Here is a 576,716-nt window from a genome sequence, read left to right on the forward strand (position 1 = left end):
GTAAAGATCTTTTTGTTTGTCCCATTTTATTTTCTTCTTCTCCATTTTGGATCCAGTATTTTGTATACTTTTATTTTTTTTTTCACATATTCAACAAGGACTCCTTTGATTGTTGAATTCTGCAGTTTGCAGAATTTCTCCTTTGGAATGCATACAAAACTCTATTTAAAGAGACACTGAAGCGAAAAAAAAAAGATGATATTATGATTTGTATGTGTAGTACAGCTAAGAAATAAAACATTAAGATCAGCTACATCAGTCTAATTGTTTCCAGTACAGGAAGAGTTAAGAAATTCCAGTTGTTATCTCTATGCAAACAAGCCATTAACTCTCCGACTAAGGCCTCGATTCATAAAGCATTCCCGCATTCGGAAATGCAAAAAAACGCTCACTTTACCGACCACACACCAAAATATGCATTCATAAAGGCTTTTTCCGCATGAAAAGCCGACATTTGCGAGCAGAGTGATCAATCACCGCCTTGCGCGGTGATTATCACAGCAACAGTAACAAATGTCAATTCATAAAGATTAGAGGTAGCGGTATGCGGACGGGTATTACCGCTACCTCTGATGTGGCGAGAAGCGTGCGGAATCCGTTGCAGTGAATGGGACAGACCTCCCAAGCAGCTGCAGAGAGAACACCGCACGGAGGGATTCCGCCTGCTTCCCCTGTTTCCGCACGTCTCCCGACAGCCTAACGCCTGCCTACAGCGGAGTATCTCCGCACGTATATCACAAGTAGCTAAATTTTTATGAATTACCACCCTGAAGGCGGAAATACCGACAGCGGTGTTTCCCCGCTCGACTTTCCCCGCTCGCAGGCAGTTTTATGAATCGAGGCCTAAGTCTTAGTCGTGGAGAGGGCTGTTATCTGACTTTTATTATCTCAACTGTAAGTGAACTGTTTACTTTTTCTCTGCCAGAGGAGAGGTCATTACTTTGCAGACTGCTCTGAAAGACTCATTTTGAATGCTGAGTGTTGTGTAATCTGCACATATTATAGAATGATGCAATGTTAGAAAAAACACTATATACCTGAAAATAAAAAAAAATGAGAATATTTTCTTTGCTGCTAATCTTCTAGTAATTATTCATAGTACACAACCAATTCACTATATCATATTTTTTTTTCGCTTCAGTGTCTCTTTAACCGCGTCAAACCTAGGCCTTAATACACCTTATGGACTAGAACAGTTTTGCTATTTTAGATGTGCCTCTATTTTATCAGCATAATTGTAGTACTACTTGTGAGTGACACTTTTGTGATTATATACATTCTTTTTTTTTTTTTTTTTTGGACACACTAGACTTTCTTTGGGTGCTTTTTTGCCAGGAATTATTTTATTTATTATAAGAAAATACACAGTTTCTCAGTTTTCAGCAGCTGCTTTAGATAATAACACTACCATAATTAAATTTGGGTATTTAGACCATTTATAATATAACTTACATTGTGTTGCTGGTACAATGTATTGTATATTGAAGATATTTAATTTCTATATATTTTGTTCTCCTAGTACTGCAATCATAAAAACATTTCTAAAGGTACATTTTGGAAATAAAAGGTTTATAATAAGTGTAATTAGTTGGTTTATTATGCATGGGATGTGGTTTTAAATGTGGGTGGGATTATATGAGGTGGCAAAACAGTATTTACATAGTAATTGCCCTTCCTTTTTTGTTATAGTTTGTCACAGCTTGCCCTGGTGATATTATTTATAGCTTTCTCTGTGGCCTAGTGTACCTTTTCCTAAGTGATCCCCTTCCCCTTCATATATTTTTTGGGGTAGTCTAGGGTCCCCCGTTCCACTAAAGACATTCCGTGGTTACTAATGCCCCCCCCCCCCCTTCCCATTAAAAGTCATTCCCTGGTAATCTAGGGTCCAAATTTTCCCCATAGCTCTTCCTGATAGTCTAGTGCCTCCCCTTCACTCCAGTAGCTTTCCAAGGTAGTCCAATGGTCCTCCCTCCTTCCCCTTTAAGGCATTCCCTGGAGGTCTAATGGACCTCCCTACTTCCCAATTACCCATTCCCTGGTAGTCTAGCAGTACCCTACACATTCCTTGGTGGTCTGGTATAATTATCCATTAAGCATCCCCTACCCTTTTAAGGGTCCTTCTTGTAGTCTAAATGTAACTCTCTACTTTCCCTTTAATTCCCTAGTAGTTTAATGGTACCTCTGTACATGGCAGTTTCACGGATAAATTGCTCCCAGGGCAAAGGTGAAAAATGTAATCCCCTGTAGGCCCGAGAACATTATTTGCGATGTGGTATTTAGCCCCCCCCCTATAGGTAGCTAGGTGTTCCATTAGTATAAGCCCCCCTAATAGTGGTGGCCAGTTGTACTCCCAGTATAGTAGGAAGCCAGATATAAATGCCCCAGTATAGGTAGCCAGGTATAGGTGCCCCAAGTATAGTTAGCCAGGTATAAGTGCCCCCAGTATAGGTAGCCAGGTAGAAGTGACCCCAGTATAGGTAGCCAGGTATAGGTACCCCTAGTATCCAGATATAGGTGCCACAGGTTTAGGTAGCCAGGTATAGGTGCCGCTAGCCCTCCCCTCCTTCCTGAAGAGCTTTGGCAGCTGGATTACAGTCAGAAGGATGGTCTTGTCTGTCTTCATTGGCTCTCAATCTACTTTTGCTAATCAGGAAGTAGAGTAAGCGCCGCTGGTGACAGAGAAGCTTCTTCAAGCCAAGACCTGGTACATGCCATCACAAGAACCCAGAAATATTACAAGGGGAGATAGACGACCCCTGCAGGAACCAGGAGAGGTGAGAAATACTTCTTTTTCAGCTACTGATCTCTGCTGGGGAGGAGACACCAGGGTGATACATCCTGGCTAGTGCTCCACTTGTTGCCTTTTTGGCACTGCTGACTAACAATTGCGTCCTTCTGCTACAACTGGTGCCAGAAAGCACACGATTGTACTGTAGTGTGAGCACAAGTGGTTAAACTGAAATTCCATCAAATGTATCCATTCATATTTATATATTGCTAAGCATAATTATAAGATTTCTTACCTTGTTTTATGAGAAGAGATAAAAACATACCCCTGACTGCCTTGCTGACAGCAGAATGTTTAGTGGGTGAGTTAATATCTGATAACTGCAGGTGTTCAATCTGAAGCTTATCGGGATTGGAAAAAAAGGCAATTAGAAATTCAAAGTCATATGGAAATATATTATTGAGCATCATTAAATTCCAAAATGAGGAACATAACACATGATATGTCAATGCAAGCTTTTAAATGAAAGTAGATGACTAATTTACCTCTGGAATTCTCATTAAGCAAAAGGTTATATGCAGCTGTCTTGACTTTAAGGAAGTATCTCAATATGTATACTATTTATGCCTAGTATGCATACTACGTTGATAAGTGAGCAATACATGGAAAAGAGTTTAAATGGAGTTTGCTAATCAAAAACATTGCTGGAAAGCCCTGGGTGACTATGATGAAGTAGTAAACTACGAGTGGCAGAGATCTGGGGGAGTGTTATAGCTTGACATCTTCCTTCTGAAGCAAGAGCAGTTTATATTATGGTGGCAGAACTATTTAAGTGGACATATATATGTATGTAGTCTACAAATGCATTTGTAAACTCTGCACCTGATTGTTGTGTTTCCTTCTTTTTTACTTGAACATGTACCTTCTACATCTATCACCACATTTATATAAAATAAAACTAAAAATGATTTATACTGAAGAGAAAGCTAGTAAAAGGCATACTAAAGGGTAAAGAATTAGTTAAAAAATAAATCACACTGCTGTTTACACATTCATGGCAGCCTGCATGTGAGGGGGTCTTACTGACGGTGACGGGTTATGGGAGGATGTACTGCGGGCTGCTAGCTGTCCAACGGCATTACAGCTAATAGTAAAACTTTCTTCTGATTTTAGCCACTTTACTAAAGGAAGAGAGGCATCAGCTGTTCTGCTATGTGCAGACAGAGGCTGTCCTGTGCTGTGCCTGTGAAGATGGAGGAAAGGGTCCTTAGTCTACAAAGTATCTACCTGCCTAAAATCAGGGACAGTTTTCTTATTGCTGTTGTTGTTATTGCATTTTATTTAGAAACCTCTGACATATAATGCAGCATTAAAATATATATTAAAAGGTTCAGTTTCTAAACTTACATGCATAAAACGATCAAATTGTGACACAGGAGAAGTGGACCTGGCCAATTACCATATACCAAAAATACAGCTTACAATAGTACAAGTACAGTTTCAATTTTACTGCTAGGACCTCATTATTGTATGTCTCTTGTGTATAGTGAAAGTTAATGTCATTAACTACTCATGACATTGAAAACAAAGTTCAATTGATTTTAGAAATAAAAATATTTTTTATTATATTTTTATTTTGCCCAAATTCCCCATTAAAGAATATATTAATATAAATGTCTTGTTGTCATTATTAAATGTGGGTAGTATAGAGACTCATATTTGGTGTAGGTTCCAACCCTTGTTTTCTTACTTAACACTCTGAAATGAAAAGCATCTGTAGCATAAGTCAAACAGCCTGACATGACCTTCCATTTAAAGTTAGAATCTAGAGAAGGTTAAACCCATCATATATGGCAACTTAAATTATCTTCTGGGTGGGGTGCAGAATGTATTTGAAGTTGAGGTTAAACCTACTTTCACATCCAAAATTCACTTTTGCCTTTGGAATGGAAAAGTTGATCCTTCAAATTTTCTTGTCTGGAATGGAATGTAAAGACTAATATTTATGTGCAGCTGAACTCACCTGTAATATTAAAACAAATACGTATAGTATGTTCTCTAAAATGTGAGCTATTTAATAACAAATGTTATACACATAACAGCTGCAGATGGTCTTCATAAAAGTCACACAATATTTAGCCTTATGCATCTTCTTCTCCAGCTAATATTATGATTTACTTACAATTCATGCTTTAGCTGTGACTGAAGCAATTGTTAATGCATACTGTCAGCAATACCTGTTGGTGTTAAAATAACATTCACAGATTTCATTTAAGAACCTGTGAGACATACCAAGCACAAAAAATAATTAAATAAAGTGATCTCATAAACCAGTTATGAAGCCCACTTTATTGTACAGTAAAAAATAACTTGTGTAGAATTTATTTCAGAAAAAAGTTGAAAGACATTGAGCCTGATTCACAAAGCGGTGCAAAGTGTTTGCACGCCAGTGAAAAGCCCTTTACCATGCCTAAACTCAGTTTAGGCATGATAAGAAGAAACTCGCGTGAATTTTCCACACGCAAAGTTTTGCGCGCGCATTCGCGCGGCGCACGGTGCAGCACGCGAGATGCGCCCATTAAACCCTGTGGGCGCTGCGCGCGCAAAACTTTGCTCACGGGACTTTGCGCGCGATAAAGAGCACAAATCGGTGCTAACTCAGCGGTGCAAAGCTTATCATGCCTAAAGTCTTTTAGGCGTGATAACTGAGTTATCACCGCTTTGTGAATCAGGCCCATTGATTTTGAAATGAGTATAATAGATGATCGTAATCAATCTCACAGACGTTATTAACTATTGCACTATTTAATGTGATCTTTAAAGTGGACCTGAACTCTTGTACAGGGCAAAAGGAAATCATAGAGAAAATGCACTCGCCAAGTATTTAGAGCAGAGAGGAAGTTCTGAGTTCAGGTCCACTTTAAGTTTATTTAACATTAATTTGTAAAGACTCTTTAGGGTCTTTCTCCTTTTCAAAAAAAAGGTTCATATCTATCTACCTATTTAAATGATCTATCTATCTTTCTATCTGTGGTTGCTTGTGTGACTAGTATTACAGGGTACCTTTCAGAAAGTTTTCCAATTAATTGCAGGAGATTTTAGAAGAAAGACATATGTGATGGGCTCTTACCACCTCAAGCATCTAATCGTATATAAATATATATACACACATGTGAAATATATTTATTTATTATTTATTCTTGTGTGTATATAAATATACCGGTATATACACACAAGAAAAATCCCCCAGGTGCTTGATCATATGAAGTGACATATCATTTTAATTTTATATTAAAAGAATATATAGGCCTGACCAGATGCACATATGCCTTTTTTTCTTACAAACTTTTCAATAAACTTATAATTCTGAATACTTTACTTTATTTACACTTTTTTTTTTTTTTTTTTTTATATATTTCTTCACTCAAGTTTTCTAAAACTTTTTTTATGTTGACACCGCATATTTCTTTTCACTTAATGAAATTAGAAATGTAGCGCTACGTATCAAAAACAATACCCGCTTAAAAATAATTAGACTGTTTTATTTAAAAGTTAGTCCTGATGTTTCTATACAAAGCAGATTGTGCATTCATGCACTTGACCAACAGCAAAGTTCCCCTGGGAGTTTTGCTCATGTCAAGTCTCAGAGGGTCAGCACAATGAGAGACAATGTTGTAGCCATCTGACATTACAAATGCTTGCTGCAATTAAAGGGTTACTGCTTACTGCCCTTTTTAGAGAATTGAGGATGAGGAAGTGTTTTTCTTCTCTCTCAGGAAATTTGTGTTAGCAAAATATTGGAGTCGGTAGTAGATATCCACAGGAAGATATAAACAACAGCATTTTTTTCTAGGTCTGGTCAGCTTCACCTCTCTAGTTGTTAGAGGTCTGATATTTTTTTTCAAGCAGAAAGATTGACTGGCTTCAGGCTATTGAAGTGTAGTGGCAGTCAGAATGTGATTGAATGACCTGCCACCACTGAAACAAAAATGTAATGGAGTTACTACTACTGAGAATAAAGAGAATGGAAAAAGACATCTCAAAAGCCTGGCCCTAAAACACACTTCTACCATAACAAGAATTCAATTATCCAGAAACATAAAGTGTAAAACAAACAAAACACCTGGAACTTGATAGACCAAGACCAAGCCAAAAAGCATAAAGAGGCAGTAAAAGGTTATCTGCAAACAAATCACTGTTTGATGTCTGGAATAGCACATTTCCAATATCTAAGTGATTTCTGTCCACTTACACTGTAGTGAGACCTATCCCCTACATTGTAATCCTATATAAAGGTAAGATGAGACTGAATTCTTAATAATAAATATAAAGTTGCAAAAACTGTGATGCACTAAATTTAATGAAGACTAAAATAGCAATTGTTCTTGTATGCCAGAATACCATTGAGATGAATTATCCATTAAATGTTGTAGGAATTAAAGGACCACTATCGCGAAAATTGAAAAAATGTGTAATACCTGTAAATACATACAAATAAGAAGTATGTTTCTTCCAGAGTAAAATGAGCCATAAATTACTTTTCTCCTATGTTGCTGTCACTTACGGTAGATAATAGAAATCTGACAGAACTGACAGGTTTTGGACTAGCCCATCTCCTCATAAGGTATTCTCGTGGTTTTGTTTATCTTCAAAAGCTCTTAGTGAATGGTACTTGCTCTGTTGAACTGCCAAAAAAGTGCACAGCAAGCATGGAGACTGGCCAGCATCATTGTATAAATCCTTTTCAGGGAATGTCTTTATAAAAAATAAAAGCCTTGCTGAGAATCCCCATGAAGAGAAGGACTAGTCCAAAACCTGTCAGTAATGTCAGATTTCTACTACCTACGGTAAGTGACAGCAACATAGAATAGAAGTAATTTACGGCTCATTTTACTCTGGAAGAAATGTGCTTCTTATTTGTATGTGTTTACATGTATTTTAAATTTTACAATTCTCGCGATAGTGGTCCTTTAAAGAATAAATAGTAACTTGACTGTGCAGGTCATTCCTGAGGCCTAAACTAATTTAGCAAATATGCTATGTGCATGCATGAAAATGTTTGTTTTTTTATTTAACTGTACCACTAAATGTAATTTCTACTGACACAAAATGCAAAGACAGATACTTCTGGCCACTCTTTTAGATTTCCTATTGGTGTGGAATTGGTGTTGATCCTCTAGCCTCACCACAAACATACACTAAAAATATGCAGATGAAGTACTCTGACTTCGGTCTGGCAGATCTGGCATTACTTGTTTCTTATTCTTCACTTATGGCCCATACTCATGGGCTACAATTGTCGCCGCAACACGCGGCGCACGCGTGTTGCGGCGACAGGTCACCTGTGAGTATGAGGCGCAACACGGGCACGCACCCCGAACCGTCGCTCATCGCTGCTGTCGCCAGGCGATTTGCGCGGTCAATCGCCCGGCGACAGTCGCAACTGTCGCTAGTCCGCGTGAGTATGCGGACTAGCGACAGCAACATAATAGAAAATCCACGGCGCTTCCGGCGAGGGGGAGGAACGTTGGCGACAGCTTCCGTCGCTTCAGTAATCCCTCATCCGCGTGTGTACGCAGAGGGACCTGGCGACGAGCTGTCGCCGAAACTGTCGCGCACACGCTCCCGTGTGCTAGCGACAGCCCAAAAAAGTTGCCCGTGAGTATGGGCCATAAGGCTAGTGAGAGCATGTTATTGCATAATAAAACCCATTAACTGCAAATTGTGGGAATGTCCACTTGGTGCTAGGATGTATGATAGGTGTTTATCAACATCACAATGATTTGGCTTTATTTTTTTTATAATGGCTCAAGGCTACTTCACAAGCGTGATGCGTCCTATGCCTTTGCAGTGTGGCCACACTGGTCCATAGATGGGAGTGTGGTTCCAAACTTCCAGAGGGTCCTGGCATCCAGAAATGGTCAGAAAGAGGACTTGGGGAAGCTCTGGAAGATTAAGAGGCCTTCACCTGCTGAGTTAAGTATCTAAATATCTCTCCTGTTAAAGCCAAAGGTTTTCTTTAAAATGCAATACATGAGATTGATTGCCTGGATTGTATAGCTGACTGTATACATTAACTCTAATGCTAACCATATACTTAGTTTCTGAAGTAATTGTGAAACCAGTCTTAGGTTTACTAATGACAGTCTAGTGGTGTAGGAGTGCATTGCAACTAAAAAGTAGACCCAATTTGAAGGTTCAATTACACAGAGCTTTAAGCTAGGTACACATCAGAAGATGCATCTGGGAACCTACGGCAACGCGACAATTGAGCATTCCCTGATCCATCTTCTACAGTGGGAACATACAATGGTACATGATGGGTGCAAACTTTATTGCAAATGATTGTGGTACTTTGTGCAGGAGTCATTGGGGATTTAAACGATCTGGTTCTCTGTGATGGTTGTGAACGCCACACATCGCGAAACACAATCGTCTAATTGTGCAAACGTACCCACAGACATGAAATCACGGAAACAATCGCTTCAAAAATCATGTGGGTACGGACCTATAGTAATGCTAGAAATTGAAACAGATTTGCAGTTTTTATTTTGCTTTAATATTATTTAGTTATAACATGTTGATATGTTTTACATGGTTGTACATTAACCTCTTGGGGACTGTGGTCTTAAACCCCCTAGTGACCCGGCCATTTTTTACAGAACAGGCCACTGCAGCTTTAAGGGCTTGCTGCAGGGCCATATAACTCAGCACACAGGTAATCCCCCCCCCCTTTTCTGCCCACCAACAGAGATTTCTTTTGGTGGGCTTTGATCAATCCCAGGATGTTTGGTTTTTTTTTACAAATATTTGTTTCCATTTGTTATTAATAAATGTTACTATTTTTTTTCAATCTCGGCCCTCCCTCCCCCCGCCAGCCAATCAGCGCAATCGGCTGTCATGACAGCGGATCGCTTCCCTCCCTCCAGAGGGGACAGCCATGTCACACCGCTGTCTCCAGTAGAGCGCTGCCGTAGATCGCAGCGCTGTATACAGTAAATAGATGGCAATTTTGCCGTCTAACCAGGGGCATAGCTAGAAATGACTGGGCCCCATAGCAAAAAATGTTTATGGCCACCCCCCCCACACGACCTTCCAACCCCATGGACCTCCCACCCAAACATTCCTTCAGGGCCCTCCACCCTAACATTCCCACACCCCTCTAAGTACAGTATAAGTGGCCAGGTCTATAGGTGACCCCAGAATAGGTGGCCAGGGGTATAGATGTCCCCAGAACAGGTAGCCAGGGGTAGAGATGTCCCCAGAACAGGTAGCCAGGGGTAGAGATGTCCCCAGAACAGGTAGCCAGGGGTAGAGATGTCCCCAGAACAGGTAGCCAGGGGTGTATGTGCCCAGTATATGTAGGCAGGGGTACAGGGCCGGTTCTAGACTAGCACATATGAGGGGGCAGTCAAAAATGGGAGGAACATGTTCGAGGAATTAAAAAAAATTGGGCGTTGCCATTAAGTCATGTGGGTGAGGCTAACTGTAATGTAGTTATACTAGCTAATGTAGTTACATTAAAAAAATATGAAGTAAATGCACATAATGACAGACAGCGTTTCCCCAGTAAATGCATGTAATGAGAGACAGCGTTTCCCCACTAAATGCACATAAGAGACAGCATTCACCAGTAAATGCATGTAATGAGAGACAGCGTTTACCCAGTAAATGCACACAATAAGAGACAGCTTTTCACCAGTAAATGCACATAAGAGACAGCTTTTCACCAGTAAATGCACATAATAAGAGACAACTTTTCACCAGTAAATGCACATAATAAGAGACAGCTTTTCACCAGTAAATGCACATAATTAGAGACAGCTTTTCACCAGTAAATGCACATAAGAGACAGCTTTTCACCAGTAAATGCACATAATGATGAACAACCAGTGTCCTTAGTATATGTAGCCAGGGATATATGTGCCCAGTATATGTAGCCAGAGGTATGTCCCCAGTATATGTAGGCAGGGGTATATGTGCCCAGTATATGTAGTCAGGGGTATATGTGCCCAGTATATGTAGCCGGGGGTATATGTCCCCAGTATATGTAGTCGGGGGTATATGTGCCCAGTAAATGTAGGCAGGGGTATATGTCCCCAGTATATGTATTCAGGGGTATATGTGCCCATTATATGTAGCCAGAGGTATATGTCGCCAGTATATGTAGCCAGAGGTATATGTCCCCAGTATATGTAGTCAGGGGTATATGTGCCCTGTATATGTAGCCAGGGGTATATGTGCTCAGTATATGTAGTCAGGGGTATATGTGCCCAGTATATGTAGCCGGGGGTATATGTGCCCAGAATATGTAGTCGGGGGTATATGTGCCCAGTATATGTAGCTGGGGGTATATGTGCCCAGTATATGTAGTCAGAGGTATATGTGCCCACTATATGTAGTCAGGGGTATATGTGCCCTGTATATGTAGCCAGGGGTATATGTGCCCAGTATATGTAGTCAGGGTTATATGTGCCCAGTATATGTAGCCAAGGGTATATGTGCCCAGTATATGTAGCCAGGGGTATATGTGCCCAGTATATGTAGTTGGGGGTATATGTGCTCAGTATATGTAGCCAGGGGTATATGTGCCCAGTATATGTAGTCAGAGGTATATGTGCCCTGTATATGTAGCCAGGGTTATATTTGCCCAGTATATGTAGTCGGGGGGTATATGTGCCCAGTATATGTAGCCAGGGGAATATGTGCCCAGTATATGTAGTCAGGGGTATATGTGCCCTGTATATGTAGCCAGGGGTATATGTGCCCAGTATATGTAGTCAGGGTTATATGTGCCCAGTATATGTAGCCAAGGGTATATGTGCCCAGTATATGTAGCCAGGGGTATATGTGCCCAGTATATGTAGTTGGGGGTATATGTGCTCAGTATATGTAGCCAGGGGTATATGTGCCCAGTATATGTAGTCAGAGGTATATGTGCCCTGTATATGTAGCCAGGGTTATATTTGCCCAGTATATGTAGTCGGGGGGTATATGTGCCCTGTATATGTAGCCAGGGGTATATGTGCCCAGTATATGTAGTCAGGGGTATATGTGCCCTGTATATGTAGCCAGGGGTATATGTGCCCAGTATATGTAGTCAGGGTTATATGTGCCCAGTATATGTAGCCAAGGGTATATGTGCCCAGTATATGTAGCCAGGGGTATATGTGCCCAGTATATGTAGTTGGGGGTATATGTGCTCAGTATATGTAGCCAGGGGTATATGTGCCCAGTATATGTAGTCAGAGGTATATGTGCCCTGTATATGTAGCCAGGGTTATATTTGCCCAGTATATGTAGTCGGGGGGTATATGTGCCCAGTATATGTAGCCAGGGGAATATGTGCCCAGTATATGTAGCCACTCAGCAGCACCAGCCACGCACATACTTACAGGCAGCTTGCGTGGGGTCGGGTCGCTCATCTCGAGTGATGCACACAGGGCAGCTCCTCTCCGGCCTCCGGCTCGGCTCCCCTCCAGTCCAGACAGTCGCACTCGCACTGTCGCGCAGCCAGGATAGGCACTGTCTGCAGCCAGTCGCGTTACTCCTCCCTGGCTGGCCGGGCCTGGAAGCCAGAACTATGGATTAAATTTCGGGTCCCGGCCGCCAGGGAGTATCAATGCACCGCCCGCCACATAGTCCCCCTCCTCACCAGCCACCTTATCAGAGGAGGGGGGCCGGGGGGGCCTGGGGGGGCCACTGTTCGAAAATTATTGGGGGGGGGGCCCGGACCAGCATCAAATAAAAAAAAAATAATAAAAAAATAAAAAGTCCTCTTCTGATGTGCGGGCCCCCTGTGGTGTAGGGGCCCCATAGCAACCGCTATGGTTGCTATACTTATTGCTACGCCCCTGCGTTTAACAGTCTCCTAGCGGTGATCGCCACTGTGAGACTAGAGTTGTCGTGAACCGCGGATTTTAGTTCGCGAACCCCAAACTCGAACACGCGGAAAAAAATTGCGAACCTGCGAACTTTCGAACCGCCATAGACTTCAATGGGCAGGCAAACCTTCAAAACTACAAACATTAATTGTGGCCAGTGGCCACTAAAGTGATGGAAATGATGTTTCAAGGGGTCTAACACCTGTAGGAGGGCATGGCAGAGTGGGATAAATGCCAAAAGTCCTGGGGAAAATCCGGATTTTACGCACAGCAAGGTTTAAGGGCAGAAATCACATGTTATTGCTAAATTGGAGGCCTAAAGTGCTTTAAAACATCTTACATGTGTATACATCAACCAGGTAGTGTAATTAGTGTACTACTTCACACTGACAGACTAAACTCACTGCGTAACACACCACAAGCAGGCAAAAGGAGAAGGGAAGGAAAATTAGTTGGCACTGCAGCTTAGGGGCAGCTGCTGCTGTAAGAACATCGGCAGGATGCACACCCACTCTCTTCTCCTGCTATGGTGCAGGCTGCGTGCTCAGATATATGAAGAGCAGATGTTTGAAGGAAATGGAGAGACAGGAGGTCAATCGGCACTGCAGGTGCTTTATTCCAAAAGCAGGCACAGGTACAGTACAAAAAATCGTAAAGATAAAATTGATTCACATACTATAGGATGGAGTGAGGTGATGCGGTGGGTGCTGGGGAGAGGTGCCTGACGGCCGTTTCACGCTACAATGCGCTTCAACGGAGGCAATCAGGTAGTGTAATTAGTGTACTGCTTCACACTGACAGACCAAACTCACCATGTAACCTACTGCACACAGCTGTTTGTGTAGTGACGGCCGTGCTGGACTGGTGCGCACCATGGTGAGAGTGCAGGCCATGGCGGGTTTCAAGCCCATATGGTCGGGCTGAGGTAGCTGAGTGACAGAACAACAGTGACTGACTTAACAAAAAACCTCAGAGATCAATGACTGATCTCTGAGGTTTGGTTGTGTGAAGCACAAGGTAGTAGGTTATATTTGAACAGTGACTGACTGTCCAGCTGATTGAATTTGGTCTGTCCCCAATGAAGCAATTACCTTATTATCTATCTTCTTGGGTCAGGTGTGCCCCCCAATCCCAACATACTCATTTAGCCGGTCATTGCTTCCTTGTGATACGCAAGCCCCTTCACCGCGGCAAGGTAACGATCACGAAGGGGAATTGACACATGTACATGCCTTTTGTTTTGTTGTTGCAGCCGCAGTGCAGAAAGAAAAATTAGGCAGGCATGTACACGCACCAGAAAAATTATTATAGCGGCCTCTGCTAGCAGTGGTCTTAAAAATTCAGGAATCTGCCTGGAGTCCTGGACCCTGTTGGTGGTGGCGGAGAAGGCAGTTAACGGCCTGAAGGCAGAGATGCTGTGTGGGGAGCTACTTAGTCTTGGGTCAGGCAGTCACACGGCGTGCAGGCAGAGATGCTGTGTGTGGGAACAGTCTTCGGGCAGGCCTGACCGTGCTTTGCAGACCAGGCATCTGTGGTCAGATGAACCCTTGACTCAACACTGTGTGCCAGAGATGACACCACTTGCCTTTCAACATCACGGTACAGTTTGGGTATCGCCTTTTTTGAGAAATAATTGCGGCCTGGTATCTTACACTGCGGTGTGTGGCTTTGCTTTTGTGTGCTGCTTTTCCTCAAGTGATCATCCCATTGCAGTATGTGCTTTATGATCATGTGCCTTCGTAAGGTAGTTGTCCCTATGCAGGTCGTGATCTTTTCACGGCTCAATTTTCGGTGGCAGAGAGTACAGTTGGCATTGCTCTCATCTGAGGCAGACACACAAAAAAATGTCCACACCGCTGAGCCCTGGGATGATGGCACTTTGGTGATGGCTGCCGATAGAGTGTTAAGTGGGGTGCCAGAATCAGAGCAGGAGGAGGAAGATATGTCACGCTTCCGTGCGGAAGCTGAGTAAGATGAGGTGTTCTGTGTTAAATAGTCAACTACGTCCTGACAATATTGGGGGTTGATGGCACGAGCCTTCTTTTGAACACTGTACTTTGGTCGAGGGCCGCACAAAATCATGACAGCATGACCTCGAACAGACCTGCCTGGTGGCCTGTCCCTGGCTCTGCCTTTTGTTTGGACCATATTGACTAATACGATGTGAGGTTACACAGGTGCAGTGAAAAGGTTGCAGTGACTGCTGGTACAACAATGTGCGGTTACACAGGTGCAGTGAACAGGTATGCAGGTATTACAAATGTCCAGCTGTCACACACACAAGTGCAATGAACAGGTATGCAGTGACTGGTATATAATATAACACTGCGTGCTGTCACGCAGGTGCACTGAACAGGTATGCAGTGACTGGTATCAATACAATGTGCGGTTGTCACACACACAGGTACCATGAACAGGTATGTAGTGACTAGTATTACAAATGTGCAGCTGTCACACACACAGGTACCGTGAACAGGTATGCAGTGACTATTATTACAAATGTGCGGCTGTCACACACACAGGTTCTGAGAACAGGTATGCAGTGACTGGTATATAATATAACACTGTGTGCTGTCATGCAGGTGCATTGATCAGGTGTGCAGTGACTGGTATCAATGCAATGTGCGGCTGTTACACACACAGGTACCATGAACAGGTATGCACGGTCGGACTGGTATTACAAATGTGTAGCTGTCACACACGTGCAGTGAAAAGATAGGCACTGAATGTGCTGGGCCTGGCAGTGGCACAGTAGGAATTACCAAGGCCCCGCTGCGACTGACTGACAGGGCTGTATATGCAAGTGTCAGTGGGCCACACACACACAAAAAAAAAAAAAAACAGATCACAAGAACAACATTAGCTCTCTAAAGAGCTGTTGTAGGGTGCTTCTTAGCAATAAGTATCAGTAAGGAGCAAGCTAACAAGCCTAACAAGAGCCTAACTAAGCTTTCCCTATGTTTCCCTAATGATGTAGTATAGGGGCGGGTCGAACTCGCCATAAAGTTCGCGTTTCGACGCAAACGCCCTATGTTCGTGCGAATAAGTTCACAGACAAAATGTTCGCGACAACTTTATGCGAGACTTATGATGGAGCGGAGCTCCGTCATTCGAGTGGGTATGTGTGCGCATCGGCCATAGATCATAGTGCTGTACACAGTAAATAGACGGCGATTTCGCCTTCTAACAGTCTCCTAGCGGTGATCGCCGCTGGGAGACTGATGACAGAATGAAGCTCTGTCATTCAAGCGGAGATGCGCGCGCATCGGCGCGCATGATCCCCTGCAATTTCAGCTCCTAGGATTTCACAACAATTGGGGTGGAGTGGTCCTGGGGCTGCCGCTCCTTAGGCAGTTAAGCTATGAGGATAAATTACAAATTTGGATAAATAATCACAAATGCATGACAGAGGAATAAAGGAATACCCTGCCGAGAAGAGCCTGCAATCTGTTCTCTCCATGGAAAGGAGAATGTTTCAAAGCAATACATACAGTAAATGCATATTGTGAAAACTAAGATTAGGCTGTGTAAATACAACCTTGTCGGAAGCAAAAATTAAATACCGCTTCCTCAACCATGGTGTTTTTAGTATCCAGTGGTAGCTGTCAGCTGAAAGTCAATCTCAGCCTCATTAAAAGGATCCTTGTGTTCATTGCTGGACAATAGTGATGTTCCATAAAGGCTGTCACCTGAGGCTTGACTCACCTAGATACAAATGACAGTTTTCAGTCTTTCATCAGAATTGTAAAAGCCATTTATATGAGCATCACACTGTGCTTAAAGTCCAGGTTCAGACACAAAACTAAATATTGTATACCATGTACTAGTTAGTAAGAGGAATGCCTAAATATTTCCCTTTTTTGTTCCAAATGGGGATTCTGCAGCCAATAACAGCTAAAAAATGTTATGGGAAGGACCTTTTCGCTTTAACTCACATCTTTAAATTGGTCCTAGACTATGATGAACATATGACTATTGAAGGGATAGGATTGTGAGCCCCTCTGAAGAACAGTTAGTGACAATACTACATATACTCTGTAAAGCCCTGCAGAAGATGTTAGCACTACTGTATATGAATACGAATTAATAATAATCTTTATGCTGTTGGGATTGTAAAGGGGCAAGGCTCAAATAGCTGTCTGGGAGCATCACAGCATACAGCTCTAGATGCCTGCACTTCTGGACACAGTTGGGGAAAGAGACTACTGAGTAAACATCTTAAAGTTATTAACGTGACATATAATTAATCCTATGCAAGGTTTAAAGCGGACCTGAACTCAGAACGTTTACTCTGCTCTGAAAGATAAGCAACAGCATAAAACCTTTAAAGAAAAACATTTATTTGTTACAGCTGATACAAAGCCTGCAATAAATCTGCATTGTGGCTACTTCCTGCTTTTGTGGAAGCAGACAAAGCGTTAACATCCTGTGTTTACATATTAGCTTTATCTGCAGGCCTAGGACTGCAGAATTTCTGTGCTGAAATGGCTGAGAGATCAATTTACACTTGTGATTAGTCATAGATAAGGGAATTAGACAGGACCTTCTCTCTAGAAACACACAGGGTGCATTTCTGTCTGTTTTCCTTGTGTCCTGTGCAAGAGTTTAGGTCCACTTTAAAAGAAAAAACTGAACCTGAGTATCTGCTCTGGTCTAGTGACCTTTTATTTCATAGAATCACTCTCAGGTTGACTATAGCTTAATTGCAGTTACAGTTACTTAGTTATCTAGTTTGAAAAAAGGTATGCGCCCATCAAGTTCAGTCTTTTAAACCTCTCTGTATCATAGTCCAGTGGAAAGAGTAAATATTACCATCCTCAACCTGGTAATTATAGCTGTAGATGCCTGAAAAAGTATGGGAAACATCCAATCCCCTTTGAAAAAAATTGTCATATTTGCTTCCTGTAGTAAGATATCTTACAACTCTTTCTACTTTTTGTGTATTTATGCATGCTAACTAGATCAACTGTCACACTCACCTTTCAGGTTCCCTCGCGGTTCAACCGCGCTAGCCAGATGTGGTTACTCATTGCGTGCAGGCAAGCGTAATTCCGTACGCGTGCGCACATGGAAAACTGTCTGTGCATGCGTATACAGATGCGTCTGTCTGCAATTGCGCATGTGCAACGCGGGTTTGGCCCCCATTTTCAAATGGTGGAGCTATTTAAGACCACCTCGCCCCACTGGCTGTGCTGTTTGTTCTGACAGCTTGTTGGGCGGGTCCACAACCCGCGTCGAAATCTGGAGCGCTCCACAGCCTGGCTAGCCGGCAAGAGACTTCAAGTTTAGCGTGCACGCCAAGATCCTCTGTATCCGGGGAACCTCTCCAGTCTGTGGATTGAGGCCTGGTGAAGATTCATGGGGGAGAATCAGCGTCATTCAGCAGCTACATAAAGGGCGGTAAGACCGTCAAATGGTAAGTCCTGCACTTGCAGGTGAAGATAGCCATATCTGTTTACCGCTGACAGTCTCTTATATGCTTGGTCTCTGTAACAATAAGGATTAACAAACCAGGTTAATACTGGACACCTAGAACATTCCTCTGTATCCTCCCCTAACATATTGGGAAGCCTAGTCACCTATGGTACCAGTACCTATGTATAGTTGGTTGTTGGGAGTGAGTGTTACAGTGTGCCTGTGCCTTGGAGCGCTCCATCTTTTAAAGAGACACTGAAGCGAAAAAAAAATGATGATATTATGATTTGTATGTGTAGCACAGCTAAGAAATAAAACATTAATATCAGATACATCAGTGTAATTGTTTCCAGTACAGGAAGAGTTGAGAAACTCCAGTTGTTATCTCTATGCAAACAAGCCATTAAGCTCTCCGACTAAGTTAGTCGTGGAGAGGGCTGTTATCTGACTTTTAGTATCTCAACTGTTCCTGGACTATTTACTTTTCCTCTGCTAGAGGAGAGGTCATTACTTCACAGACTGCTCTGAAAGACTCATTTTGAATGCTGAGTGTTGTGTAATCTGCACATATTATAGAATGATGCAATGTTAGAAAAAACACTATATACCTGAAAATAAAAGTATGAGAATATTTTCTTTGCTGCTAATCTTCTAGTAATTATTCATAGTACACAACCAATTCACTATATCATATTTTTTTTTCGCTTCAGTGTCTCTTTAAGTGTTTTTATCTTGGTAATTTTCTAGTGTTTTGTTTACTAATAAAGATTGACATTTATACATTAACCCTGTGGAGTGAAGGCACCTTAATTTGTACTTGAATGATATATCCTTCAGTGACGTCATTCCTGCTTGTGCAGTTTACAGGGTACACGATGTGGTTGAGGACGTGCATTAATAATTTTGTATATTGTTTTGACAGCTTGGGCTAAGCCAGTGAGGTGAATCCTGTACCTTTTGTTCCTGCTATTGTTGTTTCCGGTATTGATCCTTGGCTAGTGACCTCGGCCTCTCTGTTTGCCACCTGTCCTGACCTTTGGCTATTGTTCCTTGACTTCGCTTGTTTGCTGCCTGCCCCAACCTCGGCTCTGTTCCTCGACTATGACTACCTCTTCAGCTCTTGAACGATTCCACATCGGGCCTCTCCCGTCTCCGGTGAGGCAATCCCAGGGGTTGTGACCTGGTGGCCACCAGGCAGCAAAGCAGTCTCCTGCCCACTAGGGGTAGGGGCCATCATCCCTTGCAGGGGGCTCTGGTGAAGACCCGTGGCCACTTAGACTCCACACCCTGGGAGAGCCCACACCTGCCACCTGTGACTGGGTCAAAATGGTCTGTCGGCCTCAGCTCATAACATCAACTCTTTTCAAGTGTTGAGTTTCATACACACACACACAAGGCATGCTGCCCAGTGGGGATCGAACCCTTGGGCAACATTGCAGGACCGAGGCTGTACAGACACGTTTCTAGCCTGCAGGCTAGATATGTGTTCTGTTGCTATGAGGGGGAGGTGCCGCCGCCAACAAAGTGGCACATAAGTGACATCATCATATGGCGTGAGTGAGGGGAACAGAACTCTCGACCAGTGATCGCCAAATAGATCTGCCAGGCTGGTTGCAGACTGATGCATTGGGTAGAATCATAAACTGCTGTACACATGGCAGATTTATGGTAGAAGTGGTCATTATAGGCAGTCTTGGCTGAGTTTTATCAAGCGTGTGTAGGAGGTCTCAAACCATCCATCGATTCGATCCAATAGTGAATAGTGAAAGTGCCCTGCTTACAGGGAGGTAGGAGAGTGAACAGCTTCATGTGGGATTTAAACACTGACTTCCCCTGTCTAATTAAGCACACTGAGTGTTGACAGGTCAGTGAGTGACCAGGTCACATCATGCCCCCATATGCCATGTGCATATGACAAGCTTGCTGCTACAGCACATAAATAGAACTAGAAAAAGAAGATTCTCTAGCAGTTCTATTTATGGATTTCACCAATCACTTCACTGACAGGCCACACATTTAGTCATTTACATTTATTGAACGGATTATGCTAAAAATGCCAAATTGGAAACTGATAGGTGATTATACTGCAGTCCACCTAATGTAACTGCTCAAACTTCTTTTGATAATTTTAAAACTATTACTGAGATATGTCAAACTATTAGAGATACTGGGTATAAATCCTAATCTTGTGCTTGCCTCATACCTTAAAGGAAAAATAAAGCAAGAAGGATATGGAGGTTGCCATAATTATTTCCTATTAAGCAATAGTAGTTACCTGGCTGCCCTGTTGATCCTCTGCCTCTAATACTTTTAGCCATAGACCCTAAACAAGCATGGTGATCAGATGCTCTGACTGAAGTTTGACTGGATTAGCCATATGCTTGTTTCTGGTGTGATTCTGACATTACTGCAGCCAAATAGATCAGCAGCACTGCCAGGCAACTGGTATTGTTTAAAAGGAAATAATATGGCAGCTTCCATACTGTTCTCACTTCAGTTGTCCTTTAAATTAGCACAATAGTTTGTTGGGAAGTTTAAAGCAGCTCATAGCTAGGAATGCAAATTGTATTACATTATTTATTACTAGTAAAAAGGCCCACCCGTTAAAAAACGGGCGCTAGGTAACAGCCGCTACCCCCCACAATGCGCGCACATACGCGTCCCGCTTGCTTGTTCCCCACCACTGGGTGAAGTATATGCACATAGGGAGCTGCTTGCAAGCTGTTATTTCTAAAGATGGCCCGAACCTCCGATTTTCTGTTTGAGAACTTCCGCGAAAGTTCGGTTTGCACGAACTTTCGCGAACCGCAATAGACTTCAATGGGGAGGCGAACTTTGAAAACTAGAAAAATTTACGCTGGCCACAAAAGTGATGGAAAATATTTTTCAAGGGGTCTAACACCTGGAGGGGGGCATGGATGAGTGGGATACATGCCAAAAGTCCCGGTGAAAAATCTGGATTGGACGCAAAGCAGCGTTTTAAGGGCAGAAATCACATTGAATGCTAAATTGCAGGCCTAAAGTGCTTTAAAACATCTTGCATGTGTATACATCAATCAGGGAGTGTAATTAGAGTACTGCTTCACACTGACACACCAAACTCACTGTGTAACGCACCGCAAACAGCTGTTTGTGTAGTGACGGCCATGCTGGACTGGTGCGCACCATGGCCAGAGTGCAGGCCGTGGCGGTTTTCAAGCCCATATGGTCGCCGGGCTGAGGTAGCTGAATGACAGAACAGTGACTGTCCAGCTGATCAATTTTCGTCTGTCCACAATGAAGCAACGACCTTATTATTTTTGGTGTGCCACCCCCCTGAGACACTCATATAGCCGGCGGTCATTGCTTCATTGTGATTTGCAAGCCCCTTCACCGCGGCAAGGTAATGATCACGAAGGGGAATTGGCACATGTACATGCCTTGTTTTGTTGTTGCAACTGCACTGCAGCCAGAAAAATTAGGCAGGCATGTACACACACCAGAAAAATTATTATAGTGGCCGCTGCTAGCAGTGGCCTTAAAAATTCAGGAATCCACCTGGAGTCCTGGACCCTGTTGGTGGTGGCGGAGAAGGCAGTCAAGCGGCCTGCAGACAGAGATGCTGTGTAGGGAGCGACTTAGTCTTGGGGCAAGCAGCCGGTCAAACGGCGTGCAGGCAGAAATGCTGTGTGTGGGGATTGACTTAGTCTTCGGGCGGGCAGTAGCCCTCCGGGATCCATGCCTCATTCATTTTGATAAAGGTGAGGTACTGAACACTTTTGTGACTTAGGCGACTTCTCTTCTCAGTGACAATGCCTCCAGCTGCACTGAAGGTCATTTCTGACAGGACGCTTGAGGCAGGGCAAGACAGAAGTTGGATGGCAAATTGGGACAGCTCTGGCCACAGGTCAAGCCTGCGCACCCTGTAGTCCAAGGGTTCATTGCTGCTCAGTGTCTACATCCACACCTAAGGCCAGGTAGTCGGCTACCTGCCGGTCCAGGCATTGGTGGAGGGTGGATCCAGAAGCGCTAAGTTGAGGCATTGGACTAAAGAATGTCCGCATGTTCGACATCACCATGAGATCGCTGGAGTGTCCTGTCCTTGCCTGCGTGGACATGGGAGAAGGATTACTGGCAGTGGTACATTTATTGCGTTGTGCTGTGGCATCACCCTTAAATGCATTGTAAAGCATAGTTGTCAGCTTTTTATGCATGTGCTGCATCATTTCTGCCTTCTGGTAAGTTGGTAACATGTCCGCCACTTTACTTTGTGCCTATACCGAGGGTTTAGTAGCGTGGCCACCCAGTAATTGTCATTCCCTTGAGTTTTTTTATACGGGGGTCCCTCAACAGGCTGGACAGCATGAAAGACGTCATCTGCACAAAGTTGTATCCAGAAGTACTATCCATCTCCTCTTGCTCTTCCTCAGTGACGTCAGGTAAGTCCTCCTCCTCCCCCCAGCCATGAACAATACCATGGGAATGTCGAGCAGCCCAAGCCCCCTGTGACGCCTGCTGCGGTTGTTCTTCTGCCGCCGCCTCCTAAAAAAAAACCTTCCTCATCATCCGAGTCTGACTCCTCTTCCTCACACGGCTCTTCCTCCTCCTCCCCCTCTGTGCTGCCGCAGGTGTTGAGGAAACATCTGATTCTGATGAAAATTGCTCCCACAATTGTTCCTCCCATAACTGTTCCTGTTCACGCTCCTCCACAGCTTGATCCACCACTGTACGCATGGCACGCTCCAGGAAGTAAGCGTACGGGATCAAGTCGCTGATGGTGCCTTCACTGTGACTCACCAGGTTGGTCACCTCCTCAAACGGCCGCATGAGCCTGCATGCATTTCGCATCAGTGTCCAGTTGTTGGCCCAGAACATCCCCATCTCCCCAGATTGTGTCCTTTTACTGTAATTGTACAGGTACTGGGTGACGGCTTTCTCCTGTTCTAGCAGGGGAGAGAACATGACCAGGGTCGAATTCCAGTGAGTTGGGCTATCACATATCAAGCATCTCACCGGCAAGTCGTTTCTCCACTGAATGTCCGCAAAGCGTGCCATGGCCGTGTAAGACCACCTGAAATGCCCACACAACTTCCTGGCCTGCTTCAGGACGTCCTCTAAGCCTGGATACTTTGACACAAATCTTTGAATGACTAGATTGAGCACATGTGCCATGCAGGGTACATGTGTCAGCTTTCCCAAATTCAATGTGGAAAGGAGATTGCTGCCGTTGTCACACACCACATTGCTGATCTCCAGCTGGTGCGGGGTCAGCCACTGATCCACCTGTTTGTTAAGAGTAGCCAGGAGAGCTGGTCCAGTGTGACTCTCCGCTTTGAGGCAAGACATGTCTAAGATGGCGTGACACCCTCGCACATGGCATGCAGCATAGGCCCTGGGGAGATGGGGCTGTGTAGCTGGAGAGGAGATCGCAGCACCAGTAGAGTTGAACTGCCACTCATTGCAAAGGGAGAAACAGAGGTGTGTGCCCGGGAGCGCCGCAACTGCCCCCCACAGGGGCAGTTGCACCACACGCATATGCACCACAGGTAAGCAATATTCGTAAGGTTAGGGCATCTATCCTTTGGGGGGCAGCGTGGATGGTTCGCCCTGGGCGTAGGCCGCGTCTGGGGAGTATGCCGTTCATGCGTTCTCGCCCCCCCCCCCCTGTGGGGGGCAGTTGCGGCGCTCCCGGGCAGTGGATGCTTTGTGGGGGCGTTTGCGCTGCCCTTCATTTCCTGGGGGTACAAGGAGGCCTACACGAGGCGCCCCTGTTGAGATGCAAGTATTTGCGTGGGCCAACTCCTGCAGGAATGTCAGGGAGTTAGCCTTAGATCCTGCACTACTGGTAAGCGATTGCAGTTTGCAACGCTCTGCCATTTTAATTAGACGAGAGTCAGTTAAATTTCAAATTTGAATGAGTCAATAGACTTGAGGCAGCCAGTGTATAAGTCAGGTGAAACTGGTTAGATGCACACACCTCTGTTTCTCCCTTTGCAATGCAGTATGTTTCTTTTTTCTTGGGGGTGTTGGTGGGGGGGGGGGCGGCGGATAGGTCCCCCGGCAGTAGTGTTGCACCGGGGGTGTGTCTGTGTGTCCCCCCCCTCGCCCCTTTTTGGTGTGTTTGCTCCCAGGATGCGTATATGCACCACAGGTAAGCAATATTCGTAAGGTTAGGGCATCTATCCTTTGGGGGGCAGCGTGGATGGTTCGCCCTGGGCGTAGGCCGCGTCTGGGGAGTATGCCGTTCATGCGTTCTCGCCCCCCCCCCCCTGTGGGGGGCAGTTGCGGCGCTCCCGGGCAGTGGATGCTTTGTGGGGGCGTTTGCGCTGCCCTTCATTTCCTGGGGGTACAAGGAGGCCTACACGAGGCGCCCCTGTTGAGATGCAAGTATTTGCGTGGGCCAACTCCTGCAGGAATGTCAGGGAGTTAGCCTTAGATCCTGCACTACTGGTAGGCGATTGCAGTTTGCAACGCTCTGCCATTTTAATTAGACGAGAGTCAGTTAAATTTCAAATTTGAATGAGTCAATAGACTTGAGGCAGCCAGTGTATAAGTCAGGTGAAACTGGTTAGATGCACACACCTCTGTTTCTCCCTTTGCAATAAAATTGAACTGCCACTCAGCCAAAGAGGAGGAGGAGGACGACAGTGAAGAGGATGTAGCAGGAGGAGAGGAGGTGGCTGGAGGCCTGCCTGCAAGCTGTGCAGGTGTCACAAGTTGGTCCGCTGCACAGCCACGTACTCCCTGCTTGCCATCGGTCACCAGGTTGACCCAATGGGCTGTATAAGTTATGTACCTGCCCTGACCGTGCTTGGCAGACCAGGCATCCGTGTTCAGGTGGACCCTTGACCCAGCGCTGTGTGCCAGAGATGACACCACTTGCCTCTCAACTTCACGGTACAGTTTGGGTATCGCCTTTTTAGAAAAATAATTGCGGCTTGGAATCTTCCACTGCGGTGTCCAAATGGCCACAAATTTACGGAAGGCCTCAGAGTTCACCAGCTTGTATGGTAACAGCTGGGGAGCTAACAGTTCCACCACGCCAGATGTCAGACGCCGGGCAAGGGGGTGACTGGCAGAAATTGTCTTCTTCCGCTCAAAGATTTCCTTCATGGACACCTGCCCGCTGTGGGCAGTGGAGTAGGAACCGCTCAAGGGCAGAGGCAGAGTGGAGGAGGGTGGCTGTAAAGGTGCATGGGAGAAAGCGGCTGAAGATGCTGCACCTGAAGGAGGAAGAGGAGAAGGAGGGTGGCTTTTCTTTTGTGTGCTGCTTTTGCTCAGGTGCTCTTCCCATTGCAGTTTGTGCCTTTTCTCCATGTGCCTTTGTAAGGCACTTGTCCCTACATGAGTGTTGGCCTTTCCATGGCTCAATTTTTGGAGGCAGAGAGAACATATGGCATTGCTCCGATCTGAGGCAGACACATTAAAAAATTTCCAAACCGCCAAGCCCCCCTGGGGTGATGGCACTATGGTGGCATCAGCAGCTGACGTTGAAGGGCATGTTGGCTGGCTGTACATAGGTGGCAATACATGGCACCGGACACTGCCACCAGCTGTTTCTGATGATGAGCTTCCCCTGCTTCTTTCAGGAACTCGTCTCCTCCTACTCCTCTCTGACTCCCCTTCTGAACTGTCCCTGTGGTCATCTTGTCTCTTAGGAACCCATGTGGGATCCGTATCATCATAATCATCATAATCATCCTGCCCAGCTTCGATTGCCTCAGACACCTCCAAAAATGCACCAACAGCAGGTACTTCATCATCCTTCTCCTCATACGTTACGTCCATAGTGTCACCGCCTAACTCAGACATATGAGGTGGTGTAACTTGCTTAGCGCCTTCATCCGGTTGTAACAATAATGGCTGTGTATCAGTTAATTCCCCACCAATTAACTCCTGTGAAATGTCAAATGCAGCGGATGTGGTGCTTGGAATAGTGCTGGTGGCTGCGGAAGATGAGGTGTTCTGTGTTAAATAGTCAACCACATCCTGACAATCTTGGGAGTTGATGGGAGGTGCCTTCTTCTGAGCACTGTACTTTGGGCCAGGGCCGCTTGAAATCACATCAGCATGACCTCGCACAGACCTGCCGGGTGGCCTTCCTCTGGGTCTGCCTCTATCTCTGCCTCTACCTGTTTTGTCCGTTGTGTCCATATCGGGGGGATGAAGTGAAAGGTATGCACTGACTTGACTAATACAATGTGCAGTCACACAGGTGCAGTTAATAGGTATGCACGGAGTGTTATATCACACTGCATGCACTCACGTAGGTAGATGGGTGCACTGAACACAACAGGTAGGTATATGCAGTGATGGGTATTACAATGTGCACCTGTCACACACAAACAGGTACCGGATAGGCACAGTGACACTGCGTGCGCCCAAATCACGTAAGTAGGTGGGTGCACTGTGAACAACAGGTAGGTATACGCAGTAATGGGTATTACAATATGCACCTGTCACACACAGACAGGTAGCGGACAGGCACAGTGACACTGCGTGTGCTCACGTAGGTAGGTGGGTGCACTGAAGTGAACAACAGGTAGGTATATGCAGTGATGGGTACAATGTGCACCGGTCACACACAGACAGGTAGCGGACAGGCACAGTGACACTGCATGCACTCAGCTCCTGTAGGTAGGTGGGTGCACTGTGAACAACAGGTAGGTATATGCAGTGAGGGGTATCACAATGTGCACCTGTCAAACACAGACAGGTAGCGGACAGGCAAAGTGACACTGCGTGCGCTCAACTCACGTAGGTAGGTGGGTGCACTGTGAACAACAGGTAGGTAGGTATATGCAGTGATGGGTATTACAATGTGCACCTGTCACACACAGACAGGTAGCGGACAGGCACAGTCACACAGCATGCGCTCAACTCACGTAGGTAGGTGGGTGCACTGTGAACAACAGGTAGGTAGGTATATGCAGTAATGGGTATTACAATGTGCACCTGTCACACACAGACAGGTAGCGGACAGGCACAGTGACACTGCATGCGCTCAACTCACGTAGGTAGGTGGGTGCACTGTGAACAACAGGTAGGTAGGTATATGCAGTGATGGGTATTACAATGTGCACCTGTCACACACAGACAGGTAGCGGACAGGCACAGTCACACAGCGTGCGCTCAACTCACGTAGGTAGGTGGGTGCACTGTGAACAACAGGTAGGTAGGTATATGCAGTAATGGGTATTACAATGTGCACCTGTCACACACAGACAGGTAGCGGACAGGCACAGTGACACTGCATGCGCTCAACTCACGTAGGTAGGTGGGTACACTGTGAACAACAGGTAGGTAGGTATATGCAGTGATGGGTATTACAATGTGCACCTGTCACACACAAACAGGTAGCGGACAGGCACAGTGACACTGCGTGCGCTCACGTAGGTAGGTGGGTGCACTGTGAACAAGAGGTATATGGTATATGCAGTGATGGTTATTACATAGTAGTTACATAGTTATTTTGGTTGAAAAAAGACATACGTCCATCGAGTTCAACCAGTATAAAGTACAACACCAGCCTGCTCCCTCACATATCCCTGTTGATCCAGAGGAAGGCGAAAAAACCCTTACAAGGCATGGTCCAATTAGCCCCTAAAGGGAAAAATTCCTTCCCGACTCCAGATGGCAATCAGATAAAATCCCTGGATCAACATCATTAGGCATTACCTAGTAATTGTAGCCATGGATGTCTTTCAACGCAAGGAAAGCATCTAAGCCCCCTTTAAATGTAGGTATAGAGTTTGCCATAACGACTTCCTGTGGCAATGCATTCCACATCTTAATCACTCTTACTGTAAAGAACCCATTCCTAAATAAATGGCTAAAACGTTTTTCCTCCATGCGCAGATCAGGTAGCGGACAGGTACAGTGACACTGCGTGCACTCAACTCACGTAGGTAGGTGGGTGCACTGTGAACAGGTAGTTAGGTATATGCAGTACTGGGTATTACAATGTGCACCTGTCACACACACAGGTAGTCACTGAATGTGCTGGGCCTGGCAGTGAGACACACACACACAGTATGAATTATCAAGGCTGTCTATGCAACACAAGTGTCAGTGGGACACACAGAAAAAAAAATAGATCACAAGAACAAGATTAGCTCTCAAAAGAGCTGTTGTGGGGTGCTATTTTAGCAATAAGAATCAGCAAGGAACAAGCTAAGAAGCCTACAAGAGCCTAACTAATCTTTCCCTATGAGAGTATGCAGCAGCAGCAGCAGCTGTCCCTTCTCTATTTATTGCAGGCACACGAGTGAATAAAATGGCTGGCGATGCCTGCCTTTTATAAGGGGGGAGTGGCTCCAGGAGGGAGTATAGCCTGACTGGATACAATGTGCCTGCTGACTGTGATGTAGAGGGTCAAAGTTGACCCTAATGGTGCATTATGGGGGCGAACCGAACTTCCGGTAAAGTTTGCTGTTCTCCGTGATCGCGAACCCCCGGAAGTTCGCTGGGAACCGTTTGGCGGTGAACCATTTGGGCCATCTCTAGTTATTTTCCACAATACAATGAGAACCTCTGTGAACCACACACAGCAAACTGTCAGGTCCGGCCCTGTGTCCTAACTGCCCTGGCTGCGCACATGCTTAGTACAAAAAAGCCAGGGACACACAACCATTCAGCTGATGATGCAGTGACACTTGCATTTTATTGTATAGGATGCTGGATTCATTTTTAACCAAATAATAAACACACCATATACATATACAAAAAAAACCCTATAAAACCAATTGTACAACCATCTACGGTGTTTGGGCTAATTAGGTCCCATGAAGGAGTGCACACCTATTTCCAGAAACCAGTTAATTACTTTTAATCTTCAGGCCCAAATAATATGTGGTGTATAGCACAAAGAACAGTCTATAGGATCCTGCCGTAAATATTGCATGTTAAACCCCCTTATGTGCTTTGATGACACTTGCCTCTGTTACAGCAATTGTTGCCTGCACTTATTACAAGCACAAACATCTATTCCTAACCTTCTCACTAAATGCCACATGAGCAGGTGAGCACTCACATGTATTGGGGAAGCTGCTAAGCTGTGTCCATGAACATTGCTGCCTGTAATCCTGTTTCTATGCTGCCTCCCCCTGGTGTATGGCACTTGTTGTCACGGGGGCGTCTCCGGTACGGTAGCAAGACTGGCCCTATCATAAAGGCAAAGTATTTGGCAGAGTAGCATCTCACCTGTGCTGTTGGGGGCACTCCTCTTTCAGTCTGCGGCTTTGTGCGATCCTGTCTTCTTCCACCGCTGGCTGCATCTTCTCTGTGACAGATGGCATGTTATCATTTAATAACATGCATTGGGTCACTGAGGAGAGGCGGCCCTGTGAGGATGAAGTCGGGGAGTGCATGGAACTACAGACTGATAGCAGCAAGCTCAGGGGCTCTGGGGGGAAGTTTGGTACTCCTTTGGGTCACAGATAGCGGCAGACATGCAAGTCTCAGAATTGCCACTTCATTTCCGGGATTGTGTGCACCTACGTGGGGTAAGCGTCTCCCATTCTCTAGTGGAGGAGGAGTGCAGCGGCTTGGGGAAGCTGCTCCGGATTCAGTGAGCTTTAGCTTTCAACATGTTTTATCACATTGACTATTACTGGGATATATTTAATATAACATTAAAAAAAGATTAGACTGTATATACAGGCTTTGCATACCCAAAACAAGGCAATAATGTGGAATCAGTGCCTTAAAAATAATTATAGCATGTCACTGAATGAGCACCTATTGGATAATACTGGAAACACCTCTATAAATAAATCCTAGTTTATATGTACATTTTATTCATGTGTTAAGTAATATATACGTGACACCAGGGTTTTATGTCTTTATAAAAACCTGTGAAATAAAGAACCACAAATCTGCCAAATGATGGGTGTTGAGACAGTAAAAATGCTGATCATTTATTTCTTCCTGGTACTATGCATCTGTATTAATCTTGATAATCTGTGTATTGCTGTACGGCTCACAACACATTCTTTTGGAGTGGGTGGCTGGATCCTAGGGAATCAGAGGAGTGAGAGCAGAGCTCAGGTTAGTACGTTATACTCATTTCTTCCAAGAACAGGACAAATTCTAGGCCTGTAGTATATTCTTGGCTTACAATATAAACGTTACTGTGCATTTATGTAATTTAGAGAAGCACACCAGAAAACATCAGTTTTGAATAATTTAAATCCTCTTAAAAGCTATACTGCCTAGTGTTGGGCGAACAGTGTTCGCCACTGTTCGGGTTCTGCAGAACATCACCCTGTTCGGGTGATGTTCGAGTTCGGCCGAACACCTCATGGTGTTCGGCCTTTTAAGTTCGGGTTCGCCCCGAACTTCTGTATGCCCCCGAACAGGGCCGAACAGGGCCCCTGTTCGGGCGAACAGGGCCCTGTTCGGCCGAACAGGCCGCAATACGGCCCCCCTATGGGGTCGCAGGCATAAGGGGGGAGCATGCCCCGATCGCGGGGGGGGGTCGGAAATTCCCCCCACCCCCTCCGCTAGCGCTCCCCCCTCTGCCCGCTTCCCCATTCAAAAGTTTCAAGAAGTACCTGTATAGCGGATGGCCTGGCAGTGGGCGGCACTGTGGAGTGAGGAGGAGGAGGAGTCCGGAGAGTGACGAGTTGAGGGAGGCCGGGCAGCGGGCGTGAGGTCAGAGAAAGGGCGGAAGTTCCGCCCTTTCGCTGACCTCACGCCCGCTGCCCGGCCTCCCTCAACTCGTCACTCTCCGGACTCCTCCTCCTCCTCACTCCACAGTGCCGCCCACTGCCAGGCCATCCGCTATACAGGTACTTCTTGAAACTTTTGAATGGGGAAGCGGGCAGAGGGGGGAGCGCTAGCGGAGGGGGTGGGGGGAATTTCCGACCCCCCCCGCGATCGGGGCATGCTCCCCCCTTATGCCTGCGACCCCATAGGGCCCCCAAAATAGGGATGTTCGGGAAGTTCGGGGTTCGGCCCGAACATGCCGAACATCTCGGCCATGTTCGGCGAACTTTCCCGAACCCGAACATCCAGGTGTTCGCCCATCACTAATACTGCCTTATTCAATCGATTTATAAAGAGTGAGTTTTGATTTTGGCAACTTTAGCATTCATCAATGAAAGTTCACCCAATTTATACAACATATTCACTCATTCCCCGCCCCAAAAAAAGATTCCCCAGCATTTAGATCATCTCTTCTTTCCATGCTAGGCTGCAGTAGTGTTGGGCGAACACTTAGATGTTCGGGTTCGCGAACGTTCGCCGAACATCGCCGCGATGTTCGGGTGTTCGCGCCGAACTCCGAACATAATGGAAGTCAATGGGGACCCGAACTTTCGTGCTTTGTAAAGCTTCCTTACATGCTACATACCCCAAATTAGCAGGGTATGTGCACCTTGGGAGTGGGTACAAGAGGGAAAAAAAATATTTGAAAAAAAGCTTATAGTTTTTGAGAAAATTGATTGTAAAGTTTCAAAGGAAAAACTGTCTTTTAAATGTGGAAAATGTCATGTTTCTTTGCACAGGTAACATACTTTTTTTCGCCATGCAGTCATAAATGTAATACAGAGAAGAGGTTCCAGGAAAAGGGACCGGTAACGCTAACCCAGCAGCAGCAGACGTGATGGAACAGGAGGAGGCGCAGGAGGAGAAGGCCACGCTTTGTGAGACACAACAACCCAGGCCTTGCATGAGGACAAGAAGCGTGCGGATAGCATGCTTTGTACCGCCATGCAGTCATAAATGTAATAAAGATAAGTGGTTCAATAAATAGGGACCACGCGGCAACGCTAACCCAGCAGCAGCAGACGTGATGGAACAGGAGGAGGCGCAGGAGGAGAAGGCCACGCTTTGTGAGACACAACAACCCAGGCCTTGCATGAGGACAAGAAGCGTGCGGATAGCATGCTTTGTACCGCCATGCAGTCATAAATGTAATAAAGATAAGTGGTTCAATAAACAGGGACCACGCGGCAACGCTAACCCAGCAGCAGCAGACGTGATGGAACAGGAGGAGGCGCAGGAGGAGAAGGCCATGCTTTTTGAGACACAACAACCCAGGCCTTGCATGAGGACAAAAAGCGTGCGGATATAGCAGCAATGCTTTTTGCCGCCATGCAGTCATAAATGTAATACAGATGAGAGGTTCAATAAACAGGGACCGGAAATGCTACACCATCCCAGATGTTCATTGGTCATGTTACTTGGTTGGGGTCCTGGAGTGTTGCGTAGTCATTTCCAATCCAGGATTGATTCATTTTAATTTGAGTCAGACGGTCTGCATTTTCTGTGGAGAGGCGGATACGCCGATCTGTGACGATGCCTCCGGCAGCACTGAAACAGCGTTCCGACATAACGCTGGCTGCCGGGCAAGCCAGCACCTCTATTGCGTACATTGCCAGTTCGTGCCAGGTGTCTAGCTTCGATACCCAATAGTTGAAGGGTGCAGATGGATAGTTCGACACAGCTACGTCATCTGACATGTAGTCCTTGACCATCTTCTCCAGGCGATCGGTGTTGGAGGTGGATCTGCACGCTTGCTGTTCAGTGGGCTGCTGCTGCATGGGTGTCAGAAAATGTTCCCACTCCAAGGACACTGCCGATACCATTCCCTTTTGGGCACTAGCTGCGGCTTGTGTTGTTTGCTGCCCTCCTGGTCGTCCTGGGTTTGCGGAAGTCAGTCTGTCGGCGTACAACTGGCTAGAGGAGGGGGAGGATGTCAATCTCCTCTCTAAAGTCTCCACAAGGGCCTGCTGGTATTCTTCCATTTTGACCTGTCTGACTCTTTCTTCAAGCAGTTTTGGAACATTGTGTTTGTACCGTGGATCCAGAAGGGTATAAACCCAGTAATTGGTGTTGTCCAGAATTTGCACAATGCGTGGGTCACGTTCAATGCAGTCTAGCATGAATTGAGCCATGTGTGCCAGAGTCCTACCAGAATCCTCATCATCCTCTTGTGAGCGTTGTGATAGTTGTTGTGATGCATCATAGTCATCGCAGTTTCTAGGCTAAAATGCACCCAGTGCGAGAGTGTAAAAATTGCGCCCCCCCGTGCCGGAGCCAGGAATAGGTGCCTGCAGTATAGGTTAGCTAGGTCTAGTTGCACTCAGTATAGGTAGTGGGCTATAGGTCCCCCCAATATAGGTAGCCAGGCATAGGTGCCCCAGTATAATTGCCCCGAGTATAGATTAGCCAGGTAGGTGCCTCCAGTATAGGTATCCAGTATAGTTCAGGGGCGGACTGGCCAGGGGGGCAGGGGAGAAATCTCCCCCCAGGCCACCTTTCATTCAGTGATTTAGGGTAGGTTTGGTGTATGGTGTATTGGGGTTTGTTGTAAGGCAATGCTAGCTGATAAAAGTGCAATCAGAGGACAGGCAAGCTGGTAAATATATACAGCATGATGCAGAGCTTGCCTGGAGGGTCCGTGTGCAAACATCTGTCTGGTCTCTCCCCATTGTTATTATGACTGCATGTGTGGATAAGGTGTTATACAAGTTAAAGTTTTTGACAGTCCCTAGAATCCAGGAGGGCTACTTTCTGACTTGTGTGAGAGACTGGCAGGGACAGGAGTCCTATTACAGGCAAGTAGCCTCTGTGTGATGTGCAATACAGATAAGCTCTCTGCTCCATCTCAGGCTATTCTCAATTTCTCTCCACTCCTCCTCTCTCTGGGCTAGTGCACGCCAAAATCGCAATAGCAATCGCTAGCAATTTGTGAGTGTGATTTTGTGAAACGATTTTCAGAGCGTTTTTTTTAATGAATTGCTCCAAAAAATGCTACATGCAGTGTGTAGCATTTTTTGGAGCAATTCATTAAAAATAGCTCTGAAAATCGCTTCACAAAATCACACTCACAAATTGCTAGCGATTGCTATTGCGATTTTTGCGTGCACTAGCCCAGAGGAGTGGAGAGAAATTGAGAGTAGCCTGAGATGGAGCAGAGAGCTTATCTGTATTGCACATCACACAGAGACTACTTGCCTATCATAGGACTCCTGTCCCTGACAGTCCCTCACACAAGTCAGAAAGCAGCCCTCCTGGAGTCTAGGGACTGTCAAAAACTTTTCAACTTGTATAACACCTTACCCACACATGCAGTCATAATAACAATGGGGAGAGACCAGACAGATGTTTGCCCACAGACCCTTCAGGCAAGCTCTGCATCATTCATGCTGTGTATATTTGCCAGCTTGCCTGTCTTCTGATTGCACTTTTATCAGCTAGCCTCAAGTTTCACATTGCCTTACAACAAACCCAAATACACCAGACACCAGACCTGCCCTAAATCACTGAATGAAAGGTGGCCTGGGGGGAGATTGCCCCCCTTCCCCCCTGGCCAGTCAGTGTAGCTGTATACAGTGCTTCCCTGAACTAATTACTTTGCAGTCCCCTGGTGAGAGGGAGGGAGAGTTCACAGCGCCCTTTGGCTGTCTGCGCTCAGGGCTGCCGCACGGCTGCACGGCCCCTAGAAACGGGTCTGATCATAGTCGTCACCTTCCTCCTGGTCTGCTTCTGCTGACCATTCGCGCTGAATTGTGGAAGTCCAACGTGCACCGCTCTGGCCCTCGTCAGTGGTGGCATGAAATTCCTGCTCCAACTCCAGCTGTTCCTCCTCCTCTTCTTCGTCATAGCTGCTGGGGCCAGCGTTCCCTGAGGCGGATGGCCTGATGTTGGTACCATCATGCTGATCGTTTTCTCCTTCAGATTCCCCCAGTTGCATCATGACAGCTGTTTCCTTGATTTTCAACATTGACCTCTTCAGTAAACACAGCAGTGGTATGGTAATGCTGACTGAAGAGTTGTCACTGCTCACAAGCAACGTGGATTGCTCAAAATTTTGGAGGACTTGGCAAAGGTCCAACATGTTGGCCCAATCGGATCCACAGAAGCTTGGCAGCTGTCCGGATGCGCCTCGGTACTGCGCCGTCATGTACTGGACCACTGCACTCTTCTGCTCACAAAAGCGGGCTAGCATGTGCAGCGTAGAATTCCAGCGCGTAGGGACATCACACAGCAAGCGATGGTGGGGGTGATTGAAGCGCTCCTGCATCTTGGCGAGTGCCCCCGAAGCAGTACTGGAATTTCTACAATGTTTGGCCACTCGACACACCTTCAACAGAAGATCGGCCACGCCTGGGTATGTCCTCAGGAACCGCTGAACTACTAGGTTCATCACGTGCGCCAGGCAAGGGATGTGTGTCAGCTTAGCCAACCTTAAAGCGCGAATGAGATTACTCCCATTATCACACACAACCATGCCCGGTTTCAGGTCCAGCGGTGCCAGCCACAAATCCGTCTGTTCCTTTATTCCCCTCCAAATTTCCTCCCCTGTGTGCTGCTTATCCCCAAGGCAGATCAGCTTCAGCAACGCTTGCTGACGCATGCCAACAGTTGTGCTGCACTGCTTCCACGATTCTACTGCTGCTGGGTTAGCGTTTCCGGATGAGGTACAGCTTTGAGATGCGTTGGAGGAGAAGGAGTCAGAGAGGTAGGTGCTGCTGTTGTTATCCAGTGGGAGGGACGGCGGTGCAGCTGTTTGCGGCGTGGGCAACACCCGCGCCGTAGCAGGTGAGGAATCGCTGCCAGGCTCCACAAGGTTCACCCAGTGCGCGGTAAGGGAGATGTATCGACCCTGGCCGAACGCACTAAAAAGGTGTCAGTGGTGAGGTGAACCTTGCAGGCAACGGCATTCTTCAAGCTTCGGGTTATTTTGCTGACCACGTGCTCATGCAACTCAGGCACTGCAGAGCGCGCAAAGTGTTAGCGGCTGGGAACCACGTAACGTGGGATGGCCACTGACATCATGCCCTTGAAGCTGTTTGTCTCCACCACTCGATATGGCAGCATTTCGCAGGCCAGAAGCTTGGCTATGCTGGCTGTTACTGCCACGGCCCGGGGGTCATTTGCTGGCAATTTCCTCTTGCGCTCAAACATCTCCGACACAGACAACTGAACCGTAGCGCTGCACACGGAAGGGCTGTTGGTTGTTGTGTTTGATGAACACTGGGAGACCTCAAGAGCACTACTCCGGAAAGTGACAGTGTCAGCGTCGTCTGATGTTTGTGAATGTTGTGAACCACGCAATGGCTGGGCTACTGCTGCTGCTGAGGCGGGTCTGGTGGTGAGTCTGGTGAACCCAAGGGAGGCAGTGTTGCTGGTACCCTGTCCTGCCGCGTTTGCCCACAGAGTGGGATGTTTGGATAGCATGTGGCGGCTCATGCTGGTGGTGGAGAGGTTGTTAATACTTTTCCCCCTGCTCAGGCGGGTCTTGCACACCTTGCAAATCGCCATGGTAACATCCTCAGTGCAGTCTTCAAAGAAAGTCCAGACTTTGGAGCACCTGCCTTGCTGGCGATTTCTGTTTGCTCCTCTTCTGCCTCTCACTTGAACTTCCACGCTTGTGGTGCCTGAAATTGCGCGCCGCCTACCTTGTGCCACAAGGCGAACTCGTGCAGCAGTGGGTTCTTCAACAGACTCATCTGTGCTGCTGCTACGACGGCGATGTTCTCGTTCACAAACAAAATCTGGGTCTCTGTCCACATTGTCCATACCCTCCTCTTCCATCTCCTCAAACTCGTCATATGTCATTGTGGGGGGCCGCCGCCGTGGAGTAGAGCTCCCCAGAACAACCTCTGCGCAGCTCACTCCAACGTCGTCTTCCAGATCTTGTCGGCCGACCTCCTGCAATTGCAACCCCTCCTGCCCAACTTGCTCTGGGATTTGGGTTTCTGAGTCCTCCTCGGACTCGCCTTGTATTTCAGTGCGCGGTGCATTTCCCACAGTTAATGGTTGTGAATCCGGGCACAACATTTCTGGCTGTTCCTCCATTGACCTTTGAAAGGTGGAAGTTTGTTGGGCTGGGAATAGCTCCTGCGAATACCCCATTGTGTCCTGAGGTAATTCATCGGACTGGTTATCTGGCAGTTGTGTGCGTGGTGTCGCTGCCGGTTGTGTCAGCTTTGTGCCCACTGGCTCCTTGTAACTGGCTGAGGACTCGGACCTCGTGCGTGATGTGCTGGTGCTGCTTAACCCACTGCTGGACGCTTGAGAGGTCATCCAAGTAATTATCTGGTCCTGTTCTTTTGGATTTGTGAGGGTTGTTGTCCTGGACAACATGGGCGGTATTGAGTGAGTTTTCTTGGGTGCTTCCCTGTGGCCTGTACGTGAACCGTCAGGGGAAACACCTCTTCCCTTGCCCCTCCCTCTTTCACCGGATTTCTTCCTCATTTCACTTATCCTTACAGTACAGGCTGACTGGCAGCAGTACAGTGGCAGTACAGAAATGCTATACAGTACCACTATTCCCAGCAGCGACACAGAGCACAATGCTATACAGTGGCGGGTGAGCGGTGTACTACTATTCCCAGCAGACACAGAGTGGCAGTAAACAGAATGCTATATAGTGTGGCTGAGCGAGGTACACAGAGTGGCAGTAAACAGAATGCTATATAGTGTGGTTGAGCGAGCGGAGTACTACTATTCCCAGCAGACACAGAACAGTAAACAGAATGCTATATAGTGTGGCTGAGCGAGGTACACAGAGTGGCAGTAAACAGAATGCTATATAGTGTGGCTGAGCGAGCGGTGTACTACTATTCCCAGCAGACACAGAACAGTAAACAGAATGCTATATAGTGTGGCTGAGCGAGGTACACAGAGTGGCAGTAAACAGAATGCTATATAGTGTGGCTGAGCGAGCGGTGTACTACTATTCCCAGCAGACACAGAACAGTAAACAGAATGCTATATAGTGTGGCTGAGCGAGGTACACAGAGTGGCAGTAAACAGAATGCTATATAGTGTGGCTGAGCGAGCGGTGTACTACTATTCCCAGCAGACACAGAACAGTAAACAGAATGCTATATAGTGTGGCTGAGCGGTGTACCACTATTCCCAGCAGCGACACAGAGCACAATGCTATACAGTGGCGGGTGAGCGGTGGACCACTATTCCCAGCAGCGACACAGAGCACAATGCTATACAGTGGCGGGTGAGCGGTGTACTACTATTCCCAGAAGACACAGAGTGGCAGTAAACAGAATGCTATATAGTGTGGCTGAGCGAGGTACACAGAGTGGCAGTAAACAGAATGCTATATAGTGTGGCTGAGCGAGCGGTGTACTACTATTCCCAGCAGACACAGAACAGTAAACAGAATGCTATATAGTGTGGCTGAGCGGTGTACCACTATTCCCAGCAGCGACACAGAGCACAATGCTATACAGTGGCGGGTGAGCGGTGTACTACTATTCCCAGAAGACACAGAGTGGCAGTAAACAGAATGCTATATAGTGTGGCTGAGCGAGGTACACAAAGTGGCAGTAAACAGAATGCTATATAGTGTGGCTGAGCGAGCGGTGTACTACTATTCCCAGCAGACACAGAACAGTAAACAGAATGCTATATAGTGTGGCTGAGCGAGGTACACAGAGTGGCAGTAAACAGAATGCTATATAGTGTGGCTGAGCGAGCGGTGTACTACTATTCCCAGCAGACACAGAACAGTAAACAGAATGCTATATAGTGTGGCTGAGCGAGGTACACAGAGTGGCAGTAAACAGAATGCTATATAGTGTGGCTGAGCGAGCGGTGTACTACTATTCCCAGCAGACACAGAACAGTAAACAGAATGCTATATAGTGTGGCTGAGCGGTGTACCACTATTCCCAGCAGCGACACACAGCACAATGCTATACAGTGGCAGGTGAGCGAGCGGTGTACTACTATTCCCAGCAGCGACACAATGACTGGGGGGACCCTGGCTAGCGTGGCTGGAGCGCGAACTACCCTGCCTGCCTACCCAAAGCTAAACCCACAGACAAATGGCGGAAATATGACGTGGTTCGGGTATTTATTTACCCGAACCACGTGACAGTTCGGCCAATCAGAGCGCATTCAGGTCCGAACCACGTGACCCGTTCGCCAATCACAGCGCTAGCCGAACGTTCGGGGAACGTTCGGCCATGCGCTCTTAGTTCGGCCATGCGGCCGAACGGTTTGGCCGAACACCATCAGGTGTTCGGCCGAACTCGAACATCACCCGAACAGGGTGATGTTCTGCAGAACCCGAACAGTGGCGAACACTGTTCGCCCAACACTAGGCTGCAGTGATATTGTCTGAGACAAAAGAAAGTTAGGCTAAAAGTGAGGCAGTTGCCAATAACAACTAGTTATTGAATGAGATAAAGATTTAGATCGGATTTTCTGGGATACTGCTTCAATTGTTATATATGATTAGTAATGCTGTATTTTGGTAATATTTAATATCTGGCTAAAATTCCAAAACTATCTGAAATGCATGTTGGACAGATGTGCAATGTTCCTTGGTAACGATAGTTTTGACACCAAGGCTGCCTGCACAGTACACATTGTAGTACAGTGTATTGTCAGCAAAGAGAAGTAGTTTGGCCTCCTCACCAGCTATAAGCACCTCCCACTCTTGAATTAAACTTCCCTTCCCCTTCATCGTGTAAAAAAAAAACCTTCTCACTCATCCATGCAACTCAAACTCCAATAAAACTCAAACTCCCATAAAATATAACCTCCTCTTCACTAATGCAATATATTAACAACAAAACAACTAGTCTTTGTATTGCCGTAGCAATACTTCCCAGCACGTAACTCTAAACTCCAAATGAGTAAAAAAAAACAACTAAATACTCATCTAATAAAGAATTCCAGCGCTTAAAGTCCAGGTGCCAAGAAAACCTAAAGCCAAAACTGGACCAACCTTGTGCCAGAATGAACAGAGCTGAGATTAAAACCACTATTGTCTTATCTCAATTCCCAACACTGGCTTTTTAACTTTAAGTTAGTTTCTGTCAGGGCTGACTTTGCCACAATTACCTCTTAAAGTGGACCTGAACTCTTGCACGGGACAAAAGGAAAACAGAAATGCACCCTATATGCATTTAGAGAGTTTAGCCTGTTTAAGTACCCCTCATTTGTGTCTAATCACCGGTTGTAATTTGATCTCAACCCTGTGTCACATGACTGCCTATGGCAGAGATGGAAGATAAGCCCATCTGAAAGCACAGGCTGTTTACAATATGTCTGCTTCCATGAATCAGGAAGTAGAAACAGTGCAGATTTATTGTAGGTTTTGTATCAGCTGTAACAAAGAAATGTTTTTTTTAAAGGTTATTATACTGTTACGTATTTTTTAGAGAAGAGAGGAGTTCTGAGTTCAGATCCGCTTTAAGGCTAGGTCCACACTAGACACAAATGCAGGACGGACACTGCAGTCCAGATCAGGGGAAGATTAGGGGAAGTACCACCATACTGCAAACTGATGAAAGTGCATCAGTTTTGCATCAGTTTTGCATCAGTTTCCGTTCAGTTTTTCCCTGACAGAAAACTTCTCTATCATTAGAAGGAATGGGAGGATTTTTTTGGGGGGCCAATCATAAAGCTCAGGCTATCCGTTTTCACATCAGTTTTTTGCCTGTGGAGCTGGAGATGCGTTTTCTCATTGCTTTTCACTACCCCTGCGTGTATCCGTGGTCCTGATCCGTTGCGTGAAAATGCAGCAGATCCGGACCTTCCGTTCAGGTTTTGAAAACGGGTTCCTGCAAACGCAGACGGATCCGTTTTTTACTTGGGTGAGGCTGGCTGCTATTTTGAACATTAGTATCCGGGACTCCGTTTTTCATCAGGTTTGAAAAACACAGCCACGGATACGTTTCCGGACCTAGTGTGGGCCAGGCCTAAATGTTAACTCCAGTTTTTTTAGGGAGGCAGGAAAGAGGTTGGGAGAGCAGTGGATCTGCTTGTTTTTTCTCATTATAGCAGCCCCTGTAGGAACTCTTCACATGCTTTTCACATGCAGCTATGGTATGATTGTCAAAGAGTCTAAGCTCAATGGCATCACCATTTTTTCTTCCTGTGCTTTGGACCTTTGTTTCCTGTTACCTTATACACTGACATCTTTTACTTTGCTGTCCTGTTATTCTCCATGTTTGCTGCACTTTAACATTGTTTATCCCCCCCCCCTGCATTCTTGGTTATAACAAAATGTGCATCTTATTTAATTACATGGATAGCTCAGTGGCATACTGGATAGCCTTCTCATCCTGTAGCAATGGATACCCAGTATGAATTTGGGCCGGGACACTATCTGCATTGAACTTTTATGCAATTCTTGTTTGCATGGGTTTACTCCAGGCATTCCAGTTTCCTCCCACAAAATAAAAACGTACAGTTAAGATAATTGGCCTCTCTCAAATTTGGCCCTAGACTATGATAGATCTATGGCTATGGTAGGGATTAGATTGTGAGCCCCTCTGAGGGACAGTTAGTGACATGACTATATGCTCTGTAAAGCACTGCAGCAGATGTCAGCGCTATATAAATGTAAAGAAAATATCAGATTGCTGGAGGGAAACATACCCAAGTAAAAGAGAATACACCTTTTACTCTAATCCTCATAATATGCAATCCCGCATAGACCATTGCTTTATCGGCATGTCCTCACTCCCCAACCTGTCAGCTGCAAGAATCATTCCTGTTCCATGGTCCGATCACAACGCTGTCTCTATTAAGCTTACTTCAATTATCACTAGACAGCCGACATTCAAATGGAAACTCAACCAATCTCTTTTATCTGACCCTGCAGTCGTAACTACCCTGGAAAACCACTTAAAGGAGTACTTCTCCCACAACTCCGGTTCAGGGGAAATATCCGACTACACTGTTTGGGAGGCGCACAAAGCAGTCCTTCGCGGACATCTTATTGGCATAGCCTCGAGTAAAAAGAAAAAGAGAAAGCGAGATCAATTGGCCCTGGAACAGGCATATACCGAAGCGGTGGAACAATATAATAGAGACCCTGCCCCAAAAAATAAACAAGCTCTCTTTAAAGCAGAGGAAGCTCTTAACCTTTTTCTCTCCAGTGCAGCCGAAAAACACCTTAGGTGGAGCAAATATAAATTTTATGTCAATTGCAACAAACCCTCTTCCATGTTTGCCCGCAAATTGCGGCAGCTAGATCCCCACTTTAAGGCTCTTAAACTACAAACAGGCAACAACACTCACACCTGCAACCCTGTGAAAATCACTGAAAGCTTCCAGAAGGGCCTTACAAAAGTATATCAACAACCCCCAACAACCAAGGACATACTTAGGAATAATATACTCAGCTCCCTTCCACTGCCTCTGGTGGGGGAGGAAGTACGCCAAAACCTAGACCGTCCCATAACTGAAGAGGAGGTTCTCTTTTCCATAAAATCACTCAAAATTAATAAGGTACCCGGCCCGGATGGTTTCTCTGCTCTTTATTTTAGGAAGTTCGCCAAGATACTCTCGGTTCCTTTAACCAAAGCCTTTAAGAGCATCCTAGAGGGTAATCTCCCTGGGACCAAATCTTTAATGGCAGGTATAAGCATGATCCCGAAACCTGGCACAGATCCCACTATATGGTCTAACTATAGGCCTATCTCTCTATTAAACGTAGATATTAAATTACTGGCCAAAATTCTGGCAACTAGATTGAATACTGTTATCAATAACCTAGTGGGACTGGACCAGGTGGGTTTTATGCCACGTAGGCAAGCAGGAGACAGCATCAGGAGACTCTTACACCTAATTTCCTCTGCTTCCAGCGGTGGTGCTCCCATGATGCTATTGTCATTGGACATCCAAAAGGCATTTGACACGGTGTCATGGGAGTACCTGTTTGCTCTTCTCCAGACCTGGGGCTTTGGACCTAATATGCTGGCCTGGCTTAAGGCTCTTTATCACTCCCCTACAGCGTTTGTCCAATATAGCGGTTACAGATCTCCTATATTCCATATTCAAAGGGGCACCCGCCAGGGGTGTCCCCTCTCCCCCCTCCTATTCGCTCTAGCCATGGAACCATTGGCGATTATGATTAATCGGCATGGGGGGATTGGAGGGGTGCCACTGGCGGGCCAATCCCATAAATTATGTTTGTACGCTGACGACGTCATCCTTACCATCTCGGACCCCCATGCCTCCATCTCCAATCTAGCTGACATATTACTCGACTTTGAGGATATCTCTGGCCTAAAAATTAACAGTACCAAGTCTAAGGCCCTTAACGTATCTCTCTCACCAGCAGATGTAACTAAACTTAAAGCCTCCTGCGAATTTTCTTGGGAGCCCCTGAAGCTGAAGTACCTGGGTATTTACCTAACTAGCAGTTACAAAGACATGTTTAGCGCAAATTACCCTAAACTCCTCCGAGAGATCACACAATTATTAGAATGTTGGAAGCGCTATGCTATCTCGTGGATGGGACGAATAGTCGCTACCAAAATGATTATTTTACCTAAACTGCTTTATGCCTTCAGAGTTCTCCCAGTACACATTCCCCCTTCCTTCATTAGGAAGGTACAAGCTGTTATGCTTTCTTTTATATGGAAGGGCTCGGGCCCAAGAATAGCTAGAGCAACACTATATAGACTGCAATCAGATGGAGGCCTGGAGGTCCCTAACATAGCGGAATACTATAGAGCCTCCCAGGTATCTCAATTAACAGCATGGTCTATTGAACATAATCCTCCCCTGTGGTGCATGATAGAGAAGGCGTTATGTCACCCGATCGCTCTTCGCAACTTACTGTGGTTGGAAAAGCATCAAGGAAATAAAATAAAAGATCCAATTATTTCGCACTCCTTAAAAATATGGAACCAAACCAAAAAAAGGGGCAATTTAGTGTCACCCCATCTACCCCTCCTCTCTTTTCTGGGTCACCCATCCTTCCCCCCGGGTCTGTATAACCAATCTGCGTATAAGTGGTGGCAGCAAAATAATCTTACAATAATTTACAATTTAGTCACGGATAGTACAATCAGAACATTTGCTTCATTAAAAGAACATAAGCAGATCCCTGACACTGAGCGTTTCAGATACATGCAAATAGCCCATTTTATACACAGTGTAATAAACCATCGGCTATCATTACAGACCAGGACCTACTTTGAACACACCTGTTTCACAGACCCAATATCCCCAGGCCTCATTTCGATGATCTATAAAAGTATACTTTCCCCAACCCCCTTGTCTAAGCCACAATATGTCTTGAAGTGGGAACGGGACCTGGCCACGACCATTGAGGTGGAGGACCTGGGTGACATCTGGAAATTCTCCCCTAGATGCTCCATTAGTGCATCCCTGGTTGAAACACAATATAAAGTCCTCCTTCGGTGGTACCTAACACCGGATCGATTGGCGAAGTTCCAACCGGGAATCACACACCTCTGCTTCAGGGGCTGCCGCCAGCCAGGTACCTATTTACATATTTGGTGGCAATGCCCAAGGGTACGAAAATTTTGGATCAGGATATATCAGGTAATCTACACCATTTTTAAACAACAAGTCCCCAAACTACCACAGGTGGCTCTGCTTGGTGTGAAGCCCCCAGATTTGTCTACCCCTAAATACAAGCTACTTCAACACATACTCCTGGCAGCAAAAAGAGTAATAGCCCGCTCATGGAAAACCTCCTCATTGGCCTTTGATATCTTCAAAGCATACCTGAGCTCCCCGCTGTGCTTTGATAGGATGAAGGCCATCCTAGCTGATGCCCTCTCTAAATTTGAAGCTATCTGGCAACCCTACTTTCTCAACTATTCTCACTGGATCCCGCAATACATCACAGAAGTTTAGCTCCTCACGACATAGATGGCAGGTCAGCCGTGTCCTCTTCTCTCTTCCTTCTCGCCCTTCCTTCTGTCTTTCTTCCCTATCATTTCTAATCTTCATTTCCTCTCCCTTTTCACTACTTAACTCACCTCTACCCCCCACCCGCCTTTCTACCTGCTTTAAATTCTTCCTCTCCCCCTGCCCTTGTTTGTCTTTGCTCATACAACCTGTTGTCCTTTAGCTGCTGATCCGTCACCTCTGCAGACGGTTCCCTGGTGAAATGTGTCTTTTAGCAAAAAGTTTGGACAAAGTAGGATGCTGGTACCTGTTGCCTCGTGCTGCCAGCATCCAATTGATGTTTATGTGCGACTCAGTCGCCTCGGCGACCACTTTAGCTTCCAGGCTGTACCCTTCCCTACGTTACCCCCCAGAAGATTTGGTTTACTCTGTTCTGAATAGTAAGAATATATGTATTAACATGTATTTGGATATGATGAGAATCCTCTGTACTATGCCTTCCTTGTTTTCTTATGGAAAAACAATAAAAACTTTTTGAAAGAAAAAAAAAATGTAAAGAAAATATTTTCACAATACTTATATGTTTTCTGCTTATTGTTGTTTGCAGTGTCACTGTTCCCCTGTATCTATGCACTTAATAAACTCTTCACTGAGTTCTGTGTCTGAATCTCCTCACTGTGTACTGCCAAGCCTGGCCGTGCTTGCTTACAGAGTAAAAAAAACAATACTGTACTATGAAAAGATTTACCTTGAACACCAAAATACCACTCTAATGCTGGGAATACACGGGTCGATTCTGAGCTGATAAGATGGCTCGATAGATAATTTCCGACATGTCCAATCACCGTTCAATCGTTTTGCCACTCAATTTGACATTGAAGTGAATTGAAAAAAGATAAGAAAAACAAGCAAAAGTTTTCTTCTTCTGACAAGCCTTTTTCCATATGCCCCAAACAATCAGAAAGGGGCTTCATCAGAGAATATGACTTTGCCTCAGTCCTCAGCAGTCCATTCACGATACTTTCTGCAGAAGATCAAGCTGTCCCTGATGTTTTTTTTGGGAGAGAAGTGGCTTCTTTGCTGCCCTTTTTGACATCAGGCCATCTTCCAAAAGTCTTTGCCTCACTGTGCGTGCAGATGCTCTCACACATGCCACTATTCATGTGTGGGGTTGCTTCTCATCCAAGGGAGTGGGCTCACTCACAATTTTGCCAACAGCAACTTCTTCCAACAATCCAACAACAGTTTGGTGAAGAACAATGCATTTTCCAGCACGATGGAGCCAGGGCCGGATTTCTACTTTTTACCGCCCAAGGCCCACTGTCACCAGCCGCCCCCTGACCAAGAGTATCTTAACCACTGGTCCAGTGCTGGGACCCTCTGAACATATTCACTGGAGCTTGGGGCCCTCTTTTTCCTCAAGGCTGCACTTCCCTCTGTGTACAAGCCCCATTATATTGGGCAGACTTGAGTATGATCTGTACATGCCCAGAAGCACAAAGCCACTTGCTTCGTGCTACTGGGCATGTACCTGCACATACACAGTACGGTTGTGCTTGTAAACGCGGATCAGAATCAATTTATTTTCGGCAAGTAAATTTGCACCTACAAGGAATTTGTCTTGGCAGTTGCTTAACAAACACAAACAAAAACCATACAAGGGCAGACAGTGTGTATATTACAAGTCAAGGACATTATGCAAGTATAGTAGCAGTAAGCAATGTGCGAATTGTTCATTTACAGTTCTGTGCTGATTACTTTCAAGTCCTAGCAGCTCTAACGTGATTCAGCATTATGGCCCAGTGCACACCGAGCGGTTTTTGGAGCGATCCGCCGGCCGCGTCCGCTTGTAAAAACGCTTGGCTAATGTATTGCAATGGGATGGTGCACACCGGCGGTTTGAAGTTTTTGCCCAGCCGCAAACGCACCTCCTGCTGCACGTTTGCGGTTTGCAGAAGCGTTTCGTCCTCACTGTAAAGTATAGGAAAAACGCAAACCGCTCTGAAAAACGCTACTTCAGAGCGGTTTGCCAGGCGTTTTTGTAACAGAAGCTGTTCAGTAACATCTTTTACTGTAATAATATGTGTAATCTGCTACACCAAAACGCACCCAAAACCGCTAGGTATGTTTAGAAAACCTCTCTAAACATACCTAGAATCACTCTGAAATCAGCTCCCAAAACCGCTAGCGTATTGCGGATCTGCTAGCGGTTTTGGTGTGCACTGGGCCTAAGTATGTCTACTGCTTGAGGAAAAAAGCTGTTCGGCCCAGTGCACACCGAGCGGATCCGCTGGCTGCATCTGCCTGAAAATCCGCTTGGCTAATGTAATTGAATGGGCTGGTGCACACCGGCGGTTTGAGGTTTTTAGCAAACCGCAAACGTGCCTCCTGCTGCACGTTTGCGGTTTGCAAACAACCTCAAACCGCGGGTGTGCACCAGCCCATTCAAATACAATAGCCACGCTGATTAACAGGCGGATGCGGCCAGCGGATTGCATCCAAATCCGCTCGGTGTACACTGCGCCTTTTTCTCGTACTCCGAACCCAAAACCGCTAGCGGTTTGTGGATCTACTAGCGGTTTTGGTGTGCACTGGGCCTTCCTGTGCCTGGAAGTTTTGGTAGCGTAATGGTTAAGGGCTCTGCCTCTAACACAGGAGACCAAGGTTTGAATCTCAGCTCTGCCTGTTCAGTAATCCAGCACCTATTCAGTAAGGAGTTATTTGGGCGAGACTCCCTAACACTGCTACTGCCTACTGAGTGCGCTCTAGTGGCTGCCTCGCAAGCGCTTTGAGTCTGAGAGGAGAAAAGCGCTATACAAAAAAAGGAATTATTATTATTACACACTCCGTATAGGAAATCTAATGACCTTCCCTCCCATGGACTATGGGGAACTGGAAGAAGCCCCAGGTAAGAAAAATGCATAGTTTTAAACACAGCTCAGGCGTACTTTAAAGAGAACCAGAGATTACATATAGTGCTGTATTTTTACTTACTAGGGCTTCCTCCGGCCTCATAAGCATGGCTGTGACCCTTGCCATCCTCCTACGATGTCCCGTTCAGCCGTGGTGAGCAGCGGTAAGCGGCTCAGTGACGTCAGCTGCAGACTTTCTGCGCATGCACGGACCTTCTGCGCTAGAGCCGGGACAATGTCCTTCAGCACCCAAGGCTGAGACACCAAAGTGCGCCCCTCCATCCCTCCACCCCAGCTGTCACTCACTGATTGCTCTTGGACTAAGAGGCACCCCAGGGCCCCCAACACCTTAATCTCTAGTTATCTGGCTTGTAGTCACTTCCATGTATCTCCTTTTCTTATTTCTTTCTGCTTCAAACACAATTAGGATTGACAGCTGAATGAATTGTGCGCCCCCTCCTACACTGCGCCCTGAGGCTGGAGCCTCTCCAGCCTATGCCTCGGCTCAGCCCGGTTCTGCGCAAGCGCAGAAGGCTCCGGCTTACGTCAGTCAGATTGAGTCCGACTGAGAAGCCAAGACGCGAATTAACTGCGGCAGAACGGCGGCACTGAGTAGGATGGCGAGGGACACAGCCATGCTTATGGGGTGGAGGAAGCCCTGGGTAATTAAAAATACAGCACTATATGTGATCTCTGGTTCTCTTTAAAGAATAAAAAAAAACACCACCACACAATTCCAGAAAATTCCAAAAAAACTAAGCAAAAACAAAACAGGAGTTACACATATTTGGGGCTTCTTCCCGCAGCAGGGGTGGGATACTGCTTCTTGCTCCTCAGTTCCTTTAGACTCCTCTCTGTTTGCTATAGCCACACTTAAAAAGTTGCAACTGACATGCAATCTCCTCTATTATGCTTCTAAGTGGCAAGACAACCATGGTCCGGAGCATTCTGCACATGGGTAGTTCGAAATAATCCAAATCGCACAAACCCAGAACCTCACTGGCTGTCCCTGCTGTGCACAGTCACTGGGGAGCATGGTTGAGGAGGTGCTGTGTACATAGAGCTACATACACACGGGGGACAATTGTCCCCCATTGCATGGCGACAAGAGACCAGGGAGCAACAGCTCCCTGGCAGCGACAGCCATCCACACGTCTCGCCCGAAAGGCAGAGACACGGCAGAAGCTGTCTGTGAATGGAGCATCCCTGGCCGGATGCTCCATTCACTCGCGTAGGTCTCCTGTCGCTAGTCCGCCTACAGACGCGAACTAGCGACAGTTGCGGCGACAGCTCTAAGTAGTGACCTGTCGCCGCAACACACACATGCCACGTGGTTGCGGCGACAGCTGTAGCCCGTGTGTCAGAGCCTTAGGACATGCATGTACCACAGATGACTGTTGCAGCTTCTTAAGAGGGGTGACAGCTATATGACAGAGAGGAGTCCTAAAGAACTGAGGTGCAAGAAGGGGGGGGGGCTAGCAGAAACCCCAGAAATGTCCTGTTTGTGCTGTTTTTAGCTTTACATCTTGTTTAAAACACATACAGTACTTCATCTTCATTACCTTACATTGTTCTGGGTCCCCTCCTCCACACTGAATCACAACGTGCTTTCTCACTCGGTGTCACACCAGGACCCGGCAGCTGTACAATTCCTTTGTTATATCTGATCCTGCTTCATCTCTAGTTCAGTCATGTGGAAAACGGGAGGAAATGAGCCCCCTTACACCTTCGTGTCTGCAGACACTTGCATGCTTCAAATTGCCCGGGGACAGTGTGTGCACACAAGCAAGGGGGAGGAAGCGGGGGCGGGGCAGCCTCACCATTTGACTTCTATAGAGAATGACAGCGAGCAGGACTGCAGTGATGCAGCCGCTGCTCCTGTCACACACAAAATAGTAAAGCTGTCCCTGTCTGTAACTGCTGCTGCTGCACACAGAGACATGTTACTGTGTGCAGAGCAAAGCAGAGGGCGGCTGCAGACAAACAAGGCACTCGTAATACTTTACTATGGGAAATAGTGTCGGTAGCTGTGGACCCTGGTTGGCAGGTTGACTGTTTAGTTTTTCAACCCGCCCCTTCCTTGGCTCCGCCCTAGGCACGTGCCTCCCAGGCCTTCCCACAAATCCGGCCCTGGATGGAGCACCGTGTCATGAGGCAAAAAGGATAACTAAGTGGCTCCGGGACCAAAACATTGAAATTTTGGGTCCATGGCCTGGAAACTCCCCAGAGCTTAATCCCATTGAGAACTTGTGGTCATTCCTCAAGAGGCGGGTGGACAAACAAAAACCAACTAATTCTGAGAAACTCAAAGAAGTGATTATGAAAGAATGGGTTGCTATCAGTCAGTTTTGGCCCAGAAGTTGATTGAGAGCATGCCCAGTCGAATTGCAGAGGTCCTGAAAAAGAAGGGCCAACACTGCAAATACTGACTCTTTGCATAAATCTCATGTAATTGTCAATAAAAGCCTTTAAAACGTATTAAGTGCTTATAATTATATTTCAGTACATCACATAAACAGCTGAAACAAATATTTAAAAGCAGTTAAGCAGCAAACTTTGTGAAAACTCATATTTTTGACAGTCTCAAAACTTTTGGCCAGGACTGTATTCTACTTGATCTATTATGGATACTTGCAGGGCCGGATTTAGGCCAAGGCTGCCTAGGCCATGGCCTAGGGCACCACAGCAGCAAGGGCACCAAAGCAGCAGGATAAACTGGTGCAGCATTTGCAAGCTTGCAAATGCTGCAATGTAGGGAGACCAGGTGAGCACCTGACTGTGGTACTCTGCTGCTAGCTGCCTGTGCAGCAGCCACCTTGCTCTCTGTGCACGTTTGCATTGTGGCCAGCGGCTATGGACTTGGGCAGCATTGGAGACGGAAAGGAAGAGAACGCTTCTGCACTGGAAATGAGCGTAGAAATGAGTGACACTGATGGCTGCTACAGTGTGAAGGCGAGCTGGCTACCTATACTATAAGGTGGTGGTGGTGGGTAGGAAAAGGAGGGATTAAGGGAGTCATCAGGCTAGCTATAATAGAAGGAAAGGTGGGAGGAGTCATCTGGCTACATATACTAGAGGGAAGGGGAGGGGATCATCTGGCTAGCTATACTGTAGGGAAAGGGGGAGGAGTCATCTGGCTAGCTCTACTGGAAGGGGGGGGGGTCATTAGGTTACCTATACTAGAGGGAAGGGGTAATCTTGCTACCTATACTGAGGGGCAGAGGCTGATGACAGCGGCTTAGGGCGGTAAAGAGTACAAATCCGGCCCTGGATACTTGTTGATGCAGAACTGTAACTCAGTGCAGTGTTTGTGTCTCTGTCTGTGTTTTACTTTATTTACATTTTCTTATGGCTGACTTTTTCACTATACAATGCTGATTTATAAGTTCTGTCTGAAATTACTAATCCTAATTCTAATCCTAGCTCTGTGTCATCAGATATCTATAAAGTTTTGCCATCTAAGCTCTCATATACACTGCATTTTCTGGTTTGGTGAACCATGGTTGAATAAAGTGGCTTTAAACAGAATGTTTTTATTTATAACAATCATTATGTTTTGATTAAAAAAATATAAGCTGCAACAATGGTAGGTTAAAAAACTAAAGAAACAAACAAAAGCCCCCTCATTTACATTTGTCTATGAAATATGCAGTGAGAGTCCAAAGAATAGACTAAGTATATTTAATTAACCTCCTACCTTCTTAACTTTTGTTATAGGTAAAAATATCTTTAAAAAAATGTATCAACACAAAAAATATACAGTAGATGGGAAAACAATGTTGATTCAATGTCTTAAAAATGGCATTAAATGTTGATTTAATGTCTTAACAATTAGATACAGTATATAGGGCTTGTCATGCATTACCTTACATATCATGTATTATCTCTTTCACACCAACAGATTGGACTAAATGTAACAAATGTTTTTCTTATGCAGTATCAGTTTGTCTCTCTTGTTTGTGTTAGCTAAAAATCTCAAGGGTTATTTACAAAGGTAAGAAATGTTCAGTCTGTTTTATAAGGGTCAGAGTGACACAATGGTGAAGGGTGGAAAATCACTTATTATCATTCTATACTGTATGTCTGCACAAAAAACTGCAGGTGAGGTTGAACAATGGAGGGATGTTACCTTCCTAAACAAGTACAATAATAATAATAATAATAATAATAATAATAATAATAATGCATTTTTTTAAATGATAATTGATTATATGTAATACTTACATATTTTAGAACTTCTCATAAATTGGGAAAATGCATACATAGGTATAATAAGGGAGCAAAAGGGAAATAGATTACATATTGAGACTTGAGCAAATGTCTTACAATGAATATGTGCTATTATTAACATAAGAACCAAATAGCTCCTCCCTAAAATGTGTCAGATTATGTTGCTTCCAGGAGTCAGCAAATATATGGGCACGCAAAAAAGCAGCCCATATATGCCTTTCTGTTATAAGGGGGATTGCACAACATGCATTCGTTTATACTCTAGTATAGACCACACATGTGAGTTTGGTGGGGTGAAATAGGGCAGTGCGACCAGGCTCTTTAGCTATGCTATATAAGTTACTTGCATAGGAGTGCTCATCTGTGATATTTTACTCTCATGTTTGATCTATTGGCACCTTATATTTAGCAGGTAAACACCAATTTGTAAAAGTGCAACCAACAGTACAAAACAATATAAGCTGAAACCTGGGGCCCATTATTCTTAGTTTGTATTTAAAAAGAATCACTTAAAAATACTTTTGTATTTTGTTTTTAAAACTAACTTAATCCTTGGAATTTGAACTGAAATTTTTTCTTTTTTTATGACTGCATACATTTCATCTTCAGGCCCACTTTGTAAATACTTGTAGTCAGACTGTTTCAAAATTCCTCTCCATTCATTGCCGTGAGATGCACCCTCTTTTATGGCAGTGATGATGGTAACAGTGGAATTTTGGCATAAGTTCTCTCGCAAGCATCACTCATTAGATAGATCAATGATGGGCTCATGGTATATCTGCTGTCATGTCAGTCACAGGTTTCTTATCTTCCTCATACATTAAATTCATCCGTGAGTCAAATCATTATGACTCTTCACATAAAATATAGGATAATTTGTATCAATTTGGGCATTCATTTTGAAAAAAGACTTGTGATGAAGTATATTGTGTGACTTTCTCTTGATTTTGTTTCCAGTGACAAGTGTGGAATTTTCAAGCCCGAACAAATAGAGCGAGCCTGTTATCAGCAGGCATCAGATCAAAGATATGAAAATCTAAGTGCCAAGTGAAACCCCTCTTCATCTTGAAGGCAATAGAAAGAGAAAGCTGACACAGTGCCTGCTTTTAAAGTGTTTTCTTTGGAAGTATTTTTACTGTTTTGACTGTCTGTTCAGTTTAGAAAGCCAGGAAGGTACCAAAGCACCAGCTGCCAGAGCAGTTCTCAATCAGACGGATGGTGGCAAGGTCTTACATAACGATTCATGTTGAATAGGGATAAAAGAGCTACCACATTTGTATAGTCACAGAGAAAAGCTTCCTTTGATTACACAACACTGTTGCTATGGATGCTGCATGCAACACAAAATCATGTGAGGCTAGTTTAGTTGAGCGGACTCAACAGGAAACCTCATAGACCAACCGCTAATGGCAAACTGGTTGGACACAGGAGGAAACACTAACGGTAAAACTGCACACCAGAACCCTCACCTCTGGCCCTCAGCCACTGGGCTTCAGGCTCGATGCTCACTTCTCAATTTTACTATACCTAATTCAGTTAGTGGTGTGGGTAGCACTTCCAGCTGTGTCCCCTATTTCAATCAAAACAGTGGTTGCAACCATATTCCTGAGAGCAGAATGCGGCCCTGGATCCCGTTAACTAGACTAAATCACAGTGATGAAGGACAAGAAATATTAGTTGATAGGTGCCCAGGAGGTTTTCTAGAGCACCATGTGCCCCAGAATAGGTTAGCTAGCAATAAGTGCCCCAGTATAGGTTAGCTAGCTATATGTGGCCCAGTATAGGTGTCCCCTCCCTTCAGCAATCCCCTCCTCCTGCAGCAATACCCCTACTCTCTCTCTGCAGTGCCTCTCTCCTGCACTGATTGCACCACCAGCCTGGGTCTTCTCTGTCCACAGTACTGGGACATGGTTTGATGACGTCATCCTGTCATGTCCTGGTACTGTGGACAGAGAAGACCAGAGCTGGTGGTGCATTGGTGCGGGAGAGAGACATGGTGAGTAACAGCGCCGGCAACCCCCTGTTGCTGCAGCGGGGGGGAGGGGGGGATTGCTGCAGGAGGATCCTATACTGGGGCACCTATAGCTAGCTAAACTGTACTGGTCCACCTATAGCTATCTAACCTGTACTAGGGCACCTATAGCTAGCTAACCTGTACTGGTGCACCTATATCTAGCTAACCTATTCTGGGGGTACCGATCTCTGGTTAAACTATACTGAGGGCACCTATACCTGGCTACCTATACTAGGGGCACTTATAGCTGGCTAATCTATACTGGGGTCAAATAGTGCCACAGTGCCAGGGATTACGTTGCCATACAGATATTCCAATCCACCTCCAGAGATCCCTCCTATATCGTGGGTGCTTGTGTAGCAGCTCCGTGCATCCCAGGAAAAGAAAAAGAGGGATTCTCTGATGGCGAGGCCGAAACTTGTCGGGACGAGAGCGGGCTATGTACCAGAGATTGTTACTCCCTCTTTAGTACCACAAGGGTAGGAAGCGAATCAGGCAATAAATGGCATAGGATCCTCGCTATGTGAGTGATTTTTACAAGCCTGTTTTTATGTTTTTTCCTTGAATAAATTTGCCTGAACTTTATCCACTGAGAGAATCCTTCTTTTTCTTTTCCTGGGATGCACGGAGCTGCTACACAAGCACCCACGATATAGGAGGGATCTCTGGAGGTGGATTGGAATATCTGTATGGCAACGTAATCCCTGGAGCTGTGAAACTATTTGACATTTTATCTGTGGATGAAAGAGGGGTCTATCCTTGACACAGCTGCAAAGTTTGTTTGCTTAAAAGAAAGGAAGAGGAGATTGTGTTCCTTTGGGGCGCCTCTAATCATCTTGTTAGCTAATCTATACTGGGGTACCTATAACTGTCCAACCTATACTAAGGCACCTTTACTGGGGGCACTTATACCCGACTACCAATACTGAGGGCACCTATACCAGGCTACCTATGCTGGGGGCACCTATAGCTAGCTAACCTATACTCGGGCACCTATAGCTGGCTAACCTATACTCGGCCACCTATAGCTGGCTAACCTATACTGGTGCAGCTATAGCTGGCTAACCTATACTTGGGCACTTATACCTGGCTACCTACACTGGGGGGAGGGGGTAAATACTGCATCACAAATAATGTTTTTGAGCCCCCAGAGGGTGGCCCAATCTTTACACTCTAAAGGTGGCCATACACTGGTCGATTTGCCATCAGATTCGACCAACAGATAGATCTCTCTCTGATCGAATCTGATCAGAGAGGGATCGTTTGGCAACCTTTACTGCAAACAGATTGTGAACCGATTTCAGCCTGAAACCGTTCACAATCTGTGGTGGTGGTGGTGCTGCCGCCGCTCCCCCCTCCCCCCGCATACATTACCAGCTCCGCCGGCGCGAGTCCCCGCTGTCACTGCTGTCTTCTCTGCTCTGGTCTGGTCTCCGGCATGCTTCACTTCTTCCTGCCCGGCAGGAAGTTTAAACAGTAGAGCGCCCTCTACTGTTTAAACTTCCTCCCGGGCAGGAAGAAGTGAAGCATGCCGGAGACCAGACCAGAGTGGGGAAGACAGCAGTGACAGCGGGGACTCGCGCCGGCCGGAGCAGGTAATGTATTTCCTCTGTATTGCGTCGGTCGTTGGGCATTCAAACGCCGCTAACGACGCACTCCCGACCCGCCGACGACCGAGAAAAATCTTCCACACGGACGGATGGAAATCGATCGTTCTGTCGGGGGTGTGCGCGGCGATTTCTCAGCCGTTTCGATCACTGTGATCAAAACGGCTGTATATCGGGAGGAAAATCGTTAGGTGTATGGGCCCCTTAACCCTGGGAGCAATTTAGCCTAAAAACTGCTCTGATTGGAAGCTGAAGCTTAGCTTCCAATGCGCACTCTGCATCAAGCACATGGGGAAGACATGGTGGGTCTTATATTCAAGTCGGCTTTTACTCACCATTGGCGTGCTGATCCCTCGTCGTGTACTGCCGATAGTGACATGTTCCTCAGCGATCAGTGTTGATGAAGCCAGGGTCACCCAGCCTCATCAACATCTGGTGAATTTTTTGTATTGTATTCAATACAATAACCTGAAAGGGATTCTGAAGATGGATGAGCACCACACAGTGGGTGACACAGGACAGGTAATGTTTAAATGCACACACAGGGGGCACATTTATAATCTAGGGGGGCAGCCATGGCCGGTACACAAGAGATTTACCTGAAAATGCTTGGGACTCAGCCTGTGGTGCATAGGCAGCCAACAGATCTATCTCTAATCAGATTTGATTAGAGAAAGGTCTCTTGGTCAAATCTGCCAATCATCGCTAGATGTATAGCTTTCTTTACATTCGTATTAGTGCAGGTTGAGCAGCTGCAGCTTGGAAGTATAAATAATCAGAAGTTTTTGGGGAGTAAGTTTAACATTTAACTTGTGATTTGATCTTGTGCTTCAAGCTTTTATTATGCTCAAAATGTATACTAGACCCTTGCTTGACACGTTTTGGTAAGTTACAGTAAAAGGGTTATGAAAATGTATTGGATCACTTTTTGCACAGAAATCCAACAGAAACTGAATGCCCGGGAGGTTAAAGGTATTTTTTAAACATTTTTTTTATATTAAAAAAAACACAAATGTAATATTTTGCTTAAATTCAAAAATGTACTAGAAGGATCATTGGTTTACCCACAAAACTGTCCCTAAAAATTATAGTGACGCTAGTGAACTCCACAAAAGAACAATTAAAGTGGTGACTGTTCTGCCCTGCAGAAAATGTACAGTATCTGTGATGTATTTTACAAAACTAAAGCAAAAAAAAATAGCCAAACCAGTTACCTATTTTTAACCATCATGGTTAAACGACACAGCTGGAACATTAACCCACACTAGTGCGTCTAATAAAGTTTTCACTGTGGTCTGAAGAGCCTCATGGCAGTGACATCCCTATAATAAACTGACAGCAAATGCAATTACTTGCTAGGCCTTATCTTGGTCTGAGTCATGCTGTGCAGGGGATTATGGAAGGCTTATACAATTACAGGCTAAAACACATATTTTTCTATTGAATACATTGATGTTTTTCTGATGTCTACCTGGAGTTCAGCTTGAGAGATTTCTGAAGTTCTTATGTGGCATATCTTGGTTGTCCTATCCAATGGTTCACTATGGAGAGCCTTGCCGAACATTTTCAAGTAGAATTTCGATACTCACTGCAGATGCACCTAGTGGACCAGTGGGGAGCACTGGGAGGAGCTATGAAGATGCTTTTGATTGGGTGCTTGTGTAAGAAGAAGCAAAGGAGAGCAGCGGCGGAAATCTCAGCTGTTCAGGTGGGTCAGCGCAGAGTGTCAGGGAACAAGAATGCCAGACAATCCTGGCATGAAGCAGCGGACATCATAAGAGTTGTGCACGCTGCAAGCTTCTTATCACCTCAATTTGCATATGGCTCTATGCTTCTAAGTATGAAATCCACAGATGTATGAAGTGCTATACCAAAGTAGAGTGGCAGTTATAATAAACTCAAGCCCCTGGTTCTCATATTGGCAGATCTAGAGGTTCCAGTTATTGATTCTTATTCCTCCTGAGACTTTTAAATATCACAATCTTTATAACAGTCACTGGAAACTCATTCAACGTGGTGCTGTTTCTTGAAAAAGTGATGAAGTTGAAGTAAATATTTCATGCTCTCTCAAAGTTACAGCAAGTAACCAACATAGCAACCTAACTTAGTGGATCTAATCATATTGACATATCAACAAGCATGTTGCATTATCTGGCCCCTGGGATTGATCAGAAGCAAGCCTTTTCCCTCTAAAGATGGCAAAAAATGGAATATGGAAAATAAAACTACTACATATGGTCCCATATGCAATTAACTTGTTGTCCTGAGGTATCTTCTATGAGTTATTTTTCATCTTCTCTCTTAAATAACTTTTCAGCATTTTAACATTGAAAAAGTAAACAAAAGTTGGGGGGAAATTACCATCAAAATTAGTTTGAATATTTTCTTGTTTGTGTGACGGATTGCGGAGAAACCGCCACGCGTTCTGACAGTGAGGTGGTGGAATCCGCGCACAGAGCGGCGGTTTCCCCGCAGCAACATGCTTCTGGTTTGCCTGGACCTAGTAGTGCACACAGATGGAGAGCTACACGCGCGCGCGCCGCAAGACGGGCTCTTTATGCCAATAGGAGAAGGGTCAGCTGATCGAGGCGGTCAGCTGATCCCAGCTCAGCAGGTGATTGGTTGATGGGAGCTGGGCGGCGCTGTGGAGCGCTTTACTATATATATATCTCTTGCTGTTCAGTGGCTGGTTGTCTGGCATTGCGAATACCTATGTGTTAGCACTCAGACCTTAGTCAGATCCTTCAGTGTGGTTGAACCAGGTGGACCTGGGAATCCACACTTAGCCAGTTTACTGTGTATCATCTGTGTTATTCCTTAGACCAGTTCCAGGGTGTAGAGACCACGGACCTCACACCCCAGAATAGTAATACTGTGTATCATCTGTGTTATTTCTTAGACCAGTTCCAGGGTGTAGAGACCACGGACCTCACACCCCAGACTAGGAATACTGTGTATCATCTGTGTTATTCCTTATACCAGTTCCAGGGTGTAGAGACCACGGACCTCACAACCCAGACTAGGAATACTGTGTATCATCTGTATTATTCCTTAGACCAGTTCCAGGGTGTAGAGACCACGGACCTCAAACCCAGACTAGGGAACCTGTGTTATAATTCTGTTATACATCAGACTAGTTCCAGGGTGTAGAGACCACGGACCTCACACCCAGACTAGGGAACTTGTGTTATCATTCTGTTATACATCAGACTAGTTCCAGGGTGTAGAGACCACGGACCTCACACCCAGACTAGGGAACTTGTGTTATCATTCTGTTATACATCAGACTAGTTCCAGGGTGTAGAGACCACGGACCTCACACCCAGACTAGGCATTGTTTGATATCTGTTATGACTTATTGCTTTCCTGACTTTCCCTCTGCTTTCTGATTCGGTACCTTGCATTTCTGATTACCTGTTGCCATACCCTGCTTGCCTTGGATACCGAATCAGCTTCCTGTCTTTGTACTTTATCTGTCTGTGTGTTGCCGACCCGGCCTGCCCGACCTTTCTGGCTGTCACCCACCCCTTGGGTGCTCAGCCTTCCTGCAGGGGCCCCCTGCTCCTCAGAGGGGGCACTGCTACAAAATCAGTCAGGGTCTCCTTCTCCTTAAGTCCTTGACTGCAGTAGAGTCTGTCTCTACTCATTGGACCACCTGCTACCCCGGTGGTCCAATTACTACTGTTACACCGAACACTTACACGCTTCAGGTGTCCAGAGGTTAGCAATATATCTGTATTATCGGTGATTCTGCAGATCATCAATAATCGGGTATATATCTGTATTCTTGGTGATACTGCAGATCACCAATAATCAGATTCTCTCTGCGTGCTGACACCAATCGTTACAGTTTGTTAGTGGTTCAAATTCAAGGAGCATTTTATTTCAAGGAGTGAAAATATCATTTAGGAGAAAACTCAGGAGAAAATTGAATTGCTTGGGATTATTGCAATTTGCATCCTCTTACTAGGAGCTATCCTCTTACTTCTCCCTTCATCCCTACTTACCTAAAGCCTCATTTTACATTCAGCCACTTCATTTTAACTGCTTTCTTGCCATATTCCCAATATGTTGTTCTTACATTTTACTACTTTTTTCTCTATGTCTGCTGCCTGGAAGTTGCTAAAACACTGTTACTACCAGTTACTTGTAATTTAATTTGTATTTAAAATTCCTTGCTCTGCTCTCAACTGGTCCTCTCTCATGAACTTACGCTTTTTAAAAAATAATTTTTATCCTCCTTCCCCAACTCAACACAGACACAGGCTACATTTAAACCCCTTCTAATTTACCTTCTCGTTCCTTCCTTTATGCTTGCTGGTGGGGATATGTTCCCAAATGGTGGGTCCTACCCATATCTTACACATCCCTTCAATCCATTCCAAAAACACCATGGCCTTTACATTACGTTCTTACATCTCTCAATGCTCACATCACCAGTAATGTTCCTTCATCCCACCTATTCTCATTACTGGAGCTCTATTAAACTCATTTTCTCTATGCAACAAACTTGTACACATCTGCAAACTCCTCTCACTTCTTCCATTGCTCTCTCTAAGTGGTCCTCATCTGAGACACTCTGCCATTACCGCACACTAGTTCCCTATTCAGCTCCTTTAACTCTCCTTTCCCATTCTCTGATTTACTCTCATCTCTCATCTCATTTACTTGTCATATCTTCCTGCTTGTCCTTCAATACTAAGACCCAAGCATACACACAGAAACCTATGCAAACTGGGGCCCTTATTCAATTCACATGTTCTCCTAAGTTTTCTCCTGGGAGATAATATTTCATCTTCTGTTTAAAATAACTTTTCACCACTCTGCAATTGAAAAAAGCATCAAAAATTAGGAGGAAAAGTACTGTCAAAATTATTCTGAGTATTGTATTGTTATCGATGAGGTTTGAAAATATCAGCTAGGAGAAAAAGTGAATTGAATAAGGCCAGGATGTGCAATCACTCTACACAGAACTCACTTTTTTCTAACCTTGAACTAGCTGTAGCTCATTACCATAACACTAGTATCTCTGCCCTTGACATGGTTGCTCCTTCTAAAAAACCACAGGCCTCATTGTGCCAACTGACAACCTTGGCATGCTGGCGAGACTAAATTTGCTGAAACAACAGTCTTGGGTGGCAGAAAGGCACTGGTAAAAGTGCAAGTCATGCAATGATTTCAAAATATTATTTAAAAATATACAAATGTATCCTGCTGTCGCTCAGGATTACTTTGTCAGCAGAAAAAACAATCCTTCTTCTTTTCTCTTATTATGTCACACTCTCTTAGCCCTAAATATTTTATCCTAATAATATTAGAGACATTTGCCTGTGTTTTTCCTCCTTAACTGTAAAATGCTGATTTTGTATACACGGAAAGATGGCCGCTGCAGCCATAAAGTAAATTTGGGCTCACAGCAGCTCTACACCAAAGAATATTATTCATGGAGATGACAAGACCCCACAAATTTAACCTGGGCTCATTAAAAAATGTCTACTATTAGGTTGCCTGGGTTACATGAAAGAATGGCATGGGTCATTTTAGGGTTAATGAATTAGCAAATGTTTTTTAAATCAAGTTCTAAAGAATTACTTATGACTTATGATGGTTTCCAGTGATCCCTAAATCAGGCCCCATGTCTCATACTATGGTTGTTTACAGGTACTGTGCTTCCTGCTGAGGAAAACGTTTAGGAAGAGGTGAAGAGCTTAGAGTGAATGGCACCAGCCAGTTTCTGATGAGCAACTCCTCACATTCTTTAGTTAGTTGCTGCCAGAAATGAGGAACTGCCTGGTGCACAGAATAAAGAATGCATCTGTTATAAACACAGTACAATAAATCAAACGGTTTCTGTTACTATTTGAAGCATGAAGAGACAAATTATACACTATAATCCAGCTAAGATATTAACAACGCCCAGCCTTATCTTTGTACAGCTCAGACGCAGTTAAGACTAAACAGCAAAGAAATAACAATTCCAGTCGCTGGGAGCTTATTGTGTAATTTGGAGAAGCAGAGTGACATACAGTGACTTGGCAAGGTCACATAACACTCCTGCTGGTCTTAAAGCATGATGTTTGGCTTCACAGGAGCGTCTTCACACTGAATGAAAGTGACAATAGAAAGCTGTAATAATATTATGTGTGGCTCTATTAGGTCTGCAGCTTATTTTCCTTGTAGGTTTGAACATAACACTGACTAAAATGTGATAAGAATTATTATAAGCTGATTTTGTTATCATTCAACATACAATATTATGCAAGAAGTGCAAATGATTAAAAGGATTATCACATTGGTAAAAAAGACTAGACTGTGGGTTGAAGGGAATCTATAGTGAAATCAATATGGTGGCTGACATCTTAATTCCCTTTTAATAATGTCCGCAGGGGCAAACCCAGGATTTTCAAGGGGGATCCCTGACAGATCTCTCCCAGCAACGCACAACAGAATTATATGGTAGGACATTAGCGTACGATTATGGTAGGGATTAGATTGTGAGCTCCTCTAAGCACAATTAGTGGCATGACTATAACTATGTAAAGCACTGAGGAAGATGCCAGTGCTGCATAAATACATAATAATAATATGGCACGACATTAGACAGACTATGACCACAGTAGGGTAGATTGTGAGCTCCACTGAGGACAGTCAGTGACATGACTATGTACTCTGTAAAGCGCTGGAGAAGATCCCAGTGCTGTATATATATATATATATATATATATATATATATATATATATATATATATATATATATATATATATATATTTGGGGGGGGGGGGATTGGTGAGACAGAGATAGAAGAAAGAGATGGAAGAGAATGGGGGAAAGGGAGAGAGAGGAAAGTGAAAGACAGTAAGAGGGAAGATACATGAATGAGTGTCAGTGTGTCTGTGGGGAAGAAGACAGTGGGGAAAAGAGAGAGAGGAGAGGGGAAAAGTGAGAGACAGGAATGGAGGGGACAGAGAGAGACACACACAGGACAGACTGGGGGAGGGGGTTCTGGGCACCAGTAATCCACCCTAAACTTGCCTATGGTCAGGTAACATGATGACATACTGTTCTTTTGGCCTCAGTGGTATTGCCTGCAAAAAGCATGTAGACAGTGGATTTAGGCCCAGTATTTACCTAAAACTTTAGTCATCCAAAATGATTGTGATCAGATGACGGATCCCAATCATTTTGGGATCAAAATAAGCATACAGCCTGGCTGTATGACGAGCATCCTGTCCTGTCCTTTGGGGAGGAGAAGGGGGGGGGGGGGGTGACAAGCTGCAGCAAATAATGATAATTGGGAAGAGTTTTCCAGCATGCTTTGTCACTAATGAACAGTCTGCATGTGTCACCTGTATGTTCAGTCACGTCACTATCACTAATGAACAGCCTGCTTTGCATTTGGATAGTCACCTAAAAAGGATCGCGATCAATAGATGTGGATGACTAAAATCTAGGCTGTGCATGGTCCCATAGAGAGCAGTCAGAACATTTGTTATAAATACTCACTATAGAATAATAACAAACGAGTTAGACACATAGACCAGCACAACGGCGAGGAAACTTTTTGAAGTGAGTCAATAAATATGGCAATAATATGAGGAGAGCACATCAAGTAGATATTTTTGGCCACACACATGCCTCCAATAGCAAAAACACTGTCAACGTCTGAAAGTGAGTGAAATGAAACACTTTAACAGAGACTAGTAAATATAAACTCTCTAGATATAGAATTGATGTATGACTGGACTCGTCAGACAGTGATACTTTCAACTATACAGTTAGAAGCAGACAGGTGTGTGCACAGTTAACAGTGAATGTCCAAGTTTCATTCAGCAGTTCAGAGTGTTTTTTAATAATGGTGAGTATTGGGCTTGGTTGCCATCTGCAGTCAGTCCACGTGGGACCAGTGGGAGTGGACAGTGTCGTGTCCACTCCGAAGGTCCACTGTGGTGCGGCTGTAACCAGGGTCAGAAGCATTACCTCCAAAGGCTATATGTGGAATGCATCCACTTGCCTGAGATTATCGCAGTAGGCACAGAAGTGTGGCTTACTTACTGCAATGGACCCATTGGATTCATTGCAGACTGACATGTGTGAACAGCTCCTGTACACAAAATAGGAGCTGTCCAGTGCCACTATTAGTTTTGTGAACACAGCCTAAAGCAGAAGAGCAAATCTCTTTCACTGTGATTACACAGACTGACCAGCTGCCCCTCTCTGTATCAGGGATGACCTTCTTGGCTACTGACTCGATACAGGGATGACCTTCTTGGCTACTGACTCGTCTATGACAGCAGTGCACAGTCTCCAGCCAGCTGTTCTTGTGGGGTGATCTGACAGATAGGATTGACAACCTTACCTTATCTCCACAGGGAAGTTATCAGTCCATATAAGAGAAAAAGAAAATATGGCCTATTACACCCAGTTTTAAATTATCCAAAATCACACAACTGTATTGCACAATACTAAAGACACATATATACTCCTCTCCTGGAGCCAAAAAGTACACAGACAATCTAAAAATCATATTTGCGCAGACATTTAAATCAGGAACTACCCCGCTTCCCACAATTGGCTCATATGCTCCATGCATGCAAGCCTGTGCCCCTCACTAGCTCTCACACACACTAGCCAGGTACACAGCAGCGGCTCCCCTCTAATAGGGTATAGTCTCAGTTAGCATATATTGCTGCAGCTTATGTCGTTGGCCAGCTTGGGTGCCCAGACGCTGTGTATTAGCAGTTCAATTTCCACAGTTGTTTGTAAACTTTATTTTACCATTCAGCTATTCAGCAGATATTGTCAACATTATACTTGCATGCGTGTCCCACTTTCAGACTTCTCCATCACCTCCTTATCCACCGCAATGATGTTTCACTCTCCCCAAACGGCCTATGTGGCTTAAAGTCTCTTTAGGCAGTCCAGCTTTCACTTTAATGCCATATCGCAATTGCGGCAGTTCAATGTCTGCTCACCGCTATTTAGCTCTGCTTGTGTGTAGTCTCCAAGAGATCCAGCCTTAGCCTTGGTGTAATGAGAGGGCGGTGGCGAATCACCTTTTGGTGATGCTTGCGGGACTCCGCGCCTCATAGCGTCGTCATTCGCTTCACATTAAACAAAGTCAGAGGGCATATAGTCGGGCTTAGATGTGGGAAAGGCGTGCATCAATGTACTGCCGCAGGTAACTCCTCCCACCGACGCGTTTCACGTCACAGAACGTTTCTTCAGGTAGTTATCTGTCCATGTCTTCCTCCACCTGCCCTCCCTTTCCACAGTCATAAGTGTGTATTACTGGATGATTCTAGTTTATATGTTTGCCAAGAAGTAAGTGTAGGTGTTGTAATCATTGAAAGTTTTATTATTTTTATTATTATGTATTTATTTAGTGCTCTTCTGCAGTGCTTTATAGAGTATGTAGTCATGCTACTAACTGTCCATCAGCAGAGCTCACAATCAAAACCCTAGCTTAGTCACAGAGTAGCGTCCCTTCACGTGTGTATAGCCTGGCCTAGCGATGTCACCAAAGGGGATTGGGTAACATCAATCAAAGGTGTGTACGCACCTTAAAGCGGTATTAAACCCTGACATAATATTCAATAAAAACATGTTTTCCTACTTTTTATATGCCATACAGTTATCATATTTGCTTTTGTGCATAAGTATTAGTATTCATTTAGAAATTATTAGTTCCCAAAGTACACTTTTTTTGCTCTGAAAGCTGACTTTGCATTTTATTTATAACTGCTTTATTCATGTTCTAACGAGCAGAAATGCTTTCTAAATTTTCTGACTTTGTTCAGGAGACCCGGCAGTGTCAGAGAATTGTTTATTTACATTCCTCACTTGATACAATTAAACAAAAGATAACATTATCTTCACTTCGGATGTGCCCAGCTTTGCTAAGTCCTGTGTGTAACCCTTTGAATGCTGTTCTAGTAAAAAAAAAAAATGCTGGTTGTATATAATATGCTGTAAATAATCTTTTAGAGCAAAGAAGAAACGCTGGGTTTATTCCGCTTTAAGGCTTTCTGCTTTCCAAAAGACAAGTCTGAGAAGATCTTATAAAAAAACTGGAAGGAATTGATGATAGAAGAATATGGCGAACTTCTGAACCTTAGGTAAGTATGCAATATTCATTTGCAGGTACATCATGTGTTTATTTTAAATCATTTTACTTGGTTCATGGTCCCTTTATGTGCAGGATAACAAAGCTAGAGTGTTATCTAGAGCAAAGTGTAGAACTGTAGGGCACTGAAATACTGCAGCTTTGTAGGAACCTATATGTCAAGACTAAAACATGCAACTGCTAGTTGTTTGGTTTCCCCAATACTGAGATACAATTTTCAATCAGAACTTAGTAGATCCATTTATTTATTTTGTGTTCATACACTACTGTAAGTCTTCTAAATATCTTTATTTCAGAAGGAATTATTACTTACACATTTTCATTCTTCTTTCTTTTTTATCTCTTTTTTTTCCATTTTATTCTGTATGTTTCTCATGTGTTGCTTATAATATAGCAGAAACAGTCAAGGTTGAGTGAATCCCTGTGGTGGTAATGCAAGAGGTGTGAAAGGTGAAGAGTTTTCCCCAGGGATTCTATAGTGTGTAAAAATATACAAGACAATATTAACTACCTCATTTCCACAGTGGTTACATCCATTGCATATAAGTTCAATACCGCAATTTCCTTTCCACAGAGCTTGTGAATCTCGGTGGAGGCGCTTTCACGATGCTGGGCTAACTCTCAGTCCACTTGTCCTTCATAATGTTCTCTCTTTCAGGTTACATGTGCAGACTTCAACTGAGGTATTGTTTAATAACCAGAGGGGTTCATATTGCTCTTACTTATTGCATGCGGTTATTTGTAAATACCAGTGTAAAGGAAATGTAGAGTTAATACCCATAGCTACATGTCAAATATTTTGCCTGTTATCATCTCTCGCTCCAAATACTTTACAGACTTTTTATGCTTTTGGCAGATTCTTTTAAACTGCTATTAAGGTGTTTAAATTATGTTTCTGTTTAATATAATTTTTAACTATGATGAGTAAGGCCCCTTTCACACATGTTGCATCACTTCACGTTGTGTTACGCTCCCATGCTGCTCCCCCATCGCAATGGCCAATAGTCTCTATCATCTTGCTTACCCTCCACCTAGAAAGCATGTGTCATTAGAAGGGAGGGAGTGAAGAGCAGAATTGGGACAAGGTTCTCCAGCACCAAAGGCAGAGAATCCAAAATGTGTTCTTTCCCTCCCCTGAATTGTGTCTGCCCCAATAAGTAGCAGATGTGTCTGCAGTGTTAAGTACCCCCCCCCCCCCCCCAGTATAGGCAGCTGGATGTACCTTTATTCGCCAAACATAGGTAGCCAGATGTGCCTCCAGTATTAGGTAGGTTCCAAAGTATAGGTAGTCAAATGTGCCCCCAGTATTAGGTAGTTCCACCCACCCCCCAGTATAGGTAGCCAGATACACCCCTAGTATTAGGTAGCCTCCCACCCCCCAACCAGTATAGATAGATAGATAGATAGATAGATAGATAGATAGATAGATAGATAGATATGCCTCCAGCCCAGTCTAGGTAGCAAGATGTGCCCTCCCCTCCATATAAGGTAGCCCCCCCCCCCCAGCATAGATAGCAAGATGCGGCTCCAATATTAGGTAGCCCCACCCCCCATATGCAGAGTCACAAGCAAATCATGCTGTAGAAGTTACTTGCCTCTTGGTACCGGGATATAGGATGGTGCCTCTTAAAGAGGAACTCCAGTGAAAATAATGTAATAAAAAAGTGCTTCATTTTTACAATGATTATGTATAAATGATTTAGTCAGTGTTTGCTCATTGTAAAATCTTTCCTCTCCCAGATTCACATTCTGACATGTATTACATGGTGACATTGTTACTGGGGGCAGGTTATGTAGCTGTTTCTAGCTGTTCTGGCTGTTACAGACAGCTGTTAACAGCCATTTCCTGTCTGTGAGCCTTGTTACATTGTGGCAGTTTGCCCAGAGTACCGCGGTACTCAGAGCTTCTTGTGGGAGGGGTTTCACCACAATATCACTGAACACTGGACACTGGACACTGAAAGTAAATGGCAAACCTTCAAACAGATTCTTAATGACATGTAGAGAGGAACCAGCTTAGCATCACTCAGGACTAGAGATGGGCCGAACGGTTCGCCGGCGAACGGTTCCAGGTGAACTTTGGGGGTTCGTGTTCGCCTGCTTAACCTCCCTGGCGGTTTATTAAAATCCGCCAGGGGGCAGCAAATACGTTTTTTTTTCTTTTTTTTTTTTCTTTTTCATGTAGCGAGACAATGTCTCGCTACATGATAGCCGCTGCCGAGCGGCATCCCCCCAGCCCCAAATAGATCAGCAGGGCTGCCAGGCAACTGGTATAGCTTAAAAGGAAATCAATATGGCAGCCTCCATATACCTCTCACTACAGTTCTCCTTTAAGCAACCTAATGGTTCTACTGCATTTAGCATAAATGTTAAATTTTAGGCTAGCTTCACTTACTTCTGTAGTGGTACAGTGCTTAGGGTGATGTGCCCACCACACAGTGAGATCTGGGTTTGATTCCCAGCTATGGTATGATCTGGTGTTTGACATTTTTGTAAGATCTGACAAGATTAGCTGCATGCTTGTTTCTGGTGTGATTCACACTACTGCAGCCAAATAGATCAGCAGGGCTGCCAGGCAACTGGTATAGCTTAAAAGGAAATCAATATGGCAGCCTCCATATACCTCTCACTACAGTTCTCCTTTAAGCAACCTAATGGTTCTATTGCATTGAGCATAAATGTTAAATTTTAGGCTAGCTTCACTTACTTCTGTAGTGGTACAGTGCTTAGGGTGATGTGCCCACCACACAGTGAGATCTGGGTTCGATTCCCAGCTATGGTATGATGTATACTCATGTATGTATCCCCAGCTATGGTATGATGTATACTCATGTATGTATTCCCAGCTATGGTATGATGTATACTGGTTTTTAAAATAGTATAATTCCCTGGCAGAAGAGACCCTCCTCCCTCCGGTAGGAGGGAATAGGTAAAAGGGTGGAGGGAGGAGGGAGGAGGCCAATTAAAATCTCCCTAGCAGAGTGTGTAGCAGCTGTCCCATAACTAATTAGTGTAGGCAGGCAAATGGTATAAAGGACCTTGCTTGGAGGAGGGAGGGTGGGTGGGTCCTCCAGCAGTGATGTGTATTTCACTCAATTAGGTGTGGCTCCAGGTATTAGAGCTTTTGAAACATGTTTTCTATCATTTTTCCAGTTGATAGAATTTTTTTAAACTTTCAAAGTTCGCCTCCCCATTGAAGTCTATTGCGGTTCGCGAACTTTTTCGCGAACCGAACCTTTCGCGGAAGTTCGCGAACCCTGAGTTCGGCCCAACTCTACTCAGGACCTTTATTTGCCAAATAAATAAATGCAAAACATTGAAAAGTCCATTAACATAGCCACGGCCACAGGAGCTCTGGCAAGTAACCACTTTTTTCCTCACTTTTCCCAGCCTGGTCCTCTGGTCTAGCCGCCTCCTGGCTCACCCAAGGGAAGCCCGACAAATAGAGATGTCTGGCAACTCCAGCACAAGCCCAGTCCCGACTTACTAAGCGGGGCGACTCCAATTCCAGCAGCGGCCATGAGAGCTCCAGCAGCGGCCATGTGCTCTTCCACCGGTACTCTTCCATCGCTCCTCTGCACTCTGCAGCAGCAGACCCCAGGACATCGGATCAGTGGCGGCTCGAGAGGTGACGCACGACTTCGGCTCCATCGGCGGCTTCTCCGTACCACGTGGGAGAAGCCCCGACCCAATGGCGGCTCTGATCAGGACACGGCCCACCACCGCTACCCCCTCATGGCGCCCTTTTGGAGAGGCCCAGCACATCACATGGGGAGATCACTTCAGGTCATGCCACTCTACCGCCGACCGCCATCCAGGACACTCCGCCGCTCAGCCTCTTGCTGCACAACACTCCTGCTGCCGATGCGGGCCTGTGCTGGGGAGTCGGGGGCTGGGCAACGCCATCATCGGTGGCCTTGTTCTGCCGCTGATGGCGGGAGTCAACCTCACGCTGCCTGGCTTCACCATTGCAGCTGCATAGGCAGCTCTCCAACCGTCCTTGTCGCCCTGCCGGCCAATTCACTGCGGGCCCGCTCATGGAGGTCGCAGAGGCGTTCCCATCGGGCCGGTCCCATGAATTTTTTTTTTTTGCCTGCAAATGCCGCATGCCCGGGCACCCATGCCACCGATTCTGCCCCTGGCTGCTCTGATGGAGAGTGCACCAACTCGGACCTTCTGCCTAGGAATTGGGTATGCAAGACCGGGACAGTTATTACCATCCCCCAGGGGACTCTTGGACTCACTGGCTACCACTTTTATTTTCTTTTTTTCCTTTCCTTATCTTTTTTATTTCTTTGACCTCTCTCTTCTATCTTCTTGTTCAATAGCATACTGCGGGGCGTCCAAATGTGCTGCAGAGCAGTCTAGATTGCATTTATTTTCTTTGTTCAGGGTCCCTTAAAGGCTAATTGGCCCAGACCTTGTAAGGATTTTTTGCCTTCCCATGGATCAACTGGGATATGTGTAGTTCAGGACAGTGTTTTTTTGTGTGTTTGTTTCTTTCTGGTTGAACTTGATGGACAGATGCCTTTTTTAACCAAGCTGTGTTACAATGTTAGAGGTATGTCTCTTGGTTAGTCTGCTAGATGTATGGGCATCTTAAGAAAAAAAAGTCAAGATCAGCCTCTGTATGGAGGGTCTACTGTCCACTGTGCTCAGAACTATTGCAAGAATCTCTACTTCTTGGGTATAATTGAATTATCAGCTTTGCTTTATCACTGAAGTGGCTATTCAGGCCAGGGTACACAATGAGACATAAACAAAAGATGTAAACAAAGGTTATTGATCCCGACTATTGGTCAGCAAGTGTTGTCCTTAGCCATGAAAAGGGCAACCTGTTGTAATTATTGATGACTTTTTTTTGTTTTTGAAGCTGTCATCTGATTTTATGGAGGCACTTATTTTGAAAGAAACACTACAGGTATCCATTCTGGGTCAACATTAATGGAACTGAATAGTTATTTGGCACCTTAAAAAATAATTTTCAATTCTCTTCTAACTTCAATACATTTTAATTTTGATAAAGTGGAAATTTAATGTTCACAAAAACATTTCAATGCTGAGAAAATGGTAAACTAAACTGGGCATTTTACCCTCTCTCTGCTACCCTTTCTCTGCTTTGCACTGGAGGAAGCTAAAGTGATTGTACTCTTCAGGCTATGCCTTATGCTGAATCTCCATTGATTTATTGTTTACTCTTCCCCCAGTGGACCACCTTGCCAGGAATAAAGCCAGCTGGAATACAGTCCAAGGTCAAATGGGTGCTACATACACTTTGATGTGCGTCTGTGACCACTCTCTGTCTGCAGGGTCTATATTTTGTCCTGACTGGATGGATAAGCATGTACTAGTAATCAAAAGTGCTGCAAGGCCAGAAAAAGTAGGCATATAATAGGAAGGGAAGGGATTACAGTGCATTACCTTATCAGACCCCCTGGCCCCGTCTACTACATAATTTTTTTTTTTTATCTAATTTCAAATAAATCAGTCAAAAATTAGGACCTCTGCTGATCAGTTTTTATTAGAAAAAATGGTCATTTTTTATTGATCACCAGTTGGTAAATTGAGGAGGCTCAAGTATTAGAAAACCAGCAGTGACAACAGTTTGAACAATTTCCAAATGGATTTCGGGTGAAATCTGATCTGCCATCAGGTAGTAACCAATCATTTGTCAAATCTTGCTGCCATAGCCAAGTGAATTATTATCATTATTCCCATTAAGACTGCATATCCCCAGGGTTTATGTATGGCAAAGGTTATGTAAGCCAAGACCATGTTTATGGCTATCATTACTAATGCTAATATTATTCATCCTAATAACAGTGTCTGTTTCTTCATGCACAACCTGCTGTCATACCCACTTATGTTATTGCAGGGGTCGTGTCCACAGCAGGGTTAATGGTGACTGTACTTAAAGTTAATAAGAGATAAAATGTAGAGGCATTACTAAAGGCCTCCCTGCATATATTATATAGTGTATTCCCCCCACTCCCCCCCCCACACACACACACACTCATTTCCCCCCCCTCCTGTTATCTTATTAGGTAATGTAGCCTCTCCCCATCCCTCTAAAGCTACATACACACGTGAGATTAAAGTCTTTGTAAAATTAACAATCAATCTGCTGATAATTGTGGTAAACAAAGTTTGCCAATGATAGTGACCACACATATTTGTCTCTCAATCTTTCAAATCCACCCAGTGGATCTAGTCTGCTGACAATCGTTTGTTAAACAGTCTTTATGAGATTGACAGGTATTTCTTAACATTTGTGTGTACAAAAGCAATTTGGGGGTCTTTTGTATCAACTGATCATTTGCATGTGTAGAGCCAGTGGCATAGCCAAGGAGTGCAAGTTTTACATTGCCCCCCCCCCAAGCATTCTATACATAACAATTAATACAGCGCACCAAAACCTGCCAAGCACAACCACCGTGTCAGAGGTGCAAGAAGGGGATGAGGAACAGTTTGATTATGATTTCTACTATTCAAAGCATCTACAGAAGAAATTATTACCAGGACCAATAGAGAGCTAATACAATTGTTGAAGGTGGGCCCTTTGGCTCAAGGGCCCTACGGCAGTCGCTACCACTGCATCCCCTATTGCTACGCCACTGTGTAGAGCATCATTAGAACAATCCCTTTTTTAAACATTCCTGACAAACATATGCAGCAGATTGATTCCTTGTCTTTCAAAGATTTATATCTGACGTGTGTACCCAGCTTTACCACCGCAGCTTTCAGGTTCCAAAATCGCAAGTTCTCCCTGGAGTACCCCTTCCAGAAATGCAAACGCACAAAAAATACATTCTGTGTTTGCAAGATGGTGATAGCCTGAATCTGATCCAGGAAACCACTATATCACAAATGCTTAAAGAGAACCAGAAACAAACCAGATAATAGATTTATACATACCTGGGGCTTCCTCCAGCCCCATCAGCTTGGATCGCTCCCACGCCGCCGTCCTCCGCCGCCTCTATCGCCGGTACCGGGTCCCGTCACTTTGGCCAGTCAACTCAAGCGCAATGCGCTCCTTCCGTACTGCGCAGGCGCAAGTGTAAAGCAAGCGCCGGCGAGACGGAGGGAGTCCTTGTGGATTCGTACAACTGGCCGCGTCCGGCGGAAGTGACGGGACCCGGTTCCGGCCATAGAGGCGGCGGAGGACGGCGGCGTGGGAGCGATCCAAGCTGATGGGGCTGGAGGAAGCCCCAGGTATGTATAAATCTATTATAGTGTTTCGTCCCTGGTTCTCTTTAACAGTAGGTGAGGTTTAACTAGGTAGCATGTTGTACTTTCTATTTGCAATGCTGTGGGTGCAATATATTCAAAGCAGTTTTTTAACTCGGTTCCTCTTTAACAGCATTGACTCTCGACAAGCCAAGTGCCAAAACAATTATGTCAGTCCGCGTTATCTCTCCATTAAAGTCAGTACGTTAGTTGTATACGCTTATAAAACAATGAATCAGTGTTGTATTTCACATTTCTATCTCATCTTGCGGTGGCTGTAACACTTGTGTTTTTAGAAGCGTTTACGTGATCTCAGGAAGAAGCGATGAGAAGCTGTGCCAGCGGAGCAAGTGGCTGACTTGGAGAGTGTCTGCTTTGTGCCTCCCCCCTCCCACCCGGCTGCTGCACGCTAGTACGAAGCTGTAATGGGAGTCACTCGCACACAGGGAGCTGCATGATTTGTTGACAAAGTGGATGAATGAGTGAAAGAAGTCCAGCCAATCTATGACATTAGCCACCACCAGCGGCAGAGGAAGAAGACCTTCAGGGTAGCTCAGCCTTGCGCAGGCTAATGACCAGGCTTCACTTAATGCACCCAAGTGGGACCCTTTCTTTTCCTCCTTCCATCCTGGCGAGCAGTGGAGTGGATTTATTAGGCGTGACAGCTCTCTGTGTAATACCATAGCACACGCTGCTCAGTTTAGTGCGGCTGGTGATCATCTCTTGGAGCAAATCGCCAATCTGAAGAGGCAACTTTTTATTCCCGTGCGATCCAGTTGCGACTCTGTTTATCCTGGGTAAGGTCACTTACTATAGTAAATGCCACTTTATCACAAACTTTATAGCAACTCTCCCTAGATCTATTTCTATATGTGTGATGCACGTGTGACAGATGTTATATGAATGTTTCATGTCATCAGCTGTGCTGGGTTTGACACACCTGCATAAGACGCAGAGTTATTTTAAAATTCAGATCATCTGCTCAGTATAAGACAAATATAATATGACATGTTGTAAGCGAATGATCAGATACATCGGAGGGAATCTGATCTTCACCATACAGGTATGTTGGTGAACTTTAGATGAGTATTTATGACTGCTCAGTTTGGTTTCATAACTGACCTATGATGTATTGCTTAACCTATTCTATAATTAAGCGTAGTTTAAGTTTGTACTAATTACGGCTTATTTTAATGGGGTGATGTCAAATAATGGATGGTGTATGCAGTTCATGTGGCAGCACACAGGGTTGCACTGTACTGCACAGCATGTGCTTAACTTTGCAAGCTATCACATACTGATTGTAAAAGACCTACAGAGTCCTCTAAATATTCAGCATGCCTTATACTTAAACATTGGCAGTTAAAGTCATTTCCTAGTTGGGGAAAGGCTGCCAACTTCTACAGGGAAGTCTAGATGTAGCAGATTGAGACACAGACATTACCGTGACCTACTTCTTTGCCAAAATGTATTTTTCATGGAATTTGGGGGAAGCCTGCAGTTATAACTAAGCTTACACTGAACTGATCTGAGGTGTGATCTTGTGTAATACACAATGACAGCAGAAAACTGAAAAATGTTTGATTTGCTGATATTGAAGTTGCTGAAGTTGCTAAACTCATATATGATGTGACATGTTTAGTGGTGGAGAAAAAATAACATATGGCTTATTTTATCAAGATTCTAGTAGTCATCATGTGTAAAAGACATTTGGGGCTACTGTACAAACTCTTGTTTCTCAAGACAGATGTGATGAAATACTGGGGCTGGTTTATTGAAAACTGGAGCAAAAGTGGTGCAGTTGCCCGGAGCAATTAAACAAGTTTTAGGTGTTAAAGAAGGATTCCACTAAGTGTTACATGACGGTGTGGGTGAAGATGCTTGTAAAAGGGACAGTCACATTCCCATAGTGGAAGGTCTTCACCATATATTTAAGCCTAGGCATACATCGTTTTGGGTTGTGAAGTAATTTTGCACACTCATGCGCTACTCATCATGGCCAAGACAGATGCTTTACTACTCTGTGTTTTGAGAAGCAGCAGCTAAGCAAGCAGTGTAGTGTACATCATGGACTCAAAAAGTTGAAAAATCACAAAAATATAGTTTACACCCCCCCCCCCCCCCCCCAAACTAATCCCACTAACTTCAATGTGCTTTTGAGAAAAAAATCAACAGATGATCACAAATATCTTATAATGTATTTTATATTACATTTTTTGTGAGGGGGAGGGGGGATTGGTTCACCAGTACTATAATGTGCATGATGCTCCCATTAAGAAATACTGAAAATACTGTGAGACCTTTCAGTGGGTTGAGCATGACTGTGGAATACACTTCTACCCACCCCATCATAAGCAATTTGGGGGATATTTGGACTGGTTGCTCTCCAGAACAGCTGCTTTTTTGTATGTGTCAGTGTTATTAAATCAGCTTAACTTTCTTTTTCATCGCTTCAGCAATACTATGAAACATGGGCCTTTGAATAAGGCACATAGAAAAATGTAGTAACCCATAGCAACATCTCAGTGTACATCTTTCAGTATTTTGAGTGATGAAACTTTATTGACTGCTATAGGATACTGTCTGCACACATCATTCCATTGTTTTTCCCTATCAGCCAGGTACTTCCTAACACATTCTTTAATAGTGCGCCAACTGTTTGAAGTTATCTGTAAACACGGCTTGTAGCATGAGCAGGTGGCCTACATATAAACAATAACAACAGTAACACATTATTTTTTCCTACATGTTCCTTGCTGTTATAAAGAGTCAGCCTCAGTCAATCCCAGTGTGACTTCCGTCATATGGTAATACTACTGATAGAGATACCAAGCCCTATAATAATACCAGTGGCAATTACTGTGGGATTGCTGCCTTTCTGACCTAATGTATACTGGAAGTCAGATACTGTCCAAACAGGATATTGCTATTTTAGTATGGGATTCTCCAGATTCTGCTTTGTGTCATCACTGCTGATTTCCATAAGGCTAGGCTGAGTTCTGTAGCTGGATTTATAATACAGAGGGACTGTTCTGCTCTTGAACAGCTGATGGGACTTCTACAGAGGATTATAGTGTGGTAACCTGCATGTTTATTATGTTTACTAAACTGAGATGTTACATACTTGTGAAAGGAAACAGGGACTGTGCCTTGTGGTGTGTAATGAGCAGATCCCCACCAGTTCTGCCGGTTACATTGTTCAGCCCCAGTCATGTTTGTAGCAAGTGACCTCTGCTTTAACTCCCCACTGATAGTCTGACACACAACCTGCCTGGCCCAGCCATCCTCCAGATACATCTCTGCTACTAATCCAGGTAATTAAGGCAGAGCAAAATGCAATGATTTATTCCTTAGTAATGCAGTGGAGACTGCTGTAAAAAGGCTCTGCCTGTGGTTTTTCTTTCTACTTCATCCACTTTTGTGAAAAAATGAAGTTTAACAGAAGTTTCTTTTCCAGCATGTGCTACGCTTGGGTTGTATTTATTAATAATACATACATGGAAGTAACCATAGCAATTGCAGTGTATTCAACTGTCATGGGGCTTTCTGCATTAGCGGCCCAGTATTCAGACCTTATAGGAGCCTCCTGCCTGACTGTAGGAGCAGATCCTTTCCTAATAATAACCAATTAGTATTTCTCTTACTAGCTATTAGGGCAAGTTAAAACATGCAAGGAGAGCACTCCCTGGTTCCTAATGGTAGCAAATATTCTACAGACAGATAAATACCCCAGATAGCTATTTGTGTACCTGAAAATAGTATTCCTGTAGATATGTATTTGAAGATATATGTATATATAATTTCAGCACCTGTCTACCATTACTGTAGTATTTTTTTCTGTCTTTAACTGGAAAAAAGCCTCTAGATGATGGTTGGAGTCAGACAGGCAGCTACTCATTAATTTTCCATGCCCCTTCCATACACAGGTCCCTAAAAGAAATATAGTGTATATGCCAGATAGCTGGTTTTGCTGATAGTGTGTTACTTGCTACCACATGACATATATTTTTCTCCTTTGAAATAGCACTTTTACAACTCCTGCCTCAATAATAGTCCCTTATCTCCTCCCTGCAGCTCTCACAGGGATCTTAACAGACAATTGTTTGGTTGTTGAGAATTTAGCAATAACCTAAGAATCACTCACTAGAGTATTTGTGGTGTGTTTCTTGCCGTCATCTGAAATTCATTCTGCACAAGCTGAACTACTTAAATGGGTGATACAAATTATATTTGGCAGACTGTATGGCGATTACTAGACAGCTACAACCCTAGTGTGGCTATGGAATCTGCTGTGTCCACTTACATGGTTGTTACAACTGATGTGTGTGAAGACCATATGCACTGTTGTCTAGAAGTAGTATAGGCCAGTTACTGAGAGTATTGTATTTCCACAGCTGACCATAAACATTTTTTTAGTAATGGCTGTGTGTCTAAAATAATCATTTTTGCATGTATGAGTGAATGAATAGCTGCAGATTTAACTTGCTGAAAGCTTTAAATGCACAAAATCCACAAAAGAATCATGACGGGAGTAATTTTGTAGGTAAACTTCTCTGTCAGGTGGCACTGTTAAATCCAGTGAGTCCATACCTATGCAGACAGTCTGACATCTGCCCATGGGCAATCCATGTCTGTGCATGGCACAGTTTCTTACAGTGACAGTCAACCCTAAAAGTCAAGGTGGGCTTTGAACCCTTGAAAGACATTTATACGCAGGTCTGGCAGGTAGACGGTGCTGTGGGAACATACTCTCTAGCCTAGTGCACACCAGAGCGGTTCGGCTGAGTTTTGCGATTCGCTTGCGGCTGCGGATACGCTTGGGTAATGTATTTCAATGGGCTGGTGCAGACCAGAGCGGGAGGCGTTTTGCAGAAACGCATACTCCCGGGCTGCTGCAGATTTTGGATTGCGGTGGCGTTTCTGCCTCATTGTTAAGTATAGGAAAAACGCAAACCACTCTGAAAAATGGCACTTCAGAGCGGTTTGCCAGGCGTTTTTTGTTACAGTAGCTGTTCAGTAACAGCTTTACTGTAACAATACATGAAATCTACTACACCAAAAACGCTTCACAAAACCGCAAAATGCTAGCTGAAACGCTACAGAAAAAGAAGAAAAAGCGTTTCAAAATCTGCTAGCATTTTGCGGATCTGCTAGCGGTTTTTGGTGTGCACTAGGCCTCTCAGTGTGCGTTACATGTTGACCTAGCTTCCTCTGCATTGGTTGAAGCCTTCTTACTATTCTTAAAGAGACACTAAAGCAAAAAAAAAAAAATAATTATGATATAATGATTTGAATATGTAGTACAACTAAGAAATAAAACATTAGGAGCAGAGACATACGTCTAATATTGTTTCCGGTACAGGAAGAGTTAAAGCGGAACTGTAGATACGTTTTAAACACACTGTTTCACTTACCTGGGGCCGGTCCTCCACGAGCCTCCGTTCTCCCACCGCCAGCTACTTTCGCTTTCGTGGACGGACCACTGCGCCTGCGTGGCTCTGGCCACGTTTATCCTTTCTTCGCGTTCCCCTCTGCAATAGCGCTATTGCAGAGGGGAACTTGAAGAAAAGATACGCTTGGCAGGGCTGCGCTGGCCTCGACTTACAAGTCGAGGTATGGAACGAAGCGGTGGCGGCAGGAGAACGGAGACTCGTGGAGGACCAGCGCGGGACAGGACGGCTGCTGGGGGCTTGCAGAAGCCCCAGGTAAGTGAAACAGTGTGTTTAAAATGTATCTACAGTTCCGTTTTAAGAAACTCCAGTTGTTATCTATGCAAAAAAGCCACTGAGCTCCACAACTGTCAAAGTCGCAGAGAGCTCTGTCTTCTGAAGCTTGTTATCTCAACTGTCAGACACTGTATTTTCTCTTTCTCTCCAGAGGACAGGTCAATAGTACACAAGATTGCTCTGTAAAAACATTTAGAAAGCTGAGTAATGTGTAAACTGCAAACATTAAAGAAAGATGCAATGTTATAAAAAACACTATATAACTGAAAATAAAAATGAGAATATTTTCTTTGCTACTAATCTTCTAGTAATTATCCGTACTACACAACCGATTCAATATATCATAATTTTTTTTTCGCTTCAGTGTCTTTTTAAATACCTCTCTGTTTACCGCCTTACGCCTATTTCTTATTGCTTAAAGTCTGTCCACCCTGACCATGGCCTGCTAAGTACGTTTACTAATTTCTGCCAGCAAACACCATGGCTTGATAAAGTGTTGCGCCTGAACGTTCCTGGCCTTGTCCTCAGCCTGCCTTCAGCTGACATTGTAGGCAGTACCTCACAGTGACCTCTTCTGTCTCTTGCAGACAGCAGAGGAGCAACTCTGGGGGCTAAATCTTGGGAGCCCTTGCCTTCAAAGATTCTGGTGGTCACCAGGGTACCGTCCTCTCTGGGGTGCTCTGGCAAATCACTCCTAAGATGCTATCTCCCGTGTGAGCCCATGTCACCTACTTCTGCAGCACGGTGGCGTAGTGGTTAGCTCTCTCGCCTTGCAGCGCTGGGTCCCTGGTTCAAATCCCAGCCAGGGCACTATCTGCAAAGAGTTTGTATGTTCTCTCCGTGTCTGCGTGGGTTTCCTCCGGGCACTCCGGTTTCCTCCCACATTCCAAAAACATACAGATAAGTTAATTGGCTCCCCCTGAAAATTGGCCCTAGACTACAGTACTTACACTACATAATATAGACATATGGCAATGGTAGGGATTAGATTGTGAGCTCCTTTGAGGGACAGTTAGTGACAAGACAATATATATATTCACTGTACAGCGCTGCGTAATATGTCGGCGCTATATAAATACTAAATAATAATAATACTTCTGGTCAGATTGTAACAACAGGGCTGGGCCCTCAAACAAGGTTGTGCAAAGTTACATTTATAAACAAGATAGCGGTAGATTCAAGTATGTTTATTCAGAGTATGACATTTTATGTTGTACGTAATTTTACGCTGTTCAGAATTCAGCTTCTTATAGGGTATACTTCAGACACTAAGCCTAGTTGAATGAACATTCTGTATCTTCAAAAAGTCATTAAGTTGAAAAAGATATGACAAGTTGTCTTTTTAGTCAATGACCACCCCAAGGTGTAAATTATATACCCCTGGGGTGATTCACCACACTCCCACATCAGTGGTTTTCACTTTTATTCTTTTTTTAGTTAGTCACCAACTTTAAGCTTAGAGGTTTCACTGGTAACAGTTTAAAGAGGAACTTTAACCTGGATTGAACTTCATGTCAATCAGTTGCCGATACCCTCTTTTCCACAAGGAAGCTTTACCTTTTCTCAAATAGATCATCATGTGTGTGTGTGTGTTAGGGCAGTCTGTGTCCCTTATATTGTGGTGAAACCCCTCTGAAGTTGTGATGTCATGGCCATGGTCATGAAAGTTTACTGTGAACCTTATTGCCTTGTGGGGAATAAAAGCTTTTTCCAACTGCCAAGCAAGCATTATCTCCTTCTGTGCATAAATATACTGTATATTAAAAATGACCTTGTAGCCTATCACACTGTTAGTGGGTGTGTTTATAGACAATAGCAGTTGGTGCTGTTTTTTCTTGTCTAGTGGTAGTAAAGATGATTACCCACAAGCTCACTGTGGATAAAGCAACATGCAGTGACGTATCAATAGGGGGTGCAGAAGTTGTGACCACACCGGGGCCCCTGGACCAGAGGGGCCCTCCTTCAGCCACTGTATTAGTTCTTTATTGGTGTTTTGTTAGTAATTATCACCTCTATATGTGCTTTAAATAGGGGTAATAATTAAAAAACTGTTCTTCTCTGCTGTTTACATGTCTTTAACACTGTGGATTTTCATAGCAGCATTTGGTGCTCAAAATCAATTGTTCTGTATACAGTGCTTTATGGGGTCTCATGCAAAACTCACACTGTGGCCCATAGCTCCTTAGGTACGCCAATGTTTACATATATAACGTAATAAGAACAGAGGCGCCAACAGGATAAAATCAATTCTTACAACTTTTAAAATTGCTTAGGGGGCAGTGGTGGACTTACCCCCCGCAAGCAGACACAAAAACTATGTATTCAAAACGATCAAATTTATTGGTACACTCCAGGGGTTTTTGCAACAAGTTTCGCAGGTATATTCCCGCTTCCTCAAGCAATAAAAAATAGGAATACACACAGTACCGCCTCAAGGTCACGATAGCGCCTCTACACTATATTGGGCTCTTGGTTCTCTTTTTACATATGCCAATGTTAACATGAATGAATTGCATAGCAAGTATCAATCATTTCTTGATCTATCTTTTTTTTTTTACTTCTCACTTTGCAATGTATTGATCTATCTTTTGGTAATGTTCCTCTAAGTTTATGCATAAAGCTAATGGGGCTTGAAGTGGGGAATTTTTGTCAGCAAGACCACACTGCTTGGTTTGAAAGGCTTAATTTTATTCTGTAGACCTTGCATGAAGCAAGGAGAAAAATATGAGCAGTGTAAGCTTTATTTGAACACTGCATCATTTTACTTCGTCTATGACACATGGCATCCACAGGAACTAATATATGTGGCATTACAAAAGATTTCCATTCACATTAACCACAGTTGCTTTGATAATTTCAAAGAATTACTGCGGGGAATATGGTTTCATGTTAGGTTCTTAGTGTCTGTCTAGAAAGTTTAAACACAAAGCCAAGCACTGGCTGGATATTCAGTTTGTATATGCCATGGGCTCCTTCTGTAATCACATTAAAACTGCAGTCAAATATTTTAATGTGATTTCACACTGGTTTAGAAAAGGGTATAGCCTCCTATGGAGTTTTTATAGCTGTTGATATTCTTCCAGGGATAGCTTTCATCACTTCCTGTGTCAGTGACAGGTGGGCACAGAGACACAAGGAACACTATATATTAATCAATGGTATGTAGGTGTGTCCAGAATCATCTCCATTGCTCCAGAATTCCCTCTCACACACGTTACTGATCACTGCTTTCTGCTCACAACATGATTAGGTAAACAAATTCCAGTGGCTTTTCACAGGTATAGGAGATAAGTAATGATTTTTTTTTTTTATATAAAATACAGTATAAGATATAACATTTAGTGTATTACTCTGTGCTCATGTACCATTACAACATCAATCTGAATAGTAGCAGTGTTGAGCTTGAAATTGAAACCAAAATAACTCCCTGCCAATTATTATTGCTCCAAGTTCAATTTGCCCAACATTAACATGGCATTTGAATGCAGGGAGCAATTATTTGCATCTCTGAGGGAAAAAGGTTGATTGTTAGATATGTTTTTGAGTTGGATATGACAGGAACAGGTTAGGGAGTGTACAGTGTATGTAAAGAATAAAAGAGAGAGAGGAGTCAAAAATGACCCCTAAGCACTGTGCTGAGTGAAAGATCATGAAAGAGACTATGGCAGACAAACGGTCAGGGACACATGTGAGGAGGGAATTAAGGTCTGGGGACAAGAGGTACAGTTGTGTATCATCTGCATATAGGTGATATTGAAAACCAAATAAGTTGATTAAGTTGCTATGACAGTGCATGTAGATGGGAAAAAAAGAGGGGGCCAAGGGCAAAGTCTTAAGGTACCCCCACAGACAAAGGATGTGGAGAAGAGATCTGATCCAAGTAAGGCAGGGGACACACTTTCAGTTTTCTGTGTGCATTTTCCTGCGTACATTTTCTGCGCACCTTGGGCTTGATTCACTATACCGTGATAACTCATAGCATGGCCACGCTAGCGTTTTTTGCGCGCAATTGAAAATTTTTGTGCACAAATGCGCACGTAAAATCGTGATTGTGCTCGGAAATTCACGATTGCACGCAAAAATGCGCACATAAACGCTAGCGTGGCCGTGCAATGAGTTACCATGGTTTAGTAAATCAAGCCCCATGTGTGCTTTATGCGGAAAAACACACACTTTTTTTCAGAGCAGCTAATATAATTGATTAAAAAAAAACCTGACAAAATGTGCAGAATTATCTTGCTGTTTTTTTCTGAGCCCAAAAAATGCATTAAGTGTGAACTAGCCCATAAATTCTCAAGTGTGTCCCCTGTCCTCAGTCAAGTGTGTTCCCTGCTTAAGAGACTGTGAAACCCTTCCAGAGGGTTAGGAAGAAAACCACGGGAGAGCAAGACCCTTTATGCCTACAGTCACAAGTAGGAGTAAGATGTGGTCGACACTCAACAGTATCAAATGTTGATTACCGATCAAGAAGGATGAGTATGGAATAATGACCTTTGGATTTAGCTGTTAGAAGATTATTGGCCACTATAGTAAGAGCTGCTTCTGCGGAATGGTTAGAGTGAAAGCCAGACTGGAACTGATCAAGCAAGGTGTAATTATAGGATCAGTAATGGCTTAGGATATGTATATATGTATATGACATTTAAGTAATTTGGATGCGAATGGGAGAAGTGACACAGGACATAGTTGGAAAGTGAGAGACTATTGTTCCCCTTCTCACTACTTTCACTTGTTGTCGCTCCATTATCTCCCTTTCCATAGCAACAGAACGCACCCATGTGACACTTGGCCCTGAACTGCCAGCTGAGGGATTGGGTCCTAATCACTGTGGATGACAATCTTCTTGCATTTGTTTTCACCTTCAGGTCTAATTTCTTTGGCATCACTGATCTGATCTCTATCAAATAATAAGTGTTGTGTGTGTGTTTTTGAGCATGCATTTTGACATTTACATAGATGTTGGTAGTGGTGCAGACTAGAGTACAAACATACTGAGGTGATGACACTTAACCTTCACTTGCGTCCCTTGCAGATGTTAATTTTTTTCTCACTGCATGATGGTTGCTGATAATGCCAAATATCATTGCAGGCCTAGTGCACACCAGAGCGGTTCTGCTGCGGTTTGCGATCCGCTTGCGGGTGCGGATCCGCTAGGGTAATGTATTTCAAAGGGCTGGTGCACACCAGAACAGGATGCGTTTTGCAGAAACGCATACTCCCGGGCTGCTGCAGATTTTGGATTGCAGATGCGTTTCTGCCTCAATGTTAAGTATAGGAAAACCGCAAACCGCTCTGAAAAACGGCACTTCAGAGCGGTTTGCCAGGCATTTTTTGTTACAGTAGCTGTTCAGTAACAGCTTTACTGTAACAATACATGAAATCTACTACACCAAAAACGCTTCACAAAACCGCAAAATGCTAGCTGAAACGCTACAGAAAAAGAAGAAAAAGCGTTTCAAAATCTGCTAGCATTTTGCGGATCTGCTAGCGTTTTTTGGTGTGCATCAGGCCACAGTGGAAGTTCTTCCTCTAGTTACAGTTAGAGAAGAGAGGTGGCTACTCTGAAAAGATACTTAAAAAACTTGTTTCTTGTGAGAACTTGATTAGCATTTTTAATGCATACATGCAAAAAGGGCGATGAGGAAATTAGTTTGCTAAAAAATAGCCGATCGATAAAATTACTGATATTCTACTATTGGGCATTGATAATTACAATAGTCAAATATCTGTAAATATTACTGGTATTTTACTAATGCTAAACCTAACTGTTCACACACGAGTCCTTCTTCTCCTCTTCTTCTACTGATGCGTAAACTCAACCAACCTATCCCTAACCGACCCTGCACCGATGTCTAACCCTCAATGCAAACACGTCACTATCTGCGCTGCCTTCCCTTCTATATATGTAATATAGCGGGCGCCGCTGATGTCTGGGTGCACCATGTTAATTGTGGCTATATAGGAACATTTTCAAGATTCTAGCACCCAATAAAATAGCGGGCTCCAGGGTCGCTCACTATACAATCTGCAGCTACAAATAGTGGGTGTGAACCTTCAGTGTCATTCCCCTTTTCCCATTTTACCAGGGCCGGTTCTCTCATGAGGCAAGGTGAAACATTTGCATCAGGCGGCAAAGATTACAGGGGCAGCATTTTTGTACTGTGCTTACACTAACAGCATGTAGTCGGAGTAGGAAGAGAATAAGACTCACAGACTCACAGCCAGCCAGCCAGTGTGCTATTGTGTTGCACTACAGCATGTCATATGAGAACATTGATTGTAGCAGAGTAAATTGTCACGTGCTGTGTGATCATTTCAAATCGGGGGGGGGGGTCACAACCTCACAGCAGAAATTCTGGATCCGGCCCTGTATTTTACATATTCTGACTGAAGCTTCTGATTCACAAACAGCTACTAGGAGAGAAGCATGAGCATTAGTTTGAGAAAAGTGGTGGGTTAATTTAACACACATACATACAACACACATGCAGTAAAATATCTCCTTTCCTGCCCCTTTTGTCCACATGTTTGATTTACGCTGCAGTATCCAGGGATGGTTGAGATCTCTGCAGCACCAGAATATATTTGAGCTTTTTTAGATGTGTACAGTGTTTATTAATCTTATTTTATAGCATTTCATGAGTGCGGAGAAATGTTCAAGGATCCTCCTACAGGTTTTTGGAATTGCAATCCATAATTATCCTCTCCTCCACAGCGGTCAAGAATATTCCGTTTCTTAACCTTTTCACCAAAGATGAATAAAGTGGCACATTTATGATCTTGACTTAAATAACAATCACTCAGGTAGACGGTATAATAGGAGCAATGCTGGATCCCACTCTGTAATGGTAAACATCTTTTGGAATAACCTTCTTTTAAACTCTCAGTAGCTCTGTAAAATGCCAGTGTTTGCTGTAAGTTTGGCTTTGCTGGCTGTTTATTTTCCTTCTGGGATTTCTCTGTTTTGAAGCAGATCTCTCAGAAGCAATCCTAAAATTGCTGGTTGCCATGATGAGTTTACTTGTGGTGAACCCTGAAGTTCTCCACGGAATGCTTTTTTAACTCACTGCATTTGTGTCAAAAGCCTGCTATGTGGAAAAAAGAGTTGTAGCTTAAGGTTTGATGGAATGTAATGGCTACAAGGTGTCTAGTGACTAGTCAAGAGTGTTTAAAGTAAACACACACACACACACACACACACACACACACACACGCACGCACACACTACTGCCATACTTGTATTTAAATTTGAGAAATTCTAGTTCTGTAATTCGATAGTAGGAACCTTGCCCTTTGGACTTTACTAGGACTGACAGCAGCAGAATGGAAGTGACCGGACGGACACCAAGGTAGCTGATGGACTATAAGGGCCTGAAAGATGCCCCAGGTAAGTATAAATTATCTTGCTGACCTTGTGACAGGTGCACTTTAAAGGTCCCCATGCATACAGCAACTTTCCTTTCTTTTTTGATCCCATTTAATTTTTATAAGATTGAGAATGATTGCATCCCTAGCCTTTTCATTTAACAGACACAAGGCAGTTTCATGGTTCTGCTAATGTAAATTGTATCATAGTTGACCCCTTTATTTTTTAATTAATACTGAAATTGATTGGGACTCAGACTGAGACTTGATCCCTGAGGTGACAGTTTGAGGCTGAGTGTTCTGCAGAGCCTACTGTTGCTACAGAGATGGGAAGAGGGATGACAGTGCTGGATACAATGGAGTGACTTAGAACCTAGATGGTTGGCAGGTTGTTAATGCGTGACAGAAGGCATTGATTGAAGGATGGAGGTAGCTGGAGGTTACAGAGGTATGGTGCGTCAACAGTGTCATTCCAAGTATAGCAACTGATGGAATACCGCCTGCCTCAAGCATCCATGTGGATGACCCTATTAAGTTGCACGAACAACAATGGAGTAATGGTCAGCCAACTGTTCCACACAATGACTGCATGTCACAGTTCAACCTACATGTGATATAGACAAGGCAAAACAAATAACATTTATATTGTGCTTTTCTCGTGGCGGACTCAAAGCACCAGAACTGCACTTGGGCGCACTCAGAAGGCACTAGCAATATTAGGGAGTCTTGTTCAAGGACTCCTTACTGACTCTTGTCAGAAGCAGTGTTCTTAACCATTACACTATCCAGCCACATTCTGTATAGCTCTTATTGTTCAGTGCTTCTCGTTGACTGTAGTTGACTGATATAATCAGGGCTGATAGCCTGCATTTGTTTGTTCACCCAGGTTGGGTGTGTTCAGGTTTTAAACATGTATAAAAGTGGGTAAGGTTCGTACCATCAAATTACAGAACTAGAATTTCTCAAATTTAAATACAAGTATGACAGTAGTGTGTGTGTGTGTGCATATGTGTGTGTGTGTGTGTGTGTGTATATGTGTGTGTGTGTGTGTGTGTGTGTATGTATGTGTGTGTGTGTGTGTGTGTGTGTGTGTGTGTGTGTGTGTGTGTGTGTGTGTGTGTATATGTGTGTGTGTGTGTGTGTGTGTGTGTGCGTGTGTGTGTGTGTGTGTATGCGCACGTGCTAGACTTCCTACAATACAGATGGGCCAGAGGTGTGAATCTGCTGTTTTTGTCCATTGAAAGCACTAATGAGAATGGATGTGGTCCAGTTCTATAGACTTTGATTATGTCCGTCAGCATGCGTTGCACAAGTGGTGTCTGAAAGAGTCGTGCAACGCCAGACTTTGCATTCTACAACTGCAACAGAGACAACAGATATGTTGAAAACAGACACGTCTGAACAGATCCTGTAGATAACATAGAACCAGTTGACATGTCCATTTATCCATTTGGCTCCATGCTGGAAACGGTCCATTTTTATTTCTAGTGAAGAGCTAGACTGTTAAATTTTTCATGAATTGACAGAAGCACCTTCAAGCAGCCCTCTTTATAGTTATCAGTGTTGGACTAGGAGGTGGGGAAGCTGAGGAAATCCACTTGCTGGCCAAGCAGCAGTAATCAGGTGTTGCTGCATGCAGTGAGGACTGGCTACAGGTTTCTATTGGAAGTGATAACACAGGGTTTTTACTGCTTAGACAGCAGGTGGATTTCCTCAGTTTTTCTACCTCCCAGTCCGACACTGATAGTTACATAGTTATTTGGGTTGAAAAAAGACATATGTCCATTGAGTTCAACCAGAAAATAAAGTACACCACTAGCATGCTTCCTCACATATCCCTGTCAATCCAGAGGAAGGCGAAAAATCGCTTACAAGAACCCTCGACCTGAACTCAGTACTTCCACTCTGCTCTAAAAGATAAGCAACAGCATAACATCATTTAAAGAAAAACATTGTTGTTGTAGCTTTCAGAACTCCTGCAATAAATCTGCAGTGTGTCTATTTCCTGCTTTCATGGAAGCAGACAAAGGGTTAACATCCTGCATTTACATATTAGCTGTGTCTGCCAAGGACTGACAAATTTCTGTACTGATACAGCTGAGAGATCAAATGACACTTGTGATTACTTGAAGATGAGGTGAAGACAGACTCTTCTCTCTAAGAATACACAGGTTTTATTTCTCTCAGTTTTCCTTGTGTCCTGTGCAAGAGTTCAGGTCCACTTTAATATAGAAGATGTCCTTAACCTATTTTAGTTCCTGGACGTAGAAACTACGTCCAGGAACCATGCACGCTACCGCGCGCTCCCGCGGCCGATCGCACGCGTGCACGCGCTCTCCCGGCCCGCGGTTCGTTAGCCAGGCAATCAGTGAATCGGACTGTGGTGCCCGATCACTGATTCCTCTCCCCCGCTGAAAAAGCGACAGCTTCTCTCGGAAGCTGCGCCTTTTCTGGCTGTTACCTCCCCCATGCATCTCTCTAAGCGTATGTTACACTTAGAGTGACGTCATGTAAACAAACTCATGGCCGCCATCTTGTGGCCAAAAAGTAATACTACAACTAAAAGTAAAAAAAAATAAAGTTCAACACACATTTACATTATAAACCTATTGTTTACATCCCACCCTCCCAAAACTACCCAAATAAAATGTTTAATATAAAAAAAAAACCAAAAAAAAAACATTACGATAAAAAAAAAAAAAAAAACATGTAAATATTTACCTAAGGTTTTTAAATATCAATGTAAAGATGAATATTTTACATTTTAAACTTGTAAATAGTGATAGATCCAAAACGGAAAAAATGCACCTTTATTTCCAAATAAAATATTGTCGCCATACATTGTGATAGGGACATAATTTTAACGGTGTAATAACCGGGGCATATGGGCAAATACAATACGTGAGTTTTAATTATGGGGCATGTATTATTTTAAAACTATAATGGCTGAAAACTGAGAAATAATGAATTTTTTTCCGTTTTTTTTCTTATTCTTCCTGTTAAAATGCATTTACAGTAAAGTGGTTCTTAGCAAAATGTTCCCCCCAAAGAAAGCCTAATTGGTGGCGGAAAAAACAAGATATAGATCAGTTCATTGTGATAAGTAGTGATAAAGTTATAGGCTAATGAATGAGAGGTAAACATTACTCAAGTGAAAACGACGGAACGCGAATAGGTTAAACTGTGAGTACAAAATTCGGCAGTTTGTAATCCCCTAAAATAAATTCAGAAGGGAACTTTAAGAAGAAGATTGCTGCAGTCTGCTGTTAATCTTTATTTTTATTTTGACTTCTGGTATGTTACCATGGTATCATTTCTCAACATTTCCATACAATTTTCTTTCTCTCTTTTTTTTTTCTTTTCTTTTTGCATTACCACACTTTTTGGCTAAGTAACTTATACTTATTCTCCACATACTTTAGTGCCTTGTTTCTTCTGTCACATCTCATTTGGCGATAAAGCTTTATGAAAGGAGGGGGCAGATAACTGTGTGTAACACTATAATCATGGTGAAAGTAGAATCATATGACGCCAAGGGACAGGCAGCTGCAACTGATTCTCTGCGCATTTAGTTGGAGTGGCTTAGGTGTCTAGTTGCTAAACCCTGTAAACATGTTATTGACCCCTAACTGTCTTTATCGTGCAGACAATATGAGACTCCTTTTTTTAAAAAAAATTAGGCTGGGGAGGTTGATAAAGATTTTTGTTATATATATATTTTTCAAGGCCACACATAATTGTTGTTGCATGCTATAAATTGCTTTGGCCAATCAAATTCTTAGAAAAGGACATGTGGTGATGATAAAGTATTCATTTGACCCAAATCACAACCGTTAAATCACAATAGAAAAAGTTGGAAAACATGCAAAAGTAGCCAGAGGGGGTTCATTCCTTAGCTAGATGAAACAAAGGCAGTGGAGACAGTGAGATGTCCATGAAAGAGATAAGACTTAAATGAGTGGGTACCAGGCTGAAAGAGAATTACTTAATGCTCTTGGCTTCACATGAAGACATGCTGTTTGAAATCTAGATGGGGATGCTATGCTAATTAAGGAAGAGACAGGAGGAGATCTTTCATTATCAGATAATTGAACAACAGTATGAAAATTGCCCAGTGTACTTGTAGTTATTTAATTGGTATTTCCTAAAGAGCACAACATAAAAGAATTCTTCTTAAACTACTATAAGAATTAAGTGTACATGAAGGGTATTTATAGATTAAATTAGAAGGAAAGCAGCAAGCAGCATTTAAAAAATGCTGCTATGGCTTATACAACAGTTATGAAACAGGTCTCCTTTGATTTTTTTCTCATCCTGGTCAGGTGAAGGAGCGGCTGGGTGGTCAAAAAGTGAGTGTACTAAAGTTCTATGATTTCAAGGTCTGTACATTTACACACACGCACGCACGCACGCACGCACGCATGCACGCACGCACACACACACACACACACACACACACACACACACACACACACACGTCTTGTCACTTAACATAGTCATATGTTCATCATAGTCTAGGGCCAATTTTAGGGGAAAAGCTAGTTAACTTATCTGACATCACTGGGCCGGATTGCACACTGCACAGACACAAAGTCAGCTGTGTATCTGACGACGCATTTTATTGCTCTGCAGAAGGAGGGGTTTGACAACAGAGTGGCACGTGCATGATGTCTCATGGTACATGGTGGGCAGGGGGAGTGGCATCTTCAAACCAGTTGGACATTGTTGGGGTGAGTTGTTCCTCTGGGTGGATCTCTTGCCGGTCAGGGGCCAATTTACACATGGCTGAGATAGTTGTTATTGGCCTTCTCAGCCAACTTGAAACAAGTATGTGTACAAGGTTTAAACGAGAGTTAAATAAATAAGATGAGACAATTAAAGAACAAAGACTGGGAATAAGCCATAAAGAAAACCTGAAGCTGAGAAAAGAGGCTTTAAGCCGCATCTACACGCGTAGATGCGGCCGCGATGCTCCTTATCAATCGAGCCGCTGATGCGGCTCGATTGATAAGATCCGGCAGGACGGATCTTCGCACCGCCGATTCCCTGCTCGATCCCCGCGAGGGGACAATGGCAGGGAATCGTGCGGGAGATAAGCGGCGCCGGCGGGGACGAGCGGGCACGAGCGGGGAATCGTATGCGGCGCACGCGCGGCGAGCGGGGACACGGAAGAGGCGATCCGGCGGCTAATCGAGCCGCCGGATCGCTGCAATGTCCCTTCGTGTAGATGGGGCTTTAGATTAAAATAAATACCATGAGATAATTCAAGGACAAAGACTGGGAATATACCAGAAAGAGAACCTGATGATGTGGAAAAAAAGGTTACATACTTACTGTACCTATCTAGAGTGAAGGCTCTGGGTAGCATAGAGATGTAGTGCTCAGTCTGCCCCATTGTTCTATCGCTGTCCCCTTGTGAAGTTATTCAACCTGTTAGGTTGAACACCTTTTTGCCTCTCCTCGGGCAGCCTTTGGAAGTACTTGCATGTAGAGTTGAGCTGAAATTTTCGTAATTTCGCATTACTATAATTACGCAAGCGAAATTTGCGATTACGATGCGAAATTAGCGTAGCGAAATTGCCATTAAAATCGTAATTGAAAATACCGTAAGCGTAATTTTCAACGCGAAATTTCGCGTTTCGTTCATGCCGTAATTTCGCATTAAACGCTACCGTAATTTCGCGTTAAACCGTAACGCTCCGTATAATATAAAAAAGCCGCCGACTTTAAGGGTTAATAGCAAAGCCCCCTTAAATGCTAAGAGCCTCAAATTTGGAGAATATATTAAGGAGATCAGGAGGAATAAGAGGAAAAAAGACCTTATAGTTTTTGAGAAAATTGATGTTAAAGTTTCAAAGTAAAATGTATACATTTAAAAACCCGCCGACTTTAACGGTTAATAGCAAAGCCTGCTTAAAGTGTAGGAACACCAAATTCCTAGGGTATATTAAGGGGATCAGTGGGAATAAGAGGAAATTTTTTTTTTTCAAAAAGACCTTATAGTTTTTGAGAAAATCGATTTTTAAGTTTCAAGGGCAAAAATGTCTTTTAAATGCGGAAAATGTCAGTTTTTTTTGCACAGGTAACAATAGTGTATTATTTTCATAGATTCCCCCAAGTGGGAAGAGTTTTACTTACTTCGTTCTGAGTGTGGGAAATATAAAAAAAAACGACGTGGGGTCCCCCCTCCCAGACCTCTTTAACCCCTTGTCCCCCATGCAGGCTGGGATAGCCAGAATGCGGAGCACCGGCCGCGTGGGGCTCCGCACCCTGACTATACCAGCCCGCATGGTCCATGGATTGGGGGGTCCCGGAAGGGGAGGGGCAGCCAAGCTTTCCCCTCCCCCTCCGAGCCCTTGTCCAATCCAAGGACAAGGGGCTCTTCTCCACCTCCGATGGGCGGTGGAGGTGGAGGCCGCGATTTCCTGGGTGGGGGGTTCATGGTGGAATCTGGGAGTCCACTTTAAAAAGGGGTCCCCCAGATGCCCACCCCCCCTCCCAGGAGAAATGAGTATAGAGGTACTTGTACCCCTTACCCATTTCCTTTAAGAGTTAAAAGTAAATAAACACACAAACACATAGAAAAAGTATTTTATTTGAACAAAAAACATAACCACGAAAAAAGTCCTTTAATATTCTTAATTAACCATTAATACTTACCTGTCCCTTTAAATAAATGATCCCACGCAATATCCTCGGAAATGTTCTATCAGTTACAATGTAACAAAGTTATTACAATGTAACAACTTTGTTACATTGTAACTACGCCGCACCCGACGTCACTCACCGCCGCCGCCACCTCCGCGTCTGTGCTGCAGGACCCGACAGAGCTCTGAGCTATAGCTCAGAGCTTTCGAAAGCATCTTTGTATTTGGGCTCCAAGGAGCCCCATTGGTCCTTAGCAGACCAATGGGGTTTCTTCTGATTTGAAGGAACCCCATTGGTCTGCTAAGGACCAATGGGGCTCCTTGGAGCCCAAATACAAAGATGCTTCTCAGAGCTCTGTCGGGTCCGTGCAGGACGCTAAGTCCCCGCCGACTCCGCTGCCCTCCCCGCCTCTCCCACATGTCACCCACATGTCACCCACATGTGGGTGACATGTGGGTGACAGATGTGAGCGGGGTGGACAGCGGGAGCCGGCGGGGACTTAGCGTCCTGCAAGGACGCGTAAGTGTATTCGGCGGGTGAGCGGCGAGTGACGTCGGGTGCGGCGTAGTTACAATGTAACAAAGTTGTTACATTGTAATAACTTTGTTACATTGTAACTGATAGAACATTTCCGAGGATATTGCGTGGGATCATTTATTTAAAGGGACAGGTAAGTATTAATGGTTAATTAAGAATATTAAAGGACTTTTTTCGTGGTTATGTTTTTTGTTCAATTAAAATACTTTTTCTATGTGTTTGTGTGTTTATTTACTTTTAACTCTTAAAGGAAATGGGTAAGGGGTACAAGTACCTCTATACTCATTTCTCCTGGGAGGGGGGGTGGGCATCTGGGGGACCCCTTTTTAAAGAGGACTCCCAGATTCCACCATGAACCCCCCACCCAGGAAATCGCGGCCTCCACCTCCACCGCCCATCGGAGGTGGAGAAGAGCCCCTTGTCCTTGGATTGGACAAGGGCTCGGAGGGGGAGGGGAAAGCTTGGCTGCCCCTCCCCTTCCGAGACCCCCCAATCCATGGACCATGCGGGCTGGTATAGTCAGGGTGCGGAGCCCCACGCGGCCGGTGCTCCGCATTCTGGCTATCCCAGCCTGCATGGGGGACAAGGGGTTAAAGAGGTCTGGGAGGGGGGACCCCACGTCGTTTTTTTTTTATATTTCCCACACTCAGAACGAAGTAAGTAAAACTCTTCCCACTTGGGGGAATCTATGAAAATAATACACTATTGTTACCTGTGCAAAAAAAACTGACATTTTCCGCATTTAAAAGACATTTTTGCCCTTGAAACTTAAAAATCGATTTTCTCAAAAACTATAAGGTCTTTTTGAAAAAAAAATTTTTCCTCTTATTCCCACTGATCCCCTTAATATACCCTAGGAATTTGGTGTTCCTAAACTTTAAGCAGGCTTTGCTATTAACCGTTAAAGTCGGCGGGTTTTTAAATGTATACATTTTTACTTTGAAACTTTAACATCGATTTTCTCAAAAACTATAAGGTCTTTTTGAAAAAAAAAATGTCCTCTTATTCCTCCTGATCTCCTTAATATATTCTCCAAATTTGAGGCTCTTAGCATTTAAGGGGGCTTTGCTATTAACCCTTAAAGTCGGCGGCTTTTTTATATTATACGGAGCGTTACGGTTTAACGCGAAATTACGGTAGCGTTTAATGCGAAATTACGGCATGAACAAATAACCATTGTAATGCGAAAATTATGCGAAAATTATGCTTACGCGAAATTTCGCGAAATCCTTCTTCATTACGATTATGTACTTATGGCCATAATCGTAATTACACTAATTACGCGAATTTTCGCGAAATCGTAATTAGGTCATTACGCTCATCTCTACTTGCATGCCTGAGTACTTCCGAAGACGAGCGCACCCGTACTGCATATCCGTGAGTCTGAAGTCACACAAGCTCAGTACAAATGTGCCCGTATTTGAAAGCAATCAGGAACATGAGGTGTTCGACCACATAACTTTACTGGGGGGCAGTGCTGGAACGACAGCATGCAGTAAGGATCGGATTTCAGCAAGGCTTGGTGTACAGAGGCGCCAGAGTAGAATAAAAATGTTTAAAAACCGTCTAAAAGAGGGGGATGTTCAGGTGGACTTACCTCCCTCAAAAATATAGAACTCAATTGAGTCACAATATATCAATACAAAAAAACGTTTTATTTAACTCCACTTAGTGCAACGCGTTTCGCAGGTGTGGTCCTGCTTCATCAGGCAAACAGGAGTATAACTCAATGGGTCTAGATGCAGAAGTGAGCGCCTCTGAGGCGCCACACAGAGGCGCTCACTTCTGCATCTAGACCCATTGAGTTATACTCCTGTTTGCCTGATGAAGCAGGACCACACCTGCGAAACGCGTTGCACTAAGTGGAGTTAAATAAAACGTTTTTTTTGTATTGATATATTGTGACTCAATTGAGTTCTATATTTTTGAGGGAGGTAAGTCCACCTGAACATCCCCCTCTTTTAGACGGTTTTTAAACATTTTTATTCTACTCTGGCGCCTCTGTACACCAAGCCTTGCTGAAATCTTGATTCCACCCTCGGTGGAGGGGTGCTACCCCGTTTCCTATCTACAGAGAGCGACATCTTAATAACCTGAGTGGGGTCAGGTTCTAATACTCCCCACCTGCATTTGAAGTGGTTGCCTATGGGTAACCCATGTTTGTGAGTATATCTTAATATTTTGCTTTAAACCACAACCAACTTAACAATACTACACCATATTGGGCTCTCGATTTCTCTTTGTTCTTCCAAGTAAGGATCGGAAGGCTCTATGCTATCCAGCACCTTTCCTATCTAACTTGAAGTGAGTTTGCTTTAAGGTGGTATAATACATAAACAAACTTAGTACATTAAGTCCATTATCAAAGCAGTAAATTTACAGCAACAAGCAAGTGAAAAAGTACTGAAAAGTAATATAAAACTTAAGAACGACATTGTTTTTTCTTGTTTGCTTGCCAACAGCTGAATTGTGTTTTACTGATTGGGTGGGAAAATGCATGAGCATATTTAGTTTAATCAGGGCCAATGAATGACGTGTAATTTACAATATTAACTTGATGTTTTACCCAGGTGCTAAAAAGGTTAATTGAAATCACTTTCTAAAATCTGTTACAGTGTATTTACTAGACGAAAGTAGAGGGTGAGAGAATAATTTGTCTCATAGGCCTGCTGATGAACTAAGTGTAGCCTTTCAGCATACCGCATGTAGGTAACATTCAGTGTATGCAAGTATGTAAACACTTTCCATGAGTGAAAGTGATGATACTATGTGAGGGCGATTAAGACTTCAAAGACCCTTTAAATCAACAAGGGTGTAAGGTTTAAAGTGGTAGTTCTCAATCTTAGTCAGAGAAACCAACAGAACATTGTTTATGTAATTTATTACCCTGATGTATGATCTCTGTCCATATATGGCATCTGCATGGATGTTGTAACTAATGTCAGAATAAGTTTAAATTATGCAGAAAAGAAAATTAAAAATTAAGAGGAAAGGTTGAACACACATCGCGAGATTGCAGAAACGACCACTTGTTGCTCTAAAAATTGCCTGTCGTTGGGACAGTTGTCAGAAAAATTGCAAGCTGGGTATGGGCCTTAAGGGCCCTTTTCCACTTGCAGCATTTGCGATGCTGAATCGCAAAAATCGCAAATTGCTGGTGATTTTTCAATCGCTAGGGTTTCCACTTTAACATAGGAATCACATTAGGTATTTTCCACTACCGCAATTCGATTTTTACAAAAGCGCAATCGCGTTTGGGAGTGTTTTCTATAGCGATTTTGCAAAGCAAGGGCATTGCATATGCAAAATCGCAATCGCGTGTAAAATTAGTGACAAAGTGCAATTGCTAAAGTTTAGCAATTGCGATTGCTAGTAGAAAAGGGCCCTAAGGCTTTGTTCACATCTAAAATCGAAATCGCTGACAGCAGCAATTTTCGATTTTGTGAGCGTTTTTTTCCTCCTCCCGATGCTCGGGTGGGCACTGCAGTTTTTCTAAAGCGCTTTTGCGGAGTGATTTTGCTTTTTCACTTCCAGACGGAAGTCAGGAAGTGAACTCTTTGGCCTGGAAAATAATAAACACAATGTATTTATTCTTAAAAGTGTGAACGCAATAGCCGGATAAAGTGATTTGTGAGCGGTACATGCAGCCCTTTGCTGAGTGGAAAGCAGACGAAACGTGCTGATGAACAGTTCCATAAGGATTCATTGCACTAGCGATTTCAGGGCATTTTTAAAAATCGCCAGCGCTCAAAAAAGAAACACAAAACGCCCTAGGTGTAAATAAGCCTTCGGAGTATCTGTCATGTAAGTGGTAGTGAATGTTACAATAATATCACAATTCAGACATTTACTCTGTTAAAGATTATATGACAAACAATGGAGCTGTGGCCTTATGAAGTGTGCATGCTTCTTCTAGCTCTCTGAAACAGTGATAGCAAGATTGTCCTGCTCAAACACTATTGGAATGAGGAGGGGAAGAGAGGGAAGGGGTCGGCACTACAGTACACTCTGCATGGGGAGGGATCTTGGCAGGATAAACAGCCTCCTTTCACATAGCTGGCGTGCTCTGACTTGATGGGTACAGATTCCGTGAGGAGGAGATAGGAAGATGCAATAGTCGGCACTGCTGGCAATTGTGTTTATTTTCAATGAATGGGACACATAAAACAGTTCATGTGGAACAAAAATTCAACATACCGTGCTGTTGGAGGCTGTGAGCTAATGGTGGGTGCAGGGCACAGGGTAGCATTACGGCTGTTTCGCGCATAGACAGCGCGAAACGGCCGTAAGGCTACCCTGTGCCCTGCACCCACCATTAGCTCACAGCCTCCAACAGCACGGTATGTTGAATTTTTGTTCCATGAACTGTTTTATGTGTACCATTCACTGAAAATAAACACAATTGCCAGCAGTGCCGACTATTGCATCTTCCTATCTCCTCCTGCTCAAACACACCTACATGTTTTAGGAACTTCTCCTTAAAGAGACACTGAAGCGAGAATAAATCTCGCTTCAGTGCTTATATTCAGCAGGGGCATGTGTGCCCCTGCTAAAACGCCGCTATACCGCGGCTAAACGGGGGTCCCTTACCCCCCAAACCCACCCCTGCAAAATCTATGACCAACTTGGTCGTAGATTTTGCTGCTGTTGAGGCAGGGCTAACGGCTGCAGCCCTGCCTCTCAGCGCCGTCTATCAGCGGCGCATCGCCGCCTCTCCCCCGCCCCTCTCAGCGAAGGAAGACTGGTGCGTGTGAGGCAGGGCTGTGGCCATTAGCCATGCCTCAATGCGGAAGTGATCCCCCGCTGCACGGAGGGGATTTGGGAGGTAAGGGACCCCCGTTTAGCCGTAGGATAGTGGCGTTTTAGCAGGGGCACACATGCCCCTGCTGAATATAAGCACTGAAGAAGATTTATTCTCGCTTCAGTGTCTCTTTAAATTTTGCTACTCACTTTATTTCCTGAATGAAATCCTCTTTGTGAGAGTGGAACCTCAAGGCCATGGTACATGTACCTATCTGGGAAGCAATGGGCAGAAATATTGCTCTCAGAATCCACAAGAGAGAGAGAAAAAAATATACTTTTTACAAGTTTCTGGCATCTATAAAACCAAAGTGTAATCCTGGATGTACTGATGGAACCAATTATCAAAGTGTCTGAAGAAACAGCCTGCCATAGCCAGCAATGAGTTTGTAGTTTTCATTTTTAAAGTGGGAGACAGAGCCACAATCCTTGCTCAGTGCCATTATTTATTTTACTAATAAATTTATTGTATTTATAAAGCACCAACATATTACGCAGCATTGACATGCCTCTGTGTCCTCTCTGTGTTGCTCTCTGCACCCCCGCTTCGCACTGCGATCCCCAGAAATGACCAACAAGCAGCTTCTCAGCAATCTAAGAGGGAAAGGAGTGTCCATTGCAGGAGAGGCACATCTGCAAAATGTCCCCTTTCCATCCTTTTGATGGCCCTTTACTGTCTTTATTCCACCCCTTCCCTGCCTTTCCCCCACCCGTTCCCTGTCATTCTGAGCTCTGTGCTCTCAGTATCCCATAGCTTCCCAGCAGGCCTGGGAGTTCCACTTTAAGGTTTAACTTCACTAGTTATGTCTTGATTCTAGCATTTTAGCTGCTCTGGTTTCCAGCTGGATTTACTATTCTGAACAGTGAAGTCCAACTCTGCATTGGCTGAAGTAACGCTGGATCTAAAAATGGTTTGCCTTTTCACAACAGCAAATTAATTCGCAGTGCCAAAGTCAATACCTCTCACATTCTTTTGACCCTACATTTGTGAAATTCATGAAATACTAATTCTCCCAAGTGGATGGATAACCAGATGGAACTTAGCATTTATACGTAATACAGGTGGGACAACCTAATTGTGATAGATTGGTGTTAAAGTGTTTGTTGTTTCTATTGACTTAGCATGAACTGTGTGAGAATTTTTATTTAATAAGAACTTGTCAGGCAAGTGTAGCTTACAATTGGCATCATCAGCTATGGCTTTTGTTTTTACTTCTTGTTGCATAGAAACAGAAAAGGGAAAATACTCTGACATTTGCTCTTTATGTTTCAACTAGGATTCCATATACAGACCTGTTGTTCCATTAAAATCAAATTCTCTTGCCGTCAGAGAAAACATTTCACTCCCTCCTTCAATCCTAAAATAAAGACACACACATCATTTTCTAGCTGTATTCGCAATGCAACTTGTAACAGCTTAGCGAAAGATATCATAGCAAACATTCTGAAAAAAATAAATGTTTAAAAATAAAAAAAAGCATGAATCACTGAGATGAATATGTGCCAGTACTTTGACTACCTTATGCTTTAAATACAGCTTTCTGTTTGCTGGGATACTTCTCTACCAATTTTGCACATCTACACTGTATTGTGTTTGCCAGTATTCTGCAGATTTTGTTATGGGATTTGGTTAGCAATGTAATAATTATTACCCCATGCATGAAATGCAGCACACATATTGACCTCTTGACCACTACAGGTTGTGTTCCCCTTATGGACCACAGCAATTTTCACCTTTCAGTGCTCATCCCATTCATTCACCAATAACCTTATCACTACTTATCACACCGAAATAATCTATATCTTTTTTTTCACAACCAATTAGGCTTTCTTTGGGTGGTACTGTTTGCTAATAATTATTTTATTCTACATGCATCTTAACAGGAATAATACAAAATTAAAAAAAAAACAAAACAAAACATTATTTTTCAGTTTTCAGCCATTGTAGTATGTAAGGAATGTAGGAAGTAATGTGTATGTGTGTTTACTTTCACTTTGTTAATAACTACCGGCGTCTCACGGATGCCAGTGATCATTGATTACAAGTGCTTTGATCACCTTTGGGAACACCTGCTCCCATTCACCAATCAGTAACGGGTGGTGACAAGAGCACGCACACATATGGCAGGCGATTGTGGTGGAGTATGTATAGCTATGATCAATCAAAATGAAGGAGGCACTCCATTGGCTTTTAAACTTGCGTTTTATCAAATCTCAGTAATACACATTGTATTGCTGAGATTTGATAAAACGCAAGTTTAAAAGCCAATGAAGTGCCTCCTTCATATTGATTGAATATATTTGAGTGTGGAGGGGTGACCTGCAGAGGGAATGTGCACCAGCTGCTTAAGCGTGGCCAGGCTTGACCACACAGGGACTCTCTGCAACTGTTCACTTAGGTATAGCTATGCCCCTGAGTTTTAAGGGGCATAGATATACTGTACTCAAACCAGCAACAGGTTAAATGCAGCACATTATCCCATGTATGAAATGCAGCACGCTACCCTTCGTATGAAATGCAGCACACATTACTCCATGTATGAAATGCAGCACATTACCCCACATTAGAAATACAACACATGTAACCTCCCATCGGAAATGCAACGCACATTACCCCATATATCAAATTCAGCACATCTTACCTCACATAACAAATGCAGCACACATTAGCCAACATATGAAATAGAGCACACAGCCCAGATATGAAATATAGCATACATTAGGCCACATACAAAATGCAGCACACATTAATCTACGTATGAAATGCAGCATGCATCTGTCTTCATATGAAATGCAACATACATCACCCCACATATGCTACACACATTACCTCACATATGAAATGCAGCATACATTAGGCCACTTATGAAATGTAGCAAACCTTACCCCATGTTTGAAATGCAGCACAACTTGCCCCACATATGAAATGCAGTACACATTACCTCGTGTATGGAATGCAGCACACATTACTTCAGATATAATATGAATTATTTAGTGTTAAGGCCAGGAAGTTTTGTCTCAAATTACCAGAACATCTTTTTCTGTTTTAGCTTACAGTCTTCAAGTTCCATTTTGCAAAGCTCATTTGATACATAGTGGATCTGCCTCATTCACATTTTTTTCTCCAGCAGTCTTACTCAGTAGCTAAATTCTGATTCCTAATATTGATAATACTTTGTTTTAAACTAGAAAATACTCCCAGTATATACTTGCTGGGGACACATACCGTATGGCTACCTACTACTACTGTCTGTGAGGCTCATATGACTACCTAATATTACTAACTGTACCTAATACAACTATACCCTTTTGTATATGGCAGCCCTTTTGATGTTAGCTTAGGAGCCAAAGAGCAGTCTATTCCTGCCAACCACAGAAGCAAGACAGGTTTCTAAAATCATGTACAGTTCTTACTGTGCCATTTATGCGCGTTATTGAGCTCATGTATCTTCCAATTTGAGAATTGTAGTCAGAGACAGGGGGTCTAAAGTTTTCCATGCACACATGGGGAGTGCAGTGTGTGTGTGTGTGTGTGTGTGTGTGTGTGTGTGTGTGTGTGTGTGTGTGTGTGTGTGTGTGTGTGCGTGTTCGTGTGCGCGTGCGTGTGTTGTGTGTGTGCGTGTGTGCGTGTGCGCGTATGGGTGTGTGTGTATGGGTGTGTGTGTGTGTGTGTGTGTGCGTGTGTGCGTGTGCGCGTATGGGTGTGTGTGTATGGGTGTGTGTGTGTGTGTGTGTGTATGTGCGTGTGCGTGTGTGTATGTATGTGTGTGTGTGTGTGTGTGTGTGTGTGTTGTGTGTGTGTGTGTGTGTGTGTGTGTGTGTGTGTGTGTGTGCGCGCGGGGGGGGGGGGGGGTCAAACTCTGCATTGGGGCCTAGAAGTCTATAGCTATGAATAGTGTTATAGCAATAGTATTGTTATAGTTTGTAATAAAGCCATGTTGGGCACTCTCAGAAAATGATTTTGTGTGTCTTATAGCAAAAGACACACAAAAAATAAAATAAAATTATTGAGATATGAATAATGAACATTTTGCCTTTTGCTTCTCTTTCCATCCTTTGCTTCAGCTCTCCATAATATCTGTATGCAGAGTCTCATAGGAACGTAGGAGTTAGTGAACCTCCTGTAACACTGATCTCACCAGTGAACAGAGAACAGCCCTAATGGGGATTTAGCAGAGTCTTTGAGAGACTAAACAAATGAATTTTCAGTGTCTGGGAGATTAATTTATTCAAGCTTCAACTTTGATACGACTAGCTCAAAGATGCGAAGCTTAATCCTGCATTAGCTGGTGTTCATGGTCATTTCAATTAAACTGGGTTTACAGTTTTTAAACTATATAAGACACATTAAAACTGTTCTTCCACCGATCACCTGCATCCTGTATCAAATAGATGAAAAATTCCTGGACATAATTGCTAAATCAAAACATTCATTCCAAACTTTGTCTGGATCAGCAACTGCATTGTTTTGAAGCACTCTTGCATAAAATTTGACATATATATTAACCGAGTCTTTATTATAGCCCCATAGTGCACATTGCATGATACTGTCTTTTATAGTTTATGGTTCATAGTTGGGTTAATTGAGGCATGTGGAAAAAAGAGAAACCATGTGGAACTTATCTGTCCAGTGAGTGATAAAAATAGTATGAATTGCAAAATTGCTGGTTTTAAACTGTTTCCGCTTAAAAAAGTTACAGTCCAACCCACTGTTGGAGAGAACAATATTAGTCATTTTTGGCCAGTGAAACTATAACTTAATAGTTGGTGTACTCAACAACTGGATCCAATCAGGCATACATGGAAATGGTACAGTTGATGCATACAGAACTTTTATTTATTCCAGCATTCTTGTTTCACTAATCTGGGCCTGATTTATTATAGGGAATGCCCTTCAATTGCTGTTTTCATTTAGCCAGAGTCCATTTGTTTCTCAATGAAAAGTCATATGTTTTTCATTGCGGCACATGTAGTAAAGCATCCCATTGTTCACTATAGTACAGTATGCCTATGCAAAAACAGAATAAATCTGAACGCTGTCCCTGAAATAATGATTAAAATAATACCCTATTGTTATAACAGTGGCATCATATTGACTTACAAAGCCCCGGTCAGGATAATATTTGCAGAGTGTTTGTGTATTCTTCCTATGTTACTATGGTTTAAATTGCCTCTTACATTGCCTGCGCCTAGGCCTCATTGACGCTATACGCATGCAAACAAACTGCCCATACAATTCAATGGCTATATTCACAGATTTGTCACAACTGATTCTGCTACCATAAGGTGTTGTATGCAGTGTTGCAATCAATTGGGATTTTGAAATTATTATCTAATACACACATATAACACACTGTTCATAGTGTGTACTAGGCCTTAGACTGTGCATCCTGTCAAAAAGTGGAGAACACTGATGAACAAGTAATTCTGCAAACAAGTAATGGATTTGATTAAAAAAAAAAAGAAAACGAATCGGTAAGTGTGTCATCTTCATCTTGCCCATATCAGAACACTGAAATGTTGGTAATGTATAATTTGTGCTACTGATGTTGCATACTTGCACTATATAAATACAGGAAACAAACAGGGTTGGTCTTACCATTGAGCCAACTAAACCATTTAATTCAGGTAACAAAATCCAGAGGTCTACGCTGATGACCATCAAAATAGCAGAGCAGTTGCAGCAGAAGCATAATTGCCTAGTCCTCTCCTTGTCTGCATTACAACCTGCAGCAACATTTCTCCATAGGCTTCAAATGTCAAGAAACAGATCTCTCTCTGACCAATCTGATCTGTTGCCTGCCCATATACCATAGGTCAATTCCAGATACATTTTGGCAAGAGATCATTTTGGCAAGAAATCTCTTGGGAATCAGCCTTGTGATGCTGCATTTGCCACCTCACCACCCCCCGCGCTGTCCCACCAGTGTAAAATGTGCCCACCTCAAAATGTGTTCATTGCTCGTTGACGATATTGCAGGTCGTTACTGTGGTGCAACTGATCGAGCATGCCGGCCCTGCATCTTGCAGCATATCTTATTGATAAATATGACTAATTTCATCCTGAAATTGATTGTATCGTCCATCAGGCATGCTTTTTGTACAGATTGTCATCTGATTCTATTATACTATTCCAATTGGATAGTCGATGAGGCGCCAAGTCGCCTGATAGTCTTATCAACTGTAGTCGCAGTAGAGGTCACAATTTTTTAAAATCTGGATTAAGTTCACTCCTGTATGCACTTAACACTCAAAAAATAGCTATGCTACATCTGTTGCCAGTGGTTTTATTTTGCTAAACAAACCCTTACTAATGCACTATTTTTAACATAAAGTGAATTATTCTGTAAATACTTCCATGCCCACCAGAAATACATGGAAATAATTTTTTGAGGTTACATGCATTTTGTGCATTCCTATGTCTGAGGTTAGAAGCTTATAGTCTTATAAGCAGACTTTTAGGCAGGCTTTTTAATCGGTGACTAAGTCTTCCGTTCATATTATTGCAATTACCTATGGATACTTGTCTTGTTAAAGAATGTCTTATTGTATGACAGATGTCATAACAAAACATTCTCACTATGTAACTGTTTTGCAATTTTAATGCAGGATTTGTTTTTACATGAATGTTCTACTTACTTCTCCAAACCAGTTGTTATTAGCTATTAATTTTTGTTGGGTTATCCCTAATGTAGCATTACTGTGATAATGGAAATGCTTTTGTTTGTAAATGCAAAGTCATTCTTGAAGTTCTTTTGCATGTTTTACATCGCTGAAATCTGAAACATCCATCTTCAAACGAGGGCCCTCTGTCTTAATACTACTGACCTGCCTTCTTAGCCTCCCCTCAATGCTACTGATAATAACAGCCCCCACTCCCCAGTGTAGAGATAAGCAATGGTAGCATTAGGATTTCATCTGGCCTACAACTAGAGGCATAACTACAGGGGACCAGCCCCTTTCCCGGTGCAGCCCCAGAGCTGTAAAAGGGGACCCAACTACTACTTCACTCCCGATAAAGGGGTCTATTCTGTAGATCAGAGACTACACTTGTTATGGGTGTGGAGGTTATGATGTCCACACTTTTTTATGACCTTTGCAAGATTGCCCCCAGACAGTGAGGGTCACCAGGGGTAGGCAAGGGAAAGGGTGCAAACATTGAAGGGCCCCTTTAAAGTTTTGCTGGGGGGGGGGGCATGTTTTGTAGTTATGGCCCTGCTACTTACTTTTCCAGGACACTAGTGGCGATGCCTCCAGGCTTCCCTTTATGCCACTTTCCATATGTCCCCATGCATATCACATCCCACAACCTACAGGGAGATATGGGGGCACACATGGGGCAGAACCATGAGGAGCACTACAGTGCTAGCAGCAGATGAAGCAGTGTGTAGTAACAGTCCTAGCAGTCATGGTGTACCTGAAGAGTTAGGTGCCATTTAGCACCTGTAGATATGTTATTTGATTGGCTGATACTAATAAGCCTAAAGCCATCTACACGATACAATCTTTTTGTGCGATTCATTCATTCGATGCGATCAGTAGTGTGATTGTTTTGCAATGACATTCAAACACACTATTGAATCGAATCCCGATCAGACATATCGGATTTAACCACTTAACGACCGCCTAACGCCGATAGACAGCGGCTGGTCGTAAGTGGAATTACATTCCATGTCAGTTCACGGAGGGTGTCTCCGTGAACAGCCTGCGAGCCTCCGATCGCGGCTCACAGGCTAATTGTAAACACGCGGGGAAGAAATTCCCGCTGCTTACATCATACGACGCTGCTGCGCAGCAGCACCGTAAAGGAGATCGGCGATCCCCGGCCTCTGATTCACTGCTGATCTGTGCTGTGGGCTGGAGAGCCTACGCAGCACAGATCAGCAAAAATCAGCCCGGTCCTTAAGTGGTTAATCGATCAGTCTAATTCAATCCGATCGAATTGCACAAAAAATTGTATGGTGGAGATGGGCCTTAACATTTTAATTTATTTCAGGCAGCTAAGCCATAATGCCGGTGTCTATGTATGCCCCTAAATATGCACTGTTGCACTTTAAACTTTATGCACATTAATTTGTTTAATATGTTATGCAGGTAATATGAGTGGTTTTCGGCATGAAATTATGTCCACTAATGTATTGTGTGTATTTCATGTATCCATTCTGTTCGCACATGTCACTCCCACTTTGGCTGCATAGCGCAGCCCAGCACGATGATGTAAGCTGTATGCCTGATTCTCGCCGCAGAGCGGCGAGTCTCCGCCTCTTCACCCCCGACCCTCACTCACACGTAACTCACACCAATGGGACAGCGCTGGGGGCGTGGCTTGAAGACTGTATGTAGGAAGCCGTGCAGCGCTGCCCCGCTTTGGACACACGCACGTGAACAAGCGCCAGACGGCGTGAAACGGCTGTAGTGCCGTCCACCTATCCCCTGGTCACTTCTTCCCCGCTCACCCCGGCACCCCCATCGATCCAGGTTTGACAATTCTGTTTTTCTATGTCATTCATGCTGGCTGTTGGCTGAAGGATGGAATCAAAACATGCAAGAGTAAGGTGAACAGCGTTCTTTCTGTGTGCTATACTTTTAATTTATTTCACCCAGACTGGGTGACTCTCTGCAGCACTAATTGGCTAGAAATAAAGATCAGTTAACACTGGAGTTCTCATTGTGTCACCAGCTTATATTGTGGCAACAGGTACGCAAAAGGGCATCCTTGATCAAACCAAAATGCAAGTGCAAAAGCACTAACGCTATTCATTAACATATCCAAAGCAGGAGCCAGTGTGGGGACAACTCCTGATCCCAGTACAAGAATTTCTAGAGATGTTAAAAACCTCTGAGGATGTTTACCATTTTATAATGGTTTTTGTGGTTTTGTGAAAATATATATTTTTTAGGAAAATAACCTCAAAGGGAAATGTCTTCCCTTTTCTCGTCTCTAATTAGCAGGAAATGTGCCCTTTGTGTCATTAGTAAGTAGAAAAGCAAGTAAATCCTTTGTATTCAAGTCAGAGACCAGACTTATGACTTCACATCAGATGTCCATGCTTTAAATCAGGGATAGTTAATCAATTATAAAATTATCTTAATTTTGCATCATTATCATTAGTTGCTCTTTCAATATAGAATATTATTACAAATGTATGTGACCTTATGATTCAATGTGAATGCGTGCGAACATAAACTGTAGTTAAGGATAATATTATGCTTACGGTATTCATGCAGATTACAATCGATTGTTAGTCTCTGTAGTTAGATGACCATTTCTTAATATACTTTTTGTTTCTAAACACTTTTTTTTTCTAAATTAGAACATGTGTCCATTTTCCCCAGGAGAAAAGAAAGACGAACAATCCTTACCAAATTATCTCTTTCAATTTTAAGTATATTTAGTATTACATATATTAAGTATTTTACACTGGTGTTACCTAGGTAACCACTTTGAAATTCGGCAGATTTCACTAATGTAAGGTATCTTGGGTTGTATCAGCTGTTACTAAGATGGGAGTGATTAACTGTGTGTACACACAACCTCCGTCTTTATGGATATGTGGGATGCTTCCTACTCATGGAATGAATGTATTATAGCAGTGAACTCAGAAAATGTATAGGGATGAAAAGACATGCAAATCATTTTACTTCTTCCTTTTTGCATATTTAGTAACCACTGTGGCATGGATAGCGGAATACCTGGGTACCTTTAATATTTAGCCTTGAAAAGACAGGCAATACATTTTACTTCTTCCATTATGCATACTTAGTAACCACTGTGGCAGGGATAGTGGAATTCTGGGTACCTTTAATACTAAGCCTGATGCTGTTGCCTTGGTTTACAGCAAGTTTTCTAAAAACTGTAGATTGAAGTTGAAAGACAATACTAAAAGCACACCTTAAGTGGGAGGAATATGGAGGTTGACAGCACAATTTGCCTGACTATCCTGCTTGTCATGTGCCTCTACTATGTTTATCAATATACCCTGAAAAAAGCATGCAGATCAAGTGCTCTGACTGAAGTCTGACTAGAATAGCCACATGTTTGTTTCAGAGTTCATACGTGTAATTTAGAGCTTATTACAGCCAAAGAGATCAGCAGGGCAGCCAGGCAACATGTGTGTATTGTTTAAAAGGAAATAAACATGGCATCCACCGTATGCCTCTCTCTTCATGTTCCCTTTAATGGCACTACGGTACAAAATATCTTGAATTGCAGTGCTACATTATCTACATTATATATATATATATATATATATATATATATATATATATATATATATCACTATATTTTTGTATTTTATTTCTACAGGAGACTGTCTGCTTGAAAAAATAGATAGTCTAGGGGGTCTTTAATGACCTTTCCATCTGTAATGTGTATTGTATTGATGCAGGCAATTTGGGTTTCAGAGATTGGCAGTAAAAGGGTTAAATGAACAGCTCTAGTAAAACAAAACAAAAAAATAACTCTTCTTGTGTTCATGGACAGTGCTTCACAATGCCAAACCTGCACTGTAATTCAGCTTTATATTTTATATTTATTTCAATGTCTTCATTATGACAGTGTTCTCATCCTCCCACATACACATAACGAAATACATCCTTACTATTTTTTGTTTTTTTAACGTTCCATATATTTCTGTATCCTTGGAAATGGAAAATGAGCCATTTGTAGGAAAAAATAACCCTCAGTGAGAAAGTGTCTGTTATCCTCATTACTCAGTAAAGCACACGTTACGCCCCTTGAGTTGCATCATCCAAGATGGACCAGAATGCAGTTTTATTTAAACATGTACAATTGGCCTTACTTTAGTGCGAAGGATAAATAGAGCCATGTATCAGCCGGTCTAGAGTTTTATGAGTGATATGGAAGACTTGTGATCCTTAAATGTTTCCTGTTTGAACTTGGAAGTCCTGGCTGTAGGGTTTCTTTAGACTGTACAGTATACAAAACAATACAAATACTAATGATAATTCATGTTATTGCCACTGGCAATATTATACATCAACCTTTGTAAAAGCAACAAAATGAACATTAGGAGATTGTAGAAATAATAATAGTGCAAAATCAATTGGCTATTGCAATGCCAGACTAGCAGCAATTTTATCTGCAAGTTGTCAAGTGAACCTTAGCATGTGAGTGTTTTTGTGGGAAATACACATTTTTTCTTTTATTGTGTGTGTGTTATGCCGGGAATACACTTTTTTTTTCTGTCGTGTGTTTCTGCTCTCGATCGTTTTTGCAGCTCAATTCAGCTCTTGATTCTCTTATCTTCCGATCATATTTCTTATCTTTTTCCATTCACTTCTATCAGAATGAGTGGCCACAGAATCGAAAGTGAGATCGGACATGTGGGAAATTATCGAACCATCTTATCAGCTTAAAAATGAACCGTGTATTCCCAGCATTATAGAACAGTGTTTCTCAACATTTTATTGGTATGTACCCCTTTTTAAACCCTGTACTCACCAATTACCCCCTAGCATAGTAAATATTATCACAAGTACCCCTTGACAAATATATATTTCATCGTAGCACATGATAATTGGTTCTAAACAATGTCCAAGCATTTACTATTGCTTTTAATTAGCTAAAATACTAATTTGGTGTTGTTTTAATAAGATCAATCATTTTCCCAAACTCTAAATTTGTTATTCATGGTTAAGTATATCAAGCCCAAGTACCCCCTGGAACCATCAGAAGTACCCCCTACGCGTACCACACGTTGAGGACCTAGGTTATAGAGTAATCAGTTAAGTCCTGGATGACATAGTCTCTAGGAGTTTATGGAGCGATGAATAGAACCAGAAAGCTTTTTTACTAAAAAAAAGTTGTCCTTTATAACAATTTTCCCCTCTTAAAACAATGCATTTGCTAATATTCAGCTTCACACGAGAAAGGAGTTTCTCATTTAATGCTTCTTTTTTCTCTGCGTGAACTTTGCAAACATAGTGTTGCCTGCTACTTCTGGAGGGTGTAAAACATGGACACAGTTGTCCACATTTTCATACAAATGTCTTACAAAAGACTTCTTCACATCACACTTTTGTAACACATGGCCCTGAAGCCATTTTACTTCGCAGGTTGCTTTAGCTGGTTATGCTGAGATGAATACATACATTTTGCACCTTATCTGTTGGTCACTTCAAGCAACAAGGAAGAATAACTCAAATAAGGTGTTGTTTAGTGAGACTGACTATCCTGTCACAGCATCCTCTGCATGTACTGACAATTTAACAAGTGCACAAGATGGAGGTGAACTGTGAAGGGGCCTAAAGGGCGGACCAGCATGTCAGTAGTTGCTTGCTAAATATGACAAACAGAGGTCATGGTGTTACCCAGAAGACCCCATGAACTTGTATGACATCACAGACTATAGCCAGCAAAGTTAAAGAGAACCCGAGCTGTGTTTAAAGAATGTTATCTGCATACAGAGGCTGGATCTGCCTATACAGCCCAGCCTCTGTTGCTATCCCAAACCCCACTAAGGTCCCCCTGCACTCTGCAATCCCTCATAAATCACAGCCACGCTGTGAGGCTGTGTTTACATCTGTAGTGTCAGTCTCAGCTGCTCCCCTGCCTCCTGCATAGCTCCGGTCCCTGCCCCTGTCCCTTCCCTCTAATCAGCAGGGAGGGAAGGGATGCAGACGGAGACTGGAGTTCTGCAGGAGGCGGGGAGAGCAGCAGACTGACGCTATAGAGATAAACACAACCAGCTCTGACAAGCTGTTTGTCAGCAGTGTGGCTGTGATTTATAAGGGGTTGCAGAGTGCAGGGGGACCTTAGTGGGGTTTGGGATAGCAACAGAGGCTGCGCTGTATACGCAGATCCAACCTCTGTATGTAGATAATAATCTTCAAACCCACCTCGAGTTCTCTTTAAGCATATAGCCACTTCTCTCTCAGTGCTACTTAGTCTAAACTGACTGCCAGTGACTGTGATATGCAAAATGTCACAAAGTCTCTTTGTCTCCTCTATCATGGCAGTGGGGGTTATTCTGTCTATTGCATGATGGTTGTGGTCTCTGACTCTTATGTGAAACAAGAGGTTACTCAACCTACTTTGACATGGCCCTGGTCATTTAGGTTACTTTGACCCAGCAAAAGTAATTTGACCATCACTTGCACAGTAGCCTTTTAGGCACATAAACACTGAGAATCCAAATATGCAAATATCCACTTATACAGGAAGTATAGTATTTGCTAGCAAATGAAAGTCACTGGCTATCAATCAGTTGAAGTTTAGTTAATTAACTAATTGCTGACTGATTGACAAGCAACTTCAACCAGAATATATACTTTCTGTGTCAGTAGAAATCTGAATGTCAAAGAGGAGCTGTCAGCAATACTTTTTCAGAAAAAAACACGTATATACAGTAAGTAGATACATACTTGCTCCTGTATAACCTATGTATTGCACTGTGCACATTTTGATTTTACTGATTTTTCTATAGTAAAAAAAAAAAGACAAAATCCTTCTTAGGATTCTCCTTTTTAACTGTGTCTATCGTGAAGCCAATCCTGATGTCATTTCCTCTCTCACTCTCCTCTGCCTGATTGTGTATGCATTGCCCGTCCTCCTCCCCATCTTCAGGCACGCCCACACAACTCTGCAATAAAAAGTGCATTGTCTCAGCATGATAAATATTTGCCAATCAGAGAGGAACAGGAGAGAAACAGGGGGGGAGGGTGGGGAGAGGCTTCAGCCAATCAAAATGTAAAAAGAGACCTGCGCTGTCCTGGTACTGTGAAGGGTTACAGGTGCTGCTCCTTTAATGCAAAGCAATTCATGAACTGTGCCTCCGATTTTGTAATCTATGTCTTAGAATGCAGTTGCAGAAAATTGTACGTCGGGAGGACAACTAGGCCTTTAAGAAAAAGACTTGGGGAACACAAATGCAACATTATATCCAAGTCCGAGAAACATAGTGTCCCCAGACACTTTGCGAAATACCACCAATCAGATCCGAACAACCTGAGGTTATTTGGCCTTGAGCAAATCCCTGCAACTATACCAAGAGGTCTAAGATACAAGAAACTTTGCGAACAAGAGGTATACTGGATCTTCAAGCTAGACTGTTTATCACCAAAAGGCCTAAATGAAGACCTGGAAGTCCGCAGCTTCCTACAATGAATACACTCTCCTGGTACCTCAACCATCCCTGGGGGTTCCCCACTCCCCAGGGTTTCCGTGTCCCTCCCCACAACCCCCCCCCCCCTTCCTTCCCCATTTACCCCAGTTCTTCCCCAACCCAAAAAAAATTTTTTCTCCTCCCCCTTCCCCCCCCTTCCTGTTTGCCCCCCCCCCCCCCGCGGTTGGGGACATAATATGTAGAACTGCCCATGAACTCTGGAAGTATTGGACTCAAAGGAAGACCCCTTAGCCTGCAGTTTTTAATCTAATCTCTAACTGTATTTCTAATGCTATTTTCATATGCTTTCATGATGCAACTTCCTATTTCCGATCAAGTTTTGTGATTTTGATGCATTTTTCATGTATTTTTTGAGCATTTTTTAGGCATTTTTTAAGCATTTTTTATGCATTTGTTGTGCATTTTTAGAGCATTTTTGTAAATTACAACCGTGTCTGCAGCACATATATCCCTCGAGGCCCCCTCCCCCTAATACCAATGATGGCCATCCCATATACGGACAGTACATCCGCACACCACCAGGCCTTAGGAGAATATAGCTCCACCCCCACTGGACAGGCACGCCCTCAAATTCGGCATTCATGTCGCTTATCGTTACGCTTACCTTGCATTAGTACACCCGTAAACCTCATTCCCCACTAGCGCCAGACACCGATGCGACCTTAACGTTGCATCTGTAGCCTTACATTCATTGCATACCAACCAGATATGCACCCCGCCCGCTGCATTATGAAATTCATTTTAGGGCACATGGGGGCCACTGAACAGCCCATGGAGGCGGTCCGAAATACAGACCCCATGATTAACATGTTGTGGTATAGCACCGTAGGACATGACCTATGTCCGTGGAGCACACTTGTACTATTTACCCCACTTATAAACTAAATTTATTTTCCAAGCCCACCAATACCAACAGCTTGTGGATTAATTATTTTTATCTAAATTTAATTTTATTACTATTTTCAATCCCAGCAAAGGTAATATTTAAGCCCATGGGATCGTTTTTAAACCAATAAAGTTTTTTGTTTTAAATACACCCGCCCATCAATAGGACACGCCAGATAGGCGGAGTCCTACATCTCAACATCTCCAAGCACTCCCACTCTGGGAGGTATAAATATGAGCCATATGGACCGTAGCGTCACCTGACGAAGGCGTGGTTACGCCGAAACGCGTCGTGACGTCATACGGCTCCAGCGCACCAGGCTCCGCCCACCGCGATTCACCCCCGCCGACACCACCGCTCCCGCTGCCCCGGCCAGGCACAGGAGCAGGGAGAGAACTGCCAGCAGGCCTGACAAGCGCTCATTTCTTTTACACATTGTAAGTGTATCTATGTTGCGTGTTTTTTAAGATTAAAAAGTTAATGCACCAAGGAGCGCTCCTTTGTTTCTTCTATCTGCTTCAGCCAATCAGGCTGCATTAGTTCAGTCTGAAAGGAAAGTAAAGAAGCAAAGAAAGACAACCCAGCATGCCCTGCAACTTCCTTTGTGCAGCAATATACCAAATAAGAGTCAGGTAAACTGGGGAATGATCAATTACCAGCAAGAAAAGTAATAGTGATTTTTAACTTTTGGATTGCCTAGCTAGCATCCTTATAACGTGTTTACCAGATAGAAATAAATAATTGATTTTTGAATTTATGCTCGACAGTTACACTTTAACATTTTATACTGACTCGCAGACTGGTAAACTAAGCAGTAAATGCTGTACTCTGAAGTACATTTGCATTAATGAGACACTGAAGCGAGAATAATTCTCGAAGTAGTGATAAAAATCCCGCTGCACCAGATGGTAGGGCAAAATTAGCTAGCTATGATTAAGGAGCCACCTACTGCTCCGATACGCGTGAGCTTTTATCTGTAACATTTTGATATGGAATAACTTAATAAAGACTTTTCTATTTTGCCCTACCATCTGGTGCAGCGGGATTTTTATCACTACTTCTGGACTTTTGGCTTTGCAACTCCCTGCTCCCATTTGGGATACTATGTGAGTGTAGCAGTCTCCCTCCCTTCTGTACTGAGAATAATTCTCGCTTCAGAGCTCATAGTTAGCAGAGGCACGTGTGCCCCCCCTGCTAAAACGCCGCTATCCCGCGGCTAAACGGGGGTCCCTTCACCCCCCCCCCCGCAAAATCAACGACCAAATTGGTCGTAGATTTTGCTGCTCCTAGAGGCAGGGCTAACGGCTGCAGCCCTGCCTCTAGTCACGTCTATCAGCGGCACATCGCCGCCTCTCCCCCGCCCCTCTCAGCGAAGGAAGACTGAGAGGGGCAGGGGAGAGGCGGAGATACGCGCTGACAGATGTGCTGCATGGGGCAGGGCTGCGGCGGTTAGCCCTGCCTCTATCCGGAAGAGATCCCCGGCTGCACGGAGGGGATTTTGGGGGGTAAGGGACCCCCATTTAGCCGCGCGACAGCGGCATTTTAGCAGGGGCACACATGCCCCTTCTAACTATGAGCTCTGAAGCGAGAATTATTCTCGCTTCAGAGTCTCTTTAAAGAGAAACTCCAACCTAGAATTGAACTTTATCCCAATCAGTAGCTGATACCCCCTTTTACATGAGAAATAAAATGCGTTTCACAAACAGACCATCAGGGGGCGCTGTATGACTGATTTTGTGCTGAAACCCCTCCCACAAGAAGCTCTGAGTACCACGGTACTCTGGGCAAACTGCCACAATGTAACAATGTTCACAGACAGGAAATAGCTGTTTACAGCTGTCTGTAACAGCCAAAACAGCTAGGAGCAGCTACATAACCTGCCCACAGTAAAAATGTCACCATGTAATACATGTCAGAATGTAAATCGGGGAGAGGAAAGATTTTACAATGAGCAAACACTGACTAAATCATTTATACATAATTATGGTAAAAATGAAGCACTTTTTTACTACATTATTTTCACTGGAGTTCCTCTTTAAGCTGCCAAATGGAACCCTTCTGAAGGTCATGGTAGGAAATGGGCTTAAGGATGGGCAGATTGATTTACAGAGATTAGTTACATTAGGCACAACTTCCACACAATTCATTCATTAATATTCTCACAATAGTTGTGCACACCTTAGGAAATCCTCATCTTGACTGCACCTTATTGGACAGTAACATGTTTCCTGCAACTGCTCATACAATGTATTGTGTTAATGTGAGATCAAGTGACCTCAAGTCCATCTAACCCTCTCTCTTCCTGTAGCCATTGTCATAACCTGTCCATCACTGTGCGCAATGTCAGCTTGCTGAGGAGAGAAGTCAATTAAAATATGCCTAGGGTCTGAATTTTCATGTAACTAAAAACAAGCATAGAAAGGAAAACTGAGAAATCATATTAGACACAGGCTTCTTTCATACACTGTAGCTACAATTTGAGAGCAGCCACTCTCCTCACGCACGCACTACATATTTCACAGCAAGGGTAATGTGTTGTTCACAAGCCATGTTTTTTTGGTATCCTTACTACTTCAGATTGTGGCTGTGTGGTCCCAGCCTGCTGATTGTTAATTGAAGGAATGTGAATTTAAACTCTCCTTATTTTCTCGACGTGACACTTGTGTAAAATTACTACAGGTCTGTTATATAACAGTGAGTGAATGTTGTCCTTGGGGATTTCCAGAGTGCCAATGGGGATTTTTCCGGATGGTGCTAGAATATTAAACTGTCAGCTTGTGTCTGCAGTTCAGACCTCAGAATTTAATAAATGGAACTACACATAAATGTTCAAAAGACTGAAAATGATCGTAGATTATAGACTTTCTCCTAGACAAATGAACAATGTAGGTGCTTGGAGCAATAGCAACAGGCGTGATAAAGTAAAACTGTACCTTTTTACAGGAAAAATATGGAAGGAATACGTACACCAAAGCAATCAAATGGTTTTGTTAACCACAAGATTTCTTTCAAAAAGCCCTCCTTCCTCTACCATTTTCATTTAAAGCGTCCCTGAAGTGATGTGTCATGATGAGATAAACATAGGCACAATTAGTTCTAGTCCTCATAAGAAATTGTCTGAAATCCCTTTCTGTTTTTTAGTACAGCTAGTGTTAAAAAAAAATCCTATGTAAAGGAGCTTGGTGCAATTAGTTTGGTTTCCTGGAAGTACATAGCAGGCAAAAGGCTATTAACCGTTGGGGGGGTTGATATTTTAGTGCAGGGACGTTCAAAGGGTCATAACTTCTGTTTGTTTTGCAGATGAATGAAGCAGATTTTACATGAGACTGTCATGGCTGCTGCTTAGAATCCTGTAAAATTAAGCCATTAAACTGAAGATGCGTTTTTTCTTTTTCCATCATAACAGTGCATTGTGAAAAGGTTATACTGTTTAAGCATATAGTGTGAAAGAGGCCATAGAGAAACATGGACACTGGACTGCACATCAGTTGCCCTTTCAGTTAAAACTGACAGCAACTGATATCGTGTAAAAGGACCCTTTAGACTTAATTTACAAGCAGATGATAGTGTTTCTTTTGCCTAAATTGTATTATGTGAGCTGTGTTAGCATTCTTTCTTTGAAAGGCAACCTGTACACACTTCAGCACTAAAATGCTAATGCAGGTCTGGAAAACAGTACATAAATCATTTCCGGAATTTACTTAACCCTTATTTTTGGTCCTAAATGCTTAACTGCATATCAGTCAGTGGTTCCTGTGTTGTGTTATGTTAAAGTGTCTTTTAGATGTATCACAATATTGCTCAGGTCAAGGGAGTATGGGTAATGGCATGCAGTAAATAGCAGCACAGTAACCTTTACATGAAATGTGAATGGTGCTATGGTGCAGTGTGCCTGTGGTTATATACATTATCAAAGACCATTTTCTATAGTACTAATGTGCATACATGTTGTTTATTTAATGATGATGATAATGGAGGACAATTATTTAATTAAGTTGAGACAGAATCAGTCAGTTGTCTGTAGGGTATCAAGCTGCTACTTACACTATATGAAATTGTTTGTGATGGTTATACTTTACCATTGCAAGCTCTGAGCCTGAAATCCACTGCAAAAAAAAAAAAAATCAAGACAGGTTTGTAACAGATTTGAGAGAGAATACAGCTGCAAATGTAAAGCGGTCCTGGTAATGTTTTATCTAGTATCACACAATATGACTAACACTGGACCACACACAACTTACATTATGAGAGGTCACTAATTGAATAACTGCACGCGATTCCGATTCAGATTCCGCCTTTTAATCAGTTTTTAGATCCGATTCAGATTCTGATTTGCAGTTTGCTCCTTGCACACTGCAAATCGGAATCTGAATCGGATGTAAAAACTGATTAAAAAGCGAAATCTGAATCGGAATCGCTTGCAGTGTGCAAGAAGCCTAACTTTGCTATCTTCTGCCATAGTTTATCCTGCTGACTCATTTGCTGACTCCACCAACAACCACACCTTTCCCCACAGAGCCTGTACCTGTGTGTATGAAATCACAATCCTATGATACTTGCAAAAAAAAACCTTAGGCCTTTTAACAGCTTTGGGGCATGATGGATCTGGCGCTTTATGGGCTAGAGACGTCCGCCTCCTATTAGTAAACAGATCACTGTGATTGGCTTACAGTGATCATTGGGTCAAGAGCCAATGAATAGGCTTTTGATCGGCAGACAGAGCTCTGATGTCATAATGATGATAATGATCATTATATCATGATAATGATATAATGATAGGGTGTAGATTTCAATCAGTGTGGACAGGAACCAGTTAAAAACTTTAAAACTCATGTAAGAATAAATGTTTACTCGACACACACTAAAAACTGCAATATGGAACACTAAATGCTTCTAACAGGAATTTTACACTAATTTTAATTTTATTTTGTTCTATTTAAAGAGAACCCGAGGTGTGTTTAAAGAATGTTATCTGCATACAGAGGCTGGATCTGCCTATACAGCCCAGCCTCTGTTGCTATCCCAAACCCCACTAAGGTCCCCCTGCACTCTGCAATCCCTCATAAATCACAGCCGTGCTGTGAGGTTGTGTTTACATCTGTAGTGTCAGTCTCAGATGCTCCCCCGCCTCCTGCATAGCTCCGGTCCCTGCCCATGTCCCTTCCCTCCAATCAGCAGGGAGGGAAGGGATGCAGGCGGGGACTGGAGTTCTGCAGGAGGCGGGGAGAGCAGCAGACTGACACTATAGAGATAAACACAGCCAGCTCTGACAAGCTGTTTGTCAGCAGCGTGGCTGTGATTTATGAGGGATTGCAGAGTGCAGGGGGACCTTAGGGGGGTTTGGGATAGCAACAGAGGCTGGGCTGTATAGGCAGATCCAGCCTCTGTATGCAGATAATATTCTTCAAACCCACCTCGGGTTCTCTTTAAGAATAAACATATGCTAAACCTACACTAATCCTATATGTGCATGTATTTGTGTATGTGTGTGTATCTTTGGCATATGCTGAAAAAAAGTGCCACAGTAAATTTGGGCACCGGATGAAGCCACTAATAGAATATCAGTAAAATTACGAATATTCTACTTTTGTGTAATACCCCCCCCCCTCCCCCCCCCCACACACACACTCTATCAACTCCTAACGCTAATCTGACCCCCGATATCTGCACTGCAATCTCCATCATTAAAGTGTCCCTCTGTCGATATCTACACCTTATGTCACCACTAAATTTGGTTTATAAGCGGCACCTAGATAAATAAATCAGGTGATTAACGGGCGTCAAAGCTGGATGCCTGCCACCAACAAGACAAGGAAGAAAAATCCCTGCTCTTCCTTGACCCTCCCTGATTTTTTGACCAGTAGCAAAAAAACAATAGGAGATGCAGAAGTTGCAACCACAACCTGGAATAGAGGTACCCACAAGAGATCCTCCTTCAACCACTACATCTAGCTCCTTACACTGCTAGGAGTTGGGTTCACCATGAGCTTGCTGGGCAATCTGTAACTCTGGCTATCATTAACAAGCTGTTTTCCTCATCTGCTTAAACCTCTCTGACACTACTGATGTCTTTAGATGGTTTTGGTTTTCCATATCGTTTGCAATGTGTGAAGTGTTTGAGGAGGCTCTGAATAGCATGAGCGTTCCAGGGCCTTTTTGTGGGTGCCAGTCACCCACTAAACACACACAGCTGAATAATGGCAGTGTTCACAAAAATGTTCACAATTTCCTTATCACTACTGAAACTGTATTCAAGAAGTATATAATTATTAGAGGTCGAGAAAAATATGTCCAGTAATAAGAAAAATGTGCCGTGATCAGACTCCAAGTAGTAGCATGTTGAGAATGGTGATGATGGTTTTGATGGTGCCCTGAAATCAGATATGAGGAAATATTTTTTCAGAACGCTCGTTGTTGCCAAATATTTTGTTCAAGCTTCTGACTTTGGAAAGCATTAAGCCAAGAAAGTAGTCTGATAGTGTTTCAGCTATTTCTGACTTGCGCCACAAGTACATAATCATTCATACCATGCCCATTCAATAGCGTGACTGTTGAAAAATAATATACCAACCGTAACTGATTTTTGCAATCTAATAACACATTTGTTCTACTCTGGATTTTACAGGCTGTATAAATTTAAAGGGAACCTGAAGCAAGAAGTATAAGGAGACTAGACTAAATATTTCCTTTTAAACAATACCAGTTGCCTGGAAGCCCTGATTAGCTATGTGGCTACACTAGTGTTTGCACTCTGAATGACACCAGAAACAAGCATGCAGCTAATCTTGCCAGGTTTGTCAAAAATGTCAGGAACACCTGATCTGCATATTCTTGTTTAGGGTCTATGGCTAAAAGTATAAGAGGCAGAGGATCAGCATTATAGCCATGCATCTGGTGTTGCTTAAAAGCAGGTTCGTCGTTAAGGCAAGTTATTCAGGGCACTTCCCCAAATCTCCACCCACTGTGCTTCAGTTGTCAGGGTACGGAGTGCCCCTATGCTCACAGTGTTGCGGCTGATGTCCCTGCGGTCACCCATGATGTCGCTATCAACAGGGTTCCAATGCATCCATCCAGTGGCATCTCTTTCTTCAAACAACTGGGGGGGGGGGCACTGCATCATTCTGCAGCCTCACATCTAGGTGCTGCTACCTGTATAGTACAGTGCTGGATATGGAGATGGCAGGGAGGAAAAGGGCACATCGGGATACTAGTAAGTGAGGGCACAAGGTCCTATAGGAAAGGTCTCACCTGGTTTTCGAGGCTGGAGAAACCTGTTTAGGTTTACAAGCTGTCATGCTTTAGTCTCTCTTGTGCCGGGACCTGGCTTGCACGGGTCTTGGATGGTTATCAGTCAGGATTCTACAATGTTTTTTTTGGAACACACTGCAGTGGGCGTGTATATATTTTTGTGCACTTGACCATTATGAGCCTGAATTCCTGGCTGTGAGTGTAGTAGGAGATAGAGAACAGCTAGCAAAGTAAGGCAGTGTTACAAAGTGTTGTGGTTTATTATTGACATGACGTGAAGCAGCCCAGAAGAAAAAATTACAATAAGATGAGTGAATTGGACTCATGTTTGCCTCTCCAGCAGACTTAGGTAGAGAAGACATGTAGAGGTCTGTACTGTAGAAAATGGTGGTGGGTACTGACCATGCACTTTAAAGACTTGTCTGATTGTGTTTGAGCTGTGGCTGAACCACAATGAGTTGTTCTCCAAAAGGAAGGAACATGCTTTTATTATCATCACCATCATTATGTACTGTATTTGTATAGTGCTAACAACTTATGCAGTGTTTTATGGAGAACAATTTCAAGTCATTCTAAGACTGAGACTGAAAAACTGTGAATGTGTCTTTATGCGAATGCCTGTTGAGGTGTTTTCACACTGCAATATGTGTCAGTTAAACAAGGAACTTAAAGCAGACCTGAACTTAGAACTTCCTCACTTCTCTAAAAAATATACAACATCATAATAACCTTTAAAGAAAAACATTTCTTTGTTACAGCTGATACAAATCCTGCAGTAAATCTGCAGTGTGTCTGCTTCCTGCTTTAATGGAACAGACATTATGTTAACATCCTGTGTTTACAAATTAGCAGCTCTGCCATGGCAGAGGCGATTCCTGATCTGACACAGCTGAAGAGATCAAATTACACTGGGGATTAATCACAGATGAGGGGGGATAAGACAGGCTAAACTCTCTAAATACATACAGGGAGCATTTCTCTATGTTTTCCTTCTGTCCTGTGCAAGAGTTCAGGTCCACTTTAAACACAAATGAAACAAGTTCTAACTTTGAGCGATTTGAGTGCCTGCAGAGGGCTAGGGAAATGCTTGTGCTCGGAGTTGCACTTTAAGGAAAAAGAAAGAAGGTAAAACTCTGACTTTAAAAAGGTGCTGGTGATGAGGAGGTTACATATGGTCACGCACAGGAACATAGTTTCCTAAAATCTAGATGATGACGATTTCCCTTTAATTAGAAGTGTATAATTTTATATCGTTTCAAGGGTGTTTATTAGTTGTATAAAGTCACATGAACAAATTATGCATTCAATGCTCATACAGCCCCCTTAGGGGAGAGCAAATGTCTTATACATTGAAGCTTTATGCAAAGTATAGCACAAGTTTAAACAATTAAATGAGCATGAACAATATATAAGATTGCTAGGTAGTGCTTATATAAGTAAACTAAAACAACCTGAGTATTTTTTTAATATTAATCTCATCTCCGGGAAACAAGGAAGATGAGGAGGTGAGAGATAGAAAGGTGTAGAGACATAGAGAAATTAGAGAAAGATGAAAGGCCCAAGGGTGGGGATTCCACATCATGCCATTGGGCACTTCCATGAAGAGAGGAGTTGAGAGTAAGAAAAAGTGAGGAAAGAAAGGAAAGAAAAGTAGAGAGAGCCGGGTAAGCTTAAGTATCTGTCCGACCATCCACCTATTCATCTAGAAAATATTTATAACCAACCATGAACCAAGAGTAGTACAAGTGATCAAGTTAATAAAAACCACCAGAAAAAGTTCCCATTGCCAGAGAGGCCTAAAAGGAGTGCAAGGTGTATGATAGCCCTGCGTTATCCTGCCAGTCGATCCAGGGGCCCCAAGTTTTCATAAACACGTCCAGCGTATCATAGAGTTTAGCTGTTATATGTTCGGACAGCATCACTACATTTAGCTGTTTAAACACTAAATCTTCTGGTATGTTAAGTGATTTCCAGTGAAATGCTAGGTTACGCTTGGCCAAGGCCAAGATGTGATGAAGGAGTTTGTTTTCGCTATTCGAGAAACCAGAAGGTTTATTCCCTAGCAGCGCCACTGTTGGATCGATTTGCGCTGACCTTTGCAGGATTAGGCAGGATTTAGACCAGATATTGGACCAGTAACGGGCAGCTTTAGGGCAAGTCCACCATACGTGGATTAAGTCACCTTTCATTTTACAGCCTCTGTAGCACAAGTCGGACTGGGCCGGATCAAAGGCATGTAGCCTAATAGGGGTGAAATAAGTTCTATGTAAAAGTCTCAACGAGGTTTCGATGGATGTATAATATAAACTACCTTTCAAAAGGGTCGAACAACAGTGAGGCCAACGGTTCTCAGTTATATTAGTCTGCAGGTCCGTCTCCCAGGCTAACATGGAGCTGGTTTTGGGGTCCATTGAGTCCTGTAGTAAGGTATTGTAAATGTCTGAAATCAGACCTTTATCCAAATTTCCATTTTTGCATCTAGTTTCAAAAGGTGTGTATACCAACACCTCCTTTCGAGGGTCAATGGAGTCCAAATATTCAAAAATTTGTGATGCACGATATAGTTCCAAAGGGGGGACCGAGTTTTCAATACAGAAGATTCGCTTGGTCGGGATTTTAAAAGCTGATAGAAATTTCCCTACCGTGTCTACGGCCATGTGCTGAAAACCGTAAAGCAGTCACAAAGCTGGCTTCAGGACAATATCCCGGGGACACGCACAGAATCACAATATATCCTGGTGTTAATAGACTTACATGTAAATTGGAAGATGAGCTAAATTGCGGTGCCCATGAGGATATACATTATAAATTGCACAAGTCAGCATTGTTATTCTTTAATGTACACAACTGACATGCACAGTCGCGTATGCATCACCGGCCTAAAATGAAAGAGGTTCTTTGAGAGCATATGAGAAAACTTTTAATTCTTTTGGGAACGTTAATGAACATGATGATGCAGACTGCTCAGCTCCAGCTCAAGACAGCAGCAGCTGGGAGGGATTGCTGTGGAATTCTAAGTATTAACTTTGCTTTTGCTTCAAAAGATCCCACCTAAGAACTGAAATTCCACGCCATTCACTAACCTGTAATTGTGTTTCTGAGCTGCATTAGATGCCAGCGGATTTCACCAGTCTAATAACAAAGATATTCTCAGGAATGGTGCTTTGTAATTGCATTCTGCTTTATATCTATTTCCAGGAATGACAACGCACTGGAGAATAGAAAAAGTAAACAAATCCAATATGGTATATATTATCCCATTGTTAACAAATAGTTTTACAGCTCTTGAAAAATCTCAGTGTACTGGATCAGTTTACTGACGCTGTAGGCCATTTGTGATGTTTTGCATCTCTCCTATGAGGACACAATGAACAGGGCTTAACGGTGTTTAGTTTTATTTTGTTTGCCAATCATGATTATGCAGCCATTTATTATAGGTAAGCTAGTACTGAAGGCATGCATTTCTTTTCATAGTAGTATGGCATATTGTGTGTGTATTGGGGACGCACATTAACCCAGCAATATCTTTCCCAGGAGGGAAATACATGCAAAAAGGGAAATCCATCAGACACTGTCCCTTGTAGCACAAGAGTTGAAAGGCAAGAGTGCTATCTATTAAAGTTGAGTGCACACATAAGATGTTCGGTACAGACATGTCGTTTTTGGCAGCATTTTGGGATCGCTTTCAATCGCTAGAGATTTCCCGAAACGCTTTGCCAATGGAAATGGATGGAGCAGATCCCACTGGAGCATTTGCGATTAGGGAAATCGCAATCGCAGGACATGCATCATTTTGGGAGCATTTCCATTCTAATGTATAGGAGCAGGAAAATCGCTCCCAAAATTGCTTACAAAGTGCTACCACAAATCTCTAGTGATTGCAATAGTGCTTTGTAGTGGGCCCCAGGCCTAAGACTTTATGTAGGTAATTCTGCTTAACACAGTTTATTGCATACAACCCCATTGTCCTGCAATGATGAATTATGAGATTATTTCTTGCTTAAGTACAGGTGATTTCTTACCTGATGCAGCTACAGGTGTTGCTTCAAGCAAGTAAATGATCACCCTGCAACGCACGCAGTTTAATTCACTTGTCTAATTCATGCTTCCAATGGTTGGGCTATTTGTGTGGTCTCATTGTGCTTGTGTGCGTTTCTGGTGTCCTCACACCTCACAAAAACATACAGATAAGTTAATTGGGTCAACCTTCCCTAAAAAAATGATTGCCTTAGGTCGCATTCACAGTGGGACGTTATGGTCGCACAGTGGGACTTTATAAAGTTTTATAACACAGCTTACCGCACTACAATGCTAATCCTATGGGCCGTTCACAGTATGACGTTAAAGTCGCATTAACCACTTGCCGACCAGTGGATTTCGGTCTGATCTGTGCTGCATAGGCTCTCCAGCCCGCAGCACAGATCAGGTTTTAGCCAGGGCGATCAGACTTCCCCCCTTTTTTCCCCACTAGGGGGATGTCCTGCTGGGGGGGGTCTGATCGCCGCCGGCTCTCTGCGCTTTGTGGGGGGGGGCTCTTCAAAGCCCCCCTCCGCAGTGTTTTCGGTGCTCCGTCCCCCTCCCTCCCTCTCCCTCCCTCTCTGAGCTGCGCAGGATGGATATCCCTCCTGCGCATTGTAGGATAGGCTTCAGCCTATCAAATAACGGCGATCCCCGGCCAATCAGAGGCTGGGGATCGCCGATCTGCCTTATGGCACTGCTGCGCAGCAGCGCCGTATGATGTAAACAGCGGGGATTTCTTCCCCGCGTGTTTACATTTTGCCGGCGAGCCGCGATCGGCGGCTCTCCGGCTGTTCACGGAGACAGCCTCCGTGAACGGATATGGAAAGGCCGCTCGAATGAGCGGCCGTTTCCATGTAAACCCGCAGACGACCAGTTTACGCCAATCGGCGTTAGCTGGTAGTCAAGAGGTTAAAAAATGTTGCGTTGTGGTAACTCACTGCTTGCAGTGTGTTATCTCCTATTGCACACACGTTGCAACTTTAACGTCGCTTTAAAATGCAACGTCCCACTGTGAATACAGCCTTAGACTACAAAAGGAACATAGGGCAATGGTTGATTATGGTAGGAACTAGATTGTGAGCTCCTCTGAGGGACAGTTAGTGACATGACAATATACATTGTGTAAAAGTGCTGTGGAAGAAGTCAACGCTATATAAATACACAATAATAATAATAATAATTGGTGCATGTTTTTTTTTTCATGAAATCATGGCCACACAGGTTTTAGGCCCCCTGCACACTGCACATCCAATTTGCGATTCCGATTTTCCTGGATGCTGTCAGAAGAAAAATGCAGATAAAACATGTTAAAATTGATTAAAAAACACAAATCGGAATCGCATGTAGTGTGCAAGAGGCCTTATTCTGATAAGACAATGTGCAGTTAAAGTGTAATAATACAAATGACAGTGACCCATAACAATCAATTATATTTGACTAAACTTCGTTTCATTTTAAAATGAGTTCTTTGTTCCCATGGACCTATGTACTGTCTTTGTACACAGGCATTGTTACTGAAAAGCCTTTATATTTTTGGTCCTCCAGTTCATTGATTTACAGTATTATAATTTTACCAGAACACAGAAAATAATAACCAGGAATCAGTACTATAAAATGTAAACATTATGGTGTTCATTCTAGCACCAAAAGAAGCACAGGGCATACACATTGCCTTGTCAATGTATGCCATAATGTTCCCTTGTATAAAACTCTAAATCCACTGGATACATTGAAAACCTTTCTGCTTTCCCAGGCCAAAGTCAGATTGCTATCTAATGCAGCAGTTGTTCCTTATACTGGGATGGATGTAAAGTATTCCATATGCTTGTGATTTAGCAATAGAAGCGGGAGGTTCAACGTGAACTTCTAAACAGCTGTGGAGTATTTTGCAAAAGATAGTGAGCTGCTGCCAAACACCACACTAGTGTCTGTTAGGTTATCACAAGGAAAAGATCAATGGGAACACCTGAAACATGACCTAATTCAGTCCCTTAAAACAACAGAGAAGTTTCAAATTTAATTTTTTAAAAATGGTCTGCGTCTTTTTACTTGCCGTTTCTGTTTACACATTGCTAGTGAACCTGTCTCCCTTTTGTCTCAAGTTAAAACAGAGATACATACAGATATCATGTTGGACGGCATAGTGGAGAAGAGATACCATTTTTTGTATGCACACCCAGGGGCCTTGATAATTTCAGCTGTCATTCTAAAGTTAAAAAAGTGGGGGGAAAGGCTGCGCGTCCCTAAACACATGCTGTAATTGAATGGTTAATCGCACAGGCATACACCGCCTCTGTCAGACTGAAAAATGCATGCCCTGCATCCTAGACAAATCTAACATTTATTAAACTGGACTTTTGCAGTCCGACAGAGGCGGTGTATGCCTGTGCGATTAACCATTCAATTGCAACATGTGTTTAGGGACGTGCAGCCTTTCCCCCCACTTTTTTTAACTTTGTAACCATGTAACTGTCAGCTTAGCTGCTCCCAGCCCCTCCTCCTGAGTTTCCTGTTTGCATAATAAGTAGTAGCAGATTTGCTTATGATTTGCATCTGAGATGAATGCAAAGTGTGCAGAAAATCTATTTAGGTGCTTCACACTGAGCTGGTAGTCATTTCAGATGCAGCCTTAGTGGTATGCGCTGGCATTCTCCTCGCTGTCATTCTGAAGTCTTCACAGTTATTCCATGTCTTCTGCAACTGTCAGATCAATGAAAAATTATTGGCTGAATGCTGTGTGCAGTTAAAGGGAACCTAAACTGAGAGGAATATGGATGTTTCCTTTTAAACAACACCAGTTGTCTGGCAATCCTGTTAATCTCTTTGGCTGTAGTGGTTAAATCACACACCTGAAACAAGCTTGCAGCTAATCCAGTCTGACTTCAGTCAGAGCACCTGATCTGCATGCTTTTTCAGGGGCTGTGGCTAAAAATATTAGAGACACAGGATCAGCAGGAGAGTCAGGCAACTGGTATTATTTTAAAAGAAAAAATCCATATCCTTCTCAGTTTAGGTTCCTTTTAACTTGTCAGTGGTTGGGAGCTGCAGCGAACCTCCTATTTGCACCCCCCCCCCCCCCCCTTTATGACAGTACCTGTAGCTTGACTAGGTGCATGAACTTTTTGCAGTGCTTACAGAGTGTTAGCTGAAACAGTTGAAACAATTCCAAATAATCATTTCTGGAGCTGGACACACAACACTGAAAGAATATGCCCAAAATAAATCACACATTTTGAATGCGCAAATTAACAGTGAATATAAAAAAATGTATAATTCAATGGCACATTTGATGATTTAGCTGGTTAATACATCAATGATGCAGGTAAAGAAAATAAAAAAAGGCATCTGAATGATAAATTGTGCACGAAAACTATGACAAAGTTAACCAGTAGGGCTGTACAAGAGAACCAAAATATCACAAATAAATAAAGACTACTAAAACGAGGATGCATAACAATCAGTGCATTTGATAAACTGGATGTTGGCAGGACACCAATAAATTACATGACTATAGACTCTGTATAGCACTGTGAAAGATGCCCATGCTATATAAGTGCATGATGATAATAATAATCATATAAAATGGAGACTGAGGCTAGTTTCACAGTGGTCAGTTGCATAATACATGCCTTATGAGTGAACCGCAATGAAGATGGTCATAGACTTGAATACAAAGCCTGCATGCATTGAGTTACAATAATGGCGTCAATTCACCAGAGAGGATTTACTAAGAGAAAAAAGGTAGGTAGTTTATCTCATGAGGTATTTTAACACTCTGGAGTCAATTCACCAGTGTGAGAGGACAGAGAGAAAAATGTTCGATAGCAGGGGATAATGGAGAGATATGCATGAGGAAAGTGTGAGAAAGCAGAGAGTTAGGTAATTGGTATTAATGATTTACATGGGATACTTTTCCTCTCTGTAAGCTTGAAAGTGAAGCATTGTGGGTAGGAGGCGGAGTTTTACCACTACGTGACCAGAGTATTCCCGCCTTTTACTGCCGGATCATATGATAAATCATATCACGAGTGAGTCTGATCTTCTTCACCACCTCTGTCTCAGTAAAATTATCAAGAACTGTTCTCTCACGAAAAATACGAGGGGCGATTAAACAGACCCTCCTCCTGCACCTTCGTCTCCTCATAATAGAAGCAAGCTCTAAGGCCTAGTGCACACCAGAGCGGTTCGGCTGCGTTTTGCGATCCGCTTGCGGCTGCGGATACGCTTGGGTAATGTATTTCAATGGGCTGGTGCACACCAGAGCGGGAGGCGTTTTGCAGAAACGCATACTCCCAGGCTGCTGCAGATTTTGGATTGCGGAGGCGTTTCTGCCTCACTTCAGAGCGGTTTGCCAGGCGTTTTTTGTTACAGTAGCTGTTCAGTAACAGCTGTACTGTAACAATACATTAAATCTACTACACCAAAAACGCTTCACAAAACCGCAAAATGCTAGCTGAAACGCTACAGAAAAATAAGAAAAAGCGTTTCAAAATCTGCTAGCATTTTGCGGATCTGCTAGCGGTTTTTGGTGTGCACCAGGCCTAACAGAGTAAGCTCAAAAGGCTCAATCTTCCACAGCAGCAGCTGCTGTGTGAAAACCACGATATCTCCAGGTTCATTCAGGGGATAAAGAGATGAAAAAATAACGAATGGCCACACCCCCTTTCTTCCCTGGTGAATTGTGATTTGGAGAAAAACTAACTACTAACGATCACTTATTTATCTCATACTTATCTCACATTTATCTCTTGCATTTCTCTCTGTCGATATTTTCCCCTATACTTCTGGAGAATTGCTATTTGGAGATATCACAGGAGGTAAATTACCTCCCAAGAGATAACTAGATTGGTAACCTCTGGTGAATTGACGCCAATGTGATCAGTTACAACACAGTACTCTGAGCAGCCCAACAGAATTGTATGGGCAGTGCGTTGACTTGTAAAACTATTCTGCAATGCAACTGACCACTATGAACAGGGCCTGAAGAGCTCATAACATAAACTATAAACATGTTCAGTGAGCGTTTATCATGGCTACAGAAGTGCTCTAGAATGTCTTGATGTGCATCTTGCCTAATGTGCATAGATGTGTTTGTCCCACAGCGAATTCATCTGTTGGAAACAATGACTTAGACACAGGTAAATGGCATGAAGATTGGCAGGTTTGGAAACATTGTATGATGGTGTGTATTGGCATCAAAGAAATCAGAGCTTCTGTAGTACTGCACAATTTAGTGAGAGGCAGGGTGCCCTGTTGTATTTAGAAGTGATCAACACAGTAACTGAAGGGAAAGTACTTACTTTAGCTTTATATGTTTTTACAGCAAAACCAAAATGGCAACAATCTGTGTGTGTCTAATACGCAGTCATAGTGAATTATCTTTGCCTTTTAAATATATGGAATCTGACATATTTGTTGCTCAGGAATATAGTGCAGACATTACTGCAGATTTACTGCAGATATGACTTCCTGGCTCGGACTTTGTCATGGTGTTTATCTGTGTTTATAGCTGTGTACATGCCAATAACAAGCACCTTCATTGAGATGTTAGCATGTGTACAGCGGCCCATAATGCCACCTGGTGCCTCAACCAGTGATCAGCCAGGCAAGTCGGCTGGGCAAGAGCATTGTTCTAACCACTTACCTTGCCCGCTGTGTGATGTAACTTGTCTATTGTTCTACTGGCCCTCTTCTCCTTCCCCCACACCCCCCATAGCTACATTACACACTTCTAGCCTGCTGTCTGTACAGCCTCAGGCATGTAAATTATATTTAGTAGCCCTTACATCTGGATTAGCGGCTGCTATCATGGAGGAGCTGAACCAAAGGTGCCCCTGCTGAGGTGGAGCAGCAGCAGCCGATGGATGGTTGGAGCCTGCATCCAGCGATGCCAAAGGTGTCCCAATCAGCACAGTGTCTTGTGACCTCAGTGGAGCCCTGACCTCCTGAGTAGCAGTAGTGAACTCCACATGGCCTGTAGCCGCACAGCAGGGCCAGTTCTGTCAAGGTGAAACACTTGCATCAGGCGCAGAGATTACAGGGGCAGCATGTTTGTACTGTGTGTTTACACACAGCATGCAGTCAGGGTAGGAGGAGAAGCAAGAGGATAGCAAGCTGAAGAGGTCATCATTGGGGAAAAGCAGCTTGTCATGCTGTGTTCAGAGTCTGACAGTGAGTGAGGAGGGGGAGGCAGGAGAGCAGCTATGTTTCATTTGACTTGCACAGCAGAAGGGGTGAAGTGGCACTGCTGTCCTGACTGAGGAGGAATGGAGTGGCTGAGAGTAAGCAGTTTGTTTGTTACAGACTCAAGTTTGCCTCAGACAGCAAAAAGTCTAGAGCCAGCCCTGCTGCACAGACAATGGACTCAGGCAGCAGCAAGGCGGAAAACTCCAAGTTTTGAACTCCCCACAACCCGCACCAATGTACCAGGCTACAGCGGACCATACTGCACACCTTCAGGGGGGAAAACAAAATTAATTAGTAGGGAAAAGGGGAAGAAAAACAAGAAAAGGCCAGATTCCTGTTGCCATGGCTGCCAATTAAGGCGCCATCTTCCTGAACTCCTAGGCATCCCAGCATTTACATGATAAGGCTATCCGACAAGAAACCACTTCATGTCACATCTAAATGTGTCTGTACACTCTAAAGTAACTACATGTGTAAGATGCCTCTCCGCTGCCCATATCAAACACTAGCAAGCACCTGGCCAGTGCATATGTACAGCTGACAGGTGGTGAATGCACTTTCTGCTTCTGGCCATGTAAAATAGGCGTCAGTGCAGAACATTCACATTCACACACATATTTAATCAAGACCTCTGCTTGTTACACATCTCATAAATGCATTAACACACAGTTCTCTCCAGATAAACTAAACTATGTTAACTTCCTGGACCCAAATGCTTTAAAGGCAAGATACAAAAAAAAAAACACTTAACCCTGATTAAATGTTCAGAGTGAAAAAAAGGCCTTTCTAGAGAAAACAAGTTTGATGTTTTTAGGTAAATTACCCCTTAGCTATGATTTGGTCCCTTGATGTGGCTAGAAATGGAAATGTGTGTAAAGATTATCTGACAGAGCATGTTCACAAACAACCACTTCATTGCCAATCCCCCCCATACTCCCAGTGCTGTGTTCTAACCTAATTGTCTGCTGGCCATGCTGCTATTGCACGGCTAATGGGTGAGCTCAGTACAAGAATGATGAAACCAAATAAACAGAGCCCACTAAGGGAAATTCAGTTTTAGTGATAAAATGTGTGTTCTACAAGCAGTCAAATGTGAGTAGTTTATGTAAAGGTTGATGTGAAAGCTTTATTCTAACAAAGATAATCGCATCTTTTTTATCCTGAATCTGACTCCCTGAAATAGGCCTGGTGCACACCAAAAACCACTAGCAGATCCGCAAAAAGCTAGCAGTTTTTGAAACGCTTTTTCTTATTTTTATGTAGCGTTTCACCTAGCGTTTTGCGTTTTTGGGTAGCGTTTTTTGTGTAGTAGATTTCATATATTGTTATAGTAAAGCTGTTACTGAACAGCTTCTGTAACAAAAATGCCTGCAAAACCGCTCTGAACTGGCGTTTTTCAGAGCGGTTTGCGTTTTTCCTATACTTTACATTGGAGGCAGAAACGCCTCCACAATCCAAAAAATGCCTCAGCCCGGGAGTATGCGTTTCAGCAAAACACCTCCCGCTCTGGTGTGAACCACCCCATTGAAATACATTACCCTAACGTTTCCACAGCCGCAAGCGGCTGTAAAAACGCAACAAGACCCGCTCGGTGTGCACCAGCTCATAGAAAGCTTATTTTCAGCTCGTGACTAAAATAACTTGGCAAGTTTTTTTCTCCCTTCACGCTTACCATCAAGCAACCTTGGTAGAAAGGGGTTAAGTGGCTCCATCAGTTTCTGTCAATTTCAGATATATTTAAATGGAAAAAGTGAAGTCTATAAATATATCAAATGAATGGAAAGTATATTTTGTTTGCATAATACGATTTCCCTGATGCCAAGACACAATCTTAGTTAATCATGCTGTATGTTGCAGACTTATGCAGTGTTGAGTTAATACTCCCAGATTATGCTATGTCTGCTTTTCATTTATATTGGCAAGCTGTAGCACTTATCATACAGCAACCTTCTCCTGTTCATTCACCATTACCCTATGAAACAGAGGGACGGAGATCAATACATAGGAGCTGCGCTTCAAACGACAGCTGAGAATAATGGCTTTTTTCTTCTTACAGTCACACAGGCCTCAAGAAGAAGTGGCAGATACAGCACCATGAAAAAGAAGTGTCACAAATGTCCCAGCAGATGGCTTAGACCCCATTTCTCCTCCACCATGCTATCAATGGCCATACTAATGTTTCTGCCAGCAGCCGACAGCTTAAAACTGAATATTCCAAGGCTTAAGCTTTCCTACAAAGGTAAAAGGCTTTTGCAGTGATGTGATATTTTTCATATGCTTATATGGAATGTATAAAGTCTATATTTGTTGCTGTGTCAGAAGTTCTCACACTTGTACAGACATGTGCTGACATTCAATAACCTCCAAAGAGTCCTGCTGCAAAATATTAATTTACTTGGATTTATTATTGTTTAATAATGTGAGAATCCAGCATTGTACTCAACTTATATTAATATCTCACATTTGTCTAAAATAATATTTGGCTTTATATGACTCATTCACGGCTTACATTCAAGTGTCAGTTGACCGAGCCTCAACTAACCATCCTATAGTTTAAAAAACATTTAAATTCACAACATTATCTTTAAAAATAAAATAAAATTAATAGCATTAACTCTTAAAATATCAATTGATAGTATAATTGTTTTCAACAATTTCACAAATTGACAAATATATTTAAAATAAACACGTAATGAAAAAAATTGCCCCTGGGGGTACTTACCTTGGGAGGGGAAAGCCTCTGGATCCTAATGAGGATTCCCCCGTCCTCTTGTACAGCCCTGATCCAGTGCTGGCACCCCCAATCCATCGCTGGCACCCCCTGAAAATGTCGGCGGATGCGTGCTGGTGCAGTAGCGGCTGCAGCATGCACCGATATTTACCTCTGAGCTCCGGCACAGGCGCAGTACCTGCTTCCCCTCTGCATCTAGCAGAAATAACCAAGCCTGATCGGGTCTGCTGTACTGCACAGGTGCGAGACGCCTGCGCTTGTGCAATAGGGCGAATCCGCTTGGGCTCGGCTATGTCCAACGAAGCCCGAGGGGGAAGCTGGGCCTGCGCTGGAGTGCAGAAGTAAATATTGCTGGTTGCTGCTGTTCGAGGGTATCACTTAGACTTCGTAAGCAGCGATAAGCATATTGCTAAATCAATATGGATATGGACATAAGTACAAACTATAGGGCCTCTTTGAAAGGTAGCTGTATGGAGTGGGTGTACGCAGTACAGAGTGGCTGCAGTGAACAGCAAAGTGGACTGACCCAGTGCTGGAGGAGGTAAGGCTCTGGTACACTACACTGCCAGTTAAGGGGAAAGGGTGTGGGAGAGGAAAGAATGCCGTTGCACTACATGAGCCATAGTGATGGCAAGAGTTAGAGTACAGAGCAGAAGGTCTGATCTGCTACAGGAGGTGGTATGTTACTGGAGTCTGTTGTGGGGTGCAATCTGTTACTGAGGTCTGCCATGGGGTGATGGCTATTATGGGGGAAGTCATGCTGTGGCCTAGTCACTGCCTCTTTAAGCCCCCCCCCACACACACACACATACACACACACACACACACACACACACACACACACACACACACACACACACACACACACACACACATATGGAAAACAGTGTCAATGCTTGCTGTAGGCACTATTCCCCCTAAATACACGTTTGTCCCACAAGGCCAGGGTAAGGGATTAAGGATAAAGAATACTCCCAGTGACTTGGTCCAAAGAAGTTTTACAAACAGGTACATAAACTCATATCTCCAGCATTTTGGGATCTGCAGAAAAAGTGATAGGGAATTATTTATGTCTGCAAATGTGGACTGTAGAATTTGTGTGAGCAGTGGGGGAGTACATTTACATTAAATATTAACCACTTCAGGACCACATTGCTAAATCCCCCTTAAGATCAGGCTATGTTTAGTTAAATTGGCCACTGCAGCTTTAAGGCCAAGCTGCAGGGCTGCAAAACATAGCACACCAGTGATTCACCTCCCCCCTTTTCTGCCCACCAACAGAGCTGTCTGTTGGTGGGGTCTGATCGCCCTGCTGTGTTTATTTATTTTTTAATCATTATTTATGTTAACTTTTTTTTTTTAAATAAAAATTACTATTTTTTTTGTAGCTCTGTTCCCTCCCTCCTTCCCCCTCCAACCAATCAGCGTGATCAGCTGTCATAGGCTTCAGCGGCTGATCACTCCCCAGCGTCAGGAGGGGACAGCCGTGTCACACAGCTGTCCCCAGTACAGCGCTGCTGCTGATCGCATCGCTGTACATGTTAATTAGATGGCGGTTTTGCCGTCTATATGTCTCCCGAGCGGCGGTCGCTGCTCAGAGACTGAAGGCGGGGCAGAGCTCTGCCCCGGAGTAGGAGATCTGTACTCGATCTCTTGCAAATTGCAGCCCCAGGACTTGACGCCAATCGGCATTAGGCGGTCCTGTGGCTGCCACCGTGGCCACGCCCATTGGTGTGAGGCGGTCCTGGCGAGGTTAAGACTGGCTATAAACTGTAAAATAAGTGCAGGGTGAGCATTGCTTATGACACTTGTTGTTATATTAACTTGTCCTTAATGACAGCATAGTGTCTTGTATAATCTTAAAAGTGGGATGTGTCCCTCCTGGCAAGCATTTACACAGATTTTGCGAAATATTAAAAAGGGGGGTTATTTAAAAAAAAAATTCCAGACTTAGTATGAGCAGGAACATAGACTTATCCATATTTGGCAGATTGAATAGCAAAAGCTTCTAACCATAATAGATGCAGATGGTGCAAGAACACAACTTATACCAGGAACGCATTACTCTCAGATCCTCAGCAGTCTGTTAGTTCCACAACACATTATGATGATTTAAATCCCTAGGGAGACATATTATTGGACATCTTGATTGCTTCATTGTCTACATGTTGTGACTGCAAATCAGTCTTTCAATAGTATTGTCAGTACAAACAAGATATAGTTTTCCAGCTTTGCCTCACAGTCTAGTTCTGTGCTAAGAGAAGAGTGAAAGCCAAACACATTCTGCATGTAATGCATATGACAATAATTGATTGAAAAGCATTAGAAATGAATTAGGGACAGATACAACCTCTGGATAAATAGAAAATTGTTTCTTAATCAGGCTGTTTGAATGGTTTTCCCCAGACATCAACTGATCAATATCTAGAGAGAACTGGTCAAATTAATTTAAATGCAAACCAAGGCAAACACTACTTATGAATGCATGAAAAGTCCAAGTCGTATATATGAGAGTTTCATAATTAGATGTTTGCTCAGTTACACCTCCTCCTATAAAATCCAGATTCCATAGGTATGGAAATAGCCATAGCAGCTCTAAAAGCTTCTATGGGGCCCAAGTGCAGAGGTACACAGTCTTTACCTAGTTGGTTACCTCTTCATTGGCTTTTTTTTTTTTTTTTATGTTTTAATAGGCTATGCACCTAGCACCCTCACTTAAAGGACTTACGAGGCCTGATTTTTAAAAAATAAACAAAAAAAGTTAGATACCTGTGTGTTTTTGTAAGGCACGGAGGACGCCGTCCGCGCCCTCCGTGCCGTTCCGCCGGGTTCCCGCTGCTGAATATCCCCCCGAACGACCCCCGACCGCACGGCCCGGGTCGGGCTCTCCAGCCTTCACCAAGATGGCCGCCGGAGCTGGCCGCGGCTGCGCAGTCCGCATAGCCGCGAGTGCGGCTGCGCAGCTCTAAGGCCAACCCCCCAATCCACATAACAGTAGCGTGGATCGGGGAGTTGGCCTTAGAGCTGCGCAGCCGCACTCGCGGCTATGCGGACTGCGCAGCCGCGGCCAGCTCCGGCAGCCATCTTGGTGAAGGCTGGAGAGCCCGACCCGGGCCGTGCAGTCGGGGGTCGTTCGGGGGGATATTCAGCAGCGGGGACCCGGCGGAACGGCACGAAGGGCGCGGACGGCGTCCTCCGTGCCTTACAAAAACACACAGGTATCTAACTTTTTTTGTTTATTTTTTAAAAATCAGGCCTCGTAAGTCCTTTAAAGTGAACCAGAGGTGAAAATAAATTGATGAGATAAGCAATAGTATCTATCCTCCTACTAAAAATGACCCTTTTTTACAGATACCCATGTTTTTTTATACTTAAAAAGTAGATTTAATGTTTAATTGCATCTGCTTAATGACACAGTCCTTCCTGTGCCAGAGTTAAAGCATATGAACTATTGGCCTTTTTATCTATCTCCTCCACTCAGAAACTGTTCTCTGCCAAGAAAAAGTTTTATATCTGTAACTCCTTATCAGTTAGGGTTACGCTATAGTCCAACTGGGTCCTGACTTGAGAGAAACTGTCACTTGCATACTTTAATATTAACTCTTAAAGGCAGAAAAAGTAAAAAAGGAACATGGTCTAGTTATTTTTATGCATGGTACTGTACATACACACGTCTACCATATCTCATCATGTCACCACCTCAGTACCCTTTAAACTGAGTGGCAGTAGAGCTATATGTGTGTTATGGTGTGTTTGCATATGTGTGTGTGTGTGTGTGTGTTTTGTGTGTAAGGAGGGGGAAGGATATGAGGAAGGGTATATATATATATATATATATTATTTTGTCCACTTCATATCTATGGAAAAGGGGAGCATCACTGCTAAGGGCCTCCACAGTGTGTAGTAGTTATATATAAATGCAAACAAGATCATACAGTGTGGTAATAGGATTTACGGATTTACTGCTCACTATGCTTATTAGGCATTAGGCTCATACTCATAGGTTCACTCTGGTGACTTTATTTACCCAGTTGCTTCTTAAAATTAACACAGATACTACAGTGTGGTCAGTCATAATCCAGCAGTCATAATCCAGCAACCCTAAGTAACTCAATCAAGATGGTTTGGCTTGGCTGAGTGAGGCTGTTGAGTATATGGAGAGTGAAGGTAATGTGAAAGCAGCACTCAAACAAGAGCAAAAAGTGACCAAAATGAAAAAAAAAGTGTCATGTCTGCTGGATAATAAGTCCAAAGAATTGCACACCGGGTTCACTTGTTTCAGAGGTGCTGGACCAAGTGGCTGAAGTAATCAAAAATAACAAAGAGAGGCCACACAACACACTCTTAAAGTGTAACTGTCAGGCATAAAATAAAAAATAAATTCTTTATTTTTATCTGGTAAACAAGTAATGAGGATTCTAACCAGGCAATCCAAAAGTTAAAAATCACTTTTACTTTTGTTGTTGATAAAAGATCATTCCCCAGTTACCTGGCTCTTATTTGGTACATCTGCCATACAAAGGAAGTTGTAGAGCATGCTGGGTTGTCATTTTTTGCTTCTGTACTTTCCCCTCAGACTTAACTAATGCAGCCTGATTGGCTGAAGCCTCTTTTCCTCCTGTTTTCCCTCCCACACCTCTGTTCCTCTTTGATTGGCCAATATTTCTCATGCTTCTCAAGCTACAAAGTCACACAATGACAATGCACTTTCTATTGCAGAGCTGGGTGGGAGTGTCTGAAAGCTGTCTGTGTTTGCATTGGCTGCCCTCCTTCCAGAGTAAGGGAGGAAATTACATCAGGATTAGCTTCAGATACAGGAATTCCAAAATGGCAAATGCCTGAAACAGTTTTTCTTTATTTACTATATAAAACTCACTGAAATCAAAACGTGGACAGTGCAATACATATGTTATGTACATAGAGCAAGTATTTATCTACTTATATATGTGTTTTTTTGTTTTTGTTTTGTTTTTTGAGATAGTATAGGTGATAGCTCCTCTTTAAGTAACTTGCATTTATTGTTCTACCACCATACACATCCGGCCATATTGCAAAGATCGATAATGATCTGTACTGTTCCTTGACAAAGTCCTCCTTGGTGGCCCTGAAACGATTGTTGGCAATTCGGTCAGATGTGTATGGTGATAGAAATGTAAATGCAAGTTCCTTAAGAGTGTGGTGTGCGAAACTCCCTTGGTTACTTCAAGTCTGGGGGTCTAGTGGTTTAATATTCCCACTATGGTTACTGCCCATGTCCCTAGGAATATTTACTCCTTCTCATCAGAGGAAATCTTGCACTTGCTACTGCAGGCTCTGTGATAGAGAGGCAGTGAAATATACAGCAGCTTTTAAGTGCTATGGCAAGTGGAACTAGGAAATCGGGAGCAAAGGCAGAATTACTATTGGTTGGTGTGATTTAACTGAATGACATCTATATACAAATAAAACTAGGATATTAGATTGGGCTTATTTGCCTTTTAAAAATAACCAAGCCAAGGGTATTTGCAAGTAAAATTAGAGTTTAATATTTGAATCTTGGTAAAGGAATCAAATGCATTTCTAGCATTTCATTCTCACACAGTCTTATTGTTATTTTAATAAGTTTAATACAATGAGCTGTTTTGAACACTCTCTGAAACCAAGCCAAACGTTTATGGCATTCTTTAGAGAAAAAATGTGTAGGTGAGTAATGTGTAGGTGATAATGTTACACCCTTGGAGCTGTGAAGTGACTGCTTAACATTATAGTTCTGAGACCCAAAACAACCTTTCAAGAAAAGCAGCCTTCAAACAGGAAATGGGCTGGCTGCAATGGCTTGTGGAATCCCTTGTGTTTTAAATTTAAACTGTAATATCACACACAACAAAGACAGATGGTTATTATAGTTATACTATCAACTTTTGTCCTCCTGCTTCAAAATCTAAAATAAATATAGTATTATTTTTAACATGTAATAAAAATGTCTAACTTTTATTCGGAACCTGCACACTCATTTCCACAAGTGCCTTTTCATACTGATATTGAGTGTTGCACTATGCATACCATAAAATGATAGCATTTGGTTCATGGCCGGATATGCTGAAGTCACTATAGTTACTGCATTTTGTGCAGAGAGCAGAGACAAATCAGATTCAGGCTTGATGTGACTTAAACAAAGAGGCCATACACAATCTATGTGTATGAAAATATGATGTGCTATAAGTAATATATAATAAAGATTGCAAACCAGAAGATTTGTTTCTGATACAGTTTTGGATAAAGAGGTGGAAGTTGATAACCTGAGTAATGTTTGACGTGGAAGATGGGGAATGTTTGTACAGATATTCACCCTTGGCCTAGACCATGATTGTTGTCTGAAAGAAGTCTAATGTCTGCTTGGCCCATAAGTTTTACCAGGGGTTACATTTCAACAGAGGAATGATGTTAAAGCACACTACAACATTCCATCTAACAGAAGTCTATGAGAGATGGGACTGCTGCAATAGGCCATTTATATTACATAAAGGATTGGTTCATTAAAATTGCATCACTAGGAATCAAACTCACAATCCCTTACATTCAATTTCAGACACTTACCAAGTAACGTATTTCATCTGGTAAAAAGCCAGCTAAATTCAGACACTTACCAAGTAACGTATTTCATCTGGTAAAATGCCAGCCAAAGGGCAGTATAACTGGGGCAAGATTGATGACATTGTATTACCGGGGCTAGAATGATGACATTATAATATGTTGAGTTTTACATCATATGATGAATGCAAATCATTCTGGGCTCTAAAGTCATTTATATTAGAATTCTGTCATTAACACATGGAAAATTAATCTGTATTTGAATTGGAATATCATCTCAGGGAAAAGGAATCCCACATTAATGTGCCAATTGCATTTTTGGGGAAAAATGGGGAAGGGGAGGGGCAAACTCTGATACTTTTATCAGAATTTATTTGTGTGCAATTGTACTTATCCTTTAGCGAAGGCAAAGTAGTATAGCTGTATCCTGTATTAAATCTATTTTTTTTTTACATATAATAAAAGGTCACACAGCACATATAAAATATATAAATAAACATTTTGTAAATTTCTTAACTTAAAAAAAAAAAAAAAACTAACTTAGTAAAAAGAGAGTACTTGTATAATAATAGTTAATATGATGTTTGCATCAGTAAAGGGGAGCAAAATAAAACAGTGTGGGCTAATTACACTTCTAAAACATCAGAGCGATTATTATAGGTCTGAAATGCCCCTTTTTCCTTTATTCTTAAAAGATCATTTCTTCCCCCTCTCCAGAATCAGAGTTGTTCAAAGACGAGATGTTTAATGAAATGTTTTCTTTAAATGAAAAGGGTCAATTACCATTTTGTAAGCATGGAACATTTCCGTTAAACATGTTGTTCTAATTAAAAAACAAACAAACACATGACGTTTTTGTTCTGCATGGCTAGGCGATTACAACTGATTCATGATTGTATATAAATCAGATGAACTAATGTTTTAAGGGGCTGATTTAATTTAAACTGCAATACATTTTAAAGCAGAGCAACCCTACATCATTGTCTTTAAGTTCTTGGTTTCTCGTATCACATAATGAAGGACTATGTTTTATTTTGACTCATTTTGGTGCTTAAGCACCATACATTGCTCAGTTTGAGAGTGTACACTGGAGATCACAATCATAGCTTTCATAAGGTGCAGGAGAAGTTGATCATCTATATGATGGATAAGAAAACACGTAATCCTCAGCTGTTGGGTAGGCTTACAGCAATCTAATATGCATGACTCCACATGAGCGGTTTTCTGCGTGAGGTTCTAATATTTTTATTTTCCTAAACCAGCAGTCTGCATAGTGACAAATGTTTAAGGCCGTAGTGTTAAGAAATACCCATGAAAGAAAACACCCTGCAAGATTTTTAGACTGGAAATGGATTAGGAAAAATTAGGACATTTGCATTACTGCTTCAAAACTGTTGGGGTGATCCAGGGATTATTACCATTATCATCATCAACGCTTTATATATTTCTGTAGTGCTGACACATTTTCTACAGCTCCTCTATATGAAGGTAGAGAAAAAACTAAAAAAAAAAAAAACACCTTTTAATAGCTAACTGATAAAGTTAAATTATGCAAGCTTTCAGGGATCTAGTCCCCTTCTTCAGGCATATTTCCAGATGTTAGCTGAAGTAAAACACTGATGCATAGTAAACACTTAGATGACAGTTGTGCTGGTTACTACTTAGCAATTGTCATCTTCATGTTTACTATTTATCTGTATCAGTGTTTTACTTCAGCTAACATCTGGAAATATGCCTGAAGAAGGGGACTAGATTCCTAATAGCTTACATCATTTAACTTAGCCATTAAAAGGTATTACTTTTACAAAACATTGTTTTTTCTACCTACATAATTTGTTTGGCAAACACGGTACAGAAGCTTGTTTTCTACTATCATAACTCATCTACAATTCACACTTTTAATATTGCCAATACTTGTATGGAAACCTCAGACTTTCAGCCAGACGCTTCTGTGGGGTGCTGGAGAACTGTTAGTAAGACTTTTGTTTCCGCCTGGGAGCCTTATCAGTCCCCGAGCTGTGTGGTGCTGAGATTGTCAGGCATCCCTGATTATTATTTAATCCCTGAGTAGAAAAGATAAGACTGGACGTATGGAAGAGAGTTTCTGGGTGCAGGCTACAAAGATAGAAAGCTGGCAATGTGCTACTTCCAGATCTCACTGGCTATTGTACAAGATGGCAGCATTTAGTAGTAGCTAAATGTGATTTACTAGGTTGGGGACAGTTTTCATACATATGACATTACACTTACCCATAGGCAAGTAGGATAACTAACAACAACAACAAAATGTAAAGTGCTTTTCTCCTGTAGGACTCAAAAGCCCATACACTTGTTTCAGATGTAAAATCAATAAGGAGATTTTAACTGTAAGACAAATTTTAACTGTATGCCATGACAGCCTGTAGTTCTCTTTTAACAGATCCAGGGGCCACTTTTTTATCCTGATGAAGTTGCCATCCTTTATAAATAATATTTGGCAGAACAATGGATACAAGTGAAAAGACATTTGAAAGTTTGTTTCTTTCAGATTGTCATATCTAGGTCCTGTAACTATTGAGTATTTTGTCTGATTTTTTTCCCACAACCTCAAGTCTCTTGCAGATTCAAACATACATTGTATTTGTATAGTGTTACATAAGCATAACCACTTTTTCCTCAATAAGCACGAAAGAAAAACGTGCAACTGGGAATGCAGGAAAGGTAGACACTCCCTCGCCAGCACACTCTATGTTTATATTTGGCATTAGGTGGGTGTGGGATCACCAAAAGGGGATCATTAGTGGGAGTGGAAGGGCACTTAGTGTTGGAGGACACTATCAGTGGTGAGTGGAGGGACTCAGTAGTGTCTATTGTGCACTATGCTTTGAACCCAAATATACATACAAATATTCATAAATACAAATATTCATACAAGAAGATATTTTTGGCAAGAAACTCTTCATTTTTTATTGGAATGTATATAGTGTTTACCAAATAAATGTTGCCACTGCCAGAGCAATCCCACGTCGCTGCTGAGCCACAAGTCCACTGCCTCTGGATCCACTCATGTCGTCTCGAGTCAGCTGTACTCACCACGCTGCCTCTGGATGTGACTTGACAGGACAGGTCCGTTGCAATCCCCTGACCCTCATACACTCAGCTACCCACACTAGGCCGCAAGGCCAGGGACTCTATTTAGAGATGCCCTAGTCAGCCAATACAGTGGCAGGGCATCTCGGCCACCACCAGCTCCGGTCACTCTCAGCCACTGGGCATCACAGCCACCACCAGCTCTGGCCATTCTCAGCTACAGAGCCTCACAGCCACTGCCAGCTCCAGCCACTCTCAGCTGAAGGGCATCATGCCCAGCCCTGGCCACTCAGCCATAAGGCACCGTGGCCACCATCAGCTCCAGATGCTTTCAGTCACAGAACATCGCTGCCACCGCCAGCTCCGGCACCAATCGGGTCCCCCAGCCCCTCTGGCAGCCAGGCCATCATCCATGGCCCTGTCCCAGGGCTGCCAGGCCCACCTCTGTTTGCTTCACGAGGCCCTACGGTTGCCGGTCCCTGCTCCGCTTGTGCTGCCCACACTCCACCAAGCCGGCTGCAGCATGGGACACCTCCTCCACAATTGTTGGCCTCCATTCCTTCATCCCTTAATCTTGCACCTTGGACTTAGCCCCAGCTGGGTACGGCTCCCCCAATCATGGATGAACTCAATCCTGTCCCATGAAGAACTCCTTTACACCTCCGCTATGCTCCTCTGCCCCCCCCCCCCCCCGCCCTGAGGATGGTTTGTGTAGCACCTGTATCGCTGTTTAGCGTTGATGTACACCACTCAATCAGCACTCAATCTACTACTCTGATCCTGCCCCCCCCCCCCCTCCTCTGTCCAAGTTTTCCTGCCACTGTAATGTAATGCAATGCAATGCTGTATATCTATGCTTTGTTAAATGCTTTGTAATGGTTATTTTGTTCCACTATTGACCCTGTGCCAAATCCAATTCCACGTACAACTCCAGTTGTACTAGGTGAAAAAAAATAATTTTAACTCTAAATCTAAAATCCTGAAGTATTGCTAAAGTGGAGTTATAGGATTTTCTTTTTTATGATTGTTTCACTTTTATTAACATAAATGGTCAAGCCTCTCAACAACTTTTTCTGCATGTAAACTGAACAAATGTTTCTTATTTTTGGCTTCAGCCATCCCTCTCTCTCTCTCTCTCTCTCTGAGTATTGTCTCCTGCTAGTCTGTGCATAGCGAAACACACTTGTGTCTTTCCTGTAAAGGTTGGGAGTAATCCTTATTAGCCGCAAGCTTTGGTAAATATTTTTAGGTCTGAGTGGATAGCTTGTATTTTAGCAACTGCGAGGGAAGTATGCAGACTACTCAGTCATCACAGGGTTAAATCACTCTTCTGATCATATAAATAGATCATATAAATAGCCTGCCTGATCTTCTGCACAATGGAAAGGAATTAAACAAATGTATGCCATAAAGTTTCTTTCTATTTTGGGTCAAGCTGAATTTCAGCTAAGAAACTGCTGTCAGTGTTTTTAATCTAAAAGTATTATTCCCCTGCGACAGTCAAATCACGTCTCCCTTATATTTATGAGTAATTAGCAAAGCATTTCTCACATTTGGCATTCCATGGCCACAACCCTAAAACAATATGAGATCATTTGATTCATAGATTCCTTGTAAATTCACTGGAATTCCTTCTTCCAGTCTAACAATTACAAATGGGAAAACATTGTATTTCAGTGCAATGCTGTTATCCTGTCCTGCAGACATGTCTGACCATCAGTTCACAGCAAACATTACTGTTTCAGATTGCATCATCAGAACTACAGATCTGTGCTTACTTTACCACAATAAATACTTCCAGCCCCTAATTTATAGGTTTAAACAGTCATGCTGAGTTCTGTGCAGAATATGTAGCAGAGCCGTCTTCTGTTTATGTTTATTTATGTCACCAGTTCACAGGAAGCCTTGACGTGCACCACCTGCTTGCAAGCACATGTACTGGTTTTAGAACACCACAAACCAGGCCATATTTAAAAGTTAAGATGATTAATGAATATTTCCTTTGATTCTCTCTTTAGGAGCCCCAGCAGAAACTAGAATTCCCCACCTGTCCTTTAGGTTTGGAAAGGCCAAGAACTGTAAACTTTAAAATACTGTATGTATTTTTTCTGGCTGTAATATACTTAGTATATACAGTACACGTTACTGGTATGTTGTTACATATTTATATACTGCTGGCATCTTCCACAGCACTTTACAGAGTACATGGTCATGTTGCTGACTGTCCCTCAGAGGAGCTCACAATCTAATCCCTACCATAGTGGAACATTTGTGCTTCAATACAAAGTATATAGGATCCCTGCAAATCCGCTTTTTAATCACTGTACAAAGCGATTTTGGAGTGCTTTTACTAGGAACCCTATAGAAATCTGAAATTGCTATGGCAATTGCAAATCACATTCGCTGCACAAATCTCTTGCATTAAATTCATAATCATTAAAAAAAATGCAGGAAACACCCGAAAAAGCAGCAAAATTGCTACCAAAGCACTCAGAGATTGTGATAGCAAATCACACTTTCTAGTGGGTCCCAGACAAAATAATTTAATGGCCAAGCCCTAGTCTAAGGCCAAGGTACCCATGGATTTGTAAAATTACGTATGTAGGTTTGTATAAGTAGCAATTGAGGTAAAGGACAACTATAGTGAACATTTCAACATTTGGCTGCTTCTATATTATTTTTCAATATGAATGTAAGAGCTGTAGAATAATATCCTTAATATTCTGTTAGCAAATAAAATTTAAAAAATGACACTCTTCCAAATTTGAATGCTCCTTATAGGTCAGCAAGGATGCTGACTGGGTCGAGGATCTCCCTTTTCACTTTGTTTTGTCCACCTGACTGTTAATTATAAATGCAGTAACTGACAGCTGACAACTGATGCTTGGTCATGTGATTCTCAGTTGCCAAGCTCTCAGATGAAGAACTGTCACTAAATGAAAAGAAACATTTCTTAGTATTATTTTGGCACAAGGGGGGTAGAAAAGTATTGCTATTTCTGTAAAAAAAAAAAAAAAAGGCATTTTGTTTTTAAAATATGAATATCAGTGGCTGTAAATATTACCAATTTTAGGAGGGATAGTAACTTTTTCACCTTTACAACTATAGCCATTATTAATTGATCATCCATTGATTATGGCTATATTTATAAAGGGGGATCAGTCTGATTGCCACCTTATAGATCACCAATTAGTGTTCTCTGAAAATCAATGGGCTGCTGCAGATAATCACTTTTCTTGGCAACTGGTCAATTCAACACTTTGATTTGGAACATTATTAATATGAACAGAGGTTTGAATCACCATTTTAAGGTAATTCCAATAATAAATCAAAGCTCCAACTGTTCTGGAAAAAAAAATCAGATTGTTCCTTTAAGAGATATTTTTCTCTGTTGCTATTATATTAAGGACTATGGGAGTAGCAGAATGCTAAAACTCTAGATATCTTTTATAAACTCTGCAAAAATGAAGTGAAAATCTCACTATTAAAAACACGGCAAAGTATAGTATTACCTTCTTAATAGGAAAGGTAATTGCATGTGACCATTTCACTTATACAAAGCCTAGCACCTATAATGTCTCACAAAAGAAATGGAAGATTATTTTTTTTCTGTTTAATTTTTCTTACAACCATGAACCACCAGTTTAACAGGACAGTTTTGCTGAACTTGGCAGGGCCCTTACTATATATTTGCTGATAACTCTGAATTTACTTTTTTTTTTTTACAATTTTTACAAGTGTGCGAATAAGTAATCTGGATTACAGAAGACCAGAACCGCAAAGTAGGCATTTCTGTATTGTTGTCCTTACACTTTATTTCATTTACTAGATACTGGTGTGGTTTCAGTTTGTAAGAATTTATTGTGTTAGTATTATGCACATGCCACTCTTTTCATTAGTATACTATGAAAGACAGTTAAACAGCCTACGCATAGACTAGATACTACCTGAGTTAGTTTTTCTCTCTGCTTCAGATTATACCCTCGAGCATAGTTTTGAATATTTTGCTGCAGTATAGTATAAGCATAGAGATGATATTTGTGGAGCAGGATGAGAAGTAATATGACACACTCTCTCGTGAGTACAAGCATAACATTAAAGCCCAGAGTGACCATCATGTGAAAGACACATTGACCATGCTGTTATGATAATCCGTGCGTACATTGTGTGGCACACCCTGGAATGGACACTAGCCAACTCTGTCATCAATTAAAATGGTAATTTTTCAAATCTTTTCAAGTGTAGCATAATTGGTTGTAGAGCTACGTTTTCTCAGCTGCACATACCCATTTGCTTATTTTCTGTCTAGGTGGTCTTATTAATAAAAGGAAACCCCCTATTTTTTATTTAAATGGCCCTCCATGTCTATAGCTTGAAGTACAAATATTTTACTTCCATGCAACAAATTTCAACATTTTGTCATCTTAATGTGATTTCCCATTATGCTTCCCATCATAAATGCTTAGGTTTGGTTATGTCTTTTTACATTACACACTAGAACAGCTTCTGGAGAGAGAGTTTTGATCATGCAGTCTAACTCCTCTGCTTTATTTCACACAGGAATATTATATTCTTGGGCAGGTCCATATTTTCCATTCAGATGCTGATCAAGGAAATGTGAATGTCTTCTTAATAGCCTGGCAGGGAAGAGAAGGGGGCATCATTGGCAGATGAGAGGGACACACACACAAAAGTAGCAGCTCTGGCCCGGCCCCCGGATGTGCCCCCCTGGCACAGTAGCACAGCAGGGGACTGTTTATACAGCTTCTTCGTCCACTCTTCACTTCCAGGCTTGTCCCCCTAACATCTGAGAGTCAGACACTAGGAGCTCTAGGGCTTGATTCACAAAGGGTGCTAACTTAGTTAGAACACCTGAAATCCCCTTAGCATGCCTAAAGCCCTTTAGGACGCGCAAAGTTTCACACGTACGAAACATCGCACCGGGTGCGACCAAAACGTTGTACCGAGTGCGCCTCACATCGCATGTTTTGGGTGCACCCGGTGCAACGTTTTAGGTGCACATAGTGCAACATTTTGGTCGCACCCGGTGCGATGTTTCGAGCGGATCTAATGTTGATCTATGGGACCGTACACATCCTTCCGTTCATACGGATACGTTGCGTACATTCCGGTCCCTGGATCGGAAAAATGCCGCAGGCCCTAATTTTCTGGACCATTGCTCCCTGCGGACCAGAAACGGAAGGTTTGGCAGGGCAATAGGAACCAATAGAAAATGGAACTTATCAACACACTGGCTATAAAAACAGACCTTTTGTAGCTGCTTTCTGTGCAGCTCTATGGTACAGTGGCCATCTTGGCTTATTTGTTTGGCACATGGGCCTAGAAGTGCTGCAGGAGTGGGATCCATCCCAGTTTGTGGCTTTCTGGAAGGAGATGGAAGACATCAGGCCATACAGCATCGAGGACACAATTGTCCAAGTGCAGGGGCAACCTTTCAAGGAGTAGAGGGTGCACTCACCATCTCCTGCGAAGAGCAGGCCTCCATCCCACACAGTATTAGGTGAAAATTAAAAACAAGGCTATTCCAAGCCAGAAACTGTAGAAATATACTGGATCCATTGTCCAAACAGCAAGCTCTATCCTCAACAATGACCACAATGGCCTCAATTCACTAAGCTTTATCAAATACTTTACAGAATGTTTGATAATTTACCTCATGGGTAAAATCTAATTTTGAATTCACTAAGGTGTTATATATTTATCAAATGTTTTATCGATAAAACGTTCAATAAATCTATAACACCTTAGTAAATTCAAAATGAAATTTTACCCATGAGGTAAATTATCAAACGTTCGGTAAAGTGTTTGATAAAGCTTAGTGAATTGAGGCCAATGTATTTACAGATCATTCAGAGCTCTGGTGTATATATAGCTTATCTTTAATGCTAATTTTAGAACTTCCCCTTTAAAATGGAAACTGACACAAAATGTATGCAAAACAGATACAAACGGAACTGAAATGGACTGGAAACAGATTTAAACCGGTCCGCAACGGATCCGTTCGAACGGACAACGGATCCATTGGAACTGACAGGTTTGGCACACTAATGTGAACCGGGCCTTACTGTACATTATCCCTTATACTCCCTGATTAATAATTAGTATGCATAAACTGTAGAACATGACTGTCACTAACAATCATGCATTTATTGGTGTTTTGTATTAACCAAATTACATAACATTTGGAGTGAGTCTGTTGGTTGAAATAGTATGCTTTTTTTAATTGCCAGCGCTGCGTAATATGTTGGCGCTTTATAAATACAATAAATAAATAAAACAAATAAATAATTGTTCCCACACCCCATTTCAAAGCTGTAGTGTCAGCCACCCTACTTTCTATTTGCTAGTGTTAAGAATTAGTACAGTGAGGATATCCTCTTTATGAAGCCATAGACAAACCTAACTGTCAGAACAGTCGGCCAAAGCTTAACCTATAGTCAGTGCCAACATCTGTCCCTCTCTTCCCCTAGTCTGATGTCAGTCTGCATTCTCCTCCTCCTTGTGATGTATTCCTGTGACAAAGGAATGGTGAATAGGGACTGTCATCACACTTTGTAATAAGAAGACTTAAGCACTGCATCTAGGTCAAGGTCTTTGTGACTGCCCTGACAATCAGGTGTGCCCAAGATTTTGTAGCGTAGATTACTCCACTATTACTAAAAAGTAAATAGACAATGTCAAAGCTCTGTTGATTATATTACCAGTGGTAAGCACGGGCTCTCCCAGGGTTCAGAGTGGTCACTGGTGTCCATCAATGGATTCCACAAAGATCAATGTGCTGTTACTACTACTTGACAGCAAATTACTTTGTGACAAGTGACAAACAAGTCACCAGATACATTCAAGACCCTAGATTGTAGAGTGGACAAAGACTGTAAGCAGGCTCAGCTCAGTACTGGATGAAGAACTAGCAGGATTGAGACAATTCAAGCTTGAAACAGGCAGCTATCATGCAAGGTTAGGACACAAGTCGAGGTTGAAATCCAAGAAGCAGATTGAGATTAGTAAAACAAGCTGTGGCATAAACAGGAGCAGGGTCTCTAGTGTAGTAATTTGGGATTGGTCAGAAGCTGGAGATCTAGCATTTTCAAGCAAGCCAAGTCATTAATGGAGATCAGGAATAGTCAAACAAGATTAAATCAGAAAATGAGTCCATTCAGGCAAAAGAAATGTTAACTAGAGCTGCTCAGAACTAGCAGAACCGAGTGCCATTATGACTGTAGTCTTTATATTGTCCCATTTGGCTCTTGCACTAACTTCCATGCAGGAATATATAAAGCCTGATACAATTAAAATACAGGTAAGCATGCTGCCAGCAAAGCCATTAGAGCATAAGACTGACCTGCGGCCACTCAGGATTGCCTATGCGTCAGTGAGTATGAAAGAAAAGAAAGTGTAAGTACAGGTATGTTATGGGGCCATATACTCAGTTCAATACTTTTAACTCACCTTAAGGTGCACTCTCCATTATTAGGTAGTACTGTTGCCAAGAACAGATCATCGTTTGCATTATTTTTATAATAACAGTATGGTGATTATACATTGGTATACTGTATGTGTTGAGTAGTAATGGCAATCTATATATGTTTTTTTAATATAACGTCAGAAAGGAAAGGAACTGTAAAGAGCAGGAAATATGAAATTATGAAATGTTTGCTCAGATGATATTTGTATAACCGCCAGCATCATTAGGAAGCACCCCGGGACCTTGGCAGTAATCATCTGCCTAATTTACATTTGAAGAATTTCAAAAGCTGTTATCCATCATGTTGCCTTTTGAAGGGTTCATAAGTCTGAGTCTTTATTGAATGCTGTCTTGTAATTGATGGAAACTGTATGAAATTGAAAGGTTCTACGTTGCAATAGCATTATTTATTTATTTGCTAGTTTAACACTCAAAAGAAATAATGGCTGTTTGTATATAGTCAATTATTTATACTGTAGTACATTTGCAGGCCACTATGTATATTACTAAGCTAAAATATTTAACTAGGAATGCATGCATGCAAATATAACCTATCCCCATTTCCCCTGACCTTGCTGTACCTTGAGAGTTCTTCAGGAATCCTCAGCTGCTACAATGGGACCTCTGTGTTACGACATACAGCGGTTAGAAGCAGTGGAGCAGTAGGTGAAGTTTAATTTTACTCGGAAACCTGAACTGAGAGTAATGACTTGCTAAGACTTGCCACTGCTGGTGTGCATGGAAATCAGACCATCGCTCTATTTGAAATGGACTAATTATCATTTACTATATTTAACAGTAGTAGTCTGTATGGCTTGGTTATTTGATCACTGCTTTAAGCAGACTGTACATACATCTTGGATGATTGAAGGAACTGTTTTTTTTAGTCCTGTTTCCTTCCCACTGACATTTTGCATACTGTCTGTACGCAATACCCTTTTAGCACAGAGATCAATCACTTTGTTTCCATCCTGTTGTCCACATGGTTTTCTGGAAGAAAGTCACATGCAACTCAAGGATCTCTCAGTGATACTTTTTTGTTGATTTATTTTTTCAAGTTGTTACTGCTCATGCATTGATAAAATAAAGAAATCCGTACTGCTCTGTATGTCTTCTCCTATGCAAACAGATCATTTTCACCTAATGTTCAACTTAAGACACAATGGGCCTGATGCTATTCAAGGTGATAAGTAGCTTGCAGATGCGAGCTACTTATCACCTTGCCATCGCACGAGGATTACCGGCAAATCCTATTGCCAGTTTTCACTGTGATGGCCGATCGTTAGGGAGCATTACTCAGGTGAAAGCCTGAGCGATGCTCCCTATTACCAGGCGATGAGGAGCGAGGTTTACCCTGTGGTGCTGTCCATCAGCACCACGGCCTTGCTCCCCACACATGTGCACATCCACCGCCGAACATCCGCCGCCATTTTCCGCCACTGCATCTGGAGGTCTGCTTTAAAAAGGAGACCCCCAGAGCTCCCCGCCAACCGCCGCTCGTCTCCGCAACCACCCATGTAGCTGAAAAGATAATTGTTAGCAATTTCCCTACCGCCGCTTTACACCCGCCGCATCTTGCCGCAAGTCCCCGCTGTGAAATTACAGTGTATGAGTTACTGTAATTACACTCGCTAATAACAGAGTCCTGGCAAAGCATCTTTGAATCAGCCGCCGGGGCTCCTCATTGGTTCACAGGCTGGACCAATGAAAATGGCTCAGCCTGTGAACCAATGGGGAGCCCCGGCGGCTGATGCTTTGCCGGGGCAAGCAGTAAGTCTCTCTCAATACACTAATTTCACACTAGATTATACACTAGACAAAGAACATATTGGGCTGGACTTAGTAGAAAATCTGTATCCCACATCACATATCATGATAGGTATTCTAGCTATTTCAGACCACCACCACACATTAGTTCATGTCAACAATGCCAGGTTAGCAGCCAGCACTAGCCAACAAGGCCAAGTAATTACCAGGAGCCTGCACCTTCCAGGAATACAAGGTCCATACCAGCAGCCAGCAACAGTAATCAATGGTAAACTAGTATGAGGAACCAGTCCTATGCTGCAGTCTCAGCCAGCACAATTAATCAATGCTAGGCCAGCCCAGCACAAGCTAAGCAAGGTCAGTTCCAGCCCATCAATGCCAGTACAGAAAGCAAAACCAGCAAAACCAAGCAAGTCAAGCCAACTAGCAAGACAGTCATCTAATTTTATAGGTCAGCCTTCCCTGCCCAGGCAACTTTCTAACAAGTAAGACATGCTTATTTCCTAAAGAGGCACTGTAGTAAATTATTTATGTAGCCGGTTTTATGGTAATTCTATTGTTGTATATTGGTATGTAGCCCTGCCCTACCAGTGATGTTTGGCCTAGGCTGATTAGCTATGTGGAATTCTCTACTGCAGATAATTCTGGGAGACCAGGTTTATTTTGTACTGCTTTGGAGCTCTCGATAACCAAACATTCCATAGAGATTACCTGCCAGGGCTAAGGATGTCACCTATAAATGAATATTGTTAAAAAAGAGCAATTTTATTAATTACATTATTTACACTACAGTTCATCTTTAATGTTGTGATGATAGTATGTGTTTTTTATCTTTAGTATCATTATATGTGCAATCATGGTGTGTCAGTAAGTGACTAGTTTTGTAGTACAATATGACATATAAAAGATGTGAACCATTGGATTAAAATAATGCATTAGTATAATGTCAAATCTAGTTATTCCATATATTTTATTGAACTGTATGTTGCATTATTTTGACTGACACATTATTAAAGTAACAGGCTGCTTTTGATGCTATTTGTATTGGCGCTCTAGGACTGAATATGCTGCTAAAAGGGTCTTGTAAGACTCCTTAAAGAGACTCTGTAACAAACTTTTCAGCCTTAGTTCTTCTATCCTATAAGTTCCTTTGCCTGTTCTAATGTGCTCTGGCTTACTGCAGCTTTTCCTAATTGCACAGTGGCTGTGTTATCTCTGTTATATGATCTAATCTGTTTTCTTCTGTCGGCACAGTCAGGCTAAAGCTGGAATGTGTGGAATGTGCAGGGCTGCTTGTGATTGGTAGAAGCTATACACACCCCCTCCCGGCCCCCTGCAGGCTCTGTATGACTCACACACTCTGCTTATGTGAGCCTATCAGAAGCTGGTTAGTTTGTTTGTAAACACTGCCTAAAACTGTTAATTACAAGCCAGGTTTGCAGTAGGGAGTGGCAGAAACAGCACAGAGGGGCCCAGGAGAACATAATGAATAGAATGGTATGCTTTTTGCTGTAAAAATTTTAGAGTACAGATTCTCTTTAAGTAGTTAGTCAATTACATTAGAAGTAAAATTGTCAAATATAAAATTTCATTTATTTTCAATATCAATGTCAAATTTGTATCAATTTGAATGCAAAATGAATTGTCGTTATGTAAAAAGTGACAATTTTTTGCTAATAATACACATTTCTATTTTGTCTTTCCCATTTTGCTATGTTTTTAATTTCTTTATGTTTTGCATGTAGTTACAAAGTAGTAACAAGAGCTGTATTCACCCTGATGTTCATGTTTTCTTTGAATCTTTCTATTTATACCTCTAAAAATGAATAAATAAACATTAATTAATGCTATATATGCTTATGAAAGCGAAATTTAAATCTGGAATTAAACTTCAAAGATGTTAAAAGCAGATTCATGTTACATGTCGCTGGAAGTAGCTCTGCTTAATGTATTTCTGTTGTCTAAAATATCTTTGATCATCTTTTAATCTTTGATGGACTCTAACAGATGAAACCCAGATGAAAAAAGGACTTTATAGCCTTTTCCAATCTTTGCATTTTACATAGTCCCTTATTGATTTGGCGTTAATCTCTGCTTCGTTAGCCGTGTCTGAAAATCTTAAGAGCTCGACTTTCTTTTAACCTAATAAATACCTTATGGGCCCATTTTCTCTCTATAATGTGTTATTAGAAATAGGAAAACTTGAGCTATCGCATTCACAATTAAATATTAATTAGCCGTCCAAGGATAATGGATAGTTTCTGACTAATGGGAACTATTGTAATTAGTTTTCTTTGGTACAGATCAGGTATCCATGAACCCTGATAAAAGCACATAACAAATTACTTATAAGTGGAGTGTTTAAATTGAACTTGTTTTTCCTAGCTATGGAATTAAAGTGAAATCCCGGAGATCCATTCCAAAACGCTATGGCCAAACAAAGTCTGTGGGTGAAGCAGGTGTTGCGAAATTTCATAAAATATAATGTGGGCTCAGTAATATGGAAAATATGGAGCTCATAAAAGCATAACCTGGGAACAGTCAATAGAAAAGGGTATTTTATAGTATACACTATTGTTTCCACACTAGGATAGCATTTTAGATCTTAGATATTACAACAGAAAACTGTATTGCATCTAGTTCACTTTATAAATGCTTTCCATTTTTGACTAATTTGTATTGCCAGTGAACATTTTTGGTGTTCTCACGTTTTTAGTTTGTTTCCTTGTGTGATTTTCAGCCATTTCAGTAGTGCTGTGTAGTAAGGTGATACAAAATTTCACCTGCAGTGCTTTTTCAAAAACTGACACTCAAGTCATATGTAGTATGAACCACTGCATTAAAAAAATCTCTGGATATCAAGTTACCCCCCCCCCCCCACCCCCCAGTAGTCCGTGGGCCCATCCCTTCCGCTACTGTCAGCTCCAATAAAGTCTGTGACTGAACAAGTCAGGGAATACCATGTATGCACGGGTTATGCCTTAACTAACAGTGAAAGCACAAAAAGCCCCTGGGGATGGGATTGCAACCAAGGAGGTATGTGGCCAGGGCAGTAGTTCTCGACTATCGGACCTGACAGCGGAAGAACAGATGGGATCGGATTGACAAAAAGGGAGCCCATGTACTACAGGGGGCTGGAATAAATACCACCACTAAATACATGCACCCTAATTCCACAGCTGGTCATTATAGTGCACCAAAAGTAACAGGTGTGAGTGTGCATTATAATTACCTGTCTCAGTTGTGAACTTTGGCCAATCTCAGTCTAACATTTATGCAAAGCTTACACATATTTTTTTTTGTTTCTGTTGCAGCCCAATATCTTTGCACTTAAAGGAATACTATTGAACTTAACCCATTTCTGTCAGTAGTATAAATCAAAATTGCATTAACAGCTAGTGCAAACACAGCATATCTTTTTGCTGTGCAATGTTTCTATTTCTTTTAATTTACCTTTTAAACGGATCCCCTGACAAGCTGACGGCGTCGGCTAATGGGGCAGCTCATTATGTCAGAGGGGATTCCTTTTTACAGTGCCGTAGTGTATTATACTATTTTCACGTTTCCCCATGCTATTCATTATTATTCATTACCATATTCTAGGTTTCCCCAACACTATTCAGCATGCCAGGCATCTGTCACCGTAGCCTGCTATGAGGAGCGAGAGACAAACGCTCTCGCTCCTATTCTGCCCAGCTAATCTCCCCAGAACCAGAAGGAGACTTCCGTGTGTCGGGCTCTGGCTGCCGCCGCATTAGTTGTGTTGTCATCGCTACGCAACGGCAACCATATACGCTGGAGGAGGGCGCATCATTGCTCCTTCCCTTCGGCTCCTGCTTCTGATACGCAGCGATGACAAAACAACTAATGCGGCGGCATTGCCCAGGCCGCCGCATTAGTTGTTTTGTCATCGCTGCGTATCAGAAGCAGGAGCCGAAGGGAAGGAGCAATGATGCGCCCTCCTCCAGCGTATATGGTTGCCGTTGCGTAGCGATGACAACACAACTAATGCGGCGGCAGCCAGAGCCCGACACACGGAAGTCTCCTTCTGGTTCTGGGGAGATTAGCTGGGCAGAATAGGAGCGAGAGCGTTTGTCTCTCGCTCCTCATAGCAGGCTACGGTGACAGATGCCTGGCATGCTGAATAGTGTTGGGGAAACCTAGAATATGGTAATGAATAATAATGAATAGCATGGGGAAACGTGAAAATAGTATAATACACTACGGCACTGTAAAAAGGAATCCCCTCTGACATAATGAGCTGCCCCATTAGCCGACGCCGTCAGCTTGTCAGGGGATCCGTTTAAAAGGTAAATTAAAAGAAATAGAAACATTGCACAGCAAAAAGATATGCTGTGTTTGCACTAGCTGTTAATGCAATTTTGATTTATACTACTGACAGAAATGTGTTAAGTTCAATAGTATTCCTTTAACCTTTTGTTTAACTTTTTGCCACCCAAACACCTAATCTTGTATTTATGCCTATCCCTGACATATATGCATTTCCTTTATCTTTGTCAGTGAATAGGCAATTGCAGTAACTGGATGACTAGAGGCAATGGAGTTCATGAAATTTAATTCCTGATTTGTGCAGACCTTTGAGTGATCCTATAACCAATAACACAGCAAGCTACACACGGTTGCCATGGTTTTCATAAGCTTAGTTTGTATCTTCTATCAGTATTATAAAGTTGCAGCATCTGGACACTTAAACGGAGAGATCACTTTAATAACATTACAAAATGGATTGTGTAGCGATTCATTTTGTAATTTAACGATATTAGCTTAAGTGGTTTCATTATAATATTATTCAGTAATTACCTATTAATGCATAGGACAAAGTGTAATTGTTACATTTCTTTTAGTTAGTTGTCTCATTTCTTACTATGACCTATTAATTGGCTGTCAGTGTGTGTCAAGTTCATGAGATATAAATACTATCGGTGTAAACGCTCCTAAATTTTCTCACTCTGTTTATAAAGGTTGCCCTTTGTAACTAAACACTGATGTTTTACATCCCATCGGTGCAAGGCAGGATCATACACTGCTCCCCTGCATTACAGACCTGCCAAGTCATTTTTAACAGCTATAAATATGTAATTGAATAAGAAATACTGTAATGTAATATTGTATTTGCATTATTCTGTGTCAAAAACTGTAATATTACAAAACTGTCTTTTAAAAGCTACATAAAACGTGTCTTGTGTTGTGTTCCAAGCATTCAGAATCTGCAAGGAAAGTACATTGATGGTACCCAGTTTTTGTATTTAACCTCTTGAGGACTGCCTAATGCCATATGGCGGCAGCAGAGTGGCTCTATTGCTCCTCTGCCATATGGTGTCATCTCGCGAGAGGCAGATTTGACGGAAACTCGCACAAGCATGAGCTCCCGTCAGTAAACACTGCCAGACACAGCGATCAGCCTGCCATTGACTGATCAGAGCTGGCAGGCTGCTTTCTTTCGCAGTTAAAGAGACACTGAAGCGAAAAAAAATTATGATATTATGATTTGTATGTGTAGTACAGCTAAGAAATAAAACATTAAGATCAGATACATCAGTCTAATTGTTTCCAGTACAGGAAGATTTAAGAAACTCCAGTTGTTATCTCTATACAAAAAAAACATTAAGCTCTATGACTTTCAAAGTCGTGGAGAGGGCTGTTTTCTGACTTTTATTATCTCAACTGTTAGTTAATTTTTTACTTTTCCTCTGCCAGAGGAGAGGTCATTAGTTCACAGACTGCTCTGAAAGAATCATTTTGAGTGCTGAGTGTTGTGTAATCTGCACATATTAGAGAATGATGCAATGTTAGAAAAAACACTATATACCTGAAAATAAAAATATGAGAATATTTTCTTTGCTGCTAATCTTCCAGTCATTATTCATAGTACACAACCAATTCATTATATCATATATTTTTTTTCGCTTCAGTGTCTCTTTAACCATTTACCGCCATCCTAACGTATTAAAACGTCATGCTTACCGCTATTAACAGCAACATGACGTTTTAATACGTCGCGCATTCCCGCCGCTGCTACCGCCGTGTGTCCGCCGCTACCGCCGCCATTACCGTCGGGATCCCGTGCTGGGCGATTGGGGAAGAGGACTGAACAGTCCTCTACCCAATCGCAGTGCCTGGAGTGAATGGACGTGACCGCGAACAGCGGCTACGTCCATTCACATAAACAGGAAATGTAACAGTTTAATAAAGTGTGTAAAAAAAAAAAAAAAAAGTGAACACGTCCTATGAGTGTTCACTAGCGCCATCTTGTGGCCAAAAAGTATATTACATCTACAAAATACATACATTTTCAAGTATATACACATCATTAATAAAATTACACTTCCAACCCTCCCCCCCAAAAAAAACACTTGTAAAAAAAAAAAATCAGCTTAAAAAAATAAATAAATAGTTGCCTTAGGGACTCAGCTTTTTTTATTCTATATTTTATGGGGGAAAATTAATTTTAATTTATTACATAGGGGCTTGTAATTATGGCCAGAACAAACAGAAAAATAACCACTTATATTTCAAAATAATATACTGTCGCCATACATTGTGGTAGGGACATAATCTAAACGGTTTAATTATCGGGACCACTGGGCAAATAAAACGTGTTTGTTTTATCCACAGGAGAATGTTTAATTTTAAAACTATAAAGGCTGAACACTGAGAAATAATGATTTTTTTTATTTTTTTCTGTTTTTCTCATTAAAATGCATTTAGAATAAAAAAATTCTTAGCAAAATGTACTATCCACAGAAAGCCTAATTGGTGGCGAAAAAAACGAGGTATAGATCATTTTCTTGTGATAAGTAGTAATAAAGTTATTAGGGAATAAAAGGGAGGAGCGCTGACAACTGAAAATTGCTCTGGTCCGTTAGGATAAAAACCCTTGGGGGTGAACTGGTTAAAGAGAACCAGAGACGAAGCACCCTCATGTACTTTATTACATTTATCTGTGGGAACATGACAGTAAACACCTATCATGCTTTTAGTTTTATTCTTCTCTGCCTAATCTGTCTGTTATCAGCTGTGATAAGAATCCCCGACTGAGTATTCAGTCTAGGAATCATTACAGCTGAGTCAATCTTCTGTGGAGTCTTTTCAAGCCCAAGTCTGCCCCCTTATGGCTCAGCTTTCCTGTGTTGCATACTTAGAGCTCTGATGACATGGGAGGGGCTGCTGCTGCCGAGAAAGATGCTCCGAAACAGACAAGTGTATCTGTGTGCACTGTGCAGTCTGTCATTATCTACTGTATGCAGTTTAATTTCTATGAGAGACACTTCCTACAGGCAGCCACACAGCATGCCAGAATAATAAAGTTAAAAGCACGCAGATGAAAGGCAGCAGCAGCAGTCCTGCTTGTCTATAGTCTCATAGAGGCTAGACAGCACATCCAGAACAGCTTATACTATATACCATATTGGATTTTTCCTGGAGCAATAATGGAAAAAAAAAACACTCAAGAAGGCACACCAGGGTGGCAAAATTATCAGGTAGAGCATTTATTCTTTACAAGCTATCAACTGATATGTTTATTTTGTGTGAATCGTTCATCTCTGGTTCCCTTTAAACTTTAAATTATTATTATTATTTAGTTTTTATATAGCGCCGGCATATTACGCAGCGCTGTACAGTGTATATATATATATTTTGTCACTAACTATCCCTCAAAGGAGCTCACAATCTAATCCCTACCATTGCCATATGTCTATATTATGTAGTGTAAGTACTGTAGTCTAGGGCCAATTTTTAGGGGGAGCCAATTAACTTATCCGTATGTTTTTGGAATGTGGGAGGAAACTGGAGTGGAGACCCACGCAGACACGGAGAGAACATACAAACTCTTTGCAGATAGTGCCCTGGCTAGGATTCGAACCAAGGACTCAGCGCTGCAAGGCGAGAGAGCTAATCACTACGCCACCGTGCTGCCCAAAATGTAAATAAAGCACTGGCATCATATGCAGCACTGCACAGAGGATTCTCTTGTCACTTAACTGTCCCTCTGATGGGCTGACAATCTAATCCCTACCTTAGGCAGATGTCTATGTATGTAGTGTAGTGTATGTATCATAGTGTAGGGCCAATTTAGAGGGGAAGGGAGGGATAAAAAAATTGTTTTTTTTAATTTTTATTAATGAAATATAAACTAAGAATTGCAATAGCAATCAGATACCACCAAAAGAAAGCCCTATTTGTGAGAAGAAAAGGAGGTAAAATTCATGTGGGCGCTAAGTTGTATGACTGAGCAATAAACCGTTAAGGTTGTGAAGTGCAGTGCCCAATTGTAAAAAAATGGCCTGGTCACTGGGGAAGGGGGGGGGGGGGGGGAGTATAAACCTCTGGTCCTCCAGTAATAAATGAGCAGAGTTGTTGTTTCCCCTGACTGAGCACTGCCACAGTAGTCTGATAATTTATACAATTTTGGTATTCCAAAATCTGGCGGTTGTAGCAACTACAGCTGTTCTTAAACTGTTTCTGGATTTGGAGATGAACTGAAATATATTTTTTTAGCATTGAATATTTCATGGAACTTTAAAATCACTAGTGGAGCGGTGTATCTGACACTATATGGCTTTGAAGTTGTAAAAGGATGTGTTGCTAAGCCTTCTTTAAAAAAATGGAACTGGAAGCATTTGCAGACCAAAGCAGGTAATTTGGGGGCTTCCGGCGCTTCAGTAAAATGGGAACCGCTTAGACTGCAATGTTAATTGCAGCTAAGGCAGTTACCCAGTGGGTTATTTGGGCACTGGAGGCACCTGATAAATATTGTAATTAGGCAGCACAGAGATAAGCGGTGTGTGAGTTTAGCGGTGAAGGTGTTGCTGATACTGGCAGAAACTGTGAATGGGGGAGGATGGGTTTGGTGTGAGAATACAGTTATGTTTAGATATAGTAAAATATCAGTCAAAAGTGCCAAGATTCTACTATCATATTAAACACAGCCCAAAAGTAGAATATCTGTACATTTTACCAAAATTCTACTTGCGCCTTACCTTGGCGCTCAAACTTACGTAGTTACCTTTTTAGATGTATGCTTTGCAGCTTGTTTTTATATTAAGAGTATTGTTCCTGAAACCATCTGTGTAAAGGCAAAATATATAAGTTTATCAGTTTTTATATGAAAATGGTAGATAGTAGGAGCATGCCACCCAAATGCCTGCAGCAGCCCCAGCACTCACTCACCTCCTCGGGCTCCAGTGCTGCAATTTTCCCTCTGTTCTCCGGTTGGTGCTGTAACTCTGTAGTGAGATCACTGATGGCGATTTCACCAGAGTGATTCAGAGCCTCTGAGGACAGGAAGGAGAATGGCTACTGACGGCTGGATCCCCCCGGAGGTGAATAAAAATGCCTGCTGCACACTATACTCTGCATTGAGATCCTGGCGGCTTACCGCCAGGGAGGTTAATAGTTGGTTATTAGATGTAGAAGGAGGCACTCCACAGGCAGAAACTTGCATTCATGTTTAATAGCAATGTCAGTACACTACATGTTACGGGCTCCGCCCTTCATCAGGTGATTATATTAAACACAGCCCAAAAGTAGAATATCTGTAATTTTACTAAAATTTTACTACGCCCTACATCAGGTGATGAAGGGCGGAGCTCGTAACATGTAGTGTACTGACATTGCTATTTATCTCCTGAACGGCGTAATGTTTCGCAGCCTCAGAGACCCCCGTATAAATTTAACAGATTGCATGCCTAGGCTAGCTAGTATAGGTGGCCAGCACCCACCGATTGCCTTCAATCCCCCCGATGCAGCCGCTTATACATTACCCAGCCTGGTTCCAGCCATCGGTGCAGCCTCCCCGCAAAGTTCCGGTCTTCTCTATGGGGAGGATCGTACATGACATCATGACATCACCTCCATCCTGGCGTCATGCGCAGTCACAATGTTCCCCATAGAGAAGACCGGAGCTTTGTGGGGAGGCTGCGCCGATCGCTGTACCCCAGGCTGGGTAATGTATAAGCGGCTGAATTGGGGGGATCGAGGGCGATCGGGGAGTGCTGGCCACCTATACTAGCTAGCCTAGTGCTAGCTAAACCTTTTGCAGGCATGCAATCTGTTAAACTTATACTGGGGGACTCCTGAGGCTAGCGAGCGGCATGCCCGACACAGTGTCGGGCATACCGCTCTGGAGGTTAAATGTGAATGCAAGTTCCTACCTGTGGCGTGCCTCCTTCTACATCTAATAATGGCTATTCAATAGTTGGTGCTTGGCTAATGTTGGCTAGCAAGTTGATAATATGCTGTGCTGGTGTTCAGCTGTTATATAGCCAAGCTCCAGATATCAGCACCGGGGCTTGACTATGATATACCAAAACTCTGAAAATATGCATAATTAGCCTAAGGTAGGTTAGTGTGAAAGGATAGGGTAAGTGAAAGAGGAACTGTCGCAAACTCTTAAAATGTAAAACACATACAAATAAGAAGTACATTTCTCCTAGAGTAAAGTGAGCCACAAATTACTTTTCTCCTATATTGCTGACACTTACTGTAAGTAGTAGAAATCTGACATTACCAACATGTTTTGGGCTAGTCCATCTCTCCATAGGGGATTCTCAGCATGGCCTTTATTCTTTATAAAGACATTCCCTGAAAAAGATTTGTACAAAGATGCTGGCCAGCCTCCATGCACGCAGTACACTATTTTGGCAGTTGGACGGAGCAACTGCCATTCACTAATTTAAAAATAAAGAAAACCCTGAGAACTCCCACCATGAGAAGATGGGCTAGTCCAAAATCTGTCGGTAATGTCAGATTTCTACTTCTTACTGTAAGTGACAGCAACATAGGAGAAAAGTAATTTAAGGCCCATTTTACTCTGGGAGAAATGTACTTCTTATTTGTATGTGTTCTAAATTTTAAGATTTTCGCAACAGTTCCTCTTGAAGAACATAGATAACAGGAAAGTTAGGTTAGTGTTAGGTGTAGGTTAGGTTTAGGAAGGATATTATTTTAGGAGGGGGGGGGGGGGGGGTTAGTGATAAGCCTAGAGATAGGGGTATGCTTATGGAGGGTGCGTTACTGTAAGGCATTAGGAAAATATTGGTTTTATCACAGCTGAATAGCTGAATATAAGTAGCATGTCTGTGCAGAGATTGTAAGCTGTCTCCTGGAATGATCAGTAATGCTTATTTCAGGCAAAAGTTATTAAAAGTGTGTACTGCAGCAAGATCTGTTTAGAGTCATAGATTCATAATCATATGTAAGCACTGCATCTTTGCAGCAGTTTTCAAACACTGTTGTTTCATAACTCAACTCTGATTTTGATTACACTGTGGACTGAGTATGCCACGGCACTAGTCCGCCAAGTCTTAGAATTCATAGTATGAGTAATGCATGTTGTCTAAATCCAGTACTTGTTATTTAATGTCAAAATGTCAATTGGATTTATCCTAATGTTTGAAAACGAAGAAACAAAATTCTACACTAAAGTGTAAATGCTTATTTGCAGCAGTGTATGAGATTGTGTGTGTGTGACTTTTCTTTTTTAACTTAGTTTGTTTTTATTTGTTTATCTTTTATTAAGTAATGCTGGCCAGACTTACATGCTCCTCTGTTAGCAGATGACGTTGGAAATATTTGTTGGAAAAGCAGTATAAACAAAGATTGCACAAGAGCTTGTCCTGGAAGGAATATATATCATTGGTGTCATCTTGAGACTAGCATTTTTCTGAGCTCTAAATTCATCTTTAGTATAGCAGTGGGTATCTTCATAATGAACAAATGTCCATTACTGCTAAAAAAAAAAAAATGTCAGAAAACTATGTGTGTGTGCTAGGCAGATCTCATTGTTGCCTGTGAGGTATACTCATTTAAAAAAAGGACTTGTGTCCAGTCCAATGACTACTCCCAACTTAAAAAGACACCTGAAGTGAGAGGGATATGGATGGAGCCTTTCATATTTATTTCCTTTAAAGTGTACCTAAACGAATTGCTGAAAAAGAGATTCACGTACCTGGGGCTTCTCCCAGCCCACTGTAGCTGTCCTGCCCTGTGCCGGTCCTCTATGATCCTCTGTTCCCCTGCCATGGCTAAGTTTCATGGACAGCATTGATTACTTTTCCATGAATAGTTGAACATTTATTCCTGATAAAAAAAAAAAAAAAAATAGTAAGCACATATGTACTGTATCATGCAACAAGTACATTGGAGTAGGGCCTGTGGTTGCAGGGGCCCATGTGTGCCAGCTGCTGTGGATACTTACTCCAGTCCCAAACGCTACGTATAGCGTCGCCATTGCTCCGCGGCTCGCACCACCTCTATTATGACTCAAGCCACTCAGCACCGCCCCCTCTAGTTGGCCCTACTGTAGCAATCTTGGGCTGGCCTTGCTTCTCCCCTCTTTCTCGAGTGCAGAACAGAGTGAGCCTCAGGTTTATCTTGTGTGCAGTGACAGTGCAGTTGAGTCAGTGCATGTGTTGATGTGTCTCTTCTGGCTCTGCATAGCCTCTAGCTTGCTGGTGGCTTAAAAAGGTATTTTCTTGATAAGGTGCAAAATATTACTGAGGGGAAAACTTAGGAGAAAAAGTGAACTGAATAAGAGCCTATATGGTAAAATAGTAGAAATAAACTTATGGAATACACTAGAATGTTATGTAAACTTGATTTTTCTGATTTACAACCTTTATGCTGAGCTGACATTAGAAACAATTAATAAGTAAACAATTTCATTTCAAAGTTTGCATATTTTTTTCCCACAGACCTTCTTCTGTCAAACAGCTGTGTCCCATTGCTGGATTCCACGCCGGATGGTTTGGGCTTTCAGACCCTGCTGCTAGATGAAGAGAGGGGTCGCCTGTTCCTCGGAGCGAAAGATCACATCTATATGCTCAACCTGGTTGATTTAAACAAAAATATGAGAAAGGTCAGTTTGTTTAAAATACCCGCGATATGATAAATGTCTTTTCAAACAGTTTCGTACTGTGTAATTTTTCCTATCACTTTTAGTGGCTGGTGAGCGGGTTAAATGTTCTTTTTGTAGACAGAATGACAGATTATGCTTTTCATTAGATCTTACTTTAGATGTGTTAGTGGTATACATTTTAATCTGAATGACCTGGTATCACTTAAACCAGGTATCTCTGGATTGTGGGGTTATCGTGGTTGTAGTAATAATAATAGTAATGGAAGGAGTACAAATAATGACAATAATAACATTAATAAACATAACCATCGCCATCATCATGTTAACATGCCAGACTATCCTTCACAGTTGTTATGGAGTTGTAAAGGTTCTCAAGTTTCAGCGGGTCCATGCAAAATCTTAACATTTATAGCATGAGGTAAATAAATGTCTATTCTGGTCTGTTGGTGAATAATGCTGCTAGTTTCACATAGATTAATCTTTTAAAAAGGAAATACATTATTTTTAACCCTCTCCAGACTGAGCTAGTTGAAATCTATGTCCTCCTGTTTATGTCAGGGAGTCAATTTTAAATACTCACTGATGCGCAATCACGCCGCTCTAGTCACTCTGGCACTGCTGCAGCCCGCTTGCTTAGCTGTCATACAGATAGCCGAGCTGCATACACCACTCATGAGTTAATTTCATTGGCTCTTTACCCTGTGATCACTGTGAGCCGATCACAGTGTTTATGTAACGATCGGTGTCAGCACATAGAGAGAATCTGATTATTGATGATCTGCAGAATCATCAACAATACAGATGTATACCTGATTATGGATGATCTGCAGAATCACCAATAATACAAGTATGACTAACCTCTGGACATCTAAAGAAGTGTAAGAGTTTGGTGCAACTGAAGGCTATCTCCCGTGGGGCGGGAGACACAGATAACTTCGGCAAAAGACCACCTGAGGGGCAGGTGGCCCTCGGCTGTGCAGGGACTATCTCCTTAAGAGAGGAGATAGAGATAATCTGGCAGCCAGTGATTCCCTGCCTGCAGCCAGGGGACTCCAATGGGATAGAGGCCACTGGCTGCACTGCAGGAAGGACTCTCTGATGAGCAAGAGGTCCTTGCAGCTAACTGACACTTGGTGCTTGGTGGAATAGTGTCACGGGTAGTACAGACAGACTGAACACTCGAGGGATGAGTGACAGCCAGAAGGGAAGACAGAGCAAATGGTCATAACAGATATAAATCACAATCCTAGTCTGGGGTGTGAGGTCCTTGGTCTCGACACCCAGGAACTAGTCTAAAGTATAACACAGCAATGACACAGTAATCCTAAGCTTGGGTGTGAGGTCCTTGGTCTCAACACCCCGGAACTGGTCTAAGGAATAAAACAGTAATGACACAGTAATCCTAAGCTTGGGTGTGAGGTCCTTGGTCTCAACACCCCGGAACTGATCTAAAGTATAACACAGTAATGACACAGTAATCCTAAGCTTGGGTGTGAGGTTCTTGGTCTCAACACCCCGGAACTGGTCTAAAGTATAACACAGTAATGACACAGTAATCCTAAGATTGGGTGTGAGGTCCTTGGTCTCAACACCCCGGAACTGGTCTAAGGAATAACACAGTAATGACACAGTAATCCTAAGCTTGGGTGTGAGGTCCTTGGTCTCAACACCCCAGAACGGTCTAAAGTATAACACAGTAATGACACAGTAATAACAAGAGCGTAATCTGGCTAAGTGTGAATTCCCAGGTCCACCTGGTTCTAACACACTGTAGGATCTGACTGAGGTCTGAGTGCTCACACGTATGTATTCACAATGGCAGACAACCAGCAACTGACAAACAGGGTCTATATATACCTGCAGTGCTGTGCAGCTCCGCCCGAGCCACTCAGCCAATCCAGAGTCCAGCTAGGATCAGCTGATCGGCCTGATCAACTGATTCCCCTTCTGCTGGTATAAATGTCCTGTCGCCTGGCGCGCGCACGCGTAGCTCTCCACTAGTGTTGGGCGAACAGTGTTCGCCACTGTTCGGGTTCTGCAGAACATCACCCTGTTCGGGTGATGTTCGAGTTCGGCCGAACACCTGACGGTGCTCGGCCAAACCGTTCGGCCATATGGCCGAACTAAGAGCGCATGGCCGAACATTCCCCGAACGTTCGGCTAGCGCTGTGATTGGCCGAACGGGTCACGTGGTTCGGACCCGAACGCGCTCTGATTGGCCGAACTGTCACGTGGTTCGGGTAAATAAATACCCGAACCACGTCATATCTCCGCCATTTGTCTGTGGGTTTAGCTTTGGGTAGGCAGGCAGGGTAGTTCGCGCTCCAGCCACGCTAGCCAGGGTCCCCCCCAGTCATTGTGTGTCACTGCTGGGAACAGTAGTACACCGCTCGTTCAGCCACACTATATAGCATTCTGTGTACTGTTCTGTGTCTGCTGGGAACAGTAGTACACCGCTCGTTCAGCCACACTATATAGCATTCTGTGTACTGTTCTGTGTCTGCTGGGAACAGTAGTACACCGCTCGTTCAGCCACACTATATAGCATTCTGTGTACTGTTCTGTGTCTGCTGGGAACAGTAGTACACCGCTCGTTCAGCCACACTATATAGCATTCTGTGTACTGTTCTGTGTCTGCTGGGAACAGTGGTACACCGCTCGTTCAGCCACACTATATAGCATTCTGTGTACTGTTCTGTGTCTGCTGGGAACAGTGGTACACCGCTCGTTCAGCCACACTATATAGCATTCTGTGTACTGTTCTGTGTCTGCTGGGAACAGTAGTACACCGCTCGTTCAGCCACACTATATAGCATTCTGTGTACTGTTCTGTGTCTGCTGGGAACAGTAGTACACCGCTCGTTCAGCCACACTATATAGCATTCTGTGTACTGTTCTGTGTCTGCTGGGAACAGTAGTACACCGCTCGTTCAGCCACACTATATAGCATTCTGTGTACTGTTCTGTGTCTGCTGGGAATAGTGGTACACCGCTCGTTCAGCCACACTATATAGCATTCTGTGTACTGTTCTGTGTCTGCTGGGAACAGTAGTACACCGCTCGTTCAGCCACACTATATAGCATTCTGTGTACTGTTCTGTGTCTGCTGGGAACAGTAGTACACCGCTCGTTCAGCCACACTATATAGCATTCTGTGTACTGTTCTGTGTCTGCTGGGAACAGTAGTACACCGCTCGTTCAGCCACACTATATAGCATTCTGTGTACTGTTCTGTGTCTGCTGGGAACAGTGGTACACCGCTCGTTCAGCCACACTATATAGCATTCTGTGTACTGTTCTGTGTCTGCTGGGAACAGTAGTACACCGCTCGTTCAGCCACACTATATAGCATTCTGTGTACTGTTCTGTGTCTGCTGGGAACAGTAGTACACCGCTCGTTCAGCCACACTATATAGCATTCTGTGTACTGTTCTGTGTCTGCTGGGAATAGTGGTACACCGCTCGTTCAGCCACACTATATAGCATTCTGTGTACTGTTCTGTGTCTGCTGGGAACAGTGGTACACCGCTCGTTCAGCCACACTATATAGCATTCTGTGTACTGTTCTGTGTCTGCTGGGAACAGTGGTACACCGCTCGTTCAGCCACACTATATAGCATTCTGTGTACTGTTCTGTGTCTGCTGGGAACAGTAGTACACCGCTCGTTCAGCCACACTATATAGCATTCTGTGTACTGTTCTGTGTCTGCTGGGAACAGTAGTACACCGCTCGTTCAGCCACACTATATAGCATTCTGTGTACTGTTCTGTGTCTGCTGGGAATAGTGGTACACCGCTCGTTCAGCCACACTATATAGCATTCTGTGTACTGTTCTGTGTCTGCTGGGAATAGTGGTACACCGCTCGTTCGCCACTGTATAGCATTGTGCTCTGTGTCGCTGCTGGGAATAGTGGTACACCGCTCACCCGTCACTGTATAGCATTGTGCTCTGTGTCGCTGCTGGGAATAGTGGTACACCGCTCACCCGTCACTGTATAGCATTGTGCTCTGTGTCGCTGCTGGGAATAGTGGTACACCGCTCACCCGTCACTGTATAGCATTGTGCTCTGTGTCGCTGCTGGGAATAGTGGTACTGTATAGCATTTCTGTACTGCCACTGTACTGCTGCCAGTCAGCGTGTACTGTAAGGATAAGTGAAATGAGGAAGAAATCCGGTGAAAGAGGGAGGGGCAAGGGAAGAGGTGTTTCCCCTGACGGTTCACGTACAGGCCACAGGGGAGCACCCAAGAAAACCCACTCAATACCGCCCATGTTGTCCAGGACAACAACCCTCACAAATCCAAAAGAACAGGACCAGATAATTACTTGGATGACCTCTCAAGCGTCCAGCAGTGGGTTAAGCAGCACCAGCACATCACGCACGAGGTCCGAGTCCTCAGCCAGTTACAAGGAGCCAGTGGGCACAAAGCTGACACAACCGGCAGCGACACCACGCACACAACTGCCAGATAACCAGTCCGATGAATTACCTCAGGACACAATGGGGTATTCGCAGGAGCTATTCCCAGCCCAACAAACTTCCACCTTTCAAAGGTCAATGGAGGAACAGCCAGAAATGTTGTGCCTGGATTCACAACCGTTAACTGTGGGAAATGCACCGCGCACTGAAATACAAGGCGAGTCCGAAGAGGACTCGGAAACCCAAATCCCAGAGCAATTTGGGCAGGAGGGGTTGCAATTGCAGGAGGTCGGCCGACAAGATCTGGAAGACGACGTTGGAGTGTGCTGCGCAGAGGTTGTTGTGGGGAGCTCTACTCCACGGCGGTGGCCCACAATGACATATGACGAGTTTGAGGAGATGGAAGAGGAGGGTATGGACAATGTGGACAGAGACCCAGATTTTGTTTGTGAACGAGAACATCGCCGTCGTAGCAGCAGCACAGATGAGTCTGTTGAAGAACACACTGCTGCACGAGTTCGCCTTGTGCCACAAGGTAGGCGGCGCGCAATTTCAGGCACCACAAGCGTGGAAGTTCAAGTGAGAGGCAAAAGAGGAGCAAACAGAAATCGCCAGCAAGGAGGCAGGTGCTCCAAAGTCTGGGCTTTCTTTGAAGACTGCACTGAGGATGTTACCATGGCGATTTGCAAGGTGTGCAAGACCCGCCTGAGCAGGGGGAAAAATATTAACAAACTCTCCACCACCAGCATGAGCCGTCACATGCTATCCAAACATCCCACTCTTTGGGCAAACGCGTCAGGACAGGGTACCAGAAACAACACTGCCTCCCTTGGGTTCACCAGACTCACCACCAGACCCGCCTCAGCAGCAGCAGTAGCCCAGCCATTGCGTGGTTCACAACATTCACAAACATCAGACGACGCTGACACTGTCACTTTCCGGAGTAGTGCTCTTGAGGTCTCCCAGTGTTCATCAAACACAACAACCAACAGCCCTTCCGTGTGCAGCGCTACGGTTCAGTTGTCTGTGTCGGAGATGTTTGAGCGCAAGAGGAAATTGCCAGCAAATGACCCCCGGGCCGTGGCAGTAACAGCCAGCATAGCCAAGCTTCTGGCCTGCGAAATGCTGCCATATCGATTGGTGGAGACAAACAGCTTCAAGGGCATGATGTCAGTGGCCATCCCATGTTACGTGGTTCCCAGCCGCTACCACTTTGCACGCTCTGCAGTGCCTGAGTTGCATGAGCACGTGGTCAGCAAAATAACCCGAAGCTTGAAGAATGCCGTTGCCTGCAAGGTTCACCTCACCACTGACACCTGGACGAGTGCGTTCGGCCAGGGTCGATACATCTCCCTTACCGCGCACTGGGTGAACCTTGTGGAGCCTGGCAGCGATTCCTCACCTGCTACGGCACGGGTGTTGCCCACGCCACAAACAGCTGCAGCGCCGTCCCTCCCACTGGATAACAGCAGCACCTACCTCTCTGACTCCTTCTCCTCCAACGCATCTCAAAGCTGTACCTCATCCGGAAACGCTAACCCAGCAGCAGTAGGATCGTGGAAGCAGTGCAGCACAGCTGTTGGCATGCGTCAGCAAGCGTTGCTGAAGCTAATCTGCCTTGGGGATAAGCAGCACACAGGGGAGGAAATTTGGAGGGGAATAAAGGAACAGACGGATTTGTGGCTGGCACCGCTGGACCTGAAACCGGGCATGGTTGTGTGTGATAATGGGAGTAATCTCATTCGCGCTTTAAGGTTGGCTAAGCTGACACACATCCCTTGCCTGGCGCACGTGATGAACCTAGTAGTTCAGCGGTTCCTGAGGACATACCCAGGCGTGCCCGATCTGCTGTTGAAGGTGCGTCGAGTGTCCAAACATTGTAGAAATTCCAGTACTGCTTCTGGGGCACTCGCCAAGATGCAGGAGCGCTTCAATCTCCCCCACCATCGCTTGCTGTGTGATGTCCCTACGCGCTGGAATTCTACGCTGCACATGCTAGCCCGCTTTTGCGAGCAGAAGAGTGCAGTGGTCCAGTACATGACGGCGCAGTACCGAGGCGCATCCGGCCAGCTGCCAAGCTTCTGTGGATCCGATTGGGCCAACATGTTGGACCTCTGCCAAGTCCTCCAAAATTTTGAGCAATCCACGTTGCTTGTGAGCAGTGACAACTCTTCAGTCAGCATTACCATACCACTGCTGTGTTTACTGAAGAGGTCGATGTTAAAAATCAAGGAAACAGCTGTCATGATGCAACTGGGGGAATCTGAAGGAGAAAACGATCAGCGTGATGGTACCAACATCAGGCCATCCGCCTCAGGGAACGCTGGCCCCAGCAGCTATGACGAAGAAGAGGAGGAGGAACAGCTGGAGTTGGAGCAGGAATTTCATGCCACCACTGACGAGGGCCAGAGCGGTGCACGTTGGACTTCCACAATTCAACGCGAATGGTCAGCAGAAGCAGACCAGGAGGAAGGTGACGACTATGATGCATCACAACAACTATCACAACGCTCACAAGAGGATGATGAGGATTCTGGTAGGACTCTGGCACACATGGCTCAATTCATGCTAGACTGAATTGAACGTGACCCACGCATTGTGCGCATTCTGGACAACACCAATTACTGGGTTTATACCCTTCTGGATCCACGGTACAAACACAATGTTCCAAAACTGCTTGAAGAAAGAGTCAGACAGGTCAAAATGGAAGAATACCAGCAGGCCCTTGTGGAGACTTTAGAGAGGAGATTGACATCCTCCCCCTCCTCTAGCCAGTTGTACGCAGACAGACTGACTTCCGCAAACCCAGGACGACCAGGAGGGCAGCAAACAACGCAAGCCGCAGCTAGTACCCAAAAGGGAATGGTATCGGCAGTGTCCTTGGAGTGGGAAAATTTTCTGACACCCATGCAGCCGCAGCCCACTGAACAGCAAGCGTGCAGATCCACCTCCAACACCGATCGCCTGGAGAAGATGGTCAAGGACTACATGTCAGATGGCGTAGCTGTGTCGAACCATCCATCTGCACCCTTCAACTATTGGGTATCGAAGCTAGACACCTGGCACGAACTGGCAATGTACGCAATAGAGGTGCTGGCTTGCCCGGCAGCCAGCGTTATGTCGGAACGCTGTTTCAGTGCTGCCGGAGGCATCGTCACAGATCGGCGTATCCGCCTCTCTACAGAAAATGCAGACCGTCTGACTCAAATTAAAATGAATCAATCCTGGATTGGAAATGACTACGCAACACTCCAGGACCCCAACCAAGTAACATGACCAATGAGCATCTGGGATGGTGTTGCGTTTCCGGGCCCTGTTTATTGAACCTCTCATCTGTATTACATTTATGACTGCATGGCGGCAAAAAGCATTGCTGCTATATCCGCACGCTTTTTGTCCACATGCAAGGCCTGGGTTGTTGTGTCTCACAAAGCGTGGCCTTCTCCTCCTGCGCCTGCTCCTGTTCCATCACGTCTGCTGCTGCTGGGTTAGCGTTGCCGCGTGGTCCCTGTTTATTGAACCACTTATCTTTATTACATTTATGACTGCATGGCGGTACAAAGCATGCTATCCGCACGCTTCTTGCCCTCATGCAAGGCCTGGGTTGTTGTGTCTCACAAAGCGTGGCCTTCTCCTCCTGCGCCTGCTCCTGTTCCATCACGTCTGCTGCTGCTGGGTTAGCGTTGCCGCGTGGTCCCTGTTTATTGAACCACTTATCTTTATTACATTTATGACTGCATGGCGGTACAAAGCATGCTATCCGCACGCTTCTTGCCCTCATGCAAGGCCTGGGTTGTTGTGTCTCACAAAGCGTGGCCTTCTCCTCCTGCGCCTCCTCCTGTTCCATCACGTCTGCTGCTGCTGGGTTAGCGTTGCCGCGTGGTCCCTGTTTATTGAACCACTTATCTTTATTACATTTATGACTGCATGGCGGTACAAAGCATGCTATCCGCACGCTTCTTGCCCTCATGCAAGGCCTGGGTTGTTGTGTCTCACAAAGCGTGGCCTTCTCCTCCTGCGCCTGCTCCTGTTCCATCACGTCTGCTGCTGCTGGGTTAGCGTTGCCGCGTGGTCCCTGTTTATTGAACCACTTATCTTTATTACATTTATGACTGCATGGCGGTACAAAGCATGCTATCCGCACGCTTCTTGCCCTCATGCAAGGCCTGGGTTGTTGTGTCTCACAAAGCGTGGCCTTCTCCTCCTGCGCCTCCTCCTGTTCCATCACGTCTGCTGCTGCTGGGTTAGCGTTGCCGCGTGGTCCCTGTTTATTGAACCACTTATCTTTATTACATTTATGACTGCATGGCGGTACAAAGCATGCTATCCGCACGCTTCTTGCCCTCATGCAAGGCCTGGGTTGTTGTGTCTCACAAAGCGTGGCCTTCTCCTCCTGCGCCTGCTCCTGTTCCATCACGTCTGCTGCTGCTGGGTTAGCGTTGCCGCGTGGTCCCTGTTTATTGAACCACTTATCTTTATTACATTTATGACTGCATGGCGGTACAAAGCCTGCTATCCGCACGCTTCTTGCCCTCATGCAAGGCCGGGGTTGTTGTGTCTCACAAAGCGTGGCCTTCTTCTCCTCCTGCGCCACCCTCCTCCTGTTCCATCACGTGTGCTGCTGCTGGGTTAGCGTTACCGGTCCCTTTTCCTGGAACCTCTTATATGTATTACATTTATGACTGCATGCCGACAAAAAACATGTTACCTGTGCAAAGAAAACAGACATTTCCCGCATTTAAAAGACAGTTTTCCCTTTGAAACTTTAAAATCGATTTTCTCAAAAACTATAAGCTCTTTTTGCTAATTTTTTTTTCCTCTTGTACCCACTCCCAAGGTGCACATACCCTGTAAATTTGGGGTATGTAGCATGTAAGGAGGCTTTACAAACCACAAAAGTTCGGGTCCCCATTGACTTCCATTATGTTCGGAGTTCGGGTCGAACACCCGAACATCGCGGCCATGTTCGGCCTGTTCGGCCCGAACCCGAACATCTAGATGTTCGCCCAACACTACTCTTCACCTGAGTGCACTAGAAGGCCCAGGCAAACCAGACGCATGCTGCTGTATGGAAACCGCCAGTCTAAACGCGGAGACAGCCGCCCTGCCGCCAGACCGCGTGGCGGCATCTCGCTATTCATTACAGTTTACAGTGTAAAAAAATTAAAAAAAGGATGGCTCTGTTCCATAAAGGGCCAGAATCATCTGATACTGAAAAGGTGAGTATGCCTTAACCCCACCCTCCTTGCATGTCTCTTACTATAAAAAGCTGTGGATTCTGGTGTCATACAATTTTGGCATGGCACCAGATAAGGACATATGATCATTTCAGCATTTTCAATCAAGTAAGGTAAATATGACTATTTGTAGAGGTTACAAAGATCATCCATGTATTTGTGTGTAAGGGAATGTGGAGGGAGTGAAGTTGGTCTGTCACAGAGGTGCCATGCACTGAGAGACTTCTCACAGTTACTCCCTTATTGCCTGAGGAAGCGGGCTCGACCCATCAAAATGCATCACAACAGTGGATTAGAATTCCAGTAAATTGTGTTCTATACTGAAATAAACCCATTGTCATCTGTTGGGATGTAGATCCACCATTGCCTCCCACTTGTAAACTCAATTTAGTGTATTTTATTTCTGGCATCTCTGTTTATTATCCTATATTAGTCTAGTGTTAGGATAGGTTAGGTGTGTTTGGGCATAGCTATTTGTGGGGAAGGGTGCTAATTAAGGGATTTCAAAGTTACCTTTTCAATGCAGGTATCAAATGCCTACATAGTACATCATGGATATTCAAGCCAAAAACCAACATACCTTTGTACTTGATGCTTATGATGGGGCTTGTCCCCGGCCTGAAAATCAGTGCTCCTCACATGGAGGGACAAACAGAAAAGATCCAACACTACTTTTTTAGTTACAAAAGCAAACAAACAAATGGAAATAAAATCTATATTGATACAAAAGCAGGTTTGGGCTTCAAGAGGGATCTGTTTTGTTCTACACTATATCAATTGCCACTTCAGTGTTAGCTCATGGGCATTAGATGCACTTCCTGATGTGCTGTTTCCTCCAAAAACCTTTGCATTCAAGGTTTTTAAAACAATTCCCACCACACCGTTGGTGTATGGAATGTATATGTAGCTCATTTTTTTTTTTTAGGAAATAGCAGACTAATTATTATTTCTGTCATCAATGCCACGTTCCCAATGTCAAAAATCCAGGTTCTTAGAAAATCCTCCCATGCCTTACCCTGCTCTAATAAGAGTCACATGAAAACATAAAAGCTTGCAGAAACCTTGAAAATAGTTTTTCATATAGTGATGGTATCATTCTAGCTTTACTGCACTTCAAAGCGTATAGGAGTCATTGGAGCTGCATCCTGTCATGACTGCCTACTAGACACAGGATTCCCTAGTTTTTCTTAGCTGCTAATTCCCAGCTGACAATGTTAAAGCCTGATAGCTGAAATCAGTGTGTCTTTGTGCTCCGAGTCCGCATCACATGAATTCTGCTGGGAGAAACAAAAGAATACTGATGAGGAAAGGTGCAATTGTATATTCGTTTAATATAGATAAAAATTAGTTTTTTTACATTTTGCTTGAAGTTTTTACACTAAATTTCATATTGATAAAGCTGTAGAAATCCACCACTTCCAACCCTGCACATCACTGCTGTAACATCTCAGCCGGCTGGAGTTTATATTGCATTAAAAATCCTGCTGCAATATGCAGCAGTGTTTTCCTGATGCCTAATGAAAATGCCCTGAAAGAGCAGGAGAGTTTTCCAACCCTCTAACTGGAACAATGGTTGCAACTGGCAGCCAGGGTTAGTGAGCAACCTCTGGTGTCACAATAGAGTGGAATAGCTACTGCCACCTGAAAAGCATCAACGCATCCTATATGTGTAAATAACTGTGAGTTTAATTTCATGGCATTAAAATGGGAACTGACAGTTCACACGCATTGCATAACGTCCATGCTATAACATGGACATAACACAACGCACACCGTGCACATTATAAGATGCACATTATTTTCATAGCATGAAGAATAGCTGTGTAACATGCTTGTTATCACATATGTTATACAGAAATGCACTCTATAAAGTGAGTTGGGATATTGTACACAATTGTATGTGCAGTGAGTACTCATGCAACAATGTGGTGTATAAATCTTTTTATACATAGGCCTCAATTCACTAAGCTTTATGAAACACTTTATCAAACGTTTGATAATTTACCTCATAGGTAAAATTTTATTTTGAATTCACTAAGGTGTTATAGATTTATTGAACGTTTTATCGATAAATATATAACACCTTAGTGAATTCAAAATTAGATTTTACCCATGAGGTAAGTTATCAAACGTTTGATAAAGTGTTTGATAAAGCTTAGTGAATTGAGGCCATAGTCCCTGTCTGAGATTATGGATTGGTTTGAAAATTGACAGTGCCCTTTCCTCTGAAATGCTACTGAGAAATGTTTTTACTGAATTCTGCTTGTTGGTAAACTAGAGTCAGCTGCATGTGGCAGCGTCAGGACCTTTGCTGGCAGCTATTTTCTGTTGTTCTCTATCTGGAATTTAGTAAATCCAGTATTGTGTTCCATTTGTTCTTTATTGAGTAAAGAAAGTATTTAAAGTCCTTTTAGTATTGAACATTGAACATGCTTTGCTTTATTGCGCTAACAATGGAAGTTTCAGTAAATCCGTGTGTAAACAATGATTTCTTTTACACTGTAATAAAATTTTCTGTTTCTAAATGTGAAAGCACAGATGACGAGGGCTGTGATTGAAAATAAATTAGGTACTTTACAAAGTTGCTTTGTGAAAAATAAAAATGAACCCATTTTAATCAGTATATACAGTTTTATGTGGATTTTTTAAATGTTAATGTTTGTTATTATTATGAAAGCTGCCCAGCATAACACTGATCCTCTTGCTTACTATGTCCATAATAGATTGTGTTCACAGTTTAGATACAGGTCACTCCTTTTTGTTTTCTCCATAGGGGGACATTTTAGGTCAAATAAGCTCATGCAAACCTGGTGCTCTGTATAATAAAAGAAGCAAGTTTCATAACACCAACATAAATATAAAAAGAAAAAAAAAGAAAACTATGGAATGTTAGTGGGAAAACAAATAATAAAAAGGAATGTACTATTTAAAGGTCACCCTGAAACAGTCCTGTATGGAAATGGCACATATAAGTGAAAGTGTGTGGATTAGATTGATTGAGTTGTCAACATATAGTATAAATGAGCAGACCACATGATGTCATATTCACTCTGCCTAGGTTCCTCATATCCCATTTGGTTTAGCTATATCAGATGTTATGATTTAACACAGTAAGTACAATATACTATATAAGCAACCTTTATTACTTAATTTTATACTTTGCTTAAAACTCTGTGTGTGTTTTATCTGATGTGACATGTGAAACCCACCAGGAATATATTTTGAGTCTGGGCTGTTTCGCCTTTTGACAGCACAGTGTAGTTTGTCATTTTATATTATAACACAACATGACATGACTATTTATACATATTGAATACTGACTGAAAGTGTGGTATTCTGTACAGTAGCAGATACAACATGTTCATTCATGATTTTAATGAACTGGTGACCTGGAAGGGGACTCTGTGTTAATTACAGTTAAAGTCTACGCTTATGAAGTTGTATGCGCAGTCACTTGGTGTGTATACTTACCTTGGAACCTTTTGTAGCAGAAGTCTATATTTAGTGCTTCTTCCTTCCAAGCTCTGTCAGGAGTGATACTTATAAAGGGGGCTCCCTGTTTAAAATGATGACAGTGCTGGGAGGCATTATGAAGAAATATTTCTTCCCATAACATTTATTTATATTCCATTAATCCAATGACTATGTACAGTACCTCTTCACTTTACTAATGAGGTAGGTATGAATAACATCTGGTGCACAGAGTTACATCTAGACATGTAGTTGTAAACTAGTCTTGCGGAAGCAGTTTTACTAAGTATCCTGCAGTACAGAGTCAAGATTCGTAATTCAAAAGAGTATGATGGCTGAGCAAACGTAAAAGGATCTACAGTCACCTTATACTGTGTACAAAATAAATGCTCTGTACTCCCCATAATGTAAAATATATTCAATACTTCCTAGGTAGTTTTTGTTTTGCTGTGGGCTGAGGTCACATGATTATGCTAACAGGGATTTGCAGTCTCAGTTGCATGCTGGGAGAGAAATCCATAGTAACAAATAGTGAAATTCAAATGTGCATATAAGTTGGCACCTTGATTATATATGTTTTCTACTAAAGGGAGTGCAGGGCATTTATTTTACACACTGCCTGTTGTAGATATTCAGTGGTCATCCAGAAAGTAATAGCCATTTGCTTTTATCTGCCAAGGTATTTTTTCTGTAAAATGTAACTTGCATCTGTCTGGTTAACCTCTCCTCTCCCTGCACAGCTTGTCACTTGTTTGCAGAATGCTGGTAAGGCTGTACTCATAAGTTTACATACCATGGGAGAATTTATGACTTCTTACTGAACATGAATGATAACACAAAACCTTTTCTTTCACTCATGGCTAGTGGTTGTCTGAAGTTATTTATTGTCAAACAATTGTGTTTACTATTTTTAAGTCATAATCACTGCAAAAACTACCACAATTACCTTGATTAAAAGTTTACATACCCTGGTGATTTGACCTCATAACATGCACACCATTTGACACAAATCGGTTTTATTGGCTATTAAAGGTAACCATCTTCACCTGTGCTGTGATCTATTTGCTTGTAATAAGTGGGTGTGTATAAAAGGTTAAAGGGGAACTTCAGCCTAAACAAACATACTGTCAGTAAGTTACATTAGTTATGTTAATTAGAATAGATGGGTAATATAATTTTTTACCCACCCTGTTTTAAAAGAACAGGCAAATGTTTGTGATTCATGGGGGCTGCCATCTTTGTCATGGGGGCAGCCATCTTTTTGGTTGAAAGGAGGTGACAAGGAGCAGGAGACACAGTTTCAACTGTCCTGTGTCCTGATAACCTCTCCCAGCTGCACACGCTAGGCTTCAAATGTAAGATTCAAAATGTAAAAAAAAAAAAATTGCACCAAAACAGCAGAATGAGAGCAACAACATCAGAAATGCCATCATGCTTTGCACAGCATCAGTGGAAAAAAGCCCGGGCAGTTTTCTTCTGTGCAGCTAAAAATTAGGCTTGGATAAGAGAAACAAAGTTCTGATGCTATGAAATTGTTAAAGAAACACCAGGCCTTTTCAGTGCTGCTGAGTAGATTTTTAGTCCGGAGGTTCACTTTAATGAGTTTCTGGAGTCCTGACAGACCCTCATCCAGTGCTAAACCAAGGTTTTTTGGATTCTAGTTCATGGGGAAAGCAAAAGAAATGTCAATGGATCTGCTGTAAAAGGTAGTTGAACTCTATAAAATAGGAAAGAGATATAAGAAAGTATCCTAACAATTGAGAATATCAATCAGAAGTGTTCAAACTCTGTTGAAAACAAACCAGTCAGGTAGACCAACTGAAATTTCAGCCACAACTACCCAAAAAAAAAAATGTTCACGACACAAGGAAAAACCCACAAATAACCGCAGGTGAAATATAGGACACTCTGAAAGAATGTTATGTGGCAGTTTTAAGATGCACAATAAGGAGGCACTTTAAGAAAGGTGCGCTGCTCGGTCAAGTTGCCAGAGGAAAGCCACTACTACGCAAATGCCCCAAAGTATCCCACTTACAGTATGCCAAACAGCACAGAGACAAGCCTCAAATCTTCTGGTAACTCGTTTAGAGTGATGAAACTAAAATTCAACTTTTTGGTTGGCCACAACCATAAACTCTACATTTGGAGAGGAGTCCTAGGCCTAGGTTCACCATTCCTACTGTGGAATATGGTTGACAATCGTTGATGTTTTGGGGATATGTGAGCTACAGAGACACAGGAAATGTGGTCAGAATTGATGGCAGTAAGTTACAATGCAGTAAGTTACAAAAAATACTGGATTAAAATTTGCACTCATCAGCCAGGAAGCTGATCATGGGATGTACTTGGACATTCCATCATGACAATGATCCAAAACACAAGGCCAAGTTGACCTGTCATTTGCTACAGCAAAATAAATTGAAGGTTCTGAAATGGCCATCTCAGTCTCTTTACCTCAATATCATTTAGGCACTCTGGGGGGACCTCGAATGTGCAGTTCCTGCAAAACAGCTCAAGAATGTTGGGAAACTGGTGGCTTTTTGCCAGGAAAAAAGTTGGGGTGATAAAAAAATTGCACCCTACAGGAGGAGAGATAACAGGAGCCCAAATGGCGCAGTATGTCACAGCAGTGGGAAAATATTGTAAAAGTGAAGGTAGATTATACTCACAAAGGTGGGTTGCAGAAGGGAAACCAGCCGCTGTCAGCAGGTGGAGATGTACAAACCCGACCCCACTCAGCTACCAGGCAGAGCTGGTGGTGGTCGCACTCTAGATAAAAAACAACCTCAAGTGACCTGTAAATGGTCCAAGAGGGATATTTCCCCTCCAAAAGTAGGGTGACGACACAAGATATAGGAAAAAGAGGCACCCAGGAGTAATAAAATACTTTAAAAACAAATAAAATGAAAAAAGGTGAGGTGGCTTACCTCAAGGAAGTCAAACTCACTTTATAGAAGAGTTTTTATTGCCCTGACAACGTGTTCCGTGGGTACTTGCCCGCTTCCTCAGGCCAAATAGCAGTGCCAAGTAGTACTAGTAGCCGCAGATAAGGCGCCTTATCTGCGGCTACTAGTACTGCTTGGCACTGCTATTTGGCCTGAGGAAGTGGGCAAGTACCCACGAAACATGTTGCCAGTGCAATAAAAACTCTTCTATTAGGTGAGTTTGGCTTCCTTGAGGTAAGCCGCCTCACCTTTTTTTCATTTTATTTGTTTTTAAAGTATTGTATTACTCCTGGGTGCCTCTTTCCCCTATATCTTTTTGCCAGGAAGAATGGGCAGTTTTATGTCTGAGTAGATAAAGAGCCTCATCCACAACTACCACAAAATCAAGCTGTCATTGATGATAAAGATGGCAATACAACGCATTAAGAACTGGGGTATGTAAACTTTTGATCAGGGTCATTTCAGTAGTCTGTGTAGGGAGTTTGACAATAAATAGCTTCAGCCAGACATTTTTTTTTGTGTTACCATTCATATTCAATGAAAAATGGAATATAAATCATACATTTTACGAGACTATGTAAACTTATGGGCACTTATGTAACTGCTTAGCAGCATTAACATAAACAACCACCAACCATGTCAAATCATACTATCAGTCGGTGAGAATTGTAATGCTTCTGCAACAAAGGGATTTAAAACCTTCAAAAAATATGTAATAAATGCTTAAAGCAGTCTAACACCCAGCATTACAACTTTGCTTTAAAAGACTGCTTACAGCTTAGAAACTATTATGCCAGATTTTTTTTAAGCAGAAATTCACTGAATGGGTTAAACATGACATTTTAGTTTTGCATTTAGCTAGAAATCCGCAGCCGTGCTGAGGTTTAGTTACAAATGTATCTTTGTTTGGAATGCAAATAGAGCTCTGAAAAGCCTGTCTGGGTAGCCCTCTGTGCTTTCTCAGAGAGGTGTTTCTTTATTTACATTGTAAATAGATACATTTGTATCTAAACCTCAGCACGGAGGAGGATTTCTAGCTAAATGCAAAACTAAAATGTCATGTTTAATCCATTCAGTGAATTTCTGCTAAAAAAAAAATCTGGCATAATAGTTTCTAAGCTGTAAGCAATCTTTTAAAACAAAGTTGAAATACTGGGTGTTAGACCACTTTAAATAATGGACATGATTATGTAGAGACGTAAAAGATAGTGTGTATAAATAAATTGTTTCTGTAAAGTGCACCTGAGCCGAAGAGTACCATTACTGAGTGGTACGGAACCCTGCAACTTAACTGTCTCTGGTAATTAAGTTTCACATTAACTTATCTCCTTTGGGACCGTCGCATGTTAAAACTATACCACACTTGTAGCTGCCTAAGCCTGATGCAGCAGAATTTTAACGCCAAGGGCTCCCATGCACATGACACAATTGTGCGTCCCTGCCGGCACAAAACTCAGCTGTCTGTACATTGGTTAGGAGCTATTTTCATTGGCTCCTGACCTCCTGATCACTGTGAACCATATAACATGTGTTTTGAAGCCCGGATCACACATGCAAGTGTAAAAACCTCTGTCGGGTTTTATTGCTGTCTGAGTTGATCAGAACAGAAAGACAGCAATAAAATATATGTTCTGTGCCTTCAACACTATAAGAAACAATTACATTAAACTTTGGTCTGAAATTTTTCTTTATTGTCTTAGTAGAAGGTGCTTTATCGCAAGTTATACATTAGATGTGAAGCAGTTATCAGAAAAGTTTAAATTTCATTCAAAAAAATTATGAAATTTGCACATGTAGCACAGCCCTATGGGGACTTTAGCTGTAACTAATGATTACCGATTTTAATTACATTCACTGTAGCTTAAGCAATTTGATCTAGAAGATGAATTGTTAACACAGACCACACATTGGTCAGATGAAAAACACTTTGAAAGAAGGAAAAGAGAAACAAAGGAAAGGGAATGGTGAAGTTAAAACACAATGTCCTATTAAATTTATTATCTTTAGTCCATGCATAAACACAGTAAGAAAAATGTTGTATCCTAATAAAAGTGACAAGAAAAGGAGTTATGTTTAGTGTAATTTTGGTATTCATTGATTGTAAGTGCCAAGTACAAAAAAATCTGACAACTTTGTAGCTTGAGTAAAAAAAGTCATCTGAAGTGGATCATAGGCATTTGAGGGTACTTAGATATGTAAGCATGATGAGGCCACCCTCAGGGAATATGTCAGCTTTCTGAATTAGAGATGGCTCAAACCTCTGATTTTTGGTTCGCGAACCTCAAACGTGAACTTCCAAGTTCAGTTTGCGCGAACTTTTGCAAACCCGCAATAGACTTCAATGGGGATGCAAACTTTGAAAACTAGAAACATTTATGCTGGCCAAAAAAGTGAAGGAAAAGATGTTTCAAGGGGTCTAACATCTGAGTTTTTGCATGGATGAGTGGGATACATGCCAAAAGTCCCTGGGGAAAATCTGGATTTGACACACAGCAGCGTTTTAAGGGCAGAAATCTTTAAATCTACAGAAATCACATTGCATGCTAAATTGGAGGCCTAAAGTGCTTTAAAACATCTTGCATGTGTATACATCAATCAGGGAGTGTAATTAGAGTACTGCTTCACACTGACACACCAAACTCACTGTGTAACACCCTGTGCATCTGCAGTGCAGCCAGAAAAATTAGGCAGGCATGTACACACACCAGAAAAATTATTATAGCGGCCTTAAAAATTCAGGAATCCGCCTGGTATCCTGGACCCTGTTGGTGGTGCCGGAGAAGGCAGTCAAGCGGCCTGCAGGCAGAAATGCTGTGTAGGGAGTGACTTAGTCTTGGGGCAGGCAGTCACACGGTGTGCAGGCAGAGATGCTGTGTGCGGGGATTGACTTAGTCTTCGGGCAGGCCTGACCGTGCTTTGCAGACCACGTGGCCAGATGGACCCTTGACCGTACGCTGTGTGCCAGAGATGACACCACTTGCCTTTCAAAATCACGGTACAGTTTGGGTATCACCTTATTTGAGAAGTAATTGCGGCCTGGTATCTTCCACTGCTGTGTGTGGCTTTGCTTTTGTGTGCTGCTTTTCCTCAGGTGGTCATCCCATTGCAGTTTGTGCTTTGTCATTATGTGCCTTCGTAAGGAAGTTGTCCCTACGTGGGTCTTGGTCTTTCCACGGCTCAATTTTTGGTGGCAGATAGTACAGATGACATTGCTCTCATCTGAGGCAGACACACACAAAAATGTCCACACCACTGAGGCCTGGGGTGATGGCACTTTGGTGGTGGCGGTCGACTGAGTGTGAAGTGGGGTGCCAGAATCAGAGCAGGAGGAGGAAGATATGTCGCGCTTCCATGCGGAAGCTGAGGAAGATGAGGTGTTCTGTGTTAAATAGTCAACTACGTCCTGACAGTCTTGGGGGTTGATGGCACGCGCCTTCTGAACACTGTACTTTGGTCCAGGGCCACACAAAATCACGACAGCATGACCTCGAACAGACCTGCCGGGTGGCCTGCCTCTGGCTCTGCCTGTTTTGCCCATATTGGGGGGGGGGGGAGGATGAAGTGAAAGGTATGCACTGACTTGACTAATACAATGTGCAGTCACACAGGTGCGGTGAACAGGTATGCATTGAGTGACTGGTATCAATACAATGTGCAACTGTCACACACACACACAGGTACCGTGAACAGGTGCAGTGACACTGCATGCGCTCACGTAGGTAGGTGGGTGCACTGAACAGGTAAGTATATGCAGTGATGGGTATTACAAATGTGCAGCTGCCTGGGTAACATGAACAGGTACAGTGACTGGTGGTATTAAATATCATACTGCATGCGCTCACGTAGGTACGTGGGTGCACTGAACAGGTAGGTATATGCAGTGATGGGTATTACAAATGTGCAGCTGCCTGGGTACTGTGAACAGGTACAGTGACTGGTGGTATTAAATATCACACTGAGTGCACTCACGTAGGTAGATGGGTGCTCTGAACAGGTAGGTATATGCAATGATGGGTATTACAAATGTGCAGCTGCCTGTCACACACACAGGTAGTCACTGAATGTGCTGGGCCTGGCAGTGGCACAGTAGGAATTAAGGGGCCAAAGGCTAGCTGCGACTGACTGACAGGGATGTATATAATGCAAGTGGGCCACAAAAAAAAAAAATAGATCACAAGAACAAGATTAGCTCTCAAAAGAGCTGTTGAGGGGTGCTTTTTTAGCAATAAGAATCAGCAAGGAGCAAGCTAACAAGCCTACAAGAGCCTAACTAAGCTTTCCCTATGTGAGTCTGCAGCAGCTCTCCCTTACTGCAGGCACACGAGTGAGTAAAATGCCTGACTCTGCCTGCCTTTTAGAAGGGGGGGGGGAGGGCCTCCAGGAGGGAGTGTAGCCTGATTGGCTACCCTGTGCCTGCTGACTGTGATGTAGAGGGTCAAAGTTGACCCTAATGATGTAGTATAGGAGGCGGCATGAACTGCCATAAAGTTTGCATTCATTCGCGAACGCGAACCACCAATAATAAATTTGCGCGAATAAGTTTGTGGTCGAACCATTCGGGCCATCTCTATTCTGAACACTGAACAAAGAGGAATTAATTTCCACTCTATTTGAATGTCTTCTTCTGTCTGTGCTTGCTAGGTTGAGCAAAGAGGAAAGCTCAGAGCACATGTCATCACTGCTCTTTTTAATGACAGAATACACAGACAAGGCAAGATCTTCGCTGGTCTTCAAATGCTTTCCCCTAATTTGTATTCTGCCGAGAAATATTGGCAAAAGATCATTGACCAAAAGTTTCCAATTTCAATGCTTATTCCTCTCCTACCTGTTAATGAGGTGGGTTGCTGTACTATTAACTGATAGTAACACCTTGCTACAATGTCTGAAATGTCCCTTAAACAGAGCTGTCTGGAGGGCTGGTTAATCCTTGAAGCTAGCTTAATTTTCTGATATGGTGATATGAACCAAATTTAAGTGACCCACTTAAAATCAGGCAAGCCCAGCTTGAAGAAGATGACATTTCATAGTATAAAGTTGTACCACAAGCAGTTCATGGAGTTATCACCTTCAGGATCACTTTGAACAACTATGCCACATGGAAAATAGCTAGCAGGAGTGCTTTTTTCCAGCATTCAATAATTCATAGACAGCCTTAGACGAGTACGATGGATTCTGGTAGTTAATGGAACACACGCCACAAGCCTAAATTCTTTGAGCCTAGTCCAGTTTCCAGCTAAACAGCAGGAGAGAAGTAAATGTACAATCCAAAATCCACACAGAGGGTTATTCTGTCTTTTTCAACCATTGGTATTAATAGACAATGTGCAAACCATTCACTTCTTGCAGCTTACAACATACTAAGCAACATTTTCAAAGTCTTCCCTCTCCCAAGCCAGGACTTCTGAGTTGAGAAAGCGTGTGGACACACCCAAAGCATCCTGTATGGTGCCTCTCTGATACTACTAAATAAAAGCTGGATGGAAAGATTCTAGCGCGTCTGGATTTTGGATTAGACACATTTTTCCTGTGTGTAATTCAGTATCTACATATCCCTCTACTGTATTCTTTGTAATATACTGTTTTTTAATAATAAAGTGAAGATCGCATTACTGAATATCAGACTCTTTTAGTAAATGTTTGATGCCCATAAAAGACAATTTTGTTTTGTTATATAACTCCGTTTATAATGAAAAATGGTCTAGGGAGTTTATAAGTAATATGACCACTATCTCATCTGTGAGCAATAACTTCTTTATGATACCGTATGGATCTGCTGCCAAATTCATGTTACTTTTTACTGTGTATATGCAGAACTTACATTTGAGCTAAGAAAACACCCATTGTTCACTTTATTTTACTGTAGCAAGGACATTAGGAAGCATTTCCACTTAAAATGCAATATTCTCTGGTATCAGCCATAAGCCTGTTTATTGAGTCATTCTCAAAATAACTTTGTATCAACATTTACATTTTTTGGCGATTACAGATGTAAACAGATGTACTGCGCAGTGAAAGCATTATGAAATTATCAGAGTGGTGTAATTAAACAAATATCTTTATTTTTAGAGATTACTTAATAAAGCAATGCAAGGAGCCATGAAGATGTGCAAAGTGAAATACACAAAGGCTCCTTGTTTTCCATGTACTGCTCATAGTTGTTGCTGGCATGCTTTATAAAGGAAAGATAATAACAATAATATAGATATAAGAGTGTGTATGATCTCTGTGAGCATGGCATCATTCTCAGTATCTCAATATTTTCTTTCTTAGCCACATTGAATGTTTAGATGCTTTTGTAAGTGAAAAGTAGAAAACAACTTCTGTGGGAAAGTGTTTGATAATGTTAATTCCTGTTTATTTTTTATTACATTAACTTTAAAACATAGGAATCAATCATAAAGCGATTGTGATATGTGCATACATTTGGACAGTTTTCTACTTGTCCAGAGAGAAAGGTATTTTTGTAAGGTTCTTAACTATAAATACCTAATTAGATGTTAATATCCAGTAGATATTATAACCTTAAGGGCTGGAATGGGCTGAGGCAGAGGCTGGGCAGGCACCAGCCTCTGGGCGCAATGCCATGAGGGTGCTTTCCTCTTTCCTCTTCTGAGTCCCCTCTGTGTCCTGCACCTATCCAGCATGGAGCATGCCCGCCTGCCCCAAGCTGTAACAGCCAGGTTAAGTTTAATCACTGTGGACTTTTTTTTCCTCCATATGTGTAGTGAGCAGGAATGTCAGATGATCTCCCAGGGTGCTCTGGGGCAGAAGGCTGTGTGACATCCAGCCCAGGCTAAAAATCACTGGGTTTACATACCAATATACAGCAATATATAATTATAATAAGTGCTTCTGATGCTGAAACCATGATATTAATATGTTCTGTTATGATTCGTTATGGGTTATCTTTAAGGCAAGATGCGGATGACCAAAAGATAAAAAAAAACGTTCAGAGAGAACTACTTATACACAGGCCTGAGAGGCCTCATAGAGATGCAGAACACCAGTTGCTTCTCGGCCTTTTGGCTAAGATCCAGTGTAGTATCTGTTCTTATCAGTTGCAGGGCAGGCCGGGCCTGAAGTAAGCTCTTACAACCCCCGAAAGTGTGGGGGGGGGCACCTTGGAACGAGTGAGGAAGGGGAGCGACACCCCCAAATCCTCTAGTACGGTTGTCCACTGTTGTTCTTACGTTCCCTAGATTCTGACTAGATGGATCTACCATAGTCAAAGCTGGAAGGTTGAGGGCTTTGCTTAGGCGTACTACCTGGGAAGTGGCGCTCCAGGAGTACCCGAAAAAAACCGGGACGTGGGAAATCCCGGGCAGAGTAAGGTGCTTAGGTCTGTACTGCCCATATGCATAGCCGAATAACGCACCGGGGACTCTGGGGAGCCACCCGGACCACATAGGATGCCCAATGGCAGGTCAGGGTCCTCCAATCCTCGGGTGTCGGAGGACCCCATGTACCCCCTGTGCTGAAGGCAAAGGGGGAGGTTCCCTTTGGGGAACACCGGAAAGGGCCCTGCTTTTGTGGGGGCTATAGAAGCTGCTATGGGGTCCTGAAGCAGAGGGGGCCCAGGTGGTACTTGATGTATTCACTATTAAATTTCTTGTGCTCCTCCACCCTCTGACTGTGTCTCAGTGCCCATGGATTAGCAGTGTAGCTTGCATGCTTGCATAAGAATGAAAATTTGCCACATAGCCATAGGGAAGAGGCAGGTGGCCTTTCTCAAGAACACCTTTATCAGATAGCACCATGAAAGTTTTGCTCTGGGGCTCCATAATCTCTAGCTATGCCACTAATCACAATCACACTGCTTGGACAATCTTTGGTGTGACTATATTTCTGTCCCATTCACTACAATGTAATGGAATATTCTAAGTGCAGCAAAAATCTTGTAGTAAGTGTACAGCAGAAATGTTTGTGTTTTATGTGGTATTGCTTGTAGCAAGGTGGTAGTTGCTACTGCCTAGCATGTTTGCACTTGCCATAATGACTATTTAGTTTGATGCTATATTTTAAAGTTCATGAAATAAAATCTAACAGTACATTATTAATATTTTAAAACATGCCTTTTAAAAAAAAAATAGTTTCTTTAGTAGCTGTTTACCACTTTTTATTTTTAAAATTGACTACACCAACCAATTAATTTGACCAGGCTATTCATTTGCTTATAACTATACATGGTACTAGCTCAAAGGCCGTCCCTAGAGTGTGCAAGAGGAGTTAAACTATTGAATCCCTTTGGTGTATAGGGATTCATGTGAATGGATTGATGTTCTCTGTAACGCAGTGCAGAGAAGTGTAAGAACATTAAAATGAGTGAAATAATAATAAATAAAGGGCCCTGGAAAGCAATGCAGAAAAGCAGTGCCCTAGTTCCGTCTAAATATAATAAACACAAACCCCCACTGAGTCACTGGTTAGACATCTTCACATCTGAAAATGCACACAGCACTTTTATGCCTTCGGTCAGAACATGTCATCCTCTTTGCTCAGTTGTAGATCATAGAACAAACTGAAACAAGAAAAAAAAGGTTAAAGGCGTAAAATATGTATGTGTTTACATTCACAGTGAAAAATAATGTGATCTTTTATGTTTGAATATTCTAACATTTAAACCTGATTTTTGTAGATACACTGGCCAGCATCTAAAGACAGAGAGGAATTTTGCAGACTTGCCGGAAAAGATAGAAATGTGAGTTTTTTTTACCCCTATTTCCACTATTTTTTTCTTCTTAAAGTATTGACATTACTTACATAGATTTTCTACATTATATGCTGTCTGTAAGTATGATGCTAAATCCCTGCTTCAATTAGCTTAAAGCAGGATTGTCAAACATCAAATCAAATTCAGTTTACCCACTGCTTTGTGTTTATTACGCAGTCTGCAACCTGACCCTGTACTGCAAGCATTCCAATATAATCAGAAATGTTTCTGTTGCAATACATCTTATCTCAGTCAGCCTGGCTCTATTTGGTACATTGTCAAGGAGAGGGACAACTGTCATCTCCCCTCCCACATTCCTGCTCCTCACTGATTGATTGAAAGCAGTTCAGTGTGACAGGCTGAGGCTGAGAAAGGGAGAAGCTGCTGAGATATGATCTATGCTGTGGTCACATGTGTTTACAGAGCAAGCTAGATATGCCAGTGCAGTTTCTAGGAGAAATAAAGAGTAAGGGAGGAAATTACATCAAGATTGGCTTCAGTCAGAAGTAGTAAAAATGGAAAACGCAAGAAACACTTTACTCTTTATTTACTATATAAATTCACTGAAATAAAAATGTGGACAGTACAATACATATGTTATGTAAGTAGAACTAGCATTTATCTACTTATATCTGTGTTTTTTTCCTGAGATAGTATGGCTGTCCCTGCTGCTTTAAGAAAAATTCTTACCGTCACTCATATGGCAGTCAGTAGTAATAATTAATAAAAATGTTGGTGTATTCATACAACTATTCAGCCTTATACTTATGGGGTCCTGGACTAACCTGCATAATATTATGCCATATATGTATGTGTCTCCCCAGTAGCATTGGATAGGCCTCTGATTCACAACTATGAGCCACAATAGCCTGGTTTATTAGCATAAACTCTTAAGTGCTCATGTGTCTTCAATTTCAGGACTGGTTAGTCTGTACCTCTTGGTGTTGCAAGCCCTACTGCATAGAGTCAAATTAATCCATGCCATGCACTGATGAGGATCAAACAATCCGAAACAGTCTGTATGCATGTTGGATCATTATGGCTCTGTACAAATTAACAAGCTGACACATCATTGCATTCCAGCGGTTCTGGAGGTGTGTTTAGCTTCTAAGGGTACAATGGTTAATTTGCATATATTCAGCAGTGATGCCTGGGAGACATCTCAAGCTCACTCCAATCTGAATTATCGCAAATTCTTTCAGTTTTAAGAAAGCAAACTTTTGTTTATCCTATTTCAGGACATTAAACTTTTTATCATAATATTACTACTGCTGACACGCACGCACACACACACACACACACACACATGCACGCGCACACGCACACACACACACACACACACAATATTCCAGGGCCTGTTTATGAAGATACTTGCGCTGTGGGCATGGACTGAGATACAATGTATAACACAACTAAGCATATAGAACATAGTAGTAATTATTACCACTATTAGCATAAGAAGACCCTATAAATAGGCCGAGTAAGGGACTTTTTGGATCAGGTTCCCTGGATGAAGGCAGGAGGGAAGGTTATTATACTGCTGGGAGTTTAATGTTACTCCAATCTCTTGAATTACCGGTATTATTCTCATTATTTTGTATTTTTTTTTCCACTGTATTATACATACATGCATTCACATTGGAATGTCTAGCCATGCTAAATAAAGCACAGGATGTAGTGGCACGCCTACAATTTAAATCTGATTAGTTGCTGGAGATACTATGCAGTGTATATGTGCCTTGTACTTCCCACTGTGTTACTCAGAATGCCCATCAGTGTGGCTAATCAGCATTTCTCATATCTAAATCTGTATAATAAGGGACAAAGCTGTGATCACATACGTATTAAACTTGGTTTTTGTATCCCATACCAATAGCTTCAGGTTTCTAGGAAGTGTAATACTGTAAATATTGGCATTCTTTTAGGTGTAGCTTATCTTTCCTACATTCTGGGCCTGGGACAGTAAACCAATATTGACCATAGATAGTACATTAACATTACATTGTGCTATTTACATGTATTGCTAATCTAAAAAAAAAAAAGATTTTATTTAAATAAAGGTACTACATCGAGAGTCTGTAGTGGAGAAACACCTAAAGGGAAACACTTTAGCAATAATGAATTCATTATTCCCTGGTTATGTAAGTGGAGAGTACACAAGGGTAATGCCATTTAGTTTTTCTTAAATGCTTTTATATAAGCGTGGGAGCATTCATAATGTTGTAGAACTTGTTAATATCACACACACATTACAGTATATTACACATTCAGGCTTCAGTCAATAACTTTTACTTGTGAAGTAAACTCAATTAGTCTTCACTTGTTTGTTTCATTGGATAGTGAGAAAAGTAAGAGTAACTTATAACCTGAGCATTTTATCAGCAAAGCCTGTGTACTGTGGGTTCCTCATGTCTCATGCTAAAATTCTGTGAAGTTGCTTCTTGGAAATATTGGATACACAATGTGCTTTGTACTTGTTCTTCTGTGTACTATTAAACACTTGCCAATAAAAATGGCTCTGGAACTTCCTTGTTCTCACTTTTTTATAGGCTTTGTGCTCCTTATTGGCTGCCTGTCCCCAACAACTTCATGAGAAAGTCAATCATTTTTCTTTTATCTTTTGCACACTTGCATCCCAGTATACAATCATTTTATTAAATGTATCACACTGTTTGTATACAGTCCAAGTGAAGTAAAACGATCACAGCAGCACTTCTGATATTCCTTTCTGTGCAGTCATTTATAGACCTAGATCAAAGAAAGCAGGCACATAGCGGGTAATCTTCCAACACTGGTACACCCTGTGTATAAACACACACACTGTGCATAGGGAACTATCACCGCATGCAGGAGCGGGGGTCACGCTCCCCCCCTCAATCCCCTGCTCACCAAAGCTCTGCTTTAAAACAGGCACATCAAAAGTTACTGCAACAGGTAGCTGAAAGGAAACATAAAACATCCGCCTCTCATGGCATAAAATCTTCTTTAATATGGCTCAAGCCCCATAAAAAATATGCGTACCAAATAAAGTAAAAGTCATAAGCACATCTCACATATCCAGCCGACTGACATAGATGCCCTCCAGATTTCCCCACCGTAGCGCTGGTGACATCCGTCCTCTCTGTTGTGTTGTACAGTGTGCGTGTCCAGGCTCCGCCCTCCGCCTGTTTTAAAGCAGAGCTTTGGTGAGCAGGGGATTGAGGGGGGGAGCGTGACCCCTGTTCCTGCATGCGGTGATAGTTCCCTATGCACAGTGTGTGTGTTTATACACAGGGTGTACCAGTGTTGGGGGATTACCTGCTATGTGCCTGCTTTCTTTGATCTAGGTCTATAAATGACTGCACAGAAAGGATATCAGAAGCGCTGCTGTGATCGTTTTACTTCACTTTGAGGAGAACTGACTGGTTTTGCTCTTTGGCAGTTAGCTGCACACTGGATGAGTTATTAGAAGGAGTGGTGAGCGCTGTATCGGTTTGGATTATATACAGTCCAAGTTAGACAAATCAGGGATCTGCTAAAATTGTACAACAGTACCATTGGCTCAGCTAGCCAAATCTCAGCTATGCCCCCTGCTAGCTTACAGACAGCTTTACACATTAAGGGCAGAATTTAAGGGCAAATGTACCTTTTCTCCATTAGTTTTGGCACCAGCATTTTGTTACTGATGCGTTGTCAAATCTACAAACATTGGCTTTCCTGTGTCAAAATGTTAACTGTGCCTAAAACCTTTGGATTTCACGGGCTTAATTCACAAAGCGGTGCTAGCTGTTAGCACGCTTGTGAAAAGCCCATGTAAAAAAAAAATTGTGCGCATCAAGTCCCGTGCGGAAAACGTTGTGCGCGCACTGCGTGGGCAACGTTGCATCACGATGCTACGAAAACGGTGCACCCGATGCTCCTATAAGGCCGCCTGCGATGCGATCTTAATGTCGCACCATGCGACGTTAAGGTCGCACCCCATGCGACCTTGTAGGGGCATCGGGTGCGCCGTTTTTGGGACTTTGCGTGGGATGTGATTTTAAAAAACGGTGCTAACCTACTTAGCACCCTGGTTAACATGCCCAAAGTCTTTAGGCGTGCTAAGTAGGTTAGCACAGCTTTGAGAATCAAGCCTTATGTGTCTCCCCCTCTTTTTTTTCTTTGCCAAACCAAGCATGTGTGTTTAATAATCTGGAATACATAGCCATGTTAAAGAGACAATTACTTTTTGAAAAATATGTATAACCAGTCAATCAACATTCAATCACAAGTTTTATTTTATTACAACGTAAACATGCATGGTCCATTGCTGTAAATTTGATACACTTTCTCAAGAAAGAAAAGGTTATGAAATAAGTACCGCTAGAGGTGCAAAGTAATGCTGTATGCTATTGAGCAGAAACAATAGAATATTCAGTCTGGTTTGTAAATTATTATGTACTAGTGACCTTAGCCCATTTAAAAACGCTCTTGGTATGCACCCGCCCGTCACGCACCCACGTCTGCCATGTGCCCCCGCACGTCCACTTCCTCCCCTTCAGTGTCTCTGCGTCCCTCCCTGCACATGTGCAGTACAACAAAACACAAACACAGGGACATGGGACGCAGAGACACTTGGGTTTTATCATCCTTTTGGGGACCAACGTAGGTTGAATCTACGTCCAGCAGGTGGTGCTGCCGTCCTGACTGGACGTTGATTCAACGTTCATGCTAACTAACTGTCCCGATGCGATCGTGCGCACTGGAGAGGGGAGATTAAGCTGTCATATGACAGCTGACATCTCCCCTTAGTGATCAGCAGCCATCGCGTATGGCTGCTGATCATGTGATCACTACGATCAGTGGCGGATACAATTCACTCACCTCCCTGCCGTTCTCGCGACGATCGGCGCCCCCCACCGCTCTTGCCAGCATCTCTGCTCCTACTGGCGTCCCGGCTTGATGACGTCATGGAGCCTGGAAGGTGAGTGATTGCTGCTGCGTGCAGGGAGGACATCTGGCTAAAGGGGGGGGACACACAGCCCAGCACACCACAGAGGGGATCCGGCTGCCTGACCCCCCAAACGCGCCCCCCCCCCCTTCAGAAAAAACGCCTGGTCCTTAAGGGGGGTTAGATAGCCGGTCCCGAAAGGGTTATAGAGGATACAATAAAACTATGAGATATCTTAAAAAAGGTCATTTTTAGGCGTAGGTGGATAAATACAATTGTTTATCTCATCAATTTATTTTCACCTCGGTTCCACTTTAAAGGGCTTTAGTCTCCTTTCTACAAAAAACTGGTAAGAAACAACTTCTTTGTGACAACTGTTTTGGGTATAAGAGTAAGCTATCTATGCAAAAAAAGTAGGGAAAAGAACATTTTTACAGGGATTAGCGACTGGAATTTTGTAAATTTATGAATTCTTAGATTCTTACTTTCATCATAGCTAAGACCCTTTTCACAACAAAATCAGGTGTAGTTAAAACAATTCTGTGGAGGATTACATAGCAGTAAACTTGTGTGGAACCTGATTAATATACCGTTTTACAATCTCAGCACTGCAGATTGCAGCCAGTGCCACTGGTTGCCTTTTGCATATCCCAGTGTTTGACTGGACATCCTCTCTCAGAGCCCAACTATGCAAGGACTCCACAGAGCTCATTTAGTGATTACCACTAGAGCTGCAAAGTAAGCCTGTATGCTACTGTTTGGCGTTACTGTCATTTAATACTGCAGTGACTTACTCTAGAGTCACTTTAAAGGGGCACTATGGCGAAAAATTGTAAAATTTAAAATATGTGCAAACATAGACAAATAAGAAGTACGTTTTTCCAGAGTAAAATGAGCCATAAACTACTTTTCTCCTATGTTGCTGTCACTTACAGTAGGTAGTAGAAATCTGACATAAGCGACAGGTTTTGGGTTAGTCCATCTCTTCATAGGGGATTCTTTTATTCTTTATAAAGATATTCCCTAAAAAGGTTTTAAACAATGATGCTGACCAGCTTCCCCGCTCGCTGCACAGTTTTTTGGCAGTTGGACAGAGCAACTGCCATTCACTAAGTGCTTTTGAAAATAAATAAGTCCCTGAGAATCACACCATGAAGAGATGGACTAGTCCAAAACCTGTCACTTCTGTCAGATTTCTACTACCTACTGTAAGTGACAGCAACATAGGAGTAAAGTTATTTATGGCTAATTTTACTCTGGAAAAAACATACTCCTTATTTATGTTTGCACATATTTTAAATTTTACAATTTTTTGCCATCGTGCCCCTTTAAGTGCTTTGCTTTGGCGTACTTTGGCATGGGTAGTATTGTGTTTTTGAAGGGTTGTGAGGAACAGAAAAGTGAGACATTGTACCAAAAATGCATCATCCCAAAGTGCAAATGAGCACTATTTGAATATACTGTTCATCTTTGCCTGTACATTGTTGACTGTTTTCAACATGCAGCTAAATGCAAGGCACTGTTTGTTGAATAATGGGCCCTAAGGAGTTCAATATAATGGTATAGCAAGTTCCCAATTGCTGCTAGCCTATCTGTAACATTTATCTTTGACAACTCTACTATATTACAGACTTCTATAACACCTTTCCCGTCTTTTAGGCGGAATGTGCAAATTTCATTAAAGTTCTTCATCACTATAACAAGACCCATTTATATACATGTGGAACTGGAGCCTTTCACCCTCTCTGTGGATATATTGAACTTGGAAGTCACAAAGAGGTAAGTTTATACCTCTGATGACCTTGTGGTACATCATCTATCACCTTTTTATATGTGACAAAACACATCTATTTATAATGATCTGGCAGCTGATTAATCACAAGTCACATATTGAAGAAATTTGTTCACACCTTTCAGATGTGTAAACCTCACCCCTTAGAAGAACTAATACTTCTTTAAGAGTCTTGAAAAAGAAAAATGAAAAATCAAAATGACTAATAAGGTGCTGACATTTGTAAGCCATGCTTTTACGTTAACTTTATTTTTTTTACTTGGGTCCGCTGTTCATCTTGAGAATCTCCTTATGGAAAAATGCTGTTTTTCTCCTTTGGAAAATGGTTGACTATTTTTTTTTTTAAATCACAATTAAATACAATACACAAAATGTGCAGTACTATATTTCCTAAACAACAATAATTGTGTTACTGCTATACAAGATTAAAAAAATATTTTTACTTCATATTGCTGGAGAATGTAACAGTAAAAAATTATACCATCTTTTAGTATTGTTTTCCACTGGGAAAAACAACTGTGCAATGTGCATCAATGCATCAATTCAATCGCGTTCCTCACATTTTCCACTACAGCTATCATGCTGCGATCCTGCCATGATCCGATGGGTAGATGGGCGCGATTGCAGCGAATTTGCAATCTGTGTCTGGAGAGAAAAAAACTGCTGGAAAATATTTTCAACTGCCCAATTGTGGAGAATCGCCTAGCGGCGCAATTGCTGTGAGATTTTCCTGTGTGCCAATACGTTGTTAAAGAGGCTAATTGCATGTTAAATGCAGCAGGCACAATGACTGTGGTCAGAGAAAATCATGTTGCGCACTAATGAAAACATTCCCACGTGGTTTCCATCACTTCAAAGTGTACCTATCGTTTTCCAATGCGATCACAATGGGATCGCAAAATACACTCAGTGAAAAATAGCCATGAATGATGTTTTTCTTTTGTTGGGCTAATTTAGCAAAAATTAATAATTATTTTATACAAAATGAGGCAGCCTGAAGCAGTCACTTGTATGTTGACTTACTGTAAGTGGAACTATGGTAGATAAAGTTGTAATTATAATAAAAGTATATTTTGTATATTCTGTAGCTATAATATGCATACCCATTTTCTTCACAAAATGACACAACATTTATTTGACCACAGCAGCTTAAGTTCTGCAACTGGCTTCAAACTTGCGTTTGTTTATTCAGAGCATAGACACATACATGTTACGTGTCACCTGACCCTTCCTCAAGTCAGTCAGGTGACCCATAACATGTAACATGTATGTGTCTATGCTCTGAATAAACAAATGCAAGTTTGAAGCCCGTGGAGTGCCTTGTCTTCATTGTTGTTGTTGGATTCCACTGTGGCAGGAGTGGTGAACCTGCTGGACGAGTGCACCGGCAAGCTACCCCATCCAGGTTAGCAGTATTGAAGGAGCACCTAGGTGAATATTGGAGTAAGTTCTGCAACTACTTACACATGGATAATTTACTAAGGTTTGAGAAGACAAGTTACCCCAATGAAGTCTCATGTTGAGGGCAGTTTGGTCGGTCTGGAGATACATAAGAATTAGGGTTGGCCATGCTTTGGACAATTCATGGAGAGGCATGCGATCAGTTTGATCGGCTGACTTGCTGTGATGACTACCTGGTTTAATGTATGATCATGACTAGCAAATCAGAGCCCTACAAATCTATCAGCTGATCAAACTGACCACATGCTTCTTCATGAGTTCTTCTAAGCATTGCCATTCCTAATGAGCATCAGTGGTGAGGATCAGTGCAGTTTAGCACAATTACTGTATGCCTTTGAAAAGTATATGTGACATTTTGTGAAACTGTGAACATTATTTGTGGTTTATAAACATCTCCTTCTGATCAGAAGTATTATATGGTGTATTTTGGCATCACACATCTCGAGCCCTTGTGGACCTTCTCAGAGACTAACACTTTTTGGTGACTAATTTTGGTATGAGTAGAGGAACATTTTACTAAGAAGAACATTTGCTGTGTTATAAATACAACATTTTATGTTCAAAATTTTCAATACTTGAGAACTTTGTTTTTCTCAGTTTAAGAATTTGTAGGCGTTGATCTAAAAACAACAACCATGGTTAATCTTGGATTGGCTTCTCAGCAAATTACTCCTCTTTCTGCTCTGTGACTTATAGCAAGCAGATGATGCTGTAAAGTTGGTCTAGAATATACCAGTTTGGCTATAATTCACTGATATATAACAACTTCATGGGAGGAGTGTGTTTTACACCTTGTCCCACATGACATTATGTAATAGTAAGGCACTGGATAAGGGAGTATATTCTGGGCTGACAGCAATCACAGTAGAGTTCAATAGGAGTAGCTGAGAGGAAAAGCCTCCAGTATACAAGAATTAGGCCAACTGCTATGAATTAACAGGTCAGACTAACCAAATGTTAGAAGGTTATCCATGGGCATGTTCACACATAAATAAAGCTAATTCAGCTACTTTTTAAATTAATGTGCCATGAAAGATAAGTTATATAACAGCTATATATGAAATAGTAGCCTTATTCTTAAAGGGTACCAGAAGGGGAATGTGACATGATGCGATACACATAGGAAGTAGTAGTTCATCTAAGAAATTCTGTTTTCTCATTCAGAAAGTGTTACAAAAAAAACCTAGAGTTTTTATCTATGCAAATGAGCTTATCAAACTGCTTCTCGAGTTCAGCCCCTATTAAGTAAGTAGTGGAATGCAAAATCAAGTTAGCACATCAAGCTTATAAATGCAACACAAATTTGACAATTACACAGAGAATTGAATGTGTGCATTAAACACCAAGTGAACACCTGACATAACTGGCTAAGCAAATTTGGCCTAATTGGCTATTCATGAGGCAATGCTCATGCAAATATGCATTTGCTTTCGCAATGCCAACTTATGCAGAGTCAAAATCAATTCCGCAAAGCGGTCGCCCTGCGGGAATTAGTTCATGCTGCAATAGCACTATCCAGGAGCGCCACGGGGAGGCTTCCCAATGCAGTGAGAGCGCCTGGGACCCCGCGGTCCCCCGGTTGTATGGGGGCATTGGGAAGCCTCCTCGTGGCACTCCTGGATAGTGCTATTGTAGCATGAACTAATTCCCGCAGGGCAACCGCTTTGCGGCATTGGTTTTGGACCCTGCATAAGTTGGCATGCGAAAGCGAATGCATATTTGCATGAGCATTGCCTCATGAATAGCTAATTAGGCCAAATTTGCTTAGCCAGTTTTGTCAGGTGTTCACTTGGTGTTTAATGCACACATTCAATTCTCTCTGTAGTGATTAACAAATTTGACAATGCATTGGGGACCACAGAGGGTCCGCTTCTTCAGAAAAGGCAGACAAACACAGAATGCTGCATTTACAAGATAGTGTGTGCTAACCTGACTTCTCATTTTACTGATTAATTATTGGGTGACTTGGTTTAGCACCCCATGTTATGCACCCACATTTTGGGTAAGGTGTACCACTCCTGAAACTCTTTTGTATTAACTATTAAGTAAATAGAGTGCAAAATCATTGTACCTAACTGAAAAATGACTTATGATAGCTTTTTAGTGTGGAAAAGTTCAAAGGGTAATTACTTGTTTGTGAGTGAAACATATTTTACATCAAACTACTATGGCTGCTGTTTAGAATTCAATTTTAAAATTAAATCCCTGGAAATAAAAATATGATATTTTGTTCTATCTTACTAGTGTCATTCGATGCAAAATTACTACTATATGAAAATCAGACTCATCACTAATCATAAATTAAGGGGCCCATACACTGGTCGATTTCAGCCATTGATCGATCGATTCTATTGAATCAATCGATTGGAAATCGATTCTATTGAATCAGCCGATCTATCGATTTCGATTGATTTTGATCAATTTGATCTAACTGACTGGATGGAAAATCTAGTCAGCCAGCAGCAGATCGATGGCCCATAGAGTTGCATTGGATCGAATGGTCCAATAATGCATTTAGATTGATTTCCAATTGATTTAATTCTGAAATCTATTGGAAATCTGTTCCTAGTGTGTGGCACACATCATATTCCTGTCAGATTCGACTTGACAGACATCTGACAGAAATCTATCTGATGGTGGAATCTGCTGCAAATCTACAAGTGTATGGCCACCTTTAAGTAGCAAAGAAATCTCCAGGCACAACCACAAAAGTAGTTCATACATGGGTGAAACCAGAGGCTCTACAGTCCACATCAGAACTGTACTGTGTTTCCAAAGGGCCTGGGTATTTTTTAGCAGCTTTTTGCATAACATTATTAAAGACAACCCAACATTCTGTAATAATTTTCAATTGGGCCAAAAAATCCCTATGGGTTGCATATTACCCTCACTACTTGTGCAGTGCAATCAATATTAAGCATTACGCTTACAACAGAAATAGATTTTTCTTCTCTTATAAAATAAATTACTGTAATTGTGTGCCGATGGCTTGTGTCTGTCTTTCGTGCAGAATCATTTTAATGTGATGATGATATAATAATGTACTTTTTGTTGCAGGAAGTAGTATTCAAACTTGACACACAAAACCTGGAGTCAGGAAGATTAAAGTGCCCCTTTGATCCTCACCCACCTTTTGCCTCCATAATGACAGGTAAGATAAAAAGCATCCAGAAACAGTTATTCTATTCAGTATTCTAAAAGCAGCCATTTCATTCATTTGTGTACGTAGTTCTCAGTAATGACCAGACAAGAATGTACCTCATAAAGTAGGATATGAAAGAAATGATGGATGGTAGTGTCATGGGTAAGGTATATTTTTCATAAAAAGAGGTTCCAGTTTGTTTCACATGATAGAATCTTGTCCCTCTGTAAATAATACACAGGTGTTGAGTGTATGCACTATTTTCTTCATAATTATGGGTGGTGTTGCAAACTTTCAAGTTCAAGTAATAAGAGTAATTGCCATTTTTTTCAAGAGTAAAGATAAAACATGTTTTCTGTTTGTATAGTGTTTTAAAGCAATCCTGAAGTGAATTACAATAATAATAAAAAAATATAATACTTACCTTGGTAGTCAGAATAGTCTAGTGGCTTCCCAGATCCTTCTACATGCCACCGTTTCAGTGCTGGGTCCATTCCCTTACTAATCTTAACCAACAGCGTCCCCACCTCACCTGATTTTTCTGCCTCCGCTCTGTGGCCTGGCCATATTTTTGTGATGATGACCCCTCCTCTTTTTTTAAGGAGGATCTCTACCTATTTTATTAAGAACAGTCATACAGAGGCATTCTTCTTTAAAATAAATTATCAATTTTTTTTAAAAAAAATATTCTACCTGATTGTTTTAGGAAAATCCCCTCAGGGTCTTAAGGTTGAAATAGTAGAGGCCACATGCAGAGCATAGTTAACTGAATGTTCCCTAATAATCTGGGCCATTTAAAAGAAGAATTGTTCTTTGATTGTTTTTCAAAATATCTGAAACTCACCTCAAACTTCCTTTCCCTGTTGACTGCAATATATTTTAGACACATTTTGTATTTGTACAAAATTTCATCAAATTAGCCCATTTTACTGCACAGTAGTGATGGCGATATCAAGTGTGTGTGTGGAAGTCTTGTGTATGTCATTCTTGTGAAGTGCACAAGACTTGCTGGACAGGAAGTACGTCAAGGAGGTTCCCATCGTTCCGTGAATGTACGCCGCACTGCACTTCATCATTAACCCTCCTGGCGGTATAAAAAAATCCGCCAGGAGGCAGCGCAGCAGTTTTTTTTTTTATTATATCATGTAGCGAGCCCAGGGCTCGCTACATGATAGCCGCTGCTCAGCGGCATCCCCCCGCCCACTTCGATCGCCTTCGGCGATCTCCAATCAGGAAATCCCAATCAAAGAACGGGATTTCCTGGAGGGCTTCCCCGTCGCCATGGCGACGGGGCGGGATGACGTCACCGACGTCGGGACGTCATTGGGAGTCCCAAACCACCCCTCAGCGCTGCCTGGCACTGATTGGCCAAGCGCGGGGTGGTGGCGATTGGTGTGCTGACGCAGCTAGCAAAGTGCTAGCTGCGTTCAGCAAAAAAAAAAATAAACAAATCGGCCCAGCAGGGCCGGAGAAAACCTCCTGCGCGGCTTACCCCAAACTACGTTCGGGGTTACCGCCAAGGAGGTTAACACTTGAATGTGTTGCCATAGACTTGCAGTACTGCATAATCCGTGCGGTAGGTCCAAGTCATGCGCTAATTTTACTTCTGGATTGTGGCTATTTGACTACTTCTGTCGCACTGGGTCGCAATAAGTATGAAAGTCTTTATAGACTTTCATTGACTTAGCGGGCTTTTGCCGTGAAATTGATTAACTCAATTTTACCGCAACACCATATTATAAAAGAGCCCTAAGTCTATAGCGCAGCAGATGAAATAATTGAGAATTTTGAAAACAGTATTTATGGAAGCAATGCAATATGTTCACAGGAACATTTTATATTTCTGCTTTTTCCTAGCACACAGTAACTTATAATACTTTCAGCACTTTCATATTTGAAAAATAAAGTGAAAAATGAAAAAGGAAAGGTTTTTAACCTCTGTTGCCAAGAAAAGTAAACATGGAGTCCAAAACTGTAAAAATGCAGTTAGTGGAGTGGGTGTTCAGGTTTTTGGGTTGGAAAATTTCAGTAAAATGAACATCATATTATATGATCATTTACAGTAATGAAAATTGTGTAGTCTAAGATGGATGTGGTTAAGCTTCAGTGAAATAAAACTATAATTTTGAGATTTTTAGCGTTTCGTAAAAAGAGATTGTCATTGAATCAAGCTTGCTCGTTTGCAATATATTTAGACAGAGATGTTTGATTGCATATCTGAAAAACTTTAAAACTCCATTTATTTATTTATTAATTATTATTTCAACTCCATACATAAAAGTAAGAAGTGCCAACTTAATCCAAAATGTTTTTGCTGCTAATAGGCTACATGTCAAGCCAAAACAGTAATCAGTACTCTATCTCTATTCCAGCTGCTAAGTATCACTAATACTTTTGGTTAGGAAGGTCAGAAAAGCATATGCTTCTTTAGATGTGTTGGCTCAGTTTGAGTTAGTGTAAATTTACCATGATAGATTAGGGTTAACAAGAATATATAGATTACAGTTAGACAATATTTCAAGGCTGTAGATTAGGGCTAATGTTGAGTGAATAGGTAGGGTAGAGTTAGGATTTTGGGTAGAAGCAGAACCACTTCATCACTAGAGGTCGTTTTTACCTTAAGGACCATAGCAGTTTTGACATTATAGTTATAGCCCTATCTAATCAGCAATAATTTGTTTGCTACTTATACTCTGAAGATATATATATATATATATATATATATATATATATATATATACAGTATATATATATATATATACAGTATATATATATATATATATATACAGTATATATATATATATATATATATATATATATATATATATATATATATATATATATATATATATATGAGTAAATTTATTTTCCATTAATGTTTGGAAGCTCAATAGTAACAGGAGATGAATGTTTATACCCCTGAAGCGTTAGATGAAGTTTTAGTAGGCATAAGTATATTGACTAAAAAACTAGCAGTAGTTTAAGTAGTAGGAGCAAGGCTAAAGTTAGGGCCCTCTAGAAGGAGGTGCTCGGATACCCCTTTTTAAAATCCGAATTGATTCCGATCCAAATACCCATATATCCCAATACAAACTTTTGGGTATCCGAGTAGAATCGGATATCCGAATCCAAAATCCGATCAGATTCGGATATCCGGATAGAAAATTGGCCTTGAAAATGCTTCCAAAATGTTTTGGTAGGTAAAATCTCTCTTTCTTTCTCTCTCTCTCTCTCTCTCTCTCTCTCTCTCTTTCTCTCCTGAATTTTGCCTTGAAAACCTTCTGCTCGGATACCACAATGAAAAATCCGACCAAGATTTTGGATTTCAACTATAAATCCGAATTAACTCGGATAGTGCTATTCGGATTTGCACAGCTATCCGGAATCTAATCCAAAGTTCAGATAGGGCTAAAAAGTTTGGATTATCTGTGTAGTTCGGATACCCGAATATTGGATGAGCACCACTGTCTGTCAAGGAGTAACTTTACTGTTAAGCAAGCACGGCTGGTGATGAGATGCGTGATAAAGCCAATAAAAAGATTGTCTCACATTTTATAATGACACCTTTTAGTTACTTTCGAGACAGACATATTATTATTTTTATTTAGTATTTATATAGAGCAAACATCTTCCGCAGCTCTGTGCAGAGTATATATTGTCTCGTCACTTAAATGTCCCTCAAAGGGGCTCACAATTTAATCCCTACCATAGTCCTATGCCTATGTATCTATGGTGTAGTGTATGTATCCTAGTCTTGGGGCAATTTTAGAGGGGAAGCCAATTGACTTATCTGTATGTTTTTGGGATGTTGGAGGAAACCGGAGTGCCCAGAATATACAAACTCTGTGCTCTAGGATTTGAACCGGGGACCCAGCACTGCAAGGTGAGAGTGCTAACCACCACACCACCATGCTCCTCATAGCACGTGCACATGCAAAAAGGTCTGAGGATTAGCTAAACACAAACTTTCAAACTCACACTACTATTCACTGGTAAGCATTAATTGACATGCAGGGACTGATGTATATAAGTGTACGTTTCACAAAATAGCATTATCCTGTATGTATTTATATAAAAAGCTTGGTGTAATTGCCTTCTTAAAACAGAAGGAAATTTGCAATAATTCAGTTGTAAGTGAACATTTGTGGTTACCCACAATGCACTACTACTACATATGCATATTATCCCTTTTCACCCTTATTAAAGAGAACCCGAGGTGGGGATCTTAGAGGTAAATCTATACACAGAGGCTGGGTCTGGCTATAGTGCCCAGCCTCTGTTGCTAGTTGAATATTCCCTAAATCCCCCCTGCGCTCTGCACTAGCCCATAAATTACAGCCTCGCCATCGGGCTCTGTTTACCTTTCTAGTGCCACTCACGCTGCTCCCCCCGCCTCCTGCAGAGTGCCGGTCCCCGCCCGCGTCCCTTCTCTCTAATCAGCGGCGAGGGAAGGGACATGGGCGGGGATCGGCGCTCTGCAGGAAGCGGGGGAGCGGCATGAGTGGCACTAGAATGGTAAACAGAGCCCGCTGCGACACGCTCAGTGTCGCCAGCGCGGCTGTAATATATGGGCTAGTGCAGAAATCCCCCCTGCGCTCTGCACTAGCCCATATATTACAGCCGCGCTGGCGACACTGAGCGTGTCGCAGCGGGCTCTGTTTACCATTCTAGTGCCACTCATGCCGCTCCCCCGCTTCCTGCAGAGCGCCGATCCCCGCCCATGTCCCTTCCCTCGCCGCTGATTAGAGAGAAGGGACGCGGGTGGGGACCGGCACTCTGCAGGAGGCGGGGGGAGCAGCGTGAGTGGCACTAGAAAGGTAAACAGAGCCCGACGGCGAGGCTGTAATTTATGGGCTAGTGCAGAGCGCAGGGGGGATTTAGGGAAGATTCAACGCAACAGAGGCTGGGCACTATAGCCAGACCCAGCCTCTGTGTATAGATTTAACTCTAAGATCCCCACCTCGGGTTCTCTTTAAGCCAAGTAAGCATCCAGAACCGCAGGTGTAAAGCAGAGAGAAAAATGTTTATATTGCAGTCGGCTTTATTCACTATGGCTAGTTTGGGTTTAAGTCACCTTGTTTAAAGCTCTACGTAGGGCCTCAAAACATATTGGATAAGCTCATCTCAAGCTATCTTTGAGGGCAGCTGATAACACTAGGTTATAATTTCTCAATCTAATACTACTTCAATTACTAAATGTCTGTTATATATACTGTTTAAGACCAATAGCACATATTGTTTGAATAAAAATGCATCCGCTATTTGCATCTGTTCCATTTTCACTCCATTGTAAGATAGCACGCTTACTAGGGATCGGAAAACATGTTTGCCTTGAAGCAGAATACCTGTCAGAGGTGATATTTTAGTGTGTTGTTTATTCTTAGTTGCCAGACAGCAGACCTGTGTGGTCTCACATCTGGCGACATTCAGTATCTGTCTGACCTCCACATCCAGTACTCTCTCAAAGCCTCTTTTGTCACTGGTGTTTGCATGCTTCTGTTTTCTTGGGTCTGACTAATCAGCATTTATGTTTCCTAAAAATATACAATGATTAGATTAAAGCTATTCATTTTGATTATAGGAAGGGCTGTGAGTATCTAATTGCATGCTAGACTGACCATTTCTAGTCTGTGTATGACAAATTTTAGGCTTGACCTTAGATGTGTTGTTCTTCCTCTGATTCGTGCAATGTTCTACATAGCCTTATATTTCTAAAACCAATCAGGAGAGAACTAGTGAGCTACTGGTATATGCATTATAAAATTACAGGTAGATATACAAACATTGGATGAATATGTCTCCTTTCATAACAAAGAAAAGCTTCTTCTGGTCATTTAGTCAATGCTATAGTTTTCCTGTTTACAAAGAGTCATGTTTATGCAGGTTATTATCAAGTGGAAGAAACTTATGTGGTGCACAATAATCAATGAGAATGCATAACATATATACCAGATGTTGAGAAACCAGGACAGTCTTGCAACAAATGGACTATTATAATAGACTATATATGGAGGAGACAACAGTAGATTTAATGAAAGAGGCTATATGAGCTCTATGAGGGACTGTGGAAGGATGAAATACCTACATCCACATTAATGCCTCCTTCAGATGGATGACTGAACTGCATGCTTGCTGAGTATGTTCAGCATCCTATCTGCTGCCCACAAGTGCCATTCTGGTACAACTAAAATGCAGCCAAATGGCAGCAGTTGCAACACTACACATGTTAGCGCTTGACACTCAGAGGCATTTCCCTGTGTCAGAGAACTGTGTCATGTTGAGGCCATGCTCATATGTGACTCCATGGGCCACCAGTCCAACAACTGTAGTGAGTGGGAATGAGCTATTTGTCCTTGACATGGAATTGGTGGGACTTTTCAAGAAGAGGGAAAAATTTCTGCCTCACTCTTGTAGGGCTCCTCTCAAAACATGACCTATTTGGTCTGACGTTGTTCAGACAGCACACTGGTTGAGTTAGCTTTTCTGACAATACTGCATGGTGATCAAAGTCTTAACAGAGGTGTAGGAGGGCATTTTTTATATACAGTTTATTAAAAATAACGAAAAAAACAAAATGGGCAAAAATCACCATTCCAAGATGAGTGATACGTCATATCATCTAGGCAAGGCAGGCGGTCAGTGTAACGCTCATCTGCCTTCATTTTTGACATGAAACAATGCCTTCCTATATCTAAAACAACCGTGCCATGTGAAAGAACCACAAAAGTTTGCTTTCCTAAAACAGAAAGAATTTGCGATAATTCAGGTTGGAGTGAGCTTGAGATGTCTCCCAGAGCAACACTGCTGAATATATGCAAATTAACCATTGCACCCTTAGAAGCTAAACACACCTCCAGAACCGCTGGATTGCAATGATGTGTCAGCTTGTTTATTTGTACAGAGCCATAATAATCCAACATGCATACAGACTGTTTCGGACTGTTTGATCCTCATCAGTGCATGGCATGGATTAATTTGGCTCTATGGAGTAGGGCTTGTGAATCCGAGAGGCACAGACTAACCAGCAAGCTCATGGTGACCCAGAACTCATTGGAGTGTGTAAGGGACTACAATGGTCCTAAAAGACCCCTTACTAAGATGTTAAGAAACACAAAAGTTTGCTTTCCTAAAACAGAAAGAATTTGCGATAATTCAGGTTGGAGTGAGCTTGAGATGTCTCCCAGAGCAACACTGCTGAATATATGCAAATTAACCATTGTACCCTTAGAAGCTAAACACACCTCCAGAACCGCTGGATTGCAATGATGTGTCAGCTTGTTAATTTGTACAGAGCCATAATAATCCAACATGCATTCAGACATCTCAAGCTCACTCCAACCTGAATTATCGCAAATTCTTTCTGTTTTAGGAAAGCAAACTTTTGTGTTTCTTAACATCTTAGTAAGGGGGCTTTTAGGACCATTGTAGTCCCTTACACACTCCAATGAGTTCTGGGTCACCATGAGCTTGCTGGTTAGTCTGTGCCCATGTGAAAGAACGGCAGGTGGATAAAAACATATTAGGGGAGTTATTTTTTGCATGGCATTTTTGCAAATTGATATTCACACGAGCTAAACAATTTTGGGCTCTCAATGTTGGCGATTGTTGTAAACTGAATGGGCCCCTGGAGTCTTTTATATAGCTCCAACATATTATGCAGCACTGTACAAAGTATATAGTCATATGTCTATATCGTGTAGTGCATGTATCATAGTCTAGGGCCAATTTAGGGGGAAGCCAATTGACTTATCTGGATGCTTTTGGGATGTGGGAGGAAACCAGAGTGCCCAGAGGAAACCCACACAGACACAAGGAGAACATACAAACTCCTTGCAGATGTTGACCTGGCTGGGATTTGAACCGGGGACCCAGCGCTGCAAGGCAAAAGTGCTAATCACTATGCCACCATGCAGCCACCTTCTAAAACGTTTTATCTCTAAGTATAGTGTTTCACTAGGATGTGTGAAATACAAAACCAATGTTATCCTGATTCCTGAATGTGTATTTGTCATGAAAAAGATGAAAAAGATTATAGACACAACAGTATAACTAGGATGTGCCCCAAACCCATCCATATGTATCGTCATGTCACACCGGATGTCTGAGAGCTCCCTATCAACAAAGACCTGCCATTGACTGAGCAATGACTATCAGGACTAACACAAACTATCAATTATTCATTGTGACACTCACTTTTCATAGTCTGACAACTGATACGTTAAAGCAAAGCAAAGCTGTCTAAAAGATGAGAGACTTCAATTGGTAATGTAAAGGGAAGAGTTTTCATAATGCAGAAATCTGTGTTTGCCTAGAGCATTAACAGTTTCCTAGACAAAAGCAATTTATTTCACTTGACACCATAATTGGACAGAAAGATTTAGCCATAAGTGTGTAGTCAGGTAAATGCAGCACTGGAACTACTGTATTTGTAGGAAACAATTAAATATGTTATTCTTATGTGGTAACAAAAGTCATGGGCTCCAACTCAATACATTTTTCCCCTTGAGTTCCCTTCTAGGTGATATTTTCACGCCTTATCAATACCGTATCAACATGAACCTGGGGAAAAAGTTAATTTTACTTACCTGGGGCTTATTCCAGCCCCTCACAGTCTTTGAGGTTCCTCAGTGTACTCTGGGCCCCCTCAGCTTTACAGCTGTCACCCCTATTTAAAGTCTCAGTATGGGTCATGCTCTATGGTGCATGCGCTATTCCAGTTGCACAGCTCCTCAATTGCGTACATGCACGGTTCATAAAGACTTGTAACCACGCCTGCTTGGGTCACTAGGAGAAATGCCTGTGTTGTAAAAGTCAACTTTTTTTATTTCCCTAGTTCACCAGCAAGAAAAAAAAAATACTTTAAATTATTTCGATATGGCTTTTTCACCTACTTTTTGGTACTTTTTCCATTACAAAGAACTGAAAGGTTATTTTTAAAGAGAAGATGAAAAATTGTGTCCCTGGAAAAAAACCTCAGGAGATAAAGGGAACTGAATAAAGGCCATGAAGTACTGCACAAGTTGTACTTGGTGAAGCTGTAAGAAATCAGCATTACACATTGTGTTGTGTATTGCAACAGTTTAGCTCCTTGTAAGGCCAGATAAAAAAGTCTATTACATAAACCTGTAACAGTTGTAGACAGCTGCATGAAGTGAAATTGTGCTATTTTGACATAAGGGTTTTCTTTTTCTTTCAGATGGGTACCTCTTCTCTGGGACTGCTTCAGATTTTCTTGGCAAAGAAACCACATTTACACGTTCTCTCGGACCGCATTATGAACATCATTTTATCAGGACAGATATTTCTGACCATTACTGGCTTAACGGTACAGTAATTTTGTTCTGGGCATGTGAATAAAGAAACCTTGGCATTCCATGCAGGACTTGCTAATGATGCGGTGGCTGTGTTGTACACATCTTCATTCATGTTGTGCATGGATAGCATAAAAAACAATTGCAGGCATTTTGGGGACTCAATGAACAATCTCTTTTATGGCAAATAGAATGTATACTAGAAGCTGCATAACATAATACAGTATGTATATCTACATCCACAATCCAGAACATTCGTCACCGTTAAAAAAAATAAACCTTTTTTAGTTTGACATGTCAACTAGTGGACCTTTACTCTATCCTTGCTTTCCTGTGGAGTCAAAGCACTGCTTTTAAGATCAACTATGGCATGTCCTACTCTGTACTTATGGAGGAAGCTTGGTGTAGACTGTCAGACTCCTTCGCATATATAGAGGATGTGCTGAAACTGCCAGGTCCCTGGGGAGTGTAGAAGAGACTGTGACAATCAATTTGTAAAAGGAGAATCTGGCAGTCAAGCAGTCATTGAAATGATTGTAGAGGGTGTTCACACCCCTCTCCTTTTAATGACCAAATGCCTAGGAGTCCATCTGCTTGTGGTGATATACAGTCAGGTCCATAAATATTAGGACATCGACACAATTCAAACATTTTTGGCTCTATACGCAACCACAATGGATTTGACGTTGTGTAGCCTCAACAAGGTGTAGCCTCAACAACAATGTCAGGGGGGGGGCATGTATAGGGGGGAAGATAAATAGCTTGAACCTCCATAGCTCTGCCTTTTCCCCCTCCAGGCAGCCTTAGGTATTGCACCACCTGTAATTATGGGTCTTGTTTAGCCACTTCCAGATCTGTGGCCCCTTAAAGTGGACCCAAACCAAACATTTTTTTAATTAAAAATATTTAGTTGCACCACTCTGACACATACAAAGATAAATAAACACTCCTTCAAACCTATGATCATTTCAGTGCATGCTTTTCACCCTTCTCTTTTCATAGCTAGGGTTATACTGGGGGCAGCCATTAGCAATTCCTCCATTGCCGGACACCATCTACTCCACCTATTTGCCGGAAAAATCCCAGCAATTTGAAAGAAAGGGAGGGGTTCCTCCACTAAATGTAAAATATGTTATATTTGTCATCATGCAGCTGAAAAAAGGCTGCTATTTATTATTATAATTTAGAAAATAGATTTTATTTCTGAAATCTTGTATTTTTAATTTGGGTCCACTTTAAAGAGACACTTAAGCCACAAAAAAAAAATCAGTTTCACTCACCTGGGGTTTCCACCAGCCCCCTGTAGCTGTTCCATGCCCTCACAGTCACAATCAGATCCTCCTGTCCCCCGCCGCCAGCTACTTTCACTTCACCGACAGGCCCGACTGTGCAGGCGCAGTAAGCCTGTTGGCCACAAGTGGAAGTAGCTGGCAGCGGGAGACAGGAGGATCCAATCATGACTGCGAGGGCATGGGACAGCTACATTGGGCTGGCAGAAACCCCAGGTGATTAAAGCTGAATTTTTTTATAGGCTTAAGGATCCCTTTAACGACCAGAGACTTAAAAAAAAAAGAGAGAGAGAGCTGTGATCACTGTGATTGGCTCACAGTGATCATGGGGTCAGGAGACAATTAAAAATTGGATCCTGACTGGCAAATGAAGCTCTGTCAGCTTGAGAGCAGAGCGATTGGGCTGCAGTGATGACAGGGTGGTGCAAACAGGGAGAGTGATTGAGATCTATGCCCTGGCAGGAACAACAGCTCTCGAACAGAGCTGATTTCAATCACTGCCACCCGAAAGCGGTTAATATACACACATGCTTGTGTTTGCATATTATGTACACAGGTAAACTATGCCATAAACTGTAGATTGTTGCGATTTTTTATTTTATTTACTCATATGGTTCTGACATTTTCTGCAGCATGCTACAGAGTGCACTGAACAATTTATGTCCTTCAGCAGAGCTCACAATTTGATGTCCCTACCAAAGTTGAGGGCTAATCTGGGTGAAAGGCAGTGAACCTTCCAGTATTCCTTTAGGATGTGGGGGGGAAGCAAAGTGCTTACAGAGGCCAGCACAAGCATGGGGTGAACATGCAAGTTTTATGCAGTGTTCTGGATGGAAATTAAACCTGGTATGCTACAAGGCTAGCATTCTATACAGCCCACATACACACAAATGCACATCTTTCATGCAAGTCTGAAAGACTAGATTCCTAGTCAAATAGCCTAATATGCCACCTTGTTTAAAATACTAATTAATCCTTATTGGCACAAGACCTGAGTTCCACATTTTAAACCCACTTTTTTCAGAGCATGGATACCATTAAGATTAAGCAAAAGACCATTATTCATATATTAACAGGTACTGATGTTCTGTATTTTTTATAGAAGCAAAATTTTTTGGCGCATATCCTATCCCAGACACATACAACCCAGATGATGATAAGATATACTTCTTCTTTCGAGAAGCATCCCCAGAGGGCGGCACTTCTGAAAAAACAGTATATTCTCGTGTTGGAAGAGTCTGTAAGGTAAGAATTTGAAGTTATGTTATACGAGTGTGAACTGTAATTAATCAGATAGATAATACTATTTGCCTATTTAGTATATACTAGCCAATAAGCCAATGGAAGGATACCAAACAAACTAAGGTTTAACATAAAGTATCTGTATAACTTGTGCTATACATAAGCAAAAAAGCCTAGTGCCTATCACGCTGACCATCAGTGCTTTTTCATAGGGAGACCCATTTGTATGAAAGAAAACATTTGCTGTTATGAGTAGAGGAGTAAACCTCTGCTCACATCCTTACAGGCATGACAAGTCAGACTGCGTGCCTGGAAACCATAAGTTGTACCATGTATGGGCACAGCCTGCTTTTTTACCCAGTTTTTCAGTTCAGTTTCTGTGTTCATTACATTCCACAACCAGCAGCCACTGCGGCAGTCCAGGGCATGCCCTACCCCATGTATGTTGTGAAAAAATTATCATATTACCCAGCCCATTTTACTGGGGCATTTGGCAGTAATGGTACATGGTAAAAGTAGCAGTCATTACCGGAAAACTGATAATTTTCCACTTTGTATTGTGGCTTCTGTTCAGCGCTGTAAGTGATTTATAACAAGGGAACTGAACCTCTTCCCACTTTTATAAATATGGAATTATAAAAGCAGTGGTGTTGATTTCTCCTGTGGGGAATTATCACTTTATATAAATAGGCTCATAGAGAATACTTGATCACATAAGCAGCCTCTGCAAGTATTTTGTTATATGTAAAACAGAAGTAGGTGCTTTGCAGGTATTATGCATTCAAAATAACTTGTTCCTGGGGCTATACCGACTTTTTCCTGGGGCTGTACTGTAGTTTCGTTAAATTAACCACATTAGGGGGTTTTAAGGCTAATGATACTCAGTAGATAATAAGAAAAGAAGAACCTCAGTATACTTTAATCTGCGTAATATATTGGAAAGATTCCCACTTGCAAACGAAACATAATCTAGTCATTTACATACAAATCCTCTGCTTGCCATTATTTTTTATGGCTTCTGACCAAAATATTAAGTTTAAGATTCAGACCACAGTTGCTGAAATGTCTCAGGCTCTTGGAATTACCTTTAATATGACAGCACCAGTGAGTATTGGTCCCAGTTTCCGTCCCTCTGATCCTCCCCTAAAGGGACAGCTGTTTCATGCTACAGTCTGCTTCTTATTTGGTTTATAGCCTAGGAAATTATAGAAACTTTAAAATAATGTGCCTAGAGACAAACATCTGTGGTTTGGTTTTTCAGTTGCACATAATCTTTAAATTAATCTCCAGTGTAGCTCAGAAATGTTTTGTAGTATGTTATTTTATCACCTGACGAATGGATGTCAAAACTAACTTGCTTCAGCAAGAAAGTGTTATGTTTAAAGATGTACTATTCCTTTACTAAATTACCCTTTATGCCTGTGATAGTGTGTATTGAAAATCACCAGGAACCTGGGCAGAGGTGGATTAAGGTGAAATAGAGTCCAACAAGCTACCAACTTTGAGTATGCTCCTTGTGCTTGCCAGCTTTCACTGGTCATTAACTAAAACACAGGTGTGGTGATGTGCTTGAACTGAATCTGTTCTCATTGAAATCAACTAGCCTTGTGGATGGAAAACTAATGGAGCAGAAGATCGTTTGTTCAGGACTTCATGTTTAAAATGAACACAGTTTAACATTACTGAGCATCTCATTTTTCAAGTCATGCTTAAAGGCAATGGCGTAGCAATAGGGGTTGCAGAGGTAGCGACCGCATTGGGGCCCTTGGGTCAGAGGGGCCCCATGGGGCCCTTCCTAAACCAAATTATAAGCTGTTTATTGGTCATGTGGTGGTAATAATTACTTCTATAGATGCTTTAAATAGTAGTAATCATTAACAAACTGTTTCCCATCCACTTCTTGCACCTCTGACACTGTTGTTGTCCTTTGCAGGTTTTGGTGCGCCGTATTAATTGTTATGTATAGAGTGCTTGGGGGCAGGGCCGGGCCGAGGCAGAGGCAAGACAGGCTACAGTCTCTGAGCGCAGCCACTATCCTCTGCACTATCCCCACCTGCCACATTGCTGTGTAACCTTCCCCATCCTCTGCAGCATCCGTCAGTGCTCTGTCATCATGCACATTGATGACTGGACGGGACAGGGACCTAGTTGTTTTTATAAGGGTGCCTGAAACTAGCCATGCCTGCAGCCTGAAGCAAAACAGGTATGGAAGTGGGAAGGGGATTTGAAAGGGGTAGACATTCATCAGAGTCACACACATCACGTCAAATAGCTATCAGTGTGACTACTAGATTTGTTTTCAGTACTGCAGTGCTCTTAACTCCCCTCACATACATCCTATGTGAAGTGGGTGTTGATTGTGGACACTGCAGTACTAAGAACACATCTAGTCATCTTGGTGTGATCTGTGTGTTTTGAGGGGGGTGGTGGGTCATACATTTAAAGCATGCCTGAGACAAAAGAAAAAAAGGCATAAGGACTTATACTTACCTGGAGCTTCTTCCAGCTGACTTTACACCATTAGCTCCTCCCGGACCCCCCAGATGTGCCGCTGTCAGCCCCGTAAAGTCTTTGACTCACCTGAGTGGCTGACAACTGCGTAGTCCCAGCCGCTTGCACCCCTCGATTGTGCTCCCATGGCTGGAAGCATTCTGCAAATGCGCAATTTGTTAAAGGATAGCCAAAGTGACATGTGACATGATGAGAAAGACATGTGTATGTACAGGGCCTAGCACACAAATAACTATGCTGTGTTCCTTTTTTTCTTTCTCTGTCTGAAAGAGTTAAATATCAGGTATGTAAGTGGCTGACTCAGTCCTGACTCAGACAGGAAGTAACTACAGTGTGACCCTCACTGATCAGAAATTCCAACTATTAAACACTTTCCTAGCAGTAAATGGCTTCTTAGAGCCAGAAAGAGATAAAAAGGGGAATTTCTTATCAGTGAGGGTCACACTTCCTGACTGAGTCAGCCACTTACATACCTGATATTTAACTCTTTCAGGCAGAGAAAAAAAGAAAAGCATCACCGCATAGTTATTTGTGTGCTAGGCACTGCACATACACATGTCTATCTCATCATGTCACATGTCACTTTGGGTACCCTTTAAGCTACGGGACCATGATGGAGGAACCAGGAACAGCGCATGCGCAGTTGCTGACAACCCAGCTGTATCACATACTTCACAGGAGCACAGCTCCTGCGAAGTATGATATACTGATCGGCCTACAGGAGGCTGGAAAAAATCCCCAGGTCCCTAATACTAACCTACGCCCTACCTACACCTAACACAGCAATTATCAAACACCGCTAGCCAGCCACTACCATCATAGCTACTCATACTGCCACGGATACCTGCCACAGAGCTATTGTGCTGCCCCAGCACCCAAAATACCGGCTGTGGCCAATCATTTTAGAATTTTGATATGGGCACCTATAGTGGCACCCAAATGACCTTCTTGGGGGGGTGGGGGTGGGACTTATAATGCTCTGCCTCTAGTGCTGGGGAACCTATTCCCGGCCCTGCTTGGGGGGCCCCGTGTAAAATTTGCACCAGGGCCCATAGCTCCTTAGCTACGCCACTGCTTAAGGGGAACTTTAACTGAGAGGGATTTGAATGTTGCCATTAAAACAATTCCAGTTGCCTGGCAGTCCTGCTGATCTCTTCGGTTGCAGTAGTGGCTGAATCACACACCTGAAACAAGCATGCAGCTTATCCAATCTGACTTCAGTCAGAGCACCTGATCTGCATGCTTGTTCAGGAGCTGGGGCTGAAAGTATTAGAGACACAGGATCAACAGGAGAGGTAGGCAACTGGTATTATTTTAAAAGGAAAAATCCACATCCTGCTCAATTCAGGTTCCCTTTAAGGCTTTACAAGGAAAATGAAGTTAGAAATGTACATTTTTTCCAACACAGTCTCTTCAGTGAGAAGGGTCAGTTCAGGGCGAGGTTTGTGATATTTTTGCATATATATTGAGTAGGCAAAAGGTAAAACTGAGATTATTTTTAGCTTGGGACAGCATGTTTTTCTACAGATGCATATTCTGCAAAATATCTGGCATGTCATATGATATTACTTGTATTTTCTTTAATTTGTTATTTGTTAGTCTTCCTGTATTCCATCTACACTTTCATGCTCACCTCTCATGCTCTTTGCCATGCTGGTGATATGATGCTGTGTGTACCTGCGGATTAGAGGTTTAGTTAGTTAATGCCAATCACTATAGTGAGTGTTGTGGTTATCACACTACCCAGACTTTCCCCTTTGCTTTTCCAATGTTTATTAAAGGGAACCAGTATTGAAAAAAATAGCTACTTATCTTAGTAGAAGGAAGCTTCTAATGTAATGTTTTCTCAGATCATCCTCAATCTCACTGTTCCCTTTGAACATATCTGACACAAGCTTGTCCTGGCCACACTCCCTTATATGTATGAGCCTGCGCTTCCTCGGTACATGAATGACGTCATGCTACTTCGGAGGCATAGTGTGTCTGTGCACATACATAGACAGGAGCAAGGCCATCATGAAGAAGATGGTCCCAGGCAGCAGCAGGAAATTGAGAAGGACACGGGAAGCCCCTAAAGCATCCAGAGGCTTCTCACTGCATAGGTAACTATCAGGATTTTTTTGTTTGTTTATTTACAGGTTTGCTTTAATGTTTACATATCAATAATGTATTATTTCTCTAGCACATGGCAATAGCAGATTATGATGAAAGGAAACTGAGCACCAGAATTTTTTTTTTTAATGAACTTTCCCATGGAGAGGGTTTGGGATGTAGTGTGCCACTGGGGAGTGAGGGTTGGAGTGAACCTCACTACTTACATATGGGGCACTGTTCCTCTGATCCCCCCAGTCCTCATGGATGTGCCATCTTCTACATGGGCCAGCTGCATCTGCCAATTTTTTTGTTATTTCCTGACAGTGCCTCTTGCACATGCCGCAATGCATGCCGGGAGATTCATCTCTTGAACAGCACCTCAGATGATGCTAGACCTGTATATATCCAAAATAATAACAGAAAAAGACATGTCTCTTCCACCTAAATAAGGACATACCCAGACAATAGTAGCAATTACTTAATAAGTAAGGCTAAATTGAATAGAGTTTAAAGTGGTTTGGGGGTTAGTGCCAGATTTTTATGGAAGCAATAAATATCTTGTAACAGAAGCTCTCATTTTAAAATGCTCAAAGTCCCAGTGGCTTGGATTTGCCCACAGTAATCTGGTATATTTATATATTGCATCCATAAATCTGGCAATTGGAATGCTCATACTTTCTTTTGCTTAAGGTTTTCCTGTGTTCTTGACAGTGGTTTACATACTGTAGATCTCTTAATAAGACAACGCTTAACAACGGTACTTTTTTTTGCGGATGCAAAATTATGCAATCAAAATGATATGTGACAGATTATTACAGTATTTATATAGAGCTGATTTCTCTCACAGCACTTTCCAGACTATGCAGTCATGTCAATAATGGCCAGGAGCATAACAATCCCTTCTGGGCCCCTGAACAAAGTTGTCATGGGCCTCCCACCTGTACAGTAAGCACAGCAAAGCAGTGTACTATTTACCTGCCCCAGCACTGCTTCAGGTCTCCTCTGCTCTTGCCAGCAGTCACACACTCTATGCTATCCATACTCTGGCTACCGATGCATGCCAGGTTTACAAGCAGGTAAATAGTACACTGCTGTGCTTACTTTACTGAAGAGGATGGAAGAGGAGCAGGCTTGCATAGCCCTGCCCCTTTGCCCCCCCCACCCCGCGATCCCTCAGAGGATCTCACAGTCTAATCCCTATCACAGTTATATGACTCTATTTAGAGTCTAACAATGCCTATACATCTAGCAATGTTTGGGCAGATCGACCAGGAGACAGATCTCTCTCTGATTGAATCTGATTAGAGAGAGATGTTAGCTGCCCATACAACGCCGGCCGAATCAGTCGATTTCACCAAAAAATCTTTTTAGATTTGGCCTTGCGGCACAGCATCTGACGCTTCGCCGACCCCCTTGCTGTCCTCCCAAATGTTATATGTGCGCCCTGGTGGCCGTGCATTAAAATATCTGACCTGTCCGTCCCTCCGCCCCTAGTGTCTAGCAGCTACCGCATTAGCACCCCACATGCTGCCAGCATATAGCACTTGCCGCATGTGTGACATTAAACACGTCAGTGCTATATGTGGGGGGTTCCGTTGCATCACCTCCGTGCCCCTGATCAACCTTGTCGGTCTCAGATTTCACAGCATGCACGATCGTTACATCTGAACGTTTTGGTGCAAAATCAGTCAAACTGTCATCAGGCATGCTTGTTGTGGCATTCGTTTTCATCTCATTTGATAATAATTATCAAATCGTATGGTCAGTCAGCTGCAAAACTGCTAGATGTATGGCCACCTTAAGACCAATTTTGGGTAGATACTATTAAGTAATCAGTATTTTTGGAGGTACATAGAAGGAACCTCATGCAAACACATAGGCCTTGTTCATATTACAAATCGCTAGCGCAATCGCAAGCACTGAGCGTTTTGTTGAGTGATTTTAAAAGCGCTTTTTACTGCGCTTTGAGCTTAGAAAAGCGATTTTGTAAACACTTTTCTAAGTACTTTTGCTGAGCGATTAATTTTGACACTTCCTGACGTTATTCAGGAAGTGAACTCTTGTACCCGGAAATGAATAAATACAATGTATTTATATATTAAAGCTCTCTGGAAATCGCAATTCAAAGCACTTTTTCAAGTGTTTTGCGATTTCCCTATACTTTCTATTGAACACAAACACTCAGAAAATGGAACAGGAGCCGCATTTGCGATTCAATAGAAAACGGAGTGCTCATATTTGAACACTCCCATAGGAAATCATTGTACAAGAGCTTTTAGAGCAAATTCCAAAATCGCAAGCGCTTAAAAAAATCCACAAACGCTCATAGTGTGAACAAGCCCTAAGAGAACATGCAAACACAAGGCCGATAGTGTCCTTGGCAAGATTTGAACCAGTACTGGTGCAAGGCAAGGGTGTTATCCAGTACACCACCATGTTACCCAATTTTGAATCTCATCATTACTAAAAATTTATAATAGCAAATATATCGGCGCCAAGGAACAATGGAACCGCCGCCGAGAAGAACAATGTACAAAAGTTCAGAAGTCAGGCATACATCAAAAGTCAGCGCAGGTTTAAAAAGTCATTGTATGTAGGGAATGATAAATTCTTCACCACAATACATCAAATGCTCAGAGGTAGGTATCCGCCAAACATCAAAACAAGAAAAGGCTTACCAGCTCCCAACAACCCACATTATAAGGTTGTAAAATGGCTCAGGTCACAGATAACGTCCAGGGAACATCAGACGATGTGAAGATCCAGTGGACATCCGTATGGAGGTAAAGTTTCAGGGATTTACATAGGAGAACAAAAAAGGCAATATCTAAGCGTAACCCGTTTATTTAGACAACATTTCTTTAAAAGGCAGATATAGAAACAATAACTCACATACAGGGCCCATAAACTGGGAACCCCCGGAAGATTAACGCGCATGTAATGGTCAATCGTAGATCAATAGACCATGGTGCCGCCTATAACCTTCCCGATCAGTTTCGCAGTCTTGTGCCAAGTTTCCACTTGGCCGTGTGGATGAGTTGCAGTGGTCGGTGCTCCAAAAAAAAGGGGGAAGACGATCTCACTCTAGGTGAAGCCATGAAGTGAGTCCCTCGGACAAGGGTCACTGGTTGATAATGAAAGAAGGAAGATGCCCAGTGGAGGTAGTATATAAAAAATTGGTGGTAAAAAAAGTCTTACCCTTATGAAATATACCCAACAATTTGATGTTCACAGAAATCAATGTATTATGCACATAGGACTATGTGCATAATACAGTAAATTGAATTTTTGTAAATTTCATATTTTTGTAATTATTTGCTAAGGGTAAGACTTTCTTAACACCGATTTTTTATATACTACCACCAATGGGCGCCTCCTACCTTCTTCCAAGACAGCCACTTGCTTAGCTCAATCTTCCTGCAAGCAAACTGAGTATTTTGTATGTCTGTTTACTGATTAGTATGCTAGTGCTTCTCCAGAGTTGTAATTCAGTCGGCTGTGCATTTTGTATTTTACAAAGAGCACTCGTATAGTTCAGATTTCATGCTTTAAAACTATTGCTATTGCAATTTAAGTGTTCAGGCCCTTTAAGACATGTACAGCATGCTGTAAACTGAAATGGAAAGATGACTTTTAATAACATTAAATTATGAAATTACACTATAAAATATAACACCTTATGTGCAATTTTTTCCATTTTCTGCGAGAAATGAGGAAACCCCTTTAGCCCCGGAGTCATAGGTATTGGCTCGCTTTCTCATATTAGTCTTGCATTTTGAGACATGCACCAACCCATTGAGCATTCAGCTACTGCCAGTTTTCTTCAGCTACAGGGAAAAAAAAGACATAACCGCTGCTTTAGAAAGCTCATGAAGTTAATGAATAAACCTAGCTGGTGAAGACTATTATTTTCTGTAATGGTAGTTCAGACAATGAACAGAGAGAATTTTGCACTTCTTTTCTGTTAACTCACTTCTTTAGTAGAGTAGTAATAGAGTAGTAGAGGATCAAATAAATGAATAAATAAAAAAAAGCTCTTGAAGAGAATTGTTTGTTTCTACAAAGCAATGTAAAAAAGTACTGGGCTGAGGAAAACACCTGCCTCAGTATTAACTAGTGTCTGTCATCAGTATCAGTGTCTGAATCAGCTTACAGATTCTTTGAGGACCCTTTTACACATACACTTTTTCTGTGTTGCGTTACCCTTTAGGCATGCGGGGTAACGAAACAGCAATGAAAGTATATGAGGCCCAGTACACATATCGCGTTGCGACAGAAGCTTCTGATTGGCTGCCGACACATCGCGTTGTTACCATGCAAAGGTAAAGTGTTCACTGGCACTGCAGGCTAACAAGCCCTTCTGTCTTACCCACTAGTGCAAAATGACAATGCAGAACATAATCAGGATGGGCAGTCACTACAGAGGTGGAGTGGAGTAAAACCATATGGAAGTCCTGTAGAGCAGACAAACGGTGGCCGCAGACCTTCCCTAGTCTGTAGTGTGCGTCTCAGCAGCTGCAGACTAGGCTGCAGACCACTCTGCATCCGTGGGGACTGCACATCCCGATTTCGTTCTGCACTGTCATTTTGCACTGGTGGGTAAGACAGAAGGGTGTGTTAGCCCGCAGAATCGGTGAACACTTTTGTTACTTTCTGACTGATTAGAGCTGCTGGGCTGGGCTCATCACCGTGCTGCTATACTCTTTCCTGCTTAGTTGCTGCTACTTTTTGATTATGTTACCGTGTGATTTCCGTGGTGATGTAGTGGCAGCGGAATGCATTGAAGTCAATGCATGACTCAGAAATGTTAAATTTGTTGGTGGCAGCAGTGCAGTGCACATGTGAGGAGCGATGCAAATACGACAGGGAAGCCGGGAATCCCAGTGACATACTTCCTGTCCAGCAAGGTGCATGTGAGGGGTGAGGGGTGGCGATGGGTGGTCGAAAGGATGTGCAAGCAACATGCGGGGAAAGCAGCGCTATGCATATGAACTTGTTGGCACACTCTACCGCAGGGTTATATGAATGTTGATTTTGGTGTTGCGAAGCAAAAGGGGCGGAGCATCGCACCGCAACACCCAGCTCAAATGTAAAACTGACCTAAAGGTACAGTTACATGGATAGTTGCAGTTGAAAGGCTCATAGACAATTGCTCACTCCTGCAAAACTGCAGGAGGTTTGTGAGTAAGTGGAGGCATTTGGGACTAGCAGTGATAAAGTGATTGACCAGCTCTATACCCATACATGTGGCTCTGAGTGGACAACAGGTGCCTGACAGACATTTCATGCAGTGGCACCTGACCATTTGCAAAATGCTGCAAAAAGGCTTTCCACTTTGTCATGTAAAAAACAAGGAACACCAAGAACCCCAATAGTGTAATATGTACTAGTAAATGGTTACTAGATAGAGTAAATATTAATACTCACAAACCAGGGTTACCATTAGGCAACCACTGTAAAGGCAGATGGGGAGATTTTCCTGACCCCACTCAGGAATAAGAAGTCCCTCTCTGTAGATGAGAAAAAGGGGGTTCAACCCTCCACCCAGGGTGGACTCGATATTATGCAGGAGAACAGAGGCGCCAAAAGGATAAAAGTAAGCTAAATGAGCTTAAAAACCAAATTCTTGGTAAATAGAGTTGGCAGTGGTGGACTTACCTCCTCCAAGTAGACATACAACGACTGTAGTAAAGACAGTCAATATATTTTATTTATGAACTCCAAATATGCAACACGTTTCGCAGGTTTGATCCCGCTTCATCAGGCAATAACAACGGAGCAATAGCATATGTGGTCAGTAGAAGAGCCAGGCACCTCAGAAGTACATTTCTTCCAGAGTAAAATAAGCCATAAATTACTTTTCTCCTATGTTGCTGTCACTTACCGTAGGTAGTAGAAATCTGACAGAACTGACAGATTTTGGACTAGCTCATCTCCTCATGTGGGGTCACAGGGAATCGTTATGTCCAAAATGGATTTAGTGAATGGCAGTTGCTCTATGCAACTGCCAAAAAAGTGTATGGTGAGCAGGGAGGCTGGTCAGCATCTTTGTATAAATCTTTTTCAGGGAGTGTCTTTATAAAGAATAAAGTCCATGCTGAGAATCCCCTATGGAAAAATAGACTAGCCCAAAACCTGTTGGTAATGTCAGATTTCTACTACTACTACTGTAATGCCAGCAACATAGGAGAGAAGTAATTTATGGCTCATTTTACTCAGGAAGAAACGTACTTTTTATTTGTATGTGTTTTAAATGTTAAGATTTTTGCGATAGTTCCTTTTTAAAAAATAAGTAAATGTTAATAGTTTTATTAAAGCGGCTACGTGTCTTCCCTCCCTCCATGTCCATTTACCTCTTAATAAATTGGGATGGTTAAATCCATGTTATCCTCTTTGTTCTCACAATGCATAAATGGCAGAGGGTGAGGAAAACTAATGGTACTGACCATGGCTTTGGAGCTAGTAAGGTACAAGCTGTCATTGATCCAATCAGCAATTCGCTGTTTTTGAAGGATTTGTCATGCATCAGGTTTGGTCATGCAATGGGTCATGTAGTGATAGGCCAATACAATTGAACGAAAGTGTAGCCATGCTGGAGTATTCAGCCTTCAGTTAGCGCAGAAGACTATTACTGCCTTCACTGATCACATGGAGACCTTTAGCCGGGGCTCCAAAATCTTTCTGTTGGAACCTAAAAAATATCCCAGTGCTTATTGACTACACAGTTCAACATCCCCGGTATTCATCAGTGGGTTATATTTGGCTTGACTTGCATCTTTAAGACTTTTCAGTTTCATAATGTTAAAATCACACCCAGGAATAATCTGCATAAGCAAAGAACAGAGAGAACACTACATTAACGCAATGTATTTTATATTGTTCACTCTGATCCCGGTAAAGATCGATTGTATATTAATCAGGAAAACACATTATTTTTCAGATCAGTGTGGTCGGGTGGGAGAATTGGGCAGATAAAGAGCTTGAATGGGATGTTTCCTATAGCTTTGTAATGCATTGCAGATATACTGACCAATGCAACTATAGTAAGTGTACTGGTCAGATGAAAATTCCTTTGATCTGCTGACATCTGATAGAATATTGAGTTTTGCATGGAGGTTTTGGTGTAAACAATCAACATCATTAGATATCAATCATTTACTGGACTGAGTACTCAGCTAATGGTGTATAGTGGGCCTAATGCCATTCACCAAGCAATTCTGACCAAACACACATACAATATAACAGAGTGCTGATGCTGTCTCATATACCCATATGTAATATACAATACTGAGCAAGAGGGCACTAACCAGACAATATTCAACATTGAAATTAGCGTTCTGAGTCTGAAAAAGAACATAATGCCTAAAGCTTAATAAATCGAGGATTTGGCTCTCATTATAAGTCCTCCAGTGAAGGTATATGACACCATAATTATAGCGTTGCTCGTTATTTTAACAGTAACACATTACTAAAGTGCATTTTTTCCCTAAAGCCACCATTTAACCTTTAAACATTCTGTAAACTGTGAAATGGAGGATTTGTCTGAGAATATTCCAAACTACTTTCAGCTCTAAAGTGTGCTTCTCAAAGACATCATATAATACCCTGTTCCATTCTCGCAGTTGGTACGCGTTTATTGCCTGAGGACATATTTTTGGCAGAAGATCATTCTGTTTCATACAATAAAATAACTTTCAAGGCAAAAAATATCCCATTGATTGCAACATTTCCTCTATTTGTATAAAGAGGTACATTTTAAATCCGCCCGGTAACAGACATCAGAACTTCAGTGCTGTGTTTAGTGGTTTATTTCCCCAGAGCTGCTGATTATAAAGTCTATTGGCAGAGCTATGCTCTATGGTTTTCTGTGTTTGAATAAATGCATGTGATAGTGCCACTGGCTGGAGAGTCAAAATATTAGCTCTGCCAAATGTGTCTATTGTTTAAAATATATATCCCTTCTCTCCTGCCAGGTATATACCACAGTTCCAACATCTGGGGCATAATTTTACTTTTCCAGTCCAATGTCAAAGTGAATTTGATGTCTTAAGTATTTGATATTATTTTCATTCTGCTCAAGTTAATTATATGCTTATTATTCCTGCGCTATGGTATGCTTAAACACATACACTTACTTGGTCAAGACAGACTTGATATGACAAGCTATCTTCTTACTGCTTAAACATAACCAAACACCCTTCTCACATCCCTTCCGAAATCTGTCTAGTAAGTATGTTTCATTCGGAAAGGGCAAATAAAAAGTCGTGGTATGTTTGATAAATATAGGCTTTTGTCTGTTTATTATAGTTGCATTCTGGACATAATTAGGTGGAATAACCCAAGTAATGATCTTCATGATCATTTATTAATTATCTGGAAAGTTTCTGAGATAAATAGGTTTAAACATGTCATAGTAATTTGTTTGCCTGGGTCACAGGTCAATGCAAGTTATATGCAACAATCTACTAAACAAACCATCATTCCCAAATCGGTTGTTATGAGATTGCAGAGTTCTGTCAAAATGCATTTACTGACGTTTGTAGGAGAAGTGAAACAATAATATTTTTATAAAAATCATAGAAATATATTTGTATTTATATTGTTCATTTATATAGTGAGGACAAATTCCACATGGTTTTACAGAGTACATAAACCATTTAAATTGGTCCATTTCCCGAAGGTGTTTATAATCTAATGTTCTAACCGCAGTTCATATACAGCTGACATGCACACCAGGGTTGACTTTGACTGGATACCTTCCAACCACTGAGTGTGTAAGTAGTCAGACATATGCAGATTGTGACTATGCTGGAAATTAATTTTAGCGATATTCTGCATTGTGCATTCTGTAATAAGATACGTATGTATATATTTTATGTATATTTTGATGTAATAAAAATTCTGAAAAGCACAGCTCCAGGCAAATCTCTCTCTCTCATTCTCTCTCTCTCTCTCTCTCTCTCTCTCTCTCTCTCTCTCTCTCTCTCTCTCTCTCTCTCTCTCTCTCTCTCTCTCTCTCGCTCGCTCTCTCTCTTTTTCCCTTCAGCATAAAGTGCTAACAAAAAGCAAAAATAACCCCAACCACCACCTATGCTGCTGAAATGTTTTGTAGCACAGATTGGCAGACTTCGCATTAGCCCACTGTTACTTCTATGCCTATTTGCATACATTTAAAAAGAGCACTGTGTTAATTTGGCCTCAGAGGAAAGCAGCTAATAGAATGTTGGTAACATTTCTAATATTATACTACTGGGTAGTGTGTAATTCTGGTAGTAGAATATAGGTAATTTTTACCGATATTTACCTATCACCTAACCCATTTTCTCACTTGAACCCTATCTCTAATTTTTAACTCATGGGGGCCCAATTATAAAAAAGTCAAACAAAAAAATGTTTTTGTTCTATATATTTCTTTTAATCAAACGCACTATAAAATTAAAGGGTGTTGATCAGTAGTATAATCATTGTACTGTAATAACCTAAAATGCCACAACCTTCAGAAAAAGCATTGGTATGCAGCCGATAGACTTTTTTTTTAATAACTCTGCAAGAAACATGAGACTGGAAAATAGAGCGTTTGAAACAAAAGCCACTGCCTATGGGTGTACATGTAATAAAGGCGCCTACAAAAACGTGCCGGATATTGCCGCTAGTAGAATATCGATAAAATAACTAATATTATATTACTTAATTCCGATCTAATCTATACCAATATTTTTCTATGACCTAACCTAACCCTACTCTCACACAGAACCTTCCCTTTACCGATACCTAGCCCTTAACCCTTCCTCTACCAATTCCTAAACCTTAACCCACCCTCTACCGATGCCTAACCTTTAATCCTCCCTAGTGTTGTCTTACCCTTAACCCTCCCCCTGTAGTGCCTAACCCTTACCCACCCCCCACCACCACCGCAAAAGCTGAGATTAGCGACATTACAGGGATTTTTGGGTACCCAGAGGCTTCTTTCCTATTGCCATTATATGAATTGCCCTATAATTTTCATATTGAGACTTCCACCATGTGATTTTTGTATTGAGACTTCCATTTTTGCTATGCTTTTTGTATTGAGTCTTTGACTAAATGATTTTTGTATTGAGATAGGAAGCTATTGCCATTATATGAATTTCCCTATGATTTTTATATTAAGACTTCCTATACCTAATATTATGTGCTCTTATTATACTGTGTGGGCCGCAAAAAGCCACTAACAAGTTTGTGCTCTGTGTGCCCTTTTTACCTGCTTCAGCCTATGGCATGCTTTACTTTGATTCTAGTGTGATCAGCTCTTACAAATGTATCAATATGAGGATCATAATTTTTGTGTGCTGTTTTCTGCTGTAACTGGTGATCAAAACCAAAATGGTAATCCGGTATAAAAGTAGACATCATTCAGGGGCAAGCCCAGGATGTTCAAGGGGGGATTCTTGAAAGGTCTCCCTCAGCCCTGCACAATACAGTATAATAATGTGGTAGGACATCATGCTGGGTGCAAATAATGCAATTTCCCACCCAACTGACAGGATCTTACAGTTATTTCCTGAATGTCTGATCTGCTCCCGATCGACAACAGGATCGATCAGGAGCAGTTTGGATACAGATAATAATGAGGACAGCCGACATTGGTAATAAAGAGGAAAGTGAAGCATTCACACAGCAGAAGCACAGGGCTGTGCTCATACCTGGCGCTGTTAAGTTCCTCAGAGCTACTCCATGCTCTGTACACACGCTGCTGCTCCATGCTCTGTACACACGCTGCTGCTACATGCTCTGGACATGCTGCTGCTCCATCCAAAGTCAACTTTAGCAAGGAAAGAAATGGGGCAGTGCTGTGAGCTACAGGATACCTGCAGATATTCTGGTGTCTCAACTTGTGCCTGTACCGGCCCTGGTCTGAGGGGAGGATTCTGGGCAGCTGTAATCCCCCTTGCGTTTGCCTATGTCATTCCAGCTAATTAATAAAATTATAATATTTTAAAGATACAATAGCAGTTATTCTGGTGATAGGCAGCCCTAAATCTGATTTAATAGCACATGTATAAAGAGTTTTATGTGGGAACAAGAAAGCTCATTTAATATTTGATACATGAACAGAGAAGCACTATGTACACAACTCCTAGGATCTTCAGTCTCTTATCAGAGTTCAGGAACAGTATATTTATATCCACACTCAAGAATGCTGCTTTTATTACACTTATCTGCCGTGTAGTGTGCAGCATTGCACAAGCCTGTACTATATATACGTATGTGACATATATTAGATTTCAAGTGTAAACACCAAAAGTGCTAATGATATCTAAGCCTCATGTGGACATGAATCCTTATTATATATTGCTGCAATCATTCCAGACAGTATTTCTGGCTGCTTTGGGAGTGTTAGTTGATAAGCTATAAAGCAGTAATGAATAGCTTGTGAAATCCAAACAACGTACTGGCTTATCATTGTGTTGTCTAAATTACATTAAAGTTCCTTGGTCTTCAGTTCTGGAAGAAAGACTCAAGGACAAATTGTTGGCAATAAACATGCAATCAGCAGTTATGTATAATCCTAAAAATTAAAGAGAAATTCCTTAACCATGCTTTATTCTTTCAAATGTAAGCTATACATAATGGCACGTTTCTCAAGGTTAACATCAATGACTGCTGCGGGTTTGAGGTGTTATATGTTGGTTTGTCAACATAAATTCATATTATTAGATTATAAAAATAGGTATCATTTATAATGAAAAATCCTAGATAGACTTTATACAAGCAGCAGATAACTGTTGCCCATTGAAGTCATTTATATGACTTGACCATGAGCTGAAGCCATTATGCCTTATGTGACATCCTGAACTGCAGTACAATGGGTTTGATTAATGAAACAGGTAAAATTGCCATCCGCAGATAGCACATGGCAATTCTTACCAGTTACGTAGTGTGCATTGCACAAATAGCTCAGCTCGTGTTGCTTAGGTAATTTTCCTTGTGGTGGCCATACACTTGTTAGATTAGCATCAGATAGATCATCACATAGATTTCTGATCTATCTGATGTATTTAGGAACATTTTTTACTAGGAACAGATTTCCAATAGATTTCAGTGTGATATCTATTGAAAATCGATCTGATGGCTTTTTTTGCCATCAGATTTCCATTAGGTCCAATGCAAAATGATAAGCAATCTCAACAGATCGACCTAGATTTTCCAGCATGTCAGATTGATTGAAATCAATCGAAATCGGCCGCAACTCGATCAGCCGGTCAATCGATTTGCGATCGATCGACCGATTTATATCGATCGATCGCCTGCTAATTGGCTCAGTGTATGGGACCCTTTATAACTCTATGCAAAAGGATTCAAGCAGGACACACTGAGATTTTACAGGGTTCTTATGAATGTGTATTGATTTCGGATAGCAGAAAAAGTTATTCCCATTTCCAACATGTTTTGTACAATCTCGTCAAACAGCATAAAAATATCGTAAAATCCCTACAACTTTATTGTTGAAAATATCAATAAGAACAGAATGTGAAAGGGAGGGGAGACGTAGTTAAAAAAAACAAAACACCTGCCATGTGATGACTTGGATTGTGGCCTTCAACCTTTTATTCTATGAATCTAGTTTTGGTTCTATTGGAAAATAAAGTTAAAAATACTGATAATTACATTTATGCATTTAGGTTTTAAAATTAAAGTGTAATGGAATTTACTTTCTTATCCTATAAATTCCTCTGAGGTGTGGGCCTCACACGTACACACCATGCAGCTTATTGACAGAAGGTGTTTAAATTGTGTACTTGGCCACTTAGGGATAGTTGACAGTGCTCAATTGTGGGGCAGTCTGGCAGAATAATTCTGCATGTTAGCTCACTGCTTATACAATTCTATGGGGCTGATCACAGTACTGCGTTGTAACAGATCGCGTTATTCTAACTCGCTGCATGCAGCCTTTGTAATAAAGTATATGTCCAGACTTCATTGCAGTTCACAATTATTATAATGTATGTATTATGCAATTTACCATTGTGACCCTAGCCTAACCCCACCTTTTGGGGATGGGTTTCAGGGTGGGAAACTCCCTACTAATATCCAAAAAGTAGGTTATATTATGATCATAACAACCAATTAGACTCCACCTATTACTTTTGTTTATGTGTTAAAAAAAAGTTAAATTTTACCTATTATTTAAAGACTACAAATATATATATATCTCTTTCCCTCAGCTTGTCTCATAAACCTGACCTTTTACTGGACTTGTGTTATTACATTTGCTTATTCAACTGACATAAAATAATCATAGCCCAGAACTTCAGTACATGATGTGAACTTATCAGACTGGAGAACATTATTGTATTCACTTGCACATTTCTGCGGTTGTGTTCTGTGTAAGCTTGAATGTCCTGCATACTGAGCTGAGAGTCATATATGGTATTGCACATTGTTGTATGTACATAAATGATTTACAGAATGTACACATCATGCAACCACAAACACAATAAGAACACAATTCAAGACATTTCATAAAGGAATATAAATCATTTATCATTTTTCAAGTAACACATGATGAAAGCTGAACTACTGAACATCTGGGCTGGTTAAAGATGTATTACTTTATAATAAACCACAGACAAACATTCTGAATTGTTAAGAGTCTGTGTATTTGTTTTTCTCAGAATTAATGTATGGCTTAAAGGAATACTATCGATACCCAAGTGTTCTAAAATGACAAAGTAGCTGTGTAAACCTTTTCCTACTTTTCATGTTAAATATCAGAGGCAAAAGCTGTAATTTATTGAGGGTAGGATTTAGCTATATTGGGACAAATCAATTGCAGAAGGGGTGTCTGCTTCAATGCACAGCCAGAGTTGCATATCAGACTACAGAAAGCAAATATCAAAATATCAAACTCTGAAAGCAAAAACAATATGAAAAAGCTGTGACAATTAGTTACATTTCCTCTGCTCTCTTCAGACAGGTCAGTCAGAAACACAGGACACAGGAGCTGCAGCTGTTGGGAGCTCTCTCTCTGTCACACACAGAGCTACACATAGAGTTAACTGATCAAGTGTGAGGGGAATTTCCCCTCTCCTCATGGCTCAGTCAGCCGTCAGTTTCGGCGTCAGTAAACTTTGAATGTATTTTGCTAACAGTAAACAAAGAAGTTGCTACTAAAATGTATACATCAGTACTTAGCAGCACTTCCCAAACAATTCCTGTGTCAATTGAAAAAAATATGTGAATCGATAGTATTACTTTAATGGGTCATCATGTAGAAAAACTGAGAAATGAGTGTGCACTGTGCATGATCCCTTGACAGAAACACTTGACTGAGACATACGCTGAATCGGAAGTATTGAGCTAAAGCAGGGTAGTCAAACTCAATCACGAAAGGGACCAAAATTATCAAAATGAAGTTACGTGCCACATGTTCAGTAAACATTAATCTTATCAAACTGTCAATGTTCCAACCAGAAATATGAATTTGAAAAGCTTACAACAACCTTTTCCCTTCGAATACTAAATTATAAAAAAAAACCATTTTGTTCAAAAATAATGGGTCTGACAAACCCAACAACTTAATGACATTAAGCAAAACATAATTATTGGCATACATACAAAATGGTCACTTATGTGTTATTTGGCCAGATTTCTGCCACGTTTCCCCAGGTCATTGACTCAATGTCTGGTTTTATTTCTTGGACTATGGCAGTCCACAAAACAGTGTGGAGCTTGTCATCGGTGATGTGTGATCTGTGCTGGTTCTTGTTTAGATTACGATATTGTTTATTTTAAGAAGAAAAATATTTTTCATGTTTCTTCTCATCATTTTTTTTCTCCCCAGAATGATATTGGTGGCCAGCGCAGCCTAATAAATAAATGGACCACATTTTTAAAAGCACGTTTGGTGTGTTCTATACCAGGACCAGATGGAGGAGACACATATTTTGATGAACTGCGTAAGTTGTTGGCAATCCTTCTCATCATTCAGCTTCAGAGATACACATCAAATATGTTGAGTTTTTATCAGGCTGATATTCAGCGGAGATTGTTATCTGCTCATATGAAATTTTAGCTCATGGCTTCAGGAAAGAATCTCTCAAACTCATCTTGTTGATATACTGCAGTGTCAGAAAAACTTTTATTGATAGGGTTAAACAAGCATTTATGTCAGACATGCTTTACTGTGTTCGAGGTGTTCCAGTAGCTCACAGCCACTGCATGACAAGTGTAGACTGATCTGGACACCTGTCTGATCTCTGCTGCTCGTGGGTCTATGCTGTTTAAAAGGTTTGATATTCTTGTTTGAAACCAATTTTTGTCTTTAATATTATTATTATTATTATTATTTAGTATTTATATAGCGCCGACATATTATGCAGCACTGTACAGTGTATATATATATATATATATATATATATCTTGCCACTAACTGTCCCTCAAAGATGCTCACAATCTTATCCCTACCATTGCCATATGTCTATATTATGTAGTGTAAGTACTGTAGTCTAGGGCCAATTTTTTAGGGGGAGCCAATTAACTTATCCGTATGTTTTTGGAATGTGGGAGGAAACCGGAGTGCTCGGAGGAAACCCACACAGACACGGAGAGACCATACAAACTCTTTGCAGATAGTGCCCTGGCTGGGATTCGAACCAGGGACCCAGCGCTGCAAGGCGAGAGAGCTAACCACTACGCCACCGTGCTGCCCAATATTACATATTTTAAAATGTATGTAGGCTCTACATACATTTGTTTTAGAAGAAATATCATACCTTTAATTTGAATATATTTCTAGATACATTCTGAATCTTGAAGGATTATCAACATTAGTATTCCTCAGGTGACAGTTTAAAGGGATACTTAAAGGAATACTATCAATACCCAAGTGTTATAAAATGACAATGTACAAATAATGTCTAAGTAGCTGTGTAAACATTTTCCTATTTTTCATGTTAAATATCAGAGGCAAAAGCTTTAATTAACTGTGTGTAGGGTTTAGCTCTATTGGGACAAATCATTCACAGAAGGGGTGTCTGCTTCATTGCACAGCCAGTGTTGTTTTTTGCATATCAGACTACAGAGTATTTTTCCCTGAAAGCCAAAAAATTTGTGAATTGAGGCCATTGGGCTTAACACACAATACAGTGGAAACTCTTCTAACAGTTAACCTGTATTGCCACTCTTTTAACGTGAATGCAAACGTTAAAGGGGCTGAAAGGAGATGCTTGAAATATTAGAGACTACTAATCCATATAAACAGTTCTACCCTGCACAGCTGCTACTGGCCATGTGATCAAAACTTAAGTGCCCTTTCAACCCATGGTCATAGTGTTGAGCTGCATCGAACAAATGCAAATGTAATAAGAGTCCTATTACATCGATTGCAGTGCGGTGGGTTCTGATTTAGCAATGTGCATTTATAGGATCATGTGCGCATTTACAACAGAAGTGACTCATACTTGCATGGTACTGTATGATTCACTGTAGGGGCGATGCTATGCTATGCAATGTTAAAGAGGAACTCCAGTGAAAATATTGTAATAAAAAAAGTGTATAAATGATTTAGTCAGTGTTTGCCCATTGTAAAATATTTTAAATCCCTGATTTATGTTCGGACATTTATCACATGGTGACATGTTTTACTGCTGGCAAGTGATGTAGCTGCTGCTTGCTGTTTTGGCAGTTGGAAACAGCTGGAAACAGCTATTTCCCACAATGCAACAGGGTTCACAGACAGGAAACTGCCTAGAGTACGTACTCAGAATTTCTTTGTGGAAGGGGTTTCACCACAATATCAGCCTAACAGCGCCCCCTGATGGTCTGTTTGTGAAAAGGAACAGATTTCTCATGTAAAAGGGGGTATCAGCTACTGATTGGGATAAAGTTCAATTCTTGGTCGGAGTTTCTCTTTAAAGTGCAATGTGACTTTTCAGCAATGTTGCAGTATGCTTAAATAGTAATTGCACAGCAACAGATTCTACATAGTGTGTAAGGAGCCTTAAGACATTATTTTTAGCTAGAGAAATCTCATTTCACATGATAGACATGTGAGCATTATGATTACTGGGTAATTTCATGGTGTTCTTAGGTGTGTGCTAGACACGGGCTATAAAGGGAATCTGCAGTAAAACTGCCTGTATAATAAACAAGGAAGTAAAGAAGCATTTTTAGTGGACACTGTGTCATGTTTGACAGAGGTTTGCTTTGTAGACATGTCAATGGGGCTGCTTCTTGCTCACTTCACAATCACTAGTGAGGAGTTGCCCAAAATATATTTACATTACCTGAATAGACTCGCTATCAACAGAAACAATGCTTATCTTATCAACTTATATGCTGCCTGTAGCATTTCAGCTAGCAGTGGTATACCATCATTTCCAATACTTTTTTTTACAGTCCGATTAACCTGAACTTTTGGAGCAGTGTAACAATATACAGCAACAAAAGTTGCTGTAAGTAGATTATATTATAATTAGCAAGGATCAATGAGATGCTTCTAATTTCTGATTGCAGAAAATATTAATGCTGATTATATGTAGCTTAGAAGTTGACCAATTAAAACTGTTGTAGTGTTACCTTTGAATGCTCTGTATTCTGGCAGTTCTGTGCTGTGTTTGTTTGTTTTTCAATAAATAAAACTATGTTGAAAAAAAAAACCCCTGTAGGACTTGAATTTGATTGGCCCTGTTCTGATCTGCATTAAATGCGCATGCCAACCAGAATTAATAGCATCTTATTGACATAATTATAATACCATGACAATAATGACAAAGTAATTACAATGTATTAAACAATTTTAAGAGAATTCTTTGACACACTGAATTATACTGTAATACTGAGTTTTTGTGATCATATTTTTACATTTACAGAAGATATATTTTTACTGCCAACCAAAGATGAGAGGAATCCAGTTGTGTATGGAATTTTCACTACTACAAGGTATAGATTCAGATAAATGCATGTTTGTTTGTTACTAAAACTGTCAAACAACAAAGCGCCAGTGTTATGTACATGGAAATTGTTTATCTTTATTAAATTAGTATGTACCATAGGTTTTCTAAGGATGCATTTACAGTGGGCATTGCATTCCTTATAACAGCAGTGGATCGGGAAAGTGGTGCTGTGCGTTATCCGCGCTTCTTGTCACATACAGTAGAGTACATAGTTACATAGTTACATAGTTATTTTGGCTGAAAAAAGACATACGTCCATCGAGTTCAACCAGTACAAAGTACAACTCCAGCCCGTCCCCCACATACCCCTGTTGATCCAGAGGAAGGCGAAAAAAACCCCACCAGGCATGGTCCAATTAGCCCCAAATGGGAAAAATTCCTTCCTGACTCCAGATGGCAATCAGATAAAATCCCTGGATCAACATCATTAGGCATAACCTAGTAATTGTAGCCATGGATGTCTTTCAACGCAAGGAAAGCATCTAAGCCCCCTTTAAATGCAGGTATAGAGTTTGCCATAACGACTTCCTGTGGCAATGCATTCCACATCTTAACCACTCTTACTGTAAAGAACCCTTTCCTAAATAAATGGCTAAAACGTTTTTCCTCCATGCGCAGCTCATGTCCTCTAGTCCTTTGAGAAGGCCTAGGGACAAAAAGCTCATCCGCCAAGCTATTATATTGCCCTCTAATGTATTTATACATGTTAATTAGATCTCCTCTAAGGCGTCTTTTCTCTAGACTAAATAAACCCAGTTTATCTAACCTTTCTTGGTAAGCGAGACCTTCCATCCCACGTATCAATTTTGTAGCTCGTTTCTGCACCTGCTCTAAAACTGCAATATCTTTTTTGTAATGTGGTGCCCAGAACTGAATTCCATATTCCAAATGTGGCCTTACTAGAGAGTTAAACAGGGGCAATATTATGCTAGCATCTCGAGTTTTTATTTCCCTTTTAATGCATGCCAAAATTTTGTTCGCTTTAGCTGCAGCGGCTTGGCATTGAGTACGATTATTTAACTTGTTGTCGATGAGTACTCCTAAGTCCTTCTCCAAGTTTGATGTTCCCAACTGTATCCCATTTATTTTATATGGTGCTAGACCATTGGTACGACCAAAATGCATGACTTTACATTTGTCAACATTGAATTTCATCTGCCATGTATGTGCCCATATAGCCATCCTATCCAGATCCTGTTGCAATATGACACTATCTTCCTGAGAGTTGATGATTCTGCACAATTTTGTATCATCTGCAAAAATAGCAACATTGCTCACTACTGCATCTACTAGGTCATTAATAAATAAATTGAAGAGCACTGGACCCAGTACAGACCCCTGTGGGACCCCACTGCTAACAGTCTCCCATTTTGAGTACGATCCATTGACCACAACTCTTTGTTTTCTTTCCATTAGCCAGTTCCCTATCCATGCACACAAACTCTTCCCCAGTCCTTGCATCCTCAACTTTTGCACCAGACTTCTGTGGGGAACAGTGTCGAAGGCCTTTGCAAAGTCCAAGTATATCACATCTACAGCATTCCCAATATCCATATTAGCATTCACTACCTCATAAAAGCTGAGCATGTTAGTCAAACAGGACCTGTCTTTAGTAAACCCATGTTGATGCTGAGAAATAAGATTATTTTCTACTATGAAGTCATGTATAGTATCTCTTAGTAACCCCTCAAATAGTTTGCATACAACTGATGTTAAGCTTACAGGTCTATAATTTCCTGGATCAGATTTTTTGCCCTTCTTAAATAATGGGAAAACGTGGGCTGTACGCCAATCCACTGGGACTCTGCCAGTTGCAAGAGAGTCACAAAAAATAAGATAAAGGGGCTTAGCTATAACTGAACTTAATTCTCTTAGGACCCGAGGATGCATGCCATCCGGGCCAGGTGCCTTGTCTATTTTTAATTTATTTAGTCTTGCCTTTACTTCTTCCTGCGTTAAGTATTTAATATTACAGTTAGAAGATTGAGACTCTTCTGCCTCTGTAATTTGCAACAGTGCTGTTTCCTTTGTGAAGACAGAAGCAAAGAAAGCATTTAATAACTCTGCCTTAACTTGGTCGTCCACCATTGAGTTCCCACCCTCATCCTTTAGGATTCCTATACAGTCAACCTTTCTTTTTTTAGAGTTGATGTACTTGTAAAACTTTTTTGGGTTAGATTTGATATCCCTAGCGATTTGATTTTCAGCTTCGATCTTTGCCAGCCTAATTTCTTTTTTACAATTTTTATTGCACTCCTTATAATTGCTTAGTGCAGCCTCAGTCCCGTCCTGTTTTAGGACCTTATAGGCATTCTTTTTCCTCTTCATTTTATCCCTAACCTTTCTATTCATCCATAGAGGCCTTTTTTTATTCCTAGACATTTTGTTTCCATATGGGATATACATACTACAATATTGATTGAGAATACGTTTAAAAGCTTGCCATTTCCCTTCAGTGTCGTCCCCTTGTAGTACATTATCCCAGTTCACCAAACTTAGTGCCTGCCTAATTTGATTGAACTTTGCTTTTCTAAAATTCATAGTTTTAGTGGTCCCGCTGCCCCGTGGCCTATCAGTCACCAGATCAAACGTTATCATGTTGTGATCACTATTTCCCAAATGTTCTTGAACCTGAACATTTGATACATTATCTGGTCTATTAGAAATGATCAGATCCAGTAACGCATTCCCCCTAGTTGGTTCCGTTACCATTTGAGTCAAGTAATTGTCCTGTAGTGCTGCAAGAAATCTGCTGCTTTTACCAGAATGGGTAGCCTCAATACCCCAGTCAATGTCTGGAAAGTTGAAGTCGCCCATAATTATGACCTCGTTTTTACTTGCAGCTTTTTCAATCTGCTGTAGTAATCGCAGTTCTGCAGCTTCATTAATAAGAGGTGGTCTGTAGCATACCCCAATAAGCAATTGGCAACTTTTATTTCCACCATGAATATTTACCCAAACGGACTCCACATCTTCGCAATCTTCCTCCATCTCATCGTTGAGGACAGCTGTAAAAGAATTCTTAACAAAGAGACAAACCCCTCCACCTTTTTTCCCTGTTCTATCCCTCCTAAACACATTGTATCCTTTTAAATTAGCTATCCAGTCATGGCTTTCATCCATCCATGTCTCGGTTATTCCCACAATGTCATAGCCTTTGTCATTCAGAATGAACTCTAGTTCGTCTATTTTATTTGCAAGGCTCCGAGCATTGGTTACCATGCACTTTATATTTTTACCAACACATTTACCAATTTTGTTTACACGAAATGGGCTACTTGAAGTTTTACCAACCTCCTTAATCTTTACACTGTCTCCACCCCCCTCTCCACCCCCCATAATGTTAGGCTCCCACTGTCTTTTTACCTTATCTTGTCTACATATTGAGACTTTATCCTCCCGCCTCCCCCCAGATCCTAGTTTAAAATCTCCTCCAACCGTTTAGCCATCTTCTCCCCCAATGCAGCTGCACCCTCCCCATTAAGGTGCAGCCCATCCCTGCTGTAGAACCTGTAGCCGACTGCAAAGTCTGCCCAGTTCTCCAGGAACCCAAACCCTTCCTTCCTACACCAATTTCTCAGCCACTTATTTAACTCCCTAAGCTCCCTCTGTCTCTCAGATGTAGCGCGTGGCACTGGCAGTATTTCAGAGAACACCACCTTGGAGGTCCTTGCTTTAAGTTTATCTCCAAGTACCTGAAAATCATTTTTGAGGACCTTCCATCTCCCACTAACTTTGTCATTGGTGCCAATGTGTACCATGACAGCTGGGTCTTCCCCAGCCCCACCCAATAATCTGTCAATTCTTTCCGCTACATGCCGAACCCGAGCACCCGGGAGGCAACAGACTGTACGGCATTCACGGTTTCTTCGACAGATTACCCTATCTGTGCGCCTAATAATTGAATCCCCTACCACCAGTACCTGTCTAGCCTTAGCTGCACTCCTATTCCCTTTCTCGTTACAGCAGTCTGCCCCTTGGTTGCTAAGGAGCACATCCTGCTGCAGCATTGCTACTCCAGAATCATCCTCCCCAATATTACGCAAACAAGCATACTTATTAGTGAGGGACAACTCGGGACTAGCCTCTCTGTCACTTTTTCCCCTACCCCTTCTAACTGTGACCCAACTAGCGGCTACCTCTGCTTCTTGCTCCGGCTTTACTCCACCCACCTCATCTTCACCGATTCCATCCAGTGTCTGGATCGTAAGAGTACAGTGAAGCATACAATCAAGTATGCTTCGCTGCAAGCATGCAAAGGTAGTGCATTGCACAAGCTGTGCTACAAAGCAGCTGTGATGCTGCACAGCAACGCACCACTGTGAACGTAGCATAAATCACCCTGCAGACAAGACATCTTGCTATTGCCTCACAATAAGCTTTCAAACAGCTTATGCTCAATGCACACTGGTTCCCAGTCAGAAACATAAAAACTACTGAAACTGAATGACCATCATGACAGGCATTTGGGATTAGAAAATTAAATCTGTAATTACGGCCTATGTATTTTGTTTGAGTACAGATTTCCTTTCTTCCTCATTTGCCTAGGAGTTCAGTGAACACCTTTAAACATAAAACAGACACTGTTTTATTGCTTTTTGACCTTTTACTGAAATCCCATGCTGCAGTGTTTATGTTGTCGCAATTGCTTACAATTCTTTCATAATGCTTAGAACTGCAGTAAAAAAAATAAATGATTTCCAGGCCAAAAAAGTAGTTTGAAGAAAGTTATAGTTAATTCTGATAACTATGTCTTTATTTTTTCACCTGACCTTTAAATAATAGGAATCAGCATGGCTTTCAGCTCATGGCCCATTAAGTCGATGTGATGTATCAGCCAACATTTAAGCCTGAAGTCACTCAGAACTTTTCTAAGTCAACATGCATTAGGGAATAGAGAGTCACTTGGCTAATTAAGGTGGAATGGGAATGTGGTTCCAGATTGCTCTTCCATGTCATTTTCTTTACCTTAGTCATATGCTGAATGATACTATTGTTCAGAACTGCCTATATAGAATGTAATATACTTTTTTTGTCATCTTTTCCCTGTTTAAATAAGAAGCCATGGAATAATCAATTTTTTCCACAGAAATTCTCCTCAAGAAGTACATGATCAATTTGATCCGGTAATAAGAAGAACCTTTGCCTGTGTTTTTCTTCTTTGTAGTTGCCAGTTTACTCATTGAGGAAAATGTCCTTCTCTACCTGTTCCTTATCTTGGTCACTCTATAGATTATATAAGTGAACAGAAATATATGAAATGTTTTAAAAGTTCCTTTATAAATCTAAAGAACGTTATTCATCGGAGATATATGGAGTGATTAATTTTTATTCTTCTTCTTTAATATAAAATGATCATACTAAAATTTATTCGAGTGTGATCAGCAAAGGGCGTAACAATATCCCCCCTGACCCCCACCATCGTGTGGGCGGGAGCAGTAGTTATGGGGGGCGGTCCTGTATGTAGTTAATGCAGAGTGGAGGCGGAGCATTATACATTACCTGCTACTGGCAGTGATACAGGTCTTTCTTCACTCCCTCTTCATATTGAAAGCACTGTGCAGCCAGCCAATCACCATGTAGCTTCTGTCCCTGTCATATGACATGATACTGAAGCCACATGGTTATTGGCTGGCTTCACGGCACTAGCAAATCAAAGAGGAAGTCAATCGAATCAAACACTGCTCCGCTGCCACTCTGCATTATGTACAAGACTTGCCCCTCCCCCCCCCCAGCTCCTGGCCTGTGCCTCCCCTCCCCCAAGATGGAGCATGTATTCTATGTGGTTGTTCAAGGTGAATAACTCAAAATGAGTTGCAGCCAGTACCTTAGCATGCCAGGCAGTTCACTCAATATGCATTTACTTTCTTCAAAAAACCATGCAGTCATACTTTCACATTGGTTTCTATAATAGTTGACTAGCAGTATTGTGTTATGCTTTTAACAATAGACTTTATTTCAAATATTGTATTTTTTTTCTTTTTTTAGCTCTATATTTAAAGCGTCTGCTGTATGTGTGTACACCATGGCAGATATAAGGGGAGTGTTTAATGGCCCCTATGCCCATAAAGAAAGTCCAGATCACAGATGGGTGCAGTATGATGGAAGAATTCCTTATCCCCGCCCTGGTACGGTATGTAACTTTTTTTAATTCCTAAAAGAAAGCATCAATCAGTTCTCCTGAACTGGGTGGACATTTAGTTGAATTTGAGATAACATAGCTCATTTAGATTTTCAACTCTTTCATTTGTTCTCAAGTTCTCAATAGTGCTCCAGTACTCCTGTGCACCATGGAAGGTGAAAACTGTTTTGTGTAGCTCAGACAGGGTTTTCTGAAAGAAGACTGAGACAGTAAATGCTTAATCCAGGACACTTAGATTAAGTTCCTTCTTTCCATATGCAATTAACCTTTTCCCCTGAGATTTCCCCTATGATATTTTCACAACTTGCCAATAAAATGCCCTTTAAACCACCAGAAAGCAAGAAAGTTTGATAATACTTTTTCACCTGATTTTTTGTATTTTGTTTAATTGTAAAGTACTAAAAGGATATTTTAAAGAGAAGATGGAAAAATTATCTCCTAGGGGAAAACGTAGGAGAAAAAGTTAATTGCATATGGGCCATTATCAGCTCTGCACAATACCAGATGCTTCATTCAAGTGAATAGGGCACCTAAATCAGCAGGTCTGTGTGCTAAGTTTATCCTGTTACCTGCTCTGTCCATCTCACTAATAGGGCACGCTAGCTAAACCTTCTGCTTATTTCTTTTCATTCCAGTGTAATTTCAGTTGGCTTTTAACAGTCTTACTTTTTGTTAGGTAGCGAGTCCACAGATTTAAAGGCAATATCTAAACCTAAAAAAAAATTGTAGGTCTCATTTAAAGTACACTTCAGGATTCCTTGTTGTAAAATTACGTGCATCCAGCTTCGGGCTCCCAATACTATAGTACAACCTTTTTCCCCTTGGTGGTGTCCTTACATTGAAATAAGTATTAGGATTTAGGAGCAATCACTGGGGTTAAGTGTTAAGAAGTGACTCAAAACTGGGGGTGAGGGTAGGCTTAGGTACAGGGTGTGTATGTGTGAGTGTGTGGAGGTGGTGAGGTGGGCTGGAGGCATTGGAGGGGGATTAAGAATAGGTAGCTGTAGGGCTTGACAGCTTTGGTACCAATATTGAGGATTACCATAACACACAAAGCAGCGCTTTTCTAAGTGCTTGTGATTTGTAAAGCTCTTGCTAATGTGATGCCATGGGTGATTTTTAGAAAATCACATCCCTTTAGTGGGGTCACACCCATAGCATTACATTAGCAAGAGCTTTTCAAATCACATGCACTCAGAAAAGTGCTGCTAGTTGGTCCCATGCCTTACCATGTCTGGGTGGCTTGATGAGGCATCTTATAAACTAATACCAAGTTATCAACGTAAAGGTTTTTTAACATTACCACTATGTACTAGATGATGGTCATTTATGTTATATGCTTTTTTGTGTTTTTATTACTGGCCAACAAGTTTATTTCTCTTTTAATTGCAAAAGAAAAAAAAGTTCCTGATCATTGATGTAATTCAAACATATGTATTCAATTCTGAAAAAAAAAAAAGCATAAAAGGTTCTTGTGACCTTCTGTCCTAGATAAAAAAACATGTATCTCAGCAATCTGCCATTGCTGACCAAGGCAATGAAACGAGCGAACACATATATCCAAATTTTTATACGAAAATAAACTGAAGTAAGCGTAATATTTCTTGGGATTGCCTTTCATTCATGGTACCTTATTAACCACTTCGCATCCAGACCTTGTTTTCAACATATTGACCAGAGCAGTTTTGACAGTTTAGCTATGTCCCTATTTAATCAGAAATAACTTTGTCCCTACTTATGACACAGAAATGAAATATATATTGTTTTTTTCAAGACAAACTAGGCTTTCATAGTATGCCATTTTTTCCCTCAAACAATTTTGCTTTCTATGAATTTTAATGGTAAAACAAAGAAAAAAATAGAAAAAACATGTATTTCTCAGTTTTACCAATTCCCATTTAAAAATAAAAAGTGCTACTGTAGATAAAAAACACACATTTTGTTTGGCTGTTTCTACTGTTTATCACAAAACTTAGATTATGTTCCTGTCACAATTTATGGTGAAGATATTTGATTCTGAAATAATGCTACAGAGTGTGTTTTTCACTATGAATGAGAAAATAAAAGTATTTTTAATGGTAAAAATCAAATCTCATTAGCTCCGGAAACATATATTCCCATTCACCAATTAGTGCTGCATCAGATAGTGCCAGAAATGTGCACAGGAGCAAGCCCAAACCTGCACAGCACTGCTTCAATACAGGTCAGTAGATTCTACTGACCTGTGGCTTAGATGAAGTCCCAGAGGACGTATATCTACTGACCTGTGGACGAAGTGGTTAATATACAGAGCGTTTAAGAATTGGCAGTGTGTATGCCAGTGCTTAAATTAAGGAAAGTTTCATTTGGCAGCTAATACACTGAAAAGTCTGTTTTAAACCATGAACTGAAACACTTTGTGAATATTTTAAACTTCCTCTAGTTTTCTTAGTCACTTTATCTAGGATGCCATCCAAATATCAATTTTCATTTTTATGTCTGGTTTAGTCATATATGTTAATTAATCACAGCATGAATTTGAAAGAGAAATTGGCACGTAGTACTTTGTTGAGTTAACTTATGACAGACATCAATGTGAGGTTGTAATAACGTGTTTATTTTTATATAATGTTTAGGAATGTAACAAAGACTCAGAATAGCAGTTTTAGCAGTTTTAAAGGAGTGTTTGTTACCAGAGAACGTCACAAAACAGATTTAAACTGAACATGGGTGAGAAGAAAATGAAAAGACAACCAATTGTATCTATTGACCTAATACTAAATATTACTTTCATACAATTCCATGTTGTTATTTCGAGTTTTAAAGACCTAGAACATCCAGGCTTAAAGAGTACCTGAGCTGAAGCTCGAGTACATAGAATTACATACTTACCTAAAGAGAGGGAAGTCTCAGGATACTATTGAGGCTCCCCCCCCCTCCTGCTGTGTTATCCCTATTTCTGAGCATGGTCCCCCAGAAGATTGGCAACAATGCATTGTCGCTAATCCTAACGGGGCTGTGCAGCTTTTCCTGCTCCAGCGGGGCCGCGCAATATCCGACCCAGCCTGCCCACGCATGTGCAGTAAGCCGGGGCCACGGGCTACTGCACATGTTCTTGCGGGCTAGCACGGCTACTGCGTGGACCCACTTCCCGGAAGAAGAGCTGCCCAATGTGAAGGGGGGCTGCAATCTGCAACGGGGGCCTTTACAGCGGTGAGAATAGCCTCTAAAGGATTCTGAGGCTTCCTTCTTTTAATGTATCTATCTGTTTTTGATCCCGAGCTTCGGCTCTGGATCACTTTAAATATTTACTGGCATTTACTGTTGTAATTTGTGTTTACTCTTCTCCCATAGAGACTAATGGTAACCTATGGAACTTCTTATGTGTTTCCTGCTGCTGAAAGTGTTTTTCACAGCCAAATACAAGTTTCATAACCCCTCCCCCAGTAAGTTGTTAGGGAGAGTTATGCTGGCTTTACCCAGCTGAAGACAAACTGCTGTGATTTATAGCCCCTGGGTTTATTAAGCAGTTCAACTGAAAGGAGTTAGCAGCTGACTCTAATAAAGGATCTGCCAGTGCTGTGTAAGTTGTATGATAATACTTTTCAGGCTGCAGGGGGGTCATCCATAGATAACATTTCCTGAGAAGATGGCTCTCAGCTAAACCATTTATTTCAGTTTAACTCTGCACCCAAATATTTTACAAAGTGAATGAATTTTTCTCTGTCAATATAGGAACCAGCACACTGTCTTATAAATGCATTATTGTGTGTGTTGGATAAATTAAACATATTTTAGTCATCAGTTCTTACATTCTGCTAGTGTTGTGGCTGACAGGATGTGTTCAGCCAGTAAGTGCTTGCATCCCACTTAATCTAGCCAGGGGCACAAGCGCTTACTGGCTGGCGACATCCTCTCAGCCAGAACACTAGCAGGTGAGACCTGTCCTGGAGGGGGACACATTTGCATTTCATTAGTCTCAGAGCACCCTTCTAGTTTTTATGTATTTTTAGTGGATCTGGAGCAGCCTGAGCATTGGACTACTGGACTTTGGCCTGATTGTACCTATGGGACCTCCATACCCCATATGTTATCTATTCTTACATTTTGGTCAAATGATAGTTTGTCCCATACCATTTTTTTTTTTCCTGACGCATCATAACTTTTTTTCAGACCCACATGCTCTGACCCCTTTTTTCAGTTTCCTAATGTTATAACTTTGATTGGCTCACAGTGATCACAGGGTCTGACCAGCTCAAGGAGCTCAGCTGTGATTAGACAGCTGAGTTTATTGGCAACAGAGCAGCTATAGCAGCAGGAGCGCACAGTAATGGGAGAGTGAAATCTACACCCTGGCAGAAAGGCTCCAAACAGGGTGTAGATTTCTACTGCTTGCGTTCAGAAGAGGTTAAGTATGGCTGTTGATGTGGTGGTAGCAGTGGAAGGGCCACATTGTAGGTTGAAGTGAGTATAACAGCCACTTTAGTCTCCTAACTTATATATGGCCCTTTTTTTTGAGAGAGAGAGAGAGAGAGAGAGAGAGAGAGAGAGAGAGAGAGAGAGAGAGAGAGAGAAGTAGAATTGTTTTCTGTACTCTCAGAACAGAGAAGGGATATTGCATAGTAGTAATTTAGCAGCTGCATTCGCAATTATAATGTAAAGTCATAATGTGAAATTCCAAACTATTGGGAGATACATAATCGTAATTAGAATGTGTAATTTTGCAATGACTGTAATTAAGATCTGGATCATAACTGCAAAAATTACACAGAATTTGCAAAAGCTAAACGATCCATTATGACCAACAATAGCAATGCACAGTGTATGTTAATAAAGTTTTCTATAAAACCTTAAAGGACCACGCCAGCGAAAAAAGGAAGCAGTTAAAATCTGACAGGACTAACAGGTTTTGAACTAATCTTTCTCCTCATGGGGATTCTCAGGGGTTTTCTTTGTTTTCATAAGCATTTCCTGAATAGAATTGGCTATGTCTGCCATTCAGGAAATGATTTTGAAAACAAAAAAACACTGAGAATCGCGCATGAGGAGATGGACTAGCCCAAAACCCGTCAGTTTTGTCAGCTTTTAACTGCTTACTTTTTTAGCTTGGGTGGTTCTTTAAATGCCATTGGGCATGCAGCCACAACCATATTGTGGCCATCAGAAAGAGAATAATAACAACTGTACTGGGTTTTCATAACTAGAGAAATTGCAGTTCCTCCAGCACAGCAGCTAACCATCATTCCATGCACGTGGCATTAAAAAAAGTTTTTAAACATTTCAGATAAGTCTTGCTAACCAAAGAGTGGTCAGTTGTGGATGTATGATCTTACAATAGATGTTAGACGTCAGCTGGATTTGTGTTTATTATGGCTTTGTAATACCCAGTAATATAGAAAACAATGTTATCCACCTGATATATCTATCCATCTATCTTCTTGCTGTCTTTATCATTTTTCCCCTTCGATCAGTCATTCTATCAATCAGTGTATTATTCAGTTTTCCTTTGTAACCAGCTACAGATAACATGCCCACTGGCTGACCCTAAGGTCAGGAGGGAATGTCACTCCAGTGTTGCGGTCTCTAGTGCATACTTCATGTTTGAACTTGTGCTCAATTGTTTCCTGCTTACAAGAATGTGCATGTGATAAAGCATGAATAGTCATCTCTTTTTCTCTCTCTTTTTTCAAGCAACTGACATTTATGCTCTCAGGGCAAAACATTCCTTACCCATACATATTAGTAGCATAAGCAGACTGGGTAATTACAATGTGTTAACCAGAGAAACAGAAAAAACTGTCAGTTTTTAGCTTGACAAGCAGACTCACAAACTGCATCTCCTTTTCAGTCTTTGCGGGATAAGAACTGAAGTATTAATTCATTATAGCAAAGCTCCTCATTCTATGCAACTCCATCCAAGTAAAATATTTATTTAAAATCCACCCTCCAAGATGAAGATTTACCAGTTAAGGTGAATAGGGAGTTATGCCATTACCAAAAATGTGCATATTTTGTGTTTCACAGAAATACTCTTTGGAAAAGTCAAACATATGACCCAGAGATCTATGCCCAAAGTGTGGGGCTGCCAGGGCATTCATTTCAAAGCAAAGCAAGGAAAAATGGGTGCCAGATATTGTTGATAGAAGAATATTAGCAATGTTATATCTATCCTACTATCACCTGGTATTGATAGTTTTATATTACCAGTACACTACTATTTGGATCTTATCCTATTCTCACACTTCACTTCTCTGCACCTTTGCCTAACACTAACCCCCCCCCCCCCCATGCCTGACACTACAGTGTAGGCAAACTCCGGTGCATTGCTGCTTTCAACTGAGCAGTTCAAAGCTGCTCAAAATATATCCCTCATCCCCCATCGCAAGTACAAAAAATATCCCCTCCTCCACATGCTCTGCTGATAATTAACTCCTGAAAACCCAGAGAATCTCCCATGAGGAGATGGACTTATCCAAAACCTGTCGGCTCTGTCAGACAATTTTAACTGCTTACTTTTTTCACTGTAGTGGTCTTTTAAATCTTTATTTAGTTAAAAAATGTCTACTAAAATTACAAGAAAGTACACACAAAACATAATTGTAATAAAGTAGTGTATCTAAACCTATAAACAAATGTTGTGAATGCTTTCTGTAATTTTGCTTTTCCTGTAGCTAGAGAATAACCTTGTTACCCTGTGGAGCATTTTTGTTTTCTTTATTGCGTGTGTCCTATAATAAGAAGATGGTAACCTCTGATTGCAGTGGTCATTGTCTTGAGGGACGCACTGAGAATGCATCAAAGAAAACAGAATTATTTATATAGCTTTTATCTTCATAGACATCAGAATTTAAAGACTCTGCAGAAGATCATAAATACAAGCTGTTTGACTATTTCCAGCTCTTAAAAGTGATGCCTAATTATATTATTGTTCCAAAACAAAACATTGCCCCTAAATGGTTCCCTTTAAACATTATCTATTTTTGTATTCTCATGTGCTGTGTAAAGCAGTATGAATCACTTTGTGGTATTGTTATACAAAACTATATTATAATTCCATTTTTTTTATATTATCAATTCATTCATAACATAAAGAGGATATAGGAATCAGAAAGATATAAATGACTTTTTATGTGAATACTGGAAAATGAAAGCAGCACACTTCATTAGCTTCTATGGGGAGTATGGATTAAACAAACAGAATAATGTGTGTAAAGTCGTACCGTACAGTGAGAAAACAGAATGCAATGAAATACTCTCTGCTCATTGGACCTGATTCATCAAGCTGCGCTGCTTAGCAGCGCAGCTTAATGTGACTGAGCACCCACTCTCCCTGCCTTACATAGCAGTGCTCGCTGCTACTGTATGTAAGGAGCGTGCCTTCCCTTAGTTACACGCTTTGCTTACATACACGATACTTCACTTGCAGCCGCTACTATGTTAAGTAACTATGTAAATTAACATGGTAGCGGCCGCGAGTGAAGTATCGCGGTAACGATAGTTAAAGTTACACATGTTGCTATGTAAGAAATATGCGTTACTAAGGGAAGGCACACTCCTTACATAGCAGCAAGCGCTGCTGTTAAAGGCAAGGAGAGCGGGCGCTCAGTCACATTAAGATGTGCTGCCAAGCAGCGCAGCTTGATGAATCAGGCTCATTGTGCGTAAGACTTTACACACCTAATCCTGCATATTGCAGTGTAGTGCATACACCTCTATGGGAAACATGCATTTGATAATGAATGCTTGTTTGTAACAAATGACAGAGATGACAGGAATGTATGGTGATTTTTGGGTGTCAGAGTGAGGGTATATTGAAAACAAACTATCCATTACAATTTGTTATGTTTCTGTGATGCTTATCTTCACTAGTCTTACTGTCATTTTCACCTTCATCTCATCCACCCCCTATCCACCTGTTACAGATGCTTTACTGCACTTTTCCTGCCATCGCCATCTTGTGCTCACTTTAACCTCACTCACCTGCCTTACCAATTATCTACTCTTCACTTCCACCACAACTACTCTCATTATCAGTGCGTTCTCATCTGTTTACTAACCCTAGCATACCTGTTCTACTTAACCTCACCTTCTGTACCTAAATCCACTTTCCTGTCAGCCACCCCTCTGCATGGTTCCCCTTAAAGAGGAACTCCAGTGAAAATAGTGTAATAAAAAAGTGCTTCATTTTTACAATAATTATGTATAAATGATTTAGTTAGTGTTTGCTCAATGTAAAATCTTTCCTCTCCCTGATTTACATTCTGACATTTATTACATGGTGACATTTTTACTGTGGGCAGGTTATGTAGCTGCTGCTAGCTGTTTTGGCTGTTAGAGACAGCTGTAAACAGCTATTTCCTGTCTGTGAACCTTGTTACATTGTAGCAAACTGTCAAAAGTACCCCGGTCCTTAGAGCTTCTTGTGGGAGTGGTTTCACCACAATATCAGTCATACAGCGCCCCCTGATGGTCTGTTTGTGAAAAGCAATAGATTTCTCATGTAAAAGGGGGTATCAGCTACTGATTGGGATAAAGTTAAATTCTTGGTTGGAGTTTCTCTTTAACTTACTGTACATTGTCTTTTATGTGCCCACTCCTAACCAATTCACCTGTCCTATGCATCCCATTGTTAGATCCTTCATCTAGTTTACATTTTGGTAGACCATCAATGTTTGCTACATTCTCCTTATTTACCTGTCCTACCTTCCCTTCTGGGTGCTTTCATGAAAGCTACTTCCACTATGATTAGATGACCTTCTTTCTGTCCTATTCTGACTCACTGTCTGCTCCCCACTTAAACTACGCGCCTGCTGCATAGCTCCACTTTATGCTTTCGTACCTCTGCCCCTGTCATCTACCTTTGCCCTTGTCATCTGCTACATTATGCTATATCTACCGCTACCCCAGACCTGTCCAACTCAAAATTCGTGTGTGTGTGTGTGTGTGTGTGTGTGTGTGTGTGTGTGTGTGTGTGTGTGTGTGTGTGTGTGTGTGTGTGTGTGTGTGTGTGTGTGTGTGTGTGTGTGTGTGTGTGTAGAGGTTACTTCTCTTATAGGAATACAGTATGTGATTTTATTTTTAAATGAATTTTATCCTTTACAATGGTTTTTTTACTGGGGATATCTTAAAATGTTTCTGCTTCTATATCTTTAGATCTCTCTCTTTGTGAGGTTTTCTGAAATGCCTTCATTTCCATATGGAGCGCCTTCTTAGTACAAGTATTTCACATCCTAAATACTTTATGTTTAACAGGATTCCATTGTCTAGCCATTCATCTCATATTTTCCATGACCTATACCTTTCTACATGGTGATTTCCAGGAGGCTGAGCAAGCAATAAAAGTATTTTATTTTCAGAATATCATCTCTTATGGAAAGTAATACAATGGTCATTATGTTCATGTGTTGGCTTGCAAAACCCTGTAACTCTATTGGGTATAGTTAAATGTATATATAATATTCATTTTGTATATACATGCCATCTCCGTCTATAAACTAAGCTTTGAAATAAGTAATGCTAAGTCCTGCTTTCTTTGCACCCAAGGTCTTTATATAGACCTATAGCATATCTTTAGTCAAAATAAAAACTGATGGAGTTAATATTTTTAATAACAATTTCAGAGACTTTCTTGGCAAGCTTTCAAAATGTGTTATGTTTATAATAATGTTATCAAGCACAAGTGAATGTGTCACTTGATTGTTATTCAACAGCTCTAAAAGCTCTGAGATAAAAAGGGGTGCAGATTTATTGTTGGTAGCAAATTGATACGTTTAACAATACCAGTAAATTTAATGCCAGTAAATTTACAGATATTTTACAGTGACTTGAACCTATTATAACTCTCACATTACCCCTCCCCTACCAGCTCCTAACATTAACCCCCCACTTATGCCTAACACTAACTTCCACCAAGGCCTTACACTAACATTCCCCCACCTACACCTAACTCTAACCGCTCACCGCTCCGTCTCCCAGTGCTAAATTTTGGATAGCAGAACTCCAGCGCCTACCATAGCTGCAATTTAACTCACAATTGGATAGGGCTGCGCTGTCCAATGATCTCACACCACTTATAGACTGTGCTACTATATGTTTTAACCAGTCGCTCTTAAAACCTTGTATTATTTAGTCAAGGGCCAAATTTTGTTTTAAACCAACGAACTAATTTAGAGTCCTATATTGCAATGTCTAAGGCACAAAATCAGCCACAAAGTTCATTGAATGAAAAAGTCACTTGTTTGGGATCGCTGCTTCACTGTTCCAGAATTTTGAAATCACTTAGTCTGCTGAGCCGCGCTCACCAATAAAACCTATAAAACAAAAGGTCGCTATACATAGCGTAATTCTGTCACAGTATAATAAAACACCCAGGTGATAGTGAAAAAGTGCACTGCTTGTTGTGAGTCCGCTTCCCTATAATAGAGTGCACTCACCAGAATGTTGCCACCTCAAAAACCAAGTGGATCTAGCATGTAATGGTGTAAATCACCCCACTGGCACTTTAAATCTTCAATGCTGCTTTAATACTCGTATAAAAAGTTTCCACCATGCATGGAACATAAAAACACATAAGACCATCATAGCGTATTATGCCTTAGAATAAAAAGCCATCCGCGCTATAATTGCGCACTCACATAGTTCCTCTTGGAATATTGCACATCATATGTCCTGGCAGTGGGGTCTGTCCTGGTATCTGGCTGGGCACGGCATCCCGCACTCCCTCAGATTCCTTCCGCCTTGGACTCCCGATTCCCCTCTAATCAGTAAGATAGTTTCGGCTTCGCTCTGCTTCAGTGACGTCCCGATTCCCCTCTAATCAGTAAGATAGTTTCGGCTTCGCTCTGCTGCAGTGACGTCACTGCAGCAGAGCGAAGCTGAAACTATCTTACTGATTAGAGGGGAATCGGGAGTCCAAGGCAGAAGGAATCTGAGGGAGTGTGGGACGCCGTGCCCAGCCAGATACCAGGGCAGACCCCACTGCCAGGACATATGATGTGCAATATTCCAAGAGGAACTATGTGAGTGCGCAATTATAGCGCGGATGGCTTTTTATTCTAAGGCATAATACGCTATAATGGTCTTATGTGTTTTTATGTTCCATGCATGGTGGAAACTTTTTATACGAGTATTAAAGCAGCATTGAAGATTTAAAGTGCCAGTGGGGTGATTTACACCATTACATGCTAGATCCACCTGGTTTTTGAGGTGGCAACAATCTGGTGAGCGCAATCTATTATAGGGAAGCGGACTCACAAGCAGTGCACTTTTTCACTATCACCTGGGTGTTTTATTATACTGTGACAGAAGTACGCTATGTATAGCGACCTTTTGTTTTATAGGTTTTATTGGTGAGCGCAGCTCAGCGGACTAAGTCATAGCTGCAATTTAACTGATACCCAAATCGCTGCCTTGGTGCTATCATAACTGCAATTTCTACAGCAGCTTATGGCAGCACCCAAATCATCAGGCACCATCTGTGCCAAAATTATAAAGTGCAATGCATTGCCTTACATCGCTCAGTATTAACTAGAAAATTTAATTGCTGGCTTCACCTCAATGCCATTATAGGTACCCATACATCTAGCGATGATGGGCAGATTTGACCAAGAGACAAATCTCTCACTAATCGAATCTGATTAGAGAGAGATCTATCGGCTGCCCCTATACCGCAATACCCTGATTCTTGGTCAATTTCATGCTGAAATCAATCCCGAATCAGCCTTGCGATGACACATTTGCTGCATCGCCGGCCAGACGCTGTCCCTCTCACTGTTCACTGTGCCCCCCGCCCCGATGCCCAGTGCACTACACATTTCCTCTCTGTGTCCGCTTCTTGTCCACCGCTGGCTCTGGGCGGCATCCTTTATCAATGCATGCATCCCACATAGTTGCCGGCGTACATGTAGGCATGTGTATGACATCACGCAGGTGCCCACGTTATTCTGGTAATCACATGGGGTGTATGTATTGATGAAGGATGGCGCCCGGAGCAAGCAGCGGACAAGCGGCAGACACAGAAAGGTCATGTATAGTGCTCTGGGGAGGCATATTGAACATTAGGGGGGACAGTGTCAGGGGTTTTGTCGCATTTGTTGATTGTCCCAATATCAATCCCCACTACCGCTGTTCACCTGATTGAGCAAATCGGCCCTAGATCTTGCAGCATGTCCGACCAATTCATGCGACCAGTTTTTGCCCATATTTGTACTTTGTAAACCATGAGCTTTGTAAACCATGAGCTTTCACAACTTTTTTTCTGAAGTCTTCTTTACTGTCTCAGTTGCTCTTTGCTTGTGTTGCTATACAAATAAGCAGGTGCATAATGTTTTGCACTGAAAACAATATAACATTCTTTGTGAGCCAGATAAACTCTGCAATATTTATTCGAAGCCAGAGAAAATAATGTTAAGGTTTAAACTCCATAGACCTCATCTTGAAGCTGTTTGTATAGATTTGCGTCTAGTAATTATTACAGATGGAACTTGGTGATTGTGAAATGAAGAAGATAAATATCTTGTTCAAATAAAAAACAGGCTCCAGGAAGAAAACTTCATAGTTACAAAATGCGTCACTGATAAATCTTCTCAGCTGTGGCCCTGATGTCTCTTGTTAGCAAACAGAGACATGGAGACTACTATTTGCTATAAATCTGGTCTATTATGAAGTCAGGATTTATCTGCATTGTCAACAGCAAGCATTTCCTGCTGTCACCTCACTATTTAAATTTTAGACCTTCTGAAGAATTCTGTGGTTAAAATCGTTACATTTCCATTTACTGTTTTGGTGCATAGAATAACCTCTGTTTCCAGAGACATTTGTTTTGTTAATTTTTTTTGTTTATATAGCAGATGTAATTGCATCATTAATCAGATTCATTTACAATGGGAGCTGATATGGCTAAATGCAGTATTTTGGAGAAAAGGTAAACTTTAGGTAATTTGCTGCTAAAGGTTGCCAGAGCTATTGACTCTTGAGATATGCTGTCTCATTTAGTCTTCAATATGCATATTATGCGATTGCAGTTTTTAATAGCATTACATTTTAAAAAAATGACTATATGATTTGTTTTCTTGTAATATGATTGATGAAAATAACAAATTTCACAATAATGAACTAGTACATAGGTCCTTTACACCTGTTTACTAGTGGGGATGGGGGAAAAAGTAACTACCATGCAAGTGTTCACTGACCAAGGAGGTTGAAGTTGTGCTAGCAAATGAAAGCCGTTATCTGCTGAACAAGTAGCTGAAAGCTGTCATTGGTGAGTTAGTAACTCAAAAACCACTCCAGACAAAGACCTCTTTTACCCATTGACACTGGGGTACTTTTTGAAGGACATCTTTTTCCCATGTTGCTGCACCTCAAAAAGTAGATAGGGGTAATAGAACCACCCAGGTAAATAGGTAAGAGAGAGAGAGAAATCCCCTATTATATACAGTGGCTTGCAAAAGTATTCGGCCCCCTTGAAGTTTTCCACATGTTGTCACATTACTGCCACAAATATGAATCAATTTTATTGGAATTCCACGTGAAAGAGCAATACAAAGTGGTGTACACGTGTGAAGTGGATCAAAAATCATACATGATTCCAAACATTTTTTACAAATAAATAACTGCAAAGTGGGGTGTGCATAATTATTCAGCCCCCTTTGGTCTGAGTGCAGTCAGTTGCCCATAGACATTGCCTGATGAGTGCTAATGACTAAATAGAGTGCACCTGTGTGTAATCTAATGTCAGTACAAATACAGCTACTCTGTGATGGCCTCAGAGGTTGTCTAAGAGAATATTGGGAGCAACAACACCATGAAGTCCAAAGAACACACCAGACAGGTCAGGGATAAAGTTATTGAGAAATTTAAAGCAGGCTTAGGCTACAAAAAGATTTCCAAAGCTTTGAACATCCCACGGAGCACTGTTCAAGCAATCCTTCAGAAATGGAAGGAGTATGGCACAACTGTAAACCTATCAGGACAAGGCCATCCACCTAAACTCACAGACCGAACAAGGAGAGCACTGATCAGAAATGCAGTCGAGAGGCCCATGGTTACTCTGGACGTGCTGCAGAGATCTACAGCTCAGGTGGGGGAATCTGTCCATAGGACAACTATTAGTTGTGCACTGCACAAAGTTGGCCTTTATGGAAGAGTGGCAAGAAGAAAGCCGTTGTTAACAGAAAAGCATAAGAAGTGCCGTTTGCAGTTTGCCACAAGCCATGTGGGGGACACAGCAAACATGCGGAAGAAGGTACTCTGGTCAGATAAGACCAAAATGGAACTTTTTGGCCAAAATGCAAAACACTATGTGTGGCGGAAAACTAACACTGCACATCACTCTGAACACACCATCCCCACTGTCAAATATGGTGGTGGCAGCATCATGCTGTGAGGGTGCTTCTCTTCAGCAGGGACAGGGAAGCTAGTCAGAGTTGATGGGAAGATGGATGAAGCCAAATACAGGGCAATCTTGGAAGAAAACCTCTTGGAGTCTGCAAAAGACTTGAGACTGGGGTGGAGGTTCACCTTCCAGCAGGACAATGACCCTAAACATAAAGCCAGGGCAACAATAGAATGGTTTAAAACAAAACATATCAGAGGGGGCGTGGCTACCGCTCGATCCGGATGGTTGTGTGCCTCTGAGCTCCGTCCTTGCAGCTTCTGATTTATCCCCCTTGGAGGGCTGTCACTAAGCATTTACTCTCGGGGATACCTTTCTTAGTGCCCCGGAACGCTGATGGGACCAAAGAAAGTGAAGAAGCATCAAGCTGAAGCCGAAGCTATGGAGAAATTCCTCAGTGATACCCAGGCCTCACAAGAGGGCGTCTCCTCGGGTCAGGCAAAAGATCTTCCTCAGGCTGCAGCTGGGACACCTGCGTCTCCTCTCACTGCGGAACGTATGGAATTTTTACTGACTCGCCAGAAAGACTCCTTGATGGCACACATGAACAAGCTAATTACATCTGCTACAAAGGAGCTGAAGACTGAAATCGCCGTCATAGGTGAACGCACGAGTGCTCTGGAGAAGAAGACTGATGACCTTATAAACAAGCAGAATCTCTTGGAGGATGAACAGACTCAAGGTTCAAGCAGACATACGCTTTCTTCGGCTAGCCCAAGAAGATTCTGAAAATAGAGACAGACGCCAAAATGTTCGCATCAGGGGAATTCCTCACTCTGTGACCACAGACATTCTACGTGAGTACTTGCTCCGTTTATTTAAACATTTAATCCCTGATCAATCTGACGAAATGTGGCGTCTAGATAGAGCTCACAGGGCCCTGGGAAGCTCTCTAAGGAACCCACAAGCACCCAAAGACGTCATCATGCGTTTTCATTACTTTGAGAGCAAAGAGGCCCTTCTAAATGTCACCAGAAACATGGCCACAGTAAGCTTTGAGGGGAATTCACTAAGCTTCTACAGTGATCTCTCCATGGTCACTCTTGAGAAGAGACGCCAGCTTCGCCCACCCACTTCAGTTCTTAAAGAAGCAGGAGTACGCTACAAATGGGCATTCCCCTTTAAATTGATTGTGACACGAAATAGCCGCACCTATATCTTGCAAGACCCTAACGAAGCCCCGGAGTACTTTAAGAAATTGGGACTTTCGCGTTCTAACGGGAAATCCCTGGACTCCTCTTCCCAACAAAACTCCATCCCGGCTGCGACATCCCCTCCCAACAGACAAAGGATGTCACCGGACTGGTCCACTACTGACTCGAGACGCAGGGGGTCCCCCTCGGAAGCAGGATCAAATCCGGCCTCACCAGACCCATTTGTTTGATCTCCCCATGCCTGCATAGCTTTCCCTCAGTATTTCCTGGGACTCTTTTCTTACTGAAGGCGGCTCGGACACGTTAATCCACGTTTCAGGCTGGAACCCGTTCTCCCACCTTACTGCCTAATGCCTTATATCATTGTGCTTCCATCCTTAACCTATCAAGCTTGGCAGGACTCTGGCAGTACGGCATCCATGCGGAATGGATGCGGTGATGGTTTATTACAGATGATTTATTCTCTGTTTATTCTGTTTCTGTTTAACCCTTTCAAGTTTGATCCTTTAATGTACAGGTTTCTACCCTCGATAAGTATAGGTTTAAGTCAATGTATGTCTGATTATCCTAATCCTAGTATTCAATCAAGCATCTTTATACGTACATTAGAATGGTGGTAATTATTTCAATCAACTCTAAGGGGCTTAACTCCCCTTTAAAGCGACAACTTTTGCTGAGAGAGTGTAAGCGCCTTCAGGCTGACATGGTCATGGTGCAGGAGACCCACTTTAAGTCTTCTGGCCACCCTAAGCTGACATCTAAAGAATACCCAAATGTCTACTATGCTTCAGGCAAAACTAAAAAAGCAGGGGTCACTATATTGCTCAAAAACTCTTTTCAATTCCAGGTTCAAAAGGTGATCTCAGACCCCCTTGGCCATTACTTACTCATACAGGGGATCTTGGGGGGCAGGGATATCCTTATGGGTTACGTCTATGCCCCAAACTCCAAGCAAATTTTATTCCTCAAAAAATTACAGAGTAAACTGATGATGTTTCATTCTTCTGAATGGCTTCTGGGAGGCGACTTCAATCTAGTATATTCTACCATACAGGATAGAACTCCTCTAAAAAAATAAAGCTACACAGGTTAAGGTCGATCACCTATCAAGAGAATTTAGGAGGTGGGCACGCCGGCTTCAATTAGTGGACATCTGGAGAATCAAAAACTTAACGGATAAATCATACACTTTTTTCCCACCCTCACCAATCATATAGTAGGTTAGATTACTTTTTCATATCCAAAAGTATAATTAGAAGGATATCTTCTACTGATATACAACCTATTACGTGGTCAGACCACGTGCCCATCTCCTTGTCATTGGACTTGGGTCCTCGCCGGAAAGGCTTATGCCACTGGAGGTTGGATGAAACCCTTCTGAAAGACGTGAAATCTTGGCCAACCTTACTAGAGACTTAAATGAATACTTTTCTTTAAATACAAACTCAGTTTCACAGATGTCCACTCTATGGGAAGCACACAAGGCCTATATTAGGGGATGTTTAATTGGGGCAGGGTCTAAAAAGAAAAAGGAAGACCAGGCTCTTTTACAATGGAAACTAGATTTACTGAAACAGGCTGAAGGTAGATATAGACTAAATCCCTCTAAGATCCATTATGAAGCGTGGCAGACAGCCAAACTTAAAGTGCAGGAAACACAAACACATGCAGCTGAACGGGCCCTGAATTGGACTCGCCAGCTCTACTATGACAAGGGTAACAAGGCGCGCACTCTCTTAGCGAAAAGACTACGCAAGGAGCAAAATGCTAGAACTATTTATGCCTTAAGAAACTCAAAGGGTGTCGTGTCTTCTGATCCTGATCATGTGTCCAAGACCTTTGAGGAATTTTATACTCACCTTTATAATATCCACAGAGAGGGGACTGGCTCTTATACAGGTAAAGGCTTCCAAGCCTTCGTGAATAAAACTACACTACCTCAGCTTTCTGAGAATCAAGTGCTAGGTTTGAATTCTGAGATCACCTTTGAAGAAATAGCATTAGTTATTAAGGAATTGCCTAATAAGAAAACACCTGGCCCGGATGGGCTTTCTTATATTTATTACAAACGCTTTTACTCATTTATGGATGGCTCCCCTATCCCCACCTCTATGAAACGTTCCTTACTGACTGTTATACCAAAAGATGGGAAGGACCCTCTTGACCCGAAGAGTTATCGCCCAATATCTTTGTTGAATTCTGATCTTAAGATCTTTACAAAGATCCTAGCTAACCGCCTTAATGAAGTGGTTGCCTCATTGGTGGATGGAGATCAGGTGGGCTTCATCCCACAAAGACAGGTGGGAGACAACACTCGTAGGGTTATAGACTTGATTCAGGGGCTGGGGTCCTACTCCTGTCGGAGGCCTTCTCTCCTCCTGAGCTTGGACGCGGAGAAGGCCTTCGACAGGGTCGCCTGGCCTTACTTGTTCAGAATACTGGATAGATTTGGCTTTCAGGGTAGTTTTATGTCTTCCATAAGGGCTCTGTACGATGGGGTGGAAATGGCAATGAAAATCCCCTTAGCATCTGCTTCCTATTTCCCCCTTTCTAACGGAACCAGGCAGGGATGCCCCCTGTCTCCCCTATTATTCACCCTGTGCATCAAACCCTTAGCGGCGGCCATTAGGCAGGCACAAGATATTAAGGGCATACAAATAGGGGGTGTTGACTACAAGATAACATTGTTTGCTGACGATGTGATGCTGAATTTATCCCAACCCCTGATCTCGTTGCCAAACTTACTCCAGCTGATAGACTCTTTCAAAAAGATTTCTGGATTTCAAATCAATCCAGACAAAACAGAGGCCCTCCCACTATATCTAACTGAGGCAGATCTCTCCTCCCTGAAGTCACACTTTCCTTTTAAATGGAAAAAAGACTCTATTAGATACCTGGAAGTTAATATTACTAAGTCCTACGCCACACTGTATGTGGTCTAATTTCCATCCACTGTTGAAGCAGATTGAACGTGATCTTGATCGTTGGTCCTCTTATGGGATCTCTTGGATTGGGAAGATCTACTCGGTAAAAATGAATGTCCTTCCTCGCCTGTTGTATCTTTTTGAGACGCTGCCGGTAAGGGTCCCCTCAAAGGTCTTGGACAGATTTCAAAAGGATATCAGGAGATTTGTTTGGGGAAGGAAGAGACCTAGAGTCCCCTTTTCGGTCATGGAGTCCGATAGGTCCAGAGGTGGGCTCTCAGTCCCTAACTTCAAGCTATACTACCTGGCCTCCCACCTAAAACAGGCTATTGAATGGTCAGCTAAACCTTTGCGATACAAATGGACGCAGATTGAACAAGCTTCAGTTCACCCTGGTTCATTGGGCTCCATGCTCTGGTATAATGGGACATCATATGGGTCCTACCCCTCCGCATTAACTACGGTGCGCTTTACTGAAACAATTTGGGATTCCACTAGAATAAAATTTGGCCTAAGGGGGGTGGTCACATCGCTGGAAAGAATTAGAGAGGTCCGCGGTAGTCTTGCGGAAGCACTTGACTTTATCTCACGCCATTCAGAAGACCCTGATATATTTTACCTCAATGATTTATATGATCCCTCAACAGGTTCTTTTCTCCCAATTTCAGTGTTCCAGTCACAATTCTAACTCCCACCTTTTTCATTCCTTCCATATTTACAACTCCGTTCCTGCACTGCCTTCAGGATATCCAGTAATAACTTACCCCCTCTTACTGAGTTTGAGAAAATGACTTTAGAAACCCAGAGGCCGTCTCAAACTATTTCTAAATTGTATGATATCCTCTCTCAGAAGGGCTCCCAACAACCCGCAACCCATAATTATATGACATACTGGGAAGAGGAATTCAACGAATCCTTAGACTATACTGATTGGAAAAGTATATGGGACAATGCCAGAAAATCTTCCATACGCACTACCGTAAAGGAAAACATATATATTAATGTTCAAATGGTATTATACTCCTGTACTTTTACGCAGACTATTCCCAACTACCTCAGACCAGTGTTGGAGGGGATGTGGTAATAGAGGGACTCAGGCCCATATATTCTGGTATTGCCCTAGAATTTTGGCATTCTGGCAGTCTATAGCTGACTTGATCTTTAAAGTTATTAGGAAAAAGATTCAGTTGAACCCATGGGTTTATGTTTTGGGTAAATCTCCACCAGGGCTCCACTTTCATACTCGGAAAATGGTAAATCATATCCTCACTGCCGCACGACTGCAGATTTCGGCCAATTGGAAAAATAATCATCCCCCTACCCTAGAGGAGGTTGTCCTCCGCATACGCAGGATTAGGATAATGGAATATTTGTCATCACTGGTCAACCATTCCGCAGGACAATTTGGTAAAACCTGGGACTTTTGGGATATTAACTTCGATCTAGCCTCTGAATCTTAACCTCTCCATCCCTCTCTCTCCGCTCTCTCTGAATATTATCTTTGCCCCTTAATCCTGATTTATTCTGTTGAAATGAATGCTAGGATATGACATACCACTATATTAGTTATGTGAAGGGTTACTGTATTAATTCTTACCTTAATTATTATATGCTTCTTCTATGACTCTACACTAGACAAGGAAAAAGAAGAAAGAAAAGAGGTTCTCTCTTCTTTACTCTCTTTCTTGGGTTTTATGGAATATTTTGTCACTTTTGGTATGTTTATCTATCTGCTAAATTTTCCTAGAAGATATATCCTGTGAATATCTGTAAAACCTGTTTATATATTGAACCTCTTAATAAAAATTGAGTTACAAAAAAAAACAAAAACATATCCATGTGTTAGAATGGCCCAGTCAAAGTCCAGATCTAAATCCAATTGAGAATCTGTGGCAAGATCTGAAAACTGCTGCTCACAAACGCTGTCCATCTAATCTGACTGAGCTGGAGCTGTTTTGCAAAGAAGAATGGGCAAGGATTTCAGTCTCTAGATGTGCAAAGCTGGTAGAGACATACCCTAAAACCTGGGTTCTCAACGTGTGGTACGCATACCCCAGGGGGTACTTCTGATGGGTCCAGGGGGTACTTGGGCTTGATATACTTAACCAAGAATAACAAATTTAGAGATTTAGAAAATTATAATTCTTATTTAAACAACACCAAATTAGTATTTTAGCAAATCAAAAGCAATAATAAATGCTTGCACATTGTTTACAACCAATTATCATGTACTACGATTAAATATATATTTGTCAAGGGGTACTTGTGATCATGTTTACTATGATAGGGGGTACTCGATGAGTACAGGGTTTTAAAAGGGGTACACACTTATAAAATGCTGAGAAACACTGCCCTAAAAGACTGGCAGGTGTAATTGCAGTAAAAGGTGGTTCTACAAAGTATTGACTCAGGGGGCTGAATAATTACGCACACCCCACTTTGCAGTTATTTATTTGTAAAAAATGTTTGGAATCATGTATGATTTTCGTTCCACTTCTCCCGTGTACACCACTTTGTATTGGTCTTTCACGTGGAATTCCAGTAAAATTGATTCATGTTTGTGGCAGTAATGTGACAAAATGTGGAAAACTTCAAGGGGGCCGAATACTTTTGCAAGCCACTGTACATAACGATTTTGAAATACATACTGTACATTAAAATGGGATATCAATACAATTTAGTTTAAAAGCAGGTATATGTATCTATTTTAAATAGACTACATTCACACTTAGAAACATGTTCTCGTATTACATTTTCCATACTCCTTGTATGCGTTCTTATTTGTTAAAACAAATGCACTTGCTAGAAATACACTAAAATGCATGTTTCCTTAAAACAATGCAGCATGCTGCCAGTTTAAATATTAAAAAAAATGAATTATGTGTGAATAAGACCATTGATTAATATAGGCTCTCTGTCTAAATACATTTTCACATTGCATCAAAATAAAAAGCAGAAGAAAATGCACATAGTTTTAATTGTCCTTGAGGGTTTGTTTTTTGTTTTTTCATTGCATGGGTGTGTTTTTTTTTTTTGTTCAATTAAATCTATTTTAAATAAGTAGTGGATAGGCATTGTAAATGAGATAAACTAGTTCTGAGTTGATGCAGGATTATGCAAATAGTGTATGCAAATATATGCACCAATCAGACCTTGCCAAGCTGTCATTTGATTTGTCTATTTTCAAGCTGCATAATGTTGCATGCAAAATTTGAATCTATTATCTATGATCTTTTATTATTACCTCTTCTATGGGTGACATAGTGTGGGAAAGAGCATGTCACTTTAAAATTGGGTGACTTTGAGGGAAGAAGGTGGAAAGGACATGACAGCTCCCCCACATGCATCCTCACATACACCTTGTAAAGAACCCTAGGCCACATACAGACATCAGACCATAGTCTTTGGAAAATGAAAGATCACAGACCAATCTTACCACCCTTCCTGTAGTATAAGAGCCATACTCTACACAGTCTTTTCTATGGAGCTGAACTCCACATCAGGAAAAAATCTTGGCAAGATGCTGCACACACAGATGCTGTGCAGACACAAAAGATCAGTATCTGCAAAAGATCTGTTCCTGCCAAAAATCCATTCCTGCAAATTGCAATGATAGTCTATGAGATCTGCAGATCATCATACACACATGATTTAACTGACATTCATCTGCAGATCTGCAGATCTGAAAATCCATCCTGGTGGATCTGATCTGCAGATGAATGTCAGTTAAATCATGTGTGTATGATGATCTGCAGATCTCATAGACTATCATTGCAATTTGCAGGAATGGATTTTTGGCAGGAACAGATCTTTTGCAGATACTGATCTTTTGTGTCTGTACAGCATCTGTGTGTGCAGCATCTTGCCAAGATTTTTTCCTGATGTGGAGTTCAGCTCCATAGAAAAGACTGTGTAGAGTATGGCTCTTATACTACAGGAAGGGTGGTAAGATTGGTCTGTGATCTTTCATTTTCCAAAGACTATGGTCTAATGTCTGTATGTGGCCCTACTCTGTACTGGAAGCTATGCAGATTGGTCTAAAAAAATGTACACACTTGCTGTCATTTTTCTCTTGGGCATCCACTCTGCATGGGTGTATAAAGTACTGGTTTTATTCTTTAGAAGAGAGCTAGACTATAAGGGGGGGGGGGGGGGGGGGGGGGCAGTGATGGATTTTATTAAGTAGTACATAATAATCGTGGTGGGGCACCAACCACTTACTATAACTTTGGTAAATCATCCCAAGAGTGTGTGTGTGTGTTCCTAAATTTTGCCTTCTGCATTTTTACCAGTAATTGCTAAGTGCAGCTTAGCAGAAAATATGCTCATAAAGAAGCTGTTAAACTGCAAAAATACAATACAGATTGCCAGCAGTTCATCCCAGTAACCACAATAGCTAACTTTTCTAAATATATTCAGAAAATAATCATCGACACAGTGGCATACAGCTTCATGTATTCTCAAGAGAACCATTCACATTGTTCCTTGTTTTTAAAGCAGCTCCTAGCCTAATGCACTTACAGGACATAAATGCTAATCTCTATTCCATCAAAACATGGTACATCGGACGGAAAATTCATTTGCCCATATAGGCTGCCCATAAAATCTGCTTTCAGCTTGGCATTGTGTTTTAGAAATACATGTTTTTTGTATTTTTATAATTTTTCATCCTGATTCAAAACTCCTATAATTTTTCAAGAAGTACTTTTGTCCTGTGCCAAAATGGCTGCTGCTCTATGCCTTTGTAGTCTGACAACTCCTCTATGGAAACTTTATGATCAACAGTGCACTGGAGCAACCACACACAGTCAATGTAAACAAAACATAATTGGAAAAAAATGTAAGAGGTAAACCAAAACATCTGGGCATATGTCCACCCAAGGCACAAAAAATAGAGTTTCAACCAAGTCTAGAAAATGCAGACACGCAGATTGTAAGCATAATGCTCAGCTTTTTATAGGTGCATGACATCATGGTGTCTAGTGAGTCACCCACTGTGCATTTGTAGAGACTTGTTCTGACATCTCTTACGTTTGATACACACCTTATTTTCCACACTGTAAAATCTGTTTATGATGTACTAAAAAACCCTGCAAATGTAGTTCAACATGGAAAAGAACATAAATGAATCTGCAGGTGACAGGGTACATTATAATACAGTAAGCTGGTACGCAGATGTATTCTGCTTTCCAGTGCTACAGGATATACAACCTGATATTTTAGACATATGTAATACATACTGTATATGCGTGCATGAAAAAAGGGTGCAGTGAAAAAAGGGCTTGGCTTGATAATGAAATGGCGCGGGTGGATAACGAAATCTGATAACGATAAACATCGTTGTCAAACTTGGTTAACGATAAATACCATTGTAATTACAGACAGGAAATAATAATGAAAAGATATTAACGTTAAAAGTTGTTACGTAATTCAACAATACAGCTTAACCCAACCTTACTATCACACAGAACCCTCCCCTGGTAGTGCCTAAAACTAACCACTCCCCTGGTGGCGCCTAACCCTAATTAGCCCCCGGTGGTGCCTAACTCTAATTACCCCCCCCCCCCCCCCCGGAGGTGACTACCCTAACCTCATAATGGTGCCTAACCCTAACCTCCCCCTGGTGGTGCCTAACCCTAACCACCCCCCCTGATGTTGCCTAAAACTAACCACCGCCCGGGTGGTGCCTAATCCTAACCATTCCCCCTGGTGTTGCCTAACCCTAACCACTCCCTCTGCAGAAACACCCTTTTACACATAGAAATGATGATAATATCTTTGATAACATAAAATCTGTACATATAAACAAAATAATATGACAAAAACTATAACAATGCAAGCTTTTTAACCACTTGCCGACCGCGCACTCATAACGCATGTCGGCAAAGTGGTAGCTGCAGGCCCAGCGACGCACATCTGCGTCGCCGGCTGCAGGCTAATTAATCAGGAACGGCTGCTTCCTGTCAGTTCACGGCGGGGGGCTCCGTGAATAGCCTGCGGGCTGCCGATCGCAGCTCGCAGGCTTAATGTAAACACAAGCGGAAATAATCCGCTTTGTTTACATTTTTACAACGCTGCTAACAGTAGCAGCGTTGTACTAGATCAGCGATCCCCAGCCAATCAGCGGCCGGGGATCGCTGTCACATGACAGGCAGGAGCCTGTTAGAGGCTGCACAGGACAGATCCGTTCCTGTGCAGCCTCCGATCTCCGGGGCAGGTGGAGGGGGCTTTGAGGTGCCCCACCCCCACCACCCACACGCATACAGGAGCGATCAGACCCCCCCAGCACATCATCCCCCTAGTGGGGAAAAAAGGGGGCGATCTGGTCACTCTGCCTGTTATTTGATCTGTGCTGGGGGCTGTAGAGCCCACCCAGCACAGATCTTAGAAATCAGCGCTGGTCCTTAAGGGGGGGTAAAGGCTGAGTCCTGAAGTGGTTAAACGATAACTACTTCAAAAACTATAATGTTCTAATGTTGTTAACAATATTTTTTGTGGCGCCCTTTTCTTCCACCCTCATCCAGCGCCCTTTTTTCCTGCTACCCTGTATATGTTTGCAGATTACAAAACAACCAAGTGGCAATAATCTGTGGGGAGAAATAGTACTATATACCATAACAATTATACATGTATACAATACATTCATTCAAGCTCTAATACATACCCTGAAGTTCAAACAATTCACTTTGCAAACCACCATTAACTCGGTGAACAGGAGAAAAAGTATTTCAAGCAGTGGAAACTGAAATGGGAAGTTTGTCAAACGTAAGTTCATCACTGTTTGTCATTGAACTATTTTTGTCAAACTTTTAAAACACCAAGAACAGAGAGTTGCAAATGGACACTAGCAAACCCTAGCAGATGCTGCAGTCTATCATGTTTTTATACATATGTACATACATACTGTACATGTAATCAAACAGAAGAACACTACTGAATCGCTTTGTCTTTAATGATAGCTGTCACATGCCATGGTAATGATTTCACAGAATTCCACTACTATGGCATTTCACACTGGTATTTGTTGATCATCATTTGAATGAGTGTTTCCATTATTTGCTGCAGTTTGTAGATGCTAGGGGATAATCAGTTATAAACGTCTACTCTACAAATGGATGTGAGATATGGGGGCAGATTTGTCAATAGTGTCTGAGAGAAAAATCTTAAGCCCAATCTACATGATACGATTCTTTGTGCGATTCGATTACGATTCTATTTACAATCCGATTAAATCCGACATGTCCGATCGGGATCCGATTCGATTCAATTCGATTTGCCATTACAAAACAATGGCAAATCGAATTGAATCGAATCCCAATCGGACATGTTGGATTTAATTGGATCGTAAATAGAATCGTAATCGAATTGCACAAAGAATCGTATCATGTAGATGGGGCTTTAGGAAGTGTCTAGAAATAATGCAGAAGTGTCTCAGATGTTTTAAGAATGTGCAATTTCCTTCTCAAACTATTCTAAAACAGGAGGAGATAGAAAGGATTATCAGAATTTGTGTGGTTTGTGGGATAATCCTTTGAGTAAGGTGCATTGTACTCCAGTAGCTAATGGGATGAACAATAGTATTTTAATGGGAAAACAGCATCAATCAGAGCGCTTCTTAAGGTTAACCACCCTGGCGTTCTATTAAGATCGCCAGGGCGGCTGCATGAGGGTTTTTTGTAAATAAAAAAAAAACTATTTCATGCAGCCAACTGAAAGTTGGCTGCATGAAAGCCCACTAGATGGCGCTCCGGAGGCGTTCTTCTGATCGCCTCCGGCGGCCAAAAGTAACACGGAAGGCCGCAATGAGCAGCCTTCCGTGTTTGGCTTCTCCTGTCGCCATGGCGACGAGCGGAGTGACGTCATGGACGTCAGCCGACGTCCTGACGTCAGCCGCCTCCGATCCAGCCCTTAGCGCTGGCCGGAACTATTTGTTCCGGCTGCGCAGGGCTCAGGCGGCTGGGGGGACCCTCTTTTGCCGCTGCTCGCGGCGGATCGCCGCAGAGCGGCGGCGATCGGGCAGCACACGCGGCTGGCAAAGTGCCGGCTGCGTGTGCTGCTCTTTATTTGATCCAGCAGGGCCTGAGCGGCACCCTCTGGCGGTAATGGACGAGCTGAGCTCGTCCATACCGCTAAGGTGGCAGCGTGTGCTTCTTATTGGTTTTACTCATACACACAGGGAGTATCATTCTCCCCGCTTGTCGTCCATTCCCCTCGCCCCTCCGTCTCCTCTAAATTTGACACCTCTTGGAAAAAAGTTATTATTCACCATTAATATACCACATAGCTGACCATTATTTCCACTGAGTTTAGTTTTTCTGTTATGGCCTATAGGGACTCATAGAGATAAGGCTTATTGACTGCTTGGCTAGTTAAATATATAACTGCATTGGATTCAGCAGATTCTTATCTAAGATTAGCGACGCTTGGACTCTACAACTGGCTTAAAGACAAGCATTGTATATCAATCTTGATAAGCTTTCATTTAAAAATAAAAATAAGCAAAAGTTGTTGTTACTTGATTTAGAGAGCAGTATTCTTGTATATTTATTATGACATTGTAAGAGGATTATAATAATTGATGTTAGATATAAATTCCATCTTAAGAGTTTATATCAGTGGTAATTAATATGAAGCGTGGGGATTTAGCTTTAATATATCTTGTAGCATGTATTTATAGCACAATAAATAATTTGTCTCTGAAGAGCTTTTCTATTAGACCCTGATGTCATTTGCCTTTGTAGTTCTGCTTTCGATTTCCCTATGACACAATGCTTCCAGCATGTTAGCATATCTTCCTATTAGCCTATTAGGAAGATTAAGGATTACCTACATGCAAATGTACAGATCTGGCGATAATGTACTGCTTCAACTTCTAAAATACTGAGATGAAACTGAAAGATACAGAAAAGCAGAGGCAAATTAACCCGAATCTTCATCTGAAATTGATATCGTATGGAAGTTTTACCAGCCCTGATCTGCTTTTTGATGTGTTTAATCATAATGTTTTTACAATCTTCATCCAGTGTCAGGCTGGATGTGTACCAGAAAGGTTGTCTGTTGTTCTTCCTGCATATTTGTCAGCCATCTGCAAAAAATACAGACGATTAAAATAGTGCAGATAATCTGCTGCAGGTAATGCCTATTCCAAAATTGTAAGCTTATGGAAAAAGTTACTTTCTCCCTTCCTCTATTAGCAGCATCTGCCACAGCTCTGCTGGTATATCTGGCCCTAACAGGCTCCTCTGCAATATCAACCCCTGCTTGGGCCATCTGTGGGCACACTACATAGCCTTAAACCATTGTGGTTTCCTGACAGAACACTGGCAAGGTCCATTTTGGGGTGGTAAGAACTAGACACGATTGCAGAGGAGGGAGTGGCAATCTTCCAAACGTTATTTTGGAATGTGCAGTAGCACCTCTCCCACTCCTCAATAAATGGTGGTCTCTCTCTCTCTCTCTCTCTTTCATGTACAGCTTCCTTGGGCAGCAGCTCCAGTCCTTCATGGCTGGATAGTGTAATGGTTAAGGGCTCTGCCTCTGACACAGGATACCTGGGTTCAAATCTCAGCTCTGCCTGTTCAGTAAGCCAGCGCCTATTCAGTGAGGAGTTCTTTGGGTGAAACTCCCTAACACTACTACTGCCTACTGAGTGCGCTCTAGTGGCTGCCTCATAAGCGCTTTGAGTCTGACAGGAGAAAAGCGCTATGCAAAAAAAGGAACTATTATTATGTGTTTCAAAGTCCTCCAGTGCTCTCCATTTGCTGTCTCCTCTTCCATATGCAGCAACCTCTCTTCTATGTTCACTTCTAGTCCATTTTAAACTGTGACAACACATTAGCGCACCTCAGCCTACAAAACGTGCTACTGCACACTCAGCTGAGTGTCCAGAAAACAAAAAAAATCTGTCAATTCTGGCTTCCACCGTTAGAGTTGGGCCGAACGGTTCGCCGGCGAACGTGGTTCGCGCGAACTTAGGTGGTTCGCGTGCGGGTGTCGCACGCGAACGTTTTGCGGCAAAAGTTCGCAAAAAATCGGTTCGCCCCATAATGCACCTGAGGGTCAACTTTGACCCTCTACATCACAGTCAGCAGGCCCAGTGTAGCCAATTAGGCTACACTAGCCCCTGGAGCCCCACCCCCCCTTATATAAGGCAGGCAGCGGCGGCCGTTATGGCCACTCGTGTGCCTGCATTAGTGAGAGTAGGGCGAGCTGCTGCAGTCTCTCATAGGGAAAGATTAGTTAGGCTTAACTTCTTCCTGGCTGCATACCTGTTCTGTTCAGTGAGCCCTCAGCCCACTGCATACCTGTTCAGTGATCCTGCCACTGCATACCTGTTCAGTGATCCTGCCACTGCATACCTGTTCAGTGATCCTGCCACTGCATACCTGTTCAGTGATCCTGCCACTGCATACCTGTTCATTGATCCTGCCACTGCATACCTGTTCATTGATCCTGCCACTGCATACCTGTTCAGTGATCCTGCCACTGCATACCTGTTCAGTGATCCTGCCACTGCGTACCTGTTCAGTGATCCTGCCACTGCATACCTGTTCATTGATCCTGCCACTGCATACCTGTTCAGTGAACCCGCCACTGCATACCTGTTCTGTTCAGTGAACAGTTTGGTGTGTCAGTGTGAAGCAGTACCTTAATTACACTACCTGATTGATGTATACACATGCAAGATGTTTTAAAGCACTTTAGGCCTGTCATTTAGCATTCAATGTGATTTCTGCCCTTAAAACGCTGCTTTGCGTCAAATCCAGATTTTTCCCGGGGACTTTTGGCATCTATCCCACTCCGCCATGCCCCCCTCCAGGTGTTAGACCCCTTGAAACATCTTTTCCATCACTTTTGTGGCCAGCATAATTTTTTTTTTTTTCAAAGTTCGCATCCCCATTGAAGTCTATTGCGGTTCGCGAACTTTAACGCGAACCGAACCTTCCGCGAAAGTTCGCGAACCCGGTTCGCGAACCTAAAATCGGAGGTTCGGCCCAACTCTATCCACCGTGTGCTGTTTCCAGAAGTCATGGCACATGGATGTAACAAGCAGTAAATTCACAGAGAACAGCCACCTTCCAAGTCTTTCTGAACTTCATATACGTGGAATGCTCTCAACCGCAGACGTGTGGTTGAGGAGGCGCATAGCCAGGATAGCGCATGCACCATAGTGCACAACCCAGCCAGGTCTTTGACGTTAATTGCAGTGACAGTAAAACAACAGAGTGGACACTGAGGGACCTCAAAAATTACATGGGGCTGGAAGTGTAGTTTTTGCTACTTTAACTTTGTTTTGCTCTTGGGGTCACTGGAACATTGTAGCAGACCACACAGTTCTGTGTTTGGTGGCCGATTACAGGTTCTTTGCCCACTCCAGTATTTTAGAGCAGGTGAAGAATTGTTTGGACTCTTTTTGCCTTCGTGGATAATTTTAAATAAACCCCTTTTTTGTTTAAAACAGATTTAATTTAAAAGATATGACCTTACACATGGGCACTTTGACTTTAGTCATTGTAAGAAGGCATCTAATTTGTCTCCTGCGTATAAGAGCCATCCAGAAAGTTACAGTTGATTACTTTTATCAGCCCTGCAAGTTATTGTTTCAGTTTAATTTAACTTGCACCTGTCAGGTTAATCTCTTATCTCCCTGCAACACTTGTCACATGACTACAGAACACCAGTAACCTATTGTTCAGCAGCATTAACATAGAGCCAAAATACCAAGCACCCCTGTGGCCCATAGACTTGAGAAGCATTAAAAACAATAGAGGCGAGATAAGGCTGTTCCTTAGTGCATCTTTATAAATAGATTGACATTTTTATGCTTTAACTGTTTGCAATAGACGCCTGCTTTAACTGAATTTGAACACTGCTTTACAAAGTGACTGTATGACTGCAGTAATCCCAACTAAAAAAAGGCGAGAGAATGATGTTTTAATGGCACAACTGTTACTTGTCTGTTATGACTGGGGGGACCGGTGGGCTGGAGGGAGGGGAATATTGGAACTGGTGTTCATGAAGTAAGTGGGAGAGGAAAGGGGTGGAAATTGCTATTTTACATTTGTAATGATGTCTGAAATTCCATTTTAAATTGCCACCCACACTATGGTCTAATGAAAGCTGTGGAGAACATGATTCAAAATAGAGTGAAGTCCTATAAACTCAGCAGCATCTATTTGTTATTGCAATACTTAAGAGCCGTAAAGCTTTTTCTTTAAGTCCATGTCATTTTAGCATTAGTCTCTTCCCTCAGCAGTATAATTTTATTAGCTAGGTATATCACACTAACATCCAGCTCTTGTATTAGGCTTCATTCCACTGCACATTTTATGTGTCTGTGGAATATTCAACCGCATGCTACAGTATATAAAGCTTCTGCACACAGAACTATCATGTGGAATAGGGATGAGGGCGTTCATTATAAAGCTTGGAACACTACACTGTCATACAACTCAGTTGTGCTTATGTTTCATTCATTATGAAAAAAGTCAGAACAAGAGTTAATTATAACAGTGTACATATTGTCAAGCTTCATTTCATTCAGAACTGTAGACAGCTAGATGTATAGTTTGCATACATATAGGTAAACTGCATTCCTTGCCAAAGGATTTTTAATTTCTTCCAGGCTGTTCTCTAATTAAGCAATTGGACAGCATAGCCAGCAGTCTGATCTCTTTTTCCGACTGCAATTAAAGGATGAGTTCAGATAGTCCCTTTTGCCCCCATTATGACTCCTCACTTGGTGCTGGTCTAACAGCAGGTACTGAGGGCTTCATTTGTCATAGTATCTGGTGCAATGCCTGCCTGCTTGCCATGAAGCTTCTAGCTTGTAGCCACTGCTTGGTCTGTCCCAGGGGCATGGCTAAGCAGCTATGGGCCCCAGTGAAATTTTTACATTTCGTTTCGCATAGAAAGAAATGACCAGCACAACAGCATTCAGAACCACCCGGGTTAGCTTGCATTACATGGTCTCACATACATCGTGCCACCGCCAAAGCATAATGTCCATATTTCCTCCGTGATGCCTCTGAGGAAACAACTTACGCTGTGAAACAGCTGTAAGGTAGGGGGGAGAGCTTCCCACCATTCTCTGGCTATTCCATCTGCCTGAAATTAAAGTTTTATGGTATATACACATCGGTTCCCCCCCCCTCTCTTTTTGCTGTGCAAGTTTTAAATTGCGCAACCCTGACCCCCCCCACCCCACCCCACCCCCAAGCTCTTCTATGCAAATGTTAAAACCTTGAGATATTCAGATTTGTATAGGTACTTTTACCCCAAAGGAATCATGCCTGGGCCCAATGATTGGTTACTTGGGCAGTGCACACTGCACACTAGGCTGAAGAGCATGGATGAGTAGATATTATATTATTATAGCTGCCGTCTAAAGTTGGTGTGTGTGCGCATGTGTGTGTGCGTGCATGCATATATGTGTGTGTGTGCATGCATGTGTGCGTGTGCGTGCATGCATGTGTGTGTGTGAGCACATGGGCACTTATGTGCTTGCTATTGATATATTTTGATTACAAATGTCTGTAATTTCCTAACAGGTGCACAGGTAGGGTCTCTAGTATTTTTGTATAGTGCTTTTTTTTTTTTTACATCACTGTGAGTGGAACCTGAAAATATATTTGGGAAACAGACATACATCTCATTTCACCTGTTAAAAAACAACATTAGTAATATTATATTTGACCACTAGATGGCAGCCCAACTATGCAGATTTAGTATTTCCTTGTGTCTGGTATGTAATGCAGTGTAAGTCATATTTCACAAATGAATTGTATTGTACCCTTTTAAACAAGAATTGTATACACACACACACACACACACACACACACACACACACACACACACACACACACACACACACACACACACACACACACACACACACACACACACACACACACACACACACACACTGCAGACACACACACACACACACACATTCCTTGGTGTGTCAGTTTATTTCATTGTACTAAAGGTCACAGGTCATTTTGCATAAAGTAAAAATAATCTGACAAACTTGTGCTATTTACTAAACTTTCAAATTGGTAAACTGACTTTTAGTTGGCAAAATATGCATCCTCGATTTGCATAGAAAACTTCTGAATTTGTTTTTTTTCTATCTACTAGTAATGTGTAATACAGGTAACTATAACTGATCTGGTTGTTAAAACACTTTGCCAAATATTTTTTTTCTTCATTTAGTTCATTATTTGTTATTTCTTTATTTTTCAGTGTCCAAGCAAAACTTTCGATCCAATGATTAAATCTACGAAGGATTTTCCAGATGATGTCATCAGCTTTGTAAAGAACCATCCACTCATGTACAAGTCTGTATATCCCCTCCATGGAAGACCTGTGTTCACCAGACTCAATGTGGACTACAAGCTGACCCAGATAGCCGTGGACCATGTCACTGCAGAAGATGGCCAGTATGATGTCATGTTTCTTGGGACTGGTAATAGTTTATTTTATTTATATTATATATATTATATTTTATTACTAACAGTGTTATCGTTTTATGAGTATATATATATTATATAGAGTCTGGACAAGGTCCTCCAGCACCCAAGGCTGAGACACCAAAGTGCGCCCTTTCATTCCTCCCCCCAGCCATCACACACTGATTGCTATTAGACTAAGAGGCGCCCCAAAGCCCCCAACACCTTAATCTCTAGTTTTCTGGCTTGCAGTCATTGCCATGTATCCCCTTTTCTTATTTCTCTCTGCTTCAAACACAATAGGGGAGTGTTAGCTGAGTGAGTTGTGCACCCCCTCCTACACTGCGCCCTGAGACTGGAGCCTCTCTCACCTCTGCCTCGGCACGGTCCTTTATATATATATAAGAATCTCGTTATAATAAACTCTGATATTGTAAACCTTTGGCTATAGTAAACTCAGTAAATAGTAAACTCAGTCCTCAGATCCCAGCAAATGCATCTGTATAAATATACAATGTATAACCAAACTAAACTTCTGATATAATAAACTACTTTTCCTGCCCCCCTGGAGTTTACTATGTATTTAAAATTTACATTATTTTAACTTCCTTATGTATGTACAAATTTCTAACCCTGTTGTCACTTGCCAATGTAGTAATTTAAATAGCAAAAATCTCAGCTACTTTTGCAATGAGATGGGGATTTCTCAGTAGTCCATACTCCAGAGAAATTATACATTCCAAGCTTAAAAAGTATAATTTGAGCTTGGAAAATCGCAGATCACTGCAAAATAGAATGGCAACTAGAGATGGCCCGAACGGTTTTCCGGCGAACGGTTCCCGGCGAACTTCCGGGGTTCATGATCGGGGAGAACCGCGACCTTTTCCGGAAGTTCGGTTCGCCCCCATAGTGCATCGTGAGGGTCAACTTTGACCCTCTACATCAGAGTGAGCAGGCACATTGTAGCCAATCAGGCTACACTCCCTCCTGGAACCCAACCCCCCCTTATAAAAGGCAGGCAGCATCAGGCTTTGGACTCACTTGTGTGCCTGCATTAATTAGAGAAGGGAAAGCTGCTGCAGACTCTCATAGGGAAAGTTTAGTTAGGCTCTTTTAGGCTTGTTAGCTCGCTCCTTGCTGATTCTTATTGCTAAAAAAGCACCCCTCAACAGCTCTTTTGAGAGCTAATCTTGTTCTTGTGATCTATTTTTTTTGTGTGTGTGTCCCACTGACACTTGTGTTGCATAGACAGCCTTGGTAATTCCTACTGTGTGTGCCACTGCCAGGCCCAGCACATTCAGCGAATACCTGTTTGTGTGACAGGTGCACATTGTAATACCCATCACTGCATATACCTACTACCTGTTGTCCACAGTGCACCCACCTACCTACGTGAGCGCACACAGTGTCACTGTGCCTGTCCGTTACCTGTCTGTGTGTGACAGGTGCACATTGTAATACCCATCACTGCATATACCTACCTGTTGTGTTACATAGTTACATAGTTATTTTGGTTGAAAAAAGAAATACGTCCATCGAGTTCAACCAGATGCTCAGTGCACCCACCTACCACGTGAGTGCACGCAGTGTGATATACCACTTCGTGCATGTCTGTTAACTGCACCTGTGTGACTGCACATTGTATTAGTCAAGTCAGTGCATACCTTTCACTTCATCCCCCCCCAATATGGACAAAACAGAAGGTAGAGGCAGGCCACCTGGCAGGTCTGTTCGAGGTCGCGGTGTCGTGATTTCGTGCAGCCCTCGACCAAAGTACAGTGGGCCCAAAGTACAGTGTTCAGAAGAAGGCATGTGCCATCAACCCCCAATATTGTCAGGACGTAGTTGACTATTTAACACAGAACATCTCATCTTTCTCAGGCCTGGGCCGTAATTTTTTCTCAAAAAAGGCGATACCTAAACTGTACCATGATGTTGAAAGGCAAGTGGTGACATCTTTGGCACACAGTGTTGGGTTTGGTCTGCCAAGCATCCTCAGGCCTGCCCGAAGACTAAGACAGTCCCCACACACAGCATCTCCGGCTGCACGCCATGTGACTGCCTGCCCCAAGACTAAGTCAGTCCCCACACAGCATCTCTGCCCGCAGGCCGGTTGACTGCCTTCTCCGCCACCACCAACAGGGTCCAGGACTCCAGGCGCTTTCCTGAATTTTCAGCGGCCGCTATAATAATTTTTCTGGTGCGTGTACATGCCTGCCTAATTTTTCTGGCTGCACTGCAGCTGCAACAACAAAACAAAAGGCATGTACATGTGCCAATTCCCCTTTATGATCATTACCTTGCCGCGGTGAAGGGGCTTGCGTATCACAATGAAGCAATGACCGACAGCTATATGAGTGTGTCGGGGGGGGGGGGGGCACACCCACGATAATAAGGTTGTTGCTTCATTGTGGATAGACCAAATTTGATCAGCTGGACAGTCACTGTTCTGTCATTCAGCTACCTCAGCCCGGCAACCATATGGGCTTGAAATCCGCCACTCTCACCATGGTGCTCACTAGTCCAGCACGGCCGTCACTACACAAACAGCTGTTTGCGGTGCGTCACACAGTGAGTTTGGTGTGTCAATGTGAAGCAGTACTCTAATTACACTCCCTTATTGATGTATACACATGCAAGATGTTTTAAAGCACTTTAGGCCTGCAATTTAGCATTCAATGTGATTTCTGCCCTTAAAACGCTGCTTTGCATCCAATCCAGATTTTTCCCCGGGACTTTTGGCATCTATCCCACTCCGCCATGCCCCCCTCCAGGTGTTAGACCCCATGAAACATCTTTTCCATCACTTTTGTGGCCAGCATAAGTGTTTCTAGTTTTCAAAGTTCGCCTCCCCATTGAAGTCTATTGCGGTTCGCGAAAGTTCGAACCGAAAATCGGAGGTTCGGGCCATCTCTAATGACAACAAATAAGCTACTGCTCTATGCAAGTTAAAATGCATAAATACCTTTTAACAAAATAAAATAGCAAAAAGAAATTGTGAATTAAAATGTTTTCATAATGCAGAGAAGGGATGCTGTACATGGATGTTACACATGGAAGAGAGGGCTGAATTCAGAAAGGGAGAATGGCAATCACAGATGAAAAGGGAGCAAAGAGAAAGCTAGGCCTATTATTGTTATTTTGTATTTATACAGCATCAACATCTTCCGCCAGAACTGTACAAAATATATACCGCAGACTTGTCTCTTAAAGTGGATCCAAGATAAACTTTTACTCATTGCATAATTGTGTTCCTTTCATATAGTTTAAAGGCCATTCCTCAAGCCAAATACTTTTTTTGTTTTAATACTCTAATTCCCTATAAATTAAACAAGCCTCGCCCACAGCTTCTCCAGAGTGCCTTGGCACTCTGAGCCTTAGTAGCAAGGGCTTATGGGAGCTCAGTCTGGGCAGGAGGAAAAGGAGGTTACTAGCCAGAGATTTCAGAGGCAGAGGGGAGGAGGGAGGAGAAGAGAGGAGTGAAGTTTTCACAGGCTGAAGTTAGGAGAATATGGAGGCCGCCATATTTATTTCCTTTTAACCACTTGAGGACCCACCCTTTACCCCCCCCCTTAAGGACCAGCGCTGTTTGTTGGGATCTGTGCTGGGTGGGCTCTGCAGCCCCCAGCACAGATCAGGGTGCACGCAGAGCGATCAGATCGCCCCCCTTTTTTCCCCCCTATGGGGATGATGTGCAGGGGGGTCTGGCTAGTTGCGGGGGGGGGCACCTCAAAGCCCCCCTCCGCGGCGACATTCACCCCCCTCCCTCTTCTACCTCCCTTCCCCGGTGATCCGGGCTGCACAGGACGCTATCCGTCCTGTGCAGCCAGTGACAGGACGTCCCCTGTCACATGGCGGCGATCCCCGGCCGCTGATTGGCCGGGGATCGCCGATCTGCCTTACAGCGCTGCTGCGCAGCAGCGCCGTACAATGTAAACAAAGCGGATTATTTCCGCTTGTGTTTACATTTAGCCTGCGAGCCGCCATCGGCGGCCCGCAGGCTATTCACGGAGCCCCCCGCCGTGAATTGACAGGAAGCAGCCGCTCGCGCGAGCGGCTGCTTCCTGATTAATCAGCCTGCAGCTGGCGATGCAGTACTGCGTCGCTGGTCCTGCAGCTGCCACTTTGCCGACGCACGGTATAAGCATGCGGTCGGCAAGTGGTTAAACAATATCAGTGGCCTGGTAGCCCTGTTAAGCTATTTGGCTGCTGTAGTGTCTGAAGAACACCAGAAACAAGCATGCAGCTAATTTTGTCAGATCTGACAATAATGTCAAAAACACCCGATCTGCTGCATGCTTGTTCAGGGTCTATGGCTAAAAGTATTAGGAGGCAGAGGATAAGCAGGACAGCCAGGCAACTGGTTTTGTTTAAAAGGAAATAAATGAGGCCGCCTCCATATCCCACTCGCTTCAGTTGTCCTTTAACTGTCCCTCAGAGGGGCTCACAAGCTAATCTCTACCATAGTCATGAGTCCATCATAATCTAAAGGGGCCCATACACTGTTCGATTTCAGCCATCAATCGATCGATTCTATAGAATCGATCGATCACAAATAGATTCTTTCAAATCTATCGATCAATCGATTTGTGGCCAATATTGAGCAATTTCAATGGATTTGAGCTATATGACAGGATGGAAGATCTAGGTCGATCTGCTGCTGGTAGCAGATCCATGGCCTATAGAGTTGCATTGGATCTAATGGTCCAATAATGCATTTAGATAGATTTCCAATAGATTTCATTCTGAGATCTATTGGAAATCTATTCCTAGTGTGTGGCACACATCAGATAGATTCCTGTCAGATTCGACTTGACAGGCATCTGCCAGAAATCTATCTGATGGTCGAATCTGCTGCAAATCTATAAGTGTATGGCCACCTTTAGGCAAATTTTTATAGGTGGCCAATTAACTTATCTCTATGATTTTGGGATGTTGAAGGAAACCGGAGTGCCCAGCGGAAATCCACCCAAAGACGGCAGAACATACAAACTCTGTGCAGATAGTGCCCTGGCTGGGATCTGAATCTGGGATCCAGTGCTAAAAGGCACCCCTGTAACCTAATCACTACCAAGTATAAATCTGGCCTCTAATAATGGCGTGAGTGGCGATACAAACTCAACTCGCTAGTGTCCTTCTTGGTATCTTCATTGCTGAGAATATGGGTGCATGACATCACACATGTGTGCTTGACTCTCCCCCACTTCCACTTCAAGAATGTTAGGTGTCTATAGATAATCAGTATCTGAAGTGGAAACACTTTTGCATATACACTTAACAACATGGACTGGGCTTTTCAATAAATAATGACCATGAATGAGGTTATCATGAAACTCAGACCTGCATGCACACCCACACATGTTGTTATATGTTGCTGAATGTGAACTGTGACGTTTATCATTAAAGCTAAATGTCATGCAGGAATATTATTAATGAGGTGACACAATCACAATGAGTTCCAGAATCTACAAGACACGTTCTGAAACTTTACTCGAGATGCATAACAATAGTTATGAAAATACAACAGTTTTTAGGCTACAAAAATAGTGCTGGCAAACTGTCAAAGGGCTGCATTCCACATATTGTTCCACACATTTGCAGGACTGTAGAGGATAAGCTTGTCATTTTTATTATACAGTTGACATCTTACAGTGGAAATAAAATGACATTTCTACAGTATGTATTGTACAGTTTTAAATAAAGTCAGCAAATAAAAGAATCTACTCATAATCTATATGTACTGCTCTATGTACTGCTTTGCCAGCAGAGGGAGCTACTTCAACATATATAATCACACACTAAAGACGGAAAGACTATTTTGCTATAATTAACTACAGTGCATCTCATTACAGTGTAGTATATGCAGCAATCAGTATAAAATAGATACCAAGACTCTGCATATATGCTAATGCCTGCTTCCTTTTACATTGTACAGACAGTCACCTGCATACAAACAAAGAGAGTTACAATGCTACATAAATACAGATAAAGTTTTTTTTTTTCATGTACAACATGTACTGTAGTTTTTTCTATTACATATTTTTGTTGTTAGTGTACCAACGTTTGTAAGTAGTTGAAAACAAATTAAAAACCCACCAAAAAAAAATGTATCCATGTTTAACTTTGTAACTTGGCTTACAAACAAATTCAACTTACAAATAACCTCAAAGAACAGGTTTGTATGTAGAGGACAGCGGGTAATGTCTATGTACCATGTATGCACTGCCCAGCCAGAAATAGCAACCATATCGATCCATAACAATTCATCTTTTTACAGAGACGTTATTGTACTTTGCCCACTGGTATAGAATTTTCCACTGCCTTGTTAAATAACTGCAGATGTGCATGGCTGTTGTGTAAATATCACACGATATGCTCTTTTCTTATTGTTATTTTGTGCTTTTTAGATATTGGAACGGTGCTCAAAGTAATTAGTGTTACAAAGGATCTGTGGAACATGGAAGAGGTTTTACTTGAAGAATTGCAAATATTCAAGGTATGCAGTGTATGTATAAATGAACTAGGCAGGATTACATGCATTGGTCTTACAGGCATTTCTGCATAAGTTTAGCAAATCAGTGCATTAATTTTATGATACATGATAAGCATATTTTTATCTTGTCATTAAGTCACTTTGTCACGTTGACGATATGAGTTTAATGAGGCACAGCACTATTTTCTCTATAGCTGATGGCAAATCTTGATTATTAAATTTTTTTTGTAACCTCTTCCAGTTCTTTCCTAAATATCAGTGCTAAATAAAGGGAACTGTTGGATATAGAAAAATAATCATTATCCTTAGTCCCTTTCTGATAATTTTAGGTCTTTGCATTGACAACTCTGATTCATACACACTGGATTTTTAACTTTGTTCAGCTTTTTACGCTAAGATTAAGGGATTCTTAGCTCTTTCATTAGTTTTTTTTGTGAATTATGTGAAGTCTGTTTGATGTCTGAGGCTGTAAATAGATATTAAGTGATCAAGAATGATGTAGCAATAAGGGAAGCAGAGGGTGTGATCAATCCGGGCCCCTGGACCAGAGAGGCCCACTCGGGCCCCGCTTCAACTGCTGTATTTGCTCTTAAAGTGAACCCGAAGTTAGGTATCTCATTTCAGGCTAGATACTTAATTTTGTAGAGGGATGTCTCTGGATACCATGGAGCCTTCCTGGTCATCAATCTGTCTTGTCGTTCCAACGCCACCCCCTGTTGAAGATATTTTACCAGCTAGGTTGATTACCTCTTCGGCACTCATCAAGAAGCATTTAGAAGTTCTTGCATACCCAAATACTTCCAAAGACTAGTGTATCCGTACTGCACATGTGCGAATCCAGGCAGTATGGATGTGCTCATCTTGGAGAGCACTCTCGGAACTGAGTGCTCCTGAAGGCTGCCTGAAGAGTATCGAAGACATAGCCAATTGCAGAACTTTAAGGGGGGTGGTGGTGACTGGTGACCGAGGACCAATGGGACGGACCAAGCACTGGTAAGACCCTATGGTATCAAGAGCCTGACATAGGTATGTTTTCACATTGATTCCTAACTTCAGGTTTGCTTTAATTGGTGCTCTGTTGGTAATGATTCCCTCCACATGTACATTAAGTGTCTTCTGCTTATGTCTCTCTAACACTGTGGCTGTACTTCACACTAGATTCAAGATTCAAGCACTTTATTATCATTGTGTAACACAACAAAATTACTTTTCATGACAGCTCCACTGTGCATATATCGAACATAGTGATAGTAACAAAGGTAGAATAGAGGACAAGTATGCCAAGTATTTCAAATATTTAAAAATATGAACACAGTGTTTATTATTTCAGTATTTCAGAGATATTCATTATATCCGTAGCTACACCATTAGTGATCAGTTACTTCTGGCACGGGGTAGGGATAACCCATTCTACCATAATGAGAAAAGAGGAAAAACATTGAGAGGATACTGGGTTTCCAGAGATGACCTGAAAATGTGAGCCCATTACACTCAAAATGGCCAGAAATGTGTCCTTGCAAAGGCAATAATTAAAACAGGCTGAGTGTCCATTATACAGCTTGATAAGTTAATAACTGTATCGCTTAATGTCTTTAGAAGAGCAATATCTGCAACGGCAATATCAAATTAAGACTATATATATATATATATATATATATATATATATATATATATATATATATATATATATATATACATATATATATATATACATATATATATATATATATATATATATATATATATATATATATATATATATATATATATATATATATATATATATATCTTGTTCTTGTGATGTCATTTTACCTCATTAGTGAATTATTCTTGCTTGCTGATGTAAATATTGGACCTTGCTGCTGTAATAGGCGTAATGACCTAAACAGCCACATCAGATTTTCAAGACCATGCCACCTGCAAAATTAATTCAGGGCTACCTTGAGATCCAACAATTATTTTTCAGGGTACCTCCAGGGTAAAAAGGTTGAGAAAGGCTGACATAGCATGTGTATTGATAGCTATTAAAATGGTGGATGTCTGAAACATCAGTATAAATTGTTTATGCCCTATGATGAAAATGTATATTTTTTTCTGTTTTTAGAAACCATCACCAATTACAAATATAGAACTTTCCATCAAGCAGGTATGTAGAGTTTTGTTAAGCATCTGTTAATAATACATGCATTAAGCAAGAAAAGTGTTCACCAATCACCACACTTATTAATTCAGAGTGTGCTCTGGGCGATCAATATTAAATTTACTATCATGAAAAGGAACATTGCCCATGGAAACAGCACTACTCAATTTATCAAGAATAATTTATTTTATTAGTATAAAACTATCTAAACAAGATTGTAGGCAATTTAAAAAACAATTAAAACTTTCACACCTCTCAGATGACAGGTTGATGATCAGCCTGGTAAGTGCTAAGGTTAGACACCACCAGGTGGAAGTTAAGGTAAGGCACCACCATGAGGGGGTTAATATCAAGCGCCATGAAGGGGGAGGGGGCAAGGTTAGACATTTGTAGAGGGAGGATTCTGTGTGAGAGCACTGTTAGGTTAGGTCATAGTAAAATATCTGTAAAGATTACTCATATTTTGCTATCAGAATTAACTAGAACAATATAGTTATTTTACTGATACTAGTAACTATATCCGGTGTCCTTTTTACTGGAGCGCCATGTTTACATGTTCGCTCCGGCATAAGCTAACATCAGTGAGATTGTATTGTGTTCCTTCTTGATTGCAAAGATATAAGTTTGTCATTATTACACGCCAGCAGCCAAATTACCCAGCACAATCTTATTTGAATTTGTCACTGAAGATGCCAATTGGTTATGTCTGATGTTACAAAAAAAAACTTTTATCTTACATTGTCCCTTTTTTGTAGAAAAAAATAGTATTTCAAGTATGATTAAATTAAATGGCTTTGTTTAATTGCAGCATCAGCTTTATATATCAACTCATGACGACCTGGTTCAGCTGTCACCACATCGCTGTGATACGTATGGGAAGGCTTGTACAGACTGTTGTCTCGCCAGAGATCCATACTGTGCATGGGATGGAAATTCCTGCTCTAGATATATACCTACTCTGAAGAGGTAACCATCACAAACCTTTGTAAAGAAATGTTGGATGTCTTAAAAACATTGTTTCAATATGAATTACTATTCAGTAAATGTAAATATTACTATGATTAATATTTTTATTCTTATTTTCATCTGTAATTTTTGTATTTTTTCATATTCATTCTTCTTTCTTTTATAACCTAATGAGATAAACATTGTGCCTGTAGCCCTAATTATGCATTGGGCTTTCTTGGAATCTTGGTCATATTGCGATTTTAAAGATTAATCTATGATTCTCAGAGTGATAAAAAAAAGGCACAGCAACCAATTCTAAGTACTTATACATGTTTATACATACATGCTTATCTTCTCGTGTTATATGTCACTTCTGGGCTCCTTTAAATATTGCATTTCCCACTAGGGGATTCTTTAAATGTACCTGAACATTTCCTGTTGGTCCAAATTATGGATCAGTAGGAAGCCCTGATCTGTTTAGCAGTGTGTGGACCTGCAATCAAAACTTTAGAATCATAAAAGCAGAAAAAGAGAAGAACATAAGGCAAAAGACAGAAGAATAGAGGAATGGAAAAAAAATAAAAAAATACATTTTCCTGTAAATTCATAAAACACTTAAAAAAACATAATACCTGGTTCTATATAACTGTCTGACTTCATCTGCACCGTTCTTTAGCTGCTCTCTGCCACTGTTTTCAGTTTAAAAAACAAAACAAACAAACTGTTCTTTACTGGCAAAATGGCTACTTCTGAGTCATTTCGGCATACACACATTACATGCACTTTCTTGAAGAGCCGTGTACGAGAAGACATGAGTACTGAGCATGTCCAGTATGTCCTCTTGTGCATGAAGGGAAGAAGAGAGTTTGGACATGGCCAGCAAAAGGGAGGAACATATGGAGGAGCTCAGCCTCTTCTTGTCTGTGTGGATTCAACTTTTATGTTGAGAATTCCCCGCATCCCCCCAATTTGGGGAATAGCCAGGACTCATCACAGATCAGTCACAAAAGTATGTCAGCCTTAAAGGCACGTACCTCTATTTTCAACTTCTGCTCAAAAATTATTTCAGGTACCCTTTAAGAAATGTTTTAAAGAATATACAGAAGAAGAAGATAGGTTGCAGAACAGAATAATGTAGGATACAGCACAAAACAGAAGAGAACACATGACAATAAAAAGAAAAACATTTTACATTAGTTCTACTACATATATATATATATATATATATATATATATATATATATATATATATATATATATATATATATATATATATATATATAAACCACCTTCCCTATTTAACTTGGTTATACCAGTCTGCATGGTGAATACAAATTTACATTGGCTTGGGCACTCTTTTTTTTAAACATACTTTTAATTTAAATAAAATCCACCATTGTGATGGTCGACAATGTAATAGGGAAACGTGCACTGTGTTCCTTATTTCTCTATTCAGTTAAATGGATCTACTCTACCTATCCAACCACCCGCTGCTAGTGTCTATCTGCTTCTGCATTTGCATCCCATGTGACTACCGGTGGTAGTATGTGGCATGTGTGTCATGTCACACACGGGCTCCACGAGCTATGTTCCGGCAGCTAAAGGTCTGAACTCTAGCAAGAGGCCGGAGAGGTTAAGTATTTTAACCATTTACTGACATCCTAACGTATTAAAACGTCATGCTTACCGCTATTAAAAGCAACATGACGTTTTAATACGTCCCGCGTTCCCGCCGCTGCTACCGCCGTGTGTCCGCCGCTACCGCCGCTTTTTCCGTCGGGCTTCCGTGCTGGGTGATTGGGGAAGAGGACCGAACGGTCCTCTACCCAATCGCAGTGCCTGGAGTGAATGGACGTGACCGCGAACAGCGGCTACGTCCATTCACAATAACAGGAAATGTAACAATTAAATAAAGTGAAGAAAAAAAAAAAAAAGTGAACATTTCCTATGAGTGTTCACTAGCGCCATCTTGTGGCCAAAAAGTACATTACACCTACAAAATACATTCATTTTCAAGTACATACAGATCTTAATAAAATTACACTTCCAACCCTCCCCCCCCCAGCCCAAAAAAAAAAAACACTTGTAAAAAAAAATCAGCTAAAAAAAATAAATAAATAGTTGCCTTAAGGACTCAGCTTTGTTAATTTATATTTTATATTAATTTATATTTTATGGGGGGAAATTAATTTTAATTTATTACATAGGGGCTTGTAATTATGGCCAGAATAAAAAAAAACACAACAGAAAAATAACACTTATATTTCAAAATAATATACTGTCGCCATACATTGTGATAGGGACATCATTTAAACTGTTTAATAATCGGGACAACTTGGCAAATAAAACGTGTTTGTTTTATCCACAGGAGAATGTTTAATTTTAAAACTATAATGGTTGAAAACTGAGAAATAATGATTTTTTTTCTTTTTTTTTCTGTTGTTCTCATTAAAACGCATTTAGAATAAAAAAATTCTTAGCAAAATGTACTATCCACAGAAAGCCTAATTGGTGGCGAAAAAAACGAGGTATAGATCATTTTCTTGGGATAAGTAGTATTAAAGTTATTAGGGTATAAAAGCACTGACAACTGAAAATTGCTCTGGTCCGTTAGGATAAATACCCTTGGGGGTGAACTGGTTAATGCACGGGCACATATAGCATTTGGGGGGACAGCGACAGAGGCAGTGAGGCAGCGTCACAAGGCTGATTCCCAAAATATTTCGTGCTGAAATCGATCAGGAATTGGCCTGCAGTCAGCCAACAGATCTCTTTCTGTACAGATTCGATCAGAGAGATATGTCTCTTGGTCGATCTGCCCATACATCGCTAAATGTATGGGCACCTTAAGGGGAGGGATCACAATGTGCAATCACTTGCATTAGTGAATCTGCCTCAATATTTAGTAGTGGCCATTAAATAAGGTGGTATGGAAGATTACAAGCTTGAGATAATCACTCACAAAAAGAGGACATGGAAAGAATACCCTTCCCAAAAGAGCTTACAATTGAATGTGATTATCCACAGACTCTGGTTTTATGGTGTGTATGTGGAGTGCTGATGCACATGAAATGGTGTAGAGATATAGAACAGAAGTGATTATTCAGTGGAAACCAGCATTACTCGTTTATTTCTTTGGCATGAGATATATCTGTGTATAATTTATTTCTGCAGGTGTGGAATAATGCCGGCTCTCCTCCTATTTTCCTTTTCAATATGTTTGTTTTCACAGAGGTGTTGAAAGAATGCAATCAGCGACTCTTCATCAATCTAAATAATAGCACTCCTTGATATTTTTTTTTTCTTTGCAATCTATCAAGCCGGAAAAGTCTTTGTCACTGATTCTTATATTCTTATTCTTCTCTTACTTAAGGCGTTCAAGAAGACAAGATGTGAAAAATGGAGATCCTCTTACTCAATGCTGGGATGTGGATGAGAGTAAGTTGTTTGTGGAGGTGTTAATGGTTTCAGCAAGGAAGAGTTGTTCTCCTTTGCAAAGAACAGCCCGGTCTAATGGAAGTCAGTGTGAAATGTAACAGGCCCTCTCACCACCTTCCTTTGTGTTGTACAGCTATTTCACTCAACAGATATGTTCCACATTGTGGGGAGTATATTTTTTTTAAACTGCATCTCCAGGGAAAATATTATTTTACCTTAAAAAAAAAGTGCAGAATATAGTTGGAACTGTGTGACTCGGCAAGCCTGGAAACTAGAATTTTATATTTGGTCAACCAAAAAGAACAAGACAAGCACCATACATGAAATAAATTACAACAAAAATAATAATTTCTGAAATTGTGCTAAAGAGCTAATGGATAAACAGGAAGTTACACAAAAACAAAATGGAAAGATAGCTCAAAACAGCACCAGGTCAGACCATGTAATTAGTAAATTGTCAAGACTTTATTGAGACACTTGACATCAATAATAAAAACAATTAAGATCACCCAGAGGTGAATCTATGGCAGGGATGTCAAACTCAAATAGACAGGGGGCTAAAATTAGACAAAATAGAGGGGCACTGGTCATAATGCAATGCCCCGCCATACAGTGAACGTTGCAACAGGTGGTGCATTGCCCCGCCTTACTGTGAACGTTGCAATTGTGAGATCCCCAAATTAACCTGCCACGGGACGTACAGCATAGCACGAGTGCTATGGCTGTGCCCAGCTTCGGTGCTTGGTGATAAGCGCCGGGCGCCAAAACTACCTGATTCAGTGGCCTTACCTGATTCAGAGACAAAATAACTGTTGCTTGTTCTGGTAGCTAGCTACCCCACTGCTGGACAAATATGCCAAACTCTGGGTTGCATTGCAAAGAGCTAATGCAATACAAATGGACTGGTGCCTGGAAATGAGAATGCAATAGTGTTTTACAAAAGGTCACCATCATATGAAGCATGTTTGTCAGAAACAATTGCTGCTGCTAAGTTAAGCAGCAGGGAATCTGGCATAACCAGGACTACGACCAAGAAATTAAGCAACCTAGTTTTTTTTTTTTGTTTTTTTTACTAGTCGCAGCCTGTAATCCAGTTAATGTGTGACTGCCACTAACTGTTGCACCCTACTTTGTTAGTACCCAGTTAGTACCCTACTTTGTTAGTAGACAGTGGTTGTGCACAGACTCCGCAGAACTTACTCCATAGACTTCAGTAGCATAGCCGTTGTCATGATGCTTACAGTACATTGCATAACTACTGACTAGCCTCCCTTTTCATCATGTAGGATCTTACTACTTATTTACTATGTTAAATTAGTGATGGTGTTATTTTAATTATTAATCAATAAATTAATGAATAAATGGTTATGTATACTTTGACTATTTACAGTATATATGTATTTTTTTTAAATATATATGTATTTTTCTGTTATGTTGTATAGAGACAACCAATGAAACTCCAGAGGAAAAGGTTATATTTGGTGTTGAGTTCAATTCTACTTTTCTGGAATGTGTCCCGAAGTCTCAGCAATCTTCCATCCGATGGTTTGTTCAGCACACAGGAGAGGAGCGTCAGGAAGAGGTAAGCCATCCTGATGATAGGTTTACAATGGAATATGCTCAGAGGTGGCTTATCGCTGCATTTTTATCTTTCCCTTACTAGCAGCGTTTCATGCTAAGCTGGAAACCAGCTATCATATTTTGAGGAAATCACACCCAGTCCTGTATAATTTCCTATATAAGATTTTGTGACATCAATGAAAACTTTCCTTGATAAAATTATTATTTTTATTTTTTGCCATCTTTTGAAGGTCAGCTTGCATGGGAAACAGAAGTCATGTGACAAAATTGAACAGATTTGAAAGTTTGCCTGAAGTTTTACATTACACAGCTTTTTGTTTGTTAATATCACTGAGCAAACTTTGGCAATTCCACTTTATTAAAGCAGCAGAGAAAGCCATATGATCTCAGAAAAAAAAAAAAAAAACTACAGATGTTCCAAACTTGTTCTATAGCAAACAGCTATGTGGAATGACCTTGGGTCATATCCGCATACGTAATTTTACACATTACTGTGGCTTTCCCAGTGGCAGCATAGCCTCAATCACGCGCCTGTTGCCGGTGATGTCATGCCCAGAGATTTTCCAGCTGCCGGCGCACAATCAAGGACGTGCGGCTGCCGGGAAAGTGTCTGCGCAGCAATGCGTAAAAAGACCTATGCGGAAATTACCCCGAGGTCATTCCCCAAAGCTGTTCGCTATAGGATAAGTTCGGGCCATCTCTAAACAAAATATATATCTAAGTAGTTAAATACTTGTTCTACATACATGATATGTATTGTACTGTCCACATTTTGATTTCAGTGAATTCTATATAGTACAAAGAAATAGTTCCAGACATTCTCCATCTTTACTGCCTCTGACTAAAGCCAATCCTGATGCAATTTCCTCCCTTACTCTTTTTTTTCTCCTGTTAGAAATAATGTATGCATTGCCAGCTCTCCTCCCTACTAAGCTCTGTACTAGAAAGTGCAATGTCATATCTAGCTTGCTTTGTAAACACATATGAGCACAGCATAAATAGTATTTTAGAAGCTTCTGCAGAAGGATGTGGTGTATTTCCCTTCTCTGCCTCTCGTCACACTGAACTGCCCTAAGCCTATCAATTAGGAGCAGGAATGTGGGAGGGGAGATAACAGGCTTCCCTCTCCCTGGCAATGTACCAGAATAGAGCCAGGCTGATTGAGATAAGATTCATTACCGCAGACACATTTATGATTATATTGGAATGCTTGCAATGCAGGGTCATGATGTAGACTACATAATAAACATAGAGCAGTTGGTAAATGGTATTTGATTTTATGGTTGACAGTCCCACTTTAATATTACAGGTGTCATGCCAAAGTTATTTTTTGTATAGCATAAAGCTATACGTATACAGAGAGTTTTCTTCATTGTGGAGTACATAAGACTAGTGTATAATGCAGTTGAGAGAATAAAAGAAGGATACCTGATTGGTTGTTGTAATCATCATCCGTGTTGGGTTTCCTTGTTACACATTTATAAGATTAGTGTTTATAGAATATGAAAGGTCTAGCTTTTCCCTGCAGATCCACAGTGTAGGAAGCATTTCTCATAAGCTCCAAATAATTTAGACACCTCATCAATAAATCACTGGAAATACATGTTGCAACAGTTCAAAATATTTATATTTGCATACACATTTAATTTCCCACAGACCTACCAGTGATTTAGCCCATCTGTCCGTGTTTTCTGTAGGCTATAAAGAAAAATAAGCTTGTGTAACTGCACTATAATGTGAGTAAAACATTCACACTTGAAGAAATATGCTTTGTTCATTATGGCCAAAGCATATTTTCATAATCTTTTTTACTTGTTCAGGTCAGTAAGATAGAAAAACGGTTTCTATCCCTCCAGGGTAACAGTCATTTTAGTGTTTATAAATGTTAAAATACAGATCATAGTCAGTTTATTTCTCTATGTAATAGATTCATATTTGCATAGTTAACAGTGGTTTGCAGCTCACAGAAGAAACATGCTGACTGGTGGAACATTAGCAGTGCCAGCAGATGTAAGATAGCAAACGGTCTGACATGCTACAGCATATAATGCCAGAGTAGGTCCATGACATTTCTGTAGATTCCTACGCATGCTTCGAGTAAACCATGGAAGATGGGGGTTGGAATAACCATTAGTAAATGGTAACAGTGATGAGGGTAGTGGCATATACGTAACACAACTGAAAATTAGGAAGGGGCTAGGGTGTATTCAGTTATTTTCGACACTCAATCATTAGAGCTTGCACTACTTTATGTATGCCATGTTCTTTTAAGAAGAACTCTTCTACTGTCTTGGCACTTAAAGGGTACCTTTAACCATAAAAAAGTTAGATACTTAGCTCAGTAGGGGAAAGCCCCTGAACCGGGAATCTCTGAACAACCTTCAACATTTAATTCAAAGATTGCTTATAGTCACTAGAGTTGGGCCGAACCTCCGATTTTAGGTTCGCGAACCGGGTTCGCGAACTTCCGCGGAAGGTTCGGTTCGCGTTAAAGTTCGCGAACCGCAATAGACTTCAATGGGGATGCGAACTTTGAAAAAAAAATTATGCTGGCCACAAAAGTGATGGAAAAGATGTTTCAAGGGGTCTAACACCTGGAGGGGGGCATGGCGGAGTGGGATACACGCCAAAAGTCCCCGGGAAAAATCTGGATTTGACGCAAAGCAGCGTTTTAAGGGCAGAAATCACATTGAATGCTAAATGACAGGCCTAAAGTGCTTTAAAACATCTTGCATGTGTATACATCAATCAGGTAGTGTAATTAAGGTACTGCTTCACACTGACACACCAAACTCACCGTGTAACGCACCGCAAACAGCTGTTTGTGTAGTGACGGCCGTGCTGGACTGGTGCGCACCATGGCGAGAGTGCAGGTTTTGGTGGCTTTACAGCCCATATGGTCGCCTGGCTGATGTAGCTGAATGACAGAACAGTGACTGTCCAGCTGATCAAATTTGGTCTGACCATAATGAAGCAACGACCTTATTATCTTTTGTGTGCCCCCCGAGACACTCATCTAGGCGCCGGTCATTGCTTCATTGTGATACGCAAGCCCCTTCACCACGGCAAGGTAATGATCACGAAGGGGAATGGGCGCATGTACATGCCTTTTCTTTTGTTGTTGCAGCTGCCCGCAGTGCAGCCAGAAAAATTAGGCAGTCATGTACACGCACCAGAAAAATTATTACAGCGGCCGCTGCTAGCAGCGGCCTAAAAAATTCAGCAATCCGCCTGGAGTCCCGGACCCTGTTGGTGGTGGCAGAGAAGGTAGTCAAGCGGCCTGCAGGCAGACATGCTGTGTGGAGGGACTGGGAGCGACTTAGTCTTCTTGGGGCAGGCCAGGCAGCCAGTCACACGGCGTGCAGGCAGAGATGCTGTGTGTGCGGGGACTGACTTAGTCTTGGGGCGAGCAGCAGCCCTCTGGGATCCATGCCTCATTCATTTTGATAAAGGTGAGGTACTTAACACTTTTGTGACTTAGGCGACTTCTCTTCTCAGTGACAATGCCTCCAGCTGCGCTGAAGGTCCTTTCTGACAGGACGCTTGCGGCAGGGCAGGAGAGAAGTTGGATGGCAAATTGGGACAGCTCTGGCCACAGGTCAAGCCTGTGCACCCAGTAGTTCAAGGGTTCCTCATCGCTGTTCACAGCAGTGTCTACATCCACACTTAAGGCCAGGTAGTCGGCTACCTGCCGTTCCAGGCGTTGGTGGAGGGTGGATCCGGAAGGGCGACGGCGAGACGTTGGACTAAAGAACGTCCGCATGTCCGACATCACCATGAGATCGCTGGAGCGTCCTGTCTTAGACTGCGTGGACACGGGAGGAGGATTAGTGGCAGTGGTACCTTGCTGGCGTTGTGCTGTCACATCACCCTTAAAGGCATTGTAAAGCATAGTTGACAGCTGGTTCTGCATGTGCTGCATCCTTTCCACCTTCAGGTGAGTTGGTAACAGGTCCGCCACTTTGTGCCTGTACCGAGGGTCTAGTAGTGTGGCCACCCAGTACAGCTCATTCCCCTTGAGGTTTTTTATACGGGGGTCCCTCCACAGGCAGGACAGCATAAAAGACGACATCTGCACAAAGTCGGATCCAGTACCCTCCATCTCCTCTTGCTCTTCCTCAGTGACGTCACGTAAGTCAACCTCCTCCCCCCAGCCGCGAACAATACCACGGGAAGGTTGAGCAGCACAAGCCCCCGGCGACGCCTGCTGCGGGTGTTCTCCTGCCGCCGTCCCCTCCTCCTCCTCCTCCCCCAAAGAAACACCTTGCTCATCATCCTCTGAGTCTGACTCATCTTCTGCACACGACTTCTCTTCTTCCTCCTCCTCCCCCCTCTGTGCTGCCGCAGGTGTTGAGGAAACAGCTGGGTCTGATGAAAATTGGTCCCATGCCTGTTCCTGCCGTAACGGTTCCTGGTCACGCTCATTCGCAGCTTCATCCGCCACTCTACGCACAGCACGCTCCAAGAAGTAAGCGTAGGGAATTAAGTCGCTGATGGTGCCCTCACTGCAGCTCACCAGGTTGGTCACCTCCTCAAACGGCCGCATGAGCCTGCATGCATTTTTTATCAGTATCCAGTTGTCGGGCCAGAACATCCCCATCTTCCCAGACTGTTTCATTCTGCTGTAGTTGTAGAGGTAGTGGGTGATGGCTTTCTTCTGTTCTAGCAGGCGGGAGAACATGAGCAGGGTCGAATTCCAGCGAGTCGGGCTATCGCAAATGAGGCGTCTCACCGGCATGTTGTTTTTCCGCTGAATTTCCGCAAAGCGTGCCATGGCTGTGTAAGACCGCCTCAAATGCCTACAGACCTTCCTGGCCTGCTTCAGGACATCCGCTAAGCCAGGGTACTTTGCCACAAATCTTTGAACAACTAGATTCATGACATGTGCCATGCAGGGTATGTGTGTCAGCTTCCCCATATGCAAAGCGGCAAGCAGATTGCTGCCGTTGTCGCACACCACGTTGCCTATCTCCAGGTGATGCGGGGTCAGCCACTCATCCACCTGTTTCTTAAGAGCAGCCAGGAGAGCTGCTCCAGTGTGACTCTCCGCTTTGAGACAAGACATGTCTAAGATGGCGTGACACCGTCGTACCTGGCATGCAGCATAGGCCCTGCGGAGCTGGGGCTGTGTAGCTGGAGAGGAGAACTGCCACTCACCCAAGGAGGAGGAGGACAGCGAAGAGCATGTAGCAGGAGGAGAGGAGGTGGCAGGAGGCCTGCCTGCAAGCCGTGGAGGTGTCACAATTTGGTCCGCTGCGCCTTGCTTGCCATCGTTCACCACCAGGTTGACCCAATGGGCTGTGTACGTAATGTAGCGGCCCTGCCCGTGCTTGGCAGACCAGGCATCCGTGGTCAGGTGTACCCTTGACCCAACGCTCTTCGCAAGAGATGACACCACTTGCCTCTCAACTTCACGGTGCAGTTGGGGTATGGCCTTTCTCAAAAAATAAGTGCGGCCTGGCATCTTCCACTGCGGTGTTCCGATGGCCACAAATTTACGGAAGGCCTCAGAGTCCACCAGCCGGTATGGTAACAGCTGGTGAGCTAACAGTTCCGCCACGCCAGCTGTCAGACGCCGGGTAAGGGGGTGACTGGCCGAAATTGGCTTCTTCCGCTCAAACATTTCCTTCACGGACACCTGACTGCTGCTGTGGGCAGAGGAGCAGGAACCGCTCAAGGGCAGAGGTGGAGTGGAGGAGGGTGCCTGTGAAGGTGGAAGGGAGAAAGCGGCAGAAGCAGATGATGCACCTGAAGGAGGAAGAGGAGAAGGAGGGTGACTTTTCTTTTGTGTGCTGCTGCTGCTTTTGCTCAGGTGGCCATCCCATTGCTGTTTGTGCCTTTTCTCCAGGTGCCTTCGTAAGGCACTTGTCCCTACGTGAGTGTTGGCCTTTCCACGGCTCAATTTTTGTTGGCAGAGCGAACAGATGGCTTTGGTCCGATCTGAGGCACACACATTAAAAAATTTCCACACCGTTGAGCCACCCTGGGATATGGGCACTATGGGGACCTCAGCAGCTGATGCTGAAGGGCAAGTTGGCTGGCTGTACATAGGTGGCGATACATGGTGCCGGACACTGCCACCAGCTGTTTCTGACGAAGAGCTGCCCCAGCTTCTTTCAGCAACTTCTCTCCTCCTATTACTCTCCGATTCCCCCTCTGAACTGTCCCCCTCTTCATCTCCTCTATTGGGAACATACAGAGGATCCCTATCATCGTCATCATCGTAATCATCCTGCCCAGCTTCGCTTGCCTCAGTCAAATCCAAACATGCACCATCAGTAGGTCCTTCATCCTCCTTACACGTTACATCCATAGTGTTGCCGGGTAACTCAAATATATGAGCTGGTGAAAATTCATCTGGCTGTAACAACAATGGCTGTGCATCAGTGATTTCAACACTAAATAATTCTTGCGAAGTGTCAAATGCAGCGGAAGTGGTGCTAGTAGTAGCGCTGGTGGCTGAGCAAGATGAGGTGTTCTGTGTCGCTAAATACTCAACCACGTCCTGACAATCTTGGGAGGTGATGGGACGTGCCTTCTTCCGAGCACTGTACTGTGGGCCAGGTCCACACGAAATTACATTTACACGACCTCGCGCAGACCTGCCGGGTGGCCTTCCTCTGGCTCTGGCACTATCTCTTCCTCTACCTGTTTTGTCCATATCGGGTATGCACGGAGTGGTATATCACACTGCGTGCACTCACGTAGGTAGGTGGGTTCACTTAACTGCACAGGTATGCGCACTGATGCGGTGGGTTCACTGAACAGAACAGGTATACAGTGGCGGGTTCACAGAACAGGTATGCAGTGGCAGGTTCACTGAACAGGTATACAGTGGCGTGTTCACTGAACAGAACAGGTATACAGTGGCGGGTCCACTGAACAGAACAGGTATGCAGTGGCGGGTTCACTGAACACAACAGGTATGCAGTGGCGGGTTCACTGAACAGTACAGGTATGCAGTGGCGGGTTCACTGAACAGTACAGGTATACAGTGGCGGGTTCACTGAACACAACAGGTATGCAGTGGCGGGTTCACTGAACAGAACTGGTATACAGTAGCGGCTCCACTGAACAGAACAGGTATGCAGTGGCGGGTTCACTGAACAGTACAGGTATACAGTGGTGGGTTTACTGAACAGAACAGGTATGCAGTGGCGGGTTCACTGAACAGAACAGGTATGCAGTGGCGGGTTCACTGAACAGAACAGGTATGCAGTGGCGGGTTCACTGAACAGTACAGGTATACAGTGGCGGGTTCACAGAACAGGTATGCAGTGGCAGGTTCACTGAACAGAACAGGTATGCAGTGGCGGGTTCACTGAACAGGTATACAGTGGCGTGTTCACTGAACAGAACAGGTATACAGTGGCGGGTCCACTGAACAGAACAGGTATGCAGTGGCGGGTTCACTGAACAGTACAGGTATACAGTGGCGGGTTCACAGAACAGGTATGCAGTGGCAGGTTCACTGAACAGAACAGGTATGCAGTGGCGGGTTCACTGAACAGGTATACAGTGGCGTGTTCACTGAACAGAACAGGTATACAGTGGCGGGTCCACTGAACAGAACAGGTATGCAGTGGCGGGTTCACTGAACACAACAGGTATGCAGTGGCGGGTTCACTGAACAGTACAGGTATGCAGTGGCGGGTTCACTGAACAGTACAGGTATACAGTGGCGGGTTCACTGAACACAACAGGTATGCAGTGGCGGGTTCACTGAACAGAACCGGTATACAGTAGCGGCTCCACTGAACAGAACAGGTATGCAGTGGCGGGTTCACTGAACAGTACAGGTATACAGTGGTGGGTTCACTGAACAGAACAGGTATGCAGTGGCGGGTTCACTGAACAGAACAGGTATGCAGTGGCAGGTTCACTGAACAGAACAGGTATGCAGTGGCGGGTTCACTGAACAGTACAGGTATACAGTGGCGGGTTCACAGAACAGGTATGCAGTGGCAGGTTCACTGAACAGAACAGGTATGCAGTGGCGGGTTCACTGAACAGGTATACAGTGGCGTGTTCACTGAACAGAACAGGTATACAGTGGCGGGTCCACTGAACAGAACAGGTATGCAGTGGCGGGTTCACTGAACAGTACAGGTATACAGTGGCGGGTTCACAGAGCAGGTATGCAGTGGCAGGTTCACTGAACAGAACAGGTATGCAGTGGCGGGTTCACTGAACAGAACAGGTATGCAGTGGCGGGTTCACTGAACACAACAGGTATGCAGTGGCGGGTCCACTGAACAGAACAGGTATGCAGTGGCGGGTTCACTGAACACAACAGGTATGCAGTGGCGGGTTCACTGAACAGTACAGGTATGCAGTGGCGGGTTCACTGAACAGTACAGGTATACAGTGGCGGGTTCACTGAACACAACAGGTATGCAGTGGCGGGTTCACTGAACAGAACAGGTATGCAGTGGCGGGTTCACAGAACAGGTATGCAGTGGCAGGTTCACTGAACACAACAGGTATGCAGTGGTGGGTTCACAGAACAGGTATGCAGTGGCAGGTTCACTGAACAGAACAGGTATGCAGTGGCGGGTTCACTGAACAGGTATACAGTGGCGGGTCCACTGAACAGAACAGGTATGCAGTGGCAGGTTCTCTGAACACAACAGGTATGCAGTGGTGGGTTCACAGAACAGGTATGCAGTGGTGGGTTCACTGAACAGGTATGCAGTGGTGGGTTCACAGAACAGGTATGCAGTGGCAGGTTCACTGAACAGGTATGCAGTGGTGGGTTCACTGAACAGGTATGCAGTGGTGGGTTCACTGAACAGGTATGCAGTGGTGGGTTCACTGAACAGGTATGCAGTGGTGGGTTCACAGAACAGGTATGCAGTGTTGGGTTCACTGAACAGGTATGCAGTGGTGGGTTCACAGTACAGGTATGCAGTGGTGGGTTCACAGAACAGGTATGCAGCCAGGAACAAGCTAAGCCTAACTAATCTTTCCCTATGAGAGACAGTCTGCAGCAGCTCGCCCTACTCTCACTAATGCAGGCACACGAGTGACCGTAATGGCCGCCGCTGCCTGCCTTATATAAGGGGGGTGGGGCTCCAGGGGCTAGTGTAGCCTAATTGGCTACACTGGGCCTGCTGACTGTGATGTAGAGGGTCAAAGTTGACCCTCCATGTGCATTATGGGGCGAACCGAACTTCCGCAAAGGTTCGCCTGCGGGACGCGAACGCGAACCATGGAAGTTCGCATGGAACCGTTCGCAGGCGAACCGTTCGGCCCAACTCTAATAGTCACACTACCATACAATTACAAGAACATCCGCAGTGTGCAGATGCAAAGGATGTCCTCCTGCAGCTACAGTTGTACACAGAGGGAGTGCTGCCACAAAGAGGAACAGGGTCATGGCCTGCAGTGGAGATGTCACATGGGTTTGGAGATTTTAAACCTGTCCCCCTTCAGGTACACCTGGTTTCTCTTTTATTAGCTGCTCACTCTCTAAAATAGGTTTAAGATGCAGACCTCCAGAGGTGAATGAAAATAGACTGCAACACAAACAAAAGATCTAACATCAACTGAAAATAGCATAGCAAAGGTCATTTACTTCCCAGAAAAAGGCCACAAACTATTACACCAACAATGCATCATGCACTCTTAAGACACTGAATCTCATAGGAAGTGACTGCACTTTTTCAGGTTTTATAGTGCCAGCAATGGCCACCATACACATATGAAAATTGCCTTTCTCTGCTCAACTAGGAAACAGCTGACATCTTGGGATTCCCTTATTATTATAGGTGGGAGCTTCCAAATTTCACCATAAGTTCCCTCAGTGTCTACTGCCACATGTATGTGAGTAGTTACTACCACTTCCTAGACAGCAAGATGGGGCTAAGCCGGATTTTCCATAAGGCACCGTAGGTCGCATGCCTACAAGCGCCTGATGATGGAGAGGCAGCTCACTCCTGTTCCTGAGAGCCCACCTCCCTCTTTCCCTATGCAGAGTCCCAAGCAGATCATAAATTATAGGTTACTCTGGCTACCTAATACTAAGGGACACCTGCGGCTACCTACGTCGAGCAGGGGAACAGCTCCAAAAATGCAAAAACACAGACTTTAAATCTTCACTTTCTGTTTGCCTAGTGTTAAGGTAATCCAGGTAGCACCAAGGAAATTCATTAGTATATTTAGTTCTATATGTATGGTAAACATTCATACTGTGAGTAATAATTTGATTACTTTAACTGAATTCCAGTAATTGTTAGAATATAGAGCAATAAGCTGAATTTTGGCAGAGATTGTGATCAGCAGGTATTATTCATTGTGAAGTTCTTTACGTTTAGTTTTAGACAGAAAGAAAAAAAAGGAACTGATATTCCAAGGAAAGGATGATCAGTAAAGTTGTCAGGGCAACAATATGCATAACAATAATATTCTCAAACAAGTATAATTCAGTGTAAGAAGAAAACTGTAGCTTGCTGGAGTACAATAAAAAGACCCCACATAACGAAACCTAGGGGCATATTCAGCAAACGCTGGTAAAATGACAATAACAGTTCATTTGGTGTTTGGCATTCCTGAGAAACACAAACCGCTGAGGTCTGGCCAGCCCGGTAGCACAACTGGCTACAGCAATTAGTACAAAGATGTGGCCATCACCATTGGTAATTCATGCTCTTTTATTACTTTTATTCAGGACATGCCAATAACAACATTTTGGAGCATACTGCTCCTTCCTCCAGCTGTAGAACTGGTCACCTATTACAACCAAATGGGGAACAACTACGGCTCATACATATTTATATGTGGGAGTAGCTTCACCACAAGACTCCCTCCCCTGGAACATCACATTGGGCAGGGGGAGCATAATGCAGTGACCACGTGGAAGAAATGGCATGCCTCGGGCCTCAATCTATTGTGGGTTTTTTAATTTTTTTCCCCATATCAATAAAGATAATGTTTCTTTCTTTTTTTTTTTTTACTTGAAAGTCAGTGAGCACACAGACACCTTAACCTATATATGCTATATACAATATTACGTTTTATATATTATAGAAATTTAGGGACGTTTTTAAGTGGACATTTATAAGAAATGCAATTTAAACTGCATTTTGAAAAAAAAAAAAGATTAAATACCGGTGTTTAGTTGAAACCAGTATTCATCTGCTACATCACTGTCAACTCCTTCATGACACTGTCAACTCCCAGCTTGACAAAAACAATCATTCATTGTGACTAGTTTTTCCCTGAGTGTTGACATGTGATGTAAAGTATGCTTTGAAGATGCTGCCACCCAAAAGCAGCTGTGTTCATTATGAAGAAGATCCCCACACGTGCATTAGATAGTAATCTAAATATTCTGTTTATGCAACAGATGGAGCTGACCCTAATTGGGATGACCAGCAACACATGAATTTCCCATTTCCTCTGCTATTATGTTATTACATCATTTCAGCATCCCTGATAAACAGAATGGTGTGATTCTTACATTCTTTACTGTAAACAAAGATGTGAAGCGTTAGACTCCAGTTACCACTGCTGACATGCCTACAGCCTACAGGAGACATACATATAAACACACACATGCAATTATCCTGTTATCACTACAAAATAACAGTTGCCTAAATGATTTGTTTTGTAAGTGATAATTACTTAGGTACTTCCCAAACTGACATAGATAGATGTGTCATCAAGACAGAGAATAAAAGAAACATGGTTCTCTAGAAGTTATATTCATGCCCGTTTTTAGGGCCGTGCGGGGCGTGCCGCCGCCCTGGGCGCTGTTGGGAGGGGGGTGCTGTAATGGAGGGGGGAGCCGGAGCCGCGTGGAGGGCAGCCCGACCTCTCCCTCCCTCTCCTGGGCCGCCCTCCGTGCTCCCCCCTCAGATGCATAGTGAGCAGGCAGGAAGCGTTGTTAACAACTCACCTCCCTGGCTCCAAGCGCCGCTCTCTCGCCGCCGGTCTCCTCTCTGTATACACGCTTATACACATGTTGCTTCCTGTTTAGCCGGAAGGCAGAGAGGAAAAGACCGGCGGCGTGTAGGCAGAGAAGAAAAGACCGGCGGCGAGAGAGCGGCACTTGGAACCAGGGAGGTGAGTTGTAAACAGCGCTTCCTGCCTGCTCACTATGCATCTGAGGGGGGAGCACGGAGGGTGCCCGGGAGAGGGAGGGAGAGAGAGGTCGGGGTGCCCTCCCCATGGCTCCGGCTCCCCCCTCCATTATGGGGGACAGCTACCTATCTAACCTGTACTGGGGGGCAGCTACCTAATCTAACCTACGCTGGGGGGAAGCTACCAAATCTAACCTATACTGGGGGGCACCTACCTAATCTAACCTACACTGGGGGGCACCTACCTATCTAACCTACACTGGGGGGCAGCTACCTATCTAACCTATACTGGGGGGCACCTACCTAATCTAACCTACACTGGGGGGCAGCTACCTATCTAACCTACACTGAGGGGCAGTTACCTATCTAACCTATACTGGGGGGCAGCTACCTAATCTAACATGTACTGGGGTCAGCTACCTATCTAACCTATACTGGGGGGCACCTACCTAACCTATACTGGGGGGGCAGCTACCTAATCCAACCTATACTGGGGGCACCTACCTATCTAACCTATACTGGGGGGGGCAGCTACCTAATCTAACCTATACTGGGGGGCACCTGTCTAATCTAACCTATACTGGGGGGCAGCTACCTAATCTAACCTATACTGGGGGGCACCTACTTATCTAACCTATACTGAGGGGCACCTACCTATTTAACCTATACTGGGGGCAGCTACCTATCTAACCTATACTGGGGGGGGGGCAGCTACCTATCTAACCTATACTGGGGGCACTTATCTGACCTGTATCGGGGGCACCTACCTACCTAGCTAGCCTATACAGGTGGCAACTATACTGGCTACCTATATTGGAGACACCTACCTAAATAACCTATACTGGGGGTTCCTACCTATCTAACCTATGCTGGGGGCAACTATTCTGGCTACCTATATTAGAGGCACCCACCTAGCTAACCTGTACTGGGGCACCTACCTATCTAACTTATACCGGGGGCGCCTGCCTATCTAACCTATACTGGGGGCAACTATACTTGCTACCTATACTGGAGGCACCTACCTGGCTAACCTATACTGGAGGCACCTACCTGGCTAACCTATAGCGGGGGCAACTATACTGGCTCACCTATGCCTGGCTACCTATACTGGGGTACCTATTCTTGGCTACCTATACTGAGGGACCTATACTAAGTGCAACTAGACCTGGCTAACCTATACTGCGGGCACCCATACCTTGCTCGGGGGGGGGCGCAATTTTTACACCCTCGCCCTCGGTGCATTTTAGCCTAGAAGCTGCACTGGTTATATTCATACAAAAACTAGTATAGCCTAGTATTCTGACCTTAGATTATCTATTGCTTAGGCTGTACCTTTAATATTATCCAAGTAAGTAAACAACAATGACATATTATACTATACAATATTATATTATTTACTATTATAGTATAGTATATCATCATATTGTCAGTTTATATTGCCCAACTTTACATCTCTTTCCCTTAGTTCATTCTTTTCATAGACAGGTTAGCGTCATCACTGTCCACTGGAGTCACTTATTTTGCACTTACCCCACCCCTGCAACCAATATCAGATAAGACAGACAGAGAGGGCACACCACTGGCTAAAGCAACAATCCTGTATGGGAGCAGATTCACCGCTACACCTTCACACATTGTAAGGCGTGGGGCCCACTAGACCTGTTTGAGCAGGGTTATTGTGGGCAATTACAAAAGCACCATGCAAATAAAACACTAGGAGGGTGATTGCACTTGCAATCAGCACTTGTGATTAGCTGCAGCATTTTTGGAGAGATTTCATTCAGGGAATGCAGAGTCCACAATCCCATTCCTTGATGTTGCTTTGGAAATCACTCCATGTTTAGAGCACTTTAAAAATGCTAAGTGTTTTTTGAGAGGGTTTTGCAATTCCTAGTGGGCCCCAGCCCTTAGGGTCACTGAACATGCAGCACTTGCAGCCTGCTTCAATACAGCATTATTGCTTTTGAGCTGCCTATGATCACCTTACGTACTCAGTTTTGGGTCACTTTCAGTATTACAAGTGTCCTTTCCCTGTTATCAGAGCCCATGCAGTGTCTGCAGCGTTGGAACGTAATGCTTATCTAAACGAAAACACTAGTGCTTAAAGGACCACTGTCACGAAAATTAAAAAATGTAAAATATATGTAAACATGCACAATTAAGAAATACGTTTCTTCCAGAGGAAAATGAGCCATACATTACTTTTCTCCTATGTTGCTGTCACTTACAGTAGGTGGTAGAAATCTGAGTAGCTCATCTCCTCATGGGGGGTACACAGGGATTTCTTTATTTTCAAAATGCACTTAGTGAATGGCAGTTGCTCCATCCAACTGCCAAAAAAGTGTAGGGTGAGCAGGGAGGCTGGCCAGCATCTTTATATAAATCTTTTTCAGGGGGTGTCTTTAGAAAGGGTAAAGGTCATGCTGAGAATCCCCTTTGGAGAGATGGACTAGCCCAAAACTTGTCGGTAATATCAGATTTCTACTACCTACTGTAAATGCCAGCAACATAGGAGATAATTAATTTATGGCTCATTTTACTCAGGAAGAAACAAACCTCTTATTTGTATGTGTTATAAATTTTAAGATTTACGCAACAGTTCCTCTTTAACTTTGATAGTGTAAATCAGTAATTTTGACGAAGTATTATGATGTTGTACATGATGATGTAGCTGATGATCATGGTTATTATTTTTCTTCTTCCTTTACAGATAACATCTGATGAAAGGGTTATTAAAACCGAATACGGGCTGTTGATTCGTAGTTTACAGAAGAAAGATTCTGGAGTGTACCATTGTAAAGCACAAGAGCACACATTCATTCACACTCTAGTAAAACTTACAGTAAAAGTCATAGAAAATGAGCAGATGGAACAAACACAGAAATTGGAAGATGATGAAAGCAAAGGGCGAGAATTACTAATGGAGTCAAGGCTACGCTATAAAGACTATCTACAACTTCTCAGCAGTCCTACATTCAATATGGATGACTACTGCGAACAAATGTGGCACAAGGAAAAGAAAAGGCAACGCAATAAAGGTGGAGCAAAGTGGAAACACGTACAAGAGATTAAAAAGAGCAGGAACCGTAGACACCATGAGCCAAGGGAAAGGCTTGCTAGAGTTTCCCCTGCATAGACTGAGCGTATTGGTTTTGTGGACTTTTATATTCTTATTCCATTGTGTACAGTTATTGTATTAATATTCTTTTTTGAACTTGGAAGAGCCAATACCTACAAGACAATGTAGTACCAAGAATATCCTAGTGCAGTGAATGCAGCTCACTCTTTTTGTATTACAGCTTCCAACAAATAGAATGGATTTAAGGGGTATATGTATACTTTTTTTTGTGTAGCGTTTGTTTGTAGATCTATCTCCCTCTCCTGGGTTAAGTTAATAATAAATGGTCGTTCAGGCTTTTATTTATTAAACAATGTTATTATTTAGGTGTTTTATTCTCTTTCTTTTCATTCTTTTTTTGTAAGTTATAAATTAATTTGGGATGAACTGTTTACCTTTTGTAATGTTTTGTTTTACTATGTAAAATTGTATTTTTTTGTACGACTACCTGATTCAAAGATTTTGTAGAATCCCATCTTCATCAATAACGGTGCAAAAAGTGTAGACAATTACTCAAAAACAGAATGATCATGATGATAAATATTTTTTTTTAAACAGGCGATACAGATTTTCATTAATAGTTTAATGTTGATGTGTAAGCAGGTACAGAAAAAATCTACATCTATGGTCATGGCAATGGACTTTTTATTTTGTATGAACTGCAAATATTTAGTCAAAATGTAAATAGATTCTCTGACATGAGGAAAATGCGCACAATCCAATAAATATGTTTGGTGAAATTTTTAATATTACCATCCTTGAGCGTATACGTTTTAATTATGAACATTAGAAACTGCAATTATAAACAGTTCTGAAATGTGTTTAAAATGCCCTATCATCGGTAATGGTGATAAACGTTTGCTTTTGATGTGTCTTCTCAAACTGGATTTAACATGACACATGTTCGATTTTCTTGCATGCAGCATGTTTTATAAATGTACTTTTTTTTTTACATTAATCGCTCCCCTTTTGTGCTACTGCTGCTGTGGCCACGTCCTAAAACTCTATCTGTAACACTTAAGTTATTCATGAGTAAACAGGTATCCATCTTCTCAGTTCTCCTCTGGTACATTCTGCCATTCAACTGTGTTTGCTTTTGCTAGCAAAGAACCTAGTTTAGGGGTTCAGCATACGTATTAAGGTAAAATGGCAAGCCATAAGAGGTAACCAAATAGATGGATGGATGACTAATCCAAACAGTGAGAAATCTAATAATTCCAAATGTGTTTTGAGGTTTTTAATAGGAGCGGAGTGTAGCAAACGTCATTTTTTAGATGGTCAGCTAAAGGTCACCACTTTCACTGACTGTCAGCTGCTCCCGTGAATGGACTCGGGCGCTTGTTAGCACTTATGGCAGTGATGGCAGCGACAGATGGCTCCATATGGAGTCACATCTGAGCACAACCGTGGCCATACTCAAATGTGACATGTTGTGTTTTCCAGCCATAGACTGATACTACCACGTATCAAGCTGTGACACTGACATATTAGTAAGGAAGCCTTTCCAACCCCCATTCTATTCTTTTGAATGAGGCAGGCTTGAGTCACTCTGAGAGAGGCGGGGTGCATCTAGTTTTAAAAGGATGACTACAATTTGCTAAGCCACAACCTGTCCAATTGGGATGCAAAACATAGGTGGGTGGAGTCGAGGCTGGCCTTGCTGCTAGGTGACATCCTGCCGTGCCCACCATCCTCTCCCTTGTGCACTAGCTTTCTGCTCTGGAATATCCGCAGCTGTCCACTGGCTTAACGGGGATTGCTGGCAATTAACTACTGACCTATCTTCAGCTTTATTGACTTGGGGATTATGGCAACTCTTTAGGAATTTGAAGCAACGCAATTGATAACTAAGGAGGGGTGAGACCATACCATTATACAAACTTTATTGATCTTTAAAGCACTGCAGTGACAGGTGCATAACAATTGATTGAATCTCCTGTTCAGGATCCACTGGGACTTAATCTTATGGAGAAGTCTGGTCCAGACTCATATTATTTATCTTATTGGGGCCCCACAACTGTAGGACTCCGGCACGTATGATTGGTGGGGGCATCCACGGACCCGTGTTGGCAAGTGTTGTATAAACTCTGGCCAGGGAAGCATTGCTTAATTATTACTTATGCAGTTTTAAACTGTCTGTGTTGTATGGCTGTAACCATGACCCAAATCATTGTTTCAAGTGGTTTTCTTTATTATTAAGGAATAGCTAGTATCCAAAAGAGTTTCTAGCATAAATTGGATTTGGTGTCTTTTTTTGCATAAATAAAGGTTTTTGTACCCCAAGGTGGCATTGTGACCCATACACTTGCTTTGTTGGGGTTATTTATGAGTAAACAGGTATACATCTTCTCAGTTCTCCTCTGGGACAATCTGCCATTCAATTCACTTTGCTTTTGCTAGCAAAGAACCTAGTGTAGGGATTTAGCAGGGACTATATACATATTTAAGTAAAATGGCAAGCCTTAGGAGGTAACTAAATGGATGGATGGTTAATCAAAACAGTAAAAAATCTAAGAATTTTATATGTGTTTTGAAGTTTTTAACAATAGAGTGGAGCAGGACTACAGTAAGTCCTCTTTCAAATTGGACAGCTGCTCTCATGAACTGGCTTGGGCATTTGTTAGCGCTTGGTACCGACAGCATTCGGCAGGTGGCCTCACATAGAGTCAGATGCGAGGTGTGTTTTTCAGCCATAGACCTCTGACATTCGTGGTGTCACAAAAGCTGCAATTTGGCCTCATTTAAAGGACCACTATCGCAAAAAAAGTAGGCAGTTAATCTCCTCATGGGGGATTTTCAGGGTTTTCTTTGTTTTCAACAGCATTTCCTGAACAGGTATATAGAGGAGACGGACTGGCCCATAACCTGTCAGTTCTGTCAGATTTTAACTGCCTACTTTTTCCGTGATAGTGGTCCTTTAAATATTGATGATCGTAATCAGCTAATTACGATTACGCAAGATTATGCGTCAGTTCCCCAATCCTGGTTATGAGAGCATTATACGATTTTTTTTTGTATTTATTCTATGATGTTTACAATAATATTAAATGCAATTATAAAAATGTTAATTTATGTACATGTCAGTTATCAATATTTGTAATCGTTGTGACATCATCAGAGGCTATTAATTCCATACAACCAGCATAATGCAGAGACAAGAGGGTTATGGCCTAACTGTGAGCATGTTCAGTAGTTAGACTAGACTGGAAAGGAAGGGTAAATATCCAAGGTGAGCTAAGAGGAGGGACATACTGAGTAGAGCTTTCTACCGATTAGAACCTCAAAAGGTTATAAAGCCTTTAACATTTCATTGAAGCACCCACATAAGTACAAACAGTATAACACGTATAAACAGTACTGCCTCTGGAAATTGTCTTTATCTACACTATTTATCAGATGGTAGGAATGAACTCCTGGATTATATGTTCTGTATTCTGTGTAACTTTACTGATTGAAGCTAAATAAAAATGATATTGTGTCATATCTACTGTAGCTGGTAGGACAGCGTCACCAAACTGAGCTTTGTTTTTCCACATGTACTCAGGACTGATTAAGTTTTATTTTGTCTCCGTGATTTACCCCAGTGGGAAACCTGCGTCTTAGGTCCCATTCACACTAGAGCGTTTTGCAGCGATTTTGGCAAAACGCTCAAACGCTAGCGCTTTTTAAAACGCTAGGGTAATAAAAGTCTATGGGTAATAAAAGTTCTCATTCGGGCGATTTGTGCAAATCGCCGCAAATCGCCTCAAAACGGCAAACACCATTTTCAGGTGATTTCCAGGCGATCACATTTCAGTACTCTAGAAGCGCTAAACGCGATCGCCACAAAATCGCCACACTGTTCAGTGATTTTTCTGTGTGAAATCGCAGAAAAATCACTCCAGCAAAACGCCAGCAAAAATTTGCAGGCATTTTGAAAACGCATGTGTGAACAGGGCCTTAAGGAAGGAGAATATGACTGAAATTTCAGGATTATGTGACCATGTGACTGAAATGTCAAATGTATTTTCCTGATACTAGAAGATAATTATATACAGTGTAATACTTAAAATATTGAAGCTTGGTATTATACTAAATATATATATATATATATATATATATATATATATATATATATATATATATATTACTATCAGTGTGTGCTAACATTACATAAAGTGCATTGCAGCAGTCACATTGGCACATTACATATTATTATTAATTATTTAGTATTTATATAGCGCCAACATCTTCCGCAGCAATTTTCAGAGTACATAGTCTTGTCACTAACTGTCCCTCAGAGGGACTCACAATCTAGTCCCTACCATAGTCATATATTTATTGTAGTCTAGGGACAACCAATTAATTTATCTGTATGTTTTTGGGATGAGTAAGGACACCAGAGTGCCCGGAAGAAACCCAACCTAGTAGTACATGGTGTACTTCTTGCTTGGCAATGCTGCGCTGTGATTTTGAATTTTAGTGCCTTACTGGTCTAAACACTCAAGTTCCATTTCTGGGTAAATTTGAAGCCTGTTATGAATCCGTTAACAAAAATATACAGACTTCAAATATTATTGTACGTCATTTTTAAAGAAGTGTACATAATTGACATCTCTGCATAATACTGTCCAATTTTATTTGAGCTCTGTTACCTACCCTTTAAAAGGTGCCAACAGACCAGAGATGCTGTAACTTTTTTCTTTTAATTAAGGGCCTTTAAACGCTTCATCCCAGTTGTTGCGCTTCATTTAAATGGCGTGCGGTAAAAATGATTATATATATGGATTTATTTTGAGGCAGTGGAGGTGGGTGACTTCATTAACTTGTATTGAATAGACCAACACTGCCACATGTTCTGCCATGGCCAATGGTGATGCTGGCTGGTGGGTTCCCCCCGGCTCCACTGATAGTGTGGATAGACCCTAAGCAGTGGTTTCATGCAAGACCAATATGGTTCGGAATGTTCTTATGTATGAGGCTGAAAATATAAAAAAATAAAAGCATACGATTGTTACATGAGATTGATTCACAGGTGAAATGGAAGTCAGTGTACAGATTTTGCAGAGAGGAGCAGCAGATAAGACATGGTGAATAGAGTAGCTAAATGTTGCTGTTACATTCATAATAGATTGTATCTATGATAGTCTATTTAGTTGAATACCAGAAAAAGAATGTTGCACTAGACAAGGCAAGAGATAATGAAAGAATGAGGGAGTAGTCTGGGTATCTCTGGAGACTGATAGAGTATTTCTAGGGTGTACGTATGAAATTGCCGGCCGGGAGATTTGGGCGCAGGATACAGATGATATAAGGCTTACCCTGCTCCTCCACAAATCCCTGCGGCGTTAATTACTATTTCCCCTCCAGGTCGCCGTGGATGGTGGATAATGATGTAAGTAGCTGATGCAGTAGCTGGCGGCCGAATTACAATGTTTTAAAACTAACTTCAGCTCCGTCTTTTGACAGCGCCGAAGTTACAAACTGTGTGCCGCTATAGCCGGCTGCGCCCAAATCTCCTGCGCTGTATTCGACATGTTCCATTTCTAGGTGGAAATGATGGAACAGAACCTAAAGATATTTAAATGTGGGGGAGTGAATAAGAGTGCAACTCAAAGGTGACACCACAACAATAAACAATAAAAAGCAGTTACACTGGGAGTCAGCTTAAAGTACACCTGAATCCGTAAAAATAACCTGTCAGGGAAAAACATGATACAATTACTTACCTTATTAGGATTTCCCTCGCTGTCATATGGGGCATTCCAGCTCCCCCTTTCTTCTGTAATTACACATCTCAATTTCTGCACACACACAGTAATTGCGCTGACCCTCTAATTACTTCCGGGTCAGCGCCAACTTCTGTACTACATTGGCGTCAATTCACCAGAGGTTACCAACCTATTTATCTCTTGGGAGGTAATTTACCTCCTGTGATATCTCCAAATAGCAATTCTCCAGAAGTATAGGGGAAAATATCGACAGAGAGAAATGCAAGAGATAAATGTGAGATAAGTATGAGATAAATAAGTGATAGTAGTTAGTTTTTCTGCAAATCACAATTCACCAGGGAAGAAAGGGGGTGTGGCCATTCGTTATTTTTTCATCTCTTTATCCCCTGAATGAACCTGGAGATATCGTGGTTTTCACACAGCAGCTGCTGCTGTGGAAGATGGAGCCTTTTGAGCTTACTCTGTTAGGCCTGGTGCACACCAAAAACCGCTAGCAGATCCGCAAAATGCTAGCAGATTTTGAAATGCTTTTTCTTATTTTTCTGTAGCGTTTCAGCTAGCATTTTATGGTTTTGTGAAGCGTTTTTGGTGTAGCAGATTTCATGTATTGTTACAGTAAAGCTGTTACTGAACAGCTACTGTAACAAAAAACGCCTGGCAAACCGCTCTGAAGTGCCGTTTTTCAGAGCGGTTTGCGTTTTTCCTATACTTAACATTGAGGCAGAAACGCCTCCGCAATCCAAAATCTGCAGCAGCCCGGGAGTATGCGTTTCTGCAAAACGCCTCCCGCTCTGGTGTGCACCAGCTCATTGAAATACATTACCCAAGCGTATCCGCAGCCGCAAGCGGATCGCAAAACGCAGCCGAACCGCTCTGGTGTGCACTAGGCCTTAGAGCTTGGTACTATTATGAGGAGACGAAGGCGCAGGAGGAGGGTCTGTTTCATCGCCCCTCGTATTTTTCGTGAGAGAACAGTTCTTGATAATTTTACTGAGACAGAGGTGGTGAAGAAGTTCAGACTTACTTGTGATATGATTTATGATATGATCCGGCAGTAAAAGGCGGGAATACTCTGGTCAGGTAGTGGTAAAACTCTGCCTCCTACCCACAATGCTTCACTTTCAAGCTTACAGAGAGGAAAAGTATCCCATGTAAATCATTAATACCGATTACCTAACTCTCTGCTTTCTCACACTTTCCTCATGCATATCTCTCCATTATCCCCTGCTATCAAACACTTTTCTCTCTGTCCTCTCACACTGGTGAATTGACTCCAGAGTGTTAACATATCTCATGAGATAAACTACCTACCTTTTTTCTCTTAGTAAATCCTCTCTGGTGAATTGACGCCATTGTCTCAGTTCTTTAGTGTAGAGCAGTGGGCAGGCTGTAATGTTTCTGATTGCCACAAGAGGGTGCACATGCACAATATTTGTACCGCTCCCTACACTACATTCAAAATGTATCTAAATACAGAGCTCTGCTTGCAGTCATGCTTCACAGCTCTCTGCTGCGTAGTGCTGCAAGACAGGCAGTAGGTATAGATTGAACTCAGCTGAGGTGGCCATTAACAACCGCCTCTAATGAGAACCTAGAGTTTGCACAACAGCCCCCAATACCTTTCAATGCCTCGGCCAGAAATCAGCATAGCAACAGAACACACTGATAGCCTGCTGGCTAGTGACTTGTCTGTACAGTGTTGGTCCTGCAATGTCACGAGGAATCGGGTTCCTAACCTTGCTGGATGACATGATAATGCAGAAATAGCCCATCCCAGTCGGGTCCGCTCTACTGCGCAGGCGACTTCCACCTGCACAGTAGAGCGGACCCAACTAGGATCAGCTATTTACCCCTTATCCCAAGCTGAGAGCCGCTACTGTGCCTGCGTTGAAGCCGAGAAGGTAAATATTTACATGCTTGATGTTCAGAGGGGCACAGCGAGACCACCGTGGGACATAGGAGGACAGGGAAACCTCAATAAGATCCAGAGGCTTCCCCCTCCCAAGGTAAGTACCCCACAGGGGACTTGAAAAACAAAAGAAACAGAAAAAGGCACCGGGAGCCCACTCAACTTACCGTTGGATCAGATAGGGTAGAAAATAGTGAGGGTGAAATTATACTCACAAGGCTGGGTTGCTTAATTAGGCAACCACTGTAGCGTGTGGGGAAGGACCCTCCCCACTCGGCCGCGGGTAATCGTAGACGAGGTTGCACCTTCCTGAAAAGTCACCTGGAGTGGTGATGAACCCCTAGGGCGGGGTGTACAGCAAGGATTCTGATAGATGTAAGTGTGCCCACAATAGCTCTTAGTAGAGACAATCCCTACATTAGTCATGTATACTAAATTTAATAGGATAAGAGTGGCCCTACCTTAATTCAGGAGACCATAAGATACAAAAAAATCAAATTTATTTGCACTTTTTAAGACAACACGTTTTGCGGTAGCAACCGCTTCATCAGGTCAATTGAAGTGCCTAATTGCTCAGAGCTTCGGTCTCAGGCGCCCTAGACTGGAGCTCTGAGCAATTAGGCACTCCAATTGACCTGATGAAGCGGTTGCTACCATGAAACGCATTGTCTTAAAAAGTGCAAATAAATATGATTCTTTGTATCTTATGGTCTCCTGAATTAAGGTAGGACCACTCTTATCCTATTAAATTTTGTATACATGACTAATAGGGATTGGCTATACTAAGAGCTACTGTGGGCACACTTCCATCTATCAGAATCCTTGAAGTACCCCACAGGGGCATTTTTGGGGGGTTACAAGTTTTCTATAAGCACTGTACACATGCTAGAAGAAACTCGGCCAAGTTGGCCATTAAAGACCACTTCTGCTGACAGCCCCAATGCCTTCCAATGTCTCGGCCACCAATCTTTATAGCAACAGAAAACATTGCTATCTTACAGGCTAGAGATGTGTCTGTCCAGTGTCAGCCCTGCAATGTCACCCGAGGGATTAGGCATGTCACCTACCATCAGACCAAAGGTGAGAAAACAAGAGGCTTAGGTCAGATCACATGCTTGTCTAACAAGGTGTGTTTAATGGATATGCATGATAGATATGATGTGAAACATAATTCTAGACATGTGAGAGGCTCTTAAGAAGTCTTTAGTGCAAGAATGTGTGGATTTAATCAAATGTGGAGGATAGTCATTATTTATTTTGTAGAGTGCTTTGGGATTCAGGGTCCTTGAACACTCTGCATGGTCAAGGTTGATTAACCCTCCTGGCGGTTTAAAAAAAATCCTTGTTTTGTATCTTTGAAAAGGACTCTACCAGCTGGTGCAATCTCAGAAAGGCAAGAAAAATCTCTGAAAAAACTTTATTGACACAGATAAAAATTATCCAAAAACATGATTCTTCAATATCACAATAGTAGGTCTTGAGAATACATTAAATTGGTTTGGAATCAACAAGTGGTTATGGCTTTGCGGGTATTAAACTTCAGGGCAACGACACATGTTCGTTTCAGGCTTTTATGTAGAATTATATATGCCCTTCATCAGGCCGTGATACCCAACTCTATAGATAAAAACAATACATAACAACACATTAAAATCACGAAATATGGTTCCATCAAATGCGACAAAGAGAATTGTCGCAGCAGAAAGACCCAACACCGAGTAGGGTTCATAACATGCACACCAGGTTCAATCTAAGAACCTACATGTCTAGATGACCCCAAAGATAGAATAAGTGATCAATAGGAAACAGTAGGACCAAAGAATGTGTCTAGATGAAGACAATATACAAAAAGAACAGGAAACCAAAGAAGGGTGCTGAGAACCAAATAAGATGGGGCCACCTCCTGAAGACTAGTAAATATCAGTCCTCATATTCACAGGTTGATCCCTAGATAAGAATAAAGAATGTAAAGTGTGCAAGGCATTGCTAGACCAAAAGGTTTAAATAGAAACATAAGAAAAAGAAATAATCAACAAACCTGCGTAGCTCAACCAAAAAGAGGAAGACCGGTCAGGCTCATAAAGCCATATATTGGGGGGCGTCTGAACTCACCAGACGCACAAAACCTGAAAATCAAAAAATAAGAATATACAGGTGCTGAGAAACAACCCATCATAGTAGCATATAGTGCTCAAGCATGTGAAACAAAAAAAGGGGGAAGTATATCCCACAGAACAATCAAGGGGAAATCCCTGCAGTATATAAGCATAAAAGGCGAAAAAGTATCAACCATAAAGCAATAAGGGGGGAACCCTGTAGCATGTATGACTAAATACGGTTAGTATAGACCAGTACATACATGTGCACACATATACATATTTATCCATGTAGAGAGCACCATCCCCCACTTAGACAGCATATATAGTCTATGGTCTGATAAAGGAAAAATCAGAGCTACATATGGGGATGTATTCAACACAGATGCCTAGGAACGCAATAAAATGAGTATCAGCGTTGAAAATACAAAAGAGACTAACCTAGTAGCCAAATAGACATAGAGCAACCAAGGGAGGGTCCCTGCAGTATATAAGCATGTGAAAAAATATATCTACCATAAAACAATGAGAGGGGGAACCCTGCAGCATGAATAGCTAAATACGACTAGTATAAACTAGTGCGTACATGTGCAGATATGCATAGAAGGATCCGCAGACCAGGTGCTGGTAGAAAAAATGCTGTTGTTCTTTATTCAAAAGATTCCACATGACATGGCAATAAAACCACAAGGTTCAACTGCGTACATGTGCACATATATACATGTATACATTGATGTAGAAAACACCATCCCCCGCCTAAACAGCATATATAATCTACAGTCTGATAAGGAGGAAATTAGAACCACATGTGGAGACATCTTCAACACAGATGCCCAGGAACGCAGTAAAAAGAAGTATCAGCGGTAGAAATACCAGAAAAACTGACCAAATAGCCAAATGGACATAGAATATGTAATACAAACAGGCTTAGACAAACTTACTTTCCCAATGGCTAAGGACAGGTGCTGCAAGGTGGGAACCCAATCTGAAATGGCAAACCCTGCCATTTAAATATCCCATCCAGCACTAGTGTCTCACGGGGGTCAGCCAATCAGGGGCCTCACCGGAGCAGAGCCACGCTGGGACGCACATGCGGACGTAATGTCCGCGCAAGGGAAGCGGCTTTCGCAGTTCACGAAAAGCAATCGAAGAGGGATCGCCTCCTCCCACCAGAAGTGACGTCAGCCGCCACAGACACCAATGGGAGAGCACACCAGCTCGTAACCACGCTGGAGCGCATGAGGAGGTGTGTATCAGAGAGAAGCACCAATGGGAGAAGCAAGTCAGTCGTAGCCACGCTGGAGCGCAAGGAAGGGTATGTATAGACTGGAGACATATTCCGCACAGCATAGAAATAAATCAGAAGATAAAAATGGCTAAAGAGATGCCAAGTCAATTTTGAGATAATAAACAAAGACCTAAGTACAAAGAGGATTTAAGAGGTTCCCCGCTATAGAAAAATATTTAAAACTAAGAGCCAAGTGCAAAAGGGACATTTAAAGGGGACATGCCAGGGATTGCTATAAGAGGATAAACGGTCTTATTAAGGAAACATGAAACAAATTGCTGTAAGGGAGACAACCCCATAATGCACATAGGTCCACCTGGTAAACAGAAATAAGGAGGACCAGAAATACAAAAATATATGCATTCATTCACATGCCTGAACACTACATAAAAATTAGAAAAATACCGGGAATCCAAAGTATTGGTGTGAGCCACGCAGTAGCTGAAGTGGTAGACAATCGATGATCCATGGTCCAAATTTGCCTCTAAAGGAGAAAAAACTGCAAGAAAAGAGAAGGGAACAAGAAAAAGAAGCCATTTTTATAATTTAACAAATGTATAAGAAAAGGGAAACAGTAAATTCGGGCGCCTGAGGCTAGTGGACAAATCGGGCGCCGCCATTCACTTCTATAATAAATATCGTTTAATGGGCGCCCGGTAGGAAAAAAGGGCGCCGGAGAAAACTAACGTTTTAAAAGCGGCGCCCGGAGACTTAATGTTTTATTACTGTTTCTCATGATTACACATTATTTAATGATTTATACATGTTTAAATATTATTTTTAAACGAAAACCAGTACAATATTTTTTCCAAACATTATTTTTAAACGAAAAACATTACTTTTTTTTTCTTTTCTTTTTTTTTTTTTTTTTGTTTTTTACATTATTTTTAAACGAAAAAAATAACAGGGGGGTCTTAGGTTTAGGCACCAACAGGGGGGTCTTAGGTTTAGGCACCAACAGGGGGTCTTAGGTTTAGGCACCAACAGGGGGGTCTTAGGTTTAGGCACCAACAGGGGGGTCTTAGGTTTAGGCACCAACAGGGGGTCTTAGGTTTAGGCACCAAAAGGGGGGTCTTAGGTTTAGGCACCAACAGGGGGGGTCTTAGGTTTAGGCACCAACAGGGGGGTCTTAGGTTTAGGCACTAACAGGGGGGTCTAGGGGTTAGGGGTAGGTACAGGGAGGGTTACTTAGGCACCAACAGGGGGGGTCTTAGGTTTAGGCATCAACAGGGGGGTCTAGGGGTTAGGGGTAGGTACAGGGAGGGTTACTTAGTAATATTTTTTTTTAAACGTTATTATACGTTTCATTATTTAAACGAAAGATTAACGTTTTTACAATTGCCGATTTAATGCACATTATTTAATGATTTATAACGTTTAAAAACATTACTTTTAAACGAAATACATTTTTAAACGTAATCCATGTTTATCGTTAAAAACCCGGCGCCCTTTTTTCCCATCGCCCCTTTTTAACGTACGCAAGAAAAGACACCATTATCTACAATGGTCTATACTCAGCATTTAGTCCAGCTGGAATTAGTGTCTGTAAAAATCTAATCCAGCGGGCCTCTTTATGTAATAAAATTAATTCTCTGTTGCCACCCCTCCTAGGGGGGAGGGGGGGGAACTATATCCAGGACACAGAATCTCAGCTGATTCGCCGAGTGGCCCATTAAAACAAAATGCTGGGCTACCGGAGGGTCAATCTGAGATGGATCCAGACCACGTTTCAGGGCTACATTAATCCTGGACCTGTGCTCAATGATACGCTCCTTAACAGCCCTAGTAGTTTCCCCTATATACATCTTGCCACATGGACACTTGATACCGTAAACCACATATTCGGTATCACATGTGGCATAGTGGGAACATTTTACTGGAAACCCTTTCATAGGATGATCAATACTTTTACCCTTTAAAACCAATTGACAACATGAGCAATGTAGACACGGAAACGTGCCCTTGCGCACAGGTGCAAGATGTCTCTGAGCCCCGATCTTGCAGGATCCCATATCAGCCCTAATCAAGTGGTCCCTGATGGACTGTGCCCTTTTGTAGGCCACCATAGGCACCTGTCTAAATGCTGGTATTTCTGCACTTATGAACCGTAGAATCGGCCAATGCCGCTAGACCACATCTGTAACCTTGGACGACAAAGTGCTATAGGACGTAGCTAAGATCATGCGTTTCTGTTTACTGGTTCCCGAGTTCTTACGGGATTTTTTTAGCAAATCACTTCGCTCGCGTTTCATTACGTCTCTTTTAATGCGTTCAACTAATTTTTTAGGATAGTGTCTATCGATGAATTTAGATGTCATTCCAGACATCTGTCTTTCTACTTGCTGTTCATCACTAACAATTCGACGTACTCGCATGAGTTGTGACTTAGGTAGTGACTCTCGCAGGGACCTGGGATGGAAGCTATGGAAATCAAGGAGAGTATTACGGTCCGTAGGTTTAGAGAATAGGTCAAACGACAATAGCCGGCCCCGTCTACATACATTAACATCAAGAAACGCAATTTGGGACGTGTCAACATTAAAGGTAAACTTCAAAGCAGTGGAGGCACCCTGGAGCTCCCCGTAGAACAGGTCGAAGGAGGACCGGGGCCCCGCCCAGCCCTGAAGTTTAATACCCACAAAGCCATAACCACTTGTTGATTCCAAACCAATTTAATGTATTCTCAAGACCTACTATTGTGATATTGAAGAATCATGTTTTTGGATAATTTTTATCTGTGTCAATAAAGTTTTTTCAGAGATTTTTCTTGCCTTTCTGAGATTGCACCAGCTGGTAGAGTCCTTTTCAAAGATACAAAACAAGTGTTGGTGGGCAAGGTGGATTGCCCTGAAAAAGGACTGTGTTTTGATCCTTCACAATATAAAGGATTGTCCCCTGAAATCTTTTTATGGTTTAAAAAAATCCGCCAGGAGGCAGAAAAGTAGTGTTTTTTAAAAAAAATGTTTTTCATGTAGCGAGACAAAGTCTCGCTACATGATAGCCGCTGCTCAGCGGCATCCCCCCAGCCCCTCCGATCGCCGCCGGCGATCGGAGATCAGGAGATCCCGTTCAAAGAACGGGATCTCCTGGAGGGCTTCCCCCGTCGCCATGGCGACGGGCGGGATGACGTCGTGACGTCAAAGGGGACTCCCATCCACCCCACAGCGCTGCCTGGCACTGATTGGCCAGGCAGCGCACGGGGTCTGGGGGGGGGGGGGCGGGCGCAACGAATAGCGGCGGATCGGCGGGTAGCGGCGGTGATCGGATGCTACACGCAGCTAGCAAAGTGCTAGCTATGTGTAGCAAAAAAAAATTATGCAAATCGGCCCAGCGGGGCCTGAGCGGTGCCTCCCGGCGGCATAGCCTGTGCTCAGCACGGGCTTACTGCCAGGGAGGTTAAGGTGGAAAACTGGAGGACAGTCATTCTTTTCTTAAAGCGGACCTAATCTCAGAACTCCTCTCTGCTCTACAAGATACACAACAGCATAATAACCTTTAAACAAAAAACATTTCTTTGTTACAGCTGATACAAATCCTAAAATAAATCTGCACTGTTTCTACTTCCTGATTCATGGAAGCAGACATATTGTTTCCAGCCTATACTTTCAAATTGGCTTATCTGCCATCTCTGCCATAGGCAGTCATGTGACACGGGAGAGATCAGATTACAACTGGTGACAAAAAATAAGGGGGAATTAGACAGGCTATATACATACAGGATGCATTTCTCTCTGTTTTCCGGCTGTCCTGTGCAAGAGTTCAGGTCCACTTTAATGGAGAGCTTTAGGAATCAGAGCTTGCAGAGGCACTTTCAGAGTAATAAATATGTTGTAAGTAACTTTACATAAATGACTGGTTTGGAGGCTTCACTTGAACATGGGTTTTGTGAATTGAATTCTATTAGTGGCAATGTGCGTTATGGACCTAAAATGAATGTATGTTTCCTTACAGTGACAGGCATCATGCCATTAGTGCTTCCATGCAAACACTCTCAGGTGCAGTGGCCTATCCTGATCTTTCCCCATCCCCCTGTATTCTAGAGAGCTGCCCATTGCTCAACACACTATCTAAGCCAGCAGAATAGGGGTAATTTACTGATAAGTCTACTGTAGTATTTTATGATAGCGAATTATAGCAAGACCTCTTTTGACTACCTCAGTGCAAATGCAACATGTTGTTCCTATGAAGAGATGGTGTAACAGGTAAGCAATGACATGAAACACACTGCAGCTGCTCTTAGCTGTTATGTGACAGTTTTCAGTTTGCTTTTGATAACTATAAGCAAAAGGACATATTGAAACACTGTGCTGCCTAATCAATCATTCATTTTTGAACAAAGGACAGTCTAGATTGATTTGCTGTTTTCTGTTCAATGTCTAATTGCAAGAGAAGATTGACTGTGATGCTAGATACATTGACCTGCTCAGGAAACTGTCTTGTTAATCACATCCTTATTTCTTAAGCCAGGAACACATAATGTATGCATTTATATCTACATCATACAGAGATATAGCATTAAAAGGATAAAACATTTTAAAAACATAAGATTAGAGATTAGAAAAGTATAGGTGTAACGATTTGTGTCAGCAAGCGACAGAATTCTGATTATTAGGTGATCTGCAGTATCATCTATAATGCAGATATATACCTGATTATAAGGTGATCTGCAGTATCATCTATAATGCAGATATATACCTGATTATAAGGTGATCTGCAAAATTACCTATAATACTGGTATATCAGAAGCTGATGTGACAACAAATACAGATTGTGTTTGGTGCAACAGTAATACTGATAAGAGCAACACCTCACCAGAGGGGCTGGTGGGTACAATCAGTATAATGCCTCTCACCAGAGACAAGGGCCCTCTGGTGAGTGTAGAGTAGTCAGACAGATCGAGTTCGGCAACAGACAGACAGATGCAGTACAGAATCGGGAGGCAGAGTCAGAAAGATATAAACAGGCAGGGTTTGGCAACTAGGTCAGATGAGCAAAGGTACAAAATCACTTAGCAAGAGAGAGGTCAGAACGAGCCAGAGTCATACAAAAATAATATACAGTAAGGTAATGATTGAGGCTATCAAACAATTCCTATCTTGTGTGAAATCCCCGGTTTCCTCCTGGATCAAAGCACACCGGAACTATCCTAGGATCTGAGCGCTAACACGAAGTATTCGCAACAGCAGACAAGTTGCGAGTGACACAGTACGGCTTATGAAGCAGAGGAGACCCTCCAGGCATGCCCTCAGTGATCATCCAATGAGGAGCGGCGAGCGTCTCCTCTGATGTCAGCTGACCAGCCGGTCAGCTGACGCACCTCCTCCCCGCATAGAGGTCACGTCTATGCGCGTGCGACAAGGCAACCCTATGTGCAACTGACAGTTCCGTCCTCGGCGTGCTAGACGCCTGAGGCCCGGACATGCTGCTAAACAGGGGGCTGGAGGCAGCTGCGGTGGTAGCGCTATTCCCCACAGCTGCCTCTCCAGCATTTATTACAATAGGTCTTTTCACCCCCACCTTGTACTTTTAGATGGTGGGATCCATCATCAGTTAAGCGGGTGCAGGATATTAGGATGATGAGCAAAACCCTGATATCCTGATTTATGGTTCCCCCACCTGACCTCTCCTCATCCTGCCTAATAACCATAACTTCAGTTTCTGACGATGCCAAACTAAATTCAGCAGCCTCAGCCAATAGTTAGGCGAGTGCACAGTAGCCCTTGACCACCACTCTGCAAGTGATCCACCCAACAAGTTAATGTGGCTGAGCAAAGGCCAGCTCCCCTGCCTGCCGCATGTCATCATGTAGGTGCCACTTCCTTGTTTCTTCGCATAGCAAAATATTGTGTCGTCAGCTACGTGGCTGAAACATGTCTGTACAGGCTAGCCCAAATATGTCCCCCAGAGGTAACCTTATCTCTGGTTATCCTAAACGATATCCTTTGCCTCCCAAATGCCTTACCATAACTTAAAGCAAACCTGAAGTGATATGTGACAAGATGAGATAAACATAGGTACATATAGCACAAGCCCTACTTAGAAATTGTCTGAAGTCCCTATCTCTTTTTCTTTTATTGAAAAAGTTTTTTGAGTTTCCAATAAAATTTGCGAAAACTTTCACAAAATAGAGAAGTATTAAATTGGACCATAACGATTACTGCATGCCCCTAGTGAGTCTGTTAGGTTACATGCATGATGAACAGCAAAAGCCTCCTGTTTGTTAATTGGTATAAAGTATCTAGACATGCAGCACAGCGTAGCTACCATATTGAGCTAAGACATATATATATATAATTATGCTGTTAGATGCTATCTCTTGAAATAGTGCAAAAGAATAAAAAGGAAAAGAGAAAGAAGAAAAGCAAACAGAAAAGAGAAAAAAATAAGAACCCTTTCAAGTCCCGCCAACCCTACTTCCCTCACTTCACCTCCCACATCACCACCCTCACCTAGTCCATAGCAGCCAGATGTGGAGCATAAGTTTCAATCTATGTGTCCCATACCTGATGACATTTTTGGGTGTACCGTGCAGCTTCTATTTGGGTAGGTAAGTTTGTATAATGGCACGGCTTGATTAATAGCCTGCATCCATCTTTGATAAGAGGGAAGTTCCATATAAGATTTTTTTTTATTGTTTGTAAATATGATCCACCTAGCTATTAGAGACGGCTCTAGCCTCCGATTTTAGGTTCGCGAACATCGAACGCGAACTTCCGCAATATACTTCAATGGGCAGGCAAACTTTCAAAACTACAAACCCTAATTCTGGCCACAAAAGTGATGGAAAAGATGTTCCAAGGGGTCTAACACCTGGAGGAGGGCATGGCGGAGTGGGATACACTCCAAAGTCCCCGGGAAAATTTAGAATTTGACGCAGAGCAGGGTTTTAAGGGCAGAAATCATATTGCATTGCTAAATTGAAGGCATAAAGTGCTTTAAAACATCTTGCGTGCGTAGACATGGATCAGCAGGTAGTGTAAGTAGTGTACTGCTTCACACTGACAGACCAAACTCACTGTGTAATGCACAGCAAACAGTTGTTTGTGTAGTGACGGCCATGCTGGACTGGTGCACACCATGGCGAGAGTGCAGGCTATGGCAGTTTTCAAGCCCATATGGTCGGGCTGAGGTAGCTCAATGACAGAACAACAGTGACTGAGTGTCCAGCTGATCAAATTTGGTCTGTCCACAATGAAGCAACGACCTTATTATCTTGGGTCAGGTGTGCCCCCAACACACTCATATAGCCGGGCATTGCTTCATTGTGATACGCAAGCCCCTTCACCGCAGCAAGGTAACGATCAGGAAGGAGAATTGACACATGTACATGCCTTTTGTTTTGTTATTGCAGCCGCAGTGCAGCCAGAAAAATTAGGCAGGCATGTACACGCACCAGAAAAATCATTGTAGCGGCCGCTTAGCAGCGGCCTTAAAAATTCAGGAATCCACCTGGAGTCCTGGACCCTGTTGGTGGTGGAGGAGAAGGCAGTCAAGCGGCCCGCAGGCAGAGATGCTGTGTGGGGACCGACTTAGTCATATGGCGTGCAGGCAGAGATGCTGTGTGTGGGGCCTGACCGTGCTTTGCAGACCAGGCATCCGTGGTCAGATGGACCCTTGACCCAACGCTGTGTGCCAGAGATGACACCACCACTTGCCATTCAACATCACGGTACAGTTTTGGTATCGCCTTTTTCGAGAAATAATTGCGCCTGGTATCTTCCACTGCGGTGTGTGGCTTTGCTTTTGTGTGCTGCTTTTCCTCAGGTAGTCATTCCATTGCAGTTTGTGCTTTTTCATCATGTGCCTTCATAAGGCAGTTGTCCCTACCCAGGTTTTGGTCTTTCCACAGCTCAATTTTTGGTGGCAGAGAGTACAGATGGCATCGCAGTCATCTGAGGCAGACACACAAAAAAAGTCCACACCGCTGAGCCCTGGGATGATGGCATTTTGGTGATGGCTGCCGACTGAGTGTTAAGTGGGGTGCCAGAATCAGAGCAGGAGGAGAAAGATATGTCACGCTTCCGTGCGGAAGATGAGGTGTTCTGTGTCAAATAGTCAACTACTTCCTGACAATATTGGGGGCTGATGGCACGTGCCTTCTTCTGAACACTGTACTTTGGTTGAGGACCGCATGAAATCACGACAGCATGACCTCGAACAGACCTGCTGGCTAACCTACCTCCGGCTCTGCCTGTTGTTTTGTCCATATTGAGGGGGGGGGGGGGGTGAAGTGAAAGGTATGCACTGACTGCTGGTATATAAAACAGCATGCGGTCACATAGATGCAGTGAAAGGTATTATTAGTATTATTTTTTACTTATATAGTGCCAAAATCTACCGTAGCACTGTACATAGTACAAGCAAATAATGGGGAACAAATATACATAAGAAATACAAGAGACTGTACAGTCATGACATTGAATAGAATACATACAAATACATACATAGTTGATGTATAGTTGGTACATGTGCATATGTTAAAATTACAGCCGTATGAGAAACACTAGGAGGAGGTCCCTGCCCTTGTGAGCTTACAATCTAGAGGGTAGTGGGGAGGAAACAACAGGGAAGGAAACACAGGGGTTAGTGGGTGAGCCAGTGTGCCTTCAGTGCTGCCTATAGTAAATTATAGGCGTGTCTGAACAGGTGTGTTTTCTAAGTACGTTTGAAGGTTTCTAGACTCGTGGCATGACGAACCAACTAAGGGAGAGCGTTCCAAAGGAAAGGGATAGCCCGTGAGAAGTCTTGGTTGCGGGGGGGCGTGGCCTGCGTGGAGAGGAGAACGGACGTGCAGTGAGTGAGCTCCGTCCTAAGCCTGGCTAAAAGCGGCATATAAGCATGAACCCACCTGAAACAAACGCTGCGGAGAATATGGAGGAGTCAGCAGCAGACTTAGATCCCTCGAGAAAGAGGAAAGGAGCCTTCTACCGCCCCAAAAAACTGGCGGACTTCTATCCACCAGCGACAGAGGTGCGCCGGCAAGATGGCGCCGGCTCGAGATCCACGCGGCAGCCCGCAGCTCAGCTGGAAGAAGCGAGCACAACCGCAACAGCAACTGTCCTCGGAGGGGCAAACAGATACCCCGGATTCCGGATCCCCCACAGACAGTCCAGCAAAGTCGAAACCACGCAGAGAAAAAGACCAGATGGACAACGACAGGGTAGGTCAGCATGATGACACACACACAGGCCGCAGAGGCCTCACTGCGCCATACCCAATTGAAGCATTCCCTGCCACAGACCAGCCAGCCTCACAGGCATATATTAAGGACATACTTCTAACATTCAAAACGTCCCTTTTCTCAGAATTATCTGCCATTACCACTGAGCTAAGACAAGGGCTAGAAGCGGTGGGAGAAAGGGTAAACAGATCTGAATACAAGATATCAGAGCTTACTAAAGAACACAATATCATGGTTGATGTAACTGAAGCCCACACAACAGATATTGAATGGCTGAAATCAAAATCTGCAGATATGGAGGACAGAAATAGGAGAAACAATCTGAAATTCCGTGGCATCTCAGAGCAGATCACTACAAGCGAGCTCAAGCCTTATCTCCAATCTTTAGTCAAAGCAGTGCTGCCTCAGGTCTCGGATATAGAACTAACAATTGATCGTGCACACCGTTTACCAAAGCCCTCTTTTTTAGCAGGCACAATCCCTAGAGATGTGATTGCACGATTTCTGTTTTATCAAGTGAAAGAAGATTTGATGCTGGCCCTGAGGAAGGCAGGTTCTCTACCAGATCCTTATGCTCATGTGCATCTTTATTCAGATGTATCTCCTGCTACATTGCAACTCCGCAAAGTTCTTCAGCCTTTTACAAAAGCATTGCAAGATACACAAGTTCAATACAAATGGGGCTTCCCCACAAAACTGATCTTTTCCTTCCGAAACAAACAATATGTGGTCACCTCATATGAATCCGGTCACAAACTGTTTAAACAATTGCAGATCCAGATTCCGAATGAATCCTCACGATTCCGGAACACTACAAGCTCCTCAAAAATTACACAGGACTGGCAGGCTCAATCTAAGCGTTGAGGCCAGGCAATAGATTTTTCTGGCTAACTACCCTCTCCAATGCCTTTTGAGAATCTCGACAGGAAGGCTTATACCAAGACACTGGTTGAATACCTTTGCTCCAAAATTGGTGTAGATCATAGAACTTTGCTACACCTGATCGTGCAGCGAACTGCATGGGTTATGTTAATATGTTATTGCTACTGTTGTTATTTGTTTATATATGGTGCTTTAATCATTGGTCCACCCAAATTGCATACTAATATGGAATATATGGCCCAACAAATAGACACATTGCCCCCTTCCACAAACAGGCAGTTTATCAAAACTTATGTCATTAGAAAGTGTACTGATAAGAAGCGTACTAATGTATTAAGATGTCTTTGAAATGTACAACTTACAATGTGAGGGGTCTAAATTCACCATTCAAAAGGCATGTTTTTTGGAAGGAAGTGTTATCACACTCTACCCAAGTGGTATTTGCCCAGGAAACCCACTTATTAGCCAAAGACATACATCTTTGCAACCATAATAGTTTTCCGACCATCTATCACAGCACATTTACAAAGAAAAAAAGAGGGGTACTACTGGCCTTCTGCAAAGATCTAACAGTAGCCCCAATTTCAGTAGAAGTTGATCCTAATGGTAGATTCATTATTTTTATAGGACATCTTAATGATAGACTGGTCACACTAGTAGGTCTGTACGCCCCCAATTCAGGGCAAAAAACTTTCTTGCATAAACTATTTGAGCACGTCAATAAGATTAAACAAGGTCTGGTTCTGATGGGAGGCGACTTCAACAGCATAATTACAGCAAGGGACTCATCTGCCACCTCTACCAGATCTAATATACAAATAGACAAACAGATAAATTGGTTTAACCTGTACGATCCATGGAGGATTTGGCATAATACAGAAAGAGATTATACTTACTTCTCGCACATACACAAGACAAGCTCAAGAATTGATTTCTTTTTAACTGATAAAATTATGCTACAAGAAGTTATATCCACCTCTATAGGAATCACAACTTGGTCGGACCACGCACCAGTCCATATCTGCATCAGAGATGGCCCAACAATTAAGAAACCTCTATTATGGAGACTTAATAACTCTCTATTTAATAATCAGCCCTTCCTACAAAATCTTAAGGAGGAAATAAAATACTTCTGGGAGAGAAATAATGTTCCTAGGAATAGTCCTTCCACTGTCTGGTCAGCCCATAAGGCGTTTGTACGTGGTCTTCTAATTAGACAAGGGACCATAATTAAAAAACAAAGACTCCAAAAATACAATGACCTACTAGCCTCCATTCAAGCCAAAGAAAGAATTCTCAAAAATCATAGCTCAGTAGAAATAGAAAGAGATCTATTCCACCTGAGGGAAGAGTTAAGATGCCACCTACTGTATCAGTATGATTATATGCTACAAAAAGCCAACTTAACATTTTATTCTCAAAACAATAAAGCCAGCAAATTACTAGCCAAACAATTGCAAGCCAGACGCAATAAATTTAAAATCCATACTATGACACACCCTTCGTCTAAAGAAAAAATAACCAATCCTAAAGGGATAGCTGATCTTTTCAGCGAATACTATGCTCAACTATACAATCTCAAAGAGGATCCCTCAACAGCACAACCTTCAGAGGAGACCATTAACACATTCTTGAGATCGATCAATTTACCCAAGATCTCTCCAACACAATTAGAATCCCTAAACAGCCCCTTCACAGAGTCAGAATTACTAAAAACAATACAGACTCTCAAACGTAACAAGGCCCCAGGCCCGGATGGTTTCAACAATGAGTATCTTCTGACTCTTGCCAGCTCCCTAGTACCAAACCTCTTATCCTTATTCAACTCCTTTCTAGATGGAAGTACTATACCCAGTGAATATTTAGAAGCAATAATTACGGTGATTCCTAAAACAGGGAAGGATGAGTCGTCTCCAGCTAATTTCCGTCCTATCTCTCTGTTAAATACAGATCTTAAATTATACGCGAAACTACTGGCAAACCGCCTGATGCAGATAACCCCAAACTTATTGTCCTATGACCAAGTTGGATTCACAAGAGGCAGGCAAGCGGGAGATGGAACAAGGCGCATGATGGGTCTGATCAGACATGTAGAACTCTGTCAGATGCCTTCGGTGCTTCTAACCTTGGATGCCGAGAAGGCATTTGACAGAGTTCATTGGCAATTCTTAAGAAGTACCCTCCTTAAGTTTGGCCTATCAGGACCTATACTTGCAGCAGTTATGGCTTTATATTCAACACCATCGGCCAGAGTCAATGCAGCAGGGTTCATATCCAAACCCTTCAACATCACAAATGGCACCCGGCAAGGATGCCCCCTGTCTCCCATTATATTCGTATTAATGATGGAAACCTTAGCTCAAAGAATCCGTTCAAATAACAACATAAAAGGGGTCAAAATTGGGGGAAACCATCATGTTATTAGCATGTTTGCGGACGATGTTGCATTGATTCTGACCGACCCAACTAAATCATTAACACATCTATTAGAAGAACTGAAACTGTTCTCTTCAGCTTCTTTCTATAAACTAAACCATCATAAGTCTCTCCTCCTAGCATTTAATTTAACCCTCAAGGAGAAAAATCATATCTCTAAGACCTTCCCATTTCCCTGGGCTGAATCTGAAGTTCCTTATTTGGGGATTAAGTTAACCTTTCCAACTGAAAAAATGTATGCCCGCAACTATATCCCCTTATTAACTGCCATTAAAAACGAGTGCTCAGGTCTATCAAAAAGATGGCTATCTTGGTCGGGCCGGGTAGCCACTTTCAAAATGTTCATCTTGCCCAAAATTCTCTATCTGTTTAGGACAATCAATATACCACTAAAAAAATCATACCTATTAGATCTGAAAAGATGCGTGTCTCAGTTCATTTGGCAAGGGAAAAAAGCAAGAGTCTCACACAAAGTAATGACTCTACCAAAAAAATGGGGCGGCATGGGCCTACCATGCTTGGAATCTTACTACTATGCAGCCTCGCTAGACATGGTTAAACATTGGTGGGATCCACAATCGCAGAAACCTTGGGTAGAAATAGAAAAATATCTTTTAACTAAAGACCCCCACATAGTAATAAGAGGTATGATTTTAGGCGCAAAGACCCCTTTGTCCCAATACCCAACGATTAAGGCCATACTTCTGGCATGGGAACACTTCCTTAAACATCCTCCCGACACAGCTCAAACACACACTCCCAATATCCCTCTATCAGTTCTCCATCAGTTCATCCCAGACCTTAATTTACAGCATTGGCGTGTAAACAAAGAAATATTGTTCAATGATTTATTTGAAGGCCCCAAAATTAAAACCTTTGCAGCACTCCAGAAAGAATTCAATCTACCCCAGTCTCAACTCTTTTCATATCATAGAATATTTCACCTGATCAAATCAAGAAACTTACGAATTCCACAACTACCAACCCGAATCATTACCCTATTAAACTTCAAGGGCCCGCATAGGGGAGATATCTCAACATGGTACGAAAATCTACAAATGAACCCTTATTCACCTCTCAAGCGTTTTGCCCTTAATTGGTCTAACGACCTGAATACTCAGATCTCAGTGGAACAACTTATTAAAGCTACAAATATGATCCTAAAATTATCCAAATGTAACACCCACTGGGAACAATCTCGCAAAATTCTATATAGATGGTACTATACTCCAAGAAGGATAGCATCCTTCTCGAAAAACATATCTCCTCTATGCTGGCACTGCTCTACCGACCAAGGAACTTTGCTACATATGCTTTGGGAATGCCCAATAATTTTCGCCTTTTGGAAAAAAGTTGAAGCTCTCATACAAAGAGTTCTTGAACAAAATTTCAAACTCCTCCCCAAACTAGCTTTATTAATGGTGGGAATAGAAGAATTTCCTATACTAGTTAGACCGCAAATAGCACACATCCTATTCGTAGCCCTTTCACTAATCTCAAATAACTGGAAGTCAGCCAACCATATATCCATTGAACACCTAAAATATACAGTTCAGAAGAACATACTGATGGAACAAAAAATTAGATACCAGAATACAGGGAGAGTCTGCCCCCTTAACATGCCTAATTTGTGGATAGGACACTAATACTCCATAGAACAGCAACTAGATACGAAACTAGCGTTATATTATTGACTTAGAGATCAAGCCTTAACATCATCATCAGGACCAGATAATTAAACATGACAAGCTCAGACCGTCAATGGTAACCACAATAATAAGTTCACCATATATTTTTCCTCTCTTTCTGTTATGTTTCTGTTATGTTTCTTTATTTCCTTTAAATTGCTGACTCCACGACTTATGTTTTTTCTTTACTTATGCTGAATGATGCTGGAAAATACTACACCACTAATATATGATTAATACACGCTATACAAGCGACCACTAGTAGCTCATTGGGGTCCTTAGGACCAACTGCCCAATGAGAAATAGTTTGCTCTTCCTAGATGGGGGGATATAAATGTAATGTCCCTGAGTATCCTATGGAAGAACAACAAAAAATAAGTGTATGAAATAACTGTGCTATTATACAAGAATGACAAATCCATGTATGCATATTCAGTAACCACGTTGCTTATGATACAAAGTTTATGTTTATATATATCTGACTTTTTGAGCAATAAAGTTTGATGAAAAAAAGAAGTCTTGGATGCGAGAGTGAGAGGAGGTGACTAGGCTGGAGGACAAAAAGTATGCAGTTACTGCTAGTAGAACAATGTGCAGTTATACAGGTGCAGTGAAATGTATGCAGTGGCTTCTGGTAGAACAATGTGCAGTCACACAGGTGCAGTGAAAATGGATGCACTGACTGCTGGTATATAAAACAGCGTACGGTCACACAGATGCAGTAAAAGGTATGCAGTGACTGCTGGTATAACAATGTGCAGTCACACATGTGCAGTGAAAGGTAAGCAGTGACTGCTGGTAGAACAATGTGCAGTCACACAGGTACAGTGAAAATGGATGCACTGACTGCGGGTTTATAAAACAGCATGTGGTCACACAGATGCAGTGAAAGGTATGCAGTGACTGGTATTATAATACAGTGTGCAGCAGTCACACAGGTGCAGTGAAAGGTATGCAGTGACTGGTATATAAAACAGCGTGCTGTCACACAGATGCTGTGAAAGGTGTGCAGTGACTGGTATTATAATACAATGTGCAGTAGTCACACAGGTGCAGTGAAAAGGCAGGGGCCTAGCACAGTATAACAATTAGCAAGGGCTAGCTGCGACAGACAGGGTTGTGTATGCAATGTCAGTGGGCCACACAAAAAAACACATCACAAGAACATTAGCTCTCAAAAGAGCTGTTTTGGGGTGCTTATCAGCAATAAATATCAGCAAGGAGCAAGCTAACAAACCTCCTAACTATCGCTTTCCTTATCTCTCCAATGACTCTCCCTTCTCTCACTAATACAGCAGCACACAGAGTGAGAAAATGGAAGATGCTGCTGCCTTATATAAGGGGAGGGGGCTCCAGGAGGGAGTGCAGCCTGATTGGCTGCCATGTGTCTGCTGACTGTGATGTAGAGGGTCAAAGTTTAGCCCAATGATGTAGTATAGGGGTCGGGTTGAACTCGCATAAAGTTCGCGTTTTGACGTGAACGCAAACCTGCATTGTTCGCGCGAACAAGTTCGCATGCGAACCGTTCGGGCCATCTCTACTAGCTATACAATACCCAGAAACATAACTTAAAGAGACACTGAAGCGAAAAAAATATATGATATAATGAATTGGTTGTGTACTATGAATAATTTCTAGAAGATTAGCAGCAAAGAAAATATTCTCATACTTTTATTTTCAGTAATATCGCGTTTTTTCTAACATTGCATTATTCTATAATATGTGCAGATTTCACAACACTCAACATTCAAAATGATTCTTTCAGAGCAGTCTGTGAAGTAATGACCTCTCCTCTAGCAGAGAAAAAGTAAACAGTTCACTTACAGTTGAGATAATAAAAGTCAGATAACAGCCCTCTCCATGGCTAACTTAGTCGGAGAGCTTAATGGCTTGTTTGCATAGAGATAACAACTGGAGTTTCTCAACTCTTCCTGTACTGGAAACAATTAGACTGATGTATCCGATCTTAATGTTTTATTTCTTAGCTGTACTACACATACAAATCATAATATCATAATTTTGTTTTCGCTTCAGTGTCTCTTTAAGGTGTTAAGAAATCAGGTATATCAAAATTCTCCTCTAAGGATCTTCCCACTGCTGAGTAAAATCTCTGGAGTCCAGGACAGTGCCACATCATATGAAGGAATGTTACAGGCAAAAGCCCACAAGCAGACGACTCAGTATGATTCTAACAATGGTGATGTTTGGGGGTGAAGTAAACCCTAAGTTTAGTCTCTAGGAAAATCAGTCTACATTACGGGCCCCCAGCAAAACCCTGCCAGCTGCCCCCCCCCCCCCAAAAAAAATTGCCTCCCCGCCCCTTAAGATTTCTGTTAACCTGTGTGCATACCCATGCCCTAGCTTTTATACCCAATATAGAAAAGCAGCACAACTGGGGCATGATACTTTACCTTTTTCCAGTGGCGGGATGGGTCCTCAAAACTCTTTTCAATGTGCTCCATACAGCCTATTGCCTTGTGGGTCCCATCTCTGTATGTAATATGACAGGCATCAGGATCCACAAGGCGATAGGCTGTATGGAGCGCAGCTACACTGTCCATCCACTGGAAGTAAATAAACTATCACTCTTTGCTGCCACCTGCCAGTACTCACCTCTCTGAAGAAATGGCCCCCCTTAGCCTCCAGGCCCCCTGCCATCACGGCGGGAAACATGGTGGGGGGCTATTGTTATGCCCTTAAACACAGTATTATCACTCTTTAACACTAGAATTACCGAGTTTTCTATTTTCTGTTGCAAGGCTAGAGGTGTTATTCACCCCTGCTGAGATGTTCACAGGTCTTCAGGGTTGATTATCTTCAATCTATTGTTGTGCAAACCACCCATTACCTGTAAGGCCTTGCACATTTAAAATTGTGTACACAGAGTACCTCAGAGTAGCTGTGTGAGACTTGGAAACCTTCAGAAATGCCTGCCCTATCTATACAAAATATCCCCCACATTCACTGACCTGCAAATTCACAATATATGGAGAACAAGTCTTTTATAAAAAAAAATGTGTGAAAACAGAATGAAAAGTTGCTGATACAATGACATGAATACAATGAAAACTTGCAGATTTTATTTAAGTATTTATATAGCGCCAACATATTGCACAGCACTGAACAGAGTATATTGTCTCGTCACTAACTGTCCCTTAGAGGGGCTCACAATCTAGTCCCTGTCATAATCATACAGTATGTCTATGTATGTATCATGTAGTGTATGTATCGTCATTTAGGGCCAATTTTATGGGGAAGCCAAATAACTTATCTGTATGTTTTTGGGATGTGGGAGGAAACCAGAGTGCCCGGAGGAAACCCACGCAGACACAAAACTCTGTTGCCGATTCATGCAGCAAAATGCAATCAGAGGGCAATTGGCACTTCTGGCAGTGTTCCATTGACATGACAAATGATCACAGACTGAGGCATTCCATTGCCATGGCATTGATGGCAGTATGGCAGATACTGTAATGCAATAAGGCTGGCTTTTCACAACATATGAATGCTATAGAAGTGGCCAAAAGGTGTGATGCTGTCCATCCATTGTAGCAGTGTATGTAAGGGAGTGGCATGACACAGTGCTGTGCATAAAAGCAGACCGACGCAGGTGGGAGAATCATTTCTTCTTCGCATTTCTAAGAACACACATCAGGATGGCCTGCGCATCACTGCCACGCAGGAAGAACCTCTCCGCACAACAGGCTTTGGCCTGGCTTCAGGAAATGGATGAAGCAGACTCTGATGGAGGAGAGATTTCATTTGTCCAGCAGGCTACTGATACCTCCTCAGAAGAATCAAAAAAGGAGACAGAAGAAGAAGAACCCAACATGCCAGACAAATTTGGGATCAAGTTCTGGATGGCCACGGATTTGGAGACCAAATATGTCTGCAATGCATCTCCTTTCTTAGGAAAGGACCCCAGTCATCAGAAGGGAGAGAGGCTGGCAGAGAACGTGGTCATGAATCTGATGGAGCCATTTTTGGATGATGGGAGAAATGTCACAACGGACAATTTCTTTACTTCACTGTCACTGTCGCACAGCCTGCTGCAGCGCAAAACAACGCTATTGGGCACGGTAAATAAAGTCCGGCGTGAACTTCCTCAGCTTGCAAAAGACACTGCACAGCGAGAGGTATTCTCCACTTCAGTGCTTAGAAGTGGCAGTGTCTCCTTGACAATCTATTTCCAGGGGTGCCCTGGCCCCGCTGTCCCAACCCCCCCCCCCCGGCCGCCACAGCTGTCCCCGCTGCCAGACAGCCAGCAGCGTCAGACCTCGATCAGCCGGCGACCAGTTAGAGCGGGCACTAGCACCTAGCGGACACCGCTGATATGCGGAAGTGACATCACTTCCGCAGATTTGCGTCCGGTGCCCGCTCTAATTGGTCAGGTCGCCCACTGATCGAGGTCTGACGCTGCTGGCTGCGAGGTGAGGGGTCCCTGTCACTCACTATCTAACGGGGGTCCCTGCTGTCACTCACTACCTAACTGGGGGTCCCTGCTGTCACTCACTACCTAACTGGGGGTCCCTGCTGTCACTCACTACCTAACTGGGGGTCCCTTCTGTCACTCACTACCTAACTGGGGGTCCCTGCTAATGTCCCACCATTGCTAAGTTCATGTAAATTTGTCTCCACCCGTGACCACACCCACATTTTGGTCCTTGGCCACACCTATTTTTCGGCTCGGCGCGCTACGCATGCCGCACAACGTTACCCTCATATTTTTCGGCGCACTAGCTGCAGTGTGCTGATCTCTGCTGCCTACAGTATGTACAGTATAAGCTGTTCTCTAGTGCCTGCACTGTGTGCTGATCTACCTCCATTGTGTACAGTGTAAGGTGTTACTCTGTGCCTTTACTGATTGTAAACTAGCTGCAGTGTGTGCTGATCCCTGCTACTTTCAGTATGTACAGTATTAGCTGTAAAGCCTGGTACACACATACAATTTTGATTAGCCAATTTTAGCTCTGTTCATCAAATTCATTGTCTGTTGGCCCACTTACTGCATGGGGTGGAAAAATTGGTCAGTGAGTGACCAATCAAAATTGTATGTGCGTATACATCTTTGATCTATGCCTATACTGATTGTAAATTATCTAAATAAAGGACAGGGGGCTCCATCCAATATTTCGATGGGCAGGCCCGTTATCTGTAGCTTACACTGCTGCTAAGTTCATGTACATTTGGCCCCACCCATGGCCATGCCCACTCACTGCATGACCACACCCAATTTCTGTCGCGACCGCACAGGTGCCCCCGATCTTCAAGGACTCAAGGAACGCCTCTGCCAGTGCTACAATGTTTTCTGATGTGTACTATACAGGCCTATAGAAAAAAAGCACATATACTCATGTCTCTCTCTCTCTCTGCTTTTACAGTGTGGTGTAGACGTGTTGGACCAAATGGCACGGATGTATTCCATAAGAGCAGCAACACGCGGGTGGCCAGTAGCAGTTTTTTACAATATGCTGGACCTGGCGGCGGTGAATGCCTACATTTTGTACAAGGCATGTACAGGGTGGACAGGCAAAAGAAGATTGTTTCTTAGTCTTCTAGCTAAGGAACTCCGTTGCCGATTCATGCAGCACAAAGAAATATTGGCATAAAGGCGTGCTGCTGAAGCTGTTGCAGCTGCTGTGCCAGGGACTGTACAGACAACACAGTGCCAGGTGCAAGAGAGCTGCAACAGGAATCGCAGCAGGTTTACCTGAGCGACGTCAGAAATTCACCTGTGCCAAATGCAGGGACGATGGACACTGGGTCTGCAAACGCTGTAAACTCTGTAAAGTTTGAAACACTGAAAAATAAAACAGAATTTTTGCATTTTGCACGATCGTGAAACGATAAAGTTTTCGTGCACAAACGAGACTTTCCGCACGAAACCAATATCTATAAACGTTATCGATACACACCAAGCCGCTCACTCCGCTCCTCCAATGAACTTCGCCTGACCATCCCCCGCATCACCCAGTCCCATGCACGCCTCCAGGACTTCCATTGTGCTGGATACACACGGTGAGTTTCCGCATCGAATGCGCCGCTCGATTCCCATCCATTCGATTATTTCCGAGCATTTTTGAGCGCATTTCGATGATTTTTAGGTCGATTGCCATGTAAAGTATGGCAAATCGGCCTAACGATGCATCAAAATGCGAATCGGACATGTCGAAAATAAGCGAATCGATGGGAATTGAGCGGCGCATCGAGTGCAGGAACGCACCATGTGTATCCATAGCTATGCACTTGAGTGAACCTAACTTGCCTAATCTCCATGCTCCCATCCAGTGACTGACTATGCATTACCTTGTACTCATACTGTGCTCACACAAAGAACAGAATTCTCTGGTTTTGGGGGATGGGAGGTGAGCAAATGAACTAAATCACCTTGGATCTGAGTTACTCTAAGTAAACAAATGCAAATGTGCGTGTTTTCAGAACAAAAGAAAGAGAACAATGGAGTTGATGGCATGTTAAAAAACTCAGCAGGGGTGCTAGCAGGTGTGAGGTCCAGGGAATTTATGCAAATCTGCGCAGGCTTGGTAAATCTAGTGTTAAACCTGGTCCCTCCCCAGGTTTAAAGAGTGATAATACTGTGCTTAAGGGCATAACAAAACCCTAAAAAAGTATCTGACATCTCTGGAACTCTGCAGCCTCAAACAGGTACTTAACATATTTATGAACTGCTGTTTCACTTACTTAGAGAATTAATTATTCAATTATTTTAATAGAAATGCATTCCTTGTTAGTCCACAATCTTTTTGAGGTTTGCATGTCAGAAACACACACTTTAATTAACTTTGAATTCATTGGTTTATTAGCATGTGGCTATAAAACTTCATGACTGTTTTATTGTTTTATCTTTTGGGGAAAACAGTAACCAAGAAGCTTGGTGTGACCCAAAACCACAAGGAAAGTATAGGGGATTAAAAGAGACCGAAAAGCCCTCCTACTAAAAAGCAATGCTTGGTGTGATTTGTCTTCTTAAAACAGAAGGAATTTGCGATAATTAAGCTTTAAGTGAACATCTGTAGTTACCCACGATGCACCGCTAATAATTATGCAAATGATCCCTTTATGCCCCTGAAGCCAGGCTAGCACCCAGACCCGCTGGTATCTAGCAAGCCTATAGCTTTACATGTTACAGAGCCATACCAACCCCACATGCAGACAGCATGTTTCAGACTTTTGGACCTCCTCAGTGCATGGCAGGGATTGATATGACTCTATGAGATAGGGCTTGGACCTAACCTATCAAATACTTTTTGGGAATTATTTAGATATCTCTTAGGGGCCATTCACATCTGTTATAGCGATGTCTTCTGTGATTTCTTGTTAAGACTTTCCTGCAGGTTTTTGTGATTTTTTTTTTCATGTGTTTGCATGGGAAGATTTGTGATTTTTTACTTTTACAAGAATACCAATGAAGTTAACTTACCTGAAAAATTATGTAATTATCTTCAAAATGAGCAATACATTTTTTCATGCAAAAATGAGATTTTTGTGATTATTTGTTGCTACTGGCATGCATTGAAACACAAATCACATAACACACACACAAAAGTAGACAATCAAAATTTAAAATGCATAACAATCACAAAATGCAAGTTGCATATGAACACATAAAAATTGTTATGCCATTAAATGTGCAGCAATCCCGATTTTGAAACAAGCAGTCGGTTTCCAGACAAGTGGGCAGTTTATACTGCTGTGTAAATGGGGCCGAAAAATATATTTAAAAAAATGTCTTCATTAGCAGTGAAACATAAGAGAACTACAGTTCTATGAAGTACTACTGTTGGAATATTTAACAAATTGTGTTAAATTGTGTGCCGAATCACACATCTAACAGGAAGTGGTCCTCAATAATCTCTAGATTTTAAACTCAATGCAGTGTTCTGGGATCCAAATCAGGCTGCTCGCTGTTGCTAGAAAAAATATGCTCTGGCTACATTTCACTCATTTATTATTTGGTAGAATAGTTCCCTCTAGTGGCCATATACTTATTTAATGCACTCACTTTTAATTTTTTAAATGTAATGTTTTATTGGTACTTGCTAGAACAGTGTTTCTCAATATGTTATTGGTATGTACCCCTTGTAAAACCCTATACTCACCAAGTACCCCCTAGCATAGTAAAAAATGATCACAAGTACCCCTTGACAAATATATATGTAATCAAAGTAAATGATAATTGGTTCTAAACAATTTCCAAACATTTATTATTGCTTTTAGTTAGATAAAATACTAATTTGGTGTTGTTTAAATAAGATTTTTCATTTTCTAAAACTCTAAATTTGTTATTCTTGGTTAAGTATATCAAGCCTGAGTACCTCAGTACCTGAGTAAACTTCATTTGTGCTTTGGTAGTAAAAGCTAAATTATTTTTAATGTTCTCTTCTAATGATGTGACCTTTGCTGCATCAGTGGTTTTTTCGTCTGATTGCTGTAGTTGACACTGGTGTGCATTTGTGTGTATGCTAGTAATTTATTGCTAGAGGCTCATGCCACATTTGTTTACTGATCGTGAGTCATCAATGGAGTCAAAATGACCTTTTCATGGTACAGGCCAACAGATTTTAGATAATAACTTAATTAAAAAAATGTCTTCCTGATTACACAAACATAAAACATATAAAGATAGATTTCAGTTTAATATCAGAGCTGTACTCTGACTTTGTACTCATATAGGTCATGTTAGCCATTGATAACATATCTTTGGAACTAAAGCACAACTGAAGTACAGTGTGATTTATATTTGCAAAACACTTTTCAATAGCTATATTTTTTTCCTGGTCAGAGTAAGATTAAAAGCATAGTTACATACTACATTTTACCCTTTCTTTCTAAGAAAAATTCTAGCTTACAACAGTCCAGATAAATCTTTACTGAGAGGTCAAGATGTGCTATTCTGATATTTAACCATCACCATAATTTATTAATTACCTTCATAGCTGAAAATAAATAATTAAGGTGTACCCGAGGTGATGCAGCTGGGGTACATATGGGACACAGAGGCATGTTCCCTGCCTCATGACATGCCTCTATGCCCCCCCCATGCCGCTCTCTGCCCCCTCCCCCCACCCCGTGCTATAACCCCCCAAAATTGGCAACAATGATTGTGGCTAATCTCGAGGGGAAAGGAGGAGAGAGATTCCCTGACCACAGCATCATTGCACTGAGGAAGTCCACGTCAGTGGATGCAACGCGTATGCAGGCGTGGCTTCGACACGCAGGAGGAGTGGCCAGGACCATGTACGTGCAGGTGAGGTCTGCTTAATATGCGGTTAGCAGAGATGACTGTGGGATGCCACAGTGGAAAAGTAACTTTTTGAACACGCTGCAACACTCTTATACAGTGCAAGGTAATATCGAGCGCTGAGCGGAGAGCCCGTGGCATATATGCACAGATTGGTATTCAATTGAGCAGATAGCCGGTGATTCATTGACATGACATGGTGCTGCTGAAGATATACCTGTAGCTTGATGCAATTATGCAGTAGAGATGGCCCGAATGGTTCGTCAGCGAACGGTTCCCGGCAAAGTTCCGTGGTTCGCGGAGAACCAGGAACTTTTCCGGGAGTTTGATTTGCCCACATAGTGCATCATTAGGGTCAACTTTGACCCTCTACATCACAGTAAGCAGGTACATTGTAGCCAATCAGGCTACACTCCCTCCTGGGGCCACCTCCCCCACCCCCTTATAAAAGGCAGGCAGCGTCAGGCTTTTCACTCACTCGTGTGCCTGCAGTAATTAGAGAAGGGAGAGCTGCTGTGAAGAGACCTATAGGGAAAGCTTAGTTAGGCTCTTGTAGGCTTCTTAGCTTGCTCCTTGCTGATTCTTATTGCTAAAAAAAGCACCCCTCAACAGCTCTTTTGAGAGCTAATCTTGTTCATGTGATCTATTTTTTTTTTTGCGTGGCCCAGTTGCATTATATACAGCCCTGTCAGTCAGTCACAACTGGCATTTGGCCCCTTGGTGGTATAATTACTACTGTGCCAGGTGCACATTGTAAAACCCATCACTGCATATACCTACATGTTATTCACTTCAGTGCACCCACCTACCTACGTGAGCGCACGCAGTGTCACTGAGCCTGACCGGTACCTGTCTCTGTGTGACAGGTGCACATTATAATACCCATCACTGCATATACCTACCTGTTGTTCATAGTGCACCCACCAACCTACGTGAGTGCACACAGTGTCACTGTGCCTGTCTGGTACCTGTCTGTGTGTGACAGGTGCACATTGTAATGCCCATCACTGCATATACCTACCTGTTGTTCACTTCAGTGCACCCACCAACCTACGTGAGCGCACGCAGTGTCACTGAGCCTGACCGGTACCTGTCTCTGTGTGACAGGTGCACATTATAATACCCATCACTGCATATACCTACCTGTTGTTCACAGTGCACCCACCAACCTACGTGAGTGCACACAGTGTCACTGTGCCTGTCTGGTACCTGTCTGTGTGTGACAGGTGAACATTATAATACCCATCACTGCATATACCTACCTGTTGTTCACAGTGCACCCACCTACCTATGTGAGCGCACGCAGTGTCACTGTGCCTGTCCGGTACCTGTCTGTGTGTGACAGGTGCACACTGTAATACCCATCACTGCATATACCTACCTGTTGTTCAGTGCACCCACCTACCTATGTGAGCGCACGCAGTGTGATATTTAATACCACCAGTCACTGTACCTGTTCACGGTACGTGTGTGTGAGACAGGTGCACATTTGTAATACCCATCACTGCATATACCTACCTGTTGAGCGCACACAGTGTGATATACCACTCTGTGCATACCTGTTAACTGCACCTGTGCGACTGCACATTGTATTAGTCAAGTCAGTGCATACTTTTCACTTCATCCCCCCCGATATGGACAAAACAGGTAGAGGCAGACCCAGAGGAAGACCCAGAGGAAGGCCACCCATCAGGTCTGTTCGAAGTCGCGCTGATGTGATTTCAGGTACAGTGACTACTGGTGGTATTAATAGGTAGGTGGGTGCACTGTGATCTGTGAACAACAGGTAGGTATATGCAGTGATGGGTATTATAATGTGCACCTTGTCCAAAGTAAAGTGCTCAGAAGAAGGCATGTCCCATCAACTCCCAAAATTGTCAGGACGTGGTTGACTATTTAACACAGAACACCTCATCTTCCGCAGCCACCAGCGCTACTACTAGCACCACATTCGTTCCATTTGACAATTCGCAGGAAGTTATGTGGTGGGGAATTAACTGATTCACAGCAACTACTGTTACAAAAAGATGAAGGTGCTAAGCAAGTTACACCACCTCATATGTCTGAGTTAGGCAACACTATGGACGTAAGGTGTCAGGAGGAGGATGATGAAGTACCTGCTGTTGGTGCAGCTTATGAGGTGTCTGAGGCAAGCGATGCTGGGCAGGATGACTATGATGATGATGATGATACGGATGCCACGTGGGTTCCCAATAGAGATGATGAACAGGGGGACAGTTCAGAGGGGGAGTCAGAGAGGAGTAGGAGGAGATGAGTTCCTGAAAGAGCATGGGGAGCTCGTCATCAGAAACAGCTGTTGGCAGTGTCCGGCACCATGTACCACCACCTATGGACAGCCAGCCAACATGCCCTTCAACGTCAGCTGCTGATGCCACCATAGTGCCATCACCCCAGGGGGACTCAGCGGTTTGGAATTTTTTTAATGTGTCTGCCTCAGATCAGAGCAATGCCATCTGTTCTCTCTGCCTCCAAAAATTGAGCCATGGAAAGGCCAACACCCATGTCACTGCATATACTTACCTAACTTTTGTGTTAAGTGAACCCACCTCATCACTGCATATACCTAGCTGTTTTGTTCAGTGAACCCACCTCATCACTGCATATACCTAGCTGTTTTGTTCAGTGAACCCACCTCATCACTGCATATACCTAGCTATTGTGGCAAGTGGTGTCATCATTGTTCACCATAACAGATTCTCGTTAAAGGATTTAAAGTTAATTCATTTCAAATACACCAGGGCCTCGAAAGTCCTCCTCATGTATTGTTATTTTTGGTCACTACCTTTTGTGTTGAGTGAACCCACCTCATCACTGCATATACCTAGCTGTTGTGGCAAATGGTGTCATCATTGTCCACCATAACAGATTCTCGTTAAAGGATTTAAAGTTAATTAGTTTCAAATACAGCAAGCGCTCGAAAGTCCTCCTGTATTGTTATTTTTGGTCACTACCTCGGAACGTGCATGCCATACCTGCTGCCTTCCTTGGATGTGTGGTGGTGGTAGCCATTTCTTAGGCTCCCACTCCAGACCAGAATTGAACCAGGATTCCCCGGCCATTACCCCTGGTCAGTCACCATGGTACTGAGAAAGTACCATCAAAAGTTTCACACAGTTGAATGAATGGCAGACTTGCCCTCCATAACACATTCTTGGCAAATGCATTCGAATTGGTTTCTCTTCAGCTGGGTCAAGGGTCCATCTGACCACAGATGCCTGGTCTGCAAAGCACAGTCAGGGCAGGTGTATTACTACAGCATGGGTCTCAGGCTCCTACTTCGGACCGGAATCGAACCCTGATTCACCGGCCATTACTCACTGGTCACAATGGCAGACTTGCCCTCCAGAACAGATTCTCGTGAAAGGCAAGTGGTGTCATCATTGTCCGCCACAACAGATTCTTGTTAAAGGATTTAAAGTTAATTCATTTCAAATACAGCAGGGCCTCGAAAGTCCTCCTCCTGTATTGTTATTTTTGGTCACTACCTCGGGACGTGCATGCCATGCCAGCTGCCTTCCTTGGATGTGTGTGGTGGTAGCCGTTTCTTAGGCTCCAACTCTGGACCGGAATAGAACCAGGATTCCCCAGCCATTACCTGTGGTCACTCACAATGGCAGACTTGCTCTACATAAAAGATTCTCACCTCCTTGAGGAGGAGACCAACCTGGTGAATCGCAGTGAAGGCACCATCAGACTTGCCCTCCATAACAGATTCTCGTTAAAGGATTTAAAGTTGATTCATTTCACATACACAGCAGGGCCTCGACCTTCTGTATTGTTATTTTTGGTCACTACCTCGGGATGTGCATGCCTGCTGCCTTCCTTGGATGTGTAGTGGTAGCTGTTTCTTAGGCTCTAACTCTGGACCAGAATAGAACCAGGATTGCCTGGCCATTACCCGTGGTCACAATGGCAGACTTGCCCTCTATAATAGATTCTCGTTGCAGCCAGGTACTGAAACGCAAGCAGAAAATGTAATGTAAAAAAAAATAGATGTAAGCTTTAACAATGGTAGAGAAAGAACCATGGAAAGTTGATAAGGCAGTCAGACATTACCTAACCTGACATCACTGAGTGAGGAAAAGCAATCTCGCCATGGTGTGCAGTAGTCCAGCATGGACGTCACTACACAAACAGCTGTTTGCGGTGCGTTACACAGTGAGTTTGGTGTGTCAGTGTGAAGCAGTACACTAATTACACTACCTGATTGATGTATACACATGCAAGATGTTTTAAAGCACTTAGACCTGCTATTTAGCATTCAATGTGATTTCTGCCCATAAAACGCTGCTTTGCATCAAATCCAGATTTTTCCCTGGGACTTTTGGCATGTATCCCACTCCGCCATGCCCCCCTCCAGGTGTTAGACCCCTTGAAACATCTTTTCACTTTTGTGGCCAGCATAATTTTTTCTAGTTTTCCAGGTACGCCTCCCATTGAAGTCTATTGCGGTTCGCGAAAGTTTGCGCGAACCGAACTTTTGCGGAAGTTCGCTAACCCAGTTCGTACTAAAAATCGGAGGTTTGGGCCATCTCTACCAGTCACCCCCTTGCCCGGCATCTGACAGCTGGCTTGGTGGAACTGTTAGCTCGTCAGCTGTTAAAATACCAGCTGGTGGACTCTGAGGCCTTCTGTAAATTTTTGGCCATTGGGACACCGCAGTGGAAGATACCATCCAGCAATTATTTCTCTAAAAAGGCGATACCCAAACTGTACCGTGAAGTTGAGAGTCAAGTGGTGTCATCTCTGGCACACAGTTTTGGGTTAAGGGTCCACCTGACCATGGGTGCCTGGTCTGCCAAGCATGGTCAGGGCAGGTACATTACTTACACAGCCCATTGGGTCAACCTGGTGATCGATGGCAAGCAGGGAGTGCGTGGCTGTGCAGCGGACCTAGTGACACCTCCACGGCTTTCAGGCAGGCCTGCTGCTACCTCCTCTACTACTGCTACATCCTCTTCACTGTCGTCCTCCTCCTACTCCTTGGCTGAGTGGCAGTTCAACTCTTCTGGTGCTGCAATCTCCTCTCCAGCTACACAGCCCCAGCTCCCCAGGGCCTATGCTGCATGCCAGGTACGACGGTGTCACACCATCTTAGACATGTCTTGCCTCAAAGAGAAGAGTCACACTGGAGCAGCTCTCCTGGCTGCTCTTAACAAACAGGTGGATCAGTGGCTGACCCGGCACCAGCTGGAGATCTGCAACGTGGTGTGTGACAACGGCAGCAATCTCATTTCCGCTTTGAATTTGGGAAAGCTGACAAATGTACCCTGCATGGCACATGTGCTGAATCTAGTCATTGAAAGATTTGTGTCAAAGTACCCAGGCATAGAGGACGTCCTGAAGCAGGTCAGGAAGTTGTGTGGGCATTTCAGGCGGTCTTACACGGCCATGGCACACTTTGCCGATATTCAGCAAGAAACAAGTTGCCAGTGAGACGCCTGATTTGCGATAGCCCGACTCACTGGAATTCGACCCTCCTTATGTTCTCTCACCTGCTAGAACAGGAGAAAGCCGTCATCCAGTACCTCTACAACTACAGTAGAAGGACACACTCTGGGGAGATGGGGATGTTCTGGCCCAACAACTGGACACTCATGCGAAATGCATGCAGGCTCATGCGGCCGTTTGAGGAGGTAACCAACCTGGTGAGTCACAGTGAAGACACCATCAGCGACTGGATCCTGTACGCTTACTTCCTGCGTAGAGTGGTGGATCAAGCTGTGGGGGAGCGTGAACAGGAACAGTTATAGGAGGAAGTGTTGTGGGATCAATTCTCATCAGAACCAGATGTATCCTCAACACCTGCGGCAGCACAGAAGGAGGAGGAGGAGGAGGAAGAGTTATGTGGGGAAGAGGAGTCAGACTCGGATGATGAGGAAGGTGTTTCTTTGGAGGAGGAGGAGGTGGCGGCAGAAGAACAACCACAGCAGGCGTCGCAGGGGGGCTGTGCTGCTCAACATTCCTGTAGTATTGTTCTTGGCTGGGGGGAGGAGGAGGATTTACCTGACATCACTGAGGAAAAGCAAGAGGAGATTGATAGTACGCCTGGATCCAACTGTGTGCAGATGGCATCTTTCAGGCTGTCCAGCCTGTTGAGGGACCCCCGTATAAAAAACTCAAGGGGAATGAGCTGTACTGGGTGACCACGCTACTAGACCCTCGGTATAGGCACAAAGTGGCGGAGATGTTACCAACTCACCTGAAGGCAAAAAGGATGCAGCACATGCAGAACAAGCTGGCAACTATGCTTTACAATGCGTTTAAGGGTGATGTCACAGCACAACGCAATAAAGGTACCACTACCAGTAATCCTTCTCCCATGTCCATGCAGGCAAGGACAGGACGCTCCAGCAATCTCATGGTGATGTTGGACATGCTTACATTACTTAGTTCAACGCCTCGCCTAAGCCCTTCTGGATCCACCCTCCACCAACGCCTGGACCGGCAGGTAGCCGACTACCTGGCCTTAAGTGTGGATGTAGACATTGTGAGCACCGATGAACCCTTGGACTACTGGGTGCGCAGACTTGACCTGTGGCCAGAGCTTGTTTGTGCAAACAAGCTTCCTCCCTCGTTTAGGAAGTTAACTATTTCCTTAAAGACTTGTGCACTGGAATTAAGTTAATTTGTATGCAGCTGTCTCTTCCTAGCCACTCTCCCTGCCGATCCTCCGCCTTCCTGCATGCTGAGAGAGCAGCTCGCTCTCCTTCCAGCGTCGTGACCCTAGAGGTCACTAAAATGAAAGTAAGAAGATGAAGGCTACAGGAACGGCAGAGAGTGGCGAAGATTGCGGCTACCTGATCCGCCCAGCCCCCCGGATCAGGTAGCATAGGTTTTTTTTTATGTTATGTATCCACGTAGGGTTCTCTGTAAAGCCAAAACTATTAGTGTGCAAAACTAATATCAAACCAGGTCACACTGAAAAAGAAGAAAAAACTGTTATTTTGCGAAATGCATTCAATTATTTAGAGTTATGGTGTACACATACAGTGTACACCATAGTGGGATGCGAAAGTTTGGGCAACCTTGTTGATCGTCATGATTTTCTTGTATAAATCGTTAGTTGTTACGATAAAAAATGTCAGTTAAATATATCATATAGGAGACACACACAGTGATATTTGAGAAGTGAAATGAAGTTTATTGGATTTACAGAAAGTGCGCAATAATTGTCAAATTGGCTTGGTAAGCATCCCACTGTAGCTCAACTATAGATGAGTAACAGATTTTTTTACAAACTGTGTCATGCTATGATTGCCTAGCAGCTCTGGCCAAATAATGCATGTTACTGTACTTTGTGTTTCAGCTTTCCAGGATAAGAAAAGGCACCTGCACTATCCAGAGGAGTCTTCAAAGAAGAAGCAGCTAACTCTTCCATTAGCGATATAACCCTGGCTTTTGAGGGCTTTTTGACTTTTTAAATTTTTTGGGTGGGGAGGAGGGGGAAGTCTACTTAATTTCACCACATCTATAAAGAGTATTGTGCTGTCTTTTTTTTGTTTTGCTGAAGTAAAAAATTAAGGCAACGGGAGAGCATTCAGGGAGCTCCAAAGTGGGTTGAAAGATCTCATTGTGCCTATTAAAATGGAACTAAAATGTATAACGTCCAATCTGCTCTAAAAGATTAGCCACAGCATAATAACCTTTTGGAAAAAAAATCTTCATTACAATTTATGGAAATCATGAAAACAGTGGTGAAACACACACAAAAAAACACAAATAAAAAAGAACAATAATCTCTGCATCTTGTATTGCTACACCACTGCTTACCTTGGTCAAAAAAGATAGTGTGGGCTGCTGACAAATTAGTAAATTATCAGTTGTGTGATTATATTTCCATTATACTTTCATGCATATATCTGCTGTGAGATTTCTATTTCTGCAACAGTTGATTTTGAAATGGGGAGCACTTGTGACCATATTTTTGTACTTTGCACCAGGTTACATAGGGAGATTAGCTTCAGAGTCTAGGAAAGTGATTGATGGTGCGTATGCATGTCCTAGATTGCTCTCATCTGCACTGCCACTTAAGGCCCGTACCCACCTTGTGATTTTTCCAACGATTTTCCAAATCTTGTGATGTTGGTACAGGTGCATGATCACGCAAACATTGCATAGTGTCTCATGGTGATAACGAGGTTTGGATCTTTAAGATCCCCAATGACTCCTGTGCAAAGCACCACAATCGTTTGGAGTCTCGTTCGCGCCCATCATGTAACATCGTGCATACCCGCCGAAGGTGGTGGAAGATGGATTAGGGAGCGCTTGTCGTCAAGGATATGTTGATATGTCTGATTTTTACAGCAACAAACATTTTTTTTAAAGCTTTGATTTTGATTTGGGGACAAATAGTAAATTTGCTAACTATATAGATTGTCATCTCTAGCTGTAGTCAGTTGCCCATCTAACTGCAGAAGCCATTACCGGCACTGGACTACCATCACTGGAACTGTTGTATAAGACTCGCTGTATGAGAAGGGCCAAAAACATCATCAAGGACAACACTCACCCTGGAAATGCCTTTTGAGCTCCTTCCATCACGTAACCATTTTAGATCAGTCCGCATACATACAAACAAACAGACAGGGGTGTAACTAGAAATCACTGTGCCCCCTGCAAGATTTTGAATGTAGCCCCCCCAGACCTCCGTCGCATGGAGTGTGAAAGAGGTGGATCTGCGTTCCCTGCCCACTGCTATCATTGCTGGAGGGGAGAGCACTGAAGGCAGAGCCTGAGGTGAGGGAGGGTGGAGTCGGACTCCCCTCCTCGATGCTGTGTGTACCCTATGCTCCACCTTCCTGTTCTGCACCCCCTCCTGCCCCTAAGGATGCTGCTGCATCCCTTGCAGAGGCTATTGTTATGACCCTGCAAACAGACTGAAAACCAGCTTTTTCCCCTTCTGCCATAAACTTGATAAACTCTGATTCCTCACACTGTGTACAAATTGTTTAAATATTTGAAATACTTGGCATGCTTGTATAATTCCTCTATTTCTACTTTTGTTACTATCACTATGTTCCCTATATACACCATGGGGCTGTCATGAAAAGTAATTTCATTGTGTTACATAATGACAACAAAGTGCTTGAATTGAATATATTTTTTTCTATGTTTTGTTACACATTTTAAAAATGAATATATATGGAGTCTTTCTTGCGGAGAAAAAAAAAGTGTTCAATCACTCCACCTAGCGGTGGCAATGGATACAATTAAATTTTTATTTCATTTTTAATCTATTTTATTTATTTAAATGAACCACTTTACTGGAATCCTTTTCCCATTGCCCACTCTCGTCACTCACTGAGCTGCAAGCTTGGTCCTTGCTTCGTTCTGACCAGGGCTGTGGAGTCGGCACAAAAATCTTCCAACTCAGACTCCGACTCTGATGCCTCTGTCTATGAAACCACCTAATCCGGGTATCCAAAATGGCTCTGACTCCTCGACTCTGACTGCTTAGTAAAATACTTACCAGGGCTGTGGAAATCACAGACTCTGATACTCAAAATTCTCTGACTCCTCGACTCCAACTCTGACTCCAAAGCCCTGGTTCTGACAACTTTTTATTCAAAACTCTGACCACTATGGATAGTGGAGATTGCACAGCAGGACCCTTGCCTGCAACCCGAGTGAGCAGGCAAGGGTCCAAGCGGACATATAATTAGAATAAAAACATAATGCGAATTAAAATTTGTCCAATTGAAGGGAGGACCAAGCCCACAGCCTAGTGAGCAAAGGGAGTGGGCAAAGAGACAATGATTCCAGTAAAGTGGTCATTTAAATAATTAAAATAAATATATAAAAATCATTAATTAAAATGAATAATAATTGTTTTTTATCCTATGCAATGACACCACTAGGTGGCATGCTGGCAATTTTTTATGTATTTTCCTCAGCTAGAAAGCCTTCAATCAGGAGGCAGGAATGAGGGAATATGGCCCCCGGAGAGAGAACATTTGGGCGTCTTGTACATGGAAAGTATGGGGATTTTTTTCACAGAACTTCTAACATAATTTGTAAGAGAAATGTGTTGGCTACAAGGCTCATTTTTATGTAATTTAATGGATCCAGTGGACATAAATGTGTGGTGTTCTGCAGTGTGTAGCACTAGTCTATGGGGATTCCAGCTGGGCCCCCTAAAGAAGATTAGTATCTATAGAGCAACCACTCTCATGACGTCACACCAGAATCCTCTCAAAGGTTCATTAAACAACTGATATTTAAAGCAAATGCAATGCTTATAACAAACCTGTAAACGGTGTGGGTCAAACACCCACAAAGAAAGATTCCTTGAGGTACAGAACAGTTACATAGTTACATAGTTATTTTGGTTGAAAAGCTGAACATCAGATATCATTTCTGGCCCCATGCTTATTTTATTCTAGCATGCATGCATGTTCAGCGAGAACCTCCAGAAAGACTTTTACCTTTTAAAACTTGTTAATTAAGAGTCAATTGCCATTTAACAGTCCAATGAACCAACAGTACCCAAATTGCAAATCATTGACACCTGAATTGATTAGAACTTCAGTTGCTCAATAACCACCCTTAACTTGATGTAATGTTGATTGGAGCATATTAATTCATAATGGTTTGTGAACGTATTTCACATATTGCATATTCACATATCCTGTGTGTACTGATGCGCCATATTTTGGTGCATCAATGGCATCTGTGCCCCTGACCTGGTAGACACTGGACATGACCTGGCCCTGTGCTGTAGCTGTACCACACACCTTGTGGCTATTGTCATTTATCGTGTGTATAATTCATTTGGATAGTTTCCAATACGGGGCCCAGCTTCTAGTTCTGTGGCCGCCGTTTGTTTTTCCTTATTTTTCTTCTTTTGTAAAAGCCACTATTCCACTTAAACAGTCTAACCTTTGTTTGTTTTTGGTCTTCGATGTAATGGCCGCCGGACGCTCCCGCCCCTATCTTCTTCCCTTGTCTGTGGACACTGCTTTGGTTCCGCTGACGGGTTGCTGGTTTGGGCGGCTGCGCCCGGATTGGCCGTTGAGTAGCTTTAATAGTCAGCGTGTGCGTGATTGCGTGTATCCTACTGGTTGACACGCCCCCTCGAGAAAGCCGGAAGTGAACCGGCGAAACATGTCGGGTCCACACGGCGTGCCGGTGTAACCCTCGTGGAGCATGCCCGCCCTCTGCCTCATTCCACTCTACCTAGCCGCACAACCCGGACATCCTTGCTGGCATAGCATGCAGTCCTGTCACGAACTTGGACGTTTCTAGCCTCTGTGTTTGAGCGGACCAGCGTCTTCCCCATATTGTGGATTACAGCAAGTCTGCCTCTTCCTGGATATCAGGCTCACCGCACAATGAACTGTGAGCCACCATGTTATCATTCTTGATGCCCGGAGACTGCATGGAACGGGTACAGTATATCGGATGATCGTGGGCTCCCTGCACTGCTTTGCTGTTGGCTGTTTACTCATGCTTTGCTGGCTTGCTACTTGCCGTTTGTTATCTGCAGACTGTGCTCTCTATTTTTTGTGGCTTAGAGCGGTTGGACCACTCTTTCCGTGTTCATACAAGAGGGAACTCTCAGTGCTTGCCTAAATGCAACTATTGAAGGAATCTGCATCATCGTTTGCATAGCTTTGTGGGCATTCCTATATTGGCTCAGCATGCAATTTGAACATTATCCCTGTATGCATGGTGGATTGGATGAGTGAGTGGTAGATAGGATAGGGCCGGCTATTCTCCCCTGGGTGTACACCTTTTAGATTGGAATAAGAAATTTTATATGCTGCAATATTTGAATAAAATTTATATATTTTTTATATAAAACTGTGCTTTAATTGGAGTGTACTCCTCCTTCTACCTACCCTCGTATTTTTGCATGTATTTCACATATTGACTTTCTCATCCTTAGAGATGTCAATTACATTTTTTTTTACTTATGCGTGGATCCAGTTTACCCTATGTAACCCATTCCGGGATTCTTGTTGGGACCATTGTTAGCATTCACTTTGTAACAAATAGAGGAGGGGTTTACCCATATGTATCTCTCTCACAAGCAACAGCTTGGCAGAAATGTAGTCAATGCCAAAGCTTACTGAATCATAAATTAACTATATGCTTTCCTTGCGTTGAAAGACATCCATGGCTACAATTACTAGGTAATGCCTAATGATGTTGATCCAGGGATTTTATCTGATTGCCATCTGGAGTCGGGAAGGAATTTTTTCCCTTTTGGGGCTAATTGGACCATGCCTTGTAAGGATTTTTTCGCCTTCCTCTGGATCAACAGGGATATTTCTAAGGAGCAGGCTGGTGTTGTACTTTGTTCTCTGGTTGAACTCGATGGACGTATGTCTTTTTTCAACCAAATTAACTATGTAACTATATATTAACGATCTAGAATCCTGCAGGTTAAACCTGATATTTGCTGGACCTAGCTGGAGGTAAAGGAGAAAGTGCAAATGGTCTACGTCACGTTTGTTTGTTCTATACCAAGCCAAGCGGTTCTCAGCATTAAATTTAACTACTTCCGTACCAGCAGTCTTTGCCCCCTTAAAGAGAACCAGAGATGAAGCACCCTCATGTATTTTACTACATTTATCAGTGGGAACATGATAGTAATCACCTACCCTGCTTTTAGTTTCATTCTTATCTGCTTAATTAGTCTGTTATCAGCTGTGATAAGAATCCCTGACTGAGCCTTCAGTCTAGATTTGACCTGGAAACATTATAGCTGAGTCACTCTTCTGTGGAGTCTTTTCAAGCCAGCCTGCCCCCTCCTGGCTCAGCTTTGCTGCTTTGCATACTGAGAGCTCTGATGACATGAGAGGGGCTGCTTCTGCTAAGAGAGAAGCTATAAAACATACAAGTGTGGCTGCAATATGATATGTGTGCTCTGTGTGCACTCTGCATAGATAATGATGATAACTGCAGTTTCATTCCTATGAGAGACACTTCCTACAAGCAGCTGCACATCATACCAAAATAAAAGCACACAGATAAAAGGCTGCAGCAGCCTTTCTCATATAGCCTAGACAGCACAAATTTATAACCCGGAAGCAGAAGGGATATGAGCTGGCGGCCATATTGGATTTTTCCTGGAGCAATAATGGATAAAAAACACTAAAAAAGGCACACCAGAGGGGCGAAATTATCAGGTAGAGCATTTATTCTTTACAAGCTATCGACTGATATGTTTATTTTGTGTGAAACGTTCATCTCTGGTTCCTTTTAAGGACCAGAGACTGCTGGTACTGTAAAACGGTGCTTACCGATGAATCAGCACAATAATCCGACACTCCTGTCGGTCATTAGTAATGTTAGGCATAGTGCCCCAACCCCCCTCGAACCCCCCCTAATCCCCCCGATGCAGCCGCTGCCTGCTAGATACATATTGAGCCTCATTCCAGCAAGTGCTCCAGCCTCCTAGCACAGCTCTTTATATCATCCGGTATGCGGAGAATCGGGACCGAAGCCATGTGACGTCAGACATCACATGACTTCAGTCCCAATCCTCTGCATACCGGAAGATATGCAGAGCTGTGCTGGGAGGCTGGAGCGCTCACTGTAACGAGGCTCGGTCTGTATCTAGTGGGCAACGACTGCATTGGGGGGATTAGGGGGGATTGGGGGTGAGGGTGCCTAACATTACTGATGCTGCCTATAGTGTACAGGAGCCCCTGCACCTAGCGAACTTATACTGTGGGGGCTCTTGTACCTCGCTAGCCTGTACTGGGGACACCTACCTAGCTTGTCCTGGGGGGCACCTAACCAGCCTATCCTGGGGGGCACCTACCTAACCTTTCCTGGGGGACACCTACCTAGCCTATCCTGGGGACACCTAACCAGCCTATCTTGGGGGACACCTAACCAGCCTGTCCTGGGGACACCTACCTAGCCTTTTCTGGGGGACACCTGCACCTACCTCACCTTACCCGGGGGACAACTGCATCTAATTCCCCTATCATGGGGGACACCTGCACGCACCTACCTAGCCTATCCTGGGGGACACCTGCACCTACCTACCTATCCCGAGGGACACCCGCACCTAACTAGCCTATGCCCAGGGACAGCTGCATTTTACCTAGCCTATACCGAGGACACCTGCACCTAACTAGCCTATGCCCGGGGACACCTGCACCTAACTAACTTATCCTGGGGGATACCTGCACCTACCTAGCCTATACTGAGTGACACCTGTACGTACCTAGCCTATACTGAGTGACACCTGTACTTACCTAGCCTATAGTGAGGGACACCTGTACTTAGCTATCCTATGCTGGGAGCATCTAGACCTGGCTACCTACCTACAATAATCTGTGGGGGATTCTGAAGACGGATGGGCACCATGCGGTGGGGCGACATAGGACAGGTAATATATAAATGCACACATGGGAGAACATTTTTACATTGGGTGCAGCAACGAGACAACGGGTGTGGCTGATTCCCGAGTGTTTTCATGTTGAAATTTATCGAGAATCAGCCTGCAGAGTATGGGCAGCCGACCGATCTCTCTCTAACCAGATTTGATTAGATAAAGATTTGTCTCTTGGTCGAATCTGCCCATCATCTCTATTGTATTAGTGCAGGTTGAGCAGCTGCAGCTGGGAAGTTTAAATGATCATGGATTTTGGGGAGAAATTTTGAAATTTAGTTTAGATTTGTGTTTCAAACTTTTATTGAACTCAAAGGCCTCAATTCACTAAGTTTTATCAAACACTTTACCGAACGTTTGATAATTTACCTCATGGGTAAAATCTAATTTTGAATTCACTAAGGTGTTACAGATTTATTAAATGCTTTATTGATAAAACGTTCAATAAATATATAACACCTTAGTGTATTCAAAATTAGATTTTACCCATGAGGTAAATTATCAAACGCTCGGTAAAGTGTTTGATAAAGCTTAGTGAATTGAGGCCAAAATGTACACTGGACCCCTGCTTGACATATTTTGTTAAGTTACAGAAAAAAAGGTGCCTGCTTTTCACCCTTCTCTTTTCATAACTAGGGTTATACAGGTGGCAGCCATTAGCAATTCCTCCTTTGCTGGACACCATCTACTCCACCAGTTTGCCGGATTCTGTCCCGGCAATTTGAAAGGAAGGGAGGGGTTTCTCCAATAAAGGTAAAATATTTTATATTTGTCATCATGCAGCTGAAAAAATCTGCTATTTATTATTATAATTTAGAAAATAGATTTTATTTCTGAATTCTTGTATTTTTTATTTGGGTCCACTTTAAGAATCAATATAGATCATTTTGGTGTAAAAAGTAGTGATAAAGTTATTAGCGAATGAATTGGAGGAGTATGATATGTGAAAATTGCTGTGGTTTTTGAGGGGAAATAACCTTTGATAGGGACCAAAAGAAAATGAGGGACATTAAGAGCCCAATATAGTGTAGTATGTACTGGTAAAGAATTTATAACAGTAAAGCAAGTATTTGATAGTGAAGTGGTTAACGTTGCACGTTCCAGTTTTTGTTTAGGGATTGTTTAAAAGCTAGATACACAGGTGTGTCATTGATTTGCTTCCTGTAACACTTTCAAGCTACTGTAGCAACCCTTTAACCACTTCCTGCAAAATGGACATTTATAAACATTATATGTGTGATCATTTAGAACAATTGACTACAAATAAAACATATCCATGTACAGCAAAGTATTTACAGTATGTTGTCAAAGATGGAATGGAAGTCACATAATAGAACTTTTGATTCCACAACAGTGCATACAGCAAGAATGTACCCCACAAAGCAAAATAAATGATAATAAATAAAAGATTTGGGCTTTCCTACATTTCCTTCATAGCTGAATTACAAAAAAAAAAAAAAACTTTCTCAGTGCTATAAATATTTTAGCCTTTCTTAAAAATAGCAATGTGTTCCTGTTTCCATGTCATTTTGTTGCATTTGGCTGTTGTAGTTGCTCTCCAGAGACTACGGTGAGAAGCAGATCTTCTCCTCCTTTGACTACTACAGGGATCAGATTCAAGGCCCACCTGAATACTGAATTTTGTGACAATTTTAGTCAAATATCATCTAAATCAAAAATGTATTATTTAAAAAAAAAAAAAACCTTTAGTTTTCATTGCCAAGATGCATAAATGAATAACAGATGCATAACCAGTCAGATAAGACAATTGGTATACACAGTAAGAATACAGACACAAACAGGTAGAGAATGAGATGTGAACAATGCTAAACTCCTATTGAGAACAAACAGAGAAGATATAAGAGTAACTGTTAATACGTCTAAGGTAGTTGCACTTGTGTTAAAGGTATTGATATTAATAATAAACAATAATAAACAAAGGTATACACGGGTTAACTAGAAATATGACATATTTTTTTCTTCATATTCATATTAACTGTGGTTTGAGCAAGAATTTGAGAAAATAAGGGAGGATTAGGGTTGCATTTTGGTGTCAAGTAATACACAGCATCTGGGAAATTTCTAGGCGGTGGGGGGTGGGGATAAAATCAAGTCCAACATGTAGTACAGCTAGCTGAGGGATGAAAGTAAAGGGAGCCCATATGTTAACTGAAATGTAAGAGGAGATCTCTCTCCAAAGGGCGAGAATGGGCTGACAGTACAAAAATATATGGGATAGCGTACCTAAAAATCCACAGATTTTCCAGCAATCAGGGGAAGAGCCTCCTTTAAACTTGGACAAGCGCATGGGTGTGGCATACCAGTGTAGCAAGATCTTTTGAAACGTTTCCCAGTGAGTAATGCATCTGGAATATCTAGATATATGACCAAAAATGTACTATTAAAACAGATGCTAATGCAAAATGCTCTAAACATATGATCATTAATATGACCAGCAATGTAGGAATGCAAGGGAACTATGGTACTACATAACTAGGGAGATCTGACCTATGTCATAGATGCACTATGAGACTTTGCATTTTTGAGAAACTACTCTTTCTTCAACATCTTGTTTTCTGATATATTTCCTGTTTTTATGTCCCAGTACTGAATACATTATAAGGCCTCATTCACATTTAACATCGCAATCGCAAACGCAAGCATTTTGCAATTTTGTGCAGCGTTTTTTTTCCTGCTCCCGACACTCAAGTACGCGCTGCGTTTTTGGTAAAAGTGCTTTTTTAAGCACTTTTCAAGAGTGGTTTTGTCATTTACTCTGTGACGCAAGTCAAGAAGTGAATTCTTTGATCTGGAAATAATAGATACAATGTATTTATTCTTAAAAACGCTAACGCAATCGCTGCACAAAGTGATTTTGTGAGCGTTTGAGTTTTTGTTATACCTTACATTGAGTCAAAATCACCTCAAAAATGGTACAAGCAACGCTTTACTGAGTGGATTGCAAACGAACCACTCAGATGTGAACTCTCTCATAGGGAATCACTGCTCAAGCATTTTTAGGGTGATTTCAAAAATAGCCTTGCGCTTGAAAAAAGGGCAAAAATGCCCTCAGTGTGAATGAGCCCTAAAAGCAGTATGCTTCTTTGCTGAATCTCCATCCATCAAAAGAACACTTATGGACCAACGGGAATGGTCGGCAGCAAATTTAAATATTTACCACCATGGAATGTATTTACATTTTCCTGCAATGTTCCATTGGTCTACACTATAATAACAATAGGAAGCCAAGGTGATAAATCAAAATGCCTGCTGACAGAACTTCTGATTGGTATGGTGGAGGGTAGCAGCGGTAATTTGCAAGTTGCAGTTATTAATATTAATACATTTTATAAAAAAGGGATCCACCTTAATAAATTGCACTGCCTTTGTTGGCAATGGGCCATTTGCCCATGGCTGATTTTTGCTTTGTAAATGTGCATCCTTTAGGTTTTTGTTGTATGTGATTCACTCAGGCTTTGCAGGGGCGGGCCGGATGTGTCACTGCCCATAGTGCACCTGAATGGGGGGGGGGGGGGGGGGGTGACTGGCGCATGCAGAGTGCACAATGGAGGGTTGAAGTCAGGCGTATTGCTAGTGGGTCAGATCCGGGGAACTGCTCTGGTTCTGTTTGAATGGTGCCTTGAATGCATTTCTGTAGGGTGCCCACGCAAGTGCCTCGAACGCATTGGAGGAGACTTTGGCGCATCTTATGAGCTGCATTTTCCACTCACAAAGAAGTGACTCTTGCAGCTAGCCCATCTTCCTCCTCCCACTAGGCTTCAACCACTACTAGCTGTACACCACACTCCCTGCCCATTCACTGACACTTGTAGATGGTTAGTAAAGCATTAATAGCTGCACCCCCCGCACAAACGGGCGCTACACGGTTATAGGTGGTAGGGTGGTAGGGTTAATTGTACTCATCCTCCTACAATCCCCCCCCCCCCCCCCCCAAAAAAAAAAACAGATTGTGAGCTTTTACAAGGAACGGTTGGGATGCAATTTGGTCTGTGTATTTATTACTTCACAATAAGTAAGTCAATAAAAAAAAGAAATTGAATGTGCGTTAAGGTAAAATTGGATTCACATGGTGTCTGTACTGTATATCCCACAGTGTAAGGGGAAGACAGTCATTGTGTACTTGCATGCAAAGATGGATCTGTATTGTGTACCCATCAGAGTATGCTCTGCATTGTGTAATAAACTTCAAAGAACAAAAATGAACTGGAGATTAGACGTGGTGCTGCACTGTAAAACAGTCATGGGCACTGCAAAGTATGATTGCGGATGTTCTAGACATTCATGCATTCAAGTTTTGTATATCAGAAGAGGTTCTACATTATATAGTGGACATCAGAGGAGGTCTGTCTTCTGTCAGGATTAAAATTCATTGTACTTTCGACACCTGGGTTGAAGTTCTTATAACAAATGTAGTGCGTTTAGGGAAAGCCAAACTTTTAAAGTGGACCCTAACGTGGAACTTCCTCTCTGCTCTAAAAGATACACAACAGCTTAATAACCATTAAACAAAAAACATTTCTTTTTTACAGTTGGTATAAATCCTAAAATAAATCTGCACTGTTTCTACTTCCTGATTCATGGAAGCAGACATATTGTTAACAGCCTGTGCTTTCAAATAAGCTTATATGTTATCTCTGCCATGGCAGTCAGGTGACACAGGGCAGAGATCAAATTACAACTTGTGATTAGACACAAATGAGGGGGGATTAAACATGCTAAACAATCTTAATACAGTAGCAATCAAAAGTATGTGAACACTTTGGAATTATATGGGTTTCTGCACATAAAATGTGATCTGATCTTCATCTAAGTCACAACAATAGACAATCACATTCTTCTTAAATGAATATCACACCAATAATTAAATGTTTCCATGTTTTTATTGAACACACCATGTAAACTTTATATGTGGCTTTAATACATTAAATATATATTTTTTTCTTTTTCTTTTTTTTTATTTTTTAATTAGCAAACAGCACTATGTATGTCAGTATTTTTGTCCTTATGCTCATGCATGCTAGTGGCATAATGAGCATTGATGCTAGCTAATAGCTGTCACAGGGCCCCTAGTGGTCGTAACGCAAATTGCCTTCCAATCGGTTTCAGCACACAGACCATGTAAACTGTGGTCGCAATCGGTGCACGGAAATCGACGGAATTTGGGGAGCAGCCCGACTAGAGGGGAGCCTGTGAGGTTACAGTAATTACAACTTTACACACTATTTCAGGGTATATCTGCCACCACCACTGGTATGGGCCAGTGGTCCCTACCGACTGACTGATCCTGCAAATAAAACGGTTAAAACACGCTGTATTCTGCCTAGATATCAATAATAGTAGTGACTCCTCAGAGACCTGAGTTCAGTTTCTGTGTATGGCTGTATAGCAGGTGTAGCGGAACAGTAAACGACTTTGATAAAGTCTTTATTTACGTGCAATATAAATAATTAATATATACAGAAAATTATTAAAATCAACAATTATTGAGACATTAAATAACGCAGTATGAAAAGAAAAGGATAAAATACTTAGGTTCATGGAAGATGTCCTTTTGTGGGAAAACTTGTAAAGTTCAGTTTCAGCTTCAGCAAAATTCTTTTGTTGAAGATCAGAGCAAAGTCCAAACAAGATGGCCGCCAGTCATGTGTCCTCTGGCTGGCAGCAGACAGGCTCTCATACAGATGGAATTTGGAGGACTGAGGGAGGGATCCCTTGCAGACACTTTTGAACAATGTACATCTTTGGGTGGAGTCTCAAGTACAGCCCAGGGGTTGGACAGGGGTGGTTAGCTCCCTGGGTGGGATTCCCATGCCCACCAGATATGACATTTGTCATATCTCGGCTTACGCTTTCCGCACACACATGACCATCACATATTCATATACCTCAGAATATTCCAGTTTATATGATACCAAACTTGCTTAGGGTAGAGGATTCAGTTCCTGAGAAGTTTAATAACTGGGTTGTAGGGGCCCCGGGCCCCTCTCATCTGGTACCAAGAGATTCAGCATGACCCTACGGATCCAATGATACTGCTCTCATAGCTACCCTATTTACGGTATTCTGTAAATAGGCAAAAAATTATATAATACCTGCATCTGCCCTTGCGGTGCCCGTCAGTCTGTGGGAAGCAGGTTTGGAATAGGCTTCCTGCTGTGTGTCCTTGCTCTTCCTGTATGAAAAGGCTCACCAAATGGTGGGCAATTGACATCTGCCTGAGGTAATTAAAAATAAACATTCTCCCTGGACACAGGCCTGGCCCAAGCTAATTAACACATCAAAAGACATCCTGCATCTAAGTACTGCTAGCTCTCTGTTGAGAAAAGAGAGAGCCTAGATCAGGGGTGCCCAATAGGTCGATCGCGAACTACCAGTAGATCGCGACCGCCTGATGAGTAGATCGCAGCCTCTTGGCCGCGTCCTGTCAAAATCTGAAGCCGCGCAGCCGCGGCTGTCAGATTTTGCTGCCACTCGCATCAGGGAGAAGAGGGGAGAGGCGCGGCTAAAGGGGAGGCGTGGCTAGAGGGTAGAGGAGCCAATGAGGAGCCAGGCCTCCTCCCCTCCAGGCTGCTTGTGAGCCATGCGTCTCTTCCCCTCCAGGCTGCCTGCGTGCACAGCGTCTTCTCCCCCCTGGCTGCATGACGTGAGGTAGTGTAACATAGTCCACTGCAGGCAGAATCCCGGGATTTGGCTGGCACCCCATCAGGAGGACACTGCATAGCCCTCCGAACTGCATTATTCTGCTCACTCTGTGCACATGTGTACTATTTTTGCAGACCAGGCTGTGCTGCTGACATGTGCGTCCCCTTTACCCTGCAGTGATCGGTGGCTCCTCTTCTTTCGGTAACTTCCCTGCTCAGTCAGCTGCTGTCTCTGCTGTCACTCTCCAGCCTGCGTCTGTCTCTTCTCATATGATGCTGGCCGGAAGTTCTATGCAGCTCGCTCGCTCGCTGTCCCCGCTGATCCTTCCTCTCACTGGGTACTTTATGGCTCATTACTCTTATCAGTACTTAACTTCTTTCTTTTGTGTTGTCCTGAACTCCTGGGGGGGTCTTATCCTGCTCCTCTCTCTTTCTCTCTCTCTCTGTTTTTTTTTTGTTTTTTTTAAACATAGACCTTTTGTTTTCCCTTCCCTGGCTGGGACAATCCTTCCCTCTTTCTCTCATTTATCTTTGATTCCCCTTACATTCATTGATACACTTTTTTGCTGAGCCTTCTGACCAATCCTTGTTCATTACCATAGTTCCCCTCTGTTTTGGAGGGACAGTCCCTCTTTGGGAGCCCTGTCCCTCTTTCCTCCTCATTTGTCCCACTTTCAGGACTTTGTCCCTCTTTCTATGTAAATATATACATTTCTCCACTACTGTGAAGAGGAGAAGGCTTTTGTAATGTATTCACCAGGCTTGATATGGGGGGGGGGGTTCTAGAATAATGTGACTGTCTATGCATGCTGGGGGGGTGGTAGATCTCGTGGCCGCAGCGGTTTTAAAAGTAGCTCGCGAGCCAAAAAGTGTGGGCACCCCTGGCCTAGATTGACTGCAGATGCTCCTACACAACCAATCTAGATTCTAACACGTCAATGGCAATCGGTGCAATAAACCGATTGCGTTCTCGTTTCTCACGGCTGTTCTGTGACAATAGCCAAGTATAACATAAGGCATTTGGATGAGTCAAATGTCTCTTGAACACCAAGAAGCCAATTAAATTATCTGTGCGTTTTTGGGATGTGGGAAGAAACTGGAGTGCCTGGTGGAAACCCACAAAAATACGGGTAGAACATACAAACTCCTTGCAGATGTTGACCTGTCTGGATTCCAACAGGGGACCCAGCACTGTAAGGTGAGAGCACTAACCACTACACCACCGTGCTGCCCACACTATATTCTCTTAATAGCAGTACTAATTTTTGCATGTGGATGTCCTGAATGCTATTTTGCCAGAAACTGCCTTGAGAAAATGTGTTTGCAACAATTTTGCATGAAAAGCTGGCTCTACTATATCTATACTCAAATACAAGTCGACCTTGTGTATAAGTTGACTCCAATATTCCAACCCTCTTAAAGAGGAACTGAAGTAAGAGGTATATGGAGGCTGCCATGTTTATTTCCTTTTAAGCAATACCAGTTTCCTGGCAGCCCTGCTGGCAGGGGCGTAACTAGACATCACTGGGACCCCCTGCAAAACTTTGGATGGGCCCCCCCCCCCCCCCCGTGAAAATTTGGATGAGCCCCCACCCCCCTCGCTTTCTGCACAGGAAAACTGAGGACCAATGTGTTTTCCCCATGCAGATAAGAACACTTAGACTTAAAGGGGAACTGAAGAGAGAGGTATATGGAGGCTGCCATATTTATTTCCTTTTAAGCAATACCAGTTGCCTGGCATCCCTGCTGATCCTCTGCCTCTAATACTATTAGCCATAGCCCCTGAACAAGCATGCAGCAGATCAGGTGTTTCAGACTTTAAAGTTAGATCTGACAAGACTAGCTGCATGCTTGTTTCTGGTGTTATTCAGTAATAAGTCTACCCAGCAAAGTTAATGGCTGCACTTGGGGCTCAGGAGGGGTTAATGACTGCACTGCATACCGTATTGCAGCCATTAACCCCTCCTGTGCCTTAAGTGCAGCCAATACCTCCTCCCAGGCCCCAAAGTGTTGCAATTATTCACTCCTTTTTATGCACCTCTGTATTTCCCCCCTGCCCCTTTCCTTGTTAATTGTTGTGGTCAGGACTTTCAGTCCTGTGTTTTCTTGGCATTCCTTTCCTCACAGTATCACTTACCACAGGGTAAATTGCTGCAAATGGAAATGTCACTATTAGTACGCACATAACTCAGTATTGCCTGTGATTTGGGTATAAGCCGTCCCCTATACTTTTATGAAGTGAATCAGACCTACATGTCTAGACTTATACTCAAGTATATGCATTCATCAGTTTAATCGTGGTAATAAAGTCTGTAAAACCTGAAAAATATACACAGTATGGTCAACAAAGAAAGGCTTCAATCAAATGCAATGCAAAAATACGGCATTACATGTTAAAAAGGATACCTTGGAGTGTGTCAACTTGCAGTATATAACATTTAGAAAAGCTATTAGCTAAAGTCATTTTTGCTACCTGAAATGCAATGCTTCTTTCAGCAAACAACTTTTTCTGTTAACAAAGAATGCCTTCAGAAAGCTATTGTGTTAGTTAAAACATGAGAAGTGTAAACACTGTACCTTCAGCGTTCTATAGTCAGGAAAACACTCGCTCAGAGAATGATTCCATTGTCACTTCATCCAGATATTGATCTTATCTTGGAAAATGAATCTGTTTGCTACAACATCTGTATTACAGTAAAATTTATGGTGTGTGTTGGTGACCTTGAAATATCGTTATGGAAGAATGGCAGTGCAGAGGTAATTTACAGGATGTCTGTTGTATGGGGTAATGTAGCCACCTGCTGCTTGATTTACTGTATTGCAGACATATTCCAGACTCTATTGCATTGCTTATATGGCTCCTTGTGTAAAGTAATTCTTTTTTGGTTGCCCAGATCCATAAGAGAATCTAATTGACAAACAAACCAAGTGGCTGGGCAGGATGTGATATCTTTTAATGGGCAAATATATCAGTCTTACAAATAAAGCTTTCAACACATCAAGGGTCCTTACATCAAACATGCCATGAAAGATGGAAGAACCCCTAGTCTCCAAAATGAGTATGCATAATTAGAACTTGCAAGATTGATGTATTTACCCTGTATCTTTGACAGTATGGCTGGAAATTAATTTAGCTGTTCAAGTATATGGAATGCATTTGGGAGATAAAATGTATACCGTAAAGCATTTTATGATAAAATTCAATAGGTTATATATGATGCCATATTATTAAGGCAATCATCTATAAGAGATTACAAACATTCAATGAAGACAACATAGTAGAACAGGTATTATGAGATTCCAATGAAAATGTAGTGTAATGTGTTATAGAAATATAAAATCTATTGGGGACAGCAGGGCATTGATCCATAGTAATCTTATAAAAAAAAAAAACCGAGAGCCCAATACAGTGTAGTATGTATTGGAAAAGGAGAAGAAATATGAATTGTAAGTGTTTATACTTACAAACCAGGTTTACCGCTCAGGCAACCACTGCAAAGGCAGGTGAGGAGTTTGGGCCTGTCCCCACTCAGGAGAGTTGCTCTCTGTGGATAGGAGGGAAAAAAGGGGGTATAGCACCCCTCCACTGGGGGTGGATTTTTTGTATTGTAAAAATGTACAGAGGCACCAAAAGGATAAAATTTGCTAAAATTGTTAAAAGTGTTTGGGAGGCGGTGGTGGGCTGGCCAACCCAAAGCAGACACAATGCTGTCGATTAGAGTAACAACAAGTTATTCACATACTCCCAGAAAACAACAGGCAATGCGTTTCACAGGTTTATTCCCGCTTCTTCAGGCAATAAACAACAAAAGTGTCACACAGCCAGTGGTCCAATGTACGCTTAGCACCTCTACGCTTAGCACCTTTTTTCCCTTTAACTTTCTCTCCATGTGTGTTTACAAAGGGAAGCCTAGCCCAGAGGATGGAGGTAATATCTGAATTACCAGAATGATAAAATAAAAAAAAAAAGTATGACTTAGCACATTAACCCCTCTGGTGGTATAATTCCCGCGGCTACGCAGCCGCGGGAGGGTTTTCTTCACTTTTTTTTTAGCATGTAGCTAGCCTAGCACTAGCTAAATGCTTCCCCCCTCCCCGCGGCGTCCGCCCATCCCCTCCGATCGCCGCCGGCGCCGCTTGCCCATAAGGAAATCCCGTTCTGAACGGGATTTCCTTGAGGGCTTCCCCCGTCGCCATGGCGACGAATGGAGTGACGTCATCGACGTCACGGAAGTCGTGACGTCACAGGGAGTCCCGATCCACCCCATAGCGCTGCGCAAGGGGTATGCGGGGGGGGGAGGCCTGTATCTGCGGCGGGTAGCGGCGCATCGGCGGCGGCGATCAGACCAAACACACAGCTAGCAAAGTGCTAGCTGCGTGTTTGAAAAAAAAAAAATTATGTAAATCGGCCCAGCAGGGCCTGAGCGGCACCCTCCGGCGGCTTACCCCGTTTCACACATGGGGTTACCGCCAAGGAGGTTAATAGTGTTTCCAGGAGATATATAATGCAAACATATTAACTAAAGCAGCACTGGGCAAACTACGGCCCGCTGTTACAGCAACCCGCACAAAGGCAGCCGGATTCCTCTCCTTCCTCCCAGCCTCCATGCAGAGTTGCGAGGGTAAAGCAGGGGATTTTAAACTTAACTCACCTTCAATCACCGCTTCCTGCATTGCATTACCATGGCAATAGGATGTCACATTACGTGACGTTGTGATGCGCCAAAGTGTAATACACTGGCACATCCTGTCGGCACGTCATGTGACACCCTGTTGCCATGGAGACGTGACATGGGAAGCAGTGATTGAAGGTGAGATTCAAATCCCCCCCACCCACTCGCAACTCTGCAGGGAAGGAGGGGGGTTGGAATGTAAAGAATGCAGCCCTTAGTCTGCAGCATGCGGCCCAGGCCACGTAAAGAATTGCCCAGCCCTGATCTAAAGCATAATATTTATTGTACAAAACAATGGACTCACAATTCATAAAATCATCCAGGTGCAGTGTATCTAACTGTGGTGTGTGTGCGTGTGTGTGTGCATGCGTACGTGCGTGCGTGTGTGTGTGTGTATGCACACACAGTATATGTTATGCCCATGACTGCTGGAAAGAAAGAGCTTTCTCCAACAGGTACTTGCACAACATATACAGTGTACTGCATCACTGTTAAATGGCTTTAGGAATTGTGAGTCCATATTTTGGATGTTAGTGGCAGTGCCCAGCATTTGTGGACTAGGTACTGTTACTGTATGCAAACTATATTGATCATTTAAAAATATATATATAAAATGAGCAATGTACGTGTTGGGTGCATACTGCACTTAAATTAGTTGCAATGAAACATTTTATGTTTGTAAATATACCCCTCTGTGCTCCTTGGCCCATTTTCTGATGTTCTGCCTCAGTCACCTCTACTTTTTTGTGCGGTTCTCAAACCCAGCCTCTCTACAATTTTAAAATCTAGCTAGTTACATAAATAATAGATTTGGTTTTGTTTGCTGTTACCCAGGGCTGGCTTCACTATGGCTGTTTATTTTCACTGGAATATATTTACACCACATTTCAATAAACATTGATTGCATGTTTTGCTTTCTCACATTTTAGTTTACACCACTGTTGACATTATTATCTCTTCTGCCTGTGTGGCCTAATGGCATGTTCTGGCCACACAGTCAAAACTGCATCTGTACTGAAACCTGAGAGTCTGCTTTCCCTGAGCTGTGCACAACTGTATTGTGCATCTTGATCATTATCAGGTTAACTATTTTGTGATTTTGACCAAAGGAGTGAAGCTTGTTGTCAACGGTACTCTTCAGGTCATGGCAGGAAATCTTCGTTAGAATTGGTAAACCATGAGCATGGTTTTGTAGCTCAACAAATTTACACTAGAAAGGTAGTTCAACCTTGATTGAAATCTGTTCTTATTTAGCACTTTCTGGTATCCTAATGAGAATGTCTGTGTTCCTTCACTTCAGACTACCTGATACCTGAATACCATGGGCTTGATTCACAAAGCAGTGCTAACCTAGTTAGCACGCCTCAAGACTTTTGGGCCTGGTAAGCATTGCACTAAGTAGATTAGCACCGCTTTGAGGGAAAAGCGTGAGCAAAGAAAAGTCCGGTGCACGCAAAACATTGCATAGGGTTTAATGGCGTTGCGCGCATAAACTGAGTTTAGGCGTGATAATGGGCTTTTCACCAGCGTGCTAACAGTTAGCACGGCTTTGTGAATCAAGCCCCTTGTATGTCTTAAGATAATAATTAAGATAATGAAGATAACAATTAAGATAATGAAGAATATTTGAGGAGCAGGTATGTAAATTCTCTGTAGATACTTAAAGAGAAACTCTGACCAAGAATTGAACTTTATCCCAATCAGTAGCTGATACCCCCTTTTACATGAGAAATCTATTCCTTTTCACAAATGGATCATCAGGGGGCGCTGTATGGCTGATATTGTGGTGAAACCCCTCCCACAAAGAAATTCTGAGTACGTACTCTTGGCAGTTTCCTGTCTGTGAACCTTGCTGCATTGTGGGAAATAGCTGTTTACAGCTGTTTCCATGTTATGATCATGTCTGCAGCGTTTACTGCTGGCTGCAGTGGTATTGTAACCCAAGCAGTTCTGATGTCATTACATGCATTTTCTTGCATAGTTTGGTTTGCACTTAAACTAGTTGCTGATTCCATCTGCAGTCACTCTGAAATTAATGACAGTTTAACATGCTCTTGTGTAAACAAACATTGTCTGCTGCAGTGGAGGGGCAGTCCCTTTCCTGCAGGCTGCATATCATTGTCTGCCTTTTCCTGCTATCAGCCTGTGATTAATTACCATTCACTTGTGTGGGAATCTGCAGGTCTGCTCCCATTGGATGACCTCAGTATAAAGAACTGCTTCCTGCAATGTCTCATGGGCTACCATAGTCTCAGACTCTATCTGTTACTCTGCTCGTGCCCCACCTCGTTCCTGGTCCGTGTGGACTGCGCTGACTCCTGCGAAGGGGTCAGCGAGTCCTCCTAGTTCTGCTCTTGTTTCTAGAAGTTGTTACTTGCTTGTCTTGTGTCATATATTGGTTCATCGCCAATATATACGCATACTTGCGCATTTTGTTATTTTCCTTGTATCCGTGTTACGTTGATATATCAGTGTTGCTGATATATACGTACACGAACTGTTTATTTCCTGTGTTCAGTTAGTCAGTTTTCCAGCACGTTTTGGTAGTTTGCGCGTATCGTGAACACCCGTGCTGAGCTAGTTATCCTGTTCCTGGTCCTGTTTGTGGATTGCATTCATCTCTGCGAAGAGATAGCGAATCCTTCTGAGTCCTGTTCCCTGTATTACTCCAGTCCTAGTCAGCGTTCCTGCTTATGTCATATATCGGTTCATTGCCGATATATACATATGTTAGTCAGACCTTACAAACAGTTTCATTGATAGCTGTAATGGTAATACGCTAGGAAAACATACTTATTGTATATTTATCTGTGTTGCGTTCATCTATCTCGATCCTGCTATTTCCTGTCTCTCCTGTCCTGTCTTTGTGAGGCACGCCATCGCCGCAACGCATTGGCTGCCTCATTCCAGTCTGTCTGGTTTTGGACGCTTGCTGTCGCTAAGTAATCGCTAGCTAGCAAGCGTTCATTCTGTCTACCTGTCCTGATCTCCTCAGTCCTGGTTTATGCGCTCAGCGCTACTTTGCGCTGAGACGTTATTACGAAAGTGTTTGTGGCTGTTCGGATCTGCACCAGCTCTGTGCACCACAGTCTCCTATTGGAGTCATTCCTCTCCTCCACTAAACTGGGGATATCCTGATCCCTTGTGCTGGTGTGTGTACCTCCTTCACGTCAGCTTATGTGTTGTATGCTGACTGTGGAGATTACACCTCCAAGCGTGACATTCCAACTGCCAAAAAAACATGCAGCAGCTACATCACCTGCCAACAGTAAAAATGACACTATGTGATACATGTCAGAATGTAAATCAGGGAGAGGAAAGATTTTACAATGGGCAAACACTGACTAAATCATTTATACATAATTATTGTAAAAATGAAGCACTTTTTTATTACATTATTTTCACTGGAGTTCCTCTTTAAGGCAGCCATACACTGGTCGATTGCCACCAGATCGACCAACAGATAGATCCCTCTCTGATCTAATCTGATCAGAGAGGGATCTATTGGCTGCCCATACACTGCACACAGATTTTGAATTGATTTTAGCATGAAATCAATTCACAATCTGTGGAGCTGCCGCTGCCCACTGCTCCCAGCAATACATTACCTCTCCACCGGCACGAGTCCCCAAAGTTCCTTCTGTCTGCGCTGGACATCTTCTCTTTACTTCCAGTCACATACTGTGACCAGCGGAAGTTCAAACAGTAGAGCGCGCTCTACTGTTTGAACTTCCCCTGACAGGACGGGACAGGAAATAAAGAGAAGATGGCCAGTTGGAGAAGGGACAGCGGGGATTCAGGCCGGCGGAGAGGTAATGTATTGCTGGGTCGGTCATCGGCCAATAAAACACCGCAATCGACGAGCTCCTGACCCGCCGGCGATTGAGAGATATTTTCCGCTGGGACAGATTGACAGGATCGTTCAATTTCGGATGGAAATTGGTCGATTGGTCAGTGTTGGCGTTATTCATTTAACAGCAGATTCGATCACAGTGATCGAATCTGCTATATATCAGCGGGAATTTGACGCAGTGAATGGGCACCTTTAGCCTACTGCCCGGTCAGACTCTGCTGAGTTCCGGTCTATTTCCCAACCAGACATTGTGTAGTCTTAGAATGTTGTGTTCCAGGCTGCCACTTTTGTTGTGTTCCAGGCTAGCCAAATGATGTCATGTTATTTTTAGCTATCCAGCCATACTCTTTAGTTCAGCACTGCAAATTTTCACAGAATATCCACCTGTAATTCTGCCAGGTTCTTCTGAGTTCCAGCCTACTGCCCAATCAGGCTCTGCAATGTCCCAACCTTCTCAGTTAGATTCTGTTCAAGTCTAGCTATGCTTCCAAACCTTTCTACCCTTTCTACCCTTTCTGATTCTACAGTTTCGGTGTTCCAGCCTTTTGATCCCCCAACTGCCTAATTCCAGCATCCATGTCCTCATTGGAGCTGCTGCTGAGTCAAAGCACTTAGAGGAGAATAGTTTTTGAGTTTCCAATCTCAGCTGATTTCTGATAGTTTTGCCTAGGCTCATCTGATGGCTTCTATGTTTCCTGCTTCTACTGCCTAGTTTCATCAGATTACTTTTGCTGCTACTGCCAAGCCTCCTTAGATGATGTGTACAGTTGTGAACTTGGGAAGAAAAGAAAAGTCCAAACAAGTTAATTCTCACACTTCTAGATGAGCTGTGAAGGGTAAAGAAAGGGAAATTTATTTTCAGGTTACCCACTCACCTCCGTCCTTTTGTTTATCTGCTCGTATGAAAGTGTACATAGCATGGTGCAGCACGGTGGTCTAGTGGTTAGCGCTCTCACCTTGCAGTGCTGGATTCCTGGTTCAGATCCCAGGCAGGGCACTATCCGCAAAGAGTTTGTATGTAATCCCCATGTCTGCGTGAATTTCTTCCAGGCACTCTGGTTTCCTCCCGTATCCCAAAAACATACAGATGACTTAATTGGCTTCCCCCTAAAATGGCCCTAGACTACGATACATACACTACACATAAACATTGACCCTAGACTACGATACATACATACATAGACAAATGACTATGGTAGATTATGAGTCCCTTCTGAGGGACAGTTAAGTGACAACACAATATATACTCTGTGCTGAACTGCGGAAGATGTCAGCGCTATATAAATACTAAATAATAATAATAGCATACTGCTGGGATGTCATTAATGATTAATAGAGGGGGAATATGGTGCCCAAGAAAAGATAGGTGTGTAGAGAATGTACATCACAAATGCCTTGGCATAAACAGTATATACACTGTAATACTGATGACCATAACAAATTTGACATTGCGTTGAGTTGGTTTCTTGTTTAAATGTGTTGAACACGGCTAAAACATATTCTGTAGTGTATAAAAATGTACTGTTATGATGTGGGTGTATTAAATATTCTATATGTATGTATGTATGTACAGTGAACTGTATTGTGAAACTTTGAACCTTGAACAAAATAAAGACAGGTGTTGCCACATCTGCAGTTATTCTATTGACAGTGGATGGATGATGCACTAAAAGTAAGAACAGCAGTTTGTAGTTGAACAAATTACGGAACACAGTCTTAAACATATGGGGGCGATTTCATGTAAGAGCAACTTTTTTCTTTATGTCCTGAAAAAAAGATAGAAAGAAAAAAAGATTGATTAGTTGTGTTATACATTTATATAGCATTATATTTTTCTGCAGCACTAATGGTGCCTATACATGGTACAGGTTTTTTTTCATTTTTTTCAATTAGATCATTTTGTTTGATTATTTCATTAGATTTATTTATTTATTGTATTTATAAAGCGCCAACATATTACGCAGCGCTGGACATTAATTTAGGTTACAGACAATATTTAGGGGTGACAAACAGCAATATGACAATACAGGAATACAAGAAAACCAGATCACACAGCACAGTATGAGTACAAGGTAATGCTTAGTCACTGGATGGGAGCATGGAGATTAGGCAAGTTAGGTTCACTCAAATGCATAGCATGGGTGCACAGTAATAGAGGTGCATGATCAGGTAGGACACAAAAGGAGTGAGGACCCTGCCCAAAGGCTTACAATCTAGAGGGAGAGGTAGGGACACGAGAGGTAGGGGACCAGAGTTCGGCTGTGGGTTTAGAGCAATTGTGAGGGGTGGTAGGCAAGAGTGAAAAGGTGAGTTTTGAGGGCCTTCTTGAAGGTGTTGAAGGAGGGGGCTGCCCTAATGGGTGGAGGTAGGGAGTTCCATAGTGTCAGAGCGGCTCTTGAGAAGTCTTGGAGGCGTGCATGGGACTGGGTGATGCGGGGGACGGTCAGGCGAAGTTCATTGGAGGAGCGGAGTGAGCGGCTTGGTGTGTATCTCTGAGTAAGATCAGAAATGTAGGTTGGACAGGTTTTGTGGATGGATTTGTAGGTCAGACACAATATCTTGAATCTGATTCTGGACTGGATAGGAAGCCAGTGGAGGGATTCACGGAGGGGAGCCGCCCTGGTGGACCGATGGGAGGAGTTGATAATTCTGGCAGCCGCATTCATGATGGACTGCAGTGGGGCTATTCGGGTCTTAGGGAGTCCAGACAGAAGGGCATTGCAGTAGTCGAGGCGGGAAATTATGAGGGCATGGATGAGGAGTTTGGTGGTGGCAGGGGTCAGGAAAGGGCGAATCTTACAGATGTTACGAAGGTGGAAGTTGCAGGACTTTGTGAGGTTTTGGATGTGGGTAGTGAAGGAGAGTGCGGAGTCCAGGGTGACACCCAGACAGCGGGCTTGAGAGGTAGGGTGAATAGTAGTGTGGTTAACAGTGACCTGCACATCTGGGAGGTCCAGGGATGACCGGGGTGGGAAGATCATAAATTCCGTTTTGTCTAGATTTAGTTTTAGGAACCTAGCGGACATCCAGGAGGAGATGGCAGATAGGCAGGAGGAGACCTTGTCTATGGTAGTGGTGGATATGTCAGGGGTGTGGAGATAGATTTGGGTGTCATCTGCATACAGATGATAGTTAAAACCCATGGAGGAGATAACCTTGCCAATTGCCAACAATGCCAATTAGATCAAATATAACGATTTTTCCAACACGTCCGATCAGATTTTTATTAAACAACTGGGATAATTGTTCCTTTTTCTTAATCTAAAAAAAAGATTATTTTCACCTTTCATTCGATTCGATTGTTTTGGTCAAATAAACAGGAAAATGGAATTTTTTTTTGTACTGTGTATGGGCACCATATGTGTACATCAGAGAAAATTAAATGGTTGTGCATATATTTTGGACTTTAACCACATTAATACTTCAGCAAGAAGAGTAAAAAATGGCATAAAAGGTTCATTTATTGGTATGCATTAGAAAAATGCAAATACAAAAATTGGAATGTCAAAGCCCACAGGACCACCCACCGCTACAAAACACTTAAAACCTTAAAAACAAAGAGATTACCTCACATAAGGTCACACACCAGAAAAATAGAAGCTGTGGCTTAATTGTGGATTAAACTAATTGTGGATTAAACTATAACACCCTATTCCTTTATAGGTAGACTGATTTTGGTTGCTATAAGGCCATTAGTTATGAGAATCCATATGCAAATGGTCCCACTCGCAGACTCCCATAACAATATTGGATCCATGCACAATTAAGAAAGGACTGGATTGATGTTAGAGTCTCAATAGCAGACATCCAAGCATTTGCAGGCAAGAATCAGAAAAGCTATAGCAGCAGCAAAAGCATAATGGCAGCAGGTAGCAGATAATAGTAAGTGAAGCATGCAGTATGAATACTGCTATGGCACATGCATTGAAGATGTTAGGCTTTACAGCAGTGAAAAGTTCCTCATAGCTACCTGCCTTCGTCTTTTCAAGTTGCTTGTATAGCCGTCTTGTAGTGTGGCTGGCTGAAATTACAAGATTTTACATGATGTGATATGTCCAGTCCTCCTATTTGGCCTGTATAGCCAGTGTGCGGCGAAGTCAGCAGCAGCAAGACTGTAGGCTGTAGAATGGCGTGGAACACCAAGGCGTCTCCACGCCGACAGTCCATTCAGCCTGTCATAGGGTAGTGTGATGTTGGAGGTCTCCTAGCTCTGCCCACCGACTGGTTTTGCGCATACACGCTTCATCAGGGTGTGGCCAAAGTAGTGCTTCCTCTATGGCTTATATTGCGTGGATAGCTTAAATACATATAATGCATCCAATTGGACGCGTATAGCAGGCACAGGACAGAGCGTCAAGTGAAGCCATTAACAGACCAATGTGGTGATCATATAGACAACCCCTTCTGTGGCACAATTAATACATTATTGTATCTGAAAGGAAGTGGTTCCTACTATTGCCAGGCTACAGCCTAGTCAGGTTTCAGATGTCTTAAAGTTCCTGGCACCAGGACAGAAAGGGTGAACAAAATACACACACACACACACACACGCACGCACGCACGCACGCACGCACACACACGCACACACACGCACACACACGCACACACACGCACACACACACAAGGTGTGAGTATAGTAGTAGTAGTAGTAGGTATTTTTGCCAAGGGATTCAGTGAAGTTCTTAGTTCTATCCACCAGGGGGCAGACCTGACAACCTCAACATCTATACCTACCAGAATAGATCTCTCCAACCATGTCTTTGAAGAGGTCCTCTTAAATTCACTTTGGACCAACAGATTTTTGAGAGACAATGCTCTCTTGGCTGTTAAATGTGGATAGTCGCCCACAAGAGATCTTATTTCTGGTGATGTTGTCAGCACTGACAAATGTCGTGTCAGGATTTGTGTCAAAATCTCCCAGTGTTCACCATACGGTGTGTGGATGACATCTGTATCCCGGAAACACATCCTGTAAGAAAAAACAGGATGCCCCGACCCCATTCTCATGGGGGATCGGCGTGTACAAAGATTCCATGTCAATCCCCACAAGGAGGGAGCCGGGGGGGACCTCCACCTCATCAGTGACCTTAAGGACCTCTGTAGTGTCCTTCACGTAGGAGGGAAGTTGTTGAACAATATCCTCAAGTTTTGGTCCACAAACTTGCCTACCCTTTTGAGAGGACCATCAATTGCTGAGATAATGGGGCGTCCAGGGGGATTGACCGGATCCTTGTGGATCTTTGATAAAACATAAATTGTTGGAATGGTATATATTTTGTGCAAGAGGGGCAATGTTCCAATTCACATTCCTGAGATCTTACTCAACCAGCTCGAGGAACACAGAGACAAGACACATTTGTTTGAGGAAATTGAGGTCATGAATTTTGATTATGTACACCATAAGTGTACATCGTCATGTCTGTACTGTCCCTCAGAAGAGCTCACAATCTAACCCCTAACAGAGCCATAGTCTAATAGGGATGAGGAAAATCGTTGCTGTCAAGTTTGTGAGATTTCCAACCAACTTTCATTCCATCCACGAAAACCTTGCAAGCCATTTTCGCAAAAGTGGTACATCCATTTGGACAAATTAATCATAAATTAAAGTGAGATTGAGTTAACACGCAATCCATCAAGTCTTTTGATTGATAGTAAGGGCTAATCAAGCAAAAGATTGTGCTAATATCAATAAGAAGGCAGTTCATACATTTCTCACACTATCCTCATAATTTACTATAGTTTTGATGGAAAAACCTAATTCTCGACTAGCACAGCCTCATAGAGAACCTGATTTAGCAAGAATTTTGTTAAGTGAAATTGAGACGGTTTACTGCAAAACCAGAGTCACACATTTTGCTCGCTTATCCCAAACCTATTGTCCCTTACATAGTCTGTGGCTATTTTGGGGGGATTGCAACTTACCAATATGTTTTTAGGATGTGGGAGGAAACCAGAGAGCACAGAGGAAACTATCTCTAACCAGGGAAACCATACAAACTCCATGCAGAGTGTCTCTTGGTCTGGACTCTAAGACCACAAATTAAGAGTACCAGCTACTATGCCCACAAATATACTTAATTATGATAAGGATGCTAATTCAGTTACAAGAATCGCTAAAGGTAAGGGCTGCTGATTGATCTAATACATGCAAATGCAGTATTTGAATGATTAAGTTAAGAAAACAGTAGGTGAAGATGACTTTGCTTGGCTATATAAAAAAGAACTCCCTTGTGCTTCTTTTTATATTTTTTCCCTCTTGAACAAATAAGGAAGGAAGACCCCATGGGGTGACTTAAACATCGAGCTTCCAGATATCAGCCCTCCCAGGGGGTTACCACTTACCAATTACTGCATAGCTAAATAAAAAAAAAAGAATAAACACAACTGAGATAGCATTTAAAAATAGTTTAAATAAATACAATATGTATAAAAGAAAAAAAATGCTTTGTAATCCAAACTGTATCCCAATCTTTGTAATCCTCAGCAGGAAAGATTCAGACCATCTTTTAGTTCAAAAGATCAAAAGAGAACCTCAAGTGGTGATTTAAATATGCTTTTGCTGATGATCCCTGTGGTATCTTCAGCATATCCGCAGAGTGCAGAGAAGGTAGCCCTGACAAAAAGATTCTTTAAGTTTTACTCTGAGGCTTCTCATTGGTCCACAGATGGACCATCTGAGGGCTCTAAAGGGATCTAAGCAGCTCCTGGGTTCAAATAGCTGAAAGGGCTGCCATGTTTGAGAAGTTCAACCACCTACTACATTTCCACTTCCATTATCCAGGCTAGGTGTGAAATGATTCAAGTGTGACTAATGTTTTCTGTTTGAAGTACAGTGGGGAAGACTCAGGGTTTGTTTGTGATCAATTAAGTCTAATGAGGGGATTTCTTATCTGCCTTCCATCATCTGTTGCTCCTGGGTCCGCAAGTCCTTTCACTGATGGAAGAGGTGCCTATTTTAACCCTTAAATGTAAAAAGATGAAGTAAAATGAAAGTTTTTTTTTGAATAATAAACCACATTTTTAGAATGCATTTTTAATTTGCTATAGAGCTGCCCTGGGTGTTAAAAATGATGCTCGGTTAACTTTAATTAAGATGATGAGAATAACTCTCAGGATTTAAGTAATCAGAACTGCTTATTATATTTGGATTACACAGTGGAATAGTAAGAACTTTCTTCTACAAGACATGACATTTTCAGTTAAACTATATTTAAATGCTGTATGCATTATTTTTTTAGTATTGAATTATTAGAAGTACCAGTAATGGGAAGGAGGTACTGAAGTAACCCTGTATTAATGCCATGTACTCATTAAAGAGGACTTCCAATTACCATTACAGCATAAAACACCCCCTCCTCCCAGGGCTTGCTCCACAAATTTTGGGGCACTTACTGTCACATTCTGAGCATGAGGTGGAGCTCTTTGTCAATGGAAACCATTGTACTTGACATAGTCAATGGGGAGTTAATAAGAGGTGGAAAAGCTTTATACCACACTCTTGCAAAACCTCCCTCCTCTCCATATCAATGACGATTTTTTCTTTAATTTGTTATAAAAACCTTTAAAAGAATATGTTAAAATAAATAAACAGAAATGAATATAGAGCTAGTGAAGAATTAGTTGAAAAAGGATGCAGCGTGCTAAAGAGAGGCCAGCTAAAGCAATATAAACTAGATACCAACATACATAAAAACAGCTTCTAGTGCTCAAGCCAGTTAGTTTATGTATCAGATCATTTAGTAATTGCACAGGTGTTGCAAGCACTAACCTGACAATAAAATCAGCTAGAAAACTGTGTGCAAAGCAGGGCAAAAGAAGACTCGCATGCAGTGAGCTTTTTCCCACCTGCAATTGAATTGTGCCTGAGATGTTTGATAAATGTTCAAGAAAAAGTGAAAATAAACATTCTTACCAATCAGTTCTAAAATGAACAGCTCACACCTTCTTATTTCCAACAGACCAAAGCTACAGATTTTAGTTATGATTATTTGCAGGAAATGTATGCCATTCAGTAGATCTCTTAGAGAGCTGTTGTTCATTATACAGTTTACGCTGTACATATGGTGCTCACAGCAAGGTTGTCTTTGGTGTTTGAACCACAAAGTGACAAACCATATGCTAGCACTGAGTGATTATTTTACTGAATACTGCATGCTTCTAATGTGTATAATGAAAAGCAGTAGCTATGGGAAACTTCAGCATGACCAACATGACAAGAGATTTATCATAACTTCGTAAGATACCATTTCTGGACATCTGCTATACCTGGCTCTGAGGTTGGAGGTCTGCAGCACATTTGGAGAGATTCAAGAAATTTGGAAGACAAATGTTTACATCTTAACATTTTTGCAGTTGAAAATCTGTTAGGGCCCTTTTACACTTAATCAGTTGCTCTCAGTTAAAACGGAAAGAAAACTGATTTTTAAAGTAAGTCCCATGTTTTCCTATGGCACCTTTCACACTTACCGCGTTTTAACTGAAATATTCTTCCCAATGTACTGCTATTGGAAAAACGCGTACCAACGCGCACTAACGCGTACTAACGCATACTAACGCACACTAACGCACACCAACTGATTAAGTGTAAAAGGGCCCTTAAGATAAAATATGAAGTAAAGATGAAGTTTTTATTACATTTTTAAAGCGAATATTGTTTGGTTCTTGGAGAAGCAGTTAGTCATACAATACAATACAATACAATAACATTTCTATAGCGCTTTTCTCCCATAGGACTCAAAGCACTTAGGCTCTCTCAGATTCAGTAATTGGTACGGTAGTAGGATGAAGTATTCACACAACAAAAGTTATATTTCTGCAAATGCCAAACTGAGCAGGTGGGTTTTCAGTCTGGAATTAAACACGTCCAGGGATGGAGCTGTCCTGATCTGTTGAGGTAAGGAGTTCCAAAACATAGAGGCAGCATGACAGAAGGCTCTGGGACCAAAAGTTTCTAAGTGGACTCTGGGTATGACTAGATTATTAGAACCTGTGGATCTGAGAATGCGGGGATTAATACGCAGCTGCAACATATGTTTCATGTATCTAGGGCCTAGATTATTCAGGGATTTAAATGTCAGTAGGCCGATCTTGAATAGGACCCTCCATTCTATAGGTAGCCAGTGAAGGGAGTGCAGGACTGGCGTTATGTGGCAGTGACGGGGTTGGTTGGTTAGCAGTCCGGCAGCAGTATTCTGTATCAGCTGTAGGTGGTACAAGACCTTTTTTGGAAGGCCAGTGTAGAGAGCATTACAGTAGTCCAGTCGGGATGTGATGAAGGCATGGACTAAGGTTGGCAGATCTTCTGGGGGATGAGGTGCTTGATTTTTGCAATGTTCTTCAGGTGAAAATAGGATGATTTCACCACATCAGAGATTTGAGTTCTGAAGTTTAAATCCCCATCAATTAGAACTCCCAGGCTACGCACATGATCAGAGCTGCGTAGATCCGTGCCTCCTATTCCCAGTGGTGAAGACTGCAAGTTAAGTTGTTTTGTTATCATGCTCTGCCCTCCAATCAGAAGGACTTCAGTTTTTTCTGCATTTAGTTTCAGCCAGTTGTCATTCATCCATTGCTGTAGTTCACGTAAGCAGGCGTTTATAGTTAGAGTTGGGTCTGTCACACCAGACTTGAAGGAAAGATATAGTTGGGTGTCGTCAGCATAGCAGTGGTATGTCATGCCATGTTTTTGGATTAGTTTTCCAAGTGGTAACATGTAAATAGTGAAAAGCAGGGGAGAGAGGATTGAGCCCTAGGGCACCCCATACTTAAGTGATACAGGGGTGGACAGTAAGGGCCCCATAGACACTTTGTGGGTTCTGACACTCAAGAAGGATTAGAACCACTGAAGAACTATGCCATCAATGCCGCAGTATTCCTGTAGCCTGTTGTTCAAGTCATAATGTTTATCTTCTTAAATAAACCACATGAGACAGGTTGCTATTCACTAAGGTGTATTCATAAGTATATTGCCAACACACCAGAAATGTACATCCTTATCCCAAACAATTTAACTCGCCCTAATACTAATACCCACCCACTACACTGTCTACAGGTTGCGGAAAAATGTAGTCCTTTACCAGCCCTGGCAGATAATCACTGCACATTCACTATTAAGGAATCAAAAAAATGTCCTGCAAAAAATGTCTTCCCAATGCTGTAATATGCACTTGGAAATTGCCCAGTTCCCTAGACAGCCATAGCAATTGCTATTGTGGTGGTGAAAAGTGTCCATAAAAACATTATGGCCAAACCGTAGTGGACGTTTAACTGATGAGCAGAGCAAAATTCCTGCTGCAATATTCCCGCTATTATGCAAAGTCTTACTGGCCTCTATGGTGGTGTGGAGCGAGGTTTTTAGCAGGCGGTGCGGAGCGAGGTTTAAGCACGTGGGTTTCCCCAGTTACTCCCGTTGTTCCTCCAGCTCCTCCGTTTTGCTTTCGCAGGTATTTTCCGGTGTCTCAACTCCAGCTTCTACAGCGGCCATTTGAGCTCAAACAACTGTCGATGCATTTCATTCGTTAGTCGCGAGTTTTTTCAAGACAAATAAGGCTTTTAAAGTGAACTGAGCATCATTTTTAACACCCAGGGCAGCTCTATAGCAAATTAAAAATGCATTCTAAAAATGTGGTTTATTTTTTTCACATCTAATGGTTAAAATAGCCACTTTGTCCGACTGTAAAGGACCTGCGGCCCGCTGAGCAGGAGATGGTGGAAGGCAGATAAGAAATCACCTCATTAGACGTAATTAACCACAAACAAACCCCCATTGTACTTCCGACAGAAAACATCAGTTACAGTTGAAAAAATTCACACCTAGCCTGGATAATATCAGTGGTAAAATAGCAGGGGAGTGAGCTTCTGAACCATGGCAGCCCTTTCAGTTATTTGAAGCCAGGAGCTGCTTAAATCCCTTTAAAATGTGAGCACCCTCTTGTGGGCTTTTATAGTTCATGTTCATGCATATTCAATTTTAAAGCACCCGTCAGCACCATCTTGTGGATAAATTGGGAATTTATTGCATACGTTTCTTTCAATAGATTTCGAAAAATGCATTAGATGAGGCTAAAGTAGCCCAAGTTAGTCAAGTTAGTTCCAACCCAAGATGGAACATCATCCCAATCAGTAGCCAATAACCCCTTTCTCACAAGATATCTTTATATTTTTATTGAATATATCATCAGGGACATTTGTATGGCTGATTTTGTGGTGAAACCCCTCTTACAGTGTCAGGGCCATGGCCATGACAGATACTGTCAGTGAACCTCATTGCATTGTGGGATATAACGGCTGGTTCCAACTGCCAAGCAAGCAGCTTCTCCAAGTGTGCATAGAACTCATTCAATTAAAGAGGAACTTCAGCCTAAACAAACAAACTGTCATTAAGTTACATTAGTTATGTTAATTAAAATAGATAGGTAATATAATCTCTTACCCATCCTGTTTTAAAACAACAGGCAAATGTTTGTGATTTCATAGGGGCAGGGATATATTTAGTGGAAAGGCGATAACATGAGACACAGTTTCAAATGTCCCGTGTCCTGATCAACCCTCCCAGCTGCGCGTGCTAGGCAACGAGAACAACAACATCAGAAATCCCATCATGCTTTGCACAGCATCATCGGAAAAATGCCGGGGCATATTTCTTTGATGGGGCGGAGCTTAACTTCTGTGCAGCTAAAAATGAGGCTTTGGTAACAAGTTCTGATGTTGTAAAACTTCAAGAAACACCAAGCTTTTTCAGTGCTGCTGAGTGGATTTTTAATCTGCAGGTTCACTTTAACATTCCACAGAGATCACATGGCAGGAGTAAAGATTTTGCCGCCTGTAATAAATTTCATAATATAAATCAGGGAGAGGAAAATTTTACAATAGACAAACACTGGCTAAATAATGTATAAATCAATATTGTAAAGATATACAACATTTTATTCATAACATTATTTTCATTACAGTTCCTCTTTAAAGAGAACCTGTAACAAAAAAAAAGTTCCCATGGGGGTACTCACCTCGGGAGGGGGAAGCCTCAGGGTCCCAATGTAGCTGCAGGCAATCCAGCCCTGGCTCCCCCAAAGTGTCTGGCAATCCTCCCTCGACAAGCCTGACAAGCACTGATAAGCACTGATTTATTTACCTTTCCTGGCTCTAGCGAGGGCGCTGTTGTGGCTTTCCGCACAGAGATAGACGAAAATAGACAATCTCTGTCGGGTCTGCTCTACTGTGCGCCTGCAGGAGACCTGCGCAGTAGAATGGGCCAACAGCGATTGGCTATTTCCGCCCATCTCTGAGCAGAGAGCCGATACTGCGCCTGCGCCAGAGCCGGTAAGGTAAATATTTACATCCCCACTTTTCAGCTAACTTTATTGCCACCAATGTGGGAGTGGGACCAAGGAGGACAAGGGAAGCCTCAGTAGGACGTGGAGGCTTCCCCCGCCCGAGGTGAGTACCCCCCAGGGGAGATTTTTTTTTTTTGTTACAGGTTTTCTTTAAGAATGTCCTATTGCCAACTATTTGACACTTTGGCAAGTATTTTTGTAAAACATGCAAAAAAATTTACTTTGTGCTTTGTGTAGACGTGACCGAAGAAGACAAACTCAGGAGAATTCTGGATACTCTTAACACCAATCCATATACTGTTGCCATGATTTCCATCAAGATTTTTAAAAATGTTACAGTGAGTAGATGCTGAGTGAAGCTGGAAGACACATTTTTAATAGAATTTAGTTACAAAGTAACCTGTATGTTGCATAAAATTTTGTGTTGAAGTGAAGAGTACCTCGCAAGCTCATGGTGAACCAGAACTCCTAGGAGTGTGTAAGGGGCTGCAATGGACCTAATACTTTCTATTTTAAAAAAGCAAACATTTGTGTTGAAGTGGAGTAACCCCTCATACTATGTTCATTTTTGCCTGAAAAGGATTTTCAATTATTATTCCTATGTGAAAGTAGAATTGCAAATTTCCATTTATTACTTTTTAGTTTATTAGACTATGTATATTTCATTGTAAAGTATAATATTTAATTATACTTTTATCTAATTATTATTGAATTATATACTTTTTAGCAGTCAGTTGTATTTGAGAACTGTGAAGGTAAGTTTGAAGTTTTTCATTCTTAGACACTTGCTTTTTAAGCTAATGTGTGGTTTAATAATCTGTTTCCTGTAATTCCATAGTTCTTTTATTGTTTGAAAAACTCAACTTGAAACTTAATTCTTTTCTTTTAATGTTAAAAATGCCTCAATTGATGGGCCTTTCAGAAAAATAAATCTGAATATGCAAATCAAGCAAGATGAGTTTCCTTGCTTTTTGGTGCTTAGTGGAAAATTGATTTGAAACAACTCCAACTGCATTCAAATTGTCCTCTATAAAACTGTGTCTTACTACTTTACAACTCAAAGGATATTTTTACATTGAATGTTTTAAATGGCTCTTAATGGTCATCAAATTTGATGCCCAGACAACACTGTGGGAATTGAAGCCCGTGAAATCTCATTTTAATAGCTTTTATTTTACTGTTGAAGGCGCACCTTATCCTCAAAAGCCTGAGCATTAAAATTGGCTCTGATAACTTACAAACATTCCCTTTTTCCAATCTAAAAGACATAAAAATCATTGTAAAAAATATTTTTTTCACTCTGTGTTTTTCTCGTCAGTATGCAAGTGAATAATTAATCACTATATAATGTTTAAAAAGAAGAATTCAAAACAATAAAAATAATTTAGCAGTTATTATGATTAAATTGATTGAAGCCATTTTAGGCATACTTCCAGAAATTAATTAATACCAATGACACAGTAATTTGATACATCTCACCTGATACTTTATTGAATGCATTTTAATATTAGTATAATGCTAAATAACTGGTGCAATAGATTTAATGTCAAAAAATCCCTAAGCAGTTTAGTGAGAACCACTAGAATTGAGTGAGGGAGCATTAAAGAAACTAAAAAAACCCTCTGTGAAAATGTAATGAGGCTGCTACACTAAGCAGTGTTGAGTGCAATAGCTAATATCTGCTGCTCTTGAATTTCTATGAAAATAAAATAATTTAAATTGAAATAAAGCAGAATGCATTTCAGTCAGTGAGGAGGAAGATTGCAAGCTCCCAAGAGCAGGGCTCTCTCCTTTTTGTGTCTTGTAAGATGCTCTATGTTTTGTTGTCACTATTACTATCATACTGTCTGCCACTTCTGTATTATGTATCAATGTCTGTATTATTTATGTATACCATTGTCTGAATTTTAACGTACCCTTATTTGTTTTATACTTTGTACAATCAATGGCATATACTATGATGACACTATATAAAACATTAATCATAATAATTGGAATATAAGTGGTTTTAGGATTGCAGTGGGCTTTAATGTTCCTCTAATTGTAAAGGAAGCTCTTTATATCTATACATGACCAAACAAGATAATAGTACTAAACAAGGATCAATGGAGAATTAAAAATGTGGGTAAATTAAGTATTTTTCGAGGATCTAGTGGACTTTAAATTGCTCCTGACAGTTAGAAAATGTTGTTGAAAATATATTGTACATTTTTTACCTAAAGGAGCACGAATTAAAAAACAAGAGTTGGTGAGCACTGAGAGACCTTGTTAACTTGATTTAAAGCACACCTGAACCGTAAAAACAAGTCAATTTTTACTTACCTGGGGCTTTCTTTCAGCCCCCTGTAGTCTTTCATGTCTTCTGTGACACTGTATACTTCAGAAAGATCTCTGAGTAGTCTAGATGTTTGCTACACACATGCACAGTCCTGGGCCCATATGAAATTAATATTTTCGCCTGAGTTTTCTCGTAGGAGATAATTTTCACCTTCTCTAAAATTTTACTTTTCAGCATATTACAATTTAAAAAGTACCCAAAAGTTGGTGAAAAAGTACTATCAAATTAATTTAGTTTGAATGGTTTTCTTGCTTCCTGGTTATTTAAAAGGCATTTTATGGCAAGGTGTAAAAAATGTTACCTAAGAGAAAACTCAGGTGAAAAAATTAATTGCATATTGGCCCTGTTCTCTACTCCTTGCCTGTTCTTATCGCCAGGATCATGCTGTGCTTGTGTGGTACAATTTGTTTGCAAACTGTGCATGTGCAGAATGCTCCCGGCGATGGGAGCATGATAGTAGCCTGTAACTAGACTAGTCACCTGCACTGTGTACACTCCTCTCTGCTCTTTTGCTTTCATTTATAATCCTACCCTTTCTTACCAGTAAACATGTCTTTCAGACAGTGGCATAGCTATAAACCTCAGGGTCCTGATGCAGACGTTGGAACCAGGCACCCGCCCCCCCCCCCCCCCCCCACCACCACCACCACTCTTCATTAAATAGCCAGAAGCAGGACCGGATTTACAGTTTAGGAGCCTATAGGCACTGAATTTCTGGTGCCCTAAACCCTGCCCCTCAGCATAGGCCACACCCTCAGGTCACCCCCAACCTTCATAAAGTGTTCCTCTTATGGCCTACCCCCCTGCACCCTGAGGGTGCTTTTTCCTAGGAGCCCACTGGCTGGGCAATTCCCTCTCACCAAACAACATTCCCCCTTCCCCAGAAAGCATGCCTTTAAAAAAAATACACACACACACTCTGGCACACAAATACACACACTATGGATACACCATGCTGGCACACAGATTCACTCTGGCACACACACACACACACACACACACACACACACACACACACACACACACACACACACACACACACACACACACACACACACACACACACACACACACACACACACACACACACACATACACACACACACACACACACACACTCTGACACACACATATTCACACTGTATACAGTTACAAACACTCTGTCACCCTCTTCCCTCCCCACCTCCAGACAATCAAGAAGAAAAGAAGAAACAAATACTTTACCCCAGCAACCAGCCTTTGAACTTTCCTTGAAGGAATTGCAGGCAACGTGGTGGGCGGCAAGCACATCTTCCATACACTGACTCTGGCTGTTTCCTCAGCTCACTCAAGGAAGATGGTAGGATTCAGGCCAACCAGAGATCAGTGAAAGGCCTACTGGAGCCTAGAGGGGGCAGTGCAGAAGGACAGGAGTGAGTGACATCATGATGTGACTCACTAAGGCAGCCATGGAGGAGACCTGGAGAAGAGTAGGAGAGTGCCAGAGTGACTGAGTGACTGATAGCCACAATCACACTGAAACGATGAAGGAGATTGGGGAGGAGGAGTCTGGAGACAGTGAGTGACAACTGCACTGTCTGGGAGTTGCAAGTGGGAGCATGAATTAGTAAGTGGCTGCCTGCACTGCCTAGCCGTCGCCTCAGTACACCTGTGCAGTGGGGGGGGGGGGGGGGGCGACCACCCGGGCCCCCCCCTCAAGGCTTCAGGAGCTAAGCTCGGTCCTCCGTGCGACTGCTGCGACCTCGGGCCCTACGCCCCTGCTTTCAGATATTTTACCTGTTCATGTTTTGAATGCCTTTCCCTCTGTGCCAAACATGGTCTCTGCCTTCTCTCTGTGACCCATGGGTAGGGATTCTCCAGTCAGTGACTTTTTTTCTTGGTGAAAAGAAGAAGATGTCTGCCTTATTCTTTTACAGATTTAGTATACATATAACTTATTGTCATAGGTGAAAAGAATGGTAAGGTTAGCCTTGTCTAGAATGTACACTGGGGCCCCCAGTAGTCTCTGTCTCTGATACTGTCTTGCCAATTTGTAGCATTTGCATGCTCCAACCTTAACTGCTAAAAGCATACCAGAGCCAAAAAAACATGAAAAATGGGGGAGCAGACACATACTGTCACCTGTGCTGATGCCTACCGCTCCTCCCGTTCTCTTTTCTGCCCCCCACATAGAAGCTGAAAGCACCCTGGGATCTTCTTCTAAGTCAGGCGCTGGCCGGGCTGCCCGTGGCCGGGAGCGCACTGCACATGCGTATGAAATCAGTAGTGACGTTTCTTCGTAAAGAAAGTTTTTTGTTTTGCCAGTGCCAGGGTCAAACACAAACCCACTCTCTTCTTAACACCTGGACTGTGGTTGCAGTGCCAGGAGGCTGTGAGTAACTTTAGGAGCTGCACTTGCGACAGAACAAATTATCATTATTAGCAGCACAAACGGAGAAATGAAACAGCAAAATAGTGTACAATATTAGAAATAGTGCAGCAATAAAAAAGGACCAACAATTCCCAAGAAACCAATCCAAAAACTCAACAAACAAATGATCCAACATGCTTCTGTATACAGGATGAACACTATATACAACCAGGCAAAGGACAAGAACACATCTAACACTGAGCAATAGGATCAGGGCTGAGGAGTCAGAGAAGGAGCACAGGGCACAAAGGCACAAACACACAGAGGAGCAGCAGTAGCCAGCAGAAACCAACTTCGGGCATAGTTCTGTGATGGGTGGAGTCCTCAAATGCAATTACATCAGGTGACTGCCTAATTAATGTCCACTTTTAGACAGGCCACCTGCTGGTGGACAGTGGAATCTCCACAGTCCAGATGGCTCTCTGTATTCTTGTGCATTCCATATATTTTGTTTTTGACTTATTAATGAAGAGTTTCACATTTAATGCTTCTGTAAAAAGTATTTTAAATTTATCTTCTACTTCTACTTTGGTTTGGCTTAAAAATACCATGTCATATGCAAAAGCACATGGTTGGGTGCTCTTGGTGTTAACAAAACCTTTCATTACTAGCTTTCTTATAATAGCTTCTATAACAAGGCTGTACAAACTGCTGAAAGTGCCTCGAGCTTAGCATCATAAATTATTTTCTCTATGTTCTGTGGAGCAGTATCGCCAGGGTAGCCTCGGAAGCAGCTGCTTGTCAAGGGCCATAGAAGGCAACAATACACAGATTTCTGCTGTGGTTTTCTTGCATGGTAGCAATTGATACAAAATAGAATCAGCCATCTGCATGGGAAACTTCAGTTTTAGTAATGCTATACAAATACTCTATAAAGCTCAGAGTCTGATTAGTATTACACACTTTCTGCAGATATGGAAAAACGTTTCAGTTTTGACGTCTTTGTGATGTTTCTCAGAAAATTCAAGCATGCATTTTCAATAGAGCATTTTGTAGCTCATTTATTTTTATTTGTCCCAATTAAGCACTGAGGATTAAAACAGAACAAATGAAGTTCAATTAGCTTTTAAGTACATGTGGTTTGCATTTAACAGCTGGAATTTTCCCTTTTATTAGTCTTTAGATGGTGTTAATGTGTACACGAAGACCACACATTGCTTGATGTTACAATGATATTTTAAGCTTTTATATCTATAAATGTATTTATAAAGTGATAATAAAACATGGGGAGTTGAGTAAAATAAAACTTCACACTGGATTAAATTAGATGTCACATGTGTCTCGGTAAAAGAAAAAGAAATTAAATTACCCAGTAATAAGCTATGAACTCTGCCTATTGCCTTAGAGACTGAGATGAGTAATTTGCATTTGAATTTAATTAGCAGAAGGTTAGTAAAGCAATTTAAATAAAATAAAATGCATGGCAAACTTTCATTTGCCACAATATGTGTCCTGATTTGTAGCAGTGTCATGTTAATATTTTAGGGATAAGGCCATAAGCTTGCATGCTGTGTTTCCCCTGTGTATGCTTGCTGCACCATGTGTCACCTGACAGACATATCAGACAAATTGACCGTACACAGACACCTGCCCTAAGACTGCTTGCTGGCATGTGAATGTGTTTTATTTTGAAAAACCCTTGTGGATCCATGAGCCTTTACAACTTTCAATTTTTAAGAAAAAAAAACATATATTACTTTCATTACATTTCTTTAGAATGGAAACTGTCTGTGAGTATTATTGAATTTGTGTATGCCACTATATTGCTATCTTATAAATGCATACATACAGTAAAACACATACTGTAAATACTGTATATATGTAAAACAAAAGTTATCACCACAGCTACAAAGGTAACAACTAGAAGTTTCTATATGGTAGGTTCAAAGAAAAGCAGCCTGATTGAGCATTGAATTAGAATTATGTTTGAAATATTTTTTTATTTTGTTTTGTTCATTAATTTGTCCATCAAAATGTGCCAATTCACTGGTCTGACTGCTACCTCCCATAAGGCTATTAAATCTCTTGAATTATGAAGAGCTGAGCTGCATTTTCTACTCTTGTAGCATTGTCAACAATGATAATCAACTTCTCACAGGTACCTGCCCATTATGTTGTCTGAGGAGCTCACAATCAAGCATGAACTAGCCCACTCCATTGTATCTGATGCTGTCCTAAAAATGTAAGAGATATGATTACCATGTGGGGAACTCAGTATACAACCATCTAAAGAAACACTTTGGGGAAAACATTTTTCAGCTAATTAGTTTTGATGAGTAAAGTGTTTTATTGTCAGTGCCACGGTATATGTTGGCACTTTATGAATCAATAGAAATAATCATAATAAATATCCAGATGATATTCCCCTGCTAATTTGCTTAGTAAGAATTTACTGTGTCAACTTTACTTTGCAAGCTTGGCCTTTTCCCACCTCTTACCCTCCACGTGGTTGCCCCAGCCTCCATCTTTTTGTGAGTGTATTCCCATGCCTGATGAAGTCATCATGTTTGTAGATGTTCAAGCTCGTATGGTCTCTCTCCAGAAAATGTATAGTTGGAGACAAAAGTGTTTTTTATAGAAAAAAGGCAACTGTCTAATAGTGATTGCAGAACCATTCACCAGGCGCCATAGACGTGAACAGTATGGGCCATTCACACCCACACTATACTTTCCCATAGGGACATTTTTTTAACCATTCACCCTGAAGTCAGCTGGGACAGGATGGCCAATCTGAACAGATCACCACCCGGACCACTCCCCCCTATAAAACACACAATCCCGTTGGCCATTTTAACTTTGCCTGTTGTCAGTGTAGGGAGAGGAGCTGCTGCTGCAGATACAGGGACAGTGTTGGATAGGCTGTATTGTAATATTGTGCTGTATAGTTGAGTTCTAGGTGCACTGCTATTTGTAGTGCACCAGCTAGGGACCCCCAATAGTCCTTCTGAGGACTCATCCTGACCACAAAATAGGGCTGTATTTGTGATATTGTGCGGTTTCCTAGGTGCACTGCTATGTGTAGTGCACCAGCTAGGGACCCCTCAATAATCCTTTTGAGGACTCATCCAAACCAAAGTCATTTTTAGCACTGATATTGACCTTGTTGTACTGATATTTTATTATTGTGGTGTGTGCTGTAGCAACACAACACCCATATTCAGTGTAGTGTATGGCTAGCTATATCACCATTCCAGCCCCATCACTGTGAATAAGTGATTGATTATCTCTGACACTGACCCCCACATAGCATCACCCATGCCTCTTTACTTTGCATTATGCAACACTTTCACACCAAGCTGAGAGTGAGACAGATGCTGTATTCCACTTTTCAGGGTGGTAGTAGCACAGGAAGATCTATTTTCAGCCAAAGCGGTGCCAGCCTGCAAAATTAGGGTGAATTTATGCTGAAGGGGATGTGGTGATCATATCCGATATTAGGTCTTTCTTCTGCACAAAGCTTCAACAGGGGGCATCTAATGCTTCAACCAACAGGTATTCAGCTACCTTGGATTAATGATCACTGTGGACAGTCTGAGGAGTGAAGAACATCTGGACTTCTGGATGTGTAGGCTTGACCTGTTTTCCATGGAGTTGTTGGCTTTCCCCGCCTCAAGTGTTCTTTCAGAAAGGACATTCAGTGCAGCTGGAGCGACAGACAGACAAAGTTGCCTAGCACATGATGTGTAATATAGTCCTAATTTATTTAAATTTATACCATCTCTGTGTCATACAGAGGTGGAAAGTTAAATATTTATTTGGCAGGTAATTGCCCAATTTTTATGGCCTTGTATCATACAGAGCCTGAAAGTCAAATATTTATCTGGCAGGTAACTGCCCAATTTTTATGGCCTCTGTGTCATCCAGAGATTGAAAGTCAAATATTTCTCCGATAGGTAACTGCTCAATTTTTCCGGTCTCAACTACTGTGGCTGCTATTTCAAATGCTTCAGGCATTACTTATTGTGGCTGTTATTTCAAATGTTTTTCTTAAATGTAATTAATTACATTATATTTAAAAACTTGACCTGTTACACCAGGCCTAATGCCAGTCTTGACCACAAGAACAGCTAACCTGCACCCCACCTGTAGCACTCAGTATGTCATTTGTCCTTACTAAGATTGGAGTGTGCCACATTTTGTGCCTGGTGCCTGCCTGAAAAATATGAAAAATTAAATGTCATTAATTGAATTAAATTTAAAAACTTGTCCTGTTACACCAGGCCTCATGCATGTCTTTGTTACTGGGACAGCTATACTGCACCCCACCTGCAGCACTCAGTATGTCATTTGTTTACTAAGATTAGAATGTGCCACATAGTGTGCCTGGTTGCTGCTGGAAATATAACAAAATTTAAATGTCAGTAATGAAATTAATTTTAAAAGCTTGGTCTGTTACACCAGGCCTCATGCCTACCTTGGCTTGGCCACTAGGACAGCTAACCTGCACCCCACCTGCAGCACTCAGTATATTATTTATTCCTACTAAGATTGGAGTGTGCTACAGTGTGTGCCTGGTGCCTGCTAGAAATAAAAAAAAAATGAACAAGGTAAGGAGTTATTAAGACACTACTATTGACCTGAGGAAGTGGTGATGCTCCCAAAATGTATTCTCCAGTGTCACTTGTCTAATACATTATTTATGTACGCCTTACCTTGTTTCACTAGTTAAGGCAAGTGCCTCTTACCTTATAAATTGTTTTCAATCATTTTATATGTTTGGGGTGCCTCTTTCCCTCTCTAAATAAAATCTATACCCAGTTAAAAAAAAGTATATACTACCTAGCTGCTTTCAACTCTTCATTGCATTTTTCATAAAGTTGTCAACATTATCTCTTAACCTAAATCTCCACTGACCCAGGAAGTGAAATCACTTCTGGCAAATAAAAGTCACTATGTGTTAATTATTTGGTTAACACAGCTGCTTGCAAACTGATTTGCAGTTAGTGACTTTTAGTTGCTGTGTGTCTGCTATGCACAATTGACTCCTATTGGAGAAAATGCTTTACAAATGTTATTGTATTGTATTGTATTGTATTGTATTTCTTGAGTGAGTGGAGTGTTGTGTGTGCTATTGCATGCAAAGTAAGAGGACATTCTTCATGACTGGATGGATGGTGTAATGGTTAAGGGCTCTTCCTCTGACACAGGAGACCAGGGTTTGAATTTTGGCTCTGCCTGTTCAGTAAGCCAGCACCTATTCAGTAGGAGACTCTAGGCAAGTCTTCCTAACACTGCTACTGCCTATAGAGCGCGCCCTAGTGGCTGCTGCTCTGGCACTTTGAGTCCGCCAGGAGATAAATTCTTTTGATTTGATTGATTGATGACTCCAGCTCCTGGGAAGTTGCTCCAAACGCTAAACAGCATTACCATTTGCTGAGTCAGCTGTGCATGCACTTAATCTCGGGAACCATATAAAGCAATGGACCATTACAGCCTTCTAATTTTTTCTGCTGTTTATTGGAGGTACTCCCCTCCTGTCTCCCATTTGGGAAGTAATTTTAAAGAAAGCAGAATGCCTATAATTTCACAGTGCCACTGCCCTCTTTAGAAAAATGTAAAATGGGTTGTTTGGGAATTATTAATATGCATGAAGCAGTTTCATGTGATAATCCATTATTTACATGTATTAATTATTTTTACAATGTACCTAATTTATGTATTTTTAGCAATATTGGCATGCATTTTTTATGGCAAAGCTACACTTCTCACTACAAACTAATTTTGACCCATTTGGTCAAAAACGTTGATGCTTGTTGAACATTCTTTATATCATAAACAAGACTATGTATTTGTCACATGGAGTATAGTTAACCACTATGCTACAAAATGTCTGAGTGTCTGCATTGCAGGCCCGCTTTGTTGCTTGTCTGCTTATTTTCATGAGGTTCAGAGAAGGAAGCATATTGGATTAGCAATATGCTCATCAGACCATGTCAAAAAGTAATGATCTGTCTAGATAGAGTAATGAAAGTTTAAAACATCACTGTATGTCGTATTGCTATTTGTTCTGCCTCATTAAATCTAAGAAATTGCTGATTTGTACTTCTCAGTGTACAATATACAAAGTAATAGAAACTGAAACAGCCGAACAGCAAAATTCAGTTTTTCTCTTCTATTGTGATGCATTGTCCTTTGCATCTGCTATATGCACATTGTAGGGGCCTTTAGCAAATATCTGTCAAGTTAATAATAATACTTAATCCTATAGACCCAAGCAAAGACTGAGTCATACTTTGTGCATTTTTGCATTATTCAGTACTTTCCTTTTATGACCTAAAATTAAACAATTATTATCATAATACAAGTATTTTTTTAAATTATTACCTCATTGTTTAACCAGAATATAAGAAGCAAAAACAAACAAAAAACAAACAAACAAACATATTTCCAAAGCATTCCATAAAATAAATAAATATAGTTTGATAGTTTACTGACATTAATTTGTTAGGATTCTATGATTGTGAAAGTTTAACAAAAACATACCGTATGGTGCCCATACATGGTAAAATAAAAACGTTAGACTTTCCCGTTTACTCGACCAAAATGATCGAATGAAGAATGGTTTTTTTTTTTTCGATCCATAAAAATGAACGATTATCCTATTTTTGTTTTTCAATAAAAATCTGAACGGATTTCTGCTGTGTTTATCCTTACAATCTCATTGACACCTTTACCAGACCAATAACTTTAAAAAGAAGGGTCACTTGACTGATTTCTCCAGTGTCAAAGGTTTACTGTTTCATGGAAACATCTCCCTTATTTGCTATGCACTGTAACAAAACACGTGCCTTTGCGACTTTTCAGGTGTCTATGAAGGTTTACTGTCTCACTAAATTCTCTCATCCACTATACTCTGAGCATTATCTTCCTTTACAGTGGAAGCACTCCTCTTATCTATTTACAACAGTCCTGATTTGTAGCATCTCCCTCAGCCTTAGCTGGCTTGTCTTTTTCAGAAATATGGCCCTCTGTTCCACCCTGCAGAGACTAATGAAGAGATCACTTGCTTTCCATTACTGCCCTATCTAAGTTCACAACTGAACCAGTTGATTACAAGAAATTTCTCAGTTGTCAAATGTGATTTCGTGCCAGCCAAATTACTGAAGATAACTCAGAGTCGCTCTATTTTTACCTTCTCCATTGACTTCAGTGCCCCAGTGAGCCATCTTTTTGGTGTTAAATTTTATTTATTCTTCTCACTCCTGGGAGAATTTTAACTCAGAAGTCACTTAGCAAAAGACTAAAATAAACCCTGATAAAATACATTAAAGATACATTAAAGATATTATGTATGCAGCATATGTGCTTGATAATTAAATACAGGAAAAAAAAAGTCATGTGGAAGCACCAGTAAAAATTGCAAATTGTAAAAAATTCAATTTGTGTTTTGGAAGGTTCCATACACCAAAAGAAGTGAAATGTAGTCCAGAGGAAGTAGTGCTTGCACAACTACACAATTCTAAATGCCTAAAATAAATTAAAATAGAGATGTAATGGTAAAAGCATTCCACGACAAAATGACAACACTGACAAGCTTAACCACTTTGTCCTTCTTGACAAATAAAAACATCAAGGAGGACATGCGCGCTCCCGCGCGCTCCCGTGGCCATTCGCGCATGGCCCATGGCCGATCACACTCCCGGCCGTGGATTCGGTAGCCCTGGAATCAATATATCGGGCTATGGTGCCCGATCACTGGTTTCTCTTCCCCCCAGAAAAAGCTAAAGGCTTCTCTCGGAAGCTACGCTTTTTCTGACTCTATGTCTCGCTAAGCGTACATTGTACACTTAGAGTGACGTCATGTAAACAAATTCAAGATTGCCATCTTGTGGCCAAAAAGTAAAACTACATCTAAAACTAAAAAAACATTACAATACACAAATATTTCCCAAAATAAAACACTATTTATATCCCACCCTCCCAAAAATACCCACATAAAATGTTTAATAAAAAACAAAAACATTACTATAAAAAAAACAAAAAACACAAATATTTACCTAAGGGTCTAAACTTTTTAAATATCTATGTAAAGATGAAATATTTTTCTATATTTTCTTTTTATAAGCTTGTAAATAGTGATGGATGCAAAATTGAAAAAATGCTCTTTTATTTCCAAATAAAATATTGTCGCCATACATTGTGATAGGGACATAATTTAAATGGTGAAATAACCGTGACAAATAGGCAAATACAATACGTGGGTTTTAATTATGGAGGCATGTATTATTTTTAAACTATAATGGCCGAAAATTGAGAAATAATGAATTTTTTCATTTTTTTCTTATTCTTACCGTTAAAATGCATTTACAGTAAGGTAGCTCTTAGCAAAATGTACCCCACAAAGGAAGCCTAATTGGTGGTGAAAAAAAAAGATATAGATCAGTTCATTGTGATAAGTAGTGATAAAGTTATAGGCTAATAAATGGGAGGTGAACATTGCTCGGATGCATAAAGTGAAAACGACTGAGAGCTTAGGTCGTTAAAGTGGATTTTCCCTTTAAAGGAAATCTGAAGGGAAAATAAACTTATGAGATAATTAATTGTATGTGTAGTTCAGATAATAAATAGAACATAAGTAGCGAAAGCAGAGTCTCATATTTTTATTTTCAGTTATAGCTTTATTTATAACATTGCATCAGAGTGTCACAGTTGCAGTTTAGAATCCACACTCTGGGCCATATTCTATTAACTTTTCTCCTGAGTTTTCTCCAAGGGCTTACCTTCACATATTACCAAAAAAACAAACAAAAAAACAAACAAACCTTTAAAGCACCCAGCAAGCAAGAAAATACTCAAAGTAAGTTAGTTATTTCTTTTTTTAACCTACTTTTTAATATTTTTTAAATTGCTAAGTTCTGAAAAGTTATTTTTAGATAAGATGATGAAGAATTATCTCTTGGTAAAAAACTTAGAAGAAAAAGTTAAATGGAGAAGGCCCTCTGGCCCATATGCATTTAACTTTTTGTTCAGAGTTATCTCCTAGGAGATAATTTTCACGCTTAAAATAACTTTTGAGCATTTTCCAATTGAAAAAGAAACCAAAAGTTTGTGAAAAAGTACTATCAAAATTCTTTTAAGTATTTTCTTGCTAGCTGATGCATTAAAAGGCATTTTGTGACAAGGGGCCATATGCTTTTTCTCCTGAGTTTTCACCTAGGTGATATTTTTAAACAAGCAAGAAAATACTCAAATAGTTTTGATATTACTTTTTCACCTACTTTTCAGTACTTTTTAGTTGAAAAGTGCTGAAAAGTTATTTTAATTTGAAGATGAATTATCTCCTGGGAGAAAACTCAGGTGAAAAGTGAATTGCATATGGGCCTCTGTTTTTTAAGCTGTAAAACAAAGCAGAAGTAATGACGCTTTAAATTTTCCTGCAGTAAAACCTTATCTCGACCTGTATCTGACTGTTTCTTGGCTGTTTAAGTTCTTCAGAGAATGCAACTGAGTTCGACCAAGTTGGTCAACTAGCTCAGAGAAGCTCTTTTGCATAGATAATAACTCAAGTCTTTTTTTAACTCTTCCTATACCGGGAAAGAGAAAGGGACTTCCCATAATTTCTTAGTAGGTCTTGTATCCTATGTGAATATGTTTATTTCATCATGTCACTTGTTGCTTCAGATTCACTTTAAAGTGAACCTCCGGACTAAAAATCTACTCAGCAGAACTGAAGAGGCTTGGTGATTTTTTAACAGTTTCACAGCATCAGAACTTTGTTTTTCTTACCAAAGCATCATTTTTAGCTGCATTTTTAGCTAAGCTCCACCCATCAAAGAAAACTGCCCGGGCTTTTTTTCCCTGATGCTGTGCAAAGCATGATGGGATTTCCTATGTTGTTATTCACATTGCCTAGCAACTGGGAGGGATGATCAGCACACAGGACAGTTGGAACTGTGTCTCATGCTCCCTGTCACCTCCTTTCAACCAAAAATATGGCTGCCCTCATGAAATCAAACATTTGCCTGTTCTTTTGAAACAGGGTGGGTAAGCGATTATATTACCTATCTATTTTAATTAACCTCCTGAGGACCGCAGTGCTAAACTCCCCTGGCCATTTTTAGTAAAATAGGCCACTTCAGCTTTAAGGCCAAGCTGCAGGGCCGCACAACACAGCACACAAGTGATCCACCCCTTTTCTCCCCACCAACAGAGCTCTCTGTTGGTGGGGTCTGATCGGCCCCCAGTTGTTTATTTTTTTTTTAAATAAATATTTATGTTATATTTTTTTCATTATTTTTGCCTATTTTCTTTCTTTCTTTTTTTTTAACAATCCCTCCCTCCCCCCAGCCGGCCAATCACGGTGATCGGCTGTCATAGGCTTCTGCCTATGAGAGCCAATCGCTCTCTTGTCCCCCAGGGGGACAGCCGTGTCACTTGGCTATCCCCCGTACAGCGCTGCTGCCGATCGCATCGCTGTACATGTAAATAGACGGCGATCACACCATCTAACAGTCTCCCGAGTGGCAATTGCCGCTCGGAGACTGAAGGTGGGGTGGAGCTCCACCCCCGAGCAGGAGATGGGCGTGCAGCCTGCGTGCGATCTCCTGCATTAGCTGGCCCCAGGACTTTACGCCGATTGGCGTTAGGCGGTCCTGGTCTGCCGCCGTGGCCACACCCATCAGCGTGACGCAGTTGGCAGGAGGTTAACATACCTAATGTAACTTAATGACAATATGTTTGTTTAAGCTGAAGTTCCTCTTTAAGTAAATTGTAGGCACAGCTATTAATGCAAAAAAAATGTTCCAGTGTCCACACCTGTTATCCAGCACTAGATGGAACTAAAAACAACCCCCATACCAGAAAAAGTAGAAACAGGACATAGATGAGTGGGAAATATTTCAGTGTCCTAGCAATGATTACCCCCCACATACACACTGCCTTTTATGAATAATCTAAACAGGGGCCATGCCAGCCATAATATAAGCCTGAGCCATGATTTACTAGTTAGCTACACCTGCAAGCAATACTTGAACATTCATTACCGCTTGCAGCTGTATATGAGAAGCTCTAACACCCTTGAAGGAATTCTGTCTTTAGAGGCTGAAAATAAAGGAAATATTTGCCCGGAGACTCTAGTCACACACTCCAAAAAAAATGGAATGACCTTAAATATGCTCTATGAATGCTAAATATTTAGTACTTTGTTCATTTTCAGGTTACATGAATTATTTCATTTGTTTCTTTCATGGTAACTGAGAGATTTATTACTGCATGGTATGATAATCATATGTGGATCTCAGGTTTCTTTGATGAACTCACTTAGCTGTTTGATGCATTATATTATTTCGTTATGGTTTTCATGCAAAAAGCACTTAAGATAGGTTATTGAACAATCAATGTGAGTTTTTTGTCACAGTCCGTACAGTATTAAGGTGATTCTGACAATTCTCGAACATTGCATACATTCTTTGTTAGTGTATAACTAAGGGCCTGATCACAAAAATGGTTAAGAAGTAGGTACCTCACCAAAGCAAAAGTTGGGTGGACTTTCAATTCTGTGTACATCGTCAAGGAATATCTGAAAAAAAATGCTGTAAATTATGGCTGGTTTCACAGACCGGAATGATTGTTTTTACCAATTAACAATGCAAATGGATTAAACAGAAGAGAGATCTAAATCTAATCAATATTTGGTATAACCCTGTGCCAGTGCAGTTTCTAGGTTTAATTTATGCCAGGGTAGTGTCAAAAAATATGCCGCCCCAAGTACAGGTCTTGTAGACAGTTACAAATTGCAACTCTGGCTGAGGGGCCTGCCAATGCCATTGTAACCTCCACTGAGTGGGGGTCTCTGGCTGAGGGGGGTCTCATTTCTTAAATGCTCATGCATAATTCAGTTGCTTGGCCTTTTTATGTCAGAGGTGTGGCTTTGGCCCACAATGGCTCCATGAAGACCTCTTCTGGTAAGATTTATCTAGACAGGAGGGTAGTCTACCTGGGTCCCATAGGTTTCTGCCAGTGTGGAGCTTATGTCTTCTCTGGTCATCTTCTGATCTTAAGAGGGACGCACGCATAGTGTGCCCCATATCTGTACCCCCACATCTATGGTCCTTGATGTTGCCCATTTCTTTGTGATTTTTCAAAAAAGCTTTAACTGCACATCTTGAAATTCCAGCATGCTTTAAAATCTTCCCCTTTGAGAGATCTTGCTGATGCAGGATTACTACTTTACATCTTGCCATGGTGCATGATCTATGACAGACAACTGCATTCCACAACCTCTCCTTGGATCTACTAGAATTGATGCAGTATTGCAAGGCAAAGCATACGTACACCAAATATTGATTTACATTCTGTGAATTGATAAAAATAAACAATTAGAAACTATCTTTGTGTAAGTATTAATTTTGAGTAGCATTTTTCACACCAGCCTACAACTTTTCAACAGCATGTTTTAAGGTAAAGTTAGGGGCAACAATAATTTGGAAAATAGGTTAATGTTAGGGAGTCCGGAATCTTAAGCTTAGGTGAAAGGTTAGGCGTGGTCAAAGTTAGGATAATTGTTAAGGTAAGGGGTTTCAGAGGTAGCGGTTATTAAAGAGTTATAGGCAGAGGGAGTTGGGGGAGAAAGGGTTACTAAATTGAAAATGATCTAGGTTATTGGTAAGGTAAGTTAGAAGTCATAGGTCAGATCAGGTAAAATTAACATCCAATGTAAAGGATATCAGGTATATGTGTGTTTATCTGCTATATACTCTCAGTGGTCTTGAGGAGTGACAGTCTATAACTGGTTGGGTTAGAACTGTTTTGTTGGCATAAGGGGTACCTGCACAATATTAGGAAGGTGGTTTGAATGTTTTGGCTATTTGTTGCATATGCCTGAATATATGTGAAGAGGACAGGCAAGTGGTTATTGACCACAGATAAACAATTATAATTATTGTTTAGGGCTAATTGTAATTAACTACTTTCAGTTTCAACTTATTTCCACTGTGATCGAAAAAGACAACTGGGAAATGTGGGTGTTGGCATAAGCCCCCATATTAAAATATAGAAATACTAGCTATAGCTGAAAATTAGGGTGTTAAAATGGTGATGACAAGGCATAGTAATAAAACCGTGTAATAATGGAGAGAATGCTGAGAGCAGTAGTTCACCAGAGTTTGCCTACATTGTAGGTGAACTCTGGAGCAAAATAGCAGTGAGTGGGGGTGGTCAGTGTTAGGAGTAGGTTGGGGATAGTTAGGGTTAGGCGTAGGTGTGGGTTGGTTATGGATAGGCATACATTGGGGAGGATTCAAGTGAGAACTGGAGCACATAAAATAATACTGATACTCTACTATAATAGATAGTAGAATATTGGTAAATTACTGACATGCTATTACCGCTCTTTCACCCCTATTTTTCCTGGCACCTCAGCCGTCTTTTCCCCCTTGAACTATTTCTTTAAAAAAATATTCACTGATCATATGTACAGACGTTTTGCTGCAGTATGCTGGATTAAAAGTTCATCACAGGAAAGAACAAATCTTACTGATGCATGATTTATTTTTAATTCTTTCAAGTTATTTTTCATCCATTCATCAGATAAACACAGCAGAAATAATTAGATGAGTCACTGGCTAGGAAGATACATTTGGAGCTGACATCACTTTGAAATGCTCCTTTCTTTAAAATTCTGTATTTTGGAATGAATTTCTGTTTTCTATAAAACATAAAATAAAAAAATGTGATAACAAAGAAGCAAAATATCAGCACAAAAATAATTGGTATGTCAACAAAAGGTCTTGTGCATGTATTTTCTGATTCTTGCAGACAAACCATCTTCTTGACAAATTAATTTACAATGTGAACCAGAAGATAATGCAGTACACTGATGCTTGCTCTTAATTATTCTTTGGGTTTCATTTTTCTTTCTTTTGGTTTAAATTAATGATGTGTCATAAAAGAAATCTTGTGATGTTATCTTTTACTTCTACACTCCTGCATTTCCCATTTTCTTTCTGCTGTTAGTGGCTAAGTATCCTTTCAGTTTTGTACCCATATATATGCAGTTATTGCCAGTTAAATAGCTAACCCATATGCATATATACAGAAGGCTAACACAGTTTAGCAATTTTGCAGTTTTTTGCCCCTTAAAGCCCTAATTTACAATGCCAGTTTTTTCATCGAGTAAATAAGTAATGCTGATGAATAGGAGGTTATGATATTACTTACACAATTTTGATGTTTGCTGCAGCTGTTCCCTAAAAGTTACCATATTTTTCGGACCACAAGATGCACTTTTTACTCCCTCAAAAGAGGGGAGGGGGAATGTTGGTGTGTCTTATGGTCCGAATGTGGCCCCAAAGCCTCCCCTAAAATGAAACCCTGGCAGTCTAGTGGTTCCCTCCTCCCTCCCTCCAATGTTCAGCGGCTGCAGCCTGATCAGTGTCACTGACCCTGCTCCTTCCCGGACGCGGTGAAAGCGGCAATGTCCCCTAGTGATCCTCTGAGCCAGCCCATCCTCCAGTGTGCAGCAGCTGATGGCTCGTTAGTTACTGACTCTGCTCAATCCCATTTACAGTGACAGTGGCAATGTCCTCAGGCAATCCTGTGATCCCACCCTCCCTCCGGTGAACAGCAGCTTCAGCCCCTTTTTGCACTCACCCTGCTCTATCCTGGGTGCAGTGACAGTGGCAATGTCCTCAGGCGATCTGGTCCAGTCCTCGCTCTAGTGCGCAGCGGCTGCAGCCTGCTAAGATAACTCTCTAGTGTGTCTCAGAATTGGCGGTTCTGCTTGCAATTCTTTGGCAGGCATGGTCACATACTGTGTCTTTAAGGTCCCTCGCTTGATGATCTCATCAAGCAAGGCCCCTTAGCTACAGTATGTAGCTCACATGCAGCGGTACTGGCATGGCATAGAGTGCCTTTGTCAGACACAGCAGGTTTGTTGGGCGTCTGCTGCTGCTGGATGCAGGCACCTGCTGCTGTGCTGGCTGGACTGTAACAGCGGGGGGGGGGGGAGTCTGGGGGAAGGCTTCCTCCAAGTGACAAACCAGAATCCACTGCAAGTCCCTCATTCGGCGCACAGGGTCTCCTCCTACAGGCAGGAACTGAGCCAGCTTCCCCTTCAGCCGTGGGTCCAGCATCAGAGTGATCCAGATGTCCTCCCGAGCACAGATCTGCTTCACCCTTGGGTCTTTGGGCAGGCACTGCAGCATGTGCGCTGCCATGGGGAAGAGGGCTGCCATCTCTGCTAACACATACTCGTCTTCATCACCCCCAGTGCTGTCCTCCTCCTCTTATTCCTGCTCCTCCTCCTGCTCTCTCCACCCCCGCACTACTGCAGCTGCACTCCGCTGTGCCCCCTCCTCTTCAAGGTCAGGGTCCTCCAACTCCTCCAAGTCCTCAAACTCCTCTTCCTGCCGCACAGAGGTGGACTGTGAAGGTTGCTGCTGGTGCCCCTGCTGGATCAAGGCTGCCTCTCCCACTTCCAGCAGAGCATAGAGGGCCTTGTCCAGCATGCACACCATGGTCACCCACTCACACAGTGATGCATGGTCCCAGCTGACCATGTTGGTGGCCCCCAGGAAGGGTTCCAGCACCAAGCACACCAGCTGCATTTTTCCCCACTCAGCAGGGCGGATGATGTTTGGGTGGTGGGCAGTGCCTGTCCTGGACAAGTTGGCCTCCATGGTGGCTTTGGCCAGGTAGCGGTTGACAGCCCGCCTCTGTTCAACCAGACGTTCCAACAGTGCCAGGGTGGAATTCCAGCATGTTGGAACATCTATGATGAGCTGGTGCCATGGGAGGTTCAGCTCCAGCTGCACGGCTTCCAGGGACGCTGTGGCACCACCGTTTTCCTTGCCGCTCCCAAAAGAGTGTCCATCCCCTGGTAGGTGCGCAGGAATTTCTGCACCACCAGGTTCAGGACGTGGACCAGACAGGGGATGTGCGTGAGGTTTCCCCGGTGGATGGCGGCAACCAGGTTTGCCCCATTGTCGACCACCACCTCTCCGACTCTGAGGCCTCTGAGGGTCAGCCAACTCCTCTCCTGCTCTCGGAGCTTGGCCAGGATGTGGTCTGCTGTAAGCTTGTTCTTCCCCAGGGTGATCATCTGCAGCAGCGCTTGGCAGTGGTGGGCCTTCACGCTGCTGCTGAGGCGGGGTGTTTGGCGGCGGGTTGAAGAATGAAACCGGATCAGAGCTGGAACCTGCTACACTTCCCCGGACCCTGCAGCGGGGTGGCACCACCCACTGGGGTGATGATGCTGCTGTCCCCTCCTCACCCCATTCCACCAAACTGACCCAGTGCGCCGTGAAGGACAGATAGCGGCCTGTCCCGAACCTGCTGCTCCAGGAGTCCATGGTCACATGGACCCGCTCACCCACCGCATGATCCATCCCACGCTCCATGTTGGCCTTCACAAAGCGGTGCAGTGGCCGTGCGTGTGAAGTAGTGCCGGCTGGGGATTGGCCAATCCGGCGCTGTGCACTGCAGGAGTGCACACATCTAGCTCCCCTCCTGCACAAACAAGTACGTGAGGAGCTGGGAGGACATGACCCGTGTAAGCAAGTCGTTCAGCTGGTGTATGCGACGGCTGCCGGGAGGCTGAGCCCTGACCACAAACGCGTCACACAGCAGGGTCTGGTGGTGGTGGTGGCATTTTTGGCTTGCACGGGAAGCCGAGGAGGGAGCAGAGGAAACCACTGAGGAGGACTGGCTGCCTGAACAGGCCTCAGTGTCAGCAGGAGTGGCAAAGTGGATTATGGTGCTCTGACCACTGCAAGGGCCAGCGCCAGCTCCATTCAGCCTCTTGAATTCCTCGTGCTCCGTTTGGTGTTTATTGGCCAGATGGTTGATGAAGCTGGAGGTGCCATAATTGGAGGGGTTGGACCCTCTGCTCATCTTCACATGGTACACATTACAAGTTACAAACTTGCTATGAAGTGAGGGCAGATGAAAAAACTGCCATATTGGGGATTGCAGTTTGCCCTTACATTGCTCAGAATGGGATGCTGCTGCTGCTTTTCTCCCAGTGGTGGTTGGGGCCTGGCTTTGAGTGGTGCGACTGGTGGTAGTAGTGGCAGATGGAGCAGCAGGCTGTGAGTCACGCATTCCATGCCTACTGCTACTCCTGCCAATCCCTGCAATGCTGATCCTCAGTGCCAGACCCACTGAATCATCCTCCTCCTCAGAGTCAGAGCTGACATCTCCCTCCGGTGGATGGAAGTTCTGGTCCTTCATCTCATCATCATCAACATCAAACTCTCCCTCCTCAAACAACTGCTGGGATGATGAGCCCGCTCCAAACTCCTCTTCTGCTGACACATCATGGAGGATGGACTCCCCCCAACAATTACTGTCACCATCACCATTTTGCACAGAATGTTTTTTCTAGGGCTGGTGGTGGTCTCACTGGCCTCTTCGTCGTCATCCACCATCAGCTGCATCACAGTCGCGGTGTCTTTCTTCTCCAATTTGCACTGCTGACCCTGCTTGAAAATGGCCGCAACATGCTGCTGCGTCTTTGCAGCGTGACTCCCCCTAACAGCTGGACGGCCAGTGGGTAGCGGCGGAATGGAGACTGATGTAGCAGAACTGCTGATAGAGGCCGCGATCTTGCTCTCTCTACTCTTGGCCTTGCTGCCCCTCCCCCAGTTGCCAGACATAGTACAAGATATGTGTTGATGTCACAGATGATGTGTGGGGTACTTGTACTTTATTAGAGGGCTTGGACTGTGAATCAGCACGGAGTGGCAGACAGCAGAGTACAACAAGACACACTGAAACTGCTCACTGCTCAGTCAGCAGCACAGCAGCACTGCAATAATCTGTAGTAGCTAACACAGTACTACTCACTCTCTAACAACTATAGCACTGTACTAACTACACAATATAACACAGTAATCCTACCTACCTATACTGTAACTAACTACTAGCTAGCTAAGGCTAATAGCAGGCCATCCAGCAGCAGGAGGCCTAGACTGTGCACAGCACACACAGACACAGACTCGGGACCTAACTAGCTGCTGCAGCTGAAAGTCTGACTGACACTAACAACGTACACAGGCTAGCTAACTACAACACAATATAACAGTAGTGTAGTGAAGGTGTTTACGTGTAAAACACTGGGTTTATCACTGTGATAATGCACTTGCTTAGCCAAACAGACTGGAGTTGTCTCTCAGTGGCAGTCACAAAGCAAGGACGAGATTCTCATCATGGCCCCCCTCCTTATATACAGGAGGGACTGGCCAAGGTTCCCCTCTGTGATTGGTTGCTTGGGCTTAGGCTGGGAGCCCTCTGATTGGCTCAATGACGTCATGGACGTCATCTGTTGGCGCTTTATAAATTCAATAAATAAAGCTGCATGGTAACAGTACCCGGATTCGGATATCGGACCGGTATCCGCGGATATCCGGGTATGAGACCAAATATCCGCGGTTTGCTATCCGGATTTTGGCCCAGGTATCCGGAATCCGAATCCGGGCAGATAGTGTAAAAAAGTTTGGATATCCGGGTTACCCGGATATCCGGAATCCTGATGAGCAGCCCTGATACTGACTCACTCCACACTCACATCTCATTTATATAGTCAGCCCTCTCCAGCCAGGCCAGCGTCGCCACCAGCCAGACCAGCATCACCACAGCAAGCATTACCACCAGCCAGGCCAGCATCACCACTAGCCAGACCAGCATCACCACAGCAAGCATTACCACCAGACAGGCCAGAGTCACCACAAGCCAGACCAGTATCACCACCAGACAACCCATCTCACATCACTTCCAGGCCAGCCAGCACAGCATCACCAGCAAGCTAGCCAAGCACAGCATCCAGGCCAACACAGAAGCCAGGTGAGGTGACACTCTAACAGTCTAATATTTTGAAATACTGCCTGTTTATGATATCTCTATGTGGGAGCATACCTGCCACATTGTGAGTTGCTATATGCAGTGTGGTAAGCTGCGTTACAAAAGCGGCTGTTATGCTGCATCACAATGTACAACTGTGAATGCTGCTAAGTTCTTATGCACCCATGACCACGCCCACATTTTTGCACAAAGCCACTCCTGTTTTTTGCAGCTACATGCGCTGCAGCTGAACGCTGACCTGGTGTGTAGAGGTGCTTCTGATCTCCCAGGACCCTAGCAATGCCCCTGTCTTTCAGCAGACCCATGTTTACCATAGTTATCCTGGTATTAGTGGAAAAATCACTTCTTTTATCAATGCATAGCAGGGTATTAGTATGTTGCCCTGTTCCCTCAGTGATGTACTGCCATGGCTGTGATGTAATTTGCTCTTCTTCCCAGAGCACTCTGGGAGATCAATTGAATTTCTTTTTCTCAACATACAGGGGAGAATAACAGACAGCAGTTACACACCTTGCCAGCAGTAAAGGCGCCATCACCTGTGATAAATACAGCAATTTTACAATGGGCATTTACAAATAAATACTATAATAAATAAAAAAACTTTTTTTTAATTATGTAAAGATATATATATATATATATATATATATATATATTTACTAGGTGGGTTTCCACCATTGACATTGTCAGTTGAATATGCATGTCTGTTTAATATTTATTTGAAAGACTAAATGTTCACTGGTTCTTTCTTTGGACAAGAATATCTATAGAATATACCTGATGTTAGATTAAGGGTTCACTTCAAAATCAGTCAAGCACAAAATGATGATAACATCTCGCCTGAATTAGGCCTTGAAGTGGTATGACATTAAACTCACCTGTGTCTTCATCTGGCAAATAATGCCGGACAGCACAGAACTGTTGATTCAGTGTCCATCTTATTTCATCATATGATGGGTGTTCCATACCAGCTGTTCCACATGTGGACAGAGATTTAAACTTTTATTTTCTACATACACAACCAGATTATGGCAGATTACTTTGTGAACTATCTAACCCGATTAATAATTAACTAGTCTAATCTGGGCACCATTAAAGGGAACCTCAACAAAAAAAAAATAAGTTTTACTTACCTGGGGCATCTACCAGCCCCCTGCAGCCATCCTGTGCCCTCGCAGTCACTCATGGCTCCTCTGGTCCCCCGCTGCCAGCTAGTTTCGTTTTTGCCGACTGGGAGTCGGCCGGTCGGCCGCCATGCATACGTTTTTACGCATTCCTGCTGGTGCAGGAAGCTATTGCAGACATCAACAAGTACATTTTTACGATTTACGGGTGTAATGTACCCATAACGCATAAAAATGTACGTGTTGATGTCTGCAATATCTTCCTGCACCAGCAGGAATGCGTAAAAACGTACGCATGGCGGTCGTCCGACTCCCAGTTGGCAAAAATGAAACTAGCTGGCAGCGGGGGACCAGAGGAGTCATGAGTGACTGCGAGGGCATGGGATGGCTGCAGGGGACCGGTAGATGCGCCAGGTAATTAAAACTCATTTTTTTAGAGTTAAGGTACCCTTTAAATTGTGGTACTCAAAATGTCTTCTCAGTTTAGTAGTAGGGATTATGATATTGTTACTACGTATTATGTTATTGTTAAAAGTGATTGCATCTGCACAATATGTTGTAATAATCATGTTGGAAGTGATGGTAATGGCACAACATTTCATGTTTCACATTGGAGTTGGGTATGGTACATAAGATAGGGACAGAAACACACAGTAGTGGAAAGGTTAGAAGTATGCATACCCAGGTGATAGATATTGTTGGGTTTAGATTGTAGATTAGTGCCCTCATGTACAGGCAAATTTCAGGCATTACTCAAAATAGTGCTCTGCCTAATACACAATGACTACAATCAATGTTCTGACAATTATTACACCAATATTGTATTGATCAATATATAATTATCTTCCAGTATTGCTTCATTTATGGTACTTAAAATGTTTCTCTTAACATTTAATGTAGAGCCAGGATTTTATGAGCCCAAATGGTTAGCAAGATTGTTTTTCATTTTAGCAAATGGACAAAGCAACCCCTTAAGGATTTCACGGCCAGATTTTCCAAATGATCACAAATTTACATTGCGCTTTTCAACAATTTAATTTCAGTATTGGATAGAAAAGGACACCCTAGATAAGTAAAGGAAATATAGGGGCATTAAAATGCTGTAAAGCCTGGTTCCAGAGTGCCAGAAAGTGATACCGATAATCACAAGTGTCTCAGTCTAATTACTCTTGTTCTGGCAGGAAATGTGTCCATGTGAGATAAAAGGGAATGCAACGAGAGAACAGGGCTGGACGCCTGCACACTCCTAGGTTGTGTCCTTCCACAATGGGCCATTTTTTTCTTTCTGGAAAATGTCATAATTATCTTAACCTTTACAAGAATGTTTCCTCTCCTGCCAAAACTGATTGAATGAGATGTGCATGGTAAATTTCCACAGAAATATGAAATAGAAATTAATACACATGCATGTATCTAATAATGCTGTTAAGATCAACCAAGTGGATATTTTATCATAATAGTAACTTACACATGTACAAAAGATTAAAGTATTACTTTTACTTAGTTAAATATGAATATACTATAGCAAGAAATAACTGTCTCTTTACCGAAAACATGCGATCCATTGCAGCCTGGAGAACCAACAAACGTCCTACACACATACTAACTTCCTGAAAACTGAGATTTTGCATAATCATATCTCAGCCCAGTTCATATAAAAGTCCACATAAACATCATTCAGGAGTTCTCAATGCTGTTCTCATATGCAATTACTTGATCTCTTATGCCACCATCACCATGGACACCCAACAGTAAACAGACTCACCAGATGTATTGGCCACTGCTAGACTGGCCAACCATGCACAAATCCAGGAGCCTCAGTACTTCAGGATCCTGGTACCGCTGTGATGCTGTCCATTTAGACCACCATCATCCTCCCCATAATCCATGTAATGTACCTCAAAGAAATAGCCTCCATAGCATAACTCAGTAAAAAACTTAAAACTTTAATTATAAAATTGCACTCACATGCTCCAGAATGTATTGCACATATAGAGTTTTACGTGCTCTCCCCCGTTGCCTGGCAGGGCACAGCTTGTGTTGGGTTCTCCTGTTCCCCCTCCACTCAGCTTGCAGACACCACCGCCTCCACTGGCCGTTCACAACCTGGTATGTCGAACACATTCAAATAAAAAGTACATTTCTTCCAGAGTAAAATGAGCCACTTTTCTCCGATGTTGCTGCCTGTCACTTACAGTAGGTAGAAGAAATCTTGCAGAACCAAAATTATTTGGGGTAGCCCATCTCCTCATAGGGGGTTCTTAGTGTTTTCTTAATTTTCAAAAGCATTTAGTGAATGGCAGTTGCTCTATCCAACTGCCAAAAAAGTGTGAAGCCAGCTGGGAGCTGGCCAGCATCTTTTTATAAGTCTTGCTCAGGGAGTGTCTTTTTAAAGAATAAAGGATGTGGTGAGAATCCCCCATGAAGAGAGGGACTAGCCCAAAACTTGTCGGTTCTGTCAGATTTCTGCTACCTATTGTAAGTAACAGCAACATTGGAGAAAATTAATTTATGGCTCATTTTACTCTGGAAGAAACATACTTCTTATGTGTATGTGTTTACATGTATTTTAAATTTGATTTTTTTCCACAATAGTGGTCTTTTAAAGAAAGTATATCTAGACTCCTTTTATTTATACATGTTATGCTTGAATATCCTTTAACCCCAAGAGCACATGATCATCCAGTAAGTATTCTATTTGAATGACTATCTGTCCATATAAGCTACTTGGCTACAAAAAGAGAAAGCTCAACCTAAGGATTTGCCTATACAATATAATGCTCTATCGGTTTATGCTGCAGCCTGACACAATCACTGAATAGACAGTAATAAGTGAGGAGTGCCTGGCTGTCCCCTGCCCCAAATGGCAGTTGTCAGCCAGCTTCTTCTCACCAACTAGAAAGAAGTGCTGTGTTTCAAGGTTCTGATTTGCTGTGATGACTTCCTGGTTTAATGCATGATCATGACCAGCAAACTGAGCGCATGGTTTTTCATGAGTTCTCATTTGTCTGTAGTTGTGAGGCAGCGACAAACAAAAAAGAGACAACAACATATTTATAGCAGCGACAATTAGAGTTCGCGACAGTTGTACACATGTGACAACAGAAAGACCGAAGACACGACGCAAGCTTTCTGCCACAGACTGTGTATAGTAGTAGTACTATGGTAGCGACTCAAACATGGCTGTGTCTGCAGACAATCTTTGTCTCTTGCTGTGTCCACATGAACAAACTGGCGCAGGAACCGTCGCTCAGCATGTGTCTGTACAGACATTTGTACGTTGTGTGTATGGGCCTTAGGCATCATCATCCCTATTCACAACCCATACATCTAATGTACTAAGCTGCTGCACACACAGCCACATGCATTTAGTTCTAAGGAGGAGAGAACAAAGGATATGACAAGATTGAACCTAAAGGTTTACCCTCCTCTTTAGTCTTGGCATTGGTTAAAATATTATTGTTGTGTTCACCTTATTGCTGTTTTGTTCTATGGAAAGTGGTGAAGCTGATGTGGGGACTACATTAGTTGTCAACTGAGAACTATTCAGCTTGGTGGCTTAAAAAAAGGTAAAATCAAACATCTGTGATTTCTAAATACACAAAATATAACACCAAGTATGTGCAAAAACATGCATAGAGAATGTAATTATATCCACTTAGCAGTTAATTATGCTCATATAATTACATACACTGCTCTTTAAAGTCATTGGGGGATTATTTCCCTAGTTAAATTAGAAACTAGTATGGGCTGGTTTACATTTTAGCACTGTGTTGTCACAAATAGAGATAATCAAGCAAGAATTCAACGTTTGATCTCATGGCGTATCGGGCCCAGAGATTTGCCATGCAGTTGTCATTTCACTGAATGATTGCAGGCAAAAGCGGTGGTATTATTGGCAGCAATATTTTAGCAGGAAGCACAGAATGGGCATGTACTGGAGCGAGTCACTTGCTCCCAGGATGCACAGCAAGATGTAGCATAGCTTATGTCTTGTTTGCTGCAGCATTTACAATCTAGCTGAGAAACTGTGCGAAACTGTGCATTTATTTCATTGTTTTAGACATTGACTTCTTGCACATCTTGCAAAGCACATTAATTGCCGTGCAGAGTAGAATAAGAAAAGTAAACATCAGAGGTATATTTAGAGCAGGCATTGCATAGGGCGACCTGCCGCACCTGGCAAGGGGCATAGTCCCGACAGAGGCAAATGGTTGGAGGCAGCAGCACAGGTTCTCATACAGATCTGAGATGTGTGAGGAGTACCAATATGTTACTAAATGTATCTAGTGGTCCGAATAAAAGCACACAACTTTGTTATGTAGAGTATTGGGTCACTGGAGGCACAAGTGCAGCAGGCTCTTCTTTTGTAGCAGCAGGAACCAGCACAGCCATGACAGGAGCAAACAACCGCTCAATGGTTGGTGTTACAAATGTCCCTGTATGCCTCTCATGATGTTTGATGAAGAGCCAGAAAATCTTTCAGTGCAATGTGCAGAGCAGGAGGCAGACTTTGGCCCCTTTGGAGCATGTAGTATGTCAAAGCAGCAGATGGATCTGGAGCAGTGGCTGCGCTTGCAGAGGTTGGCCAAGAGGAAAATAAGAACAATGACTGTGAGGTTGCCTGGGAACCACCACTGCATGGAAGGGCTAGTAGCAGTTCAGAAACAGACATAGAGAAGAGTAAGCAGCAGGCTGGAGATAGAAGGGGCTGCCTATCTGCCTCACGTGAGTCCCCAAGAGGAGACAGAGGAGTGGGAACAAGCAGGCGAACAGTCAGAGATAAAGTGATCATCAGGGAAGTGGAGCTGGATGACATGCAAAACACCCAGGAGACACATACACAACCAAAGAAAAAGAGCAGCAAAGTGGTCAAACTCACCTCTTTGTGGGTCTTTTTCATGCTGAAAGACAGCAAAGAGTGCATAGTACTCTGCATCCTGTGCAGGAGCCAGATCCATAGAGGACAGGCAAGATTAAGAACCAAAAAACACAATTGGACCAGTATCTGCATCCTCTTGAAGGGTGTGCAACCATCTCATCATTCCTTCCAGCTCTGTTGACACTTGCTCTACCAAGTCCCATTGCAATTGCATCTCAGGAGGTTGGTGCAAACTTGACTCTCAGCAGTGAGATAGAACTAGGTTCTGGACACAGGTTTCATGGCATAAAAAAACGTCATTTGCCGACACAAGATGGGTACTCCAGCATGCCCGTCAGCTTCCCTAGCTTCCAATCAGTTCAGCCCACTTTACCGAAGATGTGCTCCAGTATGGCGCCAACCAAACCAGAGTTAAAGCATAAAGACCTCAGTTCACGTCTAGCAAAACTATTTACCATGCAGCTACATTCAGCATTGTGGACTCTTCCTTCTGTGACCTAATGGCCTGTGCCGAGTGGCGTTGCAAAAAAACAAGCAGGCATTACTTCACCTGCACAGCTGTGCCTAGTCTGCATGGACATGTTATGGAGAACCTCTCCCAGACACTGGGGTTCTCCATGTCTAGCCAAAACCATGTCATCATAGACAGCTGAGCAACCAGGCACAGAGTGGACCTTGCGTCATTGAGGCAGAGGTAATGGACAAGAAGCATTATAGTACCTGGTACTCCCACAAATGCATGACTGAAAAGCATGGGCAACTCCAGTACTACCCCTCCTTCTCTTGCATTCCTTCTACTTGCAGCCCCTCCATTTTGTAACACTCCTCTTGAAAGGCTAGTAGCAGAGGAAATTGTGTTTAGGAGGGCATAACATTATCGCTCATGCCAAGCAGTGCTAAAACTGGTGTCTTGGGTGGGGAAAAGTCACACACATCACACATGTGCCCTTCTTTGCGGTTGTACTGAACCTGATGGTGAAGCAGTTACTTTGCACATACCCTTGACTGGAGGGCCCACTGAAACAGGTTCACTCCAGCTGCAGCTGCTGTGGTGTTTAGCAACATTCAGTGCCAATAGAAGCTGTCAAAACATAGACTACTATGCAACACTGCAATTAGATGGAACGCCACCCTGCACATGCTCATCTGCCTGTGTGAGCAAAAGCCAGTCATCTGCCTTTACTTGTGTGATGCATGTCACTGTGGTGCATGGAGTTGTCAGGGCCCATGGTACAGCCACACAGCTGGCCTATTTCCTCAATGATCAGAAGCTGCAGATAGAGATGCTATGCAAAGTACTTGCCTCTGTAGGGGCTAGAAACACTGTGAGTTGGTAGCAGTCAGGCAGCAATGACAACATACACATTATCTTTTTGCTTGCTGATGCCTGTTTGATAGTGGCAATGGGAAAGGAGGGGAGGGGGGGGGATGAGCGTGACAACCCATGCTATACTGCACAGCCAGCATCAGGAGGAACAAGAAGGGATAGTGGCCAGCATTAGGAGTTTGAAAAGGAGGAGGAAAATGACGATGATGATGATGGAGACTATGTTGGGGATGCAGAACCAGTCCAACCATAGTTTCCGCTGTCATGCCCCAGGCATTGTGCAGGCAATGAAAAAAACTGGAACTGCTAGACTTGCCTAGAAAAGGACCCCCGCATTTATAGCATCAAATATAAGGATTATTACTGGCTGGCTGTCCTTCAAGATTAACACACTATAAAGGGAAAATGTCATGTTTGCTACCCAACCCGATGCAAGAGAAATATAAGGTGACCCGCCTGAGCAGAGTGTGAGGAGTTGCCTGCACCACAATCCACACAGGGAGCTCAGGCACACATTGTCTCTTACTGTAGTGGCATCAGCAGTAGTTGCAGCATGCCATGCACATCAAACACTTTAGAACAAGGCAGGGGTGATTTTATGGACACCTGCAAAACCTAATGCAACCATCTCAAACAGATGAAGAGTAGGGGTATAACCACTGATAACGGATGAAGCGCATGGTGCATGATTACGTTGTTGTTGTTTTTTTTCTGGCTGGTGGTGATGTAGACAAATGCAGTTATGAAGAGAAGACTAATCCTGACAGAAGTGATTGTCAGGAACCGGTCCCGCGGCACGCCTGCAGACACAGTTCCCGACTGCGGATTTGACCAGATCGAGAGGGGAAGCAGCCTTATTCGAGCTACTACAAGGCTGTAACCCCTCAAAACACTTCTCACTGCCACCACTAGCTGCTGCTAGACACTTCAACAATTCTCACTCTGCTGTTGAGTGACCTGCACGCAGTCCGTATTTGAGTCAGCTTTGTGCTTTAGGCCAAATACGGGAATGCCATGCATACACACACACAGTAGCAAGGCACAATCAGGCACTGAACTTGTAACGCAAGTTACACTGCAGACTCTCTCTAGGCTATGAGCGTTGGCTTAGTACAGCAGAAGTCAATCTTATTAAATAAATATTTAATATTCCAAAAAGTGGAACAGTGCAGACAAGAATATATACAAAAGGATTTACAAAACAAAGTAAAAATTACAAGGTTCAAGAAACAAAGATACACACAAGATAGTTTGCATAAAAATAAAATGGGAATAACGTTACCAGCATGACGGTTGAACGCTGTTTGTGGGAGAACGCAGTCTGACCAGTAGTCAGGGCAGTTCTAGCGTCTTTGCTATCTCCAGGGAACTACAAGTTGTGAAGGTCCTATGCTGCTTTTTATAGGCCGATTTGTGGCCTGGGGCATTTAATGTTCAGTCCCAAAACTAACGCAATTTCCCAGATTGTTCGCACAGAACACTTGTCATATCCTTTCTGGCTGTGATATGCAACTTCAAAGCTTTCCTGTCCCACCTTGAACTTTGCAGACTCAATTAGTCCTGATTGTACTTTGATAACAACAAGTATCCTGTTTATACACATAGACTTCAAAACACTTCACACACTTCCAGCCCAATATTCCAACCACAGGTAAAACTGTATTTTAACACACACATCAAAAGACTTCTGATTAAGGGTTTCCTGGCTGGCCTAGAGTTCTTTAACATTACAGACAGCTGTCATATGTAAACTCCGGGCTCCTTGTGCTGGTGTGACCTGCATCAAAGCACACTGCAGCCAGTCCAGGTGACAACAGTACACATCTGAGACAGTATTTCACAGCAGATCAAAGGTGGGGACATGACTGGCTATTGGCCTAATTAGCCTTTTCCTTGCCAAGGGCTAGCAAACCAATTTAGCAGTTCCTGCTTTTACTATTCACAAAAGTTCACCTTTGGATGCAAATGTACTTTACATGGACATGCAGGCAATCCAATTAGCAGCTTCCTTCAGCCTGTTAACATACATACACATCTGACATAATACACAGCAGACAGAAAATGTGAAAATATGGCTTTTGTATTATCCCAACATCATAACTAGCTGCTATATCATGACAGTGATGTCAATCAGTTTTACGTCAACAGCCTTGAAATTTGCCCATAATTGGCACATTAAACCATCAAGTGTCTCTCATACCCGGCATCCAGTGTTCTGTCCAAAAGAACATTCAGTGCTTCTGGTGGAGTGGTCAACTGATCACGACTGTAACCTTAAAATGTCAGTCACCTCACCTTTTTGAAAATGAATGAAAGCTGAAGTACTAGCAAATATAATTTCCCCCACTGGAGAGGTCACTGATTGACTGACACAAGGACTCACTGGCCAATCAAGATGCCTCGGTGAAACCACTCTGCTCCTGTACTGAGTCTGTAACTGCCATCAACAGACTGTCAGCTGTGCCAGCCTCGGTTGATTTTCTTTCTTTTCTTTGCTAGTTGTCAGTAGGCTGGGAAACTGCAGAAGAAAAACGTCAGCATTGCCACACTGATAGGTATTGTCATTGTCATCAAGTACAGTCAGGTTTTAAGTCAGTCTGACTAAGGCCCAGATTTATGTCACAACTCACAGGTACAGATGTCTTGGTACTCTAGACTTTGCCCTCCATGAGCCTACACGCCCCACCAAACTGCACTACAGGTGTGCTGGCTGGCCCAGCTGTCACTTCTCCTTTACCTCCTTTGCCTGTCATAGGTAGCTAGTAGCTACAGGTGCCCCTTAGTGTTAGGTAGCCATAGCTACCCTCAGTATTAGGTTGCATAGGGAAGGAGGGAGAAAGGCACTCAAGGAGCAGAGTGAGCTGCCTTTCTATCATCAGGCACCTGTAGGCACGTGCCTACATTGCCTTATGGTAAATCCAGCCAGACTCTGACTGGAAGAACAGAAGATTTAAACCCTGTACAAAGAGAGAGCACTATCCACTATACCACTGTGTCAGTGGTTCAGTACCAACACAGTATAGTTAAAAGAAATGGGCCTTATGAATGGCATATACCTTGCTTTCATTTGTCATGACTATGGTAGAATATGCTTCCGGCCTTAACATGCACTGTATTGTATATTGCAGCTTTCAGTGTCTGGAATACATACAAATACTAAGATTTCTGCACTGGAGCATGAACAAATCTTTATCACTTGGGTTTTCATTTGAGTCTTCTCCACTGTCAGGCAAATACTGTGCATAATGCTAACCAGTGGTGTTCATTTTCAACTGTGAGGTGACAGACATCAAGTTAAGCATTCTGCTAAAACACTTACATTATGTGCTGTAGGCTTTCATATCACAGCTTGTTAATAACAGGAGATGGGAGCAACTATATTTAAACCACAGCACAGAGAAGTTTGGTGCTTAAAGGATTAGAGAAGAGCAGAGCCTGGCGCTGTGGAGGAATGTTCCACAGATGCACTATTTCATTTTCACCTTTCAGTTAAAATCCACAAGTCCTATCAATGTGATGCGGGAAATTTATTGAAATTAAAACAGCAGAAGAGTATAAAAGTTATAATTTTAGCATCACTTAGTGTTGTCTTTCTAGTGAGGTATCCGTAAACAGTGCCAAATGTGTGAGCAGAATGAAAATTCAATGTTTAGGAATAGATTCAGTTTCCACAGGAAATTCTCGGAATTTCCCGCTGAGATAGAATTTCCAAATTAGGCGCCTTTCACACATGATGAAATTTGTGTGCGATTTCTATTTTTGTGAATTTGCATTTGCCGCATATTGAATGCTAGGCAAAGGTACCACATTTCACATGCATTGTTGTGTGAATTTTTTCATCTAAATTTTCTGCAAGAAAAATAACAGCCTACATGTATGCTTTTTCGCACCAGACATGCGAATTGGATGAAATTGCAAGAAATACAAAAATTATCAAAATGTAGAATTACCCCCCCCCCCCCCCCCCCCCCAAAAAAGTGTAAAAATTGTGGAAAAACATTGCCAGAAATCACAGGGCTTATTACCTTTAGCCATATTTATAAAAGTAGTGAAACAATTGTTTTTTTAAACAATTGACTGAGACTGAAACAATTGTTTTTTGTTTTAAACACCTGTGTTCTGTCTGTAACACTGAGATTGCAGCTATTAATGTATCCATACATCTAGAAGTTCTGATTCAGTCTACAAAACAATCAACTTTATTAACCACTTGAGGACCGTGGGCTTTAACCCCCTTAAGGACCAGGCACTTTTTTTCCATTCAGACCACTGCAGCTTTCACGGTTTATTGCTCGCTCATACAACCTACCACCTAAATGAATTTTGGCTCCTTTTCTTGTCACTAATAAAGCTTTCTTTTGGTGCTATTTGATTGCTGCTGCGATTTTTACTTTTATTATATTCATCAAAAAAGACATGAATTTTGGCAAAAAAAATGATTTTTTTAACTTTCTGTGCTGACATTTTTCAAATAAAGTAAAATTTCTGTATACATACAGCGCGAAAAATGTGGACAAACATGTTTTTGATGAAAAAAAACCCATTCAGCCTATATTTATTGGTTTGGGTCAAAGTTATAGCATTTACAAACTATGGTGCAAAAAGTGAATTTTCCCATTTTCAAGCATCTATGACTTTTCTGACCGCCTGTCATGTTTCATGAGGGGCTAGAATTCCAGGATAGTATAAATACCCCCCAAATGACCCCATTTTGGAAAGAAGACATCCCAAAGTATTCACTGAGAGGCATAGTGAGTTCATAGAAGATATTATTTTTTGTCACAAGTAACTTAAGCGGAAAATGACACTTTGTGACAAAAAAAAAAAAAAAGTTTCCATTTCTTCTAACTTGCGACAAAAAAAAAATGAGATCTGCCACGGACTCACCATGCCCCTCTCTGAATACCTTGAAGTGTCTACTTTCCAAAATGGGGTCATTTGTGGGGTGTGTTTACTGTCCTGGCATTTTGGGGGGTGCCTAAGTGTAAGCACCCCTGTAAAGCCTAAAGATGCTCATTGGACTTTGGACCCCTTAGCGCAGTTAGGCTGCAAAAAAGTGCCACACATGTGGTGTTGCCGTACTCGGGAGAAGTAGTACAATGTGTTTTGAGGTGTATTTTTACACATACCCATGCTGGGTGGGAGAAATATCTCTGTAAATGACAATTTTTTGATTTTTTTTACACACAATTGTCCATTTACAGAGATATTTCTCCCACCCAGCATGGGTATGTGTAAAAATACACCACAAAACACATTGTACTACTTCTCCCGAGTACGGCGATACCACATGTGTGGCACTTTTTTGCACCCTAACTGCGCTAAGGGACCCAAAGTCCAATGAGTACCTTTAGGATTTCACAGGTCATTTTTGTTTCAAGACTACTCCTCACGGTTTAGGGCCCCTAAAATGCCAGGGCAGTATAAGAACCCCACTAATGACCACATTTTAGAAAGAAGACACCCCAAGGTATTCCATTATGAGTATGGTGAGTTCATAGAAGATTTTATTTTTGTCACAAGTTAGCGGAAATTGATTGTTATTGGTTTTTTTCACAAAGTGTCATTTTCCGCTAACTTGTGACAAAAAATAAAATCTTCTATGAATTCACCATACTCCTAACGGAATACCTTTGGGTGTCTTCTTTCTAGAATGGGGTCATTTGTGGGGTTCCTATACTGCCCTGGCATTTTAGGGGCCCTAAACCGTGAGGAGTAGTCTTGAAACCAACAATGTCGCAAAATGACCTGTGAAATCCTAAAGGTACTCATTGGACTTTGGGCCCCTTAGCGCACTTAGGGTGTAAAAAAGTGCCACAGATGTGGTACTGCCGTACTCAGGAGAAGTAGTATAATGTGTTTTGAGGTGTATTTTTACACATACCCATGCTGAGTGGGAGAAATATCTCTGTAAATGACAATTGTTTGATTTTTTTTACACACAATTGTCCATTTACAGAGAGATTTCTCCCACCCAGCATGGGTATGTGTAAAAATACACCCCAAAACACATTATACTACTTCTCCTGAGTATGGCGATACCACATGTGTGACACTTTTTTGCAGCCTAGGTGCGCTAAGGGGCCCAACGTCCTATTCACAGGTCATTTTGAGGCATTTGTTTTGTAGACTACTCCTCACGGTTTAGGGCCCCTAAAATGCCAGGGCAGTATAGGAACCCCACAAGTGACCCCATTTTAGAAAGAAGACACCCCAAGGTATTCCGTTAGGAGTATGGTGAGTTCATAGAAGATTTTATTTTTTGTCACAAGTTAGTGAAAAATGACACTTTGTAAAAAAAAACAATAAAAATCAATTTCCGCTAACCTTTGACAAAAAAATCTTCTATGAACTCGTCATACACCTAACAGAATACCTTGGGGTGTCTTTTTTTCTAAAATGGGGTCACTTGTGGGGTTCCTATACTGCCCTGGCATTTTTCGGGCCCAAAACCGTGAGTAGTCTGGAAACCAAATGTCTCAAAATGACTGTTCTGGGGTATACGCATCTGAAAATTTTGATGACAGGTGGTCTATGAGGGGGCGAATTTTGTGGAACCGGTCATAAGCAGGGTGGCCTTTTAGATGACAGGTTGTATTGTACCTGATCTGATGGATAGGAGTGGTAGGGGGTGACAGGAGGTGATTGATGGGTGTCTCAGGGTGTGATTAGAGGGGGGAATAGATGCAAGCAATGCACTGGTGAGGTTATCAGGGCTGGGGTCTGAGGGCGTTCTGAGGGTATGGGCGGGTGATTGAGTGCCCTAGGGGCAGATAGGGGTCTAATCTGATGGGTAGCAGTGACAGGGGGTGATTGATGGGTAATTAGTGGGTGTTTGGAGGAGAGAACAGATGTAAACACTGCACTTGGGAGGTGATCTGATGTCGGATCTGCGGGCGATCTATTGGTGTGAGTGGGTGATCAGATTGCCCGCAAGGGGCAGGTTAGGGACTGATTGATGAGTGGCAGTGACAGGGGGTGATTGATGGGTGGCAGTGACATCAGGGGGTGATTGATGGGTGATTGACAGGTGATTGACAGGTGATCAGTGGGTTATTACAGGGAAGGACAGATGTAAATAATGCCCTGGCGAATTGATAAGGGGGGGTCTGAGGGCAATCTGAGCGTGTAGGCGGGTGATTGGGTGCCTGCAAGGGGCAGATTAGGGTCTGATCTGATGGGTAACAGTGACAGGTGGTGAAAGGGGGTGATTAATGGGTAATTAGTGGGTGTTTAGAGGAGAGAATAGATGTAAACACTGCGCTTGGGTGGTGATCTGATGTCGGATCTGCGGGCGATCTATTGGTGTGGGTGGGTGATCAGATTGCCCGCAAGGGGCAGGTTAGGGGCTGATTGATGGGTGGCAGTGACAGGGGCTGATTGATGGGTGGCAGTGACAGGGGGTGATTGATGGGTGATTGACAGGTGATTGACAGGTGATCAGTGGGTTATTACAGGGAAGGACAGATGTAAATAATGCCCTGGCGAATTGATAAGGGGGGGTCTGAGGGCAATCTGAGTGTGTAGGCGGGTGATTGGGTGCCCGCAAGGGGCAGATTAGGGTCTGATCTGATGGGTAACAGTGACAGGTGGTGATAGGGGGTGATTGATGGGTGATTAGTGGGTGTTTAGAGGAGAGAATAGATGCAAACTCTGCGCTTGGGAGGTGATCTGATGTCGGATCTGCGGGTGATCTATTGGTGTGGATGGGTGATCAGATTGCCAAGGGGCAGGTTAGGGGCTGATTGATGGGTGACAGTGACAGGGGGTGATTGATGGGTGGCAGTGACAGGGGGTGATTGATGGGTGATTGACAGGTGATTGACAGGTGATCAGTGGGTTATTACAGGGAAGGACAGATGTAAATAATGCCCTGGCAAATTGATAAGGGGGGGTCTGAGGGCAATCTGAGCATGTAGGCGGGTGATTGGGTGCCCGCAAGGGGCAGATTAGGGTCTGATCTGATGGGTAACAGTGACAGGTGGTGATAGGGGGTGATTGATGGGTAATTAGTGGGTGTTTAGAGGAGAGAATAGATGTAAACACTGCGTTTGGGTGGTGATCTGATGTCGGATCTGCGGGCGATCTATTGGTGTGGGTGGGTGATCAGATTGCCCGCAAGGGGCAGGTTAGGGGCTGATTGATGGGTGGCAGTGACAGGGGGTGATTGATGGGTGGCAGTGACATCAGGGGGTGATTGACAGGTGATTGACAGGTGATCAGTGGGTTATTACAGGGAAGGACAGATGTAAATAATGCCCTGGCGAATTGATAAGGGGGGATCTGAGGGCAATCTGAGCGTGTAGGCGGGTGATTGGGTGCCCGCAAGGGGCAGATTAGGGTCTGATCTGATGGGTAACAGTGACAGGTGGTGATAGGGGGTGATTGATGGGTAATTAGTGGGTGTTTAGAGGAGAGAATAGATGTAAACACTGCGCTTGGGTGGTGATCTGATGTCGGATCTGCGGGCGATCTATTGGTGTCGGTGGGTGATCAGATTGCCCGCAAGGGGCAGGTTAGGGGCTGATTGATGGGTGGCAGTGACAGGGGTGATTGACGGGTGATTGACAGGTGATTGACAGGTGATTGACAGGTGATCAGGGGGGATAGATGCATACAGTACATGGGGGGAGGGTCTGGGGGGGGGGTCTGGGGAGAATCTGAGGGATGGGGGGGGTGATCAGGAGGGAGCAGGGGGCAGGGGGGGATTAAAAAAAAATAGCGTTGACAGATAGTGACAGGGAGTGATTGATGGGTGATTAGGGGGGTGATTGGGTACAAACAGTGGTCTGAGGGGTGGGCAGGGGGGGGTCTGGGGGGGGGTCTGAGGGGTGCTGTGGGCTGAGGGGGCAGGGGGGGGTAATCAGTGTGCTTGGTGCAGACTAGGGTGGCTGCAGCCTGCCCTGGTGGTCCCTCGGACACTGGGACCACCAGGGCAGGAGGCAGCCAGTATAATACACTTTGTAAACATTACAAAGTGTATTATACACTTTGTATGCGGCGATCGTCAGGTTAACATCCCGCCGGCGCTTCCGTATGGCCGGCGGGATGTTGCGGCGGGTGAGCGGAGACAGGCGCCGGCGGAGGATCGCGTCACAGATGACGCGATCGCTACGCCCATGCCCCTACAAGGACCGCCGCCATTTGTCAATACGGCGGTCCTTACGGGGTCCACTTCCCGGCCGCCAATTGTCAATACAGCGGTCGGGAAGTGGTTAAGCAATTGATTTTAGTATGGCTGATCGAAAGTCGATCGACTAGTGACCCACACACTGCAAATGAACACGTATGTGCATGTGCAGGGCAGACTGGTGGGCATGCAGTAGGAACCGTAGGTAAATGCATGGATGGCTGCACACGCAGTGTGTCAATCTAGCGCTGATTTTTTCAAATAGGTCTACTTGACTACTGTACTGCATAAAACTGGTGCTGCAAAACAAGAGTGCCAGCCACTTTATTGCTGTGCTGCTTTTGTACTGTTTGCAGCTTGTAGAACTTTCAGTGTGTTGACCAGTGAAATTGTGCCTTTATTAATTTTTCACCATTTATGATGCTGCAGTCTACTGGAACTTAGAGCTATATTCACTAAACTGCATTAAGTAGAAAAATGTGTGTAATGTGTGTGTAAATGTCTGACACAGGATGAGGAAAGCTGAGTGAATAGTATATAATGCATTGCATTATGCTATACTCATCATACGGTAAGACTTTATCCTGCATAGGGAATATACCCCTTAGTATCTCTCTATGCTGGAAAAAGTCTGCTATTAGAAGATGTGAGAAATAAAATCCAGCATTGTATGTGTCATGACTATACAATTTACACTTTGTGACTCTGAGGATCAGCTGTGAATACCAGTGCAGTTGTTTAACACCTGATCAGAATCTGGTGGTATGCTTGTAAAGTATGGGAAAAAAAGAAAAAGTTTTTTAATATACTCTGAATGAGTAAAACAAACAATTTAGAAGCTGCAGTGGACTAGCAAGGGATCAAAAATTAACAGGAGAGGGGTTACAGATCACTAAATAAAGGGGGAAGAAATGCCATCAGAAAGACACATCAATAAAACATGTCAAATATTTGAGAGTTCAAGAGTCTCCTTTTAAAAATAATTAAAGGACAACTATAGTGAGTGGTATATGGAGGCTGCCACATTTATTTCATTTTATGCAATACCAGTTATCTGGCAGTCCTACTGATCTATTTGGCTGCACTTGTGTCTGGCTCACACCAGAAACAAGCATGCAACTAATCTTGTCAAATCTGACAATAATGTCAGAAACACCTGATCTGCATATGCTTGTTCAGGGTCTACGGCTAAAAATATTAGAGGCAGATGATCAGCAGGACAGCCAGGCAACTGGTATTGATTAAAAGCTAAAGAAATATGGCAGCCTCAATATTCCTCTCACTTCAGTTGTCCTTTGACAACAATGAGAGCTTTGCAACAATAGCTTTGCAATATGCACAAGCTATGACTGGCAATGTCCCTTCTACCACAATCATAGCTTGTAGGAATACTTAAAGGACCACTCCAGCGAAAAAAGTAAGCAGTTAAAGCGGTTTAAAACCCGGACATAATATTCAATAAAAACATGTTTTCCTACTTTTTATATGCCATACGGTTATCATATTTGCATTTTTGCATAAGTATTATTATTCATTTATAAGTTAATACCTCCCAAAAAGTACAGTTTTTTGCTTTATGAGCTGACTTTGCATTTTATGAATAACTGCTTTTATTCATTCATTCATTCATTCATTCATTCATTCATTCATTCATTCATTCATTCAGGCAGACATGGTTTGACTCTCTCTCTGTGTCCGGGAGCTCCTTCTCCACAGTCAGAGAATGTGTCACATTACACACTTGATACTTTTAAGTAAACACAAGATTACATTGTTTAACTTTGGGAAGCAGCCAGCTCTGAAGGCATTGAAGCTTCTAAAGCCTGTGTTAACCCTTTGAATTATGTTCTAGTAAAAAAAAAATGCTGGTTGTATATAATATGCTGTGAATAATCTATTAGAGCAAAGAAATTCTGGGTTATATTCTGCTTTAAAAGCTGACAGAGCTGACAGGTTTTAGACTAGTCCATCTCTTCACAGGGGATTTTCAGGGTTTTCTTTGTTTTCAGAAGCATTTCTTAAACGGCGGATTAACCGCCAAAACATTAAGATACCAGCCAGCCTTGGTAATCACTTGCACACTATTTTTGGCACGTAGACTTAGCAACTACCATTCAGGAAATGCTTTTGAAAGCAAAGAAAACCCTGGCGATCCCCCATGAGGTGATGGACTAGTCCAAAACCTATTGGTTCTGTCAGGTTTTAACTGCTTACTTTTTTTGCTGGAGTAGTCCTTTAACCTCCTGAGCGGTATGGACGAGCTCAGCTCGTCCATCACCGCCGGAGGCTGCCGCTCAGGCCCTGCTGGGCCGATTTTTATCAAATAAAGTGCAGCACACGCAGCCGGCACTTTGCCAGCCGCGTGTGCTACCTGATCGCCGCCGCTCTGCGGCGATTCGCCGCGAGCAGCGGCGAAAGAGGGCCCCCCTAGCCGCCTGAGCCCTGCGCAGCCGGAACAAAAAGTTACGGCCAGCGCTAAGGGCTGGATCGGAGGCGGCTGACGTCAGGACGTCGGCTGACGTCCATGACGTCACTCCGCTCGTCGCCATGGCGACGATCTAAGCAAAACAAGGAAGGCCGCTCATTGCGGCCTTCCTTGTTTATTATGGGCGCCGGAGGCGATCGGAAGAACGCCTCCGGAGCGCCCTCTAGTGGGCTTTCATGCAGCCAACTTTCAGTTGGCTGCATGAAATAGTTTTTTTTTAATTAAAAAAAAACCCTCCCGCAGCCTCCCTGGCGATCTCAATAGAACGCCGGGGAGGTTGAAGAGGACATCCAGTGTATATCACGTACTCACTGGGTCCTTTCTCCTATAAATTTATAATCACCTGCTGACTGTGTCTTCTTGTAAATCAATCACTCCCAGGGCTACTTGTCTACTAACTTCGGGTGTGTACTGTACAGAACTTATCAAATGAATCCTTTAATACTTTATAGATGAATAAAGAGTCCCTCTTGCCAAGAAGAACAACATACAGTGGTCAAGGAGTAAATGCTTTTGATTGCTGTACAAAGCTTTGAGAATATTGTAGTGAGTTTTTCTTTTAATTAATCTGTTAATTAAAGAGCATTTGAAAACTATGCTGGGATAACAGCCCTCAGAGGTCTGAAGCTCTGATGTGCAAAGAGGGGTGTTTTGTACAATTGCGTTAAATAATAGAGACATTAGCAGACTCCATGTGTGCATTTGTTTAATGAAAGCATTACATGTCTATTTCCAGATAAAATAAAAAGATAACCTACATTCCTTACCTCCCACGAGAATGTCCCTCACAATGCCATATAACTTCAGATGTATAATTTAAATCACCCTATTTTAAAAATAGAAACTGTACAGATTTAGCATACTAAATCTTTGTGCTGATAATTATAACATGTTGTGTTTCCAGTGCATTCCTGTAAAGACAAAAACAATTTATCTAAAAGTGATGAGTTGGATGTCTCAGTGGCTGAAAAAATATCATAATTAATGGGAGGTTGGTAAGAATGTGGATGAGACCGGAGTAACAGACCTTTTACTTATACCTACCGAGGTATGGTTTGATTTCTGAGTACAATCTGTATACCACTAATTTAATAACCTAGCACAAATGCTGCTATCAGTTTACATGAAAAAGAATGTCACTTTTGCTTCTTAAATTGATAACACATGAACAGCAACGATGAAAAAAAAAATCTCTTCTGCAGATGGCTCATGTAAGTCGCATTGTTCAATCTTTCTAGGTAATGGCTTTCATAAAATAATAAAGGCTGTGGGTGAGCCCAATAAAATATATACAATATTAAAATAAGTAATGACAATCCAGCAATTGGGATGCAGTGTTTGCCTTGGCCAGGTGACTACTGAAAGAGTGAATGTGTATGTGTGTGTATGTGTGTATATATATATACACACAGTGGGATACGAAAGTTTGGGCAACCCTGTTAATCGGCATTATTTTTCTGTATAAATCGTTGTCAGTTAAATATATCATATAGGAGACACACACAGTGATATTTAAGAAGTGAAATTAAGTGTATTGGATATACAGAAAGTGTGCAATAATTGTTTAAATACAATTAGGCAGGTGCATACATTATTGATTCCAAAACCTTTAGAACTAATTATTGGAAATCAAATTGGCTTAGTAAGCTCAGTGACCCCTGACCTACATACACAGGTTAATCCAATTATGAGAAAGAGTATTTAAGGGGGTCAATTGTAAGTTTTCCTCCTCTTTTAATTTTCTCTGAAGAATAGCAACATGGAGGTCTCAAAACAACTCTCAAATGACCTGAAGACAAACATTGTTCACCATCATGGTTTAGGGGAAGGATACAGAAAGCTGTCTCAGAGATTTCAGCTGTCTGTTTCCACAGTTAGAAACATAATGAGGAAATGGAAGACCACAGGCTCAGTTCATGTTAAAGGGGAACTTCAGCCTAAACAAACATACCTCTACAACAATTTGGGGAGCACCATCCATAACATTGGTACAGTCCTATCTATAATTTTGGAGGAACCCTGACATGTGCAGAATGGCCAATAAGATACAATATTACACAAAAAGACACCAGCTATGTCCTCAATGAACCGCACCACATCAGACATGAATCATATAGAAAAAAGTTACATCCTTTATTTATCAATCCACAAACAATTAAAACATACTTAAAAACAGGTGGGGAATAGCATGTAAACCCAGATTGTCAGAGAACCGGCAGGAATTTGAAGTGCTAATATTGTGCGTGACACGCCACTAAGGGTGTGAACCATAATTGGTGACACACTGATGTAATGAGTGAACGTTGGGGCTGCAAAATACACAGCATAAATAGCAAAAACAAGGGACCAAAGTGCAAAGTGCATACAACAATGTATAATTAAACAACAATCATGAAAAAACACACATAAAACCACTGAGGTGATCACTGTATAACTGGATGTAATACAGTGGAATAACAAACAACAACTGATCAATGTCAAACCAATGTTCAGATAGAGTGAAGGAGAAATCCCCTGAAAATGTAAGGCAAGTAAAGAGTAGTGATAGACATGTTGGTGAAACATGTACCCAATCAAGTGAAGAAACCTACCAGTAATGAAGTAGCTCCACGGGTCCCCCACCGCTGCTATCGCGATTCGCCACGTTATGTGGCTTTCTCAAAGCTACTGTGTTACCTCCTGCAGCCATTTTATCCTAATCCAAGAGGAGGGGAGGAGGGAATGGACGCCCGAACGTAGCGTGGCCACGCTACTGCCTCCATCACTCCACGCTGCTGAGCAGCGTGAGAGCTCTGTCGGCTCCCGTACCTATGGTGGCCACATTGTGGCCAAAAAAGTATAACACGTACGTTCGTACGTAACTCTAGAGTAAACATACGCATAGGCGCCATCTAGAGTCTAAAAATAGACTGCAGGTTTTAAAGCATGAAATAATACAAACCTGCAAGACTATATTAACTATGTGCACACCCACCCCATCTACTGGCTGCAAAAAAGAACTACACGTACTCTATGTAAAAAGAATGAAAGGGAAAGACAAAGGATAAAGGAAATGTAGTATAAAGAAGAAATTATAAGGAACATTTGTATTATTATTTCCTTATCTATACATTACCACAGTACTAGATAAGAGCGCAACAACCAATTGGTACATGGGTACATTACAAATGACCTCAAACTGGTCAGATAAATCAAGGCTACTCCCAAGATAAAATAATAACAGTCGGAACCACATTATCATGTTTAAACAATAGCAAACTATGTAGATAATGTACAATTAAATAAGCACATGCAATCCTAAATTTAGAACGTCCAAGTGGACCAGTCCATATAAGAAACACTGCATAGACAATCCAACATCCTCTTCAGGGGTCCAGAATCTGTAGAGAAGTCCTGTCAGAGATTCTTCCTTACTTCAGACAGAGATAAGGGATGTATACTGTCCAAAATGATCATGTGTATAATCTGCAACTAGAAATAACACATTAAATATGATGCAGTGAAATGAAAACATCCACAATCGCCCATCATTGGATGAAGGAAAGATGCCGTGATCCACAAATCAATATCAAGAGGCGACCATGACCCCAAGTCCCTAGAGAAATGGAGGCTGTGTCGTATACAAACCAACAAACAATAAGTCATGGTTCACTACTCACCAAAGCAAACCATAATCACACAAACTCACATGGTGATACAAGTAAGTAGAGTAAATCCAGACCCCAAGAGATACAACCAATAGGGGAAAGTTATAAACCCAAACAAACACAACATGCCATACAAAAGGTCCCCGAGACACTATCCACAATGGGCACCCAAGTGAATCAAAGAAAGAGGTTGAAGAAGGACAATGGGGCTATTTCAGATACCCCACAAGAGTAAATTCCTCATTCATACCTGCTGGTTGCAAGGATCCCATCTCGTATATCCATCTTGTCTCATTCCTCAACAGAGTTTGGATTACGTCACCACCCCTAGGAGATAAACGGATTTTTTGTAAGCCTACCACAGTCCAGCCCCTGGTGCTCCCTCCATGTATTTTCAGAGCATGCTCGGCCACAGGGGTAAGGTTCTTCCCCTCAATCCAATCCCTCTCCGCCAACCGGATTGTTGACCAGTGCTTTTGAATCCGCACTTTCAGCATATTCTTTGTTTGCCCAATATATATTTTGTCGCAAGGACACCGCAGCATGTAAATAACTCCACAAGAGAGACAATTGACATGCTGTCTCAAGTGGAATTCCCTTCCTGTCTTTGGGCTGTGAACTGTTTTAGTGACATTCATAAAAGGGCAGATGTTGCATCTGCCACAAGGGTAACTACCCCCTGGTTGTACTCCAATAGTGGTACTTTTTTGGAAATGACTCCTTGTGAGCAAATCCTTCAGGTTGGGAGCTCTCTTAGCCGTGATGGAAGGTCTATCAGGTAGAAATTTGGTGATTACTGCGTCAGTAGTCAACACTGACCAGTGTTTTTGAATAATCCCCTGTAACTGATTCCAACTACTATTAAACGGTGTGCAAAGTCGGACACACCGTTCTTGGTTTTTCCTTTTGGGGTATAATAAGGTCTCCCTTTCAGACCTCTTGGTTCTCCTGTGTGCCAGATCTACCACCTTACGTGGGTATCCCCTATCCAAAAATCTCTCTCTCAGATCAGAGGCTTCCCTCTGAAAATCCCCTTCATTGGAACAATTCCTCCTGACACGTAAAAACTGACCTGTAGGTATGTTGTTCCGTAGTTGTTGCGTATGAAAGGATGAATAATGAAGTAGGCTATTCACAGCAGTTTCTTTTCTGTACAGAGTACTCCCAATGTGACCATCATCTGTGAAAAACAAATGTAAATCCAAAAAGTTGGTCGTGGAATTGGACATTGATGAGGTAAGTACTACATTCAAGGTGTTCTTTCCAAGGTCCTGTAGGAATTCCCGCCCCAAATCCTCGGGGCCCTCCCACAGGATCAAGATATCGTCTATGAAACGATACCACCCCAAAATATGGGGGTGGTACCGTTCCATCGTCTCACCCCATACCGTCATTAAGTTACATTAGTTATGTTAATTAGAATAGATAGGTAATATAATTTTTTACCCACCCTGTTTTAAAAGAACGGGCAAATGTTTGTGATTCATGGGGGCTGCCATCTTTGTCATGGGGGCAGCCATCTTTTTGGTTGAAAGGAGGTGAGAAGGAGCAGGAGACACAGTTCCAACTGTCCTGTGTCCTGATAACCCCTCCCAGCTGCACACGCTAGGCTTCAAATGTCAAATTATAAATGTAACAAAAATATAATTTGCACCAAAACAGCAGAACGAGAGCAACAACATCAGAAATCTCATCATGCTTTGCACAGCATCAGGGGAAAAAAGCCCGGGCAGTTTTCTTTTGTGCAGCTAAAAATGAGGCTTGGATAAGAGAAACAAAGTTCTGATGCTGTGAAATTGTTAAAGAAACACCAGGCCTTTTCAGTGCTGCTGAGTCGATTTTTAGTCCGGAGGTTCACTTTAAGGCTCAAAGTGGCAGACCAAGAAAAATCTTGGATAGACAGAAGTGACAAATGGTGAGAACAGTCCGAGTCAACCCACAGACCAGCACCAAAGACCTGCAACATGATCTTGCTGCAGATGGAGTCACTGTGCATCGTTCAACCATTCGGCACACTTTACACAAGGAGATGCTGTATGCGAGAGTAATGCAGAAGAAGCCCACAGCACAAACAGAGCCGCTTGAGGTATGCTAAAGCACATTTGGACAAGCCACCTTCATTTTGGAATAAGATGCTGTGGACTGATGAGTTATTTGGGCATAACAAGGGGCGTTATGCATGGAGGAAAAAGAACACAGCATTCCAAGAAAAACACCTGCTGCCTACAGTAAAATATGTTGGTGATTCCATCATGCTGTGGGGCTGTGTGTTTAGTGCAGGGACTGGGAATCTTGTCAAAGTTGAGGGACACATAGATTCCACTCAGTATCAGCAGATTCCGGAGACCAATGTCCAGGGATCAGTGACAAAGCTGAAGCTGTGCCAAGGCTGGATCATGCAACAAGACATGACTCTAAACACTGCTCAAAATCCACTAAGGCATTCATGCAGAGGAACAAGTACAACATTCTGGAATGGCCATCTCAGTCCCCAGACCTGAATATAATTGAAAATCTGTGGTAAGAGTTAAAGAGAGCTGTCCATGCTCGGAAGCCATCAAACCTGAATGAACTAGAGATGTTTTGTAAAGAGGAATGGTCCAAAATACCTTCAACCAGAATCCTGACTCTCATTGGAACCTACAGGAAGCATTTAGAGGCTGCAATTTCTGCGAAAGGAGGATCTACTAAATATTGTTTTCATTTCCTTCTTGTGGTGCCCAAATTTATGCACCTGCCTAATTTTGTTTAAACAATTATTGAGCACTTTCTGTCAATCCAATAAACTTCATTTCAGTTCTCAAATATCGCTGTGTGTGTCTCCTATATGATATATTTAACTGACATTTTTTAGCATAACAACCAACAATTTATACAGGAAAATCATGATGATTATTATTATTATTATTACTATTTATTGTATTTATAAAGCGCCAACATATTATGCAGCGCTGGACAATAAATATATACAATGATACAAGGATGACAGACATAACAAGGTTATACAACATAGAGCAAAGTTATACATGCAAATTGTACAAAATACATGATCATGCGATATGGGCTGGTTAGGTAAGCCCAGTAATACAAGTACAGGCTGTCATAGGACAGGATCTCAAAAAAAAATAAGGGAAACATACAGATACACCCTAGATCTGAATTAATTAAATATTCTTATTAAATACTTTGTTCTTTGCATAGTTGAATGTGCCGACAACAAAATCATAACACAAATGATCAATAGAAATAAAATATATCAACCCATGGCAGTCTGGATTTTGAGTCACACTCAAAATTAGTGGCAAAATGCTACAGGCTGATCCAACTTTGATGTAATGTCCTTAAAACAAGACAGAATGAGGCTCAGTTAGTGTGTGTATTGTAAAAGAGAACAAAGGTGCCAAAAAGATAAAATCAATAATTAAAATATTTAAAATTGCTTAGGAGGCAGTGGTGGACTTACCTCCTACAAGCAGACACAACAAGCTATGTATTCAAGCCAAGCTATATTTATTGATCGCAACGCGTTTTGCAGGCCTAAACCCGCTTCATCAGGCAATAAAGGAAAAGAGTTCACGACAGCAGTATGTCCGGGTGACACCTGGCGCCTCAGGTGTCACCCGGACATACTGCTGTCGTGTACTCCTAGCCTTTATTTCCTGATGAAGCGGGTTTAGGCCTGCAAACGCGTTGCGATCAACCCCTGGAGTGTACCAATAAATATACCTTGGCTTGAATACACAGCTTGTTGTGTCTGCTTGTAGGAGGTAAGTCCACTACTGCCTCCTAAGCAATTTTAAATATTTTAATTATTGATTTTATCCTTTTGGTGCCTCTGTTCTCTTTTACAATACGTTTAATATCCCCCCTTGGTGGAGGGGGATACCCCTTTTTCTTCACGTCTACAGAGAGCGATTTCTTATTCCTGAGTGGGGACAGGACAATCTCCTCACCTGCTTATACAGTGGTTGCCTGGAGGTAACCCTGGTTTGTGAGTATTACTCTATCCTCGTTTCATTTGATCATTTGCCTAGACATACTACACTATATTGGGCTCTCAGTTATTTTTTTACAGTTAATGTGTGTGGCCTCCACAGAGGCATATCTGGGTAATATGGTGCCTATGGCAATTATTAACATTGCGCCCCCCCTTAAGCTCATCCCCTCCCCTTTCCCTTGTTAACACAGCATTCCTTCTCACATGCATGTGTTATTGTAGTCTGTTTTTTTGGTGCAGGATATTGTTGGTTACTCTCTCAGAAGTCTCTCTTCGTATTCCCTCTCTGTACTCCATTCTAACACTAACCTTCTGCCCTTTTAACACTTAACACTAACATAATCTCCCACTCCGGTTCTAATCTTCCCCTTTTGACTTTCAACCTAAATTGAGTAGCCATGGTTCCCTAGATATTAAAATTAAGAAGCCATGCGCCTCAAAATTAAATAGTCACATGCTTCCAGATAAAACAAGAAAGACGTCACATGCTTCCAGATAAAAGAATCAAATAGTTCCATGCCTCCAGATAAAATAATCAAGTGGTCACATGCCTCTTGATAATTCATCAAGTAGTCAGATGCCGCTACATAAAAATATTACGTTGTCACACACCTCCAGATAAAATAATTAAGCAGCCAGGTGCCTGGTCTCTCTGGTGGGGTTGGGGGATGCCGTCACTGTGCCTAGCACTAGTATTTTTTACTAGTTTACTATAATTTTATTAAATGTAGAGTCAGAAATTACCTTTCACCACAAAATAACAGGGTGCGTTTCCACATATATTTGCTATTCAATATCATACCTTCTACAAATAATGAAAAAAAAAATATTTTTAACTTCAGTCACAAATTACATTTGACTCCAAAATGTAAATCCTTTGCAAAGGTTAAATAGTTTTCTGGTATTTGCTAATTGGCTATTTTCTCCAGCTTTAAAAGCTAGAGATGCTAGTGACCTCCTTAAATGCAGTAATCCTCTCTTCAAGAAGCTTGCTCCCTAAGAGCTTGTTCTAAGTAATAGTTTAACCACCCATTTTTCATTATGGTCCCTTGTGTATTCATTGAACCTACAAAGTACTGGTTAAGACTTTCACATTACATTCAGGCTACCCATAATCAGGGCCATATAGAGAAAAGAGTCCGGTACACTTTAATCTTCTATTCCATTTTTTTCCTTTCAAGTGTCATTTTTCCATAAGTACATTAACAGCAGAGTTAGGCAGGACCACTTCCCAGACTTTATTACATAAGTAAGAGCGTTCCCAATCCATAACACAGTCCATATGGCCAGTTGTTTGATGTGTACTTAGGTCTCCATTTGGGATTCATGATTTGTATGTTTGAATCTGATTTCTATAAGACATGGGTTTTCTTTAGTGGCCTGACCTGGAACAAACACATTATGGATTAATATAGCAATAAATTATAATGGCATACAATTACCGTACACAATGAACTCTTCAAGCAAGGATGTGGTCCAACTGTTAAACAAGTTCTGTATTTGTCATTTACTTTTTAGATATAAAATATTATGTTCATTAGTTATTATAGGTAAGGTTTTCTTGTAAACAAGGTGACAATATTTTAGCAATTTATCTATCTTGTTATTGGAATAAAACACCTATTAAAAAACTCCTCATAGTGTAATCTGCACAATACCAGTAACATTCAGTTATGCAAACGACGTAATCTGTGTTAAAGGGACACTTAAGTCAAACAAAAAAAAAGAGTTTTACTCACCTGGGGCTTCCAATAGCCCCCCGCACCTGACCGGTGCCCTCGCCGTCTCCCTCCGATCCTCCTGGCCCGGCAGGCAGCCACTTCCTGTTTCGGTGACAGGAGCTGACAGGCTGGGGACGCGAGTGATTCTTCACGTTCCTGGCCACAATAACGCCATCTATGCTGCTATAGCATATATCATATACCATATAGCAGCATAGAGGGTGCTAATGTGTCTGGGGACGCGAAGAATCACTTGCGTCCCCAGCCTGTCAGCTCCTGTCACTGAAACAGGAAGTGGCTGCCGGCGGGGCCAGGAGGATTGGAGGGAGGAGGCGAGGGCACCGGACAGCTGCAGGGGGCTATTGGAAGCCCTAGGTGAGATAAGGTGCCCATACACTCGTCAGATTGGCAGCAGATAGATAAGAAATGCATCTGATGATCTATCTGATGCGTTTTTAGAACATTTTTTACCAGGATAGAATTCCAACAGATTTCAGTTTGAAATCTATTGAAATTCGATCTGATGGCATTTTTTTGCCATCAGATTTCCATTAAGGCCAATGCAAACTGATAAGCAATCTCTTCAGATCAACCTAAATTTTCCACCCTGCAAGTTCGATGGAAATCCATCGAAATCGATCGAAATCGGCCATCGATCGGTCGATTGGCCAACCGATTTGCAATCGATCAATCGATCGATCGATCGGGATCGATCGGTCGGCCAGAAAATCGGCTGAGTGTATGGGCTGCTTAAAACTCATTTTTTTTGTTTGACTTAAGTGTCCCTTTAAGTGTGGTTGTGTAACACCCATTACAATTTAAGTGCAGTGTCTGCACACATGCATTTTATCAGTGGTTACAGGTAGTTAATACCCTAAGGGGATAAATATAGATAGGGATCAAATCTCATTCTTACTAGTTGACTGTTAATAGAATGGTCAGAGATAAACTCATCACTATTATAACTATTTGTGTATATTTACAAAAAATAAATAAAAATTGTGTTTTTTATGTATAATATTGCGTGCATTAGTGGTAAGTGTACGTTCTCCCAAGCCACTGAATCTAAATGACTATTGGTTTCACCATGCATGAAAAGCTTCCAGGTCACATGTTCAGAAAGTGATTCTTGTGTTGCTGGACAGGAGAGCCATGACATCCCTGCTGTTGTTTTAACTGGTTGAAACTGAATGCTGACAAAACTGAGGTCCTGTTTGTCCAAAGCCAGTGCTCGCCATCAAAACAGCTCTATCCTAAAGCAACACCAATCAGGATTGGGAATTCAGACATAAACAGCTCCAACCTTGTGCGCAGCCTTGGCGTACTAATCGATGGGGAATTGAGTTTCAGAAACCAAATTTCATCTGTAGTTAAATCTTCCTTCTTTCATCTGAAGAACATTGCAAAGATTAAACATCTGATTCCCCCAGAGGATCTTCAAACCCTAGTCCACGCCTTCATCACATCACGGCTGGACTACTGCAATGCCCTTTATGCTGGCCTCCCCAAAAAAGACCTGCGTCGCCTGCAATTAGTGCAGAATGCTGCTGCCAGATTGCTAACAAACCAGCCTCGCCACTGTCACATTACACCGATCCTTCGCTCACTGCACTGGCTACCAGTAGAATGGAGAATACTCTTCAAGATTGGACTGCTGACATTCAAATCCCTGCACAATCTGGTCCCTGGATACATGAAGGACTTGCTGAAGCTGCACCACACCTCTCACAACCTCAGATCAGCAAGTTCTATAAACTTGGTCACTCCCAGAGTGCACCTCAAAAAATCTGGAGACAGAGCCTTCTGTCATGCTGCCCCTACTCTTTGGAACTCCCTACCACACCCAGTAAAGACAGCACCATCCCTGGAGCTATTCAAATCCAGACTGAAAAGTCACCTGTTTAGCCTGGCATTTCCAGATTTATAAAATTCTTCCTCTGTACCACGATGGTCGGAGCCATGCTTATGCGCTTTGAGTCCCACGGGAGAAAAGCGCTTTACAAATGTTATTTGTTGTTGTTGTTGTTGTTACCTGTTTTATTAATGCTTGCAGCACCAATCTGTTCTACCCTGTGCCTCTGTGCCGCCACTCCCTGTTGGTTGGTGGCAAATATTTTTGTGATAACATTTTTATGGTTGGTGAGGACAGGACAGTGTGCTGAGGGGGTAAAATGCACATGGAAAATGACTTGGGGAAGAGATAGAGTATTCCATAAAAGTGTGCTGAAATTGTGTTGAAGGAACAGAGTGCCTTGAGAAAGGGCCAACATCACATAACATAGTCTACACCTGATTTGGTAATACTGTCCTGACAATGTGTCAGCCCAAGCATTGTTTAGTGATTTACAAGGCTGCACTAGTATTGGTGTATACTTAGCTGAATATGTGCTACTTCAGATTAAGATACTGACTGATATACCAGTAAAGTAAAATCAGCAAAGATGCTTGCACTGTCTGATCTTGTTTTTTTGTATCTACATTATGCTTGGTAATATGCCCTCAGGTACAGATTAAGGGAACTCAACTGACCTCTTTATTTTCTGAAATGTGAGAAAAATGATTGCCATCTTTTCCAGCATATTTATTTTGGATGTGTGTGGGGGGCTCTTTATGTCTTCTCCCAATCATTACAGCCCTGGCAGCATTGCCATAGTGATAGGTGTAATAATGTGTTGAGAGGCTTTCACGGTAACAAGTCTGTAGTGAAGAGAAAAACAAATGTGTTTGGTAGGTTTTATTAATACATTTGAAATGAAAACGCCAAAAAAGAATGTCCATGTTTTTATATCACATATGTTATTATATAATGACACACTGTTGTATTGTATTATAATTCACCATGTGCATATCCCACCTTCCTCGTGCATTTCCTTCATTTTCCTACTCTATTATATGATTGTAAGAAATGCTATTAGCCTCAGCAGAGGTTCACATATATTTGTGCAGTAAATGTGCAATTTTTTTCAGATATTTTCCGGACACTATACGCATTGCAATGAGTGCATTTTGCTGCAGTAGCTAAGTGATTGTTAATAACAAATGCGCACAGTGTGCAAAATCATGCTGCAGATTTTTTTCTGCATGCAATAAAACGCATTAGATTTGAACAAGCCCATTGACTTACAGTGGTTGGAATCTCTAATGCAAATTTGTCTGTGTGAAAACGCATGCAAAACAGTCATGTGTGAACACTGTCTCATGGATTTTCCTTTAAAATCAAGTGTGGTATGGGTATTAGCTACTTCCCACTGAGTATCAATGAGTGGTGTGAAAGGCTCCTACACGGATAGTGGAAAAAATGTAAGTGGTATGAACTTTTGAAATGTAAATTATAACATCAAAGCCATAGTGCAGCTGCCTTATACACTTTGTAAATGTTATCATGATGGAAGCATAAATTGCATTTCTTAGCTTTAAACCCAATTCCGGAGCATATCAGTATTTAGGATTGACTGGAAATGTACAAAAAGTCCTCCTTTTATGTACATAATCAGCATTTAAAGTTATGCTGATATGAATTCTGTTCCTGACCAAATTATCATTCAGATAGTTGGCCTCTTTCCATTCAGGATGCAGGTGCTGAAGTCATGCAGGAGAAGGAAGCTGATATTGTTCCTCCCAAAGTGTTTGATAGCACACAATCAGCTGTGTATCTATGGAAGTCTTCATCATTCAGAAAGGAAGCATTTGTTTAATGAAGATGGCAAAATCCAATCTGATTAAATGTTACTGTTCCTGCTTCATAGTATAGTCTTCTCTGCACGTAAACTATATTTTTATTATTTTTACTTTCATATAGTATTTGTTTCAGTTATTGTGAAGTGTATAGCTTGATAAAGTGATGTCATTTTGCATGTGCATTTTATAGTATTTAAGTTCACTGAAAGGTAAAGAATACTCCTTACTTCAAAGACACCTTATTATGTCAGTAGATATAGATTAACTAGACTGCAATTTATGTTTGACTTTTAAACTTATCTTCCATGCTGAATATTATTTCTGTGCTTCAATGACAGAGACCAGGAAACTGGTTACACTGAGCACCGCTAATTGGGAGCAGCGGCACAGCTAGGGAACTATGAGACCAAGTGCAAGTTTTACATTGGGCCCCCAAAGTGTTCTCATAACAATTCATTAGGAGCACCAAACCCTGCCAAGATCAACCGCAGTGTCAGAGAGGTATAAGAAGTGGAGGATAACCATTTATTAATGATTACTACTATTCAAAAGCAAATATAAACTTGATTATTACCAACATAGTACAAATAAAGAACTAGTATAGCAATTTAAAAAGGGTTCATGGTGGGACCCTCTTGTCCAAGGGCCCTGGTGTGATTGAAACCTCTGCATGCCCTATCGCTATGCCACTTATTGGAAGTATTTACAAAGGCATACAAAATATGTGCTGATAGCACATGCATTTTGTAAACTGCATACGGTGACCTGTGCAAATAGTGTAATATACCCCACTATTTATTGAGCAGACTTTCCTAATCTGTGAACATTACTTCCCCCCTGGCAAAAGTATAAATGTATTCCTGGTCCTGGCTGATAGAGAATTGAAAAACAAACAAACAAAAAAAAAAGTTCAGGTTAAAATGTACCCGGGGGACACGTGGCATGATGAGCTAGACATGTATGTACAGACTCAAGCATACTATAACTAGAGTGTGTATTTTTTTTCTACCTGAGTTTCAGGTATGCAAGTGACAGTTTCTTTCCAGTCCAGACCTACTCAGACTATAATGTTACCTGCACTAATAATGAATTACAGCCATAAAACTCCTGCCTGACAGGAAACAAACAGCTCCTGAGTGCAGGAGATAGACAAAATTGGTCAATAGTTTATATATTTTAGGCGTAGGACACTAAGACTGTGTGAAAGATGGTATCATTCATATGAGAAAACATTAACCACTTCACACCTGCGGGGTTTTACCCCTTTAGCATCCAAGCAATTTTCTCCTTTCAGCGCTCCTTACATTCATTCACCTATAACTTTATCATTACTTATCACAATGAAATGAACTATATCTTGTTTTTTTTCGCCACCAATTAGGCTTTCTTTAGGTGGGACATTATGCCAAGAATTATGTTATTCTAAATGTGTTTTAATGGGAAAATAGGAAAACATTTGGAAAAAAATCATTATTTTTCAGTTTCCGGCCATCATAGTTTTTAAATAATGCATGCTACTGTAATTAAAATCCATGTAACTTATTTGCCCATTTAGGAAGAGAAAGGGAAGACAATCGAGAGCCTCCAATAGTGTATTTTTGTAGGTTGGTTGACGTAAGGCTAAAATAATAATAACACATGGTGCAACATCGTGGATTCAATTGTATGCATATTGAGACGTAACATACCGGTTTGCTGGTAAAGCTGTGCGGTGGGTGCTGGGGGATGAGAGCCTGCATGTCATTGGCTGCCCTTGGTGGAGAGGAGGCGGTGCCTTTAGCAGCAATTGGCTGCACGCTGATCTGTTTAGGATTTAAGCTGACAGCAAACAGCCGCCCTCCGCAGCCTCCGTAGAAGCGCATCTGCGCGAAACGGCCGTAAGGCTCTCATCCCCCAGCACCCACTGCACAGCTTTACCAGCAAACCGGTATGTTACGTCTCAATATGCATACAATTGAATCCACGATGTTGCACCATGTGTTATGAATAAACAAGCAGTTTACAGCAGTGCCGGCATTTCTCATCCTTTTCTCTGCCTGCATATGATGTCTATCTGAGCTTGAGCACACTGGTCTATCTGCATCTCACCGGATACCTGGTCTGCACCCCTGCAACCCTCCCTGAACCCCTAGCTGCAGTGCCAGCACCTTTCTATCCTACCTTCCTTTGTGATAAAATAATAATAAGTTCTACTCACAAAGGTGGCTTGCCGAGATCAGGCAACTACTTGTTTCGCAGACGGGGAGATTAGACCTGTCCCCGCTCAGGCTAAAAAGTTGCTCTCTGTGAAGAAGAAAGGGTGTCCACACCCATCCACCAGTTGGATAATTGCGTAGCGAAAAATAAAGAGGTGCCAGCAGATTAAAAGTAATACCAATTTAAAACCAATTAAAACGTGGGTGGCAATGGTGGACTTGTCTACCCTACAGAAAGCCAAAAGACCACTTTGTATGATACAAAAGTAATAATTTAATTAATTTAGTACTCCAAACAAAAAAAAATAGTTTGCAACGCGTTTCACGGGTCCCAAGCCCGCTTTCTCAGGCAAAACACATACAAGCAGGAGCAACTGAAACAAAAAAACACACAAAAAAAGATCCATATAAAAAATAATAATAAACAATAAAAATAATAATAATAAAAAAATTATAATAAACAAAACAAAACAAACAGAGTGACCACCGATAATTAATAACGGTCACAATAATCATCAGCAATAATGTAAAATCAACTAAAATCGATAAAAGGATCAATAGTCAAATAGCAATACATAATTGGTCAACATCATACAATAATTGAAGAGCTAATGTGGACCTCCTTAAGTTTACGCCTTCATAAAAATGAAAGTAAAATAAACGTGTATTTTTTATTAAAAGTATTTTCCATTTAGAGAGGGGAGAGGGTACATTTTGGGTGGGGAGGGGGGATGGGAAAGGAGGAGAGAAGAGGGAGGGGGACAAAGGGGAAAACAAATGCTATCCTATAAGCCTAGCTGCAGTAACATAGGCTATAGAGTCAGTTGGGCGAACGCCCGAGGTGACCCAGATAGGGTTGGTGAGGAGTAAGGATAATAAAAAAGATTAAGCTTACCAAAGCAGTAGTCTGTACTGGTGTGGCGCCTCTGTTCCGAAACGGACGCCATACCAGCACCTAAAATACCCTTCCAGCTACACTAGAGTGGCGGCTATGAGAGGGCGGGGTAAAACCTCTTGCGGAAGTGATCATCACCCGCCACTCCGCTATTGGTTCTTACTTGTGGGCGGATGTACGTCATCTCTGGGCACGAATGCCCTGCCCTTATTTGCTCATTTGTCCCGGTTATTACACCATTTAAATTATGTTCCTATCAAAATGTTTGGCGCCAATAATTTATTTGGAAATAAAGGTGCATTTTTTTCAGTTTTGCGTCCATCCCTAATTACAAGCCCATAATTTATAAAGTAACAGTGTTATACCCTCTTGATATAAATATTTAAAGAGTTCAGTTCCCAAGGTAACTATTTATGTATTTTTTTTTAATTGTAATTTGTTTTAATTACAAAAAAAAAAAATTGGTAACAATTGGGGAGTGTGGGAGTTAATGAGTTAATTTATAATGTAAACTAATGTATTTGTATATGAAAAATGTTTTTGGGTGTAGTTTTACTCTTTGGCCACAAGATGGTCACAGTAGCTTTTTGTGAATGCGTCCTGTAAGTGTCAGAAGTGGATGTTCAGAGAGGCTGTGAAACTTTTTTTTTCACAATGATCGCGCTGCTTCTCATAGAAGCAGCCAATCATTGCTGGGGGGAAGAGATCAATGAACGAGAATGTTTTTTCCTGTACATTTATCTCCAGGCGAGCGGGCGGTGGCATGCACGATCGCGGCAGCGTGCGCACGTGTGAGCGGGAGCGGGGACAGCGGCGGCAGCAGCGGTAGTGGCAGGGGGTGCATATATCTACGCCTCGGGTGAGGAACTGAAGTCCAAAGGACCGTAGATATACTGTACCCGGGCGGCAAAGTGGTTAAACCTACTTTTTAGCTTTTAAAAGGAAATTAAACTGTGAGTACAGGTGACATTGCTTATCTCATCAGTTTATTTTCACATAGGGTTTCCTTTAACTGGATCATGTCTTCTTCCTATTGTTCTCTAGTCTAAGTGAATTATTCATATTAATATCACACTTTTCTTGCCATGATTTTACTAGACACATGACATATTTTCACAATGTAGTCTGGTGCTGGTACTCAATTTACAGGTGTTGCTTACTGAAAAGATTTTAAACTCACAGTTATTTCCTGTTTATATGATGCATGTGAATTAATTGCTTATATCATTTACTGGTGTTCGGCATTCATTATAAACAGGGAACGATTTGTTTGGACATCAAAAAGAGTACACGGGATATCAGATATATCAGATTAAATAGCTACAGCACATTTAAATGCTGTGCTAATGACATAATACAGACAATTTTATGAGAATTTACTAATACTCCCTGGTGTTATTTTTCAATTACAGTCAACATGCTTTAAGAAAGGAACTCATTTATACTGCATAATGCTTGAAGTCAGCAGAGAGTTCATGTTTTAAAAACATTTGTCCAATGCAAACCACCTGTTAACAGGACCCTGACAACGATCCAAGAACGTCAGGATTCGTTATTAAGAAATCCAATAAATACTCAAGACACATCAGTGTCATGTAGCTGATTGCAATACTTTTATGAGCATGTTTTGCCTTTTGGATTTTATGCAACTATTTGTTAGCACAAAAAAATCAAGCCACACATTATCTTAATGGGGAGTTTAATTCTGCAGTTTACCTTAAAATACATACACTCCAGTACAGCAGGTTTTGTTGGGTTCGGACACATATCTACATTATACAGACACAAACATAAACATTTTAAATGACCAGTTCAATTATTTTATTATACTTAAAGCAGAATTCCAGTTAACTCTTCAGCACTATTTGAGCAATGTACAGTAGAGTAAGAGAAACTGCTAAGGTAATTGTCATAAAAAAAAAAATCAAATGCAAGTTGCTTTAAAAGTTGTAAACAGTTCGTAATAATGATCATACAATTTGTAGAAACAGCAAGTTTTGGCCTCTATAGCAGGACCTGATTCTTCCTGGCTGAGCCAAAACATTACACCCTGAAGAAGTCCATGAAAGAGGGCGGGTGAAGCACATTTGGTGCATATGGCCTCACTATGCTGCTGTTGGAGCATTCTGTCCACCACTCGGGCTGGTTGGTCTCCTTGGTAAAACCTGTGAAGGTAACTCAGAGGGCATCTGGATGCTTTGCTGGAGATAACAAACTGTGTGCATATCCTAGTTGGCAGCCAGTGTGTCACATAACCAGCAGTTGCTGTAAGACTTTGAGGTTGCTGCTTAGACATTGCCAGTAACGTGTGGTGGTCTCCCATACATACAGCCTCACAAAAAATGATAATGCTGATACCAGTGGTGTGTTTGTGGTAGATGAGTGGGTTGTGTGGTGAGTTTAAAGATCGGGAGTGCTCCCCAGCAGCTGGTTTTAATTCATTTTAAATGAATCAGTTCATTTTGGCGACTGGCATTTATCACCGAGGCTGAATGCCGTCATAGCAGCAATGCTATGCTGTGCGCCCTGCGTTCTGGTAATTCGGGGATCTGGCAACCGCCTGGCTCTGTATTAAATCTCTCGAGTTGCTACCACTCGGAGAGGAAATAGTATTTAATGTCACGGGAAAGTTTAGCAGCAGCAGGGAGAGCAGTCATTCGGCTCATCCTAAGCCTAACTGCCTGGCACCGAGATGATATGTACCTGATTTTAAACTGCATATTTTAAACTGGACCCTATTTTTGAGCATTAATACATTTTGATAAGCCCAGGTTTGTGGCTTCTTTGTTGTTTTGTGAGCCAAAAGTTTGTCTGCTTAACCTACGCTGGACATTCCAGCTCTGACCTCTAAAGGACCAGAGACATGGTTTCAATTTTTTTATGCTATCAGACTAAGTATAGCAGCAGCAGACACGTGATTGGAGCAGTAGTGTATGGAGCTGTGCTATTGAAATCTTTGCACTGGCAGAATTAAGAGGCTCCAAAAAGGACATATATTACTAAAACAAAGAATGAACTAGGTCAGAACAAGTGCTTTCTATGTCTTTGATAGGAGGAAGGGGGGGGGGAACTGGTTGGATGTCCACTAGAGAACCATCAGCCAACCGAATGGGGAAAAAATAACTCTTGGGTAGTGTTGATGTTCAAATTTGGCATATCGAATTTGGAACACCCGAATACTGCCAAAAACCACACTTCAGCACTATGTCAGTACGAAAAAATTCAGCTATAAATAATAATAATAATAACAATGTAACATGAAACAGATTTCTCGACTCAAACCATGGTTTATTATAGGACCCCAATTCAAGGTAAAAGAAAAGGACTTTAGATCAAACTGCTAATCCAATGGATGATGTGTTACTGAAACAGAAAATGGTTCTTTTGTCCTCCATCTTTTTAATATATGGCATACATTCCCAAGATATCTGTATGTTCCTAGAATTAATTAGCCCATTGATATAATGCATGAAATCCAATGTCATTACATATTTTTCCTATTTCTTTGAATGTTTATTTGATACTGATTAAACAAAATGACTAACGTTGGTAATAACAGAAACAGCAATAAAACCCTTTTCTCGTTGCAAATGGGACATTTGAAACAACTGCTGGGAGAATTATGTGTCACTGGTTGAGGCAAGCTTAAGCTATGTAGGCTGTTCTGGCAGCAAAGTACATGGCTTTTGGCTCTAAGTGCTAAAGTTTCAACAGATGAGAAGAGATCACAGAGGAAACTAATATATTGTGGTGCCAACTTGTTGTTGATATCTTTATTCCTGTCTGGCACTGCCACATACTGAAGAAATGCCTTTAGGATGAGCTTCATAATTTTGAATGCAAACAAGCACATGCAGCATTGTGTACGTTTAAATGTTGGGTTAATATCCATTTAGCAAGCTATTTTTCCCACTTCGAGCATTATACAGCTGTCATGTTGCCTTTGATTTGGATTAGCAATTGAAACCATATCTGTTGTAGTTATTCGAGTGCACTTTGTGAAACCTCTAAAAACAGCTTAGTGTTGATATTGAGGTGAAGCTCATTAGTGCCAGATTGTTACATGCATACCAGAATGCATAATTGGTTCAGATTAAATGAATGTTCTTTGTGGATTCCCAATCCACAAGTCTGATAATCAGTTGACATAGTTGATAACTAAAAAGTATGTTCTTTTTTACTTAACTTTACCGGTTCTGCTTACCCTGCACAGGTCAGAATACTAAACTGTATCATAGCACAGTCTTTGCTTGGTCAGTGAGAGAAACAAGGGTACTGATAATAGGTAATTGCACCCAGGGCTGGCATAAGGTCTTCAGGCACTAGAGGCAGAGATTCCAAAATGCCCCCCCCCCCATCACTTGAATTGTGTCCATCCCAGTATAGCTAGCAAATGTGCCCCCAGTATTAAGACTCTGCCCAGTGTGTATAGCCAGGCGTCCCCTCAGTATAAGGCAACCCCTCTCCATAGTAATAGCCAGATGTGTCCCCAGTATTCATCTTACTCATGGATAAACACCAAATACATAATTAACAAACACTGTATTATAGAAAACACCAAAATAAGCAAAAATCCCTATTTACAAATCACAGAAAAGATCTGAACGATTTTATGCAAAAACTGACTTGATTAGACAGATGACCAATGGAGGTAACCTAAAAGAGGTGCTGCAGCAGACACCTGTACACATATACAGTGGTGGCAAAAACTATTTGCCCCCTTCCTGATTTCTTATTCTTTTGCATGTTTGTCACTCTTAAATGTTTCTGCTCATCAAAAACCGTTTACCATTATTGAAAGATAACATGATTGAACACAAAATGCAGTTTTAAATGATGGTTTTTATTATTTAGTGAGAAAAAAACCTCAAAACCTACATGGCCCTGTGTGAAAAAGAAATTGCCCCCTGAACCTAATAACTGGTTGGGCCACCCTTAGCAGCAATAACTGCAATCAAGCTTTTGCGATAACTTGCAACAAGTCTTTTACAGCTCTCTGGAGGAATTTTGGCCCACTCATCTTTGCAGAATTGTTGTAATTCAGCTTTATTTGAGGGTTTTCTAGCATGAACTGCCTTTTTAAGGTCATGCCACAACATCTCAATAGGATTCAGGTCAGGGCTTTGACTAGGCCACTCCAAAGTCTTCATTTTGTTTTTCTTCAGCCATTCAGAGGTGGATTTGCTGGTGTCTTTTGGGTCATTGTCCTGCTGCAGCACCCAAGATCGCTTCAGCTTGAGTAGACGAACAGATGGCCGGACATTCTCCTTCAGAATTTTTTGGTAGACAGTAAAATTCATGGTTCCATCTATCACGGCAAGCCTTCCAGGTCCTGAAGCAGCAAAACAACCCCAGACCATCACACTACCACCACCATCTTTTACTGTTGGTATGATGTTCTTTTGCTGAAATGCTGTGTTACTTCTACGACAGATTTAACAGGACGCGCACCTTCCAAAAAGTTCAACTTTTGTCTCAGCGGTCTACAAGGTATTTTCCCACAAGTCTTGGCAATCATTGAGATTTTTTTTAGCAAAATTGAGATGAGCCTTAATGTTCTTTTTGCTTAAAAGTGGTTTGCGCCTTGGATATCTGCCATGCAGGCCGTTTTCGCCCAGTCTCTTTCTTATGGTGGAGTTGTGAACACTGACCTTAATTGAGGCAAGTGAGGCCTGCAGTTCCTTAGATGTTGTCCAGGGGTCTTTTGTGGCCTCTCGGATGAGTTTTCTCTGCGCTCTTGGGGTAATTTTGGTCGGCCAGCCACCCCTGGGAAGGTTCATCACTGTTCCATGTTTTTGCCATTTGTGGATAATGGCTCTCACTGTGGTTCGCTGGAGTCCCAAAGCTTTAGAAATGGCTTTACAACCTTTACCAGACTGATAGATCTCAATTACAGTACTTTTGTTCTCATTTGTTCCTGAATTTCTTTGGATCTTGGCATGATGTATAGCTTTTGAGGTGCTTTTGGTCTACTTCTCTGTGTCAGATAGCTCCTATTTAAGTGATTTCTTGATTGAAACAGGTGTGGCAGTAATCAGGCCTGGGGGTGACTACAGAAATTGAACTCAGGTGTGATAAACCACAGTTAAGTTATTATTTAACAAGGGGGCAATCACTTTTTCACACAGGGCCATGTAGGTTTTGGGTTTTTTTTCCTCACTAAATAATAAAAACCATCATTTAAAACTGCATTTTGTGTTCAATTATGTTATCTTTGACTAATAGTTAACGGTTTTTGATGAGCAGAAACATTTAAGTGTGACAAACATGCAAAAGAATAAGAAATCAGGAAGGGGGCAAATAGTTTTTCACACCACTGTACATTCTGCAATCAAATTATAGACTTGACCGCATTGAAGGACCACAGTTCTGACTATGTAAAGCAGAATATGCCTGATAGCAGACACCAGCAAGAGGTTCTGCAGCAGTCACAAATCAGAAGCAAGAAATACACTTGCATTGCTAGATGCTAATAACCTATAGAAGCTTGAGGATGACCGGCAGCCCCCTCTGGGTCCTGTCACCTGTAGCTGTGCCATGCAAAGAAGCACCTATCACACCACTAGATTGGAAGCTCCTATGCATAGGCTGCTGACCTGCTGGATGGCAATTGGGAGAAAGTGAATTAGTAAAGTTGGAAGCTGACTGACATCAGTCACCTAGAGAGAGAGGCTGTGCATCCTGCACCACCCCAGCTTTGCCCTGCACACATGTCTCTTTCTACCTGAACACTGATCCCCAGTCCCATGCCATACAAACCTCCTAGTTGCAAGTGCCGCCCCCTCCCCATTGCAACAACTTTCAGCCTATCCTTAGAATCCCTCCCCTAATTAGCATTAGGGCAATAGGTGTTTTCCTCTCCCAAAGCCTGCACATGTGAGATGCTCTTAGCCCCCCCACCTTATGCAGGAACAGAGCGGGGGGCATTGTGTACCCCATACAGGTCCCCAGAAGCCATGCTGCGAGGCGAGCTGTGCAGGGCTGGCTGTGTGCAGAGTCTCAGTGTGTGCAAAATCACACAGTGGCAATGGCAGCTGGAAGACCCAACTCTGGAGTTGCCCCAGCAGCTCCTCCCTGCCTATACTGGATGGTTACAGCCACTAGAGGGCACTGTGCAAGCATAGCTAATGTGGGAAGATCTGGGATATAACAGTGAGAGACCAGCTAACAGCATCATCTTGATAGGGGGTGGGGAAGGGGTGGGCCAGAGTCACTAGAGGGGGACGTGTGGCTGCCACACAGTGGGAGGAGGGAGCCTGAGAAAAGGGGAAATAAATGTAGGAACCCCTTACCGCGCCCTTGGAGCCATACATCCAGAGGCTGGAGCCTATCCAGCTTCTGTCTAGGCCAGGCCCTGTACCCTATGGTTGCTCAGATGCATAAATGACATTAAAACTAGCAAAATAATAGTGATCGTTGTAATCTGCTAATTATGATTATGTGAAATTCTGCGTACATTGTTGCAAAGTAAGGCCAGATGTAATTACAATTTGGATATTAAATTGAAACATGTCATTTTGCGTAATTTTTACGTAATTTTGCGCTGACTTTGCTGTTAATAGCAAAGCCCCATACATGCTATTGTCACATAAGATGCTATGTGTGTTTACGGAGAATAGTGGGATTAAGTCAAAAAAAGAATTTTTCAAAAAGACTTTGTATTTTAAAAATGCAAAGGAGAAATTGGTTTTAAATTGTCCTTTTTCTTAGTTTAAAACCTGTTTTTCCTTTGCAAATTTTTCAAATGGGTCTTTTTAACAAATAATTTTTTTGACTTGTTTTCACTCTACTCCTTAACATACTTAGAAATTTTGGTGACAATAGCACTTATGGGGGCTTTGCTATTAACCGCTAAAGTTGGCACAAAATGAAATGAAAATAATGCAAATTGTAAAATTACGGTTCCTGATTATGTTTACAAACGAAAGGAATTACAATGTTTCCCTAAATTTTACATTATGATTTTGCATCGTAACTGCAAATTACAATGCAAATTAGGATTATGTGAAATTTGTTCTCATCACTACCGGATAGTCTGTAGGCCCCCTCATGCTGTCAAATTAGCTTAAAGCGGTATAAAACCCTGACATAATATTCAATAAAAACATGTTTTCCTGCTTTTTATATGCCATATGGTTAGCATATTTGCTTTTGTGCATAAGTATTATTATTCATTTAGAAATTATACGTTCCTAAAGTACTCTTATTTTACTCTGAGAGCTGACTTTTATTTACAACTGCTTTGTTCATCCTCTAACTTAAACAGAAAGCATCAGAAAGCATTTATGCTTGTCTGACTTTGTTCAGGGGACCTGGCAGTGTGAGAGAAGGCTTTGTTTACATTTCTCACTTCATACAATTAAACACAAGATAACATTATGTAAAGTTCCAGAAGCGGCCAGCTCTGCAGGCAGGGAAGCTTCTAAAGCCTGTGTTAACTCTTTGAATGCAGTTCTAGTAAAAAAAAAAATGCTGGCTGTATATAATATGCTGTAAATAATCTATTAGAGCAAAGTAGAAATGCTGGGTTTTATTCCGCTTTAAGATTCCACAAGACCTTGAATATTTCCTGTTGTATCTGGCACCAAGATTTAAGCAGCAAATCTATGAGGGGATACCCTTACCTCTTCATGATCTGTAAACATGCTTACATAGTTGGTATGTTTTGGTTTTGGTTCTGTTCCAATAGTAAAATACAGTCCAAGTTATCCAGAACTCAACTAACCAGAAGCCCCAAGTAACCAGAACAAATTGTGGGCAGTACTCCCTGTGGTGAAGGCCAACTTCTTAGTAGTGTTGGGCGAACAGTGTTCGCCACTGTTCGGGTTCTGCAGAACATCACCCTGTTCGGGTGATGTTCGAGTTCGGCCGAACACCTGACGGTGCTCGGCCAAACCGTTCGGCCATATGGCCGAACTAAGAGCGCATGGCCGAACGTTCCCCGAACGTTCGGCTAGCGCTGTGATTGGCCGAACGGGTCACGTGGTTCGGACCCGAACGCGCTCTGATTGGCCGAACTGTCACGTGGTTCGGGTAAATAAATACCCGAACCACGTCATATCTCCGCCATTTGTCTGTGGGTTTAGCTTTGGGTAGGCAGGCAGGGTAGTTCGCGCTCCAGCCACGCTAGCCAGGGTCCCCCCCAGTCATTGTGTGTCGCTGCTGGGAATAGTAGTACACCGCTCGCTCAGCATTCTGTTTACTGCCACTCTGTGTACCTCGCTCAGCCACACTATATAGCATTCTGTTTACTGCCACTCTGTGTCTGCTGGGAATAGTAGTACACCGCTTGCACAGCCACACTATATAGCATTCTGTTTACTGCCACTCTGTGTACCTCGCTCAGCCACACTATATAGCATTCTGTTTACTGCCACTCTGTGTCTGCTGGGAATAGTGGTACACCGCTCGCTCAGCCACACTATATAGCATTCTGTTCACTGTTCTGTGTCTGCTTGGAATAGTGGTACACCGCTCGTTCAGCCACACTATATAGCATTCTGTGTACTGTTCTGTGTCTGCTGGGAACAGTAGTACACCGCTCGTTCAGCCACACTATATAGCATTCTGTGTACTGTTCTGTGTCTGCTGGGAACAGTAGTACACCGCTCGCTCAGCCACACTATATAGCATTCTGTTCACTGTTCTGTGTCTGCTGGGAATAGTGGTACACCGCTCGCTCAGCCACACTATATAGCATTCTGTTCACTGTTCTGTGTCTGCTGGGAATAGTGGTACACCGCTCGCTCAGCCACACTATATAGCATTCTGTTTACTGTTCTGTGTCTGCTGGGAATAGTGGTACACCGCTCGCTCATCCACACTATATAGCATTCTGTTCACTGTTCTGTGTCTGCTGGGAATAGTGGTACACCGCTCGCTCAGCCACACTATATAGCATTCTGTTCACTGTTCTGTGTCTGCTGGGAATAGTGGTACACCGCTCGCTCAGCCACACTATATAGCATTCTGTTCACTGTTCTGTGTCTGCTGGGAATAGTGGTACACCGCTCGCTCAGCCACACTATATAGCATTCTGTTCACTGTTCTGTGTCTGCTGGGAATAGTGGTACACCGCTCGCTCAGCCACACTATATAGCATTCTGTTCACTGTTCTGTGTCTGCTGGGAATAGTGGTACACCGCTCGCTCAGCCACACTATATAGCATTCTGTTTACTGTTCTGTGTCTGCTGGGAATAGTGGTACACCGCTCGCTCATCCACACTATATAGCATTCTGTTCACTGTTCTGTGTCTGCTGGGAATAGTGGTACACCGCTCGCTCAGCCACACTATATAGCATTCTGTTCACTGTTCTGTGTCTGCTGGGAATAGTGGTACACCGCTCGCTCAGCCACACTATATAGCATTCTGTTCACTGTTCTGTGTCTGCTGGGAACAGTGGTACACCGCTCGTTCAGCCACACTATATAGCATTCTGTGTACTGTTCTGTGTCTGCTGGGAACAGTAGTACACCGCTCGTTCAGCCACACTATATAGCATTCTGTGTACTGTTCTGTGTCTGCTGGGAACAGTAGTACACCGCTCGTTCAGCCACACTATATAGCATTCTGTTCACTGTTCTGTGTCTGCTGGGAATAGTGGTACACCGCTCGCTCAGCCACACTATATAGCATTCTGTTCACTGTTCTGTGTCTGCTGGGAACAGTAGTACACCGCTCGTTCAGCCACACTATATAGCATTCTGTGTACTGTTCTGTGTCTGCTGGGAACAGTAGTACACCGCTCGTTCAGCCACACTATATAGCATTCTGTTCACTGTTCTGTGTCTGCTGGGAATAGTGGTACACCGCTCGCTCAGCCACACTATATAGCATTCTGTGTACTGTTCTGTGTCTGCTGGGAACAGTAGTACACCGCTCGTTCAGCCACACTATATAGCATTCTGTTCACTGTTCTGTGTCTGCTGGGAATAGTGGTACACCGCTCGCTCAGCCACACTATATAGCATTCTGTTCACTGTTCTGTGTCTGCTGGGAATAGTGGTACACCGCTCACCCGTCACTGTATAGCATTGTGCTCTGTGTCGCTGCTGGGAATAGTGGTACTGTATAGCATTTCTGTACTGCCACTGTACTGCTGCCAGTCAGCGTGTACTGTAAGGATAAGTGAAATGAGGAAGAAATCCGGTGAAAGAGGGAGGGGCAAGGGAAGAGGTGTTTCCCCTGACGGTTCACGTACAGGCCACAGGGGAGCACCCAAGAAAACCCACTCAATACCACCCATGTTGTCCAGGACAACAACCCTCACAAATCCAAAAGAACAGGACCAGATAATTACTTGGATGACCTCTCAAGCGTCCAGCAGTGGGTTAAGCAGCACCAGCACATCACGCACGAGGTCCGAGTCCTCAGCCAGTTACAAGGAGCCAGTGGGCACAAAGCTGACACAACCGGCAGCGACACCACGCACACAACTGCCAGATAACCAGTCCGATGAATTACCTCAGGACACAATGGGGTATTCGCAGGAGCTATTCCCAGCCCAACAAACTTCCACCTTTCAAAGGTCAATGGAGGAACAGCCAGAAATGTTGTGCCTGGATTCACAACCGTTAACTGTGGGAAATGTACCGCGCACTGAAATACGAGGCGAGTCCGAAGAGGACTCGGAAACCCAAATCCCAGAGCAATTTGGGCAGGAGGGGTTGCAATTGCAGGAGGTCGGCCGACAAGATCTGGAAGACGACGTTGGAGTGTGCTGCGCAGAGGTTGTTGTGGGGAGCTCTACTCCACGGCGGTGGCCCACAATGACATATGACGAGTTTGAGGAGATGGAAGAGGAGGGTATGGACAATGTGGACAGAGACCCAGATTTTGTTTGTGAACGAGAACATCGCCGTCGTAGCAGCAGCACAGATGAGTCTGTTGAAGAACACACTGCTGCACGAGTTCGCCTTGTGCCACAAGGTAGGCGGCGCGCAATTTCAGGCACCACAAGCGTGGAAGTTCAAGTGAGAGGCAAAAGAGGAGCAAACAGAAATCGCCAGCAAGGAGGCAGGTGCTCCAAAGTCTGGGCTTTCTTTGAAGACTGCACTGAGGATGTTACCATGGCGATTTGCAAGGTGTGCAAGACCCGCCTGAGCAGGGGGAAAAATATTAACAACCTCTCCACCACCAGCATGAGCCGTCACATGCTATCCAAACATCCCACTCTTTGGGCAAACGCGTCAGGACAGGGTACCAGAAACAACACTGCCTCCCTTGGGTTCACCAGACCCGCCTCAGCAGCAGCAGTAGCCCAGCCATTGCGTGGTTCACAACATTCACAAACATCAGACGACGCTGACACTGTCACTTTCCGGAGTAGTGCTCTTGAGGTCTCCCAGTGTTCATCAAACACAACAACCAACAGCCCTTCCGTGTGCAGCGCTACGGTTCAGTTGTCTGTGTCGGAGATGTTTGAGCGCAAGAGGAAATTGCCAGCAAATGACCCCCGGGCCGTGGCAGTAACAGCCAGCATAGCCAAGCTTCTGGCCTGCGAAATGCTGCCATATCGATTGGTGGAGACAAACAGCTTCAAGGGCATGATGTCAGTGGCCATCCCACGTTACGTGGTTCCCAGCCGCTACCACTTTGCACGCTCTGCAGTGCCTGAGTTGCATGAGCACGTGGTCAGCAAAATAACCCGAAGCTTGAAGAATGCCGTTGCCTGCAAGGTTCACCTCACCACTGACACCTGGACGAGTGCGTTCGGCCAGGGTAGATACATCTCCCTTACCGCGCACTGGGTGAACCTTGTGGAGCCTGGCAGCGATTCCTCACCTGCTACGGCACGGGTGTTGCCCACGCCACAAACAGCTGCACCGCCGTCCCTCCCACTGGATAACAGCAGCACCTACCTCTCTGACTCCTTCTCCTCCAACGCATCTCAAAGCTGTACCTCATCCGGAAACGCTAACCCAGCAGCAGTAGGATCGTGGAAGCAGTGCAGCACAGCTGTTGGCATGCGTCAGCAAGCGTTGCTGAAGCTAATCTGCCTTGGGGATAAGCAGCACACAGGGGAGGAAATTTGGAGGGGAATAAAGGAACAGACGGATTTGTGGCTGGCACCGCTGGACCTGAAACCGGGCATGGTTGTGTGTGATAATGGGAGTAATCTCATTCGCGCTTTAAGGTTGGCTAAGCTGACACACATCCCTTGCCTGGCGCACGTGATGAACCTAGTAGTTCAGCGGTTCCTGAGGACATACCCAGGCGTGCCCGATCTGCTGTTGAAGGTGCGTCGAGTGTCCAAACATTGTAGAAATTCCAGTACTGCTTCGGGGGCACTCGCCAAGATGCAGGAGCGCTTCAATCTCCCCCACCATCGCTTGCTGTGTGATGTCCCTACGCGCTGGAATTCTACGCTGCACATGCTAGCCCGCTTTTGCGAGCAGAAGAGTGCAGTGGTCCAGTACATGACGGCGCAGTACCGAGGCGCATCCGGCCAGCTGCCAAGCTTCTGTGGATCCGATTGGGCCAACATGTTGGACCTCTGCCAAGTCCTCCAAAATTTTGAGCAATCCACGTTGCTTGTGAGCAGTGACAACTCTTCAGTCAGCATTACCATACCACTGCTGTGTTTACTGAAGAGGTCGATGTTAAAAATCAAGGAAACAGCTGTCATGATGCAACTGGGGGAATCTGAAGGAGAAAACGATCAGCGTGATGGTACCAACATCAGGCCATCCGCCTCAGGGAACGCTGGCCCCAGCAGCTATGACGAAGAAGAGGAGGAGGAACAGCTGGAGTTGGAGCAGGAATTTCATGCCACCACTGACGAGGGCCAGAGCGGTGCACGTTGGACTTCCACAATTCAACGCGAATGGTCAGCAGAAGCAGACCAGGAGGAAGGTGACGACTATGATGCATCACAACAACTATCACAACGCTCACAAGAGGATGATGAGGATTCTGGTAGGACTCTGGCACACATGGCTCAATTCATGCTAGACTGCATTGAACGTGACCCACGCATTGTGCGCATTCTGGACAACACCAATTACTGGGTTTATACCCTTCTGGATCCACGGTACAAACACAATGTTCCAAAACTGCTTGAAGAAAGAGTCAGACAGGTCAAAATGGAAGAATACCAGCAGGCCCTTGTGGAGACTTTAGAGAGGAGATTGACATCCTCCCCCTCCTCTAGCCAGTTGTACGCAGACAGACTGACTTCCGCAAACCCAGGACGACCAGGAGGGCAGCAAACAACGCAAGCCGCAGCTAGTACCCAAAAGGGAATGGTATCGGCAGTGTCCTTGGAGTGGGAACATTTTCTGACACCCATGCAGCCGCAGCCCACTGAACAGCAAGCGTGCAGATCCACCTCCAACACCGATCGCCTGGAGAAGATGGTCAAGGACTACATGTCAGATGGCGTAGCTGTGTCGAACCATCCATCTGCACCCTTCAACTATTGGGTATCGAAGCTAGACACCTGGCACGAACTGGCAATGTACGCAATAGAGGTGCTGGCTTGCCCGGCAGCCAGCGTTATGTCGGAACGCTGTTTCAGTGCTGCCGGAGGCATCGTCACAGATCGGCGTATCCGCCTCTCTACAGACAATGCAGACCGTCTGACTCAAATTAAAATGAATCAATCCTGGATTGGAAATGACTACGCAACACTCCAGGACCCCAACCAAGTAACATGACCAATGAACATCTGGGATGGTGTTGCGTTTCCGGGCCCTGTTTATTGAACCTCTCATCTGTATTACATTTATGACTGCATGGCGGCAAAAAGCATTGCTGCTATATCCGCACGCTTTTTGTCCACATGCAAGGCCTGGGTTGTTGTGTCTCACAAAGCGTGGCCTTCTCCTCCTGCGCCTGCTCCTGTTCCATCACGTCTGCTGCTGCTGGGTTAGCGTTGCCGCGTGGTCCCTGTTTATTGAACCACTTATCTTTATTACATTTATGACTGCATGGCGGTACAAAGCATGCTATCCGCACGCTTCTTGCCCTCATGCAAGGCCTGGGTTGTTGTGTCTCACAAAGCGTGGCCTTCTCCTCCTGCGCCTCCTCCTGTTCCATCACGTCTGCTGCTGCTGGGTTAGCGTTGCCGCGTGGTCCCTGTTTATTGAACCACTTATCTTTATTACATTTATGACTGCATGGCCGTACAAAGCCTGCTATCCGCACGCTTCTTGCCCTCATGCAAGGCCTGGGTTGTTGTGTCTCACAAAGCGTGGCCTTCTCCTCCTGCGCCTGCTCCTGTTCCATCACGTCTGCTGCTGCTGGGTTAGCGTTGCCGCGTGGTCCCTGTTTATTGAACCACTTATCTTTATTACATTTATGACTGCATGGCGGTACAAAGCCTGCTATCCGCACGCTTCTTGCCCTCATGCAAGGCCGGGGTTGTTGTGTCTCACAAAGCGTGGCCTTCTTCTCCTCCTGCGCCACCCTCCTCCTGTTCCATCACGTGTGCTGCTGCTGGGTTAGCGTTACCGGTCCCTTTTCCTGGAACCTCTTATATGTATTACATTTATGACTGCATGCCGACAAAAAACATGTTACCTGTGCAAAGAAAACAGACATTTCCCGCATTTAAAAGACAGTTTTCCCTTTGAAACTTTAAAATCGATTTTCTCAAAAACTATAAGCTCTTTTTGCTAATTTTTTTTTCCTCTTGTACCCACTCCCAAGGTGCACATACCCTGCAAATTTGGGGTATGTAGCATGTAAGGAGGCTTTACAAACCACAAAAGTTCGGGTCCCCATTGACTTCCATTATGTTCGGAGTTCGGGTCGAACACCCGAACATCGCGGCCATGTTCGGCCTGTTCGGCCCGAACCCGAACATCTAGATGTTCGCCCAACACTACTTCTTAGGCTGTTTGTGGGCTCTGCTGTGCTTGTTCCATAGTTACCCCAAGGCTAATAAACTTTCAATGACTGTATTTTAACATTAAATACAGAGTTCATGGTATGTATATAGATTGGGTTATAGTATTGTATTAGCCAAGCCTATTTTTAACATTGAGTTTCAAGCATCCAGAAAATACACTTATCCGGCATCAGCCAATCCTCGTTGGTGCTGGATAACAAAAACTCTACTATACTTGTTGTAGGCATTTTCAGCTGTAAACAGGGGCCAGTATGGACACGCTGATTAGTCTATTAGAGCTTTTCAGCCTCATGCACAGAAAGTGGTGATGTACAGTGCACTCTGACACTGTTAGTTTGTAATAACCACTGAATGTCTGGTACACCTCAAAAGACCTGCTGTTTTGAAGAGACACTGAACCAGTTCTCATAAACTGACCCTTGTCAGAGTCACTCAGATCCCTATGATTGACAATTGTGTCTGTTTTCGACATAAAATATAATATTCGACAGAATATTTAATGTTCAATAATGACTGGTTGCTTGCCGCCTAATCTATCCCATCACTTAATTTGCTATTGTAAAGTTACTGTAATGCCACCATTACTGGTTAAATGCTGGGCTAATCAATGCATCTCACCCACTTAGAGAGATGGTGCAACACATCAATGTCTTAAAGGAGTACTGTAACCTTAAAAAAAATGAGTTCAACTTACCTGGGGCTTCTACCACCCCCCCTCCCCCCGCAGACGTCCTGTGCATGGGCTGGTACTCTAAAATCCTTCATGCCCCACCGTGGCTCGCTTCCATTTTTTGCGACTTTAATGTAGAAAAACAACAGCTCCTGCGTGGCCCTGGCCGCGCGTGTTCTCGCTCTTGCGGCCAGGGCCTAGCAGGCACAGTTGTTTGTGACAATAAAGTCATAAAAACTGGAAGCAAGCCTCTGCGGGGACCGGAGGATTGTAGAGTACCGGCGTGGGCACAGGACATCTGTGGGGGGCCAGTAGAAGCCCCATGTAAGAACTCATTGAACTCATTTTTTTAAGGTCACAGTACTCCTTTAACCCACTTAACCTCTTAAGAGTTTTTCCCTCTTAAACACCAGAGCAATTTTCACATTTCAGTGCTGCGTTCATTCATTTGCTAATAACTTTATCAGTACTTATCACACTGAAATGACCTATACATTGTTTTTCTTTGGGTGGTACTTTTTGCTAAGAATTATTTTATTCTAACTGCATTTTAATGAGAATAATAAGAAAAAAAATTGAAAAAATTCATTATTTCTCAGTTTTCGTCCATTATAGTTATAAATAAAATGTTCTACTGTAGATAAAACCCACACATTTTATTTGCCCATTTGTCCCGCTTATTGCACCATTTAAAATATTTCTCTAGTACAATGTATGGCGCCAATATTTTATTTGGAAATAAAGGTGCATTTTTTTAGTTTTGCGTCCAATGCTAATTTCAAGCCCATTTTTTTTTTAAATAACAGTAATATACCCTCTTGACATACATATAAAAAAAAATTCAGTCCCTAAGGTAATTATTTATATATTTTATTTATGCAAAAGTTTTATTTGGGTAATTATGGGAGAATGTGTGTTTTTTTTTTATTAAAATCATTGTATCTAGGTGTAATGTTACTATTTGGGTACAAGATGTCCTCACGTATTAATTTCTGTTAGCGTACTATCCATACACAAAAAGGAAGTAATGCGTGGCTGTGTTACCTTGGTAGTTACAATGACCGCAGGTATCTTATTGATGCCGGCGATCATTGACACGAGGACTTAGATTAATGAATAGGAACTGCGTTCCCATCCATTCATCTCCCCTCGATCAGTGGTGAGAATGAGAATGAGCATGAGAGTAAGCGGGAGTGTGCGACGGAAAGGGCCGAGTGTATCTACGTTCATGCGAGCTGTAGTGGTGTTTTGCAGGGAGATAGATACTTGTCCCGGGGAGGGTAAGTGGTTAAACAGTGAAATAAATGAATGTACATTATTTTGACAGGTGTAAACCCACTGTCAGCAGTGTAATTTTGGGCTGCTGAAGCTGGAGAACTACAAGTACCTTGCTGTAATTTGCAATTAAGCACGCATCGTTCTAGCCTATGTATAGCTGTTCTGCAAAGCACACAATACTCCCTATACATCACTGTTGTAAGTTGGTAAAACAGACCTAACTACCAGCTATATAGAGACCTAACTACTACCAGGTATTACATAATTTTAAGTCACTATTTCTGTGAAAACATACAGATGCAGTAACACCATAAAATAAGTTGTACTGTTCAAGAAATACACTTACACAGTAATTAACTGACTATCCTTTGCAATGTCCTTAGCATATGTTCATAGTTATGTGTTTGGCATATAGGTTATGTAGGTCATTCAAGAGGATGTTCAAACATAACAGTTGTGTCTTGTTCACCAGTCAAGCTCCTTAATTTAGAAGACACAATTATATATACGTCATTTGGCTTTCTAGATTTATAGTTGTGTAAAAGGAATGTGGTCCTTAAAGCAAGAAAAGGAAGGACAACTGAAGTTCATTTCTAAATAGGTCTTAGTCTTATTTTAAAGCCTTGGAAACTGTGGTTTTCCTTTACAGATTATATGTTTCCTTTTTATATACTTCATCCTGTTTGCTGTACTGATTCAGCACAATTTCAAGCACTGATTATAGAAAACGTATACTGATAAGGAGTGACTAATGATGACTGCAAGAAGCAGCGTGTATTGAAAACCCCTGTTATATTATATGTATTTATATGGATTATATGGATTTATCTCTTTCTATCCATGTATAACTTTCCAATTAACTCTATTATTTTTCTTTCATTTATTATTTTATAAGGTTTTTGGTATATCAGGATGAGGGTTTTGATGGTTTAGAGAGACACCAACATTGTGTTCCTTTCAAAGGGGTCAGAGAAGCATATAAAGTATGTTCAGTAGGTATCAGGCCTATATTAGTGACACCATCCCCATCATCTGCCTGCTGGAACAGATGCTGGTCGAGCTCAGTGACAAAGACACAGGACCGCTGCTGCAGGAAGAGATGATGCAAGGTGTGACACCAACATGCATCTCTAGGCATACCGTGCTGCAAATCAGCAGTATTCCTTAAAGAGAACCTGTACTGAGTAAAAGTATTTAAAATAAACACATGAGATAACTTCAAATGAACATTACATAGTTACCTTGCCATCAGTTCCTCTCAGAAGCTCACCATTTTCTTCTGACAATAATCCCTTCCAGTTCTGACAATATTTTGTCAGATCTGAAATATATCAGTTGCTGTCAGTAAAATATCAGTTGCTGTCAGTTATAGCTGAGAGGAAAACTGATGTACCAGGTAATATCCATGTTTCCCTATGGCTCAAGTCGGCGATGTTACAGTTTAACTGTGTGCTGACCAGAAAGCTGTTATGGGTAATAGCCATTTTCAAAATGGAGGACAGAAAATTCCCTTGATCACAGTGAACAAACAGGACGCGGGACAGGAGAAAGACACTGAGGAGTAGACTACATGCAAGGTAAGTATGACTTGTGCATGCTTATTTTGACTTTTAATTTTCAGCTCAGGTTTTCTTTAAAGAGACTCTGTAACAAAATGTTCAGCCTTATTTATCCTATCCTACAAGTTCCTATACCTGTTCTAATGTGCTCTGGATTACTGCAGCCTTTTCTAGTTGCACTGTCTCTCTGTCTAGTTGCACTGTCTAGTTGCACTGTAATATATCTTATCTCCTTTTCTTTGTCAAGCTTTGTCAACCCAGGGAGGAAGGAGCTGCCTCTGCTGTGATAGAGACAAATTATGCATGCCTCCTGCACACCCCTTCCAGGCTCACTCCTCCTCCTTTATTTCTCACTCACAGACAGGTCCCTATTCTCAGTCTCAGCTGTGTCTGTGAAGCTGTGGGAGAAGGGAGCTGCCTGTCACATGCTGACAATTTGTTACCCAGACACCAGTACAGAGCCCAGACTCCTGGCTCAGAAGAAACAGCTGTGTTTATAAAGGAGTCTGAGGATTCTTGTCACGCTTCAGTGGCACAGAGCCGCAGAGACAGAAGTTAAAACTTTTTCTAAACTTGCACATAACATTTGAAGGCTGCATTCATTGTGTAATAAAAACTTGTCATACAAACATAAGGCAGTATAAATCCTGTTTCTTTTCAGTATACTTCCTGTTTTGGCTGCCATTTTAACTGTTTACAAAACAGTTATAAAACTGTTATTTTATCGCCAATATTGTAGCGGAGAGTGGAGAAAATGTCACAGAGGGGGCTAGGAGATGTCCCGAACAGGTTGATATGTTTACTTATATAACATTTCTTCAATACAGATTCTCTTTAAGCTGCACATTGAAGGATTGGTATTTAGTCCATGTTTATCTTGAAGCTGCTTAAAGCAAACCTGTAATAGGAGATAATTACCTCAGTAGGTAACTATCTTACCTCAGTAGTTGGAAGACTCTGGGTGGTCCAGAGGATTTTTGGATCCTCATTGAGCCCACTATTCCAACGCAGGATCCATTCTATTCCTATACCTGCACCTGGCAGAGGACAAGCGCATCCAGTGAGCATACATGAGTAAGCTCTATGCATGCTCAGTGAATAAGGCCAATTGTGCATTTTTTTTTGCACTGTGTTCCATTGGGCATGTGCGGACCTTATTTGTGCATGCTCAGTCCAAATACTCTTGTCCATGGCAGGAGAGGGCTACAAGAAATCAATTCAACAAACCTTTGTCATCATCTATTCCCTTTGCCATACATTATTGTCTGATGTACATGTATATATTTTTGTCTTGGCAGGGAAGGGTTAACATTTGGAGATGAGGTAGACAACAAGGGTTTCGGGGTGCATGTACACAGGTGCTCATCTACATATGCCAACTGTTTTTATATGTCAGTTATGACTAATCCAGTGTTGTCCGAAAAATTGATCCTTTGTTACGAGAATAATTATATTGGTCAAAATGAATGTTACACACCTCCTGAAATTCTTATTTTTTATTTTTTTGAAATTCGCAAGGGTTTCAGGATGGCTACAGGAAAAATAGGCAGCAGGTGTCAACTTTCCTGTCCATGCAAATTACTCACTTGACTTCAGCTTGCATTTACAGAAGATTGATCATTAGATCCTGGCAGCATACTTTGCTCTGTCTCTCTCTTCCTAAGATCTAGTGCCCTTATTTGACTGGTCAGCCTGCGGTTCACCACCTGTCATGAATGACAATTAATCAGTCATTCCTTGTCTATGATTTGAGTCTAATGGTAAGTGTGGAATATGCTCTCAGGTTCATGTGTTCACAATGTGTTTAGTCACTAATAGTATCTAGTGGTTAAGTATGTGATCTGACACAGTTTAAGTATGCATTCTGGTGTCACACAAGTTAAACTCTAGACTCTTGTTGATTATGTCAATGCCCAATTATTTAAGCTATGATTAAGAGTGTGACCATTCTGTTCCATCGTGGCTCATATTTCCCTCTCCTATATTTCTAGCTCATCAATGTCTTCAGAGTAACTTCAGAAAATTATTTTGTTTTATAAGTAATACTGTTATTGATCATTGGGGCTGCCTTCAATAAGATACAATCTTAAAGCAAACCTGCTGGGAAAAAAACCAAACATGATATAATGAATTGTATGTGTAATACGGATGATAAATAGACCATTGGTAGCAAAGAAAAGAGTCTTATATTTTTATTTTCAGTTATATAGCTTTTTTATATAACATTGCATCATTCTGTCATATTTGTTTTAAAGCTATAAAACAAAGCATAAATAATGACCCTTTGAATGTTCCTGCAGTAAAACCTTATCTAAAGCAGTCTCTCACTGTTTCTTGGCTGTTTAAGTGCTTCAGAAAACCAGACTGTATTTGCCCCAGTAAATTGAAGAGCTCAGAGAAGCTCTTTTGCAAAGATAAGCAAAGAAAAGAGTGTCATATTTTTATATTCAGTTATATAACTTTTTTTTTAGAACATTGCATCATTCTGTCATATTTGCAGTTTAGAAACCACACTCTTTTTTAAGCTATAAAACAAAGCATAAATAATGACACTTTCCTGCAGTAAAAATTTATCTAAAGCAGTCTCTCGCTGTTTCTTGCCTGTTTAAGTGCTTCAGAAATGCAGACTGTAATTGACCCAGTGGGTTGAAGACCTCAGAGAAGCTCTTTTGCATACATATAGATCTAGAGACATAACTAAAGTCATGAGGTCTTGTAGCAAGCCTTCAGCCCCAGGAAAGTTTGAACAATACTACTGTTCTTGATGAATATAAGTGGATAGAGCAGTGTATACACCATAAAATGCATAAAGTCCATGGAGACAGAGATGCCCTTTATAAATATAGATGGAAGAAAGCATGCATTAAACAGAATGTCTCACCAATATAGTAGTAGTGTCACACGGCTGTCCCCAGTACAGCGCTGCTGTAGATTGCAGCACTTTACAAGCTGAACGCGGCTGGGAGACTGAAGGCGGAGCGGAGCTCTGCCTACCAAATGGAGATGCACGCCTAGCAGCGCGTGCAATCTCCTGCAAATCAAGCCCGAAGGACCTTATGCCAATCAGCGCTAGGTGGTCCTGGGGCTGCCGCCATGGCCACGCCCATCAGCATGAAGCGTTCATGCAACAAGTTAAACGTGTAACATTAAGAATAAGAAATACTCAGAGTGACTTTTAAAGTGGAACTGAAAGGAAAATAACAATGAATAAAATTGCTTATTGCTTACAATATCAATTGATAGATTATTATAGTCAGTGTTTGCCTATTGTATTTTTTCCTCTCCTTGATTTACATTCTAAAATCAAGAAGTTTTAAATCATGATGATACCATTTATTGGCTAACTACAAATGAATAAGAATAAACAAGCTTTCGGCCTTGCAGCCTTCGTCAGGTTTAGATCTCAACCTGACGAAGGCTGCAAGGCCGAAAGCTTGTTTATTCTTATTCATTTGTAGTTAGCCAATAAATGGTATCATCCTGATTTAAAACTTCTTGCTTTTACTGATGGCTAACACGGTACAATACCCTACTGCGCATTCTAAAATGTATCACTGGTGGCGACATCTTTAGTTCTGCCATGTGATCTGTACAGAATGTTCACTACTGACAGTTCTATGCACAGAGGGAGATATTGCTTGTTTGGCAGTTGAAAAAAAGCTGTTATTTCCCACAATGCAATGAGGTTCACAGACAGCAAACTGTCAATACCTTGGTCATGACCTCACACTGTGGGAGGGGTTTCACCCCAATATCAGCCATACAGACCCCCCTGTATAATCTATTTTTTCAACTTTATCTTTTTATTGAAATTTTTCAACAATAAACATTAAACAAACATCCTTATGTTAGCCTTATAACATTCTTACTTTTGATCACATTATACAGAACACATAACAGTTTTTAGCGCGTTGACGCGGCAATCAGCAGCTGGGGACTATAGTAGAATATACCATGGTATTTAATTTAGGACCTCAAAACAGTGATGCAAAGTATATCTACACATTTCTTATTTCTATGTGTCTGAGGGATCCAATATCTGGTCACCTAACTGCTTACAGTCTTTTTATTACCGCCCTGAAAAGAGCGAAACAAGGGTAAAAACAAGAAACTGTCCCACCAAAGATCCCGTGATAGTGCATTACTGATACCTCTTGGTTGTATTAGTTTGTTTTAGTTATTTTAGTTCTTGGCAGAATTAGTATTAGTATTATTATTATTAGGGGGTCTATTTTCCTCTTGAGCTAGTTTGGGATGGACATGATAAGTGTTGTTTCAGTCATGTTATATTTACTCCTCAATATTTTTTCTAATTGTAGATTATAGTTAGTAGTTTGTGTTATTTGGGCAAGTGAAGGAACCTCTGAGCTTTTCCACTGGCTACATATGAGGTATCTAGTTGAGGCTAGTATGTGGAAGAATAGCAGCCTATAATTCAGAGGGATGAGATCGAGGCCTATGTTCAGTAAGGCTAACTGAGGCGCTAGGGTGAAAGAGGTTTTTAAGATCTGTATAATCTATTTGAGAAAAGGTAAAGATATCTCCTGGTAAAGGAGGCATCCGCTACTGATTGGAATGAAGTTCAATTTTTGGTTTATACAGTATATGTTCTGTATGAAGTGTGAACATTTTCTATGCAGTGGCAATCTGAATTACAAGCACTCAAACTAACTAAATTCAGAATTGAACAAGACAAATTATAATAACATTAACACACAAAAGTATCCTTACTGGGGGGATTACCATTTAAAAAATTACTTTTAATATGATTATTAATAAGCCAGCACCAACAGGGAGAATTGATTACCAGCACTAGCATGGTGTAGGAACCATATAGGTTATAGTCTAAGGGAATTAGCTGAATGAATGCTTCATCCTACCAACATGCTAAATAAATACACAGTGACCCTAAAAGAAACCCAACATGTTTTGCTTTATTAATTGAGGCTTCATCAGGGGATAGATTAGTTGCAAGGAGCAATGGTGCAAGTGCAATTATAAAGTGCAAAGTGGCAGAAGAGGCAGAAAACAGAAGGAAACCGGCACTGCTGAAGGCTGTATTTAATATAAATTGTTGATTGTGGTGCATACAAAACATGCAATAAAACAGGCAACTTGCACTGCAGGTGAAAAATGGGGAGTATAAAAAACAAGTGGGATACCTTGGGGAACGGTGGGTGCCGGGTGGTTTAAGCCTGATGGCCGTTTCGCGCACGTCTGCACATCTATGGAGGCTGCAAAAAGTTTTTGCAGCCTCCATAGATGCGCAGACGTGTTTTATTGCATGTTTTGTATGCACCACAATCAACAATTTATATTAAATACAGCTTTCAGCAGTGCCGGTTTCCTTCTGTTTTCTGCCTCTTCTGCCACTTTTCATATATCTATACACCAGAGCACGCTTGGCAGGAAGTGGGACATTTGACAGACCGCCGCAAGACGCCCGATCCAACAGTAGTGCCAACCCGCTTTTTTCTAACACTGTTGCCCAATTATAAAGTGCAATGAACAGATATAAAATAATTTATAATAGTAGCATTTTTGACTCAGTCGGCAGTGGGGAGTGGGGGACTGTAAGAAATAAACAGTCAGTGCCTGGCTTGTAATGTAAACTGTCCTGACAATTGAACAATGGCATTTACGTTAATTCCAGTATTTGTCCTGCCTTTAACTACACTGTATCTATAAGGACTAGCTTAGGGGAAGTGTCCCTTTGAGCTCCAAACCCGGCCCATCTATAGTTAAGCCCCTGGTTGTTTCCTATATTATATTACATTGCTTTATATAGGATGGTTCTGTTGTTAGCCACTGTATAGAGTAGTAGGTTGTACATTTTGTTCATTATATAAAAAGATTTGACATGAAGCACCACTGAATGCCAGGAATCACTTTCAGTGTGAACTAGCCTTTAGCCCTATGAAAGCACCAGTCAACACTAGTCAACACTTTTCAGCATTGAGAGAGAGAGAGAGAGAGAGAGAGAGAGAGAGAGAGAGAGAGAGAGAGAGAGAGAGAGAGAGAGAGAGAGAGAGAGAGAGAGAGAGAGAGAGAGAGAGAGAGAGAGAGAGAGAGAGAGAGAGAGAGAGAGAGAGCTGCTTGAAGATTATAGAAAGAATGACATATATAGATGGGATGCTTAGAATGTAGCTTGAGCCTGTGTTAGATGTCATGAAGTCATGTACCAAAAGGATCAATCTTGGAAATTTCATTTGCAATCCCTTATAAATGAGACTGCAGGTGGTGGGAGAAAATAAAGCATACTTATAGTGCTACATTATGTTTGTTGAAGTGATAACATGAATCTTGAGAAACATAAATATTGAAAAAATAGAAATGGCAGTTATCTGTCTGTTCAAAAAGAGAATGGAATGTTGTTATTTTGACTAGGCATTCAACGACATAATGTCACAGATGTGTGCAGTTTAAGGATGAATTCAGTTAAAAAAAAACAACAACAAAAAAACATTCTAGAACTGTTAAATTAACCAATATGGGTCTTGACAAGCATGTTACTTTTTTTGAAATAACATTTACAAAGTGTTTCAAGGGAAGCCCAAGGTCTTGGGAGCTCTACTTACTACATATGAATGTTGTCATTTGACTATCCTTTTCTAGGGATAGTGGCAGCGGCGTAACTAGAAATCACTGGCCCCCCTGCAAAACCTTGGATGGGGCCCCCTTCCCCCACATTTTCTGCACAGATAAACTAAGCAGAAAACAGAAAAGAAAACCAACAGACTAGTGTGCTCCCAACCTCAGCTTATTACGCTCACTCTGTCCATCTCTGATGGAGCAGAACTGGCTCTGCAGGCTTCTCCAGGATCACTACAGTACAGAAGACTTGGGGAGAGGTAGAGAGGTTGGTGGTAGAACAGTGCTGTACACAAGACCCTGCTGCACAGTGTCTACCAATCGTTGTCCGCAAAACTTTGTATGAAACCTTGTCAGTGGCTGAGCAGATGCAGTCATTCGAACAATTGTGCAGTGAGCAGCAAAGCTTTTTCTCTCTGTGTCATTAGTTGTCAGTCTCTCAGGACAGGAAAAATTAAACTTCTCGCCTCCACGGGCCCCCTGAGGCTTCTGGGCCCCCTGCAGCTGCATCCCTTGCAGGGTCTATTGTTACGCCCATGGATAGTGGGGAACCCTTGGTAACTTTCCATCCTGCACCAAGGTAACAGGGACAGAATTAGTAGTGTGTTTGTTTTCATATATGATTCTAGTAAAAATGCAAGTTATTTCCACCAGTGCACTCTTTAAACATTTCCATTTTTATTAAGTAAATAGTTAAAACTATATAGCACATAAGGTTAAAGGGACTCCGAGCTCAAACTAGAATAGAAAATGGTACTCACCTGGGGCTTTCTGCAGCCCAGTGTAGGTCTGGAGGTCCCACGCCAGCGTCCTGGCTCCTCTCCCAAGGGCTGTCCAAAAATGGCTGATGTCATCACACGCCGGCCACCTCGCTTCATCACGGCGGCCGGCGTGGCAGTACGGCGCATGCGCGATTAAACTGAAGAAGAAGGGAAGAAGAAGGGAAGAAGGAGCCCAACACTCCAGGCCAGTGTCGTCGGGAGACGCTGGCCAGCCTTTTTTTGGACAGCCCTTGGGAGAGGTGCCAGGATGCCGGCGTGGGACCTCCAGACCTACACTGGGCTGCAGAAAGCCCCAGGTGAGTACCATTTTCTATTCTAGTTTGAGTCCCTTTAAAGGGAACCTAAACTGAGAAGGATATGGATTTTTCCTTTTAAAAGAATACCTGTTGCCTGACTCTCCAGCTGATCCTTTGTCGCTAATACTTTCAGCCACAGCCCCTGAACAAGCATGCAGATTATGTGCTCTGACTGAAGTTAGACTGGATTAGCTGCATGCTTGTTTTACGTCTGTGATTCAGCTACTACTGCAGCCAAAGAGATCAGCAGGACTGACAAGCAAATGGTATTGTTTAAAAGGAAACATCCATATCCCTCTCAGTTTAGGTTTCCTTTAAGACATACAGTAAATTTGGATTACACATAAAGAATTACTCCGTGACAGATCATAGATTGTGCTGTCCAGTATGTGTACACTAGCATAATAAAATAAATGCCTCAAATAATTTAATATTTTCCATATCTGAATATTAGTATATCAATTTTAAGAAGAGTCTCCATTTGATGGGTAGCCAATGGAGTGAGAAAAGGATTGGTACTATGCAGCAATGGCAACATTGGTTTGTTAACAGCCTTGCAGCAGTATTCTGTGCTAGGTCAAAGTGGCAGGTTTTTATTGGGAAGGCTTGCATAGAGTGCATTGCAATAGTTCAGTTGTGATACATGTGTGAACTAGGTTTGGGAGATCCTCTGAATGTGCTTAATTTTTGTATTATATGGGAAGCCAATGAAGTGAGCAAAGAAATTGTGTTATGTAGCAATGGCAGGGTTGGTTTGTTAGCAGTATGCAGTATGCTGTACTAGCTTTAGGTGGTGTGGGTCTTTATTCAGAAGGCTTGCATTGCAATAGTTCAGCTTTAATGAACATGAGCGCTAGGTTTGGGAGATCCTCTGAAGGTGCTTAATTTTTGCAATGTTCCTTAAGTGAAAAAAATAATATTTCAACTGAAATTTGATTCAAGGAGAAATCCTGTATAGTTTTTTTTTTAAAATTGCTAAATGAAATATGCCCTTGAAATATTATCAACAGCTCTCCTGAAACCCGGAGATGATTCAACTGCAGGGCAGGAAATGTGGCTTTTCCCCAAAAACTGAAAGATGTTCCTCCCTTACTCACCAATACATTTAAAGACTTCTACTCTATTCTTATCCTTCTAGATCTCTCCTCAGCCCTCACAACAGTTGACCATCCTCTCCTCTAAATCATTTCATTCATGAGCATTCAGGGTCTTGCCCTCTCCTAGCTTGCCACTTATCTGGCAGACAGAACCTTCAGAGTCACTCACTTCAGCACTACCTCTTTTCCATGTCCCATTACTGTTGGAGTTCCCCAAGGCTCAGTCCTTGGACCTCTCCTTTATTCTATCTACACTTATGGTCTTGGTCAGCTATTCAGTTTGTTTGGTTTCCACTACCACCTATATGCTGATGACACCCACATCCACCTTTCAACTCCTGACTTGGCTACTCTAACAGCTCGTGTCCCTGATTTTGTCAATGCAATCTCCTCCTTCATGTCCTTCCATTTTCTAAAACTCAACATGGACAAGACGGAAATAGTAATCTTTCCACTCCACAATTCAGAGCACCCTGCCCAACATCTCAATTTCTGTTAATGGCACTTCAATAACACCCATTTCCCAAGCTTGCTGCCTAGGAAAACTTTGTACGCGTGCCCTGATTATTTCTAGACTACTACTGCAACTCTATGCTCTGTGACCAACCTGCTAAAAGTTTGGACCTGCTACAGTCCATCATGAACTCTGCTGCACAACTCATCCACCTCTCCACCCGCTTCTTCAGCCGTGTCCCCTGTTGGTCCCCTCACTGGCTACCAGTTACTGAAGGGATACAATTCAAAATTCTAACTCTCATCAACAACGTTCTTTACAACCTAGCTACTTCTTATTTAAATAACCTTATTTCTGCTCTACTAACAATATTCTCCTGTCTTCCTCTCTCGTCACCTCTTCACACTACCACTTATGAGACTTCTCTTGATCCTCCCACCTCCTCTGGAACTCCCTTCTTCAACACATCCACCACTCACCCACACTTACCCTTTCTAGGTACAGTCTGAAAACTCGCCTTTTAAGGCAAGCACACTCTCTTACCTAGGGCACTTTGGCCACTGACTGCCATTTTTACCATCTCATACACAGCTTCTCTTCACATATTTTCCTTTCCCTTAAACCTTTAGACTGTTAGACTTTTTGTCCAGGGCTCTCTTTTCCTTCTGATTCTCAATGTCATGTAATGTGTGTACATATATTTTACCCCTATGTAAAAAACTGTTGTTCATTTGCTAATTGCATAAGCTGTAACCCAGCATTGTCTTAAATTTTTAACTGTTGTATTGTTTATTTTGTATTTTTATACCTCAAATTCTACTGTATAGTACCACTGAAGATGCTGGCACTATATTAATAATAATATATGGAACAGATATTGTAAATATTTGAAAATACCTAAAAAAGGAACCTACAATTAGTTTAATATAAATTATTATCTAGGTGGTACTTAACACCCGACGGTAAGGCATAATTTGCTAAGACAATCCCAAAGAAATGCTGGAAATGTGGTTATGAAGAAAGTGAAGTTACCCAATGGTATAAAGAATTTGGTGAGAAATAGAAGACATTGGTAAAAGCATGTGGGAGATAATTTCACAATATCACCATTATCGTCTATCTTTGGGATTTCGACAGAGAGAGGTCTGGACAGTTAGCTGAAATCAGTACACTAGTCGCAAGAAAACTGATCACCAAAGATTGGAAAGATTCAGATCCTTTGAGTATGCAGGAACGGATACTGAAGATGTGCAATTTCTTTGAGGAATTAGATATAGAAAAGACAGAAATCTTCAATTAGAAACATGATTGAATTAAATTTGGACAAATGATGCAAAACAAAGACCCGACAAAGGAGCATTGTGATGAAGTCTTCTTTATCAGTTTTCAGTCAGGTGCATGCCAAGCTGAGTTCAAAAATTAGAAATAATAATAATAATAATACAGTCATGGCTCAATTCACATTTGTTCATGGGAGAAATAACATTCATTGTCAAGAGCAAAGCCAAGCTTCATGCTTTAAAGTCAGGTTGGAGGCTAATTTTTAAGGTGGTCTCCTAAAAAAATCAAGGGTAAGCACAGAAATAAAGGTAAGGTGATTAAGGGTAGCTCTTAACTCTAAAGTGCATATTTCATTTAGTAATTTAAAAATCATTTGAGGTACACTTCAAATGAATCATGGAAATTCTTATTTGCTTGTGTTAAACATTCACTAACCTTTAATGCTAGCGATTTTAATTTAATCAAACCTCTAAAATGCATATATGAAACTTTCACTATAATTAGATACATGTCCTCATTTTTCCTTCTTGCTCTCTCTTTAAAATGTAAACAGAGTGTCTTATAAACGAACCTGAGAAATCACACGCAACAGACTACAAAGTGTTTGTTTAGGAATCTGCTCACACTCTGTTCACATAGCCACTGGCAGATCCCTTTTTGGCATGTTAGAGAGTCTTTTGGGCTTTTCAGTTTACAGACACTCATAGAAACAATGGTTCTCTGTGCTTTAAAACCATGCAGAAACCAAATATGATTCCATATGTTAAAATCACTTCTTACTTCATAAGTCTTTTTCTTGCAGTTGTAACATCTGTCTAACTTAATGTGAAAAATACACCGGCAAGTCAATAACTGTCTACAACCAGACAGGCAAAATGGTTAAGTACCGTTTAAATATAAACATTGAATATTGTTCTTATAAATGCTAAACTGTTACCAAAGCTTAACTGTCTAAACATCCAGCTTGAATTTGACCATATCATTCTATTGTATAAAATGTGAGCCATGTACTTAAACTGTCATTAATAACATGTATTTATAAATAAAGGTTTATCATGATTCTGCAAAAGATCTATTTATAAATAGAGGCTTGTTGTGATTTCGTAAGACTAGGATGTAGGCTTTAAACTATGTCTTTGTCATTGCCATGATAGCACTTAAAATAACTTTAAAAATGCAGATTCAGCTACTCCAGCCTTCCTACACACTGTGGTTAGTCACTTGAGCTTGAATTATGAATTACAACATCCCCTGTCCCTTGCCTGATCCTTTCATAAAACGTCTAGCCAACAATGCCTGACTTTGTGCTGGATTGGCTATGCCGAATATCACTCATCTGAGACCAAACTGAAAACACTAACCTCATGTATACTTTTGAATTAAACCAGATTAATTCCCAAGTGCATGAAAATTTATGAATAACAGAAATTTTGGAATGGAAATTTGATTAACATCTGTCTTTCAAATACTAGAGTATTTTTTTTTCCATTTAGACATCAAAGCACATTAAACAAAAACTTTATTTTACACTGCACTCAATTTCTGTATCTAAACTAAATCAATGAACACAGCTGTTGATGTTAAGTAAGTCTGCTGCAAACCTTGCAAAATATACGTGGAGTCAAAATTAAAATAAACTAAATCTGAGCTTATACGCTTCCTGTTAGATTAATGAAGCATTTCATCAAGTTAATGACCAACAGAAAGACTTAAGGCTTGAAAGGGTTGTGAAAAAAGTGTGAAACAAAAAAATGGTGAATATTTCTTTAACAATAATATATATTTGAAACTGCAATTTTTTTTTTATTATACAATTAGGATTGCTTAGTTATGCATGCTTAACCATAAATTTGGTTTCTATTCTCCAAGTTTGCAATGTAATAGGTGACTTTCAGAGTGTAATTGGATGTGTAAGTGCCACATGTCTTATTTGGTTGATCCTTTCTCAAGGATATATATATATATATATATTATATATATATATATATATATATCCTACCTAATAAAGGCACTAGGATCTTTATCCATCCAGGTGCGAAGCTGCGGCTGTTGCCACGAGCATGGGCATTCAAACACGTGTTTTTCAAAATGTGCCTAATCCTATATAATAAAACCCTAATGTCCCTGCATCCATCCCTGTGTCAGTGCTTTTTTGCACTGCGCATGTGCAGGGACACTGTGGAGAGCCGGAGGAGGACAGGGCCAGAAGGGGCGTGCATGCGTGTGCGCGCGTGTGCGCAATGGACGCGCGCATGCACGCGGCGGTATTAATGACAGACCTAGCCCGTTTCTAAATGGGCTAAGTCACTAGTATATATACATATATATATATAAAACCTATGTCACAATTTGATGTAATATCATATTATAGTTCATGTTTAATATTGAGTGCAATCTGGCTTCATCCAATTAATTTTTTTCTTCCAATTTTTTCACCTTTTGTTTAAAATAACTTTTCAGCACTCTGCAATTGAAAAAGTACCGAAAAGTATACCAAAATTATTCTGTGTGTTTTCTTGCTTGCTGGAGGATTAAAAGGCATTTTATTTAGAATGTGAAAATATCACCTCTGAGAAAACTTAGCCCAAAAAGTAAATTGGATCAAGCCCATAGTGTATGGAGGAACTCTGGCACAACTCCCTGATACACACAGGAATATATTTTTGTGCTTGTCTTCAAGAACTATGGTTTTTCTGGACTGCGGTAATGGAATATTGTTGCTTGTTATTGCTGACTGCCTGCTCGCCTTTCTACTGGGCTTGCTTGTCTTGCTCTGGCTGTTTATACTTCTATGACTTTGTAGGCCAGCCGTGGGCAGCCAATGTCTTAGCATACGCTTCAACTCTGAAGGTTGGTCCATTTTTCATCCACAATGAGGCAGCATCGAAATACTTTGTGCCATCTAACCTATGTATCTTCTGTAGCCGATCAGAAGCTGAGTGCTCCAAGGGATAAGCTGCATATGGCTTCCACTCTCATTGAGAGGAGTTTGGAGGCAAGCTAGGCCATGGGGGTGAAGGGCAGTGTGACACCAGTGTCACACAGCAACCAGATTTCACATCAGTTAATAGCTTTGCCGCTGGCAGCAGGATGATGTCTGGCAGCAATCAACAATTATTAGTGTCCTGCCCTTTTGCCCAAACATTTAGGGAACTGGTAATTTGGGGGTAATTGGGGGGCCCTTATAGAGGGAAAGAGGCTATAGGGCCCTTTGTAGTTGCATACTTTGCACAGGCCAAATGCCAGCTCTGGTCATACTCTAATGCTTTTACCATAATATAATATCATTTTTTTAAACTAATTAACACAATAATATATTTTTTTGGCATGTTTGTGGAAACCAGAGGGCCCATAGGAAATCCATGCAAACACAGGGAGAACATATAAAGCAGATATTATCCCTGGCCCGGGAATCAAATCTGGGATCCTAGTGCTGCAACTCATAATTGGCAGCCTTTAAACAACTGTGCTACTGAAAGAATAAATAAATAATAAAATCAGTCTAAATCAATATTGGTATATTATTTCTTAGTACTTGCAGAAATATTTTACGAACACTTACCCTAAAAATGTTTTTTTGTTTTTTTTTATGTGCAGCAGTCTTTTGCTGGCAAGCCATGTTGCTTTTATGTAAATCATAAAGCTATGTAGTGAGGGCTAGGAATCATATTGTGATCTCCTGAAGTGAGAGAGCTTGCCACAGGCATAATCATGGCATGTCCTAATTAAGTGAATTAACAAAGGGCTTTTTACTCTGGTCAAGAACTGCCACTATTCAGCCTTGCTTAAAGAGAGAAACTCTGCAACAAAAAAAGTTCCCCTGTGGGGTACTCACCTCGGGTGGGGGAAGCCTCCGGATCCTATCAAGGCTTCCCCATCCTCCTGTATCCCACAGTGGTCTCGCTGTGCCCCTCCAAACAGTGGGGATGTAAATATTTACCTTCCTGGCACTAGTGCAGGCACAGTATCAGCTCTCTACTCGGAAATAGGCAGAAATAGACAATCGCTATCAACTCGCTCTACTGCGCAGGTGCAAGTATCCTGCAACTGCGTAGTAGAGCGGACCCGACAGAGATTGGCTATTCCCGCCTATTTCCGAGCATAGAGCCACAACAGAGTCTAACATTGTTTCCAGTACAGGAAGATTTAAGAAACTCCAGTTGTTATCTGTGCAAAAAAAGCCATTGAGTTCCACGACTTTCAAAGTCGCAGAGAACTCTTTTTTCTAAAGCTTATTATCTCAAGTGTCAGTCATTGCATCTTCTTTTTTCTCACCAGAGGACAGGTCAATAGTTCACAAGACTGCTCTATAAAAACATTTTGAATTCTAAGTAGTGTGCAAACTGCAAATATTAGAGAATGATGCAATGTTATAAAAAAAACAAAACACTATATAACTGAAAATAGAAATATGAGAATACTTTCTTTTTTACTAATATTCTAGTAATTATCCATAATAAACAACCAATTCATTATATCATCATGTATTTTGTTCACTACAGTGTCTCTTTAATGGAGGCCTTTCAAAGAGTTTAATTGCTCAGTGTAATTTGTAAAGTGCTGTGTGAATTTCAAAAGGTATTGAATAATAACAAATAGAGTCTTCAGCACTCAATTTTTTTTGGTTTTAGTGAAAATCTTTTCTATAATTCAATTTGTGGAATATGTCAGTTCACCTATTCTACCTTACATAGTCCAGGTCTGTGAACTACACTGCTGTTTGTCTGTGTCACTTCTGTTGAACTTTGTTCACATCACACTCTTAGATGACACACCTGGGATGACACATGCTGACCCCACCACTCTGTGACCCTTCCCCATTCTCATTCTATAAGCTTTGTAGACAGGAGACTGTGATAACCATTATAGCTGTGTATTATCTTGGTCTCAAACATATTGAATAGATTAATAGCATTCTAGCAAATTCATGTATATAGACCTTTTTTCCATTTTATGTCTTTTATTAATCAAGAAGGAACATAATTACAATAATATACAATAATTACAATAAAGCATTTGAAATGACTTGAAATCTACAATTTTATATTACCTTATTTAAACACATCATCCTAGTAGTTACAGTTGGAAATCAATCTTCTTGCTTCATTCTCAATGTTTATGTTTCCAAAGTCGCCCCATTTCCCAGTGTTGATATTCTTGTTAAATGATAAAGGTGAGGAAAATAATTTGTTTGTTTTAGCTATAAACAAGATTTAAGCCAAAGCTGAGTCTGTAGAAAAAACAAGGCCATTTTGATTAAAAATAATTATTATGTTGATGTTTTGTAATTCTAACCATTACCATTCCTGAAGATTTACAGTGTATCTGTATTGGACAAGACAATAACAGAACAGAATACTGCCTTTTTGGACATAGGACAACTACAATGAAAAATATTTATTTTATTGCTTGACATGGTTATAATGATTGCCAATCAAAAACATAAGCTATTGTTTTGAAAGACATCTGATATTGTCTCCTAAAGTAAACTCGTCACTTTCTGGAAATGTGACAGAAAACAAGACTAGCATGTGCTCCCCAAGAAATAAATGGCTCAGCTTTCTTGATAATATAGTAATGAAGGATCTTTTAATACATGATATAGACTTGATGCAGTATCTGTGTCAAGGTAGTGATAAAAAAGATCTATGTGATTGTAGTTGTTCTTAATCTAATAATAAGACATGCTCATGTCTGAGGGCCCTTTCACACTGGCGTGGTGCTTCACAACAATTTACTGCACTGATACCGCAGGGCAATGAAAGTCTATGGGTGCTTTCATATTACCTGCGGTGTGCCAGAAGTGCTCAATTTGACATCCTTCCATAATTATGTTGCCGCGTGTATTTGCATCGATGTGCGACTAAGTCTATGTCGACGCAGAGATTTAAAAAATGTTGATGACAGCGGTGCAGTGATGTTGCGATGCGAATGCACAGAAGCGTATTTTTGCAATATGCTTCTGTGCACTTCTGTATACCCGAAACAGGAAGTGACCGCAAGTGCGTGCCACTTCCTGTTTGGCTGGATGCCAGAAGGAGAATACTGCATAGTAATGCAGTATTCCCCGAAGGCCTGTTTTTGGCAGTGTGGTGCGGGGCGCTCGCTGCACTGCTGACTCTAATATGCAGTGTGAAGCTGGCCTAAATGTGGTGTTACATGCTTATTCGTCTAAAAAATGTTTTTGTTTTTTTTTCCGGAAAAATAGACTAAAGATGACCAAACACCATACATTGTTTCCCTTTAGCTCTTTGAAATGTAATCCTGATTGATTGCATTGTTTGAAAAAAATCAAAACAATTTACTGTACACTATAATTTTTTTTTTCTAGAGAGTGAGCCGAGTTTTCCTCCATGACCAACAGATCAAAATATTAACATTTTTGGTTGAGTCATGTATGGCCACTTTAACCTCTTGAGGACAATGGGCTTAAACCCCCCTAAAGACCAGGCCATTTTTTTGCAAAATGGGCCACTGCAGCTTTAAGGCAAAGCTGCAGGGCTGCACAACACAGCACACAAGTGATCCCCCCCTTTTCTCCCCACAGAGCTCTCTGTTGGTGGGGTCTGATTGCCTCCCCAGTGTTTATTTTTTTTCAAATATTTTTATTTTTATTTTATTAATAAATATGCCTATTTTCCCCCCTCCCTCTCCCCAGCCAGCCAATCACAGTGATCGGCTTTCATAGGCTTCAGCCTATGAGAGCCGATCACTCTCTAGTGCCCCAGGGGGACAGCCGTGTCACATGGCTGTCCCCAGTACAGAGCTGCTGCAGATCGCAGCGCTGTACAATGTAATTATACGGCGATTTGGCTGTCTAACAGTCTCCCGAGTGGCGATCGCTGCACGGAGACTGAAGGCGGAGCTCTTCTTCACCCACCAACAGGAGTACTGCGAGCCCCAAAGACCTTATACTGATTGGTGTTAGGTGGTCCCATTGGCGTGATGCGGTCGGCAAGCAATTAAGACTCACAATCACACAAAAAATATACCGTCGACTTGAATGAATGTAAAATAGTGGCTAATATACAAAGGTTTCCAATGTATGAACATTTTTTTTATAGAGATATTATCTACACAAGACAGGGAGTACATACTGATGGTCCTTTTTCTCATAAAATGGCTTTACTTGAAACATTTCCAAAACAAACATATTTGTGACATACTGATGCATAACAAACCATTAGGAATTTTATATATATATATTTAATCAATAAAGCCAGTGTTCTCAGTAAGGCTTAGAAAAATCCAAAAGGTAATATGCAAAGCTACCCCTTTAAATGTCTAATTAAGTTGTCAAGATTAAAAAGTTTGGAAATGCAATATGCACTTATTCCAGAATGGTATAGTAATCTGATAGAAGTAGGAGAACAATTTAATAGTTGTGTCAGCGATCTGTTTCAAATGTGTAAGATCTCATATAATGTTTAATGACCACACATAAATAATCCTAATACTAGATAATCTTTCTGTCTAATTTTGTAAACAAACTTTCTTCCAACTTCACATCATATATTTAACAAATTGGAATACGAATCATTTTTTTCTGGTTGTCAGTTCTTCACTTAATTGTCCTCACAATTGCTGGGTCTAAACCGGCTAGGAACTGTCTCCTTCTTACCAATATGAGAAACAATTAAAGTTTATTTATTCTGTAATATTTTCTAATTCTAATATTTCTAATTCTATTAAACTGAGAATTTATAGTCTACAGTGGTGCATGGTCCAAACAAGAAAAATAAAAAAATAATTAACAACTTGTATTCCTGCTAATAGTAAGACTTTACTGAAGGTTTGTGTTTTCAACATTGTCTTTTCTGATTGTTTTATGTTTGTCATCATTCATACCTGTAAATTTGTAACACTTCAAGTCTGGCATCAAGTGTGTTTGGGTGCCTGAATGCTAACACCGGCTGACAATGACAAAAGAGATCTGATAGTAACCTCATGACACTGGCTGTATTGCAGACAAATGTTGGAAAACTGGCACAAACACACACAATACATCATCACTGACGACTGATGTTGATGGTATCTGTGCAGGCTATGGGGAGGAATGGTAAGTTAAATCAATTATTACTATTTCTGTTTGTCAATAATCATTATCCTATCATCCAACCAGGAAATGAATATGTTGAGATGATGAAAAATTCTACCTTTCCATCATTTAATCACTATAAAAATAAACAAACACAAAAGTATGTTCTTTTACAGATCTGAAAACATTTATAAGCATTATAAACTAAATCTTATGTTAAAATAGGAAATGTCCAGGATATGTCAAACCACTTCAAAAGAGTCATTGTACTGAAAACCTTAACAAAAGAAGCTGTAGTATTAAAAACAGATAAGTAGCTTTATCATCTATTATAACTAATGAATAGCTTTCCCATCAAAGCCTTTTTGAATAAAGACTAAATAAGTTAAAAATTAATTCAGTATGAATGCCATTATTTTATTAAATTAGTTGTAATGTCAAAAGGAAAGCCCTAATCCATATATACTTGTACTTACTGTTTTAAAACTGTTCCCTGAACAAAAGGTATACATTTTAATAAATGTTGTACATTTTGATCTACTGCTGCAGAAGGACACTGCAATGCATTCATCATGGGGACATACCACCCCTATTGGAATGACATATAAGCTTAATATAAAACAAATTACTAGTATGGGCAGATGGAGACCATGTAGAGCTAGAAGGCTCCTTTTTTATTGTCAAAAATGCCCCTAACATGTTACTTGTGTCTTTGATTGATAAACTTCTTGATATTATAAAACCTTCAACCTGTACATCTCTAAATCCACTAGATCTATCTACAAGAGGTATTATATATATATATATATATATATATATATATATATATATATATATATATATATATATATATATATATATATATATATATATATATATATATATATATATATATATATATTTACCTGAAGGGTTTGGGGGAAAAAAGGGTCAAAAACCACAAAAAAATAACAAAATACATTTTTGATGGAATTTTTGCTCAAAAATTGATTTTACCATTATTTTTGCAAAAATGTATGCAAAAAGAATATTGGCACTTCCGTTCATCACTGCACACTAGAGCATCTTTAGGTTTGGTGCTCTTTCAGGAATCACATGGGGATAGGAACCTACAATCACAGCTACCTTTGGCTGCACTCCCTCCTAAAGCCCCTCCCCCCCTTATATAAGGCACCAGCGTCGGCCATTTTTTCACTATGTGTGCTGCTGTATTAGTGAGAGAAGGGAGAGACATTGGAGAGAGAGGGAAAGAGGTAGTTAGGAGGTCTGTTAGCTTGCTCCTTGCTGATATTTGTTGATGAAAAGCACCCCAAAACAGCTCTTTTGAGAGCTCAGCTAATGTTCTTGTTATGTGGGTTTTTTTTGTGTGTGGCCCACTGACACTGCATATACAGCCCTGTCTGTCGCAGCTGGCCCTTGCTAATTACTATACTGTGCCAGGCCCAGCACATTCAGTGCCTAGTGTGACTGCTGCACATTGTATTATAATACCAGTCACTGCATACCTTTCACTGCATCTGTGTGACAGCACGCTGTTTTATATACCAGTCCGTGCATACCTTTTCACTGCACCTGTGTGACCGCATGCTGTTTTATATACCAGTCACTGTATACCTTATACTGCATCTGTGTGACCGCACGCTGTTTTATATACCAGTCACTGCTTACCTTTCACTGCATCTGTGTGACCGCACACTGTTTTATATACCAGTCACTGCATACCTTTCACTGCATCTGTGTGACAGCACGCTGTTCTATATACCAGTCACTGCATACCTTTCACTGCATCTGTGTGACCGCATGCTGTTTTGTATACCAGCAGCCAGTGCATCCATTTTCACTGCACCTGTGTGACTGCACATTGTTATACCAGCAGTCACTGCAACCTTTTCACTGCACCTATGTGACTGCACATTGTTATAACAGCTGTCACTGCAACCTTTTCACCTTTTCACTGCACCTGTGTGACTGCACATTGTTATACCAGCAGTCAGGGCATCCATTTTCACTGCACCTGTGTGACTGCTGCATATTGTATTATAATACCAGTCACTGCATACCTTTCACTGCATCTGTGTGACTGCAAACTGTTTTACATACCAGTCAGTGCATACCTTTCACTGCATCTGTGACTGCACATTGTATTATACCAGCAGTCAGCCAGGCCACAATTATTTTTCTAAAAAGACGATACCCAAACTGTACCGTGATGTTGAAAGGCAATTGGTGTCATCTCTGACACACAGCGTTGGGTCAAGGGTCCATCTGACCACAGATGCCTGGTCTGCAAAGCACGGTCAGGGCAGGTACATTACTTATACAGCACATTGGGTCCTTCCTTGGATGTGTGGTGGTAGCTGTTTCTCAGGCTCCCACTCGGGACCAGAATCAAACCCTGATTCCCCAGCCATTACCTATGGTCACCATGGTGCAGAAAGTACCAAAGAGAGTTGATCACACAGTTGAATGAATGGCAGATTTGCTCTCCATAACAGATTCCCGTTAAAGGATTCCAAGTGTACTCATCATTATACAGGGCCCCGAAAGAGTCTTATATTGTTATTTTTTGTCACTACCTCCCTGATTCGGGACTTGTGTGCCATGCCTGCTGCCTTCCTTGGATGTGTGGAGGTAGCCATTTCTCAGGCTCCCACACTGGACCGGAATCGAAACCTGATTCCCTGGCCATACCCGGGGAATCAGTCAGTCCCCACACAGCATCTCTGCCTTCCTGCTGGCTGCTGCTGCCTGCCCCAAGACTAAGTCAGTCCCCACACAGCATCTCTGCCTGCAGGCCACTTGACTGCCTTCTCCGCCACCACCAACAGGGTCCAGGACTCCAGGTGGATTTCTGAACAAAAAGAATAATATTTTTTCTGGTGCGTGTACATGCCTGCCTAATTTTTCTGGATGCACTGAGGCTGCAACAACAAAACAAAAGTCATGTACATGTGTCAATTCCCCTTAGTGATCGTTACCTTGCTGCGGTGAAGGGGCTTGCGTATCACAATAAAGCAATGGCCAGCTATATGAGAGGGTTGGGGGGCACACCTGACCCAAGATAATAAGGTCGTTGCTTCATTGTGGACATACCAAATTCAATCAGCTGGCCACTCAGTCACTGTTGTTCTGTCATTGAGCTACCTCAGCCTGACCATATGGGCTTGAAAACCGCCATCGCCTGCACCCTCACCATGGTGCGCACCAGTCCAGCACGGCCATCACTACACAAACAGCTGTTTGTGGTGCATTACACAGTGAGTTTGGTCTGTCAGTGTGAAGCAGCACACTAATTACACTACCTGATTGATGTATACACACACAAGATGTTTTAAAGCACTTTATGCCTCCTATTTAGCAATGCAATGTGATTACTGCCCATAAAACTCTGCTGTGCGTCAAATCCATAATTTCCCCCGAGACTTTTGGCATGTATTTCACTCCGCCATGCCCCCTCCAGGTGTTAGACCCCTTAAAACATCTTTTCCATGACTTTTGTGGCCAGAATTAGAGTTTGTAGTTTTGAAAGTTCGCCTGCCCATTGAAGTCTATTGCAGTTTGCGAAGTTCGCATGTTCGCAAACTTTTGCGGAAGTTCGCGTTCGAGGTTTGCAAAACTAAAATCGGAGGTTTGAGCTATCTCTGCTTTTAATCCACTATAATGTCCACTTACAGTAGTTATGCTGTTAATAGGGTTTGCCAGGCCACCTGCGGGTCCTCTCTCTGCTCCTGAGCTTGGCCAGAGCCACAGGAGCGGTGTTTGCCTGGAGTGATGAGCTGTGGGCAGAGCCTGGACACGTGCGAGCTGTCTGACATCACTACGCATTTTGGCGTTAACCGCACCGTCATCAGGCACCATTGGAGCACTCCTGTCCCCTCTTTTGTTTTTTTTTTGTTACAACATTTTTTATTGATTTTCATTACAAAACAGATAAACGTTTCAATTATAAAGTGCGTCTTACAGAAATACAAATAATACAGATATAATACATGGTACAGGAAGGTCTGCAAAAGCAGAACATTTAAAAAAAGGTAAAATTTAGATGTCAGCAGCTCTATGGCAACATATACTGACATCTTAACAGTCAACATTTAGTTAATCTAAGATTTCTGTGTAATAAAGCCACTATGCAGGATCAGTGGCTTTAATGCTCAAGACTAATTGTACCTTACAAATTGTCAGATAGTCTGAGTATCATAATATTGCTATATTCACTAGAGATGGCCCGAACGGTTTGCCGGCAAACGGGAATCGGTGAACTTTCGTGGTTTTCCGATCACGGAGAACCGCAAACTTTTTCGGAAGTTCGATCCGCCCCTATACTACATCATTAGGGTCAACTTTGACCCTCTACATCACAGTCAGCAGGCAAATTGTAGCCAGTCAGGCTACATTCCCTCCTGGAGGCCCACTCCCTCTTATAAAAGGCAGGCAGCGTCAGGCATTTCACTCACTCGTGTGCCTGCAGTAATTAGAGAAGGGAGAGCTGCTGCAGAGAGAGATATAGGGAAAGCTTAGTTAGGCTCTTGTAGGCTTGTTAGCTTGCTCCTTGCTGATTCTTATTGCTAAAAAAGCACCCCTCAACAGCACTTTGAGAGCTAATCTTGTTCTTGTGATCTATTGTTTTTTGTGTGGCCCACTTGCATTATATACAGCCCTGTCAGTCGCAGCTGGCCTTTGGCCCCTTGGTGGTATTTCCCACTGTGCCACTGCCAGGCCCAGCACATTCAGTGACTACCTTTGTGTGTGACAGGCAACTGCACATTTGTAATCCCAATCACTGCACCTGTTCACTGTTCAGTGCACCTACCTACCTACCTACGTGAGCGCACGCATTGTTAATACCACCAGTCATTGCACCTCTTCACGGTACCTGTGTGTGTGGCAGCTGCACATTTGTAATACCAATCACTGCAGTGCATACCTGTAACCTGTTCAGTGCACTTACGTGCAGTGGTGCTCAGCAGAGCTCGAATATTCGAGTAGCTCGAATATTCGAGCTCTTTTCCAGCTATTCGAGCTCGGTATTCGAGCTCCGAATAGCTGGAGCTATTCGAATGGGCTATCCGAGTACACTCGAATAGCCCATTCACTATTCGAGCTATTCGAGCAACCCGGCGCTATTCGAGCTCGGTACCGAGCTCGAATAGCGTCATAGCCCAGATTGATGTCCTTAGAGCCAATCAGAGGGCTCCCAGGCCCTCTGACGGCAGCCAATCACAGAGGGGGACCCTGGCCAGCCCCTACCCTATAAATAGCGGCCGCCATGTTCCGTTTCTCCATGCTTGCCTGAGACTTGTACAGAGAGAGAGTTGCTCCTTTGTGCTTTGGCTTAGCAAGTGCTCTATTGTGATCATTTACCTAGCGTTTTTGCTCACCTACACCTGCCATATACACCTATATTGTTGTTAGTTAGATAGACATTGTATTTTAGTTAGTAGCTTGTGTGTTACATTAGAGACAGGCAGCTGCTGCAAGCTTACAGGTTTAGGCCTCAGGGGGGCCTTGCCTCTGTGGGCAGCTGTCCTCTGTTTATTTCTCTCATCTATACCAGTATTTCTGCTGTCCTTTACTAATAGTATTGTAGTTATACTGTACTAGGAGTAGGACACTCACTGACTGTCACTGTTTATAGGCTACTAGCTAGCTCCTGCGTGTGTGCACTCACTCACTGTCTGTGTGTACACACACTCTATTTCCTTCTGATTACTGATAGATTATTGTTATTTAGTTGTACTTACTTACTACTTACTCTTACTGTACCCGTAGGGACACTCACTGTCACTGTTCATATAGGCTACTAGCTCCTGCGTGTGCGCACTGCACTCACTGTCTGAGTGTACACACACAACACACACTCTATTTCCTTCTGATCGCTGATTGATTATCGTAATTAGTTAGTTGTACTTACTGTTACTACTTACTCTTACTGTACTAGGAGTCTAGGACACTCAGTCACTGTCCATAGGCTACTAGCTCCTGCGTGCGTGCACTCACTGTCTGAGTGTACACACACCCACACTCCATTTCCTTCTGATCGCTGATTGATTATCGTAATTAGTTAGTTCTACTTACTGTTACTACTTACTCTTACTGTACTAGGAGTCTAGGACACTCAGTCACTGTGTTCATAGGCTACTAGCTCCTGCGTGCGTGCACTCACTGTCTGAGTGTACACACACCCACACTCCATTTCCTTCTGATCGCTGATTGATTATCGTAATTAGTTAGTTGTACTTACTGTTAATACTTACTCTTACTGTACTAGGAGTCTAGGACACTCAGTCACTGTCCATAGGCTACTAGCTCCTGCGTGCGGTCACTCACTGTCTGAGTGTACACACACCACCCACACTCTATTTCCTTCTGATCGCTGATTGATTATTGTAATTAGTTAGTTCTACTTACTGTTACTACTTACTCTTACTGTACTAGGAGTCTAGGACACTCAGTCACTGTGTTCATAGGCTTCTAGCTCCTGCGTGCGTGCACTCACTGTCTGAGTGTACACACACCCACACTCCATTTCCTTCTGATCGCTGATTGATTATTGTAATTAGTTAGTTCTACTTACTGTTACTAGTTACTCTTACTGTACTAGGAGTCTAGGACACTCAGTCACTGTCCATAGGCTACTAGCTCCTGCGTGCGGTCACTCACTGTCTGAGTGTACACACACCACCCACACTCTATTTCCTTCTGATCGCTGATTGATTATTGTAATTAGTTAGTTCTACTTACTGTTACTACTTACTCTTACTGTACTAGGAGTCTAGGACACTCAGTCACTGTGTTCATAGGCTACTAGCTCCTGCGTGCGTGCACTCACTGTCTGAGTGTACACACACCCACACTCCATTTCCTTCTGATCGCTGATTGATTATTGTAATTAGTTAGTTCTACTTACTGTTACTAGTTACTCTTACTGTACTAGGAGTCTAGGACACTCAGTCACTGTCCATAGGCTACTAGCTCCTGCGTGCGTGCACTCACTGTCTGAGTGTACACACACCCACACTCCATTTCCTTCTGATCGCTGATTGATTATTGTAATTAGTTAGTTCTACTTACTGTTACTACTTACTCTTACTGTACTAGGAGTCTAGGACACTCAGTCACTGTCCATAGGCTACTAGCTCCTGCGTGCGGTCACTCACTGTCTGAGTGTACACACACCCACACTCCATTTCCTTCTGATCGCTGATTGATTATTGTAATTAGTTAGTTCTACTTACTGTTACTACTTACTCTTACTGTACTAGGAGTCTAGGACACTCAGTCACTGTGTTCATAGGCTACTAGCTCCTGCGTGCGTGCACTCACTGTCTGAGTGTACACACACCCACACTCCATTTCCTTCTGATCGCTGATTGATTATTGTAATTAGTTAGTTCTACTTACTGTTACTACTTACTCTTACTGTACTAGGAGTCTAGGACACTCAGTCACTGTGTTGATAGGCTACTAGCTCCTGCGTGCGTGCACTCACTGTCTGAGTGTACACACACCCACACTCCATTTCCTTCTGATCGCTGATTGTAATTAGTTAGTTCTTCTTACTGTTACTACTTACTCTTACTGTACTAGGAGTCTAGGACACTCAGTCACTGTGTTCATAGGCTACTAGCTCCTGCGTGCGTGCACTCACTGTCTGAGTGTACACACACAACACACACTCTATTTCCTTCTGATCGCTGATTGATTATCGTAATTAGTTAGTTCTACTTACTGTTACTACTTACTCTTACTGTACTAGGAGTCTAGGACACTCAGTCACTGTCCATAGGCTACTAGCTCCTGCGTGCGTGCACTCACTGTCTGAGTGTACACACACTAAATTTACTTGTGATTACTACTGATTATTGTAACTGCTAGTTGTACTTCCTGACTGTTACTACTTACTTACTGTACTAGGGGACACTCACTCAGTCACCTCACCAACCAACCCACTCCATTAAAGTACCCCACTTTTCAGCCGCCCTTTTAAAAAACTTTTCTCTATACGCCCAAAACATTGAAGATGTCTGGAAGTGGCAGCCAGCGCGGTTTGGGCAAGGGGAAGGGCAGCAAGGGAATCAGGAGGAGAGGGAGCAGCATTGTGGCAAGCCGCGGCCGCGGGCGCGCCACCATGCACAGTTCCGCAGCAGCAGCAGCAGCGTCAGTGGCTAACATTCCTCCCATAGCCACTGGCCGTGGACGCCTTGGGCGCCGCCCAGCAGGAGCATCTGCAACTCACGCTGCAGAGACACAGCAGCAGCAGCGTGTAGCACCTGCTCCCATTTTCCTCCAGCCGGGTCGGAAACGTCCCATTGAGGAAAAGGATGCAGACACTGTGGTGCAACTCATGACGGAGGATGAGCAGCCCGCCATCAGCTCTGCATCCGAGGCCTCCACCCTCACCACCACCACCACCACCACCCCTGTTCGCAGCAGCCGCCCAGCAGGGTCTGGGGAGGAGGCCAGTTCACCGTCACTCGCCGACCTGTCATTCAGCAGTCTTTTGACCCCAGGCATCATGAGTAAATTGTCTGCTGTTGTTGGCGATCTTGAGGAGGAGATGCTGATGGGCACTTTGGGGGATGAGGGATTGGACAGCAAGACTGTGGCGACAGTCAAGCAGCCCATCCATGCATCAGGAGAGGAGTTTGGGGGGTCCTCATCCCAGCAGGACATGTTTCAGGAGGGGGAGGATGATGATGACCCGGTGACAGACAGAGACTGGGTGCCACCACCTCCAGGGGATGTCGTCCTCAGCAGCTCTGAGGAGGAGGAGGAGGATGCTCTTGTGGGCCTTGCAAGGAGGCGCATCATTGCAATCATTGGCAGCAGCAGTAGGCAGGTCCCACAGCCTGCTGGTGTCTCAGGCTCAGCAGCAGCAGCAGCAGCATCTGCCAGTACCACCACCAGCCGCACCCAAGCCCCCCAAGCCCCCCCCCCAACCACCACAGGGAGACAGGCAGCAGCGCTTTCATGCCGTAGGGGGATGTTTAAGTCACCAATCTGGCGATATTTCACCATGCCCACTGTGTACAGCAAGTACGCCACTTGCAACCACTGTCAGCGGAAGTTGAGCAGAGGTGCAGACCCCTTAAAGTTCTGCACCAGCTCGCTCATCAACCACCTTGCGGCTAAACATTTCCACCAGCATGAGGAGTTCCAGAGGCTGAAGGCATCTGGTGCTGGCAGTGGCACCACACCCATCACTGCACAGCCTTCAGCAGCAGCAGCAGCAACAGCAGCCACCCGCCCTCCTGCTCCTCCAGCAGCACCAGCAGGAGTGCGGAAACGCACTGCTCCTCCCCCCTCTGCAACTCCTGCCGCCGACACTGAGGCCTGTTCTGGCAGCCAGTCCTCAGTGGCCTCCTCTGCTGTGTCTGCTGATTCCCGTGTCAGCAAAAGGCCACGCCAGAGCTTTTTGAGCGAGTCCTTCCAGGGGGTGGTTAGGGCTCTGCCTCCCAGCAGCCGTCGCGTGCGGCAGCTGAACGGCTTGCTGGCACGGGCCATGTGCTCCCAACTCCTGCCGTACACGCTCGTGCAGGAGGGGAGCGACATTCGTGCGCTGCTTGCTTGCGCAGCCCCAGACTGGCAGCTCCCCAGCAGACACTTCTTTGCCCGCAAGGCCATTCCTGCACTGCACCGCTTTGTGATGGCCAATGTGGAGCGAGGGCTGGAGCACGCGGTTGGTGAAAGGGTCCACGTCACCATGGACTCCTGGAGCAGCCGCTTCGGGACAGGCCGCTACCTGTCCTTCACTGTCCACTGGGTCAGCTTGGTGGAAGGGGGTGAGGATGGGAGAGCAGCAGCGGGCACAGCAGCAGCAGCAACACAGTGGGTGGTGCCACCCCGCAGGGTCAGGGGAACTGCAGCAGGTTCCTCCGATCCTCTGCCATCCTCCGGCACACCTGGCCAAACCCCCCGCCTCAGCAGCAGCGTGAAGGCCCGCCACTGCCAAGCGCTGCTGCACTTGGTCAGCCTTGGGAAGACCAAGCTGACGGCAACCCATGTGTTGGCCAAACTCCAGGAGCAGGAGAGGATTTGGCTGACCCCCAGAGGCCTCAGAGTCGGAGAGGTGGTGGCCGACAATGGGGCCAATCTGGTTGCCGCAATAGACAGGGGAAACCTGACCCACATCCCCTGTCTTGCCCACGTGCTGAACCTGGTGGTGCAGAAGTTCCTGCGCACCTACCAGGGGATGGGCGAACTGCTGGAAACGGCAAGGAATGTTGTGCGTCACTTCCGGCGCTCGGCTGCAGCCTGTGCGAGCCTGGAAGACGTGCAAAAAGAGCTGGATCTGCCACGCCATCGGCTGATCCTTGACGTTCCGACTCGCTGGAACTCCACCCTGGCGATGTTGGAGCGTCTGGTTGAACAGAGGCACGCTGTCAAACAGTACCTTGCCCTGGCCACTGTTTCCGCAGCTCAGAGAAGGGACAAGACCAGCAACATCCCGTCCATCGTCCCCGATGATGACTGGAGGCACATGCAGCAGGTGTGCTTTGTGCTGGCTCCCTTCCTGCAGGCCACAAACATGGTGAGCAGGGACCATGCTATGGTCTGCGAGTGGGTGCCCCTGGTTTCTCTGCTGAACAGGGCCCTCGATGCTTTGCTGGAACAGGGAGCGGCAGCCTTGGACCAGCAGGAGCGGCAACCAGCTGCGCAGTCCACCTCTGAGGGGGAGGAGGAGGAGGACTTGGTGGAGGTCCCTGACCTGGCTGCTGATGAGGGGGATCAGCACAGCGCAGCTGAGTTGGTGCGGGGGTGGAGAGAGGATGAGGCGGCAGAGGAGGAGGATGAGGACAGCACTGACGTCGATGTGCCAGCAGACGTGGCCCGCCTCTTCCCAATGGCAGCGCACATGCTGACGTGCCTGCGCAGGGACCCCAGGGTGATCCAGATGAAGCAGAGGGAGGAGATCTGGATCAGCATGATGTTGGACCCACGCCTCAAGGGGAAGTTGAGCCAGTTCCTGCCGCCTGCAGGAGGAGACCCAGCGCAACAAATAAGGAGCTTGCAGCAGGCCCTTGTTGAGCGCTTGGAGGAAGCCTTCCCCCAGCCTTCCACCCCCACTGTCCAGCAGCCAGCACAGAGGCAGCAGCAGGTGCCTGCATCCAGCAGCAGCAAGCGCCCCACAGACCTGCTGTCTCTCAGCCACGAGCTCTACAGGACTGTAGAGGCTCCGGCAGCAGTGACTAGAGAGGAGATGCATGCAGCAGCATCCTCCTCCGGTCACAGCCAGCGCCTGACCCGCATGGTGGCTGACTACATGGGGTCGTACAGCGGGCTTGACAGCGATGCCCCTGTTGATCCCATGGAGTATTGGGTCAAGCGCATGGAGATCTGGAGCGAGCTGGCGCAGTACGCCCTGGAAGTGCTGTCCTGCCCCCCTTCCAGCGTGCTGTCCGAGCGCTGCTTCAGTGCAGCTGGTGGCGTGGTCACCGAGAAACGCTCACGTCTGTCTCACAAGTCTGTGGACAGACTGACGTTTCTCAAGATGAACCAGGCGTGGGTGGAAGGCGAGTTCCTGGCCCCTGTTGTCGGCGAGAGGGGGACATGAACTGGCTGCCGGAACCATCGTTAATGTGCCTTACCACCCTTTACCACCTCCTGGCTCCTGCTCACTAAGCCAGCCTGGTTCACTTTGACTATTACGTCACCTGCAGCCACACATTTTACACCTACAGTGGGCTGCTGTGTACTGCCCTTCTGCTGTCTGTCTGTGTTTCCCACTGCCAGGGTACACAGAATTACCTTCTTCTGCTGCCACTCTGCCACCAGCTATTACGTCAAACAATAGCTATATTGGTTGTAAAACCAAAAACCAAAAAACCATTAAAAAAAAAAAAAAAGGTTTAATTTTTCTGAGGTGCCCGGGTTGAAAACTGTGTTGTCCCAGTTGTGTATTGGACACAATGTGGGCTGCACGACCGCTGTCTGGGACCTCCTGTTGTGTTTATTTACAGCCCTGGTATGACCGCTAGGTACCAGGGCTATTATGTCACGCTGCCTACCTGCTGCCACACTCACACTGCTCCTCCACACCTCCTCCTGCTGCTGCTGCTGCTGTCTGTCTGTGTTTCCCACTGCCAGGGTACACAGATGATTTACCTTCTGCTGCCACTCTGCCACCAGCTATTACGTCAAACAATAGCTGCTCGCCTACTCCTCCATTCCTCCTCCTGCTGCTGCTGTCTGTCTGTGTTTCCCACTGCCAGGGTACACAGAATTACCTTCTTCTGCTGCCACTCTGCCACCAGCTATTACGTCAAACAATAGCTATATTGGTTGTAAAACCAAAAACCAAAAAACCATTAAAAAAAAAAAAAGGTTTAATTTTTCTGAGGTGCCCGGGTTGAAAACTGTGTTGTCCCAGTTGTGTATTGGACACAATGTGGGCTGCACGACCGCTGTCTGGGACCTCCTGTTGTGTTTATTTACAGCCCTGGTATCACCGCTAGGTACCAGGGCTATTATGTCACGCTGCCTACCTGCTGCCACACTCACACTGCTCCTCCATACCTCCTCCTGCTGCTGCTGCTGCTGTCTGTCTGTGTTTCCCACTGCCAGGGTACACAGATGATTTACCTTCTGCTGCCACTCTGCCACCAGCTATTACGTCAAACAATAGCTGCTCCCCTACTCCTCCATTCCTCCTCCTGCTGCTGCTGTCTGTCTGTGTTTCCCACTGCCAGGGTACACAGAATTACCTTCTTCTGCTGCCACTCTGCCACCAGCTATTACGTCAAACAATAGCTATATTGGTTGCAAAACCAAAACCAAACAAACCATTAAAAAAAAAAAAAAAAGGTTTAATTTTTCTGAGGTGCCCGGGTTGAAAACTGTGTTGTCCCAGTTGTGTATTGGACACAATGTGGGCTGCACGACCGCTGTCTGGGACCTCCTGTTGTGTTTATTTACAGCCCTGGTATCACCGCTAGGTACCAGGGCTATTATGTCACGCTGCCTACCTGCTGCCACACTCACACTGCTCCTCCACACCTCCTCCTGCTGCTGCTGCTGCTGTCTGTCTGTGTTTCCCACTGCCAGGGTACACAGATGATTTACCTTCTGCTGCCACTCTGCCACCAGCTATTACGTCAAACAATAGCTGCTCGCCTACTCCTCCATTCCTCCTCCTGCTGCTGCTGTCTGTCTGTGTTTCCCACTGCCAGGGTACACAGAATTACCTTCTTCTGCTGCCACTCTGCCACCAGCTATTACGTCAAACAATAGCTATATTGGTTGTAAAACCAAAAACCAAAAAACCATTAAAAAAAAAAAAAAGGTTTAATTTTTCTGAGGTGCCCGGGTTGAAAACTGTGTTGTCCCAGTTGTGTATTGGACACAATGTGGGCTGCACGACCGCTGTCTGGGACCTCCTGTTGTGTTTATTTACAGCCCTGGTATCACCGCTAGGTACCAGGGCTATTATGTCACGGCGAGCTGCCTGCCTCATTGACTGCCTGCTGCCACACACTCATCCTCCTCCTCCTGCTGCTGAATTTACCTCCTGCTGTCTTTGTGTTTCCACTGCCAGGGAGCACATACAATGGCGCTTCCAACATGCGTGCGCCCACCAGCTATTTGTTACGCTCAAAAATAGCTGCATTTCTTTAAAAAAAAATTGAAAAGAGAAATACGTGAAGATGATGAAGAAGAAGATGAAAAAGAAGAAGAAGATAAAGAAGAAGAAGATGAAGAAGATGAAGAAGAAGAAGATGAAGAAGAAGATGAAGAAGAAGATGAAGAAGAAGATGAAAAAGAAGATGAAAAAGAAGAAGAAGATGAAGAAGATGAAGAAGAAGAAGATGAAGAAGAAGAAGATGAAGAAGAAGAAGAAGAAGATGAAGAAGATGAAGAAGAAGAAGATGAAGAAGATGAAGAAGAAGAAGATGAAGAAGAAGAAGATGAAGAAGAAGAAGATGAAGAAGAAGATGAAGAAGATGAAGAAGAAGAAGATGAAGAAGATGAAGATGATGAAGAAGAAGAAGATGAAGATGAAGATGAAGAAGAAGATGAAGAAGATGAAGAAGAAGATGATGAAGAAGAAGAAGAAGAAGAAGATGATGAAGAAGAAGAAGAAGAAGATGATGAAGAAGAAGAAGAAGAAGATGAAGAAGAAGAAGAAGAAGAAGAAGATATAGAAGAAGAAGATCTAGAAGAAGAAGAAAGATAAAGAAGAAGAAGAACAAGTATATACAGTAACACTACTGAACAAAATTTAGGACACAACTTCTCTTTCCACATTTTTTTTTAAAGGAACATCCCCACATAATCACTTGCTGTTGTTACTTGGAAAAAAAGATGTTTCTTGCATCATTCACCCTCAAAACAAGTGTTGGAAGCTATTTAAGGCCAATTCGAATAGTCAGCTCGAATAGTGAGCTCGAATACCGACTCGAATAGTGAGCTCGAAGTTCGAGGTCGAATCGAATAGTAAAAATTATTCGACTCGAATATTCGACTGACCTCGAATAATTTACTATTCGAATTCGACCAAACTCGAATTTTAAAAAGGGGTATTTGAGCATCATCACTTACGTGATCGCAAGCAGTGTATTATACCACCAGTCACTGCACCTGTTCACGGTACCTGTGTGTGACAGCTGCACATTTGTAATACCAATCCCTGCATACCTGTTCACTACACCTGTGTGACTGCACACTGTTTAGTATACCAGTCCGTGCATACCTGTTAACTACACCTGTGTGACAGCTGCACATTGTATTGTAATACCAGTCACTGCATACCTTTCACTGCACCTGTGCGACTGCACATTGTATTAGTCAAGTCAGTGCATACCTTTCACTTCATCCACCCCAATATGGACAAAACAACAGGCAGAGGCAGAAGCAGACCCAGAGGCAGGCCACCCAGCAGGTCTGTTTGAGGTCGTGCTGATGTGATCTCGTGCGGCCCTAGACCAAAGTACAGTGCTCAGAAGAAGGCACATCCCATCAACTCCCAAGATTGTCAGGACATGGTTGACTATTTAACACAGAACACCTCATCTTCTGCAGCCACCAGCACTAATCGAAGTACCACATCCACTACATTTGAAACTTCGCAGGAGTTATTTGGTGGAAAAATCACTTATTCACAGCCTTTATTGTTACGCCTATTAAGATGAAGGCGCTAAGCAAGTTACACCACCTCATATGTCTGAGTTAGGCGACACTATAGACGTAAGGTTTGAGGAGGAGGATGATGAAGTACCTGCTGTTGGTGCAGTTTTGGAGGTGTTTGATACAAGGGAAGCTGAGGAGGATGATTATGATGATTATGAAGATTCAAATGGCACGTGGGTTCCCAATAGAGGAGATGAACAGGGGGACAGTTCAGAGGGGGAGTCATAGAGGAGTAGGAGGAGATGAGTTCCTGAAAGAAGCAGGGGGAGCTCGTCATCAGAAACAGCTGGTGGCAGTGTCTGGCACCATGTATCGCCACCTATGGACAGACAGCCAACATGCCCTTCAACGTCAGCTGCTGACGCCACCATAGTGCCCACACCCCAGGGTGGCTCAGCGGTTTGGAAATTTGTTGTGCGTCTGCCAAAGATCAGAGCAATGCCATCTGTACTCTCTGCCACCAAAAATTGAGCCGTGGAAAGGCCAACACCCACGTAGGGACAACTGCCTTACGAAGTCACATGCAGAAAAGGTACAAACTGTAATGGGAAGACTACCTGAGCAAAAGCAGCACACAAAAGCAAAGCCATCCTCCTTCTCCTCTTCTTCCTTCAGGCGCATCATCTTCAGCCGCTTTCTCCCTTGCACCTTCACAATCATAGCCAACCTCTTCCACTCCGCCTCTCACCTTGAGCGGCTCCTGCTCCTCTGCCCACAGCAGCAGCCAGGTGTCTGTGAGGGAAATCTTTGAGTGGAATAAGCCAATGTCTGCCAGTCACCCCTTGCCCAGCGTCTGACTGCTGGCTTGGCGGAACTGTTATCGCGCCAGCTGTTACCATACCAACTGGTGGACTCTGAGGCCTTCCAAAAATTTGTGGCCATTGGGACACCGTAGTGGAAGATACCAGGCCGCAATTATTTCTCAAAAAAGGCGATACTCAAACTGTACCATGAAGTAGAAAGGCAAGTGGTGTCATCTCTGGCACACAGCGTTGGGTCAAGGTTCCATCTGACCACAGATACCTGGTCTGCCAAGCATGGTCAGGGCAGGTACATTACTTATACAGCCTATTGGGTAAACCTGGTGACCGATGGCAAGCAGGGAGTACGTGGCTGTGCAGCGTACCTAGTTGTGACACCTCCACAGCTTGCAAGCATGCCTGCTGCCACCTCCTCTCCTTCTCCTCCTACTCCTCCTGCTACATCCTCCTCGCTGTCATCCTCCTCCTCCTTGGTAGAGTGGCAGCGCAACTCTTCATTTGCTATGATCTCCTCTCCTGCTCCCCAGGGCCTATGCTGCATGCCAGGTACGACGGTGTCACGCCATCTTAGACATGTCTTGCCTCAAAGTGGAGAGTCGCACTGGAGCAGCTCTCCTGGCTGCTCTGAACAAACAGGTGGATCAGTGGCTGACCCCACACCAACTGGAGATCAGCAAAGTGGTGTGTGACAATGGCAGCAATCTCATTTTGCCTTTGAATTTGGGAAAGTTGACACATGTACCCTGCATGGCACATGTGCTCAATCTCGTAATCCAGAGATTTGTGTGTAAGTACCCAGGCTTACAGGATGTCCTGAAGCAGGCCAGGAAGTTGTGTGGGCATTTCAGGTGGTTTTACACAGCCATGGTACGCTTGGCCGATATTCAGTGGAAAAACAACTTGCCGGTGAGGTGCTGGATTTGTGATAGCCCAACTCACTGGAATTCGACCCTCCTGATGTTTGACCGTCTGCTACAACAGGAGAAAGCCGTCCCCCAGTATCTCTACAACTACAGTAGAAGGAAATGCTCTGGGGAGATAGGGATGTTCTGGCCGAGGAATTGGACACACATGCGAAATGCCTGCAGGCTCATGCGGCCATTTGAGGAGGTGAAAAACATGGTCGCATGAGTCGCAGTGAAGGTGCCATCAGGGACTTGATCCCATATGCCTTCTTTCTGGAGTGTGCCATGCGTAGAGTGGTGGATCAAGCTGTGGATGAGCGTGAACAGGAACAGTTACAGGAGGAAGATTTGTGGGATCAATTCTCATCAGAACCAGATGTTTCCTCAACATCTGCGGCAGCACAAAGGGGGGAGGAGGAGGAGGAAGAGTCTTGTGGGGAACAGGAGTCAGATGATGAGGAAGGTGTTTTTTTTTTAGGAGGAGGCAGCAGAAGAACAACCGCAGCAGGCGCCGCAGGGGGCTTGTGCTGCTCAACGCTCCCGTGGTATTTTTCGCGGCTGGGGGGAGGACGAGAACTTACCTGACATCACTGAGGTAGAGCAAGAGGAGCTGGATAATACATGTGGATCCAACTTTGTGCAGATGGCATCTTTTATGCTGTCCAGCCTGTTGAGGGACCCCCGTATAAAAAAACTCAAGGGGAATGAGCTGTACTGGGTGGTTACGCTACTAGACCCTCGGTATAGGCACAAAGTGGCGGACATGCTACCAACTCACCTGAAGGCAGAAAGGATGCTGCACATGCAGAACAAGCTGGCAACTATGCTTTACAGTGCGTTTAAGGGTGATGTCACAGCACAACGGAATAAAGGTACCACTGCCAGTAAACCTTCTCCCATGTCCATGCAGGCAAGGGCAGGATGCTCTAGCTATCTCATGGTGATGTCGGACATGCAGACATTCATTAGTCCAATGCCTCACCTTAGCACTTCCGGATCCACCCTCCACCAAAGCCTCGACTGGCAGGTAGCCGACTACCTGACCTTAAGTGTGGATGTAGACACAGTGAGCAGCGATGAACCCCTGGACTACTGTGTAAATGGAAAGAAAAAGCCTGGCACTAGATGTCCACCAAAGGGTATGTGACTTCACCGGATTTCGTACTTCATATTCTCAATTGTGCACTCTGGAGGCAAGCATGCATATGTGAAGATAAAGAGGAGGAGGCACTAATTGTTGCAAAGAAGGTACCTTTAATCCAGGGTGGTAGGATACATCGGGATGGAGTGGGGGTGAAGGAGGCCTGACAGCTGTTTCGCTTACAAAGCTTCCTCAGAGGCCAATAGAAGGAACCTTCTATTGGCCTCTGAGGAAGCTTTGTAAGCGAAACAGCTGTCAGGCCTCCTTCACCCCCACTCCATCCCGATGTATCCTACCACCCTGGATTAAAGGTACCTTCTTTGCAACAATTAGTGCCTCCTCCTCTTTATCTTCACCTGGACTACTGTGTGCAGGCTTGACCTGTGGCCAGAGCTGTCAGAATTTGCCATCCAACTTCTGTTATGCCCGGATCAAATAAAAAAGTGATAGGTTGCCGGCACTACAGAGTCTCTAGCCGTGTGACTGGGAGAGAGGATGGACGGATATTCCAAAAACCACCTTGATATTGTACCAAATACTGCGTGCTCATGACTTAAATAGCGAAACATACACATAGGATCAGCATCAAAAAAGAAAAAACAGTTGAATCAGGCACTGCAGTAATTACTGATTTAATGGTGTTTCTGATTGTGAATAAAATCACCATTGCTGTATCAAAAATTATGACATTCAAAAAGGTAGGTACAAAACATCATCATCTGTAGAAAAATCGTCATGTGCAAACATCTTGTGCATTCAAACAGTTGCAAGAGGAGGATGTCCTACCATATCAAAGGTGGGGTGGTGGGTGCAGGGCAAAAACGGTAGCCTAACGGCCGTTTCGCACGGCAGTGCTTCTTCCGAGGCTGATCCAACTCGGAAGAAGCACCGAAGATCAGCCTCAGAAGAAGCACCGCCGTGCAAAACGGCCGTTAGGCTACCGTTTTTGCCCTGCACCCACCACCGCCACCTTTGATATGGTAGGACATCCTCCTCTTGCAACTGTTTGAATGCACAAGATGTTTGCACATCAGCCTCGGACAGGCCCACCGAACCACCAATGGTCCCATCGGTGGGCCCCGGCCGTCCCGCCTCCTGGGGGCCCCAGTGCTAAAAAGGAGGGGGGGCTAAGCGCAGGAAGGGGGGACATTGTGCACAGATCACACACAGCAGAAGCCTCCCCCCCCTCCCTCACCTAAGGGCCCCCCTTCCGCGCTCCCCCCCTCCAGAATTGCAGCCAGCGGCAGCACCGGGGAAGAATCACTTAACGGCATGACGGAGAGATCCGTAGCTCTGCGTGCCGCTGGCTGGTCTCTCTGTCTCCTGAACTGACTGTCCAATCACGCTCTCGCAGGAAGTACTGCGAGAGCGTGATTGGACAGTCAGTTCAGGAGACAGAAACCAGCCAGCGGCACACAGAGCTACGGATCTCCGTCATGCTGGTAAGTGATTCTTCCCCGGTGCTGCCGCTGGCTGCAATTCTGGAGGGGGGCCCCTAGGTGAGAGAGGGGGGGGCCCTAGGTGCCACCAACCTGCCCACATTACGATTTTCTGGTCACTGCTGCCCACATTACGATTTTCAGGTGTCTGCTGCCCACATTACGATTTTCAGGTGTCTGCTGCCCACATTACGATTTTCAGGTGTCTGCTGCCCACATTGCGATTTTCAGGTGTCTGCTGCCCACATTACGATTTTCAGGTGTCTGCTGCCCACATTACGATTTTCAGGTGTCTGCTGCCCACATTACGATTTTCAGGTGTCTGCTGCCCACATTACGATTTTCAGGTGTCTGCTGCCCATATTACGATTTTCTGGTCACTGCTGCCCACATTACGATTTTCTGGTGACTGCTGCCCACATTGTGATTTTCAGGTGTCTGCTGCCCACATTACGATTTTCTGGTCACTGCTGCCCACATTGCAATTTTCAGGTTTCTGCTGCCCACATTACGATTTTCTGGTCACTGCTGCCCACTTTTGGGGGGTATCTGCCACCAACCTGGTTGCATTTTGGGGGGTATCTGCCGCCAATATGATTGCATTTTGTGGGGGTATCTGCCACCAACCTGATTGCATGTTGTGGAGGTATCTGCCGCCAACCTGATTGCATTTTGTCGGAAAATCTGCTGCAATTTGACTACTTGATGAATTATCATGAGGCATGTAACTACTTGAATATTTTATCTAAAATGTATCTGGCCGGACCTAATCTCTGTGAATAACACCGCTACTTATGTTGTGTTTGGGTTTTTTTTAAGTCTGCCCATGACTCATCGTAACCACGTCAATGTTCCAGTGCGTGGTGACACCCATTTACTTTCGCTGCGGCGCGCTGTGCGCGCCGCATGTGGACATATCCCTTTTGGAGGCTGTCCTCAGAAGTGCTCACGATCTTTTCCCTACCATAAACTCATGCAAAATTTCTAGAGTACATGTGTATGTGAGCCCAAAATGGGGGGGAGGAGGAGGAGGGGATCGGGGGGGGGGGGCAGGCTGAAACTTCCTTGGTGGGCCCTTAGTGTCCCAGTCCGACCCTGTTGCACATGACGATTTTTCTACAGATGATGATGTTTTGTACCTACCTTTTTGAATGTCATAATTTTTGATACAGCAATAGTGATTTTATTCACAATCAGAAACACCATTAAATCAGTAATTACTGCAGTGCCTGATTCAACTGGTTTTTCTTTTTTGATGCCGCAACTTCTGTTATGCCCTGCCTCAAGTGTCCTATCAGAAAGGACATTCAGCGCAGCTGGAGGCATTGTCACTGAGAAGAGAAGTCACCTAAGTCACAAAAGTGTTCAGTACCTCACCTTTATCAAAATGAATGAGGCATGGATCCCGGAGGGTTAATGCCCGGCCAAAGACTAAGTCAGTCCCCACACACAGCATCTCTGCCTGCACGCCATTTGTCTGGCTGCCTGCCCCAATACTAAGTCGGACCCACACAGCATCTCTGCTTGCAGGCCGCTTGACTGCCACCACCAACAGGGTCCACCAGGACTCCAGGCGGATCCTGAATTTGCGGCCGCTATAATAATTTTTCTGGTGCGTGTACATGCCTGCCTAATTTTTCTGGCTGCACTGCAGCTGCAACAACAAAACAAAAGACATGTACATGTGTCAATTTCCCTTCATGATCGTTACCTTGCTGTGGTGAAGGGGCTTGCATACAGTGTTGCCAACCGCCCGTAAATTTACGGGCAGCCCGTAATTTTTTATACAAATTAAGCTGCCCGTGAATTCTGTAAGGAATTCAGCAGCGTCCGTAAAAGGGCGGCCGATTGGCCGCCCACCCTGTTTCAGGAGGACAGCGGCGCAGTGGAGGAAGAGCTGTTGGCAGTGGTGGAGAAGGGGGGCAATCTCCCCCCCCTTTTCTCACCTTAGTGCTCTCCCTCCCTCGCTGACTGTCCCCCTCCAAGTGCGGACTCCGGAGTGGCGCTTGGCAGCGGGTGGGACTTACCTTCCATCTCTCTCCTGCGCCGGAAGTTCTGCTGCTCTGGTCTGGACCAGACCAGAGTAGCAGCAGATCATCCCGCGCCGGCGACAAGAGAAGACGCAGGTAAGTTCCACTCACTGCCGCCTACCACTGCGCTACATCTACTGGGGACATATACCTCTGGCTACATCTACTGGGCACATATATACCTCTGGCTACATCTACTGGGCACATATACATCTGGCTACATCTACTAGGCACATATACATCTGGCTACATCTACTGGGCACATATAACCCTGGCTACATCTACTGGGCACATATACATCTGGCTACATTTACTGGGCACATATACATCTGGCTACATCTACTGGGCACATATATACCTCTGGCTACATCTACTGGGCACATATAACCCTGGCTACATCTACTGGGCACATATATACCTCTGGCTACATCTACTGGGCACATATACATCTGGCTACATCTACTGGGCATATATACATCTGGCTACATCTACTGGGCACATATACATCTGGCTACATCTACTGGGCACATATACATATGGCTACATCTACTGGGCACATATAACCCTGGCTACATCTACTGGGCACATATACATATGGCTACATCTACTGGGCACATATAACCCTGGCTACATCTACTGGGCACATATACATCTGGCTACATCTACTGGGCACATATACATCTGGCTACATCTACTGGGCACATATACCCCCTGGCTAAATCTACTGGGCACATATACCTCTGGCTACATCTACTGGGCACATATACCTCTGGCTACATCTACTGGGCACATATACATCTGGCTACATCTACTGGGCACATATAACCCTGGCTACATCTACTGGGCACATATAACCCTGGCTACATCTACTGGGCACATATAACCCTGGCTACATCTACTGGGCACATATAACCCTGGCTACATCTACTGGGCACATATAACCCTGGCCACATCTACTGGGCACATATAACCCTGGCTACATCTACTGGGCACATATAACCCTGGCTGCATCTACTGGGCACATATAACCCTGGCTACATCTACTGGGCATATATACCTCTGGCTACATCAACTGGGCACATATAACCCTGGCTACATCTACTGGGCACAAATAACCCTGGCTACATCTACTGGGCACATATAACCCTGGCTACATCTACTGGGCACATATACCTCTGGCTACATCTACTGGGCACATATACCTCTGGCTACATCTACTGGGCACATATAACCCTGGCTACATCTACTGGGCACATATACCTCTGGCTACATCTACTGGGCACATATAACCCTGGCTACATCTATTGGGCACATATAACCCTGGCTACATCTACTGGGCACATATAACCCTGGCTACATCTACTGGGCACATATACCTCTGGCTACATCTACTGGGCACATATAACCCTGGCTACATCTACTGGGCACATATATACCTCTGGCTACATCTACTGGGCACATATACATCTGGCTACATCTACTGGGCATATATACATCTGGCTACATCTACTGGGCACATATACATCTGGCTACATCTACTGGGCATATATACATCTGGCTACATCTACTGGGCACATATAACCCTGGCTACATCTACTGGGCACATATACATCTGGCTAAATCTACTGGGCACATATACATCTGGCTACATCTACTGGGCACATATACATATGGCTACATCTACTGGGAACATATAACCCTGGCTACATCTACTGGGCACATATACATATGGCTACATCTACTGGGCACTAGTGTTGGGCGAACACCTGGATGTTCGGGTTCGGGCCGAACAGGCCGAACATGGGCCAGATGTTCGGCATGTTCGGCCCGAACGCCAAACTCAATGGGAGTCAATGGGACCCCCGAACATGCCCATTTTGGGGGCCCTATGGGGTCGCAGGCATAAGGGGGGAGCATGCCCCGGTCGCGGGGGGGGGTCGGAAATTCCCCCCACCCCCTCCGCTAGCGCTCCCCCCTCCGCCCGCTTCCCCATAAAAAAAGTTTAAAGCAAGTTCAATAGTACCTGGGCTGGTGGCACTGGCTGGCAGTGGAGTGAGGAGGAGGAGGAGTCCGAGTAAGCAGAGTGACGTTGAGGCCGGGCAGCGGGCGGTTCAGCGCTAGTACCCTTGTGGTACTTCCGCCCTTTCTCTGACCTCACGTCCTCTGCGTGATGACGCATACGAGGACGTGAGGTCAGAGAAAGGGCGGAAGTACCACAAGGGTACTAGCGCTGAACCGCCCGCTGCCCGGCCTCAACGTCACTCTGCTACTCGGACTCCTCCTCCTCCTCACTCCACTGCCAGCCAGTGCCACCAGGTACTATTGAACTTGCTTTAAACTTTTTGTATGGGGAAGCGGGCAGAGGGGGGAGCGCTAGCGGAGGGGGTGGGGGGAATTTCCGCCCCCCCCCCCCGCGATCGGGGCATGCTCCCCCCTTATGCCTGCGACCCCATGGGGGGCAGTATTCGGCCGAACAGGGGCCCTGTTCGGCCATGCATTCAGCAGTTCGGCGAACCCCGAACAGTTTGGCCGAACACCATCAGGTGTTCGGCCGAACTCGAACATCACCCGAACAGGGTGATGTTCTGCAGAACCCGAACAGTGGCGAACACTGTTCGCCCAACACTACTGGGCACATATAACCCTGGCTACATCTACTGGGCACATATAACCCTGGCTACATCTACTGGGCACATATAACCCTGGCTACATCTACTGGGCACATATAACCCTGGCTACATCTACTGGGCACATATATACCTCTGGCTACATCTACTGGGCACATATATACCTCTGGCTACATCTACTGGGCACATATATACCTCTGGCTACATCTACTGGGCACATATATACCTCTGGCTACATCTACTGGGCACATATACATCTGGCTACATCTACTAGGCACATATACATCTGGCTACATCTACTGGGCACATATAACCCTGGCTACATCTACTGGGCACATATACATCTGGCTACATCTACTGGGCACATATACATCTGGCTACATCTACTGGGCACATATATACCTCTGGCTACATCTACTGGGCACATATAACCCTGGCTACATCTACTGGGCACATATATACCTCTGGCTACATCTACTGGGCACATATACATCTGGCTACATCTACTGGGCATATATACATCTGGCTACATCTACTGGGCACATATACATCTGGCTACATCTACTGGGCACATATACATATGGCTACATCTACTGGGCACATATAACCCTGGCTACATCTACTGGGCACATATACATATGGCTACATCTACTGGGCACATATAACCCTGGCTACATCTACTGGGCACATATACATCTGGCTACATCTACTGGGCACATATACATCTGGCTACATCTACTGGGCACATATACCCCCTGGCTAAATCTACTGGGCACATATACCTCTGGCTACATCTACTGGGCACATATACCTCTGGCTACATCTACTGGGCACATATACATCTGGCTACATCTACTGGGCACATATAACCCTGGCTACATCTACTGGGCACATATAACCCTGGCTACATCTACTGGACACATATAACCCTGGCTACATCTACTGGGCACATATAACCCTGGCCACATCTACTGGGCACATATAACCCTGGCTACATCTACTGGGCACATATAACCCTGGCTGCATCTACTGGGCACATATAACCCTGGCTACATCTACTGGGCATATATACCTCTGGCTACATCAACTGGGCACATATAACCCTGGCTACATCTACTGGGCACAAATAACCCTGGCTACATCTACTGGGCACATATAACCCTGGCTACATCTACTGGGCACATATACCTCTGGCTACATCTACTGGGCACATATACCTCTGGCTACATCTACTGGGCACATATAACCCTGGCTACATCTACTGGGCACATATACCTCTGGCTACATCTACTGGGCACATATAACCCTGGCTACATCTATTGGGCACATATAACCCTGGCTACATCTACTGGGCACATATAACCCTGGCTACATCTACTGGGCACATATACCTCTGGCTACATCTACTGGGCACATATAACCCTGGCTACATCTACTGGGCACATATATACCTCTGGCTACATCTACTGGGCACATATACATCTGGCTACATCTACTGGGCATATATACATCTGGCTACATCTACTGGGCACATATACATCTGGCTACATCTACTGGGCATATATACATCTGGCTAAATCTACTGGGCACATATACATCTGGCTACATCTACTGGGCACATATACATATGGCTACATCTACTGGGCACATATAACCCTGGCTACATCTACTGGGCACATATACATATGGCTACATCTACTGGGCACATATAACCCTGGCTACATCTACTGGGCACATATACATCTGGCTACATCTACTGGGCACATATACATCTGGCTACATCTACTGGGCACATATACCCCCTGGCTACATCTACTGGGCACATATACCTCTGGCTACATCTACTGGGCACATATACCTCTGGCTACATCTACTGGGCACATATACATCTGGCTACATCTACTGGGCACATATAACCCTGGCTACATCTACTGGGCACATATAACCCTGGCTACATCTACTGGGCACATATAACCCTGGCTACATCTACTGGGCACATATAACCCTGGCTACATCTACTGGGCACATATAACCCTGGCTACATCTACTGGGCACATATAACCCTGGCTACATCTACTGGGCACATATAACCCTGGCTACATCTACTGGGCACATATAACCCTGGCTACATCTACTGGGCATATATACCTCTGGCTACATCTACTGGGCACATATAACCCTGGCTACATCTACTGGGCACACATAACCCTGGCTACATCTACTGGGCACATATAACCCTGGCTACATCTACTGGGCACATATACCTCTGGCTACATCTACTGGGCACATATACCTCTTGCTACATCTACTGGGCACATATAACCCTGGCTACATCTACTGGGCACATATACCTCTGGCTACATCTACTGGGCACATATAACCCTGGCTACATCTATTGGGCACATATAACCCTGGCTACATCTACTGGGCACATATAACCCTGGCTACATCTACTGGGCACATATACCTCTGGCTACATCTACTGGGCACATATAACCCTGGCTACATCTACTGGGCACATATAACCCTGGCTACATCTACTGGGCACATATAACCCTGGCTACATCTACTGGGCACATATAACCCTGGCTACATCTACTGGGCACATATACCCCTGCCTACATATACTGGGGACATATACCTCTGGCTACATCTACTGGGCACATATACCTCTGGCTACATCTACTGGGCACATATACATCTGGCTACATCTACTGGGCACATATAACCCTGGCTACATCTACTGGGCACATATAACCCTGGCTACATCTACTGGGCACATATAACCCTGGCTACATCTACTGGGCACATATAACCCTGGCTACATCTACTGGGCACATATAACCCTGGCTACATCTACTGGGCACATATAACCCTGGCTACATCTACTGGGCACATATAACCCTGGCTACATCTACTGGGCACATATAACCCTGGCTACATCTACTGGGCATATATACCTCTGGCTACATCTACTGGGCACATATAACCCTGGCTACATCTACTGGGCACATATAACCCTGGCTACATCTACTGGGCATATATAACCCTGGCTACATCTACTGGGCACATATACCTCTGGCTACATCTACTGGGCACATATACCTCTGGCTACATCTACTGGGCACATATAACCCTGGCTACATCTACTGGGCAAATATACCTCTGGCTACATCTACTGGGCATATATAACCCTGGCTACATCTATTGGGCACATATAACCCTGGCTACATCTACTGGGCACATATAACCCTGGCTACATCTACTGGGCACATATACCTCTGGCTACATCTACTGGGCACATATAACCCTGGCTACATCTACTGGGCACATATAACCCTGGCTACATCTACTGGGCACATATAACCCTGGCTACATCTACTGGGCACATATAACCCTGGCTACATCTACTGGGCACATATACCCCTGCCTACATATACTGGGGACATATACCTCTGGCTACATATACTGGGCACATATATCTGCTGGCTACATATACTGAGGACACTGGGTGTTTGCCATTATGTGCATTTACTGGTGAAAAGCTGTCTCTTATTATGTGCATTTACTGGTGAAATGCTGTCTCTTATTATGTGCATTTACTGGTGCAAAGCTGTCTCTTATTATGTGCATTTACTGGTGAAAAGCTGTCTCTCATTACGTGCATTTACTGGAGAAAAGCTGTCTCTCATTACGTGCATTCACTGGTGAAAAGCTGTCTGTCATTACGTGCATTTACTGGTGAAAGGCGGTCTCTTATGTGCATTTACTGGTGAAAAGCTGTCTGTCATTACGTGCATTTACTGGTGAAACGCTTTCTCTCATTATGTGTATTTACTTGCCATGCCCACTTTAGTCGCCGCAAATTTCCTCGAACATGTTGCCCCCTACCCATTTGACTGCCCCCTCATATGTGCCAGTCTAGAACCGGCCCTGTACCCCTGCCTACATATACTGGGCACATATACCCCTGGCTACCTGTTCTGGGGACATCTCTCCCCCTGGCTACCTGTTCTGGGGACATCTATACCCCTGGCCACCTATTCTGGGGACACCTATAGACCTGGGGCTACCTATTTTTGGGGAACCACTGCTGTCAGATTAAATGTATTTTGGGGAACTGCTGCCAGATTATGTGTATGTTGGGGGAATCGCTGCTGCCAGATTACATCTATTTTTTTGGGAACCATTGCCATATTATCTGTATTTTGGAAGAACCTCTGCCAGATTACGTGGATTTTTGGTGAAATGCTGTAAGATTACATGTATTTTGGGGGAAGGGGGGGGAAACACTATGGCAGAGCTCAAACTTGCCTGGCAGACCTTTCACAGCAATATTAAAATCATGTATATTTGGCCCCACCCATGACCACACCCACATTCTGATGCGTGGCCACGCCCATTTTCTCGGCGGTGCACGGGGTTTTGTCAGTAAAAAAAAATCTTTTGTCAGTAAATTTTTAGGTATTTGTCAGTAAAAAATAACGTGAAAGGTTGGCAACACTGCTTGCATATCACAATAAAGCAATGACCGCCGGCTATATGAGTGTGTTGGGGTTGGGGGGCACACCTGACCCAAGAAGATAGATAATAAGGTGTCATTGTGGACAGACCAAATTCAATCAGCTGGACACTCAGTCACTTGTTCTGTCATTCAGCTACCTCAGCTCGACCATATGGGCTTGAAAACCGCCATCGCCTGCACTCTGGCCATGGTGCGCACCAGTCCAGCATGGCCATCACTACACAAACAGCTGTTTGCGGTGCGTTACACAGTGAGTTTGGTCTGTCAGTGTGAATCAGTACACTAATTACACTCCCTGATTGATGTATACACATGCAAGATATTTTAAAGCACTTTAGGCCTCCAATTTAGCAATAAAATGTGATTTCTACCCTTAAAACACTGCTGTGCGTCAAATCCTGTTTTTTCCCGCTGTAGTTTTGGTGTGTGTCCCACTCCGCCATGCCCCCCTCCAGGTAATAATCTTAGGTGTGAGGTCCTTGGTCTCAACACCCTGGAACTAGTCTAGATAATAACAATACAATAATACAATAGAGATCAAGCGGATTCTGGCTAAGTGTGAATTCCCAGCTACGGCTGGTTCTAACACACTGTAAGATCTGACTGGTCTGAGTTCTCACATGTAAGTATTCGCAACGACAGACAACCTGCAACTGACAAGCAAGTCCTATATATACTCAGAGCTCTCACCAGCCCCGCCCGAGTCATTCAACCAATCCGGAGCATAGCTAGAGTCAGTTGATCGGCTTGATCAGCTGACTCCCCTTCTACTAGTATAAAGGTCCTGTCGCCTGGCTCGCGCATGCGTAGCTCTCAACCTGTGTGCACTACAAGGACCAGGCGAACCAGCAGCATGTAGCCGCGCGGCAGAAGCAGCCGACTGGAACGCGGAGATGGCCGCCCTGCTGCTTGCCCATGCGGCGGCATCTCCGCTATTCCTTACAGATGCATCATTGAAAACCACACTTGCTCACTTAAAGTGGAACTGTAGAGTTACTGTAAAGCAAACAGTTTCACTTACCTGGGGCCTACCCAAGCCCCCAGCAGCATTCTTGTCCCACGCCGGTCCTGCACGAGCATCCTTTCTCCCACTCCAGCCAGTTCCGTTACCGTCGACTTGCAAGTGGACGCCAACTGCGCCTGCGCGCCCGTGGCTATGCGAAGCTTTCTTTGTGTTCCCACCCACTATAGCATCCTGCGCTAATAGCAGGACACTATAGCAGGCGGAATGCAAAGAAAGCTTCGCGTAGCCCGTGACATGCAGGCGTAGTTGCCGTCAACTTGCAAGTTGACGGTAACGGGACTGGCTGGCGCGGGAGAATGGAAGCTCGTGCAGGACTGGTGTGGGAAAGGACAGCTGCTGGGGGCTTTGGGAAGCCACAGGGAAGTGAAACTGTTTGCTTTACGGTAACTTTACAGTTCCGCTTTAAAGCTGAGTTATTGTAAATACCTTTTGTTTTAAGAATTTAAAATTATATTTAGCATCACTTTTTTAGTAAGAGGTTTTGGTTTTTTTTTCAGCCCCTTAGACTCTCCTAGTGGTTCTGGGTCATCATGAGCTTTCTGGGTACTCTGTTGTACAAAATCAGTGCTGGGCGTAATGGAAAAAGCTACGCTTACGGATCATTACGCGTAATTTTACGCTATTACGCATTACGGAATTACGCTTACGGCGTAGACATTCAATTACGGTACATGTCTGTAATTACGCATAGCCCTTACGCAATTACGCGTAAGAATACCGTAATTCAGGTTGTTACGTTATAGGCTTACGCGTAAAATCCTACTAGCAATTAATGCGTAAGGTCATGCTGCCAAGCGGAAAAGTTGACGCATGGATCAATGTTAGGTAGCCGCCGACTTTAAGTGTTAATAGCAAAGCCCCCTTAATTGCTAAGAGCCTCAAATTTGGAGAATATATTAAGGAGATCAGAAGGAATAAGAGGAAATTTTTTTTTTCAAAAAGAACTTATAGTTTTTGAGAAAATCGATGTTAAAGTTTCAAAGGAAAAATATATACATTTAAAAACCCGCCGACTTTAACGGTTAATAGCAAAGCCTGCTTAAAATTTAGGAACACCAAATTCACAGGATATATTAAGGGGATCAGTGGGAATAAGAGGAAAACATTTTTTTTCAAAAAGACCTTATAGTTTTTGAGAAAATCGATTTTTAAGTTTCAAGGGCAAAAATGTCTTTTAAATGCGGAAAATGTCAGTTTTTTTTGCACAGGTAACAATAGTGTTTTATTTTCATAGATTCCCCCAAGTGGGAAGAGTTTTACTTACTTCGTTCTGAGTGTGGGAAATATTAAAAAAAAACGACGTGGGGTCCCCCCTCCCAGACCTCTTTAACCCCTTGTCCCCCATGCAGACTTGGATAGCCAGAATGCGGAGCACCGGCCGCGTGGGGCTCCGCACCCTGACTATACCAGCCCGCATGGTCCATGGATTGGGGGGTCTCGGAAGGGGAGGGGCAGCCAAGCTTTCCCCTCCCCCTCCGAGCCCTTGTCCAATCCAAGGACAAGGGGCTCTTCTCCACCTCCGATGGGCGGTGGAGGTGGAGGCCGCGATTTCCTGGGGGGGGGGGGTTCATGGTGGCATCTGGGAGTCCCCTTTAAAAAGGGGTCCCCCAGATGCCCACCCCCCCTCCCAGGAGAAATGAGTATAGAGGTACTTGTACCCCTTACCCATTTCCTTTAAGAGTTAAAAGTAAATAAACACACAAACACATAGAAAAAGTATTTTAATTGAACAAAAAACATAACCACGAAAAAAGTCCTTTAATATTCTTAATTAACCATTAATACTTACCTGTCCCTTTAAAAGCCAGTTCCCACGCAATATCCTCGGAAATATACTAATCAGTTACAATGTAACAAAGTTGTTACAATGTAACAACTTTGCTACTTTGTAACACCACCGCACCCGACGTCACTCGCCGCTCACCCGCCGGCCGCCGCATACACTCTAAGTCCCCGCCGGCTCCCGCCGTCCACTCCACCCACACCTGTCACCCATATACATGCTGGCACCCATGGGTGCCAGCATGTATATAGGTGACATGTGGGAGAGGCGGGGAGGGCAGCGGAGCCGGCGAGGACTTAGCGTCCTAAACCCGACAGAGCTCTGAGCTATATAGCTCAGAGCTCTCGAAAGCATCTTTGTATTTGGGCTCCAAGGAGCCCCATTGGTCCTTAGCAGACCAATGGGGTTCCTTCAAATCAGAAGGAACCCCATTGGTCTGCTAAGGACCAATAGGGCTCCTTGGAGCCCAAATACAAAGATGCTTTCGAGAGCTCTGAGCTATATAGCTCAGAGCTCTGTCGGGTTTAGGACGCTAAGTCCTCGCCGGCTCCGCTGCCCTCCCCGCCTCTCCCACATGTCACCTATATACATGCTGGCACCTATGGGTGCCAGCATGTATATGGGTGACAGGTGTGGGCGGAGTGGACGGCGGGAGCCGGCGGGGACTTAGAGTGTATGCGGCGGCCGGCGGGTGAGCGGCGAGTGACGTCGGGTGCGGTGGTGTTACAAAGTAACAAAGTTGTTACATTGTAACAACTTTGTTACATTGTAACTGATTAGTATATTTCCGAGGATATTGCGTGGGAACTGGCTTTTAAAGGGACAGGTAAGTATTAATGGTTAATTAAGAATATTAAAGGACTTTTTTCGTGGTTATGTTTTTTGTTCAATTAAAATACTTTTTCTATGTGTTTGTGTGTTTATTTACTTTTAACTCTTAAAGGAAATGGGTAAGGGGTACAAGTACCTCTATACTCATTTTTCCTGGGAGGGGGGGTGGGCATCTGGGGGACCCCTTTTTAAAGGGGACTCCCAGATGCCACCATGAACCCCCCCCCCCCCCAGGAAATCGCGGCCTCCACCTCCACCGCCCAACGGAGGTGGAGAAGAGCCCCTTGTCCTTGGATTGGACAAGGGCTCGGAGGGGGAGGGGAAAGCTTGGCTGCCCCTCCCCTTCCGAGACCCCCCAATCCATGGACCATGCGGGCTGGTATAGTCAGGGTGCGGAGCCCCACGCGGCCGGTGCTCCGCATTCTGGCTATCCCAGTCTGCATGGGGGACAAGGGGTTAAAGAGGTCTGGGAGGGGGGACCCCACGTCGTTTTTTTTTATATTTCCCACACTCAGAACGAAGTAAGTAAAACTTTTCCCACTTGGGGGAATCTATGAAAATAAAACACTATTGTTACCTGTGCAAAAAAAACTGACATTTTCCGCATTTAAAAGACATTTTTGCCCTTGAAACTTAAAAATCGATTTTCTCAAAAACTATAAGGTCTTTTTGAAAAAAAAAATTTTCCTCTTATTCCCACTGATCCCCTTAATATACCCTGTGAATTTGGTGTTCCTAAATTTTAAGCAGGCTTTGCTATTAACCGTTAAAGTCGGCGGGTTTTTAAATGTATATATTTTTCCTTTGAAACTTTAACATCGATTTTCTCAAAAACTATAAGGTCTTTTTGAAAAAAAAAATTTCCTCTTATTCCTTCTGATCTCCTTAATATATTCTCCAAATTTGAGGCTCTTAGCACTTAAGGGGGCTTTGCTATTAACCCTTAAAGTCGGCGGCTTTTTTATATTTTACGGAGGCGTAATATTACGCGATTACGGCAGACTGTGTAATTTCAATGGGAGTTTACTGTCTTACGCGTAATTTGTTACGCATAATAACGTAACCTATGGTCTACGCATAATTAATTACGCGTAATACCGTAACCTTACACGTAACGCTTACGGTGCATTTGTAGTGAATTACGATGCGTAATTACGCTAATGCGTAATTTCGGCCCAGCACTGTACAAAATATCAGCACTTTTTAGACACAGACATTTACACCATCATACTTTGCTTTTGTCGAGGTATTGGATCTTTAGGATGTTCATGTTTCTGTCTCAGAGTGTTGCTCAGCTTGAAGAAAACAGATGTGTGGGTTTTTTTAAGATTCTCTTGAGCTTTTCTAACACTCTAGCTAAGTATGGGTTCACTATGTTGCTACATGATTTCTGGCTCTCTCTCCTGTTCCTTGGTCTGGTGTTTTCTTATGACCCTGCTGTTGTTTTTACAAAGGTCCAGTCTGGGTAACCACAAACATTTAAAGCCTCTCTAAGCTGTCTGTATTTCATTTTTTCCAACCCTGTGCTGGTAATTACCATCACAGCCCAGTGGTGTAGAATTCTAGTAACGCCCAGCTTGTGTTACAGGGGGTGGTTTGAATTTACAGAGGTTCTAACCCTTTTCCACATTATCCAAAAGTATTCGTTTTTTTGTGCTTGGAGCTAGCCTTTAAATGACTTCTCTTTAATCTTTTTTTTTAAGTTTTACAATATTTCTGATTGGCTAAAATAAGTAAGGTAAAAAATAATCCCTGAAAATGAGATAAGTAAGAAAGTAATATCAGATCTAATTTGTCATTTTATTAAGGAAAAACATATTTTGAGTTGCACATTTCTTCCTATGCTCTGAAAAATGTAAAGGCATTCTACAAATAAGGTAAAAGAAAAAGACAAAAAGCGACAACTAATGGAAAAAAAAAAGTTTATTGCATTAGGGTGTGATAGTTGGCAATCCAAACAAAAATAATGCCTGAGCCTGGTCACATTAAAGACTATTTACAAATGTTTAATACATTTAGTGCACATCCCTTTTTCCCAAAGACTGTATACATACAAGTAACGCCTTTCAGAATGGGCTAAATGCCTTATTTACAATAGTAGCCTGCACTCATGTGAAAACAGATTTTTTTTCATTTTTAGAACTCTTGGTTGTTTAAGGCATATACAACCCCTGGCAATAATAGCTTTGTAAAGAATACCTTAAAAAAAGACAGCATTGTAATTAACCTCCTTGGTGGTAGCCCTGAGCCAGGCTCGGGGTGAAAAAAAAGAAGCTGGGAGCGGTAATCCAGAGCCTGAATTGGGGTGACGGCATGGAGGTATAGGAATGCAGCGCAGAGGCAGTTGTAACTCACCACCCTCAGTATCTGGATGCTAGCAGCCCATCTTCTCCTGTTCCTCAGAGACTCTCAAGCCCTCTGTTGAGATCGCCATTTGTCACATTACTACAGACGCCGATCTCACCATAGGGGTAGAGCATCACCCGGAGGACAGGCGGGAGCATTGCAGAGGTGGATCCCAGGGAGGTGAGACTGTGCAAAGGCTGCTGCAGATATCTCTGCGGTATGATTTTTTCCTGCTTTTAGGGTCTAGAAAACCATGAAAAAAATTATACCACTTTTAGACCCTAAAATCAGGAAGGAGTTATACAGTTAGGGAGGTTAATGGCACATGATTTTTCAGGAAAAAAAACTGCAATGCTGTTGCTACTCATGAGTCTTGTTCACAAAGAGTAAGTAAATTTAACTTGATTCTGACCAATAAACAAGGCAATTTAATTTTGTTTAAAGCATCTATTCATACATTATGCACAGAAATCTGTATACTGAGGAGTAGCAAAACATTAAAAGTATATAAAAAATATATAAAATAAACATTAAAACTGTATACCTAATATTGTATAGATCCCCTTGTGACATCAAAATGGCTCTGACCCTTTGTAGTATTAACCACAACATTACCAGCAGATCCTTTAAGTCTTTTACTTTGAAGTTGGGTTTTTCCATGGCTTTGACTTGCTTTTTCAGCACCTCTCACAGATGCTCAACTGAACAGTGATCCTGGGGGATTTAGAGGCTAAATGAGACAGGATTCATCAGGCCAAGCCACCTTACATTGCTCTATTTTTCAGTTCTGATTTTCTCATGGGCTTTGTAGGGGATTTCACAACGGCACAAGGGTCAGCAAAGTCATTCTGACTTGTCTAATACTATGCAGTATGCTGCAATGAACTGTGTACTCTGATATCTTTCTCTTGTGGCCTGGATTGTTTTCATTGTAACTCTCCTGTGGGACCCGGAACATAAGGGCTAGCCCCTACTACCAGTAGAAATCAATGAGCCTTGGGTGTCCACATTCCCATTTCCATTTTACCAGTGGTTCCTCATTGGTAGGCACAAACAACTGCATATTGGCAACCAGGGGTTCTCCGATACCACTTTTTAAAATGCGGATAGGATCCGGATCCGGATACCCAGATATCCGATCCGGGTCGGATATCCGAGTTCAACATTTTCCAATCCGGATCGGATATCCACCCCAGTATCCGGGATATCCGTCCGGATTCGGATATCTGAATAGAAAAAACGGAAGTGCCCTTTAAATTGCTTTAAAAGGAGTTTTTAGGGTCAATGAGGCAGGTATCATCATTGTTTTGCAAAGGGGAACACTAATTGATGATGTGGGGACTTAAAATTCCCCCAAAAAACAAAAAAAACCCATGGCTGTCAGTTAACATCAGGCCTAGGTTCCAGACAGCGGTCGTGCAGCTCACATTGTGTCCAAAGTCCAAAGTGCAAAGTGCCATGTGCAAAGTGCCAAGTGCAAAGTGCCAAGTGCAAACACGTGCAAAGTGCCATGTGCCAAGTGCAAAGATCCACGTGCAAAGTGCAAAGTGCCACGTGCAAACACGTGCAAAGTGCAAAGTACCATGTGCAAACATGTGCAAAGTGCCATGTGCAAAGTGTCAAGTGCAAAGTGCCACTTGCAAACATGTGTAAAGTGCAAAGTGCCATGTGCAAACACGTGCAAAGTGCCATGTGCAAAGTGCCACGTGCAAAGTGCCAAGTGCAAAGTGCAAAGTGCCATGTGCAAACACATGCAAAGTGCAAAGTGCCACGTGCAAACACGTGCAAAGTGCAAAGTCCCACCTGCAAACACGTGCAAAGTGCCACGTGCAAAGTGCCAAGTGCAAAGTTCCACATGCAAAGTGCAAACACATGCAAAGTGCCACGTGTAAACACGTGCAAAGTGCCATGTGCAAAGTGCCACGTGCAAAGTGCCAAGTGCAAAGTGCCATGTGCAAACACATGCAAAGGGCAAAGTGCCACATGCAAACACATGCAAAGTGCAAAGTCCCACCTGCAAACACGTGCAAAGTGCCATGTGCAAAGTGCCAAGTGCAAAGTTCCACGTGCAAAGTGCAAACACATGCAAAGTGCCACGTGCAAACATGTGCAAAGTGCAAAGTGCTATGTGCAAAGTGCCACGTGCAAAGTGTTGCACGTGTTTGCACGTGGCACTTTGCACGTGTTTGCACGTGGCACTTTGCACTTTGCACGTGTTTGCACGTGTCACTTTGCACTTGACACTTTGCACATGGCACTTTGCACGTGTGTGCATGTGGCACTTTGCACTTTGCACTTGGCACTTTGCACGTGTTTGCACTTTGCATGTGGCACTTTGCACTTTGCACATGGCATTTTTCACTTTGCACATGACACTTTGCACGTGGCAGGCAGCAACTGGTCTTGTGTTTGCACAGCACACACACAGACACATAGCAGCTGCAGCAGCACACATTCTAACTGTCACACTATGACATCAATCAATGTAATTAATGATTAAACTATAGTGTAGTGATAGTGAAGGGGTTAATCACTGAACAGCTTATCACTGTGTACAGCCCTTGGCCCAGCAGCACTGCAACACGCACTCTAAATGTCACACTATGAGACATCAATCAAGCTAATTAACGATTTAACTATAGACTAGTGAAGGGGTTAATCAATGAACAGCTTTAGGTTTATAACTGTGTACAGCCCTTTGTAGGCCACCAGCACTGGAGCATGTCTCTCAGTGTGCATTTAGCAAGCCAAGACGATCTGTCTCATCATGGCAGCCCTTCTTATTATACAGGGGGGCTGGCCAGTGTTCCTTTCTGTGATTAGGTGCTAGGGCTTAGGCTGGGAGGCCTCTGATTGGCTCAATGAGGTCAGGTGGTGCTGACCAGGGTTCTCCTCTGTGATTGGTTGCTAGGGCTTCTGCTAGGAGCCCTCTGATTTGGCTCCAGGACGTCATCACCTTAGTTACAGTATTTTGGACCCGGAGATTTTTGCGGATATCCGGATTATGCGCCCAACTATCCACAGATAGCTATCCGGATTTGGGCCCAGCTATCTGGAATCCGAATCCGGTCGAATAGCTCCAAAAAGTTCGGATATCCGGGTTACCCTGATATCCGGAATCCGGATGAGCAACCCTGTTGGCAACCTAAAAAACCTGCAGAAACAGTGACTCGATCATTTCGCCATCACAATTTGGTCCTTTTCAAAGTCACTCCTATTCTGTTACTTACCTGTGTTTCCTGCTTCCAAAATAACACCTTCAAAAACATACTGCCTGGTTGTGTTTTATACATATCCCCATTTACATATATCATTGTAATAAAATAATCTTTGTCATCCTCTTCACCTGTCATTGCGTTTAATGTTGTGGATGCTGATATATTTCCGATAAATAGTCTGTAATATTCAATTTAGCAATTACACTATGTTATGTAGCTCGTTATTGTACAAAAAAAGTCAAGAAGCCCAGAGCAGAGGAGAAGCAGTTTGGAGCTACATATATAAGATATTGTTGTATGTAAACCTCTAGCAAGATAAAGATTTATGAAAAATGCTGAAACGTAGATTGTACTAGTTGAATCATGCCATAAATGGAATACCTGATCTTGTTGATAAAAATAGCTTCAATGTTGTTACGAAAACAATTCTGGAGATGTTTCTGTTACTGCTGTTAATATTTTAATTTTGATACATCATAACTTACTTACAGTGTTTAAGCAGGTTTGACAGGCAACAGCTTGAATGTGTAGATAACTGCTTTATCATTCTCCATTTCTTATGAATTTACAGCATTAATTAATTATCCGGATGATAATGTCTATGGCCTGAAATAAGAGTGCTTTTTTTTACCTGCATATTAATGCAAAGGAATGGATAAATAATTATATTAATTTTGAAGCACTGTCAGGAGAGCTGTTTTAAAGAGACTCCGTAACAAAAATTGTATTCTATTTTTTAGCATCCTACAAGTTCCAAAAGCTATTCTAATGTGTTCTGGCTTATTGCAGCACGTTCTACTATCACCATCTCTGTAATAAATCAACTTTTCTCTCTCTTGTCAGACTTTTCAGCCTGTGTCTGGAAGGCTGCCAAGTTCTTCAGTGTTGTGATTCTGAGATGCATCTCCCCCCTACAGGCCCCTCTCTGCACACTGCCTGTGTGTTATTTAGATTATGGCAGGTTCTCTCTGCTCTATTATCTTTTACAAGCTGGATAAATCCTCCTCTGGGCTGGCTGGGCTTTCACATATTGAGGAATTACATACAGGAAGAGCTGTCTGCACTCTGCAGGAAGAAAAAAGCCTGATACTTCAGTGGAAGACAGCTGCAGGGGGAAAGAAACACACAAATGATCTCTTGAGATTAAAAAGGAAGGGTGTATACAGCCTGCTTGTGTATGGATGTATTTTCTATGTGTGGACATACTGTACATCAACCTACTTCCTGTTTTGGTGGCCATTTTGTTTGTTTATAAACAAACTTTTAAAAACTGTTTTTAACCACTTTTAATGCGGCGAGGAGCGGCGAAATTGTGACAGAGGGTAATAGGAGATGTCCCCTAACGCACTGGTATGTTTACTTTTGTGCGATTTTAACAATACAGATTCTCTTTAAGGGTAGAAATGAATAATAGTGCCTATAAAAAACAGTTCCGCACTCACATCAATGCAAATATTTTCTCTAATGGCACCAAGTGTATAAAAAGGGTGCCCTGTAAATATAAAACAGCTACCAAAGGAGTTAAGGTTAGGCACCACCGGGGGGGAGGGTTAAGGTTAGGCGCCACAAGGGGGGGGTTAAGATTAGGCACCACAAGGGGGGTTAAGGTTAGGCACCACCAGGGAAGAGTTCTGTGTGAGAGTAAGAAGAGGTTCAATACTGTAAAATATTTTGGGTCGGAGTAGTCACAATGCTTTTCTAGGCACATAGGGCTCCTGACTTTGCTATATCACCCATTCTTCTCAGGTGGTTGGGGCAAAGTTTATCTTTCAAATTGGGACATTTATTTTTTGGTGTGTAGAAATGCTTATTCTACACAGTAAAATATATGGTATGATAGCACTTGTATCTCTATAAACTGTTAAGACCTATAAATGTAAATACAAAAACAATTTGTTTAAATTTGTCATAGTGAAATATGCATAAGAGAGGGAAAACACACACACACACACACACACACACACACACACACACACACACACACACACACACACACACACACACACACACACACACACACACACACACACACACACACACTAGTGAGTGGGTCCAAAGTATATACAAATCAGTATCAGTGAGAAGGCCGGTTTGCTAAAAATTAAAGGGACACTTAAGTCAAACAATAAAAAAATTAGTTTTACTCACCTGGGGCTTCCAATAGCCCCCTGCAGCTGTCCGGTGCCCTCGCCGTCTCCCTCCGATCCCCCTGGCCCCGCCGGCAGCCACTTCCTGTTTCGGTGACAGGAGCTGACAGGCTGGGGACGCAAGTGATTCTTCGCGTTCCTGGCCACAATAGCGCCATCTATGCTGCTATAGCATATATCATATACCATATAGCAGCATAGAGGGTGCTAATGTGTCTGGGAACACGAAGAATCACTCGCGTCCCCAGCCTGTCAGCTCCTGTCACCGAAACAGGAAGTGGCTGCTGGCGGGGCCAGGAGGATTGGAGGGAGACGGCGAGGGTACCGGACAACTGCAGGGGGCTATTGGAGGCCCTAGGTGAGTAAAACTCATTTTTTTTGTTTGACTTAAGTGTCCCTTTAAGCATCAAGAAACCTGGTTGATCCACAACATGGGTGTGTTTACTGCAGTTCTTTTGATAATTCTTCTTGTGAGGTTGATCTGCTCGAAAAAAGGTACTTTCTGCCCCCTAAATGTTATGCCCTCTGAGCTTCTTTGAAACCCATGTTCTTTCCAACAGGTTTTTGTTGTTTTCTTTTAGCTCCTCATTTAGCTTAATATAACCATTGGATAGAGATTATTCAACCAATACCAGTCATGATGTAAACATTGTATGTGTATCAAATTAAATATGTAGGTTGTAGGTAATGTTTGTATAACGTCAAAACAGAAATTGCCCTGCATTTGTCCACCTATTTTTGGCAAAAACTAGAGATTCACTATTTCACAAAGCATTTGTGAACTGGTAAGTGGTCTATTTAAGGGTGTGTAAAAGGATGGGGGACTTAATATATTTATTTAAAAAAATGGCATTAAACATATTGAATTCTTGCCAACAGTTGGTGGCCTATTCCTATCAGAGGGGCCTTTGGCAGAGAAAATCTTTGTTATGGTGCCATAGATATCAGATTTCAAGAACAGTCATCTTTAAATCCAGTTCTTTGCTTTTAAATTGATTTTTGCTTCTTAAAAAGTAAAATAAGCTCCACTAAAGCTAGCATAGTTTTGAAGCAGATTTTCACTTTAAAAAATAATTATGTCAGGTATATAGACGAAACAAGTATAATGCCTTTCATTTCCTGTCCAGAAAAATATTTCTGAATAGATTAAAACACAGAAGTAATTTATGGGGTAAGGCAAATGTATAATGCATTTCTTCAAACATAACATAAGAAAGCATTATAATTGTTTCAAAAGAAATTATTTTTCAGTCGTTTCAACTTAATTTCATACTTAAGCTTGCTAAATAACAAGCAGGTCACTTTTGCCAGTAAGAAAAATAGTAAATGAGGTTACTTAATCTCTAGCATTTTTGCCTTTTATTGCAAATGTTATATTGATTTTTAATAGGCAAACATTCCGTTTCATTAACTGGACATGTTTACATATGTTTCTACCTATACATAAAGACACATGAAAATATTAGCTTAAAGGATACCCCAACTAAAATGTGACATAATGAGATAGACATGTGTATGTACAGTGCCTAGCACACAGATACCTATGCTGTGTTCCTTTTTTTATTTTTCTGCCTGAAAGAGTTAAATATAAGGTATGCAAGTGGCTGACTCAGTCCTGACTCAGACAGGAAGTGACTACAGTGTGACCCTCACTGATAAGAAATTCCAACTATAAAACACTTTCCTAGCAGAAAATGGCTTCTGAGAGCAAGAAAGAGGTAAAAAAGGGGAATTTCTTATCAGTGAGGGTCACATTGTAGTCACTTCCTGTTTGAGTCAGGATTGAGTCAGCCACTTACATACCTGATATTTAACTCTTTCAGGCAGAGAAAGAAAAAAGGGACACAGCACAGTTATCTGTGTGCTAGGCATTGTACATACACATGTCTATCTCATTATGTCACATTTCAGTTGGGGTATCCTTTAAAGATTTCTTTACAGTTGTGCAAGATTCATACATTATTGAAACAACCATTTGTGAATAATGTCTTTCATTTGGCACACTTATTTTTAGATGTATTTTTCCAAACAAGGTATCCTTGCTGTCCACACATCTTACCAGTTCTGTAAAATCTCTGGTTTCCAGTAAAATGGAAAATCTATTTTAAGATCTGTCTGTCGAATTCAAAAACCTTGTATAACTCAGTGTAACGTTTGCGGGTTTCTATCTCCGTGGTCAGCGCACAAGATGCACGCTAACACAGCGGAAATCCTCCACAAACATGTAATTTGGAGAACCCAAGTTAGGTGCAATGCACCAGTAGAGGGCAATTCCCACCAGCAGATGGAGCTGTGGAGTGCAGACGAGCACAGCCTCTGCACGGCCACAGATGCTAGATGGGAATTGTACGAACAGGATCAAGCAGGGCTGAATAGCCCTGAGGAGAAATAGCACAGGGACAGACAGAATGTGTATTCACCAATCTAGCCGCCACCCAGCGACGGTGAACATCTGCAGAAACAAAAGCGGGAATGCAATCGCAGGAGAGAGGCGATTGCCAGAAGAGACACAAGGCTGAACAGAACAGATCACGAGAGTAGCAAAGGCACAGCAAACAACGAGAAGATAAGGAAAATAACAAACGCTAGCTAAATGCGAACACCGCACACATTTGCAACAGCGAACGCATTTCTGCACGATCACCGCGCGTTAGGCGCCCAGTAATAAGCGTGCTACCCTAACTAACCAATGACAGACAAACACGAAATAGAGAACGCGAATGCTTGCTAAACGGTTACCTTACCGAGCCTACAGCAAGCATACGTATCAGACAAGACAGACAGACAGGTGGGGCTGCCAGTAGCAACCGCTGCTCTGACTAGCACCCCTAAGGCAGAGATACAGAAGGAGGCACTGCCACTACCACTAGGGCTAGTGCGATCCAGACAGATGGAGCAGCCAGCAGCAACCGCAGCTCTGGCCTACACTCCCAGACAGACAGAACGATTCCCTGTCGACCGCCGCTGGCGACAAGGCAATCGAGGCACAGAAGCAAGCACTGCCACTACCATTAGGGCTAATGCAATCTAGACAGATGAACAGAAGGGGTTACCAGTAGCAACCGCTGCTCTGGTTAGCACCCCCAGACAGACAGAACGATTCCCTGTCAACCACCGCTGGTGACAAGGCAATCGAGACACAAAGACTGTACAGGCAAAACAGATAAAACAATCTGACTGCACTAGAGGGAATGCCTAGTACAGTCCCAAGAATTACTCTAAGATAATCTTTGACAAACAGGTAAGGCTGACACTCTAGGAGAGGTAATCAGTAACAAACCATGATGATGACCAGCAAAGGATTCTGGGAGAACATGGTATTTATACTGCCAGCCTTCAAAGGAGGCAAGTAGGTAATTTGCATAACGAATGTATGCAAATTCCTCAGCAGCAGAGCAGGTCTGAAACTCGCAAAGCAAAGACAGGTCTCTTTTCCAGAGACCTGCAGCCCTCAGATTTAAGGAATGGTCAAACAGCTGTCTGTCTATGCAGACAGCGGAGCGGATCATTACACTCAGATTCCATGTACCTGTAGGAAGTAGAGGAACCATTCAACTCTACAAGCTCTCTAGGATCTTCAAGAAATTCTATCCATGGATCCACTGCAAAACAACTATGGTATGGGCATTCTCATATGAAGACTAAACTTTATAAAACTCACTCCCACAGTCTGTACACCATCCCTTTCACTACTTTAAAAAATCTAAAAGTCCATTTATTTTCTTGAGTTTATGAGGATGCATTACATTTGCAAATGGCAGTTTAACCATGGGAGAAAAGCACTAGAAAAATATTTTTATCATTTTGCAAAAATACTATGGAATTCTTAATTGAATTCCTTTACTTTTAGAACTTTCACACACTTAGCTTCCCAGAAAATGTCCCAGTGGACCAGACTCATGGATGTGCAGTAGTTATGCACTCATCCTCAAAACTGCCGAATAGATCTGAAGAGCTGTTTGACCAAGCTTTACTGGCAGACAGCAGAGGAACAATGGTCTGGGTGGAGGAAAAGGAAGGCTCTATATTTCCCAGAGCCTACCCTGTACTCAAGTAAGTACCCTTGAATAGTTTTACATCCTCTGTATTATGTTGTTCCTCGTACATGCATCCATTCCATGTGTCACCCAATTATCACACCTATTGTGGTACCCGTCGCTACAGTATCCATCCATTATAGTGCCTCCATATACAGTGTTCCCTTCTTTGAAGTGACCTTTCTCCTCCTGCAACTATTTTTAGTGGCCATTGCATGATTCTCTCTTCATAGTGTTTCCATGTATACTACAACATTAGAGAGTGCCTCTTATACTATGCCCTCCTAATATAGTTCCCTGATACATAGATAGACCAATATGCAATAAAAAAAATTTCTTGAGGTTTCTCCTAGGTAATATTTTTAAACGTGTCAATAAAATGCCCTTTAAACCACCAGCAAGCAAGAAAATATTCCAAATTATTTTGATAGTACTTTTCATCTACTTTTTTTGTAAATTTTCAATTCCAAAATCCTGGAAAGTTATTTTAAAAAGAAGATAAATAATTATCTCCTAGGAGAAAACTCAGGAGAAAAAGTTAATTGCAAATGGGCCATAGTGTCCCATTTTAAGATGTCCGTAACAATGGCCCCCACTCTGCTCCAGCTTCCATTGATATCCAATGTTTTAATCCCTAGCCTCTTCTGCCACATACACTGAGTTCTGGCTTTACAATGTCTGGCTTAAAAGCATGTAGACAACACCAGGTAGGAACACAGTAGAGAACCAGTAGAGATGGTAAGAACAATCAATCAGCACCTAGAGCAACATTGTTCAGCACCCCCAGAGATCTCATTGGAATGGGATGAGGCTAATATATTATACTTACTTAGCATTGCTTCCAGCTGTTGCCAGGAGGGCTTCCTTGATAAGCACCTTACCCTTAGGCGCAATGAGCATAAGTGCATTCAAACACATACACACAACACACACACACTAAGTGAAAAAGATCTATTTTGTAGAATGTTAGTACTCTACCAGTCAAAGGTCAGGTAGATTGTGTATAATTGGAGATAACTAAGAGGTGTTGTTGTTCTTCTGAGGAGTGGTCAATTTAGAAAGAGCATAACAATAACAAGCTAAATAATACTCTGACAGGTCTTATGCTGGGAATACACTATGAGTTTTTTTGGCAGATAGATGGCTCGATAGATCATTTCCAACAGGTCTGATCGGATTTACTACCAATTGATTTGCCAATCGTTTTCCTGATCGATTTTCTCATAGAAGTAAATGGAAATCAATCAGAAAAACTACTGAAAAATCAATCAGAAAAATGATTGGAAAATCGATTGGAAATAAAGCTGTCAAAAAAATTCATGGGGCTTGATTCACTAAAGCGTGCTAAGTGTTAGCACGCATGTTAAAAGCCCCTTAGCACGTGCAAAGTGCTTTTGCACGTGCTGATATGCGTGCAAAAGTTTAAGCGCTGCGCGGTGTGCGCAAAACGTCGCACCAGTGCGCACGAAACAAACAATGGAAAGCAGCACTAGTTTTCATTGTTTAAGACCACAATTAGTTGAACACTGAAAATCAAATGGTGAATATTCAAGGTTATAAGGCAAAAGTTATGTTATGAAAAAGGAACATTGCTGTCCATCTAAGCTTGCAGAAAATGTCTAAAATCATAATGAACCCAAAGCTGTTTTTTTTTTTGTTGCTTTAATAAAAAGAGCTAGGTTTGGCACAAAGCAAACATAAAAACTATCCTATGTTAAACAAGGTAACATCAGTGCCATTCCTTGGGCCTTGCTTTGCTGCCACTGGACTACTTCAGTAGTACTTAAGTAGGCTATTATATCAAGTTTTAAACAATAGTTTACAAAAGAGTTTCCCTCCCCTAGTACGCATAATACAATGTCACGCATAGATTATATCTTAACATCTCCCCTCCTCACCTGGATTGTTGATATTGAAATTCTTTCAATGCTCCTCTCTGACCACTCCCCGCTCTTACTAACAATGAATTGGGGACTTGGTCCCCCCTTTTTGGAAGTTCAACCCTTTTTGGCTAGAGCTTATGAGAACTGAGGATATGCTTCCTAAACATATTGAGGAGTTATTTTTCAATCACAGAGAGGAGGAGAACAGGACACTGGTTTGGGACACCTTCAAGGCTTACCATTGCGGAGCCCTAATACAAGCAGTCGCCAAGCATAAGGGGGATACTAAAGACAGGGAAAAAGCTCTTGCAGATAAGATTAAAATAGCAGAAGCACACTATTTATCTAACTGCAATACAGAAACAGAGCAGATTTGGAGAAAAACAGAAGCAGAACACCACGAGCTTCTTGAGGAGGTAACTCTCAGCAAGCTATTCTTTAACAAACAAATACACTACGAACAGGGTGAGAAAGTGGGTACTCTACTAGCCCACCTAGCTAAACCATATACCACCCCTCCGGTAATAGCGAAAATATTAAATCTACAGGGACAGCTCGTCATTAGTGTTGGGCGAACATCCAGAAGTTCGGGTTCGGGGTGGTTCGGCCGAACATGCCCCCGATATTCGGCATGTTCGGACCGAACCCCGAACCCAACATGTCCCTTTGGGGCCCCCTATAGGGTCCCAGCATAAAGGGAGAGCATGCCCCGAGCGCGGGGGGGGGGGGTCGGAAATGCCCCCCACCCCCCTCCCCGCTAAGCTCTGCTGGGACCCTATAAGGGGCTTTGTTCGGCCGGACACGGCTGTGTTCGGCCGGACAAAGAAGGCCTGTTTGGGTTCGGGCAGCGTGGCCGAGCACCCTCCCGAACACCATGAGGTGTTCGGGGGGTGCCAAACCGAACCCGAACAGGCCAAAATCCGGGCGAACCCGAACAGTGGCGAACACTGTTCGCCTATCACTAATCGTCATCGCTAAGCCCCACAAAAATAATGCAGTATTTCATGCATACTACTCTGAATTGTACACTGGTAAACCAAATGCCTCACATTCAGATTCAGAAATGTATCTCTCTGAACTATCTCTTCCTCGTCTGTCAGACTCCCAATGTTTGCAATTAGAAGAGCCCATCTCCCTTGAAGAAATAGACTGTGCTATAGCAAGCTTTCCGAAGAAAAAAGCTCCTGGTCTAGATGGCCTACCTACCGAAATATATAAAAAATGCACAAATGAGCTTGCACCTTCTCTATTAGAAGTCTTCTAACAAGCATTTAAACTCCAGGAACTCCCGCAATAAATGCGTGAAGCCCTGATAATAGTACTTCCCAAACCTGGCAAGGATCCCCTTCTATGCGAGTCATAATGCCCAATCTCCCTACTCAACATCGATGTAAAAATACTAGCTAAAATCTTAGCAAAGAGGTTAAACTCAGTCATCCTATCATTGGTGCACGATGACCAAACTGGCTTAATGCCAGACAAGAACACCACCATAAATATCAGACAACTATTTTCTAATATACAGTGTAAATACATGAATATGGGTCAAAGAGCTATTGCCTCCCTGGACATGGCTAAGGCCTTTGACTCGGTAGAGTGGCCCTTTTTATCAGCAGTACTTGCCAGTCTTGGTTTTGGGGACAACTTTTGTAGGTGGGTCAAAATCTTATACACCAACCCAACTGCCCGTGTATGCAGTAATTCATGGATTTGAGAGAAATTCCCACTCGAACGTGGAACAAGACAGGGCTGCCCATTATCCCCTTTACTGTATGCCCTAGTTGCTGAGCCTCTGGCACACGGAATAAGATCACACCCCGGTGTAATAGGATTCAAAACCCAACACACGGAAGATAAAATTAGCATGTATGCAGACGACACTGTTCTGTATTTAGCAGGCAGTGGTCCCTCCCTTTCCTGCGCCTTGGACATTATAGAGGAGTCTAGTTACTACTCTGGCCTATGTGTCAATAAGTCAAAGTCTGTGATACTAACATTAGATTCCCAGGATAATTCCTCTTCTTCACTTCCTATCCCTCTACAAACAGTGCAGACCTTTAAGTACCTAGGTGTACAAATCAATAGAGATCCTAAACACTACCTGACTAATGAAATCTATGGACTAATTCCCCTTGTGCAGGCCAGATGTAAGTCTTGGTCTAAACTCCACCTCTCTGTGATTGGGCGCACAAACCTAATAAAGATGGTTCTACTCCCCAAAATCTTATATATGCTACACCATTCACCCATATACATTCCTCAAAGATTCTTTAAACGTCTCAGAACAGTGTTGCTTGTTTTCATCTGGAACAATGGCAGACCCAAACTGTGCTTCTTGCTATTACAAAACCTAAACGATCTGGGTGGCATATAATTTACATCATTCCACAAATACTACCTCGCAGCTTAATTACAGCATATGGCAGCCTGGTTTTTAGTCCCCCACACAATCAATGCTGAGACATTAAGCTATGACCTGGATTCACGTAAAGTAAGCTTGGTATTAGACACTCTTACCTCCTCCCTGTCCAGGGAAAGAGAGAGTAACACCGTCCTGAGTCAAGCCATTGGGATATGGAGATGTGTACGCAGGGAATATAACCTAGAGGGATATGACTACCACACTCCCATGTGGAACAACCCTTCGTTGCCGGAGTGCCTTACCATACCTGATCCTAAATTCTGGAGCGATCATGGAATTATATTTCTAGGCCAAATCCTAGCTAATGGTCAGTTAAACACTTTCCAGTCAATGATAGACAAATTTAATGTCCCCCACAGGCAACACTTCAGGTACATACAGTTACAACATGCTTTCACGTGTCAATTCCAGTACCTTCCTATTAAAATTTTAACTCTGCCCATAATGGACATCATCTCCAAGGGACCTAGCCCTCACCCTACAGGAACTATATATAAAGAACTGATTGGTAATAATGCTCTAGAAAGCACAACCCCTTCTAGTCAAAAATGGGAGGCGATTGGCATTGAAATAGTGGACAATGACTGGGACGACGCACTAAAATGATCCTCGCCCTGTCTACATGACCGTGTCACTCAAATATACATTCTACACCAATCTTATCTTACGCCAGCCAGGTTACTTAAATTTAACTCTTCCTCGTAAGACGACTGCCCTAAATACCAATCTATCTCTCCCTCTTTCCTACATGTACTATGGGAATGTCCACACCTATCAGACTACTGGACTCAGGTTACTAAATTCCTACACGATAAAATGGGTTGCCCTGTCCCGCTGGATCCTATACTTTGCTTATTGGGAGTCATACAAGATGAGGGTTTAGACTCTTCTTCAAAGACCCTCATGACTGAAGCACTATTTATGGCTAGACAGGAGGTGGTGTGCAGATGGCTTGCGCCCGCGCTTCCTCTGGTTGCCACCTGGATTAAAAGAGTAAACAACTCCATACCATATAAAAAACTCATCTATATCCACAGAGGCAGAGCCCTCAAATTTCACCTTGTATGGGATAAATGGAGAATTGATGTATAAGCACTTTCCTCCCACCACAACCACTCCACTTACCTGCCTTTATATACCCCTCTAATGTCTGTTGAATATAAGCCTTAACGCTCCATTACAATTGCTGTCATAAACGAAGATAATTTCTCTGTCTGCACAGCCCTCCCTCCAGTCCACACTTATTATATGTACCATCATAAATGTTATTTTGCAATTTTATGCTAAATCCTTAAAATATGTTTATATAATATGTTGTAATGTATATAACCTTGTATACAAGCTCATATATTTGACAATTCAAGTGTACTCCTGTGTACACCTTTTTTTTAATATCTTGCTATACCATTCTCTTTTATAAGCATTCAATAAAGCCCTGTTTTGTTTGAAAACAAAAAACAAAAGAGTTTCCCTGAAACTGAAAAAGGTGAAGGAGGGGGTTAAATTTACACTGGAGAAGAGTGTATGTCCTTTCCAACTTACAATATATTTAACTATCGCTAGATATCTATAAAGTTTGCTTTGGTAAGTTTATAAATAAATAATAGTTTAAGATGTGAGCCAGTATTTGGTAAATGTCTACTAGTTGGACAAATGAGACTTATAAACATTTAATAACTACTAAACATTTATTTACCCTGAACAAAGTGGAAGTTTTAGAAAAAGTTTACATAAGCATAAAATAACTACAAACACTGTTTATTTCCATAGCTGACTAAAGAAAAAAGTAATGAACACACATAAATAGACAGATAAAGTTTCATAAGCAAATATTCCTAATGCAGAACCCCCTTATCAAAACACATGACATATAAAATACACAAATGAAAATCTTTATACACAAATAGATGAATTATCAACTTTATACAGTGCTTAAACATAAAAATAAACATGCACAATTTCCGATATAAACATTTGTAAACAGAAGATTTTATGTGTATCTGTTGATAAGCCAGCTTATTATTGAAGCGTTTGATGTTTCTTGATGAGATGACTGCTTTCAGAGCCATTGTTCTGTTCATTTCAAACAATTTTATGCATCAAGCAACACTATGGTTAGCATTCTCTCCTTACAGGGCTATAGTTTAACCTCTTTAACCTCTTGAGGACCGCAGTGCTAAACCCCCCTAGTGACCAGGCCATTTTTAGTAAAATTTCAAGGCCAAGCTGCAGGGCCGCACAATACAGCACACAAGTGGTTTCCCCCCCCCCCCCCCTTTCTCCGCACCAACAGAGCTCTCTGTTGGTGGGATCTGATCGCTCCCCCCATGTTTATTTTTGTTTGTACAAATATTGTTGTTGTTTTTTTTTATAAAAATGACTGTTCCTTTAAATGTTATCCCTCTGTCCCTCCCTCCCTATAACCAGCCGGACAATCATGGCGATCGGCTGTCATTGGCTTCTACCTATGAGAGCCGATCGCTCTCCAGTGTCCCAGGGGGACAGTCGAGCAGGAGATGCGCATGCAGCCTGCGCGCAATCTCCTGCATTAGCTGGCCCCAGGACTTTACGCGGATCGGCATTGGGAGGTCCTGGGGCTGCCGCCGCGGCCACGCCCGCCGGCGTGATGCGGTTGGCAGGAGATTAATGTTCAAACCATGAGCAGGACACTATCCACGTGGAGTTGTGTGGAATACCTGTGGGCACTGTTGTGTGAACATTAGATTATGAACCCCTCAGAGGGACAGTTAGTTACATGAATTGTTCAAAATACTTTGCAATGCATTGTGGAAGATATTGAGCCCTGATATCATAATGTCATTTTTTTCTTTAGCCAATGTTGTGTAATATGTACACTGTTTTGTATGAAGAGTTCATAGGAGTATGTAAAGAAGAACTCCATGGTGTTTTATTTGATTGGGTTATGAGTAAAATAACAATTCCATATGGTGGTGAGCAGTATAGATGGGGTCCCAAGCGCTTACGCTGCCTGGGGTCACCACCCACAAGCTGCACCCCAGGGGGAAGGTGGGAACAGAGCAGGCTCCCCCCCTCCCCCACAACTACTCCCCAAGATGCAAACACAAAGAATAGCAAGTGCTAACTACCATCTTCCATTCTTTGTGATTATATTTTTTGGGAAGAACCCGTGGGGTTTATCTTGCAGGTAGTGATTCCAGATAATGTTACTGCTTGGAACCCTGTCTATATTGCTCATCCTTGTTTCCGAGCTTAGAACACCAGACAGGTAATGTAGCTCCTAAGTCACATTGCATTGGTTAAACAGAGGAATGAGACAGGTTGGGCACACTGCTGCTGCTACCATATAATTACATTTTTTTCTGAAATGAATGTCTGTTTCTAGAATAGAGTAGAGGAGATAGTGTAATCAGTTCAGCCCTTGCTAGATCTAGTATTGCAAGTGCAGGTACATTTGCTGTGCCTTTAAATTTGTTGACAGTTTTTCCCTGCAGATCACTTAAAAGCCAGGTACTGAGAGCTTTTAATTTTTTGTTTTTGTAGAAATAACACTTGTAATGTATTCATTTTCTTTAACACACACACACACACACACACACACACACACACACACACACACACACACACACACACACACACACACACACACACACACACACACACACACACACACACACACACACACACACACACACACTTGCAATGGTTGTTTGAAGTGTTAAACACACTTACTAGTTACTAGCTAATTAACTCACCTAGTTGAAAATAAGTAGAGATGGCCCGAACGGTTCGCCAGCGGACAGTTCCCAGTGAAATTCAGCTGTTTGCATCCGCAGCGTTAGACCCACCTCCTATACCTCATCATTGGGCTAAACTTTTACACAGTCAGCAGACACATGGCAGCCAATCAGGCTGCACTCCCCCATGGACCACGTTCTCAGTCTCCGGCTGCTGCTTTAGTGAGAGGAAGGGACAGGTTGCTGCAGAGACAGGTACAGTTAGCGAGGCTGTTGTTTAGCTTGCTCCTTGCTGAAATTTATTGCTGAAAGTACCCTAAAAAAGCCCTTTTGAGGGCTAATAATCTTCTGCTGTTTTTTTGTGTGTGTGTGTGACACTGCATACAGCCCACAGTCACAACTGGGGCTTGTAGTTCCGCCAGCACACTATTACCAGTGCATATCTTCCAACTGTATTTGTGATCAAAGTATAGCATATCTGTGTGACACGCTGCATACAGCCCAGCCCACAGTCACAGGCTCAGCTAGGGCTTGTAGTTCCGCCAGCACAGTATCATTAGCAGTGAATATCTTCCAACTGTATTTGTGATCAAAGTATAGCATATCTGTGTGACACGCTGCATACAGCCCAGCCCACAGTCACAGCTGGGGCTTGTAGTTCCTCCAGCACAGTATCATTAGCAGTGCATATCTTCCAACTGTATTTGGAAACCTATTATAGGATATCTCTCTGTGTGGGTGACAGACTGCATACAGCCCACAGTCCACGCAGTCATTTGCTGGGCCTTGTAGCTCTCCAGTATCCTGTTCTATCTTTATTACAAGCCAGCACACTACCATTAGCAGTGCATAGCTTCCAACTGTTGTAATTTGATTGAACAGGGCAGGTATATTACTTATACGGCACATTGGGTAAATTTGCTGACCGCTGGCAAGCATGGAGTACGTGGCTGTGCAGTGGAGTTGATGACATCACCACAGCTTGCAGGCAGGCCTGCTGTCAGCTCCTCTTCTTCTCCTCCTACTTCTTCTCCTCCTACTCTGCCTCCTACATCATCTTCGCTGTCATCCTCCCCCTCGGCTGAATTCTACTGTACTGCTGAGCTCTTCTCTCAAACTGCACACCCCCAGCTCCCCAGGGCCTATTCCACATGCTAGGTACGATGGTGTCACGCCATCTTGGACATGTCTTGCCTCAAAGCCGAGAGTCACACCGGACCAGCACTCCTGGCCGCTCTGAACACACAGGTGGATCAGTGGCTGACCCTGCACCAACTGGAGATTGGTGAAAGTGGAGAACGGAAGCAATCTCTTGTCGCCTTTGAGTTTGAGCAAGTTGACACATATGCGCTGCATGGCACATGTGCTGAATCTTATAATCCAAAGATTTGTGTGTAAGTTCCCAGGCTTACAGGAAGTCCTGAAGCAGTCCAAAAAGGTTTGTGGGCATTTCAGGTGTTCTTACACGGCCACGGCGCACTTCTCCGATATTCAAAGGAGAAATAACTTGCCAGTAAGACGCTTGATTTGCGATAGCCCGACTCGCTGGAATTCAATGCTCCTAATGTTTGACCACCTGCTACAACAGGAGAAAGTCGTCAATGAGTATCTGTACCGGTACGGTGCTAGGGTAGGCTCTGGGGAGCTGAGGATTTTCTTGCCGAGGTACTGGGCACTCATGCGTAACACCTGCAGGTTCATGCTTCCGCATGTGGCTCCTCCCTACCGGTTTCGTCACACCATGTGTTCCATTAAGGGGAATGAGTCACGTGGTGTGACGAAACTGGTAGGGATGATCCTCATGCGGAAGTTGGATAGCGTCTAGGAGAGGGAGGTGCAGTGGCAGTGGAAGCGAGCTCAGGACTCATACACCATCTTCACGGTGGTCAGCATGGGAGGCTGCATGGGGGAGCCCATTAGAAACTCTGCAAGCCTGTAAAAATCCTTGTAAAACATGAGTGCAATGTTTTAATAAAATATACAGTTTTTAAACAAGCTGCGCAATGAAGGCTTTCTATTGTCACTGAGGACGTATATTGCATAAGCCAAGTGCTGTTAACTACTGTACTATAGAAGAAGTGCTGCTTTATGAGAGAAGAAGAGTGTCCAAGGGCGAGGGGGGCCTGCTAATGCCCCAAAAGCTTATCAAGGCCACTGTAATCTTGGCCCATCGCTGCTGGTGAGTGTGGATCTCACAGGGTGAACCTGGTGGAGGTGTAGCCATTTGCTGTATACGATTGAGAAAGCGCTTATCTGATGATGAACTTACATAATTAGGAGAAACATATTAGTTGACAATTAATTGATAACCTAAAATCACACTGCCTCTAGGTATGCATATTATTGTATACTACCCCACCTCTTGTGCTTATTCCTTTAGATTGTAAGCTTGCAACGGAAGGGCTTGTTCACTCTGTTGTGTCTTGGAATTTGTTGTTCATTTTGTGTCTTGTAATTTATTGTACATCTTATTTATCATGTTACATGGGTCACTGTAATTGCCAATTCTGTATTTTGTACCAGTGCCTATAAATGGTATATGCCAATGTCTGTGTTATTGTGTACCCCATATATGTTTCTTACTTTGATAATAATAATGATAATAATAATAATTTGCATTGCAGCTTCAAAGACAATAGTTTCATCTTTTAAGTCACAAAAATGCCTGGGTGAAGCAGAAGGTATCAAAAAAGTTCACATAAACTTACTCCATGCTTACACACTGTTTCCAATTGTAGACATTTAGGCTAGGTTTCCACTTGTGCGTTTTGCGTCAGATTTTTCTCTCAGAAAATTAACATTGATTTGGAAACTAATGGTAGTGAATGGGGCTGTGTCCATCCAATGCGAATTCGTATGCATGAAAAAAATCTGAGGTCCTGCATCATTTTTTCAGACATTGCATACGATTTGCATACAATGCTTTGGATAGTCAATGGTTAGTATGTGAATTTTCGTATTATTTGTGCGAAAATTCACATTAAATCTATGGTTACAGGAAGTTGTCAGCAGTCATAACTAAGCTGTTACAAGATTTTTGAACACCAAAATTTCACGCTACAGTGGAAAAGTAGCCTTAGTGTGGTTTTTAGCAATTGTTTCATGTATATGATAGGCAAAGGGAAATCAGTATTCAAATATTATTTGCAAAAACCTGACATAACTATGGGAATAACCACGTGCTGGAGTTCTCCTACAGCAAACAAATACAGTGGGATGCGAACGTTTGGGCAACCTTGTTAATCGTCATGATTTTCCTGTATAAATCGTTGGTTGTTATGATAAAAAATGTCAGTAAAATATATCATATAGGAGACACACACAGTGATATTTGAGAAGTGAAATGAAGTTTATTGGATTTACAGAAAGTGTGCAATAATTGTTTAAATAAAATTAGGCAGGTACATAAATTTGGGCACCACAAAAAAGAAATGAAATAAATATTTTGTAGATCCTACTTTTTCAGAAATTACAGCCTCTGAACGCTCCCTGTAGGTTCCAATGAGAGTCTAGATTCTGGTTGAAGGTATTTTGGACCATTCCTCTTTACAAAACATCTCTAGTTCATTCAGGTTTGATGGCTTCTGAGCATGGACAGCTCTCTTTAACTCACACCACATATTTTCAATTATATGCAGGTCTGGGGACTGAGATGGCCATTCCAGAACATTGTACTTGTTCCTCTGCATGAATGCCTTTAGTGGATTTTGAGCAGTGTTTAGGGTCGTTGTCTTGTTGAAAGATCCGGGGGCACAGCTTCAGCTTTGTCACTGTTTCCGGGACATTGGTCTCCAGAATCTGCTGATACTTATTGGAATCTGTGCGTCCCTCAACTTTGACAAGATTCCCGGTCCTTGCACCGACCGCACAGCCCCACAGCATGATGGAAACACCACCATATTTTACTGTAAGTAGCAGGTGTTTTTCTTGGAATGCTGTGTTGTTTTTCCTTCATGCATAACACCCTTGTTATGCCCAAATAACTAAATGTTAGTTTCATCAGCCCACATCACCTTATTCCAAAATGAGGCTGGCATGTCTAAATGTGCTTTAGCATACCTCAAGCCGCTCTGTTTGTGCTGTGGAGAAAAGGCTTCCTCTGCATCACTCTCGCATACAGCATCTCCTTGTGACAGCTGACATTTCTGAGACAGCTTTCTGTATCCTTCCCCTAAGCCATGATGGTGAACAATCTTTGTCTTCAGGTCGTTTGAGAGTTGTTTTGAGACCCCTATGTTGCTACTCTTCAGAGAAGATTAAAAGAGAAGGGAAACTTACAATTGACCCTCTTAAATACTCTTTCTCATAATTGGATTCACCTGTGTATGTAGGTCAGGGGTCACTGAGCTTACTAAGCCAATTTGATTTCCAATAATTAGTTCTAAAGGTTTATGAATCAATAAAATGACACCAGTGCCCAAATGAATGTATCTGCCTAATCTTATTTAACCTCTTGAGGACTGCAGTGTTAAACTCCCCTAGTGACCAGGCCATTTTCTGTAAAATTGGCCACTGCAGCTTTAAGGCCAAGCTGCAGGGCCGCACAACACTGCACACAAGTGATTTCCCCCCCCCCCCTTTTCTCCCCACCAACAGAGCTTTCTGTTGGTGGGGTCTGATCGCTCCCCCAGTGCTTATTTATTTTTTACAAACATTTTTCAGTCACTGAACTTACCAAGCCAATTTGATTTCCAATAATAAGTTCTAATGGTTTGGGAATCAATAAAATGACAACAGTGCCCAAAAGTATGCACCTGCCTAATTTTATTTAAACAATTATTGCACACTTTCTGTAAATCCAATCAACCAACTTCACTTCTCAAATATCACTGTGTGTGTCTCCTACATGATATATTTAACTGACATTTTTTATCATAACAACCAACAATTTATACAGGAAAATCATGACGATTAACAAGGTTGCCCAAACTTTTGCATCCCACTGTACAGTTTTAAGCATTTTTTTTACCTCATTGAACACTGCAATGCCTAAGCACTGAATTAGAATGATAAATGATGGTATTTTCTTCTGAAATATAGCATGCCCCCCGTATGATCAAACTTTTCTTGTCTCAGATAAACAATTATTTTATTAGTTAGCATAAAATACAGTGGTATTGTCGGCTTAGTGTATAATACCCACAGTTAGAATACCTACAGTTAGAGAACGAGTCCTTTCCTTGCAAGGGTGTTGAGGATTGCCAATGATAAACTGCCTTTCACATACTCCCAACAATGCACCCCCCAACAGCCGAGGCTGTGTCACGGCCAACCAGTATGCCAACCTGCTGGACTAAATCCCTTTGGACTAATCACTCTAGCTTAAAAACGTTCAGCCCCATTTCATGTCACAATTCTTGGGACTGCTCTGCATGTAATAGTTACTGTTGCTCCTGCTGCTCTCTTTGGCAATCTGCATGCTATGTCTCTGTAAGGCTATGTAATACAGAGTATTACTAATACACTGCTGCTCGCTCACATTTTTGTAGACAGGATGTGCTGGCCATTGGAACTTCGGGCTGTGAAGAAGTGTCAGGAGGAAGGAGCACAGTGTGGAGTGCCAGACGGCTATATAGGTAAATTAATCTCTTCCTCGGACATGAGTAAGTATGGCTCTGCTGTACCCAAAATTGTTCTTGTAAGGAACATTTTAAATTATTTTCTTTGCCTTGTATTGATTCACATGCAATAACAGAGACTTATTTTTTTTTGCTTTTTACTGCTTAACCTTCCTGGCGGTAAGCCCGAGCTGAGCTCGGGCTATGCCGCCGGAAGGCACCGCTCAGGCCCCGCTGGGCCGATTTGCATAATTTTTTTTCCTGCACGCAGCTAGCACTTTGCTAGCTGCGTGCAGTGCCCGATCGCCGCTGCTACCCGCCGATCCGCCGCTATCCATCGCGCCGCAGCCGCCCCCCCCCCAGACCCCGTGCGCTGCCTGGCCAATCAGTGCCAGGCAGCTCTATGGGGTGGATCGGAATCCCCTATGACGTCACGACGTCGTTGACGTCGGTGACGTCATCCCGCCCCGTCGCCATGGCGACGGGGGAAGCCCTCCAGGAGATCCCGTTCTTTGAACGGGATCTCCTGATCGCCGATCGCCGGCGGCGATCGGAGGGGCTGGGGGGATGCCGCTGAGCAGCGGCTATCATGTAGCGAGACTTTGTCTCGCTACATGAAAAAAAAAAAAATTTAAAAAAAAAAGATTTGCTGCCCCCTGGCGATTTTTTAGCAAACCGCCAGGAGGGTTAAATGTCTTTATTTCAAGGTAAATATTCATGGCAAATGTAAAACATTATGCCACAGAAAGTATAAAAATAGATTTCAGTACAGTTTGAGGTTTTCTGAAGATTAAAAAAAAGTCAATAACCAGTCAACCAAGAAATGTAACTGTCTAGTCTGAGTCTACTGAGAAGGTGTTTCATATCTGCCATGTTATCCAGGCCACATATTAATTTGACCAGTCCAATTGCAGCCATTGTGATTGTTCTTTTCTCATTTCTTTTTATGCTGTTTCCAGTACAAACCCACTTACAAATATTAGTAGAAACTGGCTGTTAAAGCAATAAATAAATGTGAATGCAATATGCATTTTAATAGCTGTTTGGGAATTATAGCTTTAGTTATAGTAATGCCTGGCTATTTTAAATACATACGGTTTTGAGTTCCTTATAAACAATTCAATTTTTATAGTTTAGAACTGAAATATTTATTTGTAAGAACAGAATTCCAGCTGTCTCAGGATCATTTTCCTTACAAATAGTATTGCTGTCAGATTTTCGACCCGAATGTGCATATCCACTGACCCTCGAGAGGTAAACATAACGTTTAATTAGTCACCTCATCATGGCTAGCTAAGCTACAGCCAATCAGAGGCTTTGGTCCTATCATTAGTGTTCAGCTGGTGCCATCTTTGAAAACAACACATAGCTGCCATTTTAACTACTGGTGACAGGGTTCACCATAACATTTTAGCTAAAAATGAATGGTCTCCCGTAATTGCAGTCCCTGCACTAATGGGAGTTTCCCCATTTACATTAAAGAAACCTGTACCTAAAAAAAGGGCCCCTTGGGAGTACTTATCTTGGAAGGGGGAGGCCTCTGGATCCGATTTAGGCTTCCCCCATGCTCCTCCATCCCACGGTGGTCTCGCTGGGCCACTCCGAATGGCGGCCATGTAAATATTTACCTTCCCGCTCCAGTGCAGGTGCAGTAGCGGCTCTCGGCTTGGGATTAGGTGGAAATAGTCAATCCCAGTTGCATCCGCTCTACTGCACAGGTGCAAGTTACCTGTGCCTGCGCAGTAAGCGGACCCGACTGGGATTGGCTATTTCCACCTGATCCGAGACGAGAGTCACCACTGCACCTGCACTGGAGTCGAGGAAGGTAAATATTGAAGGCACTGCTGCACCTGCACTGCAGCCTGACAAATTGTCTGCTGTGGCTTCAGAGGGGCCCAATGAGATCACCGTGGGAAGGAGGAAGGATGGGGGAACCCTCAATAGGATCCAGAGGCTTCCTGCCCAAGGTAAATACCCCCAGGGAGCCTTTTTTTTAGATACAGAGTCCCTTTAAACCCCATTTGTATAGCAATATTGCACTCATTCATTACATTTTAGGATCACACATATTTCCATCTACATACATGGTCTCACCAACTTAAAGCGGAATATAACCCTGCATTTCAACTTTGCTCTAAAACATTATTTACAGCATATTATATGCAAAAAGCATTTTTTTTTACTAGACCAGCATTGGAAGGGTTAAACACAGAGGTTTTAAGTTCCGTGCAGACGTTCAGATAGTTACATTCTATTTAGTTAGATGTATCTATTGATAAACAGTTACACACTCTTTGGCTGTCCTCCAAGCTCCTTCTCAGTGAGAGAGATGAGTTACAATAAACACTTAAAAGATACATATTTGTAAACAAAAAGTATCTAACTGAAGTTCGGATGCGTCTGCAGAAATCTCTAGGGACTTTAAAGCCCTGTGTAACCCTTCCAATGCTGGTCTAGTAAAAAAAAAAATGCTGGTTGCATATAATATACTGTAAATAATGTTTTAGAGCAAAGTTGAAATGCAGGGTTATATTCCGCTTTAATAAAAGAATTTGGTTTTCGATTCTACTTGTATGCAAATGATACACAACTGTACCTCTCAGTCCCAGACCTTAAAGAGAATCCCAGCCAAAGCTTGGGTTCAGAATTACATATTTACAAGAGAGGTAAGCCTCTATATTCCCATGGTGTCCTCTGGTTCTCTGTTGCCACTTGCAGACTCTTCAATTGATCAGTGCCATGCTTCTCTTCTGGCTTAAATGTAGCTATGCTGCAGTCACACAAGAATGGCAGCACCAGGCTCCAGCTTACTGCACAGATGCAACCATGCTCATTCATGGTGCAGTATGGCCACACTCGTGCTTGAGAAGGAGAGCTGCCCTGATCATATCATCGACAAGCCCTTGTCAGTAATCTTCAGAGGATCTACAAGCAGCAACAAGAGACCAAAGGACAACGTGACAAGCCTCATTAGGATTTAAGATTTAGAGGCTTCCCTCTTTTTAGGTAAGTGTGTGATTTTGCACCTGAAGCTATGGCTTTAACTCCCTCATTACACGTTTTCCTGACTGCTCGTCTGCTTTACCCCCTAAAACTTCAGTTCACCAAGCACGTTGCTTAGGGGCAATATTTGATTCCTCTTTCTCACATTTACTCTCTAACCAGTTCCTATTATCTTCAGCTCAAAAGCATATCTCACATCTAAACTTTTCTTAACCAGGGCACTTCTAAAATGTGCATGCTTTTATATCTCACCTGCACTATTATAATGTACTGTATTACTTTGTAGACTACCAACTAACAGACTGGTACCTCTACAATTTGTACTGAACTCAGCTACTCAACTCCTTAATCTTGCTTTGTGCTCCTCTGCTGCTCTTTGTCAAGATCTTTATTGGCTGCCAATTAACCAGAGGATCCACTTTTAACTTAACCTACAAAGCTCACCCCAATGTCTCTCCCCCGTTTATCTCCTCAGTAGCTTCCAGATACCACCCCAACTGAAATCCCTGCTCTGCACACAACATTCTTCTATCTTCCTCTAGAACAGTGATCCTCAACCCCGTCCTCAAGGCCCACAAGCAGTGCATGTTTTGTGGAAATCCACAGAGGTAGTTAATCAGCTCTGCTGAGACACTATTTACCCCCCCCCCCTCCTGTGCAAGTTTGTGGTTTTCTGAAAAACATGTACTGTTGATGGGCCTTGAGGATATGGTTAGGGAACTGTGCTTGAGAATCACCTCCTCACATTCAACTTCACAAGATTTCTCATGAGCCTCATCCCTCTTCGAGCACCCCCTTCCAAAACACATCCATCACTCTCCAACCTTTGAAATGGTTAAGACTCAGTTTTTTAGACAAATGTATGTTCTAACCAAGGCCGTTTCTCTTAAACCTCTGGTCAAGTTATCCACCTTACTAAATATTATCAAAAAATGCATTGTCTCTAGGTACACATATTATTTACTACCCACCTCTTGTTTCCACTCTATTCCTTAAGAATGTAAGCTTGCAAGGAGAAGGTCCTCTCATCTTTGAGAATTACTATACATTTCTTGGGAATTGCTATATAGTGTGTTACATTTGTAACCGTAATTACAATTATGTCTACCCATTCTGTGTTATGCACCAATGTCTACATTTTGTGTATACCATTGTTTGTATTATTTACCCCATTGCTGTTTCCTACTCTTTACAGAGCCATGGAGTATGTTGGAACTTTATAAATCAATAATACTATTAACTCTATTATGTCTCCTGGGAAAAAAGTAGTATATCATATAATATTTGGAAGAAAGGAGAGTAGTTGTGCATATTCTAGGACAGTGCTATACATCAGTTTAGGTTTTTTTATGTACTTGGGAGTAAATTAAAGTTCATGTTGAAGCTTGTTTGGTTTGTGGAATATACAGCTCCCAACTCCCTCCAGTGGTTGCAGACTGCTCTTCCAGCAATCAGTAGATGTATGCTCATTTAATATTACATGATCAGTAAAAGCATAATCATACTCAATCCAGAGGGAAAAAAGGTATTTCTATTCAGTATTTGGACAAACCCACACAGTGTAATGTGTCTAATCACTGATTGTTTTCAGCTCCTTGTTGGTTCTTAAAGCCTCTCTATACTATTTCGTAAAGCCTTGGAATTTAGCAAGATGTCTGAAATGAGTGGCTGCTTTTGTTACTATGCCATGTGGCTTTTAAAGTAAACTGACCACCATTTTTAGCACCCAGGGCATCTCAATAGCACATGAAAAATGCATGCCAACAATATGTCTCATTATTAAAATGAACTTCCATTTTACCTTTTATTTAACATTCAAAGTAATTTTATTAACCTACCCCATCTGTCCCTGGCAGCAGAGATTTCAGGAAGGTAACTGATTTATTGAGGTCATTACCAAGAAGTAAATAATACCTTTTCATCATCAATGGGGTCAGTAATTGGGACAGTTTCTTCAGAGAGATTGTGTATGTCAATGTGTCAAGATAGCATCTCTGACTTGTATAAATAAGGACCGTGAGAAAGGGGGGGGGGGGCATGGTAGCTTCTGTGCCAGGAGAAATTCCAGTGAGAGAAAAGGTGGTTAGTTTCCTTTGAACTAAAATAAAAATAAAAACCTCAGTTTTTACATAGGCAACTGAGTTAATCATTTTATTAAAATTTACTTTATGAAGCATTCGTTAGTACACTGGATTATTGGAATTAGACTTGGTTCCCTGCTTGTTTAAAAACCCATGTGGTACATTTTCTACATGCCCACTTAATACAGGAAGCAGATCCTGTTGTTAAAATAGATTCCACTTCCACTTGCTAACAAGTGCCCGACGGACTATGGGCTTGATTCACAAAGCGGTGCTAACCTACTTAGCACGTCTAAAGTCTTAAGGCGCGCTAACCAGGGTGCTAAGTAGGTTAGCATCGGTTTTCTCAATTGAGAAATCCGGTGCTAACCTACTTAGCACCCTGGTTAGCACGTCTAAAGACATAAGATGTGCTAAGTAGGTTAGCACCGCTTTGTGAATCAAGCCCTATGTTTTTCAAAGCAAGCGGATGCATTGCCCACGGCCAGCTATGATGTTGATGTGAATGAGATGCTAAAACGGAGCAGAGTGGACACTGAACTGATCTGCTCTGCTCTGTGCTGGCTGAACAGCTGAATGGGACTCAAGCCTTACAAGGTTACATATCCTGGCTAATGTGTTGCATTAGGCTGAAGATACGTAACTACACTTGTACACTAACTTATTTGAATATAAATAAATATGTTTTTTCATTCACTTAGAACTGAGAAACGTTACTTGAATCATAGGATTTTTTTTTGGCACACATTTGAAATAGGAAATGAAGATATAGCCTTGAGACTCACACTTCAGATTTTTACTGCTCTCCTTGAGAAAAACAAGATCTGGCCTATTTTGTAAAGCAGTTTCATTTGGCATAATAGTCCTGCAAATAATAGATGAAAGTGCTCTGCTGCAAGAGCCCTTTGTTGAAAGTTGATTTGAAGGAAATTAAAGGACGAAGAAAGCAAATACACGACCTAAGATATTTTTTAATAAATCCATTGTAACACAAACATTTGATCAAATTCCCCTGATGCTGTCGTTTGTTTAAACACACAGTAACTCAAACCCCCACCTCCCCCTTCCTCTTTCATTTCAATAGACACTTACCACTGTGCAACACAGAAGGCTAATTTAACTAGAAAATTAGAGTTGTTTAATTGCCTATAAATTTGCTAACTGCCCTTTCCTCCCATCACCTACAATTATTATGTACTAACAAAATAAATAGTCATGTACACTTATTTCCCTAAGGTAATTGTATTTTCCTTTGCTATTAAGCAGGTACCAAACATAAAGGTCTCATTATTTTGTATGCAACATACCACCCTTGAACGGACATTAAAGAAAGGTGTTATTTGTTGCCTCTTTTGATTTATTAGGTGGCAAAAAAAATGCCCAACCACAAGATGTAAAGGAAACAGGATTCAAATGGTCACACTGGCTTCCTGCTAGGTGTAAAGACTTCTAAATTCAAAAGAGAAACCAGTGTTTCAACTACAAAGATCTAGTGGGTTTAGAACAAGACAGAATCTAATTGTGGCATACTGTTATCCGCGTGTAGCTCTGTACTTTTGATGACCTTTTTTAAATAATAGGTTAGATATAAAGCCCCGTACTCAGCCATGTGCTAAGCCTCCAAGTGGGCTTAATTCTAATTGGTTTTAGCATAATCCATGCATCTGTGACATTTAAATATTGTTTCAACTTGCCTGTAGTTGGGTCTGTGGATAATACATGCACTATTTATTAACCGAGAGCTTCCCAATGTTACAATTTAAATGTAAAATATACATGCTGCAAACTGTACACAACAGAGAGAAATATGAAAAATGGAAATGGAAGGCAAAATAAATAAATGAACAGTTATAATGGGTTTATTGTACCAAGTAAAAAAACATGCAAATGTATTTAATGAACACATGCTACTACTGGCATGTTTTTAGGTGTATTTCCATTGGCAGTATGTGATCTAAAACCCTTAAGAATGTACAGTATGTGTGTGTGTGTGTGTGTGTGTGTGTGTGTGTGTGTGTGTGTGTGTGTGTGTGATAATTTGCATTGCCTTTGAAGTTTTTTTGCCCACTGCAGAATGTTATAGTAGAAAATCTTGCTTTTCTTTTGATTTTCTAACGATATCCATGCACTGAGGTTTGTCTATTACTAGTTATACAAACATTGGGGTTGATTTATTAAGGTCAACGTAGGGAAAGTTAAAGTAGGTCAAGGTAGATAATGTTAGAGAACATGCATTATTCAGCAAACATGGGCTGGATTAAAAAAAAAAAAGTTGTGTCAGATGGAAAACAACCAAAGCAATTATCTACTGTGAACATGCAGCTGCCATAGCACAAAGTCTTATTTAATAACCTATCAGTAGTCATTGCTATAGTCTGATAAGTTCCACTTGAGGGATTCAAATCAACATCTCTTAATAGCAGACTTTTTTTTATAAAATGTAAGCTCATGTTTTCTAGTCCATTTAGGTTGGCCTGTGTTCTCCTTTGCTTTTCAATTTTACTAACTTTGTTCCATAGCCTTGAGGATCAACAATAACAACAAAACCATCATTTGTTTTACATAACTCGTATAGTTATGATTTTGTTTGAAGCAGTAAATGTGTAACAATGACTAACAAGTTTTAGAAATGAGAGGAAAGCTCCTATGATGAAGGACCTTCTCAGTAATTTGATAAATGCAATTTCCCACTTAAATTTAAATGTGGCTTATGGGCATTTATTTTGGTTTGGTTTTACTATATAACATCACATTGCATAACTTGTGTTGTAGCAGACTGACTTCTGTTTGCCACATCAACTCACTAATTGCTAAACAACAACCTAGTAATTAAAATCTGGGAGGTCCAAGGAATTAAACCTTTACTAGAAAATGTACAAGTCAACTCTGTGGTTGTAAACTTGTTTTCACAGTGTGTGTTCTAACACCTCATCAGCTCCAGGTCTGACCCATGTATCACCAGATTTCCTCCAGCTAAAATTCCTGATCACTTTTTTTTTTTGCTTAGCCCACAGTTAGCTCCACTTGGCTTTTACGCTTGCCTACTTGCATGTAGCATATTCTAATTTGAAATTATAAAGTGAATTTCAAGACACAATTTAAATACAAGTATAAGAAAAAAAAAGGGTAATAACCATGATTAAAGCGATATAAAACGCTGACATAATATTCACTAAAATCATGTTTTTCTACTTTTTATATCCCAGGCAGTTCTCATATTTGCTTTTGTGCATAAGTATTATTATCTATTTAGAAATTACAAGTTCCCAAAGTGCAATTTTTTTACGCTGAGAGCTGACAGTGCATTTTATTCATAACTGGTGGTTTTCATATTGTAATATGTGCAGAAATGCTTTCTGAGTATCTGTCTGTGTTCTGGAGTGTCTGAATTGCCAGAGAATGTTTACATTCCTCACTTGATACAAATAAGTAAACACAGGATAATGTTATCCCTAGTTCGGATGCATCCAACTTTCCCTGCAGGGAGCTTATAAGTCCTGTGTTTAACTAGTTGAATGCTGTTCTAGTAAAAAAATGGTGGTAGTATATAATATGCTGTAAATAATCTTTCAGAGCAAAGAAGAAATGCTGGGTTTCATTACACTTTAAGTCAACTCCTTGACTTAAAGAAAACCTGAACTGAAAATTAAAAGTCAAAATAAACATACACAAGTCATACTTACCACTCGTGTAATCTACTCCTCAATCTCTTTCTCCTTTCCCGCGTCCTGTTTGTCCACAGTGAACAAGGAAATTCTCCGTCCTCCATTTTGAAAATGGCCATCACCTCATAACAGCTTTCTGGTCAGCACACTGTTAAACTATAACATTGCCCACTTGAGCCATAGGGGAACATAGACAATACTTGGCACATCAGTCGTCCTCTCAGCTATAACTGACAGCAACTGATAAATAACTGACAGCAACTGATATACTTCAGTTCTGACAAAATGTCAGAACTGGAAGGGATCATTGTCAGAAGAAAATGGTGAGCTTCTGAGAGGAACTGATGGCAAGGTAACTATGTAATGTTCATTTGAAGTTACCTCATGTGTTTATTTTAAATATTTTTATTCAGTACAGGTTCCCTTTAAAGGGGAACTTCAGCCTAAACAAATATACTGTCATGAAGTTACATTAGTTATGTTAATTAAAATAGCTAGGTAATATAATCTCTTACCCACCCTGTTTTAAAAGAACAGGCAATTGTTTGTGATTTCATGGGGCAGCCATCTTTATTATGGGGGCAGCCATCTTTTTGGTTGAAAGGAGGTGACAGGGAGCATGAAACACAGTTCCAACTGTCCTGTGTCCTGATCACCCCTGCCAGTTGCACGCGCTAGGCTTCAAATCTCTAATCCAAAATTTAATAAAGAAAAAAATTGCACCAAAACAGCAGAACAAGAGCAACATCAAAAATCCCATCATGCTTTGCACAGCAACAGGGGGAAAATGCCCGGGCAGTTTTCTCCTGTGCAGCTAAAAATGAGGCTTGGGTAAGAAAAACAAAGTTCTGATGCTGTGAAACTGTTAAAGAAACACCAAGCCTTTTCAGTGATGCTGAGTAGATTTTTAGTCTGGAGGTTCACTTTAACACTTTAAACCAATATACTGTATAAGTGCTAGCATAATGTTGTCACTCTTGTAAAGCAGCAAAATGAGAGACCCCCTAGACAGACAGAGGACAAATAATCACTGTGAATAAGTCAACTCCTGGAATATATAACAAACATAACTAGCTTGGTATATTAAAAGCATTATATAAGCGCTAGTGTAATTTTGTCATACTTGTAAACAGTGAAATGAGAGACCCCAGACAGACAGAGTGCAGGCAAAGCATTGTAACCCCATAATAAAGTCACATGGACATAATTCCCAAACATACCCTTAAAACGATTTTCTTCAAAAAAGTGTATATTCTGTCATAGTCTCCTTAATGCAACATGTCTATATCTGCATGAGATGTCAAGATTCATTGCCTTATCTGCTATCCCTTTTGTCACCCTACCTAGTGTCTATACCTCGCTGACTTTTACAATGTTAACTCGCTAGGACATGGTCTTCCTTGTAGTGTTTCCTGTTTCTGCTGTACTTATGTTGTCAAAATGTACATGTGTAGGGCCAGTTCTACACTCTTTGCTGCATGAAGCCAATTTTTTTTCTTGATGCCACACCTCTTGCAGGGCTTGGAATAGTTGGCACCCACCCTTCAGAAGTAGTGAGGGGGGCTGACGTCATTCCTCCCTCCCTCCCTCTCCACAGACCCCCCTCCTGTGTCCCCTTGCAGTGGTGCGTCTTTTTTTTTAAATCCTCTTACCTGTCCATGCGACGCATCCATGCTTCTCGGCAGACGGCTCTTCTGTACTTCCTGTTTTCCCTGCATGATGCATAGGGAAACAAGAATTAATTAATAATTGTGGACAAGCACCATCATAAATACTAATAAAGAAGATATATTGTGTTGTAAAGAGAGGTATGTGCTATTTGGGCAATTAACAATATACAGCAGCCAAACAAAAAAAAAGTACTCACCAATAGCAGCACCAAACCACTCCAAAAAATGTTTAAAAAAAACTGTATAAACTTTATTAGTAACCGGTAAACAATTATAAAATCAATTAAAAATCACACACAGGTGATTGCAGTGGTACATAAGAGAGTAATAAGCCAACCTCAGGATAATATTATAATCAATTATACAAAAAGTAATAATAATAATAATAATAATAAGTCTAAGTGTGACAACAAATCCTGCCAAAGGCAGAGCATCAATGCCCACCAGTGATATTCAAAAATAATGAATGTGTAAAAAACACCTAAAAAGTAATAATGCAATAAATATTGCACTACACTCAGATAAGGTGCAAGAGAAAGAGAAGTCAGAGGTTCACTGAACCATGTACAGACAATATAAAAAATATATAAATAATCAATTATATCTAACACGATCCACCTATAGGGGTATACAATATTACACAAAAACCAGGGTAGGAAATCAAGGGTAAAAAGAAGAAGAGACCCTGGTCTCAAATGAGCATAGAAGACCAGAGAGAACGTGCAATTAATAGATAAGAAGCAAACTCAAGACTTACATGACAGAGGCTGAGGGATATTAATAAGTTCCGCTGCGCGCCTTAATACATCTCGCGGGCTCTACTCGCTTCAAGAAGAGGCAAATTAGGAGTACGTAGGAACGCTTTTAAAACCCTGTCGGCCATCCCCGCCAAACAAGTGCCACCCCTTCCGGACGTGACGCGGCCGCATCAATACGCAAGAGACGTCGGGTTGCCATAGCAATTGATTTTATAATTGTTTACCGGTTACCAATAAAGTTTATACAGTTTTTTTTAAAAACATTTTTGGGAGTGGTTTGGTGCTGCTATTGGTGGGTACTTTTTCTTTGTTTGGCTGCTGCATAGGGAAACAAGCTGCATCATGGTAGGTCAGCCCCTGTACTCCTGTCTCTATTACTGGATGTTATGAATGAACTATGCATGTATTTTGTACTTGTGTTGCTAGATTTACCAATTGTACAGTGCATGAACTATATACATACTGTATTTATGCTCTCCACTTTTTAGTACTCTGTACACTGTGTACAGTGCTATAGAAGGTGCATTACAAATAAAAAATAATAATAGTCCCTCCCCTGTTCATTGAGCATATGGTTGGTGAGTTATCGATCCATGTAAAAATTAAGTTGGGTGGACCTTTCATCTGGACCTTTCATCTTGATATGTATAATTAATACCAGCATTTAGAAATTTGTACTGTATCTGTTCACAGCAGCAAGTATTTCAATATTATCTGTTTTGAGAATCACATAATAAAACTGATATTTTTAGACTGTTTTACTTAAAAAGTAATATAAATAGAGCTTTCTCAAACATACGGCTGTGAAGAAACCTGACTACATTTTTTCCAGTATCTGAGCCAATAAACATCTTTCCTTCATTGACGATAATTGAAATAAAGATCTACTTTTAAAGCATTAAAACAGAGCTTGATAGCTATCACATGCTAAACAGTGCCCATAAAAAGTGTCTTTTGACTGAAGAAGTGCTAATATGACATTTCAAGGGCAGACTCTTCTTAAAAGTGTTTTGTGAAAGCTAAAAATATTAAAGGGTACCTCAGTGAGAGTACAGAGGCTGTTATATTGCTATTGCATTTTAAAAAGGTAATCTGCTAGGCTGTTGTGTTGATCTTTTGGGTATAGTGTCTGAATCAAACACATGCAATAAATATGCAGATATTTCAGTCAGGGAAAGAACACTTAGGCTACGTTTCCATTTGTGCGGCGGCATGCGTCTTGCGAAACGCGATGCCGGCACAACTGCTGCCTCTCGCAGCCGAATCCCTCTAGCCGCGCTATGCACGGCTATGGGATTCGGACAGCTACGGACGAAATTATGCTGCAGGGCCTCAGATTTTTCCTCGGCCACGAATTCGGATGGCTCTCATAGACTTCTGTAGGCTGCTGTAATCCATCCGAATTCGTGGGCGGGGAATCGGCCGGGATTCGCAGCAGTGGAAACCCGGCCTTAGGCCCATATACAGTTGACTTTTTCTCCTAAGTTTTCTCATATGTGATATTTTCACACCTTAAAATGCCTTTTAAGCCACCAGAAAGCAAGAAAATACTCAGAATTTTATTTTGATAATTATCTCCAAAGAGAAAATGTAACACAAAAAGTGAACTGAATAAAGGTCTTAACCACCTATCACCTATAACAGGAGTGCAGCAGGAGAGTCCCTCTCTTGTTCCTCAGCGAGGGCGGAGTGTGATGAGGAAATGTACTTGTCATGTGTAATGTAATATTAGCATGTTAGGCTAAAATTCGCTTTAAGATTTAGCACCGTAGAACCAAAACAGCGCATAGATAGGCCTTAAGTGAGCATTTGGTCACATGTATTTGCATTGCTGGGCAACCATAGCCACAAAGCAGGGAACTTTCCAGCACCTGCTCGAGCAGAACTGGTTTTAACCAATTCTCCTCACAGTGTTCAGTCAGTCAGGTGGCGGTGAGTGAGACGAACAGAGGCCCACACCAGAGCAGCCACCCCATGAGTCAGAGAGGGGGCCCGGTGGCAGCTAACCAGACACAAGAGAGAGCATAGCCATAGGTGACAGAGACCAGGCAGCAACTGAGCCAGTGCATCTAAGCTAGTGCAGAGAAAGAGAGAGACACACTGTTGAGCCAGATGAGTATGAGCATTGCACCTGTATTAAAGAGAAACTCCGACCAAGAATTGAACTTTATCCCAATCAGTAGCTGATACCCCCTTTTACATGAGAAATCTATTCCTTTTCACGAACAGACCATCAGGGGGCGCTGTATGGCTGATATTGTGGTGAAACCCCTCCCACAAAGAAATTCTGAGTACGTACTCTTGACAGTTTCCTGTCTGTGAATCCTGTTGCATTGTGGGAAATAGCTGTTTACAGCTGTTTCTAACTGCCAAAACAGCAAGCAGCAGCTACATCACTTGCCAGCAGTAAAAATGTCACCATTTGATAAATGTCAGAATATAAATCAGGGATTTAAAATATATTACAATGGGCAAACACTGACTAAATCATTTATACATAATTATTGTAAAAATGAAACACTTTTTTTATTACATTATTTTCACTGGAGTTCCTCTTTAACCTTTTCGGGACCGCGTGCATTAGATTCTACGCCGCACTTGTGGCTGTTCTAGCCTGATGCAGCGTAGAATCTATGCCGGCCCGCAATTTCCGCTCCCGACGCGATCGTGCGCACCCGGAGAGGGAGATTTAGCTGTCATATGACAGCCGACATCTCCCCCGAGTGATCAGCAGCCATCGCGTATGGCTGCTGATCACGTGATCACTACGATCGCCGTCGGATCGTAGTGATCAGTTTGACAGCTGCGGCGGCAGGGGGGAAAAGAAGAGGATCCACTTACCTCCCTGCCGTTTCCGCGATGATCGGCACCCCCCTCTGCTCTGGCCGGCATCTTCGCTCCATCTGACGTAAGCGCCGGGTCCCGGCTTGATGACGTCATCAAGCCGCGACCCGGAACTGATCGTCAGACAGAACGGAGATGCCGGCCGGAGAAGAGGGTCCCGTGCGGCTTATCGATGGAGCCTGGAAGGTAAGTGAAGGCTGCTGGCAGAAGGGGGGCACTAGCCACCACGGGGGGACACCAATCCAGCCAGCCACACACATGGGATCCGGCCGCCTGATCCCCCCAAACGCGCGCACCCCCCTCCCGCGCAAAATGCCTTGGTCCTTAAGAGGGGGTAGGCGGCCGGTCCCGAAAAGGTTAAGCCACAGTTTGTTATCAGAGAAGTAGCTAGCAACAAGGTGAAGATAGCCAGAATTCAGTGGTGGTTGTCTGAAGAAAGTGACAGTTAAGTTAACCCCAGCATACTGAATGGTATCCTCTGATAAAGGTGGTGTGATTAAGATCTGCCTGTCTGATAAAGTCTTAAAGAAAGAGTAACCTTGTGATGATAAACAATTTATTTCTGCAATATAGCACTGTATTGCCTAAAGAAACAGAGACTGTGCCCAAGTTACAGCCAGAGAGATTGAACTTTGTCACCAGAGAGTAAATGGCCTCTGTCAAACCCCTCATTTGATGTTTAGCTCAGCTGCCTGTGGTGATTGTGATCCAGAGACATTCTGCCTGTCAGCCTGTATCAGTTTCTCAGTTTATATACCAACAGCCTGATATTCAAGTGAAGCATAAGTGATATCTGTTATATCTAAGTGAAAGGCCTGTGGAGGAGAGAGAGAGAGAGTCTGAGATAAAGAAAACCTGTCAGTTAAGCATACAAGTTCTGTTAATCCACCAGTAGAAAAGGAGATGATTTGTGTCGGAGTCACACTGCATCCACTGACACTAAAGAAACTACAGTAAAAAGGAAAATAGCAACTGATAAGAAAAAAGAGTCAAACAGAGTTGGAGATTCAAGTATTGCAGTTGCATAAGTGGAGCTTCATTTAGAGTGAAATCTAGACATAAAAAGGAGAGAATGATCTTGATACAGAGAGATAGTGGTGCTATACCTTGCTGGGTGCATTTTTTTCTTTGTTATTTTGTTAATTTCTTTTTGTTTCTTTGATCCCTTATCAGTTTGTTTCATTATTTTTATTATATTTTATTTGGGGGCCACAGTATATAGGAGGAGAGTCTGATAAATCCTCTGAGCCAAAGAGTGGAAATTATTCCAGTGCCTTAAAATAAAAAGGAAAAGTGAAAGCTATATCAGTACCAAAACAAAGAGAAACTTTAACACCCTAAGGTTTTGCTGAGCAATATAGCTTGGACTTGGTAACAAGGGATGGAGACTGTATAGAAGAAATGAAGTTGCTCAGTAGACCTGTTTTACCCAAGTCTCTATATATCCGCCTATGGTACTGTGATGAAGTGGTTGGAGATTCTAAGAAAAAGAAGGAAGATCTGTTGTAGCTCAATTGTATGTGAGAAGTGTTATAAGTGACCTGACTTTTATTCTGCAGCTTTTTAACGGTGCACCGGCTGTGCAGTAGAGAAGATTGCACTGATATGTTATGTGATAAGAATATATATTTGTGTTGAGAGTTAATACTGGTTGAAAAGTTACCAGTTGACCATTGTTAGGTCACAAATAAATTATTGATATTCGCATTTAAGTCAGTGTTTGGTGGATTCCTCTCAGCCGAGGCAGAGCACAGAGGGTAAATCGGGTTACATCCCTATCATAGGCATATGCCTATGTATGTATAGTGTAGTGTATGTAGCATGGTGTAGGGCCAATTGCGGTGGGTGGAAGGAATAAACATTTTTTTTGTATTAATAAAACATTTTTGTTTAATAAAAAAACTCAAAAGTTCCAGCAGCAATCAAATACCACTATAAAAAAGCTCTATTAGTGAAAAGAAAAAAAGGTAAAATTCATTTGGGTGCTAAGTTGTAAGACCGAGCAATAAACCGTTAAAGTTGCAAAGTGCTAAATTGAAAACAATGGCCTGGTCACGGGGGGATAAACCTGTGGTCCTCAAGTGATTAATGTAAATACCTATTATTGGTCATCATGAATTAAAAATGTACTGTCAACAAAACAGCCGGGAAAATTATATTTTAAAAGAAAGTCTACACTAGCACTTATTCTTTATTCCTTCATTTCAGGTTTTCTTTAATCATAACGCAATAGCATTACACTTGAACTATGCCAAATATAAAATCAGCAGCTCATGAATTGTCCTTGCTCAAATAACATCTGGCAAATAGTGATCTGGAAGAAAAGCCATTCTGCGCGATGGCAAGCCGACGTTGAACTTTGGTCAGTGATCTAACAACTAAATTGGCCATTTTGAGAAATGGCTGACCAGTTCCCACTTTGGCCAACTCCTGGCTTATACACACAACATATACACACGAAACAACTATTAAACAACTATATATATATATATATATATATATATATATATATATATATATATATATATATATATATATATATAGGTGTCCTTTGATTTTTGCAGGGAGAAAAAGTATTGGGGATACTTAAAGAGGAGGAGCTGTTAGCCATACTATCTCAGATAAAAAAAACCACATATATAAGTAGATAAATACTTGCTCTACTTACATAACATATGTATTGCACATTTTGATTTTAGTGATTTTTCTACAGTAAAAAAAGGGAAAATCCTTCTTAGCATTTCCCATTTTAACTGCGGCTATTTTGAAGCCAATCCTGATGTCATTTCCTCCCTTACTATCCTCTGTCTGATTTGCCCGGCCTTCACTATAGAAAGTGCATTGTCTCAGCATGAGAAATATTGGCCAATCAGAGAGGAACAGAGGTGCGGGTGGGGAAAACAGGAGGAAATGAGGCGTCAGCCAATCAGGCTGCATTAGTTAAGTCTGATGAGAAGTAGAGAAGCAAAAAAGGACAACCCAACATGCCCTGCAACTTCCATTTTGTGTACCAAATTATGTGTTTACCAAATAAGAGTCAGGTAAACTGGGGAATGATCATTTATCAACAAGAAAAGTAAGGGTGATGTTTAACTTTTGGATTGCCTGGTTAGCATACTTATTACTTGTTTACCAGATAAAAATAAAGAGTAGATTTTTGATTTTATGAATGACAGTTACACTTTAACACCAATTGTGTTAGAGCAATGCAGTTAGGATAGGTACTGTAAGCCCAGAGGAGATGGGTGTCATCAAACAGGTATCTGTTTTAGGAGGTTTCATACCAGCTCTCCAACAGTGTTTATCCTTTAATTACATAATAATCAATAAACTGACTGTGTAACAGAGGCACCAATAAAGTATAAAATCGCATAAAAAACATTTTAAAAAGGAGGTAGTTGTGGACTTACCTCCTCCAAGAACACCCCCCCCCCCCCAAAAAAAAAAAAATTGTTGATACATACAACAATTTATTTGGGGGGCGTGGCTTGGCGCCTGAGCGGAATGGACGCACGCTAGAGCAGCTCTTGACCCGGACCTCCATAGCTTTGCTCCTAGCTAACATATACCTGACATGAGCAGATCCAGCAGGTCCCGACAACTGAGAGGAACACCCAGGGACCCTAACTCCCTCTTTGGAAAGACGGTACCTGATCTTTTTAGATCTCACTCCTCCAAGAAAGCCGCTGAGGCCTCCAAGATGGCGCCGACTCGTGCAGCCTTCCCGGCAGTGTTGCAGTCAGAATCCTCAGACCAGGAGTACGGTAGGCCCGCAAATCGGGGCAACAACCTCTCCCTTGCTGACTTAAAAACTTTCTCAGATGACATTAAAGCCACCCTGAGAGCGGCAATTGCCGAGGTGCGCGATGAAATGGCGGACATAGCGGCCCACATCACCACTATGGAGAAGGCCGATTACAAATGAGATACCCAAGTTAAAACCCTAGCAAAAGTTTCATACATACATAATAACAAGCTCATTGAGCATAAACGCCACCTCGAAGACCTTGACAACAGAGGCCGCCGCTGCAACCTCCGAGTGAGGGGGGTCCCTGAGTCCATAGGCCATGAGGCGATCGAAGACTCACTGTCAGCCATTTTTAACAAGCTGCTGGATAAAGCCAAAGGGAATCTAATTGAATATGAGCGAGCACACAGAGCCCTGCGTCCCCAGGGTGATGAGGGGGACCCACCCAGAGATATAATTTGCTGTCTCCAATCTTTCACCACTAAAGAAGCGATCTTACGCGCGGCCAGAGATCAATAAGAAATCACATTTAATGATAACACAATCGCCATATTTCAGGATCTCTCACCTATAACCCTGGCTAATAGAAGAGCCCTAAAACCTCTACTCCAATTGATCTCTGATAAAGGCCTGAAATACAGATGGAAGTTTCCCTTCGCTTTATCTGTGATTGATAAAGGCCGCGCACTTTCCCTTCGCTCACCTAAAGGTCTCTCTGACTTCTGTGCAGCTTTAGGGATTACCACCCCTGAACTTCCACTGTGGTATGCGGACTACAAAACTCCGATTTCAGATGTGGGCACAATCAACCTGAAAACTCCGTTTTCTGCTTCCTCCAAGATGAACACCCCCTTAAGAGCCAATACCAAGAAGTATTCCACCCCAAAGAGCAAGAAATCCCATCTTAGTGATTATCAATCCACTCCTATGAGACACTCTGGGGACGATGACTGAACTTTTTTTTCCTTCCAGGTTTCCTATGGCTTTTCCACTTCCATTGCTCCGAGGAGCTGGCTCACTTAAATAGTATCTGTTATATGTTTAGCTATTTCTGTAGACCAACCACCACATTGCTATGATACGTTGTGCTCTGTCTCTTTCTTAACTTCAATTTCTTTTCCCACTACAGGTATATGGGACTAACTATTATTGTTCTTCCCTTAGGGAAGTGTCCGGGTCTATGATTTATGCTGTTTTTTAGTTATAATATCTGCAGTTGTTGCTTATTTGGTGCACCCACTCCGTTCACCAGGTGTTAACCCTCCTTTCCCACCACAGAGGATACTGTTCCTCTGAACTTATCACTTACAAATTAGTGTGATCCTTCTTATATCAGGAGTCTCTCCCACGTGTGATTACTTTTACCTATCTTGAGCTTCTATTCTCTTTTCTCTCTCTTCACCCCCCCCCCTCCTACCCATCCCCCCCTCCCTTCCTCCATCCCCACTTGTGTGTTTCAATTGTATTCTTCTTTCCTTCCCCCTCAGTACTCTTGACTCATTAGATCAATGCTATTGACCACTTATTTTGCTTATTATTCTAACCTCGGGCTTCTGCACGCAGCTCTATTGGCCACAATGCCTTCTCAGACAAACTCCTCCTGCCTGACGTGGAAATTTATCTCTTCAAATGCTAATGGATTAAACATACCTGAGAAAAGGTCAATGTTTTTGGATTACTTACACAAAGAAAAAGCTCACTTTGGTTTCTTCCAAGAAACACATTTCAGAGCCAGTGCAGTACCTAGACTAAAAGATAAGCATTACCCATCCCACTTTTATGCTGTTTCGCCTTTAGATAAAACTAAAGGAGTCTCCATAGTAATCCATAAATCTATTGATTTCAAATGCTGTGTGCAGAAGTCTGACCCTGAATGGCGTTTCTTAATACTTCAACGTACGATAGATGACTTGGATGTTACATTGATGAATATATATGCCCCAAATTCCAAACAAGTCCAATTTATTTCGAATGTAGTAGATGAGATACTATTGGTGCAAAAAATGTATCCTGATAATAGGCGGTGACATTAATGTACCCCTTCACCCACTGCTGGACTCCTCTACAGGAGCCTCCTCAATAACATTCAAGGCACTCAAAAAGATCAAGATTTCCTTGGATAAACTCTCCCTGGTTGATACCTGGCGTCTCTTCCACCCGCCTGACAAAGACTATACGTTTTACTCTGGCCTACATAAAAAGTATGCCAGAATAGACTATTTTTTCATGCAGCAAAGAGACATACCTCTGCTAACAGATGCCAAAATAGGATCTAAAATTCTGGCAGACCATTCCCCTATTTCTTGCTACATTAAAGTCCCCCTTCGCAACAATAAGCAATTTGCTTGGAAACTCAACCCCTTCCTCCTTTCCAACCAAGCCAATTTAGACCTAATAAAAGATGAGCTATCCATCTATTTCCAAATGAACTTTAACCAAACGTCATCTGATCTGACTGTATGGGAAGCCCATAAACCATACATAAGGGGTGTACTTATCAAACTGGGAGCCAAAGCTACAAGAGAACACCTATCTCACTTAAATAGCTTATATTCCCAAATAAACCTGCTGGAAGTGCAACACAAACTCAAACCGATACAAGAGAATTTATACAAGCTTACTGATTTACGAAACCAACTTCTAGCTAAGCTGTCTCTCCAGGCCAAACGCAAACTTCTTTTACAAAAGAAAGTGCTCTACAAACACACAAATAAGGCTGGTTCCTTGTTGGCAAAAGCTCTTAGGGAACAAAGAGCTAAAACCGCAGTAAAATGCATTCTAACCCATAAAAATGAAAAGAAGTTTGCGTCTGAAGAGATTGCTGAACAATTTAGGCTATTCTACAAAAATCTCTACAACCTCCCTCCCCCCACGTCCACAAACCCCGCTATAAAAAAACAGAAAAGAGACAATAGATGGGTTTCTCTCGCAATTTGGCCTGAATAAACTTTCTTTTTTTTTTAAATATTAAATTTTTATTGAAGCATAACATAGAATACAGGTATCGTTAATAAGAATTGCATGACAGTTTAATGAATTTTAAACAATACATCAGCAATGAGTATCATTGTATATCACCTGTTATCTAGTGATTTCTTCCTTTTGAAACATGTACTTACTGTTTGAACAATTGACATCTTTTCTGTTAACTATAGTAACTGAAGAAGCTGGACCTTAGGGCCCCTTACTTTTGTTACTTTAGATCAACATAGGAAAAAGAGAACTAAAGAAACACGTATATCATGCATTTAGTAAGGACTGATATAATCATACATTTCTTTACTTTACCCAGGTTTAGCCTACCCTCTAAACTCCATGGTAGGTAACTTAGGTACGCGCAATTTGCCTCAGCAGAGTGAGTGTGGGGAGGGGTGATAATAGGGCGCTGTGAAGGGTATGGGACCGGAAGGGTAAGAGGATATTGTAATGGGTTTGTTTTGTCTACTTATAGGTTTATCTTATTTAATTATTTATTTATTTATTTTTTACTATTTCGGCTTAGTTATGTCTTAGTCTAGTGTTAATATAAACTTGTCAAGGGTGAATATTAGATATGCTTTAGTGCTAGTTTTGCCCAGTCAATATTAGGGGTAGGAGGGTTGGTGCTTGAGTTGTAGTGTTGGGAAATTGAGTTTTCCATTTCCAGATTGCAATGGGTGTTTTGTATGACTTTGGAGACTGGTGGGATGTTGTCCGTCATCCAGTTGGATAGAATAGCCTGTCTGGATGCGCTGATAATGTGTGCAACTATTTTCCTGTAGTTGTAAGGGATTTTATCTAGGCCAATTCGAAAGAGCACCAATTCTGGGGGTAACATCATCTGTGTTTTTGTGAGAGTTGATATTATGCTTGAGATGGCGGTCCAGATGGTTTCAATTTTGGGGCATTCCCACAGTAGGTGGCATATCGTGCCTTGTTCTCCACAGTTTCTCCAGCATAGGGGGGACTGCGTAGAGGAAAAGCTGGCTAGCAGTCTGGGAGTGGTATACCACTTATAAAATATTTTTTTTGAGGTCTCCAGATGTGAAGAGCATTTGGATAGTTTTATAAGAGTGTTGTGGGCTCTAATGAAATCTGTTACTGTGATTCGCAAATGCAGCTCTGTGGACCAGAATACCGCGTATTTTTCTAATGCGTTGGATTTGTTCTGTGATAGGATTTGGTACCAGGCTGATATACCCCCTCTATATTGGAGTGGGCTGTCAATTAGAATTAGTACCTGGCGTGGTATAGTAATTTCTGTTGAGCGATATGATTGTAACCAATGAGCTACTTGGATAAACTGGAACTTTGTGTGTTCGAACCCCGGAAATTTGGCTGTTAGGGAAGAGAAAGACATTAGTTTGTTGTCCTGTGTAATGTCGGTTAGTGAAGATATACCTAAGTTTAGCCATTTGTGATATGAAAAATGGTGAATATGTCCTGTTAAAGCTGAAATGTTTATTGGAATTTTACAGGCGGTTTGGTCTATTGGTAACTCTTTAAGTAATTCTGCCCATGTTTGGGTCGTTAGATTGATAATTGGGGGTAATTTGATTATATTTTTGCGGGGCAGAGCAGATAGGGATAGTAGATTTTTCAGATTAACGCTGCACTGGGCTGAGTTTTCCCAAAGAACCCATTTTTTTCCATGGGTTGTGTTCCACCAGTATCTTATCATGTCCAAGATACATGCTTTATGATATTTTTGAGGGTCTGGAAGACCAAACCCACCTTGAGAGGAGGGTATCGTTAGTGTGTTGAGAGCTATTCTGTGGCGCTTTTTCCCCCAAATATATGATAGGAGCAGTTTTTTTAATTCCTTAAAGAATTTATTTGGTAAAAAGATGGGTATTGTGCGAAAAAGATATAAAATTGTTGGTAAGATCTGCATTTTAAATGCTGCTATTTTACCTGTGGGAGTCAGTTCTAACTTGCTAATTCTCGTTGCATCTGATTTCCAGATTGATAGGGCTGGTTTGAAGTTGGTTGCGTAGAGGTCTGAGAAATGTTTGGGTATTTTGATACCAAGGTAATCCAGCGATTGTTTGGCCCAAGGGAATGGAAATCTCTGGGATATCTTTTTTTTGTAGTGAGGGGCAGGTTAAAATCTAGCAGAAGTGACTTTAATTCGTTTATTTTATAGAAAGAGACTGACGAAAATGTGTTAAGGGTGTTCCATATTTGCTCTAGAGATTTATAAGGGTTAGATATCGTTAGCAGGACATCGTCTGCAAATAGGTTGATTAGGCTAGTCTGTTGTTTCATTTTTATTCCTGTTATTTCTGGGTTATTATGTATAAATATGGCTAGTATTTCCATTAGCAGGGTAAAAATGAGGGGTAAAAGGGGGCACCCCTGTCTGGTGCCATTTTTTATGTAAAATTTTGTTGATAAGAACCCAGAGGTTGTTACTTTAGTTGAGGGATTTTGGTATAGCGCCATCACCGCCGTGTGGTAGTTTCCCTTTAGCCCAAATCTGCTCAGTACCTCACTCAGGAAGCCCCAGTGATCCCTATCAAAGGCCTTCTCCGCGTCCAGGGCAAGGAACAGAGAAGGCCTCCGACAGGTGTTCAAGTAATGTAGAACATTTAGAACCCTCCTGGTGCCATCTGGAGCCTGCCTACCTTTCGTGAAGCCTACTTGATCTGCACCCGTTAATTGCGGTAGTATAGGGAATTAGCGATTTGCCAACATTTTTGCATATAATTTTAAGTCACAGTTTAATAAGGAGATAGGCCTATAGTTGGAGGCAAGACTAGTATCTTTTCCCAGTTTGGGAATGACCGAAATGGTTGCTGATGTGAGTTCTGGAGGTATATAGCCAGTTGTCATGAAATAATTGAATAAGTCAGAGAGTTTAGGAGCTAATATGTTAGAAAAACATTTGTAATATTCATTCGTAAAGCCGTCCGGGCCTGGGACATTATTAGATTTGGATTTGGATATTATTGATATGATTTCTTGGGGGTAAACAGGCGCATTGAGACTCTCTAATTGTTGAGGGCATAGAGAAGGTATAGGGATAGAGTCAAGGAATTTTTGAATACTTGCTTCGTTAGGCTGGGGGGTAAGTGGATCTTTTTCAAGATTATAGAGTGACTCATAGTAGGAGCTAAATGCATTTGCTATATCTTGAGGATTTGTAAGTCTCTGTTTAGAGTGTGGGTGGAAGAGATGGTTAATTTTAGTTTTGGCTTGTTTAAGTTTAATAATTTTAGCAAGGAGTGGGCTGGCTTTATTGCTTTGGAGATCATTTCGTCTATTCAATTTAGTTAATAAAAATGTGTGTTCTGTGAGTAATTGAAGTCGCAATTCCTGTCTTAATAGGAATAGTGATTGTGATAGGTCTAGGGAGGGATTGGATTTATGTTCTTGTTCCTGTTCATGAATTTTCCTAAGGATTGAGTCAATATTATGGGTTCTAGCTTTTTTTTCTCTAGCACCAATTTGAATAAGTAAACCTCTTAGAACTGCTTTGTGGGCTAACCATATAGTCGTGCCTCCAACCTGGCCCGTATCATTTAAATCAAAGTACTCTCGTAAGCTGTCAGCTAGTTTGTTTTTGTGCATTTCTTTCACAAGCAGCTTGTTATTAAGTTTCCAGGGTGTGACGGGGCTAGGGATGTTGGACCATCTTATAGTAATAGACACCGGGGAGTGATCCGACCATGTGATCGAGCCAATGTCCGCCTTTGTTATTAACTGTAGTGTGTTTCTGTCCGTCAAGAAGAGATCGATTCTTGAGTATGTCCTGTGCACCGGTGAGAAATAAGAGAAGTCTCTTTCCTCGCTGTGCAAGGCCCTCCAAGCATCATATAGGTCCTCTTTGTGGATTAGCGATTGCACTGGGGATTTGGTGGAGGTGTCCTTATTTGTGGAGTCCAAGTCTGGAATAAGGCATGTATTTAAATCCCCCCATATGATTATTCTTGCTGGAGGGAGAGCTTTTGCTTTCTTGATAATTTTCCCTAAGAATTTCCTTTGTCCTGTGTTGGGGGTATATATGTTTACTAGGGTTAGTTTGGTATCTTTTATGGAGCAGTGGAGGATTATGTATCTGCCTTGGGTGTCTATAATCGAGTTGTGGAGGACAAATGATAGATTTGTGTGAACAGCTACCATAACTCCTCTTTTCTTTTTGGTGAAGTTACTTTGGAAAATTGTAGGGTATGCTGGGTGAGTGCACTTTGGGGTGTTATTTAATTTAAAATGTGTCTCTTGGACTAGCAGTATATCAGCGTGGAGTTTTAATGAGTCTCTCCATAGGTTGCTCCTTTTTATAGGAGAGTTGAGACCCTTGGCATTTATCGACACAATTTTCATAGCCATTGTGGATGAAGGATACTTTTGGCTGACCTTATAAGTAGTTGCATTACCGGGAGTAAGTTGGGAACGGGTGTATCCTCTTTGGGTGATGGGAGAGCGGGGGAAGGAAGGCATTTTGCGTTGCGTTGAGAACTATCGGTATGGGAACTAACGTACAAACTTGAACATGACATTAAACAGGTTTATAGATTAACAAGTGAGGAATGTCTTCCTAGTTTAGAGTCGGGGTACAACCTCGATCTAAGTGGGGGGTTAGAACCATGTGTTAACTGGCTAAAACACATGGTGATAGAGATCAGGAGGTAACATTAACCGCTGCAGCTCAGGTCTTATTTTGCCATGTTTTGGTTAATTTGGCGGGAGGCATTTTTCTGGGCTCATTTAAGTAGCTTGTGGGGATCTGGAGGTTCCAGGATTTGAGCAAGGCAACTCCTTGCTCCATTGTGTTGATGATGTGGGTCTTCCCATTCCTAGATAGAATTATTTTAGTGGGGAAACCCCATTTATAAAGTAGCTGGTTCTCTCTCAGGAATCTTGTTACTGGCGTCAGAGATCTTCTTTTCATCAGCGTGTATTGAGACAGATCAGAATATATCTGAATGTCTTTATATGGGTCCGGCAAGTGTTTATGTTGTTTCATATAGAGCATCAGGGCTTCTTTTACATGGAAGAATTGAAAACAAGCAATTGCATCACGAGGGATCTTTTCCTGTAGATGAGCTGGCTTGGGAAGCCTGTGGGCTCTCTCTATGGTATATTCAACCTCTGAATAGAGAGGCAAAGCAGATTTGACCAGTTTTATAAGATAGTCTTTCAGTTGGCTGTTGTCTATAGCTTCACTAATGCCTCTGAATTTGATATTGCATCTGCGATTGCGGTCTTCTAAGTCTGCCATTTTCATTTTCACTGCCTCGTTTTCAGTTAGATTGTGGTCTATGGCTTCCACTGTTTTGTTGTGCTCAGAGATTAGTTTGGAGATTTGTGCCTCATTATCAGCTACTCTGTCCCCTAGTGAGCTGATAGACTGCTGGATAGAATTTGTAATGTCTAGGAAGCTTTTAGTTAGGGATGTTTGAAAGGAGAGAAGCATTTCTTTCATATAAGCCTGTGATACATTTTGCTCTGAGGCAGGGAAGGTAGAAAAGTCAGGGGCAGCTTCTGTGTCAGCATGTACAGGCTTGTCAGCCTGTCCTACCTTGTCTGTTGTTTGGATGTCATTCAGGCGCACTTTGGATTTTGCTGTGCTTCTGCATGTAGGAGAATAGGTGTCTTGTCCTGAGTCCTCAGTGTCGTATGCCTGTGGGGAGGATCTGTGTAGTTCAGCCCAGCTCTTATCTGTGTCCATAGCTGTGAGCTGGGAGCCGGCGCCATCTTTCCCTGCACTCTGGGATCTGCCTTGCCGCTGTACAAACATCTCAGGAATTTTCTGTGGTCTGAGCGGATTTTTTTTCCGCTTGTTTGACCCCTCTAGCTCCATCTCCTCCTCCGCCAAGTTTGGCTGGTTTTCGCTGCTGTTTGGCATGCTTTTAGCCGCTTGATTTACTGCTGCTGTTCAGAGCTCTGGGATCAGGCGTCCACCATCAGCGCGCTCCGGACACGCCCACCCTGAATAAACTTTCTAAAGACGAGCAAACTTCCCTTAACTCCCCCTGACCGAAGAGGAGTTCTCAACAGCGGTTAAAGAAACTAAACCCAACAAAAGTCCGGGACCTGACGGGTTCTCAGCCCAATATTATAAACTATTCTCTGATCAATTAGCTCCCCATTTCCTTAAAGCATTCAATTCCATCTCTAAAAGCTCCCTGCCCTCTAGACAGCTATTAGAGGCTCATGTTACAGTTATTCACAAACCAGACAAGGACCCCCAGAGTTGTTCTAGCTATCGCCCCATCTCCTTGCTTAACCTGGACATCAAAATCTTTGCCAAAATATTGGCCACTAGGCTGGTACCCCTGCTAGAGGCTAGAATCTCTCTGGACCAAGTAGGCTTCCTCCCAGGCAGGGAGGCAAGGGATGGGACAATGAGGGCTATTGGTACTCAGTCCTGGCTCTCTCGGCATTCTGTGGCGATTTGTTTCCTTTCCACGGACGCCGAGAAGGCCTTTGACAGAGTGGCCTGGGATTTTGTACAGGCTACTCTCCAACATATGCATCTAGGCCAACAAATGTTAGATTGGATCATGCTGCTATACCTAAACCCTTCGCCTCGAATTAAGGTAAATGGATTGCTCTCTGACCCTTTTGACCTTGCTAATTGGACCAAGCAGGGTTGTCCCCTGTCTCCTTTAATTTTCATCACAATCCTGGAGCCCTTTCTAAACTCAATTAGAGCCGACCCTTCTATCAGGGGAGTTACAATTAAAGACACGGAACATAAAGTCTCAACTTTTGCTGACGACCTTCTCTTCTTTATTACAGACCCGAGGACATCCCTGCCTGGTCTAATAGATAAACTTAACTATTTTGGATTTCTCTCAAACTACAAAGTAAACTTCTCCAAATTCAGTGTGCTTAACATCTCCCTTGACCCTGCTACAGTCTCCATCCTAGCCTCCATGTTCCCCTTCTCATGGGCAAAGCAATCCATTAAATACTTGGGTATCAACCGCCCCTCAAACCAAGACCTGCTATACCAGCTAAACTTCCTACCTCTGATAGCAACTTTCACTAAAGATATGAAAGCATGGTCACTCAAACCTCACTTTTCCTGGTTTGGTAGGCTAGCTTCCATAAAGATGAACCTACTACTAAGATTTTTATACATCTCTCAGGCTATCCCCATCATGATCCCTAACTCATTTTTTGCTAGCCTCCAATTCATACTATCAAACTTCCTATGGAATCATAAACATCCCAGGATAAAATGTGTGATACTCAACCTTCCAAAGCCCGAGGGAGGTATTGCTCTCCCCAACCTCAAAGCCTACCATCAATCCACATCTCTTAGCGGGGTCCTAGATTGGTGCTCTCCCATACCAGCTAAGCGTTGGCTACAAATTGAACAGGCCATTTCCGACTCCAACTTGAGATTTCTTCCCTGGTCTAACCCCTCAAGAGCTCAAATCAATAAATTTGCCCATCCCCTGATGACTGCTTCTCTGAATATCCTTACATCCTTAGCTAAAACTAAAAATCTAGCCTCAATCCAAGGCCCCCTAATGCCTCTCCTTAATAACCCAGACTTCCCCCCTGGTACCACTCCCTCCTTCCTCCCTAATTTAAAAAACAGAAACCTAACCTTAAAAGACATATCCTTTAAGGGGCACTGTAAAGCTCTCGACGTTCTCTCTCTCTTAACTACAGATGGCAAGCTTCCCCTTTGGAACTTTTTCCAAATTCAAAGCTTTGTAAACTCAGTGTCTAAAAAAACAAACCTGTCAAAGCCTCTTTCTCCATTTGAATTGAAGGCATCAACCCAACCAAGCCTTAGACACTCAGTTTCCTACATCTACAACTTACTTACCTCTTCAGAATCCTCAGAAGTTGTAGGCCCCTTACAGCAAAAATGGGAATTTCTGCTAAAGAAAACCATCCCCCAAGATACATGGCAAAAAATGTACTTTATCGCCCATAAAGCTTCCTTAAATGTGAACATACAAGAACAAAGCTACAAGATCCTTTCCCATTGGTACCGAACCCCCTCCTTTCTCCACAAAGCTAATCTTCTTCCTACCAGCGAGTGCTGGAGATGCCACAACCAGGATGGAGACCTATTGCACATCTTTTGGTCTTGTCCTTTATTAACCTCATATTGGCAAAAAGTCCATACCATGGCTGAATCTCTTTCCTCCATGTCCATTCCATTCCTACCAGAGATTTTCCTAATCCACGCAACTCCGCTTCCACTATACATATACAAAAAATCTATTCTTAAACACATAATAAATGCTGCAAGAAGCATTATCCCGGCTCTCTGGAAATCCAACAGACCCCCCTCTATTAAACTGTGGTTTACCAAAATCAACCAAATCCAGGAAATGGAGGAAATCATTGCTTCTGCTCAGGGTAACTCATCCCAATTTCTAGACACATGGAAGACATGGTTGGAATTTAAACTAACGACAGTTTATACACAAACAATGCACTCTCACTAATCTCCAAGAACTCTAACGCATTTTACGTAATGATCTCCAGTCACCTTGCCAATCCTATATCTACTTATCGCCCTATCCTGAATGGTCATCCTTCCTGGCTACACAACTGTTTTTTGTACTGTACCAATACAATAATCAACGTACCCCCTATCCGGCAAATGTACAAGCTTTATACTTTAACTAGAACTAGATACTGTTCTCCCCTTTTGTATTCACCATACCTACCAGCCTTTTTGTTTATTATATTATGCTCCGTTAACTGACGCCTTTCTACCACACTTGGTGTATTATCTGCTGAATTGCTGAAATACTCTGCTGTTGTTGTTACTGTTTATGATTGTTCTTTCAATAAAATCCTTTTGAAAGTGAAAAAAAAAAAAACAATTTATTTGAAATATTTCAAACTGCAACACATTTTGCAGGTATAATCCTGCTTCATAAGGCAGTAGAAAGAGCAAAAACAGAACTGGGACAGTAGTAGAGCCAGCACCTCTGTGTGAGGCACTTGGCCTTTTGCTCCTTCGACTGCCTGATGCAGCAGGATTAAACCTGTAAAATGCACTGCAATTTGGAGTATTTCAAATAAATTGTTGACTGTATGAACATTTTTTGGGTGTCTTCTTGGAAGAGGTAAGTCCACCACTACCTCCTCTCTTTTTAAATGGTTTTTAATCGATTTAATACTGTATTGGTGCCTCTGTTACAGTCAGTTTATTGTTTATTCCACCCTTGGTGGAGGGGTGTTACCCCATCTTTCTGATCTACAGAGAGCGACTTCTTAACCTGAATGGGGTCAGGTCTAATCTCCTCACCGCCTCATACAGTGGTTGTCTATGTGGTAAATGTGGTTTGTTGTGAGTATTCATTTATATTATTCCGGTTTTTTCCTGGTATCCTGAAATACTACACTACATTGGGCTCTCTGTGTCCTTTATCGTTTTACTTAATTATCAAGTGCTATATTGATAAATGATAATCCAAAATTCTGATATTTTGTGCAAAGTGCTCTTCTCAAGCACAATCTCAGTGCACTGGCCTTATGAGTCAAAACAGTATTATTATGAATATTTTAATTAATGAGTGTGAATTTTACAAAAGGCCACATTTGTCAAATGACATGGCATTGTGTGGACTTAATTATTTTATACACTGGCATTTGAGACTATAAATTTATTTGGAAAGCTGCTTAGCTGTCTACAAGTCTGCATATGAAGAAGTACAGCTGTCCATCAATAAAATGTTGCTTTCAGTATTGAATCTTTTATACATTTAATGCCTGAAACTTTTATATAGTTGATGTTCTGTGAGTAAATTTCAGAGGATTTAAATAACAGCTGTTGCCATGAATATTTGTTTTAAAATTGTTTCTTTGTGTAAGAGCTTTTCTTTTCTCATGAGCAAAATAAATTGCTTAGGAAGACTGTGACCTATTGCTGATGCATAACACAAGTTGTTTTGACTTTAAGTTTTAGACTCTAAAATTTAGAGGATACATCATATACAAATTTTGACATGACATAGTGTAAACTCCACCAGCAATTTGATGCATGATGTCAGATATGCCTAAATTATTCATGGCTCTTTACTAGTGTAGCTATAATAGTGTCACATTTGGGAAGAATATAAAAAATAATAAATAAAAAGATGTTTCACTGGTGGACGATAGTCTACCTTAGTGAATTAGTTATAGTGTTGTTGTCCAGATTCAGCCTGATCACTACAATTCACTACAAATATCAGCTACTCAGTCCTGTTTAATTAGAGCTGAATAGCAGTGTTGCCTGTGGGGATAAAATTCTGGTTAAATTATTAAAGTGGAACTATTGTCAAAATTTCCTCTCAGCTCCAACAGATAAGCCACACCATGCGAAATTCTAGGGGCAAACCATTATTTGATAAAATGTTTCTATAATGATTTCAGGACTGTGTTTTACTGGCTCAGAAACATATTACTTACATTATCACAGTGCAACCCCAGGTTTGCAATTGAAAAAGTACCAAAAAGTAGGTGGAAAAGTACTATCAAAACTATTGTAAGTATTTTCTTGCTTGCTGGTGATTAAAAAAAATATTAAAAGTTTGAAAATATCACTTAGGAGAAAACTTAGGAGAAAAAGTCAATTGCATATGGTCCATTGACTCCTGGCTGCAAGACATCTGATAACCCTGCAAAAGTAGCCAGAACATGTTATTACCATGTTCATGTTTGTCTGCAACATAACAATTGTTTCACTCATCATATGTAACAGAATTAACTTGAATTACAGAAATTGATTCTTGGCATCCAGTACAGTTTTCATTAGTGGTAATATTGCAAAAGAGTACAAAGTGGTCAGACCATTAGTAGGGCTGAAACAACAAGTACATATTATTGGACTACCAGCAAATGGACCTGCCTGGGAGCCTGTTAAACACAATCCTGTTTGGAATGGGTTAATTAGCTTATGCATTAAAAAGACATGAGCCAACATTTCCTGTGCCTTGACATATTATTTACGAAAGGATATAGCTATCAAACATAATCATTTGTTTCATGTCTTATGTCCACAAAGTTTCCTTCTGTCTACAACTCTACATCACAATTCTCAGTACTTCATAAGCTCTCCAGAGTTACATCTGTGAAACAGACTATCCCCAAGCCCTTGAATCAATGTCTATAATAAGAAGCATGGAAAGAATAGTTCAAGTACTTGTTTGATCAAAAGCTGATTTGACAAAGGGAGGTCAAACAAGTAGGACAGCACACAATATTCAATAATTTTTGAAAACGCATAACTGACTTCAGACTTACAGTCAGAACATAATCCACTCTAACGTTCATATTTACCTTAGAACGCAAAAGGCTTCGTATTCACATTAGGTGGGTCTCAGTCAAGGCAGCCAATGCACTGGTGAGATCTGGCAGATCCAGCGTGTTGCATTATTTTTGATGGGCTGAAAATGTACTTTCTTATACAAGTTGTACGCTGACTACATTGTATCAAAGTATCATATCTTCAGTGGTATATTGTGAAAACATATAATAAAATATTTACACAAGTGTAAGAGTAGTACTAATGTACAGTATGTGAGATGCTGTACCATGTTTCATGTAGATGCAGCTATATTGGCTAAATTGCTGACAGAGAACAACAAGTTAATTAATATTTCTTAATGTTCTAATTGGGAAACAATTTTAATAACGATGTTTGATAGGCTGGGGTACTTAATTAGAAATATATAACGTATGTCTTTACATCATGTTAGATGTCTAGTGTTATGACTGGAGGGGGTGTGATCATTTGTAGCATCAGTTCATTTGGGTACAATTTTAATAACATGTGCTGACCGATGTTCTACTACTGGCTTTTTGATGCTTTTGTCGAGGTTTTATGCACTCTTCCCGATAAATTACTTATCTTTATATGATCCTCTTCTTTGTCCTTATGCCTAAAACAGATGTTCCTCCCAAAAATGCAGCTCTTTCTTATACCGAACCCTAACTACCTAATCCCAATTGTTAAATGTAACCTTCCCCTTCTCTATTATCTAGTCCTACTAAAATAGTGCCTATGCCTAATCCTAACTAATACCTGCCTTCAGGGCCGGGCCGAGGCATAGGCTGGAGAGGCTCCAGCCTCAGGGCGCAGTGTAGGAGGGGGCGCACAATTCATTCAGCTGTCATTCCTAATTGTGTTTGAAGCAGAAATAAATAAGAAAAGGGGATACATAGCAGTGACTGCAAGCCAGATAACTAGATATTAAGGTGTTGGGGACGTTGTGGGCCCTGTGGCCCTCTTAGTCTAATAGTAATCAGTGTGTGACAGCTGGGGTGGGAGGGATGGAGGGGCGCACTTTGGTGTGTCAGCCTTGCGTGCTGGAGGACCTTGTCCCAGCTCTGCCTGCCTTCATCCTCATTGTTGGCAGATGTACCATCTGGACTCTGACAACCAGGTATCCAATGGCTGAGCTCTGCTACATACTATAGCTAATACCAAACATTTTGGTATTTAATTATGTACTATAGCCCCTACCTAGCACTCAACTTTGCACTATAGCTGATATTTGGCACTTGGCTATACAATACATTGGCACTGTTGACCAACTGATACAGTTCACTCTGGCAAGCTGCCTATTGCTGAAAGCAAGAAACTCTGTGCCAACATCGATCAGAACTGGGCCCACATGCATATAAACCGTAAACCATTTCCCCAAGATGTAGAGCAAAAATGTGTGTGTGTGTGTATATATATAGCACAAACCAAATTATATGCAATACTATGCAAAGCATGCTCGCATCCTGGAGATCCCCAGTCTCCATAAGAAATATACAAATATAGAGGGGCTGTAGCACACAACAGGAAAACAATGACAGGGGCTCTTGGTTACACTTTAACGCGCTTAAGCTCCCCAACTGCACTAAAGTGTCCTCAATCTGGTGAGTCCTACTCTAACCAGGCAAAAATGCTAGTTTTTTATCAGCGTTCTAGTGGGAACCATGCCAAAAGCCCAATGGTCAACTAAATGGGAGAAAGGAAATCCTTTCTCCCATTTAGTTGACCATTGGGCTTTTGGCATGGTTCCCACTAGAATGCTGATAAAAAAATAGCATTTTTGCCCGGTTAGAGTAGGATTCACCAGATTAGGGACACTTTGGCGCAGTTGGTGAGCTTAAACGCGTTAAAGCGTAACCAAGAGCCCCTGTCACTGTTTTCCTGTTGTGTGCTACAGCCCCTCTGTGTATATATATATATATATATATATATATATATATATATATATATATATCTGCTCATGAGTCTGAGCACACTCTTCAGTGATCCTGAGTGTGCGTTGTCATCTTAACCCAATGCTTTAGCAGACCAGCCAAATCCATTGGGAGGCCTGTTTAGGAAACCCAATCTATTCCATATTAGAACATGTTTATTTAATAAATGTTTTTGACTCCTCAATTTTATTTTACCTGGCCTCACTGTGGATAAGTCAACTTTTTGACACTCAAATCTTGGATGTGAAGTGGGAGTTGGCTTATACATGGAATATATTCAGTGATGTCCCCTTATGAAGAACTGGCATTGGAGCATGCTGCAGAATGCATGTCTACCTGTCTGCATTCCTGGTGTCTCCTCTGCAGTCTCTGAACTGGCCACTAGAGCTCCAGGTGCACTGAAGTCACATAAAAGTGTGAGTTTGGAGCTCTAGTGGCCAGTTTAGAGACTACCAGGAAGACACTAGGTAGGGAGCTGGAGCAAGCAGAGGTAGATATGCTCACATCGGCACACTCCAATGTGCCCAGCATGGCGGGCTATGGTGCCACATTGAGAGGCTGGCTAAGGTGTGGGTGTGTGTGCGTGTGTGCGTGTGTGCGTGTGTGCGTGTGTGCGTGTGTGCGTGTGTGTGTGCGCGCGCGTGCGTGCGTGCGTGCGTGCTTGCGTGCGTGCGTGTGTGTGTGTGGTTGTTTAGAGTGGAGGCTTGTCTGAGGATCTGCCTATGTGCAAGTACATACTTTGTAGCATTGTGAGAGATAATGTAGCAAAACAAAATCTGTATGTCAGCCTCTTCAGTGCATAAACATGTTAAAAAGGACATGACCTTAATAAAATGATGTTAGAGAACATCTCACAGCCTCATCTCTGTATTTTACAAATGCTTTTCACAGTGTACATATGTTTGCATAGTTTGGGTGTTTTATGCCCTCTTTGCATATTTTATAAAGTCTTAATCAGCAAGCCACATAAAAAGTCCTATACACAGCACATTCCTCTTTCTCTGTTGTCATTGTCAGACAGGAACATGGAGCAGTGTAGTACTGTACAACCTTTACACTTTGTCTGGTTTATTGTAAAGCTCTTTAATGCCGTATACCATTTATAACAATAAATCTGGCATATGGGAGGCAGCAATTAAGTGTATGCAAAGACCAGTTCTTTGGTGGTCTGTATAACACAAATAAATATATATATACTGTATATATATATATATATATATATATATATATATATATATATATATATATATATATATATATATATATATATATATAGAAGATGAAGCCAAAAAGATGACTTGGGAAAAGGTTTATTGGCAATTATCATGTTAGCTGAAATGTGACAACTTTGTCCTCCTCTTTGTGGAATTATTCTGTACATGCTGATATCGTAAAACTAAAAAGATTTTGTTTTGTGTGATTCCAGTACAATAGATGTAGCGCTGCCCACTTATGTTGCAATAACTTTTGTTTTAAACTGAGCCTATTAATCGTTCCCATATGAAATATGTGTACATAGCTATAATTCCCTCGCTGCCATCTCTGGTAATAGCCATGTTTCTCTGCACTGCTTTTTATGCTTTGCTTATGCTAATATATATAACAGGTACATTTTTAGACCTACCATCAGATATTAAGAGCTAAAGCAAGGCTGTAACTAAGGTTAGCTCCAATGGTTTTAAAAAGTGACTGGAGGAGAATGTACTACTTAGTAAACTTAAAAAGGAACTGTCGTGAACATTTTAAAATGTAAAACACATACAAATAAGAAGTACATATCTTCTAGAGTAAAATGAGCCATAAATTACTTTTCTCCCATGTTGCTGTCACTTACAGTAGGAAGTAGAAATCTGACATTACCGACAGGTTTTGGGTTAGGCCATCCCTTCATTGGGGATTCTCAGCATAGCCTTTATTTTATATAAAGACATTCCCTGAAAAAGATTTATACAAAGATGCCGGCCAGCCTCCCTGTTCGCTGCACACTTTCTTGGCAGTTCTACCATTCCCTAAATGCTTTTAAAAATAAAAAAAGCCAGAGAATCCCCCCCCCCCCCCATGAGAAGATGGGCTCGTCCAAAATCTGTCAGTAATGTCAGATTATTTTCTACTACTTACTGTGAGAGACAGCAACATAGGAGAAAAGTAATTTATGGCTCATTTACTCAGGAAGAAACATACTTCTTATTTATATATGTTTACATGTATTTTAAATTTTAAGATTTTTGTGACAGAGGTCCTTTAAAAGATATCTGAGGCAATTAAAAAAACCTAACTCTACTTACCTGGGTCTTCATCTTGCCCCTGGAGGTCACGTGTGTCCCTCGCCGAAGCTCTGGTCTTCTATCGGGTTCTGCTGGCAGCCTCTGCAGTATCGCCAACTCCCAATGGACCAGCATATGCCTGTGCCATGCGAGAACAGTATGCTCCCAGTGATGTGGGTGCGCTCTCATGCGGCACATGACCTCTAGGGGCTGGAAGAAGCCCCAAGTAAAGCTCATTTTTGTAATCACCTCGGATGTACCTTAAACTGGCCAGTGTGTCTCTACACTCTTTGTTACAGATTGAAGACTTTTTAAAGCCCCATTCTAGGGTTTAAACACTTTTGCCTCCTTCACCCATATGTAGGTGTGTCCCCTCCTTCTCCCCAAGTGTTGCTTTTATTCTTCAAAAAGAACTTTAGCTTTAAGGGGCACAATCCTCCCCATACCCAATTAGTTTACTACACTGCTCCTCACTTAAACAAATGTTAAGGCTTTCTGGAGAGTACCTAGAGGTGTAACAATAAACCCTGCAAGGGATGCAGCAGCAGGGGGAGGGGGGGGGCAGAAGCCACAGGGGCCCTGTCCTGACAGACTGAGAACTAAAGGTGCGTACACATGCACTAGCGAATGCAACCACGGGACCCTCCCGCTGGGCGGTCTTTAGCTGACAGTATGCGCGTGTGTACGCGCTGTCGGTGGATTGATAAGACTGTTTCTGAATGATCCACTCAGTGTACACACGCACATACTGTCGGCTAAAGACCGCCCAGCGGGAGGGTCTGGCGGACCCGTAGTTGCATTTGGTAGTGCGTGTGTACGCACCTTAGGGGCAAGGAGAGAAAAAACTTTCTGCTCTTTGATCAGTTGTTCTAATGACTGCATCTGCTCAGCAACTGATAAGGATTCATACAAATTTTTGCAGACAAAGATTTGTAGACAGTCCCCATTCAGTGTGCAGCAGGGTCTTCTGTACAGCCTGTTCTACCTCAAGCCTTTCTACTCCGCCCCAAGTGCTTTGTCCTGTAGTGATGTTTGAGCGGTCTGGGCACGGAGAGAAGGTGGGTGAGGGCCCCATTTAAAGTTTCTCAGGGGGGCCCGTGAATTCTAGTTACGCCTCTGAGAGTACCATAGTAAAATACTGGCATAGCAGATTGGCCCTGCTCCCTCCCACAAGGCACTGCACTCCCACAATTACTTACACCATAGTCACACTCCAACCCATATGGAGGAGCAGATGGGACAGCGCTTTAAACTGTGAGCACACTGATCTGCATGAGTGCAGAAGTGACTGAACAGGGAAATATGGATGCCAAAAAGCAAATTTGACCAAAACAAATTTACAAACAGCGGAGTACTGGTGCAAGGAACACCCTTTAAGATTTCTCAAAACTCATATTTGGCTGCATACAGTACAAAGTTATAAATAAGCTCACTCAAATGGTTTATAATTCAGTGCTAATTCTTCAGATTTTACTTCGATTCTTCACTGGAGATACACTAGTTATGTTGGGGGTTGTTCTGGGGCATTAATATTGCTTTTCTCCTGTTATATTGGCAAATGGGTATCCTGCTCACGTGTCATGGTTTACCTCACCGCTTCGCACTGATTATTGAACTTTAATGTACAAATATGCAATGTCTACCACTGTGCTTTCTGGTATGTGCCACTGCTTGTTTATTGTACATTCATTTTGCATGTCTGCAGTGCTATAATAACATGATGATATGCCCTTGTTTTCAATAAACCTGATGTGTTAAGCACAAAATAAATAAGAAATAGACTGATTTTTCTCACGGACACTCAGTGAATTGTCTGTGCTTTCTTGGTTGCACTCTGAACTCTAAGGGTAATTCAATAATCATAAATGTCAAAATGGTTTAAGTATTAATCTAAAATGCCACATAATATAAAAAACAAAATAGTGATATTCTTTAATTTATCATTTTTAGGTTTTCAACTATGAAGAGAACAAGTTTGCTCCAACTATGTGTGCTGATTCTCTGTATATTAGTAAACAGTCACCTCCCTAACAGACAGTAGCAATATTTCCTTGTTTAGTAGTACCATTTCTTTATTTAAATATTTAATTTATGTTTGTGAGCTATTACTGTGACTCGTTGATGCTATGTGACTTGAACATACATTGTAATTAAGCAAGATATGTTTCATCACCTCCCCCTATAGCTTCAACACACCCATAACATTTTACCATGTTTACTTCAGCTATTGCAATGGTGGCTGCAACTCATGAACATTACTTAGATGTCAACACTTCATGGAAAGAGAATTTCTTGGCTATTAACTCCATTTTGCCAGAAACAAGGTTTTTTTTTTACCATACAGTGCTGCATAAGTGCTAACAGCATTTGTATTTTCCTTTTTGTTCTAAATTTGGGAACCATAGAAAAAATATATTTCAATATGCATATTTAATAGAAAAAAACAAACCAGGGCAACTTACTAAAAAATGAAGTAAGTTCATTCTGCTAGAGTAATTTCTCTTGAGAACTATTGTTTTTTTAATGGTAGCACAATACCAGCAGATATGATTTCTTGTTACCCTCGTAATTTGCTACAAACAGTTTAGTTTACATATTTAACACAATGTTGTGCCTTTTTCTCAAAACCCTTCTATTTAGCACAAATAATAAATTGTTACTGTTTTTTCAAAGAGATAAATTTGGCAGCGGTGGTGAGCCTTTATGCTGGGAACACATGTTTTGTTTTTTCCTTCGATAGATGACTTCGATTGATAAATTCCGACATGTCCGATTCTCCACTCGATTCTTTTCCGCTCGATTTCTCATAGAAGTGAATGGAAAAAAAAAATGAATGGAAGATAAGAGAATCAAGCAGAGATTCCAATGGTTAATAAATCGCATGGAGAAACGACCGCCAAAAAAAGTATTGTGTGTTCCCAGCATCCAAGATATTATTGTCATTCATGATGGTTAATCTATGGTTTTATTATTTTGAAAGTCCTGCCTTGGTCCATACAGAGGGCCTATGGTCTTAAATATGGCAGCTGTCATGATGGGGGCTCCCTATAGGGGAATGCTAATGATATCACTGATTAGCATCTAATTGTTATAATTTAAGTAGGCCTCAGTTATTTGGACTGAGTTAGTCAAAAAGGCTTGAGGAGCAGACCTGCCCTTTAAAGGGATACTGTAGGGGGGTCGGGGGAAAATGAGCTGAACTTACCCGGGGCTTCTAATGGTCCCCCGCAGACATCCTGTGTTGGCGCAGCCACTCACCGATGCTCCGGCCCCGCCTCCAGTTCACTTCTGGAATTTCTGACTTTAAAGTCAGAAAACCACTGCGCCTGCGTTGCCGTGTCCTCACTCCCACCGATGTCACCAGGAGTGTATAGCAGAAGCCCAGTATGGTCTGTGCCTGCACAGTACGCTCCTGGTGACATCAGCGGGATCGAGGACACGGCAACGCAAACGCAGTGGTTTTCTGACTTTAAAGTCAGAAATTCCAGAAGTGAACTGGAGGCGGGGCCGGAGCATCGGTGAGTGGCTGCGTGGGCACAGGATGTCTTTGGGGGACCATTATAAGCCCCGGGTAAGTTCAACTCATTTTCCCCCGACCCCCTACAGTATCCCTTTAAGGGGATTTTCTCTTAGAGAGAAAATCTGCAGTTCTGTCAGCAGAACTAGAACATACCAAGAAGCTGTTCTATGGACAGGGCCACAGGTCTCCCTGACCTGAGGATGTACACCACTAGAACAGTAAACATCAGCCATATTTACTAAACAACCAAATTCCTTGTAAGTGGGGCAGAAGCCTCATTGAATATTAATCGAGTAGGTGTGTATGATGACACCACGAGTGGGTCCACCAATAGTCTGATCTAGGGGATGGCGAAGATGATGTCATATTTAACTCTTTCCTAGTCAGTATTAAAATCTGAGTGAGCTATGGGAGCTCACTCTGCTTCTTACTTTCGCACTAGCTCACAAGGCTGACTGGGACCTCTAAGTATATTCCTTCCTTTCTGTAATCTGATATAATGTATGCTGTACATAGGTAGTCTAGTGTAACTTAGGTTAGAAAGAAGGTACCTGATTGACTTCAGCAGGAAGTCTAATCAAGAAGCTTGTAACGCAACATGAAGATTGGCGTGGCTAGGATAGGATGAACTGTATCTATCTGTATTTCTGTTTCCTGAATAAACTCCGTAAACATTGAAGAAGCCTGAGAAAAGTCTATCTCCTGCTTGCTGTGTTGAGAGTCAAGTTATCTCACAGTCCGTGAGACGCAACTATAAGAAGTTGATGGTGTCGAAGCAAGGTGATTTAGAACAGAATCTAACAATGGTGCCGATTAAACCCTTCGCTGCCTAGCAAAACAGGCAGACGGGGCCAGGGGCCGAAGTTTTCAAGATATTCCACAGCAAAACAAGCGGAATAGACGCGGACTGTAAAGCTTATCAAGTGGATAAGCTGGTGTGGGGAGTGTGCGTGAGCCGAGCACACGGGCTGCAATTCGAGGAATCAGTGGCGAAACTCTTGGACGTTACACTTTAACTGCATGTGCACGGCAGTTAAGCCCAAATTGGATCGCAACGGGACACTCCGGGGCCAGCTTGCAACTTGCTGCGGGAGATATCGATCCACTGAGCCAATCCAGTGTGGGGACGGAGATAACAGAGATAACACGCTCAGAAAGTTCCGGGGTCCACTCAGTTTCGCGGAGAAGTTGTGGAAAGCTGATGAATTGCGAAGAGTCCGCAGATCAGGCATGTATGATTTACGTTGTTATATGGCGTTATCTGTGTGGTATTTGGTGTTATAACAAGGGGTTGTTAATGTGCACATTCTGTGTTAATTGCAGCTTGGAGGCTGCGTGCTTCATTTTTTTTTCTTTCGTTCTTTCCTCCTTCTCTGTTTTTTGTTTTTGTTTTTCTGTCTCCCTGTCCAGAGACTGGGAAGGATGCCAGATGTGGGGGGGGGAGGTCCCCCGTGGCAGAGAGAAGCCAGCAGTGGTTCAGTCTGTTAGTAGTGGATGAGGGGGAGAGGGAAGGGTGAGAGAAGAGGAAGAGGGAGTGTGAGACAGTTGTGAGCCATGAGGTTTAGAAGGATGTTTTTTTCTTCGCGAAGCTGGGGAGACAGGAATGCACAGCTATGCCTATGGCTTGCTGTAAAAGTAAGTTATAGCTACAGCTGAGATAATGGGTGAAGTGCAACTGTACTCTGGCGCGTTCTTTCTGTTTGTGAGATGTTCTGCAAGTTTCTCTCGTTCCGGTGAGAGCTGCTAAAATGTTTCTAAATGTCTGCATAGGTGTAATGATGCATCAAATGTTTGTTCTGTTTGAGTTTGTTTTTTCTCCTAAGGTTTATAGGATCGAGAGGTTGCTATGGGAGCAGCCATCTTAGCTGGCAGTCCAGGACTCAAAATTGCGGCAGTGGAGAGGGCCCGCCCGCAAGAGTCATGGCCCCCACATGTCATGGCAGGGGGGAGGAGGGGCTGGGGGGATTCACGTCACGTCAGGCTGTGCTCGCGGTTCCGGGCAGAGCAGCTGAAAGGGAGGGGGCTAGAAATACAGAGACATTCTACTGAATATCTCGGATCCCAAAGTATTTCCCCAGAGCTTTTCCCTGAGTCCATGGAAAGGAATGCCAGAATACGTGCACCAAGCTATTACTGTAAGATTAGCATGGTCATGGATAGGAAATGTTTCCCAGCTAGGTGCAGGGAGACAAGGAACAGCGCAGATCAGGAAAGGGTCTGTACTGAGTTGCTTATGGGATTATTCCTGTAAGTGGGGCACCTTAATGGGTGATGCAGCATGAGTTCCCAATAGAGAAAAGGGGGGACAGTGCATCAGGGGGGTGCCGGAGTTGGAAAAAAGGGAGTTGACCAATCCAGGTGTCCGTCGCCGCTGCTGCAGAGCGGTAACGTTTTTTTCCCCAGTTTTTGTCGTGGACAGGTCCAGAGTTTGATTAAGAGGTCTATGCTGGGCTGGGGCTGTTTTTTTTGTGCATTTTTTTGTGCATTTTTTTCCGTCCACTGATTGGTCAAATATGTTT

General features: G+C 42.5%; 1 protein-coding gene, 2 long non-coding RNA genes and 1 pseudogene across 4 annotated transcripts; 2 read left to right on the forward strand and 2 right to left on the reverse strand.

Annotated features, from left to right (window-relative positions):
• Window positions 1–73,029: 73,029 nt before the first annotated feature.
• Window positions 73,030–304,858, forward strand: SEMA3D (semaphorin 3D). 2 transcript variants are annotated; one of them, XM_068276170.1, is made up of 18 exons: window positions 73,030–73,521; window positions 132,344–132,526; window positions 164,627–164,790; window positions 189,500–189,562; window positions 196,143–196,262; window positions 200,794–200,887; window positions 210,075–210,203; window positions 212,581–212,723; window positions 232,150–232,264; window positions 235,178–235,247; window positions 241,250–241,394; window positions 274,100–274,322; window positions 280,713–280,801; window positions 282,903–282,944; window positions 283,747–283,904; window positions 287,260–287,324; window positions 288,767–288,906; window positions 303,699–304,858. In XM_068276170.1, the coding sequence occupies exons 2-18, from the start codon at window positions 132,382–132,384 to the stop codon at window positions 304,122–304,124; spliced, it is 2,331 nt and encodes a 776-aa protein (XP_068132271.1). In that variant the 5' UTR covers window positions 73,030–73,521; window positions 132,344–132,381; the 3' UTR covers window positions 304,125–304,858. The 2 variants fall into 2 exon arrangements, with proteins under 2 accessions (XP_068132271.1, XP_068132272.1); XM_068276171.1 differs by lacking the exon at window positions 73,030–73,521 and adding an exon at window positions 109,156–109,233.
• LOC137564669 (U2 spliceosomal RNA) lies at window positions 187,871–187,964 on the forward strand (annotated as a pseudogene).
• Window positions 304,859–369,780: 64,922 nt separating the features above from the next.
• LOC137561373 (uncharacterized) lies at window positions 369,781–376,484 on the reverse strand. The gene is made up of 3 exons (XR_011029985.1): window positions 376,384–376,484; window positions 372,089–372,139; window positions 369,781–369,884 (listed from the first exon to the last, which is right to left on the reverse strand). It is a non-coding gene; the product is annotated as an uncharacterized lncRNA (long non-coding RNA).
• A 17,015-nt stretch (window positions 376,485–393,499) lies between these two features.
• On the reverse strand, window positions 393,500–404,958 carry LOC137561374 (uncharacterized). The gene is made up of 3 exons (XR_011029986.1): window positions 404,872–404,958; window positions 396,665–396,716; window positions 393,500–393,547 (listed from the first exon to the last, which is right to left on the reverse strand). It is a non-coding gene; the product is annotated as an uncharacterized lncRNA (long non-coding RNA).
• Between the last annotated feature and the right edge of the window lie 171,758 nt (window positions 404,959–576,716).

This window comes from Hyperolius riggenbachi, chromosome 3 (genome assembly GCF_040937935.1).
Source record: "Hyperolius riggenbachi isolate aHypRig1 chromosome 3, aHypRig1.pri, whole genome shotgun sequence".
Lineage (NCBI taxonomy): Eukaryota > Metazoa > Chordata > Amphibia > Anura > Hyperoliidae > Hyperolius > Hyperolius riggenbachi.

Excerpts from the sequence above, each read along its gene's own strand:
- SEMA3D (XM_068276170.1), top strand. The coding sequence starts at position 132,382 with ATGAAAAAGAAGTGTCACAAATGTCCCAGCAGATGGCTTAGACCCCAT. Across the intron at positions 210,204-212,580 it reads TGACCATTACTGGCTTAACG|AAGCAAAATTTTTTGGCGCA; the intron begins GTACAGTAATTT and ends TATTTTTTATAG. Across the intron at positions 288,907-303,698 it reads GAGAGGAGCGTCAGGAAGAG|ATAACATCTGATGAAAGGGT; the intron begins GTAAGCCATCCT and ends CTTCCTTTACAG.